Source organism: Apus apus, chromosome 3 (assembly GCF_020740795.1).
Source record: "Apus apus isolate bApuApu2 chromosome 3, bApuApu2.pri.cur, whole genome shotgun sequence".
Taxonomy (NCBI): Eukaryota; Metazoa; Chordata; class Aves; order Apodiformes; family Apodidae; genus Apus; species Apus apus.
Genome location: NC_067284.1, coordinates 68,146,724 through 68,681,819, shown reverse-complemented (window position 1 = coordinate 68,681,819; position 535,096 = coordinate 68,146,724). Strand labels below are relative to the sequence as shown.

The 535,096-nt window shown below is 41.6% G+C and overlaps 7 protein-coding genes and 1 long non-coding RNA gene across 32 annotated transcripts; 5 read left to right on the top strand and 3 right to left on the bottom strand.

The window, feature by feature from the left end:
- Positions 1-9,481: 9,481 nt before the first annotated feature.
- On the top strand, positions 9,482-17,716 carry SERTAD4 (SERTA domain containing 4). The gene is made up of 4 exons (XM_051615608.1): positions 9,482-10,010; positions 10,377-10,575; positions 11,112-11,227; positions 14,779-17,716. Exons 2-4 carry the CDS (start codon positions 10,392-10,394, stop codon positions 15,526-15,528), a joined length of 1,050 nt encoding a protein of 349 aa, XP_051471568.1. The 5' UTR covers positions 9,482-10,010; positions 10,377-10,391; the 3' UTR covers positions 15,529-17,716.
- Positions 17,717-62,949: 45,233 nt separating this feature from the next.
- LOC127383039 (uncharacterized) lies at positions 62,950-69,692 on the bottom strand. 3 transcript variants are annotated; one of them, XR_007889098.1, is made up of 4 exons: positions 69,393-69,692; positions 68,340-68,437; positions 66,856-66,969; positions 62,950-65,049 (listed from the first exon to the last, which is right to left on the bottom strand). It is a non-coding gene; the product is annotated as an uncharacterized LOC127383039 (long non-coding RNA). The 3 variants fall into 3 exon arrangements; XR_007889096.1 differs by lacking the exon at positions 68,340-68,437 and having other exon boundaries at positions 69,151-69,692; XR_007889097.1 differs by lacking the exon at positions 68,340-68,437.
- Positions 69,693-69,854: 162 nt separating this feature from the next.
- Positions 69,855-256,664, top strand: HHAT (hedgehog acyltransferase). 7 transcript variants are annotated; one of them, XR_007888903.1, is made up of 14 exons: positions 69,855-70,403; positions 71,094-71,161; positions 72,823-72,936; positions 73,440-73,634; positions 74,889-75,101; positions 78,588-78,759; positions 93,830-93,980; positions 110,152-110,187; positions 149,967-150,168; positions 164,601-164,745; positions 226,146-226,330; positions 242,857-242,948; positions 254,915-255,348; positions 255,693-256,664. XR_007888903.1 is itself a non-coding variant. In XM_051613524.1 (11 exons), exons 1-11 carry the CDS (start codon positions 70,310-70,312, stop codon positions 226,235-226,237), a joined length of 1,482 nt encoding a protein of 493 aa, XP_051469484.1. In that variant the 5' UTR covers positions 69,855-70,309; the 3' UTR covers positions 226,238-228,834. The 7 variants fall into 7 exon arrangements, 3 of the variants coding, with proteins under 3 accessions (XP_051469484.1, XP_051469486.1, XP_051469485.1); XR_007888902.1 differs by having other exon boundaries at positions 254,915-256,664; XR_007888904.1 differs by lacking the exons at positions 254,915-255,348; positions 255,693-256,664 and adding an exon at positions 244,578-250,400.
- On the bottom strand, positions 238,238-423,424 carry KCNH1 (potassium voltage-gated channel subfamily H member 1). Of its 3 annotated transcripts, XM_051613521.1 has the most exons (12): positions 423,329-423,424; positions 410,092-410,215; positions 409,726-409,832; positions 399,697-399,825; positions 390,797-390,915; positions 384,394-384,786; positions 368,672-369,101; positions 330,457-330,656; positions 326,694-326,946; positions 314,888-315,084; positions 241,992-243,030; positions 238,238-238,387 (listed from the first exon to the last, which is right to left on the bottom strand). In XM_051613521.1, exons 1-11 carry the CDS (start codon positions 423,399-423,401, stop codon positions 242,182-242,184), a joined length of 2,874 nt encoding a protein of 957 aa, XP_051469481.1. In that variant the 5' UTR covers positions 423,402-423,424; the 3' UTR covers positions 238,238-238,387; positions 241,992-242,181. The 3 variants fall into 3 exon arrangements, with proteins under 3 accessions (XP_051469481.1, XP_051469483.1, XP_051469482.1); XM_051613523.1 differs by lacking the exons at positions 238,238-238,387; positions 241,992-243,030 and adding an exon at positions 250,351-250,439; XM_051613522.1 differs by lacking the exons at positions 238,238-238,387; positions 241,992-243,030 and adding an exon at positions 314,467-314,582.
- A 16,465-nt stretch (positions 423,425-439,889) lies between these two features.
- On the top strand, positions 439,890-466,352 carry RCOR3 (REST corepressor 3). 10 transcript variants are annotated; one of them, XM_051614042.1, is made up of 13 exons: positions 439,890-440,135; positions 440,759-440,815; positions 441,249-441,350; positions 446,348-446,425; positions 448,008-448,060; positions 449,768-449,929; positions 450,280-450,404; positions 451,908-451,986; positions 454,626-454,844; positions 456,475-456,552; positions 457,302-457,359; positions 462,664-462,905; positions 463,337-466,352. In XM_051614042.1, the coding sequence occupies exons 1-13, from the start codon at positions 439,994-439,996 to the stop codon at positions 463,679-463,681; spliced, it is 1,740 nt and encodes a 579-aa protein (XP_051470002.1). In that variant the 5' UTR covers positions 439,890-439,993; the 3' UTR covers positions 463,682-466,352. The 10 variants fall into 10 exon arrangements, with proteins under 10 accessions (XP_051470002.1, XP_051470001.1, XP_051470004.1 ...); XM_051614041.1 differs by having other exon boundaries at positions 451,908-452,004; XM_051614047.1 differs by having other exon boundaries at positions 440,106-440,135; positions 441,215-441,350; positions 451,908-452,004.
- A 14,641-nt stretch (positions 466,353-480,993) lies between these two features.
- Positions 480,994-489,511, top strand: TRAF5 (TNF receptor associated factor 5). The gene is made up of 10 exons (XM_051615746.1): positions 480,994-481,208; positions 482,704-482,761; positions 484,014-484,115; positions 484,673-484,837; positions 485,142-485,219; positions 485,585-485,659; positions 486,076-486,168; positions 487,141-487,281; positions 487,797-487,965; positions 488,516-489,511. Exons 1-10 carry the CDS (start codon positions 480,994-480,996, stop codon positions 489,091-489,093), a joined length of 1,674 nt encoding a protein of 557 aa, XP_051471706.1. The 3' UTR covers positions 489,094-489,511.
- A 1,666-nt stretch (positions 489,512-491,177) lies between these two features.
- On the top strand, positions 491,178-500,003 carry LOC127382889 (translation initiation factor IF-2-like). Its single transcript, XM_051615039.1, has 8 exons — positions 491,178-491,232; positions 492,578-493,279; positions 493,378-493,449; positions 493,700-493,834; positions 496,972-497,024; positions 497,597-497,680; positions 497,913-498,005; positions 499,434-500,003. The coding sequence occupies exons 1-8, from the start codon at positions 491,178-491,180 to the stop codon at positions 499,482-499,484; spliced, it is 1,245 nt and encodes a 414-aa protein (XP_051470999.1). The 3' UTR covers positions 499,485-500,003.
- Positions 500,004-509,724: 9,721 nt separating this feature from the next.
- Positions 509,725-529,104, bottom strand: RD3 (RD3 regulator of GUCY2D). Of its 6 annotated transcripts, XM_051615242.1 has the most exons (4): positions 529,038-529,043; positions 528,419-528,564; positions 518,017-518,329; positions 509,725-510,167 (listed from the first exon to the last, which is right to left on the bottom strand). In XM_051615242.1, exons 3-4 carry the CDS (start codon positions 518,310-518,312, stop codon positions 509,870-509,872), a joined length of 594 nt encoding a protein of 197 aa, XP_051471202.1. In that variant the 5' UTR covers positions 518,313-518,329; positions 528,419-528,564; positions 529,038-529,043; the 3' UTR covers positions 509,725-509,869. The 6 variants fall into 6 exon arrangements, with proteins under 6 accessions (XP_051471202.1, XP_051471203.1, XP_051471207.1 ...); XM_051615243.1 differs by lacking the exon at positions 528,419-528,564 and having other exon boundaries at positions 529,038-529,104; XM_051615247.1 differs by lacking the exons at positions 528,419-528,564; positions 529,038-529,043 and adding an exon at positions 528,785-528,815.
- Positions 529,105-535,096: the final 5,992 nt, after the last annotated feature.

Below are 535,096 nucleotides of genomic sequence, written 5' to 3'. Positions count from 1 at the left end.
CAATGCAAATATAAAGGAATATGCAAGTGCTTCCCTGTATCTTCCTCTTTCTGTTTTTTGAAATTTGAGAATGTTAGTACTGCTGCACAGGTTTGTTTAAACTAGAACAGCTCTGTGTCCCCAGCCATTACTCATGCCAGTTAGAAAACTTCATAGAACTTGGACATCCCCACAGTCCCTGGGGCTTAGGTGTAGTCCAGCACACGCCATACAGATAAACAAGAGGGTTGACACATCTGTGCAGCAGCTAGATGAGATTTTTGAGCCATCAAGCAGGAATGGCTTTGGGCAATTGCCTTGGCATCAGACCCTGCTTTTAAAATGCTGCCCTGTCCACATATTAACACTGTCTTCCTTTCTGGACATTAAACACTACCCAGGTCTGGGACAGAGGAAAGTGAACCCTCTCCCTCAGTGCTGGGCCCAGCATTTCATTATCTGCTCTTGTTTTGCCTGAAGCTGCCTCAGTCCAGAGGAATGGTAATTTCTTCCAGAGAGCTGGGTTGAATACACCTGTGTTTTCACCTTCTCCAAACCCTTACCTGCTCCTTCTGCCAGGAGCATGCACAGGCGACTTCACCAGGACACGTGGTCCCTCCTGGTCCCTGGGAACATCATCCACATTTGACTGCACTAGCCTTACAAATAGTCCCTACTCATGGCAATGGAAGTACTCCTGAAAAATGAAGTGCTAATAAGGACCAACTTCCAGTGCTAGAGGAAGAACTGCTTGTTGTGTGGATCAGAGAGCTACAAGTCCCAGCCTTGAGAAGGACTTGTGCCTTGAAACAGTTCCCTACGTGAAAATTAATTCTCAGAAGAACTTCAAGTTTTCTATGCTACTATTCAAGCAAAAGGAATAATCACTTTTGGTAGCACCAGCTAAATATTTGGATCCACATCTTAGCAGAATATTATCAGCCTAAGGACAGTTGAAATCCATGTCTCTGCTTTTGCAATGAGAAGTTATGCAGAGGAATGCTTGTCCTATAAATGTCTGTGATCTGTTTATATTAACTCTCTCATTACCTCAGCTGCTTTTGTCACCTCAGTTTTGTCTTTAACAGATTTCTTTTGTATCTCACTTTCTTTGGTTGTGTAATTGTTTCATGTGGTGTAAGTATTTTATGTTATTTTTCCTTTTTTCCAAGGGATTACGTTTTCCTTAGCTATTAAACCAATAGTTTGGGTGAAATTACAATGAAAATGAAAGCTGAACTTAAAATGGTTTTATTTTTAAAAAACCTAGTGTTTTGGGGTCTGCATTGTAAATTGAAACATAAATGAAGCCTTTTCAGTGTTGATAAAATGGATCTCTTTTATTTGCTTTCTTTTGTAGATTGTTGATGTTTGTCAACAGGGACACAGACAAGGAGACAGAAATGAATGGACAAAGTCATGTTAGTAAGAGCCAGTCTGAATGCTGTGAGTCTCAAAAAATTATTTCAGTCAAATATGAAGTTATGCATCAAAAGATAATATTTTGTCTTAACACTGCAATTTGTAATGCTACCCCAGAAAGCCTGGTTTTGGGAAGATGGCCCCAGCACACGGAGGTGAGTGACTAATCTCTTCCTGCCAAAGGAGTCTCTTACAAATTTCAGGTCATTTATGCTGCCCAGTTGCCTGATGAGCTGTGACATGCATAAAAAAAGAATACTCAACAGAACTGGCACCACAATTTTACAATATTTTCTTTATTTAGAGATTTCTCTTTTTCTAATTGTTTTATGTGCATTGCCAACATTTATTATGAAAACAAAACATTTTAAGTTATGTTTTTAAATCAACCCCTTATATCCCATACAACAGTGGGCTCTCTCCCATTTCTTCCCTTCCCAGCTGGGAGACCTTTATCCTCTAACTACAGTGGTTCTTCCTAGCTTTTAAAAAATGCAGGAGAACAATTCCCATACCTCTCACTGGGAAGATGCTTCCCACCAGTGCCTCCACCCAGACAGTGGACTGGTGATATTTCCCCTTGCTTGGTCTTTACAGAGCTGCAAGGTGGAGAAGTAGCAGTGCTTGTGTGGGATTGGATCCTGGCTGGCCTCACATGACTGTGGCTGCTCTGGTAACTTCAGGGGGGCTTCCAGAAAACACGAAAACCTGAGCACCCCAAAAGGCTAAGAATGAGTGTAGGCCAGTTAATTATTGTGATTTTTTACTTGTGGATAACATGTTTTCTATCATGTGCGAGCATAATTAATTTACTTCTAGTGATGGGTCATTTCTTCTCCCTTAATGCAGTCAATAGATTACAGGGTGAAAAACCTGGGGAGAAACAAGACTCTGGTGCCTTTTGCCTTCCTGCCTTCTTTCTGTTCTTACTGCTATTTCTCCCCCTCCTTGGCTTCATGTTCATCCCTCTGCATCTCCTTCCCCGCAGCAGCCATCGCTTCCCAGCTGATCCCGTCTTCCTGGCACTAAAAGGACCAGCCATGCAATTAGGAATATTAAAATCCACCCTTCGATGCTGCAGTGAGGTGGGGGCCGAGGAGCTCCTACCTCCCAGCTTACTGTGCCACCCTGCCAGCAGATGCGAGAAGGCAGCACCATGCTGGTTGATCCTGGTGTTCTTCCCAACCCTGACAGCTGGTTATAACTGGTTGAGCGATGGCTGGAGTTCAGCAGAATTCAAATGTCTCAGACAGTCCAGTCAAACATCATTCCTACTTAGAGGTCCTGTTGGAAGAAGTGTCTGTTGGGCACTTAGTGAATTACAGGCTTAAGAAACTACCTGGCAATGCTGGAGACCTTGAACCAGAAGAAAAGCTTCCACTAATGCAGCCTTTAGCATCTTAAGTAGGTGCTTGGCTGCCAATGAGTTTTAGGCACACTGTAAAGGGACTTTCTAAAAAAAAAAACCTGACTCTGGACCAGCATCCCCGTTTGTTTCATCTCGATTTGGAGTGGTTAAATAGGAATTTGCAAAGGAAATGAATAAGGGGACCAGCTTCTTTCATTTAAAAGGCTTGTCTAAGTAGAACCCAGCAACAAAGGAATCCAGTGTAAGGTTTGCCATTTTTGTCACTCTTGTCTAACCAGATTTACATCATCAAAACCAAAACAAACAAACAAACCCCCTCCCCCCAAACCAACATGAGAGAGCATGAACGCTTTAGAACGTGTTCATTATAAGTGATACAGGATATGCATTTATGATTCAACATTTTAAACAGCTGAAAAATAAATATGCAAAGTAGATTGTTCTGTTTGCAGATGGTAATCCTGCCACACTGATTTTGCTCAGCTGTCTGATTTTTCAATGTCTGCATTCCTGGTTCCTGGTGTTCCTGATTAAGAAATAAAATATGAGTCACGGTGCACGGTTACCTTCTGCACATCTGAAAGGGTAACTCAGTGACTGAAAACAGATTATTAGAGGCTGATCCCACCCTGTTGAAATCAGTGCAATGCCAGGGGATTGAAAAAAAAAAAAGAAATAAGATAAAATAAAAAATAATAATTTTAAAAAAAATCCCTTCCCTGTTGTACCCCTCATTTTTACAGATGTACTGTAAAGGTTCCTGCCAGCTCCTGTAGCTTGGCTGGCAGTAAATCAGCTTCCCAGCCCAGCCCAGCTCTCGGGGGGTCTCTGCAGATGGGGTGGCCGGCGGGCAGCAGGCTGCATGGCAAGGTGAGGCACATCCCTTTCCCTCCCTCTCCGAAGGATGACTCAGTTGGTTATTAAAAATTTCCAGCTTCCAGCTAAAAATGGCATCAGAAGCGATGCCCCGGAGGGAAGAGGAGGAGATGGGAGAAATGGGGTTTTTTCCTGCCTCTGCTTCCTAACACACACACACACACACACACACACACACTTGCACGCACAGAGCTGATGTGCAGCTCGTCTGGGAAAAGTTTATTTTGCAATAAGAGGGGTTAGTATTCTGCTAAACGCTTTTGCGGAGACTGGATCCAATTTTCAGAGCCTGTTGCCAATATTTGTGAGTCATTTCCTTGGCATCCTACCTTTGGTGTTCAGTTCCCTTAGAAGGAAACTTGTAAAAGAATAATAATAGCTTTCCTTCTTCGTGGAAAGTAGCACACAGCAAAGTGGGAGACAACTCACTCTTTGTTCCAAAACACTTTTTTGTTTGTTTTGTTTACTTTCTTCAGCAGAAGAAAAGTGAAGAAGGCAACATCATTAACCCCATAAACCATCTGATTTATGGTGCCAGTGACATGCACACGCTGCTGCACTGGAGTGAAAGTGAAGTGAGGAAGCGGTTTTAATTGGTACCTCTTTTAAAGAACAAGTGATGAGAACTGCCTTGTGACTTGGGAAGTCTCCTTAGGTAAGAGAGAAGGGCTTTGCTTTCTCAGTCCTGCCTGAGACCCCTGTTTTCTCTCTAACTTCAGTTCCAATAATAACATCTACCACCAATTCGGTGTCAAAACCCATTGCAAAGGTTAACTAATCAGAAATAACTGTCAGAAAACCTGTTACTGTTTGCAGCAATGGCAGAACCTTTTACCCTCCAGATACTGAAGAGTTTTGCAAGCCTCCCACTGAGCTAAACAGATCCTGGATGGAGCTTTATATGTCTAGCAGGGCCATGCAGCCACCAGCGGGGTGGAGGCAGAGAGCATGTGAGACATTTTGGCTAAGAGCACTGGAAAAAATATTTACACTTACTGAAATAAAATACCATGGGGCTTTATTGTTTTCCTAGAGCAGGCAGGCAAAGCAGCCGTCAGGAGGTGGCTGCAGTAAACAATGTCACCTTTTACTTGTGTCTGCCAGAGCCCCCTGGAAAAAAAAAAAAAAATTGATTGCAAATTTGCTTGTCTTTTCATATATTTGCATAAATTCTAGTGTAAACTCTAACTGTTGGAACCACTATTTAAGAGTCCATTGCATATAGGTACCAAAAGTACTGATGGGTGACATATACCTAGAAATAGAAGAGAAAACCTCTTTTTTTCTGTCAATACAGAAACCTCCTCCCATTCTGCTTCACAGAGACCAGAAGGAGGAGAAAGCCCAACTGTTCATAATTCAAAACTTTTTTTTTTTTTCTCTGAAAAAATGCTTACTAAGAAAATCGGGTGACCCTGACAAACTGGGATGGAGTAACTCTGAAAAGTCTTTCTGGGAAGAATTTGACTGAAAAGTATGAAAAGAAAAAAAAATAGCATTTGGGATTTAGGAAAGTTAGAGAAATATTTGCTTGGGATTCTGTCTTGAGAAAGAGACACTTGAGCATCTGGAGTTGTATAATCTAAATTAGGAGAGAAGCTGAGTGAAGATACCTTTGAAACACTTTCATGGAAGGCTGTATCTTGACACAGAAATCAATTTCCCACCAAACAGTAAATCCAGCTCTAGAAAAAGAAGGAAAAAAAACAACCAGAAAACACAACAGTAGATTCCTTGAAATTCCCCGAAGTGAGGGCCAAGAAATACAGGGAAAAACATTAGACTTGGCAGGCCTATGGTTTATCTATGTCTCCAAAGGATGAAGAGCTGAATTGACCCCGTTGGCACACGGACCTGTTGTTCTACCAGTCTAGTTCTTTCAGCCCCCCTTAACCCTTTCACTTCACCCATGCATCGTGCCTGTGTGAGATGGTGCTACATGTGTTTCTGATAGGAGGTGCAGCTGAAGGATGTTACCCAGGGCCCACACTACCTCACTGCTGCCCATACTCCTTCCCCTTTTCCCTCTGCTTCCTCCCTGCAGCCTCCAGCATCTCCCTCACCACAGACCAGGGACCACTCTGCCCCAGTACCATGAAATACTGCAATTCTTCTCAGGTATTTTATATCAACAGGAGAAGGAGGAGATCTGTCTCTCTGTCTGGACCCAACCTATGGCCTGTCTCTTGGAAATAAAATTTTCAGTCTAAATCCAGCATGGCCAATTCCAGACGCTTTTCCACTTGTTGCACCCTTGCTGCTCGTCTTGCCTCAGAGCCCTGAGCACAAAGATTGTCTTTGATTCTTTGCTTTCATTTACTGTGATGGGGCTGCCCCTATGTGCTGTGATTCAGTGTCCCCAGTGTTTCCACTGCTCCACTGCTCCATTCATAACGTTACTACAACTCTGTGCACATCTACCCAGACAATAAACATTTTAATCAAGGCCCTCATTATCTCCCATCTCTGTAACTTCCTCCTCCTTGAACTTGTGACATATCAGTCAGCTTGATCTATTTAAACACAAGCTCCCAACATCCTCTTCCCTGTCCACTGCTGTGGTTGGAGTCAATCCATCTCCCTCCTTTCTTCCTTATTTGCATGCTTCTAGTCTTTTATTTTCACCTCCTGGTTGTCACAGCTCCACCTTAGCTGTCATCGCTCCATCATTGTCTCTACTGTAGGTCTCTGCTCTCTTCACCACTGATGCTGGCCTCCTGCTGCATTTATCTGCTGCTCCCAGGGGAGCTTCGCTGCCCTATTCCATGGTGCTCTTACCCTCACTTGAGCTGGAAGTACCAAACCTTGTAGCAGCAACCATAAAGAGTACATAGTTAGCAATCAGGTGATCCTGAAATTGTTAAAATGTGTCATAACTGGGCTTGGCTGTTTTTAATGGATGTACACCAGTCTGGGCACGTGATTGTGCCTTTCCCTTCCATCTCTCCAGCTGTCACTTGGTTTCTTAGTCTGTGGGTCTGCACAGCCTGCATGCAGTGCTCATGCAATGGGATTTCTGACTGCTTCTGCAGTATAAATTCTCTGTAACGCCAGAAAGGTAACAGCTACCAAAACGATGGCAATTGTGTATTCTAAGCACTGCAATCCAGATGTTAACAACGGTATAGTACAGTTAGGAAACGCTGTTCTCTCCTCGAGTCATGTTGTTATGCAATGGAAATGCTCCAGAATATATGATGAAGACAGAAGCTGCTGCAGTACTTGGGTACAAACCCGGGAGTTAAGAAAGGAATAGTTGTCTTAAGTCTATTGCTTTGTCTTTATTGATCTTGGTGAGACCTGCAACATTATTGTCACAGGCATTTTATATCTAAGTTTGGGTTTTTAGAGGCATTCTGGAATTGTATAAAGAGCCCTTTTCACGGCGTCGCATCAGGCTTGTTATAATGTGAATGGCATCATTACAGCTCTCTCATTAACATCATAATGGCTATGGAGGAACAGCGAGTGAAAACCCCAGCAAATGGAGTAGCATGGCAATGTATAGTGGTCTTACTGTATAAGACTGCATACGGAAAAAGTTTGACATTTTAACCTTCGGGCTGCTGGAGATGCCTCAGGGTGTCCTCGCACTGCATGCGTTTGGCTGACAAAATGGAAAAATTGTGGTAGCCTAAGGATGGAGGGCTGGGTTCAATAAAGAACTGAGCCTGGCTTCCATGCCACTGAAGCCCACACAAGGCTCCCAAATGGGTTTTTCAAAATTGAATCCAGCCCTCAGTGTCAACCTTTTGCTGTAATTTTGTACAGTAAATGCATTGTATGCTCAAATGTACATCTTTCATCCTTTATTTCCAGTGGCGTTAATGGAAATGTAACAATGCATGTGCTGTTCTGCAAAGTCTCATTGCAACGAACAGGATTCTGGATGAAATCCCTCCATTGCACATGACAATCTAATATAAATGGTTTGGGTTTAGGGCTGGAGGACGGTGAGATCTGGTTCTGTTTCTGGCTCTGAGGCTGATTTGCTGCATGACTTCTGGCAAGATACTCAGGAGTGGATTATTTTTTTTTTTCCACCTTTAAAGAGAAAAAACTCTACGTTGGCTCTTTGGGAGCAATGCCAGAGGTCCTGCTTGTAGACCTAGGTCTAGTAGCACTTTCTCAGTAACCTCATAGCTCAGGCTTTCAGTTTTCACTGTGCCCAGCTTCACCTTCAAGGAGGTTGACTCTTCCATGTGCTGGGTACTCGCAGCTCCCTTCCCACTCATTTGCAGCAGCTGGAAATCAATGTTTCTGAAAACCAAAGGGGAACAAAGAGCATGCCCACAGTCACAAGCCCTTTCAACAGACTGGTTCTCAGCTTCTGCTCGCTGAAGCAATTCCTCTGCTACAAAACGGGACTTATTTTGTAGCTGAGTGCCACCTATGCAGCTTTGTAACACATGCTGAGATCTACAAGCTTGGTTTGGGGCTTTGGTTTTCTGGCTGTTGTGGGGTTTCTCCTAGCTCTATTATTTATGCCTTGTTTTTATACCATTTGGAAACATGGAGAATGTGCATGGACAGTAGCTGTTTATAGAAGTTAACTGGCTTGCCTCTATTAATTTTGCATGTTGTAAATAGCAGAAGCAGTTCATTTACTTTACCAGCTGACCAGAGAACTCAGTTTTTCAAGATAAATTAATAGTGCTGTGCAGAAGGCATCACAGCACTTCTTTCTTCCTTCCTTCCTTCCTTCCTGTGTGTTTCTGCTTAAGCAGAGAAAGACCTATTTGTCATGAAATATGGTTTAAAAAAAATTGCACAGTCGAAACCTCTGATTCTCATAAAAAAAAAAAAATCCATAAAAAGATGCTGAATTCATTACGAGCAAAGAAACCCTGACTTTCCCAAAGCAGCAGCCAGTTTCTTCCAACCCTTATTCTCCGAGGACAAACACTGAGTGTTGACATCATGCCAACATGAGAAGATTGATGTCTCCTGTGAGCGATTCCTCGGCACAGATTAATGAGAAGAGTCCACGGGTGCTTTGTGATGCCAGTGTAATCTTTTCAGCCACAAAATATATGACTTTTTAGCTGTTTCTTGGGCCACTTTTTGGCCCTGCTCTTAGGTTAGTGGACTGACCCACTTGTTGTTTCAATCAGTCTTTCCACGTGTGTGTTACGGATAACTTCCAATGGGCCAGCCAAGTGGCTTCCCATTCCCCATGTCATTGCTCCTTTGCCCAGGAAAAGCGAGATGGCATTAATAGGCTACAGCAGGAAAATGACTGAGGGCCCTATGCCGTGCATGGTCAGAAAACTGATCCTGAGGAAGGGGTTTGGGCACCTCTCAGTGCAATTGCAGTGAGGTCTGACGGCCTTTGCTCAGGCAAACTGCTGGGGGGTTTCAGCTGCCCTCCCCTTCACCCCCCACCCTCTGCCCCGGTGAGGAGTGTAGGGCAGACCCACCCACGCGCCTGAGGAACGGGAGGTGACTGCGTGTTGGGAGCCCGTTTCTTAATGAAGTAGCAGCCTTGTGCATTCTTCCAGGATTTAAGAAAACAACTGGCAGATGTGAATGATTTATTTTTCCTCCCTCTTCTGCTGCGGTTTATTTTTTCCTCTTGTTAGCGCTCAGCTGCTAACACAAACAATTGCTGGAATTCCACCTGCCCACCTGCGGCCCCTCCTTCTGGCTGCTCGCTCGGGCCCTCGTCTTCTCTCCGGGAGGGTGCGGGGGGAGGAGGCTGCACCGCACCGAGGGGAAACTACATCCCGCGTTCTTAGAGAGAGGAGGAGGAGGAAGGAGAGGGAGGGGCCGGGCCGTGTCTGGGCGCATTGTTCCACGCTCCTCTGCCAAGAAGTAGGTGACTATGAACTCATCCCTTGCCCCTAGCAGAAAGTTTGCTCTCTCCCCTCCCCACCCGCCTGCTGTCGCGGCAGGAGGCAGCTCGCAGCCTGGCGCTGGCCCCGGAGTCCCCGCTCCTGCTTAATATTCCGCCTGCTCCGCCGATGTTGTGCTTGGCTCCGGTGGGACTGCAACTCACGGCTTGAAACCGGAGCCAATTTTCTGTCTTAGTCTCGCAGTGTTTTGACTGGAGGCAGATCCAGTTCAGTCCGATCGGGGCTAGTGGAAACAACTACCTAAGACTCTGCTGCCTGTTTCGTTTGGGAGGGAAGAAAGAAGAAAAGGAAGGCGATCCCGAACTCCTGGGCGCGCTCTCTCGCACACACGCACCCCCCTGCACACACACAGACACGCACGCACACACACACACAGGCACCGGCACCGCAGGCACGGGCGCGCACACGCACACACACACACGCACGCACCCCCCGAGACTTGCAGACCCCTGGGTGCCGTGCCAGCCCCGCCGGGAGAGGATGGGAAAGGAGTGAGCGGATCCGTGCCGGTGTGTGAAGCCCGCCGGGGACGGGGGGCGGCGGGGACGGGGGCGCGCACAAACTCCCGGTACCGGGGACCCCCGCGCCCTTTGTGGGAAAGAGCTCCGGTCTTTTCCCTGCCATAAGAACGTGGGGGGGGGGGGGGTTAAAAAAAAAAAAAAAGAAGTGTGTCTATGTAACATATATATGCGTGTGTTTTGTACGTATGCGTTCGCAGAGCTGTGACTGCCAGGGGGGCAGAGGAACGCGCGGGGGTGCGCGGTGAAGCAGGGGGTGCGCGGTGCGGGGGGTGCGCGTTGCGGGGGGTGCGCGTTGCGGGAGGTGCGCGGTGAAGCGGGGGGTGCCGGGCGCTGACCGCGCTGCTTCGCTTCCAGGTGCCGGCGCCCGCGATGACCCTGGTGCTGCCCATGCAGCGGCTGGGCCGCCCCATCGCCGCCGAGGGAGCTGCCGACCTCGCCGCCTACCGCGCCCTTTGGCAGCCGCCCTGCTGCAGCCGATCCGGCCCCGGCCCTGCTCCCACCGCCCCGGCCCCGCCGCCCCCGGCCCCGCCGGCCCCAGGGACCCCCGCCGCAGGTAGGCACTGGCGGGGCCGCGGCGAGCCCCCCCGGCAGCGGGGGGACGGAGGTTTGTCGGCGGAGGGAGGCGCGACCGCTGCGGCGCTCGGCGGGGGGACGGCGGCGGGCCCGGGCGGGAGCCGCGGCAGCCGCGGGGGGCAGCGAGCGCGGCGGGGCCGCAGGTGCGCGGGGTTCGCCGGGCGCCGTCGCACCCGGCTGCTCCTGGGAAGGCAGGAGCCCGCGGGAAGGCGGGCGGGAAGGCGGGCGGGCAGCTGCCCGGCGGCGGGCGGGAGCGGGAAGTTTTCCCGAAAGCCTGCCCGGGCGTCCTGGGGACGGCAGCTGCCTGTCTGCCGACCTGCCGGGCGACGCAGCCGCGGGCTGCCGGGACGTCTGGCGAGTGGTGTGTTGGGCAGGTGAGGGTCTTGTTTCTCGTAGATGTGGAAATAGGCGGTGGAGTGAGTTCTCCTGGAGCGCGAGGGGAAGGGAAAAGTGTTTTGTTTGGAGGACCTCCGGCAAATCGCATGTCATTTGTCGTATCTGATTTATTACCCACAGGATCGCATTACAGGGAAATTTCAAATCCTGTAACAACATCCAAGATCACATACTTTAAAAGGAAGTATGTGGAAGAGGAGGATTTGCATCCACCGCTCAGCAGCTGTACACAGAAAGTATGTTTTCTAATACTCGTTATTTTTACTCCCAAGTTTCAGACTCGATTGACCCATTTCCAGAAGGCTGAAATTAGGAGGGTGATCCAGCTGTTTGCTCAGAAACAAATAGTTGTCACTTGTTCACATTTATTGTTTTATTGTCATCAAATTGTTTAAGAAGCAAAGGCATTTCTTAATTTATAACATCTGTAAATAGAAACACTGAGAATAACTTTCTTTCTCAGATTATTTAGTTCTTAGATAGTTTATATCATGTTTACAGAAACAGCTCCCTAGCAGCATTTGAACATCAGAAACCAAAAACATGAATAAAAAGGGCCCATGATTCCCCACTGAGTTCAAAACTTTTTCCAGGGGGAAAATGTAGGGATAGGTTCCATGTACCCCAAATGGGTTACAGATCCTCTAGAAAAACAGAATTATTTGGAAAGTGAGTACAAGCTCCTTCAGTATTTAATCTTGTTTATTAAAAAGCTAATAACTCTGAAAGAACAGATTAGTAAATGAAAGAATATTTTTTTTAATGAAAGCTGTCAGGCAAGGGATTAGAGCAAACATTTCCCAGGCCAGTGAATACATAAATTGAAATCTTAACTTTTTATTTTGTGAGAGATTTTATGCTCTTGTTCATTAAGGGCTCAATCCTGTAGGGAATTGAGGCTGCACCTTGAATACTGTGTTCAGTTTTGGGCCCTTCACTACAAGAACATCAAGGTGCTGGAGCGTGCCCACGAAGCTGGTAGAGGGTCTGGAGCACAAGTCTTATGAGGAGCAGCTGCGGGAACTGGGATTGTTTAGCCTGGAGAAAAGGAGGCTGAGGGGAGACCTCATTGCTCTCTACAACTACCTGAAAGGAGGCTGTGGCGTGGTGGGGGTACTTCTCCCAAGTAACAAGCAATAGAACAAGAGGAAACAGCCTCTAGTTGTACCAGGAGAGGTTTAGGTTGCATATTAGGAAAAATTTCTTCACCAAAAGGGTGGTCAGGTGCTGGAGCAGGCTGTGTGAGGAAGTGGGTGAGTCACCATCCCAAGAGGTATTTAACAGACGTGTAGATGTGGTGCTTAGGGTCATGGTTTAGTGGTGTATTTGGCGGTGCTGGGTTGACGATTGGATTCGATGATCTTACAGGTCTTTTCCAGTCAAAACGATTCTAGGATTCTATGAACTGAGTGCCTGGAGTGATGTGCTTAAGGATAGCTCATGCCTTGAGACACCATCCTTACCTTGCTGGATCGTACCTGGCCCATGGCAGTCTGGTGCTACCCATGTACTATTGGTGATAGAGAGGACTCAATGCAATCTGATTAAAGCACAGCTTATGGGAGGCAATAACACCACAAGAGCCCCAGAGACATTGTCTTCACCTGCATGGCAGAGGCAGCCTTCTGAGATGCCAGGAGAACAGAGTGCCTTGTCCCTGCCAGGGGCACTGGGCGGGGAGGTGGGGTCCGGTTTCCCTGGAGGGATTTCCACAGAGGAAGGGTGAGCAGTAACACAGAGCTCACTTCCAGAGGGCCTTAGACTTGCTGAAGGAATTTTCAGTTACAAACAGCGTTGGCTGGAAGCGAGTACCTGACTGGAAAGGTGAAAAACTGCCATGCTGTTAATTCCAGAAGGTGTCGGGTCTGCTGCCAGAGCAGTGAATAAATAGCACCAAGGGTGTTGAAAAATGTACTCTGGTTAGAGAGCATGTCTCCCACATGTCATAGCACTCTGATTTCAGCCAGTTTTTTTTCTTGGCTAGACTGTTGGATATTTGTATCCATGATTGTTTTCCTTGCAAAGAGGACAAATAGTTACTCACCCCTTTCTAACAGCATGAAAACCAGTTGTAGAGGTATTGATAGGATGGACCTGTCCCAGACATTGTTTTGTGCTGTCATAGAGATGAATCATGTCAGAAACCCTGGGTCACCAGTTTCTTCTGTTCAGCACGAATGTGCTTTCTGCTTTGCAACATGGAGCTCTGGGGAGGGGAGGTATGCCCACCAGATTCCTTGGAATTTTTTACCTCTGCTGCCCATTGCAGAAAGATCTATGTTCTGAGATCCTTTGTCCTGTAGAGGGTATGGAGTTAGGGCCTACAGCCCTCCCCAGAGAGCTGTTGGCAAACATTTGTAGTGGAAAGCCTCTGACAACTTGTTCCTACTGGTGGCCCTCCAGAACATATCTCCAGGTGCATCACAGTTCAAGGCTTACTGGTTTGCTCCAGGCTTTTATAGCTTCACTGACTATATCTGCAGCAGGCATGAAGGACGCAAATTAACCTATAGGCTTAATATAATTTAAAATGAGTCATTTATTATAGAAAATTACTCTTAACAAAAAAGAGCTTCAGCTGTGAACATGCATGAAAACACAGCCAATTTTTGTTTTCACAAGGCACTGTGCTTCTGCTAAGCCTTGCAGACAAGACCAGGCTGTGGAAAGAGCTAGAGGGCTGAGGAGAGCTGAATGGATGTGAAAAGCAGCTGTGCTTTAAGCTCTTTCAGTCCTCATAGCTACGACTTCCACTCTGCAAAAATGCTGTAACCATGTGGGAAAGGGAGGAATGATCAAGCCACAGATGGGGGAGATTTGGAGCAGTCTCTCTTTGTGCTGTGCTGCTCTCCTCCTACGCAAACTAAATTCTTACTAAAAATGAAAATTAGTTAATAGTGCTTACAGTAGCATGCATTGCCCCCTCTCCTATTTTGATTCCCAGGGTAGCGATTACAGTGCAGAATCCAGGGCCTCCCAGGGGCAGTAACCTGCTCATGCTCACAGTGCTGAGAAAGGGAGTCCTGGAAGGACCGTGGAAGGGAGAACAAATCTGTGGGCATCGAGCCAGGATTTCTGCAAATCCCTATCCACTCTTCATTTCCTGACCTTGTCCCTGCCTATCTGCATTCCCACTGGTCCTGTAGAGCGCAGGGTGTGTAGTATGCAGGCCAACAGCTGCTCTCCAGATGCTGTGATGCTTTCAGATGGGTTTTTCTCTGCCTCCCTCCCTGCATGTACTTTTGTACATAAGGAAGCTTGGCAAATGCAGACCCCCTTGCTGGAGGGCCTCTTCCACTGGCAGTGGATGAAATGCTGCATGAGGTGCTGGCTGCTGGCTGCATTTTTGCAAACCTTGAGGCTGCAGGAGGGGACCTTTGCTTGGCTTCAAGAGCTTTATAGAAGCCCCACAGGGGGTGATGGAATTGGGTCCATTTACATCAAAAAGACCCCAGCCATCACTGGAGCAAATGTGCACAACAATTTCATGTTTTAGCCCCAAATGCAAATCAAGAGCCAGATCTGTGCATCTGGATTTCACTCTCTCATCCTGGATTTGTGCCCTGTGATTGCCTCTGTGGTGTAATGCTCAGACCCCTAACTGCTAAACCTGGGTGAATGCTGTGGCCAAGAAAAAGGAGGTCCCCAGCTACATGAGTGTGCAAAATGAAAAGCCAGTTTTAGGTGTCTCAGAAAGAGAATGAGAAAAGTAGTGGCATGAGGGGCAATACGTTGCTTCATTTTCTTTCTCCATGCCTGCAACATTTCTTCTGTCTTGCATTTTCAGACCATCTCTGTGTTTGAGGAGCGGGCCCACATTCTTTACATGTCTTTGGAAAAGCTGAAATTCATTGATGATCCTGAAGTCTACCTGCGGAGATCCGTCCTCATCAACAATCTAATGAAGAGAATCCATGGAGAAATCATTATGCAGAACAACTGGTGCTTCTCCACCTGCTCCTTCAGTGGCACCTCGCCACAAGAGTGGTTTGTGCCTCAGGACTGTCCCTACAGAAAGCGCCTCCGGATGGCAAAAGAGGAATATGAGAAGCTCCACACGTGCTGCTTCTATCAAGAGTGTGGCAGTCACTATTTAAATCTACCCTACTCTGTTAATACTAGTACAGAAAATACTTCCTCCTCTTCCTTCTCCTCCTCCTCCTCCCTCCCCATTTCTTTGCCAAGCTGTTCCCAGCAGGTGGACTATGACATTGGCAGCGCCGCTTCCTACAGGAGCGATGACCAGATACCTGCTAATGAAATATTCATCACAAATGCCAGGTCTCTCAGTAATCAGGAAAAGGCAAAATTTACTGATGAGAAAGAAGGTAATGAACCTGAGCGAGAGAGTGTCACCCTAAACTGTGAACCCGTAAGAGGCAGCCATGCTCTCGAATGTAAAGACAAATTCTATGACTATTTTGAGACTGGATGTAATGACAAGAGCAACATGAGTGAATCTTGGAAAAAATCCTTAAGGAAAAAGGAATCTTTACCAAGTAACAAAACGTGCTGCAGCAAAGGAAGTAAAATATGAGGCATCTTTCTTGCTCTGTAGAAGCATGCGCAGCATGTTTGTTCGTCTATCAAATTTTTATTTTGAATGGATTTTTTATAGTTTTCTACAAATGATACAATCGTGCCACAAACATTACAAGTAGTTTTAAATGATGGAGAGCAGATTGCATCAAGTGTCTCTGTGATCTGCATCAGTGGGCTATTTATAAATACGGAGACTTCATAAAGGACGCAGTTGTGTTATTGTTTAGCACTGTAGTCTGTGCAGCCATGGTGTAGCTTTCGTTACTGAAAATATCAATCAGCCAGATGGGGAAAACATATCGTTTTATAGATCCCCACCCCCAAGAAGTCTGCCATTAATTAAGAAGAACCTCCATTGTGTTTACCAAGGAATTAGAAGTCTGGTACATAAATAGATGCTACCAGCGAGGGTGATGTGCTCCTCTTAACTCAGTATTTGTTTTGACAAAGGACTGTCTACATGGACTGGGAATAAACCATCCTTACCTTTTGTACTGGTACTCTTGAATTCCTGGATTCAGCGTCTTGTTCAACTGACAAAATGGGACATAGCATAAAGAAATAACCTGTTTGTGGGATCTGAATCAGAAGCACAACATGCAGCTCAAGTACTTGCACGATTTCACCTCGGCTTTAGTAACTAATGAGGCTTGTTGTTACACGGGGCAGGTTTTTTTTTGGTGCCTTACTTTCTGTCTTAATTTTTGCCAGCGTGAAAATTAAGTAAAAATCAGTGATACAGCAGGGATTTAACCTAAATAGAGAAAAAAAAAAAACAACCAACCCACAGGTGGATCAATATTATTAGAAACCTTTAACCTTTGAAGTACTGAGTTCAACTTCCTATTCAAACATCTCTGTTCTTCCTTTTTGATGCTCAATTGCTTTTTGATTTGCCATCCTTAGGAAGGGATTTAAGAAACAATAGAGAGATGTCTCTTGTAAACAAGCATTCGATGCTTGAGTGTTTCTATGGCAACTGACTGTTGCTGGGACTTTTTTTTTTCTTTCTTCGTATAATGAAGTTCATGAACCAGTGGCATGTTTTATACTTTATTCTGTTTCGCATAATTTCTCTCTTTTAGATTGCAAAAGCATGCGGGAATTTTTCTATGACTTTTGCTGTTGATTTCAAAAAAAGAAAGCAAAAAGCACAATGTTAACCGATAATGTGGCGGTAAACCATGATTTTATCTCAATGAATGTAAAGGGTTTAATTTTTAAAAAGAACATTTTGGAGAAATGAGCTGAGATTTCAGTGGCTAAGGACAACATTTAGTCATCCCTAGGTAGAGCATTTGCAAAAGTGTGCTGTTTAAAGTGCCCATTAATTGGGTTTGGACCCAGAGTATTGCTAGTCTTCGATCCACCAAATTAATTAGTTCCCACAGTCCCCATAACAACTGGCAGGATGTGCTCGGCAAAATAGCCACATCCAGGCCGTGGCTGACTCATAATAGCTGCCTGTTTCCACAGCATCGTGCATCCAAGTGACATCTTGTCTGCTTGGTTCTTGTCCAAAGGCTGAAATCCACCTCTGTGCTGGGGGAGCAGCCAGCTTGGCACAGGGCACGAGGGTCCCTGGGAGGCACCACCCTGAGCTGCTTGGAGCTGGAGTCAGGCAGGTCAGTGACCTCCTACTCTGGGTTTCACAGGTTCAGCCTGGTTATTTTGGGTAAACTTACACCCCATAGTTCACTTTTGCAAACTGGACTGGTTTTGTGACTAAGCCCAGGGGTCACAGGAAAAAGCTTCCCTACCAACCAAAGTGACCACAAAGAGAGTATCTAGGATAACCTTTATGTGGTCGGATGAGCTGGAATTGACAAGGGTTTGTAAGGGTTATAATTTTGAAGAGCAACAAAGTATAAATCCCACCTGATTTCTCCAAGACAGAAGCTTTTTTATTAATAATAATAATATTAAATATAGATCTCATTCATACAGTGTATGAGTAGGATCATCATTTAGACATTTGTCCACAAGGACCAATTTTTTTTTAAATGATTTTTCTTGTGTTATATCCAGATAGTCTAGTAATGTCTGCTCTTTTCCAATATTTGATAAACATTTGATGTTTTAAGCTTAATTATTAGATGCTTGTATACTAATGTGTTGTTGTAGTAAAGTGACATTTCCTTGATATATATTTATTAAAATGACCAAAATTCATTTTAATTTTACATCTCCAATGGCTACTGGGTCCTTTCCCCCACGTTCCCCTCCCTCACCCATGGAAATGCCATTTAATCAAACTGCTCCCTGCCGAAGAGCTTAGTCTGCAGTTGACTGCATTTGTGCACCTCAAGTTGATTCTGGGATGGAGCTCAGCCTTCTAAGGGTTTCAGGAGCCTTTAGGACAGTGAAGGTGCACTGAGAAGCAACAGAATTCTCTGTGGATTTGCATGTATAGCCAAGGATAATGTCTGGCCAAATGCTGCCCAGGCTACCAATCAGCTAACACTTTTGGGGGGTCTGAAAGCTTTTTGACCCCAAGAGGCTCCCTGGTCTTCAAGTGCAAGCTCACACATGTAACCTATTGCAGAGTCTTGTGAGTTTAATTTATACCAGCTGAAGTGGTGGATCAGGGGAACTCTAGTCTGGCCTCTCCAACAGCTTCTTCAGTTCCAGAGACACCTAGAAATTAACCCATTACAGCTCTGGGCAGTCTCACAGGGTGTCATTGGGGTCTGTAAGGCATGAAATGTCATTTAATTTCTGAAAGCTGGCCTGAGGCTATGTGGTCTTTTTTTGTCTTTCTCTGTACCCTGCATCACAAAATAATGGCAGATACTGAAAGTAGATGTATTAGACTCAGGAGTCCACTGAGTTATCCTGTTTGCTTCAGAAGAGATAGAGGTATTTAATGCTATAAAATTGAGTTAGAAGCACCCTTGTCCAATTGCTAGAAATGCAATAGACCTGGATAGGATTTCCAACCTGGGCCAGGCTGAATGAATTTCATGGTTTAAGTTTGTTTTGATTTATGTCATGTAGAGGGTGTAAACCAGATAGGCCTTTTCCCTATTGCCCACTCCAGTACTGAGGATGTTTTGCTAGTATCACAAATTTTCAAGAATTAATTATTTTCCAAGATTATACTAATGCCTTTCATCCACATGTTCAAGCATAACTGCTAAGTGAATGCTCCTGAACCTGATCCTGGTCTAACTGCCTGGAAAAAATGGACAAAAGAGCTTCTTTAGGGAGATTGTTTTACTGTCTTACACCTTGCTCCTAGAGAGTAAGACTAAAATACTCTGCCTTTCAGCAGGCTAATCCCTGCTTGTAATGGTACTTCAATAATGCATGGAAAACAGCAACAGAAAAAGCTGTTTCTGTTGTCAGGTCTATTTTACTGTCACTGAGAACAGAAGTGCCATTTTATCTTCAGGATCGCTTTCCACCAGGTAATACATTTCCCTTGGAAATGTGTAGTTCATTTCAGTTGAAAAAATTACACTCCTTTTTCAAACCGTGCAGCATAATATCATTGTGCTTCATTTATACTTAATACTTCGGGTAGAATTTTACTATTTTTACTGGATTAGCTAAACTGTTGAAACAGTTTTAACAGGGTTACTGAAGCATTCCCAGCACTCAAATAGCCTCAGCTGGCACGGATTTGCAATGCCAGCGTAGCAGCTGGCTCTGCAGAGAAAACAAACCCAGGCTGAGCCGCAGAAATGAAGTTCTTTCAGCCCTGAAGGTGTTATACCCCAAAGCAAAGTTGTGGGAAAGAGATGTTTTTTGACATTTTGTTTTCCAGTGCACCCTCCATCCTCCTTTTTACATCTCTCATCTACCGCCTTTAGCTGAGGACCACAGTGTGGCACCGGAGCAGCACGCCAGGTGCCACCACTCTTTGGGTCTGCTCAGGGGAAGCAGGAAGCGTGGCTGGGAGCTGCAGCGTGAGCTGAAGGGGAATTTAAGCAATCTTAACTAGGCTACAGTGTGTCTCGCTGCTTTGTGGCCCCTCTGGAGGCTCATGCTGTTTGTTCTCCACCCAGCGAAACAGTCTTTCTAGCTGCTGGTAGCTCAGGCTGCCCTGGTGGCAGTCATCTGGTGATTAAAGGGTATGGCTGAAGTAGAGATGTGAAAGTGATTTCTAGTCTGCATTCAACTCATGCCCTTCCATTGCCTTCTTGAGATAAAGGCTATAGCCAGAGGTGTAGCAAATGCAACTGCTGCTTACTCACATCAGGAACCTTGATAAAAGAAGTTTCTTGAATTTTATCACAAAAAGCACCAGCCAGTCACATCACAGAAAGGTTTAAACTGCTGTGGGGTAAAGATTTCGTCTGGCATTTTACTCAGTGAATGTAACTTTTACATGTTAGCCTCCCAGAGGCACCTGACCTTTTTCATTGCCCATCCCGTGCTCTGCAACTCCTTGAAAAAAAGGGACTGGCCCTTGCTTTCTAGAAGTAACATTTTGGGCTCCTTAGTCTTGGTATGAGTTTTTCTGCAGCTGTGTGCAACACCCCAGAGGCTTTTCCTGACAGGGTGTGCAGAGCCTCCTCAAAGATTGCAGCAGGGGAAGCACTGCAAAGGATCTTGCTGGAAACATTTGGAGATGAGAATCTTCCACAAGGCATCCCATGTAACAGCCAAGCCGCTCTGTCACAACTACTTGGAATACACAGTAATTTCCTGTGTTTTTTCAATCTCACTTTAACTCCTCTGACAGATGGGGAAAGATGACTAAACCGAGGGAGTTTACAAAAGTTCGTCTTGTGGTGTTTGCAAACTGTCTCTGTGAGGTCCATTTTCTCTAATGTAAACACAGCCGTGGCAGGGTGCCGAGAGCCCTCGCAGCAGCTAATCCTGCTCGGCTGGAGGCTGCTAACACGAGGTGTTCTGGCCAGCTGGGACTGCGCCGGGAACCGAGCCCAAACTTGCCCTGGGGTTGAGGGATGTTGGGGTGAGACCTTCACCCCTCTTGACTCAGAGAGCACAGAGCAAAGCAGCTGTGGCTATAAGACCAGACTGAATTTACCACTCAGGGTCAGTGGCTTCCCATATCAGGAGGACTGGGGTCAGGTGCGAAAGGTTAGATTCAGCTCTAGGGGAATAATCATGTGAAAACTGTTGCATTTGCGGCTGTAGTTGGCCAGTTGTTGCTCTCCCTAGTCTTAAGTCATAGCAAGGAAGGGAGTGCACCACAGGGAAGGTGGAGTTTCAGTTCCTCAGCTTTGCAGAAGTGGTGCAGGCTGTAAAATATGCAAAGCTTTCTCACCAGATCCAGCTGAAGGGCCAGGTAGGCAAGTATGTTAACTTCTTTTAATCTCTGTGTTCAAATTCCTCTCTGAGGAATGCAGGGAGTGTGAAGACAAGTCACAGATGGGTGGTCTGTGTATGCTCAGAAGTATGCACAATGAGCAAAAAACCCCAAAGCAGGGAGATACCAAATTTGAAAAACAACTTCTCTGCCATAGCTAGTAGTTCTCAGTTAATACAGCATCAGTCTCCAATTCATTGCAGAGAGCATCTAATATGTCATACCAGGATTGCAGAAAGGAGACAAATGGTCTGTCTGCTCGAGGTTAGTCCATTTTGTACTACCTCCAGCAGTGGTACTTTCCCTGTGGAATACCCCGCTGGGCTTGCCTTTCCTTACCATGGGCTGCACCTGCCTCCTGAGACAGATAAAACCTCTGGCCAATGTAAGGAGGGTGGTGGATACTTGTGGCTCCTCTGTGAGATGCTGGCCTGTCTCCATTGCTGCTGCCCATCTCTAGCAAGCTCAGAGGGACCTCCCAACCAATGACACTCCCACTGTCCCACCACCAATCTCGTCATTCTAATACAGCATGTCACTCGTGAACTATGACTGGTGCTATATGCACTCTGGCAGTTTGTTGGCTGATGTTTCAGGAACTTTTTGCAGCCAGGTGACAGGCGATCAGACCCTCAGCTGGTGTGAGATGATGCTATTTTACAGATTTTTTTTGAGAAGAAGTGCCTGGTTGTATCAGCTGATTACCCACACCTTTGCTTATTGTTGGTTTTATCTTCCCCCCACACACACACACCTAATTTTGTTTATCAAAACAGGTTTCAAAAGGCAGTTCCCCCTCTTTCACCCCATACAGTGTGGGACCAGCTACTCTATTTACCCCTCTAGTTAGAGAAAGCCTCTGCTGCAGGGAATCAGAGTTGAGCAGATTATTTTCAAACCAGTTTTATTCCCTGACTACAAAATAATTTCTGCCTCTCAGTACGTGTGTAAAATCTGTGCTCTGTTCCATCCATCAACTCTAAAAACCCTTGTAAAATTTTGCCTCTGTCCACTGCTCTTTCAGTGTGAAATCCTCTGTGCTTGAGTCGGCCCCAGCTACCAGCCATGTCCTCTTAGCCACATAGCTGCCATGGGGTTATTTTTTCCTTTCAATAAAATAGTGTGGTTTTGGCTCAAAATGCAATTGCCCTTTGTATTACAAATCATCAGACAGTGCACATACATTAAGTGTTGCTACCCTATAAGTGTACTACCTATTACATTTTCCCCAAATTTATCTTCTGTGAGTCTTAGCAAGTATGACCAAAGTGACCTATATTTCTCAATTTCTAGTAATATTATCCTGAAAATACAGTTTCTCTACTCTTTAAATCTTGAGCAGCCTACGCTTTACCTGTGGAGCGTTCTTTGACCCTTCCCTTCCTTTGCCTGACAGATGAGATTCTGGTTTACCAGCAGCTTAACTGGTATAATAGTGGCAGATTTCACTTTGTCTTTGCTATGAGATGTAAGGTGCAAAATCCTGAAATGTGCCTTCATTGCAGAATTGCTTCAATACTGAAACTTCAAAATAACCTCTACAGTCATCACAGTTATGAAGAAAATCTTGAAATATGAGTAGGGCATAAGTGAGTGTCAGATCATTTCCCCTATTCTGCATGCAGGCTGAGACAGGGGGTTTTATTTTTTGTGAATTTTTCTACCCGTTGAAAGTGTCTGTTTGCTAATTCTGAGGCTTAAATATGACAGTGTAATGTCAGCTTTTGAGGTATTTCACTAGTGACCATTATAAATACAACATTCAGCTAAGGACCTTGCCCCACATTACCAGGGGTCTTCTGAGACTTTCAAGCTGCTGGTGCCCCCAGCAGTCCCTTTCCAGCTGCCAAAGCTCCTTTTTCCCTTTGAATATTTCCATGCGCTATCAATAAAATATCTTCCTAGGCTCTAGAAGCACAGGGACAAAACAAACTCTTTTAACTGAATATCAACATAAATAATAGAAACACAACCAGGCTGATCATTTTACTGTTTTAATGTTGAATATGCGAAACCTTTTTTGTATTATTATTTGGAAACTTAATTATTTAAAGAATGCACCACAGCATTTTCTGCCTGTCATGAATCTGACACCCGCGCGCTAAAAACCCTTCACGATCACACAGCGCTACCCTGGTGGGTGCCAAAATCAGAACCTCAGCAGAGCCTCTGAGGTTTGACTGGATGTTTTCCCACACTGCTTCATTTTTTCCCCCCCTTTGCTCAGAAGTGCTGAGAAGATGCATGTGGAGGGGGAGGGGACCTGAGAGAAAAATGTAAATCATGGCAATCTGACTGTCAAGAGGGTATCGCTTTTTAATTCCTAGCTCATGCTCCCAGCGGTGGTGGAGCTGCAATATTAAATTGTTTGGTTTTACCTCCAGGCTGGGTTTACAGGTGCCGGAGGAGACACAGCCCCTGCCCCTGGAGCACAGAGGTAAGGGACCTTGCAGCAGAAAACTCGCCTAGAGGTTTTGTTCCCCTTTGATAGGTCGGGCTGGCGCTCATTGCAGGAGCAGCTGGGAAGAAATAATTAGCATAACAAAGAGCTATATAATAGTATTGCATTGTGAATTTCGAGCCTTCAGATACCTTGACACGTTCAGTTGCATGTTACATAAATCTGAATTCCAGGTAGAGCCAGAAAAACACAGAATAAAATGAAAATAGATTCCCCCACATTTAAAGCTAACACAATTTGAATACCCAAATTGGAAATACAGAAATCCTCAATGATTTGAGTGTAGCCATGCTGCAAGAGCATTCATCTAAAACCAGGTGCCAGTGGCTTTCAGTGTGGCTGCCTGGCATGCACAGTGAAGGAGCACAGTTTTCCCTGGCTGGTTGAAGGGTCTGAGAGGGACACCGGGGAAATTCCTCCAGGTGTAAAGGAGCCAGTGGACTGGGGGGTGTGGGGCATGTGGGCTTGGGCCACCAGAGAGGAGCTGGGTGGGCCTGGCCTCCCTGGCAGCTGCTTTCTGCCCATCATGGCACAGAGGTGGAAGGGCCGTGTGTGGGCGGCGTGTTACCAAGGAGAAGGCTGTGGGTGCAAACACTTCATGTTGTCATCGTTAGCAAACAGCAAGGCTGCACCGTGGGGGCATTGGCAATCTGTACTGGCTTAGTTGCACAAGAGGTTACAAACCCCACGGAACGCTTCTTGCCCTGCCTGAGTGCCTTCCCCTGGGCACTCGCTCACTCCCAGGTGTGGTGTGCTTCTCTACCCCCTCACTCACAGAGAAGCTGCCCCACACCTCTGCTCCTGCCCCACGGCAGAGGCTGGACAGAGCCTGCTATGGCCTGTGATGTTTGCGAAACCCATGCTCCTTTCCCTGGCTTGTGTGAAGTAAGCTGTGTTTTGCTGTGCCCACCTGTGGTCGGACTGCCCACTCACTGCAGCCTACCTCTCTCTTCCCTTTTCTCCCTCATTTCTGTCTGTTTTTTGGCTGAAGAAAATTACCCCAGGAATCAGAAGACAGGCAGAGAATGAAGTGAAAGGAGCAAAAATATCCCAGGGAAGGTTTTTCAGAGCTGATCCTCCCCTGGGTCCAATGTCTGTCAGACGTGCTTGCAGCACGCAGCTGCACCGTGCTGTCAGAAAGAGGGATTTAAAAGCTCACCCTGATAAGCAACTCCTTCTCTTGCCCCCTTGGACTGTGAGTCTCCAGCAGGACAGGAGAGTAAATCCCAGCTTAAGGAGGGTGGCTCTGTCAGCCCTGCAGGCAGTCTGTAATGCAGCAGGGAGCCATGTAAGCTCTGTCATCCATGGTGGCTGCGATTCCTGCAAAACCTCAATATACCTCACCCAGATATTTGTATTCAGCACAACCTCATCAAGCAGGGAGATGCAAGTTGAGTGAAGAGCACAGAAGATCCTACTGCTGGATGTGGTTGTGCATGGGATAGGAAAGCTGCTGAGCCTTTAGCAGACATAACTTGGGGGAAGAGCCAGAGGTAGGCTTTGAGGAAGGACAAAATCAGGACATTACAATAACGCATGCTGCTTTTTTTTAGGAAGCCATGCCTTTCAAATGGTTACCAAAAACAATGTTGTTTAGGCCTTATGTCCCTGGTAGTTATAATAAAATTTATCAGGGAAATGTATTTGTCAAAACTAATGAGACTTTTTACATTTAAAACACAATGACATTGCCTTGCGCTTTCCTTCACAAGTAATGTCTAAAATAAGAGTTGTAGCTGAAAGATATTAATGAGAAAAAATTACATAGATGTGTTCTTTTGTTTACTTTGTGAAATCGACAACCCCTGAACACAGTCAGGTTCTCTCCTTTGCCTGTAGAGTCTATCAGTCAGTTTTCTGACATTTGTTTGAGCCTTTCACATAGCAGTGGAGAAGACTGAACTGATTTTCATAAGGAAAATATGTCCAAGAAAACACAAAAGGTGCAGATGGATTCAGTGGTAGGGAGTACCATTGGGTGATGCTTTACATTCATTCATTTCAGAGAAAAAAACCCCAAAAAACAAACATGCACACATACAAAAAACCCCCAAAATTCAAGCAGACTGTTTCTTTTAGAGCGGAAAAAGCTTATTTGCAGCCCAAGAGCATCAAACACTGCGTAAGAGCACTGATGAAATTTTAAAAAGCAAGAGCTGAAAAAGCAAGAATCTAATTAAGCTCCCTGCAGGTTTGGGAGCACAGAGCAATGTTAATCCAGAGCCCTGTAATCCTGTCCTCACAGTTCACAGCCACAGGCCCTGAGACACTCTCTTCTGTCCACAGCAAGTGTGGTGCATCCTATGTGTGAAAAATCTCTTTCCTAGCATCTGCAAAGGTGCTTAATCTGGGTCTTCTGGAGTCACCATCAGGTCTATTCTATCTGAGCCTCTTTCTACCATGGCTTCAGAAAAATGGGTTGTTCCTTTCTATAACAACCATATAGCTTCATCAACCATACCCACTGCCAGTCTCCATTTTCTACAGCTCACACTACTTACATGGAAAAACAGGCTCTGTGACTTCTGTCATCCTAATTTCACTCTTTCATAAGAAGTGTGCTCAATTTAAGCAAAGCGTGCCAGACTTAGCAGAGGGTGGGCACATAATCAGCTCTGGTACAACTCCAGCGACATCAGTAACTTGGCAGAGGAGCAGACCCCTGGGCAAGGCTCATCACAGGAGATCTGCTGGGCATAGCAGGACACCCATGGAGTCATTATTTCCTTCTCCTCACAGAGCTGGTCTGAGGTAAAAGAAACTGAGCATGACTGAGATGTTTTTTGGGGTCAGCAAGAGCAGCTGGTTGCAGTGCTTTAAACGCTTGATGCTTGCCAGACCCACAGTACTTCCTTCAGGCCAAACATACACTGCAGAGGCCTGTAAGACATAAAGTCCCCCGAGAAACAGGGGAAGATTAGAAAGATCAGAGAGCTCTGTGTGTGGGTTTCTGCAGGTATATCTGTATGCAACTTCTGACACCTACAAGGAATGGCAAATTTTGAAACTGGTGACAACCAAATCTGCATGGTTTGAAATATCTCCAAGCCTCAGCCTTAGTGGTCTTCTCTGGCTGCTGTCCTTTTGTTCTTGTGTTCATCCTGGGTCCTGACTTCCCTGGGACATGCAGATTCTGCTTGAGAGTTTGAGATCTGCTTGATCTTGTTTGAGTGAAATTTCTTGAGAAGAAACAGCTGCCTTATGGCTCTCATGTGGTTGTCTGGAGAAGAGCTGCAGTCTTGCTGAGGGTCTGAGCAGTGAAGCTACATGGCATCCAACAATAGCTTCTCTGACAGGAAGATGGGTCTTGGGCACAGCCCTCCGCTGGAGGTGACCCCATGGGTCAGGCTTCCTGCCTTGCTTCTCCCAAAAGCTCTCTGGTGCTCAGAGGCTGCTGAAGGTACATGAGTGCATTATCTCCTGTGTCTTTGAACCTGGGAAACTGGAGGTGACCCAATGGTGTCTGAACTACAGCCCCAACACTTTTTTACTTTTCATTAACACTGCTTTGACTCAAATTCTTTCAAACCCCACACTGTTGGACAAGATCTGCTGCCAGACCCTCTGCTTTGAAGCAGAAGAGAAACACCTCCATAATTTCCCTGGCCAGTGCCAGAACATGGAGGAAGTCTGCCAGGGTGCATGCCCCGATCCCGCTTTGGAGAATCACTTAGAGCCATTCCTGTTTTGACAGAGCTCATTTACCTCTCCCTAACTGCTGTAATCTCTTAAGAGTGCAATTCAGGTTGTTAATATCAGCACCTTCATAAAGAATTTCCATATGCAAATTCCCAGACCGAACTTTGCTACAACAAAGTCTGTGTTGCTGGAATATATTTCTCTGCACCCACAATCGTTTTATTATTATTTTTTTCCTCCTCTGTGCTCCCTGCCTTCCCCTACCTGCTCCAAGCCGCTTTCCGCAAGCTGCAAGTTGTGAGCCTGAGTCTAATTTCACCCTCCAGTAAGCAGGGAATTCAGAAAATTTAGAAGTGCTGGGATCAACACCAGGCACTCGCGTTTGTGATAGCTCTCAGAGCTCGAGCTGGGGGTGCAGCCGTGCGGCTGCTACGCTCTCGTATCCTCCGACCAGGAACTTGAAACCTCTCCCAAGTCAGCTGCCTGCAGGCAGTGGTAGGCTCTGCTTGGCCTGCTGGGGGGAGGCCAGGCACAGCTTGTCGTAGGACACGCACATGTGCTCAGACATTCACTGGGGCTGTTTCCTGGAGCACCGGCCTTGTCCTGTCTTGTCTCTGGGCTCTTTAAAGCAAGGGTCATTAGGACTGTTCGCTCTGGCATTTGTTCATGCCACATCCTTCTCTGTATTAGACAATGTCTACCTTACAATGTCTGATCCTGATCCAGCAAAAAATATCCCATTAACGTGACTTGAGGAGAGGACTGTATTTTTCCCAGCCTCAATCTGTGAAGTTAGTTGCAGTGTTCTGCTTTGTATTTTATGGCTGAACAAAACGTTCTTTCATCAGCACCAGTGCTGATGAAAGTGCTTTACGCCTAAACCCATGACACGAAGTAAAAAACCTATGCATCCAAGTGAGAGCAGGAGCTGACTAGGAGCAGTCCATGGGGCATCAGGTCGAGTCTGCATCTACCTCCTGTTGCACTAATGAGCCAAAAAAATTATCTTGAGGAAGCCTTTCTTGTGTTTTTACATCTCGTTAATTGGTGGGTCCTGCTCTCTGTCATGCTGCCACCTCATGAAGAGTCAAAAGCGGGAGCAGGAAGTGACATGATGAGTCAAACCACAGAAATTCAATGCCATCTGTCCAGAGAAAGACTAGATTGGTTTAATGGAGGTTAGAAAGGGCATAGCATGTATGGAAGCATGCTATTTACTCTCTGTTGATCTTGATCACAGGAAATGATGGCAAACAGAAAAATGGATGTGAGCTTACAAAGTGACACGAGGGCAGAAAACAGCAACACAAAGGCACCAGTAAGAAAAGGACTACTGAAGATGGCTCTTTCCTTTAGAATGGAGCAAGGTAAAATTAAATATCAAGTAAATATCAGCAAGATCTGCTCAAGTGTGGAACAGCCTCCAGAAAGAAACTGGGAGAGTGTTTGCTTGAGCCACTCAAAACTAGCCTGAACAAGGTGCTGGGAGAGATACACTACAGAGAACACCTCTGCAACTGCCATAGGGCTGCAATGATCTAATAGTTCTTTCCCACCTTTAATCTCTGTGATCCTGCAGTTAATCATCACATATTCATTGTGAAATCTCTGCTCAAACCATTTCTTAGCCTCTACCTAACTAGTGAAATTATATATTCTCTAGAAAGGACAAACCTAGGAGTTTTAATCCAAAATTACACCAGCCAGTGAGCTTGAAGCCATGGTTTTGCAGGCAGGAATTTGGACCCAGGTCCAAACATGGTATCTCAACAATGGGCAGATCTGAAATGCAGCTTCTTTGTTTCTGATTTGTGCTGCTGTAGAGGCTGCTGCCAAGAGATATAGGTAGTGAATCAGAGACAGGTTCTTTTCCAGAGCAGTGACAGTGACAAGCAATTACAGTGTTGGACCTCTTGAATATAAGGGCGTGAAAGGAGGTTGTTTTTTCCTTATGCTGTTTTTCTCTTTCCTCCTCCCCTACTATTTCTTTACTGGTGCAGAGGTTGGGACTTGGGTGTGATACAGACAGAGGTAGCCAGAAGACTGTCCAGACTGCTTGCCTGATAAAGCTGCCTTCCTTGCTGCCGAAGAAAGTGCTTCCTCTGGTTTGTGTGCTGCAAAGCATTGAGGTGGCAGGGGCAGTTGCAATCCAGAAATTTGCTTTTGTCGCTCTGAAAGATGATTATATATCAGTTAGCAATCCCCTGGCACTATGTAGCCTTGCACAGCAGTTGCTTCTGCAATTACTTCTACCTCACTGTGCTGGTTGTAAACTTTAAGAATATCTCAGAAATGCTAAGTTTTGGGCTGGTGGGTTCCCATGCAATGAACCATCAGATGAGCTCTGGTCCGTTGCAATCCCTTGGTTGTGGGGCAAAGGAAAACAAAGAAAGCAAATAGCAGTGTCCTCCCCTCTCAACGTGGACTTGTTGCTGGATGTTGTCTGCAAATTGGAGAATTTGGGGATGGCAAAAATGCCATCAACAGCAGACTGGAAGGACACAGAGAGAGGAGAGAATGTGCTATAACCAGGTCATGAACTGAAATATATTTATCTGAAATTTGCTGTCTCCCTCCTCTGACTCCAGTCATGGACGAGTAGCTTTTCATCAGAGTTTCCATTTCCCTCCTTTATTTCACCACCAGTTTCACATAACTCCTCCTTTGGTTTTCTTTAAGCCAGTCTTCTCCCTGATGGTGCTTTTCCATATGTACAGACTAGTCCTCATGCAGCTGCAGAAGCGGAAGCTCTTACCTTAACCAAAACTGTGAACATTTTAATTAATAATTCCCTTTTCCTTGCCACATTACTAAAGGGTCCTGACAAACAAATTGGGTAATGCTGACTTCTCTTGCAGACTTAATATTCCATGCTCACTACATGCAGCACAGACAAAGAAGCCAGGTTTTTGCATAAAAGATTATACTTTTTTCTGTGCTTCCCCCAATGAATATGACAGGATATGGTTCAAGAATGCACTAATGTCTTGATGATTTTTGCATCCAGATTATGCACATTAATAACATGAGCAGTTCCTGGTTATGAATAGATGAGCTTCTTATGGGATTTTTTGCTGTGTCAAGCATGGGAAGCAGGTGAAGCTGGAGAAACTGGAAGGAAGCAGTTTTTCTTACAAAGACTGCCATTCTGAGTTTGGATGTGTGGGGGTTTTTTTTGCCCAGAAACTTCCTCATTATCTGAGGCTTGCAAGTGAGTTTTATATGTGAGTTCATCTTCTTCCCAATGTTTCTTTTGGGGTGCAAAGAGGATGCTTGGAGGAGCTGAGGCAGTTCGGTTCTGGGAGACAGTGCAATGCTGGTGATACTGCCCACTCTCCACAGCCCCTGACTCATTCCTGGTGGCTCCAGGAAGAAGAAGCAGCAGTTGGTTATTTAGGAACTTCTTCAGGAGAGGGACTGCATATAATTCTGCAGCCTCTGCAAATTAGCTGATAAAAGGCTAGAAAGAAGCTCTGCAAAAAAGAAAGGGGAAAGGAAAAAAAAAAAAAAAGGAAAAAAAAAAAAAAGAAGAGTTTTGTCTTATCCAACTTTAATGATAGCCCAGAAAACTTATTGGAGAGGCCAGACGACCCATAAAAACCCCACAATCCAGTTATGTCTGGGAATAGAGTAAACTGAGATCAGCAAAAAAAGCAGCTTTTGTACAAGTTGGGAGGATGCTGTAACATGCCAGGGTATTTTGCTAGTAGTGCTTTTCAGGGCTGTGTTATGGCAAGTTAGATTTTGCCTGGGCTATGTCCAGAGATCATCTTCCTTTTGCGTTTCTTCTTTTTCCAATAGTAAATATTCTGCTGCATTCAGCTCTCATGGAGCAGAGACAGTTTATGTGCTTGCCTGGCATTCTTCAGCAGCAGAGTTGGAAGTCAGGCTAAAGGAGTTCTAGACAGAAAGGGCACAGGAGTGTCCTAGCATAGTAGTGCTGCATCTGCCAGCAGATACACTGGTTGGCAAAGGTTATCAGCTAAAACCCACTCCAATATTTTGTACTAGCTTTCTCAGTGGACCCAAAGAGGGATGTCTTTTCACTGTCTTTCCATTTATGCTGCAGATTACTGACCTGTGCCTTTTCTGATTTCTTTCATGATCCTTCCCTTCAGTGGACTTTTCCTGGAATACTTCAGGAAAGATCTTGTCTATTTAAGAACACTGACTCTGAGCATGAGGCAGGAATAGCTTTGCCCTTGCACGTAACTAGCTTCCAAAACTGCAAATTCAGCCTCTTGATGAGCACATGTTGAAATGGGGCTCTGTGTCCAGAGCAATACTCAGATTGGTCCAATTTATAATTGTGGTAAGTTGACTGTGGCCAGCTGCCAGCCTTCCACCCAGCCATGCTCTCACTCCCCATCCTTGTCAGGTCAGGGGCAGAAACTAAGATGAAGAAAAGTTCATGGATCAGGATAAAAACAGGGAGATCACTTACCAATGACTGTTATGGGCAAAACAGCCTCAACATGTGGAAAATTAATTTATTGCCAATTAAAATAGGTTTGGATTGTGAGGGAAAAGAAGAGAGATTAAAACACCATCTTTCCTCCTCATTTTCTCAGGCTCTAATTCATTCCTAACTCCTCTACCTCTTCTTCCTGAGCAGTGTAGATGGGGAATGAAAGTTGTGGTCAGTCCTTAATGGGTCCTCTCTGCTGCTCCTTCCTCCTCATAATTTTTCCCTGTGCCAGCATGGGCCCTCTCCATGGGCTGCAGTCCTTCATGATCTTCTCCACCATGGTCTTTCCAACAGGCTACAGGGAGACAACCTGTTCCACCGTGGTCCTGTCCAGGAGCTGGAGGGTAATCTCCATTTTGGCACCTGCAGCACATACTCTTCTCTGACCTGGGTGTCAGCAGGGCTCTTTCCACCTTTTTCCAAGGCACCACTGTCTTGTCTGCTGGGCTCAGGTGTGCCCTGTGATGGGTTCAGTGGAGCCCACTGGAACCAGCTGTGTCTGGCATGGTGCTGCTCCACCCTCTCCTCACAAAGGCTGCCCTTCAGCCCTCCTGGCAGCACCTTGCCACAGACACCCAGATCAATGACTTTCACTCAGATGGTCACAAAGTCCTTTCTGAGGGGCTGAACTCAAGTTTTTGATCTCTGTAACCCAGTGGTGACATGTCATGGGTGCCTGGGGTTGCTGCTGACAGAGCCATGGTCAAACGACGTCAAATACGGCTTGTGGGAGCGTGCCCCAGGGCAGACACTGCTGAGGAGGGCTGAAGGAAGAGGCAGCCCGAGGTGTCCCTGCAGGAGGGAGAGGGATGCTGGAGGGGGGCAGCAGTGGCCCACTGGTGATGCCAACACTGGGCCACAGCTCCCTTGTGGTGTGAGCACAGGGTGTTACAGCACTGTGGACATGTGAGCGCACGGTGCGTGCTACCCCTCAGCACAACCATTGCCTTGGCCTCAGGGTACCTCAGTCCTGAATTTTGCTTTTTTTTTTTTTTTTTTGCCTTTTAAGGCTTTGTTACAGACTGGGGACCTTTGTCACTTGTGTGCAGGGTCAGAAGTCTTCTTCAGAAGTCACGACAAGTAAGTCCCCCTCTGCCATGCCCCACTGGCCAAACATTGCCCATGCTGTTGTGCCCCATGGAAGGCAACACTCAGAGGGGGCTTCTCAGAGCGAGGCGAAGGAGGTCAGGGTGGGGTTTTTTTTTCCCCCTTGGGCCGAAAAGATGGCAGCAAGACAGGAGCTCTTGAAGGGGAGAATTATTTCAGGGAAAGGTGGGGAGGAGGCATGTGCGGCTAGAGGAAGGCTGGGGCTGAGGCTTTTTGGATTTCCTGGAGCTGTGGGATGTGGGAAGCACCATGGGTGACAGACTTGGACGGCGGTGAGGAAACATCCCGGCATGCGGTGGGCACCAGCCCAGAAGGAGTGTCGGCCTCCCTTCTGTGGGAAGCCATCCCGCCCTGCGCCGGGCAGTCACGGGTGAGGTGTGCCTCAGACACTGGCTCCAGGAAAGCCAGCGCCCAGCTCTGCCAGCTTTGCAGGGCTGGTCCCTTCTCCCCTGCACAGCGGGGCCCTGGTGGTCTCCTGTCCCCTGTTTCAGCCCAGTGCACCCTGGCCCACAGGGCTGGGGTCTCGGGGGGCTGCGCTGCCCCGGCCTGGCGCGCACACCGGGCAGTGCTGCTTTCCCAGCTGCAGGAGACAAAATCACTCACTGTCTGCCAGCGTGTCTTCTGTGTTTTACGTTAGAAACCCAGAGCTTCAGCTCTTTTTCTTTCCTGATCAAGAATTCATCAAGGCAACCGCAGTTGAGCACGGCTTAAAGTAACATGCTAATACGGGCTGCTCTTGAAGCTTTAGTTGTGCAGATGGTTGTGTTTTGTAACAGATACTAGCATCAACCAAACTCCTAGTTCCAAATACCTCCCAGCTTTTAGATCTGAATTCCTGTATGTTCAGAATGCTGCTACTTAATCATTATTAAACCAGAATATTAAGTGGCATCAAAGTGTGGCCATGAGCTAGAGATTTTGTCGGTGAGGTTTAACCTTTGCAGTTTTGGAGCCAAAGCTTTACATAAAGGAGAAATTCTGGGGTAAATGTAAATAACATGTCTAGAGGATTAGCTGTCTCTTGTCCAGAAATGCCACACCTTGTAATTAAAGAAGAGTCTGTTAGTATGTGACATAGGAATGCAGAGGGTGTGGACGATCTCACATTTACAGCCTATCAAGTTTATGAAAGAGACTAAATGATGTTTAGTGTTACAAAGGTGGTAAGACCTTTGTTCAGCATTACCCCAAAAATCTGGCAAGCCTCTGATGGGAAAACACTTTGCAAGTAAGATCTTGCTAGGAAAAGAATCCATAGGAAAAATTCAGTAGGGAAACTCCAGTAGCTTCTGAGATGACTGCTTTTCTCCATGCACTGCAACAGGATAATGGTGTATAGGCTGAATACAAATGTGTGTGTGCAAGCTGCCTACTAGGAACTGGAAAGTTTGACTGAATATTTTAGTTTAACTTCACAAGTATACAGTAAAATAAAACTACGCGAGTGAACTTTAGTGCCAAAATAAGTGCAACAAAAGCGTTTCAGTATGTGAAAAAACAGTATCTGTGGTGAAGATCTGAATGTAAGCACAAGGCTGAGGAAATAATTTTGGTCATGTTCTTTCCAGTGAGTTGCTATACCTCAGGATATTTATAGCTTTGTAGAATAATGAATATTAACACTTGTCATCTCACATCCAAAGTGTCATGTTAAAAAGGGGATTTGAACTCTAGAGATTAATGCAGTGAAAATTATGACAACATTTGGCTCCATGAAAGAAAAGCTTTGAGTTAACCATAAAAGACTCAAAATGGGTCCAAACTCAAGGAAAGCCGTTTATTTATTTCCGTATTTATTTATTTATTTTGCTAAACCACCATGGGGACTCTCTACTCCACAGCACTGTGTCCACATCTCAGATCTGGGTAAGGCTGCCTCCAGGAATTCTCTACAGGTCAGTTGTAATACCTGTCACTAAATCTAGCAAGTTTTTCAGTGATTTTGTTACTCACAAATGGGCTAGAGAAGATAATTGAATTGAATGCACTAACAGGGCATTACAAAATGCAGAAACCTACTCTTGCACAGCTATGTTCACTCGAAATTTGCTCCAGGTCTCCTGCAACGAAGGCAAACTAAAGAGTCTTGATTGCCCGACTCTCCTGGCTGGTGAAAATGCTGTCTTTTTCATACTTTTGCATGGGCAAACGTTTCACTTTCCCGAAAGAATCACAGAAATCCCCTCCTCTCATGGCAATTGGACTTTTAATGGGATAAAGAAACATTGGCTACAGTGATCTGAGTGAAGGGGGAAGCAGCTGACTCAGATATCTGGAGTCTGGAGGGCACCATTATAATTCAAAGCTTGACCTCTGGTTGTATGGTGTTTCCCTTCCATGCTAGGACTGGATTTGGTTGTGTCATTACAGATACACCATTGTGAAGCCAGATTTTGCCCAGCTGCTACATGGGTACACAAAGAGCTGAGAAAGCTGCAGGGAGCCTCTTCGTTGTGTGTTCCTGGACAGCAGCCAACCTACCATCAAAGGTTGCTCACTCATTCCTTGAAAAAGCACAGGGCTTGCTCTGTCCCCCAGCAATGCCACAACTGAAAGGTGTCCAAAGAGAGATGGGAAGGGTATTTCCAGTGTCCCAGTTTGTGGGACAGAGTGTACAAGGTGTGCTGGAGAGGGAAATTTTCAGTGACAGAGAAGATAAGCAATACCAGAATGGGAGGGTGTGGAAAACCATCTCTCAGGGACAAGATGTGAGGCATGATAGAGCTTGTAATGGGTGAGCTGTCATCAAACTTTTAGTAATCTTTAGCAGTGTCTTTCAGTATGCCTCTGACTTTTGCATTTGCAAAGACTCCTGAAAATCATCTATAAGCTGGCCTGCCTCTGACCAGCACATTTCTTTGTGTGTGTGTTAGTTCGCATCAAATACAGCCTAATTCTTATGTAAAAATTCCATGGGAAAATCCAGGAATGACTGCATAACCAATTTGGTATGGCACTGGGCTGTAATTGTTTTCAGATTTCAGTTTTTGAGGCCAAGAAACCAGAACCCTAAATAATGTTTCATTTCTACCCCTTTGCAAACTGGGTCTCTGTGGAATGCACAACTGCAGCACTCAGTGCTGTACATAGAAAAGCACTTTCAGTGTCCTGCAGATGTCTGCTCAGTAGCTTCCATATGGCAAATTACTTGTTATTGGACCAGACTCGGCTCATGCTTGTGCAATTCTGTTGCAGTTGGCGAGGAGGTAAGGCAATCACAGCTCAATCTGGCCCGTTGGGTCAAATAAACTCTCTGCACACTCGAGTAGGGGTTTCAAGCTGAATAATGTTGCTGGAACCATTTCCAGCCCTCACTTACGCGGGTGCAGCCCCTTCCTTCAGAGCACTTGAAAGGCTTATGGGTTTGGTAATAGGTTAAGAGCTCTCTGCCACCTGAGCACTGGGCTAAGGTGGAAACTCGTGGATATTCCTGGCAACTGAGAAGCCTTTATTGGCCCAACACAATAAAGTGCTGGTCTTAGTGAGGCAAAGGACCAGATAATTATAGAAACAGAACCTTCCTCCAGAAACTGTTCTCCTTGTCAAGGCTGAAATATTTTGGCAGGAGCAGCTTCCTCAGTGTCTGTCAAGCTCTGTATTTTTTGTGGCTTGAGAGAAGACTGCATTCACTCAGGGTTTTGAGCCACCAAACTCTATTCTGTTTTCTATTTATAATATTTTCCATGTTGTTTTTTTGTGAGACTTCTGTTTGTATGTCTGAGACAAAGACCAAAATTTGAACTTAGGCTCTGCAACCCAGTATTGCCAGTACTGGTGTCTGCACAGCCTGGCTCCATGCCCACTTGGTTTCATGCTGGTGGCATTATGATATGAGGAGGATACGTTTTGTGATGGTGTTGAGTGATGGCTGGAAATTGTTTCTAACATTCAAAACCTAATTTTAAGACATTATTGATGCAAATGTGCTGGCTTCAGGTGAGTTGCACCTGCCTAGTTCAGGTCAGGTCCATCCTGATAAATGCAAACTCATGAGGATACCCTAAGCTTTAAAGATCCTTCTTATTTAATAAAAAACTTTGCAGCAAATCAAAGTTTTGTCCAGCTAAAAATGCTGAATTTGACCTAAAGTTTATAGATAGGTACCGCAGTTAATGAAGAGTTCAAGCAAGGCATTAGGACACTGAATAGATGAGGCAGAAATTCAGTGATCTTGACTCGTCAACTTTTGCAATACAGACAATGGGGACACATAAGTAAGAAGGTTTGTTCTTTTGGGTACCTTGTTTTGGTTTGCAATTTGCAAATGATATTTGTAGGTCAGCTAATTTGGAAATGGCAGGGAACTCCAGTCTAGTTCAGAAGAGACACCCACCGTCTGCAGTCTAACAGTACTTGCCAACTATATGTTTGGGACACTGCAGTCTAGGCAGAAGTGCTATCATCTGACCCTAATATATACATATTTCTCAGTTGATGGTGTTGTAAGTATGTCAACAGAGCAGCTCTCAAACATGGCACATTTTGAAACAAGTAAATTATAGCACTAATCTAGTGGCTGATTTTGTTTTTCTGACCTACTTAATTAATAAAGTGTCTAAAAATGGAAATGCTGTTTAGCTTAACACGAAGACAGAGCTGGCTTTTTTTTCTCCCAACATCTGTGTCCAGAAAGGAAGAAAAATCCTGTTTTGACTGGCCTTCCTCCACCAGCCTCTTTTTATTTTTTTTTTTATTTCTTGTCTAAAGCAAAGTAAGTTACATAAACATTCCACCTCTTTCCATAAATTGGCTGCAGTTTCTGAACAATAGAGTCACTGTGAAGAGAAGAAAACCACAGACACACCCCACAACTGTTGGTCACACGGCCAAAGAGAACTAAAGACACATTCTTTGAAAGTACCAAAAAGGAAATCCATGGTCTTAAGGCAAGACCTTTTATGTTATGTTTGGAAATGTTTCTCATTTCTCTTTCTTCCCCCACCCCCGCTTCTTTTTTAGCTTTCTTAGTTCAACATGTTTGAGGGGGTGAAATGGCTCTAGACAGAACTTTATTCTTTGTCGAGATGTGTTGATAGTATTTGTCAGTACTCACTAACCTGAGACTGGATAGTGAAAGAAAACTGAAAAGAGGGATTTTAGAAAGAGGAAAGAAAACATGTTACTAATAATGCCTCTGAGGCTTCCTCAGTATATAAAAAAAATACTTCACTTGGAAGAAAAAAAGAGGCTAAGACAGAAATCTCTCTTAAAATCTGATAGTTCTCAGTTGTAAAAGTAATAAGTCTCTTTGGAGAACAATAACTCTGTAGAAACAATTGTTTGGCTCTCTGAAGCATCTCAACACGCTCTCCAAATGGGAATTCACACCCATCCTAGTCTGTGTTCCCCAGCTGGGCAAGTCGATGCACTAGGAGGTTAGATGGTCCTGTCAGAGTCACGCTACAGCAATAAATACACCCTGAATTACTCTCTTCTGCTGTATCCACCAGCCTGCACAGCCTTCTAAACACAGAATACCAAGTGGTTTGGCACTGTCTGTCGATATTCCCTCTTGGAGGCTCCGGGATTATGATCTCAATGAAGGCAAAGTTGCGGCTGATCTGACTGGGAGTTAAGCAAGCGTAAAGTCAGCAGAATCCTGCAGGCACCAGCGACGCACAACAGAGCAACGCCTGTAAATCAGCAACGAGGTGTCTGCTCGCCTCCCGCTTGCTGCTATGTGCTGCGGATGTAACAGCAGCCCTGCTCGCAGCTGTAAAACCCAGCTGCTCCCCAGCCAGCCAGAGGGCCCAGCGGAGTTTGCCGGCTCGTTTCGCAGCAGCCCACGCTCGGCTCTCCCCCCGGCAGAGCCAGCCGGCCTTGAGCAGCCGCCCCGCTCTCCTGCGGCTGCCAGAGGGCCCTGCTGCCCCAGCCCCGCTGCCTCAGCCCTGCTACACACCAGCCCTGCTGCCCCTGCTGCCCCAGCCCTGCTGCCCCAGCCCTGCTACACACCAGCCCTGCTGCCCCTGCTGCCCCAGCCCTGCTGCCCCAGCCCTGCTACACACCAGCCCTTGCCCCTGCTGCCCCAGCCCTGCTGCCCCAGCCCTGCTACACACCAGCCCTGCTGCCCCAGCCCTGCTGCCCCTGCTGCCCCAGCCCTGCTGCCCCAGCCCTGCTGCACACCAGCCCTGCTGCCCCAGCCCTGCTGCCCCTGCTACCCCAGCCCTGCTGCACACCAGCCCTGCCCGGTGGGGCTTCTCCTCCTTGCACCCTGGCCTTTTGCCCCAGAGCAAGCTGCTGGAAGCCACGCTCACGTTATCTGCAAGGAGTGTGCCTGCCTTTCTGTGTGCTTCTCTGCCTGTGTTACTAAGCATGCTTCGTTCAGGAAAGCGGCAGAAGTAAGCAAATGTTAAATTGTGCAAGGAAGAAAACAAAGAAAATAGCGGGTTTTCTGGTAAGGTACCAGCGGAAGGCATTTTCATAAAAAAAAAAAACAAAAAACACCACCAAGCCAACCCAAAACCAAACCAACAAACAACAACAAACCAACCAAAAACCCCACAAATTCAGAATAAATTTCTAATGCAAGGAAATAAAGAGAAGGCTTCTGAAAACTGAAGATTACTTTTTGGAACCTCACATGGTTCTCTGCAATCCTAACTTGCACTTTTTTCTGTTGTGGAACTGCTGAGACATTTAGACAGGATTGGGTCCCTCTAAGATGTACATAAGCTGCTTCCAGGCCTCCAGCTTAAGACAGAACACAAATGAAGGAGGAGAAATATGAAGAATTATAATCACTTGCAAGCTATTAAACCCAGATATATACAGAAACGAATCTGGTTTTAGACCCTGCAGTGGCTGGTAGGTGCAGTACACAGCATATGGACTGAAAAAGGTTAATTTTTTCCTTTTGCTTGCCAAATCATTTCCCTGCTCCACCCTTGGTGTCCGACTTTCCAATCCCTGAGTCAGTGTCTGAAGTCAAAACAACCAGCTGGGCCTCACTGAACCTTCACTGTGGGAAAGCTCAGCTCAAAATGGCTACATTGTTTCTCTGTAATCTTATCCCCAGTGTTTAATATTCTCAGCAATTCACAGAATTTTCAGGATTGTGCTTTGGCCTTATGGCAAATGCTGACCTAAATGGTGTGAAGTTTTTGCTCTTATGTTATAAGGGAAAATTTTATGAAACAGTAAACTATCCGTTTACTATCTCTGTTAATATATTTTACTTACCACTTTGAGCAGAAGCTGCAGGATTGAACTACATGCACCCTTTTTTCAGAATAATTCCTTTAGCAGAATCTGCTAAGATGAAAGACATGACACTGGAAATGTACCTGTCATAGTAACATCTTCTGATGGAGAATAGTTTGTGCCAAGATTTTTAAGCCGCCTTACAAAATTACTCATGGGCAAAACATGCAGTATCTGTTAATGTCTGAAGATCCTTACATAGGGAAAAAAAATATTTTAAAAAAATAATGTGTTTAAGAGTAGGAACACAGGGCAGAAGAAGAATCTGAGAACAAGAAGACATGTTGGAACTAGATCATCTTTAAGGTCTCTTCCAACCCTAGCCATTCTATGACTCCACAACAGTATGAATTTTGGGGATATGTTGTAGCAACACTTTCAAAAATTCTGATATTGAAATGTAGCAAACAAAGGCCGTGTTTGAATAAAACAAAGGAGGGTCTTCAAATGTAAAGAAATAGAAAATATGGCACTTCAGTATGACCAGTATGTTACATTTTGAAGGCGGGGGGGAAGCTCAGGCAAAGAAGCATGCCTCCCACTGAAGAGCCAGTTTCAGTGGTGCTAACTCGTCTCGCAAGTGCACATGTTGGAGGCAGGTCTTGTGGACAGACCTCAGATTTGTCAAGGAAAACCCAAGGGGCATCCTGTTAGTACAGTCTTATTCTCGGCTGTTGAAGGCTAGAAATTCTGCCTTTGCTGGTGAGATTCTAATATCAGGCCAGTATTATGAAGAAGGTATTTGAAGACAGTTGCATGGTGAAGACCTGTTTGTGTACCTGTTGTAAAAATTGCTCATGTGTACCTGGGAAAGAAGTGGTCAGGCAGTCTGGGAAGCAAAAATAAGACTTTTCACAGCCAAGGTGGAGGGTTGAGGAGTGGGCAAATTCCCTCAGGTTTGGTTGGTTTAAACCATCTGATTCCCTCATTAAGAACTAGATGTTAATGCAGCATCTGTGATGATCAGCTGATGATGATACTGATGAGGTAGGAAAAGAATGTACTGGAGAAACTCTGAAAAGCTCTGAAGCTTCCCAGTCATTACAGATGGGCAGGTACTGCTGGAGTCTGAGCCTCACAGCAGACAGCTGCAGCCATCTGCTGCTGGGTCTTGATCCCCAGTCTATGCCTGTTTCTATCCTGTTCCATAGCCTGGCTTCTATATATGTTCTTATTTTAATGTTAAGCATTTATTTTGTCTATGTGACATGTAAACGTCTTTTATTTAACGTTTCTAATCTAGTCTTGGGAATGGAAGCCTTGGTCTTGAGCTATCTGATGACTGGGTATTGTTTTGTGTGCTCAGCTTGGAGAATCAGACAATAAGCATCACTGATGCGCAATGTATGTACTTGTATATGTAAATTAGGTTTCTGCTGCTAAATACAGGACTGTGAAAGACTTGGTCCTCTCAGTTAGGATTTTTTCCCCCTTAAGAAATGGAACCCATTTTAGAAAACACAGATATCAGATGTCCAGTTTAAGTTGGACCAATTCCTTAGCTGACATGAAAATTCACCACTGACGCATTCCTCTGTCATTCAGTCTTCTCACAGTTCTCTTCCTCATTGCTCGTGAGGGAGTCTCTCCTCAGCAGCCCGAAATTCAAAAGATCACTTGTGTTACAATTGCATAAAAAAAAAGAATATTGCAATTGTGACCACAGCAAATTATACCACAAGATCTGTTGCTGATCTATAGAAAGAATGTCCAAGCCCTTCCACAGCTATTTGCTTTGGCGTTGTCCATGGCGCTGTCCTTGGGCACCGTGTGAGGAACATGCAGGCGCCGTGCAGGCGATGCTTGGGCTTTTGGCTTTCCTAGGAGCAGTCTACCAGGCAGATCACAGGGATTGTGCAACTGAGAATTCAAACTGATTAGGCGTGTGTTTTTAAGTGAAATTGGAACTGAGGAGATCAGTGAAGACAGATGCTGCATTATGTATGAAAATCTGTGGCTTGGTTAAACTGGGTTTCACGTGACAATAGGTCCTTAAAGTGATATTAATAGAGGAGAACTTTCCTTTCTACTGACTTTTCCTACTTCTCCTGTTGTTTGTACTGCAATAGCCTTGAGTGTTCTTACTGTCCAAATCCAGTCAGGTCTCATAACAGTGGCTCGCTGTTCATAACAAGGTTTTATCAGCCACTGTAATCCTTAAATCTAAGTATCTGACAGTAAAAATTACAGCAACAGGTAAACCCCTTGAAACTTGTTTACTGGCACAGTGACACAAAGTCACAGCTCAAGTGCATGATCCACGCTGGAGATATGTGAGGTGACTGGGCATGACAAAGACTAGGAAGGACATAGTGTGATGACCTTAAGGTCATCACGCCACCGACAGACAGACTTGAGATCATTGCTTACAATCAGAGCAGACTGGCATTTGTACTGCTTTACAGCTTCTAATTCCTAAAAATACACCTTTCTTAGTGCAAAGTTTCAGCCTGGTTAGAGAAATATTTACATAGTCACAGGCAAAAATCCTTATCTTTTAAAAAAATCACTGTGTGTGTGATAACCAGTCTTTTATAGCTACCTGAAATCCTGATACCAAAGCTGCAAAATTTACTCCCAAGAGAATCAGAAACCTTTTTTTTTAATCTGAAAAACACACAAATACCCTTATATAGTTCATTATCCCATTAAATCTTTATTCCATTTTCTTGTTAGTTGGACCAGGCAAGTTTGTGATGCCCTCATCTGTACTGTGGTCTGCTTGTGTTCCTTGCTGTGTTAATTTTTCTCCCAGGTATGTTATTTTCATTAGAGATAGTTTATACTTTCACTTGTTTAGCTTTAGCCAGAAACATCAGCTCTTTCTGCTTGAAGTCCTCAGTCATGCACTTCTACTGCTTTTCCTCAAACCAAAACATAGTCTTTGTAAACGTCCTACCTTCTACAGCAGCAAAAACATGTTGTATTTTCCAGTAAAATGTCTCAGGTGCCAAGCACAACCCAACTGGCAGTCTGAAGAAACTGTCTCCAAAAAGGTTGGTGAAAATGTGCAAACATGAACTGTTTTTCTAAAGGCACTTGCCAGAGCCCTTCTGACACACCAAGCTTAGAAAAATATTTGGCATGAAGCCCTTCTTCCAGAACTTCTCCATTTGTAGACAGTGGAAAAATGCCTTCTTTTCATGCATTCAGATCTTCTGGGTCAATTCTTAAGCAAAGCCTTCTATCTTTAGTTCAGCAGCGGCTGGCAAACACACCCACTCTTTGGGATTTTTACGATAGTTATTTGTTTAGTTGGACCATTTCAACCTCCTGGCTTCTCCCTTGAGATGAGAGGATATTTTCTAGGGCAGGAGCCATTGGATGGAGGAGACCTTTTGGGGCTTTTTTTTTACCCTGGTGGGAATATGCTCCCCTGCACCTCCAAGTTGCCAGTCCTTATGTGACAAGGAACGGACGATGTTCCTTAACAGAGCTCATATACCTCTGCATAAAAACCATATGCCACATGCTATGAACAGGTTCAAAGACTGGGAATGAGGATTTGTCAAAACCAAGCAGATGTGAAGACTCATGGAGGTAAGGGAAGACATGAACTAAGATTACTCTTTTGTGCCACTAAGCAATCTCAGCTATCTGGCTGAATTCTTGGATATTTCTGTTCCTTCCCATCTGGCTTGCAGGTCTTCCCATAGACTTCCTGTTAAACTGAATCAGTTACCTGTTATGCACCATATCATCCTGTGTGGGCTTTTCCTGTATTGAAAAGTGCTAATCTATTAAGTGAGCGTGGTACAAATTCTAAAGCAGGTCACAGTATGTCCACAGTAAGCTGATAAGCCAAGTCCATATGAAGGCTCCTCCAACTATGCCTTCCAGGCACATCCAGCACCGAGTTCTGAACTACAACAGATTATCTCCTGTTTTTATAAGTCTTTCATGAAAGATGCAATGTTGGTCTCTGTTAGAAGCCATTGACCCAGAATATGGACTCTCAGATTAGACTGATACTAGGCAAAACCCAAATAATAGTTGTGATTTTTTGCTAGTTTCATCTCTTCCTACTCACACTTAAGTTATTAAAGAAGATAGGATGAGAAATCCCACTGGTTTATTTCTGCACATGCCAGGTTGCAACATCGATAATCTTTTATTGCTAACATTTTTATGCAAAGCAACACCTTTCTAGCATCTCATCACTTTTTTTTTTGCATAATCTCCATATCCTAGGAGAAACAGGTGACCAAGAAGTGCAAAGAAAAACTAATTTGGGGTTATGTTCCAAAGAAAATGTCTTAAACAAGCTATTTATAATTCAAGCTACTTTATATTGTAAATCATGTATGGTCATACATCCTGCGTGCACTGGGGGCAATATATTCAGTTGGTTAAATGTAATTTAGTTTATATCTACAGCCCTTGGTTATTAACAACAAATGTAGAGTCAAGTGATTCTGCAAATATTTCATTAAAATCCTTGATGTTGTAATTGTCCAGCTACTACATAAACAGGCCAAGGTCCAAAGGCTTTGCTGCATCATTACCCAATTAACAAAACCAAGGGCCTTTTTCTGTGCAGAAGGTAAATCTTCATACCTACTTGTACCATCTAATAAGGCTCCTTTATCAATTAGGCTCTCAAGGATTCTTTTTTTTTTTTTTTTTCTATTTGAATTGCTGTAATTGCCCAAAGCCCTGAAGTGCTCAGCTCTAAACTAGGTGGAGGTCTGCTAACAGATGTTATGTTCCTCCATTAGAGTGAATTACTACACAGGCAGGTAGTGTCATACTCTAGTGTAGGCAAACCCTGGATGTAAACTTGTCCCATTAACACAATTTCTGCGTAACAGCAGAAATAATTACTCAAAGTTAGAGTTGTTCCTGTGTGTTCTCATTGATAGTAAATGAATAGAAAAAAAGCCTTTCACTGTGGCTGGTAGTGAAATGCAAAATGTCTTCCTGAAGGGTCTCTTCATCACTGTGTGGAAGCATAAGAGATTGCAAGATACAGTCCTTCCCTCCTGGTTGATACTTGCCTGTAATTTGTGGCAGCTGTTTGCCTAATTTGTTCTGAAAAATCTACAAGGATGGGAATCACCAAGACTCCTTTGGTAACTTGTGCCAGTACTAAGCTACCTCTTTAGCAACTGCCTGCTCCTCTGTGCTCTGGAACAGGTTTGGCTCTTCAGTTTGTTTGCTCTCGAGACATAGCAGGACACTGGTGACTCATCTTAAAGCATGCAGATAACACATGCTTTTCAGGGAAGAACATATTTGGATGAACAATCTGTAAAAATGATGTTTCTTCCTTTTTCAATTAAACTGTTTGGCAAAAATAGATATTAACTTTGCTTTCCTGTTAAAAAACTGTTCAAGAATTCTGTGGGAACTGGTCCCACCCAGCTTGAAGTGTCCAGCTGGTTGTCAATGACTCTAAGTTCTCCCTGGGCCAGCTTATTTTTTTCATACCATTGCAACTGTCCTCCCTTGTGTGCTTGTTCTCTCTTGCAAAGGTGTCTCAGCCAAACTGTGCTTCCTTCCTCCCATGTGCTTGGGCTGGGCACGGGGCTGAGTGCTCATTAACTCTGCCCAGATGAGGGGCAGACAGGGACCGTGGGTATGTATGGACAGAGTAGTACCCCCAGAGAAAATAATTCCTTGCAATTCACTACAGGAACAGAAAATAGATCATAAGAGAAAAAGCAGCAAAAAAGAAAGAGAAGCTATATGTGCCTGCCATTTTGTCTAGTAACAAACAGGGACTGGCTAATGCAGCTCAGTTGGAGTCTGTGTTTCTCATCTGTTTCCCATGGTAGTTCCCTCTCAACTACCAGATCCTTAAAAAGAAGGTCACTTTTGTCCCTTTGTTTCAATTTCAGGGAGCTTTGTTATATCCTGAGTGTGGAAATGTGGATTTTTGGCGTGTAACTAGAAACCAAAGAGAAAAAATCCCACTGTTGCAGAAATTAAACCACCACAACTAAAGGATGTCTGGATTTTTTTTTATATGGTCTTTATAGATGGATTGTTATGTGACCATAGTTTAAAACTAGTTTCTTTTAATAAGCTTACTTCTTCTTACATGGAAGGGAGACCAAAACTCTCAGTAGGCTAAAATTCACTCACATATTTTGTCACAACTGGCTAAAGTGAAATTCAAGTTCCTGTAACATTCTGTATTCCTTGAAGACTTCTCTCTGTCACTGGCAGCTCAATAAGTAATAGACAAAACAAGTGCTTCAAATAAGCTTATTTGGGGGTTCTCTCCACAGGCAATGTGAAATGGGAATTTTGTATTAATTCCTCTTAGAATAAGCAAAATGGAACTGTGGGCCACTTACCCAAGCAGGAATTTCCCTAAGTGCAAATACACTTCCAGACATCTCCCAGAGAAACTGAAAGTTGTGGCAGAGAGAGAGTGGTGTGGTTGGTGATGACAAACCAGGCAATACGTGTCCTCCCTTGCCTCCTGTAGCCACACTGGGAGGGAGGCCCAGGGCAAGGGTCCCCAGCTGCATCAGCAGAGCCATCCTCAGGGCCACAAAGATGGGGCTTTGAGATGACATTTCGGTCACAACAGTTGCAGGTCCATGAGATGCAAGGGCTGGCCCACAGAAATGTGTATGTGGCACCTGGATGTCATTTGCAAGCAGCATCTCCCACAGCAGACAGGAGAGTGAGGCACTGCAGGTGCTTGCAGGCTGCAGCAGAGGTGGTGGGGGCATGTTGGGCTGCCCAAGGTTGCTCCCTCCCCCCTTAGCCCCCAGCCAGGATGGATACTAGCAAGGGAGTGGAAGCCAGGGAACCTGGCATCCCTTCGGGCACCAGTTCTTCCTGCATTGCTGCCCGTGGCTGTGGTAGGAACGACACACCAGGGCTGCACTGGGCAGCACCCAGAGGGGATGGTGTAGTGAGGGGGTCCCATGGCAGCACTGCAGAGCAGGGCTGCCTGAGGGGCCATGTCATGCTGGGTTGGGGTAAAGGACCTTTTTGAAGACTGGAATGGAGAAATGAGAGAGGAAGGAAAAAAGACATGTTTGGTACACAACTGAGAGAATCTAAGCTAAGAGTGTCACTCCTGTGAAAACGAGTAGTGTAACGGGAGAGGAGGGTGTGATGAACAAGGGTGTGATGAAAGAAAGTAAATCCAAACCAGAGGTCTGGCTGGCAAACTGATCTTTGTCAGAGATCTGCTTTTTTCTCTGTAGATACAAGCACTGAAGGGCCTTGTGTAAAGAGAGCCATTTTAATTTTTTGGAGATCAGTAGCCTGTATGGTGTTTGTGGGGAGAGAGACCTCTAAAAACATTTTTGGTATCATGTGTTTGTTCATTTATTTTTCCCAAAGGGGTTACAGTTTTCATTGTTTTGTGCTGCATTTAGGGTTTGTGATCTATGACAGTTGTACAGTTTCACTCCAGCAGTTTTATTCAAATATCAGATAATATTTTAACTTAATGGACATGTTTGAAATCCTAGAAGTATTTTTCCCCCTATGTCTTAAATAGACATTGACATGCATACGTGTATCCTGTGTATCCTGCTATGCATATACTTTTCCTGTTTCTTCATGCACTTCATGCATATCCTGATGATATGTTATGATAGCATGTTCTGGTAACAGACTAGAATAATAAAAACAGTTTGGTTTGGTTTTTTTTCCCTTTTTCTTTCTTTTTTAGAAAGAACCACACTGCATTAGCAAAGACGTTGAGAGCTTATTCTTTTCTACAGCTTGTCCTCTCAGGCATTTATCTTACAATATCATCAGTTGTTGGATGACATTCCCTTCAGTCAAGCTACATGCTTGCCTTTCTAAATGTAAAGCTTGCTCAGTGAATGCAGTTTCTGGTAGGAATCCATCAGCTGGCGAGTTTGCTACAGGTGTGATGTTATCGGCAGTTCAGTTTCATGATTTTCCACGTGCTGCAGCACTGCACGAGAAAAGGAAAGCAGCAGGGGAAGCATGCATGTTAGGGAGGATAATAGCACAGCAGCAAGCTGCCTGATTCTCAAACAAGTGGGAATTCCTTCTGATAATGTGGGATTACAGTGGATTTGCAACCAGGACTTTGGGTTTTACTTGGTGTATCAAAGCTTTTTCTCCCCGTTGTCAGCTGGCTGAGTGATGCTTCCCTGCTCCATTTCAGATGAAAGGTTGGAAGCTGGTTTAGGACATTGCCTGCCACATCTTGTAAACTGACAGTGACTGCAAGGCATGGGACTAAATGAAGAGGACTAGGTGCACACTCTTTTTGTACTGTGAAGTAGAAAGGGGCTCTGTGGGGAGAGCAGAGACTTGGGAGACAAAGCATGTGTATGCAGGTTCCTGCTCTTAGCTTCACAGCGCTGCGTTTGGGGATGTACCTGTACTATGAGGCCTCATAGTAAAGCACAGACTGTTTATATTTGTGTGGTATAATGCTCTGCCACCATCATCCAGAAGGGAGATGTGGCTAGAGAGCCACCCAATCTTTCACCCAGTCTGTCTAGGATTTATGGTGAGATCTTCACCATCAACTCTGTAGGAGGAGCTCCCTGCACCCTTTTGTTCTCTCTTTTGTGGAACAAATTAGTCCTTTATGTCCCATTGCTTAACTCTGGAAAGTTAAACTACATGAACAAAACAAAACTAAAAGATGCAATTATGTTATTGCTAAGTTGTGCCTTTAATTTCAGAGCCGCATGCTGTGACAGACTGTGACTGCTCTTTGCCTAAAAAATTAGATTTAGGAGGCTAAATACTGAGTAAGTGTCCAGGGGAGCAAGGAGTTAGAGGTCACTGGTGTTGATGTCACATTCACTTTGCCTCTACAAGAGAATTAATTAAGCTTCACACAGGCAGAAAAGTGAAGGATTGAAATGGTGAATGAAATGAGAATGAAAGACAGTAGCACATTTTCTCATGTTTGCTGCAAATCCAGCTGAGTAAAAGATGGACCATGTTCTCTCCCCTTTGAACCTAAGAACACCTGTAGTGCATCAGACCAGAGATTTGCCCATTCCAATGTCTCATGCATGATATGAACTAATAGAAGAGCCGTGGGTAAAAAGATTAAACACTAAACAAGCATACAGTCGTGCTTCTCTCAGTGCACCATTCCAGCTTCTGGGAATCTGCAGCTAGGGGTTTCTTCAGCTGAAGGTTGTATCTACACCTCCATGCTGAATAGTTTTTCATGGAGTTTGGCAGGGCTCAAAGTTACTTCATTCGCAGAGCTGTCTTCTTCTCTTGAGGATGGGACATGAAAAGGCTGTGGAAATAAAACCAACCAGTCCACCAAGAGCTGATACTTACCTACTCTGTGTTGAGGAAATGAGTTTCACTTCTTTGGTGTTAAGCATGACTCTCACTTCTTCAGTGTGACTCATGGCTCCTACAGATACAAGAAGAGAATTAGGCCTTTTTAGTATATTGTTTAGCAGGCGATGCCTGTGCACACAGCAAAAGCTTCAGATTTAGCTTGTGCTGTCAGAAGCTACTAGCCTCCACATGTTAACCATAAAATTTCTTCAGCAATCAAATTACAATGAAAAGTTCCTGAAGACTGTGCAGTCTTCATAGAAAGTCTGTAATTGCTAAGAAATGAGGATGAAGTGCACTTTGCATCATTTCCTAAATGGCAGCTTCCAGTACTTCCTCGGAGTATCCAGGGTATTCAGTATGCACGTACAAGATGCCTTACCAGAAGCAGAGCTGCTTAGTCCATTTACCCTTTCTAAGGTGAAGAACTCTAACAAATTTTGATGGAAAAGTTAAATAATTCCATCAAGCCAAATACAAGGAGAAGCAATATTTTATATTCCCTAATTATGCTAACTTTCCTTTTGGCTGCATGTTATGCATAATTCTGCATGTGGTCAGAAAAAAAAAGTCAGATAATCCTACATATGCCCAAAGTCTGTCTGTCCTCCCCTCCCCCCCACCACGGGTCTTTTCCAGATCATAAACTCTTCAGGTGACTCAAAGGGGGTTGCTTGTGTGTACACTGTCATTGTTACAGTACAGAAACTCACTGTCCTTATACCCTTGCCAAATTCCCAGAGAATGCATTAGCATAAGCACTGTTGAGGTTTGAAATATAATTTGATCCTTTATAGAAAAGCAGAATTTTCAGAAGAAATGTAATGCTATGATCTAATGATTTAGACTCACTGTTGTTGTAGAACATAAGAAATTGGCAGTATCTCCTCTTTGGTAATCCCTTCTTGGAAAAACTAAGCTTCTTAATGAATCTCAGTAGCCATGGATGGAAATCCACCAACTGCAACAATGTTTATTGACCTTTCCAAAGTGCTAGATTTAATTAGACTTTCATTAGTTCAACTGTACACAAATTAGTCAAGTCAGCTCTTTTTCATGTTTGCACTGATGAGGTTCTCAGTGTTTAGCCTTGACTGGTTCTTCACTTTAAAGGACACGTTTGTGCTTCAGTTTGCAGTGTGTTGTGGAAATCCCTGAGCTGATTCAGGTACTGGGCTCAGCTTAACTGCAGTGGCCCAGAGAAGAGCAGAGGGCTTACCCCAATTCTTGGCAGGCCTGCACATCAACTATGTCCAGCATTTTAATGAGCTCATTTGCAGCCAGCTTAGCCATCTCTGCACTGCACTGTAGTTGCAGTGCAGACACACACCTCAGAGGTTTAGTGGTGCTTGACCATTTCCTCATATGCTCATTCAGGAAGCCTGGAGTGGGAGCATCCTGCACCAAAGGTGATGTGGGGTCTTCATTATACACATTTCTGCTTCCATGCCTTCAGTGTCATATCAAAAGCAGCTGTAGTGAGGCCCAGAAGAGTGTCTGGTTTTGTACAGCTGTATGAATAGAGCAGTGCAGCTATAGAAACATGACTACAACATTTAGGAAGTCTTTGTCCAATTTCAGTCTTATGGTGGAGATGCAGAGATGTTTCCACATAAGGGGGAGTGTGGAGTGGGAATCTGAGAAAAATATCTGAGTTCACATCAAACACAGATATTTAAGCCTACAGTTGCATTGGCGTGTTTATTATGAACACTTGCCTTTCAAATTGCTTATGGTGTCTTTTCAGGATATTTTTTTCCCTTGGTGACACTGGTTGAAGTTGTAAGAATACCTTTCCATATTTAAAAATACTGACCATAGCCATATGCCCGTGCACTCAAAAACATACAGATTAGTATTTCCCCAATGGGAATTTATTTAATTTCTTTATTTATTTTGAGTTATGCAAACACGTGGTGTAGTAAGGGCTAGTAAAATTCATAAAGTACTCAACATGTTTCTGTTAAATTATTTTTGTTATCAACACAGAACTACAGTGCTTAGACAGACATTTTCTTGCTACTGAAATTCTTTATATGTGCATGCATATATATATATGTGCATATATATACACAGGGTGTATAGAGGGTGTATATATGTACATAAAAGTACTCATCAATGTATATAGTGCTCAGAATGGTAATGTAGATATCTCTTTGACATGTCTTTCCCCAGAGGACCCTACTTGGAAAAGTGGTGGGATATAAGTTTGAAAATCCTCAGAAATTTCTCACTGTGTTTTGTCACAAGTCAGCCATGTGAATGTGAAATGAAGTGTAGAGCCCTGTGAGCCATTCAGCTTCTCTAGATGCTCTTCACACACTATGAGCTGACACTCATTTAGATTTTCCTACCTTCTTTCTTGGAGGCTTTGATTAGTGAATTAATTCAACATGTTGGTGTTTGGAGTATCCTTTTTCAGACAGGACGGTAGGAAAAATTCCATTAGGAGGGTATGTATCTCTGAAATTGGTTACCCAGAGAGGTGCTGAAATCTGTTTCCTTGAAATTTTTCAAGACTTCAGTAGAAAAAGCCATGGCTCTGCTGAAATACTGCCTTTCTTTCCACTGTTGTTTTCTATTTTCTTATTAAAAATGCTTTGCTTTTCCCTTGATTTTTATGTACCAACATTTCTGGTATTTCATGTTGTTTAAGACCAGACTTGACCAGTGCAAGAATTTCATCACGTGCATTGCACAGACTACAGAACTTCAGCAGGATTTCCTGGTGAAAGCTGTCTTGTAGTTCACTAACAGCGTATGCTGCATGGAAGCAATTCAGTCTTGCTTGAAGTATTTCAGATGGTAGTGCATGGCCCATTAATGTGGAGGGTTGACCTGAGAGATAGCTATCCTTACAACTGCTAATTTGCAGCTCATTACTTGAATATTTCCAGTTTCAACTTTTATATAATCTTCCTCTGTAATGCGTACAATCAGAAAAAAAGACACCATTTCGTGCATTTAATTCCATTAATTCCTTATTAGAATATTAATTTTTTTTACCATATGATTTTAAGACGGGTACAGGATCCCAGGCTGACTTATGATCTTTATTGATACAGGCCTGCAGTCCTGTCTACTGCTCTGGTGTGAAGCAGTAGAGCAGAATTCTTGAAAAAGCATATATATATATATACACACATATATATCTATACACACACACACACACACACACATATATATATATATAGCAGCTGTGGCCTCAGAAGGGACTTCAGGGTACATTCTTCAGAAAAAAGATCATTTTAGTTCATTTTCTACTGCTTAGATTAAGTAAGGTTAAATTGTACTCCTCATTCCTTTTAGACTGAAAACTCTTTGTAGTAGAGAGCATGATTTTTGTTTACTTATTAAATAATTTCCTGCACTTTCAGGTGCTACAAGATAGATAAGAAGTGTGGTTTTAATTAAGGGGCAGGCTGGCATGGGTGATACAGTTGTGGGGGTCTATTACAGACCTGATCAGGACGAGGGAGTTGATGAGGCTTTCTCCAGGCAACTGAAAGCAGCCTTTGAACCACAGGCCTTGGTCCTCATGGGGGATTTTAACTACCCAGATATTTGCTGGAAGGCCTACACAGCCAGCCATTCCCAGTCTAGGAGGTTCCTCCAATGCATCGATGATAACCTCTTGATACAGATGGTGGACAAACCAACTAGGAGAGGAGCACTGCTGGATCTTGTACTCACCAACAAGGAGGGTCTGGTTGAAGCAGTGACGGTCAATGGCAGCCTTGGCTGCAGTGACCACAAGACGGTGGAGTGCAGGATCCTGTGTGGGAGGAACAGAACACCCAGCAGGACCAGAACCCTGGACTTCAGCAGGGCCAATTTTGGCCTCTTCCATCAGTTATTAAGAGAAGTCCCATGGGACAGGGTGCTAGATGGTAAAGGAGCTCAAGATATCTGGTAAGCATTCAAGGACCACTTCTTACAAGCTCAGGGTCAGAGCATCCCAATGGGTAGGAAATCAAGTAAAGGAGCCAGGAGACCCACATGGTTCAACAAGGAACTGCTGGGCAAACTCAAGTGGAAAAAGAGAATCTATGGATCATGGAAGGAGGGGCTGGCCACTTGGAAGCAATATAGGACTGTTGTCAGAGGATGTAAGGAGGCAATAAGGAAAGCTAAGGCCTCCTTGGAACTAAACCTTGCTAGGGAGGTCAAAGACAATAGAAAGGGCTTCTTCAAATACATTGCAGATAGAACAAAACACTAGAGGCACTATAGGCCCCCTGCTGAATGAGGTGGGTGCCCTGGTGACAGAGGATATAAAGAAGGCAGAGGTACTGTTGCCTTCTATGCCTCTGTCTTTACTGCTGCAGACTCTCCCCAGGAGCCCCAGATCCCTGAAGCCCCAGAAGAAGTCAGGATGAAGGAGGAGTTTGCTTTGGTAGATGAGGATTGGGTTAGGGATCAGTTAAGCAATTGGGACATTCACAAATCCATGGGTCCAGATGGAATACACCTGTGGGTGCTGAGGGAACTGGCGGAGGTCATTGCTAGGCCACTCTCCATCATCTTTAGTAAGTCATGGGCAACAGGAGAGGTGCCTGAGGACTGGAGGACAGCAAATGTCACTCCAGTCTACAAGAAGGGCAAGAAGGAGGACTCAGGTAACTATAGACTGGTCAGCCTCACCTCCATTCCTGGAAAGGTGATGGAACAACTTGTTGCTGGCACTGTCTCTAGGCATATCAAGGATGAGGGGGTCAGTAAGAGCAGTCAACATGGTTTTACCAAGGGGAAGTCTTGTTAGACCAACCTTATAGCCTTCTATGAGGAAGTAACTAGGTGGATAGATGATGGTAGGGCAGTAGATGTGGTTTATCTTGATTTCAGTCAAACATTTGACACTGTCTCCCACAGCATCCTCGTAGATAAACTGAGGAAGTGTGCTCTTGATGATCAGGTAGTGAGGTGGATCATGAACTGGTGGAAAGGAAGAAGTCAGAGAGTTGTGGGCAATGAGACAGAATGTAGTTGGAGGTCTGTGACTAGTGGAGTTCCTCAGGGGTCAGTACTGGGACCAGTACTCTTCAATATCTTTATCAACGACCTGGATGAGGGAACAGTGTGCCCTCAGCAAGTTTGCTGATGACATTAAACTGGGAGGAGTGGCTGACACACCAGAAGGCTGTGCTGCCATTCAACGAGACCTGGACAGGCTGGAGAGTTGGGTGGAGAGAAACTTGATGAAATTCAACAAGGGCAAGTGTGGAGTCTTGCATCTGGGGAAGAACAACCCCATGTACCAGTACAGGTTGGGAGCTGACCTGCTGGAGAGCAGTGTAGGAGAAAGGGACCTGGGGGTCCTGGTGGACAGGAGGATGACCATGAGCCAGCAGTGTGCCCTTGTGGCCAAGAAGGCCAATGGCATCCTGGGGTGGATTAGAAAGGGTGTGGTTAGTCAGTCAAGAGAGGTTCTCCTCCCCCTCTATTCTGCCTTGGTGAGGCTGCATCTGGAATATTGTGTCCAGTTCTGGGCCCCTCAGTTCAGGAAGGACAGGGAACTGCTTGAAAGAGTCCAGCGCAGAGCCACAAAGATGATAAAGGAAGTGGAACATCTCCCTTATGAGGAAAGGCTGAGGGAGCTGAGTCTCTAGCTTGGAGAAGAGGAGACTGAGGGGTGACCTCATCAATGTTTACAAATACTTTAAGGGCAAGTGTCAGGAGGATGGAGCCAGGCTTTTTTCAGTGATGTCCAGTGATAGGACAAGGGGCAATGGGTGCAAACTGGAACATAAGAGGTTCCACGTAAACATCAGAAAAAACTTCTTTACTGTGAGAGTGACAGAGCACTGGGACAGGCTGCCCAGAGAGGTTATGGAGTCTCCTTCTCTGGAGACATTCAAAACCCACCTGGACACGTTCCTGTGTGATGTGCTCTGGATGACCCTGCTCTGGCAGGGGGGTTGGACTGGATGATCTTTCCAGGTCCCTTCCAACCCCTAAGATTCTGTGATTCTGTGATTCTGTGATTCTGCGTGGTTTGCAGAGGGCAATCTTCAGAATCATTCAGGAAAACTGTTATTGATTATTTTAGATTAGTAACATTATGCAATGAAGTATCAATAAGTATTTTAGAATGATTAACAGATTTTTTCATTCCCCATTTGCTCAACCAGCTCAGAGGGAGAGTTATTTTGTGGCATTTCATAATCTGTCTCAACCGAAATGTATGTAAACGTAATTCCTGGTTTGATTAGAATTATATTCCCAAATATTGCTGTTTGAATACCATGTTGTAATTACCATGGCTGCATCTGAAAACTCATTAGCTGCACAGTAGATTCATCGCCATATTTCTAAAGCTACCCTTGGGTTTGTTGAGGGCATCTCATACATTTGTTCCTCTAACACCTCAGCTAAAATGCAGGTCAAAGCCAAGGCTACAATACTGGAACCTTTTAAGATCCCAGAAGCCACAACAAACACTTAGACTGACAGGAATCATCTGTGCCTTGACAAGTACTGTAATGCTGAGGGGGTAAGGACAAATCCACACATGGATGTGATACCACACTAGAGGAGGGAATTACAAACTAGTTTTCAGAAGATCCCAGTGTTGTGTTGCTGTACCATGATGAAATAATGAAAGCTTGATGTAATGCTCCTGATTAGTTTTTTCATTGGTTAAATGTTCTGTCATTTGATACCCTGATGGAGAGATTTTTGGAGGGGAGTGGTTGAGCCCTATGAAACCTCAGAGCACTTTCTTTCCATTGTGGGTGGCTCAGTTAAGCTCTTATTAAACTCAGCTTTTTCTAATTTTGTAATTCACCTCCAGACATTTGCTTTTGCTCCAAACACAATATTAGCTGTAGATGTTTGTCTGTGTTTGTGGTGTGGGTTGTTTCATTGCTTGTTGTTGTCTGGATCATTCTTTTCTACTGTCAGGTATCAATTAAATATTTGATCCTTCTTGGCTCTAAAATAGTTGGCTATTCATCAGAGTAATGTTGTTGATTTCATGATTAACTGAGGTTTGCTAGTAAAAAATATGTGTATTTAGATACATTGGAAGTAAAATGTTCTTATTACAATTTTTGTTTACATACAATGATCAATAAGCTGTGCAAGTTTTCTGGCATTGAAGACAAACATAGTTGAAGTGAATTCACTTCAGTGTTATTTCTAATCTACCAGAATGGGCTTCTCTTTCCCTGCAAAAAACCTTTTTCAAGTCAGTTGCTGAAAAAGTATCAAGTGACGAACTGCAGATAGCAAACTGAGCATTTGTTTGAGTTCATGCTTATTACAGCAGTGTTCTGGAAAGTGTTTGTGCTTAGGCTTTTAATAAACTCTCTCTAGAGATCAATTACCATGATTTGTCTAGTTACTGTGGATAAGAGGTTTTGGGGGCTTGCTGTTGTTGAAATGTTTTGTTAAACTGAAAGAGGCTTGAATGCTTTTATTTGAGACAAATAAAAGAGAACGGAAAGCAGAACACAGTATCACCAAGGAAAACTAATAATTGAAGTAGTCTTAGTAAAAGGAGTCTGCAACATTACCAGGCCTTGCAGGACAATTTTGCCTGTGTGTTTTAGGCTTGTCCACAGGTAGCCCAGAATGTAGGTCAACAGGAGGAGATGTGTACGAAGGAGGATAAGCACTGATAAGCTAATACTCTTGACAAAGTTTTCTCACTATAAGGGCTCAGTATAATTAAAACCAGTTTAGCATTTGAGGAAAAGCACCATGAAATGGAGTAATGGAATTAGCTTTTATGTTTTTCCAGGAACCTAAACCACATTTCCTGTCACAACTGTATAGTATTAACACAAGGCATCTGCTAAATCAGAGCTGCCCTAAAATGTGCACAAATATCATACATCTGGTTTAAATAATTTATTTTTTTACATTTGTGGTGGAAAACTAAAGCAAGATGCTGCCTCAATCCATCAGAAAAAAAAAAAAAAAATATTTGGAATACAGCAAGTTTTCAGCATGGTCTTGCAGACAGATAATATAATTCTATTAATTTAGCAGCCAGAACTGTTACTGCTTGCATTTTTATGTCTTGCTTCCCTTTCATTTTGTATGCCATGGTTGCAGCAATTAGTTTCCAGTCACAGAGGGAACTGAGCAGCTATCTGGAAACTTACTTTCCCAGCCCCCTGTCCTTTATAACTGGGTGTAGAAAGTTGTTTGTTTTCTGATTTTTTGAGAAGAAGTGGGGGGGGATGAGACAAAAGCTTTCTTTTCTCACATTGTAAGCAGCCTCTGCAAGCTTAAGGCAATGGGCCTGATAGTAAAATGGGATCATCTCAGGATTATTATTACCCAGGGCACTAATGCCCTACCCAGACATTTTTCCACATTAACACCTGCTCAGAAAACAAAATAAATCTATTGCTGCATTTTTTTATAGATCATTTCAACATGTACCAAGGATGACAGAGGCTTCTTTAGGAGACAGACAAGCCTGGAAGCCTGGCACTGAGTTCTGGACTGTGAATCAGGACGATGAGACTCAGAAATTCCTGTGCAATTTCCCTAGCCCTTTCCCAAAGTCCTGTCTGGAAGGACTCTGGATAGTGTCACAGGTATCAGTGTCTGTGTGTTGCCTGTGCCACATTTGCCTCATCACTGTGATGAACAGTGGGAGAGGGTATCTGAAATCCCATCTGATTACACCAGATGACTTATCAGAGACCTCTAAGACTAGAATAAACTGTACAAATGTAGCTGAAGCTGAGATAACACAGGAGCCCTGACATGGAGATCAGTTCCCTTGCAGAGCAGATAAGCTGGCTTTTTAGCCCTCAACAATTCATTTTATGCTGACACCAACTGTGTCTTCTTCCTCTTGTGCCTGTGGTGCCAGTGATGCTTGACTATTTTAGCCTCCACCTTCACTCTGTCCCTCCTCCTGAATAGCTCCACCTGTTCCCACAGATCGTGCCCTGAAAAAATCCCCTCAGCACTTAAACAGAAGTTGCTTTTAATGAAAAACTAAATCATACTGGAAAAAAACAGTGTGAAGTGCCTCTCTTCTCCTTTTTTCATTACTGTAACCATGTCTTTTTTCATCCTTGGTCTATTGTGATCCCTCGGCTGTGTTATGTGTAATTTAGAGTTTCTGAGGCTAAAGGACAAAAGTATTAGCTAGTTCATGTCTGTAGTGCTCTACAGGTTTATATCAGCTGAGCACTGGAATTCGTGTGTGCTAAAAACCCTTTTGCAGACTGTTTAAGTGACATTTCACATACTGAGGGAGTAACTTGCCTGGTTTGAGCCCTGAGTATTTTGGCTGTAAAATAACAATGCTATCCAGAACCCAATAATGAAAGGAGAATTTTTATAATCTCTTTCTTGGAAGTAGATCTGGAAATATGAAAGCCAAGCTAGGTGTTTTAATGTCTGCACATCTACCAGGATAAAGAATTTGCAATTAGAGTTAATTAATAACTTTGTTTGTTGGTGGACCAGAACCCAAATCCTACTCACCCAGTTCAGATTGTGAAAAGAAAAAATAACATTTTGAGTTTACTCTCCAATGGGACTAATTATTCTCTATATTTCACCCATCACATTATAATCTTCTTCAGAAAAAAAGAAAGAATAAATGTTCTCATTAAGTTCTAAAACAGGCATTTTTTCCTGACAAGTTGCTCTTCCTCTCTTCCTTTGAAGAGGCTAATATCCAATGATGGAAACTGTAAAGAAAAAATTTTTAAAAGCCTTGTAGAGAATGATTTGCTTAAAATTATGTTGTCAAAGAGCTTTTCATAATAATTAAAAAAACTCAAAGTTTGTGATGGAAACGCTACTGAAACTCCAATCTGCTTACTCACCTGGTGGTATTTTCATGTTCTTACTTAATGAACACACTCTGTGTTTTGTTATTTGTAAGGCTGCCTGGGAGAGCTGGGCTGGTAGCATCGACTCTTTCCTCAAAGACAGAAGTCTCAATTGAGCCAATCAGCCCTATTCAGCAAATCACTTCAGCGTGCTCTCAAGACCCATTAATTCGAATAATTTTCTGACCTGAAGTCTAAAGGGTCCCTTACAGCCACAGACGGCTTTTGCTCTCATTCTTTGCAGTAGGACCAGATGTTTTGGGTACAGTGTGAAACTGGATGAGAATGCCCTCCTCAGTAGCTGTACACACGCCGTTCTGATTTCATTGTGAGAGCAGCATGTGTTGATATCCAAAGGAGAACAAACAGACTGCTGGGTGAATGAGAGTTATTTTGGACAGAAAACAGTTTAACACCTCCCAAATAAAATTGTTTTGGTACTATGCCAATTCAAAAGTGAACTCCCTTAAGAAGGCAGACATGGTCAAATGAGGCTCCTGTGGACCATAATGAACCTGGACTTTTCTCTCAGACTAATTTTGTCATTCCTAGAAGCCCATCATAGAAGTGTGCCTGATGAAACACACCTCTTGGTTGCCAGGTGAAGAAAAAACTTTTCCCTAGTTTAGGAGTGTCTGCTCAAATGAAGAAAAGCAGCTACACACTTAGCTTTATATATATGAAACAATGTAATTTGGGCCTGTATGATGCTCCTACCTGAACATATGAAAAAAACCCTTCCCTTTCATACCTGAGACAAACTTGTCTTAGCCAGAAAGTAATTCATCTGGAAAAGTGTAGTCTGAAGTAGGGAATGGTTATGTACTTCTCCAGGCTTGTTTGCTTACCGAAGTGTTACTGAGGGGCAGAAAAGATTATTTCCAATTTTGGTGGTATTGTACTTCTAGGCTTATACGAGTTATAGAAGGGCAGCTGTAAGACTAAGTAGTGCTTCTGCCAGTTTGACCAAAGTCCCCTGAACAACATGCCAATGTTTTAAACATGGTTCCCTGCCCTGCTGTTATTGGCTCCTGCTATTTGCTCTCAGCTGCAGGATTTCTCATTAGCTCCTTCTGTTCCCAGCCTTGGATTTTGTCTCTGTGGGTACCAGGTCTGGATCCATAGACTTCTGCCATGCCCTCTGTGAGCTGTTCTGTGTTACAGCTACTGTTATCCATCAAAACTGAAATAATTGCTTTTCCTTTTGATCTACATACTTTTTTCAGGCTGACTTACTCCCAATCTAATTTTCTAACACAGCTATTATCTAGTGTAAGTAAGGTATTTGAGACTCTGGCACTTTGAGATTCTCTGACTCAGACACTTGAATTGCTACATGGCCAAAAACATACTGTCAGCCAACTCCTAAAACAATGTTAGAAAAAAGCAGTGTTGCCTTGGGAAAGTGGCATTATCCTGTCCTTATTTTTTAAACTACACTGTACCTACTCTGTGTGCTGTTAACAAGAAATACGCTGCAGGCCATACCAAAGAAATATGTATCCCACAGCTAAGTCCACATGATTTTTTTTTTAACACACAAGTTCAGACATGGTTTTCAAGCATGATGAATAGAGAACAATGTCCTGTTTGTGTGGGTGTGTGCACTGTCAAGCAGGCGAGGTTTAAGTGACTGCAGATTTTTGAATGGGAATCAAAAAAGGTCATCTGGAAATAGAGACCATTTGCTCCTGCACAATTTGTGACTAAACAGCTGGGATTCACAGAGGACACTAGAAAAAGGTATTAGTAGTAAACAGGATTTTGCTGGGTTTTTTCAAAGAAAGAGCAATACCAAGAATAAAAATGGTAACAGAGTAGAAAATGATCACTTTTGTGTGTACTTAAGCTGCTTTTAACAGTTATGTTCTTCTTTCTTCGTATTTTTTTGTTCATTTGTTTTGTTGTTGTTTTTTTTTTTCCCCACATAGAGCCTCAAAAATTGACTAGTTCTAATGAAAAAGAAAAGATGCTGATGTTCTACAGTAGAGAAAAGCAAACCAATTTGTTGAAAATTACTGTTGAAAAGTATTTTTCACTAATAGGTCACATTTACACTCTTGAAACATTGTGCAAATTTTAAAATTCTTCTGAGGCTGTAGAGAATGTTTTTCATTTTTACAATAATGTTTGGAGGAATCACAGGTAGCAGGCATCTCAGAAGGGGAACATAAGTACCCTCCTGAAACAGTTTTTACCATAATGTCATACTTCTCCACCTATTTTCTCCCCTCATTCAGAAAAAAAAAAACCCAAACCCAAGAAACCACAACTTGCTTTCAAGCTATAATAACAATTTCTTAATTTATGCCCTTCAAGAAGGTAAATAACATACTTACAGTTGTCTTATCTGCCTCTTTTCTGTTGATTTTTCCCCATTTCAGCAAATGGACATAAATGAGGGTAGCTATTGATCTGAAGAAAACCGATGTATTAACATATTTATTCCCTGTAAACATTCATTAGTTAAAAAAGGAACACTTTTCTCAAAGCACTTCCCTGCACACTCTTAAAACACAATTATCCAAATAGACTACTCCAAGAGCAGCCATTGCCCAGGCATTAATAACCCTGTAGCTGAAGGCTTGTTGGCTCTCTTGCCAGAGCTGTTCTCCTAACTGCTCTCAGTTTGGGAAAGCCAATGGGCCTTACAGCATGCCTTGAAAGGATGATACAGTCAGACTATTATTGGCAGTAGTTAGTCTTTGGAGGGGAAGCATGGAGTATTATTCTGAGCACAAGACAAAACCTGAAACTCCCAGTCCCGGCTCTATGATTCTTTCCAAGGCTTGGGTAAATAATTTGATCTCTTCACCTCAGTTTCTTCATCTGTAAAATGGGGATCATATCACTTTGTTTTGCCATGTCATATTACAAGATGTTGGAAAATTAATGCTTGGGAAACATGTTGATGATAAAAAATGCATCTTAAGTGTGAGATTTAATGTGAACAGCTCAGAAGAACGGTGTCCTGTACTCTGTTACAAAGTAATTGGGACAGATCAAATGCTTAAGTCATGCCACAGAACCTACAACTGTGTTTTCAGAGCAATCCACAATAGCATTTCCTTAGAAAAAGCTATAGAAAGTGGAAACCAGTGCTCCCCACTGTTTCCTTGTGGTAAGAATGTTGCAATAAAAGTGGTGAAGAGAGACAATGTTCAGAATATTTTACTCAAAATGTGCACAGAATGTTTCAGCTGAAAAATGACAACTCAGTGGAGAGTCGTAGTGGGTATGCAGCTGCATCTGAGTGTAGGTCAGCAAGAGTCCTGCTGCTCAAGTGTCTTTTCTTTGTGTTGCAAAGTAGCCATAGATCAGGTGGCAACAAGTCTGGAGCAGAACAAAAAAAAAAAAAAAAAAAAAAGGAACTAGAAGATAAGAGTTTTCTCAAAGGCCACACTTCAAAACGAAAAGCAGTTTCAACCATGAGTGGAATGGAAGACTTCTCTTTTTTAGCCTTGTTCTCTTTGCATGGGCTGCAGCTCTGACTGAGTAGGCTAGCTGATCGAGGTCTGTTTTCTGAACCTTCCTCTAGAAACTCCCTTCTGGAGGAAAGGGTGTGAACAGTCAGTTGGATGGTGGGCTAGTTCCAAAGAGGGACCTGCAACTAAAACAGAAATTAGGTATACTGGTGCTACCTAGCTGAACACTACCACTTAAAACCAGTGGTGCTGAAATGCTCTAGCATTTCCCTGTTTGACCAGAAATATCTCCAGGCACCTAGAACTCTGCTTTATTTCTTGTGCAGACTCCCTGTGTTTCAGGGGGTGCAGTGTACAACTTGTAAGGCATCTCTGAGTTCAGTGATGGTTTCTCTGCGCTCTCCAGGGGCTGCTAGGAGTATACTTGCCCCAGCAGCCAGAATAGGTCCTACTCTCCCCACCCTCAAGGCAGCCATCACCACAATCTAATTAAAACAAATGGCTAGGCCTCTTTTGCACGAGGTAAAGCTCAGAGCAAACATCCAGATGTGAGAGTGACAGATCCTGTAATCTCTTCAGCCTCAGAGTTTCCACCTGTCTCTCTAACAGAACTCAGCTCATTAAAATTGATGTGGTGGTGTCTTGGTTTAGTCGTCAGGGCAAACAAAATACCAGAGACCAGTATTGCTCTCTTTTACTCCCCTCCACCCTCCCAGGGGAATACAAAAGGGGTTTAAGGAAGAGAGACTTTAGGGATGGAAGTTAAAACTAGAACAGGTTTACTGGAACAAGGCAGGGATAGTAACACACGTGATGAGGAACAAATATACGCAAAACCTGATCTTGATTATTGCAGGTATAAGTGTCCAGAGGTCCCTTGCGGCAGGGCCAACTCAAGAAAAAGGGTCCACAGCTCTTCCCAGCACCCAATGGATTTGGACCCCACAGAGCACGTGGTGAGCTGACAAAAAAGCAGAAGCCTGTCTCCAAGAGAGCAAGAAAGCAGCAAGGAATAACGGAGCAGGAAGAGGGCAGAGTTCCAGTCCTCCTGGCTTTTTATAGAGTATGGCAGGAAATGAGAGGGAATAGTGACCCCTCTCTGTTCTGACCCCATGATCCCTTCTTTCTAGGTCCCAGTATTGGTACCATAAAATTACCCTGGGCCCCCTCAAACCATAACAGGTGGGGAAGAGAGCCCTCCGCTTTTCCATGGGAAGGCTGTCACCTGACAAAAAAAGGAATGCAAGATACCTGGGGCCAAAAAGATTAGAAAGTGCAAGTGTGTTGCTGTACCTAGTATCTGGGACATTCACACGAGAAAGGATTTTTCTGTTTTTCAGTTTTCCATACAATTGTCTTTGTTTTTTGCAATAAGTCTCCATTGACTCAATTGTCTAAACCACTGTCCAGAGATGGTGGTTCTCAGTTGTCTCCTTCAGGCAGCTTTGAGGATTAATGTATCTTGTAGGACTTGCATTGTTTGGACAGGCTGGTCCTTCCTCAGTTCATTTTCCATGTCAAGGTGGCATTTTAAAGAGGTGAATCCTCTTCTCATTTAGGCAGGAAGATTATGGCAGTTCATGGTAGATGTGAGGTTGGAACACTATTCCAAATCTACAGTAGTCAATGGAGACATTGAGCTCTGAAAGCAGCACCTTGTCCTGAGGCAGCAATTTGATGTATTTGCAAATCACATTGCGGTTATAAGCCACAGTTGGCAGTGACCCACTTTTTATTGTACACAATGTTACTCAGTTGATTTGTGCGAGTCACAGAGCAAAATTCTGGCATTTCAAATAGGTGTAAATATTTATGAGTTAAACACAATTTTTACTAATATTTTAGCACCATTATATGAAGAGATTATCTGCAAAGGGTGAGATGTTCCTGGCATTTTGCAGAGGCACCAAGCGAGCTTTTGAATTCTTTTTTGTATTGAATGGCATCAATTAAAGAACAATCTAAAAAAAAAATCCTTCAAGTATGGCAGAGAACTTATCATTTAGATACATTTATGGCCTGTTATATAAACACAGAAGCAAAATAGAAGATGCATCCTGAAGTCAGTTTTATGACTTGGAAGCCCATCCTGGAGTTCTACCCCGTCTTCAAGTAAAGGTGAAACACAAAACAGAGACAAATTTGGGGGAAGTCAATGCACAAAGCAAGAAAGCTTCTCAGACAGAACACACAAAAGCATTTGTTTTCTGAACTGCTCTTAGAGGAGGGCTCTTCCTGACTAGTAATATAATGTTAGCTTAGTCCTTAAGATGTCAGCTATGTACTCAGGTAGGAAACCAGCTATAAGCTTTTTATTTAAAATACAGTGTGGAGGCAGGAGCAGACTGATCTAAGTGTGCATATGTGTAAAGGTAAAGGGACCCTGCATAAGGCCACAAATGCACCGGGTAGCCAAGGAGCATGTGTGACTGTGGCCATGAGTATACTTTCATTTACTTTAGTATTCAGTGACTTTTTAATATCTGTGTTGTGGTAGAGTTTAGAGGGAACACTTGGCAATTAGGGCATTGAGTAGGAGGACAGAGTCATGGAACAAAAAGACAGCCCCTGAAGAGAGGGCAGCCTGAATAATAAGGCAAATACTGACATTGCTCAGGAAGCTAAGATGCAGCAAGATCTGTTCATAAAAGAGATCAGAGTGTATACAATCCACTTAGAAACGTTTGTAAGAAATAGTATTTCTACCAGAAAGCTGACATAAAAGACTTCTATTTCTCCCTGATAGCTATGAAGGAGAAGTTTCTGAGTCCTCTGCCTGGTTCTCTCTGGATAGGGCTACATTTGCTCTGCTTGTGATGTTGTGAACAGTCAGCTCCATTGAGTCCTCTTAGTTTCACAGACCTTAAAAAGACAAAAGAAGAATAGTCTGCCAAATAGAAATAATCAACCTGGAATGTATCTGTCACAAAGACATAGCAAACAACAGGAAGTGAGGGATAAATCAATAAAATACAGGTCCTTGTGGTAGGTGAAATGATCCTTTACTGTCTGTTCATAAAGCAAAGCAATGTGAAAAGATGCAGAGTTTAGAAAACTTGCTCAGTTTGCAGTGTGAGAGAGTATTCTGTCTGAATATTTCTTGTCAATTATCATGTAGTAATCTGAGATGTATTTTTTTGCTACATTTATTCCATTCACTGAACTGATTAAAAAGTCAATGTTTCCAGGAATATAGTTATGGATTAAATATAGATGTGCACGGATAGGAGTAATTTCTTATGCCGCTGGAAAAGATGTGTATAATGTAATACAAGAGAATGAGATTTGCATCTGATTTACAACCTCAATATAAATTTAAAACACCTTTTGGATCACTTGTATTTTGTCAGCTACTTGCCCTGTTGGAGGTCAGGTGGGAGTCTTGCCATCATTTGTAGTAATGTAAATTATAATTGAGTAAACTGGCTGTGATCTGGCCTTCTTTTCTGAAATCCATTCCACTATTACTTAAAATTGGTAAGAAAAGTAATACCTGTAGTACGGATTTTCCGAAAAATCTCTTTTCTCTCGTTTGGATTGGACCATCCGTTCTTCCCAAGGATGACTGAGATACTGAAATACTGAGGTGTTTCAATACTCCAGTAGTGGATAATCTGCTTTCTCCCTAGGAATCATGGGAGATTTCCATATGATGGCTAAGGTATGTACAAGTTGACTCACCACCACCTTAACTCCCATCTTTTCACACTGAAAGCTAGACAACTTCCAAGGAGTATTGTGGGGAAAAGAAATTTTAAAAGCCTCTGTGTTTAATACCTGACTACTTAGAAACTAAGACTCGAGAATGATTAACTAGGACTCAGACAGGATCAAGGTAGCACAGTTGAATCTCACCCCAGCTATAGTAACCATAGACAAGTGGACTCTATACCCATGGTGAGAGTAAGGCTGTATGACTTTGCTTACGTTACTGCTTTCTTTGGAAGGAAGGATGGGTAATCAAAACTTGCACGTTGTCTGCCTAGAGTCCATAACTCTCTTCCTGAGATCTCCAGAGGGAGGGCTCACTTTAACCTCATTTGCGTCATATTTAACTTGGCTATTGGAAGACTCACTTGGCTCTCTTTGTAAATGCCACACCTTTTATATTTCTGTGTCTCCCTGTTTTAGTACTGCTGTTTTGCTAAGTGGAGATTTCTTGTCATACTTGCAATTTCCTCTAAATATACATAGCTCATCCTCCCGTCTGCTGCTGGACTTCTAACCTGCAGACTCTCAGTGGGTACTGATTGTGTCTTATCATTCAGGTGTTGCAGGCAGAGGGGAATTACTGTGTGATTTCCAGAGGGTGAATAACAAAAGGTTTGGTTCAATGCTATGGGTTATCAACCTATGAGGGAAAGCTCTAGGGCACTGCTTGTAATTCCCAGGGGGACTTTATAGTCAGAAAAACAGTGAGAAGCCCTATGCTTTAGACTGCCTGACTCTACTGCTGGATTCCTAAATACCCATTTTGGTTTCTTAACCACATGTGAAACAAATGACAAGTTGAAAAAACCAGTTTCCTCAAAAACGTCAGCTTCCGTTTACTTTCCCAGTGGCAAAATACCTCAGTTTCCCACCTCATTGCCTTTTACACCTCCACCCTGCTTCATCCCTGTGGCTAGGATGAGGCCCTAGGAACGAAGAGTTCTGTAATGAGCTCACCTCAGAAGAACTTGCACAGAAAGGCAACAGTAAGGGCCCTTTTAAAAGGCCTCCTGCAACTCTGTCCTTGATTCTGGAATTGTTTGCTTGTGTTCTTGATGATGACATCTATAACTGACCACATAAGAAAGGAAGACTGTCACCAAACAGCATTTGAACTTTACAGTCAAAACCCAACACTTTCGACTCAGGTGCTATACCAACTTCAGAAAAACAGAAATAAAAAAGGGGGGCTTGAACATCTGCTAGAGATGGACTTTCTCCTAGTGATGCTTGAACTGATCTGCAAGAGGCTGGCGTGGCACCCTCCGCAGTTCATCAAGGATGTGGTAGGGACTGCGTGCCTTCTTGTGGGCTCCTGAAGATGGATGTGGACCTCTTCGGCAAGTTGTTGCCTCCACATTCTGTAGCCATTCTGGAGGAGTCAAAGAGTGGTGCAAACCTTCAAGCAGAAATGATGCATTGCATTTGTCCCAGAGAAACACTCCTACCACCACAAATCATCATTCTGCCCAATGTGGATTGCTGTTTTCCACCTCAGAGAAACCTGACGCACATGTACTCAGCATCAAACCACTTTCTTACCAAAGGCCGGATGCCTTGAGGAGGCTGCTGTGCCTGTGCAGCTGCTGGGACACACAGCAAGAGATGTTTAAAAACCCTTACCTCCTTGCTAACCAATGAGAAGAGGGGCTTTCTGCTGCTGTTTTTTTTTAGGATTTTTGCTCTTAGGCTCCTCCTCTGCCTGTCAGCAACTACAGCAGCAGCAGGACTTGCTTTTTATTTATGCCCTCAAAAATGGTGAGGACCATGTTGACGTATCAGCAATGTTCAGCAGCTTAGTGCACAGCTGGTCTTGCAAAGTCATTGAGATTCTTGTCACATTTTGCAATACACAATTATTTGAATGAGGGGTGGTGGGGGGGGAAATAATCTAATGTAGAAGACTGGGTAGTGAGATCTTCCAGCTGGGACCGTTGTCAAAGTTTGTCAGTGCTCCTGCTACATGGGCTTGGCAGTGACCTTTGTGGAAGGACAGCTACTTAGCTGGTCACAGAGGATTCTTGTGCTCCTGGATGTCGCCACATAACTAATGTCAAAGATGTAATTTTCAGTATACTCTGCTGTAAAAGCTGTAACTTGTGACACCTTTTCCCTTTTTGAAACTGCAGCACCGTTCCTACTTGTGTACTGTTTGTGTTATGAAGCCATCTAGAGGGCCTGCTGACTGTACAGACTTCATGCTGGTGACCAGAAACTACAAAACCGCAGGAAAATACAAGCTCTGCTGACTCTTAGTGGCTATAACTCGCTACAGTGCTGTGGGAGTATGTTTTACAAATTCAGGAGTGCTGATCTGGTGCAGTTATGCAGGTGGTGATGTATTTTTTTTAGGAGAAGATACTGACTAACCTGCTGAGGGCAAAAACTGGAGAAGGACTGTCAGCAGAGAAGACTGTGTGTCAGAAGAGAATGTACCTCACCTTGAGATTTTATGGCAGTTCCACAGAGCAAATGCAGTATCTTACACCTAGGGGCTATCAAAATTGACTCTATATGAGTCATTGTCTGGTGAAGACAGCTGGGAAGAAAAATTGGAGGCAAAAGGCAAAATTATTAGAGACCAGCACATAGCTCTGACAAACAGATGTGATTCTTGGAGACACCAGGAGATGCATGTCTGGTTCAGATAGGGAAGAGTTAACTCCTTGTACTGGCGAGATTTCACCTGAGTGTCAGACACAAGGCTGGCCTTCAAAAATCAGGAAACAGGAATCTGAATATGCAATGAAAGCCTCAGGAGAACTGAAGCCTTATCTTATAGGAGGACCTTAAAGATCCAGCAAGACAACATCCACAAAAGGATATGAAATGTTTCCCTCATTAAAAGTTGACATCACTGGTGTCAACAACAGAGAAGGATAAAAGTCACATGCTGCAGGATGAGATGAGCATAAATTGCTCAAACTTTTGAGTTGGAAAGTCAATGTATTTTTAACACTACGAGCAGTGAGGTTCACTAGCAGCTTCTGTCATGCCCAGAGGAGAGAACCCTTTCCTCCCCTTGCTAAAATGCAGGCTGATCCATGAGGTGGTTGTCAGCACCAGCACGCCCAGCCCCATTCCTGCTTTAGTGGTGCTGTTCACACCTGATAGTTTTTCCCAGTTGTCTTGTGAGGGCCGTAAAACCAGCGTCCCCCCATTAGCGTACTCCTGCACTCCAGGGGGGGAGGGAAAGGCCTAGGAGAGGCTGCTCCGGACATTATTTTGGTCTGAATATAACCCTTCACTTACACGACGGCTCTTGGAGCAAACTCTTCAGAGACCAACGTGTGGATGGAGACGCCTGTGCTTTCACCCCTCCTCGCAGGGCTGGGCTGTCTTCACCCCTGTGGCTCGTCCCAGCTCCTGTAACCCACTGAAGCCGGCACCCTTTTCCCGGGACGCCTTCCTACCCGTGACACGCTTCTAACCCCTCGGCCTGCCCCCACAGCCAGGCGGCGGCAAACTCGGCACGGCACGGACCACCCCGGTACCTTCTTAAGACCAGTGCTTCCCGCGCTTTACAGAAGCCGGCTGCCAGGCGCTCGGCAGCCCTAGGCAGGCCTGCCTGGCACGCCGCACGCCCGGAGCGGTCCTCAGCAGGCGAGTCCTCCCGCAGCCCTGCGCCAGGAACGGGTCGGCCGGGCCGTGCCCGCAGCCGGCCAGGAGGAGGCGGGCGCGGAGCCTGCCCGACCCCCCGCCCCCCGCACGGAGCAGCCGCCGGTGCCCGCGGGAGGCGCGGCGGGACCCACGCAGCCCCCGGCGCTGCCCCGCCGCGGAGGGCGATCGAGCTGCGGCGCCGCCCGGCGGCCCGGAGGGGGCTGGCAGGGGCGGGGATGAGGTCCCGCCCCGCCCCGTCCCGCCCCGCCCCGTCCCGCCCCGCCGCAGGGGAGGCCGCGGCGCGGGAGGGGCGGGCGCGGCGGCGGGTGAGTGCTGGCTGGAGGGGCGGGCGCGTTTCGGCCCGGAGCTGCGCCTGGCTGGGGCAGCCAGCGCCTGCCCGCCGCGGGGCTGCAGCCTGGGCTCGGCCCGCCCGGCTCCGCGGCGGCGGCTCCCGCTGGGGGAGCCCTCCTCAGGGAAGGAGGGAGCGGGGTCCTCCCTCCACGCCCCGCAGCCCCGGGACGGCGAGAGCAGGCAGGGGCCGGCCCTGGTCCTAGCCCGGAGCCGAGGGCCGCGGCAGCCGGTGGGGCCGGGCAGCGCTCGCCTCCCGGCGCGGCCGCCTCCTGGCCCCGAGCCCGCCCCGCCGCAGGGCCCCGGGGCCGCAGGGCCGCTCGGTGGCCGCTGCTCGGCGTGTCCCGCTGCGCCGTGCCCCTCGGTCTTCTTCCGCGGGAAAACCTCTCCCGTCTTCTTTTTCCCCCCCGCCCCCGTAGGGAAGTGGCCAGCGGGATCTGTGGGGGAGCAGCTCCCGGGCCCGATGCTGCTGCCGGCCTGGGAGATGGGTCTGTATGGGTTCCTTACTGTGGGCTCCCATCTCTACGCCTTCTACGAAGCGCACCAAGTGTCTCAAAGTAAGTGTGCGACGGGGATGTGCTTGCCCTTGCAGCCCCTTCCCACTTGTAGCGGGGGAGGCTTCTCGGCTTGAGGTGTCCTCCCTGTGTTGGTTCCTGCTTTGCTCCTCTGCGAGGAGCCCCGCCGCAGTGTGAGAGAGCAGTAGCCACTCAAGAGGGCTGACAGTGCCAGAGTGACACTTGCAGGACAGTGCTGGGTGAATGGATACAGGGCTGTGCACCCACACGGGCAGCACGTCTGTGGAGATGGTGGGTAGCTGGCATGGGAATGGGCCCCAGAGTCCATTTCTTGGGAGTGGCTTTGTACAGGTCACTCTCTGGTCTGTGTGTCCCTTCTGCTTTGGTGGGAGACACCAGGCAGCCCTGAAAGAGGGGGAACAAGGATTAGTGTAAGTCCTGTGTAATGAAAGGTAGATCGCCACCTGCTACTGCCCCAGTTGCAAGGGGGAATCCAAGCATAGGTTTGGGGCAATTCAGTGGCTTTGCCTTTGCTGCAGGGCAAAGCTGTGGCCTGGTTGGGCAGCTTGCGGGGTGAGCAGTGACACGGTGACACATCCTGCTTTGGCTCTGAGAGTCCCCACTGACAGAGGCCACACAGGAGCGTGGTGTGCTTGAGCAGCAGAGGCTGCATCCACGACTCTCCCTACTCTGGCTACTGTGACCTTAGCAAAGGTTTGTTCTTCTTTGCAGAGTATGAAGCTGCAATGGACATACAGTTTGGGCTGGAACCAGGGCCTCTCTTTCAGGGCCTCAAAAAGGTAGGATGCGTGACTGGTACCAGCATCTTTTATTTTGTGGCAGTGACATCACATTTCCATGTCCTTTGCTGACTCGAGCTTCTGACTTAGCTTCAGAGGTTTGTAGTAATTTTGCAGTTTTGAATATTCATAGTTAATTTTAGTCTTGTTTCTAATGAGGAAGAAGGACTTGCCAGGTGTGTCTAGATCTAAGAATCATAACCAAAGTTTTCTTTTTTTGATCCCTGGCCTAAGTGTTTCCCCTTCATTACATCACTTAATAGTTTTCTGTTATACTATTTGGCTTTAAAAGCTATGCTCACCCTTGACATTTCCTGCAGTATTTTTACCCTTTTGTCTGTCACTGGGTATTTTGAATAGTGTTTAACATCAGCGAACACACATTTCCCTTTTGCTTGGCCTGTAGTCCAGCATAGAGGAGAACAGATTTTTGAGGCATAAGGGCTTAAAGACACATGTTGATCTTTAAGAAAAGCTAATAAGAAAGGTAGCACCCCTCTACCCCAGATCCAAACCCAGTCAACCCCTCTCCCCGCCTTCCTTGCTTTTGAACTCACATGCTTTGGAAAAGTGCAAGTATTGCAACTAATATGGAGGTTAATTTGCACAAGACCAGGAATGAATCTGTGGAAATTTTTGGTGTCTAGGCCCACCATCCCTGCTGGTAAGGAATCCTTGACATGTGCTTTCAAGAAAGCTATAAAACAATTGTGGAGATTAACTTCTAGTGGGGCTCTGTATGGGACATGTGGCTACCAGGTGATAGCCTTTAGCTAATTTAGAGAAAAACCCCACGTCACAGGAAGCTCCAGCTGACCTGACTACATCTGATCCCACCTAGGCTTTGTTGAAACAGGGAATGAAACTCCTCTTCCGGCAAGGTGCCCTTTTGCCTAAGCTCTTGGTTTTCCAAGGCAGAGCGGTGTTCCTCTTAGAATCCTTCAGGAGAGGTGAGAGGCATGCACAGGGAAGGTAGTGCCTTGCTTCTCTGTGGCTTTTCATAAAAACTCTTAAAAGGCTGACAAGTTGAAAAAAGAAAATTTCTTGGTTAAACTTTGGGTGAGTTAAGTGCAATCCAGAATTTTGTTCTTTTCTTCCTAATGGGAAAAAAAATCCTAAGATTAACAGCATTAGGGCAAGCAAAAGTGTGGATTTGTTTCATTTATAGAAATGGTCAGCAACAGTAGTAGCAGACTAATTTGTGGTTTCTGAAGAAGCTTCCTGACAGAGGGCCAAAGCAAGGAAGTCCTGATGAGTGGGACCCTTGTTCCAGGCTGCCTCTCTCTAGTCATCAGCCTGTTCCTCAAGTCCTGGGGAGGGAGGTGTGTGCAAGTGTGTGCCTCTCGTTCCTCTGTGAGGTTAGAAAATTCCCATGGCCTTCATAGGGAATGGCAGGGATTGCTGCTTGGTCAGGGTCAGCACTAGTGTGGGGTTTAGCTCTTTTTCTGAATTTCACACCATTGGAAATCAAAATGGAGCTGTCGGAGCTCACCACTTTTAAGTGATCAGACTGCATTGCTGAAACAACATGTTCCCCAGATGTTGAGTTCTTTGGGGTTGGGTAGCAAGGCCTGGTGTGTTATGGGGACACTTTTCCTTGTCTTTTAAGAGCATGCTGTTATGGCCAGGTATATGCACTGACAGTTCCCTTGATGTCCCAGGATCCCATGGACTTTGAGTGGAGCTACTGGATTGAATGGGGAAGGGAGCGTATTCTGTGGCTCCTGGCTGGTCATCTGCTGGTATCGCAGGTGTCTAGGCTCTTGGTGGAGAAGGTATGTATGGCTTTTCTTCACAGAAGGGAATTTCTGTGGGTTTCAGTTTACTCCGGACATGGGAAACTTGGGGCTGAGGCTACTGAATGTGGGAAACCTCATTCTGTGGGAATGATTGTGCGAGTGGGTCTGTAGCGACGCACAGGTGAGCCTGAGTAGGTAGGTGGCCTTAGGTCTGTGTGCGGAGACTTCAGCCTCCAACCCTTGAAAGCTTGTGCTTTGTTGTGAACCATTGGTCAGTGTCATTTGACCTGTACACAAAAGAAGTATGTAGTTAACTCCGTTCCAAGGCTGCAAAGTGATGACTGATTGGGTTTTGGCACGATTGCTAAATGATCGCACAATTGTGGGAAATGGCTGGCATGTGGTGTCATATCTGCTTGTTTGGGGAAGGAAAAGGAGGACGTTAGACCCTGTGTATTACAGCACAGATATTGAGTGTTTTGGGTTTTTTTCTTTAAAAATAATGAAACTAAAAATTGTTCAATTCTTTTTTCTAACAGTATAAGCCATGGTGCTTGATGATTTATGGAATGGCTGCCTGCTGGTTGTTACTTGGAATCAAGGGCTTTGCTGTCATTTTGTTACATGCAACTATTTCATTTGCTGTGGCTCAGTTTCAGCTGTCACTCCTGACATGGTTGTGCTCCCTTATCCTCCTATCCACGCTACGCATACCAGCTGTGGAAGAAGCCAAGGTAATGTTAGAAGGACTAATTAAGCATCAAATTAATTATGGTGGTGTTTGTCCATTATGGCAGCTATCTGTATGACAAGAGTGTTGTCCCTTCAGTTGATGTCAGCAGAGGTTGGCTTGAAAAACCTTAAGGCATCAGAGCTGCAGTGACCCATGCTGGATCTTCTCCAGTTAGAGAAGTCCTGTTTCTTGATCATGCTGGCTGGTGCATTGAGATGAAAGTATGTGCCTTCATGTGTAAGTGGTATTCAGTAGAGCTGGAGTATGATATTTTGTGCTCTAGTAAACAGATTTCTTGTGCTTTAGAGCTATAATTGTACCAATTGGTGCTGGCTTTTTGGTTCCTATCCAGAAGTTCTTAGTGAAGCCTGACCATACTTTATTGGTGACTGCAGGCTTCTGCGTAGGAAGGGAGACTGTTTCTCCAACGCTGATTTGTACCAGTTGAGTTGCTTGCTCACAACTGATTGATGCAAGCTCTGTTTTTCTCTAATGGCTTTTACTGGGCAGTGTGGATTTTAGAGAAACAGCTGCTCAGTTATTTGGACTAAGGGGAAAAAGTTGGCATACGTTATAAGGCTTGTTTTGATGTTCAGGGGGAGGGCAGAGGGAGGATGAGTGAGTAAGGTCTTCTCATGTGGTGTAGAATGAAAAGTGTCTTGCTGAGAGGAATAGGGGGCCCACTACAATACAAATGTAATCAGCCAAACTATCTTTACTGATGTTTCCAAACTTTTTGTGGCTGGAAACAGCTGTGACAGGGAGTGCCAAAAACTTGATAAAGATCCAGTAACATCTTTATAGCCTCAGGCTTTCTTAGGAGTGAATGGTTCTCTTCAGATCTGAACTGCAGCCTTGGCTTTAGCCCTAGCAGTCCCTTGGCTGTCAGTAGGGTTGCTACCTAGTTTGGATACTGTATTACTGGACTAAACCTGAAGAAAATAATGGCATTGCTGTAAGAAAAGCTCCCCTGCTGTCATAGGTCTGCACAACCTAGTAAGTTTCTGAAATCAAGCTGTTGTCTCTTTATGCTCATTCCAATAGCTCTGGAGGCCCATTCTCCATCAACAGTCATTGTTGTTCATGCATTTAAGTAGTGGTGTTCAATTCAAATACTTGTTCCAGCTGCTTCTTGCTTTAGTTGCTTCCTGCTGCTGGTGACCCTGAAAGTTGGGGTCTGGGTGGACATTGCTGTCCTGCCATACAGAACATGCAGTGTTGCAACATTGTGATCTGGCTTTGTTTTGTCTTGCAGAGAAAGTGGTACGACACAGAAAATGAGTATTATCTGCTGCTCTTCACTGTGTCTGTCCGCTGTCTTTTCTGCACTAGCTTCAGCTTGGAGTACTGCTGGCATGGACCTGCCCAGAAGTCATTCCACTCATTCCTGTGGATGCTGGCATACGTGTTTTATTATCCCATGTTCCATAACGGACCCCTTATGAATTTTGATGAATTCAGTAAACAGGTAACAGTGTTTTTTAAGATCATACAGTTAGAGATTTTCATTGCGTCCGCACTCAAGTAAATTGGGTGAAGAAGTACTGATGTGGGTGGTGATCTCTTTTCAGCTGCCAAATCTAGACATGGACTCTGTACTTTGAAGATTAGATTAAGGCATGATAGGTTGATTTTTTTTTTCCCCTCATCTTGAGAGATTTTAATACCTATAGTGAGAAAAGGTGAGATAGGCAGTTTCACCCAGTTTTCATTGAGATGCTTTTTTATTGGTGTGTTTGATGTTTACAGGTAAGCCTGAGTTTCTGTTTATTTTCTAGTTACCTGCTTGACAAAAGTTTATACTGATTAGACTTTCAAACTGAAGGTGTTCCTAATGGTAGTCTTTATCGTCCTTTTCTAAGTGTTGAAGTATGCTGCATACAAAAGGGAAGGCTTGTAGTTAGAAACCAGTTTTGGGTATTCATACTTGTATGGCCGCCATGGCATATAAACTCATCTAAGGCTGGTAACTCACATGGAGAATACATTGAGCCAAAATATATTGTCAAAATAAGTCTTTGTATCTAGTGCTTGGTGGTGAGAGCTTGGTCTGACTCTGATGTTAGTGAAGGCAGAAAGGAAGCAAAATAGTTTTTGAAGGCTGGGTGATTTTTCTTATATCTCAGACTCTCATCTCTCTTCCCTTTGGAAAAAAAATTAAAATAATTCCCTCAATGAGGTTCTTTGAAAAAAAAACAAAACCAACCTACCAAAAAGAAGTTTTCATTCATGCATATTTAGACTTAAGTAAAAACATCTAAAATGGATTCTATAGTATTTTTCCTCTTTACTAGTAGTTTGAAGGATTTCAATTTTTACTTAGTCCTTGGAGATTAATAATTGTTAGGGTGTCTAAAGCTATCTTCCACATGACTGTGAAAATACCAAATAGTGTTCCAGGAATGTGCAGACAATGTCCTGGATACCAGCTTTAAGACAAGTCTTCCTCCCCAGGTTCTTCACCTTTACAGGATGTTTTTTTTTGTCTGACATCAGATTCATCCCTTCAACCAGGGAGCCAGTGGCTCATATTGTTACATTTGAAGAGTGTTCATAATTTTAGCATGTAGCTACTGAACTGGATTTTTTAATTCTTTCTTCCATCAGGCAGAATAGTGTAAAACTTTCAGCAGCAGCTGGCTATTAACTCTGAAAAGGATTCCAGAGTCACAGAAGGCTGATGTTTTGTATTGGGAATTCTTGAAGACCTTAGTTTCCCTCATGTTGGTGTGAAAACAGCTGATGATTTACTTGGAACACTTGTCTTCAGACTTTAACAAGCTGAGCAGCTTCTTTAATGTGGAAGACCTACTTATCTTGCTGCACTTGTGTTTGTTTTTTAGTGCCTTGCAGGCAGCTTTTCAAGCCTGCTTCTGCATGACATGGGAAAGCCCTGGATTTCCATGCTTTATTGCTTTCCTTATTCTCTTGCACACTTTAGTAAGAACCAAAATTGCCACCAGTGATGTCTGTAATACTTTGGGATAAAGTGGATGAATGGACACAAGCCATGAAACGGCTGTGTCAGTTTATGTATAGGAGCCTAGGCATTGCTTCTGTTAATACTTCGAAATTTTCCATTGGAGCCACAGAAAATACTGGGCTTTATGAAACTGAAAACTGAGATTTTGATGGACCTCTTGAGTGACAAGTCCTATGCTCATTTGTCTTCAGTAACTTTGGAAGATGCAAGGCTGAATGTTGTTATCCTGGGCTGGATGTTGTAGGAAAAGTCCACATAGACTTGGATAGAAACTGAGGTAATTTTTTCACTGTTTATTGTTTTGCAGATTCTGAAGTATGTTAAATTCTACCTTATTCCTCCAGAAGGAGAGGGTTTTTTTCTTTTCAAGGAATGCTTCAGAAGACCTAAGACTCCAGGTTGAGAGCAGCTTGGGGGTAGCTGGTGGGAAAAATTAGTGGAGGGGTCTTGCATTGAAACTGAGCTCATCTGATATGGCTCAGCAAAGACCAGTGTGAAGATGACCAGTGTGAAGATGACCTGTGTTCTTGGTGTGAGGAGAAAAAAGAAGATTCAGAATGGGATGCCTGTATTTGCAGTAGGTTCTCATTTAAACGCACTCAGACCTGTTTGGTTAAAGCCATTACAAACAGAACAACTTTAGTGTGTGTCTTGTTGGTGTTTGCTGAAGTGCATTGTCAGAGCTCTTACCCTGGCAGGTGAGGCTGGAGAAGCATTTTGAAGTTTGCGTGCCCAGCAATTTGATTTAAAGTGCACAATACAAATAGCATGTTTATTGCTGCTATCAGCAAAGAACACTTGCAGAACCCCTTAGCTGAAGTCGAGACTGAGTTGAGGTCTCCTGCTGAGCACACTGGAGAGCAGAAGCCATGAAGATGGAGACTGAGAAATGTATGGTCTGAGGAGTGTAACACCAATGCTGGCATTTGGCATCTTTCACTGGGCAAAAATTACAGATTGTGACACTTCAGCAGTGAATTGTTGAATGTCCGGGTTGTAGCAGGACGTAGCAGTTCTAGTCATGGGTTTGAAAGCTTGTTACGCAAATCTTTGTGATTAAATGGTAGTCTCCAGTCTTTCACCTAGCTGGTACAAATTAACCTTCAAAATGGGTGTCTTGCTTCATGTGTAAGTGAGCAGAGCCAATTGTATGTTGCCTGTACTGTGACCTTGCAATTATGAGGACAATTTGTCTGTGCAGATGGGTTGGTTGCTTATCTTGTATGTGCATTTTTGTTGGCCACTTAGAGCCTGGAGAAGATTTTGCGTGCACACAATGACAGATGTACAGAACATGACAAAACTTTTAGGCAACCTTATGTTTGTTTTTTGCTTGTTCTTTCACTGCCAGAAGAAGGTAAAATAATAGTATGCCATTGTGTTTACTATAGTTAGCTGTGTAAGAGTTTGGGGCATCTTGAGAAGCCTGTCAACTGCAAACCTTGTCTTACATGGTATTTAACTTGCACTTCGCTGCCATTTGCTCAGCACATCATGTAGGTCTTACTAACCTTGGTAATGCTACTGAAGGAAAGGTAACTTTCCTCAAATCATCAATCTCATGCATCTGGTAGAAATTGGAGGCATTTTAAGAGCAAGCAGTCATTGTTTGTTTGGTAGGGCTGCTGCTTGGAAAACCTTCATAGCTGTAGGTTCTCTGAACTTTTATTGTCTCTAGAGGCTGATCAAGTTACAGGAATTTTAAAAAGTGTCTTACACCTGAATTCTGTTCAAATTGACAACACTTGGCCTTTTCTGCAACAGTTTGGGCCAAACATGTACATACACTGGGAATGCTTACTAAGAATGGACAGATCAGTCTCCCTCAGGAATATGTCAGGAGTTTCCAAGTGGTATGGTCCCCTTGGTAGTAGTAATGAATAGCAAATAAAAATTAAAAGTTCTTAGGATGAGTATTTGAGTAAAACAGTCAGTTATGTGTCGTATAGCCTCTTTGAATTTCTTTTTTAGATGAGGAAAAAAGAAGCCTTCAGTCTGAAGACCAATCTCAGCATCTTAATCGTGGGCCTGATTCGTATTTTCTTTTGGTGGTGCCTGGCTGAGCTGATGATTCACCTCATGTATATCCATGCTCTCTACAGCAGTGGTCAACCTTTGGAAGCTGCATCATACTGGGCCTTGGGTGAGTATAGAAACAATAGCAGAAATCTTCCTTTTTTCCCCCCCACTTAAAGAACCCCAGTCTACTTCTCTTGTATGTCCATCTGTAGGTATTCTAAGAATATTACATTATGGCCAGTCACTGTCAGAAAGGTCATCTACAGACTCTTACTATAAAATGTAGATTCTCTAAGGCTTACAGTTGAGCTTATTTGAGCTGCTTCCTAAGTTAAAATCTGTGTTTTTTCCAGTCAAAAATGTGTGTCTAAACTTTGGTCTAAAGTGGCTTTCTCCCCCAAGTCATGGAAGTAGATATTTGAAACAGAGTTTGTTTAGTGTATGGATGGAGAAGGAAGAATGTTAAGAATTGGTGTTCACTGATCTCCGTCTGTGTTTCACGTTTCTACTTTGTATTCATGTTGAAAGGTAAAATGACAGCACTCATGAAAAGAGCAGAGAGAAGGAATTGTAAACAAGTTAGCATGAACATAGCAGTCAGTACCTCTCAGCTCTGTTTTCCTGCTTGACTTCCCACTCTTCTGCCCCCTTCCAGTTCCCTGGTATTTTATTAAAATGCTTAACTGGGGAAAAAATAAGCACTGGTGAATGTAGCATAAAACAGCAAGAGCTTTGGGTGCTGGTATTTAGTGAGATGTAGGTTAATCCTTGACCCGCTGGCATATGTGGTTGATATCCTGCCATTGTCCTATGTGTATTGTTGGGTAGGGGGAACAAAAGTGGAGAAACCCCAGACCTTAAAACTGGGTTTTGAAAAAGCCTTTTCAACTGCTGAATTGAAGGAGATGCCTCTTACTGTACCAGCAAGCATCAGGAATCAATACACACACTGGTATGTTCCTGTCAAGTGTTCACTGGAGGCTGTGAATGATGAGTGGTGTGTTGGAGGACACTTGTGTTGTGTTGGAGGACTCTGGTCAGTAGAGGGCAATGTGTGCACTGTCTCTATCTGTGCATGTATATGTGTGCATTTGCCCACTTAGTATATTGTTTCAGTATATAATTTTTATACATTAAAAAGAGAAGAGCAGAAAAAGAAGTTTGACTCCATGGTTCATTCTACTCAGTCACTGTTTAGAGGAGATTCTGGATTTTCATCTTGTGTTCTAAATCGCAATTCATTGATTAATTAAATCTGTTAGATCCTGGTGGTGTCTCTGACAAAAAGCTTTGCTGTGCATGAGGAACCTGGAATGTGCTGGCCACGGGAAAAGGCAGGCAAGGCTATGGAATTAGGGGTGAAATATTCTAGTTTTGGTTTTACTGGCAGATTCTTCCTTCCTTTCAAGACTAGCAAGGTTGATTTTAAAAAAGGGGAAAAAAGTTACTTTTCAGACAGTGGTTAAGTAGGCTGTATATTTAATTATGAAATAAAATGTTATATCCTAATAATGAAAATGCATTTAAAATGCTTGCATGCAATTGCAATGCATGCAATTAAAATGGGTTGATACCTGAAATGAAGGATAATGGTATCCCAGGCAATGAGGCAGCTTCCATGGGGGCTCAGCTTAAATGCCTCCATGCAAATGCACACAGCATGGGAAAATAAGCAGCAGGAGCTGCAAGGGCTGCATGGCCCCTGCAGGGCTATGATGTTATTGGCATTACTGAGACGTAGCGGGATGACTCCTGTGACTGGAGTGTGGGAATGGATGGGAGCTCTTCAGGAGGGACAGGCAGGGGAAGAGAGGAGAGGGCATTGCCCTCTACATCAGTGACCAGCTGAAGACCATGGAGCTCTACCTGGGGATGGAGAAGGAGCTGACAGAGAGCTTATGGGTTGGGGTTAAAGGGAAGACAGGGGCTGGTGATACCTCAGTGGAAGTCTGCTGTGTGCCTCCTGACCGGGATGGCTGAGCTGATGAGGCCCTCTACAGGCTGACAGGTGCGGCTTCCCGTTCACAGACCGTGATCCTCGTGGGGGATTTCAGCCACCCCGACATCTGCTGGAGGGACAACACAGCAAAGCACCAGCAATCCAGGAAGTTTCTGGAGTGCATTGATGACAACTTCCTTTTCCAAGTGGTAGAGGAGCCAACTAGAAAAGGTGCTGGACGTTGTTCTCACCAACAGGGATGGCCTGGTGGACAATGTGAAGCTCAAGGGCAGCCTTGGCTGCAATGCCCATGAAACAGTGGAATTCAGGATCCACAGGGCAACAAGAAGGGTATGCAGCAAGCTTGCTACCTTGGACTTCAGGAGAGCAGACTTTGGCCTCTTCAGGGATCTGCTTTGTAGGGTATCATGGAATAAAATTCTGGATGGGAGCAGAGCCCAAGAAAGCTGGTCAGTATCCAAAGATTACCTCCTCCAAGCCCAGGAGCAATGCATCCCAAGAAAGAAGAAGGTGGGCAAGAATGCCAAGATACCTGCATGGATAAACAAAGAGCTCCTGGACACTCTTAGATGGAAAAAGAAAGTCTTCAGAGGGTGGAAGCAGGGATGGGTAGCCTGGGAGAAGTACAAGGAAGTTGTCTGAGAAACCAGAGACCAGGTTAGGAAAGCTAAAGCCTGGACAAAGTTAAACCTGGCCAGGGACATCAAGGGCAATAAGAAGGGTTTCTACAGGTACATCAGTGAGAAGAGGCAGAACAGGAAGAATGTGGGCCCTTTCCAGAAGGAAACAGGAGACCTCATCACTCAGGATATGGAGAAGGCTGAGGTGCTGAATGACGTCTTTGCCTCAGTCTTCACCGGTAAGTGCTCTGGCCACACTGTTCAAGTCACAGAAGGCAAAGGCAGAAACTGGGAAAAGGAAGATCCACTTGCTGTAGAAGAAGCGCGGGTTCAAGACCATCTTAGGAACCTGAAAGTACACAAGTCATATAATCATAGAATCATAGAATGTTTAAGGTTGGAAGGGACCTTAAAGATCGTCAAGTTCCAACCCCTCTGCTATGAGCAAGGACACCTCACACCAGACCAGACTGTACAAAGCCTTGTTCAACCTGGCCTGAAACACCTTCAGGGAGGGGGCTTCCACAGCCTCCCTAGGCAACCTGTTCCAGCACCTTACTACCCTCATGGTGAAGAATTTCTTCCTGATGTCTAACTTAAATCTCCCCTCTTTCAGTTTAAAACCATTACCCGTTGTCCTATCACTACACTCTCTGGTGAAAATCCGTCGGACCTGACAAGATCCATCTGTGGCTCCTAAGGGAGCTGGTAGATGAAGTTGCAGTGCCACTTTCCATCATATTTGAGAAATCGTGGCAGTCTGGTGAAGTTCCCACTGGCTGGAAAAGGGGAAACAGAACTCCCATTTTCAAAAAGGGAAGGAAAGAAGACCCAGGGAACTACAGGCCAGTCAGTCTCACCTCTGTGCCTGGCAAGATCATGGAACAGATCCTCCTGAAGGCTCTGCTAAGGCACATGGAAAATGTGGAGGTGGTTGGTGGCAACTAACACGGCTTCACCAAGGGCAAATCATGCCTGACAAATTTGGTGGCCTTTTAGGACAGGGTCACAGCATCTGTGGACAAGGGAAGAGCAACTGATGTAATCTACCTGGACTTGTGCAAAGCATTCAACACTGTCCTGCATGACATCCTGGTCTCAAAACTGGAAGGATATGGATTTGATGGATGGACCACTCAGTGGATAAGGAATTGGCTGGATGGTTTTACTTGGAGAGGAATGATCAACGTTTTGATGTCCAGATGGAGACCAGTGACAAGTGGCATTCCTGAGGGGTCAGTACTGGGACTGGTGTTGTTTAACATCTTTGTCTGTGACATGAGCAGTGGGATCGAGTGCAGCCTCAGCAAGTTTGCTGATGACACCAAGGTGTGTGGTGTGATTGACATGCTGGAGGGAAGGGAGGCCATCCAGAGGGACCTTGATGGGCTTGAGAGGTGGGCCCATGCCAAGCTCATGAAGTTCAACAAGGCCAAGTGCAAGGTCCTGCACCTGGGTTGGGGCAATCCCAAGCACAGACACAGGCTGGGCAGAGGATGGATTGAGAACAGACATGAGGAGAAGGACCTGGGGGTGTTGGTTGATGAAAAACTCAATGTAAGCTGGTGATGTGCGTTTGGAGACTAGAAAGCCAGCCATGTCCTGGGCTGCATCAAAGAAGTGTGGCCAGCAGGTCAAAGGAGGTGATTCTGCCCCTCTACTCTGCTCTTGTGAGACCCCACCTGGAGTACTGTGTTCAGTTCTGGAGCCCCCAACACAGGAAGGACATAGAGCTTTTGGAGCAAGGCCAGAGAAGGGCCATGAAAGTGATGAGAGGGCTGGAGAACCTCTCCTATGAAGACAAGCTGAGAGAGTTGGGGCTGCTCAGCCTGGAGAAGAGAAGGCTTTGAGGAGACGTTACAGCAGCCTTCCAGTACCTGAAGGGGCCTACAGGAAAGCTGGGGAGAGATTTTTGTAAGAATATATAGTGACAGGACAAGGGGTAATGGTTTTAAGATGGAAGAAGATTAGAAAAGCCTAAAATGTCTCAAAGCAACAGGTGCTGAAAGTCAGTGTTAAATCAAGTTTAGACTGTAAAGCTGCCTGATTTGGGTCCAGATGGGATTCCTCCTAGGGTACTGAGGGAGCTGGCAGAAGAACTGGCCAAGCTGTTCTCAATCATTTATCACCAGTCCTGGCTGACTGGGGAGGTCCCAGGTGACTGGAGGTTGGCCAATGTGACGCCCATCCACAGGAAGAGCTGGAAGGAGGATCTGGGGAACTATGAGCATGTCAGCCTGACCTCAGTGCCTGGCGAGGTTAGGGAACAGATCATCCTGAGTGCCATCAAGCAGCATGTAGAAGACAACCAGGGGATCAGGTCCAGCCAACATGGGTTTAGAAAAGGAAGGTCCTGCCTGACCAATCTAATCTTCTATGACTTGGTGACTTGCCTAGTGGATGAGGGGAAGGCTGTGGTTGTGGCCTCTACCTCAACTTCAGCAAGGCCTTCGACACAGTCTCCCACACCATCCTCCTGGAGAAGCCAGCAATCCACGGCTTGGACAGGTGCACCCTTTGCTGGGTTAAAAACTGGTTGGATGACCAGGCCCCGAGAGTTGTGGTGAATGGAGCTGCATCCCGTTGGCATCCGGTGACCAGCGGTGCCCCCAGGGATCAGTACTGGGCCCAGTCCCATTCAACATCTTTACTGACAACCTGAATGAGGGGATCTTAGTAAATTCAGGGATGACACCAAGCTGGGGGGGAGTGTCGATCTGCCAGAGGGTAGGAAGAAGCTGCAGGAGGACCTGGACAGGCAGGGTCGATGGGCCGAGGCCAATGGCATGAAATTCAACAAGACCAAGTGCAGGGTCCTGCACTTTGGCCACAACAACCCCAGGCAGCGCTACAGGCTGGGGGAAGAGGGGCTGGAGAGCAGCCCAGCAGAGGGGGACTGGGAGTACTGGTTGACAACCGGTTGAACATGAGCCAGCAGTGTGCCCAGGTGGCTTGGGAGGCCAATGGCATCCTGGCTTGTATCAGGAATAGCGTGGCCAGCAGGAGTAGGGATGTGATTCTCCCCCTGTACTCAGCACTGGTGAGGCCTCACCTTGAGTACTGTGTGCAGTTCTGGGACTTTCTCTTCTAGAAGGATATTGAGGTGCTGGAGCAGGTGCAGAGGAGAGCAACAAGGCTGGTGAAGGGACTAGAGGGAAAGTCTTACAAGGAGAGGCTGAGGAAGCTGGGTTTGTTTAGCCTGGAGAAGAGGAGACTCAGGGGGGACCTTTTCACTCTCTTCAACTACCTGAAGGGAGGTTGTAGTCAGGTGGGGGCTGGGCTCTTTTTCCAGGCAACTAGCAACAAGACAAGAGGGCATGGCCTCCAGCTACTTCAGGAGAGGTTTATGTTGGATATTGGGAAGTACTTCCTCACAGAGAGGGTGATTAGACATTGGAATGGACTTCCCAGGGAAGTGGTGGAGGCACCATCCCTGGATGTGTTCAGGGAGAGGCTGGATGTGGCAGTTAATGCCATGGTCTAGCCAGTGTGGTGGTGTTAGGTCATAGGCTGGACTTGATGATCTTAAAGGTCTTTTTCAGCCTTGGTGATTCTGTGATTCTGTGAAAATATGATCATTTGAATGGAAACAAGTCCCCTGTGGAGACTCTGCTCTTGGGAGAGGTATGTTCAAAATATTAATCCTACTTTCATTTAACTTCGTAGTAATGACAGCAGGTATCCAAGTATTATAGTACAAGTGAGGTTTTGAGGCAGAAGTTTGTCACTTAAAATGTTTTCCTTCTAAGTTTTATCACAATGGTTTATTTAGGTTTCCTTAGACTCAAACCAGTGAGTGACAAGGCACTGTTGTGATTTAGGGAGCCCCTTATATGTGAGTAAGGCTACTGGTAATATTTTTCTATTGATTGTTACTGGTTCCTTATGGCTCTTCCCATGCTTCTACAGCTCCTGTACAGACCCAAGCACTCCTCTCTGTTATTTTGCATTCTGTGTCATTAAAACCAATTACATCAGATAACTGGGTCTTGAGACCAGGGAAGGAGCTTGTTGTTGACTCAGGTCTATTAGCCCTTCAACACTGCTAGGTTCTTTGTTCATTTTGTTTCCCATTGAATTACCACAGCTTCAAAGCAGCATGGAGTATCTCCTTATATTGTGATGCCTCCTGGCTGCCTCAATAGCCTGGCAAACTTAGGGGAAGGGCTGAAAGGCTGTTTTGCAATCAGCTCTAGTCAGGAAGATCTAACTCCTCTTCCATTTTTCTTCTGGGGTATCTTTGAGCAATGGGTAATAAATGCCAGCAGTGCATGTCAAAACAATGCTATGATATTGTTCTAAGCATCTTAAGGGCAATGGTGATGGTCAGAGCATACACCTCAGAAGTGTGACGCTACATAGTGTTCTGCATTGCTTTGTGCAGTGTTCCTGTGAGGTGAGATTGCAAAGAAATAAAACCCGAAACCAACCATGACTGAGTTGCCATGCTGGTTTAAAAATGCCAGTGTACAACATAACTGTACAAGGCCATAAATGACAAGATGCAAAAATGCTCAAGTTACCTGACGTAACATTACTGAGTGTACACAGGTATAAACCTAAAAAAATAGTACCTGGATGAATGTTACCAGCAGTATGAGAATTGTTTTCTGTTGTGTGAACTAGGCAACTGAATTTCTATAAGCAGCAATATACAAAATATTTGTATGGTTTTGGTGCCTGTATATTTACCTGTAACCAAGGTGCAAGATGCCTTTAGTATGACTGTTTATGTACATTTCGTGAATTGTGTGGTTGTTTTTTAAACTTTTAAAATTTTTTTACTTGTGTCCTTTTGCAAGTAAACTAAAGTTCCTTGTAGGTTGAATGTTCAGGTTCTTCTTTTCTCCAGGCTCTTAACAAGCCAGTACCTGCATTACTGAAACAGCACTCTTGCCTATTGGTTGTGTTACCTTACTCCTTCCAATTAATTTGCAAATGCCTACTTTTGTGTATTCACCTACTCTTCTGAATGTAAGCATGTCAGCTTTCTTTCCTTCTGGAGGAAGTCACCTTCTGTCTTAGATAACCCAGTTTAGCTGTGTTTCTTGTGGCGTTACCATAGTGTTTGAGCATTATAGCCTTGCTTCACCCTTTTCTTGTTTAGTATCTCTTCCAGTTCATATATTGGCTATGTGATCTGGATGGATGAAGCCTGTCTTTTGGATAAACTATGATGTGGCACATGCTTTTCGGCATTGTCATACTGTGGATGGAAGAACTGCTGTAATTGAAGAAGCTGTACAGTCTTTTTAATTTCTGTTATATGCAGGTAATATTTGTAACTGGCAGGTTTCAAAACCATTAACTAGGTGATAAGAGTATTGGGAATTTTTTAGGGGTAGACTGAAGACAGTGTAAATGTAGTTAATGTAAAGGCTTAGAAGCTGCAATTCCTTCCCAGTCACTTCTGTCTTCCTGGATTACTCCTGTCCTTGCATTTCTCAGCTTGTACCTGGCAGCTGCCAGGAAAGGCAGCTTAAGTTCCTGCCCTGTGGATCAATGAGCTATTGCAGTACATAAGCAACCTGGGTCCTGGAATTTGGGAGATATAAATTAAAATGGTTTGAGTTCTAGCTGGAGGGTTCTCTAAGAACAGAAGCTTTCTTAAGACTACTAATTTCAAACTTTATTTGACATGCATTATTTAAGCTCTTCAGCTAGAGAGTACAAAGTCTATTGTATAATTCAGTTTTTTCTGTGTTGAAGATTTTAGATCTGTCCATGATAGGAGAATAAAGCTGGCTGCAACCAAATCTTCCATGAACTAAATACTACAGAAGAATATAATGGATGGGTTTCTGGAGTATTCCCTTCCCTGCTCAATACTGTAATTCCCGCATGCCACATAGATGTCAGAATTTCTTCTACCATGTATTTCTCCTCACATTAATTTTTTTCTTTAGCCTTCTGCACATAGTTCTTCCATCTTGCATCCCTTTATTGGAGTAAGCTGTGGCTGTGGTATTGGAGACCAAAAGCCATGTGCATTTACAAAAAACAGTATTATATGGGTTGGAAAAACATGTAATTTCATGCTGAGTACACAGTTGTTTTCAGTTCCTTCAGTGGCCTGTGTTTAGTAGCAAGAACAAGCTTCAAGAGGGGATGTCAGTTTCTGGTATGGAGGAAGATGAGGTGGAGAAAGCTAGTTTTGGGTAACTTTAGGTATAAATTATTTCCAGTCACCACCATAGCTCGAGCCCCCACAGACTATACTCTTCTTTGCATAGGCCAGTAGAAATTTTGCTCCCAGTGTAGACGTTGGCAGAGGCATTTAGCTGTACCCTCTGAATAGAGGAGAGCACAAAATCCTTGTGAATCCTTGCACTTACTTCTTCAGTGACTCTGGTACTGGCTTGTGCATTCCTTCAGTGCAATGGGCTCCAGTGGTGCCCCACACTCCCAGCAGATGATGCTACTGCTCTCCAAGACCCACCAGGACACCTGACAGTGTGGTATTAAGGGTTGCTCCTGGTCTGGGCTTTGCGGCTCTCCTCTGGATAGCTCAGTTCTGAGAATTGCTTATCCTGACACCCCCGTCGCACAGCAAATCTTGGTTTTGAGTCCTTTCAGTAATGCTGATCTTCTGTGGTAGGAGTTACATGAAAAGCTGGATGATGGCAACTAATATGGTTTTCCAGTGGCCAAATATTAGGTCCTGTGTTGGGAACAGAATGAAGAATACGATGGTGCTGTTTCCATAATGTTTGTTTTTTTAACTGCATGTACCCATTTGCCATGTATGTGTGGCCCTTCAGTTTGTGGGAGGGATGTTAATGTCTGAACACTGTTCGGAGAATGAGAGCATTTCCTAGAATTCACAAATCATTGCGTCTGTATTTACAAATACTTTTGTCTGTGCCAATAGCTAACTCTTCATATCAGACTGTATCAGGGCACTTGTGCTTATGTGACTCTAAGCACTAAATGCAGTGTTTATATCAATTCCATATTTATGTGTCAGTGCTGCATCTCATTCTGGTAGCATCAGTCAGATTGTCTGAAATAATTGTGCACTTTCAGAATTAATGGCAGTAGGAGGGCTGGTATTCCATGGTAATGGAAATGCTGATCATTAATTCTTCTCAGTTTTTAAAGTTAATTGGGAAGATAAAAGCTGCTATAAGGATTCCAGTAATTCAGTATCCTGATGAACTTCAGCATAGCAGCAGAACAGTCACACTGGGCCAGATCAGAGATTCATCTGTAATGTCTAGATGTAGTATGTAGTGAGGCCTGGGAAAATAAATTATAAACAAGAGCAGGTAGCTTGGTGTTTTTTTCCAACATATGTTGTCAGGCTTTTGTAGCTGAATGACAAGTTCACTGACATATAGTAACAGGGAGCTCAACAGTAGCCTGGCAGTTCAGCACCATTTGCTCATCTTTGCTCATCTAAACAGAGCTTCATGTCAGTTTCACAAGGTATAGGGGATGATGAAAGGCAGAATTCTGCATGAAGATGTGTTGTCTAATACACCTATTGCACCGGATTAATCTGTTACTGGATATTGTAATTGTGAAAGTATTGGAGTAAGAATCTGTATGTATGTCTTTGTCAGAGGTGTGTGTTTCATGTTTGATGCAGTGCACATTTGATAAAATGGATGCATGTTTGATACCATGTTGTGGGCATTCTGTGGATTTAATGTGTTTGTCTATAACCATATGCCATTTGTTTGTTCTAGTGAAGCATGCACAAGTTAGTGTCAATTAGCTATCATTTGTTTTAATCATTAACTAGGGTCTGGTATTCCAAGAGGGTCTTTATTTTCACAGGCAGCATGTGAGTTGATCTAGAATGATATGAACTGTTCAAAGATGACCCAACCTGGTTTAATCTGTAATTTGTGATTTCATTATTTGAGAAGGCCATGTAAGCTGATGTAGGGTGCTGTTTTCAATGTGTTGCAGTTCTTATAAACCCATACAGAGCACTTAGCCTCCAAGGCAAACATTGCAGCATGTATTTTCCTACCACTGCTCCATGTGTTTTAGGATTTTTCTTGCTGCTTGCATGCAACTGGAGGGCTGGGAGATGAAGCTGGGCTGCTTGAGTACCTGTAGTACTTTTCTTTCACCAGTTCCTTTGTTTTTGAGAGCCAGCACCTCCTTCAAAAGCACTGCCAAGGAGCCACAAAAAACACTGCTGAGCAATATGGGCCTAGTTATTAATTGCAGTGGTTTTTGTTCAAGTAATGAAACTGAGGTGCTTCATGTTACTCTGCTTACATGGCAGCTTGTGCTGAGTTGTCTTGGTGCTGTGGCAGTTCTATGTTCATATGGAAGCTTTCCCCCAGCATGAGGTGTAGTGTCCTGCTGTCATCAATACCAAACTAATAAGGTCATAGTAGATCCAGTCTTGGATCTCTTGTCAGGGAGGAGTGTCCTGCTGTGAAGAAAGTGCTGCAGCCTGGTGTGTAAAGCTTGTCAATAATTATACTCCTATTGATTGATTAATGGAGCTGGAAACTCCTGATGCATCTTAGGATTGTTGACACTATTGCTGAGATATGTCTGTAGCCCATCTGCTCCAGTGCAGAGCCATATTCTCTCATGGAGACTTTAATTTGAGGGAATCCCTGCATGTTTAGTTTGGTTTGTTTTTTTCTGTAGAAAAGGCACATAAAAAATAAGAGGGTAAATGAATGCCTAAAGCCTAATATTTTGAACTTGATTATAAGGTTCCAAATTCTGAGCTGTTTTAAATGTCTCTTTCCTGTTAGGCTTCTGCCATGTGTCAGTAACCCTTTTGAAATATGAGTGTGTATTTCTCTCTGATCCGTGTTTTCTAGTTGAACCTGCTCTGGTATGTGACAGAAACAACCATGTATGATCATTAGTGCCACAGGGTCAATGTAGCTGCAAAAAGAGTAAATATGTGCTGTTGTGCTCATAATAAAATTGCCTGCTAAGTTGAGTTTTGGTGATGGCTTATGGGCAGAAAAATGCCAAATGTGACTTCTAATACCTGGATCCAAATACTTTTTTATTTATGAAAATGTTCTGTTTGATAACTTCTGTCAAAAAAAGATCAGCCAGGGTTTTGAGAATACAAAACCTAATAGATAAAAAGTCTGTGAATGTTCTAAATTCTAACTTTCTTTGAAACAAAACTCTGTGAAACTTAGGAAATGCAGATTTGCAGTAAATTTAAATAAGGTAATTATTTGAATATTTATAAATGCATTTCTAGAGCATAGGAAAATTTAGAAAGTTTTAAGGATTACAATATGATAAATTGACAATATCAATTCCTGTAAAAGCTAATGTAATCTGGTATTTCAAACAGCTTGACTGTTAAATCCATGCTTTTAAGATCATGTGAATACTTCAACTTTTTTTTTAATCCTCACATTTCAGTTAAAAAAACCTTGACTCTGAAACCTTTGAATTAATTTATTTGGAGGGAAAGATAGCATTTTTGCAGTACTTTTTCCCTTGTGTTTTTAATATATGCTTGATATAGCTTGATTCCAGTTTAAGATGAGACACATAGGAGCTCTTTTCAAGCTTTAAATTGAACGCTACAGAAAAAAAAGATGTTGTTAACGAATTTGAGAAATTTAGCATTGATCTCAAATTTTTATTTTTTTTATTTCATGTTTTTAAATCAGATGAAGCAGTGTGCTTCTGGTTGCTTTGTGCCTGAATAGGGCAACTGCAAAATAGCTGGAATGTTTAAAGCCTGTGCCTGTTGTCAGTGCAGCCCAGCAGTTGTGTGGCTGAGAGTCTTGTCCTTAGTTTTCCATGCGTGGCCACAACTCTTGAACAGCTGGGATGAGTTGAAGACCAATGAGAACTTAATCTATGTTTTTGGGAGTGACCTTCACATTGCTGCTATTGTGAGTCTTAGAACTGCCACCTGCAGAGTAGGTAGTGTGTGCCAGGTAATGACTGGAGATGTGATGTCTGCATTTATTTAAGATACTGGTGCTGTTAAGCTGTCTGCTAGTTAACAGTAACGACAATCTCAGATATATAGTATTAGAGATGGTGAAAATGTGGTGTTTTTTTCCCCTTGAAACCTGTGTATTAAATTTTGTATCTGAGGACTCAATCTTTCATCATTGTATTTAAAATAAAATATATTCTTGGGTCTTAAGAAGGTGGTAACCTGTCTCTAACTCTTTCTGTCATGCACAACCAAAGGATTTTGAATTTTTCCAATGTACAGAAAGCTGGGTTCTTCCTTATCAGTTTATGTGGCTGTCAGCATTCAGCTCTCCAATGAAATTTGTCATAAATGAGCAACTGAATAAGGTGGGAATTGAAGGGGGAAGTTGACTGTATGGATAGTTTAGAAGTAAGTTAATGTGTAATTAATTGGCTAGTATCCAAATTGTGCTTCTGATTGTTTTCTTCTGGGGAAGAGTGTTAGTGAATACTAGATGACTGCTTCCTTGAAGGAGAATACCATAACCTTTGTGTCTAGATAATTGGTTCTGACATAAATTTTTATCATGTATGGCACAACTGTTTCTTACATCATGCACATGGATCATGATATTAAACCTAAAAATATTGGATTGCAGCAGCAAAATGCTGGCCCTGTATATGCCAGCAGGAGTTGTGCAATTGACATTGTCATTGCCAGAATTTTGCCCTAGATTGCTGTATATTAGATGAATTTTTGATGTTTAACTTCTGATTGTCATCCATAATATACCCATTAGTCCACAGAATGCAAAAGGATACTTTGCCAAAAAAAAAAATATAAAAATTTAGATGTTCATGGACTCATACTGCTGGAGCCACATTGAAAACCTTGTTTCCAAGGGAAGTCTATTGGGAGGTTTTAAAATTGCATTAAATATCTAACATACTCCAGTCAAATTACAAGTTGGTTGATATCAGGGAAAGCAAAACACTGGAAAGGAAGGTATAACATTTGCATTTTATTTTATTTTTTTACTCTTCCCAATTATAATAATTTTACTCCGTCCTTTGGGATTAGATTTTACTTTATCAGCTGTCAGTCAGATAGAAAAGTTCACCAGTCTATGAAATATTTAGAAGTGAGCTCTCACCAGTTTGTCTTTACACGTGTTTGTCTCTGCTTTTTACTGAATTTCTTTCTGTGATTATTTGTCAAATACCATTTTATTCAGCAGAAAGCATTTAGAATATTAATATGAATAATCTTGCTTTATTGGTAATGCATTCTAAGATTGTTACGTTCATTAGTAATAACTCTGAGAATAGGCAGTATAATTTTCATCTCACACCTGTGCAAGATGCAGTATAGTGGTAGTAGATGAGAAGCTTGACATGAGCCTCCAGTGTGCACTGGAGCCCAGAGAGCCAATTGTGTCCTGGGCTGCATCAAAAGAAGTGTGGCCAGCAGGGCCAGGGAGGGGATTCTCCACTCTACTCTGCTGTGCTGAGACTGCACCTGGAATGCTGTGTACAGTTCTGGTGCCCTCAGCACAGGAAAGATGTGAAGTTGTTGGAGAGGGTCCAGAGAAGGGCCACGAAGATGATCAAAGGGCTGGAGCACCTCTGCTGTGAAGACAGGCTGAGAGAGCTGGGGCTGTTCAGCCTGGAGAAGAAAAGGGTCCAAGGAGACCTTGTAGCACCTTCCAGTACCTGAAGGGGCTACAGGAAAGCTGGGGAGGGGCTTTTCACCAGAGAGGTCAGTGATAGGACAAGGAATAATGTTTTAAAACTGAAAGAGGGGAGATTATGTGACAAATCAGGACAAAATTCTTCACCATGAGGGTAGTAAGGTGCTGGAATAGGTTGCTCAGGGAGGTTGTAGAAAACCCCCTCCCTGGAGGTGTTGAAGGCCCGGTTGGATGAGGCTTTGTGCAGCCTGGTCTAGTGTGAAGGTGTCCCTGCTCATAGCAGGGAGGATGGAACCTGATGATCTTGAAGATTCTTTTCAACTTTAACTGTTCTATGATTTTATGTCATACCTTGGCCTTAAGCTGTGAGCAAACACACAGCCAAAATTTCTCCTTCGGAAATCAGGCAGCTAAAGCACCTTATAGAGGTCTTTGTCCTGTGCGTTTAAAACCTGAAATATGCCTTAAGTGTTGTGCCAAGTGGCCAGTCTCCCATGACTTGGTTAAAGCAGGAGGAGGGATCTTTTAGGGGGACACAAATATGACAGTACATGGGATGTTCATGGAGTTGTCAGGATAAGCTGCAAAGGTAACCATTTTTCATACCTGCTCTAGAGGAACAAGAGAAAAGTGTCTGGGTTTTCTTCCCCCCATCAAAGATAAAATCTGTTGTCCCTGTGGTAAATGTTCATTGCTTCTATCAGAGGTTCTGATTTTTAGCTCGACATAAGTTTTTCACAGCAGTCAATACCCACAGTCAAAAGATTTTTGAAGTGTAACTTCTGATGCTTACTTTGTCTTTGTATTGGAACAATAATTACATTGTTTTGGGTGTGTTACTAAAGTCCTAATTGCATGTACTCGTGTTCTATAGCTGTTGCAAAAGTAGGTATTGTATATCTAACCAATTATGCTTGCTTTAGTTCTTTGAATAATGGCTGTTTGGAAGTAATCAGTGCTAACAGGTTTTTTAAGTATTTCAGGACTTGGTTAAGGTTTGATTTTTATTCTTTTTTTTTTTTTATTTTCTGCTTTTTCTTTTAGGTGGCCTGGCTTTAGCTCAGGTACTGTTTTTTTATGTGAAATACCTGGTTTTGTATGGTGTTCCTGCCCTCCTCCTTCAAATGGATGGACTCAAACCTCCAGCTCTGCCTTGTTGTGTGAGCCTGATGCACAGTTTCACTAAAATGTGGAGGTCAGTCCTTACTGCTTTTCAGACAATTACTGATACATTGCAGTCAGTGTATAAGAGTGTATCTGTGTGTGTTCATGGTCACATACATGTTTGCTTTCATGTCCTTGTGCTTTTTCTCTCACCCCCATGGTTGATCTGTTGCACTTTGTAAATGAATTTTAGTTTGATGGTAACTCCTTTTACACTACAAAGGGTAGGAGCAAGCACCCTTTCAGCATTTTTATCTTCTTAATTTATTAGAATTAGGCTCAGCCTACTTGGTTTCACTAATACAGCAGTTATTGTTTCCAGATATCTATTAAATGGTTCATTTTTCGGTCTTGATCTAAATCCCGCATTTCAGCTAGATATTCTTCCAGAGAGGGAAAAGAAATGCTTGATTAATCACTCCATGAGGAAAGCTGTAGTAATAAGACTTCAATATGTAGACTCATGCAGTAGAGAAAGTCTGGAATGCATAAAAATGACAATGAAAGATGATAATTGTTTATAATGTAGGATGAATTTCTGGATCCCCTTCAGTTTTAAAGAGTTTCAGCACAATTCTTCACCAAAAGTATCAGTTTTGAATCTTACAGTTCCTTTAAGTTTGCATACAGTGAAGTATTTTCTTTGAAAACTCTTCCAGGTGGATTCAGCTTGCTGTTTAGCCTGTGTGTAACAGTGGATTCACTTGACTTCTCTCCTTTGTTTTTCTCTACACTATTTCTAGTTCCTTCAGTCTGTGGGACACTGTGCCCCAGACTTTAGAAACCTAAAATGGAGACTTGTCAGCTTTTTAGTGCAGAGACTTCTCAAGTGTTAATGCAGAGCCTAGCACAGTGATGCTTACCCTTTTTAGTCTCTGACAGTTTTGCAATATGAAAAAGCTTTTTCATTTTAGTAATAAAAACAGTGCCCTTGCTATTATCAGAGTTTTATTGGATGAGGTTTTTAATTTTGTTTTTGACTTGGAGCTAGTTTTAACAAGAAGGCTTTATAGTTCATAATAGTTGGCAACTGTAGATATGTAGTATTCAAAAAAACGCAGCAGAAGGAGCGCAGAAAACAGATAACCTGTTAAAAATTATTTGGACTACTAGCAAATGCTTTGGTTTAAATTCAATTTCAGAGTTTGAACTCAACTTATGACCTACGGAGTTAATGTAGATATCTGTGGTTTTTACCAGGTATTCTCCTGAGAGCAGCATCTTATGGCCTACTTGCCCTTGCAAGCACAGTTGTGAACAGCAGCAGGTTTTTTTTCTTTTCCCTCCCAGTTATTGTTCCAGGGATATTGCCCTGGAGGTGCTAAATGAACATCAGGACAACTAGTAATGACACTGCTGTCAGGTAGTTGTAACAGACAATGGAAAGGTATTCTACCTGTAAAAATGCTTGGTGTATAACAGTAAAAACATTGGGTATTTGTTAAAAATATTCCTAACATTTATCAGAAAATTGAAACTCTTTAAGCAGAAAGTTGGATTTCTTACAGAAGGAAAAAATGTAAACTGCTGGAATTTACCTTTTCCAAAGTATTCAATTCATATGTGAATCAAACATTCCCTGCCAGAAATAATGCATCTATCTTATAGATGGCATTTGTGTGCTTTGAAGATTGACAAAATCCATTCACGTACAGCTGTTTTGATTTCTTCCTCTCAAAGTTGTATGGATAGTAGAATTTGTTATGGTTGCTAGTGAATTATGGGTCATTCTCAATGATCTACAAAATTTTGCCCATCTTGCCCTCTGGATGCCTGAATTATGATGCACTTATGCCATTATAGTTAAACTCTTCAATCACTACTACCCAGAAACTTGGCAGTCTTTTTGTGTGTTTTGGTATGTTATATGGGAATGTCAGTGTTGGAAGTGGGAATAGCTGTTGTTTCTAAACTGCGTGACTGTACAGGACAGGAAGTGCAGAAATTATGGGTATGGCACAGAAGCTAGCAAAAAATAGTGAAAGTATGTAGCTGGTGTTGTGAAGCTTTATGAACAGTGACACTGTTTCCTCAAAGGGCTAAATGCTTTTTTGTGCTCTGTGAATCCGTGGACTTAACAGTCCTAACAATTGTATCAGTGGGTCAAATTTAAATGGTAATAACAGTGCCTAGGTTTTAAGCTGTTAGAGTGAGGAGATTTGTACCAGGCTCTTTTCATAAAATGGTAGCGTGGTGAAGCTTATTAAAGGCTCCTAGGGTGGGGTAGAGGAGTGGAGTGGAACAAGCCAGATGATGTGGAATGCACTACTCTGACATGCTGGCTAGCACTGGGGATGCTGCTTGGGAAAATGTGCTTGTGTATGCTTAGCTTGCTATTACCCTTCTCACTGGTGTCTGCTTTAGGGTACTCTCAGAAACAAGGGTATTACGCTAGGTTGGCTTTTGGAAGGCCTAGTGTTGTTGCTCTTCTGTCTCAAAGCTATTAGCTGTGCAGATTTAGAAGGAGAGAAGGTAGCCTAAAGAGAGAGAGACAACATGAATATCATAATACAGGGAATGCAAATATGCTACTAAAAAGTCTTCCACCACCACTGGGTGTCCCTTGACCACAACAACAAAGCTTTTGATCTGATACATCCAGACCAGCATAATTTATAATCAGTATATGCTGACATAATACACGATGTGATACAGAAGGTAGAAAGGCTTTCAGTCAGGAAGATTAGAGAGGTACGACAGTACATCTAAAATTTCTCTAGAGCTAAAAAGCAGGTGTTAGGAAAACAAATCAGGTAGTCTGTCTCCCCATTTATGGCACTAAACAATAAACCAAATGATGTCCATTCAAACATAAAAATGAGAGGCTTTGATTAAAAAGGAGTTACCAGCTTTATAGTAGATTCTGCCAAATTTGCATTTTATTTAATCAAGACAATCTCTTGAGTAAAAAAATTAGCAATCTTGTTTACTGTCTCAAGACAAATACAGGTGTTGAATGTGGTTTAATTTTGCCAGGATATCATTATCTTGCTAGATATGCAGCTGCATAGCTAATATATGCATGATAAATTTACTGCTATTCAAAAGCTTGACTATGGCTGAGAAGAAAAAAAGATACTGAGCTTTTGATTTCCAGATAGGTTAGCAGTTCAGTGACACACCAACTTACAGTTTTTAATGTCTGCTTAAGCTCTGAGAAATTAAAACTTGGTTATTCTTACCAAGGTTAAAAGCAAGGTAAAGGAGTCGTGTGAGAGCAAATAGCGTTGTAGGAAACTTGTCTGATGTTTTTCATGAAACTTCTCAGGTGGAGGGTGAATTGTGTAGTGCAACTGGAAAAAGCTGCGTTACTGGTGTAACTTACAAATTAGTTCAGTGTGGAAAGATATCCTGGTGGAGAAATAAGGATGTGGAAATCACAGAAACACTAGACAGCAAGTAACTAAATCCTACATCACTTTTGACATATTGGTGAATGTATTCTACAAAGAAGCTTGTCAGTTGTAAATGAGGACAACAGCACAGATGCTGTTCATGGAGGAAAAAATAAATAAATTATTATTCTATTTTTGCTTTCTGCCTGTCACTGAGTGTGGCGAGTGCTCTTCTGCAAAGCTGCTGGACATGTTGATCAGATGTAGTTTTGACATGCTATGGGAATAGCATGACATAAGAATCCAATTATTTCTGGTCATAGACTGATAGGAGCTGTGCAGAAGCACGACTCCTCTTCTACCTTTCCATCTTAAAATTTGCACATTCCCAAGTATCTTATCCCAAAATAATTTGGAGACAAGTGTGTTAGGGATAAATTGTGCTAAAACTACCTGAGTGTTTAATACAGGTTAGTCTCAGCAAGGGTAGAGGCTCTTGAGGAAGGCAGTATGAATTAGTATTTGAAAGGTAGATTTTACAGGAAAGAGAATTTCATCCAGAGAAGGAAAACAGCGTTTAAGAAATGCTGCCAGATTAAAATAAAATAATGCCATGATCAAGAAAGATCTGGCTGTTTTCAACTACCATGCTGTAAGTTCCAGATTCTACCTTGCATTTAACACATAGGTAAGAGTCGGACATTAGTCAGTTTCCCAGCCCTCCCATTTTTTGGCATGCTAATGGATGGATTAGGAGGGTGTCACGGTTTGACTCAGGTCTGACAACAACGCTCTCGATCCCCTCCCCCTCCCACCCAGGTAGGGAAGGAGAGAGAGAAAAAGAGAGAGACTTGGCTGGATTGAAAACTAAACTACACAGCTTTAATTCAACACTAATGATATAAGAAAATATATACAATTATATACAGATTTGTTCAGGTATGTGCAAGAGCCTGTCGCCTCCCCCCACCCCCAGCAACTCCCACCACACTCCCCTGAGCTGGAACACTTCCAAGAAATCCCAGAGCTGCTGCTGGAGAAAGCAGAGAGTGATGAGGGTCAGGAGAGCTTGAGCCTGGGGGTCGACGGTGATGGATGGACAGAGTCTTCCCTGGACGCTGGCTGTGGACAGAAGAGAAGGGAAAAAAAAGCAGGAAGGAAGTTGTCTTCTGTGATCTCTGACCTTCCTCTGAGCTTACGTAGATACATGGAATGGAATATCTCTGGCCAATTTTACTGTCTGTCTAATTCAGCCTCCTACAGGGGTGTCACAGATCTCCCTTCAGTGTCTGAGCTGGCAGAGTGAAGGTGCGACCTTGAAGCCCCAGCAGTTAGAAAAACATTCCAATGTCTTATCAGCCTAGCTAGAACAGAATGTTGCTAGTTAAAAGAAAGCTCACTGAAGAAAAAAAAAAAATAAGTAAAAAGGAAAATTGGCTTCATCCTGGCTCAAACCAGGACAGAGGGCTATATTTGCATGTACAGACACACATACACACTTTTATATGGATTCACATTAAGTTTATCCCACAGATATTTTGATGCAAAAATGGCATCTGGGTTAGAAATTATCTGCAATTCAGTCTGGTTTACCTGTGTCATTATTACAAAAGCATTGCTTGCCTTGTATGAGAAAGTGGTATATAGCCAAGATCTCAGAGAATAGTTCCAAATTATGGATTACTATTTTTCTTTAGGTTAATGACATTCTTTACTATAACCATGCCATAGAAAATGTATCTACAAATGAAAATGTAGTCTCCATCTTCTCCCCTACAGAAACAGTTCCTTGCATATGTCTGTCAGAAGGGACTGTATAGGGTGTTTTCCTTTCAGATTCTTTTCTAGGAAAATGCAAGTCTGATAGTGTGATGTTATGTATGAGTGGGAGCACAAGAGATCACTGTGACCACATGCAGGTATTTTGGAATGGTGGAGAGCAAGCAAAAACTTCCCATCTCTTATTTCTGGCTTAAACACTTTGTAGTATTTACATCTAATTGCCTATTCATAGTTTATGGTGAGGACTAGAATAGATTTTTAAACAAGGAAAATGCATTTTTCTGGCCTGTAGGGGGGGAAAAAGTAAGTCCACTTTCACCTGATGCTTCTCAATGTCTTAGCCCAGTTTATCATGTATTTCCCTTCTTGGGCTTATGATTTTTGTACTAGAATAAGTAATTGTGAGAGTTAACTTATTAAACATATTAAGACGAATAAGCTGCTGAAAGGCTTTAGGTTATAAGATGATATTAAGGAAATTTAAATAAGATCAGAAATGGTGATTCTGTCAGTTCTTGATTTGGGAAGCTTGCCTCCATTAATTCCTAAATAACCAATGTCTGGCACAAGTTAACACAAATATAATTGTTCAGCTGTAACTGCTACTGCTGTGTGTAGTCAGGATGACAACCCTGCTTCTGGGCTCAGAAAAATATGTTTTTACAGGTTTAAGGGCTTGTGCTCTTAAACTGCCGTGGAAGGCTCTTGCTTCCTGTTTGAGTATTGTAGAGCTCTTCTGCTGCTGGTGTTTCTGGATAAGTTGACAATGGTCTGAAATTTTAGGTAGCAGATTTTCTCCCTAAATTTCTCCTTTTAAGTTTAGTTCTCTGGTTATATCCTAGTAATAACAGTAAATTGCTCTTGTGCAACCTGTGATTTGGAAGTAAGTAGAGGGGCAAAAGGAAGGGTGCTAAATGATGGGTCATAAACTCCTTCCCATGGCAAGAATCCTCTCAGGAGTCAGTTGTGTTACAAATCCTCGAAAAAATGGTATGAGGGAGAAAAGGCAGGTAGTGAAAAGGAACTTCATATCTCCAGGACAGTGTGAAGAAGGGATTCAGTGCAAATCACTTAGGGCCTCGTAGAAATTTGAATTTAACATCCAGATCTGTGGCTCAGACCTGCTGCCTGCCTCCTTGTGGAAGAGGGTGCAGCAGCAACAGCTGCTTCTCCAAGCTGCAGGAGGACTTCTACTGGGGTTCTGTGCCTGAGGAGAGGATGCTGCCAGGGGATCAGAACAGGCATGCTGGGCCATACTTGTGCTTCGAACAGAGAATCTTATTTTAAGTGCTATAAATGGCCTAGCAGTCAGCTTCAAGAGGATTAGGTATTTTGAAGTAATTTGTTTTGTATCTATCTCTCAGCTCTAGAGAGCTGTGTTTCTGAAATCTCTCTGCTCCATGCCTCTGATGAGACTTACCCAGCAGCTGGAACTGAGAGACAAGAAAAGGAAGGCCAGGTTTATGTGTATTTCCCTTTCCTCTAGGGATCAGGAGTGTCACTTCCGGTATATTTCCAGGCTTTGATATTTTTAAGAAAAAGTTGTTCACTGTGTTTTAGATAGTCTATCAGGTAAAACAAAAATGTATTTTAATAATCTAGCTTCTCAGTGGTTTTAATCTTTAAAAATGTTAATGCTGCAGGATTCCTATTTAAAAATCAGGCAGCTTTCCCCATCCCTCCCCCTCCCCCCTTTTTTTTTTTTTTTTGAGTCACTCTCTTAAATATGAAAAAATACTATTTAAAAGATAGTTGGATTAAACAGAATCACACCCACAATGTTGAAATGGCCTAGTGGTCACATATAAGGGGAAATTGTGTTGAAACCTTAAGAATAGGATAAATCATTATTGCCAAAGTATGCAAAATACATCAAGAGCCATGAGCCATGTTAAGCCTTCTTTTGCAAGCTTTATCACCCTGAAATCATAAAATATGGTTTGTGTGTCCCGTCTGGACAAGTACACTGAATTTATCCCAAATCAGAAGTAAAAATAACATGCATAAGAATGGTTTTGTAATGGAAAGTTTGTATTTGCATTTAGTTGTGGATGTTGTGCTTTTAAAAACTTAAATAATAATAGTTTTCATTCTAGAGAAGCTTTTTTTGTGGTCTTTGAAGATGCTGGGTGAGAGTCTTGGAAAGGAAAGCGCTCTTTTCCTTCTGTTGGTATGTAATGAGAAAGGTTGAATATAAAGCAGGTCTTGCTGTATGTCCTTGCCATCTGCAGCCCCTGTGGTACTTCTAAGCAACATGCTCATGTGTGAAATACACAGCTGCTGTGCAGAGTAACAGCTGGAGTCAGGGTGGTCTTTCAAAGAGGGCCTCCTTAGGCTGTGGAGTAATACAATAAATACTACACCTGCTTGCCAGTATCAGAATACTTCTGCTGCCTGCCCAGATGTTGGGTGTTTAATTGCAGAATCAGTGCACACTTTTTGGTAGTTGAATGACTTGTTGAAAAATAACGCTTTTCCTGGTTTACTTGTATATTTCATTAGCTGTTGTGATACTTAAAGCCAAGCATTGTTCTGCAACACATTTTTGGCTAGCATGTCACCTGAACATATGAAAGATGCTTTAGTTCTGAGCTGGTTAGTCATTCTCTCACTGATAGGGACAGAAGATTTAACTGCTTTTGACGTCAGCCAAATTAGTGCGTGCTACAGTTGTTATCTACTACACAGCTCTGTTGGTTATATTAAAGCTTTAAAAGGCTCCATAAATGTCTTCAGTAAAGAAAAAAAGTCTATTATTTGCCTCTTTGGAGTGTAAAAAGAGGCAATAATGAGGCATCCTAATCCTTCTTGGATCTAAATTGCATAATTACTGGAAATATATTTGCATTGTAACTGCTTTGTTACTGTAAATTGGAATTGCTGGGTTTTTTTAACAAGCAAGCTAAGCCCACCTACTGCTGATCACCCATGAAGCCCATTCTTCACAGTATTTGACATGAGCTCTGCATAGATAGAAAGTATTACTGCTGCTCACATTTGGCAAACAGCACTCTGTCTGCTCACAGCCACTGTAAAACATGAGTAATGGATATTAATAAGCTTCACTGTTCTGTTTGCAGTAAGGATAGGGATCTCATAGCAATTGGACAATCACGCTTCATTGCAGGAGTCTTAATCGAGGAAAACTGAAGGAGAACTTACCCTATGGGAGTTTGCCACTAATGGGCATTAGGTTTCATCCACTTTCCATGAGCTACCACAGGCTTTTGAAAATCAGGGAAGGTATAAAATTAAAGTAATATTTCTTCTGGAGGATTTTAGGAAAGATTAACAGAATACAAATGAGATTTGCTCTTTGTGTCTGCTGCACTGTATCACCAATGTGAGGGATACAGGAGAAACAGAACAAGTTGCTTGTTCTAAAGCCTCCGAAGTTGGCAGACCTGTGTGTAATCTTAGGTTCACACTGGCAATGACTGATGCTTCCTTAAAGTTCTGCTTGTTTCTCTGGCTAGGAGATTGTGGGGGCAAGGAGGAAGTTGCTGCCTAGAATCATTAAGCGTTCCTCAGCCTTTCTGATATAACACAAGTTGTGTGTTTAAATTTAAATGAAACAACAAAGCATATTAGAACATGGACCCAACTGTACGTTTGTGAAGTCTTTTTATGTGGTCCACAGGATAACTTTCTCCTTGCAGCCATATTGCTGTAGATTATTTTTGCCATTCTGGTCTCCACCCTGAGCTCCCAGCTAATAACCAACTCCACAGGTGAAACTTTGGGACTCTTACAGATATTTTTCTGCTCAGAGGTGAAGGTGTCTGTAATAAAATGTACACCAAAGTTGAAATGTATCCTGCATTATGCAGGCTGTCCTGAGTCACTCCAGGTATTTCTGCTGCTGTTGAAATTGGTGAGAGTTTTTCTGCTCCATTTGGCCAGTCAGGGTTTCATTGTGGATTCCCACCTTTCTCAGAGGCATGGGAAGCCCTAGCTTCTACCTGCAATGTATGCAGGAATACTTTGCAAGTAAGATGTGTAGGGTTTGCTCTGTTCAACCTTAAAGTAAACATGTGTTTACAAAGTAGTCTTGTGAAGTAAAGTGAATGTTTTTGCATTGGCCATACTGGTGCTGAAGAGCTGTAGAGCACTGAGCAGTAACTCTAGATGGAGGCATGCAGCACAGGCTGAGTGCAGTAGCAGCTTTGGTTATTCTAATAATGGACAAAATCAGAAGGCAGCTTGGTACTGCTGAATCATGCCAGGAAGAAGCAGAACAGAAATATCAAGTGTTTAATCTAAGCATGAAGTGTTAAAATTCCAGTATGTCCCTAAGCAAGTGGCAGAGAATACAATAAAAATACCTTCATGTGTACACAAGTCCTGCTTATTATTACTGTAGCAAGACATTGCTTGTCAAATACATGATATAAAAGCATTTGACAGTCTTCATATTTTTTCTTTCAAATAGCATAGACTTTTCTTCTTACTCCTAGCTGCATTTTTATGTTGAGACAAAAGAAACCTGCTACTACTATTTTGCTGCATTGCAGATAATTAGAACTTAAAATCAAACCTTGCAAACAAAAAACAGTGCATTGAAGCTTGAGATCTAGGCTTAAGCAGATTCTTAAAATCTTAATGTTATAGCAAGTGCAGCTACTAAGAAGAGACTCAATAGTAAAATTAGTAGAAAGAAAATTGCTTCTATCCTGGCTCAAACCAGGACAGTGTCTTTTAAAAATATAGATGGCTTTCCCAAACCTTCATTATTAGATTAAGATGATGATGAATCAATATGGCTTAAGCATGGGACTTGGTAGAGCTAGGTTATGGTTGGACTTGATGATCTTGAAGGTCTTTTTTCCAACCAGAACAATTGTGATTCTGTAGCAGTCACTACTTAAAAAATACTTATTCAGCTTGTGAGGCATATTCCCTCTAGGTGAGGTCCATTAGCAATATTTTATAGTTCATTGAAACATTAAATAATATAATTTAGTTAAGTCTACAAGTGGGCTTTGTATCTGCTTTCCCTGTAGTAATTGCATTCTTCAGACAAGACTCTAAAACATATTTGAGACTTACGTCACACACTTATAATTATTTGTGATTTGCAACCTCTCATCTGTGAGTGATTGCCAGCTGGGGAGGTTGCCACAGGCAGCATTGGAAGAAAGTTAAGCAGAAGTAGGAGGATCAGGGAAGGTAGTTTAGAACTGCTAAATGGTGGGTCATCTGTCAGGAATTCCATCTTTATAGAGTCTTCTGAGCATCCCTGCTGTAAGACATTGCTTGAAAAAGAAGGACAGTGAAGCAGCTTAAGTGCATTGTGCCAGTAAAAGCAGATGTCATTCAATGACCTCTCAGTCTCCAGTGCAAAATGCTCAGGTGTGGCAAGACTCTTAGTCAGCAGCTCACTGGCAAAAAGCCACATGTATTTGTGAAGACTGCTAATGAAAGTGCTAGTCTTGCAAATGCTCTTCGATGGTTAAATAGGATGCACTTCTCTGAGGATATGTCATTGAATTAGACTTTCTAATGAGAAGTTTAGCCACATTTGTAAAAGGAAGGGCCGAGAACCATTGCTGAAACATTGCAGCAACTACAGCGCTTCTTTTACGAGATGGCGAATACCCACAGGATACCAAGTACTGAAGCTGTAATAGATAATAATTCACTTGTTGGATTTCATCACCAACATAAGTGGCAACTAGTCTGACTAACTTGAAGAGATCTAAGTACAGTTATTGTATTGTTTGCTACAGTGAAATGTGGGATAGCACTGCAGCTTGAACTTCTTTCCTGCTTGTAGAAGTTACACCACTCCTGTGTTCAAAAGTTGTTTGTATTCCGGCAACAATGTGACTGGTTTTGAATATGAAATGAATATGATGTGAATTATCCAATGCCTAGGATATTTCAGTCTACAATGCAACACAGTCCCTGGGCACACAGGGACTTCTACATTGTTGACTTGAACTGTTCACAAATAGTGAATTATCCACCTAGAACCATCCCCCTGAAGGTAGAGCTCGAAGTTAGAATCATGCCACTATCCTCTGCATGCTAATGTGACTTGCCAAATTTTGGTTTAGCTGCTGCAAAAATGGTTGATTAGTCCTTGAGAGAACTGGCACAGAAAAAGAAATATTCTCAGTTCTTCAATTAAAAGATTGACTTTTTTGAGAACACAGGTGATTCTAATGCAGGATTTCCAGAATCATGAAGTGTTGCTATTGTGGATGAAGGATTTTTTCTGTTCAGAAATATGCACAGTATCCCTCATATTAGCTATAATAGCTTTTCTTATGTTTTTATCCTATTATAAATATATTTGTTTTCCATAAATACGGCAAACATACGCAGTTATTTTGATTTCACAAAAAGTGTTGCATATATGCCAGTCTGGAAGAGATTGTGCTATCTATGGGAGTTTTCCCCACATAGTACTTTATATCCTGTAGCGAAGAAAAACCCATTCAAATCTTACTCTCAGTCCTTGAACTGTCAGAACCCTGATGGTGCACATGAGACTTGTATGAGTGCTGCACTTGTTGTGAAAGTAATTATTTCTTGGTCTTTAGGGAATATGGATGTGATTCTTTTTCTTCATCTAAGTGATGTCAGGCCAGTAGCTCTTAATATATTAATTTTATTTTTGTCTGGGGCATGATCGGAGCATAATTAGCCCCCACTGTTTTCTCTGAGGAGTTCTGTCTTTAGTGTATGCCTAAGGCTTTTCAGAGTGGTGACATCACATGTGCTTGCAGTGGGCATCTTTACTGAAGTGCACAGTTAGGCAAATGCTTCCCAGATTACGCTACATGATGCATGGTTTTTGTGGTTTGTTTCCAGGAATAGCATGCAGCCCAGCAGTCCTGGGAAGGAGCTCTGATGGAAAACACAGCTGTGCTCGTTTCTCTACAGCACATGGTTTAAAATGCGTATACCGACCCAGGGGTTGACAACTCAAATTATTGCAATTTAGGTTCATTAAAAATTGATCCAGTAATGAAGTTACCTTTAAACTGATTCATGTGATCCTGACATGTGCTTGGTACTTAGTTTTTTAATGTTGCAAATCATGGGGAATGAGGTCTAACAATCAAGCCTTGTTGTGTGATGGAGTCCTTTAGCCAGCACCATAGAACTGTAGTCCCTAACACTGCTAATGAGTAGCAGTTTCATCTAGGTAGGTGTAGGGTCAGATCCTTAAGTTACGTAAGCTGGCATAACTTCATTAAATTCAGAAGTTACCTACTAAAGGCTCATACAACTCCTCTGTTAGGGAATCTGAGTTTAGATCTCAGTTAAAAGAAGGCACAGGTTTGTACTGTGGGACCACAAACAGTCCATCAGATAACACGTACACACAGGGGTGACCAGGGTGGGTATTTGGATGGTGATGCCTGGGAAATGAGTCTGTCACTGCAGGTCAATCTGTAGCTGCACTGGGACCCACCTTGCTGGCTGGTCTGTGCTGGGCTCAGGGCATGTGGCCAGGAAAACAAACTAGTTCCCAAGAGGTCCTGACTGGTTTTTGATCCTGCTTTTATATGAGTATGTGCCAGCCTGCAATAGGCAGATAGTGAGAAAACTCTGCTCTACAGCACTGTCAAGTCACAGGTGGTAGGCACAGAATTTCAAAATAAGGACAGACTGTAAGGAAATTGGGCAAATGGAAGTGTCAGAGCTAGTCCAAAGGGCCTATGACACAAGTGGGAAAGAGATGAGTGGCTCCTCTGGTACCCTAATTGCAGCATGAACAGAAACTTGTCACAGTTTTGCTCATTTGGCTTTTTAAGATATGTATATATGCCTTTTGCATTCTGGGGACAATAAGAGGAGTTCTGTAGTTTGCTTTTGTTTTTTTCCCTGAGAATCATCAGGATTACAATTTCCATGCATGTGCTGTTGCTGCTGACTGTGGTTCCTATCAACAGGTTTCTGACTTTTCATATTTTTCTATATAATAGTAATATTTTTATTTTTTCTCTACCCCCTCTAAGCTTTGTGCAGAATACAGATTTGGAGGCAGCTCATAGCATTATGTGTTTAGCTTTCAAAGCAGAAACTGCATGTCTGAAATAATTTTTAAAATGATCCTTAAGGAGAGGAATATATGCCTGCAGGCAGAGATTTCAAAGATTTTATTTTTGGAAAAGAGCCTTGTTGGTTCCCCTGTACTTGGCACTAGTGAGGTTGCACCTCCAGTACTGTGTTTATTTTTGGGCCACTTGCTATAAAAAGGACCTTGAGGTCCTGGAGCATGTCCAGAAAAGGGCAGCAAAGCTGGTGAAGGGTCTGGAGCACAAGTCTTATGAGGAGTGACTGAGGGAACTGGAGTTGCTAAGTCTGGAGAAAAGGAGGCTGAGGGGAGAACTTACTGCACTCCACAGCTGCCTGAAAGGAGGTTGTGGCATGGTGTCAATGCCTTCTTCCAAGCAAGAAGCAAAAGAACAAGAGGTAATGGCCTCAACTTGTGCCAGGGGAGGTTTAGATTGGATATTAGGAAAACATTCTTTGCTGAAAGGGTTGTCAGGTGCTGGAATAGGCTGCCCAGGGAGGTGGTGGAGTTACCATTCCTGGAGGTATTTGAAAGATGTCGTGCTTAGGGACGTGGTTTAGCAGTGGACTCAGCATTGTTAGGTTAAAGGTCTCGTTGGAGCATCTTAAAGGTCTTTTCCAATCAAAACAATTCTATGATTCTGTGGTCTAGACATTTTTATGAATAAAATTGTCAAATTATCTGTAATGAGTAACATGATTATAAAATGAAGGTTAAATATCTCCCATTTACTCTTCTACTGACTAGTCAAGATTTTTCCCTGTTCAAAGACTACTATTTTGAATAAACTATGTTTTACTCATTATTTCTTAAGAACGTGAAATATGTTGCTACTGACATCTGAGCAGTATAGAGAAATTAACTGGCAAATAATTTTTTACTCATGTTGCTGTAGATACGCTTTCTCTTGATTTAATTAAAATTTTAAATAATCTTTATTTCAGAAAATTGTGCTCATTATAGGATTTTAAAATGTATTTGTAAAACTTGTATGTAACCGAGGCACTACCACATAAATCCTGTATTTTGCAGAGAAGCTCAGGATTGAACAAGTTGTATGAAGTTGATTATAAAGTATATTGCAATACTAAGTGAATACAGGTGTGCTTTATAGGCAGTAGATAATCATGTCCATGTGCATATGGCAGGTGTAATTCTGAGTTAATTGTGGGGGGCACCCTGTCATGCTTTAAGCAGATTTGTGTGATATTGAAGGGATCACTGAAAGGGCTTAATACAAATGCACTATGATTTGTTTAATGTAGTTGCTTATTCCACTCCCAAGTTGCAGTCAGAGCACTGCTATACAAACCTTCTTTACCTGTTCTTAACTTTGCATCTGACAATAGAGCAATTCTTTACATCTGTCAGATTTGTTTCTATTGCTACTTCAGTGTTTTTCAACTGCACTTGTAGAATTAAAGGCAGAATGTATTTAAATATGAGCAAGTTGAAAAGTTGAAAGTGTCTGTGTCAAAATCGGCCTCAGAGAATCCTAGCTTTTCAGTATTTTTTCCTTGCACAATGTCTGTTCATTCTCTGAAGTGCTTAAAAATCAGCAGCTCTGATATGGAATACTGCCTGTATAACACAGGATATTTTATTGAAGAGGCAAAGCCAAGTTAAAACGTGTCCAGGCAGGAGGAATGCAGAAAGGTAACAAGATATACTTCATGCAGTATAATTACACAATAATAGAATAATGTAAAATGGGGAATGATTTCAGGAAAGGAATGTGAAAAATATAGGTTTAATGGTGACCATGTGCATGCTGCTGTCAAAATACTTTTTCTGTTGCAAGGCAGCTTTTGAGAAATTTGCTCCCCTCCTCTCCACTCTGAACCAGTGGACTTTCTGTCCATGTAACTCCTAGAATTTCTACAGCTCACCATCTATCTGCTGTCAGGATGCTGTTAACTATCTGATCACTTCTCTTGCTGTTTCAGGTAGAAGGCAGCACACTGCAAGCAAAACTGTTAAAACAGTGCTATAGTCAAATGACCAATTAGGGTTTTTTTGGAACAGGATGCTCAAGAGCTTAGTGTATGCCAGAATGTTTTTTGTGTAGAGAATGTAAGCCCATTTTAGAGAAAGTCCAGCACTGGAAAGAAGGCATTTGTATTTTCCAACTGTGCCATTTTGCACATCCCAGTTAATCTGGGATTATACTGATAGTCCCATAAAATTGGCACATATTTCAGATATTGGGTAAAAGTCTAAAATCTAAAAGCAGACCTTCCTGTAGTGTCAAGGATTTGCTAGTACATTGTTCATGAGCTTATTCTCCTGAGCTTACTGAGGGATGGAGGAAATGGAAAAGGGAAAGAAGTACTGACACTGACTGTCAATGTTTGCTGTTACTGCTGAAATTTTCAGGCGTGGTTCATGTAATTTAGCATGATCTAAATTGTACTTACTGTCAAAAATCTTCAAAGTTATTTTCTTCACCAGATCTGAGTGAAACAAACTTGCAAGACCCTCACTTCTCAGTACTTCTGTGTATCTGAAGGAGACATAAAGGGGTTCTGCGATTCTTTTGTATCATGGAGAGAATTCACAGCAATCCCTTGCTTTTTAGTGCAGTACAGAGCAAAAAAGGGAAGAAGAGAGGGAGGATTCCATGGTAATTTTGTATTTGTATTATTTGTAATATTTGTAATATTTGTATTTTGTATTTGTAGGATCTACCTACGTATATGATAGGAAACATGCAGACTCCCTTGCCATCAGGATGCTGAAAAAATTATTTCCAGTAACAGAATATACAATTTATGTTTTATGTGGGTTTTACTACTCTGAATATTACTGCTTTATTGAAGAAATACTCAAACAGGGAATTTGTGAGCTTTCTAACATGAATTTAAATCTTTCGGTATGATGATCATAAGTTTCATGTGTCACTACAGAAAAATTGTATATTACACTTTCGCTTCTGTTTTATCAACTTAAGTAATTTTATATTTATCTTTGGTATTATTGATTGGTTTGAAATATAATACCCAGCAGAGTAATATTTTAAATTATTAAAATATGATGAATCTTTTTTCTTACAGAACTTTTGATGTTGGGCTTCATCGCTTTCTGGTCAGGTAAGCTAACATTCTTAGTTGTAATAATAATAAGTAGAGATGCAATAAATAGAGATGGCTGTGTGAACTTAGTGCTACTTGGTATTTTCTATGGCAAGATCCTCTTTGTTCCATTTATCTATTAGTTTGAGAAACTTTAAATATCTGGCTTGGATATCTACCCAATGTCAGTCTCTAAGGCTCCTCCTCAGGTGTCTTTCAGGAAAACCTTGACTCAGGACATTTCAGTGACAGTGTTCTACTCATTCCTGAGGAAATCTTAATTTTTCTTGTACTGAAGAAAAAATTGTAAATTTTTTTTTTCCACTGCAAACTCAAGTACCTTCATACCTTCTAAGAAGGGCTTGAATTTTATAGAAAATTGTGACTGGAGAGGAGTTTTATTTTCACAGTAGAAAACTTGATTGATTTGATGCACAGGATGGACTACATTCTGAAGATGAATAAGGAAAGGGGAATAATTGTGTGTTTTCTTTCCTGACATTTGCAGGAATTCAGTGATTACAGCAGGGCACTTCAACAAAGAAAGGGAGGTTAATGCATTTGAATGCTACACTGAGGAACTAGTTTTGCTGTTTATAGAGTCTTTTTGAGCAAAGTCACAAGCATTCACTAAGAATGTGTTTGCATTAATTTTTAATAACATCTATCATTATCTACTGATCTTTGCAAAGAAATGCAACGTGTACCATGAAATATGAAGTTTGCTATTGTCTGGAGGCCCTTAGAGAACTCATTCTGTTGGTTATTTTATCCACTAAAATGTTGCAATATCCACCTGTGAATAATAATTTTACCTTGGAAGAAAGAATCCAGTATGTGAACCAGAGCGTTAGTAGGGGGGGAGAATGACCTCTCTTGACCTACTGGCCACACTCTTCCTTATGCACCCCATGATTCCATTTGCCTTCTTGGTGACAAGGGCACATTGCTGGCTCATGGATAATTTACTATGTGCCAGGATTCCCAGATCCTTCTGCTGAGAACTGCTTTCCAGCAGGTCTACCCCTAACCTATAACGGTGCATGGGGTTCTTCCTCCCCAGCTGCAGGACTGTACACTTGCCCTTGTTGAACCTCATTAGGTTTTTCTCTGCCCAGCTTTCCAGCCTGTCCAGGTCACTGTAGATGGCAGCACAGCCCTCTGGAGTGTCAGCCACCCCTCCCAGTTTGGTATCACCACCAAACTTGCTGAGGACACACTGTCTTCTCATCCAGGTTGTCGATGAATATATTGAACAAGACCAGACCAAGTATTGATCCTTGGGGGGACACTGCTGGTTACAGGCCTCCAACTTAATCCTGCTCCATTTTTCACAACTTTCTGAGTTCTGTCACACAGCCAGCTCTCCATTTACCTCACTGTCCACTCATCTAGCCCGCTCTTCCTGATTTTCCTAATAGGAGACAGTGTGAAAAGCTTTGCTGAAGTCAAGACAGAGAACATCCGCTGCTCTCCCCTCATCCAGCCAGAAGTTACGATGTCATAGAACACAATCAGATTCGTCAAGCATGTCCCCTTGGTGAATGCATGCTGACTTGTCCCAGTGACTTTCTTTCACGTGTTTTGAGATGTTGTTCAGAACAACTTGTTCCAACACCCTACCGGGTGTGGAAGTGAGACTAACTGGCCTGTAGTTCCATGCGTCCTCCTCCTTGCCCTTTTTGAAGAACTCTAGTGACATTTATCCTCCTCAAGTCCAGTCCTCAGGCACTTCTGTTCTCTGTAACCTCTCAAAGATTATGGAAAGTGTCTACCAATACCGTCTGCCTGCTCTCTCAGAACTCGTGAATACATCCCATCAGGGCCTATGGATTTATGGATGTCCAGTTTGGCTAAGTGGCCTCTAACCTGGTCCTCCTCTACTGAGGGAAAGTCTTCCTCTCTCCAGACCTTATCTCTTACCTCCAGGGTCCAGAATTCAAGAGTGTTGGCTTTAGCAGTGAAGACTGAAGCAAAGAAGGCATTCAGAAACTGTCTTCTTGGTGTCTTCTGCCACTAGGTCACCCACCTCATTCATCAGGGGGCCTACATTTTCGCTAGTCTTCCTTTTTTTGTTGATGTACTGAAAGAATTGTTTCTTGTTGTCCTTGGTACTCCTTGCCAGCCTTAATTGCAGGTGGGCCTTAGCTTTCCTCATTGCATCCTTGCATTCTCAGACTACATTCCTATGTTCCTCCCAAGTGGCCAGTCCTGTTTCCACATTCTGTAAATTTTCTTCTTCTGTTTAATTTTTTTCCATTTAAATTTTATTTTAGGCAACTGTGCCAGGATAAAGACTCTGTTAAGCCTCCACACTCTTTAGTCTTTGTGGCTTTAATGCAGGTTGATTGCTGCTGATTGCTTTTCACTTCTCTGGTCACTTACTTGAAGCATGTATTTTCTAATGTTTTCAGAATACAGTTGAGAGCTCTTGACTGTAGCTAGTACAAGAAGCATTCAGCTCCAGTCAGAATGATAAATGCCTAGAAACATTTATCTGCTCGAAGCTCAGCATCACTTGTAAGTGTTCTTTTCACTTTGTCCTTGAGAGTATCTAAGATTCCCCCTTTCAGATGCAGCTTCTTCTCTAGATCATCAGTACCATGGCAAAATCCAGGAAAAAATGGTAATTCCCTGTCTAAGGTCTGAGTGCCAATCGGACAGTAATAGAAAGAATAGATCTTAAAGGGAAGAATGCTGGGTAGTGTCTTATTGAACACACCATCCTTTTGTTGTTTAAACTAAATAATAAGCCCATGAAAGATACAACATCGCACAAAGCCTATGTCACAGGGGAAATCAGGTTTGTTTTAAGGTTGCACAGGCAAACCCCCATCCTGGCATCTCATAATCTTTGAGCAGGAGGATTTGTATGATTAGGGTTATTTTATGTATTTCTTTGCATGTAACAGACAGCTCTCTTCACTAAAGCTCCATAGTGTTAATACTGCTGAAGATAATATGCATTTCAGTGTGTAGATAAAGTTTTTAGACTACCGAATGTATTGAAGTTCTGGTATCAGTTTACAAAATTAGTTGCATCTCTATTTTGACCAGCAGAATGATTCGTTTATTTTAAAATATCATATAAGAAATGGAAATCATAATAATTTAAGAAATAGTTTAAAAATAGGCTACTATTGTAAAGGCAATACAGTGCAGAAGAAGGTCTCCTGGGAGCCCAGATGACTACTTAACCAAGAATAGAAACATGGTAAGCACTGATGTACTAAGTTTTGAGTTCCTGGTGATGCTTCTGCCACAAAATATGCTTTCACTTGCTTGAGACGAAGAACGTAATGAGATATTATTCTCTTCTATTACATTGTTCTACATCCTGTGGAGCTACAGTATTAGAGTTGTAAGCTCATGCAATCTCTGGACTGCAAATAGCATTGAATTGGAATGAGATGAATGTCGTCTTTTTTTGTTTGTTTGTTTGTGTCTTTTTTTTTTGTTTTTTTCCAAAGCTTACTGTGGGTTCTTTGCAGTGTGGTGCTCTAACCTTAGCTTTAATACTTCATTCTCAGTCTGTCAGCTACCTCTGTTAACTTGGGGAGCCATCAGATGCTTTTTCTGTAACTGTACTGCTGAGGAGGAGATCCTGTTCTCTTCTGTTGTAGCAGTATGAGTTTTGCTTGGGTTTCCTTAAGTAAAAAAAAAAATTCCTTTGTTTAGTAGATGACTTTTGGAGTAGGAAACTTGGTGTTACATCTGTTTTTGGTCTGCCATGTGACCTTTAGAAAGTTACTGCCTTTGTTTCTGCCCACTTAAAGTCTGCTCCCGAGAAACTGCACATCATCTTATGTGTTCATATAGTATCTGTCATAAATGGTCGTCTTCCCAGTTTGGGTTTCTATGTATGAAATACAAACAATGGGGTAAAAAACCCAAACAAAATTCAAACAAACCAGAGTTGCAGGAAGTGTTTGAAAATCTATGAATTGATATTTGAAATATTCAAGAAATACAATATTGTTTTAAATAAAAGGATGCTACCCTGCAATGGAACAGGGAACAATATGACACTTTCAATTATAAAATGCGGGGCCAAAAAAAGTAGAAACTGTCTGCTAAAAGGACAGTCTGTGCCTAATTGCTTATTAAAATGTTGATTGAAGGGTCTAGTACTGTACATAGCCTGGCATACACAGTCAATGGCTTGCCCAAGTGAAGCATGGTATAAATTATGACAGAGATTTACAAGCTACACAGCTTCTTCTGTGTTCTTAGCAAAAGAATAAAATAATTTCTGTCCATCCATCTAGCTGTGGCTTGAACTATGCTTCTGATACGGTTTTTATGATAGCTCAGGTTTAAAAATCCTATCTTTTAAAATGTATTATAGAAAAGGGTGTATTATACTGGAAAGGCTAACTGTGGTGGTTAATGGCTTGGGTTGAACTGGATCATAAGACTGAATTTCTAATTGCATGCTGAAATATTGTTGCATCATGGAACTACTATTTGTGAAATTAAAGCGCAGTTGAGTACATTGGGGTCTGGGCCTTTATAGTTTGTTAGCTATGCTATAGTGTTTGAAGATAAAATCCTGGAAATACATGGGAGAAAGATGAATAATTTTATGATGAAAACAGGGTTTTGATACTGCCCATTAAAAATGTGCTACCATACTTGAATGGTCGTTTGCTCACTACATTACTTCTTTTAGGATCAGCAAAATTATTAATCAATGTTAATTAAATTACACAAGTACTATATAAACAGAATTATTTTTTTTTCATTATTACTACAGGAAATACAACCTTGTTTCTCTTAAATCTAGACATTCTCAGAATGGAGCAATTGGTGTATTTTCAGAGCTCAAAATGCATAAAAATAGCCTTTGGGGTAGCAGTTTAGAGGGGAAAGAGCAAGAGAGAGTCTGCCTGATGCTGTTTGCTCACTGAAGCTATTTTATCCAGGCCTTTCATCCAATGCTGAGAAGAAAGCACTAAATGAAATAAAATTGTAAACATATGAGAATATTTACTGTCTTAATTCCAAACAGTGCTTACTTCAGGGCAACAGTTCTGAGGGCAGTGGAGAAGAATGACAGTTCCTGGGGGCACGACCCTTTTGAAAAATCTCGTGCTTTCAGCAGTGTTGTGCCTTTCAAAAAGTGTAAATCATACTGATTCCAGTAGAGATCTGGCTTTGAAAAGATCTGCAGGACAATGCACGCCCAGTGTCTCCCAAAGGTGTCCATCTGTTTGCAGTGTTCATGGCTCACCTAATGGTTTTCAATTACTTCAGCTTGCTTAGAGTTGCAGGTTATTTAGGTGTAGCTTCTTACCTGATACAAAGGTTCCCCAAATAAAAATACTTGAAAAACATCCCCTTTTCTGGTTTTCTCAGGTGAATCAAGGCATGGTTCAGCTCTGGGATAAAAAGTTAATGTGTTCCCACCTCTATTGATTTTTAATTAGAAACAAGCCACTTCCTTGTAAGGGCAGAATGGTCTCATGGTTTAAGAGGGATTATGGTTCTAAAAAATATACCCTGGGAGAGAACATAAGGAAAAGTCTGTTGATCAGCTGGCTCAACTCCTGTTTTTGTTCTTTGTGGAATCCCATGCGACCCCACATATTTCCATGCTGTCCAAAAGAATAACAGAATAATGATATTTACAAAGAAGTTACCAGTTAATGAAGTACATTTTTTTTAAAAGTCAGGTTTTCCTTGTTCTGTTCAGAAAGATACCACTGAGATCAGTTCATGTGAGGTCAAACTTCTTCTAAAGTGCAGACATGTCCTCCCAAAAGGCATCAGAACTCTTTACTGACAGAGTGAGAAGTTCCCTATGGGAAGTGTAGACTCACTGTAGAGCCATCCTTAGCTGAAGAGATCTATGCCTCTGCATTAAAACCCAAGCAGTTCTTGCTATTAGTTTTTCTGTTAAAAAAAACAACACCCACAAACACAAAAAAACCCAACAAAAAGTAAACCAAGTGAAAAAAAACAACCCAAAGACAACAAAAAAACCCAACACTTCTCTCTAATCCACTCAGTCTTGGAAAGTCAACATTTGATGCAACAATCCCATTCTCTTTGTATTGCATCCCTCCTCTAACTGTTATTTGGTAAGATCAGAGGCAATTCTGGGCTGCAACAGCTAGACACAACAGCTGCCTGGGTGCCTCGTGGGACGCAGCATAAAGCATGAACCAAATAGCGGTGCTAGTGCTATACAGTCTCACTGCTGCTGCACTGATTGTGGCCCTAATACTGTTGATGTTCTAATATACTGCAGCTGGGCTAGGCAACACAGTATTGGAGAGATTTCACTTTTCTTGCAACAGGATTGACAGTGGTATTTGGATAGCCATCTCTGCCTTTGAAATAGCTCAGTGTAAAGCACCACAAAAACACATCTTTTCTCCTTTGCTCTTTCGGGAAGTTTGGCCTTTAGGTGATCAGGCCACTGAATGAACTAGTCATCCTTACTGCATACACAACAAGCATAGAATGGTTTACGTTAGAAGGGACGCTTTAAAGTAATCCAGTCCAAAAGGTCCCCCGCCCCCTGCAGTGATCAGGGACATCTTCAACCTATATCAGGTTGCTCAGAGCAACATCCAGCCTGACTTTAAATGTTTCCAGGGATGGAGTATCTACCATCTCTCTGGGCAACCTATTTCAGTGCTTCACCACCCTCATTGCAGATTTTTTTTCCTTATATGTAGTCTCAATCTACTCTTTTTAGTTTAAAGCCCATTACCCCTTGCCCTATTGCACCAGGCCCTGCTGGAAAGGTTGTCCCCCTCTTTTTTTACAAGCCTCTTTTAGGTATTGAAAGGCTGCAGTAAGATTTCCCTATAGCTTTTTTTCTCCAGGCTGAGCCCCAACTCTCACAACAATCTATGCCCCAACTGTCTTGTAGAGCAAACCAAATAATTTCCTCAAGAACAAAAAATCTAAGTGTGGTTCTGGGTATTGGTCATACCACAGACCCTTTGCCATGGAGTGTTTGTATCCACATCACTTAACTTTGTCTTCCTGTGCCCTGTGCAGTCCCCTAGTATTTTTCCAGTTGCTTTTCACCTCAGGACTTATCAGAATGTGCTTTTAGTAGGTGTGTAACCTTAGTGTTTTGCCATAAAATAAGGGCCACAGTGGTGTCCTTGCCTTCCTCAGACACCTTGAGAAAAATGCTGTGCCCTAAGGGGCAATTTGTGCATTGTGGATTTGGCCCATCAAATTAACCAAATGAGGTTAATTCTTACCAGTTTTGCCAAATCTTTGTACTGCTTTGTCTTAGAGTCCTAGATGACTGGTTGGAGCAGATGTTACTGAGTTTTATATGTAGTCTGTGTGTCTATGGGAGACCCACTGAATAATATTCTTTGTTTTGTGTTACCTGGGGCTATGTCTCTGACAATTTTATGTCTCTCGTTTTTCTCACTCGGATCAGTGCTGGCACAAAGGTGCTGTATTGATTAAGCAGGAAAACAATTTATATCTACCTGTGATCATCAAAGTAACTGCCACAGATGCAAGTGACACACTGCATCATTCCACTTAAATATGTGCTTACCGGGGAAGGATCTAGTGATGCAGGTACTTAGTTTGTCACATGTAGGTGGGACCACTGTGTATAGGATGTGTAACTGCTATAGTTCCATTCTCTCGTGTTCTTTCTGCCTCCAATCCCTGGCTTTAAACCAAGTGAAGACTAGTAGGGTGTGAGGCTAAAGCGAGCATTCATCAGTCTTGACTCCCTTGGGTCACCCTGCTAGTCTGAAGCAATGCAGATAAAGCCAGTGGAAACAGCAGAAGCAGCATTTTCAGTCAAGGGTGTTCAGCTGTGAAACAAGCTCCTAGAGCAGACTAGAACAGCAACAGGCTGTTTCCATGTTAAATTACAAAACCATTCTTCTGGACAAAAAAACCTTGCTATAGCAATACCTCCTCAGCAAGGGAACTAGGAAGAACAAGAGGTGGTTCTTGCCATCTTTCGTATGTTTTGCGGTGGTGATACGATGTGCAGGAAGCAGCCCTTGTAGAGACCTAGTTGAAATTTTGTGATTAAGTTAGCACATGGAAAACCCAAAAGTGTAGTCTTGTTGCTAATAAAACCAACTATAGTAATCACTGGATGTGATTGAATGGCTTTGTGTCAAATTTAGAAGTAGTTTTAAGGTTAAAGTGTTTATTTTATTACTGTGAAATGTAGTGGTATTAGCTTAGGAATTATTTCTTACTTAAATTTACTTTCAATACGGGTCCTTTAGCATTTCTGCAAAAGTAATTTTAAAGTTCTAAAATACAGAAGTGAACAGCAATCGATCTATCTGTAGAGACACCTACGTGGAGGAGCTGAAAGCAATAGCTCTTTTTATAAAATACCGCTGTTAGATCCAGCCTCATTGCAGACTCCCATGAGCTTTGCTTTCAGATGTGCTAGAAGTTTTGCAGTGTTTCCTGGAGCTGGCAATTTTTGAAAGGGCCAGCACGAGTCCAGCTGTTGAAAGCAGTGATAACACTGAAATGGTATTAAAACAAGCAAACTGGGCAGTGCTTGAAAGCTTCCAAAATGTCCCCAACCACAACATCCAAGCTTTCTGCTGTTAAAGTCCGTAGCTGAACTCTGGTGGGTTGTGGTGGGAGGCTCCGTGAGTGTTCCCCTGCATGTGTGCAGCACGAAGGTATGAACTGGACAAGTGCTCATGATGGATAAAAACAATGAGGTGTCTTACTTAACAGTGCCCAAAAATCTCCACCTTGTTTGAAAAGCAAAACACCCTAAAACCAAAGAACAAAACCCCCACCCTTTATTAGGCAGTAGTGAAGAATGATTCTAAATTGCTTCAGAGGAACTGCAGCCTCTCAAGCACCTTCTCAGAATTGTTTTTTGAATAGGGAAAACAATCTGTTGTTACATAATGAATTAGCATGGAACGTGTTGCAAAAATAAGGCTGGGTTTTGTGTAAACAAAACGGAATCTTTATGTAAATGTTATGTAAATGTGACATTTAACTTACACTGTTAGAGTGGGGAAGTCAGGATTAACAAGGTACAGATCTCCTCATGTTTGTGTTGCAACTGTGAATTAAAACAGTTTGTTATTTTTGTTGCAGGGTGTTTGAGTTACTATCTCTGAGCAAGAAATACATCATTTGTAGAACGTGAAGTATTTTGAGATTCAGTTCAGGCTGCTTTTAAATAATTTTACTGAGTAATGTAATGGAGATCAAAGGTTGTATTTCAATATAATAGAAGAAAGGATGTGCCCAGTAGTCTTGAACAACCTGTGATTGTAAGGATTCTGAGTTTATTCTTTGTGAAGCCCAGGAAATTATATCATAGGAACATTTTTGTCCTAGACTTTGACTATAAGGGACAGAATTTGGGTGGAGTTTGTATGAGTCTGAGGGACTGTGTGCCTTTCATAACTGCAGCAACCTGTGTTTCAGAGTCACAGAACTGAATATATTAGAAATGTTTATATTTTAATAATATTATTTATGTAGCACTTCCAGTTACACCAATCACTTGTAGTTAAACATATGTATAATAGTTTTCTATGTCCTGGAGTATAAATGCATACAATTCTGATTAACTTTGTTTTCCTTTTTGATAAATGTTGTCTTTCTCCATTTTAATGCAGTCTTTTTTCCTTCCATGTGTTGTGGTCCATTTTTCTACTTTGGCAAGCTAAGAGACATGATTACAACTTCCAGGCAGTAGGATGCAGTTGGTATAAACTTCAGTCTCAAAGTTATTTCACGTTTTATGCTTTAGATGGGTTTTGGGAAGCCACGTGCTATTTTTGTGGGACAGTATATTGGAATTGTGGACCAGGGCACGAAAAAGTGAGGGGGGAGGGAAGATGATGAAAAGAGCATGATTTGCTACTCTCAGTAGCTGGTAAATTAGCTGCAAATTATATGTAAGTCAGCACACGATCAGACTGAATTCTGTGGTGCGAATCACCGCTGCTCTGAGGTTCCCTTCCATCCCCGCCGTCAGAAGGAACCGTGTTGCGACCCTCCCGCCCGGTTTTCCCTGCCCCACGCAGGAGAAGTCGCTCCCTAGGTGCCAAGGGCTGGACCCCCGGCTCTGCTCCCGCGGTGCCCTGGCGGCAGCGGCGTTTCCCAGGGCGCGCTCCTGCCTCCCGTCCCTGCCGCCGGGCTCCCCGCGCTGCCGCCGGGGGGCGCCCTTGTCCCGGCGCTAGCGGCAGCGCCGCCCGAGGCCGCGGCCGGGGCCGGCGGGGGCGGCCCCGCTGGACGGAGCCCGGCCCGGCGGGACGGAGCCCGCGGCAGGTGTGTCTGTGCGCTCCTGCCTCGCTCCTGCCTGGCTGAGCTCGGGAGCGGATGGCGCTGTGTGCGTGTTTCAGCCGCGCTGCCTCGAGAAAGGCTTTCTGTGCGTGGCGAGCGCCGCAGGGCATGGCAGGGCACGGCACGGCGTGGCATGGCATGGCATGGCATGGCATGGCATGGCACGGCACTCCGTGAGGCAGCCTGTATGTGTTTTGGAAGACGGTCCCGTTCTAGGAAATGTGCATCCCAGAGGATGCAGTCTGTTAATGCACCCTCCTCTGCTTTGGTGCCTTCTCTTCCTGCAAGTACCAGTTTGGACAGGAGGTGGTTTGTGTAGCAGATTTCGGAATAAGCCACCCGGCTTGACAGAGTGGCATACACTATGACTCCCTCCGTTGCCGTGGGCAGGAAAGCTTGCATGCATTCCTTGGCTGTCTTACAGTGTGGGGTGTTCTGGGGACTGCAGTGTTTTCAGTCCTCTTCTGAAGGATCATGGCTTTTCTGTTCACCTTTGTGCCTGGGATCAGCCTACTTGACTTTGCCCGGGTCCCAAGTGTTGTTCACGTGTCTTGTGATACAGCATGTCCAAACAATAACCCCTTAACTTTAATGTGAAGTTGGAAGTTACAAAGCTTTCTCAGCATCACATCTGGATCTGGTTCTAGGTTCTCACGAGTCCAAACAAGTTTAGAGAGTTCAGGAGGCTTGTGAGTTTAAACATCTATCTTAGAGCAAGGTGCAAAGAGTAGTTGTGAGAAAGAAATCTAAAAGGGGAGGAAAAGACAAAGGCAGGAAGCTTGATAACTAGCATCCAGTTACCTACAGATCAGACGCATTAAGTACTTCAGTGTGTAGGTGAAAATACTTTGAGACACTCAAGTGGTGTCTTTAGACCCTGGTATCTGTCTGCAGTGGTATTGATTTGAGTAGGAAAGCCTGCGTAAAGGACTTGACTGCAGTCACTTACAGCACTGATGGCAGTGGTAGTGTGCTTAGAGCTGTCAGCAGGATACCCTGGGGAAGGCAGAGGACACTGGTAAAAAGTGCTGCCTATGTGGGATAGGAGGTGTTTTAGTGAATGTCGGGCTGAATAAGATACCCTATTGAAAGCCGTATTCTCTTTGGATTGATTTCTAAAGGGCATGTGGAGTTGCTGAGTATAAATCATAGGCCATCGGTGTGATGGAAGGCTCTGGGATCCATCTGAGGATATGGATGCTGTTCTGGCTGACCAGTGATTCAGTGAGATCTGAATTTCACCCTGAAGATCTCCATGTTTTTTCTTTTCATAGCTGAAGCAGGATAATGATCATCCTTTGTAAAATGCTTTGAGATCTATGGATTAAGAATGCTATATAAGAGCTAAGCGTTGATATTTAGTATAAGCTCTTTACGTAACATCAAAAACAGATGATAAAACAGGACAGGAAGTAACTATTGGATATGGAATTGTTCTACCACAGATCTAAATTTAGGGTAAAAAAAGTGCTGTGTTTTTTTGCAGTCAGTATGTGCTCTTAATTGCTTTTACTTAGATCTTAAATATGAATAAGGAACTGTAGTAAAAAGTGATCTTTTATGCAGCTAAGGAAAAAATCGCTAAAGCGTGTATAAATTGTCAGTTAACATCTTTGCAAATACAAGTTGTTTATGATACGCAGTTTAAGGAGAAACACTCCTTCCCTACCTCCTGAAGAAATTAGCACGTGGGAATCAAATCGTATGCATGCTTCCACCTTAGAAGTCACAAATAAATAATTTCATAGAACTCATATTTTTGAAGGAACGAGAGGAGTCAAACCCTGTAAGCTTCTGTTTATCTTACTGTCTGAAAAGCTAAAGCAACATGCTGTAGGCTTCCTAGTATATCCCAAAAAATGTAATTGCAGTACCTTCGTGCAGTGCTGAAAAACAAGCTAAGCTCATAGCAACCAAAAGATAATGCTTTTTATCAGCTGTCACACAGTTCTTGTTTGCTTTCTCCTGGAGAAGATTTAGTATTTTCTTGCAAGCAACAGAGCTGGACACATGAAAAGTAACTCCACTTTGTAGCCAACCTCTGCTCTTCTGTTGTATGTGAATAGCGAAATGCAGTTTGCTTGCCTGAGTTACATGATGTTGCCCCAAACTTAAAAAGCATTAAATAAAGCAGAATTCCTCCTTGTCTGATGTAAAGAGAATCAGGATATATAAGTATTGCTCTACTATTTTTTTTGTGCCTATTATATAATATATATATATTGATATTATATAATGAACATTATCTCTAGCTATAAGGATAATGACACTCCATGTCATTAGTTCTTTTCAGAGACAGTTTTGGTAGATTTAGAGATTATTTCAAAATATGTCTAGCATTTTGGTGTGATGAATTGCTTTTCAAATCTGGATTAGACTGTTGCTCTGAAAATACTGAATATTAGATATTTACAACTTGCTAGTGAGGCAAACTAGTTTTAAATAGTGACCTTAAATTTTCGATCAGTGATAGGGGGGCTAACCTTAGAATGTAAACTTCAGTAGTTCTTGGAGTTCTGCCAAACTCAAATATCTATATTATATATAGATATACAAAATATCTTTTCTGGATGGATGGAAAAGGGGAGCCAAAACAGACCATGAGTTACTGTGGTAAATTTTCTCATTTGAATGTCCTCCGAGTGTAGCAACATCTCCAGAGCAAATCTTGTATAAGAGTAACCTGAGTAGATTCTGCCATGGAGGAGAGGTTAGCTGACCCCTGCAGGATTCATAGATTATCTAAAAGAATAATCAGTGTTTCTAAGTAGAATTTTTTTCAAAGACACAGCAACAGTGAAATGCAAAGTTTGCCTGTAGGATGGTAGACAGGCGGAAATAAAAATAAAAATGACCTGATTTAGATGACACTTTTGCAGAAAAGTGCTATTATAAATAATTAACCTTTCATTTAGAGTGATGACTCAAAATAAGAGAAACGTCTTTTGCATTAGAAATAAATGATTAGAACTATAGCTGTTGAAATGGATAGAGCTTGAGGGGAGCCTTTGGTGATCAGTTAGTAAATTTTAGCTGACAGCTAAGCCAGGGCTTTGGCTTGTAAGTGAGACACCTGCAATTTTATCACTGGTCTCAAAGCAAGGAATAATCTTCTGAAATTAAGTTAGAGATGAAATATTAGTAAATAAGCCTGAGTCAAGGGCTTCCTCTGCATGTTCAGTATGAGTTTGCCCTATATAATGTACTTGACAGCACCAGCAACTAGTAGATGTCAGTGCATCTTTCAGAGCTTCAGTGGGCAGTCAGCTGTCACATGTGACCTGGTGGGAGCCTTCCGTACTGAAGATCTTAATAAATATTTCATTTCTTGCTCATAGTGTCTTGTAGCTTTTAACCTATGTAAACAGTAAAATGGAGATGGTTAACAAAGTAACCATGGAAACCTGCTTTATCCTCTTTCTCTCCCTATCTCTGTATTTTTTATTTTGTGTGTGTGTGTATATATATATATATAAATAATGTTTCCCTCGCTGTAATTTGAACTGAACCAACAAAATGACATGTAAAAATTGTATTTGAAGTTCTTTGTTATCTAGTCACAACCAGTAGACCAATATTTGTATGATTAGTGTAAAGAGACAGTTTGCATTCATGCTTTTCATTTGGGGTAGCACTGCAAGAATAAAGTAAGTGGTAACAAGTAACTATGTCATGCTAGTAGTAAGCCATGACTGGAGAAAATGCATTTCTGAAGAATGGGATCTTCAAATTTGCAATGGCTTTTTTTCATTGTGAAATGCTGGATGAGGAAAACATAAGCAATTGCTTGAGCTTTTATTGATATTTGAAGAATGAGTGCTAACTTGCATAAGATTGAAGTATCATTAGACAAAAAATTTCGTACCTTTCTTAGGGGGAGGTTCTGAAACTGGAGATAGTGCTTCCACTTTGAAGCAACAAAGGTCACCTGAAATCTTGTTTAGTTCCTCAGACTTTGGGAGACCTTCCTTTGGGGAGCCTGACAGGTTATAGCAAAAGTTAATTACAAGTCTAAGACCAGCTGTGTGGTGTCAGAGCAGAGCTCACCCTGGCCAAGCACTCTGTCTTTGCTAGCAGCTGGGTCAAGCCTTGTCAGGAAGCTGTCTTCAGCAATTTGTGGTTTGTGAACCTCTCCAGTCAGGAGTGGCATCTTCATGTGTGATCGTTTGTAGCCTGCACTGGCTTTTGGACTTTATGGGTTTAGATGAGAATTACTGCTGTGTAGGTGAAATGCCCTCCGGGGAGGGGCTGCCTTGCAGCACTTCTATTCTTTTTGAACTCTCAGAGTAGGAGCTGCTGCTCTCTTGGCACTTGCAGTCGGTTTTTAAATGGTAGTGTGTTGCTTACCACTTCAGCATTAGAAGTGCTGGAAGAAGGAAAACCAGTATTGGGTATCATTTTTTTTTCTAATAAATTCTTCACCAAATTACAATTGCAAATACAAAATACGTATTTTACATAATCTGAGACAATTTTAAGAAACACCTGCATATATTAGAACAATATGCTTCAGACAGTGCCTCAGATTAGTATTTTAGTTCTGGACTGTTATTTCAAGATGATTGTATGTTGGCATAATAGTAATTAAGCTTAGACTCAGCAGAAGGTGTTAGTGTTTTTTAATTTCTGTCAAATAAACTATTTATTTCAGCAGCAAAAAAAACAATTTTTATTTCTTGGATTAACTTCTTTTTGTTTAACCTAATCTTGTTCTATGACCAGGAAGCCCACCTAATGGATGAGGGAAAGGCTGTGGATGTTGTCATCCTGGATTTTAGTAAAGCCTTTGATACAGTCTTCCACAGCATTCTCCTAGACAAGTTGGCAGCTCATGGCATGGACAGGTGTATTCTTTGCTGGGTTAAAAACTGGCTGTATGGCTGGGCCCAGAGAGTTGGTGGGTGGTCACTTCTGGTGTCCCCCAGGGCTCAGTTTTGGGGCTAGTCTTGTTCAATATCTTTATCAGTGATCTAGATGAGGGGATTGAGTGCTTCCTCAGCAAGTTTGCAGACAACACCAAGTTGGGTGGCAGTGTTGATGTGCTTAAGGTTAGGAAGGCTTTGCAGAGGGACCTGGACAGGCTGGATCGAAGGCTGAGGCTAATTGCATGAGGGTTAGCAAGGCCAAGTGTTGGGTCCTGCAGTTGGGTCACAACAACTCCATGCCACGCCACAGGCTGGAGGAAGAGTGGCTAAAAAGCTGCCTAGCAGAAAAGGACCTGGTGGAATTGGTTGACGCCGAGCTGAACATGAGCCAGCACAGTGCTGAGGTGGCCAAGAAGGCCAGCAGCATCCTGGCTTGTATCAGAAATGGTGTGGCCAGCAGGAGTAGGGAAGTGTCCCCCTCTACTCAGCACTGGAGAGGCCTCACCTCAAATCCTGTGTTCAGTTTTGGCCCCACACTACAAGAAGGACATTGAGGTGCTGGAGCATGTTCAGAGAAGGGCAACCAAGCTGGTGAAGGAACTGGAGTACAAGTCCTATGAGAAGAGACTGAGGGAATTAGGATTGTTTAGTTTGAAGAGGAGGAAGCTGAGGGGAGACCTCACTGCTCTGTAAAACTACCTGAAAGGAGGTTGTAGGTAGGTGGCTGCTGGCCTCTTCTGTCTAGTAAATAATGATAAGACTAGAGGAAATGGCCTGAAGTTGTGCCATGGGAGGTTTAGACTAGGTATTAGGAAGAACTTCTTTACTGAAAGAGTAGTCAGGTGCTGGAACGAGCTGCCCAGGGAGGTAGGTGGCAGAGTCACCATCCCTGGAGAAATTTAAAACCATGTAGATTAGACACTTCAGGACATGCTCTAGTGGGCAGTCTTTTTAATTTATTTATTTTATATTTTTATTTTGAGGTGGGGATTGATGGTTGGACACCATGATCTTAGAGGTCTTTTCCAACTGTAGCAATTCTGAGATTCTGTGATTTTTTTTCAGTGATTAGATACAAGGAGACATCCATTAATAAATGGTTTTATTGTCCCTTGACTTCCATAATATGAAATTGGAGAATAAGTTTGTAGTAGTCTGGACCATTACCATCCAGTCTGGTTTTAAGATTTTTGATTGCTGGATTTCCATCACATTTCTTGGAAATTTTGCCCTTGTTTTTACGGACAACAGATCTAGTTTTTGCAAGATTTTTGCAAGATTTTCTCTGTCTTCTCTGATTTCTGATTCTAGAATTGAAGATTTGTTAATGTTTTGAACTGTCTGATCAGAGTTTTGCAAGACTCGAGCAGTGGTTAAGGAGTAAAAGTTAAAATTAATAGTTTTACAATCTCTTATTTATGGTTTTCTCTCGGGTTTTGGGTACTGCAGGGTGTTCTGTCTTATGTAGGTTTCCAGTTGCATACAGGAGTTATAGCAGGTAGGAATTAAACCCTGACTTCAGGAAGCTAAATTGTATAAAAGCAATCAGTATTACACTTTTGTATTAAAAATAGCCTTCAAAGTATTGAATACACCAGGCAGAAATTGCTCTTGCAGGCCAATCTTTTATTTGCACTGTCCTGTAGAAGTGTTACCAAGCTCTTCTGGTTTTTAATTCTCAAAAATTAATAGTGGCAATGCTAGCATAGCTATAACTAAATGAAAAGCTGTGATTGAATTGCCTGTGGTTGAATTTCTGGGCACAATCTGTGCCAACAAAACTGCAGATGTGGTACAGTGATACATAGATTGCTCAAAGTAGACATGGTCTTGTTTAGTGTTACCAAGTTGAAAAGCATTTTGGTGCTACAAGGCAAGTATCTGTATTAAAAAACATTAACCTTCATTGCTTTTTGGACAGAGCTTAGAGAAGGGTATGAAGTGCTCAGGTCAAAGGCACAGTGCTTAAAAGTGAGTATCAAAAAGTGTGTAATACTGTAAATGCCCTTAGTTCCTCTTCAAATTATTTTTTGCCTTACATTGCTGTTTTACATGTTTTCTTTTCCTTTTAATCTATTGTACTGAGGAAGGATGAAAACTTGATCTCCCTTTATCAAGGAGCAATGACACAAGGTTTTATGAAGTGCTGTCAAGTGCACAGACCAAATCAATGGGGAAAGCCTGAAACTATTTTCCTCAAATTTCTTTCAGCTTAGACATGTCTTATAACAAAAGGCTCAGAAAGCAATATTCAGGCAGAAGTGTCTCGCTTCAGCTGATGGTGTCTCTGAAGAGTTTAGAAATAAATTAGAAAAATAATGACTGCTTTCGTTAAGATATTTCAGCTGTGCAAGCTTGTTGGAGTTTCATGCTTTCACTAGAGCTGTAGATGCATAAATCGTTTTTAGGATCAGACCGTCAAATCATGGAATCACAGAAAGCTGACATATCTTTGTGCTGATTATGATCAGTGTTTGGGAGGCAGCATGCATCTTGACTGGGTGATTAGCATTACACTGCAGTAGCACAGACCCTCCAAGAACCTGTGCAGAGCAGGCACAGCATGGTGACTCCTCCCTTGTATCCAATGGAAATCTCTTGACAGCAGTATGTAGGAAACATATGGTTATGACTTATTTTATAGATATTAAATAATTTATATAATCAGTCCACAGAATTGCTGGCTTGAAATTTCATGCCATACCGTAAGAGGAGAACCTTTTTTAAAATGTAGTTACATGTGAATAAGTGCGTGTGTGTGAATTAACCACGGACCAGGGGCTGTGAACATCAGGCTTATTCTGGTTGTTTGAAGAGGGGCCTTATCTCCTTTTAAATCCTCAGGAGGTCCATAACAGCTACCCAGTGACAGCCATTCCCAGGCAGAGCTCCATGCATTCCAGCTGCTCTCTCACATGTTGGGCAAGCCCCCCTTCCCACCTTACCTTCCTGAAGGGCCTGTATCCATCCATCACACTGCTCCAATCATGTAACTGCATTGGACTTCTAGCACTTCCCATTTGTTCACCATATTCCTTGCATAAGTGCAGAGATGTTTCAGAGAGCCACTGAGCATGCTGAGTCCTCAGAGCAGGCCTGAGAGCTTTCCCTGTAAGATGGTTCCACATTGCTATTGTTGTCTTTTGAACAAAATGTGCTGTACAGTATATAGAGATGGGTTTTAGTAGTCCTGAAACAAATTACAGAAGAGTTTTAAGCCAATATCCTTTGTTGAGCATGTCTATTTTTCCTACATTTTACTTTGTTTTTAATATATGATCAACATTAAAAGGATATGGGCTTATTTTTCTGTGTAATCAGTTTAACACTAGCTCTTAGGAAATTATGTTAATGATGAAAGCTCCCAAATGGCTCCATTTAGATGTACATTGCATGGTAAACATGGCTTCTTCTGTTTTGTTGGCTTATCTTTGTTGTAATTTTCAGAGCAGTAGAATTTATTTTTTTTTTTTTTTCCCCAAAGAATACAAAGAAACAAAAGGAAGCTCTAAAGAAAGCTGGTTTACTTGCATTCTTTTATAGGTAATAAACCAGTTTGCAGTCCGTCTACATTAATGTGTTCTGGGTTTAATATCATTCCATCTTAGCTTTTTTGGAGTTGTTGCTACTAAACAAAAAGGTATCAATGAAATATTTATATTTGAGCACCTGGCAGCCTGTTGTACAGTGCACAGTTCTGCTGACTTTGTGAAAAATCCCAGGTCAGAAAAGTTATTAGTGGCAGCCTGCTGGGAGGAGAGCACTGACACAGCAGTGTCAATGATCTTCCAGTCCTGACAGGAATGGATAATACATGTTGGCAATCACTGGACTTAGAAAATGGGGGAACAATAAGGGAGAATGAATGTAGGACAACAGCACAGTTTTACTTGTTGTCCTATATGTAGTACTGGCGATACAGTTCTGTTGGAAAATGCTCCTATATTTTCAATAACTTTGTGATCAATGATTATTTGAAGTCTTTCATCTTTGTGGAAGCACTCCTGTCTCACGACTGATGTAACCAGAATGAGGATTGAGTCAAATGTTTTTAAAATCACTGTTTACCACACATAGGGACATAAATATTGTTTCTCCTTGTTTCTGCATATTTTTCTGTACCTGCTCAGTGTACAGTGTACAGTCCCAGCTCTGCTGAGGTGCCTGAACATAGAGGAAAATACTAAAATCTGTCCCTGCGGTGCAAGTTGTCTGAGACAAAACTGTCTGTGGTGTGTGTGCTTGTTTCTCTTTGCTTTTGTGTATGCAAGGTGATGTTGCTAATGTTTAAGTTACTGCAAAGTGAAGAAGAACCTCAACTAATCCCACCTGACCAAAGGACTTAATAATTTAATCATACCTGCCCCTTCATTGATGAAGTAAATGGCACTAGAGGAGGGTTTCTTCCTGCATTGCCATGAGTCGAGGAAGAACAGGAAGTGGGACTGTTGGTTATTTCGATTGTATTCACAGATGCCTCAGAAGACATGATCTAAAGGCAGTTGGTGCTTTTAAAAGCAACAGGCTTTGATTCCTCTTCACTTCATGGAAATGAGAGCCGTAAAATGTACAAATAGGCTGAAAATTGCTGTCGTTTGCTTTTGGTAGTGTATCCTACCCATGCTGCCAAAGGGTAAATCATAGTACTGGGCAGTGGAGAAACAGTTTCTCTGTATTCCCATCTGAAATGTTGGGAAGTAGGAAGACAGTGGGTGGATTGAATTCTGACAGCGTGGCAGGCTGGGCTTCTTGGCGGCAGATGGCATTAAAATGTCAGAGCATTAAAATACACGTTTTGGGAATAGGATTGGGCATGTAAGAAGTAATTATTCCACAGAAAAGTGGTATTTCTATGAAACAGATTCTGAGAGGATTTAGGATGGTTGATGCTGTAATTAGCTATGTTAGGCTTATCACCCTGTCTTTCAGCCCTGGCAGGAGACTACCACAACCACTTTAGTGAACAGACTCTCAATTATTTAAATAATGGCAGAAATTAATGAATCTTCCAATTCTGCCTTTCTGATCTGGGAAAGGAGAACCTTCTTTGTGTGGAAAAGCTCCCTAGAAAGTCTCTTTCCAAGTTACTCAAGAGCTGCTCTGAAACACGTTCCTATCATTTTAGGCAAGAGTATTCTTCTTCAGCTAGATGTGCAAGCATCTTTGCATAGTTTGGTATTACAGCAGGACCATCTATTTTCCTTGTCCTTAAAAACCCGATTCCTAAGAATGGTGTTCATATATTTTGCTGTCAGTATTTTACTAATGTTTATATTTTGCAATTCTGGTAAATCATACAGGCTGGCCAACAAAGCATTATATTAATAATTGTGTTCCTTTTATCTTACAAAGACAGTGGATAAACACTGTGTAATAAGTCCTAGCTATCTGTCCCTGGATGCATTATTTACATATTATCGGAACTAAATTGGCCTACTGAATGTTATAGTAATAAGTGTTTGTGCGTGAAGGTAAAAGTACTCTGCCATACATTGTCTATAGGTGCAATAGCTACTTTACTTAGTTGCTTATAGATTTTTTTTTTCCTAACACAGCACACTGAAGGCTATGACTTTGCATCTGAATTTAAGACAATTTTTTGGCTGTGAATCCTCATCTCTCACAGATGCCATGGGACAGTTTTATGTCAGGAACATTTGGCTCTGGTGTCCATTTTTCAGCAATCTGTCTATTAAAACATTCTGTTCATCCATCCTCCTGGTGCTTAATTCATCCTGTGTATTATGATGGCTCTTTAGGCCATTTTGTGTGTCTCCTCCCCAAACCCTTGTTTTGAGCCAGAACTCCTGTATGATGAGGCCAGTGCACTGGCCTGTGCCCTTGTCTTCCGGACAAAGACACATGAAGGGCTGGTGGACTCTTGTCTGTACATTCCCAGCTACTGTATATCCTCCGAGACAACTGTTTGGTTCATAACTTGTTTGAGGAGTTTTTCCACAGCCAGGTCTTGTATTACATAGGTTTTTTTAGTATTAGGATGTCAATCCATTAACTACTTGTTAGATTAGTAATTTAAGACCTCTTATTGTATCCTAAAAAAGGTAGCTTCTAAGCAGATCAATGCGTTAGGCTGTGTTACTTGAATTCAGTGTTCGTACCAGTCCCTTTGGCTATGAACTGTATACACAACTGAAGCTGAGAATGAAACTTTTATTGTCTTTCAGTTCCTTTACATGTTTGTCTTAAACTATCTGGGAAGTCCTCCAATAATCAATTTTTCTTTGGTTATCTGTGCACCCTCTACTTGTTCGCCCAGCACCTTGCACAAGGGCAGTTCAACCACTACAGTGCAGCTACTACAGAGAGAAAAAGTGAAGAAATTGGTAACATGATATTTGCCTGCTCCCTGGATAATTACACTGAATTTAAGCTCAAACTGCGGTGGCTGGCCCTTGAATTTTTATGGTGTATGTCAAAGACTATGATTAAACATGTCTGTCTTTAAGGTGAAGGATGTTTTAAATGTGACTGTGTTTTGAAGGGCTTTCTTAGACTTTTCCAAAAAACAGCATGTGTAGACTGTAAATGGAGATACCTATTAAGTACCTTACCCTGGGTTTAGATCTGTAGGTTCAATATCCTACTTTTTGATGTGTTTACATAAGACAAATATCTGAAATTCTTAACATTGAAATAGATAGGCTATTTCCACTTTAACACTTACTGGTTACATAAAATTTTGTCCCAATAATTTTTTTCTGATACAACACCAAAATTTTCTAATGTCTTGTTTGCAATGTGTACATCTAATGCACAGAATTTTAGAAAATGAAATGCAGTAGGCTTTGATTGTGGAAAAAAAATGTTATGTCACTTTTACCTGGTATATGATAAAGAATTGTAGACAGCTAAGGATTATCATTTTATGCCTTCTTGCTGAGATTTTTCTCAGGTTTGAAGCTTTTTGCCTAAAAAATGAGAACTGCTCATGGAAGTTACTGAAAACTACTTTATGTATCACTGCACCTTAGATGACTTTTCTCTTGCAATACAATCTGTCTTTAAGTTGTTTCTGTAGCTTATGTTCTTCTCGTAGCTGCTCTCTCTGGCTTTTAAATCAATTTCAATTCTTTAGCATAACCTTCTCCATTCAGTGAATTTAAGGGTTTGGAATTTTGAGGGTGATGGGTAAATTAATTTTGTCTCTTTAAAATATCTTTTAATTTTATCTCTGCCTTTCTCTTTTCTCAGTCTAAGCCAGCTGGGTTTTTTCTAGCCTTTATAATTTTTGCCAGTCTGAACTTTTGTTTTAGCCCCTTCAGCTAGCCTGCTTAGTGCTGTGGAGCCATTATCTAGACACTGTCTCAAAATAGTTCTCAATGATGATGATAAAATTAACAGTAGCAAGGATGAGCAGTAATTCCAGCTAATTACAGTTTCTACTCCCTGTCAATCAGCCTACTTTGCCTTCTTCCCAGTCTGTTTTCTTACCTTCCGAATGTCTGTCTCAGTAACTGCTGTGTAGGTAGCTGGAACAGACCTAGCACTGATGGACAGTGTGCACAGCATTGTTGCTAGTCTGGAGCTTCGTTTCCACGGTGTTCCACAAGTGTGGTGTTCCCATGTCCTGATGGACATTTCAACGAGTCCAATGACCCACATGGAACAATCACAGGGCTCCTGCCCATGGTGCTCAGCAGAAAACAGCTCCTCAGAGAGGCCTCCTCAGGCCTAGCTGGCTGGGGTGCTTTGGGTTCGTTTGCCTGTCATCGCTCCCTGTACTGCTGCTGTTCCTGCTTTCTGTTTTCTCACTGGAGAAGAACACTGTTCATCAAGACAGGTCACCTTCCCCTACCACCCCAAGTAGGACCAGCACAGATGCTCCAAAGTTTTTTTGCAGACTGTTAGCAAGACCCTGCACACAGGCACCCCCATCTGCTGCCAAGTCCATGCTGGTAGTTTTCCAGCTGGGACATAATTGCCATCTGAGGAGCGTGAGTTCCATATTTACATATTTGTATATAATCCACCATTATTATTTATTATTTCATTAAACCTATTGTAATTTTCTTCCAACCTTAAAGTCTCTTTCCATTATTCCTCTTATCTTTCCCTGGTAGGGTAGTGGGGGGGGGAGTAACAGAGAGCATCTGTCATCCAGTTATTGGCTAAAATATCAACACAGGTTGTTCTCTGCTGCTTAGTTCAGTGCCTTGTTTGGGTGGGATAATAGAAACAAGATCTGCCCATTTTGTGGTGTTTCACATATTCCTATCCCTCTTCTCCCCACCTCCAGGATACATGCTTTAGATCCAGTTACAAATTATGAATAATTGGCTTTATTCCTGAAAGGATGTCTTTGAGAATGGTTCTTACTATCCATGAAGCAGATTGATTTAAACTGCTTGCAACCTCCTTGTCATTGTCATTGTCCGTCCCCCACCACCCCCAGTGATATAATTTGTTTGTAGGCTGTCATTATGCAATGTTTCATATCTATAGATGGCATTCCTAGTTACAGAAGTATAATGGGTACTATAATAAGCAATTTCCTCCTTTGATGCAGTCAAGTACTAGCTCATACAGCTCAAGTGTCAGGGGAGAACAGGACAGGATTTGGAATTGGATTCTAGGACAGCACTGCTTGATTTTGTATAGGTGTTTTTTTTTTTTGATTGCTTTTTATACTGTGCAGATAGGCTTTATTTTAGCTATCTTCAATGACAAAATGCAGTGTGCCCTTGAAATGGTATTATGTTCAGAGAGTGCTCTGTCTTTTATAACTTTAATTGCTGAGAAACTTTATTTATTCCTAGATAGTGCCACAGTGTGATGATGTACATCAAATGGTCCAATTGGCAACGAATACCCTAATGCATTTTTTCACTGCTGTGGGCTACTGCTAGCACATGAAAGCTAATCTGCATTCTTTATGGTCTTGCTCTACTAAGTACTAGTCAAGTTCAAGATTTGGGCTCTGTGGGATGCAGAGACTCAAAAGATTCCGTTGTAAAGATCTAGAAGGCCAACCAGAGTCAGTAACCCTGATCTCCAAAGGTAATGAGGCCTTTTACCTGCTGGTTTAAGTTATCTTTACAGTTTATTCTGTCTGGTGATACAGCCCAGGGTTTTGTAGTGAGCATCTACCCAAACTAAGGGGCATGGTATAACCTTTAGTCCACAGACAGAGCACTGTTCTCAAACCTTGCTTATTTCATTTCCAAGTGCACTTTGAAAAAAGCATGCAGTGTCTCCTTCTACACCAAACTGCTATGTTGTGTTGCACATGTTTTTTCCTCTGTGGTGAAAGAATAAACCTGAGTATGGTGAGTTTAATTTTTTGGGTTTGTTTTGTTTTTTTTGTTAATACAGAACCAGAATGCATTCAGCTATTGTAGTGTTGGAGATAGGATAAGTGTTTTTGTAGCAAGAATGTGGTTTGACAAGCACAGACTGTTTAAAATAAAAAAGTAATTTAAAACCTCTTTAAAAATAATCTGTAGCTTCAGACACATCAGTACTGAATTCACACACAAGCCGAAGGGTCTGGAGAATAAAGCACTACTAGCTACATTATTCCTATATGTTCTTTCACCCATCAAGAGATACATATTCATACATTGGTAATAATGACACTTTATACTTCAGTTACCACTTTCTAATTTCCAGGTGCTGCACAGACTTTGATTAGTGTCTTACCTTCCTTCCAGTCAGTTCAATGTTACTGAATCAGAACACATTATTCCTTGGTATGCAATGTTTCAGCATAATCAACCTTCAGCTTGCAAACAGTCTAAAATCTGTTCTTTCTAGTGTACAAGCAGTTCTTAAGACTTGTATGTGGCAAGGTCACTTGCATTTGAATAATTATGATATAATTTGAAAACAATTACTGTATGGGCAGTAAACCCCTTTTCATCATTATCGGTCAAATGGCAAATTTCTAAAATACACTTAATTTGTGTCTCTCATTCCCTCTTCAGCTCTGCTTTAATTTTAATAAATTGAGTTTTGTGTTTTAGTTGCAGAGGAAGAAAAAAAGAAGATGCTTAAAAGGAACAAAAAGCATGTGTATTTTTTTTTTACCTTATGCAGTTCATTTCCATGTAGACTTCTTTACATGATCTTTTCTCACTTCTGCAAATTTGCTGATGAAAACAAGAAGTAGGGTGCTTGCAAATGGTGCCAGCACGGTTAGCTAGGTCCTATCTGTGTTTACTTTGAAGTGTATGTGTTCAGCCACCTATTAGATGATGATGCTTGGATCACTGTAAAAAGTTTGGATTCTACATGTTATTAAAGTACATGCCTGATGGCCTAACATGGGATCAGTAGAGCTTTAAAATGCTCTTGCCACATAATTACATCTCTTGCATTGTCTTGTTCATCCACATAATGGCTTTCAGAGCCAGTAACAGCAGAACAGTGTACTATAATGATTTTGTCTGAAGTGGCAAAATGTTAAATGCAAGTAGCATTACCAGCTAGAACATTCTGAAACATGGACAGGACAGGCTTAGCTTACATGTCAAGCACTCTATACAGGCTGCTGCCTGATGTTGGATACTGTCTGCAGTCAGTTTTCATCAGTCTGACATGGCTGTGCGGTATCAGTGCTATTATGGAAAAAATAAAACAAAATTCCAGAAAAGGTTCTTTGCTGCTGTATTTCTTGCTTTAAGGACTGTGGAAGGACACTTTTTAAATTACTGAATCTCAATGACTAAACTAGAAGTGGTACTGAAATAATGCTGAAATTTTAGGTTTTTTGTATTGCACTTCAATTTTGAACAAAACAGGGCTGGAGTGGAGCAGTTGCTGGTCACAGATGACAGACTAAACAGGTGATGCCGTTTCTTTATCTAGTTTGCATCCAGTGCAAAAAAGCCAAGCCTGCATGATTTAAGGCTTTTCTCCTTTTCCAGCAAACATAAAATAAGCCATATATTTGTGTCATGCTGCCAAACCAGGCTCTTCCTGCAATGGTCTGAGTGGTGTTAGAGTTTGTCAGGCACCAGTAGTTGGTGCTTTTATTTTCTGTCTCTCTTTCGAAAAGTGGACTCAGCCCGTACTTCCTTTGTCTCTGAAGCATACAAAAAGTGTTTGATACGTCTTATTCACAAAACCAGAGATGGATTTACTGATAATCTTACCTTTCAAATATTCTGAGTTAAAATGGAGCAACAGAGTGTTTTTTTTTTAATTTTTTTTATTGCTATTCTCCTTTAGAAAGTGAAAAAGCATAGCAAAGGTGTTTGAAGGTAGAAGTTGGCTAAGAATGCCCTTGTTATTGATTTAAATTATAGCTGCTCTGCAAAACAAGAGCCACAGGAATCACAGGTAGCCTTCCTTCATAGAATGTATTAATATTTAATATTGAACTCTATTAACTCGGTTAAAAAATGCTGTATAACTAAGATCAGGTTTACTTGCTCAGATCCAGGTAGCAAAAATATCTATCCTGTGCAAAGATCTTGTTGATCACAGGGGTTATCATTCTGAAGAAATGTGTATTTCAGAACCAGAATTAGGTCTACAACTCAATTTGCAATTGAAATTTTGCCTGCAGTCACTTCTGTTCACTCTTTCCTCTTGTTAAGTTAGGAGCTAAAAAAATCACCTCCTGTTCTGAATGTCAGCAGCCCTGCCTAAAATCCTCAACCTTCTGCCAGCAGTGGATGCCTTAAAGGTTTTAACGCTGTTACAGTTGGCTTTATGTTGTCTGCTATAATTTTAAAGGGATGTTGGAGGTTGTTTTAAAGAGTCTTTGATCAGATCCTTTGACTTTCAGCCTTGCTGCTTTCTCATCATGCCAGGCAGGAGCAGAAAAGTCATTACCTATTGGGATTTCAGGAGTAGCCCCAGCAGCTTGTGCTTGCCAGCTCAGACAAGAGGTGATGAGGGAGCAAGGGAACAATGGCTGAGAGGGATTACCTCAGGAGGCTGTGTTGTACTCTTAGCTTATCCCATAAAGACGCAGAACAGAATCTTGAGATGTAGAGAACAGTGTTTGTCTGTTTGTTCTTTAAATAATGTTTGAGCTGAACACGGAAACCTTGCAGCTTAGCTACAAAGTTAACACTGTGCCTATGCTCAGAAAAGGATTTAACTTGCAGGCTTGATGTTAACGGCTGTTGCACTTCAGTTTGCACTGTAGCTTACACTGGATTTTCTTGATGGTTTCTGCAACTTGTGGATATAATTGCCTCTCAATCAATATGTAAGTCAAAATATCAATAAATCATGGAAGTGTGATAAGAGTTCTCACACAGAATGGAACTGGACAGCCAGGTCATAATTATGTATGGTTATTCTGCCCAGCATGTAAAACAAGAAAATAATTCTATCTCACATGTGGAATCAAGTTTTTTATAATTAAAAAAATTTAACGTAGGAAACATTGTTTTTAACATTGAAACAGAAATCCTTTAATGCGTATACTCTGGACATTGAATAAATTGAAATAACATTCAAATTGGAAAAAATACCTGTCAAGTTCATTCTGCTAAATGCAATCTCCAGACTAAGTTAGTGGTGAAAGAATTTATTTTTGCCTTGCTGCTCTTCTAGCTGTATGCTCTGCTTAATCAGCTCCACCTCTCCATCCACAAAGCCCACACGACAAGCAGGTATCCAGCTGAAGTGTTTGTGTGTATATGTGCAGAAAAAGAAATACAAACACAAGTACTCCACCCTTTATTTTCTTGAAATAATGATGAATTGTAGCATCTTCACTGACTACAGAAAGGTTTCTGATTCTTCTGTCCTCAAATTTTGGAAAAGTTTTGATTTGGATAATTTTAGGGGTAGAACAGAAGAGGCTGAGTGAAAAAGGTATTTGGCATTGAAAACAAATACAGAACCCAGATCTCTATCCATCTTAAACTGGTGAAGAAAATCTTGCGGGCAATGAAAGGAAATATGGTCTGGCCTTTCAGGAGGAAATAAACTGATTTTAATTGTCACTGTCCAAGAAATCCAGGGCTCACTTTGCTAATATTTTGGTGCATCAACAGAACAATTGTGTTTTCTTTTTGTCTTAAGAATAACCTAGCAATCTGAACTAACAATTTGTCTATCTGGTGAAGTTTTTTGTAGTCATCCTTCATCATTCATGTATTTCAGTCACCAGTTTCAGCCTGTTATTGTCTCTGTGCTAGCAAATCGGCTCGAAACTTTCACATTAGTGTATGTAATTTCTTTTCAACAGTGTTGAAGTGTACATGTTAGAATGAAGACTGAGATAATCATAGAGGAATTGTCTTTTAGGACAGATGTTAATGAAGAGAGAATGGAGTGGGCTGCTGTTGTGGACTGGGGCCTCTTTAGTTTGTAGGAAAAGGTGAGAAGCAAATGAAGGCTAATATCACTAATAATCAAATGGGTGAGCAAGTAAAAATGAGACAGTATAATTTTGTGGCCACGCAATTTCACATTAATTCTCACTGAACTTTAGTAAACAGTGCTGTAGAGATGGATATTCATTATCTAATCTCTGCAGTGGTGCTGTTAAATAAAAACTTTGCAATGTAAACAGAAGTTGTTCCAGGACATTGTCAACACACTTGACCCCAGAAAATTATAGCTGACTTTTTGGTATGCATGAATTCTGTCTATATGGTTATGCTCTGCCGCTGTATGTACTCAATTGATATTAATGACTTTCAGAGAAAATTGGAGACTCCTTAACCTGTCTGAGCATTTTCTAGTCTATTTCAGGGCAGTCAAATCACTGGTGAGGGTCACCTGAAATTCAGGTTTCTTTTCGTTGCCTCTTAGCTGTTGGTCTCAGCGAGGAGTTTATGGATACCTAGTAGCAATGTCAATACCATATTCCAGCATCCTTTCAGAAGAAGGTGCTTCAGAAGAAGCACCCATTGACAAAAACGAAGAGTGCTCCTGGAGGTGGGGTCTGTCTCAGTTTGGAGGCAGAAAGCATTGGACAATGTTATTCTGCTTGTAGCTCTCAAAGTCAAGTGATACCTATGCAAGTGGTGATTTGTTGCAGATTGAACCCATTTGCCAGCCAGGGACTGGTCTTGGCAAGACAGTGGAAAATCAACAGCCAAGAGCAGTAAGTTGCCCACTGGCTTTCAGCTGAGGCTGGAGTCAAGGAGAAGCATTCCATCTCCATCTGGTGGTTTGTGAGTGTCTAACACTGTCCCAGATGTGGAGCACACAGCCCTTAGAGGTACCCACATTCTGTTGCTGGGAGTTTGAGTTACTGTGTCCTGGAGCAGTTTAAATTCTCCATTTGGTGTTTGGTGAGTAATTCAAGCAGTTTCAAGGCTAAACCATAGCTATCCTACCATGATGTTCTCTTTTTAGACTTTAACTGACAGATTTGGGTTTAGTTGATGTTTTTCAGGCAAAACATGCCAGCTTGATGTTGCAGTTTCTATTTAACTCTTTGAAGCTATTTTTCAGATGGTTAGCCCCAAATACTAAGGATGATACGAGCACTGTTTCAAGGTCTGTTCATAAGCACCGCCAGGAATTTGTTAGGCAGTTTCCAAGCTGGGAGGGGTTTTCTTGCTCCTGGTTGGTTTCCCCCACTTTTGAAGACAGAAAAGGAGGTTATTTGCTTTTTACAGCCTGTTGAAATCTCAAGACAGAGAAAACAGGGAAAACAATAATTTATGACCCAGTGTGTGAACTTCCTTGAATACATTTAAGAGAATTTCATTAAGGCCCACCGACTAGAGTGCTACTGACAGTCTTAGTGGTCTTCAGCTTGTCTTCTGCCTTCCCTGGCCTACATTTGTACTTCCCAGTTAACACCAGTTTTGTTGATTCATCATCTTGAGGCTTTTCATGAAGATCGATACAGAGAAGACCTTCTTTTATCAGCTGCTATTTGTTCTCCTTGTCTAACAAACAGACTGCCCTAAGACAATTGGACAGGTATACAGTTAAGTGTTGCAGGAGGCTAAGAAAATTTATGGTACATCTTCTACTAACCTTTTTGTGATAACCTAAGTTTTTTCCCTGACAGACTTTTACGATTCCTTTTTCCTTGGGTATGCACCTTTTTCCCCCCCCCCCATTTCCCCTCCTTACATATATATTTTGATTTCTGGTTGTAACTACAGCACTTATTACTGAAGTATTACCTTTGCATTGGGATAATTTATTGCTGCATGTTTAAAACTTCTTGGTTTGTTTAGCGCTGGTCACCCGATGCTGCTGACTTCACAGGAACTGACATTTCCCACCTAAGTTTTTATCTGGATTGAACCATGTTCCCTACTGGTGTTAGGAGAGCATGTCTATACATTCTTTACAAATGAGAAAAAAATTAAATCATTATTTAAAGGTGCTGCTTCAAGAAAAATAAATATTTTGCTTCAATCTGTTTAAATTCTATATTCATTCTCACTTATAAGGGATTGTAGTCTTTATCAGAGGGCATTTAGCTCTGCAGGTGTTTGAATGGTGTTTGACACAGGCTGGAGAGTGTATGAAAGTGCTTTAGCGTGGAAGTTGCTGTATAATCTTGATTTTAGTCATCCCAGCTTTGCCTAGACATATTTTATAAATAGTCTTTTCCCAGAACTGCAGACAGTATTTTCTAGGAAGTGTGAACTCGAGAGAGGTGAGCGAATTACTTAGCTTGAAATAATGTCACAAGTCTCATTTTTAAAATCATGCATATGCATCTTGGAGGAATATGTAATGCTACTTAATATTTAAGCAGATACATTGTCCTGGTTTGAGCCAGGATGGAGCCAAGTTTCTTTTTACTTTTTTTTTTTTTTTTTTTTTTTCCTTCAGTGAACTCTACTCGGGTGGGAGGGGGCAGGGATAGGAGCATTCTTGTTCCTCGTTTAATTGCCAGTCTTGAGTCAAACTGTGACACACATTGACAGTCATCAAGTTCCTTTCAATATTTAAGCAATGTCACTTCTGTATTTCTGCTTTTCATTAATTACATGCCTTCACTTTGTTTCAGAAGTGTGTTTGACGTACGCTTTGTTGACTTCGGCTTATAATCTGCAGGTTGTAACACTTACCGAGTCTTCACTGACTTTGGAACTGCAGATCTCAAGCATTATTCTGGTCTCACAAAAATATGTATTTCTGATGTACTCAGGTGAATGTCTTCTGATGCCTTGGTTTCTGCTTGCTTATAGAACTATACAGCCCAGCAAGGCTGGGCTTGGTATTGCATGGTTTGGTGAAACTGCTGTGTGGTCTGTGGCTACTTAAAAAGCCCTTTGACGTGCATGTGTAAAAAGTGATATATATAAATGCAAAAGACTCCAAAAACAAAGGGATCTGTGAAAATAAAACAGTCTTTTCCATTACCTAGCAAATTGCAAAGGGCTGTTTAATTTTATCGCCTTGTCTCGAAGCAAAAATATTTTAATAAGGAAATTAATATAGGTTCTATTATAGTGACTACATTTAATGCACTCCTTTGGCAGAGGTGTGCTGGAAAAGGTAGCTGTTAAGTGTACTGTGATGAGTGTGTTTTAAACATCTGAATCCATAGATGTGGATTAATCTGCATTTTTTCTTATGTACCTGGCATACTAAAATTAGCAGGATGGCTAAACAGCTTGTGCTTACACCTGTGGAATTTCTAAGAGGGAGAAGTGTACTTCTGTGCGGTACCTTTATTCTTGGCATGGTCAAGGCAACAAATGACACTTAACCGTTTTTCACTAACTCAACCACAAATAATTTGATATGTGCAGACATATACAGGAAGAAATGGTCTCTCTTACTTTTAGCTGTAGTTGAAAACTATTGTAAAATGTGCTGTTGTGAATGCAGACTTAGAGGTGGGAGATGGCAAAGGAAGGTGTTTGCTATGGAGGGATGATTTTTCTGGGAAAATTATGCCTATTCAACCTCTACTGCAGGTTTGGAGAGCTTTGACTTGTGAGCTGGGTCCTCCAATGTAAGAGTCAGGAGAAGTAAAGAAAATGAGGAAAAACCCCGAATTCTTTTGTTCATAGTGTCGCTTGTGCATTTTGTCTAGTGACTGTGCCCTAGTTTAGGGCACAGTGAGCAATTCCTGGTGCATAAAGCAGGTCTGGGATCTCTGCATCTCGCTGGGTAAATGCTCTTAGCCACAGACTTGTGTTTTTCTTGCATGTTCACTCTCTTCAATCTTGTTTTCTTTTCTGCCTGGTGGCAGCCTGGTAGCAGACACCTGGAGCACTCCTCTGAGAGAAAAGATACATCAAGTCTCCTTGGCAAAGAGCCTGACCTCTACCATTTTATAAGTAAAGACTGACAGTGCTATTAATAGATCCCTCCTCCAGCCAGGTTTTCAAAGGAGTATAGCCTGGTTGCTGTGCTTTGTGCTGAGTTTAGATATTATCAGCGCATAGTAGGTGTATTGTGAGTATCAGAAATGAATTGGGCCCCTGAGGGGAATTAAGTTGAAAATAGTTTTGGGGAGCTCTACAAGCTCTACATGAGAGGAGATGCCTGTTTCCCAGCACCATCAGCCAGCTGGGGACACAGCCCTCTCCCACCCAGTAGCTGAGCTGTAGGCAGTTAGCTTTAGGCTGTTTTAGCAATAAGATATAGACTCCTACTCTCAGGAGAGAAGTTGGGGCCCTGGTTTGGACTTGGTGATATAACTGGTCTTTTGGCTCCTTGGTCATCTGGAACGTCTCCCATTTCCATTGCGATCAAAGGTAGCTGACTGGTAGTGTTGTGTTTGACTGCAACCAGGTGGTAGGCAGGGTTTCTTTCCGTCCTAGATGCAGCTGGAAGAAAACCAAGCACAGCAGTCCATCAGTAATGAAATTTTTCTATTAAAAGGAAGTATTATGATTTAGATTAAAATTTCATTTGAAGTAAATGAACCTCTTTGAAAAACATGAGCTTCCTTGAAAAACTGAATTCAAAATGATTTGTTCAGTATTCCCCAATTATCTGCCCTTTGACATATGGACTTGACTTATAATTTTTGATGTTGAATGCAAGGGGGAAAAAACACATTAAACACTTCTCATTTATATTTAATGTGAAACTGCACACTCAGTTGTTGCTGGGAAGCATGCTAACAACTGAAAAGTGAACCAAAATTCAGGTCATATTTATAAAGCTGGGTTTTCTTGCATATGAATATCCTCATTAATGCTTTGTAACCCAAATGGACTTAGTTTCTCATTAAACATTTTTGTGGTGGTTTAACAAGGCTTGCCTGAAGCCAACATTAGCTTAAATACTTTAAAGGGTCTGCACTTATCCAGGTCTCTCTAAACATCACATTAAGCTGGTGAGGTGAGAGAAGAAGATTCTCTCCACAGAATTTAAAAAGCTTTGCCTGCAGCCCAGCAAAATTATTAGACTGTGTAAAAAAATCGAGTTTCCAGTAAGAACAAGGCTTACCTATCCTAATGGAAATTTTGCCAAATGGTAATCCAAATACCTCTGGTTATTTTCTTTATTTCAAGTGCAAATATGTGGGGCTTAGCCTTCAAAGTCTTGTTTACAGGAGATGTTTCATTGATTTAAAACAGATTTATTCATGTAGGACCTAGTCTTACAGAGGCTTACATGTGTGCTCTGCATAGCTCCATCCAAGTCAGTGAAAGCTTGAATGGACAAAACAGGGATTGTAAGAGATCACCCAGAAGTAAGAATTTGCAGAACTGGGACTGAAATATTTTTATTATGCAGTAGAGAAAATGTTTGAAACCAATGATCTAAGGCCACAAAAAGAAAACACAGGATTTAAAATAAATAGATTAAGGAAGCTCAACTGCAGTTCTAGAGGGAATTCTAGCTCTTACCCTATGTCCTGTCATACTTTTCATTTCAATCAAATCTCTTTTGTGGTGACAATCCTCAGAATATTGTAGAGGTGAAATGAAGAGTAACTTGGCTATATAAGTCTGTTTGCAAAATTATTCAGGCTTACATTGACTATTGATTTAATAACTAATGACTAAGGACTTTTTATTGACTTAAATGGTGAAATTCTCCAGGCATAATGCTGCCTGAATGCAATTTTGTATACATGTCCACAAATGGACAGCATTGCTATGCAGAACCTCAAGTGACGCCTATTGTTGGAATGTAAGATGGAAGACTATTACTACTTCTAAAAGTTTTACTGTGGTGGCTATGTAACTGTCCAACTAAAACCAGTGTTGTTAACCATTGAGTGCTTTGAAATTTGAGAGGAACTGGAATTTTTAACATCAAATATTCCCTGAAATAAACAAAAAACCCTCATTAATTAATTGTATTTACATGAATTTTGCCATCACTAACAAATTAACATATTTTTTTTTTTAAATTTACATTTCACCTGCTTCTGGATAAAACAGTCCAAAACCTAAGGAGAGAAGAAAAATCATGGATAGCATGCATTCTGCTATATGGCCTTACTTCAGGAATAGATTTAAGTACATGTTGAAATCCCCTGGATAGAGCAGCATTTAAATAGGTGCTTTACTTCTGTTTACTTCAGGGTTTAAATATGTTTGAAATTATGTGCATGTGAAAGTAAGAGTGCAGTGGATTAGGGCCTGAAGGAATGAAAGCCCTTCAGAGTGATTCTTAACTGGTTGCAAATGCTTGCCTTAGTGGTTTTCCAAAGTTACCTGAATAAAAACTTTATAATGTAAATGCCATTTAAAGAGAAGAAACAATGTGTTTTCCAATGGAATGATTGTCAGATCTCCTATGATTATTCTGTAGATTGCCACTTCCAAAACTAACAAAATGGTTATGGGATTTAAAAGTTATTCTCTGTAAGTAAATGTCACTTTTAAATACCTCAGCTATTATTGTTTGGTTTTGCATTGCTTTAGGGATTTAAACGGTACCATTTATGTTTTATCCAGTTCTCTAATGTTCACTTAGCAAGTTAAAATTAAGATAAATTTTGTAAATGGAACAGCTTGCTGGCTGTAGATAAGGTGATTTAAGCTACTGTAAGTGGGACTAAAAGTAAGGTACATCGGTATTCAGAAGACACATACACAGTTATGTTTTGTTTGTAAAATTAACATGTTTAATAGCATTTAAGTTTTAGTTGGAAATCAAACTTGAGTCTGTGGAAATATGGTGAAGACTGACAGCATCTTTGCCTTGAAAGGGGAAAGCTAAGAATGTATGTTTTGTTGTGTCAGTTATGTGTTCAAATAATTTTTACTGTATAACAGTCTCTCAATATTTATTTATATTTATGTGCCTCAAATGCCCCCCAGGTGTTTTGAGATATTTAATCTACATGGAGTTCTGTTACTCCTTCTTTTATCTTTATTTAATATACACAACTTTTACTTCTGACAACATGAAGTGCCTTTTCTTGTTGTCAATAAGAAGGGTCTCTCCAGTCTAAAAGTTGTTGGCAAAGCCTGGCCTGTGGTATTCATTTGACAGCCTGCTTAGAAACCTTCTCTGTTCTCACACCTTTCTCCTTCAAAGTTTTAGCAGGGATTGACTTTTGATCCCTTAAGTTGATTTTGGTTTTGTTTTGTTTTAAATACTTGCCTACCCTGCATTTTTTTATACTAAGCATCTTCCATAGGCCTAATCTTCCTGTCTGGAGTTTTCATGGCTCTTAAGGGGTACCAGCATTACCCATCCCTCTAAAATATCTTGGACTGACATGACCTATTACCATCCTCACATGTACTTTCCTTAACATCCTTTTCTCTTTGCAAGCTACTTAGTTGCTTTTATTCATTTATCTGTCTTTGGCCCACTGACCACCAAATAACTGTTGAATTTTCTTTTTCTGTATGTAAATTCAGATAAACTTGTTGCACATTAACACCACGTTTTTCAGCTAAGTCTGCCTTCCTTGCACACCTATAGTAAGTGTGTAATCTGCTTATGATCTGTTAAAAAATTCTGCCATGAGGGTGTTCCTTTGAGTTGTGTTAGTCTGCCACAAAGAGACATGATTACTTTTATGAGTTAATAGTCCCTGAACTGGGGGTTTTGAGCTTCTCAATGGATTTTCTGTGATTAGAGATGGAAATAGTCTTAAAAACTGCAGAGCAGCTTAAAATGAGATGTTTACATAATGCTGTACTGCATACAGCATAGCAGATCAGTGTGCTCTACAGCAGCCTCTCTTTTTGTAAACCTTCAGTTTCTAATTGCAGTAAAGAAAGGACTGTAGGATAGATCAAAGGTAGATAGTAGTAGTGGCAAGAAGGAAAAGAGTTGGCAAGTGTGCAGATAGGAGTAGCCATTGCCCCTTAATATCTCTCTCTCCCTGCCTTCATTCTTCCTTCCTCATGGATTTTGTTAGTGAACTGGGGGACAGAACAACTAATGTACTGCAAGAACCTCCTCTTCTTCCTCATCCTCTCAGGGGGGAGTGAAGGAGGGGTTGTGTGGGGCTGGGTTTAAACCACCACGAACTGTTAGTTACAAAGCATATGTTGTGTCATAAAGGATAATAGAGAAGTAAGAGCTTTCTTCTATCTTCTGGCTTAATATTATTCACTGGTTTATTCTCCCTCACACTTGAGCATAAATGTATCTTTCTGTAATCAAATTAGTACTTTTCTGTGTAAACACATAGGGAAGGTATTCAGAACTTAAATTCTTAACTACCACAATGCTCAAAAATAAGCAAAATTAATTTTTGTAATAACAAGGGGTCTTGTGGTGTTTCCATTACAAGACAATTTTGGTTATATCAGAGAGCACAAAGTGGCTGGCATGGAGCCTGGCTGGATGTTGTCTGAGTTGCCTATTGCTTGTGGATTCTCCAGAGTACTGAAGGGGAAGGTCGAAGTGTTAGTAAAGATTACATGACTCCTTTTGGCTTCTATCCTGCTTCAGACAGATCTTCACAAAGATAGTGCAAGTGAATTTTCAGTTCACAGTTGCCATGGTCCTCAGTAGGAGCTAAAACTTCGCTGAGTGTTAGCATTCATCAGTTGCGAGTTATTGCTGCTCAATTATCTAACTGCTGTTGTTAGACACTAAAAATCAGAAAACAGCCTGTTTTTCTCTTCACAGTAATCTGAAAGCCATTCAGGCCAACCTAAACGGAGCTGCCAGTGAATAAGCTGGTGCTGCTGGGCTCTTACTGGCAGTGCCAGTGCCAGTAGTGGCTTCCTGTGCTGACAAGACGGCTGGTGCCCACGTGAGACAGCTCTGTATCAGTGCCGGGAAAGGGACTGTACAGAATCCCAGAGCTACTTCTGCAGTAAAGTCTACCTTTTGTGCCATGGATTTAACCCGGGACCCGGTGAGGTCAGCAGAGCGGTTTGCTCAGGGCTTAGAGTAAGATCTCCTTGCTGGTGTCTATGTTACCTTTAAATGCTGTGTTTAAATAAAGGTATGACAGGGAGTGAGCCTTGCTGAGAGTGGCAGGGCTGGCAGTGTCCTGTTTTGGGCTGGTGAAGCTCTGTGAAACAAGGTGCTACCATGCTCACAAGGCTGCAGGGGCACAGGGGTGCTGCCCTTAGGGCTGCCATTTTTCCAGCCAGCCTGGGAAGGAAACTGGTGATGGCAGTGGGCCCTGTCTAAAAAAAGAGAGCAATTAGCCTTTACAAAGGGAGAGGGAAGGTGTTAGGAAAGTATGTCCTAAGAGGGGAGGAGCTGCTTTGTTTTTTCCTTTCTGTAGTCCTTTACATAGAAGAAATTTGTCCAAAGCAAGAGAGGTCTGTGGCTCCTCTCTCTTCACCCTCTGTGCCAGAGCCCTGCAGAGGATCCCCTTGGTTACAGACTGCTAAGACATGCCTCTATTTGACTATTGATTGCGTGTCTATTGTTACCATACTGTTTCCTTATAGAGGTGGTGAGAAAAGACTAGACCTGAGAAAAATAAAGGAAGGGAAGAGAGAAGAAAAAAACAATTTAACTAAAAAAATATTGATCTTAATTTCTGTTTATCTTCATATGCTAAGTAAAAAGCACACTTATACTGAAAACCACTATAAATGTAAACAAATGTTCCCTGTAGCAGCTTGAAGTAAAAAGGTATATTGATGTTATGCTTTGAGAGAATCTGGAGTGTTTAACAGATTTATTTTTTTAATTAGCTTTCTGTTACTTGGTAATTATTTCCTCACTTCCTAAGATTAGGAAAAAAAGCACTATGTTAATTTTGCATTTTAATTTTTTAAGTTAGTATTTTTCTCTCAATGTAAAAATGGATAACCAGTGATAAAGATTTCACTGCAAAATTTTTCCTTTATCTTAGCAAGTAGGAATAGTCTTAAATATTAGTACAGTGCATCATACTAAAAGGAATGACAGCTGAGAACTGTTACTGGCAGTTCTCATATACTGCATCTCCTCACTTGTACCCATGAGCTGGAGAGTGACTCTGTTGCCTGATGAGCTTCTTCAGAGTGTTGACAGAAATATGTCACTTTTTCAGACAAATGCTGGCCACTGTCCATGCCTTACTTGGAAAATGCCAGGAGTGGATGTAGCTCTCTAGGTGAGAAGGAAGTGCAGTGATGCAGAAAACAGTGTCAGCTTTCAGAACCCTGTTCTGCCATTTTATTGAATGAGCCCTGCTTTCTGGTCACTTATAAGCATCGAGTGAAGACTAAGGTTCTGAGTCCTGGATTCAGTTTTGTCACAGCATGACTCAGGAACAACAATTAAACCAGTGACAATAATGCCCTCGATGCTCTCCCCCTACCATCCAGGTAGGGAAGGAGAGAGAAGAATAGGAGGGAGACTTTCTGGATTGAAAACCAATCGATATATACAGCTTTAATTAAATACTAATGACAAAAGAAAATATGTACAAATACAGGTATGTGCTGGAATGTGCAAAATCCTATTGCCTCCCCCCACCCCTGGCATCTCCTGAGCTGTAAGCAGTTCCAAAATGTCCTAGAGCTGCCAGAGAGAGCAGCAGAGCAGCCAGGAGCTGAGGGGAGAGTTGTGAGGGTCAGGAATGAACGGGCCTGGGGATCAACAGTGATGGACAGATGGAGTCCTCCCTGGACAGTGGCCATGGACGGAAGAGAAAGGAAGAAGAAGAAGGAAGGGAGGGGCTTGACTTCCATGGTCCCTGAATTATATATGGTGTGGAATACTCTCTGGCCAACTTTGCTGTCTGTTTAAATACAGAATATAATTGCATGTGGGTTGCTTCTTATAGCACCCTAGGTTGTTTTTTTTTGTACATGTGCTCTGAAAGTCATTAGGCAGGTGTGATCCTGAGAGTAATATGAGAACCAGACAGGAGATATTGTCACTTCATACAATTGTTAATGAAAGATTTAAAAATAAATTGCAAGCTTTTGAAAATAAAACATAACTACATGCTTCCATATTTTTGACAAATGGAAAACATTTGATAAGTTACGAATATGTACGACTTTATAAAATGTTTTAGACTTTTTAGAATGTTATAATTTGAATTCACCTGAAGATTACGTGTGATTTCTGTGGATGTAAGTTATCTTGCAACTATTGCAATTTTAAAAAGCCTGAACATTTGTCTTTTGCAATTTTAAGAATATAGTTTATGCTATACATTTGCCTAATGCAGAGTTTCCATTACCAGAAAACTGTCTTTTTCCCAAATGGTATATGCACCTATTTCATGAAGTGTTCTACAGCTTTGTAGAAGCTAGGGCAAGTTCTGTAAATAGAAAATGTCAGATAATTATTCAGATTTTTTTTTTATGCCACAAAATAACAGATTTTTTTCTGCAGTGGATGATTTTCTGAGATTTCTGGGAAATCTCTAGTAACACTGATTCTCTGTCATTTCACCTACAGGTACATATATGTTCCAATGGGAGGATCTCAGTCCAGTCTGTTGGGAATGCTCTTTTCCACGGCCCTCACTTTTGCCTTTGTAAGCTATTGGCACGGAGGACAGAGTTATCTGTGGTACTGGGGTGCACTTAACTGGCTTGGAGTCATTGTGGAAAATGGTGTCAAGAGGATACTTTCTATTTCACTTATTCAAGATTTAATTGTAAGTTGAATCTCTCTTCATTTCTTGTTTCATGGCTCCATGCTCACCTGAAGCTTGTGGTTAATAGTTTGATGTAATCTAGATTAAAAGGAGTGGATAACAGATAAGAAAGTTAGCATCCCTTGCCCACCCTCCAGTATTGAGGTAAGCCATATAGCTAGGACTTTGCAAAGTATCAGCAAAGCAAACACTGAAAGTCTTAAAAGCTTCCCCTGTGGTCCTAGAGTAAGCAGCTGCTTGTCACATTGTATATGGCTGAACAGAAGCCAGTTCTAACATTTGGATTCTGATTTCACTCAAGATGGCCTTAAAATATTCATCTTCACTAAAATTAGGAGTGTATATTTCTAACCATGTGTTTCCTGGAAAAATGCGTGTGTAGCAGCTGGTTGATTCTGGGAACAAGTTTGCAATGGGAAATCTTATTCTGCTAAAGAGCCAAATATTATTTTGCCTTGAAAAATACGATATTTTCACTTATGCTTTTGACCTTCATACTGTCATCTCCATGGGACAGAATTGTCTTTGACATGCGATCATATGCAAAAAGCACTATTTTAATTTTGATGGCCATTTTAGCCTGCAGGTTTGCTCACTATTCAATCCCCAGTCTTCTAATAACTGTTTGTAAGAATAAATAATTCCCACGTCTTGCTTCCTTACTAGTCGTAAGTGCACAGAACTTATACTCCTGTGTAAGATTCTGGTGGTGGCGACTCACTCTGCAGCCTGATGAAGTCCTGGTGCTCAAGTAATTGTGCTTTTTCTCCATTCCACCCATCTTGGTTTTCACTGTTGTAGCATCCCATGCATTGCAACATATACAGCTGATTAATTTAGTAGGCAATAACAGCCAGTGCTACCATATATTATCCAATTGTCCATCACTGCAAATTCAGTGACAGTCTGGAAGCAGCTTCTTTTCATTTTTAGAGAATGAGTTATCAGATCTATTAATCTTCCTACTAGGATGACACTGAGCTTCGCCATCTGACCGGCTGTGTACTTTTCTGTGGGTTGGAAGACAAAGTAGTTTTTAAGGCATCCATATGTAAGAGGGAATATAAGCATAAGGGCTTTTTGTATGTCATGTCACTGTATTAGAGATTTTACTCTTAAGTTATTGTAAAGTTGAAGAGTTAAGTGCTTAAATACCATAGAAAATATAGGGACAAGGCATTATGAAGGTGGGATTATATGTGTTGGATTAATTTCTAACATTTAATTCTGGTTGTAGTTAACTGATGCTGGCAGAAGGGTTCTCTTTTTTTTTGGTATAACTCCCCGTCAGTGAACATCCCCTTTGTTTTCATCCAGTGTTTTTAAAGGCCTATCCAGTGCCTTTCATGTCTCCCTTGTTTTCCATTTTTGTTTGGAAGCATGGCTGTAGATCTTCCATCTTTCATGTAAATATTTCTGAAGCCAATATTTTTTATTTTTGTAGTTTTGGCATGTGAATTAGTGCATTAGGCAGATCTTGTTGCAGTTGGTTATGACTGAATCATGCTTTGCCTTGTGCCTTGAAGCTTTCTCCACAACAACCAGAGCTACAGTCTTTGCAAACTACTCCTCATTGCTCTCTTCTCACTCTTCCAACTAACTCCCATTTTTTTTCTTGAATACTGAGACTGGGGAGCAGGTGAGTACTTGGACTTTGACCCTTCGTTGTTAAGGAATGGAGTGATAGGACATTCTCTTAAGACCTATCCCTTACATTTAAAATGAACTGCAAATTCCCTAACGCCCTGTATGAATTTCTTTTTTTCTCTTATAACCTGGCTTTTGGAAGCATTGTGATAATCCTGTCTCAGTGAGAGGTGTTGAGAACCCTGTTCTGATGCATGGGTTTTTTCACTTAAATTTCATCTGTTGACAAGTTGAAATCCTTTGCATTCTTGTGCTTCACTCACTTGCTATGTCGGCTCTTGAAGGTGATTCTTGAAAAGGAAAGTCTGTTTTTGTCCCCAGAAGTGCAGATGAGTTTCTGGGGGAGGAAGGCAAAAAGAAAAAGTAGATGTTTATGTTGGTTCTAACCCATTCTATTTATCAAACCTTCTCATACATTGTTATTAAAGTTGAGTTACATAATTTAGGTGTTTAATTAGTAAAATCAGAAAAATTCCCTGAAAAATAAGTTTAATGTTATTTCTACTCTGTTTTAAAAATTGAATTGATCAAAAAGAATAACAAGGACTATATCAAAACTGCTACCCTTTTTTCCCCCACTGTATTGTCTCATGTCTCTTGCAAAAGAAATATTTAAAAATCTAAATAAAACACATTTGATTCTCGTCCTTCATGGAATCCTTGTGCTCACTAAGAATACATATAAAAAGAATTGGTTCCTATATTTATGCAGATTTTACAGCAGTTTAAATCTCAGCCTTTGAAACCTAGCACAATATGGGTAAATAACACTTTTGTAGGAATCTGACAGGTTTTAAATGTCACTTCAGGCATTTTGAACTAGAACGAACAAAGAAGCATGGACATGATTTGTGAGAAGTAAAATCAGCACATAAATATTTACAGAAAACAGTAAACTTCCTGACCCCAAAAAATTTATCTGAAACTTTTCCTTTGTTCTATTTGCAAACCAGTGCCTGGGTTCCTGATTTCAGCTCTAAAAGAGCTGAAGCTCCTTCTTATGTACTTCTCAGTGCTCTGAACATTCATGTTTTGGTGAGTTGTGTTGTGAGAAGTTATCTATGTACATATATTTTTTCTCCCTAGAGATTACTTGTTAGATATCAGTAAATTAGAGGTGGATTAAGTAGTGCTGTCTTTTCACTAAAACATTATCTATGAAACATCAATAAATGCTATGCACCATAGGGAAATTATATTAAACCAAAAACGTTTCATTGTGTCTTACCGGTTCTTTTTTTACTTTTTCAGAACATATTTAGACCCATACTGCATAAAACAGTCTTTTGTTTCACTGATTCTATATTTATTTCTTACAGATTAATAGAAATTCAAATAGTAACTAATTCAAAATAAATGGCAGAATTAATATTGACTTTTAAAAAATGACAGATTTCTGAAAGAAAATGCTAATGGCTATCATTCATCCATTGATTTATATTTTTCCCTACAGAAAGAAAGATCTAGATCTCTACAAGAAATTAGATCTTGATCTAAAAACAGATTTAGAATTATTTAAACCTTAGAATAGCTGACAGCATCTTTAAATGAACGGATTTTTAAAAAAATAAATATTTGGAAATCCAGAAGAAGAAACACAGGGGTTGAAGTTGGTAGATTGCTAAAAGTAATGTTTTGGTCTCAACTGAAACAGCAACAGTTCTCTAGTTCTTCAGTAGAGAGAAAATATGTCATTCAGTCTGGTAATAAATTTTTAATTGAGACACAGAATCACAAAATTGTTCTGGTTGGAAAAGACCTTTGAGATCATTGAAAGCAACCATTAGCCTAATTCTACTGAGTCCAATGCTAAACCGTGTCTCTTAGCACCACATCTCTCTTTAAAAAATAATGCTATGAAGAATTTCTAGTTTAGGATCTTATTTCTAGCTTTATTTTGTAAAAAAATTAAATACACCATAAACAATTCAATTTGAGAAACCAACTGATTTTTTAAGCATGGCTTATTTTAAAGTAATTTGTACTATCCTTGTAAGTATTTTGAATTTCGAAGTATAAAATACTGTGATTTCTATGTTTCATTCATTTAGGTGTACTAATTAGGTCTATTGCAGTGCACTGTGATTGCCTTTCAGACTTCTCTTTGCAAAAGTGGAGATGTTTTGTATGGTGTCTTTGGTCTTGGTCAGTGTATTAGATTAGATTTGATTGGTGTGTTAGATTTATTTTTTTTTCCCCAGAAGAATAACTCCCTCCATTTGTCTATATAGTTAAAATATCACAAGTGTTTTGGGTATTTAAGATGTGGTCAATGACAGCTGGCAGGCATCCTTAGCTTCACAGAGAGCAGAATTTAGACCACAAAAGTTGCGTGGTGAGGGTTTTTTTGTTTTGTTTTTTTCTCTGTTTTAATTTTGTTTGCCCTGTTTCTTCTGCTAGGTGCATTGAAATTTTTGCAGTTATTCATAGTAAGTTGTGCTTTATGCAGTGACCCTGCAGACAGCTGGTGTGGAGCTTGGAAAGGTGCTGACTGACCTCTGAGCTGTGGTTCAACAGGGAATTAAGCTGATCTAACAGCTCACAGCTGTTGCAGGGGGAAAGGTTTCATTGCCCTTTCCTCCCTTCAGTCTCACCACTTCCTCCTCTGCATGCACTTCTGATGCAATCTTTACTAAGCTGACCTAGCACTTTACCCCAGCAGAGCGCTTTACTTCCTCTGTCTATTTTATTGCTAGATTATTTGTCTCATGGAGAGGAATCTGAAAAGCACCTGGTATAAGAGACAAAAGCCAAGGAAAGGAAGTGGAAAATTAGGAGTTTGATGTCTTGGAACCTCCCTCTTGCAAACATACTTAAGCAGTTTGGGGTAGCAGGCTGACCCTCCGTATTTAAAGTCAGTGGGACAATAAAACCAATTGGGTTATGCTGCAGTAATTACAGACAGAATTTCTTTTTGCAAGTATAACTCATTTTAAACTGCTGTGAAGTAAACTGTACAGCTTCTTTCTGCAGCTGACCGAGGCAAAATCTGACGAAACATTAGGAACTTGTGCAAGGGAAGAATGTTTGAACACCTTGCAAGATTAGATCTTTAATAAGATCTCTGTAATAAATAAAGACTCTTCTCAGCTGTTCTTCAGTGGACTCTAGGCTTTGATCTTTATTTCGCTGCATTTAGTGGAAATAATGTTTATGTCACTGGTTAGCAAAATGTAAAGCTGCCTGGCCTTTTCTTTTTATTGCAACATGGTGATTCAATTAAATGGTAAGCATTGCCAGTAATATTTCCTTCATAACCTTTTCATGTGCTTGGTCTAGGCTTCTCTTGTGTTTGTCACTTCACTCCCTGACACCTGTAAGAATGTAAGGTGCGGTAGCTGAACAAAGTCCCTTAATCAGACATCAGTTTTCTAGTGCAGAATTGTTTTTTTGAGATACACGTATCACCCATAATGTTAAAACCTAGGCCAGTGGATGAGGTTTGCCCCACACCCCCCCTCCCAACCTTGAGTTCAGCCACATCATTGCGATATGGCTTCTTCTGTGATCTAGATGTACTCTGACTCAAAATCAATGGGACCTCCTTTCCCTAGGTGTGAACATTAGCCAGGGCAGACTTGTGACAACTGATCTTTTGTGTGTGGTATGTAGAAACAGCAAGCTGAGTTACCTAGATGCTGTTTTCTACTGAGTTGCTGAATGCCTATCAGAGGTGAATACGTGCTGGCTGATGCACACAAGGTGAAAACAGGGCAGAGCATTGCTGGTTTTGTGCTCCTTTGTTACTCTTACAGCCTCCCTCTGTTGTTAACCTCAAAAATTGGCTCAGACAATAGATGTCAGCAGGTACAGAAATAAAAGTTAACATACAGAGGGGCAGTTGCACTCCTGACTTTCTGCCTTCGGCTACAGAAACTTGCCACAGGGAAAGCAAGATCTGTATTTGCTGAGAGTGTTTATCAGATGCCTCCGTTGGGATTATTACTGTGTATTATTTATTTGTTACCAGTTTCACAGTGGTAATGTGGGAGAGCAAATGTGGGCAGGACCAAAATGTAGCACTAATGATTGGTGAAGTTAGATTCTTTCACGATTTGGTTGCAATTTAAGAGGTGAAAGCATTAAAATGTGGATGAGGAAACTGAGAGAACCACAGTGGGCAGAATAGGAACCAGAACAAAACCAAGGATGTCAAGGACATGGACACAGAGGAGCATGTATGGCTGCCTTGACCTATCCTCCTTGGTGAGAGCTGAGATGTTTATATGAGTATGAAACTACCATTACTTGGGTTAAATTCCCTGCTTTCAACATGAAATAGAAAAAACAGAATGGTGCATTCCAGTGCTGTTCATTTTGCACTTTTAACAAGCTGCCACTTTAAAAAAAATGTTTGAGCAGGTTCTTTGAGAGTGAAGAGTAAGTATAGAAGCAAGCAGCAAAATTTACTTCTGTGTATGCCAAACTTTCACACATGCATCTGTAAATGTAGTGAATACATTTTAGCTGGTAGGAGGCTTTCTTCAAACAGAATGGGGTTGGCTGTTTGCTGAGAGATGCTATAAATGGAAAATCTAAAAATTAACTGTTGCTAGTGTAAGACAGCGTTTTGTGGAGTGAATGTTTAGTAAGACATCAATAGAGAAGATGAGTATCTTCTCAAATACTATAGATAGCATTTGTTTCTAAATTGAGAAGCAAGTTCTGTTTTTCAAAATAGATCTTAACTAACAGCTGCTCGATTGTAATTGTGTGGTCCTCTTTTTATAGGAGTGATGTAGGGAATTACAGATCGTTTGCATCATCCTGTCTCTTGGAAAAATGTTGTCAGTTCATGCCTTTACGTGTGAGCCTTCCAGGAGCTAATTTTTACGTTTGCTTTGGAAGGAAAGTATATACCTTGAAAAGAAACGGGGTGACCTCAGGCCACAGTTCTTCTTGGGGATAAGGAAGAGAACAACTGCAAGAAAATAAAATGTTGGAAAAACAAATCAAAGGAAGGGAAACTGGTTCTGACTTAGAGAAATGATTGCCATGATTACTGAAAGTTACAGTATATGTTGATGGGAAATTACATTTATTCTTCCATTTGATGTGGCAGTTGTTGATGGATAAGATCTGGTAGCACATCTTGTTCACTTTCTGCTTGGAAGCCTGTTCCTTATATTGATACTCCTATAGCTCTGGAGATTCCACAGTTTCTTTTGCCTTATTTAATAAATGGGTATTTTGCATGTGTTTTTAACCGGAATTCTTCTGTTGGTTTTCTGTTCTCTGATAGAGTTTCTCCTCTTACCCTATTCAACATCTGTTGCTCAGCTTGAGCATGCAGGAGTTAGGTATTAAATTGACATGTAGCCTTTCCCTTGCTCCTGCTGCTCTTTAAGCCTGGTGTCTACCAACATTAATGAGAACATGTCATCCCTCACTTCCATTCTGCAGTCTCCCAAACACACTTTTGTCACTATCACCCATTGACAGTGTGTATTAACAAACATTTTTAGAAGTTATCCCACTTCTTGGACCCAACCCATCTTCATTTCTACTGCTCACTTCAAAAATTAAATAAATTGACATTCTGTTTGGCAGAGCTTTGTCACAATTTTCAGCCTTTCCTCCATCCCATCTGCTCCCCCAGCTGCTCAGTCACACCCTGCCCTCCATTTTCAGTGTGCCTAACTACAGATAGATAAAAAAGTCAGTAACTGTTAGTCAGGATGTGTCACTTCCCTTCCCACTGTCCCATCTGCTCCTCACTCTCTTTCAGGTTTTCACCCATGCTCTTGCTTTTATGCTGTCACATTATTTTTGGCAAATGGCTGCATTGCGGATGACCTAGATTCAAGGGATGAGTTGAGGTGTTCACTCTTGTGGTAATGGGGTGATTACCAGGGCTCAGGGGTAAACATTGCAGAGTTGGCCTCTCAATTTATCTAAGAACATTTTCTGAAATAAAGCATTTACAAGCACTTTTAAGATCGATTTAGTGGTCTCTCTTGCTTCTGTAGAGAAGTAAACAAATTTTGGCCTTACTCTTCAGTTGTGATGCAATGAGGGGTGAAAACCAGAGTTCAGATCCTTAAATTGCACTGGTAAAAGGAACCCCACCAAGCGGTTTGATGTTTATTGCAACCTGCAGCAACTTTACCCACAAACTTTTTACCCGTCCGTCACGGCCCCTTCAAAAATCCTTGCAAACCCTCTGTAACAAACCATTGCAAAGAACATTCCATTTAGTTTTTGTGACATAAATATGAGTCAACATTGCATAAGCTTTTATGCATTACTTCTTCAGTAAAAATCTTCAGGAAATTGAAAGGATAGAGCTTTAATAACCATAGAAATGCACACTTACTCCTGTCTCATACAACTAGGAGAGGCAGTGAAAGTTAATGCAGGACTAGGTATTATATTTGTTGTAGTTAATTTGCTTGATTTTCTCTACACAACAAGTAGTGCAGTTTGTGTATCTTATTTTAAAATTATTATGGTCAAGTTGGTTAATAAGTTTAAGCAGGAGAGGATGAAATCCATAGAATAAATAGTAATTAAATGTTACATGCTTAAAAAAGGACACCTCTTCTGAAAATTGTACTATATTATTTTGACCTTTCAAAAATCAAAGGCAGATGAAAATAGACTAGTGTTATCTGTAGTGTTGCAGTTTGTAGTATCAAGCACATGTTTCCTGTCACTCTGGCAGTCTTATTCCACAGTGCATATGTTCCCATAACAAATACTCAACTGCTTCTCCAATTTTACCATACGCTTTTATTTTGCCATGTGCTTGGATTATCAACTCTCTGGAAGAGTATTTCTTCAAAAAGAAGAAATGTAGTGAATTTCTGTTTTATTCTCTGAAGGTGGAAGCTTAGTTAAATTGCAGCAAATTTAATTCCCTTACATAAGACTTGTTAAAGTACTTTTAGTGTGAGCAAGCTTGATAACATCATTAACTTTATGTAGAAGTTTTCTTTCATCTGTCTCAGAACAGCTCTGTAAGTGAAATGCTTTGCAAATGCAGGGCTTGTAGATATCTTCCATCTTCAGAGCACTTACCATGAAGTTACCAGCTAATGTATGTCAGGAGAGGCTTCTTGTCATCTGTCACCCTGTCATCAGGCTGGGTTTACAGTGTGGTGGAAAACATGCATGCCAGTTCCCAAGCCTTCCCAAAGCAGTGTGATGCATGTGACCTGCTCCCAAAACAAGCTATTGCAAATGCGTTCAGTAGCCCTCTTGATAATGAGCTTTTGGGACATGGCAAATCACCATGGTGCCACCACTGGTGCTAGGAAAAGTTTAACCATGGTTGCTGCAGAAAGATGTGGGATTGGGTCCCTGATAAAATACCAGGGAATATACTTCTGTAAAAGAAGACTTCAGAGTAGTATTTTGTATAGGAGTGCTGAGTCTTGACTGCTGTGCAGAATTTGGTCTTGACTGTCATCTCAACTTCCACATAGAAGCGTGAATGACTTATTCTGGTCAGTATTCCCCAAAGTATTTTCTCTGTTGTTGGCTAACTAGGAGAGGTACAGGTGTCTAGGAAAAGCACTTCTGGATCCTCAATTTCATCTCTCCATGCCATTCAGTAATATTGTTGTACACAGTCCTGTAAATCAGTGAAAATGCAAATTTATTGTTGATTAGCTCTAACTGAGCTCAGCAGTTCTTTTAAATGATGCTTTGCTGTCTGAAGCCATTTCTGCCATGTTTGTTTCACACTCATAGTGGTGTAATTACCTTGGAAAGCAAACAAAATGAATATTTTCCCTTGCATCCTCTCTGTCTTCAAAATTCCACCCTGTCCTTTAACTTGATTCTTAATTCTAACCTAAATGATCTATTCTAGTGTGCGTTGTCCTTCATAAGCTGTCTTTTTCAAGAAACAGCCATTACACAAGCTTGCTATTTCTGGCTTGGTTTTCACTTAAGGGATAAATGTGACATGCATGTGTGACTTGTAAAGGTACCTGTGGGAAGACAGAACTTGGGTTGTGCTTTGTTTTTACTTTCTTGCAGAGGAGCGTGAGAAAGTGCCTAACTGCATATCGGTCTTGGACCTGACAAGATGGCAAATTTATGTCTGGTAGGGAGGATAGGCCCAATTCACTGGCAGAAAGAAATGCATCACTGTCCTTGTCTGCTTATCTTCAAACCCAGGTGCCTAATGGCTACATAGCCAGACTGGGCATAGGTTGTGAAGTGAAGCGAAGGCTCCACGGTCAGGTGTCATGTGATAAAGGCCTGGATCTAAGCCTGTATGAATTCATCAGGTGATTTGCATGCAAAGCGAGCCCTGGGTATTAACAAAGCTTGACTTTACATACGAAGTGGGCACTGGGCATCTCCCTTACCTTTTTCTTAATTAATAAAAATTATTAGTTTGTTAAGAGCCAATCAGTGCACTTGTTATGACCTAAGTTCCACCTCGTCAAAAGGGAATAAATTAGTTCTTGAACCCTTTGTTGTGGCATGAGAAGAGCACCTCACCTGGAATGGGCTGACAGGCCTGATCCTCTGTTCTTCCCCCCAGGCAGGGACTGGGTAAGATATTTTAATTTTGCCTTTTGGGTAGGGGTGAAAGCATCCCCAGGTGTATTGTATACTTTTCATTATTATTGCTAGCAATATGAACATCTATTAATAGCACTATTGTAGTCAATGCATTTATCAGTGGCTATCTCGAACTTGTTATATCTGTCGCCTTAATAAATTGCCTTACATTTATATCTAAATACTACTTACTTGCCACTTCTGCAAATCCATTCTCATGGCAGTCTTCACTTGAGGACAGTAGGAGAGACAAATGTTAAGTGATTGTACACAAACACACATAATTCTTGAGTCATAAACTATTGATTAAGACCTGGGACACGAGACTGCAGTTCAGCTGCTCCAGTGCCCCGGTATACAAGGGCTGTTGGATACCAAGGGGGCTGTAGTCTGAAATCCTGTGGCTTCAACAGAAGGATCCTTTTCCACGACACATCCATGTCCACACACACTTGGAGGCTCTTTGCCTTCTTGTGACAGTGCCCCACTACATGACAGTATCCTTTATTTTTATAAGATAACTGAGAAGGCCCAGTTGAGAGAGATCTGATAGCAGCAAATTTTACTAGACCGAGCAGTGTGCCGAGAGAGAGGTTTTTCCCAACATCTGGCAAAAACATCTGAGGCTGATCTTCTTTTACGGCATGAATTGCATTGCAATAATAATCCAAACTCCATTCAGTTCCAAGAAATGTGGCTGGAGCCAACCTTTTTAAGTCAACTCCTACATCATGCTGCATGTCTTTGTACTGAGTATCTTGGCAGTATGTCTATATTTTACGTAGTTTACATGCTGCAATCCATTTATTTCACTGTGTCTAGGGAGATGGGGGTGTTTACTAAAAGTAAAGTAAGGTGAAGTATTGATGTGAGATTACAAGTAAGATGGAGCATTGAGGAAGGATGCAAATAAAGGGTTTCAGCCAGACAGCCACAGCTTTGTTGTCATTTTTACACTAGATGCTCTTTTGCCACTTTTGTTTTCTGCCTGTATTTCCAACAGGAAAAAAGGAGACAGAAAGACGCAGGAGTAAATTCCAGAGAAGCACTGCAAATCCATAGCATCTGCTTATATTGTTGCAATGGAACATAAAAGCATTAACTGGTGTAATGAAGAGTTGTTGGTGTGGAGGTTTTTTAAAATGTTGTCTGCTTTGATGAAAAAGTTGCTGTATATTCAGAAAAATCCACATGCTGGTAGATATTTAAGTCACAAATGATATTGTGGGTTATCTAGAGCAGCCTCATTCCTTTTTGATGGGTAAATTAATGCTTGCAGTATATTAATTTGAGCCCAAGAGCTGCTCAGGTACTTTCATAGTTAGTTTTTTCTAGATGACAGGAGATATTTTAAAGAACATTTTCTTTTTTTACCTTCGTTGGAGCTGTGTAAAAGCTGCATTGACATCAATGACTGTCAGGAAAATGCATAGTGCTTTTTGGATCAATGCCTAGTAGAGTTAATGGAGATTAGCTACAGCAAAACCCAGAAAGGGTTCAGTGTTTGTTTAAATTGTTTGTGCCTTAAACTACTCCCTTATACCTTATAAAGGACCAAAGGCTTTTATGGTCTGTACTACGGTTAATTTGTGTTGTTTAACATGTAGCACTTTTACAGAGGGAGATGTATTATATGTGACGATTTAATTAATTTTTTTAGTAACTGTATCTGTTTAAAAAAAATCCTGACTGGCAGAGCTTTCTTACTTATTCATGTTGTTTGTCTTAATTGTTACTGCTTTGGGTTGTAAAACAGGCAGACCTCACAAAATTACCAAATCTCATCAGTGCCTTCATGGAAAATGCAATCCAGTACCACCTGTCTAATGGGTTGTCCATCTCTAACTCTTTCTACAGCTTTACCAGAAGATTCTTTTTTTCCCCTTCCCAATTAACACTGTTTCTTTAGAGTTGATGAATAAGTTTGATAGACAAAGGGAGAGTGAAAGGTAGATCTGATGATCAGCTGAAGCAGAAGTAATAAGCATCATGTCAAAAAAGGATGTGTTTGCTGATTCTTAACACAGAAGCTCAAGCTAGCATGGTCATAACTGTTCTTTATTTAAATTTGGTTGTTAACATGAATCTAACAGCAATATTTCAAACATTTTCTCTCTGTGCATACACTTACATATTCTGAAAAGGCATAAATTTCTCATATGTTGGACCATGCTTTCATACTGTGCATTTCGGGAGGAGACCTGTGTGTGAACTGAAGGGGAACGTTTTGCAAGTCCTTAGGCAGCTTTGGCAGTGCAAATTTGTTTCACTAAGTAACTCTTGGTGTCTGTGAAATTCTGAAAGTTTCCATTTTCATACACTATGTTTTTCACAGAAGATATTTCATGGAAGATTGACTACTGCTGTGCATGCAGCCTGATACAGAGCACTTCAGCTTGAAGCCTATCTATCCCTTTTTTTCTGCTGACTCAGACTGACTCATACAGCAGATGTGGTTCTAACTGGGACTAACATTCGATTTACCAGAGATCTACTTTGCAGTAATAGGTTAAAATTGTATTTTCATGCTTGTAACTTTCAATTCTTTGAAGATTTTTCGCTTTATAATCTAGCAGCTAAAACATTGATGCTTACAAAACTAGTTATTTAATTGTCTGTATTTTTAGGTCTGTTTTGAGCATGTGTTTATATTCTTTCAGGTATCTGAGCATGAATTCTGCTCTGGCTGCAGCTATTAAAGATTAATTGCTGGGTTTTTTGTGTGTTGGGTTTTTTGTGGTTTGGTTTGGTTTTGTTGGGGGTTTTTTTGTTTTTTTTTGTGATGTTGCAGTCACAAGACTTTTTTTTCTACAGCATCAACGTTTATGACATGAAGGCTGAGCAGCTCCTGATATTTTCCGTAGTTCCCATCCCCTGCCAAATGCTTATTGCTTCACATCAGGCATTCAGTCCTTTGCAGGTTCAAGCACTATGTAGAGGCTTTTCACCTGGGGCCATGATGAACAAGATATATTTCCTTAAGCAGTGATGAGACAGTATTTCCTTGTGATGTGCTTTAAAATTTGTTCTAACAACTCAACATTGGAGGAAGCTCAGACTTCCTCATCCTTCTTTCACCATCTTCTTGCGGTTTCCGTATTGCACTCACATCTCAGGTGATAATGCAAAACATAGGTTCAGAAAAATGTATATGGTGGAGACAGACCTACTTATTTGTATAATTAGAAAAACAGTACCAAAAACTTTACAACAGATATTTACACTTCTTGAACATGAGCAGTAATATTTGCACGGAAAAAAAATATATGTGGAATTGCATATGTATTTAAATCTTTCTTCATATGGGAGTATCTGTTTATTAGGACTTACTGTGATAACCAGTTCTGATCAGACTCTGGAAACTTTCAGTGAAGTCTTATTAATCAACCAAAGCCTCAATGACTTCCGAAGTTGTTTAATGCTGTTTGTTTTGGACTGAAGTGCTTTATTCCATACTGGGACCTGTTGATAGTATTATCAACCCCAGAAGCATGTTGTTACTGTTCATGTCCATCAGAAAAATTCACAGAATACATTTAGCAAGAAAAGAATTAAGACACAGAGTGTATAGAACTGTGTCCAGTTCTGGGCTCCCCACTAAAAGACAGGCATGGACATGCTGGAGTGAGTCCACCAAAGGACCACAAAAATGGTGAAGGCACTGGAGCATCTGTCATAAGAGGAGAGGCTGGGAGTCCTGGGACTGTTCAGCCCAGAGCAGAGAAGCCTCTGGGGGGATCTTATCCATGTGTATAGATACCTAATTGTAGGGGAAAAGGACACAAAGCCAGATTCATCTCAGTGGTTTTAAGTGACAGGACAAAAGGCAACAGACACAAGGTAAAATACAAGAAATTCAAATTAAACATTAGAAAATCTTGTTTACTGTGAGGGTAGTCGAACAGCAGCAAAGGCTCCCCAGCAAGGTTTTAAAGTGTCTGTTATTGGAGATACTCAAAACGTGACTTCACAGAGTCCTGAGCAGCCTGCTCTAGGTGACCCTGCTTTGCTGACCTTTCTAGGTCGTCCAGAAGTTGCTTCCAACCTTGAGTATGACTCAACATGGCTTTTTATTGTGAAGTCTCACCCAAACTGAAATGGCATTGGTGGGAGTTCTGTTAGATGCTTTAAAAGTTTTGGGATCTGTTCCATTAGGATTCAAACTTCTGTATAAAAGTTGTTTGTCTTAACTACAATGTCTTTCTCTAACATTGCTTGAAAAATGTAGGGTTTATTAACTTTGCTCCTTTTGTTTTGCCCCTCAGGAGCGTTTTTTCTCACCAAGAATTTGTCGCCGACTTCATGCTGTCCTAGCATCTTTTAGCACTTCATTGTTGATTTTATCAAATCTAATATTTCTTGGAGGAATTCACGTTGGAAAAATCTACTGGAACAGGATCTTTGTGGAAGGCAAGTATATTTTTATGTGCTTTCTAGATGACAGAGCTTTCCAAATACTACTTTGGGTGGGCTAATCCAGATTCTTGTCTCAGTGCACTAACTGGGAGTAACTTCTTTTCTGTTCATGTTCAAAACTATAAAAAAATCTTCCTGATAAAATCTAAATAACTATGCACTCTGTGTGACTATAAAGAAACATCGCCATTCTCCCATCAAGTCTAGAAAGACAGTTATAAGGCTCTCTGCCAGTGAAATCACTGAAGATAAAATAATAAATGTGTGACAAGTTAACCAGGTGGCATTCTTTTTTCTGCTCTGCATTTTGTGTACATCAGTAAGAAAAGGTGTGCTAAACCCTATAGATTCTGTGGAAGGTTAGTGAATGAGATCTGCATAACACAGCATAACTGAGCAATTAAGGGTTTTTTTGTAGTGGATATGTTATCAGGGCAGGGACCTTCTGACTATTGAGGACAAGGTTCGAGGACAGGGGAAGTTGGGTGACAGTGTCAGCCTGTGGTGTTGCTGAATAAGCAGTATACAGCGTTGTGCTGTGAGCTGACTCAGGAGACAAATCTACTTCAATTTTTCTGCCAGAGATCCATGTAAGCAGGACCAGTTTTCTTCTTAGGTTCTTACTACTGCCAGATTCCCACATTGTCAAATAAAGGTCTTGCAGAGGAATATTTCTTCCTCATGAGGCAAGTATTTACAGTCTTCTGTGCCCCTATAAAGACCACTACATTCTATTCCTCCTTTATACAGTGTTTTCTGCTCTTACTCCTTTTGATGGTTCAGAGGTCAGGCTCTGGAGTTCCAGGGTCCTACTTAAGTATCCCAGCAGAATTGAACTATTAAATAAAAAGTAATGTACATAGAGAAAAATTTCTCTTCTGAGCTCCAGGAAAAAACATTAAAACAGCACTAAGAAAAAGTACATTTTCAGTATAAAACTTAGTGAAGATTGTTAGTACTGGGCAGAGAAGATGGAGTGAAATGCTTGGTCATGTTTGGCTTTTGGTCTTAAAATATACCTGTCCTCTGTTTTCTTAAAAAGGCTTAATTTTCTCTTAAATTGATTCCTCCCAGTTAGATAGCTAGTAGTTTCATTAGAAAAAACTAGGTAAGATGACAAGTTTGGAAGTAAAGTTAGACATCACTTGTTATCTATTCAGAAAAAGCATTAGTGAAATTGTCCATATCAGGTTTATAGCTTCGTGCAAATTATTTTCACAATGCAATTTTTATTTTCTAAATGGAGAAAGTATGCCTTTCTCTTCAGTAGGATTACCAGTTGGCAGAGTGCTGAGGTTTGCATCTGGTGAAGGACATTTTTTTTAACAAGTAGAGCAGTATTAAACGGATCAACTATTTATTGTTTCTCTAGGTTTGATTTGTTGAGTTTTTTGAAAGGTTCTTTGGTCTATTGCTTTGCATATAACAGCATTAGGTACCAGGTGTATTAAGATAGGAATAATGAATTAGTTCAGTCATTTGCAACTTTGTTTCCATGATGTGTTAATCAAATTAGCTTTATTTTAAAAATGTAAACCCTTTTGTTTAGTGCAGTGCATACTGTACCAGTAGCAATCTCAGTGTTAAGCTTTATATCCCATATCCTTAGATCACACAGATGACTGTGAGTATATTCTATTACTGCATTATGGTTCTGACAATTTGTGTATAAGCTGCAACATCTGCTAAGATTTTGTTGCATCAACACTCCTGCTCCATTGTGGTTTCCCAACTGTGGAACAAACACTGAGCATTGAAGGCCAGTCAAATCCAGAAGGACTATTCAGATCTATGGTCTTCAATTAAAATAAAATTTATGTGCTGGTCTGTAGGAGATATAACAAAAATCTGCACGTATTATTTGGAGAATGCAGTGCTAAAAGATAAATACATTTTTGTATGGTCTACACTGTTCTGGTGAAGCCAGTTCATCAATATATTCAGACCAAGCTAAATGCTGTGTACTCTTTGGTCATTCTTTTGTCAGCCCTAGGACAGATAAGATGATCTAACTGCTTGTCTTCAACTCAGGTTTTTGTCATTACCTTCATAAAAAAAATTAAATGGGGATATGCTTGACTGGTGTAAAGAAGTAAGGGTGATGGTAGTGGGTGAGTGTCCTGTGGGGCAGCAGAGTGTTTGGTTTGGGTTTTTATTTTTACACTTCAGGTGTGGATTTCACAGTTTGTAAATATAATTGGCATTTGTGGATCACTGACAAAGTTATTCAAGAACATACATGCTAAACTCAAGGAATGAAATGCATCTTGGAGCAGAAATCAGATCTCTGGGTTTAGGTGCAGCTTTCGGTGCTGTATGTGGCATTTTCAGGTTTGGCAAATAAACAAACCTCAGAATATAAATATTTTTAAAACCCCAAATGCCCAGCATATATCACTTTGTAGTCAGGAATTGAGTTCTATTGTATAGTATCTAAAAACATAGCTAAAAACAGCTGCTTGGAGAGCAGCTTCTTTAGCATGTGTGTGACAGTAATGCAAATTTAAAATCACTACTTCTTAAAATGAAGTTTTACTGAAAATGCAAGAAATGCACTTCTAGTTTGGCTGTTTGATTACTGAATAGGATCTCCTGTGTTCTTTTGCGAAGGCTGAATATTACTAAAAATCTATACAGGTCTCTTGAGTGTGTGGCGGAGATAACATGGGTATGAAAGCAGTTACAATCCAGGACAGCATAGTCAGTGCAAGGAAGATTGTGCAAGTGATCTATGATTGTTATCAAAGCTTTGTGGATTGCTTTTCAGGAACAGGATTTAGGTGAAGTTGTTTCTCACATATGGTAAGCTTTAGATGCTTCAATGACCCTTGCCGTGCCATAGTTATCCCTTCTCTTTTCCTGGAATTCTTGCTTGACTGATATTTGGGCAGTTTTGCAGTGCCTTGGCAGTGCTTTCCACAGCTTTCATACCACTAACAAGAATAATTTATTTTGAGCATTCTGGGTACCAGTATTTTTTACCAGCACCTTTGCTTTCCTCTAGAGATAACTATATTTATCTGGCTTTAAAATTAATTTCTGTGCATCATTAAAATTGCTACTGTCAAAATTATGAGAGCAGGGGGGTGTTTGTCTTATATGTACAAGTATTTGTTCTTAAGTTTGTTCTCAAACTGTTGGTACTGGCCTTACTGCTTGATTCTAGAATTTGACTTGGCCCTGTAAGCAAGCATTTGCTTTGACTTTTTAGTAAGGCTTTTCTTATATGAGAGTGTCATTCTAATAAGACAGCAGGAGAAATGTCTTCTACATAGCAAACTGGTTTTAATCCTGTATTCAGAGTAATTAATTAATACTTCCCTTCAAAATGAGAGGCTCCAATGAGGGGGGTTGTCTTTGGAAGGGCTCTCTCCTGGGACCAGTGCTGTGAAGTACTTTTGGTTAAGAGGCTGAATTATCTTAGGAAGCATGGCCAAAGGCATGAAGTCTGAGAGGGCACACAAGCATATTGAGTGATAAAAGTATAAAATGCTTCCCACTCTTTCTCTGGTTTGTGAGGAACAGAGCCCAGATGAATGAGGAAAGCACACAGTGCATGTCAGGTATATTTTACTTTGAATAGCTGTCAGCAAATTGGACAGCCATCATTATACTTGACTATAAACCAGTACTTTAACTACCCTTTCTAAATTGTGAGGAGTACCTCTCTTGAGGCAGTTCAACCTGCATATGTCTGTCTTAGCATGGGATGAAATGCACTGTCACTCCCCACTGTGTTCAGAGGCATTTTGTACAGGATAGTTTCAATTAGATTAGATGTCCAACTTTTGAGAAGGTGTCCTTTAATAAACATCCAGCTAAGAGTGAGTTTCACCCTCATTTAGAAGAGATTTACTGCAGGAGTACAGAATGTCTGGCTGGGCAGAAGTCCTGCAATGAAGGGAATCCGACTGTTCCACCACACTGGAAACTTTGTGCATCAGCAGTGTCCTACCACTTAACAACAAAAATAAGCCTTATATTTAGATGCATTGACAGCAGTGTGAAAAGCATAAAATAACCTCTTCTCCTTCATGATGATCTGAAGGTTAAAGTTAAAATATGTCCAGCTTTGGTTACTGCAGTTTAAAAAAATAATATTCATCTGACGGAGGGAAATGCAGCAACATGACGAAGTGTAGGAGCCATGACCCTGAAATAAATGGCATTGTTTTGAGAGGAAAGTACATAGAAGTTTCTGCAAATAAAATGTTAACAAGCTATTCTATATCACCAGTGAAGTCTGGAGAACAAAAAAAACAAACAAACAATGGTAAAATGTAGTAAGAAAGCTTTAGTTAAGGTAGGAGATGCTTTACCACTGTAAGATATGGGAAGTATTGAAACACATTACCTAGGTAAGCTCTTGAATTGCCGTCTTTGGAGGACAGCCTCCAGGCAGACAAAAATCTGTCAAGCAATGTAGAAAATACTGATTTCATCATGATGTAGGAGGAACCTCTGAATGGCCTCCAGACCCCTTCCAAACCCTTTTTTCTGTAGGTGGTATTTCAGGAGATACAGCTCTTTACATATAAGAGAAATCATTGTACTATGTAGCAGGATTTTTGTTTGGATTTATATTTTTCTTCAGTAAGTTAAGGGCCATGGTAACATATAAAAATGCAGTTCCAGTAACATTTTGTAACAGTTCATTTTTGAAGTTTGATGATCTGATGTGGGGAAAAAAGTCCATAGTGCTGCGGCTGAGGTGCAACTTAGTGGAAGTCATGGTGCCATTTTAAACTAAAGATAATTACTCTCATGAAGAATTCTGAAAGTATTTGTTGTCTCATACTTGCTCTTTTCTTCTAGCATTTGGGATGAAATGCATGGTGTTATATATGCATACTTCATTAGGTAAATTTCTGAGAGCATTTAAAACCAATTGTATTATGCAAAACTAAAGCTAATTTCTTAATGTTTAATATTTGTTCACTATTTGAATATGGTGAAGCCTTTATTTTGCCTTCAGTTTCCCTTTTCAGCTTGTTTTAAGTAAAAGCAGGTTTTACGTTGATCAGTATTTAATTATTTTTGTTAATCACTACTTGGTGATTACCTGACCTACTTTATGGAGGTAGAAAGTCTTTGAACTTCTTCACTGCTGTCCAGTGCTATCTCAGATGGTGTTTTATGGAACATCTTAGACATTGATTTGCAAGTGGAAATTTCCATGATACTGGCAAACAAGATTCAGGGGTTTGAGTGAACCAAAGAGTTTGGTGTAACATGCGTAAGGGGAACTTTTTCCTTGCTTTGGCAGAAACAGTAGACCATTTTCTTATGGCATTAGATTAAAACTATGCTGCTTGCTAATTGGACTGTATCACAGTATGGAAGATTATTCTCTGAGTTTGTTTTGTTTTATGTAAGTAATATAGTGAATGAATTGAGAATGGAAAGAGTATCAGCTTTCAAGACATCATCCTGCTGTTGCTTTTAGAAGTTTTGCCTTAGATTTTGAAGACAGTAGGGTTAGTTTGTTTTTCTACAGAAAATCACTTGTATAATATAATTAGTGATTGAGGTGCCTTTCAGTGTTCAGCTAAAACATTTAAAAGCTGTTGAGTTGCTTATTGTGTAGCTCTACTGCTGTGTGAAGTGTCAATTAAAAAAAAAAGTATGAAAGATTCTTGTATGAATGGTTGTGTGCACTACTCTGGTTCATGTAGGATCATGTCTACTCATTAGATTTGTTGCTAATCATATGCCTCATTTGTTGCAATAATGAATGTAGGAAAAACATCTGAGGATGATCAGCAGTTCATTCAACAGCATCTCTCCCTTCAGAAACTGTCAATATTGCTAGTTAGATTAGTTAACAGATCTAACGCGTTTAAACACTGAAGGAAGCTAACAAAAAGAATCAGAGCAAAGCAGTTAGAACTTGCTATTAAAAAGCATTTTGTTGGGCTTTTTAACAATGAGGTGTTGCCAGATAACATACAATGATGTATTAGGAGCCATATTGCACTTCAATAACTTCTGAGAGTTGTAACAGTGAGATCTGTAAATATCTAGTATGAAAGGGCTCAAAGGTGTAGAAGAAATGAAATAATGTAGCGCAGGACCTCAAAGGAGACTACAGGATCTGTCAGCAGAGGCATCCCTGTGACTGTGTGGTACTTGGCTGTCTGTTCTATGCATCTCTTGCAAAGCCCTAATTCAAATTTCTTTGTAGCTGAAAGAAAATAAGAGGTCTACTTCAGTTGATGACTGTTCAGAGTTGTTGTCAGATGGCAGTTGTTTTGGTTTGAAAGCTTCTGCTGTAGTGTAGCTGGCATATGGTCTTCCAGCATTCCTGTTGCTCCTGATTTTCAGTTTCACAGAGAAATCCCACTTGCTGCTGTTATGCAGAAATGTAATTTAGTTAATTTTTTCCAAAAATACATCTATGAGTGCTATATTGGTGGATTGCATAGATAAATGTTGCACATTGGCAGGAATAGTATTGAAGATATGACATTTTCTCAAATGATTCATTCCTCTTCATGTGCAAAGGAAACTTGTTTTTAAAATCATGTGTGACTTTGCTTGGTGGATGCAGTTCATTGGTTCGTGAAAAGGCAAAATAATAAGAAAAATTAATTTTGGCCTGAAGTAATAAAGAGGCAGTGATTTATTTTTTTCCTCTTCACCTCCCAAAGGATGAGAGCTGTATAAAAGCAAATATTCACATGTGTTAGGGGAGGGGTTTCTTTAGAGTTAAAACAATAAAGCATGTTCTGCCATTTTCTGTTGAATCATACTAGTTTGAGCCTCTGTTCTGTGTGAAAACTCTTGGAGCATTGCTGTGTTTAAATTCAACTGTTGTTGTTGAATCTCCATAGTTTACCATGTGTCTTTACAGCCTTAGGACCTGATCCTGCAATTGAATCGATGCAGAACGATCCTTCTATCTAGGAAGTCCCAGAACATGTGCAGACACATCTGCTGAGATCAATAAGATTGCAGGGTCTGAACTGGTCACAAAGAACCTACATCTCAAATACCATGTTAAAGCCTTTATTCTACATGTGGCATGTACAAGTACAAAAATGGGGGAAAGCCTACACTATGACTGCATGTACAGAGTTCACTGTTGTGCATTATGTTGTATGTGACCTACAGAGTGTGGAAGCTGGAATGAATGATAGTGCCAAACGTGCATGTTTTGGTGGTTTAGCATAGTGTTTCAGAGACTGAAGTAGTTTGAACGTGAGGTCCCTTCACATCTTAAACGTAGCATGAACATAAAGAATACAGCATTTTTGTCTCCAGAAGCTTAAAATCACCATGACCTTGAAACTGCTAGCTATCGAGTCCACTTTGTGGTAGAGTAATGGTACATGGACTTCAGTTATTGCTGCCACCTTGTGACAAGTGTGACAAGAGTGACAAGTGAGAGGAAAAGTTATTCCGGGGGCTCTTTTGGAAAAACTGTGAGAAAACAGGTGATGTGGAAGGACTAGAGATTTTCTTTCTGCTAAGCCATTAGTGTCATTGGTACCAGGGCAGAAAGGAGAAAAAGTGATAAACTCTGCAGTTGATCATGCTAGGGAAATGAAATATAAGGAGAAAAGGCCCACCCATATAAAATGTTTCATACGTTTAACAGACAATCGTAACATCAGACAGTATGAGAATGCCAGTACCCAAGCTTCTGTCCTGTTACCGTCAAAACCCTACAAGGCTTTGCAGGTGTCCCTTTAGATATTCAGACATGTTTTGTAATGGAGAAGAGGTCCTTGGCCCCAAGGTTTATATTTGGATTTGACTTTATTTTCCCGTATGCTAGTAGGAGCCGTTTTGGTGTAAGCAGTATCACTTCTGACGCTAGTAGCAGGGTGCACAGCAGTACCCTTCTTGACAGGGTGTGCTGGCAGGCCCTGCACCTGGCAGGGCTACGGGACCTGTGGTGGGATCAGCCCCTTGTAGCCTGCTGTTCCCTGGAGGAAACCCAGTGTCTCTGCTGATGGCCCTTGCTCCTCCCAGTATGAGCTGGGATGTCCCTATCTTGCACCAGAACTCGCCCCTCTCCACTATCCCTTCTCCACCTTTGCCTCTCCCACTGTACTCAGCACCGAGCATTGCGGGACCTGTGCCGGGATCGTCTCCTTGTAGCCCGCAGTTCCCTGAAGGAACCTTGGTGTCCTTGCTGTCTTCTGCGCCGAGTGCTGGAGGACCTGTGCCGGGATCTTCTCCTTGTAGCCTGTGGTTCCCTGAAGGAACCACAGTGTCCCTGCTGTCTTCTGCGCTGAGTCCTGGGGGACCTGTGCCGGGATCTTCTCCTTGTAGCCCGCAGTTCCCTGAAGGAACCCTGGCATCCCCGCTGTCTTCTGCGCCGAGTACTGGGGGACCTGTGCCGGGATCTTCTCCTTGTAGCCTGTGATTCCCTAAAGGAACCACAGCGTCCCTGCTGTGTTCTGCACCGAGTACTGGGGGACCTGTGCCGGGATCGTCTCCTTGTAGCCCGCGGTTCTCTGGAGGAACCCTGGCATCCCTGCTGTGTTCGGTGCCGAATACTGGGCGACCTGTGCTGGGATCGTCTCCTTGTAGCCCGCGGTTCCCTGGAGGAACCCTGGCATCCCCGCTGTGTTTGGTGCCGAGTACTGGGCGACCTGTGCTGGGATCGTCTCCTTGTAGCCCGCGGTTCCCTGGAGGAACCCCCGCGTTCCTGCTGCGTTTGATGCCGAGCACTGTAGGACCTGTGGTGGGATCTGCTCCTTGTAGCCTCGTCTTCTGTGAAGGATATTCTGTGTCCCTGCTGACGGTGCTGGCTCCTTCCTGAGGAGGCTGGGATGTTCCTTTGCTGTATCAGAGCTAGCCCCTCGCCACTATCATTGCTCCTCCTTTGATCCTCCCACTCTCTTCTGTGCCGAGCACAGTGGGACATGTGCTGGGATCCGCTCCCTGTAGAATTGTCTTCCGTGAACGAAACCCGGCGTCCCTGACGGTGGTGCTGCTGCGTCCTTCCTGAGGAGGCTGAGCTGTCCTGTTCGGACCTTGGAGCTTGGGCCTGCTCTTGAGCAGTTTCCTGAGCCCTGCCCTGCTGCTGTCTCGTGCTGCTCAAGGGGTCGTTACCCTGGGCTTGCTGAACTCCTTGGTGGTCATTGTGGAGCTGGCTCAGGGATCTGAGTTGGCTGCTAGTGTAGTTGGTGTAGTCTCTGAGGTGGTAAGTCTCATAGTTATTGGGTCCCACTGTGCGGTAGATGACATTGAAAGGCCACTGGCAGACTGGGCACACAGCTCTGCTGCGGGACTCCTCCAATATGCAGAGAAAACAGAAGAGATGCCTGCACCAGCCCACACAGGCTGGGTCTTTAATGGTGCCACGGCAGAGTGGGCACCTTTGGTCCTCAGGAGCATCCAGTGACACAGCCTGGGACTCCTGGCCGGTGCTGTCAGCAGGGGAAGAGGTGCTGCCTTCTGGCAAGTCATCCTCCGAGGCCATCTTGCACTGCAAAGGAAAGAGATGCAAAGCTCATGACCTGCCCTGGAGATGCAAACTGGGGGAAGCAGCAAAGCTGTGGAAATCAAGGAGGGAAGAATTGCCCACTCTGCCTGGGGGCTGTGCTTGTGCTGCCACAAAGGCCAGAGACCATCCTGGGCCAAATTGTGATAGCACGGGTGTGTTAGCATGTTCCTGCTCTTGGGGCAGGGGAGTGACTGCCCTTTTTGTGCAGGCAGGAATTGGGAAAGTAGGAAAGCAATTCCTGGCGTCTCAGAAATAGCATCTGAAGCCTGAGGAGCACGGCAGGTCGGGACCAGTGCCCTGAACCCTGCCTGTGTCCCTGTGTAGCAGATCCTCACTGTGCCTTCCAAAAGGGAGGCAATGAGATGGGCTGTCCTTTGTCCCCCCACCTGCAGACGTCTATCTTCAACGGAGGATGAGAGCAGCGTGGCCCTTCAGGGCTGCCCAATCCCAAAAGTATTGATGTTGCCAGGGGTCCCAGTGACTCTCTGGTGACATCACAATGGCTTTTGGAGACCACATGCAGAAGACATAAGCCTCAGGAAACAAAAACTTCCCGGCTAGCTCATCTCACAAGTTGAGCAGAATCCCGTTGCCACCTTTTTTTGTCTAAATTTGGATACTGGGTTTCACTCATATCCAGCACTACATTCAGATTGAGAAATAAACCATCTCAAGGCATTTCTTATACTCCCTGGCCAAGTTTGCAGGTCCCCTCTGCCTAGCACTGGTGAGGCCACACTTGGAGTACTGTGTCTAGTTCTGGGCTGCCCAGTGCAAGGGAGAAATGGACATACCAGAGAGAGTCTGACAAAAGGGACAGGAGCATCTGTCCTGAGAGGAATGGCTGAGAGAGCTGCTGTCTGCAGGCTGTTCAACCTGGAGAAGAGAAGACTGGGGTGAATCTTTTTCTAAGTATACCAGTACCTGAAGGGAAGGTGCAAAGGCGGCGGAGCCAGGCTCTTTGCTGAGGGCCCTGGTGACAGTGTGCACAAAGTGAAAGGCAGGAGCTTTCCCCCGAATGTCAGCAAACCCTATTTTACTGTGAGGGTGACTAAGTACTGGCACAGGTTGCCCAGGGAGCTTGTGGAGTCTCCTTCCTTGGGCATTCTCAAAAGCTGTATGGCTGTGGTCCTGGGCTGCTGTCTCTAGGTGACTCTGATCAAGTGTAGGGGTGGGTGGAGCAGATGACCTTCAGAGATGCCTTCCCACCTCAACCATTCTGTGATGCTGCCACTCAAAGCTCACTTGTGCATGTAGAGAAGGCACATCTGGGTTGCCTGCCGTGGGAAGGTTTGAATGCTTCTGTATGCTCACGAAGATTCCGGTTTGCCTCATGGGAGTCTGTCACCCATGTGGCCGCCATCTCTGACTGGTTTTTTTCCTTCAGGGGATTTGTAAGTGACTTGTTTTTGTGCACCTTTGTCTCTCCCCTCTGTGCCCCCGTAGCACAATCCTGTGTAAGCTAGCATTGGAACTAGCTTAGTAGAACTTAGTATCTGTGAAACCTGCCCGAGCAAAGTATGTTATTGCAGAATATGGTTTAATTCAGCCCAGAACAAAAGCGCGTGAAAGACCTGTGAAGTTTCTTCATGAGGATTGCTTTCTTCCCTCTTTTTGCCAAAGATCAGTGTTGTTGGAAATGTACCATTGAGTTCCTTGTGTTGGTCCTTGCTGGAAGAATGCTGCTGATTACGGACCTTCTTTTTGCTGTTGTTCCCCACACCCTGTACTAAGTCTGGCTTTCAGTAAACAGGAAATGTGTAATGGCTGCATTCACAGAAATAAACATGTAGTTTTGAAATCTACTGGCCACAATAATGTTTTCATAGTGTGTGTTACATGTGACCATGGTTTTCCACGCTGGTTGGCCAGTCACAGTTTACTGCCACTTGCTGCACGTGTGTGCCATGAGCCAGCAAGTCGGCAGCTTGGTCTCGATGCGAGTTCCTTCCCGTGGCGTCCTGCTCCTTCTGCTCTGCGGCAGTCTTAGTCATGGAAAGACACAAGGAATTCCTGGAACAGAGGGTGACTTGAGTTAAATTCAGAAATTGGATACCATTTGTCTTGGTCTCTTGGTTTATTTATCATGTCCCCTGTGTCTGTAGAGAAGGCACCTCTTCCCACCAGTCTGACTTGAAAATAGCAGTGGTTTTGGTACATGGCTGTTTTCCCAATGACTTGGTAGTCTTCAGATATGGTCTGAGGAGTCTGTAGCCATATAGTAGGGCAAATTTTGCTCTGATGTCCCCAAGGAAACACCATGAGGACAGAAGTGTGTCTGTTTCCTAAACAGCTAGGATTTTTTGCTTAGTTTCATAGTCTTGCTGTCTAATGTGGCACCTGTAAAGGATGAATGAGCAGTGAATAATGTGTCTCTACAACTTTTCTGAGCTCTTTGAGCACTGTCTTCCCATGAAAAAATGGAGAGATGTCTGTCTCTTAACTTGTAAAACCTCAGTTCTGTGTTCTGCAGAGGCTTCACACCCTGGTATATGGTGCTCTCCAATGCTATGATGTGTGTGACTTCCCATGGCCATTTGAATGTATGGTTTTGAAGCGTATGGTCCAAGTCCATCTAAGCTCTGTGAGACCATATAGAATTAGAGTACTAAAGGGCACAGTTCCCAGACTTAACTTCGGGAATCCTACAAAAGCTACATTTTTCTGTTACTGCATATACGCGTGTGCGTAAGTAATGGCGTGTAGCTGAGATACTAGACTAAATCAAAACAAGACATTAATGTCTTCAATCTAGCTATAAAGTTGGAGATCATCCTAAGCATCCCCATTGTTACAAATTATGCCTGATGTCTGCTGTCCATTCTGTAGTGAAATAATTTGAAACTTCAGAGCAAGGAAATTCCCAAAGAACAAGTCTTCCAAGAAAGTAATGGAATTCTAATATTAGAGTAGTTTATGTTTAATGAACTGATTTCATTTCCCTTTTCTTGCTTATTCTTTCTAAAGTTCCTAATACAAGGAGAGCATGTACTGATAACCAGTTGTGACTTGTCAGGTTGTGGACGTCTTCCTAGGTATTGAATTTGCACTGTTAGAAGGTTAGTTGAAAAGCCTGCTATGCTTTAACAAGATCTGTTTTATTTCTGGCAGTTACTGAGATACCAGAGTCTTTTTTTCCCCACAATTCTCTGTCAAGTTGCCAGACCTGTGTGTACCTACCCATTCTACTAGTAAATATTGAGAGTTATTTGGAGCTGCAGACTAGCATGCCAGTATTGAAGCCTCTTAAGCAGTAAATATGCTTTGTTATCAATAACTGAGTTAGTTATTTTGATTTTTTTAAAGCTACTTCCTTATTTTTGCAGCTTGTATGTGAAAACTGATAAAAATATGATAGGTTTTTTGGTATTGTTAGCCTCCTTGCTCCTAACTATGTAACGACAGTAGACTATTAATTTTTATTATTTCTGCCCTCTTTTATGTGTTTTTTGTTAGACCCAAAGCTAAGCCTTCTATCAAATATAATCATCCTTGTGCAAATTGTAATTTAGGCTTTGAAGCAATCCTGGGAGAAGAGTGCATTATGTATTATAATCCAAATTATCCATAAAAATTCTCCTAATGGTGAAACTTTTATGTCTGAATGAAGATTTATCTTGCTTCTAGGTTGGACAAAAACTCAAATCATGGTACTGGTGTGGAGTATTGTTGTGGGAGAGGATTGTTTATCTCTTTAGAAGTAGTAGGAAAGTGTTATTGAAGTAGTTGTATTTTTCAGATGGAAAAGTATCTAGTAGTTGTTAACATTGAAAGAAAAATGTAACTGCATAGTTCCATCACCTAGAGATTAATATGCCTCCTACAGTGAGGAGCAGTTTGCAAATAATTGAAAATATTTTACACTTGAATGTTGTGGCTGTCTTTGTCAACCCCTCTGTCTGTTAGTAATGTTTAGTACAGGTATCTTGTATTTAGCAAAAAGTTTGTATGCAAATAGTTGAAAACCAGCATATCAGAAAATCTTCATGTTGTCCTAGTTGCTATTACTTTTGATTTAAAATTCTTAAAATTGTGATCTTTGTCCTAATGTGTCTGTTGGATGCAGCTGAGAATGTTTTATATAACCATTGCTGTATATAAAAACTACCTCAGTTTTGGTTTTAGTACAGCAAATCAGAAATTAAAACATACCTGTGGAATAAGAAAACCTTCAAGACACACGCACCATTTATTAGAGATGAAGTGCAACATGTGGATATATTATTTTTTTACTCCAATTTAGAGACAGAAGATAATTCACTCATTCCTGCCCAAATAGCATGTTTAAGAACAGTCAGCCTGCAGACTGATTAGAAATGCGGAAAATGGAATTACTGAAAAACTATAGAGAATTGCTAATGGAATCTACTGGGAATGACTGTTTGGGTTTATCCCGCTTTGGGTAGAGGCCAACCCATCCGTGGGGTTGTTTCTGCTCAAGGTCCTGGTCATACTTGGTGGGTAATGCAGGAGGATGGTGAAGTCCATTGTATACCACAGGGGAGCTTAACTCTGGCTGAGACCATTTAGTTTTGTGGTTAGACAATTTACTTACTGTATAATAATGATGTCTCTAGGATAATGTAGAGGCATCCCAGAAGAACTGGCAGCATGAGAGCATGAACACCGTACCTTCTCCTCTGCCCTGAGAAACTACTGTGATTGATGAAGATTCAGAGCAACCTGGTGAATGAGTATGACAGAAAATGGTGTGGAATAAGGGGTGGAATGTTACGGTTTTAGTGACTCTGGCATGGTGTTGGACACCTATCAAATTAGAGATAGGATCCTTAAGACCCTGAAAGACCTGGGAGGGTCAAAACAGGGAGGGGTCAATATTCCCCCTACTTCCTGCCATACTTTATAAAAGCCAGAACTGGAAGCTCATCCTTTTTCCTTCCTGCACCTCCTTCCTTGCGGTTTCTGCTTGGGGATTCTTCAGTTCACTACAGTTCACCATGGACCCCTCTTCGGAGGTGGCCCTACTGTTTAAACCAGGACAACTACAAAAGCTTTGGTTACAGTGAGAGCCTGTACACACCTCAGTCTGAGCAGTGCAAGCAAAGGAGGGGCAAGGTTGTGTAAACATGGTACTTCTGCTTCTCTTTTAGTAGGACTGGGCAAGCTATTGGCAGGGACAAAAGCTACTTGGGCCTCACTGGAAATCTGGTCTGTGATTGTGTTGCTAACTTTGACTAGGGTGAAATGCAAATTTATGCATAGGGCAGGATATAATTGCTGAGCAGTACTGCGTAATTTTATAGGACAGTACATAATGTTATACCTCTCTGAATCAGCAAGATTTAATTTGTTTTATGGAACTGAGGAAGCAGTCATTATTTCTTTGTCTTACAAATAAGTGTTTGGTCTCTGAAATCTTTAGCTGTTGACAGAGGAGTCAGATATTTTGGCTTAACTACAACTAAAGCATGTGAACATCAGAAGACAAAAGCTAATTAGTATTCTCTTGACTGCTGCTCTGAAGGAGTAGATTTGTATTCTCAGCTCCTTCTTATGCTCCAGTGGAGATTAAAAGAAGACAATGAGTACAAGGGAAGACAGAAAAAAAAAAATATGGAAACAAGGCAGATGCAGCCAAGAAAAAGGTCTGGCTTAAGCATTTCCTCACACTGCAAATTCAGGCAAAGTAAACCTTGAAGAGAGACCTGCTTTTGAAGCCTATTCTGTCTTTGCAGATTTCCTCCAGACTTGCTTGGAGAGAAGCAGTTAGCCAGTTGCTTTTACTGGACTGGTTTGTGGAGCAGACAGTTCCACTGCAAAGTAGCACAAGGAATATGGACAATGCATTGTGCAGCGCAAGATACCGGTAGGACTGGCAACTCGCTGCAAGAACATATTCTCTTGAACAAGTTATACCTACTTGGAAATGTAATATGGACCACCATGTTCAATCTATACAAGCAGAATGGATATTCACATGTCACAGCTGCTTTAGCTTGTGTGGCTGGCACTGACAAAATTGCCAAGGGTAACCTGAGCAAGGAAATGGATGTTGGCAATTTAATGCAGCTAGTATGCATTGTAGAGTTAGGGGCATTTTTCCTTTTTTTTTTTTTTAGTGCTGTGTAAAGGGGTTAAGTGCAGATCAGCTTCTGTAGCACCTGGAGCATTTCAGGGCCTATGGTGAAGATTTAAACCTGTGAAATTATTGGCATCTGCCATCTGAGATAGTAATACATCCAAGAAAGTGTTGTTTTGACTTTATTTGAATTCTTGTTAATCGTTTCTCCTCCAAGTTTTAAAGAAATTCTTCTTTGTTTTTCTTCTTTTCTTCTTCAACACTTCCAGTTATTGTGGCTGTCTTGATAGCTGATAGTCACCTGGAAAGGGCATCTACCAAGGCTGCTGGATTGTGGGGCCAGGATTAAGGAAGTAAATGAAGGCAGTTCATAGTTTAGTCCTTTCCATAACATAGCACATAAGCATTAATTCCAGTTAACAAATTCAATAGGTGTCCAGGAACACTTTGGAAGACTGCTTTTTGTGGTAAAAACTTTAGTACTGGGTTTGATGTTGAGTGTTGCCCTTGTTTGTCTTGTATGTACTGAGAGGCCAAAGCGCAGGGTGCATTAATGCAGCTTATGAACTGCATGCATGCTCATTTTTATTTGAAGTTTAAACTGAATCTTTTCTGATCACTGTTAATGTCACCTACAGAAGTGTACCCACCCTGCAAAAGGTGCTTCAGCAATCAAAGCTCCCATGTCCATTACAGCTGGAAATACATAAGGTTTTTTCTTGTCAAAGTTGATTCTCTCAGAAGTTGGGGGACAGGAGAGAAACAGCTCTTTGGGCTCTCCAGTAACGAAGACAACTTTTTCATGGTTATTTCAAGTTACAGCAGCTGTAAAGCTTTTCCAGTTTCTGCTGAAACTGATAACTCACAGAAGCTGTCAGCAGGCTGGAGTCTGCAGAATGCAGTAGACACTAGCATAGTTTAATAAAGTCCATCAAGGGTCTAGCAAAGATGTAAAAGCCCCCACAGTCTGGCTGTGCTACACCTGACTATTTGTTCTTTCACTCTTTCACTTTACTTCTGAACCAAAAAATACTCATTTATGACATATAATGTGACTTGTTTCTCTGTTATGTTGACCATTTTGAAGTGAACCATCATGAAGTATAGTGCCTTTTGGCTGTATTTCTCTTTATTTTACCTTTAAAAGATCCTTTCATTCACCCTTAGAGAGGATCAAAAAGTATGTCCTTTCCTACAAAATAGTGTCATCTGGAACACAAACCAAACCATACTTGGCTATCTGAAAGTTTTGCAGAAATACAGTGTCCCTGGCAATGTCCCTTCCTGTATGTGTTTTCCCTAGTTCCCTCAACAAACCAAGCAACCAACCAACCAGTGAGGTGAGCCTTTATTATAATAATTATTAGCAGAGCTGGCTCCAGGAAAACGTACATGAGTTTGACTTAATCAACAATTACATTTTGCTGAAATACCACATGACATTAGTGAGGCTTTGTGTTTGACAGACAGTATACTTGCAAGGCATGAAAGCAGGCACGTTGCCCTTATTTTGTTCTTTTATTAATATTTTAATCCTTTTAAATCCTTCTTCTTAGTTTTTTTCCAGGGAAGGATTAAATGCTTTACTATTTTTGTGATTAATTTTGTTTCTGTTACTTCTTTGTCAGATTGTTCCTTTTCAGTTTTGGATTTTACTGGTGGTCATTGAAAGACATCAGAATTTACTCTGGACTAGAGGATGTGTGATGGGCGGCCTGTCGCTCTTGACTGACCAGCAGACTGACAGGAATACTGCTCTGCAATAACTGGCACAGATCGGTGACCATTTAGGATATTATGGGTTTTCTAGGTCACTCCCAGTCCCGATATCTCTGTGAATGTGTCTTGATGCAGGAGGATAAAGAATAGTTTGAGGACATCAAAGAGCGGCCAACTGCCTGAGGAGACTGCATAGCATACAAATGATTAATGAGGTGATGCATTTGGCTCTGCTAGCATGATTTTTTGGATAAAGTATTCAGGAGGAGGTAAATCAGTAATGGGACTTAAGGAGCAGAAAATGAGATTTTGTTATAATAAATTACATTCCCAAAGGTGTTACCAAGTATTGGTAGATCTTGCAGGAACAGGGAGGATTTTTGTGTGAATTACAAACACCATACCCAAATTTTTAACTCTGGTGAGCACTGAATTAGTACAATATCTGTTGAACATGGCATTAGTGCTTTCCCTTGCTTTCATTATTCCTACTACTGTAAAGAACTAAGTAGGTTTTCTCATTGTGTAAGAGATACCAGGTCTTCACTAGTTCTTTGCTGGCTCTGTGAAGAAGCCATTAACTTCATGGCACCTGAAATTATCAATCTTGATCCTCACTGAATTTCCTGATTGTTTTATAAAAGCAAATAGCACCAATGTGAAATGTTTGGGGCCTCCAACTTGCTAGTTTTCACAGAACGGAATTGTTCTTCCCTCTTTGCATTCTGTCTCTGGGCAGTTCTTTTTGTGTTTTCAAAATATTTTGTTTTTCTACTGGACTACTTGGTGTTCTTCAGTGCCTTCAGAACTGATTCAGTATGGATCAAAACTGGAAGAGAGGCGATTCAGGTTAGACATTAGGAGGAAATTCTTCAGTGTGAGGGTGGTGAGACACTGGAAGAAGGTTGCCCAGGGAAGTTGTAGAAGCCCCATCCCTGGTAGTGTTCAAAATCAGGTTGGATGGGGTCCTGAGCAACCTGGTCTAGTGGGAGGTGTCCCTGCCCATGCAGGGGGGTTGGAACTAGATGATCTTTAAGGTTCCTCCCAACCCAAACCATTCTATGATTCTGTGATTCTTGTGAATTACTTTACTAAAAGAGTTTTGGAAGCCTGTACTTGTGAAGTGCAGTAATTTGGTCTCCTTCATTCATTGTCTTGATGTAATCATTACAACAATTTTCTTGAGTGAAACTATGTTGCCCTAATAATGGAAAATCTCTGGGAAACAGTGAACCAATGGGATCATTTCACTGGTTGCTGGGTACATATATATATGATTTACCAGTCTGTGACTCTGCAAATTGAACACATGTTGTTTTCCTCCTGGTTTTACCTGAACACGTTAGGCAGAGAGGGAGACAACATGAAAACGTGCATTGCGTAGATGGTTGAAATTGTGCAGGTGCTTTCTATGTTGCAGGTGGAGTTGGCTAAGAAGGCCCAGGCAGGACCTTCAAGCCATACGTTCTTGCTCCCTGCTCCGCCAAGGAAGCACAGGCATCCTATATACCTGTGTAATCTGGGACAGGTACTTGTACAAGGTATTCCTGCAGCCCTCCAGTGCTGGGTTTCCCAACTGCTCTTCAGGTTGCTGGAGCCCTCCTTTCCTAGCATCCCTGTCAGGTGACCCAAGCTTTAGCCACACAACGAACTCTTCTCCTTCCCTGGCCACTACAAGCTGATAGGACAGATTATTTCCTTATGGGTTTGAGTTACATTTTACAGATTCATCTCCACCCCTTCATTATTTTTTTCATGTGTCTTTCCATCAGTCTTTCTCTTCTGTTGTCTCCAGGTCTCTTATAATTCTTACTGGATGCTTTCCAGTATGCCTACATGCTCAGGTTAGTGATGCTGCAGAAATGCAGTATTTATATATCATTAAAATCTCAGTCTCGCTCCAGTTACAATGGGGTAATTTAAAATTCAAAGTTTCCATTTCAAATTCATTGGAATATCTACCCACGCAGAATGGGCTTGAATACAACTGTCTTCCTGTTGACTAACGGAGAAGGGGAAAATGCCTGCCTGCCATCATTTTTCCATAGGCTAATTTCAGGTAATGAAGATAAACCAGGTTTATTTTATGAGTGTAGTCAGGTACTTGCTTTTGAAGAAGCTTTAATCACAGTCCCACAGCTGTTGCAAAGAGAGGCTGAGTATTTCAGCTTGCCGTGAGCAGATTGGAAACAGGTTTGCTTATGTCATTGTTGGCATTAGTTTTACTGATCTAGAGTAGGAGTCTTCACATGGTCATTACTGCACTTGCTTAATTAAAATGAGCTGAAAACATACCTTTTCATTAGACCAATACTAAGCTATGGTTTTGTTTAGCTAAAAGCAGAACATTAAGTATACGTTGCATATTAGCACTGATGTAACTGTGATCCAAATAGATAAATGTGTTGTCAAGCTACCAATTTCTGTTGCTTAAAATAATCGTTCTTATGCAAAATTTTTTATTTCAGTGGTTCTTACAGCTTGTTTGTGTAGAAAAGTAATGGCAAAATTCCAGACCAAGGAGTCCTCAGTTTAGATTGCCAGAGTTAATACAGAATAGCATATGCCTGTTCAATGCTACTGAGCAGCCAGCCCCTCCATTCTTTATTATATTTCAAGCAGAGCCCAGACATTGTTTGGCCTCCAGATCATAAATGTAAGCTGCTTGTCTGGCAATTGAGCTCTGGTTTCTTTTAATCCAGTTCTAATAGCATGGCAATATTCCCTTGAAAAAGGGAGACAAACCAGTTTGCTGGAGACATGGCATGGAGGTTTTTCTCCCAATGAAGTGTTTGATACCCCATAATACTGAAGGACACACAGAACTGACATCTTAGACAACCTGGATTATGGCAAGTGAAAGGACAAAAGGAGGACAAAGCTCATGGGTTGAGACCAAGGACAAGGAGGGTTCTTCACCGATTAAGGTCACACGCAAAACAGACTCAGCTTGGGGAAAAAATAATAATTTAATTTCACACTAATCAAACACACACAGGACACAGACAACACACAGAGCAGGGCTTGCATATGTTACCCCACCCCTCCCTTCTTCCTGGGCCCAAATTCCTTTGTTCCCGGTTTCTCTCCCTCCTTCCACCCAGCGGCACAGGGGGACAGGGGATGATGGGGTTTAGAGTCAGTTCACAGGCTGGTGGTTCCTGCCGCTCCTTCCTGCTCAGGAGGAGGGATTCCTTACAGTTCTTCCCTGCTTCCCCACAGGGTCCATCCCATGGGAGAGAGTCCTCCATGAACCTCTCCTTCATGAGTCCTTCCCATGAAGTCTGGAGCTGCTCCAGCCTGGGCTTCCCACAGAGTCATGGGCTCCTTCGGGAACAAACTGCCCCGGCACCAAAGCTGCACAGTCAGAGTCCACAGGCAGCAAATCCTCTGGCCACAAAATCCAAGTCCAGTGGCCAAGTTCACCCCTCCTGGCGCCTTCAGGGAATGTTCCACCACGTTCCTCCATGAATACAGGGGGACAGCTGACATCTCACCATGGGCTGCTGGGAAACTTCTGCTTGGGCACCTTCTTCCCCTTCTTCCTCACCAACCACCAGCACTGCTCTCCTCCTCCTGCACAGCTCTTCTCCCTTCAGTGCTTCTCTGCTCAGGTGTTATGTTGATTCTTTCGTATGTTGATTGCTGAGGCGCATCTATTGTCCCTCTAATGGCTTCTTGGTTGGTTTTGGGTCAGGGGGAGCTTCTTAGCTTCTTACCTGAGCCAGTCCTGTTGCCCTTCCCCTGCAACCAAAAAACCCACCAAACCAGAGCACTACGCTTTCACTGTGTCTTCCTATTTGCAATGCAGTCTGTGTTGCTGCAAACAGAAGGCAGGAAGCTCGTAGCAAAATTAATATTCTGGGGTTTTTTTGTTCTTTTGTTGTTTTTGTTTGTTTTTTTTTATTTGTTGGTTGGTTGTGGGGTTTTGCTTTTAAAGCCAGCAAGTTAGTGTTAGACCATTTTTAAAAGTTACTATGTAAAAAAAAATTCTGTTTTTTTTTCATGGCAATTCAAATAACAATGGATAGATGAAATTGAGGTGTTGCTGAAGTAGAATTTGAATTAAAGAAAAAGATTTCATTCCATAACTTAAAATAAGAAGCAAAAATCAGTTTTACATCTTCACTTACCAGTTTGATTATTACCATATTAGGATTGCTCCAGAACACTGTATTAGCATAAAATGTTTGAGGTGCCTGTCATTTATTTATTTTATTTAAGGGCAAAGTTTTAAGAGGCAAAACCGACTTTCCTTCTGCTCTTGTCACCATCCAGCTGTTGAGTATAGTTTTGGCCTGCAATAACTAATTATAGTTCTTTAAGGACACTTAGGAATTATTCTTCCAAGTTTCTGTTGTTTGCATTTCTCTGAGAATGTCAAGTATAACCTTGTGAGGATAGTCTGACATTTCTGCAGCTGCACTCTATCCCACTATGTTGTGCTCATGACCAGATCTAGTAAATTTCCTATATTCTTTATCCAGAACGAGAACAGATTTACAGGACATAATTAGTTTGTTTTAATTCGTGGCTGCTTATCACTCTTACCTTTGTCATTAAAGAGGTTGTTTGTAGTTTTTATCTAAATATTTGTGGCATTATTTTACTAATTATACATGCCAGCATTTACAGCTGCTCTCCATTAAAATGAGCCTCACAGTTCTGTAGCCACCTTTTGTCATTTAAGAAAAATTTGTTTGTGATTTGGATGGAGGATCAACTCACTTGGCACCCTAGCAAGTGTATGGAAACTCAGAGCTGGTGTCAGTGGAGAAGCGTTCAGGTATCTTAGCAAGGATATGTCTGTTGGATGGCAGGCTGGGTCAAGCAGAGAAAGGAGAGCTTTTTACTGTTTCCTGCCTTCCTGATCATGAGTGCATCTAAATAATGCAGTATCTGATGAGTGGTGGAGTGTATGTTGCTGGCATAACTAAAAAGTAAAGATGAGCTGATTCAGACTTTCTGATATACAGGGTTTTCCCCCATATATTTCTCTGATCGTTATATTTATCAGCACAGGGTAAAGACTGCCCTGCAAATGCAGCTAAGCCTGTGAATCTCTTAGCTTTACAGCAAAGGTAGATAAATCTGGAACAAGCACTGTAAAGGATTAGCAGTGGAGTGGACTGCAGTTAAAAATAGTACCCAGGGTTCATGATTGTAAACTGCATTAACACACCTGTCCTTTCCCAAAGAGTGACAGAAGAAATTGAAAGTTGACAGGAAGGTGATGGATGGAGAGCTGATGGATGCAATTGTCCTCTTTCAGTTGCTTTAAAAAAAGGGAAAGAATTCTATATTCCAGTCTTGTACGAATCCAAAACCTTTCCTGAGGAGCAGGGAAAGGGAGCACAGAACTTAGCTATGTATTTGGAGCTTGGGGGTCAGTCACAGCTTCATTAGTTCTTGTGCAGGAGTGACAGTTCAGGGCAGAAAACAGATTAGCTTCTATTAATTACTGTAAATCTCTTACAGCATCTTCTGTGGTGGGATTAATAAACAATTAATTGCTGCTGGAAGCAACTGAAGTTTCAAACATATAAAAATGTATTGATGACTCAGAACTGTATCTTATTTGCTTTGTGTTAGTGTTGAGGATGACCATGAAATTGTGATGCTGGCAAAATCCCATTGGCCATCTAGACAATCAATTGCTGATTCAGACTAACATTTGTAAGAGCTGAAATATTTTTAATTCTTCTTAATTCCTATCCAGAACCAATACTGAAAAGGACGAGTTTGTATGCAAGGGTGTGTTTGGTCGTCTGCTGGAAAGGTTTTGCTGAATGACTTATTTGGGTTAATGTGATTAAGCTTCTTCACAGCGTATAGCCAAGCCAAAAAATACCTGTTGAAGTGCACTGCAGTGCTCCTGGGCACGCTGTCCTTGTGCTGACTGTACACAAACTGGCAGGGAATGGCTGTCTCTGCATCAGCAAGTAGCTTCATGCGGCAGGAGCAGATCCCTACAAGCAGCAGTTGATGCTGAAGGTCTGCTGATTACAAAATGCTTTTGGCAAGAAAAATGAAAATGTTAACATGATGTAACCGTCTCAGGGGGGATACTGTGATTTAGGTGCACATTAAAAATTTCAGGCTTACAGAGGGAAGGCTGAAGGGGATCTTGCTGCTTTCTTCAGCTATCCAAGGGGAGGGCATGGAGAAGACAGAAGCAGAGTTGCTTGGTAGCAGGTCGAGAGACAACAGTTATAAATTGCAACAAAGGAATATCCAGTGAAACATTCTGTGAAAAGGTCTCAGAATTAGGATGTGTAAACACTAGAACAGATTGGCCTGAAAGGCTGTGGAACTTAGCTGAACAAACGTAAGGTGGTGCTGCTGACATCTGGAGCAGATGACCTCTATAGAAGGTCCCTTCTGACGTAAATTAGTCTACAGTCCTAGCCTACATCCGTATATCCATGCACAATGTGCCTCATGAAGAGAAGAGGTTACTTCAGACTGGGCTGGTTGGATAGCATTTTACAGGTTTTAATTTCAGCAGGTAAGAATCCAGTTCAGGCAGATTGTGTCACTGTGTGATACAAATTAAAGTGTTATAAGCAGAGGCAATCAGAGGATTCACTTCCAAAGAGTATATTTTCTTTTTAAAACTGATTTTATTATTATTATTGTTACTCTTTAAACTCTTCCTAATGCACTGTGTCAGGAACATCCAGCATGAACGAGATAAGTAGCATTTACTCAGGATCAAATCTATTGTTTTAAATTAATTGCAGGTGAAAAACTGTTCTTGCAGAACCACTCTATATAACAGTCTGGAAGAGTCAGCAGTCTGCAGCAAATTGGAAGAGCTCCAACTCACTTCCCATACTCCTATTTCATGCTCTCTGGTACTGTGATAGATTTTTGGGGTTTGAGATTTCAGTTTAGCTTTTAGATTTACTTGAACTGCTGTACAGTGAAATGTGGTTGTTCTTAGATGAGGCTTGCAGATGAGTATGATAGATAAAACACTTATCTCTGTTCTACTGTGTTGTTCAACATTTTTAAAAGTTGCTTCTAGTTTCAAATGAAAATACAGAGAGGATTTGCTTTGTCTTAACATATGCAACAGAACAGTGCAAATGAGATGCAGAGGCATCCATGCTGAAACTTTTACTATTTGAGGTATCTCAAAGAAGTGTCTAGTGTAGGGATGATGACACACAGTTCAATGCTTCTCTTTATTCTGGCCCAAATATCTGTTATTTTGGTTTGGGGTGAGTTTTTTTGTACTTTTTCCTTTTTGTTTCCCTAATCTATTTCCCTTCTCATTTTCATTTGCCCTTTTCACATACTGTTTTCTCATACTCTGGCCACAATTTCAGTTTCACTATATCCTTATCTCCTTATCCTGCAGGTCTTTTTTTTTTTCCCCCCCCCCTACCTTTTCTTGATACTTTTTCCACCATTTTTTAAACCATCCTCAGCATTAGTCGTGCAACAGCCCAGTTTCGTTTGTACCCTTATTGTTGCACAATTGTGTATTCTTTTCCTTATTCCATTTTCAAGCATGGATATGATTTTGCTTCTGCAGAAAAGTAAAATCCACAGAAGTCCACTGAAATGGCTGTTTGCTAGTAGTAATGATTACACAGACCTCAGGCCACCTGATTCCAGGATAATACTGAAATCGCAACAAGCACATAACTGGATGCAGGTCCTGGAGCTATGTAGAGACTGAGGGAAATACCAGTGGGGTTTCTGTTGCTGCTCGTTCCTGAGCATGCCCTTGCCAAGCAGCACAGCGCTGTGCTGATGCCTCTGCAGGCTTTCTTATGTGGCTGTCAAGGTTGACCTGTTCCAGGAGTCCTTTCCAAAGCCTGTTTCTTGTCATCTCCGATTAGCCTGATGTGAAGAGGTGTTTATTCACTCTTCTGACAGTCACTGATGGATTCTAATCAATGGCAGCCTCTTTAAAATTTAATTGCTCAGCTTCATTTTTGCACATTAACTTAGTTATATAAATTGCTGCTTCCCAGCCACAATTTTTCATTGTCTGATACTTTTTGCTTGGAGCAGTCATCTAAATGGCAGGTCAGCAGTAGACCTTCAATGAGTTATGACTTCGGCTCTTGAACCTGGTACTTAGAAAGATGGAAACAGGGAAGCATTGTGTGTTCAGCTTCTGGTTTTACTGGCTGTAGCTTCAGCCATGGTATGGGCTGAGTGAGTGCCAGGTCCAAAGCCAATACAGTGACACTGAAAGTTGCCTAAGTCCTACCGTCAGCAGTACTTGTCATCTTCATTGTGAGTTATATGGCTTTGTATGCTAGAAAACCTTCTAGCTTTTGACTTGAATTTCACATATTAAAAGGAGAAATTGAGGAAATGTTTTCTTTCCCAAGTTGCCTTTTTGTATTAAAGTAAAATTGGAGGTGGAATGAACACAATCTACCTGCCTTTTTCACCTGTTGTCTGCCAATGATGCATGAAGTTACAGGGGATGACATTGAGAGCAGCTTCTGCTGGTGTCCAGCCAGCTTGCAGTGAGAGAGGCTGCCTTCAGAGCTTTGCTGCTAATTAAATACCCCGTTTCATTGATGTATATTGAGCAGCACTGGTGTGTATTCCTGGGCCTTGTTTCAGAGACAAAGTTCTAGGGAAGAAAATAAGCTGTACACTGTGGCGAGTTGACCCTGGCTGAACACCAGGTGCCCACCAAAGCTGCTCTATCTCCCTCATCCTCAGCTGGACAGGGGAGAGAAAATATAATTAAAGGCTCATGGGTTAAGATAAGGACAAGAAGATCACTCATCAGTTACCATCATGAGCACAGGATGCAGTCCTTGAGGAACAGACTGTTCCAGTGTGGTTCCCCCATGGCATCACAAGTTCTGCCAGCAAACCTGCTCCAGTGAGGGCTTCTGTCTCCGTAAGTCCACAGGTCTGGCCAAGAGCCTGCTCCAATGGCAGGCTTTCAGTGGGGTCATGGCCTCCTTTGGGTATCCATCTGCTCCACCATGGATCTCCATGGGCTGCAGGGGGACAGCCTGCCTCACCATGGTCTTCACCACAGGCTGCAGGGGAATCACTTCTCTAGCTCCTGGAGCACCTCCTCCCTCTCCTTCTTCACTGCACCTAGTGCCTGCAGAGTTGTTTCTCTCACATACTCTCACTCTTCTCTCCCAGCTAGAATTGCTTTTCTGCAGGGTGTTTTTTCCCTCTTCTTAAATATGTTATCCCAGAGGTCCTGCTACCATCACTGATGGGTTTGGCCTTGGCCAATGGTGGGTCCGTCTTATAGCTGGCTGGTATTGGCTGTGTCAGACATGAGGGAAGCTTCTAATGTTTTCTCACAGAAGCCACCCCTGTAACCCCTTCCCTACCAAAACCTTGCCACACAAATCCAATATATACACCATGCATTTGCATCCTGGGCTTGTGCAGACTTGCTGTCACGCCTGTAGTAGTTATAAGAAGTTGTGAGAGATGAGGGGATGAGCTAAATGCAGACCCTCTTACATCAGGCAGCGTGAGCTCCTGATGGTCATATTGAGGACAAGGAGAGAAGTGGTGGCATAATGGAAGGTGCACAGCAGGGAAGTGGCCCTGGTGTCCTATAAAGGAAGGAGCTAAGGAAAAGCAGTGATGCCAAGTATCTCGACACTCTGTGTCTGAACTATTGTAAGTAATTAGCAGGAATGCCATGTTTCTGTGCTAAGAGTCAGAAAAATGGATGGTCATTATACTGCAGGACTGTAGAGTCACCCTGGAAACATTTCTTTGAGAAGCCCTTTGTCCCGGTCTCAGTTGTGTCTTGCCCATGAAACACAATTGCAAAGTTGTATGGCCTTTGCCATAGTTCTGAATGTGATGGAGGAAATGATCCTTGTAGAAATTGTTCCTTCTTTGTAGAGAAGCAAACAAAAAGATGTATTGACAACATGCACCCTGCACATTGAATGTCTTCCTTCTTTATGCCTAGCTAGACAGGGAACTGGCTCTGTCGTCCTGAAATGAGACTCAAACTGCAGAAGCTACAGACAAGGAGTAATTAAATAACTGGAGACACTGGCAAGTGTTTTAGTGGCTGGCATCTAGGTGGAAGAGTTAGACTCTCAGAGTGCAAAGAGTTGCTCATTTTAACAAAATTCAGAAAGTTACTGGATAAAATGGAACAAGGCTACCAAATATTCAGGGTGCTGAACCAAATTTATACATCTGTAGTGTAGGTGAAAGGGACCTGGGGGTCCTGGTGGACAGGAGGATGACCATGAGCCAGCAGTGTGCCCTTGTGGCCAAGAAGGCCAATGGCATCCTGGTGTGCATTAGAAAGGGTGTGGTTAGTCGGTCAAGAGAGGTTCTCCTCCCCCTCTATTCTGCCTTGGTGAGGCCGCATCTGGAATATTGTGTCCAGTTCTGGGCCCCTCAGTTCAGGAAGGACAGGGAACTGCTTGAAAGAGTCCAGCGCAGAGCCACAAAACTGGTTAAGGGAGTGGAACATCTCCCTTATGAGGAAAGGCTGAGGGAGCTGGGTCTCTTTGGCTTGGAGAAGAGGACACTGAGGGGCAACCTCATCAATGTTTACAAATATGTTAAGGGCAAGTGTCAGGAGGACGGAGCCAGGCTTTTTTCAGTGGTGTCCAGTGATAGGACAAGGGGCAATGGGTGCAAACTGGAACATAGGAGGTTCCACGTAAACATCAGAAAAAACTTCTTTACTGTGAGAGTGACAGAGCACTGGGACAGGCTGCCCAGAGAGGTTGTGGAGTCTCCTTCACTGGAGACGTTCAAAACCCACCTGGACACGTTCCTGTATGATGTGCTCTGGGTGACCCTGCTCTGGCAGGGGGTTGGACTGGATGGTCTTTCCAGGTCCCTTCCAACCCCTAAGATTCTGTGATTCTGTGATCTCACCATAGGTTGCAAGGAGACTTCTGCTTGGGCACCTTCTTCCCCTTCTTCCTCACCAACCACCAGCACCTCTCTGCCTCTCCAGCTCAGCTCTTCCTAACTGCTTGCTCTGCTCAGCTCTTATCTCAGTTCTTTAGTATGTTAATCACAGAGGTCCATCTATTGTCCCTCTAGTGGCTCCTTGGCTGGTTTTGGAGCAGGGGGAGCTTCTCATCTTCTTACCAGAGCCAGTCCTGGGGCTCTTCCCCCGCTACCAAAAAACCCACCAAAGCAAACCAGCAGAAGCTGATAAAAAGCAAGGAATAGGAGACTTCACTATAGCACCTAACTAATAAATCTATTTTGAGAGAAAGAGCAGAAGCTGGAGGAGTCTTGTTGCTGAGAATCACTGGATTTGCTAGAGGGAAATTAATGGGATTCTGCTCACGCTGGTATCAAGTGACAAAAACCTGTCCTTCATGTAGGCAAAACAAAGCTGTGCTTTGTAGCATTTCTCTAATAGTGGGCTCCCTGCTTCTCTTTACTCATTCGGATTTGAAGTAGTTATAATTAGCAGGGGCGTACATTTGGCAGGCAGCGATGGGCAGGTGGCCACGCCACTTAGCGGAACTGGAGCTTAGGAAGCAGTGACTGTTGTCCTAGCACTTCTCTGCCAGTTCAGGTGCAGCAGGTGACCCTGCTGAAACACTTGCTTCCCTAGCATTTCATTCTTGAATGCAAATTGTATTAGTGAGCCAAACTTCATATTTTATTTTGTAGTATTTGACAGTGGCTTTCCAATAGCACTCAGCATATCTCCCAGTTTTTCCCCAGTTGAGCAAAATCAGGCTTGGGGAAAAAAAAAAAAAGCTATATCATGGTGTACAGAGTTTATCAGCTTGTCTAGTACTATTTAAATCATGTCCTTTATTAGCTCCATTGCTTCCTGTTGCCATGCAGTTTTGTTAAAGGGCAAGGATCATCGTAGTGTATTAAATCCAGTAAAGGCCAACTTTGAAAAAATTTTAGCTAATTATAGAGTCAACTGGAAGTATGATGTGATGTAAATTAAAATTATATGATTCCCCTTCCTCTATTTTGCCTGCTAAACGCACTGGCCTAGTTTTCCTGAAGAACAGCCCTCCTTTTTCTGTTGTATTACCTTCCAAAGCAGCTAGCTTGCATTTTCAGGGTAGTGATGCAAAATAAAGACTAAAATTGCTGGGATTACTTCAAATGGCTGTGACAGTCCCCATCGATCTTTACCTCCTCTACAGCTCTACTGAATGTTAAAGTAAAAATGTTACAAAAGAGCTAATTTGGCCACAGATGAAAACAGTTTCATCTTTCAATGAACTTGATCCACTTGACTCTCATCTTCAGCATTGCCAAATGTCAATAGTAAAATATCAGAAGTCTTACCACAAAAAATGTGTTAATGCCTTAAAAAATAATTTTAGAGCTTTGCTTCATTTGTGTTTTCTATCATAATTTTGATTTCTTGGCTTTTGGCTGCTGTCCAGCTGTGTTTCAGTTAGCTTTCTACCAATATGAAGGCTGAATAAAAACTCTGCTTTCAATGAAAAGCTGAAATTACTATGCTGCTCCAGGATCTGGGTCTTTATAAAAAATAATCCAGTCTTCTCAAGATAAGAATTTTGATTCCTATAGCTTCAAAATCTTCCAATACCTAGAAGTTCAGCATTACTACTTCTGCATGTCTCCGTCTTGGAGCTGATTTTCAGCTCAAGAATATAAAGTTTGAAAATGCAAGTAATCATATCCAGAGTACTCAAATGGACTTGCAGAAGAAATGTATTCCTTCCTACATGCCAGTGTGAAGTTCTGCCTTTCCTAAGCACATGATTTTTCATAGAGTGCTAGTGCTGTTTTAAGAGCAGTAGAGTTTCTTTGTTATTTTGTTGGGGTTTTTTTTATCAAAACAATGCAAATTTTGCTGTGCCAAAAATGTTTCAGGATTTTCAGTCTGGTCATTTTGTGAGAACAGAAAAAAAATTTAATAAAGGTGGGCTCTGGCCATCACCTTTATTTGTTTGAAAGGCTGAGAGCCTTTAGCCTGCATTTTGCAGATGTTAATTACATTAGCTTTCTGGTTTTCTCCACTGCTGCAGAGAAGTCCTGCTTTAAGTAGACTTCACACAGGGGTGTGTGATTTGTCTTGTGTCGCCTATCAAGACTGTAGCAGAGTCACAAATACCACATTCTCTGATCTCTGGTCTATTGCTCCATCCTTTTACCTTCTTTTGAATTTTACAGTTATAGTAGTACGTATACATTACAGCAGAAAAACTTTTGCTGATCATGTAAGCTGCTGATTCTGAGGAGACCTTGTTATATCTCTGTAGTATAGGGTGCTCTATAGACAAGGGATAGAAAATAGGCTCATGCAGAACATTGGAGGCAGGGCTGTTTTCTCAGTGTCACACGTAAGATGGATACTGCCCTGAATTAATTCCTTGGCTTTGGCTGCATGGCCATATTATAAAAAAATGCATGCAAGAGCTATGGCACAAGCTACAGTCATTCTGTCCAAATGTCTGAGCTTAAAAAAGCACCGAGATTCTCATACATGTGTAACAGAAATCACCTTCTGAACCTGTGCTTTTTGTATCATGTGATGATACTTCTATTTTGTCAAAGTAGTCTGTGTACGTAGCAGCAAACGTGACCATATGTTATATAATTGGGTTCAGGTTTTCCCTGAGTACTTTAAGGAGCAGTAATGAATGGTGGGAAGTGAATGAACTAAATAAATAAATGAGATTTTAACAAAACTATCTGGTGCCACTTCCATATGCATGTATCTGTGGGGATAGAATAAAAAGGGAAGAAATAAGTAAACATGACATCCTAGCATCCAAAGCTTGTGCCTGATGTCTTATGCTTGGAGTCAAGTCCTACATGAATCAAGAGAGGCTGTTGAGTTTCATTGAAAGTTGACTCTGGTCTGCTTTGCTTGATCTCATACTCAGTGAAGAGCTTGTCAAATAAAGACCACTTCTGTGAAAGAATGGTTTCTTAGAGAGTAGGAAAACCTCTCTTGTGTTGTCTTTAGTGTGTTGTTCCCAGTATTCAAATCTCACTGCACTTAATGAGGCAAAGGAAAAGAATAGGCACAGTTTTATTTTTCTCTAATTCCTAATGGTATCCAATGAGTTCTCTATGCTGCAGAACAGAAGTTCTCTAATCCTTAGAAATAACAATTTAGCAGTCCTTTGCTGGAACAGGGAGGGAGCTGTTGTGTGCCTGGCACTATACACTGAACATTTCGACAGAAGAGGAGGTGTTTGGGGCTGGTCTATGAATAGGACAAATCAAAATGTCTATATACTGCCATACAAATAATAGTGATAATAAGGTCTGCTTTTTATTATACACATTATCAATCATTGTGATCATTGCCATTTTCCCTAGAAAGAGAGCTCCAGAACAAAATCAAATTAGAGCTGTCAAAGTGAATAGAAGCAATGGTAACTTGGGAAGTCTTCCAGGAATGGCAATTGGTGTATGGACCACAGTATGTATGACTGACTGTAGTGTGATGTTAATAGCGTACATTTCCATTCACTGTCAACACCAAGAACAGAAAACTTGTAGCTGGTGCAGAAATTCTTACAGTATCAGGTGAAGTGGAAATTTTTTATTTTTAATTTCACATAAGAGGAAAAGAGGTATTGGAAGGTTTCTCTTCCCTGGTCTGGCTGCTGCAGAGCTAGAGGACATGAATTGCCTGTTCTGGTTATCCTCTTTGCTGTACTCAAATTCTGCAGGGCAACTTAATAAAAAATAAAGAGGGCAGCACTTACTTGAGCTCAAATTAGCTTTAAAGTTGTGCAGGTTTAGTCTAGGTTGAACTGGTTACAAGTATCTGGCTCTGTCCACAGGTCTGGTAGGTAGATACCTAGTTCGTGCTGCTGTGCCTAAAATTACAAGGTTGACTGATGGGAAGTTTCTGCTGGTTTCAGTCATGTCTGGACTCCACCTAAAACTAAGGTCTCCAAAATAGGCAAATGTTACATGAGTTTAAAATACTATCTCTGCTGTGAAATACAGTGCTATCCAGTGGAGTCAGTTTCCATTAAAGGATGAAGTTACTTTTATTTGAGGTTGGGGGCTTAGCTCTGGCTTTGTTGGTACACTATAGATAGGGCATTAAATTTGGAAAGGGCTGCACAGGATAGGGGGGTTTCTTTCAGTCACCTAAAACAACTTCATTAGACCACCCTGCTGCCTGTGGTGAAGGAAGGAAAATTCCACAGTTCCAGAATAAATATGCCTAAGTTAGATGCAGGGATGTGATTCAAACAATGCTGTGTTCAGAAATCCTGCCCAGTTTACTCAATGTAATGTGTTGTAAACTCTGCAACCATTTGTTACAGCAAATAAGTGGGATGACAGGAAGCAGCTTGCTGTGCTTTTCTTTCCTGCTTAAATGGCTTGTTGCGCTGATAATTAATAAGCAGCAGGACAATATGTGTATTACAACTTTATCGGATGGATGGTAAATTACTTTCCACTGGAGGTAGTCAGAAAGTACAGTAAACCTGCTATCTGTCAGGACTTTTCACATCTGTAGGAACTGCAGCCATTGATGTCTGAAATAGAGCACTCCTTAAGAACTGTAATATATGCATGAATTATTATTGTGTGGAAATCTCGCATGGGATTATTAAAGTATTTCCACTTGCTTCAGCTGGACACCAGGTGCAATAGTGTCGCAAGGTCTTACAGTTGAAGTAAGAGAAACTTCTGGATTCAGTAGTAGGGTTGTGTGTGGTTGCTGTGTACACACCTTCACAGCGATTGCACTTAAACTGAAAGACTGGTTCAGGACTACACAGGGATTAAAGTATTACCTACTGAATCCTTAAACATGAAGAATTTCTAAAGTATCCTCAAAATTTACCAATCCTGCTCAAATCTGATTCTGTTTAGACATGGTGCTCTCATGAGATAACTGTTCCGTGTCTCCCGCACATACACAAAGTGAGTAGTGTCGGCACTAGGCTACGACGTGCTTATATCCAGCAGGGCATAGTGGCTGACATGCAATACGTACCCTGTGGCCTTCGTCCTACTGCAGAATGGCTGGATGGTTAAGCATGGTGAGCATGGTGCTGTGTTACATCTTCTCTGGGAAGGTGATGGGGAGCAGGTGCTGCTGACTCACGTGCCGATGAGAGTGCTGATGCTCATCAGAAGCAGCTGGCTATGAGTAACGCTGCTTCTCAGGAAGCTTTTGTGTGCCTGTGGCTGTCTTTCATAGCAGTTTCTGTTCTTGTTTTCTCTTAAGGTCTGCTCTTCTATTAAGGTGAACGAAGTGTGTCTTCAAGGCAGGAATGAGAAAAGCTTCAGGTGATGAGCACATTGATCATGCAGGTGTGTGCATGCTTGTGGATTGCAGCGCTGGGTCTGTACTTTAGTAAGGGACTGTTATCAGTGGTTCCCTGATATGCTGGTACCCACCTGTTCGTCAGAGCTCAGTTCAGTGTGCACAGAGGTGATTGCTTACACAGTCAATCATGCTATGCAGCCAGGCAGCATCACTTTCTGTAAACAAAATAAAGCTGCTAGTTAGTGTGTTGCCTTGGTGCTCAAGTTTTGTCACTGCACTACAGCTAGTGAAGCAGGTCCACCTGAATCTTGTCCCCATGGAAAATGCGCTGCAAGTCTCTACACCTATTGTAAAGTGTCTTTTTAGTATTTTTCTCTTTGCTGCTTCAGTCAGGTGAAATAACTTGAAGGATTTTCAGTCCTTTGTGAGAAGGCCTCACTCCCAAGCTTCTCCTGGGGCACAGAGTAGAAATGGCATAAGCTGCATACTGAAGGCTTTTTTCAATTCATGCTTAACAGTGTCGTGAATGTCACTAAGTAGGAATTAAATTCTCACATTTGAACAGTTCAGTTCTTTGAAGAGGCACTTCTTAGTTAATCTTGTAAAGCTTGAGGCCATTTCTTCATGATAGTCTGCTAATGCAAGGACAGTGCTAACAGGTTGCTTCTAAAAGCTTGTCACATTTATTTATATCCTTGATAGGAGTAAGCATTGCAAAAGCTTCTCTATTAGGGCTGTGCTGTAAGAGAAGTGAGTAAGGAACAGCTTTGAATGACCTGCATGATCAATCAGATGGGACAGTTGGAACAGTTCATTCTCTGTGCTTTGTTTGGCAAGCACTAACTGCCTGGCTTCTTGGATCCAGCTTCACAGCTGCAGCAAATGCTTTGGCCTGGATGTAGACAGCCTGGTTCATTGCAGTTATCTGGACTTTTTGGGATAGCCCTGAAGTTTCCTCCACCTGATAGGCAGTGGGCCCTCCCAATTCAAATGGACAATCTTTGGCCAGTGTCCTGTGTTAGACTCATCTGAACCCAGTAAAGTCTTTCTTGGAAACCATAGCAGGCTGGGAAGTCTCAGGGAGGTATTGAGTCTCCAAAAAATTCCTGTCATAATATGGGATAAAACCAATCAAAAGCCAAGTAGTTTTCGTGACCTGTCATACATGTGTTTGCCTTGGGCTTAAATTTAATTTAGACTTGAATTCTTCTAATTGAAAAATAACTTTTTAACTAGCATTTCAAAACAAGATTTTTGGCACAGTGATTTTTTTTTCCTCTTGCAGAAAATGGTAACAGGTTCTGTTTAATTTCTTTTTCTCATGAGAAACCACATACAGAAGGTTCATACAAATTTGTCTCTCCCTGTCTGAAGTTGCAAAGTCAGTGTGACAGTATTTTGGTTAAGGAAAGTTCTCAGCCAGCTATTCATATCTAAATAGAATAATGGAATCATAAGATGGTTAAGGTTGGAAGGGACCTGAAAGATCCTCAGGTTCCAACCTCCCTGCCATGAGCAGGGACACCTCCCACTTGACCAGGTTGCACAAGCCTCATCTGACCTGGCCTTGAACACCTCTAGGGAGGGGGCTTCCGCAACCTCCCTAGTTGAATTCAAGACGTTTCAGTGGGCTGCTACTGCAACATGTGCTTTTCAAGTTTGCACATTTCTTTCAACAAGCTCAGCATCAGATTCTTCAAAGGGAGAGAAGTTCAGTCAGCTTTACAAAAAATTGCAAGTCTTGGATGGAGACAGAATATTGCAAAAACAGCAGGTCACCTGTAGTCCTCCTCCAGTTTTAGTCCTTTAGCAATATTTGCCTCTTTAACCATTGAGAACCAATTCAGTGTTTTACAGCTGGTCTGTAGCAAAATGTCCCAATTTCTAGTAGCTCTGTAGAAGACACAAGATTAGATACTGGTCCAACTATAGGCATGTAGGGAAATATAAATATATCTGTCTATAATTGGTTTCTTTCTGTCTCGTATTTTGCAATCTGTGTATAGCTGGTGAGTGTTTCCCCTGTGTGCCTTCAGCTCTGACTTAAGTAGCTGGCTTACCTGTTCATGGCATTAAATGATCATTCAGTGAAGAAGGATTTCAGCAGGTCTCAAGCTCACTGCACTCCCTCTGATTCTTACATCTTGTTATCCTCACTTTGCTAATTTTCTGGCAGACAGATGTGTTCCTTTGTTGCTGTCTGCATACAAATATTTAATTAAAATATGAAGTCATAACACTTGTCAGTCAGAGGCAGCTGTTGTCCCTACCTCCAAATGCAAAGAGTCAGTTTAACAGTGGCTTCTAAATGCCAGAAGACAAGCAGTGACCTGGTCATTAAGTCGATGCTGGCAGCAGGCACATGTGCAGCAGATCAGGGAGAGGCCCAGAGCAGTACGTGTCCATCAGTGTGTTTGGCAGAGCAGCTGGCTGCAGCCTTGCCTCAGGATCACATGGTGGCAGCCAGCACTGTGCCCACTGGAGAGCAAAATGGTGATGAAGGTGTCAGGCTTTTAAAGAAACAAAGAACTCTGAGCTACTGAGAAGCTGGCCAGGCTCAAGACCTGAAGCAGAGGAGCTGTGATCACTTGCACCAGTAAGTACTTCAGGGGGCCGAATCACTCTGCTGGCTCTGCTGCAGCCTTCAGCTGCCCTCCAGACCTCCTTGGTGAACCACTGAAGTCACCAGAACCATGGTGCTAACTGGCATCAAAATGCAGTTTTGCTTTACCAGAAAGCAGCACACTGAAAACTGTAGCCAAAACCATCTTGGATCTTTTTTGATGCAACAGAAGCAGGTTTGGTGTGTTAAGGCAATAGCATTGCATTGACTGCTGCCATTCTCGTTAAAATGTCTCACAAAGGGTGTTGAACAGCTTCCTTGACCTGTTCTTCCCACAAGGAAGGATATTCAGAAGCAAGGCACTTAAAAAGAAAACCTACATAGTGCATTTTTATTTAATATTGAAATCCATTTTCTCTGACTTATAATCAAAACTTGGTATATTTATACATGAAAAAGATTAGTATAATTATTACAGAAATGATTGAAAATATGCAGCTGTAGAGAAGAAAGTGCTGTAAAAACCCCAAACCTTCAGCACTGTCTTCCTGGAATGGTCTTGGGTTTTTTGATCATAAGAAGTGTCCCAGTTAAAAGCAGGTGTTCCCTAGTAAATGTATATCTGCTAAATCATTAACTTGCCAGCAGATGAGCAGGAGCCAGAGTTGGAGAATGAATTGCGAGTTCACTAATCTGTTGGTTTTACCAGAATACAATATCCCTGACAGTGACACAGAAGAATGATAGTTCTTCTGGGGACAATCTGTTCCATGCTGCAGATTTAATTAAAAACAAACAAACCAACCCCAAAAACCCCACCATTCCTCATAAAAAAGCTAGAAATGAAAAAAGAGAAAAAGAAAACTGCGAGAGAGAAACCCACACTCACTGAGGACTAAGAGGCAAGTATATGCCTCTCATTTGTCCTTTTTATCTGTACTTTTGAAGGAAAACTGATTAAAGTAATTGCAGTTATTTCTCTTGGTCTGGCATCCATTAAAATCTCCTTGAATGTGTAATGAATGTAGTTAATGTAACAAAAGATCTAAATTGAGAACGGGGGTGGTTTATCCTGTGTCTCCCATTACCACTTCACCCTGCTGCTGTGTGTTTGAACATGTATTTTTTTTAATGTAGTAGTGAAAACACAACTTTTTTTTTGGTAGTTCTTACTCTAAAATATACTGTCTAACCTTATCAGAGAAGCAAAACCAAGACTGTTTCTCTATTCAGGGTTGCTGGGCACTTTTTAAAACCAGTGACATGGTATAACTGGCTGTTCAGGGTTAAAAGAAAATCTTCACGTGCAGGTGTACGTACATGAGTGCACACACTTGAATGATTTTAGTGTTATGGCAAATTAGATGCAGCATCTGATTTGGAGATGGAAAAGCTGTTTGTCAGCCCGAGAGGTGGAACAGTGCAGGCACATGCTCACCTGTTTCAGACTCAGCTGGCAGAGAGAATGAGAAAGCAGCTCATTTTTATTCTTTCAGCTGTCATTTGTGAGTAAATCTCATTCCAAGTAATACTGATAAATACCAGGTAGAATTTTCCTTTAAGAAGTGGAGAGCATCACAGCTCATTCTCTACAGAAATAGCTGGTAGATGGCCGTGAACTTTCTCACAAGCTTGTAAGAGAAAAAAGAAAAAGTTCCTCATCCAGCTTCTTTTTTTTATTTATTTTTTTGTCCAGTTTTATCTAGAGAATGGTGTAAGGGAGGAAATGCAAGTGCATGTAGCATCACAAGGTATTGCCATTTTTTCCTTCTGTGTGCGCTTGTGCTGAAGGCCAGAGTTCATTTCTAGTGGAGTTAGTGAAACCGTTTAAATAGATGAGCTAAAGTAATAAAAAACTTAACATTGCAAGGGCATAATAACTAGCAATCAGTACATTACATTGCTCCTCAAACAGGACAGAAATGCGCTGCAGGCGTGTTTGCCAATAGTGTATTTGTTTAAAAATCAACTTTAAGGCCAGTAACCAACCCCTTGATTTAATATCTGAAAAAGAGAAGAAAAATTATGATACTGATTGCTGCCATATGTAAACAATATCCACTCATTGAGAGCTGTACTGTTAGATGTGGCTGTGAAGTGTCTGTGAAAATCAAGCATCAGGACACCACTGCCTCCAGCAAGTATTTTAATAAAAGTGACTTAAGAGAATGAGAACAGCCCTTCAAAATCCACACAATTCCTGTTCAGTGAGGCAATTTTATTACCAATATTCTATGAAGTTGGACATTCCAGTCACACAGTTGACTAGTTGGAGTAATATTTATCAGTTGCTTCCATTTATTATAAATAGAATTCTCCGGATTTAGTTCAGATCTTCTGTCTGACATGGGAACTCGGGCTTTTGGAAATGAAATGCTGCAATTCAGATTTCTAGGTATACATTTCTCATAAGCCAGTTTCATGCTTTTCATGCAGAGACTGCATTAAATGTTATTAATTTGGTCAAATAAACATAGATAAGAAGCTTTGACTAGGGAGATCCACTCACTATTGAGGAAAACAGTCTTTACTAAGTTTGATTAACAAAATTTTTAAAGCACCATTCATAAGTTACAGACGTCTGAGCACTAAATTTCAAGTCTTGGGCTGCTTAATCAAAATTATTAGTTTTAAATAAGCAAAACAGTACACTTCTCTTCCATAACTGAATTAAGAAATATCACCTGCTAGACAATGGATAAACAGGTTGTATTTGCTGCATTCTTTCTAAAATTTGAATTTACATCCACAGCTACAACTCTTATTTACTCAGTTTCTACATTCATATAAAATTGTCACCTTTTAACATGACATGATTCAGTAATTAAATATTTCTTATATAAAATATTTGAATAGATTACAAAAATTTCATATATTCAGGAAAGTCATAATTGGTTCTTGTTAATTTTTAAACAACTTCACTTAAAAAGCAGGATGCATCAAAATGTAATTTACATTCTAAAAAATTATTTAAAATAAATCCCTTAATCTCCATCCAATTGCAGATGCAATTATTAAAAATACCTTTATTTGAGTGTTGGACTGCATCTTTCCTCTTATCAGCTGTGCCCCAGCTCCCAGGTCTAACCCTGCCCTGCGATTCACTATTTACACCAGTGTATGCAGATTTCCACTGATTTTGCTCAACTGGTATCTCCAGTCCTTAGTCTGAGCTGCACCTCCTTTGTGTCTCCCTCCATTGCTATATTTAAGTCTTTTGCTGCATTACACCTTGTGCCTGCATCTCCTCTTTCTCTCTCTTAAGATCCCTCTCATCTACCATGGAAGCAAATTTCAGTGAGAGTGTCTGGCTGCATTCTGCCAACAGATGTATGTGCACCAACATGGTCATCATCCGCTTGGATGCTCTGTCGAAGTCTGTGTGATGCTAAGTTTTACACACAGCAATTACTCAATTAGCTGCGGAGTCTGAAAGATTTTTACAGGGAAATCTGTGAGATTAGGAATAAGCCCTCAGGGAAGATGCTGGAAGTCTCCTGACATGACATATTTAAACTGGAATTTCCGACACGGTTGTCCTGACAGAGAAACATTTTATATTCCCCAAGTCTTTTATTGCAGTGTATGTGGGGTCTGTGAAGCACTTTGATGTCGGAGCTGTATGTAAGTGCCAGGCATTATTGTTTTGAGTCATTCAAGGTAGAAGTTCACATGGACATGGGGAAGCTGTTTTTTGTTAAGCTTTCCATTTCATCTTCTTCACACGTGGTCTCCTGCTGCACAGACTTGGCTTAAAATTATAAAATGCAGAATCCAGTATTAAAGGGGATTTTTGGAATGGTGACTATCGGCTGTGGGTGGGAACAATGTGGATTTACCATGTAAAATCACATGGAGGAAAAATTGTCCTAACGTAGAACTGGAAGAACTTCTCTTCCTTGCTCTGCACTAGCATGTGGCGTGCCAGGCTGCAGAGTCCATCCAAGGTGGGGGCTGAACTAACACATACCTGAATTCATAAAACTAACAGAAATTACTGCTTTTTCTCAGGAATAGTAAATAGAGTTTCCATTTTGACTGTTACATTATTAGTGCAACATTAAGTCATGGGAAACAATCTTGGGTAGGGGTCCTGTACACTTGTTTTCTTTCCTGAAAACATCCTTGATTTCTATCTTAGTCCCTGGGGCTGTTTGTCTGTGTTGATATATTCCTGTGTTCAGCAAAACCTGGAGCTGCTCATTTAGGAGAGTCTGATGGCAATTGTTTCTGCCACCTCCAGAGAGATTTTAAAGTGGAAAGAAGATTGGAAAGATCAAGAAGAAAAAAAAAAAAGAAGGGAAAGCTGCATTCACAATATTGTGTGTGTGGTGGTTTTTTCAGGGCTGGCCAGTCTTCTCCACTGCTGTTTTCTAATTGGTCACTGACGCAAGGTATAAACACAATTCCAAACAAGCTGCAGGGTTTGGTTCTTGGGGAATTTTTTCAGATACTCTTTTCCCAAACTGAAAGTATCTCAAATGTCTGAAACACGTTCACTAAAGCAAAACCCCATGTACAGGTGAGTTAGTTCCTAAATGGGCAGCAAAGTCAAGGAGAGAGGCTTACTTCTAGTGCATCTCATTGACTTGGTGAGTTCTGCTTAGGCATCCTCTGAAAGCTTTCCTTTTTAACTTCTGAAAGAAGTTGCCAGACCTTTTAGAAGCTCTGTGGTTTTCAAATCTACTCCAGTGGTAGATGACTATGAGTAGTTCTCCCACCTTTAATAGTTAAAAACAGGTAATGAGTAAGAACAGACAAGCAATATAATTCTGAATTATTAAGTTTCTGCCTAGATATTTTACTACATCTGCATCCTGAGTACTTATTCATGCTAATATAGGACTGCATACATGTTTTGTGTTTTTTCTTACAGTGAAGTTAGGAGAAAGATGAAGGCTAATATTAGCATTGTTGTATAATACTAATACTGGAAGAAATGTAATTCACGTATTGCAAATAGAGTTAGGTGCACTTCAGATTTCTTACTACAAGACCATTAACTTTTCATTTGCCTTTTGGTGTTTTGGGTTTTCTTTTTTAGTTTTTATTTCTACTTTCCCTTGGGCCAATTCCTAGAAGAAAAGACTTAGCCAAGCCAATTCAGGCATCTCCAGTCATGGGGCTGAAGCACACATACAAACAGGTTGACAGATTTCTTTCAGACTCTGGAGGCAGCACTTGGCATTTGGTTGGAGCTCAAGAGAAAGGGAAGGGAAGTGTAGGGAGGACTTTGGTTTGTGCCCCAGAAGTGAGGAACAACTGCATCTGTCAGGATTTGGCTTTTTATCTTACAGAAATTGATGAGTCAGTCTTTTCTTATTCAGAAATTCCTGCTGTAGTTACCAAGAGCAGTTGTGCTTTTTTTGTGTGTAACTGTTACTGGGTGACTTAGCACCAGTGTAAACCAGTCTGGAGCCTGTTGTAAAACAGCTTTGTGTCAGGACTGTGGGAGGGAACCCTAATGTTGGTATAATCTGTGACATCTTTGCATCCTTCTGTCTTGCTTGTTAGTGCTTGCTGCTTGTGTGCTATGGTCTAGGCAGAGATGCAGCCCAGAGCAGGTGCCACTGGGCTTCCCCAAGAGCTGAACTGGACTATAAAGGAACCAGAACTCTTGACTTTGTCTTGTTCTCTCTCTGCCTCTGGGGAAGAAGAAATTTTTGCCAGGTGCCTGAGAGACATTACTTGTCTGCTCGAATCCTGTTCTAGGTGACTGATTTTGCTGGTGGTACTGCATATTAATGGTAAAAAAGACATGGAGCAAATATGAATGCGTGCAGAAAGATTGTATGAGTCTTTGGTAGTGTAGCAATAAGATGGCAGATGAAATGTAGTTCACTTAGATGTTAGCTACAGTTCACTTACGCATTAACTCTATGTTGACAAAGGAGAGGGAGGGAACAAAATCCAATCTTTGTATCTCTGAGCTGACTGTTGCCATTACTGGCATTATCTCAATGACAGTCCAATGAAAATGTCAGCTTAGCAGCAGAAAAAAAAACCTATGAGCATTGGTCCATTGTTGGGAAAGCCATTTTCCCACGGTGCAAGGCTGTGCTGTGCCCACATCTTGACAGATGCAAACTTGTGTATGACTTGATTTAGAAGTAGGTGCAAAAAGCTCCAAAAGTAGCATCTGCTTTGAAGATTAGAGTAGTTCTAGGTTGGGGTTTTGCCATGCTTGAGCCTACCATATGCAAGTTCATAAGTGCATTGCATATAAGTATCTATCAATCGTAAGCATAAGGCTCAAGCACACATGGATTTATTGTATAGCTCTGAGTCAGCATAGCAGACTTCTGTCTGCACAATATGGAAAGTAGCGTTTGCCCTTCTGCTCTCCCTGCTCTGATGATGTGTTGTTTTCCACCAGTTTTTCTCATTGATTTCAACTTGACAGCTTTGCTATATGGTTCTGCTTTTCAGACTGTTGTTCTTATGGCATCTGCTCTGTAGACAGTTCCACCTGTGTTTGTTCCTATCCCTGCCACAACTTGTTCCTTTTACAGCTTGTTACTTTATTTGAATTTTGTTCAGCTATACCCTGCCTTGTTTATCAGTCCTGCATGGAGCTTTTTACACACCACAGTATTCGTGTACAAGCAACTGTCTGGTATTTTTATTCAGGATACTCTTCAGCTCTGCATTCCCTGCTGCCTTTCCCCAATATGAGAAGGCGTAAAGCAGAGCTTGACAGGTTTTGAAGAAGAACAGCAAGGGTGATGAAAAGGTGGGACAGTTTCCATGCACAGAATGATCATGCAGGTAAATAAGTTGGTAAGGCAACTGATTACTGCAGGAAAAAGGTCGATAGAGGGATTGTAGCAAAGTTTGTGTGAGTAAAATTTACAGATTTAGAGGAGCGTTGCCTTCTGTTTTGTAAATGCTTTTCATGAAAGTAAGAGTAGAAGATCCAACACTTTACAGGAGTCTGGTAGTTACTTGTCAATTTTGTTTTGCAGAAGTGAAAGAAGATCTGTCCGGTTGTTTTTATGTTCTGCTTGTTTTCCTGTCCTCCAACTATTTTACTAGAGAGAGATCATTTTGATACTCAAGTGTTGCTATTTATTAAAATATTTAATGTACTCCTTTTCTCAGATGAGAAGGTGTGGGGGATGTTTTGGGGGTCAGAGGGTGGGGATTATGAGAGGTCTGGTCATATACTCATAGATGTGAAGTCTCCCAATAGCAATCACAAGCAAATGGTATTTTTCCAGGGTGATTTTTTTTCAGCTACTTTGAAGCCAAGTCTTCCAGATAATTGAGTGCTCTTAAACTCTGCCTGAGTTGCTGGGAGTGGTCGTCACCATACAACAAAGAGCATCATGCCCTGGCAATCCCGTCCTTTAAGGCTGGTGGCAAAAGTCCCACTGACTTTGTTGGTACCAGATTTCAATGTCTGGTTCTTCTTTTCTCAGGTAAACCCATTTTCTACAAAGACCAGAATATTTAAATCTGAGCTTTATTGTGTCATGTGAAAATGTTAGTAGAAGCTTATCCCAGATACATTAAACCTAACATTTACTGCAGTAGGTGTTGTTTCTTTCACATACACTTTCAGAGCCTTAGAAAACACGATCAAGGTGTTGTTTCTAAGAAATCTTCTCCAAGCGGCAAGGCCATCTCACAAGAAGCTAATTTGGGGTAAGCTGAATGCTGAATTTTACACAGCCTGCGTTCAATGCAATTGCTGCTTGGTACTGGGCTGAAGATCTATTGCCTGACTCAAAAAATGAGTCCCAGTTTTGTCACATCAATTCTGTGCAGGAAGGAGCTGTTTTCAGCTATTGAGCTGCTGCAACTTGTGTAGTGGCAGTCATGCCTTTTATCACATGAACAATTCAGTGCACATTGCCTTTTAATCTGTGTCATGCTGCAAAACAAACCAAAAATCTAAAGGAGCCAAAAGCTATTTTATACTTGACAGCAGCTTACAATGAACTGGGCTTCCTGGAGAAAAGTTACTAATGGCTCCCTCTTGCTGTAAGGGACAGAGGTTGGCTCTAGTTACAGTGAGAGCCACAGTCATTAAACTCCAGTCCACTGCAATTAGGAGAGGTTAGCCCTGAGGTGTGCATTCAAGATGCCGAATTTCTCAAGGGGTAGTGACTTCCTAAGGAATGTCTCAAGTTAGTCTGGGATTTCTTTGGAGGACCACTTTTCAAAGAGGGAAAAACCACAAAAGGTCCATCTGTCTGTATTCTCAATGCATATGCTTGGGGCCCTACCTATGCAGAGGCAATCTTTGCAAATACAGGAATACCCACAGGCTGTACCTGTTCAGTAGAACTCTTCCCTGAATTGAAGTAGCATGTAATGACAAGAATACTCTTGTAACTTCTACCAGCAACATTACGTAGAACAAAGATTGAACTTTATTATAGTGTTACCTGATCATGGAATCATAGAATGATTTGGGTTGGAAGGGACCTTAAAGATCCTCTAGATCCAATCCCCCCTGCATGGGCAGGGGCACTGCCCACTAAATCAGGTTGCTCAGAGCCCCATCCAGCCTGCCCTTGAGCACTTCCAGGGAGAGGGCATCAAACTTCCCTAGGTGTGCCGTTTAGTTGTAAGGGACATAATAGTTTTGCTAGGGCATTTGATACCGTCTTGCTGCTTTATGCTGACCAGTAAATTCCCAGACCCTGTGACAGCAGCCAGGGTTAAAGGTATTTCCTAGTAGCAGCAAGATCATTCTGTTGTTCCTAAGGCATCCTTTCCAGTGAGCCTGATGCTGACTGATGCTGTCATGGAGCTGTGTGCACATCACTGTATGAGCTAACCTCTTTGATAAGGTAGAAATTTTACATCATGATGTCATTTATTAAAAAAATAAATTAATTTAATAGCACTTGTCTTTATTGCAGTAAAACCTGTGTTGCACTGGCAATATGTTGGACAAAACTGCTCAAAAATGTCTCAGTACACCTATCCTTATAAACCTGCATTGTTTCTAATTGCCACTCCTGAAGAGAGTATGGTTTCTTCTCCTAATGTCACTGGAATCTGCTTTGATCAACTTTAATGTTGCAATAAGTTTCCAGGTTTCTGAGCAGTAGAATATGTCAACAGACAGGTGGATTCTTTTGTTGTCCAGTGCTGTATTTTTGACTTACACATTTGTGATTCCAGTTGCTTTCCAAATGATGAAGAACAGAGGCACAGAGAGAAGTAGCAAGTCAGTAGCAGAACTGGGAATAGATCTTGGCTCTTGTGTCAGTCAGCAATACTTCAGCATGCATTCCTCCCCCTGACGTGCTTTTTCACAGCTCTGCTTAGACACCAACTTCTTTACATTTTCTGTACAGAGCTTAGTAGCACATAAACAAGAGACAGAAGTGATAATGAAGCAGAAACACAGTAAAATTAAAAGATCCCCTCAGTGTAGTGTTTCTGTGCTTCTTAAGCTGACAGTACAGGCCTTAGTGATAGGCATTTTAGTCACTGAAGTTAACTGCAGCAAGACTGTGTATTATGTGTAGTACTTTGTCAAATTTCTACAGGTTTTGAAAGATGACACAAATTACTTCCATGACAATTTATAGACGATTCAGAATTAATGTATCGTCTGATTAGATCTCCATTACACGAACATAGCCGTTATTTTTTTAGAAAATGTTAGCATTTACTCAGCACTTTGTACAGAGTGCTTCTACCATCATGTGAGTTCTGCAGGAGTAGTTTCATCAATAATGCAATTCAGCTTTATGTACTGCTGCCTTCATTAAAGAAGTTGGCCACTGACAGCACTTCTATTTAATGTTTGTTAAGCTTCATCGACGTACAACATCAAGTCCATTTATGTCTCCAGGAGAGAAGATGATAAAGTTTTTCAGCATTAGTAAGACTACAGCTATAATTAAGCTGCTGATCAAACTGTACCAAGCCTAAAGCTGTTCACAGTAAACTAATTTAAGTCTTCACTCTGAAACAAAATTGGCATAATTAGCTCTGAAAGAAGGGTCAAAAGACTAGACACATTTTTACCAGGTAAAGGCCAGCCTAGTTAGTAATAACCACAATTTGCAAATTGGTCATTTTTGGGGTGTCTTTTGCCAAATGACCTTCAGTATCCCTTCTGCATGTACTGGGTAGATATACAAAAGCATAAGGCATGTTGAGCGAGCTAGTGTCCCGGCTGAGGCACACTTCTGAGCAGTGGGGGAAGTTTATGTTGACATACAAGCTTTGTTTGCTTTTACTTATAAGACTGAGAATAACCACCTGAGATTTGGCGAAAAAAAACCAAAACAGACCAACCACAATTATAGAATCTTTTTTCCTGTCTCCTTTTCTAAAAAATAAGTATTGTTTAACAAGAGTACTTGAGTGCTTTACTCTCTCATAACATACTTGATTAAGACCATTTGTTGTCTAATGTAGCATCTAGTGCCTATTCTTTGCCCAATTTCTAACTGGACTGTAAGATCAGTATTGGTGAGTTGAGGAAACCTCTTATGGCTTCTTTGTTAGTGAAGTTATTTGTTCAAATCTGTGAGTTTGACTCTTGCTTCCCACCTTGTCTCTCTCATAGTTTCCCTACTTTGGTACCTCTGACTTTTCTTCCTTCTTACTTGAGATTCACTTTATTGCTTTAACTTTTTTATCTTTATTTTTTTCAGAAACTTTGTGTAGGGTGATGCCAATGCATTTGAGTGACCTTCTGCTTCTGTCTTTCTCTCTACTTCTATTTATTTTGTTTTGAAGCCTTTGATAGCAAATCAAAATGAAGACTTGCCACAGCCTTTCAGGTATTCCACCCAACAATTATAACATCTGTTGCAGTTTGGGTTAGGATTTAAAATAAATTAAGCTACATCACTCTCTGAAGAATAAAACATAATTTATTATTCTAAAGCCATAGAAGACAGAGGGGCTTCAGCAAAAGGGAAGGTAGAGAGGCTAGTAAATTGGTAATGACCTTGGTCCATCTGCCAGGGTTATTTTCCTGCCTTGGTAATTGAAATGTATTCAAATGCAATTTAAAGTTCATCAAAGATGCAAGTCAAAGACTTAAGCAGAGTTTCTAATCAAAACATTGTGTATGACTTTTATGAATGGCTGAAGGATTCTGCCAAATGGTAAGTTTCTCTTATTTAATCAAAGTTCGTTGTTATGACAAACTTTGTCTGCAGCTGAGCTCTTCACTTGAGTCCAGTACTTACTGAAACACTAAAGGACAGAAAGTCTTTTATCGATAGTTATCTTGTAGATCTGCAGTGAACACTGAGACAAATCCCAATGCAAAGTAATTCTTCAAAGGGGAAATAGAGGGTCGTCTGAGCAGCCTTGGCCCATATGATCAATACAGTGAGCAAACATGAAGGATCATAGAATCAGAACCATAGGGGTTGGAAGGGACCTCTGAAGATCCTCAAGTCAACCCCCCCTGCTGCAGTAGGTACATCTAGGGCAGATGACATAAGAATGCATCCAGATGAGTCTTGAAAGTCTCCAGAGAAGGAGACTTCACAACTTCTCTAGGCAGCCTGTTCCAGTGCTCCATCACCCTCACAGTAAAGAAGTTTTTTCTCATGTTGAGGTGGAACTTCCTGTGTTGTACCTTGGTGCCGTTTCCCCTTGTCCTGTCACAGGGCACCACTGAAAAGAGATTGGCCCATTCTTGACATCCACCCTTCAGATATGTATAGACATTCATGAGGTCCCCTCTTAGTCTTCCCTTCTCAAGACTAAACAGCCCCAGGTCTCTTAGCCTTTCCTCATATGACAGATGTTCCAGTCCCTTAATCATCCTTGTAGCTCTTCGTTGGATACTTTCCAGTATATCCTTATCACTCTTGAACTGGGGAGCCCAGAACTGGACACAATACTCCAGATGTGGTCTCACTAGGGCAGAGTAGAGGGGAAGGAGAACCTCCTTTGACCTGCTGGCCACACTGTTCTTAATACATCCCAAGAAACCTTTGGCTTTCTTGGCCACGAGGGCACATTGCTGTCCCATGGATAATTGCTGTCCACCAGGACCCCAAGGTCCTTCTCCGTGGGGCTGCTTTCTAGCAAGTCAACCCCTAATCTATATTGGTGCATGATGTTTTTTCTCTGCAGATGCAGGACTCTACACTTGTTGAACCTCATTAGGTTCCTCTTTGCCCAGCTCTCCAGCCTGTCTAGATCTCGCTGAATGGCTGCACAGCCTTCAAGTGTATCAGCCAATCCTTCCAGATTGATGAGACTTGAGTCAGAAAATTTGATCCAAAAAGTAGGACTTTAAAAATCCTTACTGGATATGGCAATATCCATTCAAAAGTGTGGTTTGTTTTTTTTTTCAAATGAGTAAGTAAGGTGATATATGATGGCTGGACAACCAGATTGTGCCCTTAAGATTTCAAACTAGAGTAAAGAACCATTAAATTAAATGGATACTATTATTTTAATCTCCATTTTCCTGGGCAAAAATCAACTGCATTAAGTGATTATGAATATATTTTTGAGAAGCTCTTCCATTTCATCCAGAATATATAGCTCAGTATGAGGACATGATTCATGTAGAACCAGCAGAAGATCCAACTGAAAATAAAGGGGAAGGGAAGAAGATTAACCCTCTATCCCATCTATGAGGTATCCTAATTATTGCCAAATAAATTGGTATTTGACTTCTTGTCAAGATCAGGAATAATACTACCTTCAGAAGAAAAATAGCCCATTTCATCAAGATGAGCCCATTTCTCCCCCCCCCCGCCCCAAGAAAAAAAAAAAAGGGGCAGTCTTTTGGATCTTCTCCAGCTAATCAGTGGAAATTATGGACACTGACATCTTCATTTGACAGTATTCGTTAACCAACATACCAAGGGTCTCCAACCTCTATCTTTGTCAATCCTAACTAAAATGAAGCCACTCCCAATCCTCCCAATCCAGTTAACCCGTGTACATTTTTACTGCATCCCTTTCAAAATCACAGCAAGTTAGCTTGGTAGCTTGTTTTCAGTGGAACACACCCATCTAAGTGGATCAGATCTAGTAAGATATTTTGGTCACCTCAAGTTTCAAAATACACCATTTTCACGTTTCTTACGCCAAGCTGAAAATACTGTCTGCATAGCCTGATTACCACTGGATCATTTACTGACCATAACAGCAACATGAGGAATGATTTTGACAAAGAAACAGAACCTTTGATCTATCACCCAGAGAACTGTTTCCCACGTTTTGTTCTTCCCAGCACATGCTTCATCCTGCCCCTTGCGTGCCTGCATGGCTGGGCTTTGTGTTGCTCTGCAAGCCCAGTGCTCCATCATGCTTCAACACCAGCTTTGCCCAAGCCTGACCAGCCCTTTGTAACCACCATGCTCTCATCTTCAGGTGGTTAATTCTCCACCTTGGTGTTTCAGTTTCAAAATGGGGATAAGATAACATGTTGTTTTGACATGTAGTGCTCGTAAACAAAGATGTTTGAATGTAGTCTGGACCTGCTTGAGATGCGGTATTCATTAAGTAGCCCCAAATTATATTTAATCTGACTAATCTGTGTGGTCACATCATTGTGCATGAACTGTGACCTGAAATAAATCAGATCCAGCTTTGATCCTCTGAGCTGATGTGATGGTGCCTGAATTAATTAATTATTCTAGTTGTGTGGCTGCTCCCATGAAGAAAGGCGGCAAGCACTATGCATGCTGTGGAGAGGTTTGCAGAGAGATATGATTGTTTAGCAAGGACTGTACATATGGAAATTTGTTCTCATTTCTTCCTTTGTGCTATCCCATTTACAAATGGAAATGACTGCTTCATAGCCAGTTCTCGTTATAATTCTCTCCCATGAGTTGTTTGTGAAATTAGCACGAGGAGCAATCACAGTAGCTAGGGCTGAAGCCTAGTCTCTGCCATACAGACTTCTCCACCAAGAAGGGAGAGCAAGGAGGCAGCAAGGCTGGCAGGACCTTGTCCTCACCAACATGCCTCAGCAAGGGGCAGAGACAGCCCCATGGAGTCAACCAGCATTGGTCAGGGGGCTGGCTAGGGCTGGGCAAGGTGGTGGTGATGAGGCAGGGCCAAGGTGGGGCTGGCAACTCACGTCACAATCAGGCACAGTGTGCATACAGTATAGGTGTAAACAATATCCTTTTATACACTTAAATACAGAGGCCCCTGCTAAGCTTGTTCAGGGTAATGACAGCCTCCTGGTGCCTTCATGTGCCCAACATCCATATAGGGCCCAGCCATCTTCTGGTGAGGGAGCTGAGTAAATCCACCCCATGCTGCCCTGGGGGCTCACGCTGTGTTGCATAGTCCAGGGTTGTACAGTTGACTTAAATTAGTCTGTGCCTGCCTTACATCAATAGAAAACAGAATTAGGGCTGTGAATCACTGAAGTGTCACTTCATTGCACACCTGGGCAAGGGGTCAAGAAGCTAGTTGAATGCTACAGAGTTGATGTATATAAATGGGTCACTAGTTTCTTCTGGAGAGGTGTGAGTGTGCGCTGGTTTTGAGCAAGGTGTGTATGTAAGTGTTATCAGTAGTCTTGTTAAAGGTTTGCAGCACTGCTTTTATTACATTGAATAGCAGAGGACACGTGGGATGGAGGGTGTAACAGCCTTCCATCAGATTATGCTCCTTGCTAGTTCTAGTGGGCCAGGGATGCACATGGAAAGAGATTACATCTCATTGCACTAAGCTGCACTCTGTTAAATAAGATAATTTAAATGCAGGTTTTAACTTTCTGCCAAGGCATAGTAAGAGTGGTTTACTTTGTTATAGTTTGATGTAATGTAAAGGAGGTGGTGGTTATGAGGGGTTTTTTTCTTCTGGAAAAGAGAATGTGCTGCTAAAGATACATATAAAAAGGGGGGTTTTTAGAAAATCTTTTGGCAGTTACAGGATTGTTTCTGTTTGCTCTACCATCTTACCCGAAAGGAGCATTGTGAGTGATCCCATTCAGCATCTGTTCAGGAAGCCTTCTTAAAACAGGAAAGTGCAGCTAAGGTGTTATAGCAACATCTAAGTCTTCCCATGTGCATTCTGCTGAGGCACCTGCCAGGTGAAGAAGTGTTGTTAATCTCAGCTGAAGGGCTTTGTGCTGACAGAACCATTTTGATCTTGGTTACCACTCCAGTAGGTAGCTTGCTTAGATTTGTGTTGATCAGATTCCCTCCCCCTCAGGTGGCTGCTTATTGGCCAGGGACCAGACCCCAGGAAAATGAAGCAGGCCTCAAGAAATGAGCTCCCTGTACTTGGCAACACTGGCAGCTTTTGCATGTTGATGTAGCTCCCTGGGTATTTGTAATCCATGTTTTCCAATGTTTTGCTTCAGATGAGCTCCATGCTTACAAGCTCACATAAGTAGACCTGTGTTTTCAGGTTTGCTCTGGGCTGTGTCACAGTGAGCACACTCCTCATTCTCTCAGACAGGAGTAAGGTGTTTCCTCCCCAGACTCACTCAATGTACTCTTGAAATCCAGAATGGGTTTTCTCAGAATGTACAAGTAAATTGTCTAAATTTGACCTTGTAGTCAATTAAATATTGTTATCTTTCAAGTAATTTTGAGGGTTGCTGTGCTGTTTTTTTCTTTGTTCGAAGTGGTCTTGATGGTGGACTAACACAGATGCTTTTTAAAAAAAAAAAAAAAAATTGAAATTCACTTAATCTTACTCACAAGCTATCTCTAATTGAACTATTTTACTGAGAACTTTTCTATGTATTTGCTATGACTATATGTTCTGCAGCAGGGTCAGGTTAGCTTGTGCAGGTGAGAAATGAAACAATTGTTTTATCACAAACTTGTCAACCAAGGTCAACCCTGTATGGCCCTTTTCCCACAGATAACTTGCATGCAACCATTACATTTTGTGTGATATGCCACCCATGTGATGGAGATTGCTCGTTGTCAATGTTTCCTCCTGGCTTGTTGCCACTTTTGGGCACCACTGTCCTTGCAGGACTGATCTCCTTAACTCCACATCAGCCCTTTTCTTTGCCCTTCGATGATGCTGGGAAAAAGGACACAAGTGGAAGGGGAGTAACTACATTCAGTTTGGGATCAGCAGCATTAAAAACGCTTGAGTCCTGAATGGGTTGCTTCGACTCAGTAAGTGATTGCAGGATTGCCTTGTTACCTTATCTGTGCGTTTCCAACCCTCAAGATGTTTTTGCTAAGCAAGAACTTGGTTCCATGTCCTCACTTGTACTGCTATCTTTACACTGATACAGCAGTTATCCCAAGTGCAGTGTTCCTGTAAATTACCCATGTGCTCTCAGCCTTTCCCTGACTGCATTAAGCTCTAACAGGTAATATAATTGTCATTACACAGAGCATTTCAGGTACGAGAGCTCTGTGATAAGAAGTTGCAGTTTGTTTATTGCCAGCGTAGCTGGTTGTAAATAGTTATTTAATTTGTCACACTGCCTGCTTTTTTTCTTACTCTTAGCACTACCAAGGGACAGGACAGTGCCACAGAATTGCTGCAGTGATCTGGGAACATTTTTGAGGATGACAAGGAAAAACTGCAGATTAAAAAACCTGTTGCAGGTAGAAAGGGGGCTGTGAATAATTCATCCTTAAATAATTCTTCACTTTAAAAAATTATTTTATATTCATTTAAGCTCCTTATATTCATGACTGTTCCAGGGTACCTTAGCCAGAAATTCGGTTGGGGAAATAATTTATAGTATTTCACTGTCTTACCCAAATGTTTGCTTGCTGGTGATTAATGATACCTGTCTGAATCCTTAGTTTAAGTCCTCTGTTTTTGAGATTATATAGCCTTGATTTCTCAAGAGCTCTCTAGCACTAAAGGGCTACAGAAGGAGTTTTATTATATGCAGAAAGACTGACATACAAACCTAAATCCAAGAACCCATATTTGATTGATTCAGAAATCTTCCTGAAATTCCTGCTCTCGTAGAAGGGAAGTAATTAATGATTCTGTTCAGCATTTATGCATAACATGGGTGTGTCTCTGCTCAATAAGAGACACATGCTAACCTCAGGGTCCTGCAGCAGCATTCCAAGCTCTGCTTGTGTGTCATTCCTGTTCTGAGGAAGAGTTAGCTTGCTGTTCTTCTGTTTCATCTTGCAGTTGTAATGAAAGGAGGCACATGGTTCTGATGTTTTGATTGTCATCTATAATGCTCTCAGCAAATAATTACAAGTGCAAATTGCAAATGTCCTACATTTTTTGCAAGTGTTATCTTTCCATAATTGTTCATACCATATCTAGGGAGGTTGTGCTGGGAATACCTGAGTAGACTTTTGATGATAAGGACAGTGCTGTCATTATGCATGCCCAGCCAGATACATTACTCTAAAATATTTTCTTTGCATAACACTTTGAAGAGGTAGCTCTTTTGCCTTGTTTCCAGGTGAAGATGCATCTTTATTTACAATAATACTTCTGAAAGCTTTTGTCTCTGTTCTAAAAAGAAATTAACAAACACTGAGATTTCATATTTTGTGGACTTTGATTTCACATTACCTGTGTGTATCTCTCAACTAAAGTCCTGGGAGGAGAAGGAAGGTTGATTCTGATTGGTGGAGTCACACCTTCTTAATCTGAAAACTAAAGCTGTTTATTTGGTTTTCTTTTCCTTTCCTATGAGCAGTTGTGGCAAAAAGATTCTGCCAGGCAGTTTTAAAAGCAGTCTTCCTTACTGTTAATTAAAATTCAGCAGTATCAGAAATATGGTTCTTTTGATTTTAGTTTAATTACTCCAGAATCAACTTGATATGTATAACACTAGGATTGCTGCCTAAATATTCAGGCTTTTTTTTTCCAATGAGTTGCTCTGCTAAAAAAAACTAGTAGAGGGTTTATTTTAAAATGTGAAACAGAAGGCATAACTCCTGTGATTCTTTTGTGCATTATACAATGTTTAGAAGTAAAAATACTTAAGGGATAATCGTGGTCAGATAATACCGCAAAAAACTCCCAAGAAATATAGAGTGCAGTTACCAGCATCGTCCTGCTTACATCATGTGTTACATGCGGGGGAAATAATGCTTCTGATTTACATTGTACCGTATCTGGAGAGCTGCTAGTGTCATGATTAAGTAGCCTTAAATGAGGTAGTGGCTCTAAAGACAAATGAGAGAATCCATGCAGGATAATCCTTTTTGGATAGCTGCATCCACTGAGCATTTAAACAGCAGCTTTGTTGGTTGCTTGTTGATTTTCTTTTAATTTTATGTACATACTTAATGCAATGCAAATAGTTTTGCCATCATCATTGAATAATATTGAGGAGTGTTTTAGAAAAGCTATAGGATAGGTCGATTTTTTGAGCTTTACCTATGAAATGGTTTATTTGCACCTAAGTATCAAGGAAAAGTATGCTCAGCATCCTTAGCCCTGACGTAGGCTGAATTGATTTGTTGCTTAAGAAAGTCCTTGTCAGCACACAACTTTCTTCAGTGCCATCAAGCATGGAAGTAAAATAATATTAGCTATGGTAAAGTGTGGTTCCATCCACAGAAAGAACAGAGAAAAGCCACAACTTTTGTGACCTCTATCTGCTAAATAAAACCTGTTTGCATTATGAAAACACTAAGAGACAACGGGTTTCTGCTCTCAGTAATGCTGATCTGGGGAAGCTGTGGTCATCCTGCATTGCAGATGATGGTCTTGGACTGTTACCTATCCATTTTCAGTTTTTCTCAGCAGTGCTAAGTACTCCTTAAAAAGCCACAGATGTAAGCATTCTCCAGGATGGTATAATTTAAAATTCATATAAGTAGGCTACCGTTACTCATTTGTTAATGTCTTTAGCTGTAAACTACTTTATGTCTACTGAAGAGGGAGCTTTTGAGGTTACTGCCAGTGTACCTGGCTAAGGTTCAGGTCTAGACCTGGCAGCTAAGGATTTTGTCCTTTTCAGTCTTGTTTCCAGATTCTGCATGGAACAAGTTTTGAGTTATCATTCAAGCATTTCCCTGGTTCTCCTTTGAAATACCTCCCATTGTACAGTAACACCTTTTCTGAATATTTCCACCTTACCCACATGTGAAGCTTAAGTACCTTCAACACCTATACATTTACAGCAATAAGTAAGGTCAGCTTGGAGTCTCCCAGCCTGGTTCCCCTTGGCTAAGCCGCTCTACTTCCAGGCTATGCAGTGGATGGAGGGGAAAGATGTGGAAGCTGTTTGCTGGGAGCTAGCAGTGGGATGAGATGGCATCTGGAATACACAGAGCCTATGAATTTGTGTGCTCCTTTATTTGGGGTGGGAGGATGGAGATGCCCAGCTGGGACATGGAGGGCAGTGCTGGCAGAACTTACTGCCTGTCCTTCTCAAAGTGTGCAATGTGAAGGCCAAAAGTAGCAAAAAAAACCCTGCCATAACTTAGGTTAGGGCTTTGCTTGCTGTATGCATTCTTTTGCAGCTGAATTAATTATCCTCTGTGTACTGCATCTTACCTCACCAGTTATCCCTGAATGAACAGCTGGAGGTCATTTGATATCCCTGATTTGAATGCTCCCACACAGCAGCCAAGAGGCCAGTTAAATGGAAGTGAAATGCTCTGCATCAGTCTCTTTTTTCCAGACCTCTTTGTTAGCATCAGTAGTTTATGTATCAGTAGCTGAACTGGAAGTATGCAAAAATAAAATGCTTATTAATAAAAGCTCCTACAAGGATACAGGTTGTTTGCTGACAGTAATGCCTAAGTTAGCCATTAATTTAGAAAAGCACCACAGTTGAATTTAAGCACTTGAGTAATATAAATTGGTAGACTCTTTATTTTAAATTGTAAGCCCAGAAACTGGAAGCCCTAGTTAGTCTTTAGGCTAGGATTTCAAGTACTGTCCTCAGCAAGTTTGCTGATGACACCAAGCTGTGTGGTGTGATTGACACCTTGGGGGGAAGGGAGGCCATCCAGAAGGACCTTGACAGGCTTGAGAGGTGGGCCAGTGCCAACCTCATGAAGTTCAACAATGCCAAGTGCAGGATCCTGCATCTGTGTTGGGGCGACCCCAAGCACAAATACAGGTTGGGTGGAGAATGGATTGAGAACAGCCTTGAGAAGAAGGACCTGGGGGTGTTGGTCGACGAGAGGCTCAATGTGAACGAACAGCCCAGAAAGCCAACTGTGTCCTGGGCTGCATCAAAAGAAGCATGGCCAGCAGGTCTAGGGAGGTGATTCTGTCCTCCTGCTCTGCACTCATGAGACACCACCTGGAGTACTGTGTCCAGTTCTGGAGCCCTGAACCCAGGAAGGACATAAAGTTCTTGGAGAGAGTCCAGAGGAGGGTCACAAAGATGATCAGAGAACATTTCTAGTTGAATTCTTCAAGTGGTGTAGAGCTTGTAGAGCAGTGGGGGGATAAACTGGGAAAAAAAAAAAAAAAAATTAAATCAGGCTTAGATCATTGCCAAATCTGGTCAGCTCAAGCAGAGCTTCCAGAGATCAGTGGAAATGGGGCAGATGTGATTGGGATGGGGTACATCCAGGTTATTTAGATACATTAATACATTTTCTGTCAATCTAATATGTTTCTGTACCTACATCACAGAAAATAATTTAGATATGTTGCAGCCACACAAAGGGGGAATTACATCTCTTAATTTAAGATTTTACATTATTATTCTTCTCTGCTTTTTGGCCTACATGATACTGTAGTAAGTTTATTTTTTCACACAGGTGGTATGATTCAACATATATGAGAGTTTTTCCCAGCTTTCTACCAGCTCTGCTTGCATCTTCCCATCTCTCAAATTTGTTCTTCGGCTGAACTGTAACATAGAAGTACTTAGGGCAGAGCTGCCAGTCACTAATAAACAACTCCAGAGTTTGCTAAGGGTGAGTCCAGCAATCTGAGGCAATGACAGCATTTGATTAGAAACTGAAGAAGGAGGAAGGGGTGGGAGAGAGATAAAAGTATGAAAGCTTACTTTACTGAATTCCAGATAGGTCTAATACTTCCATAATTGCTTCTGGTTTGTTTTCTTTACACCTAGGAGTGGAGTTATTTATTATTATGGGCTCTGGCTTTATTAAAGGAATGGTAAAATAATTTAAACTAGAAAATGAAAGCTGTGTTGGTTCTTTTTCTTTGCATTGAAAATACCCAATTTCCTGTCTGGATTAGTAAAGGGAGGCAGGTAGAAAGGAATTAGCATCTAAAGGCACTTTAAAGGAGCTCGTAGGAAATGCCTCTCTACAAAGGGTGATTTGCTCTTTATCATATGAAGGCTGTATTTTGAAGGCTGTATTATAAGGGGAGGAATATCCTTCAAAAATAACTTTTTAAACAAAAAATTGAGAATTTTAATTTCTTTCATGCTCTGCTTTAGTGCCTTCAGAAGAGTAATGAACTCTAGGATAAAGAGAGAAATCCCTTCCATTTCTTCCATCATTGAAACACTGAGCTTGGTCTGTTGGAAGAACAGTATCTGAAAAGTACATTGAATGTTGGGTTTCTGCTCAGCTGTGCAAATGCAGCGCATAGTGCATAATGCTGTGCTACCCAGACCCAGCATTAAGTAGGACTGCAGGTATCCTGGCTGTGTGTATGGAGCAGCTGGAAAACTTGATGCACAGCACATGGAGCAACTTTGTGTAAAACCAGTTAGATCACTTGTGATGTACTTTTAAGTTATCCAGTCCCACGCATGCATGCTGAACCTCCAGGGGAGGTTTAGATTGGATATTAGGAAAAATTTCATCACTGAAAGGGTTGTCAGGCACTGGAACAGGCTGCCTGGGGCACTGGTGGAGTCACCATCCCTGGAGGTATTTAAAAGATGTCTAGATGTGGTGCTTAGGGACATGGTTTAGTGGTGGATTTGGCAGTGTGCTAGATTAACAGTTGGACTTGAAGATCTTAAAGGTTTTCTCTCAACCACGCTATTCTGTGATTCTATGATTCCATGAATGCTAACACAGATGAAAAAATATAGGCTTTCCTTTTCCAAACACCTAAAAAGTATTTGGATATCAGACTCCACAGTATTTGTAATACATGCTGTTGGACATGCTCTATTATAATGATCAGCAGCAGTCCAGCTGGAAGTGACAATCATACCTGAAATTAAAATTAAAAAATCCAGAGTTTATCCTTGGCTTCAAATGTTGGGCTAGATAACAGGTTTCTTTCAACTGACCTTTAATTTTGAGTGTGTTATTTTCCCTGAAAATGTGACAGTTTTACTGATCTTTTAGGGATGCTAGTAGTTGTAGGTAGGAGAGATTTTGGCCTCAAATATTGGTTTGCTTTGGCTTCTATTGTGCTTGACAAATTGGTGCCGCTTCCTCCTCTTCAGAGTAGTGCCTCCTTAATTCCACTTTACAGGGGAGTTGCTTCAGTGTCATGTCACATGTGAAGTTTTGTTTAAGGATAAATTTTTCTCAGTGTTAATTCTCATGGCCATTTAGGTACTTCCAAATCTAAGTCAGCTCCTGAAGTCAAGGTTTTCAAAGAGATTACTTTTTCTGACTTTGGTTTGGTTGTTTGGGTTTACAAGGAGAAACTGAAGAAGATGTTTCTGTGAAAATATCTTGCAAAAGAGCAGCTCATGCTGCTGTTGATTGCAGAGGTCACAATACAAGGATGGCACACAAGTCATTTACATGCTAGGCAGAATTCGAAGTTGCATCCTTGCTGGATTGGCATTGCTTGATGTGTCCTTTCCTACAACATCACCTTCTGGAGACCCAGTTCTTCAGTCTTCTCAAAAAGTTTATTTTATATCCAATCCTGAAGTGAAAAGATGAGTGAAAACAGTGTAAAGATCCTTTGCTTCCTTCAGGCTGTCCTTGGGCTGCTTCTCAGGCATGGATGCATGTGTGCAAATTGCCTTGAGTGGACTGGAGCTAATTTGGGATTGTGTAGGAGCAGATCGTGATGCTTTTGCTTTGCTCACTTACAGCAGAAGCACCATATGCATTTCCCCACGCCCAGCAGAAGTGCGTGTTGTTCCTGAATGTCAAGACAGGGCCAGCAAGGCAGAGGTGCCCTCTCTTTCACCCTGGCTTGGAGCTGGCTACCTCTCACCCCTGCAGCAAGAAATGCTGTGGGATTTGTGCAACTCCTTCTAGAAAAGCTGTAGCAAGATTAAATTAAAAAATCCCCCTTTTCCCTCTCCCATAGCGGGGCACTTGGTCTTCCCTCTTCCTTTTAATCTTAATTAGATCAGGAGGAGGTAATCTGCCAAATGCACCCTCTGCCACCTGTTACTGTATGGGAGAGACTCCTTGCGTTCCAGCAGGATTACCACAAACCTGGTTATTGCAGCATGAGACCCCCATGAATCCAGGTTGTGGGCACTACAGAGGAATCTTTGCATAAATCTAAGGCATCTAGAAAAGATTTCCAGTGCATACCTGCATATTTGCACAAGTTCTTTTATACATTGGCTGGGGATAAACAAGCAAGTCAGACTAAAGACTACTGTTGGCACATTTCCAGCATGCCAGAGCTTTAAAGTATTTAAAATTGCAAATTATATACCTAGCAAGGTTTTTAAAAAAATGCCCTTTTAAAAAAAATAAAAGGTGCAATTCTAGACTCAGTCTTTTTTTACCTTTCTGGCTCTGTCTCTTCAAAGCACTCAACCACAATATTGCTGCCAGAAGAGGTATGTATTTATTACATCTATTGACATATATTCAAATGCAATTTTAGCAGAGACAAAGCACAGCTGAGCTTGAGCTTGCTATAGGAAGTGGAACGCAATCTACAGTAGCCTAATTTTCCCTGAAGAAAAAACAAGACTGTTATTGTCTAACCTAGATTTAGGTTGGATATTGGGAAGAAGTTCTTTAGTGTGTTTCCCCAGGTTGCCCAGGGAAGCTTTGGAAGCCCCATCCCTGGAAGTGTTCAAGGCCAGGTTGGATGGGGCTTGGAGCAACCTGGTCTAGTGGGAGGTGTCCCTGCCTATGCAGGGGGGTTGGAACTAGATGATCTTTAAGGTCACTCCCAGCCCGAACCATTCTGTGATTCTATGATTGTTAAAAATATCTTTGGAGATACCTCAGCAATTTTGTTTTCTGTAACAAATAATGAAACAAAAAGTGTAATTTTGTGTTAGTGCAAGACTGAGCCTAAGGCAGCAAACCCTGCTGAGAGCAGAGTATTAAGCTAAGGCTCAGCTGTACATTAGCACAATCAATCTCCACAGTGGCATCAGCTTGACGCATGGACAAAGCCAGCCTGCTAAATACCTTCTAAACATACTTTCAGAAAGAGCTCTTCCTGGAGTATCAAGTTGTGGAGAAACTGCATTTTCTCTCCATCCCTTCTCCAGGCCAAATGGGAAATCTCATCTCTACCTGTAGGTTCCCTCAGACCAGAGTTTTCCCCAGGAGAGAGCACTGAAGCCCTTCTTTCAGAAGCAGCCGTTGGTAATTTGAGCATGGTGTGCAGAAAACCCATTATATTACATATTACGAAAATTCTTATGTCAACAACAGCAACAAAAAAGCCACCAAAAGATCTCTCAAACACTCCCTGTCCCCTTTCCCCAAACAAAATGCACTGAAGAACATCAGGCCCTAGTGCTGGGTCTTTCAATCTATAAACTGTAAATTTGATAAATTCTAATGGGAGAAGGAGACTAGAGAAGGGGAACAGAGGTGCTTGGAAAGGTATCAAGAAAACCAAAATCATTTACCTGATTGAGAAGTCTACGCATACGGATTTTTCAAATTACCTATAACTCCACTGGAAAGCAATCAATCTTTTGGTTTGTGACCTCCTGCTTACTGCTTTAGCTGTAAAAAGTTCAAGTGAGAAGATGGTGACTTTCACTAAAAAGAATTTTAAATAATGATGAAACATCTCATTTCCCCCCAGCAAAAACTGTAGATGTTAGAAGAGTTAGTCTTTTTCATTAAAAAAAAAAAAAAAAAAATCTAACAAGAACACATCAGGCAAATAGGGCTGTTCTGCATGGGCACTTTGGTGTTTTGACCCCCTTAGCTGTTTTGGGGCTGTAGAATGTGTACATCAGTTTTACACCCAGCTGCAGGGTATCCAAAGCAGCCTTAAACAGAGGTTCCCCAGACTTCTTGGCACAACAGGTTAACTGGATTTGTTCTGATTTTTAATAACCTGCATTGTAGCTTTGCATCCCTTTGTGCCGAGGAATCACGGTAGCCACCTTGAAGCATCAGGGTTCATTTGGACATCTACTTGATAGACAAACTCACCACAAAGGAGGGCATTAAAACAGACCTCTTTAATTTGGCAAGTATTGTTAGGAACTGCAGAGCAGGAGTAAACCTGTTCCAGTTCCCTGAAAATGGAAAAAACTGGGGCTGCAGAGGGTCAGGTATCCCAGAAGCTCAAACAATCCAGATTTCCCCTTTCAAATGTTGTGGCTTGGCTCTACTTACTTATGAGATTAACTTCCTAATAAAATTAATTAGAAGCATCATAAGTTGGTCATCCCAAGAGTATTTCTACTTGAAGCAGTCTTTAATTATTATGACTAGGATTGTCTTTCTGTTTATAGGCTGGCCGTGGGCAACACTGACTGTTCTCGGATTCCTGTACTGCTATTCTCACGTTGGAATTGAATGGGAGCAGACGTACGCTGTGAATTAGGAGTGATGCAAAACGATTTTTTAAGACACATTTGATGGCTTTTCTACACTGGATATCCTAGCTGCAGAAGGATGCACCAGACCCAAGGATTTGGTCAGTGTGTTAACCAAAAGCTCATGTAATTGATTCTGGATTGTGAATGTGGGATTTGAATCAGAAACACTGATGGGCTATGGCCAGGGGTGGGGAGAAACTATGAAGCATTTTAAATTACGATATTTTTATAAAACAGCATCTTTATGACTCTGTGTACATTGGAAGCATGCATATAAGAATAGGTATTTTATATATGTTGAAGACTGTGTTTCTTCTGACATTTTGCTGCCTACTTTGAGATACTGAAGAAAAAAACTGTTCCTGCCTTGCAGAATTCAAAAAGTCCAGTCACTCTCAGCCTCTGTCCAGGGGCACACAGGGCTCTGCCCTGCACTTTCCTAATCCTCGAAGGGCAGGATGCTCATCAGTTCTTCTTGATTGCTTTCTGATACAAGTTAGAACTTTTTTGCTGTTCTTACCGACTGCAGTAGTTCAGCCTTCAGCTACTTTTCTATCTACTGTAGCAAAGTCTGTTTTTTCTCTTTAATGTCTTCACTTAAAACTTCACTTTTAAAATGACACCCTTTTTTTTTGGTAGTCTTAGGAGTGGCTTTATTTGTTTCTTTAAAAAGAGGGAGTAGGGAGGCAGGTCTTTTCTTAAGGAACAGCTTTTCTTTTTAATCAAATATGACCTTAGAGCTACTTGGCTTTAAGTGCTCTCTGCCTTGCATTAGAGCTAAAACATATAATATTACCTTTAGTATGGGATGAATTCCACCTTCAAGGAAACTGTTAAGGCTGGCTCAATGATAAATTTGTTTAGCCTGCTTCATTCTCTGCGTCGAGGCAATCAGCTCCTGCAATATTAAAGACACCCTTGGAGTAGCATTTTAAGATCTTTTTTTTTAAAAAAAACAACAAACCCAAACCAGAATGTTGCACCAAATTAGCCAGAGCTCCACGTCCTTACCCCACAGTTGGACCTGTTACAGCAGTGTCTTTGCCAAAAGACCAGGTTTGCCCACAACTGGAAGGGTCCTGCCTGCAAGTATCAGAGCTGTGAGAGTGCTTCTACACAGGCTGTTTTATGAGGGAATGGGAGACCCGACAGTCCTCTGGTGCAAAAGGTGTCTCCCAAGCTGTTACCGTTTAAACCAATACTGATGAGCAGCCAGAATGTCTCTAAAGTGAGACTGTCTCTAAATGTCACTCTAAAGTGAGACATTCCCTCTAGGCTTGATGAAAGGCCACCAGTCCTGGAGAGGCCATCTTCCAAGGGCAGCTTCCTGCATATAAAGAAGAAGGGCTTCTGTCAGAACCTGTTCTGTGCCCCGCAGCAGACATTTGGGCCTGTTTTGAGGTACAGTTAGCATCCTGCTGTCCATCACTTCTGCAGCTTCAGCCAAGTCTGATACAGTTTATCCCTTCAACAAGAAATTCAGTCCTGGTGACAGGCTTCAGCTTAGTGCCTCCATTTCTGCTGTTTCTGCTGCTGAGATCTAGGGCAGCCTTCTTTTTTCCCCTCTGTTTACTCCTGAAGAAATAAAGGCAGAGGCTTCAGCTCACTACCCATCTGGAGATTAAGTCCATCTCTTGCTGTTTCAAAGGAGAATCTCCAGCCCTTTGTGTTTAGGGAAAGATTCTCCCCCATACCCTTACCCCATGAGAATATGGTGATTTCCTCTGGAAGTAATTTCAAGGAGATACCAAGAACTGTTGAAAATAAGACTTACCTTGAATGCTGCCTGGCCAGAGACATGACACTCCTGATTGACTTACAATGATAGAAAGGATCCTCTCAGCCACAAAATAAGTATATTGCTTTGAGCCTCTCACTTTACTAAAAGGATCTGAGATTGGCCTCCATTTTGGAGTAGAAAAGAGCTAAGGGCAAGGACTTCCTCAGGCTTTCTAATTAAGTTAAATTAGCATTGGAGCAAAAAGTCATGAGTCTGTTCTTCAGTCTTATTGATTACCATTATTACATAAAACGAGGGGCTACTGAGTGATTAGATTCCAATTTGTAGGTATGCAAAACTTCCTACTCCAATGTGGAAATGACCTTGATGGTCATCTAGAATATGCCTGTTTCTGAACTGAAATAGTTTTGTTGGGTTTTTTTCAGTGCTTTGTAGATCTTTCATAATTTTGTATCATTTTCTGTTTCTATAAATAAAGCTGAAACTGACTGTTGGCCTGATAACTGTGACTTAGAAATCAGTGGTTTGGTGTAAGAAAAATAGGTACAGTACTGCTGTGAAGAAACACTACTGTGCACTGGAAGCCTGTAGGATGGGTGCAGTGAGGACTGGTCACTTATATTCCTCTTGTGTGCTGCATGGAACATGCATTCCCTAATGGTTTGAGTTCAAAAAGCAAATACACCTTTTGTAGCTCATTCATTCAGCATGTGAAACTTCTGGGAACGGTGCTTTTCTTTAGACTCTTGCTATCCTGGTCCAGAGTCAGAAGTACGAAATGTGCTTGCACAATTTAAAAACTAGGTAATATTTTTTATAGTATAAATATTTCTCGTATGAGAAATAAATAGCTTTCCTCCACTCTCAGTCTTTTCAGAGGTTCTTTGACCTGCTACTTTAAAAACGTATTTCAAGAACAAGCCCACTCACAAAGTTTCTGCTCCGTCCTGCTTATAGAACACCAGTAGGCAAGGCATGAGGCACACTTGGTCACACAGTTCAGCTAAGAGCTCAGGCTGTGCCTGAAGCACTTTAAATGTATGTACTCAGGTATACCTTCATCTTGGAGGCATATTCCACAGCATGACCTGAGAACTGACTCTTCATTATCATGTGGCACCTGATTTTGCAATTAAGTGGTAGTTAGAAGTGCCATCCTCCATGCAAGTCCACAGTGACATTCCTAGAGGGGTGGGAGTTTGCAGGGGCCTGGAAGAGGTTGAAGTAGACGATCCACTTACCAAAGAGAAAAATAGGTGAGGGAAGGAGGAGAAGGAAACTTACAAACATTAAGGAAAAGCTAGTTAAGGGACCTAGGAAACAGTTGAAAAAGAAATTGCTAAAGTAAGACAATGGCCATTTTGAACCAAAGGGGAGGCACTTCCAGTCAAGGGGGTGTGAGGGGGTGGGGGTGTGGGTACACTGCTGCGAATAAATCCTAAAAGCCAGAAGAGTGCAGTGACTAAAAAACCCCAAGGTGATGGCTCTGAAACCAAGATGGACAGGCACGCAATGGCTTCTGATAAAAAACAGTTCATAAGTGATTTTTTTAAAAGCTGCCTATACAACTGGCAAGCCAAGCATATCGCAGTACATGGCTTTAATGGCTACCACAAAGCTGTAACAATTAAGTAAGTCTCTTGCACGCGTGTGCACACCCACACTTGCACACGCATCTTCCTCCTAAGCCCCTCCTTGGCTAACAAAGCCCTCCCAGCCATAGTTATTGCTGGGGAAGGTGAGATTATGCTCCATAGCTCTTTCTTTAATTCCACATTGATTAGAGGGTGGGCAAGGCTTTGCTCACGTATCTCTTTCACATCCAAGAGTTAAAAGCAGCTTAGTTGGAATAGCCAGCTTACCGCGGGGCAGGAGAAGAACAGCTTAACTATGAAAACCTGCAGCAATTTTGTTATTAGTCACAGCAATGGCACAGGGCCAGTCGTTCTTTTTGTGCACTGCTGAATTTCCTCCGTCACTGCTAACCCTTGAGCCACTTGCAGCTCACAGTTGCTAAGAGGAGCCTTGCCTTCCTCAGGCGCACTGGCTGGCGCCGCTCAAGGAACTGTGAGGGGTGAGGAGATTGCTGTGCCTGGTCTGTCACATTTTCTCCTGCCTGGGCTTTATAGTCCCGCCCTTCCCCGAGCAGCCCTGCCCATACTGCTTTGCAAAAATAACTCTCAGCACACAGCCACTTGTTAGTCAAGGCGTAGAGTTTCATCGGCAGGAACAGCTGGAATACTGCTCGCAGCAAAGCCTGTGAAGAATGCTGAGGCTGTGACACTTTTGAGGGGAAATCTGCATTATAATAGTGCATTTCTTGTATTGAGGGACCTCTGAGAGACACTCTCTGGTGGGTGTCTGCTGGTCCCCTGCCGGTGTGGGACACACAGGAGTGTTGTGTCCATGGGCACCGACTGCAGCAGTTTTGCCGGTAGCTGCTTGTGGAGCGGTTCCTCCATTATCTGCATGTAAAAGGAAGAAAAGATGTAGGCACCTATTTTATCTGAGCTTTCCATATTCAGCAAATGCAATCGTGTCAAGCACAGGTCCTGCCAGAGCAACTGAGAGCAAGCATGAATCACCTACGCCTGAGCTCAGTGTAGATGAACCAACTCAGCTCAGGCATCCCCAGCCTGGGGGTAAGCACTGGAAGCTCCAAGCTTGAGAGGCTCTCAGGGATGCCACCAATGCCCAGGAGGAGTGGAAAAGCAAAAGCCACTGTTGAACAGATCTGACCCATACTTTAGACTGAGCTGAAGAGTGTCAATGCTTGATTTTCAGGCAGCCTCAGTGCTGCTCCATTCAGGGCAGCTCCCACAAGCTTTAGCAATTTAAGTCCTCCAGTCACATACCAGCATCACTGGCCTTAAGAAACCACTTTTCCAGGAGGAAATAGGCCCATGTGCCCAGTACCCAACAAAGATAATGACAGGATAAAAACTATGCAGCTGCATTAGTCAGGGGAATTAAACACATCAACAGACACTTTTAAAAACCTCCTCATCCCCTGTGCTGGGAGTCACAAGCGTCTGGGTGAGAGCAAGTTAAGCTATCACCAGGATTTTAACAGGCAAATTTTGTCCACAAGCTAGGCTGCACCACCTTTCATCATATCCAAGGGCAGTTTGGTCTAAGTGGAGGTAACACTGGGTACCTCCACACCAGCTCCTTTCAGAAGTGGGTCAGATGAAATGGGCTACCTGTGGCATACGCCTTCCCCAGCAACCATCAGACTACAGCGCATCACTATCTACAGGGATTTAAGAAAAAGTTCTCATATGGTTGGGTAGCTGAAGTGAATCATTACTGAGAGGTGCCTCAGCCAACCACTGAAAAATTAAAGTTTGCTGAAGAAATAATACAGAAATGTAACTTTGGTTATGACCTGTGGTGTTTAAATTGTATTAGCACTCCCTCTAGAGCTGATCTTTCTTGACAAAATTAATTAATTTTTATGGACCACAGAACTTCCATCACTGCACTAGTGCATTTGAGTTTCCAAAATTAGGTGGCAAAAATAGAACAACTGGAAATAATACTAGAAGACTAGAATCATCTGCACTGTTGATAAATGAATTTGAAAGGCAAGTCTTAGAAAAAAAAGAAGATCAAGTTGATTTTTTTTTTTCAGACTGTTGCTGAAAGGGTTAATGTTATTTTAAGGGCTCAGCTATGTGGGAGGGTTACCTTATAGTAAGTCAAATTGCAGAGATAAAAATAAGCATTTATGAGACAGTTCTTTAACTGATGTGACTGCTGATTTATAGTTATGGGCTTTTTCACTCTTCTGGTGGTAGTTTTGTGCTGAGGTGGTAGTTTATGCTGAAATTAAAGGCTAATAACATTCATTTGAGCACATCTCTATTCCAGGCTACTTCAACCATCTCAGCTGCCTTCCCCCCCCATCTTGGCATCCTGCCTCAAGGCTACCCTGTCAGCAGGTTCAGTTCTTATGAAGGTGCTGCAAACACAGTAAGGACGCAGCCTAGGTCCTCTCTTGGCTAATGAGCTCTGGGTGGGTTTGCAGGCTGCACTCTCACCCTCTCACTCTGCTTTTCTAGGCCTTCCTCAGAAGCTCTCCAGAGACACAGCTAGGTTTCCTCCAGAACAGATTTTCCTGGACAAAGGAAATGCAGCAGACTCAACCCACCAAGACACTTATCCAAGGCCGTACTTTGGGTTCATTATATGTGTCTTCCATTTACTGCCACGATCTTAACCTCTTCTCTTGACGCCTCATCTACCACTGAGGTCAGAGCAAACAGGCTGCAGCTTCTCAGCACACCTGACTACAGCTGCTTTAATTCCTGCTCACAAACGAGACATTACCACTCCCATTTTACAGAGATATTTACAGTCCTTGTTGCTAGAGCTGTAATTCCATGCAGTTCCTGCACGCTTTTCTAAAGGATGCTTTTTTCAATTTAGCTTTCAGCTGTTTGAGTTTCTTCTCCACACATCCAATAGCCAGGTTCAATATGACTGCATGTGCAGTGTTATCATTCTAAAGGAAAACCAAAACAAATAACTTTATTTTGACTTGGGGCAAGATACAGATTATCTTAGTTTGCTTTCCTAACCTCATGCCACAGCTGAGCATGTTCAATAAATCTTCTTGTTATCATTCACTCTTCTAAAATACCTCCTGCTTAACCGTAAAACTCACAAAAAAAGATTGCTGGAGAGGTTGAAATCAATATGTATTTCCCATCACTGTAAGCCACTGCTTGCAAGGAGCCATTGCTTGTTGAGCTGTCTTGGTCCTATTGCTGAGCACAGAGGAGCTCTCTGGTTTAATACTAAATTCAAAATGCTACTGCTGCTTAGCATTCCCCCCTCCCCCCCCCCCCCCCCCCCCCCCCCCCCCGCCCCGATGGTAACCCCTGCTGAAGAAGAGAATAGAGTCTTCCTTTTGTAGAAAATCCTGATGTGTAATAGATACTCCAGCATACTTTCCTTCAGCCTGAGTTGTGTATTTCAGCTAAGAGAATGGGGATGTGGAGGCACACACCTGTACCAAAGTTTGTTTGCCTCAGATTGGCAAGTAAAAACTGCAGTGACAGTTGCAGGGGCTACTTGTCCCTGGGGGGAGGCATTAGCAACAAAGTTGCTCCTTTGCCTCATTCCTCATCTGCCCGAACAGAAATATTTCAAGGAAAACCTGACAAGTGAACAAAGCTTTAAAAAGCCAACAAAAATAAAAGAAACACTGTTTAGATCAACAAAAGTCATCTCAAATGCAAACTCTGGAGGATGCTCAAGCACTCCTGCCTCCATCAGTACCAGGTGAGAGTTTTAGGGAGACAGGTTGAGAGTCAGTCATGATGGATCAATCTGCAGAAGTTAAGCTTGTTTTAAACCTACACCAGTGCCATGGGGCAGCTTAAATTTGAAAATGGCTATGCTACATGAGGGCTTGAACTTAATCAGGAAGAGGGGAACAGGAATGGAAAAGGAAGAGGAAAGGAAAAATAAAAAAGACAAGGTTTGAGCACATACATCTTGCAGACATGGCTCTGCACAACCATCTTCCTATCTACTTCTGACAGACATGTAAGGAGTTCGGTTACTCTAAGGGCACCTTTGAGTCTCATGCAGGTTTTTACTCATTCTGTCTTTCAATAACAGGACAGTTTATTCCCCTCAGCTTCCATGAATGAAGACTGGTGCTGTGGTGAATTAGAATGGAAGGAGCAAAACCACAATGTTACAGGTGAAAAATATTTGTATTTGCTTATAGTTTTCATGTAAGTATATGCTTGTTGCAGAGAAACCCCTCACACTACTGGGAGTAATAAATACCATAGCAACACCACATCCTTCTCAGTATTTTCCTGTTGGATCTGCAGCCTTACAACACACCCCATCTCAGCAGAGCACAAAGGAAGCATGGAAAGCAGTCTCTCAGCCAAGATATCCTCCAGTCTCACTGCCCACCTCAGGTGGAGCGTAGCAGCCACCTCTTGCTCAGTGAGGGAGCACATGGCCACTTGGCTCATTGAGTTTGGTGGGCTGCCCCAAGAGTCCTCCCACACATGCACTTAGCAGAAACAGGTCTGCTGTTCCTTTAGGTGATGGGGGGAGCAAATAAATGACATTGCTACTGCACGTGTGCAGGAGGGAGTAGATCCCCTGCAATTCAGTCCCATGGGATCCCTGCAGGATGGAAGAGCTGGGTTATGCTGGTTGTATTTACTCCAATGCAAAAAAACACTGGAGCCAGAGTGCATCTGACTGCAACAGAGCTACTAATATGCACCACAGGGCAATTAAAGGACCCCAATTACCAAATGCTAAGCATAAAACCATGTAAGCAGCACTCTCCTCCCCACAAGCTGACATGCCCCACAGGCTGTCCCAGGAGTAGCTGCTTCTGCTGCTTCAGCTGAGTACCCTGTGGTGCCAGACACAGCTGGAAAAGCCCCCACATCCACAGGAAGGTCCCCAGCAGGTGCCGAACACACGGCAGTGTAAAGGCAGAGAAAGCTCCATGGGATCTGGGCCCTCTGCCAGCCAGTACTACCAGAAAGGGACTCCTTTACAGCCCTGCGGAGGCTGCTCAGCATCACACACGCTCCAACCTGGAGCTCTGCTCTGGCTGTGCACCCTCAGGCATCTTGTAGGTGCTGCCCTTTGCACACTAACTCAGAACAGAACAGAAGCAGCAATACCTGCAGTTAGTGCTGAGAGATGTCAGAAGCCACAGCTCACACCCCATGGTCTAGAAACCTGTTGTCCCTGCTCTGAACGTGGTCCCAGGTGCAGGGAATGAGGAGTAGGGGCCGGCACAGGTGGTGCCCAGAGGCTGCTCCTTGCTGCTTCTCAGCTGAGCCCAGGCCTGATGGACCAGAATATGAAACCTCAACTTCTGCAATTTGTCATACAAATCTGGGCAAAAAAGTGCTATAGTTAATAACCTTTGGTTTGAAATGCTGTGGGGCTGATGAGGGGAGGGACAGTGGTATGAGGAACATTGTGTGGGCAATGCTATCCCTCTCTGCCTTAATTTAAGCCTGCAGCACAACCAGGGAGGCTGCTAAGAATGCAGGAAAACTCCAGCACATAAAATAATGGAGAGTTCAGAAAAGGAGAACAAAAGCCTTTAGAGGCTAGGGGAGAATGGGGGGAGAAAGTACATGCCTTCGCCATGGTAATTCTCCCTTTTCTAGTAAGTACAGGGAACACTGTATAACATTAGCAAAAGAAAGCTGAATTTTTGTACTGGCCAGTGAAACAATGCCTGTCACACCACATACTACAGTGGATGCAAAAATGGTGTTAAAAATAGTTCCTCATTGTGCTCCTTGGCTGCTCGCAATACATTGTAGCCTCAGCTCTGCAGTCTGAAATTCAGTTTATGCTTTAATCGCTGTTCCTTTGAAGATGAGATTCACCATACCATGAAGTGTCCCAGTACAGGTGACAGCCATGATCACCAAACCATCAAACGAGAGGGTGGTGAATGAACCCCAGAAATGGGTGTGAAGCTCACGGAGTCTAGGCTGACATCCTGAAGCCTAAAACTTTGCATACACATTTGGAGCAGCTGCTAGCCTGCAGGGATGGCTGCTACACGTGACCCTGTCACGTATGCCTGCCCTGACCTGAAAGGATGTCCCATTTCCATCACCTTTGGTTTCTTCACTGAGGTAGCCAAGAAAATTATATTCATTGCTGCCTGCAGCAGCAGTGTCACTGGCACACTCCTAGGGGCTTCCTTCCTTTTGTTTTTGTCTTCATGTAAGGATGTGGTTGGTAAGGTCACCTTCTTCTGCAGCAGATAATGGGATAGCAGAAGCCTCTTTGATTGCTAGTACTCTGGTTTCCAGAAGCTGTGTACTAGATCTCAGATACTGCAGTAGTGAACACAGTCTAAAACACAGACCAACTACACACACATGTACTCTCACGATATCAAACAACCATTTTGGCCAGTCCTCTGGTGATCTTGCTTCTGCTCAGCAGACACCTGGCCCAGACTGGAGCCCATAGTGCAGGATGCTGGATGGGGGGGCCAGGACTATTCATGTTACAGAACTCCAGAGTTCAGCTCACAGGGACCCTGGAAGTGTAAATCCTGATTGCACTGATACATGGCAGATGGAAATCTAAGGAGACAACCCAAATTGCTTACAACCAAAACAGTAATACAGAACTTCTTTCCTAACAATTGAGATACAAACCAATAGTAACAAAACAGCTAACCAGAAGTTCTAGAGGGTAACTTAAAACCCCCTTGATGATCTTACAAGCACATACCCAACACATGGAAAACCACACCAAAGCAATTCTAATGTATAAAATAGTTTATTACTATAATAAATAAAATTAAACTTTTTTTTTACAAATATTATTTGTGCTTGTTTAAAAATGTTGAATAGGGATATCATTAATGTAGGTGGCTGCAATTGTAACTGAAACATTCCCAGACAGTGCATATGTATACATACACACACACTGTCTTTCTACTGGCAGCTGCTTTGCTGACCACAAAAATAGTATCTACTCGTTCTCGTTTTCTACTCATGCTTCATTGAACAAAGTGACAAATGCAAAGAAAATGAACCAAGAGTATTTGGTGGATTTCTGAAAGGATAAAAACAAGTGAAGTACATTGAAAAATGCCAAAGCAACCGCATTAACTGCATATCAATAAAGTGTCCATGCAGTGGTGGCTAAATATTGAAACGCAGACAGGTCTCCAACAGATGTACAAATATTGATTGTATGTAGGTACCATAATATAACACATTCATTAGAAAACTTGGTATTTCTTCATATAGCAGTTCATCCTGATACAAGATTATAGAATTTCTTTCATCTACAGCTAAAATGATTCTTTTTCTGTGTCAGTGGTCACAGATTCGGTGGGAAGAAGAAAAAGAAACCATGAGCCTTTCAGAGCAGTTAGTGAAAATCCCAAACTGTTTTGTTAACATTAGGCAATTAGATCCAGTTACAGAGATGCTCTGGGATTACACACCAAATATGTTTACACAACACTCAACAATCAGTTTGAAACAAACTACAGTTGCAGGTGACTTCACATTAAGCTTTGCTGAACTGTAAATAAAATATTTGAAACAAACACTTTTGCTATAGAGGTTGACTCCCTGGTACACAGAAGTGTTTAGACAACAGTTACATCTCTTTGTTTTGTGAGGGGAGAGGGCTATTGGAGGAATACATTATCCTAGTAAGAAGGCAATAAGTGGAGAAAGAAACGTGATTACCAGCAAGTGATTTCCATTAGATTTAGAAAGCTAATTAAAGTGCTTCATCTTTAGGCAACACTGTAAATACTACAGAACATCAGAAGAAAGGAGAATGGAGTCACAGTTTGAATTCTATCACTTACGAAAAGGTCTTAAGGCTAAATATTGGGTTTATCTTATTGCAAAAAGCTTTGTTTTTATTTAATTGAATCAATGTTTGCCACAACAGTGTGGTCAAAACTATGTCAGATTGGAGGATACAGTAACCTACTGTGCCTCACCTCAAAATTTCTGGAGTTTCCCCTGCATGGGACTCTCACTAAAAGGTTTGTTTTAATGAGTCAGAAGTGCATCTGAAACACAGACTTTGTTATTGCAAGTACACCCACAGGAGACTACATGGAAATGAAGAATTCAGCAAGAAGACGCTTTCACTACCTAACACCCAGACAAGAAAACAGAGGTGCAGCAGCCATGGGTTAGGCTGCCTGTGAGAAGAAGGATAGGCTCAGCACCTTTGAGACAGCCCCTGGTACTAGGAAAAAGAAATCCATTTAGTCCACCATCCTGCTTGCAGAAGAAGCCACGAGAAGCACTACCAGGGCAGCTTAGCTTCAGAGATACTGTGAGCAACAAATAGTGGCTTATGAGCCTTATTTCCACCATCTGTGATTCAGCATTTTTCCAATTTCACATGTATTTCTGCTTCTTGACTATCGCCAGATCTCCTCTCAGCCACAATATTTGCCAGACTAACAGTATAAAATTGAGGCCAACTAGAGAAATCAAAAGTCATGGCCTTAAAAGTTCAACAGTTAACAAACAAGATACTAACTTGGACACACGGTGGATGTCTGCTGGGAAGATTTAAGCTCCCTTCTTGAACTGGAATAATTAAATGAGGGATGTGTTCTTACTTAACAGAAACGCAATCCACAGACTTATCTATACATAGATATTATATAAATGTGTGTATGTCCACACATCTGCACAAGTGTAATCATACACGTTGTTGTTTATATCGCAAAGACAAATCGTGTTAAATTCTTTCACAGACTGGTTAAGAGTGATTGAAAATATATCACCAGATATTCACAGTAAATATCTTGTTCGGTTCATTAAAGTGAAGTACTGTAGAAGCAGAACATCACCTTCGAAGCTGTTAAACAGGGTGTTCGCTGGGATTCAGGGCAGCACTGTGAAAGAGATTTAAAGCAAGAATGGTGTTTTTAAAAGCATACAGGTAATACCAGGCAGAAGTAAATGTATCTGAACACGGGAGGGGCAAGGGTTGGGGTTTGCTTTTTTAATCCTGTGCTGCCTATCAGTATTCTTTCTAACAGTTTACGGATGAACTGTTAGAAGTTGCCATGTTACCAAATCATAACCCAGGCTCTTTCTTTCAACTTCCTGCTTTTGACTGAAATCTAAATTGATTGTATAGTAAAAATGGAGCACACCATCTCTTTTAGATTAATGCAGGTTATTTAGCAGGTTGTTAAATAGCAGAAGCACTAAAATGGAGGCTTTTTGATTCTTCTTTTCTCTTACACTGTGCACAAGCATTTGCTTGTTAAGGGGAAGGGTCTCATGTTCAGAGATCATTCATTTCTAAGCTGGAAGTGAAAAGACTTAGCCAACATGTAGAGAGAAACAAAAGAAAATTAAAAGCTGACAAATAAAATGTAAGAACAAGTTAACAATTATGGTGGGTACACATGCTGTCCAGCCATAGGCATCCAAGTGTAAGGCTCAACAGAGAAAGGCCAATTTGTGACACAGGTGCTGTCAGTCACTCTCTAAGGGAGACATGCTGCATCTGCCGAGTCTGCCATCATAGCACAGGTCCAAACTAGGTTCAAAGGATTGACTAGTCCCATAGCTGAAAGGTTTTGCTCATTTTAACCACTTGGTAGCCCATGGATTCCAAAGACCAAAGGTCATCCTGGATAGTACATTTTTTAAAAACTCTCTTACAACATATATGCATTACTGAGGGATGATGCAGTCATCTCCTATAACTAGTTTTAGTGCCTGCCAGTTCATAAAACTGTAATAAAATGGGTCTAATCTCAGTTACACCTGTGCAAATCTGAATTGCATTACCTGCTGTCAGTGCTGACCTGTAGCAGCTCCCTGAAGGTGTCACTGTAAGGAGCAGTTTCTCTGGAGTTTCGTGACTCTCGCAAAATCAAATTTGGCCATAATCTTCAAAGACATTAAAATGTAAGTGTAATTCGGGAGTACACTACAGTCTTTGAAGACTTCACAAATGGATTTTAAATGGCTTTATAGGCCATTATAGAAGCCATAAAAATGGATTCCACGCTGCACCCACCTGCTGTCCTACGGAGTGCGCAGAAGTGCAGGATTGTGCTGAACTTCAGGCTGCATAAGAAGCACCCCCAGCTAATGGGGGCATGCATTCCTTTACTCACCCCTGTGGCTAATTCTGGGACTGCTAGGGCTGACCCTACCATGGCTCCAAGCCTGGGCAATTGGCAACACCAGAATAACCTTAAACATATCCCTGAGGGCACATAAAATACCACTGACACCAACAAAGGGCCAGGCAGCCTGCAACTGCGCATTTAATTCTACACCTGCACTGCAATTCTGGAGATGCTAGGCACAAACTTGAGAGGTTATAAACATTTCCTCCCTCATCCACCTGGGATATGCTAATTTCCATGATTAACTGCAGGTTAATGGGTGACACTTTCACAAAATGCTTGCATCAACTACAAATCCTTGTGTATTCATACACCTGTGGTTTACTTAGGTGTAACTTAATTACCCAATGAATTTACTGACTGAGGAGACTAGAAAGTCAACAGTTTCTAACTGAAGCCACTGATGTGTGGATTTCTTACGGCAATCATGCCGCAGCTATTCCAGGTAACTGTTGCCACTTAGAGTGATTAATTCAGCAAATGACTCTCAAAGAGAGCCTTCCTTCAGTACTGCATGTCAGCAGTGCGGAACTGCAAAAGACACCAGTCACCACTGGAAAAACCTCAACGTGGAACAAGAGCAAGTCACCTCCCTACTGCCTTTTCTTGTGGGAGGGAAAAGGTGACCTTCAGATTTGATCTCGATAGCTGTTTCTCAAGAATATTTCAGTCATTGGGAAATAATTCACAACCTGTGGGCACTTCCATATCAAACCGAGGTGCAAGACCCTTGAAAGCCAGTTCTAAATCTGTGGACCTGGAAACGGTGCTGCTGAGCTCAGAATAATCAGCATCTTTGAGAGCAGGGCAGTTACCACAGGAACAGAGACAAACACACACACTGACTTCAGGACCTGAGCTGGCAGCTGGGCACAGCACGGCCTCGCCGCTGCGCCGCTTCATCAGTGGACCTTGCACTTCCCCAGGGATGTCTGACACAGTTCTGCATCGCCCCGTGCAAGCATCAGGCCACCAGAAATCCTTTCAAATCTGTTATTTTCCTTGCCTCTTCCTTACTTAGCTTGAACAAAAAGTCTTCCCCCAAAAAAATCAGGTGTTTTTTGTAAATGACTTAGTAGCATGGAAAAAGAACGAGGCTTTAACTGCTCCCATGTGGTGTTAAGACCTATTGCCATTAAAAATCAAAACCCAAAAACACCTGTTGCACCGCGGTTCTGAGCTCTAACCTACTGGTTCAGTGGAGAGAATATACTGTGAATACACACCTAAGGTGACAGCCCAAGCCATGATACCAGCTATGCTACCCTAGCTAATGAACAATGAAGAGTCATTTTGGTAAAGTGCTTCAATCATCCTCCAAAAGAAGTTATGAAAATATAAATTTTGGAAACATCTCCTTCTTCAAGAAGCAGATCTTTTTGTTTCCTTGCTACAATAGCACTTGTGTACAGTAAGCACTGTATTTCTACCTCTACTATCCATTTGCTTACTAGCTAGAATAGATCAGGAACAATACATCTGGATGTAGAGGAAAATACCACAATCTAAAATCTTTAAAATATCTGTGAAAGCCTTTGGCTACATTGAACAGAACATCTGAATAATAATTTAACGAGAATTAAAAGAACAGATTCATAGCAAAAACAGGACATAAATGCCACAGTATATTTTCATGGGGAGACAAATCTGCAGAGCCTGGTATTGATGTTCACAACATGTGGTGCAGCAGGCTGTGTTCAGGTGTGCTGCACACCCAACCTTCTGTCCTCCAGTGGCTGGAGTTAAAAGCAAAGGTAACAATATTCAAAGACATTGAAGACAGAAGTTTTTGAAAACCAGTATCCTTGACTCAGTGAATGAGAATGTGGAAGATCTGATTTATTAACGGACCTGAAATACTGTGGCTATTGGTGATGATGGTGTTAGATGTAATTGCTCTAGCAATACGTGAGTTTGCAATTAAAAAGTACACTTTCTTCATCTTTTTAGCCTTCCCTTGATGACCCAAAAATAACTTTGGTACTGAGTAGCAGATGTTCCATTGAAATGACAAACGTCTCCTACAGTTCTTTGCATTATTACAAATATATGAAAATATACTGTGACATTTAACATGCTGTACAGGTGACAGACACAGAGACAGCAGCAGCAGCAAAAAAAACCCAGAACACATGCTGAAAACATAAGCACCCTGGCAAGTGCTTCTTCATGTAGGCAAAACACGAGCTGAAGATGTAAGGCATGCTCCAAAACCCTCAGAGGTCACCTGGGAGCTCATGGGGATGGCTGCTGCTGTCAGAATTCTTATTCCAACGTCCTGAGGGAGAGTGGGGGAGTGGGGAGGAATGGACACCAATGGATAAAAGAAAAACTTTAGAAACTGTACCCTTGCTGTCAAAAAGGCTTCAGAGTCAGCTGCCATCTTGACATGAGGTTGCAATTCCTGTTACCGTACCTTTCTAGACTCAGGGAACATGCTTAGTGAACTGGTCCCTCACTCGTTTTCAAGAAAGATTAAATTTAAAATGTTAGGGGGCTGTTTATTTCTTTTGCTTGTTTTTTTAAAAAGAAACACTTCAACTAGCTCCAAACATGTCTTTTTCTGATTCTGGAGACTGGGGCCTTGATATTTCAAACAACTCCTGTGGCGACTGGGAGCTTCTTCTTGAGGTTAATATCCTAAGTATCTCAGCGAGCTGTTTTTCTATATTGGTCATTTTGGTGTTTAAAGCCTTGATGTCCTCTTTCAACTCATGTTTCACTTCTAGCATGGTGGCCTGAAGAGTCTGTTCTGGGATGGGATAAAAGGAATGCTTGACCTCGGTGAGGACCGGGCTGTGGTCCTGCGGGCTTCTTGCCTCCCCAGCGTTATCCAAGCGCAAGTCACTTTTTGTAATGCCACTGTCACAAGAGTCTGTCTTCTTCAGGGTAGCTTCTCCCGAAGCTTTAGTTCTCTCTGGTAATGTCTCCATGGACTCAGCTTTAGAGACCTTGTTCCAGTCTTCACCTTTCCCACAGGCGTCTTTGAATTTGGCCCAGCCTTTCCGTCGCGGATAGTCCCCTGACACTTTACATACTCCATGATCCGACGTGGGGGCCTGCAGCTTTGCCTGGTCAGAGGCCCCAGAGGTTGAAGCAGGCTGATAGGACACAGGGGTGGCCGGGCTCTCCCGCACAGTCACAACGCTGGCTTTGACCATCGAGCGGGTGGAGGAGTGCTCGCCTAAAACGTTCCCCTTCTCCACATCCAGGTCATCGGGATCCCTGCCCCGCTCTGCTGCCAGCCGCGCTTCCTTCTGCTGCCTGAACCTCTGGAACAGCCGGCGGACCGGGTGGTCTGGGGGTAAGATCAGAGGTGCTTCGTTCTTCCTCTTCATTCTCTCCTCTTCCTCCCGTTTGACATCGCTGATTTTCCGGAATACAATCTAGAGAGGGAAAGAGATTTCACTCTGTTGATTAACTGCACATTTGTTAAGTTGTAGAGAAAGAATTATTTGAAATCATTTGTTTAAACTAACAAATGCACAGCCTCTGCACATTTATAGGAACATTTTCAAGAGTCTTATATTGTGTGGAACATGGATTATTTCATTATTGAAGAGCATACAGCTCTGTTACAGTTGTAACATCAGAAAGAATAAAACAAAGAAGAAAAAGGATTTCTCCAGTTCTGAGAGGTCAGCAAGGCAGCACCATTGTGCAGCTAATGATCCCAGGAAGTGACTTGTTCTATTTTGTTTTAAAAGTGACTTCTTACATTTGTTTTCCTGACTCCGTGGTTTAGCACCAAGTTTCTAATAGACCAAGAGACACTCCCAGGTCTTACAGCAGTCTCATCCAAGAGCACACCCACTACATCATGCAGAAGCTCTGGTATTATTTTAGTGCAGCTTGGCCATTAACAGGGTCAGTACAGCAGAGACTGCTCTGGAGTCTCCAACACCAATATGCAAAGTGCCTCTTGCCCTCCCTTCCCTCCCACACCCTCTTCTAGAAGCAACTTGCAGTTTAGGGATGAGGCAAAGCTCAAGTTAGTCCCACAGTCAGGAGTACGAGGACAGTGGGGAAGGGGCTCTGTGAGACATGGGGAAACCATTCATGTCTTGATTACTACAGAAGCTGGAAGAGCTTCTTGCCTTGATTTATTTAATTATTTATTTATATGGAAAAGATTACATTTTTGCCAACAGAGAAATTAATTTTACATTGACCCTCCAAGTTATGTTTTCCTGAGCCCACAGGTCAAGTGATCTCTGTGGCAGTAACCCAAGGGTGTCATGGTACAGCTGAAAGCCTCACAGTGCCCTTACACAACCCCAAAGTGGAGCCAGGCAACACTTCCTCCCTGAACTCTCATTCTCTTCAAAAACATGTGTTTTACATTGGTATTGTATTTTCCAAGAAAAAAAAAACAACAAAACATCAAACCTCCAGTGTGGTGTTACAGGAGAACCAGCAAGTAGTCTGGTTTGAAAAAAGGAGGTCGTCTAAGCTGAAGTTCTCAGTGCAGAGTGCACAAGATGTATAGCCCCCAGCTTCTACTGAATGCTGGTAACTAATCTCTTTAGCTGCTTTTGGGAAAATCCACTCAAAAGTCCTTGCACTCCAATGGAGAAATAACTTTCAGATTAAAATAATTATTAGGAAATGTGTAAATAAACCCATCCCTCTCTTGCAGACAGATTTAAATTAAACTAACCATAGTAAGTACTGCTTCACTGGCACACACAAAATGCATGTTTCTCCTGACTCCAATGCTTCTTGACAGTTTTGTCATTGTGAGGCAGGGAAAAAAACATCTTAACACTGCATCTTTGGAAGGAAGAAGCTGTCAGACTTGGCTGCGTTTCCCAAATACAAAAGAATAAAATTAGCAAGAAGGATATTTTATTTCCAAGCTGCAATTAGGAAACCAAATGTGAGATAAGAGTAAGAAAACAGGGTACTTGACAGTATTATTTTTTTTCTCCAGGAAACTCAGTCTGCAGTGAGCTCAATAGAAAATGGACAAAGCAGCATGATCCTTAGAACAGCAAGAATAGCAGTGACTCACTGGGAAGGGAGAATCAATACAATGCTCCAGGCTAATGGCTCCCCACCCACGGGCAGGCCCCTGCTCCAAGGGAAGGAGCAGTGCCAGCCCAGCATTCCCTGCTGGAGCCCGGTGCTGTCAGGCAGGGTCTCGGGGTCACTCCCGCAGTGGGCTGAGGCTCGCTCCAGTGGCACAAAGCCCCAGCAAACCCAGGCAACTCTAAGCCAGCTCAATTTGTCTCTGAAAACGTCTGTGCTCCCAAGCCCTTCCTCTCCTGGAGTTTGGATGTTTGGTGCTGGTGTGGGCATCCAGGTCCTGCACGGGGCAGTGCCAGGTGGTCACACAGTCAATGGGGCACATGTCATTTTGTGCAGGAGCATGTTCAGGAGCCATTTCAATCTGATCCTTGGATCTGGGCTGTGTGTTTTCCTTAAATGCTCAGAAGGGGTGTGCGACTGGGTGGGTGGTGCCACAGTCACCCTCACAGGGGTCACCAAGGAAGACATGTGGGTGCTTGAAAGAGCCAGAGCCCAAGCTGCTTCGTAAGATCTCTGCCTAGTCCTACCCCAGCTCCAGGCAGCCCACCTTGTCTGGTAAGCACAGGAGTACCTCTCACTATTTAATGACTGGGTTTTGTAACATAAATGGGTGAGCTATGGGACAGAAGCTGCCCCTGCTACACCATACAGATGAGAGGGCAACACAGAAAGTCTTCAGCAATAAACTATTAAGAACCTAGCCCAGCCCACTTGTACTAGCCATTGCACCTCATGCGGCCAGGACCACAGTAACTGTGCTGAAGAGACAACCAAATTTATCAACAAACAAAAAAGGTGAGCAGTGAGGGACATGCTGGCAGTAGTGCCCATCTCCCCACAGCCCCAGTGCTTTGCTGTTGCACTGTCTGGGGGAGCCCTGCTGAAGCTAAGCAAACCACCAGCTGGGGCAGCTGCCACCAGGGTGAACACCTGACCGTACCTCCACTCCTCTGCCTTCAGGAGATCAGGCAGCACCAGGAACAGGAACATACATGGAGGGAGCACTGACATAAATCCTGCCTTTGCCATGGGGAACTGCTACCACACTAAGGACACCCCTAATTTTCAGTTTCCACGTGAGGTCTTACGTGAGCTGCAACCAACTACACCACAGCAGCAATCACCTGCCTGAATACAGAAATGCAAACCTCAGCTCTCCCATCCTGTTCACTGTCTTTTATATGTGTGTATATATATATGTGACAAGCTGCACTCATGCAGTGCAAATCAAACCTGCGCACATTTGCCAGAGGACACAGCCTCCAACTTGTGGGATGGCTTCTTTTAACTAACTCCTGAGGCACTGGATAAATACCTGTCAGCAACTTGTCTTTGAGAAGCACAGGCAAAGAGCTGTCATGGGCCTCCTTTTTTGCAAGATCCCCAATGCCATATTTTCTCAAGACAGCTCCATATTTATGTATTGAGCAAAAAGTGTTACAAGTATGCAAAGCTCAGCAGTAACCGAACAGGCTTGACATAAATACATTTGGGTTTGTTTTTTTTTGTTGCTGTCTTTTTTAAGATTAAATGCAAGTCCTTAAAAATACAAATAACTGTTTTAAATGGACTGTTTTCTTAAAGTTGTTGAGGCAAAAGCAATTTTAAGTTGTTAAACATCTTCAGCAGCATCAAGGTATTGAGAAAACGGGGACATTATACTGACATATGTATACCTGCTCCCACAAGTAGTTAAGAGTACAAAGGGAAAGAAAATGGGTTTCATTTCTTCTAAGGAAGAGAAGTCTGGACCTACACAGCAATTTTCACGTGGAAAATTTTGTGGGATACAAATACAGATCTTAGTAAAATTAAACCCCAAAATACAATGTTAAAGAACCTAAGACTGGTTTTAGAACAGCTCCTCTTTCTCTCTCCAAGCATTTTTTTTTTGTCTGGGAAGGGACAGTGTTTTATACCCTCATAATCTCTTAGTCCATATGTTATATGCCACACAAACACAGGGGACCTCTACTTTGCAAGCTTTGTAGTTCTCCATATCATCATCCTCTTCAAGACTTAAGCACACAGAAAAAAATCTATTGAGAGCATTTTAGCAGTATGTGAAGCCCAAAATATGGACAAAGAACCTGAATGGAGATTAAATAACAAGAACAGCAGGCCTAAAAGTGCATACTTCACACATCCAATCTCAAGTCTCATTTCGTAATTCCACTTTTATTAAAAAGGTGCTGAATCTTGTAGCTCCACTGGAAAGCCTCCCAAGCTGCCAGAAATGTGAGTATTGTGGGAATATCAGCCTAGATTTGCCAGAAACTTAAAAAAATAGCCATGTTAGGCACATATTACTGCAATGATATTAACATGTAACTAAGGAAATTTTTTTTTCAACAATGGACTTGGAGAATCGGAGACATGGGCTGACATGTCCTGGTGCTCTCCTGCACCCATACATCCCTCTGACCTGAGACAGCAACACTCCATGCCCACATTCCTGCCTGTGCATGAGCCATGTTCGAGGAAGGGAGACAGAGTTACACCCAGCAAGTTTGCCTTTCTTCAGTATTAACTAGTTGAGAAGGTGAAGTCTTTAGTAAGTCTTGGGGAAAGAATCTGCCTCTTTTTAATTTTCAAAGGATTTTCAAGTTGCATTTGTAGAATCAATGTTTTCAGAGATTAAGCTCAAGATTCCTCCCTGCAGTATTAAAAACATTAGGTGGACATAAATACTTGAAATACCTGATTTGGTAGTCAAAAGTGGAGTGCCCAGCAACTGTTACTTGGATTTTCCTGTGCTCAGCCCTGAAAGCCAAGTGCCATTTAAATAATGCCACATGGACATGTTTCACGAATATGACTTCCATAATTTTTTTATCACAAGTCCAGAACCAACTGCAATGTGACGTTCAGCATAGGATTGCTCTGAAGAAGCACTTCCTAAAGGGAATCTTGTTACAACTAGATTGCATCTTTTAGAAAAACATAATTTGACAGCAATAAAGAATCCACCATCACATCTTGATAAAAGATTCCTGCAATTTTCGCTTCAAGACTGAGTGTGTCTGACATCAATGACATTTCTGTTCCTTGCTCACTCAGACTCTTAAAAATTTGCTTTTAGACACTGATCCTAGAGTCTTACGTTTAAAAATCTCTGCAGAAGTATTACACCCAGTCAGTTACTACTGTGAAGCATTTAGACAATAGCTTTACTGATACGAAACAGGTGAAGTTCACACCTTTACAATTTTCAATTTAAGCTTTCCAGTTTTAACTCTTTGGAAATGTTTGAATTATTTCCTAACTTTCAGCATCTTTATTTGGCAGTACTCAGTGCTTAAATTCTCACTCTTGCCCAAAGCTAGAATATGTAGTTAATATAGTTCAATCACAGAATCACAGAAATGTCAGAGTTGGAAGGAACCTCTAGAGATCATCTAGTCCAACTGTCCTGCTAAAGCAGGATCCCCTAGAGCACATCACTCAGGACTGCATCCAGGTGGGTCTTAAGTATCTCCAGAGAAGGGGACTCCACAACCTCCCTGGGCAGCCTGTCCCAGTGCTCTGTCATCCTCATAATAAAGAAGTTTTTTCACATATTTCATTGGAACTTCCTGTGCTCCAGCTTGTGCCCATTGCCCCTCATTTTATCACTGGGAACTACTGAATAGAGTCTGGCTCCATCCTCCTTGCACCCACCCTTGGGATACTTGTAGGCATAAATATGGTCTCCCCTCAGCCTTCTCTTCTGCAGGCTAAAGAGTTCCAGCTCTCTCAGCCTTTCCTCATAAGGGAGATGCTCCAAACTTCCAACCATCTTTGTTGCAAAGTTCCTTTGAAAAAGCCAGGTAAAACAACTAATCCTAGCATGAGACTGTCAGCTGTTTCCCTCTACCAGCCCACTACTACTCACTTCCCTTCCCATCTCACTACTTGCTGATGTTTCTCTACAACTACCTAGCATAGCTCCAGATTGTATTTTCAGAGCCAGAAAAAGAGGGCAACAGACACAGAGGTACATGTCTTGTTTCATGAAGCAAACCTATGCAAAGTTGGCAATGGAAATTGAAGACAGCCTTGCAACAAGATTAACAGGCTGACATGCTCAACAACAGCCCTATCTCATCTCACCAGAGGCAAATATAGATGCAGTAATTTAAGTGCTTGCTTCCTTCACACAAAGATGGGGGTGAGGGCGTGAAGAATATGACAGGGGTGTATAAAATCAGACATGGTATGAACAGGGGTAGGCAGGGATTGACTATACAGTGTCTTATCCAATATGAAAACTACAGCATCACATGACAGCAGGAGGAGGCACATGCAAAGCAAAGACAAGTTCATGGTTCTTCATCTGAATGTATTTGACATGTGAAAGATGTTAATAAAGGATGTTCTGAATGCAAAAAAGTCTGCATGTGTTCAACACCAGGCAAATACTCCATAGGGAAAGCCACTGAGGGCTACCAAACAGACAAAACTGGTATCCTGCTCAGGAGTTATAAATAGTTGGAAGCTGCAAACACATTTGTAGTAACTGGCACATAGGAAAGTTTTGTTCTTATTGCCTCCTTAGGCATCATCCCTAGGCAACCCTAAATAATTGCATAGGCCAAATCTGGAACTGCTGCTTCACTCACTTACTGAGGAAACATTCCCAATACAGGTGATAGAAGAAGTGCCAGAGGGAAAAACATCAGAAGAAAATACAACAAAGGCTTGAATACCTGAGCCTTAAGTATCTGAGCAGGCTGTTCACCTCTTTCAGATGATGGTTTCTTCTCATTGTGTCCTTCACTTGCATATAGGGATGGGCAGGACCAACAAGCTGTTAGTGTGCAGTACTGTACAGATTTGACATTGCTTTGGAATTTGCCTGGGTCCAAATAAAACAACTAAAACTGGCATGTTGTTTGGGGAATTAAGAAGTCCACTGTCTCATCACTCTTGTGATGAGCAGCCCACTGAGGGCTTTCACCATCTCTGAAGTGCTGGTAGCCCACAAAACACCCCAGAACGATGCTGCCTGCCGAAACACAGCAAGTCAGGTTCTTCAGCACTCTGCACACTCCCAGGAAGGTAACCAACAGAAGGCTGAGGCAGATGCAATGCATTAGCAGCCATATTTTGGTCTTGCTGCTACTTCTTTGTAAAAGCAACCACTGTGCCAATACTGCATTAGACAGTCTTAAAGATCAGGTGATGCTTTATTTAATACACGTTATTAATATATTGAAAACCTTACCCGGCTGTGCTGAAAAAGACCTGTGTGGATCTTTTGGTCTTATGCAAAAATATCCAAATTTCTTTTAAACTTTGACTTGTAAGAACTGATCCAAGACCCACAGCAATGGATAGAAATATGGATTTCATCATATTTTGAATCAGACTGCCATCATGGAGCTACAATTATGAGGCTCCTAGCCACAAAGCTGTTGCTATTATTAGCTCCACAACCTTCCCTTCTTTCCACCTCTATAGCTTGCACAAATCCTGCAAGATTTGGCAGGTCTTCCCCAGCATTAACAGCAGCATTTTTCTCTTGTGCCTAATAATTCTCTTTCATGGATACAGAAACATTCACAAAGTTGGAAGTGCCAGATATAAACAAGTAAAAGCTTTGAATTACTTCATATGGTGCTCACAGAAAATGAACTTAAGTGTGAGGAAAACAATAAAAAAAAGGCATTTATTAGTACATAGTCCATCTAGCATATGCCAAGAGCTGATGAAAATATCTTCAGGCTGATGTTAGTGCAATGAAAATTGGATCCAATCTTTCTTTCTTTCTCTTTCTTTTTTCCTAAAGAAGAAAGTAAGAGAAAAAATAAAAGGAGAGACAGAAGGCTTGGCAATAAAAATGCTTGTGACACTGATGTTAAAGAAACCAAAGCTGCATGTGATCAACATAGTCTGTGATGGTGAAGCTTCCCTATAGCGATGTACTAGCAGGTGTCAGGGAAAACGGTGGAGAAATGTGACCATGTTTTTTGCAATTACATGGGGTGGCTTGTCAGAAAGGAAGGAATTACTCGCCCTAGCTTCTCACAAAACACAGGATCAACAGTGCAGGCTTGTGAAGCTTCCCACCCAACTCTACAATGGGTTTCACTTCCATTATGTATTACCACAGACAATTTTTGGGTTAAGTGTTAGTCTTAGCTGCACCTCTGGGATGTAGAGGTGTAGATGTGTGAGATGTGTGAGGTGTTTAAGGACATGGGTCACATGACAGGTGAGAGTGCAGATCCCACTTTGCAGTTCAAGTTTCAAGGTATGATGCTCAAAGTCCACATATCTCTTAATAGGCTGATGCAAATTACCCCATTTCTAGTCCCATGTAGTTTGGCTTTGACCCTGTGTTTCAAGCAGATGAGTTGTGCGTAGGACTTACGGCCACATGAAAAAGCACAAGTCTGCAATAATGCTGCAGGAAGTTCTCTTTAGATTTACTGGCAACAACAGCAAAAGTTGGTTTCTGCTTCTGAAGAGGAACAGGTTTCTCTCCACTTAATGTCACATCCCTTCAGGGCACTGCCAAACATTTCTAGCTTTCAGTAATAAACTGAAAATTCAAAGCAAACTACAAATTGACCTGTCCTGGCAGTGGGGCTGCCAAGAAGTGCTGGTATCAGGAGTGCTGGTGTCAGGGAACCTCAGGTATTCACCTGGGCACACACAGCCCAAGAGCCAACATGTGGATGGGCACAGGCACCTCCAAGATGCCTTTGTCCTGTGGGGACTCAATGCAGCCCTTCAAACAGGACAATACCTTCTTACTTTCCAAAAATCAAACTCCTGTGCACTACTAGATAATTAATATACAAGTGTTGGGAAGAAACATGATTTCATAATTTAGTAAGCAACTGTGCTACCCAGATGAAAGAGGTAACGAGGTTTTCAGTCTATACAGAACAGCATCAGGGCTGTTACTGTCATGAGCACCACTGGCTTCAACTGCACTGAAGCTCTTCTCTGTGACAGCATATTTTATAGCTTAATTACAAATTCTAGAAACACTGACTTGAATATCAGTGTTTAATCATGTTACTATTATTTATTTAGAAGTTCTGCCCAGCTCAAGATTCTACTCCTTTATGTCAAACTCCTTTATGTCAAACTCCTCATTCTAATTCATATTTACAGGTTATGCTAGTGTTGAGAGAAAAGGAAAAACATTTTACAAAAATACTACTGAAAATAAAACAGAATTATATGTCCAGAGCAATTAGTAGAAATAATAGACAAAACCTGCCTGATCTACAGCAGCCTCACAAGCAAGTTTTGCAGCATCAGGAGATGCCTCTTCCCCAAAATAGGCTCTAAAACATTGTCATTAGTAAATTTAGACAACACACAATTAAAACTAAAACCGACACAACTTACACTGGTCAATAGTTTGGATAGACATTCACAATTACAGCATATTTAGCAACCTCCTTCAGTAACTTACAAAACAGAGTAGGAGAGTAATGTGAAAAAAACACTTCCATATATATTGCTAAAGGTGTTCTAGAACTTCATTATTTCTGAGAGGAAAATTACCTGTTGCAAGCAAATACCGAATGTGTAGGCAAGGGCTTTGGGGAAATGATGACAGATCTGAGAGGGAGAATGTGATACTGCTTGAGAACTGCTATGCCCATCAAAATGTGAAATGCTCTGTAGGAACTTCTTGACTGTAGTGAATGAGGGTGAAAAAAAAAAAAAAAAGTTTCAGCTTCCTGCCTGCCAAGTGTCATCAGTTTCTAGCAGCACCACCTACAAAATGCTATTTTCATGGGGTTTTTTGTGGGGTTGTGTTGGGTTTTGTTTTTGTTTGGTTGGTTGTTTTTTCATCTTTAGGACATGGGGTGCTTTTGCACACAGCAGACACACAAACATCTCATGTAGGCTCATCTTTTACTCCAGATGAACATATGACCTTCCTTCTTGGGTAGACAACGCTGCCTCAGAATTTGCTTTAAGGAGCAGCAGGAACTTACCTCTCTGACACCTAAATTACAACAAAAAGTCATATAATCTGTACAACATGATTTCTCAAAGCCAGAGGCTGTTTCCCCAGGCTCCCCATGGTTTGCTGCCATTTACCAAGTGTCTCCTGAAGGAAACCAACCAATTTGTGTGAGTCAAGGGTTTGGGATTTTTTTTCCCCCCTCTCTAAATTTCACATGAGATCTAAATGGATGCAGAGGTTGTAGAGCTGAGGAAAGCAATGATGTGTTGAGAAAATAATTTAATTATATAGTTTGTTTTCAGTTATTGCATTTTAGACAGTAGCTTACCATTAAGATGATTTCCTCTTAGCCAGTGTCTTTCTTTCATGCAGTGTCTTTCTTTTTTTCCTGCTTTTATTTATCTTTCTGTCATTAGGCTTATAGAGATTGACAGGTATTTTGCTTTCCAAGAGGGTCTCCTAAGTATTTTCAAATGTGTTCAAATCAATCAGGCACAAGAGCTGATGAGTCATTCAGCTACCTTTGAATGCCCACTCAGAAACCAATCCACACAAACACAATGCTCAGTGTCCCTGATGTGCAAGGCTTGTGCAGCTCTTGAAATTATAAACTGAGAATTGCATTAGAACCAGCTGAAGTTCCTTGCATAAATTGCCGAGGATAGCATGAACTCTTCCTTACGTGTCTCTCTCTGAGTTAACAGGTTTGAAGTTCAGCTATAATAGCAAAGAAAAACAAAGTAATCTGCAGTTCTGCATTAAAAAGAGAACAAATCTTCTACCAGTCTAGGTATGGCAGTATGGTAGCATGGCACTGCAGTCGTGCACACTCAAAATGCCCAGTGCCGCTCAACTGGTCTGTCTTTTCCCTGTTCAAGAGCACTGCCTGGATAACATGACAGAAGAAGGGAGGAAACTTAAATAACTGAATGAGGAACACCAACAAAAAGTACATTGCTTGCTTTTTCCCAAAGCAGCTGTCAAATCTCTTCAGCCCTAACAGCCAGAAGCTGAAAACCTTGAGGGGAAGAAAACACTTGACTGTAGCGAGTTGTCTCAGATCTTTTCAGTACAAAGAGCTCCTCTTAGCTAGCAGTTCCTGGAAATAGGTCTCTGCCAGTTTGCTGCAGTCCAGGTCTAGCTGCTGGTAAGTGATGGCCCTGTCTTCCTTGTCAAGTGTCAAAACTGGGAGCTGTCTCCCATCTGGTAAATGCACAGATGAGCTAATTAAAACAGCCAAGAACTGACATATCCCTCCAAATAACTTCACAGAGAATCCTTTAGAGCTGTACTTGAATTTTCTTTCAGGTATTTTTATTCTCTAAAAGCGGACACTTAGCTCCCATGGCAAATACAGATTCAAATACTGACAGAGGTAGATGCTGTCTGTCTTACCAGTGTATTTCATTCACACATCCCCAAGTGTTCTACAGCAACTCCTCAATCCTCTGAATATGACCAATGCCTTTTTTTTTTTTTTTTTTTTTTTTTTGCTATTACATAGCAGCAATGCTTGGGTTTGTATTAATCTTTCAGTTTATACACACACACAGCAAAATTCCATTAATCAATGAGGCAGGATGACCTGTTTTGGAGGAAGAAATCACAGGCCCAGCACATATCACAATGTCTGATGTCAGCCACACAAAAGTTGGTAAGCAGATTGAACGGTACTTTTGCAAGATGTCTCTCTCTGTTATGGCCAATAAAGGTTCACCCTTACAAGTTCCACATAAGAGATCCTGAATACGATTCCTCAAGAGAGTCGTGATTTCAAACACACCTAAACATTCTTGAATTTGTCTTCAAGAAAAGTGCTGCTCTAGAAGAGGAAAACCATAATTCAGCACAGTATTGTTTCTTCATGAGTAGATTGGAACACTAATTTAAAAAATATTTATGATCAAGTGTATTCAAAAAATGACAAAGTTAAATCTGAATATTGAAAACCTCTACCTGCTGGCTGACCTCTGTTACCAGGAGCAGTAGGAACTGCAAACTCAAGACTCCTTGGTGCCATGAAGTGCGAGCCTAAAAGCTGCCTTTGGCCCAGTCCTCATTTATACCATATCCCTCACTCTTCCATACAGATATGGGCAGATACATATTCCGAGTGGTTTATTCTTCCCCCAACGCCAATCATTGTAAATTCAGACTGCATTTGCCACTGCTTCATTAAAAGGTGTGGTTTAGAAAAAATGTGCTTGCATCTGACTGTTGGACTACACAGTCTCCCTGAGTAGCTGAGAGCACTCACAGACAGCAGAAAGCAAGTTCCATTTTCCCCAAAAGGATCTGAGCTGATCTTTTTCTGCCAAAAGGATCTGAACATCCCTTTCAGGAGCCTGCTCCAGTCACCACATCATGGCTCAGGGCTGTCCAGGCAGCACTGAAACTCCATTCAAAGTCCGAGCTGCAGAGAGACACAATGAGAGCAGCTCTTCCTCCCCTTCCTTCTCTCCCAAGAGCTTTGCACTGTGGCGAGGCAGCTGTGGTGAGATACCCACTCACTGCAAGCAAGACACAAGCCAGGAGTGCCAAGGTAAGTGGGTGTCTCTGGGGAGAGCGGCTCTCAGTCTCATTTCGGGTTCTTACACAACAGGACATCCTGTCTTCAAGACTACAGAGCCAGTTTCTGGCTTCTTCACCAAATACATTTCCAAACAAGTGGGAATGAGCCCGACAGAAAGCGCTGAAGAAGTCCTGCTTTTTTAATGACAGGGATTGGAACTGAGGTCCAACCAGCTTTCCTCAGGTAGGTGACTGAAATGGTGCTCCAGCCTGCAGAGAGAGGTCCTCTCCGGGAGGTGAGATCCCCACATGCTGGCTCCTGCTCTAGCAAATGCCCTCACCGTTGGCTCAAAACAGAAAGTCTCAGCTGAAGAGACAATGACACCTAATCCTAGAAACTACCCCCCTGGAGAGCATTTCCACCATTCTCTTAATTTTCTCAAATGAATGAGAAAAATTAACTTCCTGAGCCTGAAACCTATCCAAGTTTTATCTAATAACCCAGTTTTATCTAATAGCCACCTCCTTCTGCTTTGCAACTCTAACTCTTCATATTCCCAAACTAAAATGTTTAATTTCATCTTGCAGGCAGCTTTTCCACTTTACTGTTTGAAGAACTCAGCTGTAGCTTAAGTGAGGCAGTGCACAGACTGCAAGGCGACGTGGTCACACATTCTTAAGCGATCAATAAAATGTTGATCATTTCACTATCGTGTTTTGCCATCTCTACCTCTTCCATATTTTAACGTCACGTTTGGCTAAACTTAAATTCCTGGGGTGACATCTCCTTGCTTCCTCCTCAGGGGCACTGTAAAACAGTTTCCTCCTTGCTCCACTGTTCTAAGGTGAGGAAGGAGAGAGACATGACATGAAGCAAGCTGCCTCTCTTCCACTGGTCACAATACTAGGACTGTAACTCTTAACCTCTAAGCCTCACTGAAACGTGGCATATTTTGAGTTTCAGAGTGGTACCAGTATCCAGGAGACATCACCACCAAAGCCATATCTCAAGTTAGGAGTGCAGTGAAGCCTTGTAGTCTCAGCTTAACACCCCCTCACACAGAATCATAGGTTCCTTAGTTCTCTGTAAGTGTTTATGGCTTATATTTACATAGCATCTTTTTCTTATTTTTAAAACTAGAGAAAGGCATTTTAAAGGAGGTTGTCATGCTATGTTACTAATTTTCTAGTCTTCTATTTCACACAAACTGATTCTTATCTCAAGTGCAGGACTATAAAACACCATCATCCTGGCCAATAAAGGTTGTGAGCAGCATGCTATACTCTCACTTTCCTGAAAACTGGAAGAACTGCAGACACAGAGAGGCTGGAGAAGCTGCTGGGTGTCATGCTGCTACAGACCATTAGCAAATGCTGTGACATTCTGCTTTGTCACCATCACATTGCACTGTTGTGCCTGGGCAGAGGAAGTAAGTCTGCCATGTACCTTACACAGCTAGGGGTACACAAACAGGGCCTTGTGCACTCAAGATACAGTTGGGAACAGTTCCCAGTGCAAAGTGTAACTTAAGAGAGGACACTTCAACAGGTGCTGTAAATGTTTTCTGTTATGACAACCATTGTACTTGACTACAGTGTATAAATTTGTTTAACTGTTCAGAATTAAGCAAATTAAACAAAAAATTACTCTCCATGAGAGTTCTCTTCTCCCTTCTCTGCTTCCTTGTGCCTTTGTAAGACATCTAGTCTGCAAGAACTATTAGTCCCAAAACTCACTTAAATGTGTTCAGGTGAGAAGATGGATGATCTTATACCACAGGTATAAGCTGAGGCATGAAAAATATATAATGAGAAAAGGGAATTTTTTCCTTAGCAACTACAGAGCGCAGCAGGCACTTCAGCAGTTAGGTACATATATGTACATATTTCAATATAGTGGAAACAGTCACTTAATGGAAAACTCTAATTAGAGAGACACACACCAAAAAGATACACTGTTATCCAAAATAAAGTTAGATATGGATCTAAGCTCAAGCAAAGACAACAGCAGGCGTGGCACAGCTTAGCACCCTGAGTAAGCAGTGGTTGGACTGACTTCTCTCTGGGTATGCACATTTGACAATGATACAGTCAAAGAATTTAACAGAGAACTCAGAGAACATAAAGGTGTTTGCACATACAGCAAAGAACACTGAAGAACCTCTTCCTGATGTTATTTTCAACTAAGAGGTTACAATCCTCAGGAACACATCATTATATAGCCAGCATCAGCAACTGAAAGCTGGATTTTGGTGATAGCACCAGCATTCCACATAAATGGAAAGTGCTCTCAGTTTTTCACATAATGACATCCAAATCAAACTAATTACTTTAAGGACCATCTCCCTCACTACAAAATAATCCTGTTTCTCATGGGCACTCATCCATCGGTTAGGATTTGCCACCCAACTTCTGTGTGCCCGCTTCTCTAAGAAAAGTCATACAGAAATCACAGCTCAAGAGCAGGTGGACCCGAGCCATTGTCGTGTCTGATCACAGGCTATTAGGGGCTGGGAAGGACTAACACGTTTTAGAGGACTCAGAAGTTCATCATGTATGCATCTGCTCCCCCTTCCCCGCTGTCCTCTCAAATGCCCCTAAAGTCTCCCAAAATGCATCTTTATCTGCCCACAGCATAGATTTGTATCGGGTTGCAAAATTAAGTCCTTAGAAAAACTTTATCTGGCTCTGTGCTACTGACAGCACAGGGACCTTGCTGCAGAGGTTTTGGCACTGGCTTCATACAAAGAAGCTACAGCACTTTCAGATTTCAAAGAGATTTTCCAAAAGGCCACAGGAGCAAACAGTTTCTCTTGACATGAAACAACAGAACTCCTACAACTCCTGGTGTGGGGACTCCACATTGCCTCTGCTGGAGCAACCTGAAGGCACGTGGACTGGTCTGCATGAAACAGGTTTGCATTCTTCTAATGTATTAATTTTCCAAGACTTGGAGCTACTATTATGTACTAAATAAAGTCTAGAGAAACTTATTTTTTAAAGTTGTGACTTCTACCCCTCTCTTCCCGATTTTTATCTACTGCTGGACTTTCTAGCAAACATTTGACTACCAAGACAAAAAAGGGGCAATGAGATCATGCATTTGCTGTGCCAGCGCACTGGCAAATTTGCTTCATATTCGGATGGAAACCATTTGGCTTCAAGGCATCTCTGCATAGTAAATCAGCTGTAATTTCCATCATTCACATTGTCCTACAGGGGCATCCAGCCCAAAACGCCTGTTTGGCTGCAGTGGATGGAAGCACCAGACAACTGCCCAGATGCAGTTTTTGTTTTCTGGTGACAGAATGCCATCAAGGAGTGTATGGCAATGCTGGCAGGGACTGTTTAATCCCCGTGAACTCCAAAAAGCTGCTCACTTGTAACTTAGATCTGATGCCAGCCCGCAGGACAAGAGTCTCCCAACAGGATGCCAGTACTAGAGCAGCTCTTGATGCACCTCACACTTCCTTTATGTGAAAAAGCTGTCCTCTAGCTCAGTGGTGGGTAAATGAGCTGCCCCACCAAACACTTTGCCTGGGTGACTATCCTCTGCTCAGAATAGAGCCCTCAGGACCACCAGCCCCGCAAGCAGAGGGTGGCCTGGTGGCAATAGGGCAGGTGGGACATCCTGGCCACAGGGCAGCACAGCATTGAGGTGGAACACTCGAGTGCTCTTGCTGCCTCTGAAAAGTAGGTGACAACAGCAATACACTGACTGCCTTTGCTCTCTCAAAGCTGGGTCTTCTGGCATCAGAAGAGGTGATTACTTACAAACTGCCCCCTCCTCTCTCTCTTCTCCAAAGCTCAGCAGAACAGGCAGAGGACAAAAATACTTTTCCACTGCACAAAGCTGGACTCATGAGGCCCGTCTCTTATGGACAGACAGAGGGAAGTGCTGGATATCACCACTTAAACCTGAAATCCATTTATCTCTAAGCCAGTACCAGACTCTAAACTTTTAAAAAGAGTTCTCTGGGGGGGGAGTGTGTGTGTGTGTGTCATTTTAAAAAAATCATATATTTTTGACCTCTCACCTCTTAGCAAGCCCTTGGGAAGACTTGTCAGAACTGTACTGTGCAGGCTGAACACTGGGCACTGGGAGGAGTGGGAGATGTGCCAATGATGCCTGCTGCCTGAACAGGGTCCTATGTGGGGCAGTGGGAGCTCTGCAGGCAGATGTGCAGTGCTTGATTGTAGAGCATGGCAGAACATGAGCTCAGCTGCTACCAGGCATTCCCATGTAGACAGATACAGTAACTTCCACAGCAGCTCCAAGGTATAAAGTAGGTTTCACTTGTGATGTTGGACTAAATGAAAACACCCTTTGAAGAAGTACTGCCCAGGAATCTTTTCAACTGTGTTTCCACGTTCACTTTTTCCCCTCAAACAATCTTTCTTGCCCAGTCTAGTCTCTATTAGACATTTCTCTAACAGGAAAATTTGCCAGATTGAAATTTTTAACAGATTTTGTCTTTTGTATTCCTTTTAAGCTAGCATTTGCCATTTCATAAATTACTTCTTAGGAAATAAAGTAGCTGGTTTATTAATAAGAGGATTCTTTCTAGAACATTAGTTTGGGTTAATACAGCCAAAATTCTAACTGCTGCTCTTCAAAATACTTGAAATACTGTAAGTTGAAAAGCTGTTACTTTAGTAAGTCACGCAATTTTTCAGCATTTATCTTAAATACGGCCATGTATCATCACCTGTTCTGCAAGCCCGCTGCCCTCCACACAAGCTGTCTGGAGCTGAGTTTGCTGAAAATAGGAGCTCTAAAAGCATAATCTGATTTTTCTTTCTTTGCTTCTTTTTTCACACTTAGATAACCTGCATCAAATCTTCCAACCATGTTCTGGTGCAGGGGTGATTAAAAGAAGATCCTTTTAACTTTGTTATTAGAACTTCTCCCTTCAAGAGTCCTACATTTGCCACTAAAGGGTGAAGAGGTGGCTATGAAGGGGCTGGCTGCCTGCTGCTGCTGTAGCCTGCAGACCCAGAAGGAGTCACTGGATGCTGCAAGGCCTCCTTGTTAGCCAAGTCAAGTTACTTCACAGGGGATATTGTAACTAATCCACACACAAACCTCATCTTTGCCTGACTCAAGAGAACAGGATTCCTGAGGAAAGGCAGTTTTTCTGTCTTAATAAATGTTTGGCATATCACGTTGCATTTGATAATCTTCTTGAATCCATCACATGCTAGATACATCTACCACTCTGAAGAAGCAGTCATAAGGCAAATAAGACAACTTAGCTAAATGTGAGAACAGTTCTATCCCATACCTTGGGGGTAGGGAGAAGCTAGGCTCATCTCTGCACCAGCTCATCTCTGCACCACATCCAGATACACAGACTTAGGTGAAGCTTCCACTCTCTGAAAACATTTGTTGGCCCTTGTGCCTGTGTTGATTATTGAGACTGCGTCTTGCCAAATGATCCCCAGCACTGTACTAAAGCAGTAAGTCACTCCCTATTGCCGAAGAATTTCCAAGGCGTTTACATGCTTCAATCCAACCTGCTGTCCTTGTTCTCAGAGAGGTTTCTTCAAATTCAAAACCTGTTCAAGGACAAAGCTAAACCAAGCAATTACTGACAGTAAAGCAAATGACAAGAAAACATGCCATTTTTGCTGAGGCACTCCAATGTTGTTGTTGCTGTTGGCTTTGTAGTTGTTTCTGTTTTTCACACCGTCAGAGACTGAGCACTACCTCATTACTGCTGCTGCATCCAGAACTTCACCTACTGCTGCATCCAGAACTTGAGCTGCTCTTACAAGCCCTAACAGGCAGCAGAGCGAGGAAGCAGCACAGTTTCTCTTCTGCCAGCTTCATGCAGCAATTCATGGACCAATCACACATCACAGATGTGACCCGGCTGCTCTGCTGCCTCTAGCTAAACCCCAGCAAAATGGGAGTCTGATGGCAAGGCTGCTCCATTTCCCTCTGGGCACCTCAGGAGACACAGACTAACCCCCTGAATGGCATGGAAATATTTTGATGACTGTGGTGACATTTGCCAAACAGATGAAATCAAAACTCTGAACAGACCATGGACACACAGATCATTAATTCTCCTAGCATGATGATGCCATACCTATTTTATGGACAGGGAATAGAATCACAGAAGAAAATAATTTGTTTGTTAAAGGCCACCAGAGAAATCTTTTTGCAGAGCAGAGAAGTGGACTAGTATCTCCCAAGTCTCAGAAGAATACACTATAAGAAGGTCCCACTTCCTCTTGTAGGCTTGGGACTAACTGATCAGAAGCTTTCTAAGCAGCTTAGTAATACCAGCACTGCAGAGGCCCTGCAGGACCTGAATGCTGCATAGTGCTGCATAACAGCCACAGGCTGATGTAGGCATACAATGATCCAGCTATGCCTTGCTGGATTTGTAGATAGCAACACAGGCAGAAGCTAAACTGGCTAACCAAAATGGCTCCAAACACAGCAAAAATCCACAGACCAAATACCAAAAGAGAATATTGACTGGCCTATGTCCTCACTTTAATTGCAGGAACAAACCAGGCAACGAATTTACAAAAGCATCATACACTGCACTGTGATGTGTTTTGCATACACAGGAACCAGGACTAGGATCCTTCAGACTCCCTGTGGTTGATGGCAGCAGCTCAGCTATTTTTGTTGCTTGCTAATGCATCCTGACCAAAGGCACAAGGGTCAGGAGTCAGGACTGAGCTGTGTGTGCCGCGAGGAAGGTCAAGCACTCCTGGGCAGTAGAAGATGAATTGGGAAAATTCATCATCTCTGATGAGGTCATTGCTCCAATTTGGCATTTTAAAGTCATTTTTATAAAAGGAAGCCCAAATGCATGAACAGGTGAGAGTGATTAGAGAGTTCTACTTTCTCCTTTACTTTGTCAAAGCTGAGATAGGGTCTGGACTCAGACACGTCTCCCCTCTTCTCACATTTCACTGCCAGATTGAGGCCTAAATTTCGTGTCTAACTAGAGCTGATGGCACCCTCTTAGCACTGGCAGTTCTAAGTAGCAAGCAGATGTCACTGTGGCTTCTAAAACATTGCTGGAGGTAGCTTTAAAACATCATGATTTTGTTGAAAACGTTTCCAGTTTGTATTAGTACTACAAACCCAAACAAGTAGAATAGAGACAAAGTTCAAAGTGTTTAACAGATAAGAGGTTCTGCTTCATAACATGCAGGAAGTGTGTGTCACCAGCAAAAGGCTCAGAAAATCAAGTCCTGGCCTCAGCTGAAGGAGGAGGCATCTTCCAGACTGTTTCATTTCCTGGCTGCTTTCTATCAATTCTGGAAATATCTTGCAATCGAAATGTCTCCTGCACTCTGTAGTTTATAGGAAAGGGACCCAGAATCAACATAAAAATAACAGTTAAAAAAGAAAAACCCAACCACAAATAATTCAACAAAAGTGTCAGACTTCTACAAGTGGTTTGGTATTAACACGAATCACCATACTTCAGTGCATCCAGAGGATGGTTTAAACACATCTCAAAAGGCTTTTTAGGCCTTTTGTCCCTATCTAAGAAGATATTTTTAAGATTAGAGTAGAAAGCTTCAGCTATAGTCTTTAGATCACTAAATATGTTTTCATATGCTCCAGGAGATCCAGCAGGCACGGTCGTCCTCACAGGAGGCTCCAAGACTAAAGCATTCAAAAGGTCCTGCTGCTATAATGACATTGTGGAGGAAGACAGGAGGTATAGATGAAGGTCTTCATTTCAACTGGAAGACTAATAAGCACTGTCAAAACATCAGCCTTGCTGCACACATAAAGAAGCAGTTCAAAAGCGCGGTAAAAATAAGTACTTTAGGATTTGATCCAAAGTTTATAAACAACAACTTCATTCTTTTTACTACCTATCTAGGCCGTGGCATAAGCTTAAATAGTATCTGTCCACTTCAATACCATCTTTTACCTGGGAATTTTAAGTAGATTCAATTTCATAACAGCTTCTGAGGCAAGGAAAGCATTATTGCTTTTGCTGCTTGGACGGAGAGTGAACAGAGTGAATAATCATCCTGTTCTTTATACTAGAGGCCTGCAGTAGTGAGGAAAGCAATCCTTATTTTCCAAGCAATACAGGATGTTCATTGCAATAATAAATATTCCAAGGGGTCATACTGGCTTGTAGAATAGTTATATACTGTGCATTTAATTACCAGTGCTATAAATAAATTTTTTTGACTTGTGTAATGCAACAGGAATAAGTGGCCCCTACTTGAGATCATGGTGATGTCAGTTATTAATTGAAACAAGTAAAATTTTGGGGGAAAAAAATCACATTTGGGAAAATATCACACAAAAAAAGAGAATGAAAGGGACATGCAGAATAAAAATAAAGCTTACATAATAGTGAAACAGCAAAAATCAGAAAAAAAACCACATACTCCAATTAGAGCAAAACACTTCCCAAGTAGTCAACAGCCTGGCCTTGAGACAGGCCTGCAAGACACTTGCAAGGCAGATGAAAGGGGTGGAAAGGAGCATTCCCCACAGCTTATCTTGGTTATAACTGTGAGCACTGGGTAGAAAACACTGAGTAACTGGATTCACCATATTAACAAGTTATTAGCATACTAAAATACCCACCCATAAGCTAGATCAACTCTACTAACAAAAAGCCTCCCACTCTTTGACCATGCATAGTGAAATTTTTGAGAGCTGTTTCTTCAAATGGAAGAGAAGAATTAATTAACCAATCATGTGTGCGAATGATGGAATAATGTTAGAGGTGAAGTTCTTTTTCATATTTTTGGGTATAAAAGTAGCATTTCCATTTCGGGAAGCTGAGCTGGCTTTGTGGAACACCACCCTGCTCCCTTTTCTGTGCAGAACTGGATATTAAAGCAAACACCTCGACTCTGTGTGAAGGATCAGCTCACTGCACAGGGGGTGACAGACCCGCTTGAGGACAACAACCCCGATCAGTTGCCTTCAGGCAAAAAGGAAGACACAGAGGTAAAGCACTGATTGTAACTGCTCCCACCGTCATGGAAATGAGAGGAGTTAGCTTATTTAGCATTATTTGACCGTGCTCTACTAGATTTATCTACAGATTTTAAAATGTCACTTCAGGTAAATGCAAAGAGATCTCCCTCCCGCAATGGTGTGCAGGTCCCATGAACTTGTATTACGGTAAAGAAGCTCCTATTGCCAGGTTAAGCTTCTCTGGCAGAACATACTGCATACATAAAGCCTGTCATCTGCAAGTCCTGCAATCGCCAGAGGATGACACTTCAGCTTCTGCGTGCTGGGGGATTTCAGCAATTGCAAAATCAAAAACATTTTGATTTAAAAGCCTGAAGAAGCTTAAACAGCTCGATTCTCTATGGAGCTGAACATCCTCAACCTCGCTGTAGCTCAGGAGCTACACGGAGTGCTCAGCACCTGCACTGCCCTCCAGCACCACTTCTCAGCTGCCCTGAAACCCTCACCTGGCAGCCTTCCCTCCCTCCATCCTTCCCTCACACCCCAGGCAGGCACACTCAGAAACTCCCTGCACAGGGGCAAGGCTCAGGCAGGGCTGGGGCATTAAGAAAGCTTCCTGCCAGAGCCTGTGCCTGTTCCCTTACTGTGAAAGCTGGCAAGGGGATAGGGGAGCAAATCCAGAAGAATTTGCCTCATCAGCAGAAACTAAACTAGAGCTATTTTTGTCCTGGCACTAGCAGCTTGTCTAAATGACCTTAAAACACCGGAAAATTATTGCCATGCTGGGACAGGAGTGTCCATTTCTGTAGAGTTCGAAGTCTTTATCCTGAGGAGGGACTTTTTACAAGGGCATGTCGTGACCTGATGAGGGGGAATGGTTTCAAGGTGGAAGTGAGTAGATTTAGATTAAATATTAGGAAGAAATAATTTCCTGTGAGGGTGGTGAGACACTGGCACAGGTTGCCCAGGGAAACTGTGGATGCCTTATCCCTGGAAGTGTTCAAGGCCAGGTTGCATGGGGCTTGGAGCTACCTGGTCTAGTGGAAGGGGTCCCTGCCCATGCAGGAGGTTGGAACTAGATGATCTTCAAGGTGCCTCCCAATCCAAACTGTTCTATCATTCTATGAAACCCCAAGCTCTGGTCACCACTGACAGGTGCCCTGTTATACCATGGTCATTATTTACAAAAGCTCTGCCCTCTAACCCAGGGCTCCTGCATTACAAACAGTGCTGAGCTCACCAGGTGCTATTTTTCACAGCATTTTGCATGGTCTATCAAGCACTAGCATATACAGCATCCAAACCCTGCACAGCCAACAGAATACTTTCCTCATGGGCTTTTCTAGCAGCAGTAGCTTTACCCTTTCCAAAGAGTAATGAATTCCCCTTTACAGTGCCCTGTGACGTTGTTACCCATTTACTTGCAGAAGAAAGATTGCACAACTGCTCCTAGGACAGACTCGTGCTTCATAATCAAGTCAGATTTTTTCTTTAATATCACTGCATATAGTTCATCCTTTAACTTAAATCAATAAGGATCAAAATAGGTTATGACTTCTAAGCATACAAAAAGGCCTAAGACAGTCTTTGAACAGCTGTCTGAATTTTGTGGAGCCTGAAGGATGACTCTGTCAGAAGAATGGGAAGTTGTGCATTTCCAAATAGTCAGAAAAGGAGGGAAATGTCATCAACCAGTGGCATTACAAGTGTATCCCTCAGGAATGCCAGAAACTATGTAGGACTGTGGAAATGATTAAAGTATATTGCAATGCAACACTTACACATACACATCAACCCATACTCCTTTAGATATATATGTGAGAATTTAGGGAGAATGCATCAAACTATTCTGTGATCTATTTTCCTGTAAGATAGCTCTTGGTCATATTTTTCTAGGCAGCTTGTTAAGAAAGAGACAGATACAAGGAAGAAACAGAAGTCAGAAGCAAAGGATTTCCTGAGAATGAAAAGTCTATTTTCAATAAATAAATAAATAAATAAATAAAAGCCAAAAGAAATAAAGCAGTGTGTGCATTGACTTTTTTTTTTTTTGGTAACAAAAACTGGTGGTGTGAAAATAAAATATTTTTTTAAAAACCTCTCCAAAGATCTTTGAATGCTACAGCAGTAGAAATTTTCCTCAAGTCTAAGGAAAATGGAGACAGAAAATAGCTGTGACTCAAGAAAATGTATCTTCTGAAATACCTGGTTTATGAAATTATACAATTACATTTAAGAATGTTAAAAAACCCATGCAGAGGAACAGAAACATAGAAGCATGAGTCAGCAATAGGACCAGATCCATCTTTTGTTTGATTTAAAAGAGCTTGAAGAACCTCTGAAACAGAAGCATTCAGAAGCAAGCAACTTGAGGACCATTACACTTTTTTAAATCTATACAAGGGAGAATGATCAGACAGAAGTAATGAGTGTTTTGCAAAAGCCCTGCAGTCATAGAGAGATGACTGGTACGACTTTGTTCTTATACAGTGTATGTGTATGGAAATAACTGCATATCATAATTACACACTACAATACTTTAACATTTTATGCAAAGATTTCATGCAACCAGAACAAGAAAGTGCTCCCTACTCTGCAAAAAAAATTGTATTCTATTTTAATGCAACCAAGCAAAGAACGGTCTGCAATGCCCCACTGTGCAAAGCCATCCTCACCTTGAAAAGAAGGAATTGTTGGTATTCCAGCAGATACCCCCTGCACAGTGGAGATGAGATGCTTTGGCTAGTGGGGATTTCATTAAAAACAGGCAGCGAGGTGTCACTGAGCTCCAGTGAGGAGCTCTTCTACTGCTGGTGACAGGATAACGGGAGTATATCCTGGACAGATAATTTTTGATAAAAAACTCCCACTTGAAAGTTTGTTTCATTGTGTATACATGTGGAGTTATTGTAGGTAGCTCATTTCAGACAGAAATAATTTCAGAATTTTCAGAAATCTATTTAGTCCCTCAGAGATGTCATTGTTTTGGTTTGGTTTTCCAGATACAGTGGAATCAGTTATCTTGTACATTTCTAATTATTTTGGCCAAAACATAATTTACTCTCCATTGGGTCCATCACTCTTTACAATGAAAATCTTAGAGGAGATAATCTTGCCTTGGCTTCACTTCATTTATTCTACAGGAATGGCTAAGGATGCTGAAAAGGATGCCCTATAAACCTACTGCTGGCAGAGTAAGGTCTCCTCTGGTGACACAGAAGCTACAGGCTGCCTTCCTACACGGCCACTTGCAGACACTTGAGTCAAGAAAACCATTCTGGACACAAAACTCCATGAAGGAATGCTGCTACAAGTGGTACAAGGCCTGGAAGGTTGCCATAAGACAGACAGGGCAACAGGCTCTTAAATTTCACCATGGGCTATTCCTGCCATAAAATAGCCCAATTTAGGAGCACACAATACTCCTTCCAATCACATCCTTCAGAGACACAAGTTCAGCAAAGCTTCACTGAAGTTACTGGAACTGCCTAAATAGAAAAGCAGTTTCTGCAGTACCCAACTGCAGAAACCCCTGGTTTCAGTAGTAAGAGTAAGACCAAAACAAAAATACAGCAATTAAAAAAAAATTAAAATCTGAGGAAATTTGGAAGATATTCAACCCTTATCTCACTTCAGATCATTGTATTTCTCCTCACAATTTCTCTAAAGAAGATTAATCATGTTTTTTGTGATCACAAACATAAATGTTACAGAACATCTTTAAAGCTTTGGTTGAAGTAACTCCCACAGCAAGCTGAAATTGGGAGGCCAATTGCTGCAAGGGGCTGTATTTAGAGCCATTCTGGAGCTTCTAGGACACCCAAGGCAGAGAACTTACTGGTATAAGTTCCCTACAAGTCACTAGCATCTCTGTTGAAGTCCTACTTACTTTTATAGAGCAAGTTTTTAAAGGAAAAAAGGCTTTGTGACAAATTAAAAGATCAAAAATTTTGAGAATCTAAGAGCATCTTACAGCGATGTTCTAGAGTTGCCGACATGCACTCATTATTCTCCTTTATTCACTGACCCACATCTTCCTTACTGTGCTACAATGTTAAAGCCAATGACAGAGAATAGCCTTTTCACATTCACATTTTGCTCAGCCTGAACCTTTAATGGCTTTTGATTTTACCATCCCAGATAAGTAAAAAAGTCCTACTGAATAGCAGTGCACAAATGAGTAATACCACTGCCTATTAGATTTATCTTTGCTTCTCTCACCTGAGGTATGCTTTTTAAAGCATCAATCTACTTTCAGACCTGCAGTGCAGACCCACTACAAATTTAATGCACTAAGGTTAAATTCAGGCGTGCAGCTCAATCCTGCATATTTGAGAGATAAAACTCTGGGAAGTGAGAAGTAACCCACCTAACACCCTCTTGTCTTGCCTTTAAAATCCTATCAAAGGTTGAGCAGAAGGCAAGTACATGCTCACATACACTGATCAAGGTCTCCAGCCCCTCTTCCCATTCCAGAAAGGAGCTCTTCTGGGTTGGGCTGCTCCAAAGTGTAGATGCAGATGTTCAAAATTTGCCTTTTAGTGGGCTATCAGCAATCTCTGCGTATTGTTCTGCGTCTCTTACAATGAAGAACAGGCAAATTTTCAGATAATGTGTTTTTCACACTTATGATGCCATGAAGAAATTGGCTGACCTGAAGTGGGACTAGGCAGAAACTATATGACACATTCTAAAACCAGCAGATATAAAAAATAGCAATTACTAATCAGAGGGGAAAGATTTTAATACATTCGTGCTAATAATAAATAGTAGAACTTGTACTTGCATAAGCTACCCCATATGAGAGTTTTCTGGGAGTTTTTAAAAGCACGTACACAGAGGGGATTTTGTTGGTTTTGGGTGTTCTTTTGGTTTGGGGGAGGTTTTTCACAAAGTAGTACCTGTGCAAATCAGATTTGAAACCAAAATACAGCACTCAAGAGAGGTATGTGGATTTATCTCATGCTTGTGGTTTCAGAATCCAAAAGACCATACTAAAACACTTTTTAGAGATACACACTGGATCTTCTTTGCCATCAATAAAATCTTACTCCTCTAATGTTCTGGTGACTCACGGGAGTCAATTTTCATCAATTTTCTTCAATTCAATGCTTTTGCATTTAGAGGTGGTAAAAGATATTGCTGAGGCACCATGAACTGGAAAATACAGGCCTTACTGCTCACCCCTAAGAGATGAGCAGAATGGGAACAACTTTCAAACTGGTTTTATAGTACTGCATTTGATCAATCACAGCTAATATGGAAAGCTATCCTTCAATGGTTGTCGCATGATTTGCCTCCAGTTTACACATAAGGAGAGAGCAAGGCTAGGAGACATCACAATTTAGACAACAACATTGTGCCTTGCATACGTGACCCTTGTGCTAAAACACCTCATTCCCTTCTGCACAATGCTATCCTATAGAAAGGTCATATATACTGTATTACCAACCCATAAATAATTCAGGGTTATAAAGCTTCTTACCTAATGTGGAAAATGCAGAGGGGACTCAAGAGTGCTCTTTGAATAAAGTCTTCATAAACCTTACAGATCAGAGTATATTAAACTCTGCTGCATTTACCACAACCCTGATGAAGGATGCATTATTCCCTGAGCTCACACCATCCATCACTGGCAGGTCCCTGTGACTGTCCACACATGTGCCTGGTGAAGATACACTGCAAAGAAGTTTAACTATCCCAGCTCCTGACTCAAAGGCTGAGTGCACAGGCTGGTCTGGGCTCAGAAGATGGAAAGAAACCATTGGTTTGCATGTGGGCTCTTCCTTTGTACAAGCACAGAAGAACAGCTGAAGTTTTCCACAATGAGCTGTGGTGTAAATGTTCAGGAGGGAAAGACACACTTTCTATCACCCCAAAGCAAGCACAGATATTTATCAGAAATGAGGATAACTCTGGCTCCATACTTCCATACTCTGACCCCAGATATGGCTGTACCTGCAAACTTAAATGTGCTAAAAATGTGAATAGATTCTGGTGACAACTCTGATGTCACTATCCATACATGATTGCTTTCTCTGTTACTCTTATTAGAGATATTTTAAAGAGCAGTATTGGAGTTTTTGTTGTCACAACTATTCCAAGTATTTTAGCATATGGCTTTTCAGGTTGTTGAAGTAGCCAGCCATTTTACAAAATCATCTCTGACGATTATTAACAAAAATTAAATAAATTTCTTTCTTCTTTTCCTTACTTGTGACTTAGAAAGTTCATTCTCCTTCTGTATAAAACAAACAAGGAAAGAGACAGTTTTGAAAATGACTGGACTTTATTAGATAAATCAAAGGTAAACATTTTCTTTCTAGATGATGTTTTAAAATATTTGCAATAAAGCAAAAATACACCCTTAATCTGTTTGAACCATTTTCCCACTTTATATATTTTCCCACTGTTTTTATGGATTAAAAAAAAAAAGCTTCAAGAAGAAACATCTGTTTGACCTTAAAGCATGCAATCTGTCCATTGTCTCCTATGGAAAACAGAAATTATATTGATTTTCCAGCATTTTTTCCTCATCTGCAATGGAAAATTTAAAATTACTTCAGCATGCTTAGAAGACCTTAGCCTAGATCTGTATGGTCCAGCTGCCAATTCTGTAGGCCAAATTGATGCTTTGGGATTTCTTCTACCTGTGCAACTATCTTTTCCTCTGAAGAGACTGGGAACAGCTGCAGAGAAGAACTGCTCAGCACTACCAGATTGTGTATAACTCCCCACTCGCCGCCTGTGTCTGGACCTACACCCCACACTACAGCCACATCATCCACTTCGGTGGCAGATGTGTCCTGGCACTTAAGAACACTTATTAATAGGAATGGGTGAGATGGGAGGGAACCACAGTCCATCTCTGACAGCTGATGGGGATGAAGCTGCAATATTATTATCTGAATATGTCACTATCATTGCTGATGGTTTAAGTATCAGCCCACAAGATACTGTGTGCTATGCAGGCATGTAAAAAGAAAAATCCTTTGCTTACAGGGAGGTGTGCTGCCCTGAATTACACGGCTACTGCACAGAAACAGCCTTGATTTGCTTCCTTACACCTCTGAGCACGTGTGGAGACACAAGCTACCTGACTATCTAATCAGGGGCAAAACCCAAGGGAGCAGCTCTCACGTCCCATCCTGATGAACCAGCTGTCCAGTACAGGGGAAAAACCCCACCAGCTTTCTTGGAACAAAGTGGGGGCAGTGATAATCTTTTTGGATGGCAAATCCTTTCTAAGGTGCTGTGAGGAGCAGCACAGCTATATACTGCAACTCACAGGAAGATTATGAACTGTAACCAAAGTCCATACTCCCCAAGTCAAATCACCCCTTCTACAGGACCAAATTCTACCAGAGACCTACTGCAATCGATCACATTCTCAGAGAGTAAGGACTGCAGAACATAGAGCGACACAGCAGTGTCTTGAATAGGAAGAGGAAAAGGAAGAAAGAATAAAAGGATAAATTGTAATTACTTTTGTTTGCTGAGTATTATTCTTCCTTTATGCTTGTTTATCTTCTGTCAAAATTCTTATTTCAGATAGAAAGCAGGAAAGCAGGTCCCAAATGCATTCTGTAAGTGCCTTAATAATATAGTATTAAAATTTTAAAATGAGTACTTCCAATGTTTATTTCATTTTATTTTGGTGGGAGAAATAATTAATATTAATACAGGGAGTACACGATCAATTTACATTCCCTTTGCTTGCTGTTAAATTGCTGTAAATTCCCCTCTTGCTCTTATTACGCACTGCTATTTTCCTGCTGTAGGTAGCTGTAGGAGTGACCTCTTGGCTGCTGTCTGTCCACAGCACGTAACAGTCTCTCAGGCAGATTTAGAGCATTAACAGTCATGGTCTGATAAATCTGCCATGGTAAAAACAGGATTAGGTCTTACATCACTTTTGTAGGATCAGAACTAAGCTTTGAATCCTCACATATGTTAACACACACACCAGCAAGCAAAATACCTTCAGTGATTCAAGAGTCCTGTAGTACCCCAGGTTTGCACCAGTTGTTACAAAGACTACTAGATAATTAAATCAATAGGAGTCTTGTATGAGTCAAAGCGTGGGGATGGACATGGGGATCAAATGAGTGACACCAAAGGAGTCCCACCAAGGTGCCCCAGCAGAGCCAGGGAGAGCATGGCTGCCCAGAGAAGGCACAGCGAGGGATGCTGAGCACACAGCATCGTGCCAACAGCCTGCCCTGTCTCTCTGCTGCCACACAGCACAGACTGGCCAAAGCAGAGGTGATTGCAACGCCCAGCAAGCAGCTGCAACGGGCTGAGCCCTGAGAAGAGCTCAGTGGATGGCAGCAGTGACAATGGCACACACTGGTTCCTGGACTGCATGCAGGCAGGAGGCTTCCCAGGAGGCCTTCTCCTCCTGGTGCCAAATGCCTACTCTTGCAGCCCTGGCTAAGCCTCTTTCCCAGGGCATAGGAGAGGAGCATAAGGGGACACAACTGGTACTTCCATCCTGTATCAAAAGCTTTGTGCACATGTACCCTTAACACATGATCTGGGCAACAGGAAAACTTCCCACCTTCACAATAGCCCACATGTGATCAGATTTAGAAAGCCAAGCATCCCACTTACCCAGTGACCCAGCTGCAAAGACATTGCCCCTTCCACACACTAGAGAAATGATGCAACAGCAAACAGTATGTTCTCTGAGATCCCACCACAGGGGACGCATGTGCCTTGAGGACTTCCATTGCAGCTTCTTGTCATCCTTCTCCAAAGACAACTGTGGCTTCAGGTCAGCACAGACATGTGCAAGCCCCAGGAGGGGCAGAATTGCAAATGCAACGTTAAGTAACAAGTAACTGGCCATACTTACAGACATGTCTTATTCTACAAAAACAGAGTTATACAGATATAAATTATTTATAGTAATATATCCAATAGAAAAACCTACTCTGTGCAAAACACACAGCAATGGAACAATGTAACTGGAACATCCACTGTTTCAATTTCAAAGGAAATCTAGTTTTCTGACATTTTAAAGCACTTACGAAGACAAAGGTAAATCCTCTGTCACCTCTAATCAGATGCAGCTGCTGCCAAGGAGTGAGCAATGAAGGTAAAATCTAGAGCAGTTAACTGTTTAGCTGAGTGGACAGTCCATTTGAACATTTGGGAATCATGTTCTTTTTTCAAACCTAGCTGATAACAGGCATATAGGTACATAGCAAGACACTAGAGTGGGCTTCCTTTGGCCTAAAATGTATGGTTAGGCTACCCAATTAATATATCTCTAGTGACTTGTGAAAATTAAGGTACTAGATCAGTCCAACTTTCCTGAAACACTACCACATTGGAAATCCACTGCTTCTTTACTATAAAGAAGAGCATTGATATATTTTGTAAAGGCTGTAAGCTTTATCATATACCTCTGCATGGGAGTGGCAACTGTAAACACTATTTAACATTCTGCTTAAACCTCCTGTAGTCTTAAACCCCTCGTTTATAAGAAATCAGAGAAAGCTCTTACATGGCACACTCTGGGCACACAGCTGGCTTGGAGACACATTCTCTCCCAAAGGTGGTGTCCAGTCTTTGGTTTCTCTAATAAAAGTGCCGTGCAGCTACACCATGTGTAAGCAACATGTGCCTGAAGATCCACTTGCACTTACACTTCCCATATTAAAGGAAGTATTAAAGAAAAATAATCAGTAACAAATGGGCAGCTTTAGAGAGGACAAATTAAACTTTTTTAAGCTTTCCTTCCCTTTCCAAATGCTATTTCTGGCTTGGTTTTAAAACTGGCTGACAAATGACAGACATGCAAATCCCTTCCCCTTGCACCTGCTCCAAGAGGGGTAGAGGCACAGCAAAAGGAGGAGCAGAGGCTGAAGCTGAGCATCTGCTGCACTAAGTGGGAGCTCTGCAGCTCCTTCCACCTCCATCTGCCCCATAACAGCTACCTCTCCTATGAGCCACTGCTGGAAGAGATGGGCTCTCATCCTTTATTTCTCTTTCCAGTCCCACAGCAGCCTTCTTGGAGCAGAATCAACTCCTCTCCTGGAAGGTGTACTCCTCTCCTGAATCAGAGAACACCCACCTCCCACCCGGTTGTCAGACAAAGTCCTAAATAGCCCAGGTATCCTTCTCAGGGAGAAACCACCTACCAGTTGGCTACCACTGCTACAACAGAAACTGCTACTGGATTGGGGAACCATTAAGTTAAGTCTCAAAGGGACAGCAGGGAAAGAGGAAGCAGGAAAGAGGAGATCAGCTCAATCTAATTTGTAAAGCCCTGTGTCCTTCTTTTTGGACCTGTACCTGTACAAGGATAAGTCTATGACATACCTGCACTTTTCTCCAGAAGGCACCTTTTCAGGGAAAATGCTCAGCAAACTTCAAGCTAGGAAACCGTGGCTTCAGTTACCATCACTGTCCTGAACAGCATTAAAACATCTCTGCAGTTCATCATGTCAGCTACCAGCTGAACAGCTCCTGCCTCTCCAGAATGCAGGAAGGACTCTAACCATTTCTGATGAAGACAACATCAATGTTTATATTGTACAATGGCAAACAACACCCACGTGAAAGGAAATCTTGCACAGAAATGAGCATGTCACCAGTGTAGACATGCAGCATCTAACCATTAGGCCATACACCTTCTTCAGCGTGCCCCCTCAAAAAACTTGAAACACATTCCTTGCTTCAGAGCTTGCTTCAGAAAGGGAAAATGTCAGGAAAAAGAGCGTTAGTAGGAAAAAGCCACCTTTTGTGTAGACTTCAAGGAAGACAAGAAGTAGCCTGGTTGGAGAAACTGAGGTACTTTTGTATGAGAGGTCTAGAGAAAACACCCACTAACACGTTTCAGCACAGGGACATTACCTGTCAGTGAGACTTCATTCAAATAATTTCATAAATAATTGTATTTATGTCACAAAAGGATTAGTTTGGTTTTATCTAACTCAGCACTGTTAATATTTTTCCATAAAAACGCACTCAGGAGTCTGCACTGCAATCACCCAGGCATAACTTCGTAATCATGAGCTAATTATTATAGACAGCTTGCAATGGCTACACATTTCTGTGTCTAGTAAAGAGATTAAATCACTGCAAGATGTGTACAGCAATAATCATACAAGACTGATACAACGAAAACTCTATTTGCTGGGTCTTTTTTCTTAATGCTCTGATTATCATGATCCACTGACTCAGTGGTGAGGCTGCCTGTAGATCTACCAGTAAGCATTCAGCATGAACAGTGCCATAGGGAAAAAATGCTAACATCTTTTGTGGAAGAACAGGAAAAATACAGCATCGCTTCCATTATCTTTTTTCCCTCACAGTGAGAAAAGAGGACTCCACTGCTACAAGACACACCAAGTTAAAGAAAGTTCATCCTCTCCCTCTACAGAGGTGGTCAGAAAGAACAATAATTAGTTTGACTTACAGGGCAAGAGATAAAGTGGACAGCCTACAGTAATGCAGGTCACTGCTGATAAGCAACAGTATTGCCAGTGATCTATCTACCAATTTGCAGTGATATTACATGAAATCCCATCTCACTGATGGTTACTTTTCTACCTGAGCTTCATCACTCTCCTGTAAATTCTTTCCTGGAATTTACTGGAGCTCACACCAGCCCCAAAAGCAAAAAACAGGCACAACACCCATACAAACCTTTTCCAAAGCAATTCTTTTCCTTCTGGTGCTTTGGCACCTCCAGCTGACTGACAATAAATCATAGCAGTTGGCTGAGGCAAGGATTGCTTTCAATGCAATTGTCTGTAAATAACTCATAGCAATTTATTGGTGCTATGCCCCAATGAATGGAAGACAACAGTGTCAAAATCCATTTTAGAGAGACACCTGTTGAGGGTGATCTGGGTATCAAAAGGCATCATGTAAGTATTTTGTTAAAGCATTTATCGCAGGGACTTTATAAATAAATAAATGTATATAAACATATATACACAGAAATTGCAATTACAGGTCTTGGTTGATTTTGTTCACTCCCTTTGTTCTTTGAAGCAAAATTTAGGTTTGTATGAACCTTGTAGCACTGTCACAGCACTTAATTGTAAACAGTTATTTTCCACCATTTGCTTGGATGATCTCCCACGGAAGTTTTGGTTTGCTCCTGGTGAAAAACTAAACTTGGTGCAAAGATCCAGAAATTAGTGATACACATCTGCAGAGCCTGAATTACAGATTTTGAAAATACTGAAAGGGAAAAAAAGACAGAAGCAGATTATATACACAACGAACTAGCAGCCTTCTACCTTGATTTTAAAGTGAGGGTTGAAACCAGACTGGCTGACTAATCCGAGATTCACAGGAGTTTGCTACAGCCACTTTCATGAAAAGGACAAAAAATAAAACGCAGTCAAGTATAATCTAACTTGTTTTTATCACTCAATTGCCTAGAAATTACCAGGTACATTCATACTACTGATAGAAACCTATTATCATTAACGACCATATTGATTTCCATTTACAAAAATGTCTTTGAAAGAGATAATTGCTCAGTTTGACTAGACAATTCCCTTTTAAATTCCCTTTTAACAACACACAGAAACCTGTGGCATTAGGACCCTCTACTCAACAGCTCATTCTCTACCTATGCTGTGAGTGAAAGACATATCAAAGGAGCAATAGCTCTTTTTGTATGTCATGATTTAAGGTATAGCAGTGCTTTTTCCTTAACTGCCCTCCCAGTGTGCCTTAAATCTGACTTGGAAGAACAGTATGTAATATTACTGTCTGCTCAAGCTGTGTGTAAACAAACCCATTAAAACCATCAAGTGTCTCTATACTTGTTGATAAGCAACTAATGGTTCTGGTTTCACCGAAAGGTTGGAGCAAATGGCATCACTCTGCCGTGAGTCCAGTCACAGGATGGAGATGTCCGAAGAGGAGCAGAGCTGGCCAGAGCTGCTGATCACACACACACAAAAAGGCAACAAGTCTTGCTGTGACATCTTGTGACTACTGCTTAGTCCCCAGATCAGTCAGTCCTGAACTACTTGAGGGATCAGGAGATCTGACCCCACATAGGTGAAGCCAGCAGATGGTATCTTGCCTTCTAGAAGCAAAGTCTAACAAAATTCTGGATCCCCCTGCTCCTAGAACCCTCTCCTCTAGAAGGAAAACTTCTGATGTACACATGTGAAAGCACAGACCAGCAACAGCATCACAACCTTGCATAAGGAATAATTTGCCAACAACTCTGAGACTCTAATTTGAGAAGGAAATAATATATTAAAATTATGTTGCAGATTCAACAGTTCATAACAGATTTCTCTTAATTACTATAAGAAAAAGCTTTTTCTTAGTTCTTTTATAATGTTTATTTGCCTTTTAACTAGTTTTCCTGCAGGGACATGCTATAGAGGCATTAAGGCAAATTTTTATACTGCAACATCTTAAAAGCTGCCTGCCTACACTACCTTAATGTTAGTCTTTATTGAAGCCAGCACCATGAAATTTATCCTTTTATTATTCATAATCTTCAAATAGCTGATACAACTGCAGTAAGATCCAAACACATTTCTTTCCAATGTATCCAAGATCAAGCCATTTATTCTCCTTGACTGCTGACATTCCTACACAGTAATAGAAAACGTTTTTGATTAGCTGAACTAAAGCACCCTTCTAGCAAATGAACTCTTGATAAGGGTGTCATTTTCTATCATTCACTGAATTTGTTGGCATTCTCAATATTTAAACTTGTTTAGACATAGTTCATTTAGGCTGGAATGTTATTCTTTATACCTATTTGTATTATGGTTTATAAATTATTATTTTGATCCTGAATGGAACACCTGGAATGGGGTAACAGAAATATTTAAGTTGTTGTAGATTTAAGGATTTAACTCACCTGCTTCTCTGTCCAATATGAAGCCAGAAAAATCTTACTCTATAGGGTTTTTGGGATTATATTTTTCATTATTTTAAGCCAGGATGTTGACTTCTGCTCTTCTTATGTCAAAAATTCCCTACTCATCCCCCTATCTATTCAAAACTTACACTTACTGTCCACACCATCACCTAGGCTGATCCTTTTGATTACGTGACACAAACCAAGCATTCTTCCCTGCCTTTTTTCTCCTCTGCAATGACATTAGACCTATGATGCTGTCAGAGGACACATTTGGACCTTTCCTAATGATCATGCAGAGGATCAAGAAAAACCTAAAAAGAAGTCTCCCAAATAACTCTACAAAGTTACCTTTTCTGTTCTAAAAGTTCATTTAGGCTAAACACACCCTACAAATATCAAGCCTTACCCTCTAATAACAGCTCAGCACTGTGAGCTGCACTATCATCAGTATGCCAGTGGCTCGTGTGGCAACAAAAGGCAAAAGTGATTTCAACAAAAAGACAAACTTAGCTACAAGTGAAGAGTACTGCAGCGTTGTTATCCTATGTAAAATGTGCATGTAAATGTGGTGGAGGTTCCCCCTGTGTTTAGTTAAGAACAGGAACTACCTCCAACTCTGCAAGTGACAGAGAATCATTTACCCTTTTAAATGTCAGCTTTCCTAAAATCTGAGCTAGGGTAGTTGTTTCCTCTGAGACATGTTTGAGTTCCACTCAATAAAGCCATGTTTAAAATTAGCTATTAACAGAACTCTGTCATGTGGCTAACTCTTCTTCACTCAAGAAGAGTTAGAACACCTTCCCATATTGCAATGATGTAACCTTATAAACAAAGCTAATTCTTACTAAGTTATCTTTACTTTTTGAAATCCATTAATACCATAATTTAAATACAGCATTGTATTTGCATTTTCAAATGCTGCTCTAGAGAATTTATTAAGTTATAATCACATTATAATCTAGCCCAGGCTATAGAATATGCCATCTGACAGCAAAACAGCATGGACTAGAAACATACTAATTTATCTTTCTACTTTGTAAGAGAAAGATTTTGCCTCTTTTAATTGTCTTAAATTAAAACAAAACAAGCCAGCAAAAATCCCCTAGCTTCATCTTCTTGTGGCAATGAATCACGTTAGAGATATATACAAATCAGTGTTACCCGTTCAACCCATTTTCATTGCCCAGGCCAGACAGCCCGTTGGCAAAAGGTGGATTTAGCACAGGGGGTTCATTTCAATGACTCACAGACACCCCACTATTGTGAGTGACTTCAGCTCAAATTACTTATTTGTGGAAGCAATTATAACTAAGAGCAGAATAAGGGAGCTGGTAGATGCATTTACGTAATAATTCAGAGGCAACGGATGCAAAAACACAGGAAGGACAATTGCTGCAGAAATTACTTGACTTGACGTCCAAGCCTGGAAAAACCCAAGGAACTAGCCATATGCAGAAAGAAGCTGTGCTGGAACAAACACTGAAAGTGGAGGGTTTACAGACATCTCAAGCCAAAACTCTTGCACAACCATGAGTGACAATATATACACACAGACATTTCTGCGTAATAACAGCAAGATTTGAGAGGGCAAAGGAAGGGGGTGTGAAGAAGAGAAATACCAAACATACTTTTTGGTCCTTTCTGGCTATGCCAGCGCCTCTGACTTGGAAATACTGTGAAACACAGAGCTTACCCACCAGGTTTCAGACTTTGCACCTCAAGTGGAAACACTCTTACACAGGAATGGTTCTAAGGGCCCACACAATTTCTCCAATAATGTGGAATAAACAGCAATAAATCAATTATTGCCAGCAGGACAGGGGAACATAGGCTTGGAGTGCAATGACAGCCCCTCCAAGTCCAGTACTGTGCAGTCAGAGACAACTGCAACCTCTTAATCAGCTTAACAAGTTCTGTCTTGGACCTAGTTTGACTTTTTTTGCCTCTTTAAAAGCCAGTTTCAACATCTCACTCTTTCAGTAATAAGAAACCTTATTTTGAATTCCATCTAAATTTATCCATGATCAATGTAGATCTATTTGGCATTAGCCTTGTACTTTCTTTTGTTAAGTAATGGTCCTGAAGTCCCGTTTTATTTTTGCTTGGAGTTCATCACTATAATATTTTATCTCAAAAGTAATGCTATGCCATCATCTGCCTTCAAATTAAAGAAACCATGCTGCCAGGAAACTATTTGACCACCAACACTAAAAGGGTTGGAAGAACAGTATGTCTTAAAAGACCAGCACATGAAAAACAAAGATTACTGATGAATGCCATATTGACCTTGCATCAAGCCACGAAGCATTCACAGCGGCCAGGAAAATGTTTTCAAAAAGCCAATTTTGGCAGCAAGGGCAGGCTCCCAGCTGGCAGTGAGGTTCCTCCATATCTGTTAAGAAGCAGTACTCTGTTTCCTATTACTCGGAAATTGCTGGGATTTCTCCAGAGTTTCTCCAGGTAGCTATTTTTTAAATTTTTTTTGTACTATCCATTCTTATTAGTTATAAAAGAAAGACTGTATTCCTAGAAACATCTTGTCACAATATGTTTTTTGTTACTCAAGTAAATATAGTAGGTGGAATAAAAAAAAAAAGGTTTAGAGCATTTTAATGAATACTAGAATATCATTAAGTCTAGTACGAGTTCTATTTAGTGCTTTAATCAGTTGTCTACAAAAGTTAACTGCACATGCAGAAATACATATATCTTATCCTTTTGTGTAAAGTAAAATGGAGTTTTGCTATATGAGTGCATGCCTCCATCTTTACAACTGAATAACAGAATATATTTCTGTGAAACCCATTTCATCTCAAAAATCTTTCATGCAAGTCCCATGGCTTATGACTAGATTCTTTTTTTCTTTCCCTTATTTCACATTGAAGGAGCTATTTTATAAATAAATGTTACACTACAAAAATATAAAGTTTTTAGTATTACTGTAGTGCTGTTAAAATGCCAGCCTAATTTAATAAAAATAAATCTAATAAATTTAATTTTAATTTAATAAAAATAAAATTGTTGATTTAAAAAATGTTGGTTATGCATAAAACACAGGATTGACAAAAACCTTGAAAAGTAATGCTAAGAAGGGTATAAGAATAACTTTGCTGCTTTTTTTCTCTTTTCTTCAGAACAGGGAGAAGACCAAGTTATCAGCAGTATTATTATAATCATAATTAAAAAGCCATGAGGATAGCTTTGGAATTCACAAGATTTAAAAATTAAAAAAGGGCTTTTATCATACACAACACCAAAGATTTATAATAGTGGGATATATTAGTGGGATTCCTAAACATATGAGCTGCATTTCTTGCGTAGATGCTTGTCTCCAGGAATTGTGCCATCAGGAGAAAAAGCACCAAATGGAGTCTTTTCAGTAAATTACAGGAGCTGGCAAGCATTGTGACTCTTGCTATTTTATTGACAATCTTGAACTATAAAATCCTTGGTTTTGTTTTGTTTTAATGGCCTAGTTCTCAGAACCAAACTGTGCCTGCAAATGAAAATACTTTCAATGTGCAAAAAGAAAGAACTAGCCATCTGTCTACAACAGTAGGTTGGCTAGCACTCAGAAGTGTTAGTTTAAATATGTGGTGAAAAAATTCTTCACCATCATGTGAAATGAGATTTCTGGCCCATCCTAAACCCTGCATCTTATACTCTCTGTTCTACCTCTACTCTATAATGAAGGCAGCTCTGCCTCCACCTTCAACCCTCAGTGAGGCAGAAGAGATGCCTGATGCTGAACATTGGGCAAGTCCATTTTTTTCTTCTCCAACTCTTTCACTAATACCTATAACTTTCATAACACTGCAGCACAGGTAGAAAACCAGTCAAACAGAAGCCATTCATCATCCAGAGTCTGTGCACAGAAACAGTGCTGGAAATCAAGATGTAAAGAAGAATATAAGCTTTTGTTAACAGAGGCAGACAGTAAAAGTCCATCAGAAAATGTAAAAGCCATTGAGAATTATCCCAGGTTCAGAATCTGAAAAATCCAAAGCAACCAAAGGGAAAAAAGGAAATAGCTTGGGGACTATGTCTGCCAATTTGTAACACCTCGTTCAAGCAACTAAGCCAGCTGCAAGTGGGTTTAGAAAAGCGAAGCACACCTTGGATGTTAAGACCATTCAGTGCCAAGTGCAGTTCTGCACTAGGATTAGATTTCATGCAGCATTCACACCTCAGCATCAGCTGGAGGCTAAACAGTGGCAGACAAAGGGAGCCGATGAGGGGAGGATGAGCAGTAAAAGAGAAAGAGTTTCATCCCATGTTGCTGTTGTGCTGCTGTCAGTCTCTGGCTGCCTCACCATTTATTTGGCAGGTCTCAGGTAAGACCAGACTTTTCTGTAATTCCAAGTATGTTTTCACCTTTTCTACAAATTAAAAATGTAAAGCTAATGACAAAAAGCAAACCATTTTATATTGCAACATTTTAATTTAACTTCTCCCCACTTCAGGGGATTCTCCGCACGGAGGCTTTTGAAGTCATATCCAAGAGGATTACAATGATACAAGCAAAATCATGGGCTTCACTACTGAAAAATGAGGTCAGGGTAAGCACCTGAAAACTGAACTGAATACTGAGACATGAAACTGCACAATTAACAGAACAGAGCTTGCTACACAATTTTAGATACCACAATGGGGTACATTTGGGAAAGAAACAAAGCTATTTCTACTAAGATTAATGACTTAACTTCCAAAAGAATTACTCAGGCAAGTTGCTGAACCACGTTCCCCAAGACTAATCAGTATATCTCTAACATATCTAGAGAACATCATGGTGAACATAATTTAGAAGATGGATGTGCAAGAAGGGAAAATGGGCTGGGAATGGAAGAGGGGGAGGCAATGCTGAACTTACTGAAGCTTTGAGAGAGGGAGAGGGAGCAGGGTCAGGCCACAATGACTAATGTAGGGTGGTCACCACCCCCAGGGTCTGAAGCCTGCACTGTCTGTATTAAGAATGTATTGCAGTGATATTGTGGAGGAAACACTAAAGCACTTACTCGCTTAAGTCTTACAGCCAGGTTCCTTTTCACTTCTGGTTGTACAGCCAGGTGTTAACCAGCCTATGCACAATCCTATATGGCCTGAGACCCGACCATTTTGCATTGCAAAACCTATTTTACATAGAATATTCTCCAAAAATGCTTGAAGCAGCTCATTCACCTCAGCTCGCTCCCTTCTGTCTGTTCAGCAGCTCACCAAAGCTCTAGTTTAGCAACACCAAAGATGGTTCATGTCACTGTTAATTTTGTACAATTTTTTTCAGTATTGTTGACAAAGTAACTCCTGATTCTAATACTACTGACTGCAACCAAATGTAATGAATTCATCACAGATTTCATTTCCTAAATAACCATTTTGTTATTCCATTATTACATGCTTTTAGAAGTAATAAATCAAATAATAAACACAGCAAGTGGCTTTTCTTTTTCAGTGCTGACGAAGTACAAATTCCGTTAATTTTAGATGTCAAAGTCTATCATTAAACTAGTAGGCATAATCTGCATAACAAATACCCAACTCTAACTCTTAATTCCAGTTTAATGTTTGCACAATGACACTGCATTTACATTTGGGGAAAAAAAAAGTTTAAAAATATCCTTGCTGTGACCAGTTATCCTGAAAGAAACGAGAAAAAAAAAAAAAAAAAAGCAACTTGCTATCAGATTGATTTTATTCCATTATTTATGTTTTAATAATTCTACTTTCTGAACTTTTTGTTCAGAAAAAAAGTTTTTCTCTGGAATGTTCTGACGGGAAACAAGCAAGTTGTTAGAAAATTAGTAAGAACAGCAGTAAACGGGCAATTTAATTACAACGTGTGCGTAACTATGAAACAAATGTGTGCTTTATTCTGTCTGGAAACACTGATTTGCAAACACTGCAGTAAGTAACATGGTTCTAGAAGGATATTTGTAACTCACAGCAAAATGGATACTCAGATTCTAGCACATTATAGCAGCCTTCCAGTACCTGAAGGGGGCCTGCAGGAAAGCTGGGGAGGGACTTTTTACCAGGGTGTGTAGTGATAAGACAGGGGGTGAGGGAGGAGGGGAGGTTTAGGTTAGACATTAGGAAGAAATTATTTACTGTGAGGGTGGTGAGACACTGGAACATGTTGCCCAGGGAAGCTGTGGCTGTCCCCTCCCTGGAGGTGTTCAAGGCCAGGTTGGACAGGTCTTTGTGCAACCTGGTCTAGTGGAGGGTGTCTCTGATCATACAGGGGGGTTGGAACTAGAAGATATTCAAGGTCCCTTTCAACCCAAACCATTCTCTGATTCTATGAACATAAAATATTTTTCTTTGGTATCAGAGGTAGAAAACTGTAATCCAAACACTCTAAACTGAAGGGAAAATAAGCAGACTACCTTTTTACATGTAAAGCCAGAAGACTTGAAACAGCCCATGCTGGAGGAAAGTGCTACAAAACAGCATCATCAGATTATACCAAAATATATACATTTGAGCCCCTTGTTCTCTGCATCAGCTTCCAGATTTATTTCAGACATGCGTTTTCCTGTTCTCAAAGAACTGAGGTTGAACTTGGCTGTTAAACTTATTCCTCTATACTGAAGAATATGTTTCTCTATTAAAGACTTATAAAAATCACCTCAAAGAAGCTGACACCTATCTGCAGCATGCTTAGCTTCCCAGCATAAAGTAATACAAGCAGAAATGTAATCTGCTCCTTTTGTTTCTGATACTCTCGATGGCATAACTCAAAAGCAATCAAGAGAACCATGGGAAATAAATTTGCCCATCATGAACATTCTGTGATCATTTGCATTTTGTGTCATGTTACAGGCCATACATGCTTTCCAGAATTGGATAAATTAAGTATGTCAGCTATGTTAAAAAATACTGTTTAAAAATTTTATTAGCCTAGAATTACTTTGGGGAAGTAGGGGGAAAGAAATTGCATTTAGAAGACATAATAATTATTAAGTTTGTAATAAAAACCCAGTGACTTCAACTCATTCTTTGTAGCTTAATTAGTAATTTCCTTTAAAATTTCTGCCCTGTTCCTCGTAAGATTTAAGGAACAAGTCTGGGTTTTTTAAGACAAAAGGGAGAATAACTAATATACCTATCACTGTCTTGCACTTCTAAGTGCTTGCTTTACTATTAAGGTTCATTTTTAAGAGTTATTTTTCCAAACTGGCTAGCTCCCCAATTTTACTGACTGAAAAACAATTGTAAATTGGAGAAAGGACACTTTTTTTTTTCTGCCTTACAAATTCTTTCTTTTTTTTTCAGCATTTCTGTTTGCTTCTTTGTTTTCTATTTCAAGGTAATTCTCAAAAGGACATTTTCAGCTACAAATATTTTTTTTTTTCACTGAAAACTTCCAAATAGGTAAGTAACCTTTTTGGTCATTGGCAGTATTGAATCTGTAAAGAAAATGGTAGGTTGTAGCTGCAACTACTCTTACAGCTCAAACCATGTCTGATTTTTCTGATACCTGCTGATAAAGCACTAGCTTCCCAGAAGAGACCACTCCTTAACATTACACTCTTCATCATCTCACAGATTCTCAAAGTGCTGATTAAGCTTTCAGTTTCATGAATGGCTACCTTAAAGTACAACATGTTTCCAATTTAAAAACATAAGTAATAAATGAAAGAAGGTCACATGTCTGTACACTTGATTTCATTGGTATATGCTCTTCACTATACATTGTTCAAAAAAGCGTAATATTGCCCCATGCAAAAGGATGTGGAATCATAAATGAAGGTGACTCCAATGGTGGCTGAGCCACCTTGTCTCTCCAGTAAGGAGGAGTGCAGGTCCACTGCCAGGAGAAGAGGTGGTTGGCTCAGGTCCTGCCAGTAAGAAGAACACAATCCGGGGGAAGCAAACGGTTTTCCATTGCTACCACCATGGATGAATTGCCAAAAGTGCACATAGTTCTTATACATGCAGTAAGTAGAGCCAAATGACTGCGAAGCACGATCCCTACAAACCATAATTTTGTGCCAACAGCAAAATGTATTCAGGTAACTGTATTCACCATGCATAAGAAAATGCCCTGACAGCAGCAAGGAAACAAGTATTTTATCTGCGTTGACCATCTCGCATATTTCAACCCCATGCCATCGAAACTGGAACATCTTCACTATAATTTTAATCCCCTGCAAATGCAATTCCGAATGGTATACAGCTGTGATATTCCCACTTCAGTCTTCATACATACAAAATTAGTTACATTGGCTGCCATTATGTTGTTAAAATAGAAAAGAACTGCCTAACAGTTTCTAAGCCAAGGAACAGTTTTTGTTTGTTGGGTTTTTTACAGTATATACTTCTGCCCAGAATAGATGGGGCACTTTGATTTACATTTCTTTTGTGGTACTTTTAATGAACTAATTAATTCTACCAGTAATGAAAATCTTCTTGCTAAAGGAAATAATTTGCATAAAATAATAAAACAAGCACATTTCTTGTTGAACCTGCACCAAATTTTGGCACACAAGAAAATCATATTATCCAGCATGTTGCAGAGGAACATCTAGGAAATACTTCAGACCCCACAAAGTAACATGGCAAAGCAAAATGGCTTGTCCCCTGCCTCTCTTGCTATTTGTGAAAAAGCAAACTGGGAGAAACCCAATAGCTGAAATCTGCTGGCTTTGAACTACCCACTCATTGCTATTCACACAATTACCAGCCAATACATGCATTTCTATTTCTCATTTCTCCCTGGAACTCATCTCTGGGCTGAATCACAACCACATAAAAGACAACTTTTCCAAGGCAGCAGCATTTCAAAATTTGGTGTGTGCATCCAATATTGCTTAGTTTGATTACACTGCTTTTACTGAACACTCTCTGAATTATTGCTAGCAACACCCAACCCTCTCTGCTGTCCCTATAGCCGGTGGATTCTTTGCAAACCACCTCATGAATAAAAAAGTAGAAAGGGTTTGGTTAAAAGGTACTTTTCAGAAAGTTTGTCAGCCTTCCTCAGAGAGAGCAAACAAATCTCATTCCAGACATTTGCTTCATGGGCAAAACCAGCCACAGAGTCTCAACCATGTCATGAAATAGATAGTGGTTATGATGGTTTCAAAGCAATAGTGGTTTTTTTTCACCAGAAAAGCAGATTTTAAAAGACAAGAAATCCAAATGTTACAGAAGAAAAGAAAGAGTACAAGAATTTCTCCCTAAATATAAAGCAAGGTCTCTGCTTTGACATACCTATTTGCACATCCCACCCAGACACATCATCCTTCTTAGGAAATTTAGGAAAAGAATGACTGAAGGTCAGTCAGACTGCATAATCCAAAACCAGATTCCAATATCCCTCTGTGTTTTCACCCTTTTAAAGATCCCAGGCACTACTCTAAAGTATTATTAGGCATACAGTTGTACTAGCTCTGTTTTGGATTTAAAATCAAGAGTTAATAAAAACATAAATCTGAAAACAACAGCAGGCTCCAAAATTATTCTCTGCTGTCCCGCTGACACACAGATTATTTGTGTGTAACTTCCACCCCATGAGCTGAAAGCAGTACTCTCTTCCAGCACTTCTTACACACAGGTCCAGCTTTCATGCCCTTCCCTCCCCATAGCAGCCCTGCACTATCAGATCTTGTTTTTCAAAATGCCTCTGCTGTGTGAAAAATAAACAGCTTCCTCCTCTGCAGCGCTAGTCACTTAACATCATGGTGTTAAATAAATATTAATATAAGACCAGACTCAGGCTCTTTCATTAGTAGTAAGTGGTACCTTACTCTGCAAATATTTCCATTCTCTTCAGCAGGGCAAGGCATTACTCTGCAGAAGGGAAGGAGGCTGAGCCTGGCCCAGCCCGGCACCACCAGTTACTCCTCTTTCTCCACGGCTCAACTCGGCCCACTGGGGCTCAAACACAGGCACCCTGCTGCCTCCAAGGAGGAGAGCAGAGGATGGAGACAGCCCTGCAAGACCCCACACTCAGCTCCAGAGCACACGGACATCCAAAGACAGCAACTCCCTCCACCACACCACAATGCCAGGCAACCTCGTCCGTCTCTTTTCCTCTCAGAGAGGTGCATGTCAGCAAGGAGAGGGCATGGTGGGCTGGGTCAGAGCCTCCAAAATACAGCTGCCATCTAAGCTGAACCTGCTGAACACTCAGGCACAGGAACAGCTGGTCATGAACATACACTTTCATGTACCTTTCTTTTCCTCTTGGGTTACAAGAAAACTAAATACTTAGCTTTCTTAAAAGGGGACAAAACCTGGAGAAGCCAGCAATCCACGGCTTGGACAGGTGCACCCTTTGTTGGGTTAAAAACTGGTTGGATGACCAGGCCCCGAGAGTTGTGGTGAATGGAGCTGCATCCCGTTGGCATCCGGTGACCAGCGGTGCCCCCAGGGATCAGTACTGGGCCCAGTCCCATTCAACATCTTTACTGACAACCTGAATGAGGGGATCTTAGTAAATTCAGGGATGACACCAAGCTGGGGGGGAGTGTCGATCTGCCAGAGGGTAGGAAGAAGCTGCAGGAGGACCTGGACAGGCAGGGTCAATGGGCCGAGGCCAATGGCATGAAATTCAACAAGACCAAGTGCAGGGTCCTGCACTTTGGCCACAACAACCCCAGGCAGCGCTACAGGCTGGGGGAAGAGGGGCTGGAGAGCAGCCCAGCAGAGGGGGACTGGGAGTACTGGTTGACAACCGGTTGAACATGAGCCAGCAGTGTGCCCAGGTGGCCTGGCAGGCCAATGGTATCCTGTCTTGTATCAGGAATAGTGTGGCCAGCAGGAGTAGGGATGTAATTCTGTCCCTGTACTCAGCACTGGTACTGTGCTGCAGTTCTGGGACCTTCTCTTCTAGAAGGATATTGCAGTTCTGGAGCAGATCCAGAGGAGAGCAACGAGGCTGGTGAAGGGACTAGAGGGAAAGTCTTATAGGGACAGGCTGAGGGAGCTGGGGTTGTTTAGCCTGGAGAAGAGAAGACTCAGGGGGGACCTTTTCACTCTCTTCAACTACCTGAAGGGAGGTTGTAGTCAGGTGGGGGCTGGGCTCTTTTTCCAGGCAACTAGCAACAAGACAAGAGGGCATGGCCTCAAGCTGTGCCAGGGGAGGTTTAGGTCGGATATTAGGAAAAATACCATGGAAAGGGTGCTCAGACATTGGACTGCCCAGGTAAGTGGTGGAGTCATCCTGGAGGTGCTTAAGGAAAGACTGATATGGCACGTCACAGGTTGGACTTGATGATCTCAAAGATCTTTTCCAGCTTCAATAATTCTGTGATTCTGTGCCTGTGGCTTCCTACTCATATAACCAATTTACCTTGCTGCATATTGACAATTTGTAATATACTCCCCTCAATTCAAAGGCTTACCTAAATATCTCCAGTTTTGCATTGTGATACTTAGAATAAAACACCAAACTTTATGTTGCTCTGTGCCACTTCTCCACAGTAAAAAAAGATTAAAATCTGTGGCTTCTTTTGCTCGTCTTCTGCCAATAGATTTTTTTTTTCTTTCTTGACTACTGTTCGCTATTTGTATTTCAATATATACTGGATTGAAAGGCTTTCATTTTTACAGGATGTTTAAAAGTATTTAATTGCATACCACATTCCATCCAAATCATATACTGAATTTCTATTGAACTTCCTTGAGTTTGTCTTCCTGCATCTTTCTAGTGACAAGACACCAGGAACTAAAAGCAACACAAGTTCAGCCCATACACAAGTTACGTATAAAAAAGCATATCATTTTCATCTCTGCATCCCCCATCTAGCACTATCTCCAGATTCTCACCATTTTTATGACACTAACTGCTCTAGAGTTTGCTGAGCACTTGTTTGGTTGGTTGGTTTTGTTGGTTTTTTTTGTTTTTTTTAAACAGGGAAGTTCTGGCTTGCCACTTTAAGCTTTTTGATATGCCACATCACTGAAGAAACTGTAAAAGGACTGTGTGACTTCTCTTTATTCTACTTCTTCCAGGATTCATGCTGATTGTCTAGATTGGCTTGAGATGTGCACTGATGTACATTTAGAGCACAACCATTTCCCCACACATAAGTAGAGAATTTTTCCTCTCAATCAGATTTCTTACAATTTTTCCCATTACAAAGAAAACTGAGTAATAACATCTTACAAATCTCTCATTGTCAATCCCCAAATCATTTTCTCAAATATTCAGCCTCCATGTACCTCCATAATGTTCTAAATGGATAAAGTCTGTGGAGAGTCACCAAACAAAAAATTTTCACTTCATTATGTTTGTTATTGCTATCTAAAACATAATTAAGCATCAGAACAGCTACTTGGCAGAGGAACAGAGAGCATCGCTTTCCTAGTTCACCTGTTTGCAAATTGAGTCTCAGAAAGGTGAATTTACATTTCCAAAGTGATCTCTGTTTCAACCAAGTCCATTTTAGACCCTCATTTGAGACCAGCATGGTGGAAGCTGCAGAAATGCCCCAGTTTCTCTGATAGCCAAGTCCAAAATATCTCCAGCCAGACAATCAAATAATTGGTCACCCCAAAATCAGAAGTATCTGGCCATGTGTGTTCAGGTGATGTCTATAGACACCACTGTCATAGTAGACAGGAGCCAAATTATGGATTCAACTGCACAGAATTTCACATTTATCAATAAAGCTAATCTATCAGAGTTAATTAATACTGCAGAGTCAAAGATAATTTTTGATGATTCTGCAGGTTAGATATCAAAAGAGCTTAAAGCTAAGCAAAGGGCTTGATGACTTACTTGTGGTTTCTGAATTTGACATTTTGTACCTAAGAAGACTAAAATTGCCTATATTTGTCTGTAGTTTTGGGTGGAAACTAATTTTAAAATAAAAGATTTAAGATGAGGGCTCTTTGTGGTTTATTTTTAACTTTCTGGTAAGCAGTCAGGCTAAATTTGTGAGTTAAACTGATGATTAGCCCAAACTCTTAGCTGTTAGATCAGTCAGAAAAGGTATGAATCCAAACCAGAAGCAGCAAAACCAAAAACTCTTGTATCAAGAGCTGCGATAAAGGTTGCAGGGAAGAAGAACTTCTTCACAGTGAAATCTATTTTCACATAGACCCTGTGCAACCTGGGTTTTGGCTAGAAGATGGTGGCCCACAGCTGGGGTGGAGCCAGCCAGACCTGCCAGTCTGACCTGGCTCCTGCTGTGGAACAGGCACAGGTCCGAGGGCCAGGAGTGCTGCTAGGCACAGCAATGACTGGAGAGATGATCCAGTTCTCCAAAAGAGGGAAAAAAACCTGCTACCAGCCAGTCATGGTACAAACTAAAAAAAAATATGTTGTTTTATCATGGAAATAAACTCCTGAAAACATCCTGAAAAGATGTACTTCGAGTCTAGAAAAATGCTTCATTTTATTCTCAAGGTACTTTTATTGTTTTCTGTTTCCTAATTAAACCGTTATGAAATGAAACACCTGACTTTGAAAGTGTGAAAACAATTTTACATCATAATTTTTTCTCATCATGCTTTATTAGTCAGATACAGCACGAAGCTGTGAATGACAAGTAGTCTCACATCTACTTCAGGAGTGGGGAAGAGGAAGAACAGACAAGAAAGAGGGAAAATATGGAAAGCAGGAAGTTGTCTACAGAGAGCTATGAAATCATTAGGGTCATGGTAGAGGACAGGGAACAGTTGCTCACCCTCTCTTCTGATAAAAGAATTAAGGGGAATTAAATGGTATTAGCAGCTCTTCTCATGCAGCTGGCTACTCACCTTCAGATCTCCTTGTCATAGGCCTTATGAATTTCTTACTTTTAGCTTTAAGGAGATTCAAAAGGTACCAGAGCAAAGTTGTACTAGGAAAATACACAAAGGGTTATTAAATACCAAGAAACTGCTTCTGATCCTTTCCTCGGATTGGTTGGGTACCAGGTGTTTATTCTAAAAAGCACTGTGATATTTTCACCCTGAACTTGTACTGTCCTCTAGGCAATATCACAACACTCCCCAACACCAAACACCTGGTTAGATGGACCTCTAAGAGGAGCAATGTCTTTATACCTATGCTCTTAAGGAGGTTGAGTAAACATTCATTATAAAGATACTAATACAACTACCACAAACCCGTGGGTTCCACAGTTACTGTCTCAAACTATGCTTATTATTTTTTCTGTTTTACATAAGTGATAGAAAAGCAGAGATCTCACTTTTATCTTCACCAAGTCATTTCACTGGCTTTGCAAAATGGCATTCCCCTCAAATGAAGGTGTTTTAGAAACCACAGTATTCAAATATAGTCTCAAAAGATGTGCTAGTAAAAATGCAAGCACAAGCACTCTCATTTACCAGGACAAACTGAATGATTGCATGCACAGTTCTGGAGCACAACTGCACCAAAGCCATGCATGCTAATGCTTGCAGGCAGAAATGAATAGAGAGCAGCCCTGGAGCTGCCTCTGCCACCAAATGTGAATTATAACATTGTAAGTCAGGTTTTCGTCAGGCCCAAGTTTGTATATCTTTAAATGTTTTAGGGCAAATAATTATATGCATTTCCTGTCCTCAGGCACAATTCACTCTGCTTAACTATTGCATCAGAAATCCATCAAACTGGCAATATGCTTTGGACTTAATAAGGAAAAGTACATATTTCCTAAGAATTTGATAAAAGCATTTTAAAAATGTAACTAACATAAAAAACACAGACATCAGTTTCAGCAACAGTGTGAATTAAAAAATGCAGAGTCTCAGCAAGGAAAGAAAGATAAAGGAAGCCAAAGTCAGGGATTTAAACTTAACATACTTTATCTTGACATGCAAAATGTCGTTCTGTAATCTTGAAATTCTGATACAACGACACAAACCCTAGACAAGAGCTGGAAGGAGGCAGCATATGTCCCTGCAAGCTCTTTGGACTTCACTCCAAACGTACTCCTTCTGTACAGAAGCAGAAGCCAGAAAGAGATGTTATTTATTTTTGTTAACAGTTTACAGATCTGTTGATTCTTGCTAAGCAACCATATGACCTGAAGAAAAGCGATGTGCAATCTCCTAGACTTTATTAAAATCCTTCCTTACCTTATTGCTTACAGGCAATGCACTGCCATCATACACAGATTTGAAAGCAGAAAGATGCTGCAACAGGCACAGAATTTATACGTGTGATTGTTATTTGCACTACAAAAGAAGAGGCTCTACATAACAATAAAAGATTGTGATTTTCGACAGAAGAAGTAAACCCTAGCATTCAGTCAGATATCTTTAGAGTAACGTGAAAGAAGAATGCAACACAAAGGTGCAGAATCTCTTACTATTCAGGCTGACGCACAAGGTTAGAAAGAAAATCACATTTCTATTTTTGGTGTCTGTGACGTTGAGTACATGGGGTGCATGTAAGCCTACCAACTACCACTTACTGATTACAAACATCTAGCAGGCGTTGCAGCTCTGTGGAGACAATGCCATGAAGGAGATGTAGTGTGAGAAGGAAAAGCTGCCCAACTCCTCACACCATGAGCAGGATGCATGCCTGCTGAGCAGCCCCATCTCACCAGCCACCAGGGTCCCACAGCTCTTTCTCAGGGCAAGTAGGGCTACACGTGACATGGCGTCTTGACAGTGTCCCAGGGAAGTGGGAAGCTGCAATGAGCTGCAGCCAGCAAGAGGACTCCTGTGCAGTCTGTTTCCAATTGCTCCCTTCTTGGACGTGACCTGGGAACTTGCTGTGGGCTCCTGGCTGTCAATGTCACTAAAGATCAATTAAAAGGTCCTGAACAACCTGCTCTAGGTGACCCTGCTTGAGCACGAGGAGGTTGAAAAGATGACCTCCAGAGGTACCTTCCACTCCCAACCAGTCTGTCATTCAGTGAACAAGTGAACTGAGAGAAGAGTCATCAAGGTACAAGGGATGCTAACACACTCCTGTATGCTGTATCTGGGCCTGTTACCAGAGATGAGGCTGTAGGCACATTCATACCCCAGAGAAAGATGGTGAGTGAAAGCTCACTATGGGAAAATCTAGATAGCCCTTGCTCTGCTCCTGAGGGGCCCTCAGGAAAGAAAGGACCACAGCTGGGTACAGCAACAACCAAACTGTCCTTGGAGGTTCACAGACTGGATACCTCTCCTCTAGGCAACTGATTTTCAACCTCACAGCAATAATTCAAAAGATATAATGAGTGCTTTAATACAGGGGCTACACTGGAGACAGCAGAACTGTGTTGCCTGGATCCCCTTTAGGTGACAGAGCCCTTCCTCACTGTCTGAGCTGTACACAAACCTGGCAGGAGACTCAAGTTCCAGCCAGCCCATAGAGAAACCTCTAAAGGACACAGTGCCCCACTACATCTTGAGGCCAAAGCCAAACTACCAAAACAATACAAGGCAACAGTGAAATTACATTGCAGTCCCTCACTCTCTAGAACTTTACCATCAAGTAAATGACATCAACACAAATTAGGCACTGTGGATGTATAGAATAAAGTCAAGGTCAGTTGTCTCTACATAAAGTTCTCTAGGTAAGTAGAGGACTGTGATTACAATAAGACTCAGAGATTTCTATAATTCAGTATTTCAAATTACAGGTTTTTTGTGATGTCTCACTAAAAGACACACTAATACCATGCAAAAAGGGGTGCAAAGTGCGGGTTTACTTTGTAGATTTCTAGTCTAAGAGGTATTATGGCTTTCTGGAAATGCCACTTGACTGACAGGTTCTTTTTCAGGATCTAGCTTACAGATAAGTCACCCCAAAGTTCCTAAGGACCTGGGACTAGAAATCTGTTTCTCTAGGTTCACCTCCCAAGTCTGTCACAGATTTCCTGTGTGAACTTAGGCAAGTTGTTTAATGTCAAGGGATCAAAAATAATAAATATGTAAAGTAACATTATTAATAAGGTTAAGCAACTTTTATGGGTAGCTGAACCCTGACAAGCTTAGGAAATGCCACAAGCTACTGAACTCTTTTGTAACTCCAACCCTTCAGAACAGAGAGATTAATTCCCCTTCACTACAATAGGTATAATGCTTCCTCTGCTGTAACCTGTTTTGCTTCACACCAGTATCTTTGGCACACTGGCTGCTCCTTGCAGGCAGCAATAGGCAAGCCTGAGGGTCTCAATTTGCTAAGGACATTTTACTGTTACTGATGAGTTAATGACATACCATCATTGTAGCCACTGCTTTTAAGCCTCAGTGAGGCCCCAGGTGAGCAGGAACTTCTCAGCACCTTGCAGTAAGACTCACTGCTGCCCAAAATCAACTTTTAAAAATTAAGTCTGGAGTCAGCAGTGTCAGACAAGCAAATCGCCATCTGGAATATTTTGTATTCTGAGCCATATCTCTTCAAGTTGAAAAACAAAATAAGCTTATTCTGGTTGGCATAGCAAAATCAATTAATCTGCTCAGGTGTAGCCTGTACCATGAGCAAAACTTTGACCATCTCAGCTGTCTGATAAAGATTCTACCCTTCCTCTCTGATGCTAAGCTTATTTACTCCATTCATTCTTAGTTAGACTGTAGACTGAGACACAATGCACAATTCCTAATTACCATAGACCACCAATGCGAATCCCCAGTACCATAATGTTTTGTGACAACAGCATACACAACTTCAACTTTTCACTGAATTCCCAAGGAACGTAAAATCTTGCTCAGTTTCCCCTTTCCTCCTCAGCTCTGTAGCTTCCAGAGGTATGTTAAAACCATTTAAGTTTTAGGGGAAAATTCTTGCAAAATCTTCTGTCTGTTGGTATGGAATCACTTTGTACTGTAAAAGCAAAGGTCACTTGTGCAGAATATGAAGGTCTCTTAAGGGTCAGAAATACCAAAAGCAGAAGTATCCTCAAAAGCCTTTCAACCTTCAGTCTAAAGTTGATAGCTCTTTCCCTGGCCTTTTCTAACAAAAATAACGCTACTCATGCAAAATAAAAGTAATGTAAATACATAGTGAAAAGTGAGAATCCCCAACTCTCACCCATTACAGAAGAGAAAGGCGTGCTGGACATGTTGCAGGATGCTCTAGACAAGCAGCAAGACCCTACACTAAAAGCACAATGCAAGAACCTGCCCAGAATCAGAGAACATGAAAGGGATGGAGGAATGGCAGCATGTCCCACAGCTTTCTGTCAAACTCAACAGAACTAGCAAACCAGGGAGGGGAAAAAGCCAGCAACAGATGACAAACCTTTCTTGCACAGGGCAAATTACATGCAACTGTTGAATCTATAAGGTTATTGCTGCCAAAAAGGGGGAGACCTCTCTAACCTGCTTTTCACTCCAGCTCCTTTCTCACTTGCTTCCCAGTCACCTCTTGTCCCTTGCTGGTACTTAATGGCACTCATTAGACTGGAATTGCCACGACCCATCATCTCTCTTTTTGCCAAGTGAACTGCATGGGCCTGTAGATGGGGTCTGAACAGTGTTGGAGCTGCCAGACAGAAAATACAGACAGTGTGATAGAAACATGCAGCCAGAAACAGGGAAGAGGGGACAGCAGTGATTCCTGCCTCTCAGCCACTGAGGACTACCAGATCAGGTCAAGACACCTCATGCAATTTTAAGTTACTTGAAAATACTCAAGCTTCTGGAATATAAATTGTCTTTCAAATGAAATTTCGCAAACAAAAAATAACCTGAGAAGCCCTCTCTGTAACTTTTTTTGGATTAATGGTATGTTCCAGAATCACTGCAGGAGAATGCATTTTGAGAAGATTTCAGCACTACTTGAGTGCAGAAAAGCTATCCCCCTGAAAAAGCATACAAAATCTTTTCCTACAGTTATGAAATGTTATCCATCCTCCATTGTTCAATGGAGATGCAAAGTGGGTTTTTTGGTTTATTTTTTATTGTGAATTACTAACATCCTTATTTTTATATATACAGAAAGGCTCCATTTTTCTCAATACTCACAAAGAGATTTGAGAGGTTTGAGATCTCATGGAAGGGGTTGCATGAATGGCTCTTTACCTTTCTCAGAAAAGTGGAATGCCTAACAGGGCAATAAGAATGATAATAGGTGCCCAACACTATGGAAATGATCCCAGATAATGAAGAAGAACTCTTCTAGGGGAAGAAGGCAATTCAGAGAAGACTTCAAAGTGATTTCCTTTCAGTTCCCAATACTATTAAGGGGTGATAAAAAAGAAACTTGAATAAAGATGAGACAGATGAAACAAAGAGGGTGAGGATTAAAGAGCTACTAGGAATGGAAAGGGCAGAAGTTAAAAGTGAAAAGTGGTTATCTAAGTTTCTTAATGCAAAAAGTAACAGGAGATGTATCAAAAAGAGATCCACGAGACATCGTCCCTGCTGTGTTTGCTCCAGGAGCCAGACTCATTGCCTGGAATAACCATTAAGAAGAGGAAAGAGCAAGTCCCCACAGGCCTCCCCTTGTTCAGCTGAGCTCGACCAGTAGGTGTCACAGCAGTCAACGTTATCGCTGTACAGCAATTGCAATCCGCATAGGTATCTAGTTTGAAGAAAGCTAAATTACCTTAGTTAAAATAAATCGGGTTTAATTATACAGACAGACAGACAGACAGACAGACAGACAGACAGACAGACAGACAGACAGACAGAAAGAAAGAAAGAAAGAAAGAAAGAAAGAAAGAAAGAAAGAAAGAAAGAAAGAAAGAAAGAAAGAAAGAAAGAAAGAACTAACTTTTATTAGACTTTTAGTCATTAGACTTTTTTATGACTTTCTATCATATATTTCAAGTATCCTTAAAGAGCTTGGAAAAAAAGCAAACCAAATAGATTGCCAAACATGTCAGCAAACACCACCACTCTTACACCTGCACTTAGGGCTTTAGTGAGGTATTACATAGTCCGTGCTGGCACAGGTAAAAAGAACAGAGATGCTTAGTGCCCCCTCCCCAGCTGTGTTAGCCAGTCTAACAGGCATGCAGGGCTGAGGTTTGCTCCCAGACATGCCTGGTCTGTGAACTACAGCTAGCAAACCTCATACTGTCACAAGAAGAACGTAAAGCCAGAGCCATACAAGTCACAGAAGGAAGAGAATTTCAAAGCGATTCCTAAAATTCTGCACTTCAAAAGAAGTGGAAAACAAACACATCTGAGAAAGCTCCTTGGGTTCAGCTCCCTTCTTCCTGGTGGGTATGCTCCAGCAGCAAAAGTTTGGGTTGAATGTATTCTTACTCTTCCCCAACACTAAAGGAAGCAGATGGGCTCTAATCATACTTCAATATAGCAAAGAAGAAGAAAAGCATGTGATGGCATCCCCCATCATGAGTCTGTCTTTGTGTTTGCCAGTCAGCTGCTGCACATGTAAAGCTATAGTGACTTTGTTTGGCACTTCCTCTAGAACATAAGGTGATTTACTATGCAGTTTCCAGCATGTATTGATACTGTTTTGAATTGCATTTAAATCCTCCACTACTACATGCACAAACATAAATATGTGTGTTTCATACTTGGGGGCATATCTACCTAAGAGCAGAAAGGTCCTGCTGACAGCTACACATCAGCTGCTAAAAGCCCTCCTGTCCCCATTGCCCAGAGATTTAGGTGGAAGGAAATAGCTTTGTATTTTGGGGGAGACCATGGCAACTTGCTACAGAGCAAGAAGCAGCTTTAAACAGATCACCTGTGCCCAGAGGACTCCCACTGCTTGGCTGAGCACACCAAATGGTTCATGTTTTTCAGCATCGAATCCTGCTCCATCCCTTTCTGCCTAGTCCCACCAAGTAGTGAGTTGCATAATGATTCAAAAATAGATTGCTAAAATATGAAAATTATTAGACATACATAATAACAATCCCCGCAGCTATAACATTTTTCATAGCAGGCAATCTGCTGGCAGGTTACACAATTTAACATCCAAGATGTGAGTCAGAGCAAAAAACAGGCAAGTTATAAGCACATCAGTTAAAAAGCCCTACAGATTTAGGCAGTACTCAGTTCTTTACCAAGATGCAGCAACTGTGACAACTGGATATTCAAAAACTGTGCAACAGATAACAGTTTTCTCACCAGTAACTGAAGAGACCATCCAATGATAAAATATTCCCATGCCAGAAAACACAGGTTTTTTTCTTTTTTTTTAAGCAACATCTGAAATTTCACCCAAACCTGGTAAAATCAAGAGAAGTATCAATGAACACGTCCCATGAAACACCAAGATTGGAATATTCTTTTATTGCATGTTTTTCTTAAAACAAATCAAGAAAACTAACTGGATTGCCACCATGTTGTCTGCTGATCATTACATAATCATATTTGTAACACTCTTGAAACACTGAAGAGAGAAAAAATAGTTTGTCTTTCAAAAGACAGAAGTAATTTGGTGAACAACTTTTTACCCCTTCAGTCCTAGGGAAGATAAATGTACTGTCCTCAAGATGCATCTCACCAAGAACATGTAATTATGTATAACATTGGATGGGGCTTGACTTCACCTTGCTTTTAAGAAGCTATTACCATTTGCTGTTCTCAGTGCATAGACTCCACCTTCTTTATCACAGACAAACCAAGAAACCCTACCAAAATAAACCAGTATACTGAACATACATTTACTTCTCTAAGGAAAAGGGATGAGAAAGAATAAGCTACATATGGCAGATGTTCAGGTGTTAGCGCTTTTACTTTCTGCCACACCAGAAAATGCTGGGATAACATGGTGATAAAGGCAGAATGAGAGCCTATGCAAACCTGAACTAAAATGAAAGGGAAAAAAAAACACAAAGTAAATATACTACTGCTATTTTAGTGGTACAAAAACTAAAACTAATTAGGTGAAAAGAGGTCATTAATAGCATTTTTAGAGGCTGAAAAAGTGTCAGGTAAGCAAGAAGTCTGACTTTAAATGTCTTATCTTGGAGTGCATTAAGCAAGCCTGATAAAAAGCACTCATCATTACGCAAGGTACTTAGGTGAGTGGTTCGATCCCCTGGAGCTGACAGGGTCCTGGAAAAGCTGCTGACTACGAGCTTTGGGATCTGAGAAAACTTACTAAGCACCAAGAATGACATGAACAAGAGTGCTTCAAAGTATCACGTTTAGTCACCAAAACACTGCTTTCAACAATGGCCTTATCAAAACAGTGAGATTAGTAAGCTAAAATTAGACTACTGTTTCCCAACCCCCCTGCTCTAATGCTCCATGGACACAGACCCCCACTTAAAGGAGGTAAGAAAAAGCCTTAGTGTTCTGCATTGAATAGCTTTCTGGAGACAAGTCATAGCCTTGTGGCTCGGGCTCTCACAATGTAGCTCACTTCGAGTTCTAGAGGGGACGCGTTCTCTGGAAAGCACAGGTTTCAAGGGAAATCCAAGCAAGAGCTCCTGCCTGGGAGGCAGCACTGGAATCATGATCAAGAACATCAAAGGAGCTTGATGAAACCTTAACAAGCTTGAGTCAATGTATTTCAGGCCTGTCTGCCATCAGGAAAGGCAGAGATGCTTTACCAGTGCCCAATAAAAAGAGCAGTTTAATTTCTAAGGTCTAGCAAGCAGCTTGTGCCAAATCTGTTGTTTGCTTTATTGGAGTATAAAACAAAATCAAAATTAAACCATTTGTCTGTTTCTCTACATCATTGAGGATATCTAAAGGCGACTGAGGCTTTTAAATTGTAAACAAAGAATATGTGGATTGCAAAAGAGTCTTTACCAATTAATATTACACCATTAAAAAAAGTATGTCTGAAATCTTTTCTTCTTCACTCTCTTTCTGTATTAAGACCAAGTTACAATGTCTATAGCCTAAAGAAGAAAAAATAGGGAAGCTTTCTAATTCAATGACTATTAGAATGTCCCAAGACAAGCATGAGAACAAGAGCCACTGATCCTGCAACAGCCAAATAGCAACTGACATTAGCTACCCTTACACTATACCATCACAACGATCATTTGTTTAGCTTATTAGTATTGTATTAAAAGACTTCTTCCCATCCAACTCCTACCTGCTCACTCTTGCCTTACTGACCTGATTCAACACGTACAAAAATAAAGGGACTAGAAACTGCTGGTTTAGGAAGGATCCAGAAGTTCTTCGACAAAAATATTCTCCACTGATGTCAGATGCATTTTAGGAGGCTATTTCCTATTTCTTCTCTTGTTGTATAATTCCATGAAAAACAAAATACCTTCCACTACACTGTGCTGCATTTCAAAGCAAGAGTTTACGCTTAGAACAGTTTGTACTAGACACCTCCTAATAGCTCAGAAGAACAGTAATCCTTTTTAAAAAGCTTATTTTCTTCCAGATCAATTAACGTTGACCCTCCTAAAATAAAATTAACAATAGTTGGTGCCACGCTGCCCTGTCATAACATGCCTCAGTGCTGCACATGCAGGGTAGCCTCAGCCCAGAGCATGAATATTGCCTTCTCAGCTGCTGCCCAGCCTGGTGCCTCCAGCAGGCTCTACTGGTTTTCAGTGCATCCCTGAAAGGGCAGCTAGTGCCACAGATCCCACCATTGCTTGCAACTAAGCCCATTTAGCCTTTAATATGCACACTGTCCAAACCATGCATGCCCCTATAACACAATGCAGTGCTATGGAAGGAGCTCTGCTTAGCTCTTCTACCTGCCAGCATCTCTTCAGGCAAGGTGAGGGAATGGAGAAAGAAATCAGAATCAGGAGATACCCAGATCTTTGAGAGGCCAGCTTTCCTCATATGTCTCCCTAGGCCCATCAGGGGCCATACATGACAAGCCAACCATCACTGACCTCTAGGTGCTTGTCCCAGCAGAACACCCTTTCTCTCCCCTTTCCCAGGCTCTTGGCTCCAGCACTGTATCTTCAGAAGGTGCTCTCACAACTCAGTATTGTGACACACCTCACAGAACATGAGATGTATCAGCTCTCTGAATGGACATGGCTGGCCCAGGTCACCTTCAAAGGCTGCTCAGAAGGTGTGGGGCTCACTTGTGGGGCTCACTGTGGGCAGAGCAGAGCAAAACAGACACGCAGAGTAATTCCCAAGAGAAAACATTAAAATAACAGAGCAATAGCAAATTTAGACAAACTGTCATAAATGTCTGAAACATACTACAAACCAGAAGCCACAAGTTTTTCAGACTCCCTTCATGGGTGCATCTATGCTACAGGACGATTTGGGCCTGAATGATGAAGGTCATTTATGAACTGTCTTGATTGTCAAAAGCAAATTACAGTTTTGAATGCTATTGACAAATAACATAATAATCCTTTTTATTTTAAAGGACAGAACTGTTCCCAGATAACATGCCAAATAAAAGGTTTTCATTATTGCTTCTTCCACTTACTCCAATGAATTTGTCATTGGACTAAAGGCAAATCTCCTTTTTCAGAAAGGGTATAGAATAATCATTGGAAGCATGTAAGCCACAGAACTACCCCATACAACTTTTACTCCTACAAGACTTGCTGCTTGATCAATTTTAAAATATGCAGGCAAAGGAAATCAAAGGCTAATAATACGTTTCTAGACTATACCACAGCTCTAATAGCAAAGCCAATATCCATTTGTTAGAGTCAATATTATTTTCTTCCTCCGCTATTGCTTTGTATCTTAACATGAGCAAAGGTTACAGCATCCTCATATAACATCTCAAGCCTAAATTATCTGATCAAGTACGTGCTAGAAGTCAACAATAATTTTGTTTTCATTAATCAAGATAATAACTGGCCATAAATAACATCTTTCCTTTTAGTGTGGAGTAACAGTGAAACCTTGAAAAACAAACTGTCCATCCCCTTATTTGGAGGAAGACAGCAACGTGCCTCACTTCTGCAACATGGCAAAGAATACTGGAGTTTACATGATTTATTCAAATTTTGTACAAGAAACAAGCATCAACCTTGAAGACTGGAGACACAGATTTACCTATTCTGGTCAACCTGGGTATAGAATCATAGAATCACAGACTTATTAGGGTTGGAAGGGACCTTAAAGATAATTTAGCTCCAATCCCCCTGCCATGGGCAGGGACATCTCCCGCTAGATCAGGTTCCTGACAGCCCCATCCAGCCTAGTCTTGAAAACTTCCAGGGATGGGGCTTCTACTACCTCTCTGGGCAACCTGTTCAGTGTTTCACCACCCTCATGGTGAAGGACTTCTTCCTAATGTCTCATCTGAATCTATCCACCTCTAGTTTTGATCCATTCCCCCTAGTTCTTCCACTACCTGGCATCCTAAAAGGTCCTTCACCAGCTTTCTTGTAGGCTTAAAATACTTAAGATACTGGAAGGCCACAATAAGGTCTTCTCAGAGCTTTCTCTTCCCCAGACTGAGTAACCCCAACTCTCTCAGTCTGTCTTCACAGGAGAGGTGCTCCAACCCTCTGATCATCATGGCCCTTCTTTGGACATGTTCCAGCATGTCCACATCTTTCTTGCAACAGGGGCTCCAGAACTGGATGCAGTACTCCAGATGGGGTCTTACAAGAGTGGAGTAGAGGGGGAGAATTAACTCTGTCGACCTGCTGGCAACATACTAGTAGCTCTTTTTAAAGAGTAAGGTCCTGAGATTTTGGGGGGGTTTGTTTGGGGTCTTTTTGGGAAGGGGGGGGGTTAAGAAAAAAGGCAAAATAAATCCAAAAGGGGAATAAAATACTGCATTTTCACACAAAGACAATGCTTATTGGATTATTTGCTTTGTGAAATAATATGTGTCACAAAATTATTTTGGCAGAAATGTTCTCAGATCTTCTGATGTCAGCTGTGTAAATGAATCACAACATTATTTCATTGTGTGGTAATAATTTCATTTCCAGAGCACTTGGGAGAAATGACCAAGCATGAAGATTATCAGGATGGTAGAAGAACATCCTCCTGAATGTTAAGATGAGGGCATAATACCTTTAGATTAATTGCAAGAAAAAGCCAGGTTGGGTTGCATGGTTCCTAGGCACACGTGCTGGGAACCTGTGGTTTGCCAAAGTCACAAAAACTTGGAACAAGTTTGTGTTGAGCATTTTCATTTCTATATTTGTGAAAAATCCCAGAAGATGGTGACAAAAAGAAGAAACACTTAAGTATACAGGAACAAAAGCACATAGTATTTATGTTTCAGATATTACTCTAATTGAGTGCCAGGTTTTCACATTCATAATGTTGCACTAATTAAAATAGACTTAGCAGACTTAGCTCCTGACAAAAACCTGGCAAAAACATTATGCAGTCTCACAGCTGTATTGACAAAGATGGATTTGGACCAGTGGTTAATTAAGATCACTTCATGTCCAGGTGCACAGTTGTTTGTGGGTGGCACTATTCTTACTCTAAGTCTGGACAGCATTTTGGGACACTGAGTTTACTCAGACTGCATGCTCCTGCTTTGGTTGATGGAGATATTACTTACTGAACCCAGTAAGTTTAAGTGCCCTTAAACAACATACTGATGTTCACACCCCATTCTGGAATATAACAGGTAGAAAGAGAAAATTAACTGGAACAAAAAAAAAAAGTTATAGGAAGAGGGAAGAATACTGACCGTTTTCAAGTGGAGCTGAGTGCAAGTTCCCTCTTCAGTTCACTAATTTAGAAAAAATACCCTAAAACCACTTAGATTTATTTGCATAGGGCTTTAATATTCTACATCAGTATCAGATACCATATTTGCATTTGAAAATCTGAATCCAACCAGGTGTTTGATATGATAATGCGCTTCCTTTTGAGGAAGGAATGACACAGATTGAGGAAAAACTCAGTTGCCTGCTGCAAAAATAATAACAAATAAAGAAGGTCTGATTCATGATCCTACTCTCAAAGTATTTCAGTAAGTCCTTACACTGAGCCACTGCCCAACACAATGCCCTCCTTCCCCGTTGACTTTAGCTGTGCCAACAGTCAGTAGCCATGGTCACAGGAGGTGATTGGCAAGGTGCCACATTGAGTTTTGTTTGCAATTGGTTCATGCCCATGATGGTAAAGCCGACTGGATTTCAAATTTAAAAACTTTCACAAGGCCACACCTCGTAGCTACTCCACTTCACATGCAGCAGTCAAACACTTCAATGTCACAGTGGAATAGGCAGCAGCCTGTAAAGCAAGTTGACATCAGACACCATGTTACTTGTGGGACTTTTTTTGGGGGGAGGCTTGAGACTAAGGAATGTGATATGCTCCTGGCTGCATCCCCCCCAGCAACATACATGTTCAAAGGCAACTAGAAGACTGATTCTCAAGAACAGATACAGGAAAAATATCATGTGTCTAACTGCCCATGTCTAGGGTAGGTTGACATGAACACTGTGAGCACTTCCCAGTGTCCACAAATCAACCTGGGAAACAGCTTTGTCAAAATCTTAACAGCATTTGTCATATTTAAGGTGAGCTACTTGTTTTATGCTGATCGTGGTGCACATCAAATAAGGTCCTTGGAGGAGCTGTGGATACTCAGCTCAGGTGTGCAAATAGGAAAAGGATAGTTACAATGAATGTCTCAATATGTAAGTAAGAAAACTCTACTCTATAGGTGAGGTTTGGTCTGGAGCAGGGATCACAAAGTCTCTACACAACATTCTTAGTAACCTCCAGAATTGTATTCCTTTTTCTTTAGATGGCAGCTACTTTGACTTTCATTGAAGAGCTGAAGAAAGGAACAATCTGACCACTTGGATTATAAAGTTTGATTGCTCAAGATGTAGGTTTGCCACTGTAACTCAGCTTTCCTATTGCACAGCTATCTACATTCTCTCTCCTTCTCCTTGAATGGGTTGAGTGTTTGGATTTGAAGACCTCTGAGTTAAGCTTTTAGCGACCTTAGAGAAGACCAGATCATCAAAGCTGCTATGCCAGGAAATCACACCCTTTCAGTGAGAGTTTATCCTAGAGTCAGCTGCTTCCAAGACACCAGCAATCAGTTTTAGAGTTGAAAAAAAATACATAAAATCATACAGGAGGATATGAGGTCATTGTTCTGTCTTTTGCATGGTCAGCAATGCTCCACAGTGTACAAAGCACTAGGGTAGTCACCAGGGCACAGAGGTTACCAAGGCATTGATATAACTAGTGCAGTTATAATACCTGATAGAATATGGTGCATATAGGCAAAAAGGTCTGGGCAACAGCATTCATGTACTAGAAAAAGTGCATAAAGTTTTAATTACCTGAGAGATTCAGCAACAGACCAGTCATTATACATACACTTGCACATGTACACACACAGGGATGACAGGCACCAAGAACAAATATATTTTACTTTTTAAACTAGAAAAAGTACAGAGAGATTTTGAAACACTGGCCAGTCAGTCATGGTAAGCAGTAGAAGATAGACTTCAAGCTTTGGAGAAAGGGTAGAAACTCTCTGAATTCCCATGGACTGTCCCTTTCTTCTTTGCCAGTACAGTCCAAAAGTGGAGCAAGGCACTGCAACACATTTAACTGGGAGCAGATGCTCCATGCACATACTGATGACAGGTATAACACACTACACAGGCTGCTATTCAGCCTCCCTTGTGTACCTATATTACACTTCTAGCCCCAGGAAGGCTCCCCAAGAGTGCCTTTCTCAAGCCCTTTTAAGTGCCAAACAGCCTGTTGAACTGAGAACAGGTTTGATCTCTGTCAGTGCTTTTAAAAAAGAAGGCTTGGATAAACTAAATAAATACCTGGAGGTATTTAAAACGTGTAGCTGTGGTGCTTAGGGACATGGTTTAGTGGTGGACTTGGCAGTGCTGGGTTACCAGTTGGACTTGATGATCTTAAAAGTCTCTTCCAACCAAAATTCTTCTATGACTTGTGATTCTGCTTATCCAAGTCAAGACATTAGCAAGAAAAATCTGAGTTTAAACTAAAGAATGATCCTTGCTACTGTAAAAATACTAGTGAGCATTTCATTGTTCTCACAATGAACACTAGATTCTCAGACTGCGTGAGCGCAGTGACACTGTTTCTTGGATTATCCTCTTCTGTTTCCGGCGGTGGGGCAATATTTAGTTTCCTGAGTTCCTAGGAAATTAATTTTCTATTTTAAAAAGGCTTAGGAGATCTATTCTACAGAATCCTCATTCACGCTATATAACCTTTATCGATATTAAAATTATTTCTCTGCTTTAGTCTACTTGGGTGGAGGAGGATAAAAATCTAAGTAATGCATTTTCTTCTGTTGGGATAAACAAGCCGGTGTGGGTTGTTGTGCATGTTAAAAATGAAAGAAAGCCTTTTTCGATCTTAACTTTCCATTATTTATCTGAAAATAGCTTCACAAAAGCCAAATATGCCTTTTTTTAAAGAAAAAAAGGATTAAAATAGTCAGAAAACAAATTTTATTTTTATTCATCATCAACCTCATTAACTCTATTTTTCGTCTACTGGGAACAGCTTTACCATATATGGCAAGTCTTTATGAATACTCTATAGATTTCAAAAAGGTCTTACATTTAAGGCTGCATATTTTTTTTATGGATGATTGACAAAAAATCCCCACAACCTTCAAAAACAATTCAAGCTCATCTACCCAAAGTGCGATAAAACAAACAAAATATTGATCCTGTTTCTGGATTAATTAATAAAGTGTTTAACCTCAATTTCAAGACAACCAGAATTTGTTCCATTTGCTGCATCTCTTTTCCAAGTGTTGACATATAATTGGAATGTCTTTCGTTTTCCGTCCTTAGAAAGCATACTGGGAAATAGGTAAAATTCTGATTTTATAAACTCGGTCTGTACAAATTTAATTTCTAATTCAGTGATCAGAATGCAAGTGATCATTAAGTATTTAGCAATCAATGTGGGAAAAGCCATAAATCTACAATAGCACAGAACAGGAAATAATTCTCTTACTGAAGAAACTTCAAGGCAATTATAGTTTCAGTACCAGCTTCATAAAAGAATCAGATTATTCTATTTTAAGATTAATTGTAACCCAAAATTCACCCTTACCAGCTCTTCCATTATTTTTTTTTATTGACAGTCATTAACAGAATCACAGAATGGTTAAGGCTGGAAGGGACCTTAAAGATCATCAGGTTCCAACCTCCCTGCCATGAGCAGGGACACCTCACACTAAACCAGGCTGCACAACCTCCCTGGGCAACCTATTCCAGTCTCTATTGATACCTATTGGTCACTAGGTTACTTTTATTTTACTGACATTTCTTTACCAGAAATTCAGAAATTTAGGTCTAGGGCTGGACTGGATGATCTTGGAGGTCTCTTCCAGCCAGGGACATTCTGTGATTCTGTCATTCAACAACTTAAAATTCCTTTGGGGAAATACACACCTTGTTTTGCATGGTATACTACATTGTTTCTTTATAACAATTGTACAGACATTATACCACAGCATCTAAATGTATGAAAAATTGCTTGTTATTCATAGTAGGAGAAGGCATCTCAAGACATGAATTAATCAAATCAGTTTAGAAGGGATTAGTCATATAAGAGCATTTTAAAGATGCATTTCACTGCTTACCCACATAATCTAAATCGCAGCTAAAATTTACACTAAGATGTATCATGTACTGAATACAAGCGACAGAACAGTTTTGTTTTCTGTTTTATGCACCAAGGATTTGGTAGCTGGGGACTGCAGGGGTGGCTTCTGTGAGAAGGCACCAGAAGCTGTCCCCATGTTGGACAAAGACAGTTCTAGCTGGCTTCATGTCAGACCTGCCACAGGCTGAGTCAGTCAGTGATGTTAGTAGCACCTCTGGGATAACATGTATAAGAAAGGGGAAAAAGTGCTGTGCAACAGCAGCTGGGAGAGAGAAGTGAGAACATGTGAGAGAAATAACTCTGCAGACATCAAGGCCAGTGAAGAAGAAGGGTGAGGAGGTGCTCCAGGAGCTGGAGCAGCTTTCACTGCAGCCCATGGTGAGGCTTTGCACCTGAATGGGTCCAACAAGCTGCAAGAAAGGAGAAGGAAGAAATCCAAGGGCAGATCCTCCTCAGAGCCTGGGGTCTCAATTAATTGACAGTCACATCACTTAAATTATCCATAGAAGATGTGCAAACCTAACAACACACAACGTGACTCAGAGCACTCTCAGTCCAGACTGTAAAGACGATTTGCACAAAAATATGTGAGATAGATAAACAGTTACCTGTTAGAGACAGATAAAAGTTAAGTAGGTTGTCCAGGGCTAGAGAAAAGATGCAAAAATCATAGAATGGTTTGGGTTGGAAGGGACCTTAAAGATAATTCATTTCTAACCCTCTCACCATGGGCAGCAACACCTCCCACTAGACCAGGTTGCTAAAAGCCTCATCCAGCCTGGCCTTGAACACTTCCAGGGATGGATCTTCCACAAAATGCAACACGGAAGCTACTGTGAGAAAATAGAATAAAATACCTTTTGCTTAGGCTGGCGTGGAGAAACAGAATATAAGAGAATTCTGCTACCTGAACAGCTTTTAAAAAGCAGCAAGGGAAAGGATGGAGTTGAGTACTTAAGTATTTATTTACATTTGGAAAGTTTTTTGGAAAATGACAACTTTGTCTCCTGGCCAGCAAATGCAGCATTTGTCTGCAAGCCACAGACTCATCCAGACATCTCAATCATGGCCTGTGTCCTGGATCTTTACTGTGTAAGATGTATGCCAGTCAAGCATCAAATCCCACTTTCTACAAGACTTGTAGGATTGTTTCAGCGACTACAAATGCAGGAGAAAGCAGCAGGCTGTCAGTCTGACCATTCTGAAATCCAACATCAAATGGGCCATCATTATAAAATCCAAGCCTTTTGCTGTTCTCACTTACTTTAAGAAAGCTTTGTTAAAATCTTCCAGCAGTTCAGCCTACCATATCAGAAGAAATTTTGGGTTACTGTTTGGAAACTAAATCATGAATAAGAATTGGAAAACTTGTCACGTGGAAGGGCAAAATACAAGGCCATGGATTGCATCTTTGAAAACAACCTGCTGCCAAGCCCCCCTCCCACCTCCCCAGGATGTAAAATCAAGGCCTGAAGAACTCCCAGCTGAAATGTTTGATCCGACAGAGGTTCTTTCTCTAGTTAGAGAGAGAAAAGAAGAAAAAAGAAGAAAGGTAAAGCTGATGCTGAAGAAGAAAGCACAATCATATTTTAAAAATGCTTTTAGAAAGAGGTGGTGGGAGCCCTGTCTACTGGCACAGCTGACATGATGTGGAATAAGCACACCACTCCACTACATGCACAGAAGCAAGCAAGAATACACCAGTGGGGAGACAGATGACTGTTTCAGTCACTGCTCTCTCAAGAAGTATCTTCTGACTAGGAACTGACTAGGTTTTAAATTACTAAATCATGCTTGCTTTTGTAAAAATGCAAAGTGTTCTTTGCCATTTCTTTCAGTCTTATAAAATCCCAAAAAAACATATCTACATTCTGCTGTATTCATTCTTTTATTCCAGGACACAAATGTCAACTCTGGAAAAACGACTTGTACTTTCTATCATGATACACCAAAGCATTCAGAATTAGTCACTTAATCTCTATCCAGGCTAAAATGGCTTACTAGAGAAATCTCAGCTTGATAAATTATGCATATGAATTCTCTCTTTTATGCAGTGTGTGTGATCATTTGAGCTATAACACCATTTACAGCTGCAGCAGAATGAACTGAGCAAATACTCTATGGTATAACCCAGTGTAAGTTAATAGTGGTCACAAAGCTCCTGCACATGGAAAGAAGCAAAGGCAAACAGCAGAACACTCGCAAGTGCTGCCAAAGACCTTTCCCATTGCTAAAGAAGGTGCCAGCAAATGTGTACCTCATCACAAGCAAAAGGCAACGACAGGTAGATATCATGCAAGCTTCTCTGTTCTTACGCTTCTGCTAACCTGGAACTATGAAATCCAAGCTGGAAACCCAGAAGTGTTTAAGTATTTGTTGGGGAAAAACAGACCTTCATGCAGACCATGAATCCTGCTGTCCTCCAAAGCTGCAATGTTTCTCTCACATCTAGCACACCCTCCATCGTAAGGATGGGTTTGTCACTTGACCATCCCACATACCCCCAGTGTACACACTCTGGTTCCTCTCTGAGATTCCAAAAACTGTGACAAACATTAAGCTAACCTGCTTTAATTTCACATTGTGACAGCAGGAACTGGGTTGAGACATCCTCTGTCAGCTGACTTTCAGTTGCAAAGCCCTTGAGCCTGGCACACAGCCTCCTGCAGCTCTAGTTTTAAGACGTTAGGGAGACAGAAGCAGCAGCTGGTTCTCCCCCTGCTTCCAGCTAGGTGAAAATTTCAATGACTGGTGGCAGAAAGAGTTAATTACAGGTCTCTTTTCTCTTCCCCTTTAGGAAAAATAAAAAGTTTTCTGAGTTCCAGCCAGAGGTACCTAGATGGCAAATAACTTCAGGAGGGATTTTAGACACTTGAGGAAACTGCTCAGAGAGTCACACGGCAGCAAGCTGACAGTTTCAGAAATGAGGATATTTCACTGGCGTTTGTTGAGAAAGTGAGTGAAAGGAAACAGTTTTCACAGCACAGACACAGCCATGGCTCACCAGGGACAGAGCACTGAAAGTGTCTCCCTGTCACCGTTTGCCTCAGGCCCAACAACAACACTCTCGATCCCCTCCCCCTCCCACCTAGGTAGGGAAGGAGAGAGAGAAAAAGAGAGAGACTTGGCTGGATTGAAGACTAAACTACACAGATTTAATTAAACACTAATGATATCAGAAAATATATACAATTATATACAGATATGTTCAGGTATGTGCAAGAGCCTCTCGCCTCCTTCCACCCCCAGCAACTCCCACAGCACTCCCCTGAGCTGGGAACAGTCCCAAAGAATCCTGGAGCTGCTGGAAAGAGAGCAGAGTGATGAGGGTCAGGAGAGCTCAAGCCTGTGTCGATGGTGCTGGATGGACGGAGTCCTCCCCGGATGTCGGCCATGGATGGAAGAGAAGAAAAAGAAGGAAGGAAGTTGTCCTCTGTGATCTCTGACCTTCCTCTGAGCTTACGTAGATACATGGAATGGAATATCTCTGGCTAGTTTTGCTGTCTGTCTAACTCAGCCTCCTACGGGGGGTTCATAGATCTCCCCGTAGTGTCTGAGATGGCAGAGTGAAGGTGCGACCTTGAAGACCCAGCAGTTAGAAAAACATTCCATTCTTATCAGCCTTAGTTGGAAAGCACTGTGACTAGTTAAAAGAAAGCTTGCTGAAGGAAAAAAAAAAAAAAAAATCAGCAAAAGGAAAATTGGCTTCATCCTGGCTCAAACCAGGACACTCCCTCAGCCATGAAGTCCACAGTCCTCAAGGTCAGTAACAGTTAATAACTGCAGTCTTGTTCTAGGGAGGGTACAAAGGGGACATAGACAGATCCATCCTGCCCTCCCAAGTGCAGCTCAAAGCACATGTAAGACTGAGAGGCAGAGCAGCACAAGAAATTGAGGGAGAGGCAGGAAAGGGAAGATGCTTTTTACTTTGCCTAAATACAGCTCTGAAATTAGTTAAGGTCAAACCCGATCACTTTTGGTACCTTAAAAAGCGCCCGCATGTCTGCTTATTTCTGCCACAACCGTGAGCAAATGGACCCAGCCCAGCAGTAAGAGTGGGGGATGCCTGTTAGGTCAGCACTGCTCACTGGCACTGAGATGTCTGGGACAGGGAGTCCCATCTCCCCAAAGGAAGGGATCACTGGAGGAGACGCAGCAGCCAAGACATACATGAATGTGGTGGAAGAGTGGGTCAGTGCTAAAGATCACCTAAGCTGAGCAAATTCTGGCTAGAATGCACCTTGCACTGTGCAGTGAGTCTCAGTACCCCAGCCAAGTGAAGGCATATGCAACCCCAGGGATGGGGACACCTCAGAGGAATAATCAAGTCTAAAAATATACCCATGAGATCCTTTGGGCAAAAAAACCCAAAACCATTTTTTCGTGTATTTTGAATCCATATGAATATATTTGGGAGGATATATGCAGGATCTACACTCAACTAGTTGAACACTTTCAGAGCCAGAGATGAAACTGTTTATTGAAATGAAAAGTGTAATTCTGATATTTATATTCTGAAGGATATGTAATACATCACAAATGTAACTCACAGAAGGTACCAGTTCATCTGAATTCTACAAAATTCCATTTGCAGAAATAGAGCAGAAGAAGTGTTAGAAGTGACAGGCTGGGGAGCTATTTCTATGCAAGATTCACTGGTATTTAAACCAGATTAAATTTCAAACTTTAAAAAGTGGCCTTTTAATGTGCATTATCTCCAATCTCTAAAGTATCGTATTGCCTAAGCATTCCCAAAAGCATATATTATTTACATTATTTAACATTTGCATTCTGACTGCAATCAGCTTTCTTTCAATAAAATAAATAAACTTACACAGTCTGTTAACCTAGAACCATTAAACTCTCCCTTCCATTATCAATCAACACTACTTTTCTGCTGACTGCAACTCAATTAAAATCCAATTATTTGAATAACTGGATGGAAATTGCTATCATAAAATGTACCTTTTTTATTAGGTAGGAAATTCACAGCACAACAATTACGACACTGTGGTTAAAAAGTGTTTTGTAACTTGGACTGGGAAAAGCTACACTGATGAACATGAAGGGAAAGACTGACACTTCTGGAGCAGGCTTTTGATTCTAAAATTGGAACTTTTGGCTAAGAACAGATCCAAAATGATGCAACTCTGCTATTGTTACTGTGAGCTTTAAAAGAGCTAGTCTTTCTCAGCCTCAAAGTTTGTTATTTCCACTAATGTTTAAAAAGTTATGTATTTGCAGTCTATCTCACCACTTTACCCACAGTGGTATTCTTAAATATACCAGTCATTGATACCAATGCTTTAAGTGATGTCTATACTAAATTCTGCAATTTCTTTTATTTCTTACATTAATTAATACCAGGTATGTAGCTGTTTTTTAAACTTCGTTTTTAACAGGACATCTCCCTAAATCTTCTTGCAGCTGTGTATCTTCTCTTTGTCCTGCAGGAACTCAATGTCATTTGAACAAATAGTCCTATGAGGAAATCCTCAAGTATAAATTTGCTTCTTAGTTTTCCATTACATCAGTTTTCTACCAGAGCTTTGATTTATTCGTCCCATTAATCCCAATGGATATCACATTCTCCTTTGCGCAATACTGAAAAGTTGAATATGACATTGGTAATACACGCAGATAGAAAACACCATCAAGCTATTTTAATTTCAGTTTGCTAACTCTAGGTACAAAAGAAAAAAAAAAAAAAAAAAGATGCTCTAGGCTTAAAGTCTAATTTTACAAAACAGACTTCAAAGATGAAAAGTTTTCTATTTTTTCAGGTGTAATTATTGAGGACTTACTTGGCACCTGGAAGTTACCATGGAGAACTCCTTTTAGGAACAAAAAAATTTCCCATCAAACATACCTCTTTATCCAATCTCAAATGTCTTTACATCATAATATTTTAAAGCAAGTATAGGTTTTCTAATGTATTTATTTTTAATGTAATATTGTCTCCCACATTGCATAAAATCATCAACTGAATGATACCTACTAGAGTTCTAATAAATTCCTACAGATCTGGTTCACTGAAGAATACACAGAGATTTTAAAATGGGATATTAGGTTATGATGGTGCACGTTTGACAAAATAACTTCAACCAATACATAGGAAAAAACAAAAAGAGCCAAAAAATCAAGGAGAAGAAAATGGAAACTGTATAGATAAGCAAAATCATTCCAAAATGTGATTGATCCTAGAAGAAACAACTCTTGATAGAAACAGTCATATTCATATTATTTTTCCATTGTGATTACTGTTGTTGACTTTTGTTCCATTTATTAGATTTCATACTTCTCCTTCCATTTTCCTTGTAACTTCAGGCAACACCCTCAATGTCTTTTTAGCTGCTTTACAAACTAAAAGCTGCAGGAAGTAGTGAACAGTGTTTATCAGAAGTGCATGACAGTTCACGAATATGCTGGAATCTGTCCATTACATAGAAATGTAAAATACTTTAGCATATATACAGTACAGCTCCCTATAAAACTAGCCCTGGAATAAATACTTATATAGGCCATTCAACTCTACAGGCCAGCAGTGTCTCTTAGGCAAGCTCTGAAAAACCTTATTGTAAGGGAGGCTATGAAGCATGTCAGAGTGCAAGCAATTAAGGCAGTCCTTAAAAAGTGATTATTTATATGGTGTATGTTAAAATCAAAGCTACTTACCCTTTTTCTCAAGTTGTAGGTCAAAATGAGATTTCTGGAGAAGGAGTGTGAAAAGGCTGTATAAAACTCCAGCACCTTCTGCAAGGCATCTCTCTTAATCACATGAAGATCACAGTAAGTCAAAGCCCTTACATTGGCACAGGACTGGGCAAGGGTAGACTCCTTCCAGAAGACATCACCAAAAACATCTCCTTTCCCTAGAGAAAAGCAGCAGCATTGCTTTCAATAATGGTACTATTTCCACCAAAGATATAAACGAACATACATGTAATTTATGCAGACATTATTTTTTACATACAATGCTAACAAGATAAGAATACTTGTTTCATAATTTTGGTAATGAGTAACTACATTGTTCTTGTTTTGAATGGTATTTTTCTCTTAAACCTCTGCTGTGGTGAAATCACTACTGCACATCACTTTTAGGACAAACAACACACAACTACATTCACAATGTCTACCAGGCTGTGGTAGAGATGGACCAGATGATCCCTTGTCTTACAAGTAAAACTTTGCCCGTAGCAATTCTTATAGCCAAAGCACCAAAATTATGTTAGTTTATTGACCTTACTGGTGCCATTTTAGATTTCATGCCCTAAATAAACAGCCATGTGTGAAAGTCTATATGAAAGTCAAGAGAACTATCATGAATAAAGAGGTTAAGAAAACTTCTAAATGAAACCCAGAACTCCCATCTCAGCCCTTGAGCTCTACTTCCACCATTATGTAATCTCCTCCATTAGATGACAAGTGCTTCCTCTTTGAGGAGAAGCTATCAGCCTGATGGCAAGCTATGCTGTAGTGCAATAACCTGTGCTTCACACTGATGTATTCCTAGCCTTCCACACAAGCCCTGTGCAGTTCACCTGCCAGGGACCATTTTAGTCCCTGAACACTTTGGAGGAAAGTAGGCTATATTTCCATTTTAAAAACATATATATGCTGAAACAACCTATTCCATAAGCACATCTGCCCCCCTCCAAAAAAAAAAAAATCAGGCAAAGGCACCATAAGGATACCCTGTCTTCTATCTCTAGCCTCTTCACACAGGACAGTGCAAACATCCAGAAATACTGCAAAGGCTGCATATCAGTAAGCATGGTGATAGTCCAAGAGCCTGGTGCAGTAAGCAACTTTTCATTTTAATGGCAATGACTTTTCACACTTACAATTATTTAATCATATGCTTCTCAGTATATACATTAAAAATGGCCTAGGAAAAAAAAGCTTCCATGCACTTAAAATAAATCTTAATCTACGAGGCTTTTAGAAGACAAACACATAATATATTCAAAAGTGAAGCGAAACAATTTTTATGCGCCATAAAAACTGATATGCTTCACTGGGTAAAAATGGATTGTTTGCCTTTGGAATAAATATGCTTTTACTCACAATCTTCCAGGCAATTAGCTAAACAACTGCTTTAATTAATGCTCTGGAATCTATCAAGTATTGAAAAGTGCCATTACTGATGAGCAACAGTTAGAGCTGGTAGTCCAAACATCAGGGAAGGAATTCTAGCTAATTTCTAAGTGTATTTCTTAAAATGTCCAGACAATTTTCTCTACCTTAAAATGACAATAGTTATTTTACTGCTTCACAGTAACATAAAGAATAATTAGTACAATGCAAGTACAATAAGCATGATGCTGCTTTGTCTACATATGAAACTACATACAACAGAAGTTAGTTATGTCCTTCTCTTTTTAAAATTTAATTCTGCTTTTCAAAGATAAAACTGCATCCTTCACCTGTGACAGCAACTCCAGTTTCCCTTTGTCATTTTTAAGTCCTGAAAAACTCCCCGTCCTGCAGTTCCCTGCCACCCCAGGGAGCTGCTTCCCATTCATGGCAACAGCAACACATGAAGGGGCTATGTCTGCTGGGTGCCCACTGAGCCAAACCACACAGAGAAAAGCAATGCATGAATCACAAACTGAGTCAGATCACAGGAGCCTCAGTTTTTAAGAAACAAACCAGGCAAACCAGAAGTTGCACAGTTATCTATCATTAACAATTTCCTTGAAGTTAATTGAGTTAACAGTCAGTGATCTTCTAGGCAAAAATCAATCCTAGTTTCCAGTTCGATTCCCAAAGCAAGGCACACGTGCAGGCATCACACCCCTTTGTTCCTGTCAAGTGCGTTTCCTATGTGACACATACCACAAGTATCAATCTACATTGTCAGATTCAAAAAAACCCTTGTGTTTGACATTCAGAGAAAAACAGAGCAAAAAAGAGTAGTAGGAATTCCTTATAGTAAGCAGAAATTAAAATTTCACCCAGGAGTACCTGCACTGGATTAGACAATTGCCCTCTTATCTATGATAAGAAACTGCACACTAGCTCCCTTCTTTTATATGTTCTCCATAAGTATGCTCAAACACTCAGAAAAAGGGGGGGGAGGGAAGAGCAGATTAAGTGGCTGTTTTTCAAAAATACCTGTAATTGCAAAGCAGGAAGAGTAAGGGAAGACTTCTAAGTGTGTCAGAAGGTGGTTGGCAAAGTCTAATGGCTGCATTAGAGAACCTGAGTAAAAAGCCTCATTTTACATATAACTCCAGGCTTTATGCATTTCATCTCACCTCAGAAGAAAGATTAAAAAGCTACTGAAATGCAGATGGCCATTTGTTTGTCAGTACTTTGCATTTCTCATTCCCAGCTTGCTGAATTCACATTTGCCAGGAACACTATCTGTCAATCACACTCAAAGCAGATGATCTAAGCTTTTACCATCCATCATTTATATTCCCTGCTGGATTTGTGGACTGAGGACCTTTTCCACCATCAGCTTGGTATCTACTAAAAAGCCAAATTGTTTTCTGCCTTTTATGTTTGCCTTTTTTAATTGTAACAAGCCCTCAAGCCCTGATATATTTAAATACTGAATAATCATCTTATAAAACCAGCACCTTCAATTTCTATATTTATTATTTCCAAATATTTTCTCCATATTAAATTTGCTATTTATCTTAAAAGTGAAAAGAGGATTTCCGTTACCACTGCAAATTCAGACTGAGTCAAGCAAAAGGTCAAGCCACATCCACTCTCCTGAAAGGAGGGCCAGTAATGAAGATCTGATTATTACAACTTAGCCAAGTGTTTTGATGATTCTGTTCAAGAAAAAAACAACACTTGCACATTATAGCTGTATTGCCTTGATGTTCCTACCAGAAAAATCCTAAGTTTTTTTTCACTCCTATAAACAGGGAGTATCTTAGAGAGAAGATATTCCACTTTACTCTTATAAAATATGACTCTGGAATGCTTTGACTCATTACCTATTTAGTTCACTTTTGGGTTTTGGTGTGATAGCAGCTGGGTGAGAAGATAAGGCCATGGATTCATGTGCTGAAGATCTCCCAAGTCAGTATGGACTTGGACGGGATTCATATGAATCCACAGGTTTTCAGTACATCAGACAAAATATTAATGTTAGAATCACTCTCAAAACAATATTAGTAGTTGTTATAGTTGTTACAGCAGCCAACACTAAAATCTAGATCACGTCCCTTCCTGATCTGTCTTCATCTCCGTGTCTGAAACACAGAAAAACTGTGGTCTGACAGTCTCAGCAGACCCAAAGATAAGCTAGAATAACCAAACACTGCTTGATGGTACCTCAGCAACAATGTAGCACTAAGCATATCTTGGAAATCAGGTGTGAGCAACCACTGTTATCCACGCTGCTGATCCACAGCAGCTGCCATGCCCACACAAAGACTTTCCCAGCACAGCTCCGAGGCACCCACACTGCCCTGGACCCTTGGGACTTGTTCCCCACCTCCAAGCTGTGGGAGACACCAGCTGCTGTAAAGACAAACACAAATTCTCTGTGTGTCAGTCTCTATTCTAGTGACTGCTCAGTTAAAATGCTGCTGAAACTTAAACACAAACAAAAAACTTGGCTTGGTTTTTCTTTCCTTGCCACCCCTCCTGGAATTGATTTGAACAGAACTAGAAGAGGATGTGAAGTTAGACCATGTCACAGTGTCCCACCAGTTGAAGCCAAGCATAATTCCACTAAGGACAGTGTATTTACCCCCTTGTTTTCAACGCCCATGATGTGAGACTTGGGTCAAACCCCCTCTGTGATCACCAGGTGTCTATCTGGCTAAACTGAAAATCCTTACTTCTCCACTCTTCCTTCATCTCCTCCTTATCTGAGTAAGCCACGCAACTTACATTTTCCCATTTTACAGATGGAAGAAAGATTCAAGGAAATGAGAGGCACCACAGCAAAAATATTTTTCCCTCTTGGTGCACTGCTTGAAGGCAATGAATATCTGCCAGCCAGAATAAAAAAACAGAGCTACCATTTGGCGTCAAGGTAGGGTATTCTGCATGTGTCCCAGAGAGAAACTGCACAACTTGTCAGCCAGTGCAGTTCAGTCCTCCAGCACAGTACAGCTGGCAGGAGACAATGCATGCCAATCATTTGCTGCTTGGGATTTTCTTAAGATTTCTCAAGTGCAAACTAAGACATGTAATGAGAAGTGAACGACCAACTGCACTGCAGAGAAAATACTATTTTTCATTAACCAGAGGTTTTAGTCACTCTCTTCCTCTAATAAAACCTTAAGGAAAAGTAGCTGAAGTATCAGCGCCACAGAAACCAGAGGAAATGTTACAGTGATAATAAACTGAAGTTGCACTTCCAGTGATTTGGCTGGTGCACAAATAGAAGCACAGTGTATCTGTTCATGTTTTAAAACACAGCTTGGCAACATTTTGCAGACAGTTTACTGTGATACTGCATCAATTTGCTCTGTTGAAGCACACTACTGTACAGACAAAATAAAAACATCTATTTTAGAGCCGGAATGAGAGGCAACAACATGAATTAGTTACAGCTAAGATTTCTATTATTATATTTAATTTGTTTATTTGTCTCTCTGAATAGAGGGTGGATTATATTTCACTGTGATGAGAGGAAGACTTTTAAAATGTCATTTGGGCCCTACAAGGCTTATTCAGAAAAGGCTAGAAAGCTTCACCGAAATCTGAATCATTTATCCTTATTTGCTTTATAATGGTTACTGTGACAAATGTTGTACGATTCTGGTCAGTTCGTACAAACTCACAAGGCACCGAAGTTACCAGCTCAAAAGCTAGAGTCACAAATGTATTTTAATTTATTTGCACTGATTAAGTAATAGGAAAAACAAAGCTCTAGTTGTGTTGTCATTGCATTAACAGTCATAGTTCTCTGATCAAAAAACCTACATGAGAGGTTCAAACGGCAATATCCTCAGTTACTCCCCGATGACTTAGAAACAGGCTTAATGTTACAGCTACTGCTCAAAGCTTACACTAAAGCCCTCAAATTTGATTTTTATTATTTAAAAAAAAAAAAAAAAGGATTCACAAGAGTTTAAAGCAATCGATTTTACCTTCTGAAATTATATAAAGAAAACCTTTTAAAAAACCTCACAAAGTTCATAGCTATAGTATACTTCATTTTATTTCATATTTCTAGTGACTCCTTGAGGATAAATTTAATGATGTTTCAGAAACATACCTCTGAAAAATAGTTATAATTTGAAGCTTGGAGAAAAAAAAGGAAAAATAAGTGTTCTGTGAAGGGTTTTTTTAAATTTTTTTAACCTGTCTTTTCAGTGAAAAAAAAATTCTCCTTCCTCCAAAATTCTGAGATAGAAACAAAACCCTAACCCAAACCAGAAATGAAAATCAACTCAGTGGTTCACCTGCCAGAAACCAGAGGGTTTATAGAAAACTGATTTATTTGTTAAATTATAATTTCTACCTCTTCATACCCTGCTTGAAGTATGCACACAAACATGATGGACAAGGCTTCCTAGCACAGCCTGAGATGTCAAGGAACATGGTGGAACAGCATCTCCGTTTCAGCTGCCAGTGTGTGGGGGATCACTGTTGCCAGCAACCTGCCAGACATTTACCATCTTGTGAAGGAGACTCCTTCCATGTGTGGCTGTGCCAGAATGCTTACGAGCACACTCTGCAAAGCTTAACAAATTTGCAATAATAAAACATGAAATCATAGAAAAAGAAAAAAACAAGCAACTTGAAATGCCAAGAAGTTCACAACTGAGGCCGGTGTTCACAGGGAATCTCCCTCTTTCCCAGTTATTCCAGCAAGTCGTTAATCAAGAGTTTTAAAAATCTGTTTCTCAAATACCATGCACAATCTTAGACTACCTCTAGAAGGTAGTGGGCAGGGGCTTCAGCAATTTCTACTATTAATGCTCTACCAGAAGTTAGACATAAAACAAGTAATGTGTGGTTGAAGTCTCAAAATAGGCAACTCCTGATGTCAACCCACACTACTTTTTCTAAATCTCTGGAGCACAGGAATAAGGAAAATTCTTTGTCCAAAACCACCATTTGGAATAAACCTATTTTTCTCAATGAAAATGTTGATGCTGCTCCCATATCCACCATGAAGTTAATTTTTTTTAATTAATGTAGACCTCTTTATGCCATTGTGTTTTAAAAAGTTTAGCTGGATCTCCATTTTGAATAATTTTGTTAATCGTGTGCTTGGACATGAATTGAGGAAATCAGGCTTTTAAAATCATTCCTTCAGTCAGGTTTGTTTAATCACTTCATAGAAACACGCAACTTGTCTGACCTGCCTGTATTTGTCAACCTGTAAAAAAGAAAAAAGCTTTGAACTATAAATAGAAAAAGCACAATAGAACTACTGAAGATAAAGCTGGATTTTTATTTTGATCATTCCTTTTTCAAAGCACCATTGCTCACGTTACAATCTTATTCAATAGCACAAACAATGCTGCGATGTTAGATATTGTCTTTTAAAATAATAAGAAAAACCTAATGCCATCCATAATCCTGCAGCCACCTCGTAAGCCTGTGAGCACAGCAGCTTGGTATCTTTCACACAGGGTAGTGTACCTAAATTTAAAACTCAGGTGAAAAATGGAGTAGAGAAGTAAGGGACTTTTTTCAGACACTTGACATTAAATAACAACAGTCCCCAAAACACAAATAAATTCTGAAAATGGGGTTGTACAAAAAGAAGTTTATTTTAGGAAAACTTGAGTTAGTTCATTCAGGTACTGGGGACAGTCTCAGTATAGCAGTCTGGGCTCAGTAGAGTTAAGTTATATGACAGCTTCAAGTCTGATGAAAGCAATCTTCACACGATTGTGTGGAAGATGCAATGTTTTTCTACTTAAGAAGGTCTAAGACAGACAACACTTCTGCACTGCTATTTTTCCTGTTCTAAAATAAACCATCCCTGTGGGGCAGTCACCCTTGCAGTTCGCACTGTCCTATCTGGATGCAAATCTGTCCCACTAAAATCTAACTCAAACCTCTTGTGTCTACATCTGAATGAAACGCTTATGGCTAAATGAGTAAGCTAAAGCAATTGTAAAGAAAACAAACAATTATTCTTATAAAGTTCCTTCAAGATCGCAATTAGATCAAATTAAATCAGCAGGAATTTCTCCACACAAAGCAAATGAAGCATTTAATAGCCTGCTGAAACAAAACATGGCACACCAAGCTCTCCTACAATATCATGTTAAAACCACAGTCTCCAATCTTGTCAGTTATAGCTTTGTAAATAACCATAACAGACCTGCATTTCAGGGACATTCAATTTTTACTCCTTCAACTCACATGTGATCTTAAAAGCAAATCTCTGCACATTCATTGCACACTTCCCCTCCCCTCCATCCCCCAAAAGGGATATATCCCACTTTCCCCCTGATGGGGAAGAAGGCAGCCCAATCTAAACAATTAATTCCCATTCTTGGCATTCTGTTACTGTACTTCCATAAAATATTTATTAAAAGTTAATTTTTGCTACTATCCAATTATTTCTATAATTTTCATTAAATCATCTAGGCACACATGCAGTTGGAGATGTAACATGAGAATTACCACTTCCTCTAGAAATGGTGAAGAGAGATTAAAAAGATCTAGACTAAAAAGCTGCGGGACCAAGGAATTACCCTGTGAACCCAAGCAATGGCATGACATCTGCTCAGCTGGACTTCTAGTATTAGCATCTCGACTACTGCAATTCCAAACCACCTACATTCTCACACTGCACTAAGGAAATGCATGCCTCCATAGTGTAAAAAAAGATAGAAAGTGCACTGAAAGACAGATTAGGTCTTCAAGCTTCTCTAAATTAAGAATCAGCAACTAGCTATGCAGGCTAATTTCATGCTTCTACTACAATCCCTTTTCCCCGGCATATTTCAAAGAAAGCTGCAGCCAGACCTTATGGTCCCTGCCTGGAACACCTTTAATTCAGGAGGAATCTTTTAAGAAGGCATTCGTTAAGTTAAAATGTAGCAAATATCTCCTGAGCATCTGTAAATTTAACTTTACAAAGACCTGCGATAAGGTCAGGTTTTCAGGTGGCCAGTGGCTCAGCCTGAAAGCTCTGCTCCAAAGCAGAGAAACTGAAGCTGCCAAATGAAGTGCATGTAAATGGTTGATCGCGCATGTAAATAGCTGTCTGTTTTTAACAGTGACAAATCAATCCATTTTCTCTAAGCACATTTGGATAAATGGGTAAGTTTTTAAGCAACAGTAGTTCAAAGAGGTATGTCAGTCTCAGATGGAGAAAGCAGCATCAGCCCAAATGGATAGGCTTAGGAAAGTTAAAAGCAAAGCCAAGTTGAAAATAGTCTCTTAATGGAAGTCCTGCACGACCTGCACTTCACTCAGTTCTCTTTGGGGGAGGGACTCTGTGATTTGTCTCTGTCTTCCACAAAGTGCTGAGGGTACGTCAGCGCTTCACCCTAGGCAATAACAACGGTGTAAATGGAGGAACAGGGAACTAGGGAAACAGAATTGTGTTTCATCCAAGCGGTCTCCCATCAGCTCATCTTCACTTCTACATCATATCACTCAGATACTTACACGTTAACATAGAAAATTATAGTAATACAGTGGCTTTTCTTGCTATGTCTTTCTTCTCTGACCCATTTGTATTAGAATGAATCACAAATAAATAAACCAATCACCTGGCTTACAGGGAGTTTTCTCCTTTTTTGTCTCTTTGACACATCAAATCCAAAGAATGTGTTGCAGAATATCAGTAATTTCTTTCTTTTGGCAGAAATTTTAGACAGAATTCAAAAATCCATCTTTCATCTCAACAAATCAAACTTCACCCAAAATGTATAAATTTATTTAAAGTTTTACCGTAAACATAGCAATTTTTTTTTAATTTACTCAATCTTTGTGTTTGTCTCTAAGAAAAATTAATGAGGAAGGCAATCTTAGGGGACACAAAAAAATGTACATCTTTTCACTGCTGTCCCATGTGCAATTTCTTCCAACTCAGTGCTCATATTAATCCAAGTCAATCAAAGTCAGTGCTTTTTTATAAGAACATAAGCTTGATCTGAAAATATACCTGTCTCTTGGGTATTACACAGATCTGGAAGGGTACTGTTCAAGTGTAAATGATACACTCCAAATTCCAGGGCTACACATTACACTTTTATATGCTAGTCTGCAAGGCTAAATTACTTCAGAACTTGAAAATGTTTCATATTAATTGGATCCTTTAAGGATTAAGTGCAGTTTACCTTTAGGTTAAGTAATGCTGTACAGCAGTCATACAAGACTAATTTAGAGATGCACTTCATTTCTCTATTGTAAGGAAGATACAGGCTACACTTTAAATCGCAAAGACTGCATTATTGACAGCTAAAGCTGAGCAAATAATTCACCTTGAATAATTTATGCAGTTGGTTTTAGTTTTTACTTGGAGAATATTTGACAGAAGATTACAGTCTCTCCAACGTACCTGTTAACTGAAATTACAGAATTCCTCACATGGTTTGCTGTTACATGCCTGATGTTCATAACCATGCTTAGTTGTGACAGGTAAACAAAACTTATGGCATAGGCTGTTCCGGCTGAACTATCAGCAACAATCACATTTCTTGTACAATGTAGACATTTTTTCCCATGTAGTTCCTCATTTTTTCTGGTGTAGTTTTATCAAGGACTTGACAAGTTTAGCTGAACATGAAATTTAAAACCAAATATCATTGCTTTCCTACGGGTAAGAAAACTGAGAGTACAAAGAAGTTAGGGAGGAAATCCTGACCCATCTCCTGCAGCATCCTTCAGTAACCTGGTAGCTACATTGGACAATATTGAAGGAGGAGAAAGTCTAACTAGAATAGTGAAAAACTTAGTTAACATAATTTCTTATCAGGATAGAGAAATCTTCAACAAAAGGCTTCACAGACTCTGAGAGGAAGATACACACACATATGGAAGGAAAGAGATTCCTTAGCTCAGAAACTGACACAAAAATTGATACACATTTATCCAAAATTAAATCTCACAGAACAACAAACACTTCAGTTTACTCTCCTCTCTGATTACAGTATTCACAAAGAAAATGACAGAGCTCATCAACTCTAATGCCAGCCAGAGAACTGACTCCAAATGCAAAAAGTTAAAGCTGTGGAGGAAAGAGCATCAATAGTCACTCTTCCAGGAGAACACCAATAACGAAATATTTCTATTCATTCACATACCAAGGAATCAGCCTCGTTTATCCTTAGTTATCTCTCTGCAGCAGCAAAGATAAGGAGTTCAGGTTTTCTTAAAACTGATTTCTGAAGGAATCTAGTCCACTTGATTTTGAAAGTCAGTATTATGGTAAAAAAGGGAAGTTACTGGTAAAGATGAGGAGAATATTCCCATCTTTAAATGTAATTTAAAAAAAAAAAATCTATTTCATACACTGATTAAATAGAGCAGCAAGATATTTTGAGATTTTCTTCTTGTGATGGACACTGAAGGAGGCATTATGGGATAACAGGCATCACAAACTAAGAGGGTTTAGTTTGTTCTACATTTCCCATGTGAGCCCAACATGGCAAAAGGTAGTAAGTTCTTGACATGCAACTTAGATGCAACATGTGATTCCAAAACAGAAGAGAATCAGTTATCCTCCTACTTCTCACCTTTTTAGTTTCTTGAATGACTCAAAATATTACGAACTTGAATCCCCAGAACACTAAATTCACCATATACTATATATGCAAACCTGTTCAGAAGTAGAGAAAAACTGAACTCAGCGTATTTATTAGCCTACTCATTTTCCAGTAGACATTCCTCTCAGGAGAGTTGGGGGTGTGTGTTCAGAAAGAGTAACCAGCTGTTTTCTTCTCTTTCGCCAGGCTGCTATGAGTGACAGGTACTGGATTAAGCCACCTTGAAAATGTACCTTATCAAAAAGGGTCTGACATAATCAAATGATAAATATCACATCCTCAATCCTCCAGACACCCCATAATTCATATACATCTATTGGATTATCACACTCTTTTCTCCTAGCTTTGCCTCAGAACATTTTTCACACCACTATGAGCTTCTTTTTAATGACTCCAACCAAAAGCTGCCATAAATTAACACAAAATTTGTGTATCACTTTGACATTAATAAAACTAGTTGGAAATTTTTTAACAAACGTGGATTATCAGCAGGGCATGGGAGGGAGGCAAGGAATGCAGGCACTTTAAAAATAAGTTTTCTGAAGTCAGAGAAACCCGAGAATGACCAGGATCCCAATAGTCAAGTAGTTTCCATTGACCTGGAGAAACAGGGTTGAAGCAATCTGGAGATGACTGCCTTTCCTATTTACCTATGTAGAACAGGAAGGACAATAAAATATACCTCACCAGGCTGTGGTAAAGCTGACTTATCTGAAGCTTTTTAAATAATGAGTTAAGTGCTTGAATAGAAGAGGCTATAAAAATGCTCTATGCATCTATATTTGTGCACAATGCGTATCATTAGCTGCAAAACTCACCCAGTATAGCAACAACTTCATCATCCTGGATTACTTCCAAAGACCCTGAAACCACAAAGCAAAGGCTGTCGACGCTCTCTCCAGCATGGTAGATCAGATCTCCTGGGGCACAGTGCACTGTCTGAAATTCCATGGCAAGTGCTCGTAGGCACCCATCGCTCGCCAGCCGGAAGGCCGGGTGCTCCTTGAAAACTTTGCGGTTCAGATGCACGCAGATATCTGCTCTCATGTCCTTAGGGCATATCTGCAAAACCTGAGAGGGAAATGAGGCAATCAATTCCTGTGCATGGCCTATATAAGACTATTATCCCTAGTTTACCACACAAGCGTCAAGAACTCCTTTCCTCCTCATAAACTCAGTCCACACAACTATTTTCATGTTATTTATACACATAAGCCACCATACTAGCTTATTCTACTTTACAGTACCTGAAGGAAAATAATGTTTTCATCTCAGCAACATGCTCTGCTGGATATCGAATTACCAGGATAAGACCTCAGGTTTTTAAGATGATAAAGCTGTGAGCACAGCAGTAGAGAAAGTGGTGGAGAAAAGCTTCCTAAAGGATTGTTTCTAGAGGGTAGGTCACTCTTTTGATAGGCAGATTCCATTAAAAGCCTGCACAAACTGTATGCTCCAAGTGAGAACATATTGTATAGAGAAGTGCAATCTCATCTCCCTTTAGCAAAAAAAAAAAAAAAAAAAGAAAGAAAAAAGTTTTATTTACTCATAATATTGAGATCTGCAGGTAATCAAATTCCCTCCTCTGTGGCAGTAACAAGTTTTTTTGTTAACATAAGAAGAGGATTTTAAGGTACAATACTGTACTGGGCAACTTTTGATCTTCCAAATGCAATATTACTCACAGTAATTAACGATGAGTGCTTCCAAGGGTACACAACCAATGCTTAGCACAGGGGTACCAGTCAGGGCTCTTTCTGAAGGTTTTTAATATAGTACAGACAGACAAGTAGGAAGAATACAGAATTACTACTGCATCAAAAGTTCCTGGCAAAAATACTGGAACTACACAACATGAAAAAGGTTTTGGGATGATGACATCCTTGGAGAACAGTATGTGATACATCTCAGGGCATACTATGTGAGAAAAACATTCAATAGTAGAAGTCTGCCTCGTTGTTGTTTTTTAATCTGTAATACCTAGTCCATCCAATTAAGAAGCACTCTAGGTAAGCTTCAGTTAGTCCCAGACACTGTCCTGTATGGAAAGAGATGGCTGCTTCAATGCAAACACTCCTGGAAAACATAAAGGTAACGAGGGAAGCACTATGGCTATCCCTGCACCTTGCAACTGGACTCTGTGCAAGATGAGAACATAAAACCAAACTCCTAACTCTGTGCACAGCACTGGTACCAGATTCTGTGCTTACTACTCCAAAGGCAAAAGTCTCTACCACAAACATACTCATCTTTGATCCACCTCCAAGCAGACCAGCTGTTACAGATATGACTTTGAAAGAGACATATTTTTAAGTGAAGGGTACTCATGGATGATCTCTCTCGGCTGCCCCACAGGGAGCAGCAGCCAAACCTGCCAGTTCTGTTTTCCAGGCTCACAGAAATGGGCTGGGGCAGCAAGACCAGCATTTAACATAGAACACAGGCAGCAGCAGCCGCAGCTGTCTTTGCCACTATCTCATTTACTCTGGCAGCAAAAATATTCTGTATTTGCAGATACTTGCCAAACTTTGCTACTGACATTATACACACACACTTCACCATTGCTTGAATATCACACAAAATGGTTGTTGTAATAGAAATAGTAAGTAATAGTAGTAAGAAGAACTGAATATAAAAGAGAATATTTAAAATTATGCTCTTATCCCCAAACCCCTTGGTTTTCCAGTCTAAGATGAAGTTAACTCATTTTCCATTCTCCATTTAGAAAAGTTGTTTCCAGACTTCACAAAAATTAAAGGCATTAAGTACATTTGAGAGATACAGACAAATGGCAGAAGCTTTTCATTTGTATGGGAGGTAAGAAACATATCTTCATGGACTAATTTTAGAATCTTTCAGCAGCTCTTGGTTAAATTTTGTTATACTGGCATTTTCTAGACTTACAGACTTTGCTTTTAGCTGATTATTCACTCTTTGGCATGCCTACAGTTTACAGTGAACTGACAAATTTGTGCTCAACAAAACAGTGAGAAGATTGATTCTGTGCTAAGTTTATCTGCCTCATCTGTAGAAAGCACTGCACGACACAGCAGCACAACTACCACTGTCCTGTCACAGGAGCAATACATGTTTTATTCACTGCATGCCATCCTAGAAGTTATATGCAGGCATCAAACCAACGGAGCTCAGACCTGAGAGCTTGGCACAGCCTTGTATCTCCTAGCTTTTGCTATGCAGCTGAAAGTTGATCTCTTGGTTTTACAGTCATCACTACTGGCAGTTCAGCTATGAGGACACCAGTTATTTAAAATTACACCATGTTAAGCTCTTTGATGTCCGGATAATTGGAGACTTTTTTTTTTTTCCTTTTTATTAAGATCATTCTCTAAGGCTACAGTGAGTTGTGCTTGGTTTGGTTATCCTGCTGTCTCCAAAAGCATCCTTAAGGCATTTCTCTCCTTATCAGAGGAAGCCAAGAATGAACTTTGAAGATAAGCTAAAACAAACATATTTATGTAGTAATTTTTTCTTCTTGCTCTGTTAAAATGATGAGAGGAGTTTGTACGAGGGGGGAGAATGAAAGCACCAGCATTCATTGCACCATATATCCCTGGACATTACCTCTCCACCTTCCCCAAATCTACCTGCCTCAAAACCCATAACCCCATCCCCCAAAGGTAATTTGTGAGAAAACAGGCAGCTTCTAATCAGCACTATCCAGTGGTAAAATACCTTTTCTTTCTAAAAGCTACTATGACAGTCAGTGCTTCCCAGAATCGTGGTCTGGGATCTAAATGGCAGATACGCTGAAGACCATTTCAGAAAGCAAACAGTACCCTGTGTACCCACGAGTCTCCAGACAGCCCAGTGCAAAGCCACATCTGTTCCACCCCTTCATAATGATGCTGTAACAGCTAGACAGAAATGAGACTGTTTACTCTTTGACTGCATCATCTACAGTTTTGAATACAAAATTAAGCTGCCAACCAGAAGGCTGGTGATCATGCTGTTATTTCCAGAATGAACCATCTCACCTATCACATCTCTTTACAAGCAAAAGAAAAACAGTATCAATCTCCATAAAAGCTAGCAACTAATATGAAAGTGTCAAGTAGTTGCTTTAGAACATTTTTTCTGGTGCAGGCCCATTTTTTACTTTAAGAGACACAATGGGAATCTTCCTTGTAAATTCAATGCATTACGATTAGAATATTTGCCTCACATAAGGCAGATTTCAAACAATACATTACTATTACAGTAATGACCTACAGCCTTCATTAATATATTTCATCTGCGCACATAATACTACATTTGAATTCTATAAACACATTAGACCTTTTAATTTAGTTATTTATTTGCTGAAAACTAAGCTCTTTCCTTCAAGACTTTTGTACTATTTCATGACATATATCAGCAGCACATACATACTTTTACCACTAACATATGTCATTATGACAGAATAGTTGAAATACTGTATTTGAAAGTTTAAAATTAAGGGAAGCTACTACTTCAAACTATTTAAAGAATATTTGTCTTCCTTACCGAGAAAGTACCTCCTGTTTATTTTAATGAAATACTTTCAGGATGTGACTTTGTTTCCTTGCAGTTTAATTTACTTACCTTTTCAGTATCTATTCCTCTGGACATTGACCAGGTGGAAACAATGTAATCCATCACACGTTCACTCAGTCCTTTAGGGACCTGGTAGAGCTTCAGAAAGTCCCGGACACTGTTCAGCATTTCATGGTATCTGTTTGTATTAGCATACATTTGCTGAAATATGGTTGTCACATTACCAAAAATGGTTGCATACAGAAGGGCTGTAAAAAAAGAAGAGAAACAATAGATATAAAACATAATAACTTCTGATGATCAGTCTGTGTTCCACTGTGCTGTAAGACAGGAAAGGCCAGGCCCACTGAAACGGGTGCAATATCAGTGCTTTGCCGGGAACGCCTGATGAGCATGAGCATTTTATACGTCACCTTCAGCACTACAAACTGAGGACCACCACTTACTTGTGCTGCAACATGGAGCTCTCGAAACACGACTGTTTGTCACTGTCCATCAAACAATTCAGTAGCATTCAAACCCTTATGAAGCCACAGGAGACGACACAAGAATTTTAAGACAAATAGCTTGACAACAAATACTTAAAAGTTTCATCCCTGGTTTATAGCGCCTGTGTTGAAATGCCATCAGTGACAGATTTCCAAGCTTTAAGTGCATTACCACAGTAGTAAGCCCAGTCATCATTACCCACCTCAGTGTGACAACAACAATGCATCAAAGCAGAAGACGGAATATGTAATAAACAGCTACCATGGGTCAGTGATTTATCAATGTAAGTTTAATAATACATAAAAACTCGCATTATGTTTTATATTCTTCGGGCAGAAAAAGAGCAAGGCCCGAGACAAGAGCTACAGCCCTCAAAGGCAGGCTGCTGCACAGCCCTGCTGCCTTCATGCAACACAGTTATGAAGCCAGCTGGTGCATCAAGATGAGTTTAAGAATAAACAAGAGAGAGGAAAAAAAGGCAGTATTTCCAGGTGCGGAGAGAAACAGATGAAAACAGACAGAACTTGAGAAGATCCTCCTGCCAAAGCCCAAGACAGAACAGCAGGCTGGTGGCAGTCTTAATGGTCCTGTTTTGATGGCTTCCAGAGGCTGGGGCTGAGGCTCTTCCAGCTGTTCCAGCCCTGAATGAAGGGAAGGACAGGAAGCCTCAAGGGGAGCTTTCCTAAGCTGCGGATCAGGTCAGTGACATGTGAGAGCCTGGCTGCACAGAACAGTCAGACAGCAGACGCGCCAATAACCACCAGTAAGTGCTATGGCTTGCTGGGCAGGTTCTTCCTCTTTATCATCTCCTGCCCCCCAAAACTGGCACCAAGTTTTCAGTATCATCTCTCTCCCGCTCGAGGCAAAAACAAATAATTGAGAAGTCGTATTTACAAAAAATAGGATAATATTTTGCATTATCCAAATACCTCTTTTTGCTGTGTATTTCCTCCCTCATCCCCTCTTTTAAAACAAAAATTACATTTCCTCATCCCATTCATTTCTTTGAGAATGCAGCTATTTATTCAGGTCAGTGTTACAGGCAGATATCATTAAGCCAACTCAGGTGTTTTAAGATTTTATGACCAACAAAAATCTTTGACAATGTGCAAGAGAAACTTACAGGACTGTCTTTTCCCTGATCATTGAGAGATGAAATTTAAATTTAGTCTTGCTCAAAGCCTTTACAGTGCTGCTCCCTACAAAATTCCTTCTTTATGCTGTGTGACTCCTTTTCTTTTTATGAGTTCCTGTAGAGACCAGCTCTCCGCTTTTCCAACTACCCCTCTGTACAGATGGGTATAAATATATATATATAAAAATGAGCAAATTCAGCTTAAAAAAAGTGGAGAGTATTAATAAAGATACAGTGACCAGAAATGTATAATTATTTCTCTGTTTGACCTTAACTTGTGCCTGAGCTAAACCATGTGATATAATACCACCAAATCTATTGCAACGAGTACTGAAGAATGGAAAATGCTTTAAAAAACAGATTTACTAGAAATGCTCCTTAATCCATGAGTATTTTGTATTTGAACAGCTTTACTTTTCCCTAACTATGTCCGGTTTTGCTCTCTGTTATGCAGACACAAACACAACCCTACAATATCACTACCTTAAGCCTTACTTACATGGACTTTTACCAGGTTCCCTATGAGAAACTGAACACAAGACCTTCAAAACTGCGAAGTCTCACTGGCAGGACACTGCTGGAGCACGAGTCATCCACAAACATCATTCTTCTGCCAGTCAGTATGGCACTGAAAACATGTGACAGATTAGGAAGAGGGTCACAAGCAAATTGTTATCTGTAGATTTCTGGGCAACCATGCTTCTGTGCATACATCTCTCCCTTTATGGTGAACAGTGAGACTTGGGGTTTCAGTACCTTGGCACACATAGCTCTATGTCAGCAAAGGTAAAACGGAGCCCTCACTCCATCCCATTACTGTCCAACTACACGATGCCTAAAGAAAAACCTAAAATTTGGTTCTTCATTTTGATTATTATGAGGTGAGCCATCCTAGAGCCATTTCCACTGCAAACTGCAGCTCCTCTGCTCTAGCACTGACAATTATCTTGGCAAGAAAAATTATTCCTGCCCATATTATTAAAAAAAAAAAATCCCTAAACTTAAAATCCTTAACTTATCATTAGCTAACCACTTCATTACTATTAAAGACACATTAAATACAAGGATTATTGCAGCCTAATTTTGGGTAGATAAATTAGCACATTAAACACTGATCTCTTCTGCATAGAAATAGCTAGCTGTGTGCCTTCCCTTCTTTTCAAATCAATAATGAAATGAACCCACTGCAGTACACTGCAGCCCCAGAAAGATTTCAGAAACACTCTCTCTACTACAGGAAGAAAGTTGGGCAATTTATGACAAAGCAAAAACTCCAACACCTCCTCTCTGTGAATGTCAAGATCCCTCACAAAAGACACAGCCCTCCCCCTTGATATTAATATTCTTTTCTGACAATAGAGAAAGAAAAACACATTGTCTCCAACAATATGGCTATCCATTTACAATGCAGTCTGTGTCACCCCATTTAAACCAGTGTTTAAATAACGTCAAAGATAAAAGCATAGTAATTTCAATAGCCAATTACCTGCACAAGTGAATCATGAAGGTCAGACACAGGTTGGAAAGGTGACCAAATCACCTGCTACTTTTAATGATGTAACAAATAAGAATAGAGAAATAAATACAAGTCAGTGTAGGTCTCAGCTACCACAGTAAAAGATCTGGGATCTGATTTTAGAGTTATAAGATGAAGAATTTCTATCTGTAAGAATGAGAGGTTTGCAATTACCCCAATTACAGATGTAAGTGCTGCATGCGGTTCCTGAGATGAATCATCAGATTGATGATGATTTGTTCAAAACGCACTCATCCAAAGAAAGCCCTCGCATACAAAATCTGCGCATAAGAACTATGCAGCAACAAGTGAGACCAGGCTTCAACTAGAGAACCCCCTTTTACACCTTTCCGCCAAGACTTACAGTGCTTTCTAAAACTGGACTGCCTTCTTTTTCAGTTTCTGGAAAGCTGATCCAGAACTCCTGCCTGTCTGCCTGCAAGTCCTATTTCACAGTTAAAAAAACCAAACTCCTTAATACATACCTAAGGCATAGACTGTGCTAACCTAAATACTACTCAAAGAGCAAGCAACCTGGATTTACAAATAGTAGGTGGTTTAAATATACAACTGCACTTTCTTTCACTAACAAGTTGTTGGTTTATAACAATTTATTGATTTTATAGATGGCTGAGACAAAGTAAAGCCTTGAAAACCTGTTGCACTATCTCACTTCTCACTGAAGAAAAAATAACCTTTAATTAACCACAAAAATTGCAAACCTCAGAGGCATTTTTCAGAGAATACATTGTGAGATCACACAAAATTAACATTGATCAGATAAAAATAAAAGCAAAAATTCATAATGGTATGGATTATAACAATGGATTATAACATAATCCTATCAGAAAAGCACTGGTTTTTAATGTGCAATTCGAACTATATAAGAGCTTACAATTATTTGAGATTAAGGGTCTTGATTAGTGGTAATTATACCCAATTATGGGTAGAGAGCATGCAGTTAAAAGAAAAAAAGCTGAACCGTTAATTACAGCCTGCAAGCAAATACCAAACTGAACAGGTATCTATCAACTAACTGTTTACAGCACTAGTTTTGATAGAATTTTTATTTGCAGCCCTGCAATTTGAAACCAAAGCATGTAACAATTTACTTACTGAGTTTCTATATAACCTTCTAGAACAGAAGAGAATTTAAATAGGTTGCCTCATTTGCTATCAAGACAGATGCAGAGCTGCTTAATTTGCTAGTTCTTCAGAAATTTTGTATATTTTAAAGTTTCCCACTTCCAATTTTCTATCTGTATTTTCTTTTCTATTAATACAATGTCTAGGGATATAATTTCATTTAATTAGTGAAGAATAAATGTAAACAACATAGCCATAATCCAATAGGTCCATATTATGAATTTCCACAACATATTTACATAACATTTTCACATGATATAAAACAAATTACAACTGCTACTATCTTCTTAGCTTGTACATCCATTTCTGATCTTCATAACTTGGGGAAAAAAAAGACATTTTTTGAAGTGAAAGTAAATTCCCAGAGGAGCTCTACCCCATGCTGTTCCAGGGCCTGTTAGATCCTCCTCTTCTTATATCTCTCTGTTCTCCCAGACTGAACTGATACACTGCTCCACCTCCCTCCTTTTTCACTCCCCCAGCTTGTAATTTGCACCTCATCTTAGGTACCCCAGAAACAAAAGCAAGGCAGTAGCAATGGCAAAGATTAAAGAACTGGCCCACTACTATCAACCCAGCAAGTCTGCAAATCAATTCAAAGGCAAAGAGCAAAGCAAAAAATCAGAATAGGCCGTGAGGGACATAAGCATTGAGCGACCTGGCAGAACCACTTGACTTCTAGGATGAAAGATGAGAGACCACAGGCAAATTTTATTAAACCCTTAGTCAAATTCTACTTCAATTCTTCTCACACTCATCATCACATTTGCTGAAACCACTCTGCTGATGACAGATGGGACATATAAAGACTACACTGGGCTCCAGCTACAATGGAAATGTCTCCCCTGCGGAAGAACAGGCCCCCAGTTAAGGGCACAGTTGATAAGGGCTAAACAACAGAACATCAGACATACTAATTTTTTTTTTCCTCTTCCCATCATCAAAATACCAATGAAATGAAAGTCAGCAACATAAACAAGGGAACAGCTGCTCTAGGAAGTCACTTTAGCAACTACTGAGGACTAGAGTCATAGAAACATCTGTGCACCTTAAAATAGGCTGTCTGCAGCGTGTATGGGCAGCAAGGGAAGAGTTAAAAACTGCTGTGCAACAAACACTGAAAACAGTTCCACTGCTTCTCTCATCATACCCTTTCCTAACTCTACAAAATAAAAGCAGACTGCTACTGCAGCACCACAGACCCACAGCTGAATAACCTCCTGTTACCTCAGGGTCTTGAAATCACTTATCTTTTGCCAGTTTAAGGTTTAGTATGGAAGAAAATAAGTAAGTGTTGATTAAAAAAAAAAAACAAACCTTCCGGAGATGCTGAGTTTCATCTCTAAAGATGCTTCAAAATTGAAGTTTGTTTAATTATTTTTATTAGATCTGGTAGTACCCACACAGCTGGTAGCAGGTGTTTTGGCTCACAAGAACTTCACAAGCCTGACTATCACGGGCAGCACAGATCTCTAACAGGTTTTGCGTTTGCCTTCAGCATGTTTAGGCCGAGGTAAACAGCATGGGAAAACACACAGACCGAAACCAATCAGAGCCAAAGCGAATAAAAGCCAACAAAACAAACTTCAGCATCAGCCCTGTGAGAAAGCTCTCCAATACAAACAGCTCTCTCTAAACTGACACTGAAGGGCCAACACCAATTTGCACTCTTTGAAGGGCTGCATCTTGGATTCAAGAGCCTGCTTATGAAAAAAGAGGACAAAGGGTCCTTCAGGAATCCGTGCAAAGGATGGGTGGCTACTACCTCCAGGGCCAAGGCTCCTATCTCTGTACAGTTGCACTTGACTAAATTAACAAAATCCCACCAATTAACACTGCAAAGGCTGGATTTTGGCATATTAAGAAGTGGCAAGAATCCTGATTCATGAAACTCATCATTCATTTGCTTTGACAGCTACAGCTTAGTATTATATTTACACTGAAAGGCACCAACAGTCATCCAGAGGGGGATATGATGACAGCCAAAGATTCCACTGCAGCCAATATGCTTGCAGAAAAGCAGATTACTAAATTAATCAGATGTACAACAAGTCAGAACCAGACTGTAAAGACTTGGATGTGCTGTTGGTTCCAAAATTCAGGAATGAGTGTGATCATACATTGCATTTGTGCTGCAAAGGGAAGCCAACAGAAAACAACACAGGCATGACATTGAAAGGAATGAAAAAGAAGAGCATCCTAATTGAGAACACCATTTTGCATCCAAAGGCGGATCATAAACCAAATCTGATGATATATGTTCTGTCTCAACCTAAAGGTAAATTCCAGCAAACACAGTTATGCTCAGTAATTACGGGAAATCAATTACTTGTTACCCTTGATACCAAAAAGACTTTCAAAGAACAGTTACTTTTTAGTCAATGAGTCCACAGAAACCTCCTTGCAGAATCAAATTTTATTGCAGTCTAAACACAACAATATGGGATAGCAAGAGCAACAGACAAGAAGATTTGCAAGATTTGCAAATCAGCATGATTACACAAAGGTAAGACTAGAGGAAAAGGAAGATAATTCCACAGAAATGGCACTTTCCTGTTACCTTTCCATGTTTTATCCCTCACAAGATTGATTCATCTCTGATAAGATAAAAGAGAATGTTCACGAAATGTACCAATTCTCACAACTAATTAAAACAACTACAATTCCTGTAAAGAACAAGATATTTATCAGAACACCTTCAGGAGGGTCATAAAGGGTTTTAAATGTAGACCAGGATCTTGATGTTTTAAGCATGTGTACTTTAGAAAATGCTAACTCTTGTTCTAGACTAAGCCAATTTGATTATCAAGAGGAAACTAACTATATAAACAGATTACAGCTGCAAAAAACATCTGTATATTTCAAACATACGTGGTCAGACTCAGCAGTGGGACACCTTTAATCGATAAGGGATGACTTCAGCTCAAGGATTTCACTAGCAGGCTTTATCATGATGAGAATTACTAAAATGGCCAAATCTGATTAAATCCTCTGCAATTTGAAAGGAAGGACACTGTTCTACTGTTTTGTAGAATTTTATGGACAATAATATTTAAATTGGCTAGAAAATTGAAATGGATTTCCATTTCATTTCCCAGCACTAATGAACAGATCACCATTTAAATGACGACGGAGCCATTTAAGGGCATCATTTTTCTTCTACAATTTATACAGACTAATGCATGGCCATTTTCAATTACTTGGTTAAAATTAAATCTCCAGATACTGCTTCTAGGTTTTTACTGACACCAACATGAAGGCTTTTGCTCTAGAAGGTGTTTTTTATCTACCCTCAACTTACCTGAAATGTTTATCCCCAATTAGAAGCAAACTCTCATTTAAAAAAAATCTATTACTTAAATAGATCTACACATAAAAAAACCCAAAACTACTACAAACAAAGAAAAAAAAAAAAAACAAACAGGAAAATATTAAAGGAGTGAATAAAAATGAAAACTTGTCCTCTTTTCATGTGAAACTGCTTACATACATAGCTTTTTTATGGTTCCTCTGTGTATCCTATTTAGTCCATGTGTCATAAGATTTTTTCCCACAAAGCCTTGCAGGAGGGAAATCTAGAGAGGCTCAAGCAGATCATCTTCTATCAAAACCTTTCTGGCCCTTTCCCTACCATGCTGCTGCAGGTTTTGCTGGGCTTTTTACTGCTAGCAATTCCTAAGCCTGATATCGTCCCTGTTGCCTTAGAGAGTTCAGAACTGCATCTCAATTTTGCACACCAAAGCCATAACCCAGCACTTACCCATACTGAACTCTGGACTGCACTTCCCCCCCATCGTTGATGCAACACAAGAGTTTGATGGCTGATGTCACTAGTTGACAACTGCCCAAGCAGCGTTTGTCCTGGTTTGAGCCAGGATTAAGCCAATTTTTCTTTTCACTAATTTTTTTTTCCTTCAGTAAGCTTTCTTTTAACTAGCAACTGTGTGTTCTGCTAGGCTGATAAGACAGTGGAATGTTTTTCTAACTACTGAGGTTTCAAGGTTACACCTTCACTCCGCCGGCTCAGACACTATGGGGAGATCTCTGACCCCCCCCGTGGGAGGCTGAGTTAGACAGACAGCAAAATTGGCCAAAGATATTCCATTCCATATATCTACTTAAGCTCAAAGGAAGGTCAGAGATCATAGAAGACAGCTTCCTTCTTCTTCTTGCTTCTCTTCCATCCATGGCCGGCGTCCGGGGAGGACTCTGCTCATCCATCACCGTCGACCCTCAGGCTCGAGCTCTCCTGACCCTCATAACTCTCTGCTTTCTCCAGCAGCAGCTCCGGGATTCCTCGGGACTCTTCCCAGTTCAGGGGAGTGCTGTGGGAGTTGCTGGGGGTGGGGGGAGGCGAGAGGCTTTTGCCCATATCTGAATATATCTGTATATAATTGTACATATTTTCTTGTATGATTCATTAGTGTTTTAACTAAAGCTGTGTAGTTTAGTTTTCAATCCAGCCAAGTCTCTCTCTTTTTCTCTCTCTCCTTCCCTACCTGGGGGGGGGGGGGGGGGAGGGGATTGAGAGCATTGTTGTCGGACCTGAGTCAAACGGTGACAGCGTTCTTCAGTGTGATTTCTTTTGCTCATTGCTCCAGATCTCATTTAATTAAGGTATCTTACATTCAAGTGAGCTATTCAGAGTAATCCTTTATTAAAAATGATAAATGGATTCAGGTAGATTCCCTCTACTCCCACCAGAGTGCCCATAATGGAAGCTGGTAGCTGGCTGCATTTCTTGCTGAGTATGTTCAAATCTGAATCCATCAGTAGGACTCTGAAGAAGAAAGACCCAAGTCCTCTCCTGAGGCTGCAGTGATCTCACCAGCTCTGCAGAGAGCGGCACGAGCCGGGTTAGAGTGGGTGTGCGCAAGGGCAGGCGAGGAGCATCAAACAGAGGTTGGTTTCCTTTAGCTAGAAAGACAATCCTGGTCACAACACGGCCCAAAGTTGCAGCGAGGAAGAATGTGGGAACTGGTGGTTGATGGTTGGACTTGGTGACCCCAAGCGTCTTTTCCAACCTGAATAGTTCTATGATTCTACGAACTCAGACTGAGCTTCTGTGCAGACACGCGGCCGTGCAGGTCTGGGGCTGCAGCGAATGCCTGAGCCTGGCACTGGTACCGGAGGGAGCCAGTGACACCGCTGGCGTGCGGTGTGAGCAAGTAAATTACCTGCTCAGGTGGTGGTTGAACTGAGGGAGGAGGTAGAAAGGTTGAGAACCATCAGAGAACGCAAAAGTGAAATAGATTGGTGGAGCCACACCCTGAGGCAAGGGCAGAAGCAAGAGGTTCTGGAACAAGTGATCAATCCTCTCCCCTCCTGTCATCAGACAGAAGGAGGGGACCCACGGGACAGGGAGGAATGCAGAGAGGTCCTTCTGCAGAGAGGCAAGCGAAAACCTTCACGACCCAAACCACCCTCCCAGTTGCCCTTGAAAAATAGGTATGAGGCTTTGGAACTTCAGGGCCAGGCAAATGAAGACAGAGAGGAAGATTCATCTAGTGAGTCACCCAGGGCTAGTCACTCACCCCCAAGACTTAGGACTTCTTCAACTAAGAATAAAAAGGAGAGTAATTGTAGTGGGTGACTTTGTTCTGAGGGCAACAGAAGAGCCCATTTGTTGACCAGACCCATCCCACAGGGAAGTCTGCTGGCTCTCTGGGGCTCGGATTAGAGATGTTAAAAGGAAACTCTCTGATCCGGTGCAGCCCTCTGATTATTACAATTTGCTAGTCATCCAGGTTGGTAAAGATGAGATTGCAGAGAGAAGTCCAAAGGCTATTAAAAAGGACTTCAAGGCACTGGGGTGACTAGTTGAAGGCCTGGATGCACAGGTGGTGTTTTCATTGCTTCCTCAAGTGGTAGGAATAAATACTGTAAGAGGATGGAAAACACACCTAATCAATGCGTGGCTCAGGGGCTGGTGCCACTGTCAAAACTTTGGGTTCTTTGATCACAGGGAAGTTTTTATGGCACCAGGTCTGCAGAAGACAGATGGAATACACCTGTCTCCAAGGGGCAAAAGGATTCTTGCAGAGGAGCTAGCAGGCTTGTTGAAAGGTCTTTAAACTAGGCTTGATGGGGGATGGGGATAAAACCAGGTTCACTAGAGATAAGCCTAGGGACAGTCTTCTGTTTGCCATCCCACTTGAAGAAAATGCACCAGTATAGGAGATGATAAGCTAGAGAGCAGCTCTGTGGAGAAGAACCTTGGAGTCCTGGTAGACAACAAGTTATCCATGGGACAACAATGTGCCCTTGTGGCCAAGAAGGCCAATGGTATCTTGGGGGTCATTAAGAAGAGTGTCTCCAGCAGATCGAGGGAGGTTCTCTTTCCCCTCTACTCGGCCCTGGTGAGACCTCACTTGGAGTATTGTATCCAGTTCTGGGATTCCCAGTTCAAGAGGGAAAGGGATCTACTTGAGAGAGTCCAACAGAGGGCTACGAGTATGATTAAGGGACTGGAACACCTGCCTTACGAGGAAAGGCTGAGAGACCTGGAGCTTTTCAGTCTAGAGAGGAGAAGACTGAGCAGGGATCTAATTAATGTCTATAAATACATGAGGGCTGGGCATCAAGAAGGCAGGGACAAGCTCTTTTCACTTCTGCTCTGTGATAGGATGAGGGGCAATGGACTCAAACTGGAGCATAGGAAGTTTCACCTTAACATGAGGAAGAACTTCTTTGCTGTGAAGGTGACAGAGCACTGGAACAGGCTTCCCAGTGAGGTTGTGGAATCTCCTCTGGAGTCTTTAAAGACCTGTCTGGATGCCTTTCTGAGTGATCTGCCCTAGTTGTGTGTGGTTTCCTGGTCCTGCTCCAGCAGGGGGGCTGGAATGATCTTCAGAGGTCCCTTCCAACCCTTAATATTCTGTGATTCTCATTAGGCTTAAAACCTCAACTCAGCTAGGCACTTAAACAGGTTTTTAAACACTACTCCACAGATGTGAGCATCTATGCTTGTGATTAAAGTTAAGGATACAGTTAGGAGAAATATTGAGACAAAGCAGCTCTCTTTGACCAACTTTCATCCACTGACTAACAAAAGCTTTTGCTGTCTATGTAGGAAGTACACCATAGTCTTTTTTTAGGCTTTGTGTTCTCTTCGAACAGAAGAAAAGTAAAACTGTAATGCCTATAAATTATCCGAACACAAAATCAGAGTGGCGTGAAAGTTCTATGGCTTCCTTGTGAAGTCAATTAGAGCTGGGTGTTAAGAGTGCTGGCCTCACCCAGCCAGCTGATGTAAAAGTTGCACATTCCTTGTCTGACAGATTCCAGGGGGAAACTTCTCTGGATTAACTGCTTGTCTGCAAACCAAAAACTAGCTAAACAAAGCCCTTAAAACAACAGAAAGCGGGTAACTGTGAGGAAAGCTGGGTCTTCTGTAGTTTACCTGGCTTACACTCACTAGCACACCTGCAAGCTGACTTTGCTCCAAGTGGTCACACAGCAAAACAGCCAGTGATCCATATATCAGCTCAGAGAGGCTGTGCTAATCACCAAGGAGCTGTCAAACCTGTCCAGCTGACAGGCCAGGCAGCTGGAGTTAAGAGTATGACTGCGCCTGACGGGATGACTGGATACCAGAGTTAAGGACAACAGTTAATTCTCAGTGCAAATCAACTTCACTGTGTAATTAAGGCCCTAAAGCTATTCCCCTTAACTGGACTGTGGTGTACCTGACTGCTTTGCTTCTCTGCAGCTCAGGCTGAAGCTTCTGATGCAACAACCTTTGTAAGCCATGCTCCTCTGGTCTTGGTACGTCAATAACCACAGAAAGAGTGCAAGATGCTCTTCAGCAGACACTGTCAATCCCATCCAGCACATGCACATCTGGGTGCAAAAGCTACAAACACGTTTTCTGACTATATTCCATGTAGGGTTTTCAAACACTTCCCAAACAAACCCAAGGGCAAACTCAAAAGCTTTCCTTTTCTGGTGTCATTAAATAGTTACAAATATTTAATGATGTTTATAACACAAATAAGAATATCGACATTTTTAATTATGTTGAGTAAACCAATGAGGTCTGAGATAAAGACAACGCTCACAGATGAAGACTAATCTGAGGTGGTTAAAGAATAATTGTCATTGGGATGACTAGGTCTGAGTCATGCTCCTCCCACACACTAATCACAGATGTGCTTGCAGACCCAAACCAATAGGCGCATCCAGCACATACAGGATGTGAAATGAGAAAAGCTCATAGACAGGGGCTTCTCTAGAGGGCCTCATCAGTGACAAGTGAAATGACAGGTTAGTGAAGACACATATGGCTTATAAAAAAATAACTGAAATAACTGTTTGGGTTTGTAAGGAAAAACTATGGATGACTACATGCGAGAAGAACACTTTTCTCTGGAGTGGTGCAGAGAGTTATAGCCTAACTTTCAGAAATGGGTAATCATTAATGTTCCTATGGCTTCAATCCTGAAGATGCTTGTCTTCCAGGCTGACTCTGCTGTTTTATTAGAACTCAGCAAATCTAAAAGAGCAGCAAAGATAAACACACATACAGCTGGGAGTTCCACACTTAACTTCTAAAAAATATACATAATTATATTCAGGCATAGATGCTATTGCATAAGACATACCGCCCAACTCCTTTATAAAATCAACATTACATGGAAACCATCTGACATCTAAAAAAATGTCAGGTAGCTTCAGTGAGCTTGTTAGCAAGCCAGCACAAAATGCAAATATATTTGCACATATACAAAATTACACACTCAGATGTAACAGCACATTGAGACCTTTTCAGAGAACTCTGCTGCTTGTGCAGTGCCTGAACCAGTGGGGCACACGAGAGTGGCATCTGCAGATGCTAATAAGCTGAAGCTGGCCAACAGAAAGTACATGAGATTCTCAAAGGTAATGAAATACCTCTGTTAATGATCTGCAGCTACAAACCTCATCCAGTAGTTAGGCACACAAAGCTTTTCCTTGCTTAGGGAAAAACTATTTAGGGAAGATTGCAACTATACTCCCCTACAATCAATGTACATCTGGGATACAAGCAGCCTACATTTCAAGCCTCTGTGCAGGAGTAGAGACCTGAACTCAAGGCTCCCATTTTCCTGTAGAACTCCTTCATTTAAAGGTGACCGGGTATTTTGAGAGAAAGAGAAAGGAGAAGAAAAGAGTTTTTACTGTAAGTTCAGTCACCATAAATACAGAGTAAACTGTTCATCACTGTGATACAGGGCACGTAAGATGAGAACAATGGCTCCTCGTGAACTGAAATCCTGATCTTTGGATTCCAAACTGAAAAGTCCTGACAGTTCAGATCCCTACTCTCTGTTGACACAACCTTGGATCTAGTCTAATCCTATGGCAGCCACAAGGCAGTAATTAAGGAAGCATTCCCTGATAATTCTTGCAGATCAGGGATAACTTTCACAACTTCAGAGGACTTCCAGAAGAGTTTCTGCAGTTCTCACAAGTCTTTCCTTTATTTAAGCACTGAAGAACTTGCCTTCTGTAATTCACTGCCACATACAGTATCACTTAAGCAGCATCTACCAGATGATCTTAAATTCCTTCTTCCCGCTGACGAAGGCAACAACAAGATCTTACAGCTCTTACAGTAACTGGAGAACAACAGTAGGAGCTGGGCAAACAATTGTGGTAAATATATTCCATGTAATTTACAGGCATTGAAGTTATCAAATTATAAAGAAGGAAAAATGCAGGAACTCATTTTAACACTTAAGAAATTGTGGTAATCACCTGCATAGTCATCTTTTAAAAGTGATGTACTGTTGTAAGTGGTGTGTGCTACCATGAATATTCATTTACTGGTTTTAGGAACAAGGCAAGGATAGAATGCTTTTCAACAGCTTGAATTTTTGATATTATATAGCTACTACTGGCTGTCAGATATTAATGATTCTTGACAGAATAGTTATCTTTGATCTGTTGCTGTAATCAATCAGCATATGAGCACCAGGCTATTAAAATATTTTCTGTCAAGCTCACTTGACATCCTTTGAACGGTATACAGCTTCCATGTTGGGTTTGGAGAATTTTTTTTTAGGTTTTTAGCTTGTTGTTTTGTTGGGGCTCTTATTTTGGTTTTGTGTTTGTTTTTGTTTTGTTTTGTGCTATGTTATGTTTTGTTTGTTTTAATAAGATAGTATACCTGCAAGCCACACAGCTCGATTTTCTGGATAAGCATCTCTTGAAGCTGTCCCTGAATACCACTCCTGATGTGGAGTATTCAGGATCTAGTCACCATGGTTTCAGCTCATTCTGACAAATGTCCCTCTAACTGATAACCATCTACCCTGCCTTTCTCCATCTACACATGCACACACACACTCTTCTTAAAACCATTTCCCCCTGTCAAATTCTTGTCATCTACCTGGCCCAAAATTACTCTTCATGCTTCCTTCCAGAAGTTTTGTTCTCCTGTTTTCTCTCACCTCTTCCCACTTTCTATTCAATGGCCTGTCTTCCTTCAGCTTTTCATAAACCTGTCATAGGAGCAGTGATTTAGCAGTCTCTCTGCATCACAGAGCCTACAAAATTTAAATCAACAGTTTAGCAAACCCATCAGAGAGCCTGCCAGACCTTCTTGGCCTCAAAAGAGAAGCCTAACAACTAGGAGGGCATCAAAGCTAAATTGGATGGTCAAGAGAAACAGGCGTCTTCAGAGACTGGAGGAAGGGAAGGGACAGGGATGCAAGCCTAAATAAGTAAAAGGGGGGATGAAGGAGCAAAAAAGGAATGTAGGTGAGGTTAGGAACATGGAACACAAAGCACCAGATGCTAGCTGAACTGGTGAAAAATACTGAGAGAGTTTAAATGTCCAGTTTTCTGTACAGACTTGCCTGTACCCATACCAATACCCTTGAAGTAAAAAAGACACTTCAGCAGCAGAGGGAGGGAATAGCTACACACTGGTATGGTAAGTACAGAGCACAGAAAAGACGTTCTGTACCAACAAGATGTGAAGAGTTGGAGAGGCAAGGCAGGCAAAGCAGAGGCACGGAGCAGTTTGCATAAGGTCACAAGGGAGAGTGTGTGACAGCTGGGAATCCAGCCCAAGCCTGCCAATTCAGGTACTCCCCCCACGTACTAGCCCCCACTGGCTCCCACACTGTACTTGCAGTATTTTTCAGCACTGATGAGATAAGCAGCAGGGTTTTTTTCACCTTCTGCTTTGCCCTTTGCCTATCAGCTTATTTCCTTGCAGGCCATAACATCCATTTTCTGTGTCCAGAATCTTCTGCAGTTTCTAGAGGCTAAGAAGCACCAATTCTCTCTGAACATTTGGTAACCACCTCCCAGGAGAAAACAGAGACACCGTCTCTGGGTGAATCTCCATTTCATCAGGAAAAAGTAATGGCACCAAAAGCCTCCTTAATGAAGAAACTGTGTAAGTTAGGACAACATTCTCAAAGATCAATAAGTGAAATGCAGGAGTAGCAGGCTGAGCTGTGGCTAACAAGCATCCCTAAAAGCTTTGTTTGAAGAGCGTGTCAGCATTGTGACTGCAATGAAAGACACTTTAGACTGTGTAGGTCAGACCAGAGAAACACAGGGCCTGTAATAACAAATAGTATGGTGAGAATGTTGTCTTTGCTAGAGACTAATGAAATTGCTCATTTTTTTAATATCCTAAAGCAAGTACTCTATCATTCTTATTTACCTTTCTCCATTTTTTAAATGCTGAAAGCTCAGGCAATGAGCCAGAAAGATTAAAGATTAAAAACACTTTAGAACAAGGCAAGAGGAACAGACAACAAATCCAGAGAGACTATCACAGAGGGTACTAAAAGGAACAAAAATGTTGGGTCATAACAGTATCCTTCATACAAAGCCTAAGTAAACAAGTTGTCACAGGCAGGGTGTGAAAAGGGAGGGATAAAGTCCTTTGTGCTACTCTGCAGACTGGCAGAAAAGAGCTTCAAGAGCTTCTTCACAGCCACAAATCTCTTCACAGCATTTTTACCTGCCCAAGTTCTCCTCATTGCTGTGCCATCAGGGACATCATCCATCCATCTAGAGATCACTGCTCTGCAGCTGGGAGGAGAGGAGATACTGGCTCTTTTGAGCATGCAGCACACATCTAGAATAATTTTTCCTCCCCAGCCGTGTGGCTCTATTTTGCTAGGAGCCTTTCCCATTGCACATTATTTTTCTACCACTGACAAGGTAGAGATGTGAAATCCTGAGCAGTTCTAAATGCTACCCCATCCCATGCTTCATACTAGTATGGTCTGACAAGGACACAGGAAAGAGGGAAATTGCTCAGCCTACAATTTTTAATTGGAATCGTCATCAGCATTTCCAAACCATAATAGTCAGAAATGTGTTTTCATGTTCCTAATTCAAGTGCAGGAGGCAGAAAACACATGTGTATCACACAGAAGGGAGAAGATTCTTAAAGGAAGACTTTTTATACTTCACCACACACATTAAGAATATGTTTTCCCTTCCAGGTGATGACCCCTGTGACCTGAAAAACTCCAGCACTTAATTCCCAGTCCTGTCTCCCTCTGCTGGTACTCGCACAAGATCCCCTCTTCCTCAGTGTTAAAAAAGGAGCAATGCCCTGTAGTGTTTCCAACAGCAGTGTGGTAAGAAGAATGTGTTGTCACAGCAATTTCATGAAAATTTATAAATATTTTGTTAAGTGTTTAAAAAAATACTTTGGAATCTTTGAGTGTTCATTATCAGGGTGTTTTTTTTTCCTTCCTGTATTATATATTACCCTTCTACTGACTGACAGACATACTTAAAGCTAGACTAAAGTTAGAACAGAATTAAGCTGTAATGAATATAAAACATTTACTTGCATTAATTCGTGGTTTCATACTTCACACAAAAAGGACAACTGCTAATAAAAATCTTAAAAAAACTACTTCATTACAGTAAGAGTGAGAGCACAGGGAAAGCTTTAAATACTAGAAGTTGCAAGCTGGAAGTGTAGGAGCTCATTAAAATAGCACTGCACAAGAATGCTCAAGGCAAATGCCATTCAAACTTTTTCTACTCTGAAGTTATTTAATCGTCACAGCAATCACAAGGGATAAGGCAATGTATAAAGTACTTGGCTTCTGTAGGCTTGCTGCTGTTCAGTCTTCTGGAAAGGTATTCACTGTAAAAGTGACATCAATTTAAAATGCTTCTCAGTTCTGAAAAACAATCTTTCTAACCCGAGGCTTCAAGCTGCAGAGCACCCTCAGCTGAAACAAGCCAAATGACATGGGGCTTCTGAGTGGCCCAAAAGACCAGAATCTCAAGACAGGGGCAAACTGAAGTATTCAGCAAGTAGAAATACTTGTTTCACACATACACAGAGGTAGATTTCCTCATTTTTTGTGTGTGCATCCCCAGTTCCAACAACTCACCACTAAGATAACAATTTTTGCATTAGTTCTTTCTACTGAGCATTGAAAGCTAAGCTAGCAATGCAGCATTAGGGCAGTCTATGTTGTCATATCATACACATTTGCACGGAACTTCCCATTTTCACTGCATTTACAGTTCTGCACAGACTGGATGGAAACATGCTACAAAGTCAGCATGGAAATTTGTATAGTCATATTAATTATTACAATTGTTACAAGGCTGTGGACAAACCAGTCTTAGGCATGTGCATAAGTATTCACATTTAAAATATCTGAGTTATTCTGAAAAAGGTGTAGCAGCAACAATGGTGCCTCAGGACTCATTCCACCCGGTTCCAGTCTTTGCTTTCTGTTAGCTAACAACCCGTGCAGAAGACCTACATTTCTCCTTGCTTTCAGGAAAACCATAATCTGGCCCAGCCTTCCCAGTGAATTGTTGTGAGGGGCCCAAGTGTGGCTGGATTACAGGGCTGAGGTGAACCTAACTGCCATCTCTCTTGTTCAGCTTCTAGGCACAAACCCTTTGCACTAGCTTTATTTACCACACATTTCTAAAACTAGTACCACCTGTCCATGTCCCCATGCTCACATCTCCTTATCCCTCTAAATTACTGCCAAAGTACTCCTGATGAAAGCTACTCAGTTCAAGAAGAACTAACATAAACCACCATGTTATTAAATTACACAGTCTATGACCACAATCTGGTTCAGCCTCACAGTATTTGAAGTGTGCTTGAACTGCTGTTGCCTGGTCTGAAAAGTCAGTCCATGGGCTAGAGCTTTCACACAGAGAAATAATTAGACAACTCATTCACTGGGGAAGGAAAGGAATTTCTTCACTGATCAAGTCCTTCTCTCCCTCATAGGTACTTCAAGTAAGACCATCAGCCAGGCACCCCTCAGCTGACAAACACTGAACCACTGACTCTTCTGCAAGGAGAATTAAGAGCCACCACAATATCTCCATGCAGAAGATAAAGGAGAAGCAACTGGAACTGAAGAGTGCAAGATTCAACAAGTAAGTCTTTGCCATTATCTTCTTCCAAGAAGTGAAAGATGCTACCTTTCTTTTTTATCTTGAAGTAAATTTTAAAAGTGCTTTCCACTGAAAATCCACATCTTTACTGATTTGCACCAGACCTCTGCAGACTGTCTAAACAGCAGAAACACCAAAATTCACTGCTCATTTCAGTATGGCCACCAAAGATAGGAGTATCTCATAAAACTCAGAACCAGTACCTTCCCTGTCCTGTCATGCTATGCCACTGCAGATTCTGTCAAAGCTGCTTCTGGTGTTCATTGCAGCTGAACTCCCAAATCCTGCCACTTTACAGGTCAACAGCTCTCCCAAACAAGCTGTGATGCAAAAGAGCTAACTGTACTGGGGAAAAAAAGATATATATATTACTGCTATGGCAGCAAAGCAAGACTTAGTTTTTCTCTCAGGGTCTGTGCATCCAGCACAGCATCCAAAAGGATAACACAAAGTGCACATATGCACTGAACGGTGACAAATTAGTGTAAAGTAGTGCAAAAAGCTCTCTCCCACCACCTTGGAGAAGAGTCACACTTTCAAGAGCTTCCAAAGAACAGCAGTATACAAGTTGAACAATGACATCTAAAGATTTACAAAAGGGTTTTAGTAAGAGAAAGTTTAAGGGGAAAAAACCAGCACCAGTGTTGGTGCCAACACGCTTGTGTCAGTATCACACACTCACTGCTCAACTCTGCCAACCTGAAACAGCAGCCTTCAGAATGACCCCAAGTGATGGGGAGCCTGAAGGCAAATGATTAAACAGCTGCTGTCCTGGACAAGGGATTACATTAATGTAATCAAACCATAATTAGGTTAATTGCAGTACACAGACATCACCAATTAACTCACAAATTGCCAGTCCCACATATCTAAAAATCAGTTCCTGAAATGAAACACAGACAGCACTCTCTGTTATCACAGTGGGCTAGAGGAACACAGCAGAAGGGAATTTACTCCCCAAAAGAAAACACAAAAGGGGGATGCTTTTAAGGGCCTCAGCAAACAAAATTATGCAAAAAAGCTCCAGCTTTAGACAATACAAAACACACCAAGTCGTCACACTTGGCTGACAAACACCTGTGCATAGCAACACAGCTTGGGAGAGGTCTAGCACAGAACTGACTGTGCAGAAAACCATGTCTGTGCTCCTTGAGGCAAGCTTACCAAGACAAGACAGGTACCAAAGACCAGCTTAACTAACCCAGTAAAGGTACATACTGTCCAGTATCTAAAAGTTCATTCTGTCTCTCACTTATCACCTTTTCCCAGATGCTCCTAAGTTTGACACATGCCCTGGGCTCTGGCAGCACTACCCCTCTACCAGATGCTATTGCTGCAGCAGATGGGTGGCCAACCCATGCTTCTCCCAGTGAGTGCTTCCCTGCAGCATGCAGATGTGGTCAGCCTGCCAGGCTGGGCTGCAGGCACTGGCAGCTAAAGGGTGTCTTTATGTCTCAGCTTGCCCTCAGAGCAGTGGCTTTCAGAAGCTAAACACACCCATCTTTTCCTGAGTCACACTAAAGTCAGGTATCTCCCTGTTGCTTCCATGATTCATTCTCTTGTGATTCACCCATAGAGGGCAATACATATATTTTTTGTGTCTATTCAGCACTTCCACTGACATTAAACTATGTATACGGGTAGTTCAGTAATTGCATAATCTTTTGTGTCTTTCAAGGTCAGCATTTCCCAGTGGTTCACTATTAAAGGTCCTTACATTGTTGGTATATTTCTTGAAAGAAGCATTGGCACTTTTTTTCCCTAAGAATTCTACTCTACAAATACTCTCTCACTGCCAAATTTGTCTTTAACCCTGATGTTCTTATATATCTGCTCTGAAGATCAAAATCTTGCTTTATTAAATGGACAAATAATGCTCTTGCTCTCAGAAATGGCTGAACTTGATTGTCTGAACTTGGAAATTGAGAGATTTAGAAAGTTAGAAGATGAGTCAAATGGAAAATCGAAAGAAAATGTGTAGACAACCCTAATTACAGCTGTTGCTACATTTGTTTCTAATACTACCGTGATGCCGGCAGACAGATAATAGCAGTAAAATCAGAAATGGTAGGAAGGACTCAGAACAAAAGCAGTAACATAAAACACATCATCAGCCTGTGAAAGGCACAAAGCCATCAGTAAAAAAGCTCTTTGTTTTTGGATTAAGTTTTTTTTTCCTTTCTAATGGGAAGACACTGGTCCAATCAAGCTGTTTTGAATTGAAGATCACACTAGTTATGCACTATTTACTTGTCTGATTGTAATTTTTTAAGTCCACAGACTGAATTACAGCATACCAATGTATTCACTACACAATGATACAACACAGAAACAGCACAAAGATTGCGTGAGGAATACAGAAGCACAGTATGGTCTTGTTGTTGTACAGATATCAGCTGGTACTAGAAAGGTGCAGTAATCTCTCACTAGAGAGACTGAATAGCTGCAAGTTGCAGCTCCTTCATGACAGGACCAGAAAAATTAATACCAGTCTTGAAAGTGCAGTCGTTTTTACAAATAACTATGAGGTTTTAGCTGGAAGAATTAGCCTGTGCTTCTAGTCTTCTCTGTTAACGTTTTTCATTCACATTTTAACTTTTACCGTCCCACCCATATTTTCTCTATTAAACATCCCGCTTAGGCGCCATTGACATCTAGGTATGTACATTATTAACTTGAAAAATCATCTACTCTTATGCCTATCTTACCTCCTGATGTCCAAGGTTGGAGTTTTCCATGGGATCACCAGTATAAGTACAGATAGTTATAATTCTTAAGGCCAGGTTTGTTGGTTTTTATAGGTGCTAAGTACTTGTAGCTCTATTTTGCATCAGAGGCTTTGCAACATAAAGTAATTTTTGCCATATACCAGGTGAGGAAAATCAGAAATTAAAATACAAATTATTATAGAATCATAGAATGGTTTGTGTTGGAAAGGACCTTAAAGATCATCTAGTTCCAACCCCCCTGCATGGGCAGGGACACCTTTTCTGGCCTTGAACACTTCCAGGGATGGGGCTTCCACAACTTCTCTGGGCAACCTGTTCCAGTGTCTCACCATCTTCACACTAAAAAATTTCTTCCTAATGTCCAACCTAGATCTGCCTTCTTCCAGTTTTAATCCATTCCCCCTTGTCCTATCACTACAAGCCCTTGTCAAAAGTCCCTCCCCAGCTTTTCTGTAGCCCCTTAAGGCACTGAAAGGCTGCTATGAGGTCTCCCCAAAGCCTTCTCTTCTCCAGGCTGAACAACTCCAACTCTTAAAAACTTTGTTTTTAACTCCCCCATTACAGAAAACACAAACCCTCCAGCTCCTGTACCGGGCCAGGCTGGTCTAGTTGCTTTCAACACCACTGATTATCCTCTCCTCAAAACCAGCAAATGAGACACTGTAGATAAATATAAAATTTGCTCCCAAGTCTCACCCTGAACTGGTGGAGACCAAACATTAAATGTTTCACAGTTACCTGTGACAGTGACCTCTCCACTGAAAGTCAAATTTCCTAAATTTCTTTCAGCATTTTTAACTCACAGGTGAATGTAAATACCTTGTAAGCAATCTTATTATCAAATTATAAAGCAGCCATGAAAATACTGGTCAAAATAACTTGCCAAGGGTTACCAGAAACATGATGTGACAGCACATGAAATAGTACCCAATTCTGTCAATGGGCAATTTTTTGTTTGAACACTCAGAATTTACATAATTTGAAAATTTGTCCCATTAATGCTGTATGAGTAAAAAAAAGTAAGTGCATTTACAAGTTGAGATTCTGAGTCAATGTCAGAAGAAATCCAGCCCTTCAATGAAAGGTGTTGTACCTTCCTTTACTGCAAAAGCTCTCGAAACACTGGCAGCTCCTACGGGGCCAGAGCCTTTGAAACTCCTCCCAGAGCACTTCAGGAACAGCACCACTGGAGTCAACCGAGAAGTCTGTGCAAAAGTAAAACCTGATCCCTAGGGTGAACGGTTTTGTGGGCTGTGTGTTGATTAGTTCCTTCAGTTCGCACATTTATATGCTGCTCTCTCTCTGCTAGAGGACCTGATCATTCAGAACTGGGACACAGAGGAGCAGTTTGCTTTTCCTACCCACCCTGGACACAGGCTCAGCAGAGACTCTGGAGGAAACTTGCTGGTTTTCAGCTATAATTACAGCGTTTTTTGTGTTGTTTTTTTGGTTTTGTTTTTTTTTTTAATCCACTTTAGATGGTTATAAAACCTGTTGAATCGTGAGAAGCAAGCAATCCTGTAGCATCTAAAATGACCTTCAATTAATGGGCATTTCAAACAGCAGGTCATTTGGGAAAATAGCCCTACTTTACAGGAATGTACTTGGTCCACCAGGCAACAGGCAATTAATGGCATGGTCCTCAAAAGCTTTTAAAACAGGAGTACTACTGTGTAGCTATTGAAGGACAACAATTTCCTGTCAGCAACCAGTGGGGAATTTGGCTGCATGGCCTCTGGTAAACGTTATCATGTGTCAACCATTTTGTACATCACTGCATAGGAAATGGTACAAAACCAGGTATTTTCCTCTTAGAAGTACAGAGCAGTACTCTCTGGCAATACAAGGTTAGAGAAAGGAATTACAGGAGGAGAGCAAGGCTAGCAGGTCACGTACACAAACCCAGTGGTCTCAGATTTAAGTTATTTTTCTCCACCCATACCACCTTCTGGGAGTTCTGCCTTCTTTCACTGCCTATTTAACCAAAATAAATCAAACGCTCCTGCCATCTCCAGTGCTATCCTAAAGCCTGAGCCTACAGATCCCAGTCTCGGCCCCTCCCAAGCCCTGCCAAGTTAGCACACTATATTTGCATATTCTATGGGGTATCTGGCAATACCCAACATAAAAAGCTTACAGAAAACAGGATGTCTCATTAATGCACGGTTGCCAAATGCTTTCCCAGATTCCTTCCCCACTGCCCTCCACTTCTGATATTATCTCAGCTGGAGAGAGAACGCAGCCATGATGCAACTTACAGAACACCTGTAGGAAGCAAAACGCATACTACAACGACGACAGTATTTACGTCATCAACACTGATTTACATGTTTGTGAAGAGTGTGCAAGGCTAGAAAGTTACTTCTGTTCCTGACCAGTTCTACCACAGCTACTCTCTCAGTGTATCGAAGATAAGCAGATTGCAGTCCTCCCAACTGAAGGTGGGAAGTGTGGTTACCCTCAGGCTCTCTCATCTTCCCTGCTTTTCTGAATGTCTTATCTGCCCCAGTATTTCACTGGGCACTGAACTACTGAACTGCCCATTTCACTGTGCTGTGGACCCCTGCAATCATACCAGTACTCCATGTACTGAACCATTCATACCTTTCTGCTATATTTGCCTGCTGCATTGTATTTTCTATTTCAACCCAAACTGCTAATGACTCAGAGCACTTTCTTCTGTCTGGTGGCCTAATGATACAACACAATGGGCCCATAAAACAGTAGTCTTCCCTCCAGTCTTCTGCATTACTGAAGTCTGCATATGAATAAAAAAAACTCCATCCTGTATTTGAACTATAGCCTCATGAAGGGAGATACCTTTTACATTGGCATACTCATTATCAGAATCTCATACACTTTGTACAGTACAATACTCAAACCTGACAAAATCAGTACAATCAACTGGCCATAAATTCCTCATGCCTCAGCATGCACTCTTCCTCACATAAAGAAGTATCTCTAATTCCTTTTTCAAGCCTTTGTCTAGTGCAAAGCATCATGCTTGAAAACATGCTCTTCCGGTCACAAAGACTGAAGAAGAGAAATACTGCTCCTCCGTTGAATTACAGGTGTGTAACTACTATGCAGAAACAACCATCCTAAACATGCACCATGTAAGATTCTGTTTATTTTGGGAAGTGGTGAAAAAATAAATTTAAGAGATTGAAAAAGGAAAAGAAGAAACCTTAGTTTCAACTTCAGGTTCTACTTCTCTCACTCAAAGCCTCCTCCCCCTTTTGTCCACCCACACACTCCCCAGCATGAAACCAAAAGCAGCAAGGGAAACTCAGTAGTCACATCCTTCCATCTCACAACTGTCAGTGCATTTACTAACAGAGCAGCAGGAGCCTAAAAAGCAGATGGTCAGCTTTATTACCCTAAAAGACAACCTTCTGATGCCATCACTGGAAAACAGGAGTACCCATTCCCCTGGCAGCTTCAAATCATTCACCAGAAAATGCTTGGCACTGTCACACAGATCTCTGCCTCTCAGATACTGCTGTTCCCATACTTCTAAATACAAGGGGAGAAGCTTTGATTGATCTGTTTGTTGCAGTTTTCCCAAGGAGTGGGCTGTTTTCTCTTACACCAGTGAGGAAGAAAAAAAATCTGACCCACCTGCCCCTCTCCCCTGTTCCTGTTTTTCCAGAAAGGTCCCCTCATAGCCAGGGAGCAAATTTCAGTGCCGTTTCCAGCACACTCAGGTGCCTCTTGGAAACGCCTATACCAATGCAGGCAGCATGTGGAACAAACAAGAGCTAGAAAGACTATCTACAGTTACAGGGAGATGACCTCATTGGGATCATGGAGACATAATAGGATGGTTCACACAGCCAAAGCCCTGGAATGGATGGTCACAGGCTCTTCAGGAAGGGCAGGCTGGGAGAGCGAGGAAGGGGACTTGGCCTTTGAGAGAGCAACAGGATGCATGGAGCTCTGCCTGGAGCTCGTTCAGGAGCCAGTTGAGAACTTACGGGTCATGATTAGTGGGTAGACTAATACAGGTGCCATTGCAGTGGCTATCTCAAATAACACCTATTGCCATTTTAGCAGAACTTCAAGCTCAAGTTAATGAGCTTGATGCTCATCTTTTTGATGATGAGTTGATGCTCTTAGGTAGAGAGGTAGATCCCTCTTCACCTCCCTGCATAAAGTCCAAATACATAAGAAGGACATAAAAGGGAAAATGGGTTATGGAAGGTAAGACCACAGATTAACACCTGGTTAAAGGTAACACCTGCATAAAGGTTCAAAGCAGTGTCAGACATTATTTTCTCTGCACGAGGAGATCAGAACTGCATAACATGTCAAAGGAGGCACATAGCTAGGTCCTCTCCTTTTAGCCGCTCACAGTCAGTGTGGCACCTGCATGACACTGTGGTTTGCTCAAAGTAAATTGCCTGTTGGGTAACTCCTCTGATTTTCACAGAAGATTTGTTAACATTACATGAAATAAGGCTCCCTTGCAGGAAATGTTTCTTTTCCCCTCCCACATTCTGTAGCTCTTATCTCATTATTAACCTGCAGTCAACTTATTTGCAAGGAGTGTGAGAAAGCTAGTTCCGGGAAATTTTTTTTTTGCATACTTAGTTCCTGATAAAATTGATTTATAATTTTCCCAGTCACGTGAAGAGAGGCTTTTATGAAGAAAGAATAAGTAAAGTAAAATATATTCAAAGCAAACTAAATCAAGAAACCAAAGCCTATTTGCATCTTTGCAATACAGGAAATCATCTTCCTTTCCCCTCCCTCTGCATTTAAATGCAACAAACTGAATGAGAAGCTTGAAGTCCAAAAAATGTTTATGGAATAAGTTGTTCAAGGAATTACAGCTTATAACTTCCCAGTCTAAAAGCAAAGGAGATGGACAAGGCAAGCTGAATATTTTTTTCATTTCCTTATTTCTTATTAAATTCCCTCTGTGCAAAAAAAAAAAAAAACAAACCAAACAACAACCCAAAACCCAGGGTAAAGCTGCTAGCGTGGGATGGCAAAGCCCAGAGCAGTGACAGGCGCTGAAGTGAAGGTTTATGCATGGAAGTGAGGGAAAAATAGGAGGAAGGAACTGCTGGTCCACTACAGGAAAGAGAACTGGAAATAGGAGAACATCCACATTAGATTTAAGGTGCATTTGTGCGACCTGTTCTCAGTGGATACTGGGTTATTTCCAACAACACAAAATCATTGGCAGGCCTGTGTTTGATGCAAAAGGACACACTCTCTCCAGGATCACAGACACAAAGCACCGCAGGAGGTAGAATTCCACTCATTTGCTCTCTGAGTGTGAAAGGGGATGAAAGATTTTGAAAAAAGAAAATTAAGATGGGGTTGCTACAAAATTGGAGCAAGTGTGCTACTTGGTATTTTACAAAAGTTGTTCTGAAAGCACAAACTCTCAATAAGTAATACAACTTCAAAAACTAAGATTATGATTTCCAGAATTCACTTTATGAAATGTCTAGAATCTCTGAGACTGTTTAAAGTCTTTGTAGACCAGAATGATAGAAAAACTCTGGCATTGTTTTCCATGTTTTGTAGTAAATCTTAATTTTACCAGAAAATAACTCGCAAAAAAACCTCATTCAAGTTCAACTTCAAAGACAGAAATTAATTATCTTAAGGCAAATTTTCTCTCCTTCAATTTGGCCTCTGAACACTTGGAAGATGTTACCAATCTCCAGCGCTCACTCATTTTACAGTGAAAATCCCTCAGGATCTTTCAATTATCACAGAAGAACTACCGGACCATGACCCTGAACCATCCCACTCACCTGCCTTTACCAAGCAACCCATGTTTGGTTTTGAGAAAGCAACAGCAGAGAGCAATGTTTGGCTGTTATCTGACCAGAAGAATTTGCTTCCACACCACCTGTTACAGTTACTGTTTTGATTTCAAAGAAGAAGGAAAACAGTATTACAAAATCATGCTGAGGCAAGAACACCCAGACCATAACTACCATAACTATTAGGATTTTAGACCCTATCAACTGTTGAAACCTTTGGGCAGAAGACAAAATTTTCTACTGTCCTTCCATGTATGAGGATCTATTAATAAGTTTCTTGTTGACTTCCACATTTTTCACACCAGTTGCAGCAAGAGTTGCTGTACTGTGGATAAAAGATATTGACATTTTCACATATAGTCTGTATTTTCTCAGGGGACCTGAATTTCTTTCATCAGGCTCTGTTTATGATAGGATGTGTCTTCAGATAGCAACTCAAGTTCAGATCTAGTATATTTCAGAGCTCTCATCTCCAAGAAATAAACTGCACATGAACTACAGCAGCATCTAGGTCCTCTAGAACATTACTTCACATTTTTATAAACTGACAAATCTTTCTTTAAAATACAAAATCAGCCAAATGCATTAAAACTCATTGGTATTGCAAGCACAACTAATCCTTATGTGTTCTCAAGATGTCATGAGATAACTCAATCCAAGCAGTTAGGGATGTATCATGACCCATAAACCACTTATGTATTACAACATTAAGTTACCTACAGCAGACCTGTTTGAGTCCAGTAGCAATTATGTATTAAAATAACTGTATCACTTTTGAAGCCAATCCAGAAGTGAGAGGTGCTTAGAAAAGGCTTCAGATCTTCTGTCATATTACACATATTGGAAGACAAGTGGCACAATATGTCATATGAGTGGATGTGCTCTTTTGCTATTTTTTTCTATGCCTAATTAACTGGATTTTTCTTAGACAAAAAAAGATTTTGAAATACATTTCATTCTTGCATAAAACCAAATCCATATCCAGAAATTTTACCCTTCAGCAGCAGAGCTGCTGCTTAAGGAAAGGCCTCCCAGGACTGCAAAGAGACAGAACAAGCTGTCATGCTTTTTGTGTGCTATAGGTATTTAGCCAACTTCACAGCTAGGAATAAAATCTGACAAGAGGAGCCAATGCTCTTCTAGATTACACTTATGTGCCTCAGTAATTTAACAACAAAATTACAAACTGAACCCCCAGGTTTGCTGTCCTGCATATCATAACGCAATGTCTCTTGCAGATTTTTGAAGGTTTTTTTCATAAGGAACAAAACACTCATCTCATATATTATCATCTAGTTCATCTGCCTGAAATATTCTTTCTTCCTTTTACACTTCTATGCCCTCTCAGTCCATGTTTTGGATGTATCAGGCCCTTCCCTCTCAAGCATTAACTTGAATTAATGATGTCCCTTCAGAATTCAAAGCAAGTTGCTTGCACACAGTGATGGAAGCTTGAAAGAGCCAGCACATTTCAGTGTTTTAAAACTACTTATAGGAATAAATGTTAGAAACGGCCTAAGAAAAACAAAATTCTGCACTAATAAGCAGGTCATATGAAAGACATCAGGTGAAAAAGAGAGACACCCACAGCTGGGATACCTATTTATTTTCCTTATCCTGCTCATTACTATTAAATAATTCAAGGTAAGAATGTAGAAGCACTGCAAAGAGAAAAAAGGCAAAAAACTATAACATTACTGTTCTGTGTACTGTGAGCTCTTCCTCACATCTGAGAAAACCCATACCATTAACACTTCATATTTTTCATCTTCTGTCCCATCAAGTAGAACTATTTTTTCTCCATTCGCATTTACAGTCCTTTCAAAAGTTGTCCAGTGTCTTGGAGAGTAAGATTAAGCTCTGCAGGAGGCAACAAACTGTAAGAACCTTGAAAAATAAAAAAAGCACAAAAATCTCACTTCAAAAATTATCCCGATTGGATTTGCATGATACTGACAGTGATTTGGAGTAAAATTTCCTGGAACTATTCTAGCAACTAAGTTCTAGTATATTCTGAGGTAGGGCCATTCCCTAGATCCATTAGACCAAAGTATAGCCTGAAATTTTTAAAGTCATTAAGGCACGATGACACATCATGAGACGATTCATCAAGCACATGTACATGTGATATAGCTCCAGAATTTTTATCTCCTTTTGACCCACAACCAAAAGTATATGGACAATTTACCCTTGCCACTTACAAATTGTATTTTGCAGGAAATTCAGTAGCAATAATCTAATCTAGCTTTATCTGGTCACATAGACTTTAAATAACAAGAAAAGGAATACTGCTTACTCACTTTTGCATAGTAAGAAATAACATCCCACACAGAGTTAGTATACGTCTCCCCAAACCATGCCAGGAAACTAACAGATTAATATACTGACAAACCCCATTTTCCTTCATCTATAAATATTGTTTTGAAATGCTTTGTGGTGAGGAGGTGACTAAGCCCATACGAATGGCCCACTCCTCATATAGCCATGGTCATTAGCTCAGATTTATTACAGCATTAGCACTGGTGGTGTGAACCTGAAAAAATCTTCCAGTCCATCTTAGACTGGAGATGATGGTTTTTGTAGGAGTTTGTTATTGACACACGTCACCTAAAGTCTGCCATTTGTGCTGGCTTTGACACCAGTGTTTTATGTTTCAGTAGAAGCAATCCTTATATAATCTGCAGGCACTGGACATCCTTATCCAAAGAGACGGCAACTTTTAAGAGCTACATTTCAAGGTTTGGAGCTTGCTATGTTTTGAAATCTGTCAGCACTGACTGCATCTCTCCAGCAGGGCCTGTCTGTACTGAATATCAACTATGTAACTCTGTCCAGGCCAGACACTCTGGTTCATCCATGGGGCTGAAAATGCCACCATGATCTGGCGCAGTCCCACACTTACTCATCAGAGACACTGATGCACTTCACTGAAAACTGCATCCCTTAGGACTCAACTGTCTAAAGGCTTGTTTATGCAGCCAAAATGCCTAAACCAATGTCGTCTAGCCCCCTTTTTTTTGTTGTTGTTGTGCTTTTAATCACAATGACTTCGAGATTTTGGTAGGTGCTTTTTTGTTGGTGGTTTTTGGAAGGGGTTTTCTGTTTTGGTTTAGTTTTCACATTTATTTTTTACTCATTCTTTACTCTTAGCAAGAAAAACTGAGGAATTTTCACATGTAGAGATAACCAGAACAAATCCTACCCTAACAGCCAAACCCTCCTTCTAACCTTTACAGAAACTCTATCTGGATTTTCTGCTGGCCCTACCTCTTTGCTAAAACTTGGCGTATCTGAGAAACACACCCCTGACACTTCTGTTGGCTCATTCTAATGGAGAAAGCATCCAAGCAAAATAACAGTCAAAAATCCCAGTCAGCCACTTAACAATTAGAGCAATAACACACCAGCTCTTCAAACATGATGACTAGCTTCAAACAAAGAATAACAAAGCAGAGAAGAGAGAGGGGAGAGAACAGATCTGGAAGGACTGTTCCTACTTATTATAAAGAAAAAAAAAAAAAATCCAGGCCTTTACATTAGAAATTACTAGCTTGAGTAGCATTGCTGGTGGCTAAGACAAATCAGAATGAAAAGCAATGCAAAAGTATCAGCATGCCAAAGTCAACACCTCAGTGGCTAGTGAAAAGGCTGTGGTATCTAAGAGATTTTTTGCTATCTTGCCAGGGTTATTGACAAAAAACAGGTAACCAACAGATAGCTTTTGCAAGGCAAGGTTTCTTTTTCCTTTCTCAGCATGCCCCCAAATCAAAACATCACATTTGCAGTAACTACAAATACAGAAAAAGTTGCTTTGGGTTTGAAATCAAACAGGCCTTTGTGCTCAGCAAACCTAGCCAGCATTTTGTACATGGTTGGTCCTCAGTTTCAGACCACCAGCCTCCAGAAAAAACAATTTCAACATGACCCTGCCCCTCATCCCCTGAAAGAGGTACTAGGGATACATATGCTTCTCTTACAATTAGATAGGTTTTTGATAAGTATCCACACACCATGGCCACATCCATTTGCTCTAACAGCTGATGAACTGCATTATGAGGGGAAAATCACACCTCAGGAACATCCTCAAATGTGATGCTGCAATGCATCTGTGTTTTCTTCAGGTGTTTTGATAATAATTGTCTAGTTTTCACCAGCTCCTAGCTATCATTATTCACAAGAGCATCTGAACACCTCCTACCCTGCTGGGAGTGACCGAACAACACTGTGAGGCTGTGAAGGAGCTCGTGTGTCATGTTCCCAGCCACCAAGATTTTCTTACAGTTCAGAGATGTTCACATTACGAGGGCAGATTTCTGTTCCTTTCAGCAAGACTGCTGTAAATAAAACTACCTAATTATATTTTCAAATTTACTTAACATTATCCTCATCTCTGTTTTTACGTCTAATGAGAAAGAAGCTATTCACAGATAAAGCTGAACAAAGCTGAGACAGCTACTTCATGCTCCTGGGATCTAAGTCTACCTTAATCAGAGACAGCAGCTGAAGGGCTGCAGGACTGCTTTGTGCTTGAGTTGCACAAGATCAATGTAAATGAGTGGTTTCTGTCCCTGGTCTGCTCTGAATAATGAATTCAGTGGTTGGAAATTCATTACAGTAGGTGAGCATGCATGTCCTCCAGTCTGACCTTTTAACTCCTACTTTTGTTATTTTTCCATGATCTCTCTATTTGGCCTAATTATAGTGTTCACAGGGGAATTAGTTATTTAGTTTAGCATTTAAGCATGTGCCTTTTCCTCAGTGAGCTTCCATATTTTGGATGAGTCAAGCCCTGTAGTTCCAGGAAGTTCCTACCTAACAAGAATGCAGAGTGAACAGCACCAAAAAGCTTGGGATCTTTCAGTGCAGCTGAGAAGAGTAAGAAAAGGCTCCCAAAATTATAGATTTTGCTTAGCTGCTTAAAATCCAGATAGGCAAGCATCCATCAGTATTATCGTATGTTAAAAGTGGAAAACACAAAGCATTTTTAGAACTGTTTATCCCTACTCCACCTGCACAGCAAGGGGACTGCTGACACAGTGCCCAGATATGAAAACTGCAAATGAAAGTCCTCGGGTTTCTGCTGTTGCTTAGGAAAAATAAACAATACACAACCCAATCTGACAGCTTCACTGAACAAAATACATGAGAACTGTTATTTTTAGGCATATGTCTCCACAGGGAAGAAACTAAAAAGTGAAATAGCTGCTTTTTTTTTTTTTTTTTTTTTTTTTTTAACCCAAGTATTAAAAATGGAAAATATATGTATTTCTGCAGACCCAGATACTGGTTTTAAACCTGGTTTTATGTAACATCAGCCTCTCTGAAAGATCTGTCTGAAGACATACTCCCTATTAATTAGCAATTTAGTGGCCATCTGTGAAAAAGGGATAAGCAAATATGTTTTGATTCATTTAAAATTAAGCTAAGGAGCCAACTGCTTTTACTTCCAGTAGTGACACTCATACTTCTCTCTACATACACACATACACTCAATAAATAAAGTGAGGCAAAACCATGCAGGTCAGTTCACTGACAGATGTGAAGACAGCTTGCTTTACAAAACTGTAATTCAGGAAAACAGCTACATAGTAATATGAATTGCATAATTTACCAAAAGCATAAAGACTTCACAGAACAGAAGTTCTTAAAAGCAGCCACTGGATATTTAATGTCTCTTCTAAAATAATTTGAATAATTTGTTCTTCCCAAATAGATGTGCACTATTTCTGGTCAAGAATCAAGAGCATTTTTCACCTGCTCCCTCGGTGGAGCTGACCAATGGACCATACTTCCCTAGGCTACACAATGAGTATGCCACAGCCCCTCACAAATCTAATTAGGGCTTGCACCTACTCATGTCAAAATAACCAACAGTAAAACACTCTCTCCCTGGAAACTGCAGCCATAATGAGGTCAGTAGGACAGCTCCTGCAGACACTGCATTTGAGAGCACAAGAAAACCTCCCTGCAGAAGGTGGCCCCAAGCAGAGACCAGGGCCACTGATACCAAGCCATGCCTTCTTGTACTTTACCCCAGGTGTAAAACCAACCAACCCAGCCAACCCCAGAGGCTCAATACCCACATACAGCTGATTCACCTCAATCATTCCTTCCAGTGTCTATGCACAAAAAAAACATCTTACCCACCCTTCCTTCTAACAGTTCATATAACTTAAACATTTTACTAGGCCAACATTTGCACTCAACTTACCCAAAATTCCCAGTGGCCCAGATGAGCTTCACTAACATATGTCTAAATTTTTAATTAGAAGTTATCTGAATTTATTATTTACCATAAGGAAAGGCTGAATAAAAAAGAAAATGGAAGTGGTCTTACCTACTTTTTAAAACTATTTGACATTATAGCAAAGTACTATTAATAGTGGCCAAAGGGTCTACAAAGAATTAATGTAATATATGTATTTCTGTGACAGGATCAGCATTACAGAGGGAGTAAGCAGTGAGCAAAAGAGGATATATTAGTGCCTGGGGGTTTTTTAATATATACATAGCCTATGTGTATACACGGACAGAGAGAGCATGTACACATTTATTATGATGTTTAGAAGAAGAAAATGCATGTCTGATAGTCTAGAACTATTTTTAGTGGAATAGATTTGATTTTGCAAAATTCTTCTATCTTTGAGAAGGGTGGACACGGGGTATGCCCTGAGGAACATTGCCAGGTGGCACAGTTCTGCACTCCAGGGAAGTAGTTCTTGAGGGCCCCTACCAAACCACAGCTGGGTAACTCATGGAGCAAACTGAAGTCGAGTTCATTGACACCAAAACTCAGAGGCAGGTGATCTTGCTAGTACATTCTGTGGGCTTAGCTGGCCACAGTATTGCTTAATAACCCATTAGTTTTTTTGACATAGCACTTACTGCTATTAAAAAAGAGCAGAGGATGAAATGCACACAAAGAAGGAAATGTTATAATTTTCTTTCTCTTAATCTAAATCTGTCCTCATCAGGCTAATGGATGTTTTACTATTTGTTCACAGGAGGTTAACTGGCCCAAGAGAAAAAAAAAATACCCTCCTATTAAAAATTTCCAGCTTATTTAAAGTAAAATTTTCCTGGAATCACTGAAATATTAATGCTGGTTGCTATACATTTGTCCTCAAATACACAAATGCTCTTTTTATTATGACACTATAGTGGCACTTCTGGAACCTCAAAACCAATCTTGTTAACATATTGTCTTACTCAACTAAACAAAAAAGATAACATCTTCAAAGAAAAAATGGCAGTGATTCTATTTCATACAGAAGAGGTTGTAAAAGGACTTTACTTACATCACTGGAGTATTTAAATACGCAGTGTTGTATTTTTGCCAAGACTACACCTAGCCATTTCAAAACCTAAATGAATTCACATAGTACTTAAAGACTTATCCTCTAGCAGGGAAGAAGTTAATAGAGTGATTTTTTTGAGGTTGGACTCTGAAAATCCCACCGATTTTTAACTGGAGTTTTAGACAACCAATTAGTCTCTCTGCATCCTTCATGGAAGGAAAATGGCATTCCTCGTGCTACTGAAAGGCAGCAGTGGCTTTTGAGAAAGTATCACCACATAGGTGCTGCATAGTATTGCATAAATGCAATACTAATTGCAAAGTATAAATGAGAAATCACACGCCCTTTCCTTTTATAAGTGGGCAGTAACACAATTGCAGAACTGAGGCTGTGGATGTTGTCTGTCTGGACCTCCAAAAAGCATTTGACACAGTTCCCCATAGAACTCTCATAAAGAAACTGGCTGCTCATGGCCTAGATGAGCATATGATCTGTTGGATCAAGCTCTGGCTGGACTGTCGGGCCCAGAGAGTGCTGGTCAATGGAGTCAAATCCAGCTGGGGCCAGTCACAAGTGTTGTTCCTCAGGACTCAGTGTTAGGACCGTTTCTGTTTAACATCTTTATTGATGATCTTGGTAAGGACATAGAGTGTATCATCAGTAAGTTTGCAGATGACACCAAGCTAGGCTGGAGTGTTGATCTGCATGAGGATAGGGAGGCTCTACAGAGAGACTTGGATAGATTGGATCATTGGGCTAATGTTAATGGCATGGGCTTCATCAAGGTCAAATGCCAAGTCCTGCACTTGGGCCACAACAACCCCAGGTAACGCTACAGGCTTGGGACTGGAAAGCTGCCTGGCAGAAAAGGACCTGGGGTTCCAATTGACAAGTGGCTGAACATGAGCCAGCAGTGTGCCCACCTGGCCAAGAAAGCCAATGGCATCCTCACTTGTGTTAGAAATAGTGTGATCAGCAGAAGGAGAGAGGCGATTGTCCCCCCTGTACTCAGCACTGGTGAGGCCACATCTGGAGTTTTGTGTCCAGTTTTGGGCATCTCAATTCAAGAGGGATATTGAGGTGCTGGATTGAGTACAGAAGAGGGCAACAAAGCTGGTGAAGAGCCTAGAGAATAAATCTTATGAAGAACTCTTGAAGGAGCTTGGAATGTTTAGTTTGAGAAAGAAGAGGCTGAGGGGAGACCTCATCAGTCTCTACAACTACCTGAAAGGTCATTGTAGAGAGGTTGGTGCTGGTCTCTTTTCACAGGTCATTAGCAACAAAACAAGAGGCAATGGCTTCAAGCTGCACCAGGGGGGTTTAGACTGGACATTAGGAAAAAGTTTTCACAGAAAGAGTGGTCAGACACTGGAATAGGCTGCCCAGGGAGGTGGTTGAGTCCTCATCCCTGGATGTGTTCAAGGGTCGTTTGGATGTGGTGTTGGTGGATATGGTTTAGGAGAGAACTTTGCTTGGACTCAGTGATCCCAAGGGTCTTTTCCAACCTGAATAACTCTATGATTCTATTTCTGATGCTTTGGCCATCCCCAGCCCCTACTGACCCCAAATGCAAATCTATGTCATCTGACACCTTCAAAATGAGGACTGTAACTGGAACATATAGCCACCAGCTGTGATCTGAGTGAGTAGTTCAGCTCACAACAAACATGCTACTTGTCCAGGGACAAATATAACTTTTTCTGAGTGAAGTACAAAAGCTTTAGCTAGGAATCTTTTCCCTCCCCACATCTATCCCTCATACATTTGCTATGTACCTTTCAGGTTCCCAACAGATCAGAAAAATATATTACAAAATAGCCCTAGTTCAAGCTCAGATCAATGCCTAAGAGCTTAATTCTACAGGCAAATAGTGTTACTTTAACATAAAACGCTATGGTGGAAGAATGTCTGTCAACAGTTAAGCTCTAAGTAGCTGCAAATTAAATAAATCAGGTTTTTACTTCTCATCCTGGGAAGTGACCAGAGCTCAAAAGTTCAGCATCAAGACCCTAAAAAAACCACTGAGGTAAACTCAAAGACTGGATTATTTGGTTGCCATTCCTGCAAACACATATTGCAAACAGCCCTAATGGTTTCCCCGTAGTTCACATGATAAAGGTGCTCAGATACACAGACAGCTAGAGGATTAGAAAAGTAACATTCCAGAATTCCAAGAACAAACAAAATTGTTTCCCTCAAATGTGACTGCATTCACAAGATTTGAAATTGCTGTAACATGACTTTTCACAACTTGCTGAAATTAATGTTCATTTTAGAATTCAGAGCACATATCTGTCAACATTAATCTTGCATAAATTGTGTTTCTTTCCACCACATTTTCTTATGAAGAGTTTTGTTCAACTCCAAAATATCCCCATGTACATTCTTGATTTTATGAAGGTTGTGTTCATTCAGTATTCATAGCACTAAAAAATAACACTGGATAGTACTAGGTGTTCTTGTCTAGGTAGTACCATAAGCATAAGCCAGTGAACAAAAAAACAAAGATCAGGATAATTCCTATTAAACAGGTACTTTCAGCAGGAAGTATGTTTGGAAGCCTGTTTTTTACCACACTGCTACATTGTCTAACGCATCTTCTCATGAGGAAACGGCCTAATTGTCTCCAAGTTTTATATAAATTTCCCTTCTGCTACGTGGGTGTTTTATTGGGACGATGGGACTCTTAACAGTGGAAAAATCTAGAAGAACAAAATTATCTTTTTTTTATAGCTAAAATATCCCAATTCCTACACAATCAAGAATGCTTGTCTTTATACCTCTCACTAACCTTCAGTCTGCTTTGCACTGCACACTTAATCTCAGTACATTATTTCAGTGTTGCCGTAAAATGATACATCAGAATCCAAGGTTTATGTCTCTGTCATAACAGGCACTGTGCTGCTAATTGAGTTTCATTATATGTTTGGTTTTAATTTCCTGATTAGCAACGACTGACTTTTTTTCTCCTCTAGATGTAGTATTACTGTACAGAAGCTTCTCTCTTTCTTCATATAGTGCTATGTTCTTCCATGTACAAAATAGATTTTTTTTTTCCTTATTTTGGTTAAAATTCCAGTCTTATCTAGAAAAGCCTGACCTAGTTTAACAGTGGCCCCCATATGGTTCTTAACTCCAAGTAGCTCTCAAGGCACTTTTAGTTCAGATCCTGCACTGAACTGACATGGCCAAAAGGACAGTTTGGCAATACCAATCCCTTGCAACATGGAAATGTGAGCCAGAGGTGTCCAAGGCCAGTATCATCTCGGTTGCTTTAGGATCTGACTCAGCCCACAGTGGAGTTCATGGCTTCTAGAGAGCTACTGCTCTGTCTCCCTTATGAGGGGTTCTTGGACCTCCTCCCACTCACTGACCCCGTCCTCCAACACATACAGCTCTCAGAAATACAAAGATTTTGCCACATACCAAATGAAGGCACAAAGGTTGTGTGTGCCCATGTGGTGCATTAATTTTAATACTTCAGGCTTTACACATTTTATGGTTTAATTACAAGATAATATTGAAAGAATACTGACAGAGTATTGCTTCCAAAACGACTGGATTTTTGCTAGTCACAGTAATACTCCCACTCGCGATTTTAAAACTAACCAGCAAGGAACTGTGCAATAACTATATTGCCACCAAAAATATTTATGCTGCATAATACTTGACACGATTCCAGATGTTCTTACAATATCAGTATTCATGACACACAGCAATTTGGCACTGTGTGTATGAGAGACAGAATCTCAAATACTTACAGCCAATCATCATCATAGCAACAGCAAAAATCTTCTCCCCATCTGTAGTCGGAGCGATGTTCCCAAATCCAACACTGGTGAGGCTGGTCATCGTAAAATACAACGAGGAGATGTAGACCGAATCTTTGCTTGGTCCACCTTCCCATTTTCCAAAGCCTGATGCATTAAAGCGGTAAGGTGTTCCTATTGACATCCCCAGCTGATAGAGCCAGCTCTCAGTTCGGATTGTGTTTGTATCCTCATCGATAACTTCATAGTCTCCTATGCTGTACCAAATGCAGGCCAACCAGTGTGCTGCAAGACCAAACACGCACACCAGCAGGACCAAGACTGCTGCTCCATATTCGATGTAGTGGTCCAACTTCCGAGCTACACGACCCAGCCGAAGCAGCCTGACCACTTTAAGGGAACTGAACAGGCTACTGATGCCCTAGAAGGATAAAGCACAGTGACCATTAGAATTTAGTATTAAAACAACAATATTCATAGCTGCAGTGTTTCCAAAGGCACAAGGCGATCCACCACAAAAAGATGGTCATCAGATAACACCTAAAAAGAGACTGTGAAACACAAAAATGTTACGACCCTTTTTAGGGATGGATATACGCACTCCTGTCTTCATCCACTAGCATTTTGTGAGTTGTTCTCTGAACTCCCCTTTCAGATTACTTGAATAGGTCTACAAATGTGTTTGTAAAGCCTTCAAATGACCAGCTGCATGACCAGTTGTACAAGTAGACAGCCCCTGAGCATCCCAACGCTACTTATGGTTGATTGGAAATAAACATGGAAGTCACCAACCGTTAAACTATACAAATCTAATGTTGAGAGGAACACAACCAGACATCTATTGAATTTGGAGTCGTGAACCTTTTACAGACATTCCTGACTTCCATCATCTCATGTTTCAGTTTTCCCCCCTTTACTAAACTCTCATGAGACCCCACCTGGAGTACTGTGTCTAATTCTGGAGCCGCAACATAAGAAGGACATGGAGCTCCTGAAGAGTGTCCTGAGGAGGGCCACGAAGATGATCTGAGGGCTGGAGCACCTCTGCTATGAATACAGGCTGAGCGAGTTGGGGGTCATTCAACCTGGAGAAGAGAAGGCTCTGGAGAGACCTCATAGCAGCCTTCCAGTGCCTTAAGGGGGCCTACAAGAAAGCTGGGGAAGGACTTTTGACAAGGGCTTGTAGCGAGAGGACAAGGCCTAATGGATAAAAACTGGAGCAGGGGAGATTTAGGTTAGACGTTATGAAGAAATTTTTTAGTGTGAGGATGGTGAGACACTGGAACAGGTTGCCCAGAGAAGTTGTGGATGCCCCCTCCCTGGAGGTCTTCAAGGCCAGGTTGGACAGAGCTTCGAGCAACCTGGTCTCATGGGTGGTGTCCCTGCCTATGCAGGGGGGTTGGAACTAGATTATCTTTACAGTCTCTTCCAACTCAAACCACTCTATGATTCTATGTAACACAATCTGCAGTATTTACCTCAGACATACGAAGAACATAAATAAGGAAGGCCAAAAAATACTGGAAGTATTTAGTGATTTGTATTTTTTCAGTATAACAGTGTATTTCCTATGGCTGTATTCTCACATAAGAATTCACACACTGATAATCAGTCGTCTGACATTTCTCACATGGATGACACAAAGCTTAACTATTTCAAATACCTCACTGTCTAATCCCCACACTTTTTATGACAGCTTTGTTATCAATGTAGTACTTCTGTGCTGATGCCAGTATGGCTCCCATAAAACAGAATTAAGCCAGCATGTTGGATTTTGCACTGTTAACTTTTAGGTACATTTTCAATTCCTTGAACAAGAAGTTACATAAAAAAATTCAAAGCCATTTGGGGCACTAGAAGATCTCAATAGCCTTTCATTAATTTTATTTTTTTTTTCTCCCACCCCTGCTCTGTCTGTGTATGACTGTATGACTGTTTCATACATAGAAGTCTGATTAAAATTTAAGCAGACTGGTTTAATGAGCATTTCTGGAAATGCAAAATTGCATACTTCTGGTCACCAGCTTTTACTGGAAGTTTGTTTATTCCAGCATAAATACAACTGCTTCAGTATCTTAGGCTGGTTCAATGCACTAGAAGAGATGTTTTACTAAATAATTACATAAAGCATATTGACACATGTTCCCTAGGACTGCAGCAATGTATTTTCCTTTTATTTCATGAATTTGTCATGATTACATCAACTCATTTTCAGAGACAGATGCAATTTGTTACCTGGGAAGACACTATCAATTTCTATTAAGTATTTGGACAAGATCTAACACAAGCAGGGGGAGGGAAGTAAAAAGGAAGCAAAAAAGGAGAAGAAAAGCAGCCTTCCTTTAAATCAGGTATTTGCACACATCTAGGAGAGTCCTAGTGATGCATTCTTTTCATTATTATCTATGTCAAACTTTTCTAGTCGCTGATGCAAAAATTGCTTTACAAAGTAAACGTTAATTTCCATTTCCCGTTTATTCCATACCCGGCTTTGTAAACAACGGGGCAAAAGTTCAGAGAACGTGACACAAAAGGTGTAAAACCTTCATTTCCAGGGGAAAGGAAAGCAGGTACCTCTGAACACTCAGTATGGAGAGAAAAACAAAAGGAGAAAACACAAAAAGCTATACCATGATAACAATATCTTAGAACTGGACATGCAAGTCCACAAGCAACAAGCATGTATAGTCTCTACATTCTAAATATCCCCATTCTGACACTACAACACACTCAGGAACCAATGCCTATTTCTCTTTTCCCTTTACAAACTTTAATAGCTAAAAAAATAATATTTTCTATTTGGAGAATTCTCCAGTAATGACAAAAATAAGAGGAGGGGAGTTTAAGAACTTGGATAATATGGGAATATTAAATAATATATATGAAATTATACTGAAAATATTTAAGACAAACTACTTTGCTTTCACAGTACTCTTATCCTCCTTCCATTTGAGAAACTCACCAAAAAAAACTTTGTAAAAATGTTTAACATGGAATAGAACTGCATAATTTGGGAGGAACTGATTCTGCCAAGTTCTGACCAGAGATAGAGAGAAATAGGACTTTGTACAAAAAGAACTTGCTTATTTACTTTAAATAAACACTTGATTTGGTTGCGCTGAAAAATTGCATTTAATAATCAAATTAGTCACAGTATATCACCTGACTGCATTATCAATAAGATTCCAGAAGTTCAGAAAAAGCTAAAAAAAAACCCAAACATTCATTTTTATCTCAGCATTAACAGTATTTTCTATTTTTTTCCTCAGAGGAAAGGATTTGTCTATTCTAAATGGATCAATATCAAGAGGAAGCAATGCCCAGGGAAATAATTATTCATATGGCCCTCTGAGAAATTTCTATATGACAGAATTTCAAATGGGTATAAAGAATGGAAACTTAATAGACTGTTTCATAGATGATACAGTAGAAAAAAAATCAGATCATTCTCCAATACTTTAAAACAGTACTTTTCATCACTAAATTTAGCAAGTAATATTTTAACACTCATGGGGATAGATCTGCTGGATTCAAACATGACATTTTTAGATTACCACTTTCCAAAATAGAACTGTACTTTTCGAATACTCTCCATTTTAATGTTCTTATCAGCACTGATTATTTGTATGATTTTATCATACCAATGGCTTCAAGACATCATGCAAAAGAGCCCAAACTCAATTCACTCCTCTTGATGCCTGTCCCACCCTCCGAGCTCTGCTACTCCTACAGCCTTTGAAAGGCAAATTAAGAGACACCTAAGGCTCCTTCTGCTCAAAGAGAAGAAGAAGAAGAAGAAAAGAGAAGAACCTCAGTTCATAAAGAGCTAGCAATTGCATTCAGCTCCCAAACAGGCACCCCCAGATGCCCTGCAAAAAAGGATCACCATAAAGAATTTTCCTGCAGCAGGCAGGGAAAGGACAGGACTAATTAATAACTAACAAAGTCCTACCTGGGACTGATTTACTCAGATACAGTTCAATCTATTAACACTCTATCCAACAGATCCCTTCCCCTGGGGATATATATTCAGAAGCTAAGAAATCAGTTCTATATCCAGGGTAGAAAAAAAACCCTACATTTTTACTACACTTTGTTCCAGAGATAAGTTTTGTGCAGCACTTACCTAAATATGCAGCACTAGCCAAAAATGACAGAAAATTGAGAATGTCACACAAACTTATATTTCAATTTGTTTGAGTAACTGAATGACACTAAATGAAGATTGTACTGCTGGTACTTGTATATTCTTATTGACAAATACTTAGGACACTGGCAGTTTTACTTTCCTTGCCAGTGATGGCTGATGTGTGAATATAGAAGGTTTTGTATTGAGTCCCCTTCAAACCAAAGAACAAGCTCAAAGTACTGAGAGCCAGAAGAAATAACTCTGTGTTTACTAATTAAGCAAACCTGAGTGTCAAAAGCTCTCAAATTAACAAATACAACCAATCCACCTGCCTCTCCCCCTATGCAGTCTTTACAGAGTGGAACTGCCCCTCAAACACAACAGAAAAACAGATCAGCCTCAGGCCTCGAGCCGGACCCACTTTTCACATTCTAAGAGAATATCTCATAAGTTTATGCACAAAATACTGCCAAAACTACATTTCCATGTATAATTTGCCATGAATTACACGTACTCACTAGGTACTGTGCACATTTACACAGATTTTATTTTGTATCTCCTTGTTTTCTGGAAGACATGATCTAAGGTCAGTGCACCCCCTGTCTCTGGTTTATCTTCCCTCCAAGCATGGGATCCAGGATATTCACATTTGGGGTCCAGCTTTGCATCAGACAATGCCAGATTTGTGCCATTACTTCCATATCCATAAAAAAAGATACAGAAGAGACCCTGTGAATAATTACTTTGTGAAGAGTTTTGAAAACATAAGAGCTGTAGAAGGGTAATTATTAGTTACTTGTGTCACCATGATCCCAAAGGACAGTAACAGTGGACACTACAAATAAAAAACAGTCCCTGAAGTTAATTTTCCATGCAAAATTAAATTCAATTAATTGAATTTCACCTGAGGGAGGGGAGAGTTTAAAAAACAGCAATAGAAATTAACTACAGCCAAAAAAAAAAAAGAAAAAAGTTGTGAGAGAATTAATTTTCCCTTCCAAACAAGATGTAGGATGAACAACTTTAGGGAAGAATTAAAATTCAACTTTCATGCACCTCCTACAACTATAGTAACACTAGCACTTTAGTAATAGATTCAGTCTTCATGACAGTATTAACATTTTAGGCTATTATTTACTTTCCATGTGTGCAGAAAGTAAATGCACTTAATCCAAGCTTTAACGTTTTTTTCTAAAATCAAAATAACTTATAACTTAATTCCTACCTACTATGCATTTTAAAAAAAAGAGAAGAAAAAAAAATATCCTTATTTATCAAAAAAGGAAGGTAATGAACCAAATTTATCACTCCCATAATCGAGGCAGGAGCCATGGAAAGCGCTGCCTTGTTTCTTGACATTTGATTCTGAAGTCAGCTGTGCTGCAGCCCAGCTCTGCCCATCTGCAGTAGCACCACAGCCCTGTCTTGTCATTATTAGGACTTCTCATTTCTTTATTTGCCCCTTCTAATTTTCTTAATTAGGTCTGAGAACATGACCTTTCCTTCGGGTTGCCATCTTCAGCAGCCAACAGATGAGGTAACGTTATGCTCGCAGGTCAAAATCAATATATAAGCCCTCTGGTTACTGCTGTGGTTTCCAGCACTGAAGTAAACAGATCTCTTATCTTCAGAGAGCTTATTTTGGTCATACATCTGTGACGTTGGTTAGAAAGGAGGGGGAAACAGAAATAATTCATGTATATGAGCACAAGGTGTGAGAAGATGTGGAAGGGGTGTTTTTTCATTTATAAAACTATGTTCATGCTTATCTTAAACACATACATGCACACTCAGAGAACAAACAAATCCAGGAAACAAATTTTACTTTTTTTTAATTAGAATTTTGAGAGGAAGAACAAAGATAAAAATAACAAAAAATAATCTAAAGATATCTCCAATTCTCACGGTGTCAAATAAAAAATTTACCCCTGACAGACAGCAAGCTGCTTCCCAACGCTTCTGATTAAAAGAAGCCATCCATTCCAGAAGCTTTTTACTTACCTCAAAAAGGCAAAACACCCAAACAAGATTTAGTATTCCTGGTATCTAACATCACTCCATCTTCCCAATTCTAATCCAATCCCTGATACAAAATAGACTATAAAGCAACTATTTAGCTACTCAAATAAATACCCTTTGCTGTCTTATCTGACTTTCTGCTTCAGATCGATACAATTATGATGAATGGGGGAAAAAGAACAGAATAACTGATCCCCATCTCTGAAACACACTTCCCTTTATATGCAGTGTCACTCTTAACAGCAGCTTTCTGAAATAATTCAGAATGTAATGTATTCAATTAGCTCTTCTCCTTGGAAAAAGGGTATCATTATACATTATCACTTTGAATGTAATTCGGCATTCTAATTATTTTAGCCTTACACAGATTGAACAGCTTATATAGACTACTCTTCTCTCTTTAACAGTATGATAAATCAGGTCATGCTTTTCAAAGCTATAAAAAAGTAGCCCTGAAACCCAGCTACACCCTTACTTATCTCTGAGCTAGCAAAAAGACTAATCTGAACATTAGTAGTGCAGAAAATTAGCTAATTGGTATCTTAACAGCCACTGCAGAACCTGTGGGGTAGGTGTTGGGCAGGGACACAGAAATGTGTCCTTTCCTTGTATTCTCTTTTGGAAGGGGCTGTCCCTCAGCAGACAGTGCATAGATGTCTATGAGCCACCAAGGTGTACGATCCTGGGAGAAACCAGGGAAGCAAGAAGAATTTAAACTAACTAAACACCTTAAGAAGGTTTGGAGAAGCAGAGAGAATTTTACCCTTAAATGAGAGAAGAGCTCTTCAGCACCTGTATTCAACACCAATACAACTTGGAAAATAGGATTCGGGGGGAAATTCAGAGGGAAAAGGCAGCCCACCCCTTGAGAGGGTAGCATAAAAGAGGCACTTTGTTAGTAGCACAGAGGTTGGGGTTTTTAGGAGGGAAGTTAGAGAAACTTGCATTTGATTGAAAAAATGGAGAAAAACCCCCCAAACTTAGACAATAAACACAGACATCCTGAATCCAATCCTCAAGAGACTGTGACAGTAAGTGCTGCTTTGCCTCCCTCATTTATACCCTGGCAGTTTGCTTTACCCCAAGAATCTGCTTTATCCCATTTGCATTTCCCCAAACACTCCTATCTACCTGCCTGTTCAGAGTAAATCCTGCTTGGCACAGCCCCTTAGGGTCATGCTGCATTACAGAGGCCTACAAAAGTCAGATGAGCAGCCCTCCTCCTCCATGGCCATCTTTCTACTCCTTTTTCTCCTTTCTTCTGCACTCTCCATCTTCCACAGGTCAAGGGCCTAAGCTCCTTCTGAAGCTTCCAGCACCACCCAGGACCCACACCAACAACTCCCCAAAGCCTTCCTCTGAGGGTCTGTGGTGGGTTACAGCTCAGAGCACACTCTTCCCTTGTGTTTTGCCCTTTTTCTCAGGGGTCTCTCACAAGGGGACACCCAACCAAGTATACCTCCTCCACCACCACTATGGTTCCCCAACCCAAAGCCAATGCTCCAGTCCTCCCCACTGCCCCACCTCGATACAGTAACCCAATTGCCTGATTCCTCCCCATGAGCACTGGAAAGAGTCACCCAGTCCACAGTGTCTCATTAATCCCTCCTCATCTACTTTCATCACATCCAAACAACAATCTGCTGACATTTCCTCTATGCCTAGATCATACCCTGTGGTACTTAGCTGCTTTTTTACAGGCATTACATAGAAAATAGGTTATGACAAGTTTAATTTTAAATAGCCACAGAAAAACATTCAATCATTATCAGATTTATCAGTAGACTCACATGTAAAACATGGTATTGCCTAACTGGACAGATCCAAATACGAGTGGTGAACAACACACTGTTTCAAACAGATTTCATGCTATACAGCTGTTTATAGCTTAAAAGACCTTAAAAATTATGTTTTCCAGTTTACAAGATTCATCTAACCCAAAATCTTTCTTTATAGGCCCTTGTTTGTTCCATAGAACTATGAACATAATAATTTATTCCTTTGCCCCCTCTTACAGGCAAACAGTAAAACAAGTCTAGTCTAATTGCATGCTTTTCAGTGTAGCTACTACAGTAATTCCTAGATAGCTAGTTTGTATTAGCACGAGAGATTATTCCACTAATAAGGTTTAAATTAATCTATTGCAAAAGTACTGCCTCAGAGAGCTGCCAACAATCTGACCAGCAACACATTCATTTCTTCCTTTCTCAACTCACTATTTACTTTCCAGCTACACCATGCTCACTTAGCACTAATAGCTTCATTTACTTCTATTACTTCTGTATTATGTTTTTTCTGGGACTTCTTTTAGCATAATAAATTTTGTCCTTTCCAAACTTTATATGTTCTTTCCCTACATACTCGCTTTTCTCTTATTGAGCCACTTAAGTGAAAACTAGATCATTTATATTTAATAGATCTTTCCTGATGATCTTTTACTATGCATTTATTTCTCTTCTACCTCAACTAATATGAGTGATGTATTGTTCTCAATTTGCCATCAGCCAACTATTGATCACAGTGTTCCATTCAAACACAGATAACAATTACTACTACAAACTCCCTCTTTCAGAGATTTATATGATGGTGACATGACTGGATTCCACTCCTACCATGAGATTTCACAACAGTGTCACATGTAATAAGTCTATTTTTTTCCAATCCAAATATAAACCATATCTTATGGTATTATGGCTGAAAACCACAGGACAAAATTACCTTAACTTGCCTTTGGAATTCAAAGTCTTAAATTGCATGTTTTTTGGCAAAAAAAGTGGAATTTTCTTTATGGCTGTTTTTTATTAAATCTACTGATTGATTCTGAACATAAAAAGATAACACTATCCCTCAAAGTAGATGGCATTACCTTAAGTTAGGAATTATACTAATTACAGTAAAGGACAACTGTCAAATTTGGTTGTGATCACTCTAATTCAAAAGATACTAATACCACGTGTTTTAAGTGCTGTATAAATTTTAGAGCAATATTTACTATTTGTACTCAAACTATACTACAGCATGATGTATACATTCTTACCAGTAGAATGCCTAAGCCTAGCATTAAGTTGATTCATCAGTCAGTGGAATTTATTTTTTTTTTTTCTTGAAGTTCTATGGCAGGTCAAGAAAGTATTTTGCATTTAACTGTATAATTAGTTTGCCATATATAAATTCCGGGAGATACATTTAAAACTTTCCTTCCATTTGGGTAACAATGGAAATTTCTCTACAGCTATTCATTCCTTCATTTGTTGAATTCTGTTCATGTCTGAGTATGAGATACTGAGCTGTCTCTTTGAGCACAGCATTTGAGATCAGAAACTTCATACATTCTCATATTCAATTCTATGGCCTTGAACAAAGACATTAATGTTTTTTCTTTCCTCTTCCATCTGTAGAATGTGGCTCTTGTATTAATAGTATTTATTAATAGTTGTATTGATTAATTGTTACTGAATTCAAAGTATTTTTGTAGACAAAAATATTCCCAGTGCAGAGAAGAGACTGGAATTTCAATTATATTTTAAAATGTGAATAGAAAATATACTAATGTTCCAAACTGCAAGAACAGAAAGAATTTTAAAACTGCTTGAAAAACACAGAAGTCACACTCAATTTTGTTTCAAGATAATATTTTCCGTTATAAAATACAATTAAATAATTAAGTAAATTGCAAAAGAAAAACTTACTTCAAAATGGAAATAAAATCCAACTTTTTTTTATTAATATCCTGTCAAAATACTGATCAACTCTCATTTCATATGTTACAAGTAATCTTATATTGCTGGATCACCTTAAAGAAGACAAAAATGGTCTCACTATTCATCTAGCAAGTGATGGGACAGTCCCAAAATTACCCAGAGCCAAAAGAGCATCAACACCCTAAATACACATCTTTTTACTTCTTCAGGTCCTGTGTGTCCCTTGCAAACGAATTCGTCTTCATCACAGTAATTACAGCAATCTTAAAAACAAACTGACTTGTCAAGTTTGTTCCTCCATGACATCCTCAGTGTCTTCAGTGATGTTTCTTTTAATAGACAATGACAGCAGGCAGCAAAAAGCAGTGAACTTCCACCTGTTCTAGTCCCTCTTCACCACAGAGAGACTGCAACAGTCAGGAACTATTTCCTCCTGCTTCAAATCATGTATGGAAAACATCAAATCAGGAAAATAGCAATTCATATTCTTAATCTCATTTTATCACCAATGTTGACACTGGGTAGCATTTAATCTCTGACAATTCTTTAAAGAATATTCACATTAGGACAAAAAAAAAAAAATATTCCCACAGCAGCCATAACCATCTACTAACTCCAGCCTTGTGGCTCCAAGGGAATTCTCTTTAACAAATCAAAGTGACACACAGATAACAATCCACCTTGGCTACTTATAGCTTGAGCAGTGCAGCCTCGCAGCTGACTTAATCCAACTGTTAAGTAATGTGGTGTGTAATCCAGGGTGAGAGACAGGTAAAATTTCAACTAGTAAACCTGACAGAAAGGGAGCTTACCCAGAAGGGAATGCTCTACACAACAGAGGAGAGATAAGGCAAAGCCTTTATACTTTCAAGACTCCTTCAATGTGGCTTTTTTTTCCCCCCATCTTTAATAAAAGGTTATCTTTCTCTCTACAGGCAGTTCATGAAACAGTGATCAGCATATACTGTCTAAATCCCCATCAGATGTGCACTATGCTACTCAGCTGGCATTGCTGGCAAAGCCCCTCAGGTCCTGTAAACCTGTCTATGAGCCCTTAATAGAAGTACAGCAATTTACACCAGCAGAAATGCTGCTCTAATGACCCTACAATGATTTATACCAGCTAAATGTCAGAACCCACTAGGGGAAATAGCGACAAACAATCTTGAAAGGATAGCATCAAGAAAAATGTTTTTTCTTTGGGCGCAATGGCTAGAATAACTAAAACTTACACTTACACTGATTAAGGAGACTGTTCAAGAGCCATAGGAAAACTGAAGCACCAATCAGCTCCTCATTGTTACAAGGCAATACTGAGACAGGGAACCTGGACAAACTCAAACTCAAGAATTTCTCTGCAGAATTGCTACTGTGAGCCTGAGAGTGCCTGTGCTCAGCTCAAGTGCTGTCACAGCCATTGGTGTGACAATGGGGGTGTCACACCCCCAGTGTGTCAACAACCCTGGGGATGTTCTGTAGGTCACATCACCACTCTACAGTTATGAAATGTTCCTCCAGCAAAATCATCAGCAGGTTGCTACTATCTACAGTGGGTGATAAAAGCTTCTTTCCTTTTATTTTTGTCTCTTGGTTTTTTCTTTTTTACTTTTTCTTGTCTTTTTTTTAATTCTTTCAGCCTAAATGTCAAAAACTGACACATGACCATTTCTTCCATTGCTTTATCAGTACCACAGTAAAGTAACATGGGAAAGCCCTGAACAACAATCTGCAGCCTGAGTCCTTTCTATGACAGACAAATATTTAAGGACAGGCTTTTTTGCTTAATCTCATCTGTGTTATTTCAGTCCACAGCTTTACGTAAAATGAAAACCTCTCTAGGGAATTAAATACCATATAACATAAGTTTCTTTCCAGTGCATCCAGTATCTTGCCTACTGGTAGCAATAACAGAGACATGGTGGGACAGCTCACACGACTGGAATGTGGCCATGGATGGCTATGTGCTTTTTAGGAAAGATCGGTCGGTGAAGCGAGGTGGTGGAGTTGCTCTTTATGTGAGAGAGCAGCTAGAATGTATTGAGTTTTGTACAGGGGCTGATGAGGGGCGAGTTGAAATTCTGTGGGTAAGAATTAAAGGACAGGGTAGTATGGGTGACACAGTTGTGGGGGTCTACTACAGACCTCCTGATCAAGATGAGGAAGTTGATGAAGCTTTCTACAGGCAGCTGAAAGCAGCCTCACAACTGCAGTCCTTGGTCCTCATGGGAGATTTTAACTATCCTGATATCTGCTGGAAGACTTATACAGCCAGCCTTTCACAGTCTAGGAGGTTCCTCCAATGCATTGATGACAACTTCTTAATGCAAATGGTGGATGAGCCGACTAGAAGAGGAGCGCTGCTGGATCTTGTGCTCACCAACAAGGAGGGCCTTATTGAAGCAGTGGTGGTCAATGGCAACCTTGGCTGCAGCGACCATGAGATGGTGGAGTTCAGGATCCTGTGTGGGAGGAACAGAATTTCCAGCAGGACCAGAACCCTGGACTTCTACAGAGCAAACTTCGGCCTCCTCAACCAATTGTTAAGGGAAGTCCCATGGGACAGAGTGCTAGAAGGTAAAGGGGCTCAAGATAGCTGGACAATATTCAAGGACCACTTCTTGCAAGCACAGCATCAGTGTGTCCCAATGGGTAGAAAATCTAGTAAGGGAGCTAGGAGACCAGCGTGGTTAAAAAAGGAACTGCTGGGGAAACTCAAGTGGAAGAGGAAAATCTATAGATCATGGAAGGAGGGACTGGTCACTTGGGAGGAATATAGGAATGTTGTCAGGGAATGTAGGGAGGCAACTAGGAAAGCTAAGGCCTCCTTGGAACTTAACCTTGCAAGTCGGGTTAAGGACAGTAGAAAGGGCTTTTTCAAATACATAGCCAGCAAAGCTAATACCAGAGGCAATATAGGCCCACTGCTGAATGAGGTGGGTGCCCTGGTGACAGAGGATATGAAGAAGGCAGAGGTGCTGAATGCCTTCTTTGCCTCTGTCTTTACTCCTGCAGGCTTTTCCCATGAGCCCCAGATTCATATAACCCCAGAAGTAGTCAAGATAGGTGAGGACATAGTAGATGAGGATTGGGTTAGGGATCAGTTGCATAATCTGGACATCCATAAATCGATGGGTCCGGATGAAATGCATCCAAGGGTGCTGAGGGAGCTGGCGGAGGTCATTGCTAGTCCACTCTCCATCATCTTCGGTAAGTCATGGGTAACAGGAGAGGTGCCTGAGGACTGGAGGATAGCAAATGTCACTCCAGTCTACAAGAAGGGCAAGAAGGAGGACCCGGGTAACTATAGACCGGTCAGCCTCACCTCCATCCCTGGAAAGGTAATGGAACAACTTGTCCTTGGCACTATCTCTAGACATATCAAGGAGATGGGGGTCATCAAGAGCAGTCAACATGGTTTTACCAAGGGTAAGTCATGTTTGACTAACCTCATAGCCTTCTATGAGGAAATTACTAGGTGGATAGATGATGGTAGAGCGGTTGATGTGGTCTATCTTGATTTCAGTAAAGCATTTGACACCGTCTCCCACAGCATCCTTGTAGATAAGTTGATCAAGTATGGGTTTGATGATCAGGCAGTGAGGTGGATCAAGAACTGGTTGAAAGGAAGAAGTCAGAGAGTTGTAGTCAATGGGGCAAAATCTAGTTGGAGGCCTGTGACTAGTGGAGTCCCTCAGGGGTCGGTACTGGGACCGGTGTTGTTCAATATCTTCATCAACGACCTGGATGAGGGCACAGAATGTACCCTCAGCAAGTTTGCTGATGACACCAAGCTGGGAGGAGTGGCTGACACACCAGAAGGCTGTGCTGCCATTCAGAGAGACTTAGACAGGCTGGAGACTTGGGCGGGGAAAAACCTGATGAAGTTTAACAAGAGCAAGTGTAGAGTTTTGCATTTGGGGAAGAAAAACGCCATGCACCAGTACAGGTTGGGGGCTGACCTGCTGGAGAGCAGTGTAGGTGAAAGGGACCTGGGGGTCATGGTAGACAGGAGGATGACCATGAGCCAGCAGTGTGCCCTTGTGGCTAAGAAGGCCAATGGCATCCTGGGGTGTATTAGAAAGGGTGTGGTTAGTAGGTCAAGAGAGGTTCTCCTCCCCCTCTATTCTGCATTGGTGAGGCCACATCTGGAATATTGTGTCCAGTTCTGGGCCCCTCAGTTCAAGAAGGACAGGGAAGTGCTTGAAAGAGTCCAGCGCAGAGCCACAAGGATGATTAAGGGAGTGGAACATCTCCCTTATGAGGAAAGGCTGAGGGAGCTGGGTCTCTTTAGTTTGGAGAAAAGGAGACTGAGAGGTGACCTCATCAATGTTTACAAATATGTAAAGGGTGAGTGTCAAGACGATGGAGTTAAGCTTTTTTCAGTGAAGACCAGTGATAGGACAAGGGGTAATGGATACAAGTTGGAGCATAGGAGGTTTAAGATGAATATCAGGAAAAATTTTTTTACTGTAAGAGTGACAGAGCACTGGAACAGGCTGCCCAGAGAGGTTGTGGAGTCTCCTTCGCTGGAGACATTCAAAACCCGCCTGGACGCCTTCCTGTGTGATGTGCTCTAGGTGACCCTGCTCTGGCAGGGGGGTTGGACTAGATGATCTTTCAAGGTCCCTTCCAACCCCTAGGATTCTATGATTCTATGATTCTATGATTCTACTTGTTCTCAAGTCATGGAGAAAAATATTGTAAATACTTCAAATTTTATAAAAACCTGAGTAGTGTATTTTTATAAACGTTATGGGGGTTTATATTTTTACCTGGATATTTCCCTTGGCATAATTTTCTTTGAATAGCTAGGCTGTCCTTTATAACATGGGCACGTTTTAAAGGAAGTAATAAAAATTAAATTTCACAAGCTAAACATTAAATACTAAGAACTGATGAGATGTGTATATACGTTACAGGTTTAGCATGTGTCACAGACACATCATTAGTTGATGATTCAGATTTTATAACATAATTAAAAACTGGATTGCTGGAGTCCTCTTTAATATTTTATTAATAATTCATAAACTCACTGAACTATTTAAGAACCTTAACATATTTAGTGTAGGAATATTTTCTTGGCAGCCTGAAACTGAAGGAGGATAAGCAGTTAGAACAGAGTAGTACTGTGGTTTTAAGTTCTTTTGCTAGCCTGTAACCCGTTCCCAAAGAAATGAGCAGGAAATAAGGAAGAGTCTGGATTTCCAGGTTTCTCCCTACCCTTTCCTCTAATTATGGAACTACTAAATACGCATCAAAAAGCATCTTCATTTGCTTTGTCTAAAACAGCTGTTGCCAACAATGCTACCACCAGATACCCACACAGAACTTTCTGGTGGTCTAAGAGTGCGTCACTGCCCACCTCTTTGTCACCTGCCATAATGCATTAGAATCAGCTGAGAAAAGTGTATTATACTTTCTAGCTGTTCATGTGAGTAACTGTCACTAGTAGTCATAGCCTGTTCAATCAACAGTGAAAGCAAGAGAACCCTGCCCCAAGAAACTATCTTGACACACCAGAAACAGCTATTTGTGATAAGTCAGGTGAAGCAGTTTTCCTCTGTGCTGTACAGCGCTTCTGCTGTCTGCTTCATTCTGTCCTCCTGAACTCTGAGGATGCAGAATGAAGGAAAATAAACACAAATTTCTGCCACAAAAACCTCGGCCTCTTCCAGTGCATCTAAAGATGGACCCTTCTGGCTAGGACTCATAAACAAACTTCTGTGTGTGCTGAGGGAAGCTACTATAGACATATGTACATCAATTCAATGTATTTCAAAGCATAAATGTATTTCCTCCCCCATCAACCTCCCCCCAACCATTAAGAAATAATTAATGGCTGTAAGTAGAGCTCATATACTGACCTCATCGACGTTCTCAAATGCATTGATGACATCATACGGCAAGCATGAGAGCAGATCAATCACAAACCAGGTCTTCAAGTAATTCATGCGAATCAGCTTTGGGTCAGAGATCACCTCTCCTGCTGGCCCCACAAAGGTGGTATGGAAATTAAGCACAATGTCTACCAAAAAAATTACATCTACAATGCTGTCGACTACTAGCCATGCCACATTGTTTTGTTTGGTTTTAAAGGAGACATTGTAAGGGACCAGAATAGCAGTGTAGAAGGTTAAAATCAAGATGATCCAGTCCCAGGTTGTCTTGAAAACACAATAATGCAAGATTATATGCGGTGGTGTCTTTGGTGCCTCTTGTTTGTACTGTGGGAGGATTTCAGAGCCCAGCTGCAATACCTGTAGTCACAGAGATTTCAGGAGAAAAAGAAAACATGCTCAGTTTTTTAATGTCATTTTTCAAATTGAAGATACTCAAGCTCACTACAACAGTTGATAAAAATACGTGTCCATTAAATCTTTTCAGCACCACAAGTGATAAGCAAGTCAGGATAAGTATGCTGGTTTGTTTAACAGAATCAACCTAAGAACAGTTATTTCTTTTAATACCTTTAATTATTTTCTGACACTGAGCCAAATATGCTGGGTCTCCAAGACATATAGAGAAGAGACAGCTCATTCAGCAGTCTAAATAGATGAGATGGATAAATGATAGGCAGGAAGGCAGTTGCAAATATAAATCAGTGGCAAATCCAGGAACAATACAATACTTCTGAGTTCAGGTCCAGCACCAGGACCACTGGACCACACTGGTTTTCAACTTTGTCAATTTAACTCTTCACTCTGTCTTACATTAATGCACATTAAATCAAGTTTTTATTATTATTATTTTATTTTTCACAGAAGGAAGATCAGTGTCTTCAGTATCTGATGGTCTACAGTCAAAGAATGATGCAATTAGGTCTGAATCAAAAAAAGCACTACAGCAAAAGAAGATCCATCAGCTTATATTTTAAAAACCGGACCACATGCTGAGCACATGCTCCAAGTCTTTTTCCCTAACTGCAATCTTGATCAATGCTGCCCATTTTAAGTCTACTGTCTCTCCAGTTCTGCACACTAGTGCAAAAGGAGTATGATTATGTATTTAATTACTGGGAACTATAGTTTCTTTCACATACCTGTGAACAAGAATGTGTCTGTTTACATCTATGGATATAAATGAGGGTGAAACCAACATGAAGGATCTATCTCAAAATAAAGACAAGTTAAATTTCGAAAATAAATTCACCCTGGATGAGTTAAAAGGAAGACAAAGGTTTGCTTGAGTGAGATGTGTTTACTAATGCCAAACTCATAGCACCTGAGAGAATTATTTAGGAGCATGGCTCCTTTTTCACATTCATTTACACATAGCTCAGAGTAATAGAGGGAGTAGAGAAGGAAATTAAGTGGGCAGCTTCTCAAGGAAAAGATCAGACAACAAAGCTATAATAGAAGGGTGTCTACCTTTCATGCTCCTTATCTCAGCTTTTTAAATGTCAGTTATTTAGACATGGATTTTTATCTGCAAGCTTTTCTGACTTTTTTTTTTTTTTTTTGTGAACTGGTAGGCTTCTTTCCAACAGATTAAGCCAAAGGGGACAAAAGAAATCAGCTACAAGAGTCCTGCTTGGACAAAACAGCTTCAGATCGAGTTCCCTGCTGCTTTGCATCTCGCATAATCACTTACTCTTGTGCACAACAGGGGTGAGATACTGTCAGACCAGTCTCTTGCACACATATGACAGTGGCAGTTGCAACCCTATTTACTTTGAGCCCAGTATGTTCTCCAGAAAAAAGCAGCATGACCTGTTCAGACACACCCGCGTGTTAGCACAGAGGCATCAACAGTTTCAAAAAAATAATAACAAGAGGACTTAGTAATTTTGTTTCAGTGAGTTTCCAGAATGACAGAACAGAGGGAAAAGGAACATTTTCCCCTAAGTGGAACCCCTGAAGACCAAACTACGACTCAAACATGTCCACTGCAGTATAAAGTATTCTGCCACTCCTGACCCTGACTCAAGCAGGTTCTCCACACTAAAAAAAGAATTAAAAAATAAATTTTTAAAAAAGTGGTGAGAGGAGCTGGAGGCAACACAAGACAGAAGCAGTCTCTTCTCTGCAGAGACACTGGCCAGACAGTGCAGTCCCCAGAAGTCATTGGTAGCGACTGGAAGAATCAGAGGTTGTGTACAGACTTAGTGTGTGTATTCAGAGCAGCGTTCCCTTCAGAGCTTGTTTGCAGTCCCAGCGCCAAATGTTAGGATGTCTTTTCTCAACAAAAGCTCTAGTCCAAAATCAATACTGCTAACACCTCCTGCCCTCCATTTTGAGCATCACCACTGTACCTGAATCAACAGGAAAGCACTGAGCTACTTCTGGCTTTTATGAGGACTGGCACAAGTACTGGCTCTTCCACAAGATCCCAAGCCTGAAATATACTACAATGGGCAAGGAGAGTCCTCTGCAATACTCACTCACTGGAATAACTGATGAGCAAAACCAAGCATAGTAACATTTTTCAGTCAGTTAACTGGATTCCAGTTCTAATGCTGAGATCTTACTGGAATTGTATCACCTCTTATAAAAACACAGTGGAAACCTAATTGCTTCTTTTGCAATTGCATGTCTCCTAGAGCTTATTTTTTTAGCCTCTGATATTATATGAAAAAGTCAAACATTTTTGGTAACCATTATAATTAGCACAGGAACCACAACCATGAAACGGTGAAAAAATCATAGGATTAGTTCTTGTCAGTTTGATTCTTATAGATACATAGGTTCTAGACTGAGAATTGTTTCACGCACTCCATTTTCACCACCATGACCTTTCTGAACTCCAGGAACTTGCTTTAAGTTTGCATCATCCAAACTAGTTACATAGGATTAATCATCTCCAGATGACAGAATCACAGAACCGTTCTGGTTGGAAAAGACCTTCAAGATCTCCAAGCCCAACCGTTAACCTAACACTGACAAGTCTTTAACCATATCCTTAAGTACTATGCCTATACAGCTTAAATACCTCCAGAGTTGGTGACTTCACCACAGCCCAGAGCAGCCTGTTCCAATGCCTGATAACCCTCTCAGTGAAGAGATACTTCCTAACATCCAACCTCAACCTCCCTTGGCACAACTTGAGGCCATTACCTCTTGTCCAATTACTTGTAACTTCATTAAACAGACAGATCGCCACCTCTTTACAACCTCCGTTCAGCTCCTCACTAAGAGCTATAAACTCCACTCTCTCTGCACCATATTGCAAAGCCAGGAAGATGCACAGAGAAGTACCTTCTGCCCTATTCCAAGGTGCTCTTGCTGCATTCCAGCCTCTAGGGAGGGTAGTGTCAACCTAAAACACAGTATTTGCTAAAGCCATCAGGTGTGTCTACCCACCCACATGAAGTAACTAGGTTCAAACAGCTTGTAAAGGTACTTTTTCTGGAGAGAAAACAAACAAACAAACAAAAACACTCAAGAGATTAAGATAAAAGTAATCACGAAGAAAATATACACAACTATATAAACCAGTATGCTGAGCTTCCACCCATGCCACTGAACAACTTTCTAAAGAACTGAAACAATCCAGGTTTTGAAAAATTATTCTCTATTATGCAGTTATACCATAGTAAAAGAAATACTTGTTTCAGAAAGTCATTAATAGAAGTATTATTCCAATTATTTATGATTCATTAGCCACTACAGCTGTATTATCTGAGTTTGTTATTTGTGGTAAAGATGTGCGATGCTTTAATCGCTCTCTAAAGACAGAGAATGTTATTTTGAGAGCAGATACCACAAATTTCATCATGGATTTCACAAGGCTGTGCTCATGATTTATTTTTTTAACATAACAAAAATAAATTATCATAGGTATGTTAAAAAAAGGTTAATATATCACCAGTCAGGAGTCATAAAAGTGCATCAAGTGGTTACAATTATTTATTTATTTATAAGACTGCATGACTGGGGAAAAAAGCCCACACAAACAATCGTTCATTTTCAACCTAATCTCTCCCTTGTGTGTTTTCAAGTGCACATGTTTGCATTCTCTCACCCTCCCTCGATCTTGTTTTCACAGGCACCCACACAAATTGCTCCCAAGCCAAGGGCTAGGTGCTAAGCCTCCACTTGAAGTAGATTTTAGTGGCAGTTATAAGGCCCTGCTAGACAGAAGTTCTGTTATTAAATAGCGCTGCTAAACGCCATTACAATTTTTCTGCTTTTATTTCTCACAACTATAGCATTTTTTAAATGATGACACAATCTTGTTTACCCAAAACTGCCTGGTAAATATACAGAACACATCAGCTAACACATGTACTATGCAGTGACCAGGAAGAACGGTCTTACAATCAGTTCCTTGGTGATAAAGCCACAGACATATGAATTACGTTATATTCTTATTTCAAAATATATTCTCAGAGTTACCTAACACCCTTGCATTAATCACATAATTAATTTAAGCAGCTTTCATATGACTGCTGTTAGAGAAATCAGGCTAAACAAATCTACACACACTGGCAAAAGTCAGAGACTGAGGCTTAACAGACAAAGGTCATATTATCCAAGGCTTGTGGACACAGTGAAATAGTTTGTCACTAATACCTTCCCTAAATTAACATTTCATAAATAATAAAACAAATTGTAAACTTTTGTGGCAGGCTCCTGTTTCATATTGGTACAACACCCTGCCCCACTCAGTCTGTAGGACACAACTGGCTCCGTAGATATTTAGATGAAGAACTTAGATGAAGAACTATGAGCAACACATATGATATTCCAATAAACGAAGAGCCTTCTCAAACAAACAAGATTGATGTGAAATGTCATAGTGAGTAAGAAAAGAAAAATACTTCTTTTCAATTTGAACTTGAGGTTTCAAATAGGCTACTGCAGAGATGAAGGAAAAAAAAAATTCCAAACACAACAGGGAACAGTTAGAGAACCCATGTTCAATATTCTTGAGAGATCTTTCCAGAAGAAGAAGCCTGGCACTCCATGTGTCTTCAAAGGAAGAAAAGTGGACTTGTCTTTATGATTATCTGCAATCTGCTTTTCTCCAGTGTAAATCTACTGACTTAAGTGGAATTACAGTAGATATGCAACAAGGTACCTAACATCACAGTTGGGGCTAATGTTCTTTTTAAAATAATGAGTGCAATATCCAGTAAGCAATTAAAGAAACACATTTCAGACATGTAAACTATACACTTGCCCTTTATTATTTGTAATGAATCAACTGGCTGAGCCAGTTAAAATACTTGGCAAAGACATGCAGAGCACATTGGCTTGCAAGAAATTTCTGTAATGTGTAGTCACTTAGGTCCAGACTGAGGTTCACTGAGCCACACAGAATAACCTCAGACCTCAGGTCACATGTGATAATAGTACAGGCCTGGGCAGGAGTTGTTTATTTTGCAAAGAAATGAAGAAATATACAGGGCAAAATTAACAGAGTACTGACTATATGAAGACCCCATGGAGCCCATCAATGCCTTATACCTCCAGCTACAGAGGAAAATTTAGAATTACTAGCAAAAGTCATGGCTGCGGCCAAGGCATTCATAGCAATTGATACAGGAGTGCCACGTCACATTGGCCAAGCAGTCATTAAGACCATATAAAGATTTTTCCCTAAGATGCTTTCACACCAGGGAGACCCTGTTACTGGCCAGAGAGACCATTACAGGAAACTGGGACAGCCTCTCCCCCTCGTGGCAAAAGCCCTAAACCTGTAAGTACTGCAAGGAGTCTTCTCTGTCTGGAGCTTTTCTTACAACTTTGAGAATCTACATAAATCACAAGGTTTCATTTTCATCATCTTTCTGCACTGTTGCTTGTGGCATCTTACAGCTGTTTTGTCTATAAACCTAGTAACTTAACATATGTTTTAACCAGCTTGTAAAGCAGAATTGGGATCCCACTGAAAAGTAACCAGACATAGATGAAGGCAGGGTGTAACTGTGTCAAGGATTCTCCAGAATTTCCTTTTTTACTAGCCTGAGTTTTTCTCTCCTCAATTTGGCACACATGAATAGTCCAAGGTCCTACTAACATTGAGATCCTCCGAAGAACAGAAACTAAGCAAGAAAGTATGACTTTAATAATAATGCCAGCATAAGACTTCACTGAGATGTGGAACACAATACTGCAATTAGGTTACATGAAGTCTTGAGGACACCTACTTCCATTCCACTGTCACGGGACACAGTTCACAGCACATGTGCCATATATACTGAGCCCCCATGCCTGTCAGCAGGCTTCAGATTCCCAAGGCACGGGGGGCAAGCAGTGCTTTTGGCTCACACAGAGACAACATACCCACGAAGGCTGAAAACATGTCAGGGAAGACAAACGTTACCTCGGCGAGCCGCGAATGCTTGTGAACGTTCTCTCCTTTCTGCACGCTCGGGGCGAGCTGCTGCAGCACGCCTCGGCTGCTGGTGAGGGCGCGGGTCAGGCGAGCAAACTTCCCCCAACCTTGAGAAAACAGGCAAGATTATACATGTTACCAAAAAAAAAAAAAAAAAAAAGCTGCGAGTGGTCCACATAAAGCCTCACATATCTTAGAAAAAAAGAGAGCAGTCTGCTTTAAGGCTGACCATTAGGGCGTAGAATTTAACCAAGGGCCAGATAAAAGCAAGTCATAAAATCGGTGTCAGGGTGTAATGTAATAAAACACAGTTACTTTGTATTCAGTGGCTTTACAAGAGTGCTGTTACATTAACTGTATCTTCTTTAAGGATAAATGTCCACTTCACAATAATCTCTTAAATCCAACGGCAAGATTTGGATCTCACAGCACTGTGGAAGACACTCCAGGCTAAACATGATGTAAGAACAGAGTCAGGCACAACTAAAATTACAGTTGCCTGTAATAGATGTGAATCTGGCCTCAGAGGTATCAAGCATAGATCTGGCGTAAGGAGAGAAATAGACATAAGAAAAAGCAGAGCAGACAAAGCAAAACACAATAATTAATTTTATCCTCTCTAAACAAAAGGGAGAAATATACAAATCATTTTTCTCAGACCGCAGTAAAACATTTAGCAGCTTCTGGCAAAGAAGTCCTGTGTTGAATTTTAATTCAGAATATTTTTACAGTAATTTCAAATATCCTCAAAATAGAAGACCTTGAATGAAAGTCTCAAGAGCTAGTTACAGCTGTAACCTTTACGAGCAGTACTTTGCCGTAACAGAAAGTCATAAGCAGAATATACATCTGGGTATCTTTTATACTCTGAAAGCGAAGTATCAGTGCATTTAGTCCTAATCTTGAAAAATGCTAGCACTACCTGGGAACTGGTGAGCAGTCTCACCTTCTACTCCAAATGAGGATGCTCAACACTTTGCATCTTCAGTACTTAATGAGAAGCTGGTTCTAGAAGAAGTTCCCTCCACATTATGGTTTTATCACCAAAAGAAATGACACTATTAGCAGTGACTCTTTTCAAAGACCATTCTGAAGTTTAGCCTACAAGGGATCCCTGACAAGTACAAAAAGATGGGTGGCAAAAATACTACCCAATACTTTGCACATATCCTTGCTTGACATCACACTTAAATGGAGTTTGTAGGAACATATTTGGTAATTTTTGAAGTGAGCACAGAAAATGAACAAATTGCATGGGTCTGTTATTGAACAAGACCTCCCAGGGCAGACCTGAAAACAGAGTTTAGCTTTTTCTCCTTTAAGAATATGCAAAATGGTGTGCATTTATTAAAGGGAAGGACCAAACTCCTCAGACCGTTCCAAAATCAAGAATAAAATTTAATACTTTCTAATGCCTTAAATAATGTTTTTAAGCAAGTCTGTCACCAATAGTTTACCAGCCAAGTCAAACAAAATTAGTCAACACTTTCAGTCAGTATTCAGCAACCAGTGGACTGAATGATTTCCATCCAGAAAGCCAGATCTTTCCTGATAAACTCATGTAAGAGTAGTTACTATACTAAAAGACTATTTCTCAGAGAAATAAATCAACATAACAGAACCTCAAGTGAGGTCACTTTGAATCTTATGAACCTGACCCAGAGAACTTGACCTCTCGTAATACATTTCCATGAAAAGTGGTGGGGTTTGGTGGCTCTGGGTTTTTTAAGACACACTTTAAAATTAGTAATCTTGCTCTGTACATGAAGAAATCCAACTACAATTGATAGACTAAGGCTCATAGCCCTTACCGCCTTCTGACAAAAGCCAGTAGAGGTTACAAGCATGGATCAGGAGGGAGAGACCACTAATAATGGCTAATCTGCTGATATAAATCAGACTAGCCTTTGTAAAGCCCAGACAGCTACACCAATTTACAGCAACCTAAACTTTGCTTTCACTTAACTTATATGCAAGCATTACTATAGCTTAGAACCACAGAATGGTTTGGGTTGGAAGTGACATTAAAGATCATCTAGTTCCAACCCCGCAGTCACAAGCAGGAACACCTCCCACTACATCAGGTTGCTCCAAGCCCCATCCAACTGGGCCTTGAACACTTTCAGGGAGAGGGCATCCACAACTCCACCGGGCAGCTTGTTCCAGTGACTAATTTCTTCCTAACGTCCAACGTCAATCTACCCTCTCGCAGTTTAAAGCTATTATTCCTTGTCCTATCCCGACATGCAATACTTGTACAAAGCCCCTCCCCAGCTTTCCTGGAGCCCCTTCAGGCACTGGAAGGTGCTATAGGGTCTCCCCGGAGCCTTCTCTTCTCCAGGCTGAACAGCCCCAAACTCTCCCAGCCTGTCCTCGTAGGAGAGGTGCTCCGCCCTCCTTCCTCTGGAGGCCTCGGGAAGGCCTGCCTTCCCGTTCAGCGGGACTGCGGGAGGCAGCCGGCGCGTCCCCAGCGGCGGGGGCGCATCCCCAGCGGCGGGGGCGCATCCCCAGCGGCGGAGGCGCATCCCGCAGCGCTGCCCGCCGGGCGGGGCGCGGGGCAGGGGCTGCGCCCGCAGCACGCCCCGCCGCTGGCCGTGGTGCTGAAGCGGCCGCTCCCGGCGGCTCCGGCGGCTGCCGGGACCGACGGCGGAGCTGGAGCTGCAGGAGGGAACTCGGCACCCGCCTGCCTCCCTTGCCGGGCTCAGCGCCTACTTCCAGCTAAGGTAGACAGCCTCTTTTACTAACTCCAGCCGGACTGGTAGGTAGGGTATTCACCTGGAAGATTCAAAATTTGGTTCAAGAGCAGAAGACAAACTGCTTTCTATAATCAAGCTTTCTAAGAACTGGGCTATTCAGACATAAACAAAGAGAGGAGGAAAAAGAAGCACTTGAAGCAATTCACCTGAGTACACAAAAGTACTGCCAGACATCTCTGTGGCATGGCTCGTGGCTATGAATGCTAAGCACCTCGGGGCAGTCCCTCTCTTCCCACCTCATCTTCTTTTTGAAAGGTACAGCTTAACCCCTTACTCTGTCCTCAGCATCCCCTGCAAGCACCTCCCCTGCCCTGCATGTTGCAAATCTCATTTGTGGGTGCTTAAATAGCATGCAAACTGTTCCTGCTAACATGAGAAACTCTTACCACATTCTCCAAACTCTGATTGGAAAACAACATAACTGGATCAGCAAGAGACCTGTGTCAAGAGGCAGGGCTTTTTAGCTTGGCTTTTTGAACCAGTGCTGATCTGAACACAGCAGGGTGGGAGCATATAACCTAACCAACTCCGTACGTGGGGCACAGCACAGCACATACGAGCTCAGTCTGCAGATATAGACAAGCCATTGTGTGATGAAATGCCTGAAACCAGGCACGGAATGACAGTGCAAATCTCCCAGGTGTATGATTCTCATCTTTAGGACAGAGAACTCTCCTCCTTTTATTGCCTTTGCTTTTGTTGGGTTTTGTTTTGGTTTGTTTGGGTTTTTTTTTGTTTGGGCTTTTTTTTTGTGAAAGTGAGATAAAAGCATAGGAACTTTGAAGTATAACTATAGTGGGTCTACAGGTTATGGCATAGGAAGAAGATGAAAAAGAGAAAGAATGCCAACACTAATCCTATTAAATGATAACTTCTTCAATACTGCTTGAAAAGACAGCAGTACCTGATTAATTTTTTGCAGCTTTCCCTCCAGAAGCCTAAGGACAGGCACGGCATACCAGCAAGTCAGATAATTACCTAGTGAAGACAGATCAAATAATAGACTTAAGCCATAAGAGGGAACATAAATGTTAAATTCTAAGGTCATTGAACTGGTTACAGGAAGAAGATGGAGCTTTCCAATACAAGAAACTAGGTTTCAGAATGGTGTAAGAACATATTGATGTTAGTCCTGCTAGGCCAGGGGGAGCAGATGATATGGATTAGGTCTCAAAACAAGCAGCTGGTATACCCCTACATTCATTCTTTTTCTCTAGAAACAGGAAAAAAAATTAAATTATATTGAAATCTAACGACCCTAAGTGATTGTCATATAGGCATATACATGCCTCAAAGAAACAAGAGCTCATAGCAGAGAAGACAGCGTGGAATTCTGTAACCAAATGTAAAGCACATGGTTGTGCTTTTCTGTGCCTCTGTCTTTAATTCTAACCCATTTTTATTATTGCTTGGATTTCTTCTTCAGTTCTGCAGAAAACATCAAGCAGGGACTAAGCAGTGAGATGGCACTACAACCTCTCCAGCTTCAAAATGACAAAGAGCCTTCAAGATTAACAGCACTGATTTCAGCTGTCCTGCATTCCATGATGCTCTTTCAGTTTTCCACCATTTCATTGCAAAAAGCTGAAGAGAAACTCCTTCTGAAAACACCCAAAAAGACAAGAGGCCTACAGCAGGGACAGATGTTGACCCTTGAGCTTTTTTTTTTCATGGAGAAACATGGCATTGAAGTACACCTTTGTGATATGATGTTTAACTCATCAAAATATCTCTTCTTTAAGGGATGATACACCATATAACAATGCTCTTAAGTTGAGAAAACAATTTTTTTGTGTTTTGAGGTGAGAATGATCTGTTGATACTCAGTTCACACCATTTATTACTTATTTGCGGGCAGTTACTTGTTTCCTATCACACTCCTCAACTTGATCAGGATGACTTCTAAATTCAAACACTAGCAACTGTGACAGCTACAGAGCCCTTGTTACCAAGTTGCTGATCCACGACTTAGACAAACCCTAGAGTTAGAACAAGGAGCCATCACCTGCTAGAAAATAAGCTCATTTGGTCACGGGTCTATTGTTCACACAGAACTGCATAAACGTGAGTAAATCAGGATTCTAGCAGTTCTTGCCTCTGCTCAAACTGCCTTTCTTTTGTTGCACATCAAATATCACTGCTTACATCCATTATGGCTCTCTACAGTCTTCATGCTCCTTCCCTGTGAAACTTCATGACTGAAACTACCTTATTTTTCCATCTGGACTGAGAAAGCATACCAAAAGTTTAAAATATGCTCACCACTTCCCTTTCATCTGTTTTCTTTTTTAAGAAAACATTTCATCTAGATGAAAGTAGAGTATAACTTAATCAAAATATTTTAAACACTGGCTCTGCTCATATAAATACATATTTTAAAACAGAACAAAAAATTAGACAGCAACAAAAAAAACCAAACCAGAAACAAAAAGGAAAAAAATGAAACACTTGGGAGTTTTCTATGAATTAAGATGAAAGAGGCAATCAAAATATTATTTTTTGTGTAGCTCTGCTTGTGATGCAAAGGACAGCTTAGCTGCAAAATGAACTGAAGATTCTTCTGCAGACAAGATGATAACTGATAATTGCTACCAGGCACAGGAGGTTACAAGAGCTAGGAGGCTAACCACCATTCTCCTGTATGATTCAATGATGGTGAACTTGATCACCTTTTTGTATAAAAATAAAGCATTAGAAGAAAAAAATTAGGATCCAAAGCATACAATGTTCACATTGCATTCATGCATGCAAAACCTCTTCAAGCAAACTTCTTACTAGCTACTCAGAGCGCAGGCACAGATTCTATTTCTCTGCACAAATTATGGTTTTCACAAAGTGATGCATTCCACTTTATACACTATTCTCAAACATCTCATACTTGGCATGTTGAAAGACATACAGACACAATACATTAATTCCAAATATAGCATATACTCTAAAATTCAGCTAAGAAGGTGACCCATCACTTCACAAGCCAAATTTAGCTATGCTGTAGCTTGATTTTGCCTACCTCTATTCAAGAAAATCTGTTTTTTCTTATCTTTTAAAGGGGCAAAAATACAAGAAAGAGTGGAAAGAGGCTGTTTAAAAATGTATCATCAACATCACCGACACACTATTTTTAAGTTGCTTTATTTAGAATGCACTATTTTTAAAGCTGCTGCATTTAAAACCAAACTTCACGTCTACGGCACTCTTAAACATCATCTAAATTATTTGAAGCAATTAACAAAGACTACAAAAATAAGCTTACTTTTAACATTACTGTAGAAATATTTTTTTGTTCCATCTATTCCCATGCCAGGTATTATTAATTAAAAAATAGTAAGAATGCAAAAAAGTACTGGGACCTTCTCTCTCAAGTCACCTTCAGACAAAAGATGCCTATTAATTAATGTGCATTATTAAATAATGTACAAGTCAAACACCTGTCATTAGAGCACAAGACTTTTCACTCAAGGAGTCACTACTTCATTTGCAGCTGAACAATCGTGCTTGAAATCACCAGCAGGTGATCAAAAACTAAGATTTATCACACAGCTAAGCAGGCTTAGGCTGACAGATCAGTTGCTCTTTAAATTGATCATGTTCATGTGTTACATAATGTTTTTCTCTACATGGACATACAGGCATATTTAAAAAAAAACTTAAATACTTCATGCTATGCCACTTTGCAACCATGCAAACAGCACATGTGTTAATAAAATACCAGCAGTTGCAAAATGCCTGCTATATATTAAGTGACCATATGCACAGGAAACAGATTTCACATAGAAACACAGTAAAAGAAAAGTAGCTCATTAAAGCTGATTCAAGGTGAAAGAAGGAAAAAACTGACTTAGCAATCAGTTTTCAGTTGCTTCAATTAAACAATAAATCTCTAAGTTCACACTTTCAGATTTTCTGATTGAGAGTTCATTTGGTTTTAGAACATTAGAAACATTCCTATGAAAATTGCTATCCTTCAAAAGCATCCTACAAAATTCCTATGCAATGTTGTACTCAGTGCAAAGAATATGCCCTCTTCAAGCCTGGGTCCATAAAAGCAATGATTTTTCAAAGAAGCTACTGCAATTTTATCTATTTTCTATCTTCCAAAACTGTTTTTCCCCCTATGAATCCGAGAGCTCACTATAGAAAATTGTCTGACACTCCATGCATGCCTTTTTTCTCCCCTCATAGCATGCAATTGCACAATGAGATCTGCACGTAAAATTCTTTAATTTTCTGACAAATAAGCTTGTTTTCCAAAAAATTTCTCATCTAGCCATCAAGTGACTGATACAATATCATCTCCTGGGATGCACGCAAGAGAATTCCAAAGCTAGCCTATAGCAAGCAACTTACAGAAGACAGACAGACATAGGGCATAATTTAAGGATTAGAACAGAATGTGCAGTTTCATTTATATCATGTTGGATTTGTGCAGAAAGCAACAGAGAACCCCTTACCAGCATGAAACCGGTGCACCTTCAATAATTTTAGGAGATTCAGAAACAATATTTGGAAGACCCCTTTAGCACATGAACTCTTCCATACATAAAGTCATAGCACTCAGGGAAGGAGTGCAGAGCTGTGAATTAATGGCCTCTAAATAACACATTTAGTTCTTTTGTCTGAAACTTCTGTTAATTACCAAGTCACCTTCCATGGGCCAGATGAAGGAATTTTGCTTACCATCCTAACTCCTTTGCAAGTTGGTGCACTTACATATAGGTTTAGTGCTTATAGTGCTTTAGATATAGAACTGCTAAGAATTGTCACGATCACTGTAAGATCAGCCTGATTTCCAGACCTCAAAAAGATTTAAAAAAAAGGTTTTTTCCTTCCTTCAACATACTTCCCTCGAAAACACAGAAGTTAGTGTTTCCTTGTGTTGAAAGTGAAGGACATACTCTTTTCACAAGTGTATGACTATCACAGTTAAGAATCTTCCGTGAAAGCAAAGAGAAAAGACACAGCTACCACCTCTGACTGCAACCTCTGTTTATCAACTGACTGAATGAAGCAAAGGCCTTCACTGCCAGCAAATAAGCAGAGCCAACTTTACTGCATCATGCTGGTTTATCTTTGCTGTCAGTCCTTATCAGGATAGTGAAGACCACTAGGGAGGGAAAAAAGTACTGTCAACCCAACTTTTCCAACAGGATACGTTTTTTAGTTTTATTAAAGCAGTGAAGAAGCAAAAGAGAAAAAAATAACCCCTGCAGCCTGCAAGAGGGTATGTTTGTCAAGGCTGTACTTCCTTTTTCATGGTAACAGGTGTTTCCACTTTGAGAAACTATGTTTTTAAAGAATAACATTTTGAGCATAAATGTAAATCAGTTCACCTTCACAGTAAGTTTCCTGTTTAATTTAATACTACAAATATTATTAAATACTACAAAAATGCAAACAACAGGAGAACTTACTTTATCCCAGAGGATGCGAGTCTCTGTAATTCTCCATATGGGTACAAAAGGCTTCTGACAGGACCTGAATGCAAGTTTGCTTCCAGGTTTCCAGGGTATACCTCAGCAAAGGGTTAGCAGCAAAACACAGCAATGCTACTTCACTCACCACGACAACTTAAATTTCATTCAACTCAAGATGATGGTAATCTCTTCACATATGTTGAAGAAAACTAATCCAGAATTTTATTTTAAGGAATCCCATAATAATGGTAAGTAACATCAAGCCATGCATTAAGAAATTAATCAGATCTTTGCTAGACTCAGGGCTAATTGCTCAGTTTTTGCATACAGTGTCATGCACAATTTGTACAGGGTCCAAGACCCTCTAGTTCCCTCTGACATCAAAAAGTCTGTTTAGCAGCATCGTGACTCCTTGAAGGCTTTGCTGGAATGTGGATTAATAATGAATTTAAAAGGACAAGCAGCAACTACTTGTTAAGTACACTCTGTCTCCTGAAGTACTGAGGAGGTTTTATTAACAATGACCCCTTCCAGGAGAGGCCAAATCCAATTTACTTAAGAAACCAGCAACCATTCCTTGCACAAATGCAGTCCCCAATGGCATAAGTTATTTTAAGATCTAATTCTTTGGCCTTGGTATTTAAAGGACTTCAGCTTTTTCAAGAGCAGGGCAAGCAAACAGATGCAGCATAAATATAGAATTGTGAAAAAGACAAACCTTTACATGAATCATCCTCAATGGGCTGCTTGAAAGCCGTAATGTCATTGAAAGTGCAAAGAAACAAAACCACTTTATCCTGCTCATTTCGAATTGGAGCAATTTTCACAAAGAACCAAACAGGTGTTCCTGAAAACAAACATATTAAAAAGTTGGTCAATGGTAGGAAGAACAGTAAGTGTGCTAGTTTAGACATTCACACTTCAAAATCAGACATCTGTAAATGTTACTTTAATGTTGTTTTTTTGCAAAGATCTATTAGGAAAAATGACAAAGCAGCTGGCAATTTTTTAATCTTCAGGAATCACTGTTTCTGGGCTTCATCTACAAAGTGAATACTTGAACTTAGGAAGTGCTTTGTGATCTCCTAAAAGCAGAGTTCCATGTACACGCAAAGGGTACATACAGTGATGTCTTGCTGGTTCTGTGCAGGACTTCAGAACAGGCCAACTGTGCCTAGACCATAATACAGAGTCTCAACTCAAGAGCATGAAAATTTTCGTTTAACTTTTTCTTCTCTGCAAACAAGGAGCACCATCTCCTAACAACTGCATCAGCTGATGCCCAGCTTCAAGATCCAGGCTCTGGGAGCTATAGTCTAGCCTGCAACTCCTTCCATGCAAGGGAGATCCTTTGCAAGCTGCCTTTCAGCTTGCCTTGTCCTGAGCCTGTTCACAATCACTACAGTGTGAAGCAAGACTCCACTAACTTCAGGAGAGAACAAGCCATCAGGACCAGGCCATGGGCTGCGAATGGGAGTAAACTGCACTGAATAAACCCACACTTTTCTAATTACTGCACTAGATACACTACTAATGAAAACTGCTTGAGACATTAGAGCCTGCACATCACAGAAAAAGATGATCCCAAATAATGACCCTTCAGATGCTGCTACCAGTTCTCCTTGATGACTATCCCCACAGATCACCTTGAGGGAGTGTTGATCACCCTAGTGACAGCAATGAACTTCCATGTGACAAGAGAGTGTCTACCACCCTCATTTCAAAGGAGTCGCCACTCTGATTTTAGTGATACTTTCGTCCCTCCTGCTGGAAAGCATATTTTAGAGAGGGTGATCTTAAAAGTCTTTTATTTTCTTTCTTGATCACAGGACCCTCCACTAGTATAGATTCTCTTTCATCTGAATTGCTCGGTATTTTAACGCGAGTGCTACACACTGTATTTCAAGTTACAACAAGGGCCACTTGTGCTTCCTGACTGTCAAAAGGGTCACAAGGAAACCTCTGGTAGTTCACAAGTTACTGTCCAGCAAAGCAAGCAAAGACAGCTTTTTTTCCCAACTATGTTAATACAACAGAGGTTGTTGCTAACAGTGTCTCACCTGGCTGTTTCCCAGCCTCCGTGTTTAGTAATCTTTTCTGGCCACAGAAAGCCAGAGCATCTCCAAGACCCATGGGCAAGTTCCATAAATGAAGTTCAATTCCTAAGGCTCCCACTGTGTCTGTATAAAACAGACAGTTTCAAACCCTGGCTGAGATTTCATGCCATATGTACAGTCACCTCTATAAACAGCAGGGTATATGATGCATGGAGGCCTCTGCTCAAAAAGCAGAGAAACCCAGATGGAATCATTGATGGCCATTTCTGGAGCCTGCCTACATGGCAGAAAGTATTTGGGAATCAATATATTATTTTTTTAATAGAGCTAGCATTTCTGAACAACCCCTTACAATAAAGTATAGCATTTTTTTGTTTGCTTAAATTCAAGAAAAGATTCAGCAATATAACTGTGCCAGTAGAATCCTCACTAACCTGCTAACAAGCTTAGAAGACACTGCCACAAAGCAGCCAACAGCAATTTTCAAGACAGTAACACCCTTTACATTATCCTTTCTCAGGAGCTCCTAAAATTGCCTGTCTCCATTTCTTCTTGCCTACTTGTTTTTCCCATCTTCACACATGAACTATTCTGAGGCTGCTCAAATCTCTATCTTGCTTTTACACAGATACCTTGATGACCAATTTACTTTCATTTTACCCACTTCAACACCCTTTGCTAACACTGCAACTTTTTAACCAGCCAGAATCTCTATCTACATGCACTTCCTTTTTTTTTATTAGAGTTTGGTTCTTTCTTTCCCCTCCCCAAAAACCCTTTGTATTGTTTTGCTACTTGCAGCTACAGCCATTCTGCTATGAACTGCTCATAATATTAGCCTTCACAGCATTGTGGCTGAATTACATACTCGGCTTCATCTCTGCCTCTCACAGCTATAAAAACTGATTACCTTGCTATTGAAGATGCTGTAACACATCACAGCAACAGAAAGGATGCAATTCACCCTCCTATTCTAGCTTTTTGTCAGATGCATGGTGTCATCTTCTCTTTATGATTATGGCACAATATGTTGTTGCAAGACTTTTGTTCTGAATGCAGCAAGAGGAAAGACTGTTTTCTGATAACCTGTAAGAGGCTGCTGCAGGACAAGGAGCTTGTATCAGCAGGGTTCTCACTTTCTGACTCCCTTGACTCCCATTCCTGGGCAGCATTATTTATAGTAAAAGTGAAAACAAACCACTGTTTTGCCTAGAACCAAGGGTAGACCTTAGTGATGTGCCCCATAAGCAATAAGAAAGAGACAGATATCCTGAATGACTGTCATTATCTGGGTATCCTTATAATTTCCAGAGTGTCAGAGTGCCACAAACAGAGTGTATTCCAGGGTAGAACATAAAACCAGGGTGGCACAGGTGGTCTGTGTAAATTACCTTCCAGTTTTGGATCTACACAGTAACACAGCAATAGCAGAAATAAGCAGATGGAAAATTCTGCCAGACCATCCTGGCCAATCTGCCTCCACAATACTATTCAATACTTTTCCCTGCAGTGTGTTCCCCACCATCTTGCCAGTCTCTTCTGTCAACAGGAAACAAATGGATATAAAAATACAGTCATGAGGTGAGTGCTCACAGGGCTGGGTTACATGGGCTTTCCATAGTTCCCTGCAATGGGGAGCTCATTCATAGCAGAACTGGGATCTGAACTGTGGGAACGCACTGAAACACTCAGCCAAGATGAGACTGTGTTCAGCTATTTTCCTGCATACTGCTTTAATTATCAGAAGAAATTTATTTTTAAACATTAAACAGTTTATTTAACTATTAAACAGGAAAGCTTAAAGTATAAACCACTTATAAAACAGGTCGGAAACTAGAATTTCAACCTCCTATGGGCAGCTCTCATGCTCTTGGTGTGAAAATGGATGTCCCTGCTCAGCCAATCACTACTGGCAAGAGGCACAAACAAGGCCATTTTAACAAAAAAAAATGTGATTTTCAGATTCAGTCTATGGGCTATTCAGGCAGTGAGAGAAACTGCAGCATGTTTCAGAGCTCTCAGAGCAAAACACGAGTAACTTCCCCATATGCTCCCAGTTTGTACTGATGTACAACCACACAGACTGTTTACCAGTGTTTCCAGCAATACATCTACTTTCATTTACATTTTGTGTTCAGTCCTGGCAAACTCGCTTACTGGTGAAGTTCAACAATAATGCCAATGCACAAAGTAGTAAACACTTGTGAGCCACACTGACTTCTCTTAGATTTGGAATCAACAGTGAAAGAATCCAGAGTTTGTGTAACAGCATAGGACCAATGCTGCTAAAAAAGGGAACATCACTTCAAAGCTGTTGGAGAAGTAGCATAAACAGGGAAGAAGTTAAAACCTACAGTGAACTTCTGACAGTAGCCAGTAGGACCAGCCTGTCTTGTGTTCTTCAGTTATGTAGCTAATTCCAGAATAGATGCAGCTCTTAATGGTCTTCACTGGCCTGAGCACAGGTAAGACAATTTTAAAAGCCAGGGTTCAAGGGCCTAATCTCTAGATTAACACATAGTAAACACATCCACACCTTATCATTTCCCATCTGTAACACAAATACTACTGTCTCTTCCCTCTCCTCTTTTCCAATCCTGTATATTTCAATAGTGATATGTTTAGTCCCCTGTCAAGAACACCAGCATTTAACATGCTATTTGACTGTAATTGAGGTCCTTCAGAAACTCTCACAGCATTAAAGTGAGTGAGACATTAAAGGTCTATTCCTTACTCCTCACTAAAGGTCTTCTCTCCCTGAGCATACCAATGAACCCTCGTTCAGTTTTCTGTCCTGTCAAACAAAAATAGGCTACAATAAGTATCAAAATCCTTGTCTAAAGGCATAACTTTCCCCATAACTTAAATCATCTAATCAAAGAGGTCAATTTACCAGCTGTATTTCAAAAGTACAAAAAGTGCATTACTTAAACAAAATTGCAATAAACAATTATTCTTACCCCAAAGTAAAACAGAATTAGTTCATAAATACAACGAAAAACCCCACATTTTCCCAATTCAGCTAATGTCTTCATTACCCTTCCTGAATGGGGCAAGCTTCCTCCAAGCAGCACAACCTCTGCATTACTTGATAATGTCTCAGTCAGAGAGTCATCAAACAGGTACTGCCCTGAAGGTAAAAAGTCAAGCAGTATGGAAATGAAAAGAATAGAAGCATGTGCTGTGTCTCAATCAGCTCCTTACAGGCAGTGAGGCAGACAACAGGACTTCAGTTATATGAACAGCACAGCTGACCACTATAGTCACTCTTTTTTGGAGTTTCACTTGTGTCCAGGTACTCCCTATGAGATTGTTTCTCTCTATCCCACACAGATGGAACAGTTTGTCCAATACTGAGCAGCTGATGAGGTGTGATCAGAAAGAGTTAGGCAATCCACTATATTCACTCAGACTTTAACTAGGAGCAATAAGGAAGCCTCTGACAGTTGACTGTGCAAGACAGAGAGCAAAACTCTTCCTACAGATTCTCCCTTTTAGCAAAGGGTGTGCACTGAAAGAGAACAAACCAACTCGGTGTGTAGGAGCTCACCACTGTGCAAATAACAGACCTTACAATACATTTCTAGCATGTTAAAAGCTGTTGCCTTCAGGTTTTCCACATATGGTGCTGCTATACTCTGGCAGCTAATGCTTCTAAAGGTCAGATCTTTATATGCTGAGATAAGGAAAATCCATTTCAGTCCCCAAAGATGGAATTGCTACACACAAAAGGGTTATCTCATATGACACTGGAACAACACAGTAGGAAGAAGGTTTGGCACACACCCTTATACTGCAGCAGTGTTGATATGGTTTACCTGATTCTGAGTTCTCAGAAGAGCAGAAAGTAGTGAGTATAAGGGGAAGAGAAGACACAGGGAAGTCTTAAAATGTTCTTTCCATTTACCCAAGGTAAAATATTTAAAGACTACTCCTGGGAAGTCTCATTGCTCTGAAGATGTTTGAGGAGATAACAGCAGGTCTTGCTTGGCAATGCAATTGAAGTTGATGAGATCAGGGGGAATTATGAGTTTCATTAATCCAAAATACTTGGATTTGACCTTCCTGAAGGTAACTGAACTCACACAGATGGTTTTCACAGAAGAGGAGATGCAGGTGTGCGTGCTGCTTGACAAATACGGGGCTAGATTTAAATGGGAGGCTCAGAAGGATACATGCCACTTTATTTCAACACCCTCATTCCTTCCTGCATCTGGTCCTATGCAATTATCTGGTTTAAAATTTATGTACCAAATTTTCCATCTGCTAGATGTGCACTAGAGGCACAGTATACATAAATATAAATGGTTTAAAATTATTTTCACCAATACCAGTTATGAGTAACTCACCCTTGTGGTGGGCAGTCACAGTCAAAAGTGAAAGTCTACCAGTCTAAAGTGAATTTTGTTCTGTATAAATGAGGATAGGGTTGTTACTTATTTGGTTTTCAACATCTGTCGAAAGCATTGGTCCCAAAGACAAGTTCAAGCAGCCAAATCACTATCAGGGGCTTATTTGTCACTCTTTGACATCTAAGAGCGTTGCAATACACTGTGAGGGCATGGTGCATGTGTTTAAAAAAAAAAAATCCAACAAAAAAGTAAAAAAAAAATCCACACAAATACTCATGGTATTAAATTTGTGAAACGTTCAAGCACTGAGAAAACCACAAAAGTGAACCTCAGCAGAAGTTGACAGTGAAGCCCAGCCTTTGGGAATCTCACCATAATATATGCAGTCAGAAAAGAGCCACTGCTCACCTGAACTGCTTTGCGTTGGGCAAAATAACTACCTACAGCCAATCCTATGGCTGCTGCCTTTCCACTGACCTCACCTGTAGAAAACCACAGAGAAAGAAAAGAGGGGGAAAAAACAATATTAAAGAACGGTGTTTCATGGCTCTTTGCAGCACTGCTGAGGACTGTAAGCAATGGGAGTATCTTCGCTCAGAGAGGGGATGCTTGAAGGCTCTTTGTAACTCTTTATGCATTTAAGCTATGAAGAGTTCATCCCACTTCAGATATTCTTCCACTGAAGCAAATCAAGTACTGCATACAAAAGGTGGTTAGAGTTTGAATGGGCACCACCTTTTCAGATGCAGTCAGAAGCCAGTACATTTACTGCAAATGTACTTCAGTACTCACCGAAGCAAATGCTTTTGCACTGCTTGTAACCCAGACCTATGCTGTAGATGGAAAACTAGGCAATAGAAGTCCAAGTTAAATTTACTCAGCCATTTTAATTTACGAGGCTGGCCATAAGGTGTAAAAAACTCACAAATGTCTGTCAAAGTCTCATAAGAAGTTAGACATTTAAATCTGCATCTATTCAAATAAGCTAAGACATGACTAAGACTAGACAAAATATTTTCTAGTACATTAAGCCATATCCTCTCTTGATGTACGTTAGTGTAACTCCACTGATTGCCGTGAGACTTAGCACTGTTTGGATTTTCCCATACAAAAATAAACAGTGCTTCCAGCATCACTGGACACTCACATCAAGCCAAAAAACAGAACTGAAGCTCTCACATAAAATTCCTGTCAACCTGTCTGTTGTAATTTTGCAGTCCAGATTAAAGAAAGCTTTTGTCTCCTTTCAGGTATGACCATGAATCCCCACCGAATACAACAGGACGGCATCAGAGCAATAATGACAAAAATCTGGTGGCTGTGCACCTGCTTGCTCCAATTGCTTCCAATTACCCTGAAGGAGCTCTGCATTTCTAGGAAGCAATTCTTCCAGAGAATAACAAAGATCATCACAAAAGTAATCAAGGGCCTAGCTCACGGAAATATCAAATCTCTGTCACATCTTAACTCCAAGTTCTGAAAAGGAGGAGGATAGTCACTTCTGGGTGGTGAGAGAGCTGGACAGAGAAAGAGGAGACTAAAGCAGAGACAGTATCCAGAAATGCAAACATGATGAAGGCAGAAAATGGTATCATTCTTCCAAATACTACCACCTACATGGTTTCTAGAGTTGATACTATGAATTGCAATTAAAATACACTGCAATTATCAACATCTGGATGGGATATTCTTATAGCACAACCAAGTAAATACTAGCACTGGGTCACCTCCATGGAGAATACCTTTTTTTTTTCTAAAAAAAAAAAAGGGGGGGCTATCACTTCTAGTAGCATAATCAAATGTCCCAAAATGGTTTTGACACATCTAGTGTAAGATCAGGATATAACTGTTACTCTGAGGAACAGAGATGACTGCTGCACACAAAGATACACAATGCAGATTGACCTGCACTAGCAACACCACAGTTAACTTGAAATTCCTGGTTGGCTTTTCCTTTTTGCCCCCAAAAGAATAGAATGTATTGTTAAAACAGCTAGAAGTATGTTAAATGTACAGGCTGCAGAAAACGTCCCAATTATTCGACGGCACAAAAATGGAAGAAAAACTTGCCATTTATCATGACTGTTAGTTTTTAGGGAAGGAGAGGAAAGGTAAAAATCACCTACTTTCTGTCCAATTTCCTGGCTAATTTGAAGAAAAATTGAACGAAGAAAGAAGAATAGAGAAACAAAAAAAGAAACAAAGAGCAGGAAAAATGTCCCTTTTCAAACCATTCAAACTGAGAGTAAGCTGAAACAATCATGTCCCTTGCCTGAGCAAGCAAAAGTAAGGTGACCACAGAGGCAAGACCACCTAGCAGTCTGAGTGCTAAGTGACTGGTAAACAAGACTGTTTTTATATGATGTGGCTTATTCTGAGAAAAAGCTCCAGGATGTCCTCTTTCTGTTATTTTTCAGTTACAACTCTCCAGTGTTATTAGTCAGTCTCTGTAACAGTAGTTAACGTACCTCTAAAGCCACAAATCTAACAAACATAAGAGCACTGCGTTTTGTTAAACTTAAGAGCAAGCTCTGTGCTTTCCTTCTTCCCATGCCTGTGACCCTCTGTGCACACAGCAGAGCCATCACAGCTCTGCTTTTTGGCATGTCGCACAACACAGCTTCTGCACAGCTGGACTTTGTTCTAGGCTGCCTCTCCTCAGGAAAGTGCTCAGGAAACATTCCTCGCTCCTCAGTTACCTTGCTTTTCAATTCTGCATAAAAGACAGAGAGGCCCCAGGCTCTAGCACAGGCCATATGCTGCAGCAATGACAAAAGAGTAGCTGCATAGCCACTTGGTGCCAAGTCACTGTTATGTAAGAGAGAATTCCAGACCCTTCTGGATCTCATGGCTGCAACTTATTGACTTGGCTTTGGATGCATAGATGCAAGCTGCATATTGTCCCTATGATCACTAACTGGCCTAGGAACAGAAATCAGCTTTAAAAATAGGTAAACATTGGAGGCTGATAACCCTAGAAGGAAAGTAGCAGAAAGCAAGGCCATTCAGATAAGCACAAATTGCTTTTCAAATAAGTTGGACCAGCCAAGCTGCTCTCCAGAAGAGCCCAAAGCAAAAGAAGAAAAAGCCTAGAAGAGATAAACTCTTAGGAATTATTTCTCTCTCTGAAAGATGACAAAAAACAATTCCATGTACTTGGGCACCACCACTTCTTATAAGAACAGATTAATTCTGATACAAAAGAAGCAGCTTCACACATCAGCACTAGCATATATAAGTATTATCTTTAAGGTTTTGTGAAGTGCTGTGGTTCTCTCACCAAACTCCAGCAGTCAGTACTAGCTGGTCATTTCAATAGAAAGACCAATGGTTCACAGCTACAGGTAGACAGGATTAGCTTTCCCCAAAAAGCTGGTCTTTCTAACAACAATAAATAATAATAATAATAAATAATAAAACACACCAAAAAAACCCCACAACAACAAAACAAGCAGCAATGAGGTTAACTGTTGAAAATTACCTCATAGCAGTTAATGTTATATTTTGTGTTTGAAGTCCCCCATTCCCACTAATTCAGAAATTATCAAATGGATCATCAATGGGAAGGAGCTTCTAGCAGGACACTTCTGCAACATACCCTCTCCTATACACAAACACTACCAGTTTCATGACCAGAAGGCAAAATTTTTAAGAGCAAAGTAAGTTACAAAATACAGACTTCCAGCTTAACATTTGGCCAGGCTGAAGACCCCAGTGTAGTTGCATTTCAGGTGACATTAAGTAGATTAAAATAACTGTGTCATGACATAGTCCACACTAGATGGGGCAGTAAGTTTTGGGCAAGTAGTTCATCTGCTGACATGTGCCAATACAAAGAGACTGAAACTGCTAGGAAAAAATAATACCCAATTAAGGAAATTTTGTGCAAAACAAAAGGCAGTTTCATCTGAAAATGTCAGAAGTAGTTCAGCTTCTAATACAAAAGATGGGTTCTTTTCATTCCAAAACTGAATCTGAGTACTGGCTTTGCTATATGAAATTTTTAAAAATTGGAAAAGTATGTTTTCTGTAATGGAAACCATTTGCACAAACCCAGCCTGTGTATTATCATTGCTGATGGAATCTGGAGTGCTGTCTTAAGGCATCACACACAAGTTGCTCTAAACGTCAGAACAAATTAGAGAGCTCTGTCTGCCTTCCTGAGTGACTTTCATCCCTAATGTTCTCATTCCTCTTTTGTAGATCAACGGGGAGAACTGGGGCCCATGTAGCCCTGGATAAAGCACAGTCCTCCATGCTGGCAGACTTGCAGTTTACACTACAATTTGAAACAACTTTACACACCAATGTTAACGAACAAACATATCAGCTACTTACTGTTCTTCTTGTACATCAAGATTTCAAAGGAGTTCATCTCATAGTTCTCGAACGTTTGCCGGACCTTATCAATCGTATCTTTGTCTGTCAGCTCTCCATACATAAAACTGCAAATAAAGAGAGAAATTCAAGTCAGATACTAGACAAAGACACAAAGCCATTCGTCTACAGTGTAGAAAGGACCTATTTAGAAATAGCACTGCTTGGTTTTGTTCTTGATTTTGTTTTACCTGGGAAGTATATTTGACAGATGCAGCCCCGGGAGATAAGAGACAAAAAACTGGAATGAACAGATTACTTCTCTCCTCAAGCAACAAACACAATACTACATGCTATTTAACAGAAAATAAATCTGTTCTCAAATACCTGCAGGTGCTGCTTTTTTGCATAACTTCTGCTCTGTGGTATCCTGATAGCTTGCAAAATCCATCATTGCTGTAGACAATAGGCCAATCCACTATCTGGGCATTACCCAAGACAAAATTAGTATCTGTTTGAAAGAACACATCAGTTAGACATTAGACAAGGCTATGGTAGCATCAGAGGAAATACTCATTTCAGGATCCAAACCCAATTGCTTCAGTCTCTGCACAGTTTTTCCCAGAAACTATTCCCACTGCAGTGAACAGGATTATTCCCAGGTTTTTAAAGTAAATTCTTATTTTTACAAAAAGTATTAATTACGCATTTAAAGCTTATGAGGATGAATTAATGCAAGAGAAAACACATGATGCTTAAGCAGGTAAAACTCATCCCTTGACTGAGGCCAGATTCACCAAACTGTTTCCCTCTGTGCCACATGCAGTGATCCACTGTGACACTCAGTTTGAATGCAAAGTCCCTTACACAGAGTCAAAACAGCACATGAGCAGTATTTCTCCTGTCTGAACGCAGACATTGTGGCTCCTCTCAATACAGACTTCACTGCTGACCACACAAGCTCAAACACTTCTTTGTGTGTGACATGCATGGCACAGCACTCCAAGGTAGACACCAGACAACCAGGGTTAGTACTTACACAAGTAGAAAGAACTTTTTGTTTGCTATACAAGTCAGTGGCAGTTTCAATCGGTAAAAAAAAATAAAAAAAATAAAAAAAATAAATTTGAGCAGGATTCACATCTTACTGGATCTATGTGCACTACTTTTCTTATGATTGCTATCCCATTCAAATTAAGAACATACTCAATCCTGGGCCCAAACCTTGCTTTTCTCAGCTGCTTTGGCTCTTGTGCAGCCAACTAACCACACTTGTGCCAAGACAGACAGCAGTGCTGCTGCTTGGGCACTGGCAGGCAGGTGGAGATGATGACTCCTTTCACAGCTGGAAATAACCCCCGGCTTTTGAAAGAAAGGCTAGGAGGCCACATGACATTAAGAGGCATCCACAATTAAGGGGAGCCTTTAAGAGAGTCCACTACACTGTCTACTTTTCAGGATCTACCCTCAACTACTCAAATATACACAGCCATCATCAATGGTTTCTGCAACCAAGAGACACAAACAAGACGTTTTACCTGTTAATTGCGAAGAGTTTTGTTTAATTTAACTTTCCCTTTCAAAAACTTTCATCCCCTTACAAACTTCAAGTGGGTTTAAATAAAACATTCCCACAGCTATCTAAATCCATTGCCCAATCCCATGAGCATGATTAAGTGTATCTTTATACACTCTTTAGAATGAGATACACCAGTAGTATAACTTCAGGACATTTTAACTGCTTTTTTTCCCACAGCCTCTTTTAAATACCATGGGTTTTGCTTGGTTGAAGTACTTTGTTCCAAAAACAATACGTGTCTTTTAGCCCTTCCTATGAATAAGTAAACCAAGTCATTTCTCATTGCTAAACCAAGTGCTTTTGAGTGTCTATTATAAACACGGCATTGGACTGTGCTAGGATATTTTTAAATTTTCATCAGGAAGTACAAAAAACTGACAAAAAAAATATGCAAATACAAATGTTAGGCCAGGTCCCGACCTGATGTTATTTCATGCATACATTTCTTCTCACCATCTCCCCTTCTCAAACGTAACATACCCCTCTCTCCACTTCCTCAAGAGCTCCTTGAAGAATTTGTTAACTTAAGCAGTGAGCTTCCTTTCACACTTAAACCTCAATATTGTCTTTGAATAATTATTTTTTTTTTTATTAAAAGCTATACAGTGCACTTTTCTGATTACTATACTGTGCTAATCCTACTTTTATCTAGCCTTGCAATGTGTCTAAGAAGTAGGACAGTGTTTTTACCCCTTTTTCCAGGTAAAAACAAAGCACTAAATCCACAAGGGAATTTAAGCACCAAGAGGTGAAACTGCTACAGTGCCAAGTCCCTAGGTACTCAGCTCTCAAAGACTTAGGACCTGGAAGCTCCACCCGTAGTGTTGCTGAGATAGAACTGAAAAGATTAGCACAGCAAATAGAAACCTGTTAAACTATGGAAAACAACAAAAAAGGGTGATATTTTAGGGGGATTTTTTTTCCCTTTCCTATACTACTCATGATACCTAATATTTTAACATAAGCCCAGTTCTCACTGACAATACCCAAGTTTTTTTGCCATTATTGCAGGAGCTAAAAAAATCACATTCCCACTTGCTTACCTTTTGGTCCAATTAAGCCTGATTTTATTTATTTATTTTTTACTGGCAGTTTCAGAGGATGCTTAGAGAATGTAAAAATATTTTCCTTTCCCCTGGCAGCCTAGCACTCTGGTGTTCTCCTATGAGATGTGGGACTACCCGAAGGCAGAGAAAGCTTAGCCTTCATTTCAGTTCCTGAATGACCATTTTAATTATTGAGCTACTGAAGAGAACAGATGCCAACATCCTCACCACATAAGTTTTTAAGTCAGTGTGACGTGGCTGTTGTATTTTATGCATCCCTATGAGGCAATCCTGTTAGTCTACATTGGCTGAACCCTTCTAGGAGGTGGAGGGCAAATGCTTCATCAGAGAGTCCAGGTTGCATTTAGCTGTGAGTTACAACCCAACTGAGAGTTCTTTACATACATACCAAGTTTTAAAGGCAAAAACTTGGGCACCTATACACTCAAATAGCAAGTCAGAGACTTTGACAGTCCCACTGTTTCACGTGTGTGTCTCACCTCTAGCTAGTTCCCACTTAAATCATCTTCACCTTTCTTTGATCCAGGCTTTGCATAGCTTACAAACACAAAAGAAGCAAATACTGAAGTTGGACCCATTCTCTGGCATCAACACCACACATCTGACTCATTTTGGGCTCACTCCTCCAACTCTGTTGCCACGATTTTTTTAGTACTTGACGTGGGGTGATTCTTAGACTAAAAAAAGTCCTGCGTGGACCAGTGCTTGGGAACTCCCCTTGTAGCTGAAAGTCTGCAGAGAAGGCATTGGTCCCTGTAAGCGCAGCAGACAGACAGCTGAGAGATGATGTCGTGTAGCACCATCTGAACTGCCAGGCTAGGAAAGAGGTTTCCAACCCACTACCCTCTGCCAGCTTTCCTCAGGAGGTTACCAGGCTCAAGCTGATCTATTCCTTTTTTTCTGATTTTGTTGCAAAGGGACAGACAATCTGCACTGGTGATGTTCAAACTTCCTGTACCCCCTTTTTTTTATTAAACTTACTGTGGCCTAGCAGCCCATAGAGTGGGAGCCCCTGCATCTGAAAATAAAGGGTCTTGAAGACAAATAGGAATTTCTTTCCAGTTAATCACTCCTATTCCTACATCTCTTTCAAGGCAAAACAACAACACAACAATGGTTCTGTGCCTACGTGGAGAACATGCCTGTGTTCCTTCAGGAGTGCCTCCAATGACAGTGTTCTGCATGTGCAAACATTGGCTAGACACAGCATAAAATAAGGACTCTCACTTATAACTCCCCTGCAAAGTTTATTCTGACAGATAACCTGGAGGTAGAAGGGCTGTTCTCATTGCTATTATTTACATTCAATTGCATTGACGTCCCTGACAATATGCTGCTTAGAGACAGCTCATAATCTGTTAAACAATTGTTCCTAACGTAAGAAAATATTAAATAACATCCACTGAGGCAAATATTGCCTCTCCATCCTCAGGGACACAGTGTCCCAGAGGCCAGGAAACAGCTGTGGCTTTGTTGCACAACAAGCAAAAGGGATGCTATACTGAACTCTTAGAGCATCACAGGGCAAAACCTCTTGGGGACTGTCAAGTGGGTCAATGAGGCCAGGAAAGAAGTTGGTCAGAGGAAGACCATTAAGAAATCCACTGCTAAATTCTCTTCAAATATGTATGTGATAGCTGCAGTTCTGAAACTACTTACTGACTTGAGGCACCTCTTTGAAAGGACTCATAGGACTCCTTTACCAGAAAATCAATTTCTATCACAAAGTCAATTGGGTTAGTGACATTGCCTGGCCCAAGGAGAAGCTGTAAGCATCAGTGGCCCTTCTTATCAGCTCCAAGAACTGAGCTGGGAATCGGAAAGGGCAGCTCATCTAAAACAAGACCTAGAGTTCTGGCTTGTGCTGCACTTGACACAGTCTTAGCAAGACCACTGGGAAACAGAAATATGCAGAAGTGCAGTACAAAGCACATCATGCTGCAGAAACATAAATAAGAACTCTAGCACCTCAAATGTGGCACAGTTACTTGCATACGTGGGGTGAGCTTCTGTGATGAGGGTCTGCAGCACTGGCTACTTTGTGAAGTGCCTCACCTCATATTTTATAGCTTGCATTTTCCACAAGTCAGTTCTGTTCACTGTGGTATATCTACATGTCAGTCTTTACACACTCAAATGTCAGACCTGTTATGGATTATCACTTTAAACTAGACTTGGCTGCTTGAAAGAAACAAGAAATACCTTTCAACTCCTTCCAAAAAATAAGAATGGATATTTCTCAGTCACTGAAACCAGAACTTCCCTCCACCCACAAAACACACCATCACAGAAGGATCAGAAAATGTCCTTCCAAATAACAGTGATCCTTTAACAACAGCGACAGCAAATCTCTAGAACACCCAGATTCACCAAAACTACCAAATCTACTGAATCTTACTGCTACATGTAGTGCTTTGTTCAACCAGAACTGTCCATCAGCTCAAGCCTCCAAAATCCCCAAGGACTAAAAGCACCTCACAGATATGCATCTGGTGAGGAAGAGCTGACTGCAGAGAGGTGACCTTCTTGCAAGAGCATGGAGCAAGCTACTGAAGTGCTTGCTCCCTGCCTTCCCCTGCACTGCTGCACATTTGCACCCACAGCACCCCGGCCTCTCCTGTAAGGTGGGCCTTCCCAAGCTGAGCCCTCACCTGTTCCCAGAGGCCAGCACACCAGTTCTGCCTCCTCTGTCCTACCAGAGACACATGGGCCCTCTTTGAGGACATATCGGTCAGAGAGTAGCTGCCAGACAGATTCCCACAAGGCTGCCAGCCATGTTCCCAAGTCACTGCCTGCACAGAGGAAGCACACACTGAGGTGACCAAGAGGAAACCTCTGCTCAGTGAGCTGCAGCACAGACCTAACAACAGAGGCTGGTGCCCACTGTTAAGATATGAATGCCACTGTTAAGATATGAATGGTTTGTGAAAGCCCCCCACAAGTGTTTGCAGGTTGGTGCAGTGTAACTTGAATATGTTAATATATTACCCAACAGTCATCATACAAATACAAAACTCACAAGATTTGCTCCTTATTTATTCCCCTCTCAGTGAAGGAAGAAGCAGGTGGGAAGACCTGTTCCTCACCAAACTTGCTATTCTCCCATCAGTTTCCAACAGAACAGAAATTGCCCTCCTGATTCCAGACCACAGCCTTCCTCATGTTGGGTGAGGACATAACCCCTCTTATTGAGCCCCATGTGTCTTTTTTTATCAGGTCTCAAATTTCTCCCATGGATCTTCAGTGGAGCAAACCTAGACAACCAGCATTACAGGACACAAACCGCTACTTAAGCAGCACTGAAAGAACTGCTTAGTAAATTGGTTTTTAACCCTACCCAGGGATAGGGTGGGGGTCACCAGGGATAGGGTGTCACAGCCAGCACAAGAAATGTGCACTAGGCAAAAATCATGTGCAACTGTCATGACTGAAGACTGTATCATAGAGCTTAAGTACAAAGGACAGATGAGCTTCTAAACAATTCTGGTATTCACAAACTTGTAACTTTGCATCACAAGTAGCATAATTTGGATATGGGGAAAAAAGGGATGGTTTTGTTTTTGGTAAGGAACACAATGCATGGAAATCAAATGTTGTTTGTAAGTAGGCCTGCTGAAATTGTTACAGTCACACAGCTCCTATCATGCTTTTGCTGTAACAATTTGCAAAGATAGGTATGCATGAATTTTCGCTCCCAATTAGTCTTAGATTTGAAAAAAGTAAAACAGAAGCATTTAGTCACACTGATGAGTTGCATTGCTCAAATATAACTCCTGACATAAAAATATGGCACTAAATCAGTACAAATAATGAAAACTGAATTTCAAGAACCTAGTCAACCTTTCCTTTGCATACATGGGATTCAAGGTTCACACTTCATGGAGGAAAGGCACAGGAACCAACCACATTTTCATCTTAACAAAAGTGCTGTAACTCTATTCAAAGCAAGTATAGAGCTTTCCAAAGGACTGAAAGACCATTCACATGGTAGAATAAAAATAGTAAGGCAAACTTCTGCTCTTCCACCCACATTCTTCTGTAGAAGTCAATGATGTTACATGGATATACACATCCACTCAGTATCTCCTTACATTCATTCCTAGAGTTGGAGTACATCTGTTTAAATATCTCATTGAACAAAATTATCTCCCTATAGAATAATGATATAGTGGCCTCAAAATTTTACATCCTTAATATCAAGACCAAATTATTTTAAGCTGTAGTCTCACTCTAGTAAAAAACAACATATTATAAAACCCTATTGTTTCTTTTGTGTTTACACATTTTATAAAACTTTTATATAACTATTTATTTTACAGAAACAAAAACTGATTTAAAAGCTCTTTGGCTCCTACAGCATGAACACAATCCTCTAAATGCAGGCATTTTGTGCTTTATTGAGACATGACTTACACTGTCGTGTACTCCAGAGCACACTGCAAGAAAAGAATTATTAAAAAATGTATTTCATCATACTTACCACAAATAACAAAAGAGACACTAACTAAAACATCTTCAAGTGACTCAGTTTGAATCATTACAGAAAATGAATGCTAATTTCGGCCAGCAGTATAGGTAAAAACTACTGGTTCTACCTCAACATTTGCTATTTTGTATTGTTACAGCAAATGTTTCACAGTAGGCTCTAGAATGAGAAAAGTCTAAATTTAAAAGAATACAACCTTCCAACACTAGTAGCTCTAAATCTTCTCAATTATCTGTACTTTTAAAAAATAAAACAAGAATAGCTGAAATTGAAAGTGCACAGCAGTTGTCATATGTATTTTATGAATAGCATAATTCTTCTATCTCTGAAGTTCTGTCCATGCTGAGAAATTAAAAAAAAAACACCAAAAAACCCACAAACAAACAAAAAAACCCACGTAGACAATTGTGGCATTAGTGTGAGATAATTTTCAGAAATTAGAAAGTTCATCAGCTGTAAGAGTCATACATTGCACCATTCTTAATAAAGAACAAAAATACTGTTTAGCAGTGAGACTTCACCATTTAATTGGTATGGGTTTTTTTTCCCCTGCTCATCTGACCTTTAAAGTAATCCAGGAAAAAGCATGTTTTAGTTGCATTAATCATTTAGGTCTTCCATCAGTTTAAAGAAGCCATTTGATTTACTGATTATAGCCACAGCTATCAAAAACCTTAAGAGCATTTGACAAGACCTAACTCCCTGCTCACTTCTAGCTATATGAGTTACAAAAATGCATTAAAAAAATTCCCCCGTGAAGGGGTTTCATAAAGATTTGTTTTATGATCTTGTTCTAGGATTTAATGCAGAAATTGATTGATATGTTGAATTATCACAGTAGAACTTCTCGAGCTTTCAGAACATTAATTTTAAAACACATTATCCATCATCTCTATGTTGTAGTTCTTCTTTTTCTTACTACCTATAAAAGCCATTTTAAGGAAATCAGGTCATACATTTCTAAATGCATAAAGATACACACAAATAACAAGATGCTTCTGGCCTAGTAAAAGCCAGCAAAAAAAAATTACATTGAACTCAAGTGATACTGAGAAAAATAAAACTGTCAATAGTGAATAGATATTTTGATGTACTGGTCAATTGCATGAAAAACATGGATGAAAATAAAAGTGCCTCCACATCTGTTAACTTAGAAAAAAGGAAGATGAGGAGGAAACAAAATCCTTTCCTTTGTTTCAGTCTCAGCTTGCAAAAACATTGTTAACGTGAAACCTAAAAGTTGTCCCCTTGTAGTTTTTGAAGGCTGGCTGTTCTCATAGCTAAATGTCTTGTTTTAATGAGTGCCAATAGGCAGACCCACACTCATGGATTTCAGTCAGCCAAAACTGATTTCACAGGAAATCTTGAATAAACTGGGTCTTGCAGGATTAGATACAAAAGGGTACAGACTGAAGTGCAACCACTGGATTCCAGATTTTTGGAGGGTAACAATCACTTTGCCTTGCACAGGGCAAGCCACAGAGAAACAAAATCTTCAGCTAGAGGCACTCTATACATATAGCACCATCTTATTGCTGATACAGCAATTTTCCATGCACTCTTTGCGAGGTGTGACTCTGGGAAAGAGCCTTCCATACCAGGGAAGGGAAGCCTTCCCCAGGCCAGACCCTGCTATTCCATCATGTTGGGGCTTTTTATCCTGAAATTAATCCACAGATCTGGCAGGTGATGAGACTTCAAACTGGCAGCATGTCTGCGTATCTGCTACAGCCTTCCAAGTCAGCCCATTTGGGAGCTTTAAGAACTAGGACAGCTTAACACAAGGCACTGCACCTCATAAGGAATACCTCAATATTGCTCTTCCCTGTGCGCAGGTAACTCTGCTCTTTTTGGCACTTTCATGTCAAAACAGCCACTAAAATGCATTTCCCTTTTCAATAAAACCTCACTAGACCACACTGGAATGTCATTTACCTGCAGCACAAGGTTTCTGATCTGGTCCTCTGCAAATAATTCATTTCATCCACTGCTCCTTGAAGATTCATTGAAAATTACAAAATTTTATGAACTGTCAGGAAACCAAATATATTCTATAAAAAAGGAAGCAGAAAAGAATATTCCACCCCAAAAATGCACTTGCTAATTTAAACAAAAGCAGTCCTGTTCTCAGTAGGAAAATACCTTCTTGATGACTGATGCTATTTACTGTGTTGCAGTAGCATGAGGTCCTCTAATGATGCCCAGGACCTGACTACCCTTGACACACATGGAAGAGTGATGCAGAAATTGTCAAGCTCACACATGTGTTCCTTACCAACAAAACAGCTGAGCAGTCTGAAAGGGGTCAGACCCACAACACTTCAGACAGTGAACCCAACCTTTGGGGAGCATGCCTACACTGCTGCTGGACCCACATCACTTCAGTTGCAGCCAGGTCTGCAACTCCATACCATGCTGCTAACTGCTTTAGGTTCTGAAGGGAAGTCAGGCAGAGCCAGGTTGCAGCAGACACAGCACTGGCAGGTTAAGGATCCTTTTTGCAAGCATTTCATGTAGATGAACTTTTTATTCAAGTGCAAATGTATGAAAATAAAACTCAGTTTAGTTCTTCGTTCTCTGTTAGTTTCCTTTGCATTTCTCTCTGGCTGAACACAAAAACAGGTTTTTCAGTTTCAGAACTGTTTAGAAAAAAGTTAATTTCTCTCCTAGGTGTCAGGCAATGGTATTGGATCACATGTCCAGGTTGCAGAATGTTTCTTTACTGGGACTTTATAGTCTGCAATGGAAGCAATGACGTGAATCATGGAGTTGTCTGTTATTCTCAGGATCTTTGTCTGAAGGTGCTTTTTCTCTCCCTCTACAGGGAACTCACTGCACTCTCCATCAAAGGGTGCAGGTTTGCTTCCATACCTGACATCTCTTCAGCGTGTTCCCAGGGGATTTAATGGAAGTAGGACTAAATTCACACAAGTCTTATGCCTTCTAACCTCCCCTTCCTTCAACATTCTCTTTTTGTCAATAAATCAGAAAAGCATCTGTGACTTCCACTGACATTCCTAACCATGAAAACACAGGGCTTGCTTTTGCCATTCTTACACATGCACAATTATCACATACCTCAGTGAGAATTTGATCAAGGAAAGACTGCAGAATCTACCTAGCATTTATGTAAATAGAGAAGTATCTTTGCTTCCAGTTATTGATAAAGCATTGGAATACAACACAGAATCAGTATTCTCCATAACATACTGCAGCATTTGAATTGGATGCCTTGGCCATGAACCAAGATTATATCTGTTATTGTCATAGTGCCTGTATATTGTGGGTGTATTACATTACCCAAGAAAAACATTAATACCACATTAGCAGTAACCACCAGGGGCTAGTGATTCTTTACGTACTGCACTGTTTTAAGGCACAGGCTCATTTTCTGTTCCATTGAGTGTTCTGGTCTTTAAATATTTCAATGCTTCAAACAAATTTTTGTCAACCAAGCACTACACACAACCTTTATTTTTCTAGCTCTAGATGACCAGTTTAGAAACTCAGCTTTTAAATTTTAAATACAGGACAAGCAGGGTGATAGCGTCCCTCATTTCAAAGAGCAAAGAACCTTAAGTTCACACTTCACCCAAAGGTCTTCTTGCAAAAAGAAATCAGAAGACCAGGTACGGTCCACAGGTCTAGGCAGATGACAGTATGTTCTTTCTTGTGTGTGCCATCATAAGGCCATCCTATCCCAGGATGGGCTGAGAAATTCTCAATTCCTTCTTTACACCATAATGTGGAAAGGAAATACTGTGCAGCTTCTAACCCTAGCACAGCTCTTTTGGCTGTCAGTGCATGAGAACCCGTCTCAGTTGATTTGCAACCTAAGCAGCAGCTCTCATCTCTAATAACTCTAAAGGAGATGATTCAGACCAGCAGAGTTTGAGGTGAGCCTTGTGTGATGTAAACATGAATAAAACACCAAGCATAAAATAAAACCCCCGAACTTGCATGCCTGTGTACACTGTTACCTTTAGCCATTGAAGGTGCATCAGCTTACCAGTCCCACACCTAATATGAAAGGTTGCCCAAAGAATTCCTTGCTAAACTACTGCTAAAAAATGGTGTAACTGCTGCTGTCCTTGGAGCAATACTCCCAAATGGGGTTGCATGCTAACTATTTGTTATTACTGCATGGCCTCTTTCACAGAGTTAACACCCCCTGCCACAAAACACAGGACATTGCAAGAATGGGTTTTTCTCGCTTCACCTATGACAGTGGATGCATTTCATATATAAGTACCATGAAGTGAGGCACCTATTCAGGATCTATTTCCATTCTGTGACCAAATTCCTCTCCTTTCAGAGGGAATGCTTCCCAAATTAGGAACGTTCCTATATCTGTACCAACTCAATATCTCTTGGCACTATTTAACGTGCTCGGATGTGCCAGCAAATACAGTTTGACAACAAGTCCAAGATTTATTTTGCAAGTCCCAAATGGCCTAGATAGTTTCATTGCGGGTCACATTACTACCCAATCAAATGAAATCAAGAAAAGGGAGCCAAACCTCAAGCTTTATGGGCCCGTTTAAGCACTCATCCTGTGGGCATCCCAAATCATCTCAGAGGCCAAGTAGGCAAGCCAATGAGACAGGTCACAAGGAACTGGCATGTCTCCATACTGCCCCCATGCTGGCCAGCACAGCCCTGCCCGGGGAGGAAAGGAGACTGTCCTTGTCTCCTGAAAGAGACAAGAGGTTAGTAGAGGCACAAGGTCTCATCTTAGAACCGATTCACACAGCATTTGTATGTGACAGCATCACATTTACACCAAAGCTGGACTGGGTCCAGCAAAAACTAGAAGGCAAACCACAGAGGAATTGGGCTTCTAAATGTGAGTCACTTCCATAAGCTTCTCCTAATATGCCTGAACCATGCATCACGTCCTACCAGGCTTAATCTAAAAACCTGTATTGATTACAGCCCTCAGAACTTGCTGAGCATTTGGAAAAGGAGTGCTGTCATTTCACCTCTGCTGTCTAGCACCACACTCTGTTACGATACCTTCTTAATAATGGGGGAAGAGAGGAAGAAACTCAGCATAGCTTCCACTGCATGATTCCTCCCATCTCCAAACCTCAACTGATTTATTGCATCAAGGTTTTGGCACTGAAAACCACAAGACAAACCTGGTTTTTAATGAAGAAAATAATCTACATACTCAAGACAATTTTGAGAAAAGCTTTAGATGACTGGTGTTGGAAGATTAAAGAAGCAGCCTGAACATCATGAAATTTAATGTTTCGTTTTTCTACAAAAGAGGGCAAGATTCACTGTCAGAATGGCGAGTATTTTTTTCAGGAATGCAGCTTCCAGCCCCTTTCCTTCTACAGGAAAGCTGCAGAGAGAACAAACCTATAAAAATAGTCTCATGTTTTAATGGGAAAGTATGGTCTTATCAAAAGCTATTTCTCCAATAATAACGCCTAATTACAAATAAAATAATAATTCTTTGGGTAATTTGAGTTTTTAGCTGCTTATCAAAAGGATTAATTGCCTTTACCTTATCAGAACAAATTGGCTATATTTTTAATTAATTCCTCTTGTCTTCAAAAGGAGCTGGATCCTGCATATTCTCAGAGCCACTACAAGTTCTTAATCCTTTAAATAACCCCGCTGGAGTCAATGGAAGCATTAAAAATGGCAGAACTTGGGCTTGGAGCTTTAAAACAATGCCTATGCCTGGGTCTAAACAAATACGGAGACGTCTGCACCGTGGCGGGCTTACTGAGGGAGCAGCGAGTCACGAAGTGAAAGAATCTGGATAGCATTAATGCATATTTGCAAGCAGTCGTGAAACTCGAAGCATTTTCCACTCACTCCACAGACTTCCAAGAGAAAGACCTGCTTCGGGCGCACGAGGGGGGAAAAAAAAAAAAAAAAAAAAAAAGACAACAAACCCCACACCCCACACCTACCCTCGGCCCTCAAAATGGCAAACTCTCTCCTCACTTGTGACAAACCTTCCCTTCCAACTCAGACAGGCAGCCCAGCGCCGGGCTTTCCTCTGCTCAGAGACCATCTTGGATGCCCGCACCGCCTCTCCCCGCCCGCAGCTGCCGTGCCCCCGCAGCGCACCGCAGCTCCCGCCCCGACCCCCTGGCGCCCCGCGCCGGCTCCGGCCCCGCGCTGCCCCCGCCTCGCCCCCCGGGCGCGGAGCTCGCCCGGCGCCGGGCACAGCGCTCGCCCGGCAGCTCCCGCCTCGCCCCCCCACCCCGGGGGCGCCCCGCCGTGCCGCCGCACCTGCAGCCGCAGCCCCGCTGCCCGGCGCGGGGGGCTCCCCGCAGGACTCGGGCACCGGCTGCGGCACCGGCACCGGGATGCGCCGCTCCGGAGGCACCGCCTGGGAGCGGCCGGGGCTGAACGCCCCTCCGCTCGGCGCTGCCCCCGCCGAGGCAGCGGGCAGGCTGGTTGCCCCCGGGCAGAGCTCGCCCTCAGCCGCGGGGCGCGGGCGCCGCCGCCTCCCCGGTGCCCCCTCACCGTTAGACCGTCGCACGATGTTCTCCAGGAACGTGTTCTGAGGCGCCACCAGCCCTCGCCTTCCCCCGGCCATAGTCGCTCCTGCGGGATCTCCGCTCAGAGCTGCTCTGCCGCCCCGCGCTCTGCCGCGCCGCTCGCCGCCCGCCCCGCTCGCCTCATGCCCCCGCCGGGACCGGCAGGGCTGTGCGGCACCGGCCCACGGGCCCGCCCGCCATCCCCCGCGCACCGCAGCCCCGCGCCCGCCGCCGCCGCCGCCGGGCCGCCCCGCAGCGCCCCCTGCCGCCCCGCGCCGCCCCGCGCCGCCCCGCCGCAAGCCCGGTGCTGCAGCGCCATCGCCTGGGCGCGGCGGGGGCGCCGAGCCCGCAGCCCGCCCGCTGCCGCGCCCGGGCACCAGCAGGAGATACTGGGGCACCCGCGGAACAGCGGGTGTTCATGAGGGGGGCTTCGCGTCTCACCGCGTCCCCGTCACCCACCCAAAGGGCGGCTGCAGCGGGGCTCGGCCCCGCACCGGTGCGCCCCGGGAGCTGAAGTAGTCGGAGGGCTTTAAAACCATCCAAAAATTCGTGGCAGCAGCTCGCTGGGGCGGCGGGTGGTACCGCCGCTGCTTCCCGCCCCGCTGGGACGCACCCGACGCCGCCGAGAGCAGGAGGCTCCGCTCGCAGCCCCCCGGTTGTGCCCCGGTGCTTGCCGCTATTGCCCCGGCTCGCCTTTCATGCTCTTCGGTGGTGATTGCTACTCAGTGTTATGTGGGCAAAGTGATTAACAGACCAGTGGAAGCAGTGAGACAAACTATTTAAATGGAACTTTTGACAGGTCTTAAACTCTTTGAAATATTTAATTGACAATGTTTTCTCACCCAGGGATTAAACGACCTGACTCTTTCTCCCTTAGCAATCTATCAGTAAAAGGAAAATACTCAGATCTCTTCGTTTCAAAAAGGCAGATTTTCTCACCGGCATCGGCACGGATTGGCTGCAACACCTCGTTAAGTGCAGCACCTTCCGACTCCACGCCTCAGGGCATATTTGAGAGAGGAGCATGTTTCTGCGTGTTTGGGAAAAGCTGTTTCTCAGAACAGGAGCAAACAGACCGTGGCAGAGACTATGAGACCCTGGAACAGCTTGCCTAGGAAAGTTGTGGATGCCCCCTTCCCTGGAAGTGTTCAAGGCCAGGTTGGATGGGGTTTGGAGCAACCTGGTCTAGTGGGAGGTGTCCCTTGCCCGTGGCAGGGGGGTCGGAACTAGATGATCTTTAAGGTCCCTCCCAACCCCACGAGGCCTAAGAATGAGCTGTGCCATGGAAGCTGCTCTTAAGCTGGCCATGAACTCTATACTGGCCACCCTTGGATTTGCTGCCAAGAGGTTTGGAGAGGAAAAACGAAGTGCCTGAAGTTGCAAAAAGGCTACAGATCCTCCCTGAAATGTTGTTGGACTTCAAAAAATCCCAGGAAAGCACTTATTCACATCTTTACACCTCTAAATCTAACCCAAACAATGGTACATACGATGACCCCAGGTTATTTAGCTCCTGCTAGCTTCAACAGCACAGGCCAAACTGAAGAGATTTTCAACTCTCTGGCAATTTCCCCAGAAAAATTGTAACTGTAACCTTGGATACTAAATTTGCACAACTGCTAACAACCAGGAGCAAGGTTTCGAAAAATGTGGGATCTGAAAGACTCTTTCATTATTCCTCTAAGCCCCCATGCCAGAGGGCTAAATAAGTGCATGCTATCTTAGCTTCTGTCGGGCTCTGCCAGAATATCTATGACTTGGAGACATCTGGCAGCTGGCATACATTACAGAAACTTTGAGGCCTTTCAAGAAAAAGAAGATGTTAAACTGAATCAGCAATTATGTAGGACTGGGAGCAAGGGGACACAGAGTAAGAAAGAAATGTCTTGTATTTATTTTTTTTTCTGGAAGTCCACAAAGAGTGAGCTGGCTGCAGTTTGTGTTGCATTGTGCAGTCCAGTTTCTGGTTATAGAGCTCTGATTATCTGTTTTTTCAGAGCTTAATCCCACAAATTCCATGTCAAAGGTACCATTTTAAGGTTGGGATTTAAATCTACCTTGTAACATTGCAAATGAATAAAATGCTACAGCAAATGGAAGATTTACCCTTTATCTTCTACCTACTTTAGACTTTCCCCCAATTGCAAAGTATGATTCCTGCTGGTAACATGAATTTTTCACCACTAATGCAGAGGGACACTGTATTAATGTTTCACTGTGGTTATTTTGAATTCTATACTCATTTTCTTGCCAGTATTGGTAAATGATACAAAGCTGGAAGCAAAGCCCCACTTGAAGCAGCACACATACACTGTTTTCATTATCAGATGGTTACCTCTCCTTGGCTATCTTTTTTTGTTGTTGTTGTTGTTTTCCAAGTTGCAAACTGGAATTGCTTAATTTGCTTGTTTGCTAAAGTCTATTGGACAGAACTTAATACCTAGCACTTGCACTTAAGGCCAATATAAAAGGTCAGTATTTACTATAGAGGATATTCAGCTGTATTTTATTATGCTGCTCTTTCAGCCTGGTGTTTTTTCCTGAAAAAGGCCTCAGGTCAGGACTTGTAGTACCGCCCTTGTAAGTGACCGCCCCTTGGCTGCAGAGCCTTAAGCTACTGTTCCACAGTCCCTTTGAGCAGCTGCTGCTGAGAAAAGAACAGATTTGCCTTCATCTAAACTGTGCATATTTGTCACCCCGCTTGAATTGAAAACCAGCCTGAAAAGAAACCCAGCACTGATGGTGAAAGAGGAAAGGCAGCTGAGGTACCTCCCTTTTTGGCAGCAGCCTGTATTTATGTCAACCCATTTACTAACATGACCGTAGCTTCCAGTGTTGATACACACAAACATGTTGAAAATTCTATTACCAATAAAAACATTATTTCCAGGCACTAATTTGCAGAAATGTCACTAAAACCCATGGTATCTATGAAATAAAAACATTGGAACATGACAGAGCTCCTTTTTTTTTCAACTCGTAACAAGGTTCTCTGCTGAGAGATACTTCTCTAACTTTCTTGAGAAACTTCCCATTAGTCAGCCATACAGTATCTCTAGGTAACCTGTTCCAACACCTAACAAATCTCATAAGAAAGCTTTTCCTAAAATACTGCCAAGTCATCTAGTCTTTAAAGCAAGTAAAAAACTCTTCCCTGGACACAAAAATCACCAGCCCTTTTGCAAGTTTTCAAATGCATGAAGAGTTGCTATAATGCTCCTGTGTCTGCTCTTGCTGCCTTTCAGTACACAAAAAAACCCCAGTCCTTCCACAGTTGCACAAGACTTTTGTTGTTGGACTCTGCCACTTCTTTGGGACCTGTCACTTCGCTTTCACAGCACCAAATCAGTAAAGAAACACAGTGGTGAGGGAAGTCTCATATGCTTAAAATTTAATTAATTTATATTGAAAAGCACTGGTTTTATTCAAGGCCTTTTTGATTTCTCCTGTTTTGCACACTACCTTTCGTTCTTTCTAAAATAAGATCTTTGTAAAAAATAAACTGTCAAAACCCGGAATTATAACAATGCAAGGTTGTAACAAACTACCACCAAACCTGAAGAGAGTAAGAGTCTTCAATATTTAAATCAAGTTGCATTTGTATACTACCACATGGCTTTTGCTAAATTGTCAAAATAAGATTGATAGGCCAACAAATTACAGAAAGTAACGCACAAGTTACTCTGCAATAGAGACATTTAACAAAAAAAGGAAATTCTGAATTCAAACTAAGATGGAAAAACAATTTTTTTATATTCAAGTCAATAAAGCAGCTACTATTTTACAAATTTTTATTCCCAAAAGTTTGCAGGCTAAGGCCCCCATCTAATTATACACATACATGAATACTTATTTGTTTGTGATTAATGTTATTTGTTATCTTCTGGAAAAAACAATGAGAAACAAAGGTCAGGTGAGTCCATAGCTTAACAAGTACATGTGTCCAGCAAAAGAATTTGGGAAAACATCTGTGTATCTTACTGAAATTGTTCAGTTTATTTCTATAACTCATTTTAACCAAAATGCTCCAGACATTGGAAAGTTCAGCCTGAGGTTCCTAAAGGTCCCATTATTTCTGTGGTCTAAAATTAAATGAAACTTTATATTTAAAGAAATATTCTGTTGCACTGTAGACCTAAGAACTGAGAAATGTTAATTTTCCCAAATAGCCATAAAAAAATTATTTTTAAAAAAAATTTGAAGAAAAAAAAAAAAAGTCACTTTTCCAGTTTTGGAATTTCTCAGTTTCCTCCAGACCTTTTACGGGTAACCAATACAGAAAAATAAATTTTTAAATCTCAAAATCAAATTGATGGGAAGGTACACAGACAGCCTTATATTTATACATCTAACATTTGGAGTGTGGGCTAACAGGGAAGAACAGTTCCTTCTTAGAACAGCTCAAAAGGACATAGAAAAATTTCCCCCCACACATCCTGATTAGGACACCTGCTACTATCACCATTGTCGTCACTGCAGGTGTCTCTACTCAACCCGGTCCTGTCCATGGTCTCCCCCAGTCCCAGAGCAGAGGCAGTGACCCACTGAAGTGTTATTATTCAGAGGAGGAATAGAAATTAACCAGTTTCTTTAGTTTCAGATCTGGTAAGCTTTTTGATAATTTTTTTTGTGTGTACTTCAGTCTGCTTCATTTTTCCTGTGCTTGTATCAATATAAAACAAGGCAAAATGAAGCAAGGCAGGTACAGCTTGCTTAAATTCTGACAGAATGCAGGGGTCCCCATTAAGTAGTTGTAATATTTTTATTTGCATGCTGTGTCCCCAGTAAGCCTAGGAACCCATAGTTCTGAGTCACAGTTTTTTGCTAAATAGCAAGGAGTACTGCGGGCTGTATTACTGTGTTAAGTTACTGACTGCATTTTTGTTTCTCAGCTGTGGTCCAGTAGTCTCTGATTTAACAATATTAAAAAGCTACTTTTAGTCCTACATTCTCAGAATGTGCTTTACAAAGAATATTAAAAAAACTAGCTATTTCAGGCCCAGATTTGGGAAAAAACCTCTTAGCTAGGAGTATGCTTTTGCTAGCTAGCAGGTCTTCCATCTCTTTTTTTCTTACTTTGTCCCTAATACATCCCCTTTTAGTCACTGCCATTGATCTAAACCACATGATTAGAATTCCTAAATAACATGAAGTCAGACTCCCTAACTTACACTATGAAGCCAAAACACTGCAGTTTAATTTAAAAAGCAGAACAATCTTTAAAAATTCATTGTTTATTCTCTGGAAAAAAGTATCCTACCTATGAGGCTGACTGGTAAAAACACTGATAGTGTCACTTTTTAGTCTCTCTAAGAAACACAACCCCAAAACACTATAAAACTATACTCAACACAGTGAAAAATTTTCTTACACAAGGCTTGTACTTCATAGCTTTTGTCTTTCACATGCTCAGAATTTCCTGTTTTACCTCACAACTTTACTGACCACATCTGCTGCTTGTAGGATTTCAATTTCAGAAGGTTTTCAACAGACAGAAACTAACCCCCTCTCCAGAAAAAGAAACATGCAACCCTACGGAGAAAAAATAAAGAGCAAACCAAACCCTTCTCACCTCATTTCAAAGTTTTACTGTGCCTAACATTTAATCATATATTCCCCACTTCTTAGTCTTCCTGTCAACAGGCTGGATTATTTGCAGCAATTACTTTCTATGTAGGCAGAACTTTGTTGCAAACTTTGGCAATGAAACAGGAGCTCAAATCTAGAAAGAAGGAAAACCAACCAAACACTTTTTAACTAGCTTAGTAACACCATTTTTTTACATTTCAAATTTAAATGTGGGGATTACAGATTTTCTCTTTCTAACTAATCTTTTACTATTATCTTCTTCAGTTGCACTGAGAAAAATTCTTAATTTTCTAAGTCTGATCATATCTTAATAGCATTTTTTTCCAGGGCCTTTATTGGCACTGGACTTATAGCTAGTCCTAGTGACTTGACACTAAAGTCAGATGGACTATTGATTTTTATAAATGTTTGGGTATCTGCTGTGTTTTTCTTATGCCTTTTCTAATTTTGGTTGGTTTTGTTTTGTTTTGTTTTTTACAATATTATGCAGGTTTTGACTGGGATAGAGTTAATTTTCTTCATAGCAGCTGGTGTGGGGCTATGTTTTGGACTTGTGCTGAGAACAGTATTAATAACAGATATGCTTTCATTATTGCTGAGCAGTGCTTACCTGGAGTCAAGGCATTTTCTGCTCCCACCAGCAAGTAGGCTGGGAGGGCACAAAAAGCTGGGACACAGCTGGGACAGCTGATCCCAAACGACTAGAGGGATATTCCATACCATACGGCATCATGCTCAGCATCTAAACCTGGAGTAAGAAGCAAAGTGGGGATGTTCACAGTGATCTGTCTCCCCAAGGAATTGCTACACGTGATGGAGCCCTGCTGTCCTGGAGATGGCTGAACACTTGCCTGCCAAAGGGGAATGGTGAATGAATTCCTGTCTTGCATGGTCTCAAGCTGCTCCAGGGGAGGTTTAGGTTGGATATTAGGAAGTACTTCCTCACGAAGAGGGTGATTAGACATTGGAATGGACTTCCCAGGGAGGCGGTGGAGGCACCATCCCTGGATGTGTTCCAGAAAAGGCTGGATGTGGCACTTGGTGCCATGGTCTAGACAATGTGGTGGTGTTGGTCATAGGCTGGACTTGATGATCTTAAAAGTCTTTCCAGCCTTGGTGATTCTGTGATTCTCTGATTAAACTGTCTGTATCTCAACCCATGAGCTTTCTCTCTTTTACCCTTTCAATTCTCTCCCCCCATTCCACCACGAGCAGCTGAGCGGCTCAGTTGCCGGCTGGGGCTAAACTGCAACAAATTCATTCAACTCACGTGCTGCCAGGTACAAAGCCCTTAAGGAGTTCAAATTTTACAGATGTTCAGTCATGAATATAGATGTTCTATGAAATGCAAAGTGTTTAAACAAATACAACAGGATTCATTTTTGTGCTTCCATTGATTACTGTGAAGCAAAGACTGCTACAGGTTAATTGATAGGAAAGCTTCTGTGTAAAGTCACACAGAAGAGTGAAATCATAGAATCATTCTGGTTGGAAAGGACCATTCAGAAATACCAGGACATTCTCTTAAACAGATGCACCATAATATCTGAACCTCTTCCCAGCTACCTGACCAAAATAGAGCATATCAGAGAATCATAGGGGTTGGAAGGGACCTCTGAAGATCATCAAGTCCAACCCCCCTGCTGCAACAGAAACACCTAGGGCAGGTGACATAGGAACACATCGAGACAGGTCTTGAAAGTCTCCAGAGAAGAAGACTTCACAACTTCTCTAGGCAGCCTGTTCCAGTGCTCCATCACCCTCACAGTAAATAAGTTTTTTCTCATGTTGAAGTGGAACTTCCTGTGTTGTACCTTGGTGCTGTTTCCCCTTGTCCTGTTACAGGGCATCACTGAAAAGAGATTGGCCCATTCTTGACATCCACCCTTCAGGTATTTGTAGACATTAATGAGGTCTCCTCTTAGTCTCCTCAAGACTAAACAGCCCCAGGTCTCTTAGCCTTTCCTCATATGACAGATATTCCAGTCCCTTAATCATCCTCACAGCCTTCCATTGGACTCTTCCCAGTAAATCCCTGTCCCTCTTGAACTGGGGAGCCCAAACTGGACACAATGCTCCAGATGTTGTCTTACCAGGGCAGAGTAGAGGGGATTAACCTGCTGACCACACTGTTCTTAATGCATCTCAAGATACTGCTGGCTCTCTTGGCCACAAGGGTACATTGTTGTCCCATGGATAATTGTTGTCCACCAGGACCCCAGGGTCCTTCTCCATGGAGCTGCTTTCCAGCAGGTCAACCTCTTATCTATACTTGGTGCATGGTGTTTTTTCTCCCCAGGTGCAAGACTCCACACTCATTCTTGTTGAACCTCATTAGGTTCCTCTTTGCCCAGCTCTCCAGCCTGTCTAGATCTCGCTGACTGGCTGCACGGCCTTCAAGTGTATCAGCCAATCTTCCCAGCTTCATATCATAGGCAGTCTTGCTGAGGATACACTCCATCCCCTCATCCAGGTCATTGATGAAGATGGTGAATAAGACTGGGCTCAGTACTGACCCCCGGAGAACACCACTAGTCACAAGTCTCCAACTGGACTCTGCACATATGACACAAAGGAAAGTGAAGTTAGGGAATAAGTGGTTGGGCTTAGACACATGCTTATTAGAAGTGAACATTTATACATGAAACGTCAGCAGAAGCATCATCTACCAAAGATGCCTTTGGCAGTTCTGCAGTATCTGTAGGCAGTGGATCTCTAGTAGTGGGCCCTGTGTGCAACTCTGAAACCTGGATCGCCTCTTTTATTTTTCAGAACACTAGATGTCTAACACAAATGGACCTCATAACAGGCTCCCAGACTATAACATATTTCAAGTGTTAAAGAGGTAGAAGACCTTTAAGCCAAGGACAAAAGACAACTTTATTAAAAGAGATGTAATTTAGATGAAAGATAGTGAACCATATAAAAGCAAGTAAAAACCTCACCTCCAGCATACGAGTACATAAATACATTGGTTGAGAGTGAACTTGAAGTGGCTCTTTTTCTAAAAACTACTGTGGAAACCAACTATAGCAAGGTCCTAGCGGTATCCAGAATTTTCACCCTGAAGTTACATAAGCATGACTTTTTGTTTTTTCTCTTGATTTAACAAAAACTTTGGGAGAAATACTGTGAACTTCTGAATCTTCCTAGTGTAGACAGACCCCTTATGTATTCATCCATACCCTCAAATGTGAGACTGCATTTCAGTTTTATACTTACGTAGTTTTATCTGCCTCAGACAGGAGAAGAGAGAATCATCATTCCTGAAAGTGTTATACAATACAACCTGAAGAGCCAGACACAGCCATATTGATTGTTGTTGGGTTTCAGGTCTTTTTAACAAAATACTCTTAAGACAACCATTTGTACTCCTATAAAAATCCAGTGAAATTGTATTACCAATAACAATTTCCATGTGGGAAAATAAATCTTACACATTTCAGAAAAAATGAATAAGCAATTACATTTTTATTGCTTGCAACTCCATCTTACAGATATTATCAAAATGGCACATCTCGGTGATCTTTCCTGAACTGTGGATCATTACATCAAGCAAACAATAGTTACAGTAGGAAAAGGTATGATATTTGAATATCAATCAAGTTTTGTTATCTACATGGTCCAGTCACACTGACCTCCAAAAACCAGCACAACTCTGTAACACAGGGATTTATAAGAAACAGTATACACATTTGTATAGAAATCATGAGATTAAAACAAAAATACAAACTCTTGTGATACCTCAGGAACCTTCTTTTGATCATACACAGTGTTATTTTCCACTTCACACTTCCCACCTCACGCCCTTAAACCACAAGATGTCAGGTAGGATAAGCTATGGAGGTGCCAGTGTGCTGTAGCATAAAATGTTATTACAGTCCAAGGCCATACACAGACATACAGCAAAACAAGCTGTCACTACTGGTTACTACACCACCCTTTATACTTTTTATTCACATTCAAAGCTACATCATCTTTCTCAAATGAAGTTCTTAACACTACTACCTTTGGCTTCAAGATTACTCCTACAATGACTCTGTGTCAGGGTTACTGTAACTTTACCTGGTTTGCTCACATTAATGTACTATGGATTTTTCCCTTATTCTCTCTTGTTTTTCCTAATGTCTGTTACACACACTGACTGGATCCTCATTAAACACTAAGCTGCTTGGGGCAAGGTTCCCTATTTTTCAGGATTAAGCCCACAACACTAATTTAGCAGAGCACAATTTTTATTTATTTATTTATTTTTATGCTGGTATGAGTGTCTCAAGGAAGTGAGTGTTGGTATTATTAACTGCAAGAAAGCCTTGCATATTATGTTCCTTTGTAATGTTACTTCACAGAAGGAAAAGGATGAGAAACACATAGGAGGGAGCATAAACATCATTAACTCACAGCAAATGGCCACCTCTTTAGGTACAACATCAATGGACAACCAAACAAGTAATAAGTGCATGAAATCAAAGCATGTTTTGTTTTGTATTTAAAAACAAACAAACAAAAACCAAGCCCCAGCAACAAGCAAACAAAATCACAAAAAATCCAGATGCCGTGCAGAAGTAAAACTACATTTCTTAAGGATCTTTAACAGCTTTAAGTACCAGTTCAGTGAGATCCGCTTTCCACTGAACTGTCATGGAAAGTAGTTTAGGTAACTGTATGCAAAAGCAAGACTGGACAAAGTAAAAGCACACTAGCCTACCAAAACAATTATAATTGCTCTTTTTTTTTTCCCCTCTGGGAAACTGGCCCCAAACCCAAATTATTTGTAAAGAGGTGCTGCCATTTCAGCCACATACACGAGCTATTCATACACAGACTGAGATTCTTCACAGACAATACAGAATGCCAGTGTTCTGATTCAAAGATATACTGCCAGCTGTCACCAAATTTACTTGGAAGAGGGTGTGGAAAAATACAAGTAGTTGAACGATGTCTGTAAACTGACTTTCTGAAATAACCTATGGTCCCAAGTTGCCTATGTAGCATAAGGTTAAGCCAGCTAAACTCGGGCTTTTCCCACCATGTGTTAGGATAAGCAACTGGACACAGAACCCGGTTTACTTTCTGTAAATTGTACAGCTTACCATGCATTTAGATTAAATGCTGAGAAATTAAATAATCAGACTGAAAGGGCTGATCACGAACTCCTGTTCTTCCTGTCAAGAAAAAAAATATTTGGAAATGTTTTCATGTTTCTTTCAAAATAATAATAATAAAAAAATCATCACACAGTGTCAGTGGAACTCACTGGTATAGAAAGTCACTGAAAAAAAGAATCTATAAATATGGAAAGGTGGAACAGTTATTTTCTTAAAAATATCTAGAGAAATAAATATTTTTATTCAAAAGATACCAAATTTTACTGTCCAGAGCTTCAACAAATCTTTAGAAGACCAAGAATAGGCTTGTTTCCAAGAGAGAATGGAGATGATGGCATCTGCCCCAGAATGAGTTCCTCTGCAGACTTTGCTGTTTGTTAACTGCCAGGATCAAAGCACTGAACAAGATGGATGTTAGTACTAATCCATTATGCCAGTTCTTGGATAAGCCTTCTCATAGTGCAACAAACCAGTTCAAAATACTATTTTTAACAGAGTGCCAAATACCTTTATCAACCATCAGCACTGCACAACACAGCCTAAGTTTCAAGTTTTGGCAATGGTTTCAGAAGAATGTGATTTGATCAGCTGGTGGCAGGTGAAACAACAGCAGAGAAGTGTTTACAACTGCTGAAGTCCTCAGGCTTCTGAAACTGCAACGTGATTTTACCCACTTCCCAAGAACAAGTTACTGACTGTCCTTACACAGACAATCTATACTCTCTGGTGTGAACTAAACTGCAGAAGAATTCCATCCAGATTTGTAAAGCAGATAGCTCTTGAAGCCTGTAACTAAAAGAACTAGAAAAATAAAGCAAAGAAAAAATATCTAAAATTTCAGTTGGGGGATATGAACAGCAGCAAGTCAGTGAATGTTTCATTGTTGCATTTCGCTGACCAGTTACAGAACAAATTTTTACTGATTTCTGCCTTAATAAACCCTTAATACTAGAATTCAGAAATCCTTACAAGTGCCCAGTTTGCGACCGATGGGCTGATTTTCCACAGTTGTAGAAAAGCCATGGGTTTGACCATCTTCCACTAAAACATGGAGTCTTTGGAAAATGCAAAAATATTGCATGGAATAGAGCAACCACCCTCAGCCTGAAGGAGCCAATAAATCTCACCCTGTCCACTCTAAGCCTCCCACTTACCACTCAGCAGGCTGAGTTGCATTTAATGTAAAAGAAACACAGTAGTTGACAGATGATTCCTATATATTTTCCAGCAGTGGAGTGAACAGACTCCAAGCAGTGTAATTTATCTGAAATTACCTTGATTCCAGGCATGCTTTTCTTAATGTGTTTATGAAGACAAAGAGCACAGTCTTTTTTTATTAAACATTCATACCGAAGGAGATAATAAATCTTCACATTAAAGCACAAATTTCCAGGCTAGATAATGCCAAATGAGTTCATGAACATCCCATTTTCTCTGTGTTTCACACAACTTACATTACACATTTGTAAATTTTCTGAAGAGGCAACACAGATTAATTTGACCTGTTTCTAAAAAGATGAAGATTTTAAATGGTTTAAAGTGACATTTCCAAGCTGGAGAACTGTCAAAGGCTCTTTCCAAAAGATCAGAAAGCGTAAAGCTGTCACCATAAGATAGAAACACCAGCACGTGATCTGCAGTACTTTTAATGAGCTAGAAATTTTGTAGGCTAGGTAGACATGACATACAAAACAGACGTGGAGGTGCTGAAGCATGTCCAAAGAGCAACAAAGCTGGTGAAGGGTCTAGAGCACAAGTCTTACAAGAAACGGCTGAGGGGTCTGGGACAACTCTCCATTGCCAACTCTCTGCTGGATCCTCTACACCACTGACTCTCCACCAGGATGACTCTATGTGGATTGGCAGGCTGTGCATGGCATTGTGCTGGTCCTCCTTGCTGCTGGTCCTCCCTGCAGTGGGGCAGCCACCTGCCCCCCAGCTTCCTGTGTAAAACCCTCCTGTAGCTCTGCCCATCCACCTTCCAGCCCACCTGCACATTAGCTGGCCACACTTACACTGTCCAAAATTTTAATTTTTGAATTTCAAAAAGGCAAGGCTTGTATGACAAAATGGCAGGCTCCCCTTCCAGGCAGTGCTCAGGTGTCTGGTTTCCCTCCCCACCACTCACACCTCTGCCCACGTGCTTCCTCCTCCTCCCCCATAATGTAACGTGTACCGCAGGCAAGGCAGGAAGGAGCTTGCTGGAGATTTCCTCCTCAGGCTCCCATGAGAGAATCACTCACTGCCAGGTGCCCAGGGCTCCCCACAGCACCACACAGAGCCCCCGTTGATCTTCAAGAACTTCGTGGAGCGCGCTGTGCAAGGGGAGGACTGGCATGGTGCCACATGGAAGGCAGGGCTGTCATGGTGCTGCCAGGAGGGCCACAGTGCTGAGCAGCAGGGAGGACTAGCACAGTGCAATCCACAGAGAGATGTCCTGGCAGAGTAGAAGTGTCTGATGGAGAGTTGGCATGGGGCAGGGACAACAAAGGAGGGGAGCTGGTGGTGGACAGTTATCCCTTTAGACAATTGAGGGAACTGGGCTTGCTTAACCTTGAGAAAAGGAGGCTGAGGGGAGACCTTATTGCCCTCTACAACTACCTGAAAGGAGGTTGTAGTGAGGTGGGGGTTAGTCTCTCAAATAACAAGTGATAGGACAAGAGGAAACAGCCTCAAGTTGTGCCAGGGGAGGTTTAAACTAGGAAAAATTTCTTCACTGAAAGGACTGTCAGGCAGTGGAACAGGCTGTCCAGAGCAGAAGCAGTGTCACCATCCCTGCAGGTACTTAAAAAATGTAGAGATGTGGTGCTTGGGAACATGGTTTAGTGCTGGACTTGGCAGTGTTAGGTTAATGGTTGGACTCAATCTTGTTTTCCAACCAAAATTATTATTATTACTAGCTTTTTTCCTCACTGCAAGGTAATAATAACGAATTGCAGACATCCACAGTCTAAGATCCTAATTTTAAGCAATGATTTACAAGAACCTGCTCTAGCTAAGAGGGTTGCAAGAGGCCTCAAACCTGTGTGGAGCAACCTGAGAAGCCACATGGGTTTGAACAGACAGTGAAGCTGTTTCCCTTTGAGCTTCTATGTCCACTACTGTCTTTCAGCAACTCTGCTAAAAGGCACAAGGAACTGCTCCACTTTGTTTGCAACCTCTCAGTTCCTAAATTCCCTTCCTGTCTTTTGCAATCCACTTTGCACTCCAGCAATCCCACCCCTCCTGCCCAAATACAAGTTTTCTCCCTGAAACTATTACTTGGGTAAGTTTCAAGAAGAAATTAATAACCTCCAAGAATTATAAAACAGAAGGCTCATAAAAATAATCTTCAAACTGGCTTAAGTCATAACTTCTGAATGCACTCATTATTACATCGCTGTCCTCTATGGCTTACATTTAGAAGGAAAAAATCAGAATAAGGATACATATGGTAATAACAGTTTAAGTGAATTCCTGGTAAGTAGTGTCTATGACAAACGCAGGACCAATCTCCAATCTCACAAAGTCTACTTCAGCACACGACCTCTAGTCCAGGAGCACCCAGCTACTGAATGTGACAAGAGGAACTATGGAGGCAAAGGGAAGAAAAAAAAATTAAAAGGAAGACTTCCATACAAAAGAAGGCATATTCCGAGGCAACTTTTAAGATTGTATGGGGAAAAAACTCACCACACACGTGCTAATATTTAAGTGCCTCACTTAGTGAACCAACGCTCTTTTAATGTAACATCTGAAGTGGAGTTTTAACAATAGCTACGTGAGTAACAAAAACAAAGAGGGGCAAGCTCTTAAGACAATTCTCACAACCATCCTGACAAGGAATATTTATTCTTTTCAGGCGATTACCTTCACACCACCTGTAACAACTTAGCATCCCTGAAAGCTGTAGTAGCATATTAAAATTTCCAGTGGCTTTGTCAGTGAAGAGCTGAGACACATACACAATCGTAATGCTGCATGAATGTCCAAAGCTCATATCCTTAGAAAATAAAGCTAAAAAGCTTCAAATACTCAGTTTTAGGAGAACTAAAATTAGAAAGCCAAATTTCCTGCAAGTTTTCTTGATTTTGTGTCTAAAAAGTACAACCAAAGTCTTCAACATTGGCTGAAGGTTTTCCTGTGATTCTGGTATTTATGAGTGCTTTCTCTGATGTGAATTCTTTTGTGTACATCAAAACCTAAGATGATTTTATTTCTGCCACTGTCGAAGCACCTGCAGGTAGTGCACCACCTTTGCTTCCACCTTCTCCTTAAACCCTTTTTTCTAACTCTTAGAGAGGGAGAACGGCAGGCACACAGGAGTCAAAGCTTATTTTCTCCCATTTTTGATGGTCAGCTGCCCAAAGTTGTCACAGAAACAAAGGTCACAATATTCCCAGAGAACAAAAAATCCTGACAATATTTTTCTGTCATGTTCTAGGAAGCAAATGTAAATCAGATTTTTTTTACAAAAGTACAGAATTCTACCACATTGGGCTTTTTTCAAGACAAGTATCAAACACCAGTGCCCTGCAAACATGGCAAAGTCCATCATGTTGCAATCCTACTGTAAAGCAGTAGGGACATTCAGCAGTCACAAGTAGGGACACAAGCAGTCATCTTTGCTTAATCTCACTGTACGAAAGCAGCTGTACCATTCCAGCTATCCCTCTTCCATCAATCAATCAGTCAATCAACCAACCAAGTCGGGGCAAACAGCTGCCAGGGCAAAGTTTGGGCAGAATGGCTGAAACGTGAGAAAGTATAATGGGTTGTGCCAGATAGTCTTAGCTGGAACATGAGGCTTGACTACAACCTATAGCAACGGTAACTTTAAAAGTTAAGTTTATCCTTTTTTCCTACATCAGGAAGCCAGGCTGCCAAGCTATCACTGCATCGTTAAAAATATTAACATATACTTGAAGTATATCCACAACAACATTAAGTAGGAACAAGCCTGATCAACCCATCACCAGATTAAGTCACAAGACTGTTACCATATTGTTATTCAGCCTCTACCTGGAGCCAGTCTCAGCCTTTTTCTTCCCCCCCCCCTTAAAGCCTGTGTATTTTCATATGAACTGGATGGTGACACTTAAGCACCCGGTAACGCACTAGAACTGATACTTTTGCTCATTTAGAAAGAAGAATCGGCACCATTTCACACACGCCTCACAGCACCTGCAACCACCCGCCGTGCCGCCCGTTCTTGCTGCCAGCTCCCCCGCGTCCTTAATCCCCTCAACCTGATTTGACCCCGCTCTGAAAGGCTCCCAAAAGCCGCGGCAAGGAAGGCGGCCCCGCCCGCCCGAAGAGGCTGCGCACCGCGCCGGTCCCGGCCGCCGCCGGCATCGGCTTTCACGCCGGGCCGGGCCCCGCCTCCCGAGGTGACCGCTCTCCGGCCCCGCCGGCGGCTGCTGCTCCGCTCGGGCCCTTGCTCCGCCGCCCGGGCCCTGCCCCACACCGGGCCCCCCGGCTGGTGCAGCCCCCCGGCCGGTGCGGTAGCGGCGCGCGGCCTCTCGCCCCCCACCGCGGGCCGCAGCACCACCGCTGACCGCGCCATCCCTCCCCGCCGGGATCCCTGCGCCGCCGGGGGAAATAGTCCCCTCTCCCTGCCCGCACCCCCCCCCCCACCCCCGCCCCGAGCGCCGGGGGAGCCCCGAGGCGCGGCGCCGAGGCCCCGGTATGGGAGCTCCGTCGGTGCCATCGCTCGGTTGCGCTGCGCCTCCGCCGGCATCCCCGCCCCCTCGGCTAGATCCGGCCGGGCCGGCGCGGAGGGATTCCCGGGGGCTGCGCAGCGCCGGGGGAGGGGGAGCGCGGGGGGCGGCGTGAGGGGGGAGGAGGTGCCGGCCCGAGGCGGGGGGGGGGGGGGCGGGGAGGGGGCAACATGGCGGCTCCGTATTAACTTCCCCCCCCTCGGCAGCCCGCGCTGCCGCCGCTCTCCCCCGCTCCCCCCTTTCTCAAGCCCTGACATGCCGGGCATGATGGAGAAGGGAGCGGAGCTCTTGGGGGGCAAGAGCCGGGCAGCCCCCAACGGCACCAAGAGCAGCAGCCCCTCCAACGGGCACTACTCGGAGCCGGAGAGCGGCGGCGGTGACAGTGGCGACGAGCACGGTGCGAGCCTGGGGCCGGCCCCGGGCCGCCCCGCCAGCGGGGAGGGAGGGGGGGTGGCGGCGGCGGCGGCGGGAGGGGCGGCGGCGACGAGCCGCCTCCCCCCCTTCCCCCGCGCCGGTGCCGTGGTGCCGGTGCTCCGCCGGTGCTCCTCCGCCGCCGCGCGCCCCTGCTGCTGCTGCTGCGGCGGGCCGGGGCCGCGGCCGCGTGGGGGAGGGGGAGGGGGGAGCGGGAGCGCGCGGCGCGGCCCCGCGGCGGCCCCGCGGTGCTTTAACGATGGGGAGTGTCTCCCGGGAGCCGCCGCCGTCCCCATTGTTCCGCTGAAATAAAACTCCCCCTTCCTTTCCCCCCCCCTCTCCCCTCCCTTCCCCGGCGGTCGTCGGGGCTTAATCCGCGGCGGGCGGGGTGGCGGGGCGGGCGGCGGGGGGAGGAGGAGAAGGAGGAGGAGGAGGTGGCTTATTCCGCACGGCCGCGGAGGGGGCTCCGGGCGGTGCGTCCGTCCGCCAGCCCGCCCGCCCGCACGGGGGTAGCCTGGGACGGCGCCCGCCCTCCCTGCCGGGGACACCCAAGCCGTTAATTTCTCTTCCCCCTTCCCCCCCCCCCCCCGCACCCGCTTTGCGTTGCAGATGTAGGAATGAGGGTCGGAGCGGAATACCAGGCGCGCATTCCTGACTTCGAGCCCGGTAAATGGCTTTTCGGCTGTAACCTGACATCTTGCCGCCGCCGCCGCTCCCCGGGCGGGAGGGATGGGTTCGGTGCCGGGCTGGGCTGGGCGCTCTCCCGGCGGCGGCGGCGGCGGCGGCCGCGGGGTTGGGTTCATGTTGCTTTTTGAGCCTTTGTGTTGGCGCTCCGGTGCCGGGAGGCAGGCAGGGGCAGCATCTGCCGCTCGCCGGGGGCGGGGGGGGCATAAATGTTCACTTCGTTATCAGCCGTATTATGTGTATCCGGCGGGAAGCGGTGAAGCAGAAAAAGGTTGGATGCTTTTTTTTTTTTCTTTCTTTCTTTTTTCTTTCCTCTCTCTCTCTCTCTCCCCACTCTCCCCCCCCCCCCCCCCCCCTTTCTTAAACCGTAACGCATATAAGGTGTTAACAAGGTGATTTAAAAATATGTGCTGAGGGGTGATGGATGTTCTCGGGCAAGGGTGGGAAGCGATGCGCCCCGCCGGAAGCGGAGCAGACCTGGCGGCGTGCGGGAGGCGCTGGCTGGAAGATGCGCTGGGTGAGAAACTCCTGCCCCTGGATTTGTGTGCTGTAGTAGCCTCCCTCGCCCCGCTGTTGCAGGCTGAGCTGCTCTCCTCCGCCTTCCTCACCCCCCCAGCCCCGCCCCGAGGAACACTGGGTGCGCTCGCATAGCCTGGTACTCGGTTTTAGCCAGTTAATTGCTACAGTGCTGTCTTGCCTTACTACACCGAGCAGAGAGACCGTAGGAGCCTTTTATCAGTTGTGCTGTAGTGGTCAGATGAAGCCTATCTACTTTCCTGTTCTCCAGACAGGCTCCATTGGTGTCAGATGATTTCCTACCGGAAGAGGATTGGGCCAGAGCTTCTCATATAGTGCCTCCTCAAGCTGGAGCGAGCCCCTCTTGATGGGCGCAAGTCCCCGCAGGCCAAAGAAAAGGCCGGGGGAGAGAAAGGGGGAGGGTGGGATTAAATGGATGCATGATCTTGGCATAAGGGAATGCCTTTCCCCTAGTGAAAAGCGTGTAGTCTAGGTCTCTTTGTTAATAACACCAGCCGTTTACACCCTTTATTTTTACATTGCCTGCATAAAAATAAACGTAAATAAAATATTATCGTTTCTAATGTACAGCTTGGGTTTGTTTTTCCTACAGGCCACCTAAATTAGAAAAACATATAGTGTTTGTTTTTCTTTTTATTAAAAGAAGTCTTCACCCTTTCTAGGACAGCTGAGGTTCTGTGGTTTCAATTCTGTAAACTATATATGCAATACTATTGCATTTCTAACTACAGAATTAATTTTATGTTCCATTATAACCAGACTTTTTAGAGTTCAGCTTACTGTCTTTTCCCCAGTAACTGGGATCGCTGTCTACTCTTTTACTTTGTCAGTTTCCTTAATGATGGAAATCTTTCTTTAGTAAGTCTTGTGTAAGAGGCATAACGTATTGTTCTTCTTAGTGTGCGTACTTTGATTATTAGGGCAAGAAGATAGTAACTTTTTTGGAATACTTTTACAAAATCATAATTTTTAAGTCCATGAAGTATAAAAGTATAATATGTACTTACCATGCTAGCAGACTGGTTATCTGAGGAGATCTCAGCAGTATCTCATGCTTTCATCTGTTAGGGTGTTGGGTTTTTTTCTGATTCATCTTGAGACATAATTTCCTAGAGATGGCAAAGTAATGCTGGGCAAAAAGTAGTGCTCCGTAGCTACCCTTAGATTGCTTTGGTTTGTTGGAATTTTTTTGGAACAAACGCTCCATCATAGTTACAGGTTTGCATATATGGGCATCTGCACTATCTCTAATTTACTGACTTAAATGCTGTTTCTTGGAGTTTTAATGCTTTTATTTGGGGGGGGAAGTCAGGTGTATTAGAATGCTTTTTTTACAGTACTGTTAGGGTCCTGTTTTTTAACCCCCTTAAAATAAATAGGTAGGAAAAAGGAATCAATGACAGATGAAAATAGATAGAAGTCTAAGATACAAAATCAACCTTCTGGTACACACAGAGGATCCTAAAATCAGTAGAATAAATACCAGTCTTTTGGCCCTTACTTAGCCTGCGTTTAAAAATATTCATAAGCAATGCTCTATGGCAATACATTGAGGAACAAAACATTCATTATTATAGTTGTTACGGTAGTAAATATGAGTTCATGTATAAAACAAGAAATAAAGAAAAAGTGAATCAACTGTTTGTCATTCTCTCTTAGAAGAAGTGAGTTGTGATTGGAAGCAACAATTAGGAGTAGTTTAAACATACTCTTCTTACCTGTTCCCCACTATCCTCTTTTTTTACAAGCAAGCCTTCAGATAGAGCTGTGAGGGAAATTGCACTTTTAATTGTCACTGGATACAAGTACAGTGAGATAAATTTTCTCACTGCAAAAAAAACCCAGTTTTAATAAAATAAAAATCCCAAATTTCCTTACCTGATTTACTGAGTTAATAAACCATCTCCTGTACTCCAGTTTTTTGTCTCCTCCAGCAGGTTTCCCTGCAGTACTTTATATTCTTGAGGTGAAATTGTTTCTGCTTGTACTTTCTGAACCACCTATAGATGTAGCAGGATGTTACAAAGGTGGTATCTTTCTGCTGTGGGCTGTTTGCATCAGGAGGGAGTAGTGGAGTTCTCCAGTGCTGGAGATGCACCATACTGTTGTGTCATGAGATGACTGCTAGAGAAGTTTTGTTCTGTTCAGATTTGGACTTCTCAAAGGCTTTAGTCTGGATTTTGTTTACTTAATGTTGAATTACTTCTTTCTCATTTGCCTCCTTCTTAGGGATGTAGGGTGCTGTCAAGAACAGTGTTCTATACCTTTTACAGTCACTTAGAAATTCCATTTCTGTGTATGACCTTACGACTTTTCTCCCTCTAGTCTTCCTATGTGAAAGCAGGCTTTCTTAAATTGAAATTAGTAAATGGTGGGGTGAAGTATACAAAATTTTCCATTTATTCCATGCCCTTGGTCCTCACGTTTCCTGATTTTTTTTTTAATTTATTTGTTTACTTCTTTTTAAGATTTAAAGTTCTTTATTTTAGAAATTTACTTTTTCCTCCTGTTAGTTTCTGTGGTTCTATTTCTATTCTCAAAGCTTGGTTTTAAGCAGATGATGGTACTGTCTTGCCACGCTACCCCACAATGCCCTCTTCAAGACCTGTATGCTTCAAGATTTTAATTTTATTCTCGGTAGAGTTGTGTGCAGAACAGCACCTTCCATGTGTACCTAGCTTCTAACACTAAGCTAAATTTTGTTGTCAGCTTGCTGCTACAGTTTCTCTATTCTGGAAGCAGTGGGGAGTACCTGTGGGTCATCTGCAACTAGTCCTTTTCATCATCAGAGGAGCACAGCAGCTGAAGTACAGAGACCTTTTCTTAAGTGATTTGAATGTGGGGTTTGGGCAGGGAAAAAAACTCATTATGAGATGAGCTCATGGTCTTTCCCTTTCTGGCTTACAACTCTGCTTTTCTAACATGCCCTGGCTAACATGTTGCCTAGTTTTTCCAGCCACTGTCCGTAATTAGAGTGAGTCTTGCAGATAAAGATTCTGTTGCTGTAGATATACAACACAGCCTTTTTGGGGAATGACTGCTGCTCACTTGAGTACTTGGGGCACAAAGGACAAGAAGTAGTTCTCATAAAGGTAGATCATGGTCCTGCACATGGAGATGGAGTGATACCTGGAGAACATCCTATGTTGAGGACAGGATACCTTTCTTGAACACAGACCTAGCTGTATGCATCCAAACCTTCCTTTGTCATCCTTGTTTTCCTTTTGTCAATGTGAAGATGCCACCTAGAAAGAAACAGGTGTCCAATTCCTGCTGGAGAAACAGTTCTACTTCCTAAGAGGGTGTTCTGCTGGAGGTGCCTGTTAAGTCGTACAAGGGTGGCTCCTCAGTAGGGAAGGTTCACCACATGCATTATCTCCTGCAGGTGCAATTATAGGACTCTGAAACTTAGTTATCTTCACTTTAGTACTTAAGTATCCAGTAGCTGATAATACCCAATTGTCTGCAGGTGTCAATTTTTTTAATTATTATTATTTTTTAGGGAAAACTGAGGGTATACTTATATTAAGTTTAGGCATTTCTTCCTCACATCCTGAAATTCTGCTGCATGCTCTAGTGGTCCTGTTTTCTCCTTATCTCTTAGTTAAAGAGTGGAGTACAGGGTAGTGATCATTTAGTTGTGATAAAAGTATGAGTGGACAAGAGAAATGTCAAGCCTATAACATGTTTGCTATACTCTTCAAGAAATACTGCATTCCTGATGGCTAGAAATGTCATACTTTTTTTGTTCTGAAGTAGAATGTATATTGAGGAATTTGTTCTTATATACCAAAACCCTTTCAGAGTTTAGTATAGCTTATGCCTTGAAACTGTAGCTTTATGAATGCATGTGCATTTTTAACTTGTTACAGAGTTTGTAATGCATTTAGGTTATCTGTCTTGTACAGCTCGTTTTGGAAGATGCAGGAGTTCTTTTAGTTTTTCTAATTCACTGGTTTTCAAGTTCACAGTCTTGGATCTAAAGATTGCAAAGATGATAGCAAATACAAAACACTGCCAAATTAAGGATGGAAGAGCAATAAAGCATAGTACATAACTAGAAAGCACAAAGTTTTTATCTTTTCCAAAGCTTTAATTTGTTTTGTTTCCTTCAACAAGTTGCAGACCCTAAATATTAAGTGTGGAAGCTTAAAATGGAGTGGAAAGTTACTTGTTTCACTGAATTAAAAAAAATAATAAAATTGCTCCTTCTTCAAGAAAGATGCAAGTTCCTCTTAGGGCGATTCCTCAAGGAATTCATACTGACAAAAGTATAAATGCTCCATTTGTCTTAACAAGATAAACTGTTTTAAACAAATAGATTGGAAGAAGCTGCGTGTAGTGGCATACACTTGTAAAATGTTCCTGAGAAGTATTGAAGAATTTCCTTTTTTGACAGTGTGTTTTTAAAAGTAAAAGACGTTATGATTTAGTGCTTTCTACAAAGTTGCATCAGTATATTTTCTATAGCTACACAATGTAGTTGGCTGTGAAAATCAAAACTACAGAGACAGAGAGATGAAAAGAATTGTTTCTGGTGTAATGGTTAGTGAAGTTCCTTATTGAAAGGATCAGGGGTGGTGACTGTTGTACCCTCATCTCATTTTTATTTTGTTTTGAGGAAGCCTAACTTAACATGGTAGTGCTAAGTGGTAGAGTACTGATAGACAGTCATAACTTCTGGAGGACTGCCTCTGCATTTTGTACTCATGCCCAATTTAGCCTTGTGCTTTAATGCTGCAATTAGGGTAACCAGGATCCTGTCTAATATCCCATTATGACTGAGCCTCATAAGAGTAGTGTTCAAACTTGGCCATTCCATATCTTAAGGAAATAATGCAGAATTAATTTTTTTTTCCCCTCTTCCTAGTAGCTGGGCTAGATTTCTGAATATAGCTGACTTGTACTTACTGTTCCATGAATAGTTGTTGTCTAGATCATATTTATAAATACTGAGACTGACTTGTTTTCTTACAGGTGCCACAAAATATACTGATAAAGATAATGGAGGGATGCTTGTATGGTCTCCGTATCATAGTATTCCAGATGCCAAGTGTAAGTTCATTTCTGCTTAGGAATTTTGGTGCTTAAGCATGACTGACTGTTTCTGGTGTGCCTCTTCACTCTGTATTTTACACACAGTGCAATGGCAAATTAGTAAATTAAATACAAAGCTTCTCATTTATGTATTAATTTAGAGAACTCCAGGGAAAGGAAAGGTCACCTTCTTTTATTTTGTAGTTAAGTCTTTGTTTCAAATCACACTGCCTGTGTTTATATCATCATCAGTGTCTGTAAAACCTTTAGTTATTAATAAAAGAATAAAACATCTAAACATGAGAAACTCAATGCTCTTAAATTTATAAGAGAAGGAGTTGCAGTAGATAAATTCAGAAAAGATTTGTTGAGGCCCAGTTCAAGGGGAAATTATTATTGTTGTTTTATCAGGAAAAACTGAGCATTTTCTTCCTTCAAAAGTGACATGAAGTACAGGAGTAAGCTGAGTAAATGTGATCAATTATATGTTTAAACTAGTTTAAACTCCTATGCTAGGATTTCTTGTATGTTATATATACTCCCCTAGTAGGCTTTGAGGATGCAGTCATGAGAACCTGGTTCTCAGGACAGTTTCTACCTGTTGCTAGTAATAAGAGGTTTGTGTCCCTCTACATTTGAGGGAACGTACTTTCTACTGCTGCTGAGCAATTAGAAATAAAATACTCCAACTATGATTATCAAGCACTCTTTTCATTCCTTTAAAGTACAATTACCTCTTTGCTGCAGCAGTTCATGGCAAGAACATCTATGGTCCATATGAATAATGCGGATATAATTATTTCATTTTCTCTGTCATACTTCATTTCAATTACATTTAGTTGCCATTTAATTGTGAACTGTAAAAGGTGAATGGGAAGAGTTTGGGGGTTTTTTTTTGAAAATCAGATAAGTACCCATTGAAGATGAAAACTAGGAGGACTTAATTGCAAAATGATGGAAAGTGTTCATCTCAAAGCTGACTCTAGTATGGCCAGATATGATTTTAAAAATGTTATTGGCAAATTTGATGACCTAATTATTGAATTTTCATATTCTCTATTGAAAACTGACTTCATGCCATGGTTAACGTTAATGTTGGTCAGCTAAAACTGTATTAATATTGATGATATGCATAATCATTGATCAAGGATCTCTTTACATTAATTTTTAACATGTTTGGAAATATGAACAGTAGAAGTAGTTCAATTTAAAACTGACCCAGCTGTCTGGACACAGCCCCCCCAGAGTGTTTGTGTTCTTCAGAGTGGGTTCCAAGAAGACAGCCTTTCAATCACCAGCTAGCCTCTGATTTAAATAAATAGTGAGCTTCTGTGGCTTTGTAGTAAAAATGTGAAAGTAGCTTTTTCACTGAGAATTAGCTTGTGGAAAAGCTTTGAAAAATTAAATGTTGGATTAAAGACAGTGGGCTTGTTTATTATTAATAAAGCTATTAATATATTTAACTTTTTGGTGAGCGTGGGTCTACATAATGTTTTAACATGGGAAAACAGTCCTCCCATGCTTTACATGGCTAATTCTTTGTCACCTTGTAGCAGAACTAAAAGTATTAAAGAATAATTTTAACATTGTTTTGTTACAGTGGATGAATATATAGCGATAGCAAAGGAAAAACATGGATACAATGTGGAACAGGTAAGTGCTATGAAATGAGAGTGCTCATTTAAAGGATTTTTAAAATATAAAAATATAACACAACTCTTCTTTTTTTTTTTTCCCCTTGGTTACCATTAATTAACGCTGTTTCTCTTCAGGCACGGCAGCAAACACTGCAGTTAAATGGATCTGCACACAGTTGTGGTCTGGATTCTCTGCAAAAGATTGAGCTCTTTGTTTTCATGACATGCTCAGCTTGTAATGTGCACTTTTGAAAGGTTTGGTATGTTTCTTGATACACTGGGCATGTCATGCAATTGTGTGTGTATATTTAGCTGAAGAACTTTTTAGGAAGGCAGCTTACAAATTTAATGCTTAATATAAGAATGCAAATAGGGTACAATCTTGAACCATTAATTGTGATAGGGACAGGACTGGAAAGGTTTATTGCATATTTGGAAAAAAAAAAAAGGAAACCTACTTTAAGTGTTTTTTTGGAGGCAGGAAAACAATCAAATTCTAGGTTAGAGATTAACAAACAAATTCACATTTTTAAAAATAAATTTTAGTCAGCATCTTGTTAGAAGTACAGGATAAAACTTTGCTGGTCTGCACTTAGTTCAGTTACTATTTTCTTCATAAATTAACCAGATTGTGTAAAAGTGAGATTATATATGACAAAAAAATATTTTGTGTACAGGTGGAAGCAAGTTGTATGATTGCTTTGGAGGATGGGAACTCATAATAGCAAATACTTGCTAGTCAACTACTATCTGAAGAAGAGGCTGCCACTGTTACAAAGTCCAGAATACCTGGAGTTTGGTGATCTTTATGGCTTGTCTTTTGTTAGGGGAGAGAGGGAACTGAGGAATCTCAAAATAAATCTGCAAAAAAAGACTAGTTTTCAGAACAACTTCTGGTACAAAATATTAGTAGACTGTTCAAAGTAGAATAGAAAATATCTTTGAAAGACGTGCTTTTCACTTGCCATTTCAACAAGAGAAGAGTTTTACTATGTCCAGGTTTGTTAGAAGATGTGAAATCAGGGGTTAAGGAGAGTTGATGAACAACTGATGATCATGTCTGCACTTTATGTTTGAAATTAAGTGGATTGCATTTCCCACCAAGTCTGTCATTGGTTCTCTGGCAGAAAGTCTAATCAGCATAAAGCTATTTAAGGATATTGAGAAATGAAATTATATAAGAAAGTATATTTAAATTTCCATTCCTTATTAGGTACACATGACACGGAAGTAGCCACACTGTTACTTGTGAATTAGAGAGTTATAGAAAGACCACTCTCACTTTGAACTTTCTGACTTGTATTTTGGATGAATCTCTGGCTGCTGAGAAGTATTTTTATTTTCCTTTTTGAGTGGTCTGGTAGTAAAGGCCTAAAAACCTATAAGGAACCGTGTAGGTGATGCATGCTTGTGAAGGAAGAAATCGGGTTGGATTTGAACCTATCAGCCTAGTTCATGCTGCTTCAGAATTGCTGCTGCTATGCCAACCTTAAATTGTCTAGCTTTCAGACTTTATTGAAGTACAGGTCTGCCCACTCACTCTTCATATTGTCTCCGAAGAGAATTTTGTAACATACAGTACATAGCCAATACAATTTTAAATATATTTGGATAAGGGATTCTGATAGTCAAATTGTATTTTAAATATATAAGTTGCCTTTTTTATTGTCTCAACATTTTAGAAAGTTGACTAAATCCAAAGAGGGACTGTTTCTTTTCAAAGGCTCTCGGCATGTTGTTCTGGCATAAACACAATATTGAGAAGTCCCTTGCGGATCTCCCTAACTTCACTCCTTTCCCTGATGAGTGGACAGTTGAAGATAAAGTCCTATTTGAACAAGCATTTAGCTTCCATGGAAAGAGCTTTCACAGGATCCAGCAAATGGTAAATTAATACGTTAACCAGAAGCATTAAACACTTCAGGTGCTGTAAGAACAAAGGCTCCTGTTGGGTGAAAATTTCCTGTTGATTTCTGTAGAGTCTTCAGGAACAACCTATGAATTAAGTTAATTTAATAATGTCTCTTGGACCTACAGCTTTCTCACTCTTAATAAAAAAAGCCTCTCCCTTTTCCACCCCCTTTTTAAAAAATGTGTGTGAAATACATCCCTCCTTTCCAGCTCATCCATGCATTTAAAATAGTGGGGTATAGGTGGTTGTAAATACAGCAGAATTATAATCTTGGGTGGAATTTTAATTTTTTTAAGTATTAATATGTTAACTAATTCTTCTAGCTTCCAGACAAGACTATTGCAAGCCTTGTAAAATATTACTATTCTTGGAAAAAAACTCGCTCTAGGACAAGTTTGATGGATCGGCAGGCTCGAAAACTAGCTAATAGAAATAATCAAGGCGACAGGTAAGTTTTATAATTTCAAGTAGCTAAGCACAAACTAAAGTGTTTCTGGGTAGAGATGTCAGACTGATTTCCAGCCGTTAAGTTTCAGGGTGAACCATGTATTTTAGGTTTGAGTGTGGTGATGATGTTTCTGCTTTTAGCAAAGGGTTTGGTACCTGTGCTGTAAGAACTGTATCACGCCAGTCAGTGTGAGTTATAATAACGTACTTGGGTGCTTTAATGGATAACTGTAAAAACAAGTGTTTAAAAAACTTGAAGTCCGTGAATGTGGGTTAGAAACAATTGTTTATTTGACAAGTCTAATCTTGTCTTAATGTGTGGGGAAGGGGTTGTTTTTGTGGATGTGGGGGCTTTCTGAGTTTTCTTATAATTAGAATTGAATTAAAACTGAAAGATCAACCACTGTAAAGAGCTGTGGCCATTACAAAGCCTAAGTACTGCTTTGTAACAAAACTTGATATAAAATCTTATTTTATGAGACTTAAAACTGCTATAAGTCAAAGAGCATTAGAACTCAAAATAGTTTTAAATTATCTTGGATGGAATGAGATTTCCTCCAGTTACTATGAAACTTAAATTGTATTGCACTTGGTGTACTTGAGTATGAACTTGCATTTTTTTAAAAGTTATTTAATATGTTGAATGTATAAGTAACATAATCATGTTTATATTGTAAAGTATCATTTTACATTTACAGAAAACTGCGTAGCTAGAGTAGAAGGGTCTATTTAATTATATGTTATTGAAAAGAGCTTCTGAAATCTATAATTCATATGCTTACTGAGTGACCCTCTAGCTGAAAAATTGCAGAAGAAAATTAGTTTGCTTCTAATGCAGCATTTTGAGGTTTTTTTGTAATAGTTAGAAGATTTTGTGGTGGTTTTACATTTATATATTCAGAAATTATATGGTGTGAGTGACTGGATCGGACTTGACTAAACTAACTTATATTTTCAACAATTTCTCTTTGATTTAATTGAGTAGATTTTATTCCCTGCCTGCCCCAAATTGCTAGATCTTGAGCACTTCGCTGAAAAAGCAGTCCTGTGTTTTCCCATCTTATATTGTCCCCCTTTGCTCCCCACAGACTTCAAAAAGGGCTTATTCATCCACCTGGTGCAGTGGTTTGAAAATTGATCTATTAAAACTAATGAGGCAAATGAAAGGTTATTTCTAGCCTTGGTATAGTTGACCATCTAAGTGCTCCTGCTGGCGCAGGTGGTTGAACTGAAGAAAGGCGACACCAATTTTTTTGGCAGCAGTACCAGCCCTGCTTAAAATATTTTCAAAACTATAGTTTTGGATTGGTTTTCATAATAATTATTAGGCTTTAATAAAGGAAATATGTTTTTAACAGCTCTTTTTTGAAAACTACAGACAACTAAGAGATGCCATGTACTTAGAGTAGATACTTTAGAGTAGATCATTCTGTCTTAGCCTGATACATATTTATATTTGAGGTTTAAAATTAGATTAAATGACCAGCATCTTATCTGTCTTCAGTGATGATGACGTAGAAGAAGCTCATCCAATGGATGGAAATGATAGTGATTATGATCCCAAAAAAGAAGCCAAAAAGGAGGTAACGGATACCTTAATGGTGAATGTCAGTTTGTTTTTTGTGAATGTGTTACTGTGAAAAATAATACTTCCTAGTGAAGAGGTTTAGCTTGCACCTGCTGAAATCACAGGGTTTTTAGGTGATCAAGATCTTGACAACTTCTGATTGAAACAAAATTTTATCATATATTTTTGCTGTTCTGGGGACATAAATGCATCTCCAAGTTTTTTAAGAGATGTATGCGGTTGCTGCCTGGTAAAAGCTATGTTCCCCCTTCCTCTGTCTTGTTAATATGTTTACAGTTTTACTGATCATGAATTCTTGAGATTTAAATGTTTTCTTTGCATTTTAAAATTAAATGCCAATTTTCCAAGTGTAACATCTTTGTTCTTTCAAAGCCACAGTGAGGTTATGCGTTTCAACTAATACTTGGCTTTATTGAGATGTTTTCTGCTAATAAATGTAGAGTAAAACTTTTTTGTCTCCCCTAAGGAGTACTTACTGTTAGCGTTACAAGTAAGTGCTGTGTTTGGGGGATGTTCAAGTTTTGACTTTTTTTGGGAGTTGTTTTGGTAGAAGTTATTTATGAACAAGACTAGAAAAACAATCAAGTGTGTAAACATTTGATCATTTCCTTCATCAGCTTAATGTTTGTGATTTTCCTAAAATGCGACAGTTCATACTTCTTGAGAATGAGAGGAGAGGTAGTACAAAAGCTCAGCTTTCCCATTAAATGGTGTCTAGGAGTAATAAAACTTTGCAGTTCTACCAAAAATTATGTTGGGAAAGAGACTGATAGGTTTACATTCCATTCTCAGCTTTGCAGTGACCTTCAGCATATTGCTTTATCTAACTACCTCGGGGGGAAGAGAAAACTACAATTACAACTATCCCTTTCTGAAAAAGATATTTTAATATTTTTTTAACATGCCAAGATACAGGGTTTAGAACTTGAAATGGCACAAGGTCTAATAAATAAACTTTTTACTTTTCTTTCTGCTATTTTAACAAAGTTCTTGAAATGTCCATTTGAGTTGCTGCCTAAGCCACTTCTAAATAAGGGCTGTTTTGTTCAATCTACTTTCCTTGATTATTGTTTGAATTACTACATGCAGAATGAAAGTAGGGTGTTCATAGACTTCTAGGAACAGGACAAATAGGTTTCAGTTTCTGATGAGATATTTGGATCAACATAAGATGTTTTTGTGATCTCTTATTTCTGGTAGGATTTGTGCCCTTTCAGTTCTTAAGCAAAATACAACTGAGTATGCTACTTGAACTTGAGGAGCCATGGAAACTTTGTTACAAGAGAAAACTAAAACAAGCCAAACGGACTTTGGCAAGACAAAAAAAGCTTGAGAGAATATTTTCACTTTAGATCCAGATTGAACAGACAGGAACTGCAATTTTGGACTGAAATAGCAATGCAGAACCAAAAACCAAATGGAATAAATGGGCCAGAAGTAGACTTAACCTTGGGATTTTTATATGTTAAAGATATAAGGCTCTCTAGTAACTTTCCAAGGAAGAGCAAATATCTTAAGTACTATTAAGATGGCCTCTGTGAAGTCTGTGGGCTGGATTAAGATGTTACATTAGCTGGGAAAAGGATGTGGCAGAAGGTCAAGCATAGAAAAGTAAAATGCTGTTGGCTGATCTGTACCAATGCTACAGAACATAATAATGGCTGCTGCAGTTTCTTTTCACTATGATCAAATTACCACCTCCCCTTAACATGCATGGATGCCAGCACGGAGGAGCAGTAGGGAGCTGCTTGAAGTAGCAAAAAGCCTGAATCCCTTCTCTGTTTTGGTACTAGGCATTGCTTTGAATTTAAAATCCTTGTGAGGACAGTAATTTTTCCGTCTCCGCTCCTGGTCTGTGGGGAACCTACCCAGATGCTCTATGGAAGTCACATGCATGCAGACTAGCTGTTGTGTAGCAATGCCCATTAAAGACTAAGCTGACACGTTTAGGTGTCCAAACACATCAAAACGGCAGTTACAGAAACTTCATCTCTTCTTTGCCATCCCTTTCCCCTTGAAAAAAGCAAACAATAAAGGCTTGTTTGCTAAATTACATTAATCTGTATAATTATTGCAAAGTACATCTATCCTCTCTCTTCCAAATCTCAAATTCTCTCCTGAAGCAAACAGTGCTATCATTTTCCATAGTGATTGCAGGAGTGAAAAGTGTCATCTTGCATTCTTGCCTGTCCTGGTTGACTTTCATTCTCCCCTGATCTTTACCCTGAACTCTTCATATCTGGCCAGAAATAAATGGGTAAATTCACTGATTACTTGGTTTAAATATGTAAAAAATATATATATTCTTTACCTTCTGTGTACGTAAATGTTTCTTGATTTTTTTGCCCTCTTTCACAGTATTTACACTGTGATTTCTATACCATTTAATGTACTTTCAGCCATCTTAAAAAAAAGTTTTGAAAACTGACTTTCAAAGTCTGGTGCAGGCTTACCCAGCAAATTACTGGTATGCTCCATCAGCTTGTCTGCAAGACTTAGTTTGATTAGAATGTGCAGAGGAGGATGTTAATTTAGGCTTTCTTTGTCATGAGATCACAATGGTGTGTGATATTTTATTAAAGTCATGTGCAAGATACTGTTATTCTTTAATGATTTATTTCTTGTAAATTAAAGGGCAATAATGAGCAGCCTGTTCAGACCAGCAAAATAGGTCTGGGTAGAAGAGAATATCAGAGCTTGCAGCATCGCCACCATTCTCAGCGTTCCAAATGCCGTCCACCAAAAGGCATGTACCTGACCCAGGAAGATGTGATAGCTGTGTCCTGTAGTCCCAATGCAGCCAACACAATTCTTAGACAGCTGGATATGGAACTAATCTCATTAAAGCGACAGGTACCATGGGTTATTGGTCTTGTTTTGTTTTCATCTCAGATTGTTCTGGTTGTAATGATTTTGAAGAGTCTGTAAAGATTCTGAAACTTCTTTAATGTGAGCATTCCTAATTTTGTTCCACAGCCATCACCAAAAATTCTGGACACTAGCTGACTAGCTATTCTGTTTTGTTTTTTATGTTAATCTGCTCTCGTTGATAACATGAAACAGATTACTTCCTTTTTTTAAAAAAAAAAAAAGGAGGTGGGTGGCATGAAAATGATGTTACAGATTTGGGGACAGGAGAAAACCAAAGTCACTTTTTTTTTTTAACTTGCAAAAAGTATTTGTGTTACAAGTGAGAATAAGACCAGTGAAGCAGAGGAAGCTTTATTTGTTGTCTTTAAAATTGTAGCTATTTTTCTGAATGTCCTTCCCTACATACCAAGAAAGTATGGCGGGGCAGAAATCATGGGTTTAGTTATTTCTCTTTTTTAATGATGAGCTTTCTGCTTATTATATTTAGAAAAGCTGTGTTGTCTACACCTTTAAGAGAGGAATTGCCTGTGGTCTTCGCATGAAGTAGTTAACTTTTGGCTCTTAAAGTTGAAACACAGAATCTATTCAGCTTCTGAGGGTGCAGCAGTATGTGCATGCTTGCTTTCTAGGAGCGATGGGGCTACAAAGTCAAGACTTACTTCCTGGAATTTCTGCCTCATTGTAGACCGCTAAGAGGTGCCATGTTGCAAATCATGGAGTGAATAAATCATGGGATTTTTGCTCCCTTGTATTCTTTTGCAGGAGAAATATGCTTCTTTCTGTCACAGCAGGTCTCTGGGGCTAAATAGCATAGGTGGGGTTCACTCTTTAGCCTGAGTGTAGGTGAGTTACAGCCTTGAGGTTGTGTTTCTCTTTTTTTCTTGCAGTGATCTCAGGGATGCAGCCTTTGGAATCTCCCCACTGAGTTGTCTGCTTTTGTGTCCATACTTAAGAACACTTGTAATAGCTGTGCACCATAGTATGCAAAACTTTTCTTACCTATGTTACCTTATGTGCATTACTCTCATGTTTAAGTGGTTACTAACTGTGTATACATATGATTTGGAAGCGCTCTCCTTTTCATAGACTAAGATATTTTATTTAAATCTTTGAAATAATTTCAAGAGTCATCCTCAAAGAAATCATGATGATCTAGGGTCAATAAAAAGCAGTCTGTCAGAAGGAACTAACTGAAAACCTCTCATAAATATATATTTTTTTTCCTTCAAAGTGCTTTTTGGAGAAGGAAGAAGTTAATGTATACAGTACATCTCATTTAGATTTCTAAGAACCAAGTCTTGTGTCTAGAACCTTCTGCATTCTTGAAGAACATATGCATCATTATTGAAACTTGCTTGCTGTATCCTACTTTTAATATTCCTACAGACAAACTGTTCTTCTGAAAGACTGGCTTAAATATTTTTCTCTCCATAGTAAACTGTGTTGTAATTTTTAATTATTTTTTTTAACAGTTAAAAGTAGTGAAGCCTTAAACCATAATATTTCTCTTTCTAACTTAGGAGGTACACTTGTGGCAATCCTAGTGAAGATATATGTGTAAAGTGACCAACTTTCTTTGTGGAGCTGATTAACTTTGTTGTTTTTGACCAAGGTTCAAAATGCTAAGCAAGTAAACAGTGCACTTAAACAGAAAATGGAAGGCGGGATTGAAGAATTCAAACCTCCTGAGGTAAATCTGAATAAGTACAAGAACTTGTGGCCTTGCACTTACATTAGTGGGAAGCTACAGAAATGAGTTTTGCTGCAGCATAGTGTTTGCATTTCAGCAGCTTAAACAGGATCCATTGAATTACGTGCAGGGGTGAGTCTGGCTTCTTTACAAGAAATTAGTGGTAGGTTTTTTTTATGGCAACTGACTGAATAATGAAACAGCAAAAAATGAAAAAGTCCTATCTGTTCATGACAATAAGGAGCTGGAATTGAGCCCTGATGTATGTGGGTTTTTTTTATGGATCAGAAGTAGATAATGTATATTGCTAGCAGTAAATTATTTGTGAAAAATGGCTATACATATATTTGGACATCTAAAATGATTGATTTATTACTACTGAAGGTCTCTTTTTGCTTGTTTTAAAGGCTTGGATATGAAACATAACATGAATACAAAACTCTCCAGACACCAAGTCTGAAAAGTTTAGATAAATATAACTACAAATTCAAATTCTGTCTGCATAAAGGTCATATGTAGCTGATATGAAGAACTGCAAGAGGGAAAGCTGTTAGTGTAGTTCTAAGCTTGCATCCTTAAATGTTACTTCCTCTTCATGAAAGCAATCTACACTATAAATTTATGGCTTATAAGAGATCTTTACTTGTGTTGCAAAATTTAGTGCAAATAAAACACATTCTGATGCTCAGATATTTTGCAGCTGTTGAAACATTTTAATGATCTTTGTGCCATTTTTCTGATTTTAATAGTCTAATCAGAAAATCAATGCCCGTTGGACCACAGAAGAGCAGCTTCTTGCAGTACAAGGTATGTTAATAGTAGTAGTGATCTGAAATCTGATGCAAAGGATTTGAAGAGGTACTCGGGCTTATGTTTGTATTTCCGTCTAATGAAAAGCTAAACTTTATCTGGTCTTAGAAGAAAAATCACTGAGAAAACAGCAAAACTAGTGAGAATTCCTAGGGCACTCATTCAAGCAACATGACACTGGTCTTTCAGTTGCCCCTGTTAAATCTCAAACAGAAAAACTAAGCTGAGTTTAACAACTGAAGTTGAAAAGTGCCTTCAGTTATCTTCTAAATCACCTTACATTAATTTATCCACAGTGGAAAACAGAGGTAATAGTTGAAATAATAAAATCTGAAGCAAACACTTAAGAAATCTCTCTATCCTTAAAGTAGGAAAAAGCATAAATAAAACTGATTTACTGTTACTTTTCTCTATTCATGAGGGAATAAAAGAGCAGATATTTACCCAGTGGAGACCTTTTAAGAGTCTGAAGCTGGATATGGATACTTGACCAACAGTCTTACTGGAGAAAAAACGTTTTCTAGTATGCTATTTTTACAGTTAATCTGCAGTTATTTATATGAAGGAAAACTTACTCTTGGCTTTGCTTTAATATACACTCCTGATCAAGGGAAAATATGCAAGGGAAATATCTGGAGAGCCTAATGCTGTATTGAATACACTGTATATTGACTCTCTTCTGTGGATCATCTATTTTGAGATGGAGATATTCAGTTCAGTTATACACATCTACTTTATTTCACTGTGTTCTTCACCTTTAAATGAAATACTGAGTTTTAGTATAAAGTCTTCAGCTGAATCTGGGTATCAGTGTAAAGTTGTCAGGTGTGCCGTACCTGTTACTTATGAGCCAGATGAGTGAACCTAAAGTGAGGTCTATTTTGAAGTGTGAATGGAAATGCTGAAAAGCAAGGTGTCTGAATTCACACCTCTCAACTTACATGCCTCGTAATGGAATTTGCATCTCCAAAATATTTTCTGTCCTAAGTTCTTCCTCTTGGTATTCCTAACAAGCTCACTTTATTTTGTTCCCAAATGCAACTGAAGGAGATGCCTGTCTTTAATATGATAGCCTAGTAAGTAGAATGCTTGCTGGAGAAATGGGGAAAATTCAGGTTCATTGTGCCTGCCTTAGTGTGAAAGGATTCAAACCATTTGGGAAGCGTTGAGAGTACATTTAGTTTTTATTAAGATATTGCACTATGACCGACAAGATAATTGATAAAACTGGGGTGTGGGCAAAAGAGAATAAGGGTTGGTGATGACTCCCTCGAGAGGATTTCTAGCCTTCTAGTCTCTTCTCTAGGGTGTGTTTCATGTTTTTATAAAGGTAGTCAGTCTCAGTACTTCAGGGTGGGGAAATCAGGCCTCTGGAAAAAATCCTTTTTAATGTAATTTACTTGTGCTTCTTACATGTATTGTCTCCTTTTTCATCCCCTTCCTTTGTCACTGTATAAAATGGAAATGCGAGGGACCCTTTATATCAGGAACCAAGTATTTTATTATCTCTTCCTTACCTACTGCCCAGTAGTAGAGTCTGCCACCTGGAATGAGAGTGCTGTAGGTATTAACCTCCTGCCCTGATCTCTTGCTTGAAGTTGCTTGAGCTAGTAGACTTATGCCTGAAGGAGCCATTCTGGTTTTTGTCCTGACATTGTGTTTAGAAGAAAGTAGCCATGGTTGCAGTACTAAGAGCTACCATAATGCATGTTAGGCGTGAACTTGGAAGTTGACTTGAGTACAGGAACATTTAGTTTGTACACTTAAACCAGATTTATTTCATCAAGTGGATTAATACATTTTGACATGTGCTTTTAATAATTTTACAGAAATTATAAACATTAAGCAGGTAGGTGGCACTTCTGTGATTTTATTTTTACTTGAATTAGACATTAAATCCAACGATGGAAATCTTAAAAATAATCTGCAGTAATATAATTTTAGTACTGTTTTTCCTAAACATGAAAATGGGCTAATCTCAAGAGAGTGGCAGTAACTAAAGAGGAGGTAATGAAAAGACCCACCTTAAAATAGAGCTGAGTGTGTAATCTTATAAGCCTTGTGGCTGCCTGCAGTGGGGGTTGTGTCCCCAAACTTACCTCTGAGACAATCTTTTGCAGTATGATTTATCAGGATACTGTTCAACTTTGTCTGAATAGTTATTGAATGTAATGTGTCAGTTCATCACTTGAAGTGTTCTTAAGTTACAAACTTGTTTTTAATGTATAGAAGTGTAGGAGCACCATCATTTTTTCCAAATAAGATTCAGCCATGGCAACTGCAAAAATGTTCTAAGACTTGTTCAAAACAACAGAATTTAACTTTCGAAAGCAGTACATTACTTCCATAGTGTTGCAATGGTAAACAGCTGGGACAGCTGGGCTCTAACTTTACATAAGGTGGTTGCCAGGAGCCCTGGAATCCCATCACAGTGAGACTGCACCTCTCGTAAGCCAGAGGTTGCTGTTAACTATTTCTGCCTCATTGTGGTGCTGTATTATATTGCTTTGGACTCAGGCTAATTTTTGTGTCCCTCTCACTGTTTCCTGTGCTGCACAGCATTAAGCAGCACAGCTCAAACTTGGATTTATGAGCTTCTCTGAGTTAGACATTCAAGATGAAGCATTATAATAGTGAGCATGCATGTGTCCAGGTGCACCTTTGCAACTGCAAGTTTTGAGGAGCTTGAATGATTCCCATGATCAGGGCTATTTTCAGATGAGCTGGGAGAAGGATATTCATGCATGTGAAGTGAGACTATGCAGTAATCTTTTTTGAGCTTCACTTTTCAGCAACTTAATGACATAATTCTTACTGAAGAGCAGATTATATCCTTTGGAAATAGCTTGGGTGGTGTTTAGCACAGAATTTTTACAAGGATGTGTGAGTAATGCACACGGATTTGAAAGGGGTGGTGGGTTGGCATCAACTCTTAAAGCTATGCCAGCACCTTATGAATAAAACTTTCAGAAACATATTGGACATCCTCTGTTTCTGGTGCAGCTTAAGAGGATTTTACTACATCATTTTGTAGAAGTCATTATGGTGGTGCTAGAGCAATACCAAATAACACTCTGGACAGAATAAAAAAGTAGTAGTGGCATGTGTAGCTAAACTAAGGAAGTTGGGTTTTTTTTGTATATTTCTTATAGTTGGGCTCTCAGTGAAGGCAAGATACACAGTTTTCAAGCTGTTTGCTTGGAAATAGGCTTGAAGACCTTATTTTTGACAACTTCAGTTGAAGTTAGCCAACAGGCTCAGTCATTTTGCAGATTAAGGGGAATGAAAAGTGTAGACAGCATAGTAACAAAAAAGGCTGAAATCACTAGATAACTGAATTGAGTTTTAAACAAAAACGTGCTTTGTTCTGCTGGGCACTTTGTTCACTTGATTAATTGTACAGGATGTTAGATTCATTGCAGTGGATATGTAATGATCATTATAAATTAGTAAGGGTGGTAATAGTAGGGCAATCAAAGAATAAAACAACACTGGATGGAGTGCTCTGGGCACACAAAGCTTCTAAGGGGTATAGCTGATACCTTCTACAACTGGGAAAGCGCAGAGCTGAATCCCTCCTGCCTTTGCTTTGCCTAGATACATGCCCTCCCACGTGGCTCTGCTCTGTTCCTTTGTTTTCTTTCCAAGGTTCTTGCAGTCAGAATGGAGGGATTCTTTTGTGCCCCAGAAAAGATCTTAAATAATGTAGCTGGGCTCTTGAGAGCTGAAACATCAGTGTCAGCTACAGAAATTGTTGCTATCCTGGAGCTGAACTTTCCTTTTAGATTGCAGTGAGTTTGCATTACCATATCAGAAGTGCCTGTTAATGAAGAAAGTAGGAAGGAGCAGAACAAGCTGAAGGTTGTACTCTTCACAATCAAGTTGAAAAGGAACAGCTTTCAGATTTGAAATAGCTCTTACTTTCTGAATCCTTTCCTTCGCTTTCCAAAGGGAGGCATGAAATCAGACTTAAATTTCTTTTCCTGTAATGAGACAGAGTGCCTGTCCTCTAAGCACTGAAATATGTTTTGAATGAGTTTAGTTATCAGGAGCTTCACAGAGGAAGTGAAATTGTAATTCGCTCATGCACAGTTGAGAGCAAAAAATTAGTCTTCTGTTTACTCACTCTGAAATAAAACTCTTGTCTTTCTTTTAGTCTCCAAACTGTTAGACACTTGTGATTAAAAATGTACTTTGTGCAGCTAGAAGTTTTGTTCTAGGATGCTGGACAGTTGAGGATTTTTTCTTAAGTGGGAGAGAGGAGAAACTAGACAGATATACTAAATACAACTGTGAGAAAGCCCACAAACTAAGTTATAATTCAAATTTTAGGTTAAACATATGGAATGTTTTACTCGAGTGTTTTTTGTGTGTGTGTGTTACATGCAAGTGTAATTTTAGAACTTTAAAAAGTACTTATTGGGACTTGCTTATGCAGTGCTTTTAAATAAAAGTGAGCTACGGATATCAGTGTGGTAATGATGAAAAGATCTTCTGTCATACACCTTCCTGCTGAAAGATTTTATTCTGAAGGCTTGTACTCAGCTGTCTTATAGACACCAATAGCTTACATTTATTTACATTCCCCAAGGTTCTTGTCCCAAAACCCTGAATCCTTATACCCAACTCAAATGGTGAATGAAAGCTTTAAAAAAACTTGGAGTGAATGCTTTGCCAGTTGCTCTGTGTAGGCTCAGTACAGCATGTCACAAGTGCAGGAATGAGCAGCGTATGGTGACTTATAGAACTCTGTCCCACTGTTTTGCCCTGTGTTTGGTCCGGTAGCTGCTGCCATCTCCCCTTCCTGCTGCACAAGCTGTGGGTAAAGAAATGTCTGCATGCAGCTGGCACAGAGGGAACCTGTAGAAGCTGGCAGTGTTTGTCACTTGACATTTCTAGGGTTATACCCTGTTTACAGCTATATGCACAGGCTTGGTCATGCTCCCTCACCCATCTTGAACTTGTCCTGGGCTTCTGCCCTTACTGCAAGCACACTGAAGGCTTTATTTGTCAGAGGCCAGATGTCTGTGGTTTTAGGTTGGGAGGCTTGGTGAGTAAGCCAGGATCTTTAAGAAGAGTGGGTAATGACCTTTTTATAAAGTTATTGATTTGTATGTTGATAGCTGTGCAATTAAAAAATTATTTTGTTTTAATGAAAGTTGAGGCCTTCTCTTAATTGAGAAGGCCTCTGAATTAGCAAGTTTTTGATTTGTAGGTCCCATAGGTTCTCTCTTTAAATACATCACACGTAGCTGTGTCTGAGTGATTCTTCACAGCTATGTTATTTACTTTGCCTTCCAGGTGTCCGAAAATATGGTAAAGATTTTCAAGCTATTGCAGATGTAATTGGCAACAAGACTGTTGGCCAAGTGAAGAACTTCTTTGTAAACTACAGGCGTCGGTTTAACTTAGAGGAGGTATTGCAGGAATGGGAAGCGGAACAAGGAACCCTGGCTTCTAATGGTGATGCTTCTGCTTTAGGGGAGGACACAAAAAATACTTCTAATGTGCCATCAGGAAAGAGCACTGATGAAGAAGATGAGGTGTGTTTTGTGTACCAGAAATAAGTAAGCATGGGTTGAGGAACAGCATTTTATTTAGTGATATAATGTAAGGTTAACTGGTGTGGAGTGGCAAACCACATTCTAAAGAATGATGATGAGCTTGCATAGAACTTCAGCCAATGTCGTTAACCAGCTGGGAGCAGGACTGCACCTTTCATAGTGACAATCACATTACTGTTTTATTGTTAAAGTACAGTTCTTGTTCTAGAAGAAGACTCTTGCTTCATAAATAGTTCTAGTTCTGCTGTCTATAATGTTTTGGTTGGCGATTTCTTTTCAGTAACTTCTCAGGTTTTTTTGGTTTTGTTTTTTAAATGCTGTTTCCTGTGTAGTGGACAGTGGCAGCCCAACTGCATTGCCCTCTGGCTGGGGTGGCTGTTCACGCAGTCTTGTCTTTGTCCTTTGTGCAGGCACAAAGCACTCCGGCCACTCAGTGTTTAGGCCCTTCACCTCCAGCACAGGCATCTGCTCCAGCACCTACCGCTCCCATGGCACCTTTAAACCAGCCGCCCCCGTTACTTCGTCCGGCGCTTCCTGCTGCTCCCGCTCTCCATCGTCAGCCGCCACCACTGCAACAGCAGGCACGATTTATCCAGCCAAGGCCGACTCTAAATCAGCCTCCCCCACCACTCATCCGCCCAGCTAATTCCATGCCTCCTCGTCTAAACCCCAGGCCAGTGCTGACCACGGTTAGCGGCCAGCAGCCACCCTCGCTTATTGGAATTCAGACAGAATCTCAGTCCACTCTGCACTGAAGGAAAAAAAAAAAAGCAGAATTCTGCTAACTCCTACGTTTGAAAAATGGTATCGATGTACTTTTTTTTTTTCTTTTCCAAATAATGAAGGGGAGAAAATAGCAAGCCTTCGCAGGTATCAGACCAGTTTGACAGAGGAGCAAGCTAATAACTAGAAACGGAACCATGTGAATGACCACCTGTATAAAAATATTTTTATGTTGAAGACTTGTACAGCAGAACAATGCCTACAATACAGCCCTCCTCTATATTAATAACTGTTGAAGGAAGCTAACTTCTTACATGAATAAATGTTCAACACACCGAGATTTTGTTTAACTGATTTTTACTCTATTTATTTTATTACAGTTCTTTGTAGTCAAGCATCTAACTACAGGAAAGTAGTCTGGCAAATCTAGGAATAGATAATATTGTAGGAGACTTAAATGTAGCGTTGGGGGGGGGGGGGGTTGTGTGTGTGTATTTTTTTTACTTTTTAGTGCAAAAAAATAATGGCCTTAGGTTCAGAATTTTTGGCCCTGTTTAGGTAACAGTAGAAGCATTTCACGCACTTGTAAAATGTAGGTGTTTCTTCTCGTTGTATTTTTCCCAGAACACTTCTTCTTGTTTAAAAAGGTACTGTCTTATTAAATACTCCTCTGGAAGTGTATTCTGAAGATTCAATGAGCTATTGTACCAAACTTACTAAATTTCATGTACATTCTACTCACAGAAGTTAACTTGAAAGCAAGAATCCAGTTTCCTGCTGGGGTAGAGAGAGAAAGGCAGCAACTCCTGCCACCCAGGGAGATGAGAGGGGAAGAACCATATAGCAAAAAAACACATTAATTTATTTGTTATTCCACTAATTCATCTAGTTTGACTACAGTAGAATTTCATGCCCTTGAGCATGGCTGGCTGCAGTTTGTATGTGCTAGATCATTGGTATCTGGCCTAAGAATTCATGACAGAAGTATAGAGGCTGATGATGGTAGTAGAATATTGTGGCAGTAGTGTTACCTGCTGCTGGCCCAGTCTTTACTGTTAAATTATTATATCAAATTTCTGCTATTTCTGGTGGAGCTGATAGGCTGGGTTGACACTATTGTGGGGGTTTTTCTTTTTTTTGTTTTACTAAATATAACCTGTATTTGGGTTTTAATTATTGCTTCTAAATTTTAGGAAAAGTTTTCTTTTCACTGCAGTCTGAAAGTCTGAAAATTTGATTTATGCCCAGCAGTGTTTTGAGGGTGGGTTTTTTAGTTTGTTGTTTGTGTGTTGTTTTGTTTTTTTTAAAAAAGGAAATGCCTCTACCTTTCAAGAAAATCAGGCTGCAAATTTGAGTAGCAGTGTGCATCAAACCATTGAAAAACATTACATTCTTGACTTTGTAATAATGTTCATGTCGACAGCCATACTATGTAGAAAGTTATTTTTGCTTGTATCTAAAATGGTGTTTGAAAATCTTTTCAAAGCTGCCTGTTATTAGCTAGATTTGCCCTTGACTAAAATGAGACTTTATTTGAAAATGGAATGTGCTCTCCCTAGGGTTTTTCACAGATGAATTGGATGCTCTAATGATCAGTTAGCAACTGGCAAAAGTCTTTTTGTATGCGGAAAGGGAAGTTCTTACAGCATCAGATCCTATTTAATTTGTAAATCTAGTATTAAAGTTTGATAGTTGTGGCCTGAGTTGCAGTTAGGATGTTGACATTTATGTTCTAGTTTGTAATTTAAAAATATTTTCAGACCAAGCATGAGATTTTTCCTTTCTGAACGGCTTTCACTAGTATTCTGTGGCCTCATGCAAAAGGGCCTTCCTACAATTTTTCTTTGGCATCAGAGTAGATGCTTAGCCGCTATGTGAGCATCAGATGACCTGTTGTCTAAGAAAAGCAGCATTGTAAGGCAAGCACAGAGGAATTTGTGGTCACTAAAACTTGTGTTCTGGGAGTCATTAAGTGTCCCCTCCGCAGCTACACACAAATCTGGCTGCTCTCCAGTCTTTAGGATATGAAACTGTCCTGGTACATTTTGACATCCTAAGTATCTCAGTTTAATTGTCAATAGTGATAAAATACATCTTCAGGATTTCTTTTTATTTTTTTTTTCTTTTTAAGCATTGAGTCTCCCAGGTGTGTGTATTGTACCTTTGCTAATTTTTGTCTTGTCTCTTGTCAATAAGACTTCAGTATGCAGAATGTTGGGTGTTGCAGTAGAGTTGGCCACCACCAACTGCTATGAAACTGTTCAGTACATTGTAATTCCGTTTAATCTAGTTTGAATATTCTATAACTGGGGAAAGGTGCTGTATTTGAAGGGGGGAGGGAGGGTCAGAGATGGGTAGTATTTCTTAATTTACATACACTGTAGCACACAGTAGGGAACTCCTAGCGTTTGTAGTACTAAAGTATGTACATAGCAAAATGTCTTTATTGTGTGCTTTGCAGAATATGTGCATACAGTTTGCACGTCCTGTTTTGGGGGGTAGGGTTTGTTTTAAGCAGTGTTTGCCTGGAGAGTGATATGCTTGCTGCTTAATCAAAGGATTAAACTTTCAAAGAAATCTGTGTCTTCTATTTTTATGTACCTTGTAATGGTCTAATATGTTAGGGCCCTTATACTGTGATTCTCTTCTAAATTCATTTATATTTTTTTAAGAATTAGAAATAAAATTATACAATGGTGTTGATTTCAGTGGGGAATTTCTTTTGCCGTATCTAGTCTCCTGTTTTGTAATGTAGTTATGAACTCTGACTTCAAGGTTGGCTTAATTTTGTCACTTTAAAAAATGTAAAATGTTTGCACACTAAAGTTTTGCAGAGAACGTGTATCCTACATTGTTCAAAGCTAATGTAACTCTACAGCTTTTTGTACAGTTTATTTTAGTTAATAAAGCAAAATGGTACTAAAAATGAGGCATAATCTGAAGGACGTGTCTTCTAGGAATGACACTCACGAGATACGGATGTAAATGAACTATCGTATTTAATTGTTGCACTTTAAAGCAGAATGGATATGAAGTTCAGCAGGTATTTCTGCATTAATAAAACAATCACTAAACATTGCACATCATAGTAAAGCAGTTTAATTTGTCTTAGAGTTGATCATGAGCCAAAGGAATTACAGTTGCACTATCCTTAGGTTTAACTTCATCTTTATATTGTTGAGCTTTTTCTTAAATCATACAGTGCTTATTCTGAAACCTTCACAGTTCAGAGAAAACAGAATACAAACTGGTACTTTATGTACGTGGGAGTTAGTGTATGAAGAGAGCAGAATTGCAGAGCTTCCAGGAGAGTTTAGGATTAAAGTTACTGAAACAAGGTTGTTGTGTCTTCTGCTGGCAAGGGAAAGGAAAAGACTGCAGCTGCCACTGGCTCTAGGCAGAAATGTGGTTGTCAGGCAAAAGCAAAACCAGGGCAAAGACAAGCTTGTCAAAATAGTTTGCTTAAAGGCAAGTTTCAAAATGCAAGGGAAGCTGTAGAGTACCTAGCATCTGTCACAGCTCCAGTGCAAAATGGTGCACTGTACATCGCACTGAATGTAACTTGGTAGTTTTAATAAATGTCGTGAACCTCCAGCTTTTCCTGAGGTTGAGATAGCTCAACCTGAGAGTTCACCTTTCTCCAAGTGAGTTAAAAGCAGGCACTGTCATGATAGATACCTACTTCAAGATCATAAGATGTTGGGTGTGAGATATAAAAGGCAAATATAAACTCTTGAAAGGCCACCTGTGGTCTGTTACTGATGAATTAGACATCAACAATTCATAGTCAGGGAGGAAAGGCAAAATATACAGGCAACAGGATCTGGACTATTTAATAATAATAAGCAACTGGCCCATTTTTCATAACAGACATCCTGAAAATTGATACTAATAAATAAACCCTGACTGCTGTTGCACACTTGGAAGTTTTCCCTTGGTCTGACACAAAAGGAAGCATCAAGATTCAGGGATCTCTGCTGCTGCTTCAGGGGTATGACATCACTCTTCATGCAAACCAGGTCTCCTGTTCTGCTCACTGGGTCTTACGCATTGTGGTTGTGAAGGTGACGCCTGCACCCTGATATTTGGTGACGCATTTGACAGATTTTTGTCACCACAAAACTCCATTATGGGAGGTGGTGATGTTCTGCTCTAGAGGGAGGATCAGGAGTGCAGAAAATGTCTGTCTTGAAAACTGGATCCCGTCTCCAAAGAAACCTCATTTACGTTTATAAATATTTACTTACAGAAATAAATGTTCCTGTGAACCTCTTAGACAAGTAGTACCCAGACTTATAAAAGCTAAGGAAAAAAAGAAAGTCCTCAATTTTTGCAAGAGGGAGCATTTAAAAAGGTCTCTGTTGTAGTAATGGCCTTTACACCTTTGCAGGACTCCTAGAATATTAATGCAATGTAGACTTGGGAGTGCTGAGTCTGAGTCATTTTAGTAGAAGAAGAATCTAAATCCATTTCATTACTGTTATTTTTAGATCCCATCTTCAGACAATCGGATAACGTAGCTAAGTTGTTCCTTTTTTTCCCGGTTGTTTCTTCCTCATCAGCTTCAGTGCTTTTGTGCATATGCTAGTGTGGCATTTTCCTTACAGACTGGTTTTCCTAGAGGTGCTTTGACGTAAAAGACAGAACAAAGTTCATCCCTCGGTGCTAGGAAGCGGACCGAGAGCAATCGCATCAATTCTGGGGGCCGGAGGATCTGTCTCTATAAAAACCCTTTGGTATGTCTCGAGTCATTAGCAAATAATACTGGCACGTGGTAATAGCTAATGTTTCTGTTCTTCGTATATGTAACGCGGGTTTGTTTTGCTGTTTCGCTGCTGCAGACTCCAGTAGCAGCAGAAGACGAACAGCACTGCCGGCGGGCAGGATGCGCCCGAAGGAGGACTGGAGGAATCCGCACCGACACCGCCCTGCTCCTCCCACCGACTCAGGAGCCCGGCCGGGAAAACCCCCTTCGTGACCTGCGGGGGACTCTTTCCCAGCTTTACCGTGTACTTCTTCCTGCAGCCGCGGGGCCGGGGCATCCCGCCTCGGAGTACGGCTGCACGCCGCCGCCCTCGCCGGGAGCGCCGCTCCCTTCCGGAGCCGGGAGCACCGGCGGTGTCCCCGGGCCCTCCCCGCCCGGGGGTTGCCATGAAACCGAAAGCGGCTCCTGCCGGGGGCGGCAGCGGCAGCGGCAGCAGCAGCAGCAGCAGCAGCAGCAGCAGCAGCAGCAGCGCTTCCTCGCCGCGCCCCCGCCCCGCACGCAGCCGCGCCCCGCGCAGCCGGCTCCGCATCTCCCGCTGCCGCCCCGCCGCGGCTCCGCACGGAGGCAGCCAGCGCAGGTGCGGCGGGCGGGAGGCGGCGGGGTCTCGGTGCGGGGGTCGCCGCGGGGCCCGCGGGCGGTGCTGGGCGGGCCCGGGCCCGGCCCCGGCCCCGAGTGGCGATGGCAGCGGGGGGTGGTCGGGAGGCCCCGGGCTGTGGGTGACACCGGTTCCGAAGGTTCTGACGGGGAGACGCGCGTGGGAGGGCTGAGGCTGGTGCTGCCGGGAGCGGTGCGGTGGTGTGGGTGAGCCCCTCTGCCGTGGGGCTGGGGGCTCCGCTGGTCTCCAGAGCCCAGCCCGGCCCCTGCCCGGAGGGCTGCGGTGCGGGAGGGAGCCTGAGCTCCGCGCTCCCCTCCCGAAGGATGCACCGACCCCGCCTTCCCCCGGCGATGCTGTTGTAGGGAAAGGTAGGCCCGGTGCCTGCCTCCGGTGCTTGCCGAGCTGAGGTTTGGAAGGCTGAGAAGGAAACAAAAGAAGTAGAGGCTGCTCGGATTAATGCCTGTGCCACGGCGCTGATCTGTCTTTGTACATCGCAGGGAACTGTAACAAGTGTCCCCGCTGGTGTCAATTGGATGCTGCTGGGGAGCGGGAATTTCCCTCTGTGTGTGTGTGTGGGGAGACCCAGCCAGTTCGCTGGTTCTCCCTGATTAACAGCACTCCGGGGGCTTACTGAGGCAGCAGGCTGTGACCAAATGCTTTCAACGCTCTGAAGATTTAGAAGGAAAAATTAAGAGCTCCTCTTGCTGCTGAATTGCTTTGCCTATTGTTAGCTCGGCTGCGCCTTTGCCGTGCCAGCCAAGAACAACTTTCCTCATAACTTCCGCTTTATAAATACAGGATGGCTGGAAGGAGTGCAAACAATGTGCTAAAAATAGCTGGGCATATTCAGGTCAGGCACGTCTCCAGACTGGCAGCAGTAACCCGGTCATATTTTTAAACCACCCCAGCTGATTCTACACAGAGCGCACAGGTTTAACGATGCGTGTAACACTGAGGCTATCTGGGATACTCTCTTGCAGGAGTACTGGCCTGGCTAGTCTTGCATTTCACCTTATTTCATCTGACAACTGCATTGCATGGAAGGTTTTGATCTTTGTGTGACCCATGGTGGTTGTGTATTACAGTATTAGTGTAATGTAACTAACTACTACCTGGCCTAAAACCACCCAGAGTAACTTCCTTTGCTGTTAGCCTTGGTTATCTTTTTTATTTCTGTCACACAGAGAAATGTTTGGCACAGGTGAGGACCCTGGTGTGCTGGGAGCTGTGTGAGCAGAGGGCAAAACCACAGCCCTTGGCTGAAGGGGATTTATAGTTCAAGTCGGGAGGGACCTGCCTGAGCACAAAAACAATAGGAGACAGTGCAGCCCTCCAGACCTGTGTGACAGCTAGAAGCCAGCTGTCCCCTGCTCCTTGGCAAAGGAGATTTTACAGAAAATGCTGGAAGTAGTATGGCCTGCTAATATCCCTCCATAAAAAATCTGGTCTCCCAGATGCACTTACTCAAATACATAACAAGGAGGCAGTGGAGCCTGGTATCATCGTTTGGCCAGAGATGAAACCAGCCCTTTTAAGTCATTAGAAGGGATGCAGGGGCAAGTGGAGGGAGATTAAAATAGGCTTTGAAAGTCAAGAGGTTTTGGAGCAGTGGGGGAGTGGAGCGACAGAGAGATGATGTGGTTGTAGCTGTGGCTTAGAAAAATGATGCCTGCTGTAGCACCCTGGGTGCATGAATAAGTAAAAGATTGCATTTCAAGAGAAATGAGTGTTTGGAAAACCAGAGGTTGATGATGATGGATAAGAGTTTTATTTGTGTAAGTGGACAGGAATTACTGTATCATATAGAGGTATGAAATGAGAAGCTGATGAGATGTGTGAAGATATAATGCTTCAAGCTGAGAGAGATGAAGGCTATGGACTGAAGTGGAGTACAGGCTGTCTGTGTCAGGTTTGGACACTGAGGAGCTGTGCAGAAGGTGGCCTGTTGGGGGTGGCTTGAGGGCAGTGGGCTACCTCAGTGGTGGTAGTCATCCACGATCCAGGTACCAGCAGAGAGGCCAATAGTTCAGTCTGTGGAGGAAGATGGTCAGCAGCAATAGTGCACATCTGTGAGCAGTTGACAGGAAACTTTGGCTGCAGAGGTGTAAGCCACTGAATGATAAGAATCAGAGTAACGTCAGGAAGGAAAAGGTTGTGGTGCTCACAGAAACTGCAAAGGGCCTGGGATTAATTGCAGAGCTTAGAAAGGATGAGGAATGACACTCAGGAGTGAACTGGATTTTAAAGCTAGAAAGCTGCTCTTAGAGACTTTGACAGGAAGAATTTCAAGTAAGTTCAAAGAACAGAAACCAGACAGCCCTTTATTTCACCCCACAGGCTTCCTAATCAGTCTCCCTAAAACAGGAGCATAGTTTTTATGCAGCTGTCAAAGCTACAGGCCAGATCAGAAGCTCTTCATTCTGTGCCATGCATTGTTTGGGTCACTTTGCCAAATCCTTTCAGTGGGCAGCTGCAGACTTGTAGGGTGCTTGAACTCCCGGGCTTTATTTGTGCCCTGTCTTTAAGGTAACCTATGGCCCTCTATCTTTGTCAATTCTTGTCTGACCCTTTGATTTCACACAAATGGACATTATTTATCATCGGTAAATAGCTGACTATGGAGAGGTGCTCTTCTCTCTGACTCTGCAGGGAGTCTGTATGGGTTGTAGCTTTCATTGGACTCCTGATTTTCCCGAGACAGTTGGTGGTGGCTGCAGTGACACAGGTGTTTTCTTTCATCTCAGACATGCCATTCTCAGCAGCATTAGCAGCCTGCCTGGAGCTGTATACCAACGTGAGGGTGCTGCTGCAGGGCCCTGGCCAGCTGGCTGGGCTACCTTACAGCGCTCGCGTCTGTGCCCCGAGTCGTGGTGAGGATTTTAGAACCTCTTCTTTTGATTTCTGGTCCTTTTTTTTGTCCAAGTTTCTTGGCAAATCACTGTGAAGAGTTAATATTCACACTGTAAGCCGTAAGTCCCTTATCTGTACCAGTTTGGGCTGCAACAACGTGCAGTTTTTCCATCCTCTTCCCTCAGCCTCGGAAAGAAGTTAAACTCTTTACCATGGTGTGTGGCAGCACCTGGGAAGGTGAGGAAACTTGAGTCATGCATTTTATTAATAAAAATGTAAAAAATTTCCATAGTCTCTCCAGCTCAGTCTTGTAACAAATAAGCAAGTGTGTGAGAAACTGTCTGCACCCTAAACCACTGATGATGTTCACCGCTGGCAGCAATGAAGCTAAAACTGGTGCCAAAAGTGAGAGCTGGCTTGGATGCTGCCCGCAGCATGTTTAGCATCCTTCTTGCATGATGCTTGATGCCAAAAGGGGTGGTTTTGCCTTTCACCCCTCACAGCAATTGGCAGTGTTGGGGTTTTGCTTTTTTCTTTCCTTCTTTCCTTCTTTCTTTCTTTCTTTCTTTCTTTCTTTCTTTCTTTCTTTCTTTCTTTCTTTCTTTCTTTCTTTCTTTCTTTCTTTCTTTCTTTCTTTCTTTCTTTCTTTCTTTCTTTCTTTCTTTCTTTTAGGAAAAGAAAATGGTGACAATATTTACTGTCACTGCTTTCTCAAAAGTAAACTCATAGGGTCCCCAATAGCATTTGGATTGTGACATTTAGCAGTTATCTTTTTGGTGAGGACTGTGACTAAAAAAATGTTTTCCATATGTTGCCAAATATGTGTGTGTGTCAGAGCGAACTCATCAGCTCTTGAGGCTGGAGTAGGGGGAATCATTTAGCCCTGGAAAAAGGGAATGTGTCAGAAGGTGGCCAGCCTTAGCAAAATCTGAATTTATCCTGGTAATTCAGATAAATAACCATTGAGTTCTTCCATAGGTTTCTGTATACCTGCTGACTAAGTTCTGCATTAAGACTAAATCAATGAGTCAGGGGCATGGAAACTTAAAACCAAGACTCTCTTATGCCCTGAGTATGTATTCATGGCCAAACCAACTGGATGGTCAAAGCAACTGAGATCCTGGATAGCATGTACCCTGGGGGCAGGGAAGGAAATGCAAACTTAAAAGCCCCAAAGATCTAGTTCTGCAAAAGGTGTAATGGCCTATTATTTCTCAGGAAAGCAATGTCTTCACTTTGGTTCCAATACATTAAAGGAAAAAAATTAAAACCCATTAAGTTGTCTTGCTCTCCTTCCCTTATTGTTACCTCTTTTCAGTAACTTATGTTTCTTTATATTGTTCTTGTCTCTATTTTCCTTGACTCTGTTTCCTAAATGCTGTTGCTGTCTCTTCTTTTCACTCGCCTTCATCCCCTTGGGTCTGCTTGAAACTTGATTGGGGTTTCAGCACTGCAGTTGGTGCTGGAGGGAGACCAAGGGCTGCCCACAAACAATAGCAGCAGCCTATTGCTCTCTACTCATCTGCAGAGTCAAATAATTTAAAATTAAGATCCTGCTCCTACTCAACTTCTCCATTTGGGGTTTTCCCCAAAGCTTCCCAGAAGCAGATGGTGCTTCCTGGAGTTGTGCACACAGAGCACTATGGTTTCTGCAGTGCTCCCTCCTCCCAATGAAACTAGCCAGATCCATCCTTTCTCCAGAGCTGCCAGGTTCAAGGAAAGCCCACGTCCAAGCTCTTTTGCTCTTCTGATGTCAGCCTGTGCAGAGGTTGCATGTAGTCAGCAGCTGGGCCAGGATGCACCCTGGGGACGTGAGTTCATGGCAAGGATGAAATAATGTCTTCTGGTTTAAAAAGCCTGACTGTAGAAGTGAGCTTTGGCTGTGTCTAGAAGTACAATGTGGATCAATTTAATTTATCCCATACAGAAGCAGCATGCCTTCAAATCAATGCCCTCCCCTTTGCCACTGACTTCAGTGGTGACTTGTCTGTTGCAGAGCTTCAGGGAAGGCTCAGGAAAAAATGCAGTAGGTTGAGATCCCTCCTGGGAGGGGAGATGGAAATTGAAACAGGTTAGAAATGCTCTGATAGCAAGCACAGTTAAAGGGAAAAGGCTAAAGACAGTATGTGTTGGATTTGCTACAAGATAGACTAGAAGCTGTCTTTGGAAAAATAGTATTTTAAATAAAAGGAGACTTAAAAATTGTATCTTCTTAAGAGGGATTTCATCTCGGTTGGAGATCTCAGGTTTCAATGCAAAACGCCTGGTGCAGCCTGTAGCGTGGGTTGGTGTAGCCGCTCTGTGACCGAGCCGGTGCTGTTTCCTCTGTGAGCTGTCCCCTTCTCTTCCTGCAACCAGTTTGGCCACCCGGGGCTTCACAGGGCTGCCGTGGAGGGATTCACAGGGTTGGACCTGGGTTTTCCTGACGTCCTTATGTGTTTCCTGCGCCCATGTATTTTTCCTTTGGTCACATCACTCATCACTTCTGCAAAAGGTGAAAACTCCTCTGTATCTTGGACAAAACCTGTGAGAAAAAAGTTCTTGGTAAGTTTGTGTTGCTCCAGATCTTAAAATCTGCAGCCCCTACATCAACACGGTAAGGGAAAATACTTTTCCTTAGTTTGCCTTTCATCCTAACACTTTTAAAACATTTTTAGACATGGTCTTTTGAAAGCTACGCTGGGGGATTTCCACTCCCTTGCCGTTTTAAAGTGCTCATACTGTTGTCTTAACCACAAAGCTTATGCTGGTGCACTCTCTCTTTCTCTCTCATTTTCTCCCCATTGAGGACCAGCTCCAGTTTTCAGGTACAGCTTCACTACAGCGTGTCTTGTTAATGCTGGCAAGAGCCTAACATGGCTAGAATCCTTTCTCATCTCTGAAAGGTTCCTCAGGGATGAGCTGGGGCACACAGGGGTGTGAGTGGTGTGGGGCTATGCTGGGGGAAGGCTGCAGACCCCAAAACATCTCCAGAGCTGAGTTCAGCCCCTGAACCAGCAGAGCGATGCTGGGGTGTCATAGGGGTGAGTGGCAGTGCCTTCTTACTGAAATGTCTCTTGGTGCTTGGGAAGGTAGTAAAACAACCAGATATTTCTACAGGGGTGATAGGAACAAAGTTATTTTCCAGCTGTGAATGAGATGATTTTAAGGCAAAAAGTTTTCCGTATTACTGTAACAATATTGTGTTGATTAGACATGGAGAGATTTCTCAATACTACAAAATTAATTAATGATTAGGAGATCCAGGGAAAAGAGTAGATCTAGCAAATAAGCAAGCTGGCTGTAAAATCAAAGTTACTTCAGTACCAGCCACACTTCATTAATCGGAAGAGTGTTTTGTTTTTGTGTTGTGTTTATTTTGTTTTGTATTGTTTTAATTTAAAATGCTATTTGTGTTGTAATCTGTGCCTTAAAAACCCAATGAAGTTCAGTCTTCTGGGGTTTTATTGTAATGCTTGACTGTAACTCTATGCAAAGGAAACCCTACTGTCTTACTCTGCTTAATGAAAATCTGCCTATGGAGATTTAGCAAATTGACACTTGCTTAGTAAGGTTTTACTGTGCTTTGAGAGTAAGGTAATGCTGGAATTTGAATTGGATGTTGGCTATATGCAAAATAAAACAATTTTTTTTCTGCTGCCCTCTGCAGCAACATCCCCCGTGGGGCTCCTGGCACACACCCACTAGGAAATTACTGCTGCTAGAAATTTTGTCTCCTGGGCACTAGGTGCTCACTGCTTCATGGCTTTTAAGTGATTAGGACACCAGCAGAACAGCTCCTGAGGCTGACTTGCTGCCAAGAGCAAGCCCTGAGTATCAGTGGTGGGTCTGTGGGACTACAACTGATGCAGCTGGGGTCCTTCTGCACCATGGGGACTCTGCAAGTGCATTTTCTTGTCTGCAGTCAAAATACTGCAACTCTTCCAGTGTTAGAAGGGACATGGATGATTGCTTGATGATATCAGTCACCATCTGCAGTTTTCACATGGCTCTGTATAATCTGCTGTATCTTAAATACCTGTTTCAAAGCGTGTAGATATTTTTAGTCATTCTTTAGCAGACTCTGTTATCTATTCTTCTTCATATGGTAAGATCTGGGGCATGTATTTCTTGTTCCAAAAATGCAGTGGTTTTGTGGGAGACCTTATATTAGTAGTAAATCATATAGCTTTGTTATTTTAATTCAAAAATACTGGAGGCAACGAATCTACCTAGTTTATGAGGCAGCTTGGAGAGGGTCATTTTAATTCAAAATATATTCTCCACTGTCATGTTTCTGTCTGTCACCTCCCAATGAAGAGGGTTTATCTTAGACCTCTAAATTAGATAAAACTTTCCCCACCATGACTAAGACAAGCTTCCAGTTTGGATGTACCATAAATGGTAGATAATTTTCAAAGGGAGGGACAAGATATCTTCTAAGACTTGCCCCTGCCAAGTGCCTTAATGCAAAGCAATAGAGCTCAACTAGAGCTAGGTGTATAGGAACATAGGTGTGTAACTTTTTTCTGTGTCCTGTTGTATGTTTTTCATGGAAGCATGATAAGTAAGGAAGCAATCACAGTGCTTTTTACTGAGCAATACCCCAATCCTGGAGGGCAGCTTAGTGTTGTCCTCCCCTCATGCAGTGAACTGGCAGAAGCCATGCTCTCAGCCCCTATTTGCTGGGTAGCAGAACCAAGGATCCTGTCTTTTTATCCATGCTTAACAACCAGATCTGTGATGACAACTCCCATGTTTTCATTTTAAAACACCTGGTGCTGTTCAGTGCCTGTTCTTCAGTTCTGCTGCCCTGGAGTTATTGATGCTGCAACCTGCTGTAGTGATGCACTCATAGCTCATGGGGTAACCTGCTGTCCTCTCTGGGGGGATTGGCTTCACATGAGAGAAAACAGAGAAAACATATTCACTTTAAAAAGAGCAACCATGTTACAGGGATAGTTTTTATTGTGTGCATGAAGTATGTTTTTGTGGCTAAAAAAAAGTTAATCAGTCCACAGTAGTTTAATGTGATATCAGTGTTGCACACCACTTCTCTCCATTCTAGCTGCTGGTGGTGTGGAGAGGCAGCAGCACTGCTGGAGGGGAGCTGCTGGAACATGGCTTTAAAAATGTCAGGGTAATTTCCTATTACAGTAAAACATGCTCATGCTGATTTTACTCCTTATTGTCATGTTCTCATCATGTCTTGTTCAGTTTCTGAACAGTAAGATATATAAAGGGTAGAGCATTTTAATGGAAAACATTTGGGCTTAGCTTGATGTGGTGGTAGTTAAAACAGGACAGCCACCGTTTAAGAAAGCTTGTTTTTGTTATGAAAAGTCTCCCTCCTTGGATTACTTTCTGCAATGCCAAAGCATCTGTGTGCAACACTGTTATATAAAGAGCTGTTCCAGAAGCATTTTTCCTGTGCTGCACTTGGTGCAGGCAGGACTGGGATGCTGGAGTGGTGGGAAGGTGCAGCTGGGACTCTTTGTGCTGAGCTGCCACTGATCTCCCACTCTTCTGTGGCTCTGTATAGGATTTAAGCTTGGCTTCCAGTGTTTCATAGTACTTTTCCATGTGAAGTCAGAATTAATTCTATTTATTTTGGTATATGAAAATACTTTGTGTGTGTGTATGCAGATTTTCAGTGTTCAGAGACTGAGCTTTTTGTTGTGTGTGCATGCTGCTGCAGTGGGGTTGCAATGGAAATCCCTTTGCCACGTGTGTTGTACATCTGCCACAAGAGCACCGTTATGCAGCATGAGCCTGCTGCTCTCTAATATTTTAAAACAGCATTACAGTTCACATCTATGCTGAACATTCGCAGTGTATGCAAAGAAAGGTTGGCTTCCCATTGCTCTTAGCTGTGAACAGGCAGAAGTGAAAGCTCATCTCCTCTCCTACGTGGGCCAGGCATCAGTGTGAGCAGGAAATTGATTCAGTTGACTGTTGGTGTGCTCTCGCTGTCACAAAAAAGCACTTTTTCCCCTGACTGTTTCCCTTTGGTTTCAGTTCAGAGAGCATGGGTGTGGGTGCTTGAAGCCAGAAGTGGAAGAAAATCTTCTGCAATCCGCCCTGAGCCACCGCTGGGCACTGGGATGGGAATTGTATGCTGCCTGCAATGGGTTTGGATTGCATCCCACCGAGCCCTGGCTGGTGGTGGGTCTGGCGTGGAGCTGCTGTTTCTTGGCTCCTCAGAGCTTTTGTCCCCAGCTGATTCATGTGGGCACCTCTCCAGCTCAAATGAAGATTTGCCTTCCACAGGCCTTCTCCTGGGGCAGCAGTTTCCTCCAGCAAAACAGCTGCAACTCCCACAGCAAACCCCCAGTGAGGCAGATGGTGGTGGCAAATGTTCCCAGTCTTCTGGGCACCCAGAGGTCTTGGTCCTGCCCTCTGAGCAGGCAGCCTTGCCTTTCGCCTGACATGCTCTTACCTGTGCCCTGAGGTGACATCAGCTGTGCCACATGCTACTGAGAGAGGCTGAGGGGGAGGAGGGCCTTTGTGGAGATGGCAAGAGTCTCCTATTTTTAGGAATGGGATCTGGATTGGAGACATTGGTGAGTCATGAAGGTATTTAAAGACATAATGACTCTCATTTCTGCAAGACAATTGTTGTACCACAGCAGAGTGCTCCTTGCAGAAAGAGATGGAAATTAATGTGGACAATTTAATTAGAGTTGAGAGCTCTGCTGGCATTTCTGGGTGGGATTTTGGGCTGGTGACTGTGTTTCTTCTTAATGCATGCCATAACTTTGTTGCCTAAAACTTTAGTAACATTGTTCATCCCAGATGAAGGTAATTATCTACTCTTGATTAGAACTGTAATAATTATAGAGAAGTCAATTGTAATTAACTTAGTAGAGGTAAGCAAATGGTTGCCTCAGAGTAGCAGTGTGGGTAAGTTAAACTTCCACATGGTCAACCCAGAATTGAAAAAAAAATGGGTAAAACATTGATTTTTTAAAATTTATTTTTGTACATGTTTTAACACAGCACAGCATTAACTTTTTAAACTATACCATCAAATGATGTAAGTCCTAAAGTGTAGCGGGACTCAGGAAACTGGGTGCCGTGTAAATGGGAGAGAGCACTAGTGAGAGAGGAAGGAAGCCTGTTTTGAGGTTCTCACCGACCACCAACAGAATGTGTTTATAGGAAATTAATTCTGTAGATCATCTATGCTGTGGACATTAATGGTTGCAGCTCTCCATCTGCCTCTGAAGCATCAGGAGTGCTCTGCTGCTGGCATGAGCTGTGGAGGCAGCACAGGCACTAGGCTGGTAGTCCTTCAGGCTGAATCTGGACATCTCTGGTTGATGTGAGGAAAACAGAATTGCTGTGTATTAAGCATCAGAGAACCAGGAACCCCATTTTCAGAGAAGAAAAGGGCAGCTGTTTAAAATTGAAAGCAGTGAGATGGACAACCATCTTTAGTTTGAAGCAGAAGGGTGTTCTTTTGGAGGGACCAAACAGAGTAATGTGCAAACTCCAGTTGTAATAATAAGTCTGTATGCCTGGAACATGACTAGGGCTTGTGTTTCTCTGGGTTACCAATGTGAGGTGGTCAGTTGTGCTGAAGTCTGCTATTCAGCCTGGTGGAGGGCAGGGAGGCTCTTACAAGCTGGGCAGGTAAATGCTGTGTACAACCATGACTAAGGGCACTGAGTTACAGAAGCACATAAGTGTTTGTTGTGAAATACACTTCAGCTGGTTAAGTTCTTTGGCTTGATTTTGGATCAGGTACTTTAACTGTCAGCAGAATTTCCTTGCTGGGCATGGGATTTCAAATAGCAAGGAAAATGGATCTTTTCTTCTGAGGTCAGGAGGTCTGTGGCAGTGATTGAGCTCTGCATAGCACAGTGCTAATCACTGTTTTTGTGGGCCAGGAATCCATTGCAGCAAGGAGGTAGAGCAGTATACTAGTACTTGGCATACTGTTTAATGTCAGTGCAAGGCTGTTAATGGTGATGTGTTGGCCCTGCTTCCCCACAAAAGCAGCAGAGACTCTTGGTCTTACAGGAGCTGAGTCAGAGCTCTCAGAGAGGTGCTGATGCCAGTAAGAGTGACTCGAGTGACTGAAAGGGAGGATGATGCACACAGGAGCATCCCACAGCACAGCTATAAGACTGGGCACTTCCCCCGTGAAATGGTCTGAGGGTTGAGTTATGTGGTGCTTTTGTTCACACCCTGGAAGGAAAATACGTCTTCGGAATGCAAAGCCACAAGAAATGAAAACCAGAGCTGCTCTGGGTCTTCAGCTGCTTGCAAAGAAAAAAAAAAAGTACTGCAAGATTGAGGGAGAGGAGGCAAATCTCAGGGTTTGTGACTTGGGCTGGAAAAAAATGTTGCTGTTTTTTCCTACTAGAAAACTAGGACTGTATTCTGCCCTATGAGCTTTGGTAGGTTGAGAGAAAAACTTAGGTCATACTTCTGATTGCATTTTTTATTTCTTTCTCCTTTTTTTCTCCCCACTGTTTCTTTCAGGCAGGATTAATTTGGCCAAGAACTTGCACATAATTAAGTAAAACTTTGAAAAAATAAGATCATAGTTTACTGCTATAAATGAGTGATCAACTGGGAAAATAAAGATGTCAAGTTAACTGGTTTTGGCTCTTGCAACACCTAAACTGAAGGTAAAATTCCTTCGCTGCCTTCTTTTTTGCATGCTCCTTGCTGTAAAACACAAAGTTATCTCTTGCTTCAACTAGTGCAATGAAGTTGTGAAGTCACGTGGGTGACCTCCCTGGGAAGCGCAGAATTTCACAGTGAACATCAGGGTCAAGACTTGGCCTCCCCTTTCCCCAGCTGTGTTTGTGACTCTTGTGATTTTTTGAGACCGAGAGCCGCTGCAAGAAAATGTCAAAAAAAAAAAAACAACCAACACATTAAAATCTCTCTCCTGGGGAATAGTTTTCAGATGCTGAAACTCTTTACCAAAGGAGTGTGCTTTGGTGGCTGCTGTGTCACCCTTGTTTTGCGGTTCTCTGAGCGTTTTGTTGTTCTTCCCTAGTTGGCGCCACGTTGCCCTCTGAAATCTGCCCCACCCTGCTGCAGATGACGTCCCTCCCGCGAGGGGCGGCTGAGGTGGTGTGAGTGCCGGCGAATATTTGAAGGGGTTCTCCCTGTGTCTGGTTCCCAGCGCAGCTCCCATGGCCTGTGACGAGCCCGCTGGTCTCTCGGGCACCTTCACGCGCCAGAACTCCGGCAGCGCTGTCTCTCTGGACTTCGAGCCCGACGCTGAGTACAAGTTTGTGGAAACCTTGGAAGACCGGTACAAGTGTGCCTCCTGCCACCGCGTCCTGCGCAATCCTCACCAGACGGGATGCGGGCACCGGTTTTGCCAGCAGTGCATTCTTTCTTTGAGGTCAGTGCCAACTCCTCCTGCATCAGCGAGCTCCCCTGTCCTCCCCTTCCCAAGAAGAAGTCAGTCAGCAGGGAGAGCCATACTACTAGAGCCAATCTGGGGAAACGCTGAAGGAGTCGATGGCAAGACTTTGTTGAACTCAGTGGCTGCAAGCTCAGTGTGTTAAAAGTGTCTTTAAAGACCACACCTGGTACCAGTGAGGAATGCTTTGGTAACTGCAGCAAAGTCAGCAAATTGTTGATGGAAGCTTAAGCACTACAGTGTGAGACACTGTTTTGGCCTGTCTATCATTGTGCTGTTCAGATAAATTTGTTGCATTAATGTCTTGTGGTATTGGCTGTTGTCACCTAGAATCATAGAATCACAGACTGGTTTGGGTTGGAAGGGATATTAAAGTTCATTGAGTTCCAACCCCCCCTGCATGGGCAGGGATGCCTCCCACTAGACCAGGTTGCTCAAAGCTCCATCCAGCCTGGCCTTTAACTTTTCCAGGGAGGGGGCATCTACAAACTCCTCTGGTAAACTTGTTCCAGTGTCTCCCACCACCCCCACAGTGAAGAATTCCTTCTGAAAGTCTGACCTAAATCTACCCTCTTCCAGTTCACAGCCATGACCCCTCTCATCCTGTCACTACTACATTCCTTTGTAAAGAGCCCCTCCCCAGCTTTCCTGTAGCCCCTTCAGGTACCGAAAAGCTGCTTTAAGGTCTGTCTGGAGCCTTCTCTTCTCCAGGCTGAACAAGCCCATCCCTCAGCCTTGCTTCTGTGTAATTTCTTTGATTTCAGAGAAATTACAAAACTGTTAGTATTACCCAATACTACAAGGCTGCTGGCACCCATCTGCTTGGGATTTTCCTGCAGGTACAAATGAGTTTACCTTGCAGACCTGTCTGGAAATACATGACATACTGTTTGGTGTTCCTGAGGGCAGGCCAAGGCCTCAGAAGGCTGCAGAAGAGCCTGGCTATGCAGATAGATGTTGTAATTTATCTGTTACGAATTTAGATGCTATGTGTTTGCTGTTTTCTCTTTCTGGGTTGCCTCCTTTTTGCACTGCTTCAATAACTGTTTTATTATCTTTTATCATGGGACTGGGAACCTTTTAAAGACAGGATCTGTTAGCTCTTCCTTTACTGGTGTAGCAAGGAGTGAGCTGCTTGTGGTAGGCAAAGGCTGGATTTAATGCATGCAGTGGGATTTTTTCAGATATGACATTTGTGAGCAGCAGATGGCCAGAGAGTGACAAAGTCCTCTTAACACTAATAGGACAGATTCTGCTTTCTGTTACATATTCATTGTTGCAGCTTAGTACCATCTTAGACCTATGAGCAAAATTTGGCTGTGTAATTGCCAGATTAAAGTGTTTTCAAAGCACTTTTTTTTAGTTTTTATGGTATCTAGTACTGACTTCTGCCAGAGTCAGATTCTAGCATAGCCCAATTGCATAAAAGAAATACAGTTTTCTGTGGGTTAACATGACACTTCTTTTGATCTAGAGAGTTGAATGCAGTACCCACCTGTCCTGTCGACAAAGAAACAATAAAAATGCACGAGGTAAGTGGCTGTAGTTTTGCTTCAGCAGTCAAAATCTGCTTGGGAAAGGCAAGATGGCTGAGAACAAGTTGGCTCGTAGTCTACTAGTCCTCAGGGGCAGAGCAGTTTTTGTCTCTGAAATGATGCTAAGGGAAGCAGTGAATTCAGTTGTGTTCACTCAGATAGGAAGTATGGGTAAATAGCTGAAGCTTTTTTTTATACCTTATGTTCTGAACTTATTCTGGTTTGGTCCTCTGTATTGCCAGTGAAGTGTCAAAGAGTTTCACAAAGTTTTTAATCTTCCCTAGTCACCAGAGGTCTTTTTTAGTAGAGAGTTTACTGACTTGCCTTTTTAATGCCCCATCTTACTGGGGGATCTTTTTTATTTTATTGTCTTTGTTTTCATTTGGTTATAATTTGCTTCCTTGACTATTTCCATTATATCCCATTAACGCTGCAGACTTAATTTACTTTTAGTAGCTTTTTAATGGAAAAGATAAGTTCACACATCTTATTTTGCAAGCTACTGATTCTTTTGTAATGGATTCATTTGTCCTTATTTATATGCCAAGGCTTGAAAGTATGCTGTGTATCTGGTCCTGCCAGAATTAATTTTCTAGTAAAGTCATATGTCTTCTTCCTCTCTCTCCTCCTGATAAGAGATTGTAATCAAACTGTCCATGTGGTTTTTGTTTTTCATTCACTGTCTTCTACTTTATGCCAATTTTGGTGGCAGTAGCGCAACAATGAGCAGCTTTATAGCGTTTGTTATAGGAAGAACTCTAAATAAGACTGAAAGATTGCTCTGGGGACTTAATTTGCTTCTGCATACGTGACTGGGAATGGTGCTGTTCCTCACAGTCTATCTCAGCACCGTCTCCATCCTGCAGGCATGCTGCCTGCTGGAATATTGGAGCTGCATGCAAAGAGCTGGCTTGGCTTTTGGGCCTGTTAGCTCCAGCTGCCTTCTTCTAGATATGGGCAGGTTCTGGTGGCAGTTTTGTAGCTCCTGAGTTACTTATCCTGCTGGCTGTGGGATGGATCAGCATCTATGGAATAACCATACGGGGAAAAACCTCTATGCTTATTAGAAAATTCATGTATGTTTTAAATATATTTTTAGTACACATTTTCAATATGAATTATCAAGATTGATACTTGAAATTATGGAATCCATACTTTTATGCTTGAAAAATTTGTTGTGATGTTTTGCTTTTTAATATTCCTCACAACATCCTGACTGCTTAAGAAGGCTGGTCTGCTTCCTTTACAGGTATTCAAAGACAACTGCTGTAAAAGAGAAGTTCTCAACTTGAGTGTATTCTGCAAAAACATTCCCAACTGCAATTCAAAAATAATCTTGGGACGTTATCAGGTTAGTTTGCTTGACCAAATGCTGAAGGCTCTGATTTTCATGCAAACCCTGTGTATTTATTATAAGCTAAATTCCAGTGATCGTCTTCAGACTTCAGAGTTATTGTAACAACATGGTTCAGAGTACAGAGAGTATAACATAGCTACACACTGTAAGTAACAAATGTTACACTCCAAATATTATATTGTTCAAGCTTTGGCTTATGTTACTTAATAAGATCTTTTCCTTTATGTAGCTTTAGTGTATCCATAGAGTTTATACATACCTTCTGTATGCTTAGGCACCATGTGATGGTTGATCCAAGAGACCTTGCCACGAATGGCGATTTGGCCCTTTTTTTGGTGTATCAGTTGAATGAGAAGTGGAAGTTATACAAAGGGCTTTCCAAATTGCCATGTTCTCTTCAGTTTTGAGACTGGAAAAGGAGAAAGTTTATGGAGGAAAGGGTATTAGGAGTTTCGTTTGTTATCAAACTGCTGGTTGCTTCTGCGGGTCTGTTGGGCAACTGGAGATGCAATTAAATACTCTGGGGGTTAATTTGTTGTTGCACGTTGCAGGAACATCTTCAGCAGTGTCAGTTTGAAAGCATGCCATGCACTAATGATGGATGTTGTGATCAAATTCTTCGGAAAGACTTGAAAGAGCACTTGAGCCAGCACTGTAAATTTCGAGAAGAAATGTGTCAGTACTGTAATAAATACGTGGTCTTAGTGAACATAAAGGTAAGATTATAAAGTATCCCCTGGGAATCCATAGCACGTGTTTCCTCTTCATGTTGCTGAATGAAAAGTTTCCAGCATTGCAATGGGGCTTAGCAACTCCTGAAACAAATTTGGCTAAGTATCTGAAGGAGAAGGTATAATAAATGTGCTTTGAATAATACTCATTACTGTTGCTCTCTTATGAACAAAAATGTGATGTGGGGCTTGCGCGTGGATGTTTGGGATAACTTTTTGGACAGCTTCCTCTATGTATACTGCTTTACAAAAATACAACCATTGCCTTCTTTTGTTTGTTTTTCCCTAGAATCATGAGAAAAATGACTGTCCTGAATATCCTGTGCCTTGTCTCCAAAACTGTTCACAAATAATTCTGAAAAAGGAGGTATTATTATTTTGTTCATATGCTGTGATTGAGCTGATCGCACATGTTTATGAAATCTGAAAGTTACGTTGCAGACCTGCACCAATAAAACTTCATTTCTCTAAGCATTTTCTTTGTTTGGTCCTAAAAGTGATATACGTCCCATCTTAGAAGTGAGGTATTCAGTTGCTGCCAACCATTGGCATTTTTCAGTATGGAAAAATACCTGGCTTGCTTATTGACTCCAGATACTAATTTTTTTTACATTATCAGTAGAGTAATTACATTGGTCTTTATTTGCTCTTTATGCAGACATTGAGATTTTATCAGTGTGGCAAGTTACTTAGTATTAATTTAATGGCAAGTTTCTTTGTTAATACATGCAGATTGAAAAGCACTACGCTGTGTGTCCTGAGGCAGAAGTGGACTGCCCGTATAAGCAGTACGGCTGTCTTGTAAAGGTACTGGTTTATAGATCTTTGTCTTCACTGGGGCTGGAATTTGTCTTCTAAACCAATCGGAGTAATTAATTAAAAAAACCCCACAACCAACAACAGAACAACAACAAGCAACAAAACATTTATAGTATTGGCTAATTCCTGGAGGTATTTAAAAGGTGTGTAGGTGTGATGTGAGAGGTGGTTTAGTGGTGGACTTGGCAGTGTGCTGGGTTAATGGTTGGACTTTACGACCTTAAAGGTCTTTTCCAACCAAAACAAAATGAGTCTCTGCTGCACTAGAGAACCAGGACTGCTGTTCCCTCACTTTTAAAGCCCAGAGGAGACATTTTAAATGCTCGCATCAATAAATTTTTTACTACCAGCTTCAAAAATCTGCATATCTTATAATTTTATTCTTTCACTTCTGCCTCACTAAGGTTAAAAGAGGGAAGCTTGCTGAACATGAAAACAGTGCCCTGAGGGAACATATGCTGCAGATTCTAGACAAGAACTCCCGGCTGGAAGAACAGGTAAGTAATATTTCATGAGCACTCTTCAGCAGTGCTTGGCTGGTTGGAGGATGATACGAGATCCTGCATTTGTCACCTGGTTTAGTGCAGCTACTTTTTAAAGGACTAATTTTATCGTCTTTGCACACCTCGAAAGTCAGAATGAGCTTTTCTAGTGAAGACAGTCAATTAGATGGAAACCTCTCTGTGGTCAGGCACATATCTTCCCCACGAAGCACAGTGGGAGGCTCATTGCCATTGATCACATAATTTGCTTTCAGTCTTTGCTTACGGGGTTGGAGATACAGCATTTTAAAGTTTCAGAGGATGGTCGGATTGCTACAAAAAGGAACCTTTAGATGCCCAAGTCATTGCCTCTGTAGAGGCAGCACAGAGCAGTGCAGAGCCAGTTGCAAGCACTTTTTCACCCATGGTAATTTCTGAGTCTCCTAGCAGGTGACACTGGGTGTATGTCCAATCCTGCTAAGGTGAATGCATCCAGACTGGTGGGTTGACTTACTCTTCTGCTTGCTTGTGCTAAAAATAAGTGCCCAAAAGTGCTACAACTTGGTTTTGGAGTTAGTATTCCTCACTTACTCATTGCTTTTACTGGTTAGACCTCAGCAGAGAAGAAAAAATAAAAAATACGTACATACAGAAACATATCTGGGTATGTGTGTAGTTAAGTATGTATTATCCCACTATAGAGCTGAGTGGATCATCATGATGGGGATGAGTCTCTTCCTTTGCACCTGTTGCCACACAGATCTATTAAAAGTATTATTACCTTATGTTCTGTTGTTGCTGGTGCTTATCAACAAGTTGTGAATTAAGTAGTGTTTAAGAATTAACTTAAGAATTAATCTGGATAAATGAGAGGCTTTGTTTTGTAAACTTTTCCACTCTCTCCTATATAGTCACATATGTTTTAATTTGATTGTTGGGTATTTTGGTGTGCCTTAGTATTTTTACTCTGTTTTTTTCCATCTGTAGATATCTGACCTGTATAAGAGCCTGGAATGTAAGGAGATTAAAATCCAGCAGCTAGCAGAGGCCATTAAAAAGTGTGAGAAAGAATTCAGACAGTTTACACAAGTGTTCGGTAAAAATAGCAACTTGATGGTAAGCACACAGGTGAGACATTAACTTCATCTTCTTTGGTCATTTGCTTTCTTGTATCCTCAGATGTATTCATCCAGTAATATTTGCTATAAATAGCAGCGTGGTAACAAATACTGACTCTCAGACACTTCACAAGACCTTGCTGTTTGGAAATAAAATATTCTATTTATATTTTAACCAATAAGGAAGTTTGGATAGCTGGTCTGGGCTAAAAGCACTGTATAAAACCTGATGGCCAGATCTCCATGAAAAATATGCAGGTGTGAATTTGAATAATCAGTTTAATGTAGTGATGCAGTGTGAATGGATCTGAGTAAGGGACAGCTTCTCAGTCACTAAATGCTGAATGAATACTGAAGGAGAATTTGGATACTTCTCCAACCCAGTAGAGTGTTTTTGAATGCACCATGTAGTTGATATTGCTGACATGCTGAAGTTTTCTTTATCTTATTTTGAATGAAATGGCTGATTTTATGAATGTCTCTTGTCTGTGCTTCACCCCTCTTCCAATGGCATGAACTGGGAAGGCTCTGGCCAATCACCTGGATAAGTCTGCACGCCTGGAATCTCAGGTGAAACAGCTAATACAGATGGCAAACCAGCAACAAAGTAAATTAGACTTGCGACCCCTCTTTGACACAATTGAGAATGTAAAACAGAAGATTGCCCTGATGGAGACATACGATCAGCGCCTGGGTGTGTTGGGACTATAATTTCTTTTCCGCATGGGTGTGGGGGTTTTGTAGATGTACTGATGGCTAAGTAGAGGTGCTACTGGTGCTACAGTCAGTCAGTTAGTTGCAGCTCTTCACCAGAAAGGGCTTCCCTCTAGTTTTCTAAGACCAAGCCGTGGTGGTGTGTGCTTCGTCCTCCCACCTTCCCCTACTCCACCATGTCTCCTGAATTTTTGTGTTACTGGAGGAACTGAGACCTGGCTTTGTTCAGGCTGGTGTGCTGTGATGGAGGCAGTGGTACTGTCTGTAGTTGGGCATTAACTCTGGTTTTTGCCAGTTTTCCTTATTCAACTACAAGCTGCAATTACAAAACAAAAACAGAAAACAAACACCACACCACAAAAACTTAACAACTGTAGTAACACTAGTTAACAGCCTGTAATTAGGCTTGAGTAGTTTGGTATTGCCAGCTCCAGTCTTACTGGTCTTTGTGTCCAGTGCTCTGACAGCTTTATTTTACTAAATGTTTATCTCTTTGTTTTGTTTTGTTTGTTTGTTTCTCCCCCCCCAAGTCGTTTTGGAAGATCAGTCCAGCAAACACGATCTCCAGATCAATATTCACAAAGCACAGCTCAATAAAAACGAAGAACGATTTAAGCTGCTGGAAGGCACATGCTACAACGGGAAATTAATCTGGAAAATCACGGACTACCAGATGAAGAAAAAAGAAGCAGTGGAAGGCCGTGTCCTCTCCATATTCAGCCAGCCCTTTTACACCAGCCGCTGCGGGTACCGGTTATGTGCCAGAGCCTACCTGAATGGGGATGGCTCAGGAAAGGGAACACACGTCTCTCTCTACTTCGTAGTGATGAGAGGGGAGTTTGACTCGCTGCTACTGTGGCCTTTCAAGCAGAAAGTGACACTTATGCTTTTGGACCAAAGCGGGAAAAAAAATCACATTGTGGAAGTCTTTAGAGCTGACCCCAACAGCAGCAGTTTCAAAAGGCCGGATGGAGAAATGAATATTGCCTCTGGATGCCCACGCTTCGTGCCACACACAGTCCTGGAGAACACAAAGAACACCTACATCAGAGATGACACACTGTTTTTGAAAGTGGTTGTGGATTTAACTGATCTGGAGGAATTGTGAAAAGTGTGCCTGATCAATGTGACTGCTTTAACCATTAAGAAATGCTTTCTTGGTGACTACCAGCCATACAATAGTGAATTGCCACTAGTCAATCTACACATAATGTTTCGAGGCTTTTGGACTATGTAACAGATAATGAATTGCCAAAGCATCAGCCTTTCTTTTTTAAAACTTTTTCCAAAACTGCATTTTTAGGGCAGCTAGAAGTCCAGTTGGATGCAAACATGCATTCCATCCAGACTTGGCGCAGTCCAGGCTGGGGGGAATGCTTGGCTCCCATCACGTACTGGCCTTTAGAGATGAAACTCCTCCAGTAAGCCCTGGGGGAGCCCAAGCAGGCCTGTGGGCTCCCATCCCTCACACAGAACTGAAACCATGCCTGAGCATGCAAGTGCATTTCACCTGTCTGAAATGGAAACATTTCAACATACATTTGAATCAATGTATCTTGATCCCTGCATCTCCTGGGTTTTTGAAGTGGGAAGAGTGGCTTCAGTCAGGCAGGGAAGACATTTACCTGGGATCTTGCATATATATTTATTTCTTTTTTTCTTTTTTCTTTTTTTAGTTGTTTTTTTCCAGGAACCCCAGAGGAAGATGCCAATGCCTCTTACTTTTCTAGCTTGGTATTTCAGCCATATAGAGTACCCCCAGGTCACAATAACTCTGTTGTGTCCTTTCTGTTCCTGCCTAGTGCCTTGGGACTGATTTTCATTGCTGGTAAACACCCATAGTCCCCATCTGAAGTCAAAAGAAGCCACAGGTGCTTCTCACCTCTCAGGACATGGCCAGAAGCAGGGTACTTGGCTACCTTGCCAGCTCTTTGCTGCACTGCTGGAAGAATGGGGGCAAAACTCCTGTACTTTTGCTCCTACATCTGCACAAAAGAGATGTTTTCTGGCCTACCAGCTCTACAGAAGTCAGGACAAGCTTGGATATCTGCTTGGAAAGAAGCCCATGTAACATGCACTGTTACCCTCTGCTAAAAATGGGAAAGAAGAAAAACAGATTAAGGAGTGAGGTTGTTGTAAGAACCCAGTTCTCAGAGCTCCAGTGTTTGCTGAAAGGCAAGACAGCTGCTGCGTAATGACTGCTAAGTATGAAGTACATCCCAAGATCTTCATTTTTATTCCAAGTTCCCTCCAAGGGAATGTGTGCATTGTATGGGGTGTATTGGAGACACACTAAGACCACCAAGATCAGGCACTGAGGAATGAGTGACAAAGAATACACGTGCCTTTTTAAAGCCTTTTGGGTGCCTGTAAGAAGGATGTAATTTTTGCACACTTTGTTATTACAAGCGACAGAATTTTGTGTCTCTCATCTCTCTCAGACCAGGTAGTGAAACACTGCAATGTTATCCATTCCTCCTGCAGTCCACTGGCAGAGCAAACTCAAAGCTTGTCATGAGGCAGCAAGAAACCAAGCTGGGTTTAGAGTAAGTGTAAACTAGGCAAGGTAAAAATCAAAATGGGACACAGACTTCAAGGCATTAGGTAGAAAATTCAAGAGGGCAAATGAGGGGAAATCAAAAATGCCCTTTCTGTGAGGGATGTTGATCTCAACTGAAAAAATAGGATTTGGGGACTGATACTAAGATGAAGGCAAAATGTTGTAATTCATATCTGCAATCTGATTGCTAGGCATTTACTTTCCCACAGGGTTTCTAGGACATAATTCAAACAGAAATACTTTCTAATTTGAGGGCAGGAGGGACCACCTCATGGTGGGTCAGCACATCTGAAATCTTTGTTTTGATCTAGGTGTCCTTTTTGTTGAACAATATCAGGACATCCTGGGCTACCGTAGAGGCTTTCCAGGTTCCCAGGAACATGATGGTGAGGGATGGATTTTATTCTTTTGCACTGCCACGACTGACTTTGGGTCATTTTGGCTGTATGACAGAGGGAATTAGGCCTCATGTCCCTAAATACTTTATTACAGAAAGAGCAAGCTTGGTTTGAAAATGGTTATGGAAGCCTAGGACATCAATCCTGAGCCTCAGGTGTGGACTTCTTGTTGATTATTCCTTCAGTATTTGTCATGTAATTTTCAAAGTGGTGCAACTTGCATAACAACCACCAATGACTGACAGAAGCATATCACCCATGTTTCTTCGGACTCTCAAGTACATTGAGTGTAAAATACAGGAAGCGATAAAGAACTCGGACAATCAAGACAGAAGGGATGCAGTCTGCATCCTGGCAAATTCCCAGCCTGCTCTGCCTCTGCCACCCCAAGTGTAAAATGGGGATAATAATACTTGCCGAAGCATTAGGACTATTTAAACGTTTGTGAAGAATTTTGAAAAGCATGAAAAGAGCTAAGTATTATTAAAACTCCGTTTCTAATTGTTAGAGTAGGTGACGGCATCGTGACGTAGATAAGTGTTTAGTGTGTTCCTGGACAGATTTTGAAAAGCATGTTTGGTTTTAGCCAGTTCATACTGCAGTCTCTACCTACCAGTTGAGATTAGGTTTTTGCCACGAATATTCCTTTTAACATTTTGAAGCACAAATGGTTAATCCTGGGTGATGGAAGCATCCATTTTGAAATACTGTTTTATAAAGAATTAGTTGAGAAAATCAATTTTTTTTTTAAGGCAACCTTCTTTAAATTGGTTCTTTTTATTACAACAGTTGAGATACTTATGTTAAAATTCTCAGCAATTTTTACTACTTGTAAACAGGGTTTTTAATTTCATCCCATTCCTAATAAAGAAAAAAAATGTTGTATAGCATGAATTGTCAGGAAGAATTTTGATGTTGCATGAAAAACACTGAAAAAACCTTTTCAATACTATTGTACTGGGAAAGTAACCAAAAGAGCGTAGGGTATTTCTACATCAGCATTCAGTATGTTTTTAATGTATTTATTGACAGTTTGTAGTTGTTTGAATATCTCTTAGTACAATACAGGCATTTTTCTAGCCAAATGTCATCACTGTATGTGTAAACTAATGTAAGAATAAATAATTTTACCATCCTTTTGGAGTGAGTGTGGCACATATTCCTCTGGGCTGGAGTTAAGCAGACCTTTTAGAAGGATGTGAAGGAAAGGATACTTGCACCCAAAACTTTGTTTGCAAAGAGAAAAAAAAAAAAAACAACCAAACACTGCTTTGGATTAAGACTGACAGAATCACAGAATGGTTTGGGTTGGAAGGCACCTTAAAGATCATCTGGTTCCAACCCCCCTGCATGGGCAGGGACACCTCCCGCTAGACCAGGTCGCTCAAAGAATCCATGTGTTTCACGGGTATTTTGGCTTATACTTGAATCCGGTATGAAGCTCAGCAAATTCTAAGCTCAGCTAGATCGGACGAAGAGCCAGGAGGGCCAAGAATCCGTGGGAACCAAAGTGAGATGTTATTCCCGTTTGGAGCGGATTCGGGTTCAGCCGAGCTAGGATTTGTTTCGGTGCAGGAGCTGTTTCCGTACTACCTCATGACTCCTTCACGCTTCGGAACGTGCTGCTTGTAAAGCAGGAGCGGAAAACTCGGCGGGGTTAAGCCCGAAGCGTTGGAAAGCAGCTTGTGAAACGCGGGGGCGTCGGGCTCCGGCTCCTCCGCGGGGGCTCGAACCCCGCGCCGGGGCCGGGGCCGGGGCCGGGGCCAGCGCCAGCACCAGCGCCAGCACCGGGGGGACGGGCAGCCCGGCCGCCGGGACGGGCCCTCACGCCGCCGCAGGGAGCGGGAAACCGAGCCCCGGCGGGAACCGCCAGCGGGAAACTCGAGCTGCCCGCCCTGCTGCCTCGCCCCTGCGTGGGGCAGGACGCAGCCCGCGGCAGGGGGAAGCCGGCGAGCCCGGGCTGCGGGGGCTCGCACCGCCGGGGCCACGGCTGGGCACGGCTCGCCCGGCGGCGCGGGGAGCGGGGCAGGGCGCGGCGGGGCACGGCCCGCGCAGGAAGCGGGCAGCGCTTCCGGGTCGGCGGCCGAGCGCGGCGGGGCCTGGGCCGGGCCGGGTGAGCGCGGCGGGGCGGCGGGGAGCGGGGGGGGGGAGCGGGTTGCCGCGGGGCTGGGGATCGGGGGTGTGCGGGGCCCCGGCCTCGTCGCCCGGCGGCCGCGGGAAGAGCCGCGTCGGTGCGAGCGGCGCGTGGGCGGGAGGTGGGACGGACACGGGGTGTCTGGGCCTCCGGTGCGGAAGGCGGAGGAGAAGGCCGAGCGGGAGCGGGGCTGCCCCGGGAGGTGCGTGCTGGCTGCGGCCGCCGTGCTGCCCGGGGGGGTGTGCTCCCCGCAGCCCTTTGGGAAGGATGCTGTCGAATTGCGCTTCTGGCTCTTGCTAGGTATGGACAGCGGGAAGGATGAGAAAAGCAGGAAGCTCCGTGCCGCGTCCCAAGACGAGCTGAGAGTGCGAGGTAGGCGCTGCTGGTCTGTTCCAGGGCTGTGGTGCTGGCCGCGGTGTCCTCGGCTGCCGCGTTTGGCTCAGGTGTTGGGCATCGCCACCTCCTGACGGGCACAGGCCGCGGTGCTCTGGAAGGGGGGATGGGGCGGGAAACGCATCGGTGCCCCAAAATGGGGACCGAGGTGGCTTCAGTTCGGTGGGGTCGTTTCTGTAGGCCATAGTTACTAGCGTGCTTGACGCTGCCGCCTTGTGTTTTTGCTAAGGAAAAGAAAAAAGGAAACGAAAACGCAGTAGAAGCAGGTCGTCATCCGTCTCATCCACGTCATCTTCTAGCGCTGCATCCACTTCTTCCTCCTCCTCACGCTCGTCGTCAAGGTCGTCTTCTTCAAGTAGCAGAGGTAAGCTACCTCCATGAGTACACAGGATGTTTTCCAGTTTTGACAGCACCCCTGGAAGTATTTAAAGTTTGTTTGAAATGTGGCTGAATCACCACAAAACGATGGTGTAGAATACCAGTACTGTACCTTTAGGGTGTTTCTCTCACAACCCTTTCTTGTTGCTGTGTAAGGTATCCCTGTCACTCAGTATGGAACATTCTTGTAACTGCAAAAGAGAAACGCCATTCAAAGGAATGTTACTTTGTAACAATACACCATATATATATATATATATATATATATATATATTTGAAACTCTGTATTCATTACACTTTAAACACAGGGATCTTTTTCTGCTTCTACCAATCTACCTAGGCTGGAGTTGGGGTTTTGGATTTAGTCTTACTCGGGTGTTAAACATTTCAAGCATTTAACTTTGAGAACTCACATTAAGTTTATTCATACCAATGACCCAAGTTCATTGGGAACACGTGTATGTAATCAGTGCAGGATTAAGATTTCCCATACTAAGGTGCTGCTTATTTAGATGACTTGGGGTAGATACTCTCAGGGAGTAAGTGCACGTTTTTTCTGAGTATAACCCATGACACTGAGGGGAATATATTGTTGATTATATCAGAACTTCATTGTTATGGTATTCTGTATCAAAGTATTTGGTATTGATGCAGGTAAAATGACTCAATTGCCTTTTTTTTTTAAATCAAATATGTCAGGCTAAAGACTGAAGTTTATTTTAACCCTTTTTTACTATGATTGGGACAAACCGTAATATGAACTGGAGTTCTCCTGATGAGAAGTTTAACATCAAGGTTGCTGAAACTTCACTCTCTGGTACAGTCACCTATTTGTGACTCTGTATTCCACAGTTTAACAAAGACTTAGTTCTGCTTCTCTTGAATCTGTATGGAAATATCACTTGTTCTTATACTTCAGTGACTTTATCATAAATAAGTTCTGAAAATATTCAAATCTGTGAACTTGTGCATTTGACTGGGGGAGGTCTGCCTTTTTCTTGGATGACTTTTATCCCATGCAAGACACTCTGAAACTTCTCAAAAAAGATTAAAATACCATGTCAGACACTGAGGTTGTGAACATGCTTGGCATGCTCTCTGGTTCACCTTTTGAAAGGATGTGGAGAAACATGTATCTAAGGGGAAAATAATAATTTTGAATTAGGCTCAACTTCTCAGGCTGCATGCTCAGAGATTTGCTAACATTTTACAGCTAAAAATTCCCTACATTTTCCCATTCACAGGGGAGAGCAGATGGTCTAGCAAAATGTCCTACAAGGACATGTTTGCACAGCTCTATTTACTCCATCTAGACAAGAAAAGACATGAGGTAATTAAGCTAAGACAGATGCATAGATGTAGGTAGTCGTCACTATAGAGAAGGAGTGAAAAATCTTTCTGTCACTTTCAGAACAAGAAACAATTACCTTAAGTTGCAACAGGAGGGATTTGAATTAAATCCAGTAAAAATACATCCTAGTGGCAGAACGGTAGAACAGCTTCCCTAACCTGCCGTTGGAGACCTTGAATGGCCAAGGTTGCCCCAGTCTCATGTGTCACATATAGCAGGAGTGGAGTTAACACTCCTTGGGACAGCATCATGGAGATTTTTTTTGGATGTTTTTTAAACTGTGTTCCTTTTTTTTTTTTAATTCAGTGAGTGCAGCTGTAACTCTGGCTGTTAGACATGGGGCAGTGGCTGGGGAAACTGTCTTCTGCTCTCTTGAGCTGTATGCCCCACCTGCCTTTTCCAGCCTTTCTGGTATTGTAGATTATAAATGAAGCTCACTTGAATGCAGAAAGGACACACTTTGCTGTGGAAAAGAGACATTGGGATATGTCTGGGGATGCAGCTTGTTAGGTAGGTGGAGCTGGGAAAGGGGTTCCCCTCAGAGGGGAGCCAAGCAGGCAAATCAGTCCTAGAAATAGGGAGATAAGCATGGCCAAGTATGAAGGCAGACTGAGCTGGTAAAGAAGCCAGATGGTGAGGGATGGCAACCTGGAAAGAGTGAACAGGAGGAAAAGACGGCCTGGCTTAGCCTGTTAAGTCAACAGGTCAGTGCAGAAGTCTAGATGAGTTCTTCTGGGTTTGTGGTCATGAGAACCATGGCTAGGATGGCGGGAGATAAAATGCTGAGTCTGGAAGAGGTGTTCACCACAGCGTACTGATTTTCAGAGTCTGGAAGGAAACCCAGTGTTCTTGCACATAGTCCTTTCCTGATTGTTGGCAAACATTGGTAAAAGCCCTCTGGCCAGGGCCACCATCCCCTGTGGACACTTGGTCCAGTCCATTGTTCCCACAAGTCTGAATTTGGCAATAGAGTTACCATTTTAATTGTTTCTACTGAACTGTTTGTGCTGCATTTGTTATTAGGAGGCCAAAAGAAGGTTTGCTTAGGCAGCCTTACTTTAGACTTCTCTAACTTTTGAGTCTGGCTGTGCTCTGGCATATTCCTATAATGTTATATATACCTTTTGCTTGGAATTTATTGTAAATAAACTGCAGAGCTGAATAGCTTGAAGGCAGTCTGTTGGAAGACTGTAAGCTGTTTCACAATCTCTAGCTTTAACATCTCATATAGACTTCCTCAAATACCAGTCACAGTGTAATCTTTAAAATCTATGATTGGCTTTTAGAACTTGTGAGTTTCTGCTTTACAAAATTTAGTCAAAACCTTGAAGTTGGAGGGTGAGCTGAGGAAGTACAAAAAGTTTATCATTTGTCCTGAACAGTGATAACATTTTCAGTGGTTTGTCAGCCCCAACAGTACTTTTTGTTGCCTCCTTTGAAAGCCAGGATGCCTGGCTATAAAACAGATATATGCAATCTGTTGAGCACAGCTGCAGAAAGAAGAGAGAAGTATTGTCTATATTAATATAATATATTGTATAAGTAAACACTGAGTAAATCAGGTATTTTCAGTTTCCCTGTTAGACCAGTAAGTGGCAGTAAGTTAATGGGTTGCTTTTCTCAGGGTTGCTTTCAAACCAGTGTTAATATAAACAGCTGAACTGAAGCGTTTTCTTATGTTGCACATTTTATATGCCTTATCTGCAAAACCAAGTGCCTTTTTTGGAATGCTGAACTTACAGGGTTCGATTTTTGTTTTGTTTTAATTTTAGATTCTCGTAAGTCTAAATCAAAGAAAAGGAAGAAAGAAAAACACAACAAAAAGGTAAGCGTTTTCAAAGCTAAGTGAGCATTTAGCAAACAGAAAATAGTTCTTCATATTTGAATAGCCTTAAATGTGTCTGTGACTATGTAAGCCTGAAGCCTGCTTTTAGGGTTACAGTAGGTGAACTATTAGGTTGCCAGATACTTGACTGTATACTAAAAGGTAAATAATTTAAAATTTCATTTTGCCAGTTGTTGACAGAGTTCAGAGTAGTCTCTGAAGATAAGTGGGAAATCTGGTAATTTTATAGAAGTTTTCAAAAGAAACAATTTATAGTCAGTGAGAGAGTAGATTCTTCCTATTGAAGTTTTTCTTTTCCATTTTATTGGGATCTTCTGTTGATTTTATATATTTGTGTTACATTAAAGAGAAATAGGGGATCAAACCATTTCTGTTTCTCAAGATCTCAGGGATTGCTAAGCCTGCTGCATCACTTTCTGTGTAGTTCGTATAGCACTTATATAACGTAAGGACAAGCAGTAATGGCTGTCCTGACTAGCTGGGCTGTTGAGAGCTACTTTTTTTGCCCTTGTGAGACTGTAAGTATAAGAGTATGTGTCTTATGCTTTTAGAAAAGGAAAAAAGATAACAAAATGAAGAAAAAGAAAGAAAAGAAGAAAAAGAGAGAGAAAACAGGACCTGTCCAGCTTTCCAAGGTATGCTTCTGTGAGCCTGAAGTCCTGTTATCTTTCTCACCTAAACACTTAATCTGTCCTGTGATAAAAACAGCTATAGCATCACCAGTTTTGTCATCAGCAAATAGAAACCTATCTCTATGGTTTTGGACAGTTAGGAGGTATGAAAGATTATTGTCTGTAATACTCAAGATTTGAAACATTACAAAATATAGCAAAGCTTATGTTTTTCTAATGTGTGATGTCATTTTAGTTCTTTAAAAACAAAAAGAAGAATGAAAACTACAGCATGATAACTGGAAAGAAAATTAAGATGAGAATAAAGAAGACTAAGAAGGATAAAGAGGTAAGAGTTTAAGTAGTCTTTATATCCCTAAGGGAAAATATTGTATCTTTTAATATTTTTCTAATAGTTTTCTTTTTTGGAAAGCAGATCTTAGAGTTAGGAGTTATAAATTAAGTGTAGCTTTTAATGTGGATATGATGCCTTCTGAGAAATTTTAATTAATTCTTTTAGTAGGTTCATGGCCTTAGAACACTCAAGCATGAGTAGATAAATCAAAAGATGCTCATGCAGGTTTCTAGAATTCCAGTCTGTACTGTTTAGCTGATTCATGGCTTTCTCTGATTTAATTTGCACTGGTTTTAATTGTCCTCATCTTCTTCCATTCTCTTGTGACTGGTTGTGGTAATTGCTGCCTTACTGTGTTTTTCTAACACATGTGAGGCTACTCATTATTTAGAGAGGAGTTAAGAAGGACAATAGTAGTATTAGGACCACATGCTCATGCATTCTTTCAAAAGCAGGCAGATGTTTTTGCTGATATATCCAGGGAAACAAATCTCACAAATAGCATTTTGTACTATTGCTATGGGTGTTTGGACTCAGCACTTAAATAAAATGTTTACTCTTTTCAGCAGTTTCCACACCTTAGAGTGATCTGCAGAGCTCTTCTGGTACTAGTCAATATTTGTTCCAAGTGGTACTTTGCCAAGTGAACAGTTTGGCAGATTCTGACTCAGCTGCAACAGTTCATTTTATAGCTACCAAAGCAGACCTGAGCATTCCAAGTTAAATTTTATCAAAAATACATTCTCTTCTTTCGGTGGCAATCAAGTTTGTCTTAAATTATGCTGAATGCTTGCTAGCCTTATCCCAGTAACCTAGTTGTTATGATATTCAATGACAAATATTTGTTGTTTGTCCTTTTTTGATTGGTTGTCCGTGGTTATAAATGTGCTGAATTGAACAGCATCCATTCTTCACAGTATTTTAAGATTCAGTAATTGTTTTATAAATTGTTATTTGAAAAACACTAGAAACAAGTATTTTGACTGTTTGGGCCATCTCTTGTGTAAAAAAAGAACCTAAAATCATGGTTGCCCTTCTCTTATGCAGCAAGTTACTGCTTATGCATAGAAAAAAAATTATACTTCCTGAAGCACAATACTTGCTGTGTTTACAGTGGAAGTTGCCTCAGAGAATTGCATCTGTTCTGCTTATGAGTTCCCTCCAGAGCAGGCTGTGAGCTGCACGATGACAACCCAATGGAGTCTCCACAGGGAGCCAGTTAGAAAATAGATAATGAAATACTGACAGTTTGTCTCCTATAGCATCTCTCCTGAGCACCCATTGCCTTGCACTTCCTCCAGGCACTCACACCTAACTGGTATGCAGCCTGGGATGTGAAAGCCCCACAGAGCAGGGTTATACAGCCCTGGTCCTCTGAGTACAGGTCTGTTAAACCACTGCCTCTGCTTTTCTGCTTTACAGAGAGACCGGAACCGTGCAGAACTTCTCGAATTTCTGAACTCTGCCTTATAATGGGAAGAGTGCTGACCAGGGACTTGTAAATATACCAAGCCAACGATCATCATGCCTAGCAAAACACTAAAGGGAAACTCAGGGAAAAGGACGCCAGGTTGGACAAGACCACGTTCTCCAGCTGAGAAGGCAATTGGGATGTCCCTTTTTTAATGGCAAAATGAAGAGCAAGTGATAACTTGTAAATGAAGATCTGTGTCCTCCTTTTGAGATCCTAAGGTAATAGCCAGGCTGTGGTGTTTTAGGAGAGCCTAAGACTGTGTCATTGACAGTGATAAGAAATGACACACTGAAGCCCAATAATGTAATTTCTATCCTAACTGCATGCAGGACGCACTCTTAATTTCAATTGTCTTAATGTTTGTAGTAGTTTAAGCAGAATACTTGCAAATGTCTGTTTGAAAGATGAGGCGTTTCTATATGTATATTTTTTCCAGTAGTGGTTTTACTTGTCCTAAAGAGCAAGTTGACCTTTGTAAATAGAACGTGCTTTTACATAAATAATTTTTTGACAGTTGATTCACTAGTATATTGCTTTCTTTCAGAGTCTGAGATGTGGCCTTTCTCTGGACAGTGTATTGCTCTCTCTCACTAGAAAGCGCAACAGTAGAGCAATAATGGTAGCTGAATGATTTTTATCCTAAAATAGAAGCAGGAAAGGTCTCTGGTTTTATTTGTTTACCTGGATCAGCTGTTCAAAAGCAGCTCACAGTAGATAGTTTGCCCCCCACATCCAGAGCTGCAGTTCCTAGATGTAAAAACTCTGGAGTTCCTGCCTTTCTGATCCCGTGAGCTGGGGATCAAATGTTCCTCCATCTAAGTGCGGCAACACTCAAACTGCATATCTTGTAGGAGTGCTGCTGCTGCAGGCAGTGACAGTGGCCCTCCAGGTGTGTTGACAGTCCTCTGTGAGATGAGACTGGTCTGGACATGCAGCTGGACCCCAGCATAACTTGTGTGTGTGTGTGAGTTAGCCTTGGTAGTTTGCTCAGTGCTTGCTTGCTTCTGTCCAGAGCCTTGACTTTTGATTACCCAGCAGGCCCCCCGTGTACAAAACCCTGATGTGCGAATTCCACTTGAATCTCTTGTGTGGCAAGTGCTCCTCAGGATCCTCAATTTAGGAATGTCTTAAAAATGGAGTCAAGTGTAGTTGACTTTGATAATAGTATCAGGTGTACAGTGGTCAGCGTGGGGAGTTCATTAAAGAGCAAGCAAACAGAAAACTCGGTGTGTCTGTGTCTGCTATGGTGTTTTAAGTAAATCTGAATATTTGTACTGTTGCACAAGGGATAATTTCAAAACTGTTTTCATGTGTGAAACCTGAAGATGCTAGAATCCTCTCTTTTCCCTGTTACTTTTTTTGCTGTGAAACATTTTGCAGTTGTTGCAGAGATGTAACTCTTTAATGTCCTGATCCAGAACGTCAAATCCTTAACATCTTTCTGAATATAAAACATGAAAACACATGGGTAAGAACCGGAGTTTCTTTGGCTTTTAACCTGGTGATGGGAGCTTTTTTTGGAAACACTATTCTGAAATGTTAGTAGGGGAGAAAAACAAACAAACAAACCTCCTCTTTTTAATGGGGATCATGCTTTGTTTTATACTGCTTTAGTGTGTTCTAGCTAGTGCTGCCAGAGCATCTTGTCCAGATAAGCAGCTTTCATCTCTGGACTTCTCTTAATAAGGTTAATCCCAAATACTCTCTTAGAAAACATTAACACCCTTGCCATTTCCTAGGTTATATATTATGTAAAGGTAGTATAATTTCTTGAAAATTTAGGGGGGGGGGGGGGGGAGGGGGAAGAAGTAGAAATTTGGAAGACAGAGAGCAAATAGGAATGGAAAACCCAGGGATCGTACTTAAAAAGAACTGCATTAGTTAGAATATTCAGACTTAATGGAAATAATCTGCTTTTTGCTGCCTTATTCAAGGTTGGTCAAGGTAATAAAAACTCACTCACTGTTCCATGCTGGTAGGGAAAAGGCAAAAGACCTTTAGTAATATGCTGTGGTCTGTTCCTTTTTTAAGGTTTTGGTAGTTGCCAACTCTGACCATACAAAAACTAGTCAGACCACTTTTTCTTTAAAAAAAAAAGCAAACAAAAACCCCAAAACTTTTCTTTTTGGCTGTTTGAGGACAGAAGAATTTTTCCTGTTCAGTTTTGACATGCTGGATATGCTTTGGTGATGCTTTAAAGTGTTTCTGTGCCAGCATTTACTTCTAAGCTATCATTTCTTTTAGAAAGCCAAGAGGCCTAAGTTCTGTGGCAGTGATTCAGTTTTCTTCTCTCCTGCCAAATCAGTTTTAAGTGCTGCTGTTATAAGCTTCCTTTTCCTTCATACCCACCTCCATGTAGATTTTCAGGTGTCTACAGAGGTTTGAGTTCGTGTTGCATCCTTGCCTCCCCTATTTTTTCCCAAGCACCGAGATCATGTGTATCTTCTTGGGACTATCTTTGAGGCTACTGTTTGGAGCTGGCCAACAGATTCCAGTCTCCTCAGTGAAAACAGCCAGAATAATTGTCCATGCCTTGCTGCCTCAGGAAATAAGGTAATTTTCTTGACCTTTTCACTAAAACATACTTTCTTAGTACTGCTTCAGATCACTATTGTGGCACCTGAACCAAAGACTGAACCAGATGTGAAGGTTATGACAGTAAGGTAAGAGATGTAGAGGAATGTGAAGAAATACAGACCAAGAAATTTGCATGAGGGAACTGTGAAGCAGCCTGGGATGTTGACCTGATATGCAAATGCCTGATAGAGCCTTGCTCCCAGGTCTCAAAAAAGTGTATATCATGGGGGAAGATAAAGGTTGGAACAAAGGAACAATAGAAAAGGCATGAGGTCAGGATGGAGGGAGTCTGCTGCTGTCAGAAGTCATGGAGTGAGGCAGAGGTCAGGTGATAAGTAAGAAGCTTCAGCAGCTTACCTGGCCTAGCATTAAGATTCTTGCTAACATGTTGGATAATAGGTGTCTTTCAGATATGAAACCTTTTTTGTGGTGTATAACAGTCTTCCATATCACACCCACTTTCTGTGTCCCTTCACCATTTTTCATTCTGGGAATTATGCAGAACTCAACAGAATTTTTTTAACAACAGAAATTCCAGGATCAGAAGTCGCTGGGATGGAAAAAAAAATCAGTGAAAAAAATTGGCTTAATCCTGGCTCAAACCAGGACAGAAGGGGGAAGATATATTCTCTGAGCTGCTGCTCCCATGCCCATTCTCCTTGGCACTGTCCTTCCTAAGTATTCTGTCCTGTTTACAAAAAGTTGTGCCATAAGCAGCAGAGTAGGTAAGACTTGGTCCCTTGGGATTTGTGCCTGTTGCACTTTAAGCCCTTGCTACCACACTAGACCTACCTCCTGCCTTTGTGCTGTAGTTAGGAAGGTATAGATGTAAAATGGCTGTGTGGTTTTCATGGTCTGATGGCAGAGGGTGCTCATTTGGACCTCCTCCTTATAGTGAGTAATTGTCATGAAGCAGGAAAGGAACCAGGTCTTTCTAAAGATCTCTCCACAGTTGATACAGCTGGTAGTAGTCCCAAAAATAATCAGGAGGGGACAGAGCACAGTTACATAAGTTTCTTATGCAGGGAAAACTGGCAAAAACCCAGTCATGAAAGAATGCAAGTAAAATTGATGCAAGTAATTAAGTGATTCAGCCAGTTCTCATGGGCTGTGCAGTTCTTTGGTACTCTTGTTTATGATTTGCCTGAACTTGACTCCTTTGCCTGTGCAAAAATGTACAAGAGATGAAGATGAGAAAAGTACTTGCCTCCACTGAACTAAGATGTGTCATCCTGCAGGGCTGAGCAGGGCCTGCAATTTTGATACCTTTTTAGTTTTTAGTATGGTTATACTTAGGCAAGTTGTGCTGTTTTGATGTATTTGGATGTTTCATGCTGCAGGAGTGTGTGAGCTTCCCAGTCATCCCTGCAGCGGAGGAAACTGAGTGAGCTTGACGTGCAGGGGAAAAGCAGAGGTCAGAGGCTGAAGTAGCTTGCCTTGGTGCAGCCTGCCCAACCTGCCGCGGTGAGATGCGGGTGGCGGCCTTGGCCACTGGATGGAGCTCTGGTTTGCTTTGTTGTACGTGTGAAACGCACGTTTTTGCTTAGCAACAAGTTTACAAAGTTCTTGCTCAGCTGTCGAGGTTTGGAGCTGCACTGTCGTTTGGACACACTGTTAAATGGCTGGATTTTAAGTGGTGGTGGGTCCTCCTGAAGGATATGAGGTCCTGGGCACAGCTGAAAATCCTCCAGTGTGCTACTTGTTTATATTTGAAGCTGTAGGATGGTAACTTTGAGGAGATGCTGCTTAAAATTACTGGCAAGCGCCCAGCCTTCTAGTTCCACCTCTGAAGAAAATGAGCCATCAAAATTACTGTCCAGTGCAGAAATAATGATTTATTTGACTGTTGACAACAGGTATTTTTTTCCTGCCTGCTCAACTTTGGTCTTAAATTGTGACTCACAAGGAGTATGAAATACCTAGTGTTTTCTGAGGGAAGAGCAGGACATGGTGCTGGGGACTGTAAGGAAGCATGTTTCAAGCCTTTTCAAGCAGGGTGAAGAACATCATTAATATCCAGCCTGATAAGTGTGGATCACTCACAGAGGCACAATGTTTAAGGTAACAGCTGTTTCAGTACCAGCGTGCTGGCCACTGGTGGTGTTTTCCAACAAGGCACTACACACTACAGCTCACAGCAGTTGTGTTCATTCTGCTCTCCACTCGTGAGCTTTTCTTTGGGTGACAGTGGTGGGAGAGAAAGGTAGCCCGAGAGTGAGGAACCTGTGTTTGTCGGGAGAGGCTAGACAGTTGCTGCGCGTTTCCTGGATAATGGGTGCTCGGAAGTCTGCCAGCAGGTGGCATTGCTGTCCAGCTGGACTATCACAGATATTTAATTTTTTATTGTTGTATTTTTCTGTCTTTGGACAGTGGCTTTGCACTTGCTTATTCTGAAACCCTCTAATTATCCTGAAAGGGCTTAATTTTGTGTTGTTTATGGGCAACATTTGTTACTGCTGTCCCGTGAATTTAATCCAGTCTTTGTTAATTTCTTGCTCTTGGCTATGCTGTGGACAGATAATAGTCACTCCTGCTGGTGCTTGTGTGCCAAAGACAGAAAGAAGCCTTTAACTTCTAAGTAGTTGCATTCCACAGGAGCAAGTTGCTGAGAGACAGTAAGGACCTGGAAGGACCAGGTGTTCTTGCACTATCCCTACCTGGGGCTGCTCAGTTCTTCAGAAACTGGACCCTGCTTTTCTCCATCTCTTAAATAATTTCAGACCTCCAGTGCCAGAATCTAGAAAAAAATAAAAGTCCTGAGGAGTATTTTACTGTCATTGCTTCATACCACATCTGGTCATTTCAATAGTCTTCAGACTAAATTAGGTGCAAACTGTTGCTTTAGGCAACTTGACACAGCAGAGAATAAGGTTGGATAAGGTACTGCACATGGACTGTGACCTGATAAGAGGCTTCTGAGAATACAGCATTGTGATCACTAAACACGTGTAACTGTAATTACTTTCTGAGAATAGATACTCTGATGTAGAAAACACACATGCTCTTTCCCACACTTCTGCAGTATCTGCAACTGGGTCAGCTTAGATTTATTTGGTAGAGGCAAAAAGGTAACTCTGACAAAAATATAGAGGTGAAATGCTATAAACTGGTTATCTAGGCAGTACTCTAATGATTTATAATATTATGAAGTGTAGAGTATACACAAATAACCATAAATAGCCACATAATTCACTGTGCTTCTTCTAGCCCTTTTCCTTGGCTTTTTGTCGTGGTCCTTAAGATCTCATCCTGCAAAGCTTTTCCCTTAGTTTGAGAATATCTTTGCGCAGCAACTGGACAGAAAATACATGGTAGTCATTGAGAGACCAGCTGCTGAGACCAAACTTTCAGGCCCAGCACAGTATCTTTCAGCTGTAAGGCAGCTTGAAACGTGGCTTGTCTGGTCTCACAGAGGGAACAAGGGGTCCCTTTTGCTGACAGCCCACAGCACAGACAGCAGTACCAGGGAGAGGCATGCACTGAGATGACAATGCCTGCCTGGCACAGGTGGGTGGAACGGAGCAAGGCTTAATAGCTCTGCCTCTGTTGCAGGGCACAGCAAGCCTAGTGTTTGTCAGAATGCTTTTGGGGCAAAACTATGGTGCATTATCCTGTATCAGGAAGGTGTGGCAGAATATAGGAATATCAGAATGGCCATCCAGTCAAGGCCTAGCTGTCCATAATTTTCTTCCTGGAGAGGCCTGTAGCAATGTTTTGAGGAAGCAACATAAGCAACATCACAGATTTGTTTGTCCAGAGCTTCTGGCAAGGAGTTGCTTAAGCCCTGTGCTGTAGGCTGCATCCTGACACTGTGGTTTGCTAATCCTCTGAACTCATGTAATTCCCTTTTGGAACCACTCACCTGTCTGATCTCCAGAATGTGCTGAGCAGTGCAATCCATACTTCAGTAATACTTTGTGTACGGAAAAAAATTGCTCTCTTTTGTTTAACACATGCATGCTTTGCATGTACAATGCTTAGCAGAGGGAGCCCTGAGCCATCTGGGGCCATCTGCTAATATTAAGGTGTTCTAGTACCCAGGATCAGGTACAGAATCAATAGGAGGCACTCAAAAATATCTGGAGGACAAAACATCCATTTTGTCACTTACAGCTTCTCATTTCCTGGTAACACAATAAGGTAAGACGTGCTTGGAAGCATGTTGATGAAGCCTTCAATTCAAGGCTGTATCTCTAAACCACTTAGCTTCAGAGAATTTCAGACCTTTGCAGTTGTTTATCCCTGGTTATTTATCACCTTAAATCTTGGGATCTTTTTGTAGAGGTAGCAAGGTAGAAGGTAGCCTGTAGATAGAGGATGGGGTTTTTTTGTTTAGATCAAGTGTGTTTACCATTCTTGCTTTCCTCTGTTGATACAATGCACAGTCAGGCAGTGGAACTGCTGTTGTGTTTTATTAGATGTGGACAGATTATACCTATAGAGATCTTTAATTAAAAGACAAGTACAAAAATGTTTTATATTTCACAGCTTTAATTCTCTGAGGTCCTGTGATGAAATGTATAAACAGTGCAATCTCAGCAGACAGGTATTTCCTGTGGAGCTTACTCCAATTCCCCATGGCATGATAGCTGTCTGAACTGTATGCTGATATGGGTGAGGAACCTCATCTCCTGCACAACCTTTTCTGGCTACCACAGCCTGAGGGCCAGACTTCCCTGTAGAAGCCATAGAAGCAGGGCTGCATAGTCTCTCAGGTGAGTAGTGACTGTGAGGCGTGTTAGCTCCTTGAAGCTGAGCAGTGCAGCTGAGCTGCTGTAGAGGTGCTGCTTTTACTTGTTAGAATGTATAGTAAGTCTGGAATTGCTTTTACTTGGGTGTAACAATGTCCTTTGGACAGCATAAGGCTATCAGCAATGGGGCAGCAGTGATGCTCTGGGCTGATAGCAAAATCCTTGCTCAGTTTTGACAGAATGATCAAGGATTTAGAATGATTCTTGTTCAGTTCACTTCTTTGTTTGTTAATGATGTTGTGCTGCTATTTCAATTTTTATTTTTCTTAAAGAATGAAAACACTTGACTAGCTCTCAGGACAGATTAAGCACAGGAACAGAGAGTCTCACCAGGGCTGTGTGGAAATTTATTTTTTTTTCTACACTAGCAAATGGTGCAGTCCAGGAGGAACAGAGCTGTAGAGTCAAGACAGTTATCACTGGGGACCTGATGTTCACACTATACAAGTTTCCTGAGGGTTTACTTCACACTAGTGTTAGTCCAGCTTTATAGTCTCTGATCCAGCTGCAATGGATTATTGATGTTGGTTTCATCCAAAAGCAATCTAGCATGCCCACTGTGCCTGCCCAGCGCCAGGGACCATAGCACTGTAGGTGGGGACAGTGAGGAGTTGCATGCTCCTGCTTTGAACTGAAAATGCTAATTTAGCCACACAATGGTGGCTGGAGCCACCATTGCTAGCTGGAGGTTGTGAATGAAGGACACAGTATGAACACAGGCTGCTGTGATAGTGTGAACACCCTTCAGGTGTTGTACATGATTGTAGGGAAGTTAGTTACTCCTGATTCTCCCTAAGAAAGAGTGAGCACATTACAGACACTGTACTGTAACAAAGAGCTTTATGTCAGTGTGTCAGAAAGTCCCATCTCTCCCATCAGTCCATCAAATATTGCATCAATACAATCAATACTGAAGGTGTCAAAATAGAACGTGAGTGCAAATAAAATTGCTACAGAGCAGTGGCATGAAATTCACAAACTCTTCTCAGCCTTCAGTACCATACAGTGCCTTGCAAATATATATAAAAAAAGATGCTTTACTTTTTTCCAAAGAAGGATTTTTCTGCAAATTATGGTGATTTCTTGCTACAGATCCTACGTCTTCTAGACAGCTAATGCTATGCTAAGTATGTCAAGCCTTTGTTTTTACTTCATATACACAACTACAAGGACATACAGCTGAAAAACACCAAGCTGATTGTCAGATGGCTTTAAACTCTCCCTCATTGACCTAGAGTTGAAATAGCCCATCGCAAACTGGATGCTGTAATTGGAAGCCGTGAGTTTTTTATTATATGTGAGCTTCTGCTTTCTGTCCCTAGGAGGCCTACTGGCAGCAGAGTTTACCCAGGGACGAGAAACTGCAGCCTGGTGCTAGTAAGAAAGCCTGGTGTTCAATCTTAGACAGCCCTGAGGGGAGAGAGGAAGAGCCAGAATCTCACAGTCTTGGAGAGCTCTTAAGGGTTTGATCTTGATCTTTGTTTTTGGTGCCCTCCCCATTTCTGGAAGAAAATGCACATTTCTACTCCAGGATAGATTTCACTTGCTGGAATTCTTCCCAGAGTTGGCACAGCTTCAGAGGGTTTTATCTTGGCTGTAGTACCCACATGCTGCTGCAAAGGTCCCCAGGGAAAAGAGATGGAAACAGGCAAAAGAACAACAAAGCTACAGAGACCTCCAAGAGCCTGTACCACACTGGGATGATTCCCCAAAAGCCAGTCATACAGGGAAATCCCTGTCTTCCTTCCCTGTTGGTCATCACAAAGCATCCTAGCCCTTGGCTTCTCTACAGGACTCAAGATTTTAACAGCATGCCATGCTCTTTGCTTGTGAGAGCTCTCCCTGCGGATCCTGAGTTAAGGCCCCAGTACCTTTTCCTCAGCAGCCTTTTCCTGTTTCTTCAAGGTCTCAGAAGAACCATGCTGGCCTAAAAGCTACTCACTTTGCATTAAAGATTCTTTTGTACTAGTATCAACTCCATGGCCAGCAGCCTGTGACACTGGAAAACTCTCCTGTGAGCACTCAGGAGAGAAGACTGAGGGCACAAATCTTCATCTGCTGAAGCCCTTCAGTCACTGACAGCAGCAGCTTGTTAAAATGATCTCAACTATTGCAACTGTACCAAGAGCCCTGAAGATCAGTGCTGTTTCCCTTCATCCTTTTCTGTACCTTCTCTGTACATTGATACTATACTTCAGTACTCTTTCAAGCTTAGCCATAAGTATGGATTTCAGCCCACTGACTTACTACTACTGCAGCACTTATCTCAGCAACATAGAACACTGAGGACCAAGAGCAGCATTTGATACAGCATTGAGGTATTGGCCTGTATATCTACACAGCAGGTTGTTATATTTCTATTTACTCTGCAGGTGCAAGTTTCAGGGGGTTCTGCCTGCACAAAAGAGAAAATACCCAAGAAACCTGAGCATGCTTAGTTGCTGTGGAATAATATTCATGTCAAAAAGCTTGGGTTTTTTTCTACTCAGGTTGGATTGCTAATTGTCAGCAAAAAGCTGATCAAAAGCAGTGCTGAGGTTACCTGTGAAGTTTCCTGTAGCACTGAGGAAGGTTATTAGTTCAGTTCCAGATCAGATACTACCTTTAACTCACAGGCCTGATCCTGCAAGCCTTGCTCATGTAAGTGGCTGTCTTGCTTTCAGCAAGACTGGTCCAGCCAGCAGCTCTCACTTGCCTGGGCCAACATTTTTTATAGATAAGTACATCCAGGCTTGGTGGGGGGCAGGGAAAGGAGAAGACAGACACCACAAAACTAATTAATTTTACACAAGAAAGCAGAAATAAAAATGACATAGTAAGTGAGCCTTGCCCTTAAGGTTACAGAATAGCTACTAAATTAAAGGAAGGACTAACATGTTTGGTAATAAATTGTGCCACGCACTGCGGGTATCAGCAGCAGTTACTATGGACACAACTTCCAAGAGAGAGACAGGCAGGAAGAGAGAGAGCTGGAACAAAGAAGAAACAGTAGAGCTAAAAAAGGGTTAACCAGGATTTTGAAAGATCACTGTCTAAAAACCTTGTTCAGTATAGAGTCAGTAATCCTTGGCATTCCGAAATTCTGGCATGCTCCAGATCCTTCTGGTGGGCTGAGTGCCCCGTTCCACATCCTCAGAGATGGTCTTGATGTCACTGATGAATGGGGAAATCCTGGACCGGGATTTAAATGTTGTTAAGGAAAGGCTGGATTTGTTCTTTGTGTTCCATTGCCTGGCAAGCTTCTTGGCCTCTTCCTCCTCTTTGATCTTCTCGGCAGCTTCCTGCAGGACAGAGCGGAAAAGCCGGGATACTTCCTGCACTTCTGGCTCATATTCAGTAATGAGTTGCCGGAATCTGAAAGCACAGTCAAGGCACAGCTTTGATTAAAAACATCAAATTAGGATTGCTGCCAAGTCACTGTGCTGGGCTTAGAACCTGCACTCTTCCTGCAAAATAAGACTCCCTGGACTGAAGGGAAAAACAGGGAGGGGTCATGAAGATCTGCTCAAGGTCTCTAAAATCACAAGCAAGCCCGAGAATGTAAGGAAGTGATGAATCACTGTTTCTCATAAGCACAAGAAATAATGGGGAGCACCAAACAAAGCTAGAAGGCGGGAAGTATGAAACAGCAGGAAGGGCTCTTTTCACGCACCACCTATTAAATCAGAAATCAGTACTATGGACAGCTTAAGAAACAAAATAATTAGTCACGTTTGTGGAAAATGTCCCCATCGCTGCTGATTAAACGTGATTGTTCTAATGCAAATCCTTGCGTAAGTAGTCACTGAACTGCTGCCTACCAGGAGCTAAGGATAAACCAGGGAAAGTCCCACTAGACTTTCCCTGCTTCCAATTCTCACTCCCCACAGCATTACCCAATGGCCACTGGACCCACAAAAAAACCTGTAAAACTCTTCTTTGTTATATGTTTGATAGTATCTCAGTATTTTAATTTCAGTGCAGTGGTACTGCATCCTCCTATGGATCTCTGTAAGATAATGGCCTGGCTCAGCTGATAACACCTTGATTGGCAGCATGATGCTGTATCTAATTAGACAACCATGAATTGCTCCAATGCTTTCTCAGCAAAGAGCTTCAAATGTTTTTTTGATGTTTATTAAGCTAGCCTAATACCAGGGAAGCTGAGAATGATCACTGCTTATTTTGTAGGTGACAAAGATGAGTTGCAGAACACAATAGTTTTCCTGAAGTCACTGAGTGGATCATGGGCTGAGCCAAGAAGAGAACATACCATTCCTGTCACCTTGTTTGGTGATTTGGTCCCTAGCCCAGAGGCTGTGGAATCCACTCCCAAGGCTCACACCCTGGTCACAGAGATTCAAGTTGATCTGTAATAGTATGTATTCACAACAGATGGTAATGCAGCTACCCTTCTATTAAATATTCAGTTCATAACATAATTACATCTACAGGCAGACACAGAGTACTAGTAATTCACTAAAATACAGGTATTTGTACTTAATGGAAGCTAACGTGTATAAAGACTGTATTTTGATATTTTTCTCCAACAGAACTGAATGAGGATGGAAAACAGTAGGACTGCATTTAAATAAGACAAATGCAGCAGAAGCTGAGGGAATAAGATCCTGCCTTTTTGCCTTTTTTTTAATAAGCCCTAGGAATGTAACAAGGAGTTTAGTGCACTTTGAAATTGCACTAGTTAATGGTGTACCAAATGGTACCCAAAAGAAAACCAGAAATAAAATTATTCATTGTACATTTATGCCTTTTGACTCTTACTGTGGAGGCCTGGTATTGGACATGCACCTTACCATCATGCTGTATGCCAGCTATTTCAGTGTGCTGCTCTCACAGCAGGTACTGGCAGCTACGTGTACCCCCGTGGAGACACTAGTACTGCATGCTGGGGGAACTCAGTATCAGCAGAAGCATCACTCCCTTTCAAGGTCAAGCTACAGGAGTTCGACACAAAACCTACCAAAGTCACCGAGATGTTCTTTAACCATTTCAGCTGCTTTGGATTAATTCCTAATCTCCCTCCTACATCCCTCCCCACCAAAAAAAAGCTCCTAACTTTGAACATCTGGGTGGAAAATGCCTTTGAGGCACTGTAGTTCACATGGGTACAGGTACAGAGCAAGAGACTAGGTCTTGCTGAGGGTTAGCACTTAACAGCAGTAACAGAGATGTGCTGTACACTGCAAACATCATTTCTGCCTTCTGAGGAGGCACTCCAGTTGCATTATCAAAGCACCAAAAATACAGTTTTCACAATACATTCTTCCCTTTACCCTAGTCAGAAGCATAGCACGATGAGTCCATCAAAACTCAAGCCTTCACAACATTATTACTATTACTATTATTATTATACCAGGGAAAGCACCTCTGAAGGACTTTTATTGCAGAGGTGAACTGAATGAGTCATTCTGTTATTTTATCTCCATGTGTATTTTAAAAAGAGATGCTGGCATATTAGATATACCTATTGGTACATCCTCTTCTTTTGTACTGGCAATTGTGCACTCAAAAGGTCTCATCACTGCCTCTAGTTTTAGAGGCTGTGTATCATAGTGCTGGATTGTGGCTCCAGAGCCGGTAGCAGCATGTGTCAGGCTATTACTGGAACAGTGACTGGCTCTGGGAACAAGAGGGAAAATGGGTGGTACAACAGCAAATTTACCCCCCTGAGCCCAGAGCACAAATGCTGGTGCCCCTGTGTTGTCTCCCAACCAATCTAGCTGAAACAGTTTTGTAAAATCAGTGTAAGTTTCCACCTTCATAGTTATCTGTGTGTTTGCACTCTCCTTAGCCATGGCAGCAAGAATTATTTTGTCAACTCTGCTTCTGCTGTTAAGATTTACCTCTGACTTTCAGGAACAACCCAAGACTACTTCATATGGATTTGAGCAGGTCTAAGAAACAAAGAGAAAGCAACCCCACGTGCTGTCTGCCAGTCATCCAAAAAAAAGCCACTCTCATTCAGATGGAGACAGGACAGGGGGGCCTTTCCTCTCCCCCAGTAAGATGAACTAACTTTGCCCCTTTATTAATACCCACGTAACTTCAATACCAGCACATTTGTGTAAGGGGCAGCCACGTATGAAATCCAAAAGGTGTACATGCCACCAATATTTTTCAGTAGAAAGGAAGGACAGGTTATCAAGAGCTGAGGTCTAGCTAAACCCATCTGCATGTCAGAAAACAGATTATTTTTGCTGCAGCCACCAACACAATATTGAAGCCATCTTCCCCAGTTATCAGCAAAAGCAAGTCCATGTGCTGGATGATCCAGCAATCTGCTCTCTGCACAAAACATGCAACATATAAAACCAGTAAAACCACTGGAATCAAGGAATATGAGCTTATATCCTGGCAAGCAAACTCCACACAAAGCTGCTTAGTGGAATTAAGCACACAAAATTGCACAGAGCTCACCTATCTTCTAGCATGCCCTTACACTTTTGCATGGAATAGTTTCAAACTAGACACCTGCACAACCATATCTGGAAATCCCTCAACAGGGTTTCCTTACTCATCAGAAAAGTATACCTATCAATCTTACTTGTGAAAGAAGGTATTACAGGTAGCTAACTGATAATATATTATGCAAATCACACAGTCTTAGATGTGACTGTCAACAAAACTCATCTTGAGCCATCATGGAAGCCTGGGGAGCCCTGTGTGTGTATGCACACACAGGGATGAGCACATTCCCCAGTTTAGGCTGAGTTTTAATCACAGTTGAAACAAATCTGTTCTTTAAATTGTAGCCTGTTTCCTTACACAGCCATCAGATTTTAACAATCTGGCTGTGCTTGGATCCTACTGGCACTGCTTTTCTTTTTTTTTAGGTGCTGTCACCTGCCTGTGTTATTCTGTAGGTCCCCAGTTCAATAGGTTTCCTAAGTACAGCCTGAACTTTAATGACCTGTTAAATCCGATGGAAGTCTGTGGACTTAAACAATATGCTTATAGTCCAGTGTATTCCTGAGTGCCTGCCTGAACTGGGAGCTCTAAGTAGATTTAGTTACTCAAAGAAAACGTGGGGTGCTTAGTTCTATTAATTAGCTGCTGACTCCTGAATCTATATTTGGAGCAGGAATTCTGGTTATATTGTAAAGCTATGAACAGCTTTGCTAGAGAAGGCTGCTTGACTCTGAGAGGACTCTGGCATTCACATTAACTGCAATACTCATGTCACATCACCTCAAACTTAAGATCAAAATTGCAAATAAATCTATTTCTGATTTTTGTAATTTGTCTTACATTCAAGCATACTAGGAAATCCACTTTAGCTGTACACAGTCCTTAGAAAACTGAAGCCCTTTAGCCTGTGGTATTAATAACATATCACCGAAATGCAGGCTTACATTTCCCTATTGGGGTTTTTTTTAGTTTCTCCCTAGGCAAAGGACACACTGTTTCACTTTTGCTGAAACTGAAAGAAATTAAACAGACCATAAGTAGCTCTGATCAGAGCTCTGTGTAAAGATGGCAAAAGTCTTGCACTCTATTAGCAAGCTACTAGTCTACTCATGCAGTTTAACCTTAGCAACTGGGTACAAAGGGCCTCACCAAAATCCCTGTCACTTCCTTCAAATGGCTGCTGGATTTGATTTTAAGTATAGCTGAGGATCTCCAACCCAGTAACATAAAGCTAAGTTACAAAAAAATCTATTGCACTTGGGTGTGTGAGGTGAGTCAGAGTTTCCAGATTTTGGATGGTATCTACAGTGTACTTCAATCCTTCTGGAATTTCAAGAGACTCAAAAGTTTCTATTGACCCAACACACAAAACAGGCAAACTGGATCTGAAACCCACCCCTGCGTTGAAGAAGTGCTCCTTTCCAGCTGTCTCCACGTCCAAAGAAACAAATTCGTAGAAACTCTGCCTCTCAGTAGATGTGACTGTGGCCACAAAAAAGGACATAATTATGTAGACCTTTGGAGAATAAAGTGACATCTCTTGACAACTCACACAAAAATGTTATGTTCTGTTTGATCACAGAATCTCACAAAGGAGACCTTGCATGACACAAACAAAACAAACTGCATGCAAGCTGCATGCTGCTTGTGTTGTTGGGAGGATCACATGCTTGTCGAGTACATAAAAAAGGACTTCAGCTCTTCAAATGTCTAAGATGGAAAGGGAAAGATCAAGCTTAATATTCCAGACAGAACCAAGGGCTTCAGTAAGTTACATGTTCTGCCTTTGAATTGTCAAATGCAAGCTCATAGATTTTTTTTGTGGAAGTTTTTTTCTAAAATGTACTATATATCAGAAAGTCACGGGGCACTCAAGAGGAAACATCAGCAGTGTGATGATCCTGTGATTACAGTACTTAACTGGAAATGTGAAGATTTTAGTTGAATTTCTATTATACTAGTCTTGTGCAATTTTGGGGAAGTTTCCACATTCTCCTACTTTCTGAGGGGAGAATTTATTCAGTTTTGGCTGACCTTCAGTTAGATTGCCTGCTCGTTATTTCTCCTGTACATTTTCAGCTCCTAGCATGGCAAACCCCATTCTTTTTCACTGTTTCCGTGTCAGCAATGATGATTTCTGAACCACATGGCTCTCAGTTAGAAGGTAGAAGAAAGGTCAACTGTTCACATTTCCAACACAAGAAGAAGGGATATTCTAATAAAACTTGTACACTTCAGTCTGAGACAAGCAAAATACAGGTTTTCTGTAGCAGAGTTGTAGTTCAGATATGGAACTCTGTCACAAGGTGCCACAAATGCTACAAGTTTACAGAAGTTGTAAAAAGAAAAGCAAAACCCCACAGCCTAAACAGACTATTGAAAGGAAAAGCCACATAGGGCAATTACAGACAGAAGAACCACTTCTGGCTCCAGAAGTCTCCAAGTTACAAGGCACGGTACGTTGGAGGCTATACACAAGATAATGTCATTGTCCATACTGTTGTATTTGCTTGTCACCTTCTTTTTTTTTCCTTACACTGATGCCACTGCCCCCTCCCTCACATACAAATTGCTTACCAGAGCAAGCTTTGACCAAAACCAGTTCTACCATTTTTGAGGGTATGACATTCCCTTCTCACGTCACAGAACTGAACTAACAAAGGTTATGCAAGCCTTGGTTTTTTAATGTGGCTTTGCTGACCACACAAACTGCATAGCATGGAACAAACAAAAACATGCCACCTAATGGATCATATTGTAGTACAACTTCTGATAGCTTACAATAGCAATTTGTAAGAGGATTTTTAACAGGATTATTTTATCCTTTTTGAGTTATGCCCACATAGAACCCACCTCAGTGGGCTGAGCATGTTTATCCACTCTGAACAGTATGCTGAATCCTCAACGACAGTCAACAGCTACTACATGCACCTTGCATGATCTCAGTTTAAAAAAAACAAAAGAAGGCAAAAAAACCCCAAACATAAAAGCAAAGCAGCAGCAAGTTGCAGATAGCTCATCTTAATTCTTTTCTGAAGGAAATTATGAATCTTGGGGCTTTCCAACTCCAGCAACTGAAGCCTGGTCTCATGGAAATAACCTGTTTGCCAGACAGGCCTTGCTCAGTGGCCCTGGGGATGGCGAAAATAACTCTGAACCCCAAGGGGTTTGTAGTGGCTTGTTTACAGCATAGCTCAGAGTTATACAAATAAAAGGCACATGCTGCTCCCAGCAAACCTTCTGGAGAGAACTCAGCCACTGAGTGATCCCAAATCTCCAATTCTGCCACTATGGCAGTCTTTGAAAAAGCCAAAGCCCTGTGCCAGCTTCCTTCCAAGGTTCAGTCTGGGCAAGATAGTAGCTAGAGAGGTAGCTTTGTCATCCTTTCCTGGCCACCCCCACTGTAAGACAGAGGGCCAACAACTGCAGACCACTTATGGCTGTAGTTGAAGAGCTGCAGATTCATTTGTTCAAAGAAAAACAGGTGCCAGCATATGCAGTGAGGGTCTGCAGGGTGCTGAGCACCCCATTGTATGTGGCCTGCCAGGGCTGTCTTCTTTCTAATCCTGAATGAAGAACACATTGGAACAGGGGAATTGGATTATAAAGCCCGTTTCACAACTCTGCTTTGACTAAGCTGGACTTCAGAGTCACTACTCTTCACTAGCACTGTGCTATGTGAGAGGGTTTAACTTAGAAGAGCCCCCCACTCAAGAGTCACTTCTCTTCCAGTTTGGATGCTACAGCAGGCTTAGATAATTTTCTGAAGGCATTCTCACAGAAGGTTACTCCACTGGCAAACAGCATTGCTGTGTCTAGCACTTAAATGGTTCAACAGCAAGTCCAAGAGGCTGTGTCTACTTCTATACTGCAGGCAGAAGCACCACCTTGCAGTTGAAGCAACCTGCATCCTACTCCATCTCAAGGGTGTGGAGGGAGGGTAGGGGAGTGAGAAACATGCAATGAAACCTTTCTCTGGGAAAACCTGGTTCACAGGCTGGAAAACACAATAGCACCTTTTGGTTAGTCTGGACAGAGCACTGGAACAGGCTTCCCAGAAAGGCTGTGGAGTCTCCTTCTCTGGAGATATCCCAAACCCATCTGGCTGTGTTCTTGTGGTATCTACTGTAGGTGATCCTGCTCTAGCAGGAAGGTTAGACTAGATGATCTTTAGAGGTCCCTTCCAACCCTGACAGCTCTATGACGCTATGACAAGTGCCTCAATAGATCTGCTGGACAGCTTAAATCAAGGAAGGAAAGCTCCACCGAGAGTGGATAAACACCAAAGCAGGTTGTTTAGGCTGTCCAGAGGCTGTGAAATCTTCATCCTCAGAGACAGTCAGCATGGAATAGATTGAACTTTGAAGTTGGCCATACTCTGAGTAGGAGGTTGAAAGACATACCTCCACAGGTCTGTTTAAAGCTTGATAGTTGTAAGATTCTAAAGACTGAAGCAAATACCAACACAATACTGAAATGGTAACTGTGCATCAGGCAAGATAAAGCTTGTCTGGCTGCTGTATTTAGGAGTACTCCTAAAATACTCATGCATCAAGTACTCAAGCCAGTCTCTGAGGCAAATGGCATTTATTAACTTCCTGGAGGAAATCACAGCCATCTTAAACTGACTTAAAACATTATATTTCCCTTTTTCCATAAAGACACTGTCCCAACATGACTTAAGACACAAAATGCCAAGTTTTTGTTCTGTTGGTCCTACCAACTCTTGTTCCTTCCACACATATCATAGAGAAGGGGAAAGGAAAGGTCTGGAATATCAGACCTCTTATTGTACCTGAGTATGGCAGGCCCACAGTAGGCAGGATGTATTTTGGTACACATATCCTCCAGCTGCAGGCGTTCTCCAGGGCTGATATCATAGCTCTGCTTTGGGTAGCTGACCAGCCAGCCGTAGTCCACCCCAGTCTTGATCTTGCGATACTCGTTCTCCCGCTCTCGCTGCTGCTTCTCTGCCTGCTTGGTCTGCCAGCTCAGCTCCATCATTAGTGTCTCAACCACCATTTCTGTGGGGGTCCTCTGGGAAAAGCGGTTTGGGGGCTCATTCCACCTGAACCAGGATGCCAGTGACATAGTGCCCTGTGTGTCTTCTTTAGGAAGGGGTTGAGGGTAGGGAGGGAAGAGAAAAAAAAAAGAGCCATCATCAACACACCTCAGCTGAGAACATCCTCCTCCACACACCCCTCCAGTCTGTTAGTCACTAAAAGTGCTACTGGATTACCCACTGAGAAGTCATTGGTGCTGAGCACCTTCGGAAATCTCACCCATAGCAGCCAACTTGTGCAGAGGGTGAGACAAAGGGCAAAGAGACACTGTTTCCCTTGAACTTCAGTCACCACATAATTTACATGACAGTCACAGTGCTTATGTCTGAAGTCAAGTTATAAGGATACTTTGGGCCCTCCCCAGGTTCAGCAGCATTCTCTTGCCCACACAGAAGAGCTGGGGCTAGGGCTTACCTGTCTGAACCCTTGTGGGAGAGCATGACCTTGCAGCAACCCTACATGCAAAAACTATTGCTGGGAGCCATGTTCTAGCGGGCAGGGGATCCTCAGGGAGAGCAGGATAGCTGACCTGGGGCGGTGGATTGATACTGGCTGGATGCCAGGTGCTCACCAAAGCTGCTCTATCATTCCCGTCTCAGCTGGACAGGGGAGAGAAAACATAAAGAAAGGCTCACGGACCAAGATAAGGACAGGGAGATCACTCCACAGTTACTGTTGTGGGAAAAAACAGACTGGAGAAATTAGTTTATTACCAATCAAAATCAGAGTACAATAATGAGAATTAAAATAAAATCTTAAAACAACTTCGCCCCAACCCCTTTCTTCTTCTTGGGCTCAGCTTCACTCCTGATTTCTCTACCTCCACCACCCTAGCAGCACAGGCGGGACAGGAAATGGGGGTTGTCATCAGTTCATCACACGTTGTTGCTGCTCCTCCTTCCTTCTCGCAGGGGGATTCCTCACACCCTTCCCCTGCTCCAGTGTGTGGTCCCTCCCATGGGAAGATGGAAGGATTCCTTCATCCTCCCTTTGAATCCTTCACGAACATCTTCAATGAGTCCTTCCCATAGGCAGTGGGAAGTTCTTAATTAACTGGTCCAGTGTGCATCCCCTCCACAGAGTGCAGTCCTTCAGGAACAGACTGCTCCAGCATGGGTCCCCCCCACAGGGCCACAAGTCCTGCCAGCAAACCTGCTCCAGTGCAGGCTTCTGCTTCTGTGGGTCCACAGGACCTGCCAGGAACCTACTCCAGCATGGACCTCCCACAGGGTCATAGCCTCCTTCAGGCATCCACCTCCTCCAGCATGGGGTCCTCCATGGGCTGCAGGTGCCCAACTCCTCCACTGTGGAACTCTAGGGGCTGCAGGGGGACAGCCTGTCTCACAATGGCCTTCACCATGGGCTTCAGGGGAATCTCTGCTCTGGCACTTGGAACACCTCCTCCCTCTCCTTCTTCACCTGGGTGTCTGCAGTGCTGTTTCATGTATTCCACCTTCTCTCTTCTGACCACTGCTGGTCTTGCACAGGTTGTTGGTTCCCTGCCCGCTTTCTAAATATGTTATCCCAGAGGTGCTACCACCTTCACTGATGAGCTTGGGTCCGTCTTGGAGCCAGCTGGCATTGGCTCTATCAGACATGGGCAGCTCCTCACAGAAACCACGTGGCCTCCACACTACCAAAATGTTGCCACACAAACCCAAAATGCCCAGGTAGGTTTGCTGCTGCTCTAACAAAAGTGGTAGAGGTCACCCATACTTAAGCAGTACTGGCAGGAGCAACAGATGCATTGATTAGAAGGCCAAGCAAAGCTTTAACCATTGCTTAGCAAATGTGTTGTTGCAAGCAGATAGAGAGGCTACACCATCTTCTGCAAGCTGAAGTCCAGCTACCAGCTCTGCTGGAAGCACACACCTACATCAAGTGTCAAGGGAACTGCGGCGTGGCTGAGCAGAAAGCAGCAGCACATCCAGGTTTAAACTGTTACTACTTCTAAGTGAGAGGTTTCTGCTGCTGGGGAGTTACCAGGCAGTTAGAAGGCAGAACAAACCGCACCAATCAGCTCAGCAAAAGATGGAATTAACTCCCCACCCAGCCTATCCCTTCATGTAGTCACTTCAAGAGGACAATGCATGGAACAAAGTTATTAACTATTGTATTTGTATTTAAACACAATAGAGTCCAAAGCAGGCACTAGGGACCCAACCAGGAGCAAAACAGCATCTGTTTCTGCACACAGCACACTTACGTGCCTTGTTGCTCCCTTCCACTAGCCTCCAGGGAGAAGGGGTGGCACAAATAATGGCTGCAGCTGGGATTACCGAAAGGCCTCTCCTGGCAGCATCCCAATCAGGATATGGCATCAAAAGTTAACATGAGGGCAATGGATTAAACAGCCCAATTCTGCAGGGCCTGAGCAAATCCTCTCTACTCTGACAGAGACACAAAGGCAGACACAGAAGGGAGAAAAATATGCTTTTGATTCAAGCTGCGATATTTGGGCCTAGAGCCTCTAGTGACAATGCAAATCACCAGAAGCTCATCACTACCCAATCCTCCCATTAGAGCTAATGGCCAGAAGAGCAGTCAGATTCTGCCTTCAGTGCCTGGAAAACCATCACCATTTGCACCAGGTGAGAAGGGTGCCTCAGTTGCTTTCATGTCTTCATCACTTGCCATAAAAGAGCCTTGTTCTCTTTCAAAATTGTTCGTATTATGCAAATACATCACACCACTAAATGAAAACAGTCCAAAAACATGGATAGCCTGTACAGTGTCCCAGGTTTGAAATTATGTCAGGGTCTAATGCTTGGGTTTTTCTAGAATCAGGATGTTTGGCAAGCTTCATTGAAGGACAAGTTTCTCTAGTCCTATATCCTACCTCTCCCAGCAAGCAATACCAGTTTCTTCAGAAGGAAGACATAAAAGGGCCGAAAATTTCCACAGGGCATAGGTGTGTAAGGCTGCAGGTACTCTTCTGAGACTGTATAAACATTAACACCTTTGCTAGTTTACAGTGCTCATACATGAGAGGTCACTGTAGTGGCTGTTTCTGCCCCAGAGTATCAGCTATGATTATCCTTATGATAGCAGCTGTAGTCAGCAGCTGCTGGAAGTAATCCTGCTCATATCTCATTTCTGTGCTCTGCAGGAGGAGGAGCAGCAGGTCCTTTCATTTGCTTTCATTGCCAGGGCTCCAGCTAACAGCTCCCAAATCAACACACAGCACTCAGCTGCTGCCTTACTAGCTCAAAACATATGAACAAACTCAGGCTGGAGTTGATGTGCCGACAACTTCAACTCCATAATCCCACCGTCTCAAAACATACCTGGATCTTGCTACACCGTGGCCTCCACTCACCATTACACATTATTGAGAATGAAGATCCTTAAAACTTAAGGCCTTTTCCTTGGACTTATCACCCCTTACATACTGCACAGGTGAGCCCTATCAGCAAAAGCAAGCAGCAGAACCCACCACAAGCTGTTGTAAATTATTTCAGAGCCTCCTCTTTCTTTTCAGCTTACGTGACAACAGCAATTTTTCATAAGCTTTTTCAGGTACCTGACCAATTAAGGTATCATTATTTCCATTTGTGCCTTTGTCTGTTAAAGGTGAGCATGTCAGTCTGTATTTTATCAGCCAAGGGTTAGCTTCTTTTGCCCTTACTCTGGCTATGACCTGGTCTCACATTGGTTTAGCTCTGCTGACTTCAGTGGCATTAGGGGTAAATCAGTATAAAGCAGTGCAGCTGAGGAGTATCCTTCCAGCTATTCCTAGTTCACCAGCTGATTAATTATAAGAGGAGCAAGGGGGAATTTTGTGGTCAGAACTGGGAAAGACAGCAAAGAGACCTGGGTTCTAATTTGACCTGCCCCGGCTTTCACATGGTCCTGGGCTGTTCTTACTACCTTTATGTTTTTATCTTGCAGGTCTCCCTCAAAGCAAGTAGTTCTGTGTGAGGAGAACCATTTTACTTAGCACTAGCATTGCAGAGGAGAATCACTCAGAAAAGTATTCTGGACTCATTTTCTGATCAAGGCCTGCTGAATCTGAACTTTGCCCTGTCCCACAGCTTTCATGAAGCACTGGTAACAGGCAGATTGGCTTTTGAAAAGGAAACATGGACACCACTGACTCTGAATGGGGCTTCCACATATCTCCCATACATTACTTGAAAAAGCTGCTTCCATATGAGAAGAGTATAAAGTAAGAAAAGCACTTCACCTGCAGTTGAAATGGCCTCTTCTCAAATGAAGGAAAGTCCCATGCAAGCATTTCAGGCACACTAGTAGCTTGTGCTGGCTGTTGCTAAGGGAGTCTTGTTTGTACAAGATTGCTTCCCTCCCCATCTCTCATCCATCATCTCCTCCTTTTGAGAGCTGGAAATTGGCCATCTCTAACTTCGTAGGCATGACAAGCCACCACTCTTCCCACTACTGCAGAAGCTACTGTAGGCTCCATTAGTTGTGGCAGCTGTTTTTAATTTAAAGTTCACATGCAGACTAATCATTAAATGGTTCAAAATGCCTTTCCTATTAGGAAAAACTCAAAGAACTGCCAGCAGGATGTGGGCAACTAAAGGAAGGCAAAAGTTTCAGCCTGACCTTCTTATTGGGGAAAAGGACAAATTTACACTTTTCAAACATTCACATTAAAATTTTAAAAGAAAGAGACACTGCCCCAGCTGAATACAGATCTTTAGTCCAATTAGTCCATTCTTCTGATTTCTCACAAGAATCTATCCTGGGAGCCGATATCATCTAGCTGATGAACTACTCTGGTGTTATTCAAGCAAAATTTCAGAGTGGTTTATAGAAGTTCCACACTAGAAAAAGATTTGGGTTTCAAGCTGTTTGCTTCATTGACCCTAGACCTTTGTTTAGAAGACAAACCTCCTCCTTACACTGTTGAATGCAAGTTTTAAGCACACATTTACCTTAGCTATGTTGAAGTCTGGAGTACCTACCATTACCTCTCTTACACCACCTCTGAGGGGTTTCTTCAGTTTTCAGTAATCACTAGTAATTCTCTCCAAGACATTTGAATGTAAAACTTTCCTATTAGCTCTAGTTCTAAAGAAGGTTATTGCCTCTCTCCAAATCCCATTTTTGTTCTCCACATTGTCAGCAATTTCTGCATTTTTCTCCTCAATACTTTACAGCTTTCTCCATTCTCTTCTCACAGCATGTTCTGTACAATTTCACCTCACATTCCAATTTTTTACCTTTTCCCGTATTTCCACATGACTTCCTCTTGCTCCAGAGAGTGCAAAACAGAATCATCAGAAATATTGAAGTTAACATACCTTATTTGTTTTTTCACCTTCTTAGAACAGGATTTCAGTCTTTCCTAGCCCTTTTACTAACAAAGGGAATATGTTTCTGTAGCTCTCTCTCTGGCTGTTCTTTGGCCAGCTGGAGGCTGTTCTTATAACCCGACAGACATCAGTCTCCTTCAAGCTCTTGCAGGCCAGATCACCACTTGCTAAGGCTTGTTACAGCAGGGCTGCTTTCTGGGAAACCACGAGTCAATCAATGGGACCTCTTTGCCTTGTAGAAAATGAACTTCTGAGAATAAAAAAATCTCTTTCCACTGATCCTTTTCCTGGTTTCCATCTTCCAGCACCCTCCAGGACAGGAAAGGAGTAGGCAGAGGGTAAGAAATGTGCATTCATGAAAAAAAAAAAAAAAAAAAAAATAGTATAGCTGGAGTCTCTATAAAGGTACATCCAACAGTTCCACAAGCCTCCTGTGGTTCGCCATGGCCTTCACAGTCTATCAGCCCAGGAGTACTACTGACAGTCCTTAGTGACTCTCAGTAGACCTAGGGGTATGGCAATTATGTCAGAGCAGCAGCAAAGTCTTAAGGGGCTGGACGAGTAGGAGCCTAATCTAAAGTCCAGTGATGTCAATGGAAATGTTGTCACTCAGCTGGCTATAGATTAGAGTCCCAGGAAATCCACTGTCATCCATGTAACGCATACTGACAAACAGGGCTGAGGAGCTTGGAAATGCCTTTCCTCCCTTCTTGTGGGTAATATTTCTGTACTACTACAGTCAGAAAGCAGGGAGACAGAATTGGTTCATGCAAGATGCCCACTCAACCTTTTTCCACATGTGCCAGATCAGAGGGTAACAAACCATGAAAATTATTTCTAAGAGAATTGGAAAAAGCTCCATCCCCAAACTGTGCTCCTGTTGTACTTTTTAAAGACATGCAGTCACAGGCAAAATGGATGATATGACACTGTGGAACATTTTAAACTTTTTGTTTTATTTGCTTCTTTAGTAAAGTTTGGATTACATTATCCAGAAAAAGCCTGGTGTCCTTTGGATAGCAAAGGGTATCTAGTATCTCCCTAGACTGCAACTCAAAGGTAGACTAAAGCTGGTTTGGCTACATCCATCTCTGAATTCTGCATGTGCTAACTGATGCAACATTTAACCAGCTTCTCAAACAGAATTCATAGTCATGGCTATGCTGCTAGCTATACCTGCATGCAGTAGGAACAGCATCATAGATTAATCCCAAATTCTATTTCTCCTACAATAAACATGTTAATTTTGTTCCATACAAAGAATTGTAGCAAGCTCTAAGAAACTGCTGCCAATATCTTCTCAGTTTTATTTATATAGTGCATCTAAGCTTTGTAAATAATCCCTGTTCTCTGTTCTCCACCACTTTTCTGCAGAGTTACTTACCATTATCCTCTTCACAGAGACTTCTACCTTACCAGGGTCAAAAGAGCTCTATTTCCTATCTGTCTGGAACCTTCCTTCTTGTTTAGTGACATGGAAGGCTATGATGTTTACAGCTACCTGTCGTGTGATTGTAATCTCAATGGAAATTATTATAACACCAGCCTGAGAACCCGTATCTATCTCCCAAAGTTTCTATGAGGCAATTAATGCTAAAAAAGCAGTAGAAAGAGCTTTTCAATCAAGAAATTTAAAAGCGATGCAAATATCATCATACTAATACAGCATCATTCCTCATTCTGACCTGCAGAATAGAGTGAACTCTTGGGGACACTCACAGGTTGCCAGAGAACTTGTTTTTCATCTTATGAGATACCAATTCTCTTGTTGCGATGGACACAAGCTATTTCTGAACAAAATATTTTCACAGTAGTCAAAATATATTCAGGGATGTGACCCTGTTACAAGTAGTAAGGAGTTTTGAACAACAGACATATAGCCAACACTTTAAATGAAACACGATTTATTGTCAAGTTTTCAAGGCTGCAGGGGTTTAAGGACAGCAAGAAGAGCCTCACAGCAATATTTAAGGATGAGCTCACCACGACAGGACACTGTGGCACCCAGCAGGCCCCTGCACACCAGGTAATACCTGTCTGCCCCTAGCAGGGCAGAGCTCATGGTCTGAGCAGCGTGCTGCAGGCTGACAGCTCCTGCTGCTGCCCAAGACTGCTTCTGAATAACAGGCTCTCTCAAAAATGTGTGCAATGCATGCTGCCATTTGGCATACAGTCTAATTTCTGTATTAGTCTTTCTCCAGCAGACTTTGCATTCTCAACATTATAGAAACAGGCTGGCTCTTTGTCTGGTGTAATTGCCACAGAGAGTTAGAAGTCACTTAAGCCATTTGTGAACAGGCAGAACTGTAAAAACCACCATTAGCCAGCATAACAGAAGCACGTGCAAAGCATATCACAAGGTGCTGCAAGACAAAAGAGAGACAAAGATGGTACCAAAGAAAAGCTTGGGTGGCCTTCTGAAAACACCACAGCAGTTACAGTATACATGGGTATGTCACATTTTCTACAGCTACTCGCCCTCAAAAGATTTTTTTCTAATAAAACTCTTTAAAATTGAGAACACAGGATACATACTGGTCTCACCTCCCCAGCACTTGTGTAGTTTGTAATACATTCTTAGAGCTTCAATCTTTTGGAAAACAAGTCTATCTGGTGCATTTTACATCTGCATTTTGATTGCAAGAGGGGTAAAAAATCCCAAGACTTCAACATGAACTGGGCTCCAAGCTCCAGTATGACTGAGATACTTTTCAATCACTAGTCAAAACATGAAAAGAAGGTAGCTGATCTAACTGGTACAGCTTCACAATCTACAGTACAGCTGCACCAATCTAAAACAGATTTCCCTCACTGAAATAAAAGAGCTGTGTTGATTAACTCCAGATGAAAATCCAGTCTACTGATGTTAAAGAAAAAGTGAAGGAAGGGCCCAATAGCCTAGAGCTCTACTAATGCCTAGGACTGTCTACAGAAGATAATCTTGGTGTTATCTGCAGAAGCAGAAGGGTGGGTGCTATTCAAATCTGCTTATGAAGCAGAGTACATTTTACAGTTTGTCTGCTTATCAGAGCAAATGAGTTCCATCTGCTGAGAAACAGGACTATTTTCATGCCAAATTCCCACTTGTGGTTTAAACAGTATTTTCTAATAGCAACCAGAAAAACACTGTATCATAGCATTATACTGGACTGTTACCTAAACCTACTGGGGCCAGGAAGTTGAAACACAGTAATTTGCTCTGTTTGCCCATGTTGTTATTAAAACTCCAATATTTTGCTCAGATACGTCTATCTTGCTGTGATGGATCAAACACAACTTGAATTCTGTATTTTATTTGATCTCTGCAGACTACAAATTCAGGGTTTCAGTCAGGACAGAGCAGCCTGAACTATTCTTCACCATGCATTCAACCATGTAAATGAGAGTTCAGAAAGCAACAAAACACATAGCTTTCATGTTATTAAAACTACTGAAACCACAAAAAAAAAAAAAAGTATTGCTGCAATAAAGCAACAATAGCATATGATGGAAGGCTCCAACACAAAAGGCTTTCAAAATTAAAACTTGGAGGGATCCCCAGCTCATCTTTCTCTATTCTACTGTCATTGTAACTACACGACATTATTAAAGGGGCAGTAATGTCACAAGCTGCAGTTTCTAATATTGTCATTCACGTCAGATTTTTGTAGCTGTAGAATGATATAAAATAAGAGCTTGAAACTCAGACCCAAAAGCATATTTCACCTGTTGTCAGGTCCACTAAAATGTTGGTGGTTTTTTATTTCTATATTGTGGTGTCGATCAGACCAAGTGCTATGAAAGTGGGTAAGCGAGATGTGCATTCTTCATCCAGACCAAGGACTGATTCTGCTGTGAAAGCAGGACTAATTCATTGCATCATAAGGTGAGAATGCATTTTAACTGACGCCCCTACATTTCTGTTTAGTAGTGAACTTTGGTTATAGTATCTATCGGAAAGAATATTTCCTGGAGATCCTCCAAGTCTCACTCTCTCTCAGCTCTGCAGAACTATTAGCCTATGTGAGAGTTTTCTCTGTACTGGAGGGTACTAGGACTAGTGTTAGTGGTTGGTCCTTGTGATGGAAGTTACTTTAGAATCACAGAATCCTAGGGGTTGGAAGGGACCTGGAAAGATCATCTAGTCCAACCCCCCTGCCAGGCAGGATCATCGAGAGCACATCACACAGGAGCACGTCCAGGTAGGTTTTGAATGTCTCCAGCCAAGGAGACTCCACAGCCTCTCTGGGCAGCCTGTTCCAGTGCTCTGTCACTCTCACAGTAAAGAAGTTCTTCCTGATATTCACATGAAATACATGTTATTTTAAATTGGCACCCAAAAGAAGAATGCTAAATGTAGAGTGAAAAGGTAAGCCTCTCTTCGTAGAGATCCCATACAGCATGAGTAACAACCAGCAGGGCTCTGGGAAAGCTCATGCTTTTCTTCCTGCAACAGCTGAATGACCCACCTGCATCCCACCTACAGAAAGCAGCCATACAAGCAGTGAAGAGCGCTGTCCTGAGACAGAATTTAACGAATGTGTTAGCATTAAGAGAGGTAGAGTGTAGCCTATTCTCAGTCACGTTGCCATAACTCCAAAGCTATCTGACCCTAGTGGTACCTACCACACTGGGGCTACTACACAGAGGACGGTCACACTGAAGAAGACACTTAGGACAGATACGAGGGATGCTAAGAGCAGCATAAGTGTGAGGCTGCATGAACCGTGCTTTCCTCCCGGGCTGCCTGCTCTCTACACAACCAGTTACTCGGTGCTGATCCACGCAGGCAGCCCGGTGGTCCACCTCCAAGCCCAGCCTGGGACCGCCGTGGGAGCACCCCAGCCCCCTTCCCGGCCCGCCCATCCCGCCTCACCTGTGGCAGCAGCGTTCCCGCTGCTGGCGCGGACAGACGGACCCAGCGGGAGCGAAGCGGGTACCAGGGAGAGGACACGGCTCGGAGTCAAGCCCTCCGAGCGGGCACGGCACGCTTCCACCCACCCCGCAGCGCGGATTACCCTGCTGACGAGGGATAACAGCTGAGCTGACGGCAGTGCTTTTAAGCTATTAGGCCTCGGTCGAGTACCCCTACAAGATACAGCTGCCCCTCCCGAAAACCTGATGCCTCTCCACTTTGGCAGACTTCGCTGCCTGTTTAAAAATCCCTCCGACACCTGAGAACTTGGTGGGGCTTTCTAACCTGTACCTGAGCCCACAGTGAAAAGAAAGGAAACTCGCTCACAGAATCCCGACTTGCCGAAGCAGGGCGGCTGTTTCACCCCTTCCTCCCCCTGCGGGGTCCCCCTCCCGGCTCCGCGCCCCGCGGCCGGGGGGCTGCGGGGCGGCCGCCGCTCCCTCACGGAGCCTGCCGGCGCGGGCAGCCGTGACCGACCACACCGACGGCCGAAACCGGGAAACCCCAAGAGCCGGGCGCTCCGCCGGCAGAGCTCGGGAAACGCAGCGCCCCAGGGCCCCCAGCATCCCCTCCTCCTTACCGCGCCGGCCCGCTGCCGCCCCGCCGCCGAGCCCGAGCGCCGCGCCGGGCAGCGCCGCCTCCCTCCGCACCGCCCGCCCGGAGCCGCCGCCGGCCGCCCCTGCCCGGGGCTGCCCGCCCGCCTGCCCGCCCGCCGGGGCTGCTGTGGCGGCTGAGCCCGCGGGGCCCGGCGGCGGCGGCGGCGGCAGCTCCGCCGGGGCGTCCTGGGGCGCGGGTCGCGGCCTCCCGCCGGGACTCGCCGCTGGAGGTGGTTCCCGCTGGAGCGAGGGGTGGTCAGAGGGCTGGAGCAGCTCTCCTGGGAAAGACAGGCTAGCGAGCTGGGGCTGTTCAGCCCGAAGGAGACTGCAGGGAGACTTCTGTGGCAGCCTCCCTGTACCTGAAGGGGCTTATAGGGAAGCTGGGGAGGGGCTTCGTGCAAGAGCGTGTAGTGATGGAACAAAAGGCTTTAAGCTGGAAGAGGGTAGATTGAGGTGAGACGTTAGGGAGAAATCCATGAGGGTGAAGGGGGTTGACACAGGTTGCCCAGGGAAGTCGTGCGAGCCCCGTCCTGGAAGTGTTCGAGTGTTCAGGTGGGATGGAGCAACCGAATCTAGTGTGAGGCTTCCCTGCCCGTGGCAGGTGGGGTGGGATGATCTTTAAGGTCCCTTCCAGCCCAAATTATTCTTTTATTAATTCTGTGATAAAATTTGTGCTGGTAAGTAACAGCGCAATGAATGCATCTGTTCAATTTATCATCTTCACTAATAACCGCAGCTCTCCGAGGGGCTTCAAGTCACAAAAGTCACACAGGTTTCACTGTGTTTGCAGGGATGAAGGAGGAGGAAGGGTTGGCATGGGAGATGGAAGAGTGCGGGGGAGGCCAAGAGGACAAGGAGGAGGAGGGAGAGCTGTGCTGTTGGGAAGGTGGACAGGCAGTGTCAGAGGGTCGTGCTTCATCTGGGAAAAACACGTGCATTACCAGAAGGGGTCTGGGCACAGGGAGCTGTGAGGGATGTGTGTGGATTTTGGAAACCCTGAGAAGTAATTGTGTTTAGTAAGAGGTCAGTGAGGAGAGCTGCATTTAGCACAGGGTCAGTGAGATGAAAAGGAGTGAAAACTGGCCCAGAGACCACCAGAGAGACAGGCGATGACAGGCGTTGTGGCAGTGAGGGAGCAGGCCCCTGTGCCTCTTGGAGCTCCTCTTGTCAGGGGATGGGGCCACACTCATGGTCCCAGGCAGGAATTACCTCTGCAAGCCCATGGCTCCTAACCTTGCCTCTTCCCACAGTGCAGAAACGCACAGAGACATCCCCAGTGCCATCGGCCAAACCCACGCCAACTTCAAGGGGAGCTGAGCTCTGCCAGAGGATCTCAGGGCCTTGGTTAAGGAAAGCACACAGACTGGTGACGTCATTCAAGTATGTGTGAAACCTAAGCCTGGGTGTAAAGTCAGTCAACTCCCTGCTGAAAAACCTTTGTAAATTTGGGGCAAAATTTTGACACCTCCATATTCATGCTTTACTTGAGGATGGTGGCCTTTCAGACCATGCATGTTTGTACAGCACATGCATAAATCAAAACAGACCAGATAAAAAACTGCAGGTTAAAAAGGTGCCCAGTGTATTCTAAATTAAAATGTATGAGGTGGGGTTTTTTTAATGTCTAGTTTATTTTTAGATCAAATAACACAACCAGACTAACAAAGAGATTAGAAGCATTTTCTGCTCTAATTATTTGTGGAGGATTATGTGACTGTCCTGAGCTTCAACTCCAGCCCAGGATACTACCCACTCTGTAGAGGCTTGTAACATTCTGGGCATGCTCTGCTCAACATGACATCAGGGAATTTTAATTAAAAGTCATCTTACATGGCTAAAGACCTTTTTTTTTCATCCATTATTTCAAAAGTAACCAGCTCTGACTAACGCGGAACAAACCCCATCTTGAAAATACTTAGGTACCAGGTAAGTGAGTTGTATATTTTCAATGCACTGAATTTCTGGGAAATTCCTGCCATGGATCAGAGACACTGGTGACTGGGGAATATCTTCAGGAGTAAGATACATAAGCCTCACAAAGGAAAAAATATTTTATCTCTTCAGTACCTTATTTTGCAGTTGAAACAAAGGATTATTACAGTCGTACTGATATGACTTATCTGATCAGTCAGCACTCTAATCATCAGTTGCTTAGTAGCAGCACTCTGGTAACATAGATGGAGTAAAGCTTTATTTAACATGACATTTTCCAGGACACAGCATGACAATCAGGTTTCACCATGTTGTAATTTGTAGTGCTGTCCATTTGGGACTGCTATTTTTCATGCTTTATCAGATGCTGCCCTGACTCACCTGAGCACGTTACCAACACTGCAGCTGCAGCCACTGTGATGCTGGCTGCAGAGCCTTCATATTCCAGTGTCAAAGTAGTAGACCTCTGACACAGGCACTAAATATAGACTTCTTCAATTGGTAGCAATCATACTGCATCTGTCTTCTGCATGGGTCCAACCAGAAGCAAGTAGTCTTACTTCATCACAGACAAAAATCAAATATAATGTGGTAGGGTTGTATCTGGCCTGCTGGTTTTTGACTGAGTTGGTGAAGTGTGTCAATCAATAAAATGGGCTTCACAGAGGGAACATTGCCTTTTTCATAGGCTTGAAACCTTGCTTAGAAAAGTGCCACTTCTAGAGCTATTTGTCATATTTTTGTAGCACTTGTTTTCCCTCAGCAAAGCAGTTTTTCATTCACTGAGAAGATCATCTTCCTGCTGTTTACTTCAAATCCAGTCAGCCCACCCACAAAGAACTTCACTATGAGCAAAAGAGAGAAAGTTCATTCAGCCTTTAGCAGCAGTCCCCAGCCTTTTCATAGCTGAGGCTCATTTGAGAATATCCAGCAGTGTTACCATGTCCTTTCTAGCAAATATCTCTTTCTCTCCCCCCTCACTGTGGGGATGCCCCTTTCTCCCTCCACATGGGTTGTGGGCATGGGGCTGTGCCCAGCAAGGCTTCAATGCTTGGATTTGATACCTCAGCTGCTGCCACGTGTGGCCTCACCCAAGAGGTACGCCCTCAGTGACCACTGATCCAGAAGGTTAAAAGTAGATCAACTCAGAAAGTAGTATCCTGGATCAGTAAAGAGGTAGATACTTGGATACCATGATCCTGGGTACAGCTGGATGAAGCACATGGTATACAGGTCTTTCTCAGGAAAACCAGTTAGATAGGAGCATTGCAGAGTGGGCTGTACTTCATTAAGGATTCTTGGATAAACACCATAATGTTACTGCAAGGATAGCTCTTGCTAAAGTGAACAGCATTTCTTATGTCACCTTATACAAGCTCCTGAGTGACAGGCCTGTTACTGTATCTGAGTAGGATCTGATGCTGGTTCTTTTCTCTCCTTCCCTCTTTTAGGAGAAGATGACAGTTGCTATGGTTTACTAAAATGTAGAGATCACGAAGCTGTAGAAAACAGAATCACGGGGTACTACAGTGCCAGGATTGGAAAAAGATTGCCTGAAATGAGTATTAACTAGACTAAATGAAGAAATTTAAGGAAAGAAAATTAGGCAGAAGCAGTGACTTCAGATAAAAGACTTCTATCATGGCCAAATACTAATTGTGGATGAGCCCCCAGGCTAAATATTTCAAAGGACTCTAGGAAAGCAATAGAAAACGTAGAGAGATGAAGTGGGTTACTAGGAGCACTGTACCCCTAAACTCGATGGTAGTAGGAAGTAAACCTACAAATGTTTCTTCTTTGCTGTGTGCATTGCCCACTCAGTGAAGTCAGCTTTAACTGATTATTCCTTCTGACATGCCACAGTCAGTGAAGAGAGGCTGGATGTACACTGATCCTTTTGTGTTTCAGAGCATCCTCGACCCTTATGCAGCAGATGTAGTTATAGAATCATAGAGTCTTTTAGGTTGGAAAATACTTTTAAGATCATAAAATCCAACTGTTAACCCAGCACTGCCAAGTTCACCATTAAACCATGTCCTTAAGCACCACAGCTACATGTCTTTTAAATACTTCCAGGGATCATAACTTGCCTACTTCCCTGGGCAGCTTATTCCAATGCTTGACAACCCTTTCAATTAAGCAGTTTTTCCTAATATCCAATCTAAACCTCCCCTGGCACGACTTGAGGCCATTTTCTCTTGTTCTGTTGCTTGGTACAGGGGAGAAGAGGGCGACCCCCACCTCACTACAACCTCCTTTCAGGTAATTGTAGAGAGCAATAAGGTCTCCTCTCAGCCTCCTTTTCTCCAGACTAAACGACCCTACTTCCCTCAGCTGCTCCTTGTAAGACTTGTGCTCTAGACCCTTCACCACCTTTGTTGCCCTCCTCTGAGCATGCTCCAGCACCTCAATGTCCTTCTTGTAGTGTGGGGCCAAAACTGAACACAGGATTTGAGGTGAGGCCTCTCCAGTGCTGAGTAGAGGGGGACACTTCCCTAATCCTGCTGGCCACACCATTTCTGATACAAGACAGGATGCTGCTGGCCTTCTTGGCCACCTGGGCACACTGCTGGCTCATGGTCAGCCAGCTGTTGACCAACACCCCCAGGTCCTTTTCCACCAGGCAGCTTTCTAGCCACTCTTCCCCCTAGCCTGTAGCATTGCATGGGATTGTGACCCAAGTGCAGGACCTGGCACTTGGCCTTGTTGAACCTCATGCAATTGGCCTCAGACCATCGTGTCAGTCTGTCCAGGACCCCCTGCAGACCTTTCCTACCTTCAACCAGATCAACACTCCTCCCCAAGTTGGTGTCCTCTTCAAACTTACTGGGGATGCACTCAATCCCCTCATCCAGATAACTGATAAAGATATTAAAGAACTGGCCCCAACACTGAGCCTGGGGAACCCCACTTGTGACCAGCTACCAACTGTGTTGAATTCCATTCACCACAACTCTTTGGACTTGGCCATCCAGCCAGTTTTTTACCTTGCAAAGTGTGCACCCATCCAAGCCATGAGCAGCCAGTTTCTTTAAGAGAACACTGTGGGAAACTGCATCATAGGGTTTACTAAAGTTATCTAGTTAGCTATGGCCATCAAAAATACTTGTACTTGTGCAGACTATCCGGAGCACAATAACCAGATAACCTTCCAGCCATCACGTATCCCCTTCTCTCTGAAACATCTTGAAAGCTGGAGATTCAGAGTGTGCACCACAGTGGCTGGCAGAACCACTGACGGTTTTACTTCTGTGCATCAGAGATAGGCAGCACCAGAAAACCTGATACGCAGTTTTTAAAATGTTGTTACTTCCTTCTGGTCTTTCTGTTCACCATTATAAAGAGTCATTTAACAAAGTGTAGTGGTTTGTTTAACTGCTGATTATCTTAACCAAGCAAGTTATCTGAGCAAATACTAGTTCCGTATTTTTAGCACTATGAATGAAAATTATGAAGTGTCATGAAATATTCAGCCAAAAAACAGATGTAGAAAGGCAAGCTGAGCACCAAAAATTACAACACAGATGGTCACGGTAAATTAATTGAAGACACTAGGCTGCAGGGGGGAGAGGCAAAAAGATGCCATGGAGCTTTGAAGTAGACAGATGTCAAAATATCTGTGATTATGTGCTTAATTGCACTCTTCCTGATTGCTTGATTCCTAATGTACACTATTAACAAACAATAATCTCCAAAGGACATTCTCAAGGTTGCTGGCTTTTAAAATGACCACATCTCAAAAGCTGACACAGTCCATAATGTCACCTTTACAGGGGTAATAATTCTTTAAGCATTGATTTTCCTTAGGTGACGAAGATTCCTCTAGTACTAGAGACAGGGCTGCTGTCACACCACATCTGCAGGGTTTTTGCCTCTGTCTTACCCAAATATGTGTTATTTTCTCTTGCACTGTTTCGTGCAAATCTAGCTGACAGCGACTGATGGATTAGTCCCAGTGGGCTTTGAGTTGTTTCTTCTCTTTCATCCAAGAGTGAATTTTGTACTGCCCAAAATCCAGTACGACAGGAATTTGGCCATGAAATTCAACAGGACCAAGACTTTGTCCATGTTCTGTTTGAGTTTGTTCCAGTGTCTGCTGAAATCAGTGGAG

Excerpts from the sequence above, each read along its gene's own strand:
- SERTAD4 (XM_051615608.1), top strand. The coding sequence starts at position 10,392 with ATGACCCTGGTGCTGCCCATGCAGCGGCTGGGCCGCCCCATCGCCGCC. Across the intron at positions 10,576-11,111 it reads CCCAGGGACCCCCGCCGCAG|GATCGCATTACAGGGAAATT; the intron begins GTAGGCACTGGC and ends TATTACCCACAG. Across the intron at positions 11,228-14,778 it reads TCAGCAGCTGTACACAGAAA|ACCATCTCTGTGTTTGAGGA; the intron begins GTATGTTTTCTA and ends TTGCATTTTCAG.
- HHAT (XM_051613524.1), top strand. The coding sequence starts at position 70,310 with ATGCTGCTGCCGGCCTGGGAGATGGGTCTGTATGGGTTCCTTACTGTG. Across the intron at positions 73,635-74,888 it reads CAGCTGTGGAAGAAGCCAAG|AGAAAGTGGTACGACACAGA; the intron begins GTAATGTTAGAA and ends TTTGTCTTGCAG. Across the intron at positions 110,188-149,966 it reads CTTCATCGCTTTCTGGTCAG|GTACATATATGTTCCAATGG; the intron begins GTAAGCTAACAT and ends TTTCACCTACAG.
- KCNH1 (XM_051613521.1), bottom strand. The coding sequence starts at position 423,401 with ATGGCCGGGGGAAGGCGAGGGCTGGTGGCGCCTCAGAACACGTTCCTG. Across the intron at positions 369,102-384,393 it reads CATTTGAGAACGTCGATGAG|GGCATCAGTAGCCTGTTCAG; the intron begins GTCAGTATATGA and ends TTATCCTTCTAG. Across the intron at positions 315,085-326,693 it reads TGAAGTTGTTGCTATACTGG|GGAAAGGAGATGTTTTTGGT; the intron begins GTGAGTTTTGCA and ends GCTTTTCTCTAG.
- RCOR3 (XM_051614041.1), top strand. The coding sequence starts at position 439,994 with ATGCCGGGCATGATGGAGAAGGGAGCGGAGCTCTTGGGGGGCAAGAGC. Across the intron at positions 446,426-448,007 it reads TAGTATTCCAGATGCCAAGT|TGGATGAATATATAGCGATA; the intron begins GTAAGTTCATTT and ends GTTTTGTTACAG. Across the intron at positions 448,061-449,767 it reads ATGGATACAATGTGGAACAG|GCTCTCGGCATGTTGTTCTG; the intron begins GTAAGTGCTATG and ends TTCTTTTCAAAG.
- TRAF5 (XM_051615746.1), top strand. The coding sequence starts at position 480,994 with ATGGCCTGTGACGAGCCCGCTGGTCTCTCGGGCACCTTCACGCGCCAG. Across the intron at positions 481,209-482,703 it reads CAGTGCATTCTTTCTTTGAG|AGAGTTGAATGCAGTACCCA; the intron begins GTCAGTGCCAAC and ends CTTTTGATCTAG. Across the intron at positions 485,220-485,584 it reads AAATAATTCTGAAAAAGGAG|ATTGAAAAGCACTACGCTGT; the intron begins GTATTATTATTT and ends TAATACATGCAG.
- LOC127382889 (XM_051615039.1), top strand. The coding sequence starts at position 491,178 with ATGACTGACAGAAGCATATCACCCATGTTTCTTCGGACTCTCAAGTAC. Across the intron at positions 491,233-492,577 it reads GACTCTCAAGTACATTGAGT|CAGGAGCGGAAAACTCGGCG; the intron begins GTAAAATACAGG and ends CTGCTTGTAAAG. Across the intron at positions 497,025-497,596 it reads AAGAAAAACACAACAAAAAG|AAAAGGAAAAAAGATAACAA; the intron begins GTAAGCGTTTTC and ends TTATGCTTTTAG.
- RD3 (XM_051615243.1), bottom strand. The coding sequence starts at position 518,312 with ATGTCACTGGCATCCTGGTTCAGGTGGAATGAGCCCCCAAACCGCTTT. Across the intron at positions 510,168-518,016 it reads TGTGGGCCTGCCATACTCAG|ATTCCGGCAACTCATTACTG; the intron begins GTACAATAAGAG and ends CTGTGCTTTCAG.